This window comes from Cyphellophora attinorum (genome assembly GCF_001299255.1).
Source record: "Cyphellophora attinorum strain CBS 131958 chromosome Unknown Contig7, whole genome shotgun sequence".
NCBI lineage: Eukaryota > Fungi > Ascomycota > Eurotiomycetes > Chaetothyriales > Cyphellophoraceae > Cyphellophora > Cyphellophora attinorum.
The window spans coordinates 179,422-665,136 of NW_017253235.1; the positions used below are offsets into that span (position 1 = coordinate 179,422).

Below are 485,715 nucleotides of genomic sequence, written 5' to 3' on the forward strand. Positions count from 1 at the left end.
ATTCTCCATTGTCTTGCTTACGACGCAGTCTTTGCCTTCTAAGGTGGTGACAATCTCTGGCAACACGAGTCAGACGGCGCTTTCTCAACATAACGAGCGATCGAGCCGGCGGCAGAGAAGGCTATGACTGCGAACGTGGGGATATACATTGGATCTGACAACAAGTTGGAATTTCGAGATGGGTTGGACTTATATAAGCCAACCAGCACACAGGCATTGATCAAAGTAGAGTCCTCCGGCATCAATCCGGCTGATATCAAGCACGGACGCTTTGGGCTCAACGAGTACATTGCTGGTTATGAGTTAGCAGGCGTTGTACTCGAAGCTGGGTCGTCATCGGAGTGGAAACCCGGCGACGTGATCTGCGGATCCAATGCCACCAACAAACACAAGCCTTGGGCGCATGGTGCCCACCAGGCGTTCGCAGTTGCTGAGAATGGCCACATGTGGGATCGTGTGCCGCCACAAGTACCACTCTCGCACGCGGCAGGGACGACGATTGTGCTGCGGACGGCCGCTGATGCCATGTTCAACACCTTCCGCCTGCCCTTGCCCCAAGGCACTGCCGAACCTCAGCCAGCTGTACACGGGGCCATTCTTATCTGGGGCGGTGCCACTCAGGTCGGCGTGGCTGCGATCCAACTCGCACGGGCAGCTGGGCTGTCCACGATCTATGCTACCGCATCGCCCCAACGGCATGCAAAGCTGCGGCAGCTCGGAGCGACAGAAGTTTTCGACTATCGCGATGAACACGTCGTCGAGAATATTCAGCGTGCACTTAACAAGTCCGGGCAAGATTTGAAATATGTTTTCGATACCGTGGTGTCTTCTGGAGATGTCTCATCAACGGCGCAATGTGTTGCACTGAAGTCCAGGTGCGAAGTCGTCTATGCGTGTACGATTCCTGTCTTCGAGGACACTCGTTGGAACATGGTGGTGGCATCTCGAGGGCATGATTTTCCCGAGCCGAGAGGGCCCTTTAAAGCTCAGCCTGAACGTGAGGTCGTGCTGCAGAGAGCAGTGGCGTCGGCGCTGGCTGAGTATGGCAAGTCGTATATAGTGCCAAACGTTCGTGTCCTTAGCAAAGCTGACGAAGTGATCGATGCAATGTATGCGTCTGCCAATGGCCAGACTGGCTTTGAGAAAATTGCCATACAACATCCGCTGCTGGGTTGAGAAGAGGAAACGGGAAACGATTTACCGAGCGCTGACCGAAGCTGTTCTGAGGTACTGCGATGGGATGAGAGGAGTTTGACATGCATGGAGCTTTGTACCGTTGTCACGATATACAGTTCCTACGACCTGTTCCGCGAGGATTCATAGGACGTCGGGAATTAGCTCAGACCAAAGGGTGTATACCCTAGGTAAATCGCATCTAACGCCGGATGACAAGAATTCTTCTGAGACCGGTTAACCTGACAGAAGCCCGCTCCCCTTCGATACCACCAAAAGCCAACTTCTGTGTCCATGCACCTCCGGTCTCAAAATTGCCTGCAATCGACTTCGATGTGTCTGAGCACTATCTAGAGTGCTTCAAAGTCTTCGGGGCGCGCGGTATGCCCTGGGGCCAGCAGGGCAGGAAAATTGGTTCCCTAGTGAACCTGACAGGCGGTCTGTGGTTTCGGTGATACAGATCTAGAATCTGGGCCAGATCGAGAGTCCGGCCTCTGAAATGGGTGGTAACTTAGGGGCGACTGCGTAGGATGAGGATTGAGCCTGCTGGATCGTTTTGTAGGTCCGAGAGATGGTCTTAAGTGGGACCGGATGACTTGATCATGGAGCGTTGGGAAGACCGGATGACAAGGAACCATGGCGCCGGGTGACTGCACCACATGTCAGTAAATTTGCACCCGAATCTGGGCCTTTCAATCGCATACCTGAGCCCTCTTGCGACTGACTCCTTGTCCGCATCGAGTCCGGCGAACAAATCAGAATCTCAAGTGCATGAAATTGGCTGATGCAGCACTATTCGCCTATTCTCGTACTCTGGTCGTCATTCTGGGGCGGCGTACAGATGGAAGAAGTGGAGCTGCTTCACGAGACTGCCCCTGAAACGCGTTTTGAGGCCCTGAAACTTTCGCGGGTAAATGGGGCCTGTAACGATAGGCTTGAGAATTGCGTGCATTAAGACGGCATCTGGTGGGGAAGAGCATGCACGGGTGAACAAGCAGTTCGCAGCATTAGTCCACAGGGCTTCAATAGACAGACCTTCGTTCGCCGTGTACTTGATTGTCTGAGGGAAATTTGGGCTATCTACTTACACAGGTGTGCATCACTGGCCGAATATCCTGCGAGAGTACCTAGGTATTTGACGATGACGAAACGAAGGATGAAGCAGCAAGACCTCGCCTGGACATCTTCAAACATGGAGAAGCTGATAATCGAGGATCAGCACGCCCAATTTTGCAGGCGAGACCCCTGGATGCCAATCGCGAAGTGACTTTTCTAGGTCCCGCCTGCCGTGCACTACGGTGTGTCATCGCGGTCGTGAACGCGAGGGTGGCACTGTGCAAAAACTTCGTTACCACATTCTGGAGCGAGTCACGTTGACGATGCTGCTTCCTCCCTGCTAGCAGCGGAGCGGGCTTGCGTGGTTTCCATTGCTTGTCACCCTCCTCCTACGTTCGGTCTTTCCGTTCGCGTAGAAGGTATGGAACACACGGCCGGCAGAAGCTACCTCGCTCCCAGAAGCAACAAGGTATGAAGGGGCCGATCTCTCCTTTCACGCAATCTTGGCTGTTCAACGTGTACCTGGTTCGGACACGGGACCAGAATGTGTGTCTCAGGATTGGCATATCTTCTTGACTGTGCACACTTCATTTAATCTACGAGTACGTACCTTCACTTTTGCAATCTCCTATCTGACTGTTCGTTCGATAAGAGCGTTGACGGGAAAGTGTACTTTACTTACCTTGCTTCTTGCTTCTTTGTTTTTTGGACCTCGCCCTTGCTTCTTCTTCACGATTTCTCTTCTTTAGCAGAGATCCTAGCTGGAATACCTGATCCGAAGCATTCCTTGTACACATACTGGTCCCAGCTCTGTGGCTTTGTTTGTCTGCTGGCAGATTGGTGTGTGAGACTTCCTTGCCGGCAACATAATCGAACAGCAATACCTAGGAATTGGAGACAGATCAAGCGGATACCAACGCTACTTGTACACTACGTTCAGACAACAAAACAATCAGATGTCCGCTGCCAGGTCATGACAGTTGCGTCTCTCATCAACCTCTTCGAAACAATTGAGCACCGAGCTCGACCTCACCAGACCTACCGTCATCGCACCACCACCAAGTCCGACTCAAACACCATGTCTCCCCGCAACATGAAGCTCTCCCTCTCCACAATCTTTAACACCAGTCCTCACACAGAAGAACGCTCATCGCGCTCACGCATCCGCCGCAGCAACAACACCCCGTCCTCATCGGTCTCACCGGTGCCCATCTCAGTAGCATATTCGTCTACCCAGCCCTACCCATTCTTAGCTCGCCCGCACACACCCATCACCAGTCCTGGCGGCGACTCACTCAGCACGACTTCCTCACCTATGTCATCCTCATCAAGCCCGAGCCCGGCTCGCTCTCGCTTGCGTCACATTCGACGGCAGCCATCGACTGCAGACCTCGCACTGCACGCTGAGCGGACTGGGCTTTTAAGTGGAGCGGAGAATCTTGGGTTGGGGTTGCTGGAGCCACGGCCACGGGCGGTGAGCAGTGGGAGCAGTGGGAGTCTGAGCACTATGAGCAGTGATGGGAGTGGCAGTCCAAGGGAATTCTGTTCTTGGGAAGAATTCTTCTTGCACGAAAACGAGGGGTTCGGCAGGGAGGTTGTGCTGGATGGCATCTTCGAGGTTCTGGAACGAGGCCGATGAGCGGAGGCTTGTCGTGAGGCGGGTTGACTATGCTGTTAGCTGAGACAGCCGAGTCGGTGAACAAAGGCCTCAACACCTCCGGCCAGGCATATCACGGGACTGCCTTTGCCTCGCTAGCGGCTGCACACGCAAGCAGTGTTGAGGCGAGGGATGAGCTCCGTCGATCATCTTCCGATTCTCACTTCGGTACTTGGGTCGCTCGTCGAAGTTCCGAGAGGCGGCGGACTTGGTCCAGGTTGGCGGTCGGGGCTGACTTGATCTATTTCTTTGGCATGGAGAAGGCGTCATTGGGTCACAGGATCACTTCGGTCGACGTTGAGATTACTTTCTGGGTTTGGACGACATGATCTTGGAAATTTTCCTGATTGTACATAGCTTGCAGGCCAGCGGAGGCCGGCAACATGGGTAATGCGAAACACGATGAATGAGGATCCAGATACGCCATGGACATGCGGCTCAATTGATTATCCGTGATTCGTACATGAGGTGTTTTGAGCTCAGGCTGAGAGCAACTACGTAGATACTGTCCCGGTCTGGCAGTATGTTGTAATATAGGGCAGTCGAATATGGGGTCTGAAGTCTCGAACTCAGCCGTACGCACGAGAAGCCCAGACCAAAGGAGGTCCTTTGCCGAGGGCGATTGAAGCCCATCGTCATTACAATGCTGGCAGACACGATTGCGCCCAATCTGCGGCTCTTCCTCTGTCTGACGGGGATCTGGCGATTATGTCAGCGCGCATCCAACGGAATCTGTTGATTAGAATGATTACTATTCATCTTCAACCTGGCGTTTCCGTCTCACTTCAACCTCATGCCTCAACTCCTCGCTGCTCTTTCACACCTATGTACCAGCTTATGGGTCTCATAGCACCACAAGCTGCTCACTACTAGTAAGAAGGGTCAAAACCACGGTACCGGAACCCTGCAGCCCTATCGTGCATCTCCTTCAGTATTGCCTTTGGGCGGCCTCTGCAGCAACTGTGGGTCTCTATGGGAAATTGGAACCTTTTGCCTCAGCGATATAACGACATAGACGGCGACTCACATCACTCGAGGTCCAAGCTTTCCACTCTTGGACTCATCTCACGCCGCTTGAAAATCTGATGACAATTGCAGCTCTTCCAGCAGAGCAGTCAGTTTACTCAAGAAGGACCCACATCAGGAGTCTACCCATTGCCCTTCTGTGGTCACTACAGGACGCCAAGTTGTACAACACAGTGCCAGAAGCGGCTTTCTATAGTCCGCTACCACACTGCCAATCAGACGTTGCTGCGACTGCTTCGTCAGCCTACGTCGACAACTTCCACCAGCCAGCCCTTCCACACAGGCTGCTATAGCGCCTGGTCTTTGCACTATTTGACCTTTAGCCCTTTGGAGCTCTTCCGCCACGCAGAAACATGCTGGCCGCTCCTCACGCTATGCACCAGTACAAGGGCCAGCAGATCTCGAAGCGGACATTGGACGACCTTGAGGGTCTCATTGATGATCCAACCCAACTCATGATATCAAGCCACGCCTCCTCGAAAGCTCCAACCATCAGTGAGCAGGGGCTGGACATCCTGTCCGCCTCGCAGTATCCTTTTACTTTAAACAACAGATACAATCCTGGAACAACAACATCAGCATTCCGAGGGAATGCGAATAACAGACGCGTTTCGGCCTCACAGTTCTATGGAGGCATTGTTTATGACGATTCAAATGCTCAGTCATCTGGTGAGGGCAGCGGCACCGAGTCGGCAGGCTACAGAAGTCAGATGCCCCCTGCTTCCATCTCGTCTTCGAGGTTCCCAGACGCATTGATCAGTAACGCGACCAATGGAGCCTCAGCCCCGAAGAGTGCTAGAATTTCTGCACAATCGACTCAGCCCAGCAAACGCAGCTCGCTGGCGGAACCGAAACGTCAGAACAGTGTCGCTGACGAGGACGAATCTCCTGAGCCCCGGCCTCGCAAGCGAGCTAAGAAAGCCGCAGTCGAAATTGGCAGCACTGGCCAAGATGACGGTGGTAAGAGGCAGAGAGGTCGTCCTCGCCTCGACACTCAAGACGAGACAGCCGCCGATCGAAGGAGGACTCAGATCAGGCTAGCTCAACGTGCCTATCGCAACCGGAAGGAAACGACGATCAGTGGCCTGAAGGGCAAAGTCAGTAATCTTAAGGCGACGATAGAGCAGATGAACAATTCATTCGTGGCATTGCACGACAACTTGATGGACTCTGGTCTCATCAATAGGCAAAGAACACTGTTCTCGCAGCTAAAGTCCGTACAGGCTGAGTTCGAGACATTGGCTCAAGCCGCCAAGATCGAAGACGATGAGGATGATCTCGACTCTCCGCTGATCAAGGAGCCAACAAAGAAAGCTACGCCTAAAGATGACGCTGCACCAGCAGTAGCTAACGGCGGCTCTGGCAGTCCTGACCAAACAAGCCAAGATTCTGACATTGAGCTACTTCCGCCTTCTAATATGAACGGCATTTATGGCTACGAGCAAGCATGGCAAAACGGTATGTCTGAAGACATCATGCAGTTCAACGTACAGATACCAGAAGCACAAATCTCGCTGGATGATGTCGTGTCTCTGGAAAAGCTACAGTCGAAGTGGTCCCCAGCGCCGGAGAAGCCTCTTCCACTTCCTGTGAATGCAGCTTCTCCATTCTACACATACTCGTTCCAGGAGACGACCTTCGCACGCCGATTGCATCGCCTAGCCTTGGAACGAGCATTCCGCCATCTTACCAACCCTGCGATGGACCCATCGTACATTGCCCGCACATTCCGCTTCACATTCTGCTTTTCGAACCGAAAGCGTTTGTTGGCTCGATTTCAGAGCGTGCTCAGACGCAAAGCCGGCGAAGCACTGGAGAACTTCAATGTCCCTTTTTACCACATTGGTGGTGCTGGAACCCATTTCCCACGACGAGATTCGTCCGGAAACAAGGTCTTCCCTCCGAATCTGGCTGATCCTGACACTGTAATGCAAAAGCCCCAATTTGAGCCAGCTAGGGCAGCATGGGCTCTGATGGAGACACCTCGATTTGAGGCCACGACTGAAGAGATGCTGGAAAAGCTTGGGTACGGCGGCTTGTGGTTCGACTCTCACGATGTGGAAGAATATCTCAAGACGAAGGGCATTTTCCTGGATGGCAATAGCTCCTTCATTGAGATTGATCCAAGGCAGCTGAGTTTCATCACTACCACGCCTAACTCGGCAGGTACGATCAACATGTTCGGCAATGGAGGCAGTCCAGACACGCTCTCTAATCCCACGGGATCATCGCGAACCTCGTCAACCCACGACTCCCCTTTGCCACGCACACCCTCGCCACCGGGCAGCAATGGCCGTGCCACGATTGATTATGTACCAGGGCATTGGATGGCTACTCAGCCGCCTCCACCGCGTGTAGACAACTTCTTCCCTTCGTTCGACAATGATGCTGCACAGGAGTACTTCACAGCGGTCGAAAAGGACCTGCGAGCTCAAGATCAGTGGTCACAGGTCCAGGCTGTACAGACCCGACAGGTCTGGCCATGGGGATCTGAGCCCTTTACGGACAACACACAGGACTTGATGGCTTCTTACCTGGATCCACTTGACGGCGTGGATGCTGCATTATCGACAAGCGCTGACTTCTCAAACCAGCCAGCCAATGTTATGGCAGCAACTGGTCGCAATACGAATGCTTCTCCATTGACACAAAGCGGGTCGCAGAGCAATACTAGAAACAACACTGCTTCGACTTCCGCTGAAGACAGCGCCAAGAATATGAATAACGTTCTCGCCTCTCTCCAGCAGAGAGGTCAGAACGTGACAATCGATGTCGAGAAGTTTCTGGCACGTATGGTCGAGGGTGGTGCTTGCTTAGGAAGAGCTCCTGGCTTCAGGAAGGAGCTAGTTGATAATGCGATCGCTTTGAGTCTTGCTGAGGCTTTCTGAAAGGCAAACGGCAGATGGGACAGGTCGAAAGAGTGGTCGTCAGTCGTCGAGAGTCATACAGCACTGCTTCTCATGGATCAGGCGAGCGCAAATCAGGCAGAAAAGCAGTTTCATAATAGGTCACTGGTCTCAGGCTCGACAATGCAATTGTTGTTGCTGTATCATCCCTCATCTTACACATCAGCCCTGTCTTCCCTTTCTAAGTCCAGCAACAACACCCAACTCTGCCTTCACACTCTCCCTATCCACGATCTCAAACCCATACTTCTCCCAAACCCTACTCATATTCTCATTCGCCTGTTTTGTACACGCACTGAAGATCTCTGTTCCCTCTCCATCCTCATCGACTGCAGCTTGACAGCCCTGCGCAACGAGCATGTCTGCCACGCCGCGCCGTTGGTAGGCTGGGTCGGTGACTATTGCGTTGAGCCCTGTGGTACTGGTCAGCCGGCGTCTTGTCACGCAGCAATGACAGCAAAGAAGATAAATGAGAGGTAGGGAAGGCGGCACCTACACCAGTGCGCCCTGGAATCTCCTTTGTCGCCCGTTCCCAACACCCGTTCCCGCATCTGATGTTGCGCGTCCGCCAACTTACGGCACGCGTCGAGGTTCATGTCCGACGAGGGCGCTGCGTCTGGGTCGACTGCTCCTTGTCGGCTGGGGCCACTGCCTCTGCTGCAGCTACGGTTGGTGAACAAGCCACTTCGCCCACCCGACAACCTGTCCCACCTCCGCTTCATCCACTACGCCACCCTTACCCTCTCCACGCTTACTCAAGTCCCCCTCATCAAGCACAACGACCCAACATCTCGTCGTCCCGTCCTTACCAGTGATCTGCGCGGCAATCCGGCTTGCCCACCAAGCTCTGTTCAGTGGCGTATCTGGGTAGCATGGCCCGGTGATGAGGGCGTCGTTGGCGAAGGCGCGGAAGAGGATGGCGGACAGGAGTGGGGCGTCGTTGGTATCAGCGAGGCGAAGATGCATTCTAGAGTGAGCAGAGGATCCGTGCGAATAGCAGCCGGAATCGACCACGGGCAGTGTTAGACGCGGACTGACGATTGACAATGCTCTCACAGGTCACCGTTGGATACAAAAAAATTATACAAGTCCATGAAGATCGGGCATGATGCTCGCATCTCAGGCGTGCAGTTTCTCTTTGCGTACACCATTCTAAGTGGGATGGAGACGTGCCCGCCTTGCGAGGTCTCGAGCTGGGGTTACATACGAAGCAGCGAGTTTGCCTTCGCGCTGTAGCCATGATGTTACGGATCGGTGAAGAGATCCGGTGTCATCAGATGAGTTGCACAAAACTGGTCGCTGATTTTTGGAAAGTCGCTCAGCAGACCGGTTGACAGGGATATTATCTCCTGAAAAGTCACCCTTTTATGTTGTTTCTGAGTCCTCTGTTAGCCACAGAATAGTAGATGCAAAACGAAGAGGAGCACCCGGGCGGACTCTAAAGCTGTGAATCATGTTGGATGTGTTCTCATTCGGAACCTCTTCTTGACGATGCAAACGAATCCGGAGCGCCGACGCTTGCTATCTGTTGATCATAATTGTACATATCCCTCCGTAACTTCGTGCACGTCCACTCGCGTGCTGCTAGTTTGTACACTTTTTGTTTGCGCTCCTTCAGCCAATTGAGCGACTGCACTGGCAGTCATATCGCATGACTTCCCTCATCCAACGCAAACCCGATGCAATCCAATGCTCGATTCGTGTCGCTTGGTGCCAGATCATAATTTCAGTAATAGTCACCTCTCGTGCTCTTCTTCTTTCTTCGCCTTCCAGCAGCCTCTGGCCAGAGATAGCCGCGACAATTAGGTGCGCCGCAATAGCAGCGGGATCGACCATCAGCAGCTTCTTCCTGCTTAGGCAGTACCGGCTCGTCGCCCTCATCAGAGTCTGACCAGTCATCAGCGGTGATGGCATTGACATTGCCGTCGGGCGGTGATTCGGGAACAACAGGCTCCTCCTTGACGTTTTCCTTGCCGCTCTCTGAGCCGGGTGCGCCGTACATGTCCTTGTCGTGGCCAACGTCACTTGAGGAACGCTTGATCTGCTCTGCAACGACAGGTGGCATAGCAAGGGCTTCCTGCGGACTGTAGTCGATCGTGATCTGCTCGCCAGCAGGAATATCGCAAATAGCGAAGAAAGCAAGACTGTAGACTTTAGGTTTCTCTGCCCGATGCGTTTGCACAGTGAAGTTGCGGGCGTTCGGATTGCAGCTATGATTGACGAAGCGCATAGCGCTGCCAAACTCCTCGCCGTCAACGTGGTAACAGTTAGTGGAGGAGAACCAGTCGAGACTGTAGATGTACGAGGGCTGTCCCGGCTGCTTGATGGACTCACGGAGCTCGAGTTCTCGCTGCGTAATCAGCTCGCCAAGGTAGAGATCGATAAATTGTCCCTTGCGGATGTCTTCACTGCTCCGTACGCCAAAACCGCATTTCTCGGTCATGAAGATCTCGAGTGGGACTGTACGGCCGCGTGAGACTGTGCGATTCCAGCACGAAGGGCCACAGCCACAGAACTCGTTGCATTCGATGATTTCGTGGTGCTGAGCTTCCGCATTGAGCTCATTGGCCATGTAGTCGGGGTCCAGGACAATAAGGTCGGGATCTTCAGGATGCACGATGTAGGTATTGACTCGATGGGATTCGCCCTCGAAGGACTTGACCAGGCAATCGCAGGTAGATGGGCGGCATTCATCAACACAACCACAGCCGGTATTGTTCAGGCGTGATTGCTTGACTCCTGGGCGAATGATGTACCGATCAGTGAACTGGAAACGGCCATTAATGTAGCGATCGTTGATGTCGTTCTTGAAGGTCAGAGCTGGGTGAGCACTGAACTCCTCGAAACGCTCGGCGTCAAGAACCTTGATCATCTCTTCGGAAGTGAGTGAAGGCACGCGTTTGAGCTTGCCGCGCTTGTCGTACCGAGGCTTTGGTGGCTTGTACTCTGGAAAAGGTAGAGGAATGGGATCTGGCATCGGACGTTGGTAGATGTTTGTTGCTTCAAACTTGCGCGAGAGGTCTTCCACAGCGAAGGCTTCTGAGAAACCATTCGAGCCGAAGTACTTCTTGACGACGTCCTGGTTGTTTACAGCGAACGATGAATCGGCCTTGAGCTTCTCGAAAACCTCAATCCTCTTCGCCTCGTAGTCTTCCTTGGTCTGCGAGCGCGGTACGACCAGTTGAAGATTTGATTGCAGCAGAGGAGTGGTCGGACGCCGAGCTTTTGCAGATGCTTGATGTTGGCTTTTTGTAGGTCCATGATGTTGGGCTTCACCAGGTACTGGATATGGGGCTTTTACAGGTGATGGACTCGGTCTGATAGGCACGCTCAATTGGAAGTTCTGCGAAGGTCGGGGTGTTGAGACTGGTGTGGCTTGAGGAGTTGGGCGGACGTCGATTGCATTGTCTAGACTCTTCTTGGAGGCGCCGTTCGGAAACGAAGCTGGAGGTGTAGCTTGCTGAGATTGTTCCATTCTTGACCGGTTCCAATAGGCTTGCGTTCGAGATGGTTGTGGCTTGATTGTGGGCGGACCGGCATGCTGGATGTTCGATGAGTCATGTCCTTCCTCGTCACTGTCAGAGGGAATCTCTATACTCTCTTGGCGCTTTTCGTCTATCATAGTCTTGGGTCGGTAGATGTGTGCCGGGGTCGTCTTGCGTATGGTAGGCTGCGACGACAGGGTTTTGTTGATACTCGGTATGAACTTTCGAAGTTGACGCAGTCTTTCCCTCTCCTTCTCATCCTCGCTGATGACTTTGCCTTGTGGGTCTGGTTGCCATGATACTGGTTTGATATCACGTGATGGAAACTGCTTAGCATGAGGAGGACTGGAGAATAGTTGTGCCACGCTAGCACCGGCTTTTGCCGGCTGGGCATTGCGCTAGAGGAGTTAGCAGTGCTCTGCCCAATCTGCCAGATTCATTGGGTTGCACATCACACTCACCTGGACAAAGCCATTGGTACTGCTATTCGTGCTGTGCAGAGGTGCAGCAGACTTCTTCCGCTTCTGAGGTCGAGGTTGCTCATCCTGCGGAAGATGTGAGTACGGTACCCAACATCGCAAGGATGAAGGTAATGGCGGGCGAAGGGGTACGGACATCGTCGGAAATCTCGATTAGAGTGTTCGATGAGGAGGACTGCTGACCAGAGTTGTTAGCTTAGCTGCTTGTTGTAAGCTTGAAATTGCAAGCAATCTGGTCTAAAGCGCGGAGCTTCAAGGGTCGAGTTCTTCTGGAGAAGTGCATCTGCGAAGATGGACGATCGTCCAGAAAATCAATGCTGAGACCTTAGGATGAATGTAGGGCTATCCTTCCAGATATTTTCCATATTATAGGTATCTGCGCTGTGGTGGTGGAGAAGTTGACTTACTGAAGAAGGCGCTCTGGAAGCGCGACGCTTCTGCGGTACTGAGAAGGCGCTCATCCTAGCGACGCGATTTCCAGATTTTAGACCGCATGCTCACCCACACTTTTCGAGCGACTTAAGATAGACCGGAAAGCAGTGGTCTTAGGACGATTTAACGAAGGTCGTAAGGTATTAGGAAGTTGGTGGGTTGAATGAGGTTGCGACAAACAAAGATCAGCCAGAAACCAGGGCGCTAAATGCCTGAAGCTATACTAAATTGAGCTAGATTCTTCTATTCACCACTAATTTATGAAGATATTTTTATAGCAATCTTTATAGTAATCTATATAACAGAATTCATATTTTAGTTTATAGATTTCAATTTAGAGATTGAATTTCAAGTTATTCTCGATTTTATTTTCTCGCTATATAGGGTCCTACTGGAAGACTTATAGAGAGAATAGATGTTAGAATTTCAAAGATGCTATTTAGAACTATTAGGCTTAAAAACGAAGGGAGTAGCACTTTACTTGTGCCTTGTGTCCCGACGAACATGCAACAAGGCTGTCCGGCAAAGTCCTCCTTCTTCACTAGCATCTTTCGCAGGCTTGATTAACTCTCGTTGCTAACGACTCCGGATTTGCATCCATACACCTGGATACCCGAGTCTCACAGAATAACAGTGGAAAATGTTGAGGCTTGTCCACCGACTGCTCCAGAAATTTTGTGCCTTTAACCTGGGTTTCAAGAGAGACCGGTTGACATGTAGGTTTATACAAAATTTTACGCGAGGTCCTCCCCAAAAGCCACTGCCTTAGGCGCCTCCGCCAAAATTATTATTGACAGTTGCTTCACCATCCAAAGATACGTGCGATCGACCAAGTCACTCGCCCACTTCGGGCACAGCTACTACATGTTTCGCAGCACCAGTCTCCACGCACATACCCGCATATATTGACTCGTGTATATTCTATCTAAGACCAGGCGTTCACTTGTTGCAAGCTACGGGGCAATTTTCGAAGTCCTAAATGCAGGCTTTAGTGGCATGAAACCACCCTGAAGAGCTTGTTGCCTTGGGCAGGCTGGCAGAATTTGATCCATTGTTTGGGCAGGGACGGGTCGCGCAGCGGACCTTCCCGTCCACACTGTATACACTGTATGGTCACATACGGGCAGGCAAGCTGTGACAGTAAGTACTAGTAGCTGGTTCCCCTCAGTCGCCCATTTTCCAGTCTCGAGCCACAAATGCTGTTCATCATGGATTTTCTCGGCTAGGGGGGGTGAACTCATGGCACTGTTACGCTGATCGAGTGCACGGGCTTGAGATGAGCCTCACTTAATGAATTGTCAGTGCTATAGATTGATACCTCGCGGACTTGCTGGCTGATGAGAGCACTGTGGGTAGGGAAAACACCCAGAATTTTTGGTCATGACCTGCCATGCTCTTCATTTCTATGGGAAGGCTAGCCTCAATCACTCTCCTTCTTGTTGCCGCGCCATCCACCCTTCCATAGGCAACACACGCCCTTACTTTCGCACCAACTTCTGACCTCTATCGTGGTCACTTCGCGATCTTCTTGAATACCTGCTAACCCTTCGCCATTCAGCCACCTTGCCAGATCTTCGATCACAATAGGATCGTACAAGAGCATTTTCTCGTGCCAGGTCGGGTCCTTGATATGGTTTCGCTGCTTGTCTATGGCTGCTTCTTGGGACTGATGCATGATCGCTTTGTATATTTGCTGACCGATGTTGACGTCGTCCGCGGCTTGTGCGCTGTCGTCAACCGCAAGTGGTGATGAAGGTATTTCTACTGCATTGCTCTTGCCTCGCGGGCTGTTCTTGCCTCCTCGTACAGTCGTAGAACTCGTAATATCATCAATATCCAACACATCTTCCTTCGGAGTCGCAACCACTTTATGTGGCCTGCCTCGCGGCTTCTTAGGTGTTGTCGCTAAGTCTGTAAGTGCATTTTCAGTCGCTTTCGCCGCACTATCGTCGCTCTTCCTTGGCGTTGCTCGTTTTCGAGGTTTCTTTGCCGCCGTCGCAATATCGGTCCCAGTCACACGATTTGCGCCTTGACTATCGGCTCTTCTGCGCTTCTTGGGCTTCTCCTCCGCTGCAACCTCTGTATTGTCTGCTTCATTGGTGGTCTTCTTTCTTGCTTTGGTCGCTTTGGTGTTCTTGGTGGCTTCAGTGTCCACAACCTCAGTCCCATCATCTGTCTTCGCGGGTGTCTTTCGTCTCCGCGGCTGCTTTGGCTTTGGTGTCGTGGTGGCTTTCTCCTCGGCGGTCTTCTTGGTCCTCGGCGTCTTCGCCTTCTTAACCTTCGGCACTGGACGTGCCGCAAGGCCGTGAACGTCACTGATGAAGTCGCTCTGTCTCATGGCTGGTGGGAGTTCCGTTTCCGTTTGTGCTGACTTCGCGGCGCGTCTTGCCTCTTTGGCATCCCAGCACTGGTTGAGCTTCTCGATCATCTTGTCCCGACTCTTGATTGGCTTGAAGCCGTAGGTGTGAATGGCCTTCTTAAGGTCATCAGTATGCATGCCGATGTAGTTGGGTCTCGGTGGTGCGGTAAGATCAGTCTTACCCCGTGAATGCCCCTTTGATTGGTCTACCACCTTTTCCTGCTGGTCTGTACTTGTGACTGGTACGTTCGTTGCCTTCAAATTCTCTGGCTCGGTCTCACGAGGCTTCTTCCGTGGCGGAGGCAGCATGGCTCCAGCTGGAGATTGAACGTCGTGCACGTCGACCACCACAGCAGTATGGATGGCGCGCGTTGGCGATGTGCTCGGTGATCGGGCTTTTGTTACCGTTGGTCGCTTTGTCGTACCCTCGTTGAGAACACTCCGCTCAGGCTGGATCAAAGTATCGTGACCGACCAGAGCGCCGCCTAACGCGAATGGATCATCAAGATCAGCAGTGCCGCCGAAAACGAGTGCATTGTTCTCGTCCCTATCACCAGCCCCCCACAGATTGCGGCTCTTCATGAATCTTGCCACACCAGCCTCTTTTCGGGGTGTCGTCGACTCGATCGATGTAGCTTGCGTGCGTAATGGCGAGACTGGATCCGAGCTAAGAATCAAGTCTGGCTCGTCTCGCGCGAGCTGGCTCAGAGAACCAAACATAGGCTGCTGCTGCCGCTCGAGAGCTTTCATTGCTGAGCCCGGTGACAGAAGTTTGCTCTTCCCTTTCACCGTAGCCGATGTCTTCTTGACTGGTTTCCTTCTGTTGGCCGTGGCCTTGCCATCGCCGCCGGGCAGGAGTCCATCCGTGTTCTGTGTTTGGGTTGTAGCGAGATAGCTTGTGAGGCCCGTATCCGCGACTTTAGGACCATTGTGGTGTGAGGTCACTCGCTCTGTAATAGTCTGGATCTTCCTCGCAGGCGCCTTGGGTTTCTTCGGAGCCGCGGCTCTTCTCTTGCTTTTCACCGCTTGCTGTACGATCGGTGGCCCAGTATACTCGAGCAGATCTAGCTTTGTTTTCTTGAAGAGCGAGTCATCTCTGAGAGCGTCAAAAGGCGCGCTCACGGCGATCTTGGTCGTTTTGAATCCGAAATTGTCCATAAGTCCGCTTTTGGAGCCGTCGTCCACCGCGGTATTAGGGCTTTCGGGTGCTTCGTCTGCCGGGGGATCGTCAGTCACAGGTGTCCAGTCGTTTCTGCGTGGTATCGCTCGCTGCTGAGGTTCTGGCGTGCGTTTCTCTACGTCATCTGCCACATCCGCCGCAAGCTGAGGAATTGCTGCTTCGGCAGTATTCTGCTGCAGCTGCGGCAAGGCAATGTCACTAGAAGCCGTCCGTGACAGTGAGGTGACAAATGGAGGACTGCGACGCCGTGGTGGAGTTGGCACAATCTTGAAGCGGCTGCTATTGGGACTGCGTAAGGGCAGATTCTCGGCTCCAGGTCTAGCCAGCAGGGCTCGAGCACTGCTAAAGCCTTGAGAGAAGCTATCTCGCACGACGGCACTCGATTTGAAGCGCTTCGGACTGCAAGTGAACTGAGCTCGTTGGGATGAAGGGGGTGAAGGCGAGACAGGTGTGGTCTCACGCGCAAACAAAGGCGGTGGCGAAGAAGTGATGACGATGGCAGACATGATGGCGTCGTGGAGACTGCAAATCCATCGTAGCGATGGCAAGATAGCCAACTTGACGAGGACGTCGCTCGACGCTTCAGCGACAGTGAGGTCAGAGGCAGTGGAGGGGCCTAGCAGGTACCATTGTATGGTCAACAACGTGCATTGATCTTGATGGATCTCAGATCCGAGGCGGATTCAATCGGAGGCGCGTCACAAATCGCGAGATCACGTGAACAATCTGCAGTAGACCTGTTGACACAGCTTACGACACAGGCCTGGAAGCCTAGAAAGCAAGCCTGGCAAGCTCTTCCAACGTTCAGCTGACCCCTAAGCCCTCGAGTCCATCATCGATTATTCCCCCTCTCAACTTACTACCTTTCTTCTGCCACTTGTCGTCAGGGAGATGGGCTTCATCTGAGTGACGCACTGACTCGACGCTGAGATAATCATTATTCGCAACGTCACTATCAAGCCCACGGAACGATTGATTGTCCGCTCAAGGAGAGATATATCATGTTATGTGTCGCGAACCAATCTTCGTTGGTAAGCGGTGAATACGAGCTGTGGGAAAGCTCATTTTGCCGGCAAACCTTGCGCTAAACACGAAGTATCGTGCACGGCGACTTGCTAAGTCCGTTGAACGACTCGCAAGAGCTGAGATGTACATGTCGGCGTTCGGTGCAATACCTCTGGTAACGATGATGATATATAGTTGGACCTGCTTGCACTTCGAATGTGAACCAATACTCATCATCGCCGCACAGCAACAATAGCAATACATCCGCGCGCAGCACAGCAGTAGAACCATACCTCGGATCCTCGTCCAAACATCAATTCACGATGCCTCACCCTATATTCATGTACTCTGCTCTCGGCATGGGCCTCATCTTAGGAGGCTTCGGCCTCAATGGCAGTTTCCGACCAGACGCACATCTCGTCGCGCTGGGTTTCCCAGCACACACCGACCCAAAAGCTCAGAAACTCAATTACGCTCTGATGCGGATCTGGGGCATTCGCAACATCGCGGTATCTGCACTGGTCACGTTGATCTGGAGCACCGGCAATGAGCGACTCATGGCGCAAGCACTATGTGCCGTGCTGCCGATACCGATTGTTGATGGGTTTGTTAGTCGGGCGCTTATTGGGGGTGGAGAGGGACAGCATTGGTCGTTTCCGCCAGTGATGGTGGTCGTTATTGCGGGCTTGTTCGGGTTCTTTGATTAGAATCTCAGGCTAGGACGCGGAGGAGAACGCTGGGTGTCATTGAGGATGGGCGAGCAATATTTGGGAAGTGGCATACGCATGGTGTTGGAAGTCAGATAACTTTTGATGTATCGCTATGGAATCACTTTTGGGCCCTCGCTGCATCGCCATTCTGCAGTCCTCCTCATTCGACCTCTGATCTGCCACTATCGCTGTCGTTCGAGATGCTCAGAGCCTCCCCTGGATCCGGAAGCGGTACGTCGTCCTGGTCGAAGCCTTCAATGAACACCTCGCCAACGAACATCAAGCGAGGATCTTGGTCGAGGACAGGATGCCAGGAGCCCTGTGTGCCTGCTGAGCGACTCGACAGCGCGGTGGACGATGCAAGCGATGAAGAGCTTGCAGTTGTCGCTTGGCTTCGGGATATGTCTTGTCGTTCAGATCCGCCTCGGGTACAGCACGTGCTCCTGTAAGGTCCTCGATGACGGTCTGACTCGAGTCGACCTCAAGTGGCGGTCCAGCCGGGGTGATTCCGAGGGTCAACTCGCTTCCTCGTTCACTCTGGTGCTGGGAAAAGATGCGTGCTGGGTTTGTTGTGACGGCGTTGGCTTCGTCACGTTCCTCCGTACTTCGCTTGTTCGAAGGTGTTGCGACTGCTGCAGGCGAGGAACCGACGTGGATGCCTTCGTCAATGACTTGGGTCTCTCGGTCTTGTGTTGCCTCACGCTCTCCTGTACAACAGCTGAAGATACCATCGAAACAACTGACTGTGGTGTGCCAGGCTTTCTTCAAGGCGTTAGAGAGGTTGTCTTGCGCCGGCTGTGCTAGAGTCCTATTGTGCCATTGATTTGATGTGGATTCAATAGGAGACGCAGGCTGCATGTAATGATAGGTGGCGTCTTGAGGAGTCACAGGAACTGCGACCAGTGTAATGCTTTAATTAGGCAAATGAATGGTTCACTCCACGAGTGGTGTTCGATGGACAAGCTCTGCATTCTCGCTGATATCGACAGTTAAGCTACGCTTTTGTATTTTGGCTCGCACTCTCGTGTGCTACAGCGCTTGAGGCATTTCTTCCCGGTGTGGTCGACCGGACCGTGTAGTTCACTTACCATGATGATAAGCGTCAGACCAGAAGCATTAGTCTGATCGAAGGTGTGCAGAGTAATGCGTGGTGATTGTGGTAGTGTCCAAACCCTCGACAGCCTCAAGGAAAGCCTCGCAGCAAAGCACTCCAACACAGCCCCCAAGGCTCGCTTGTGGCGGAGGCGTTCATGGCTTGCCCAGGCGTACTAAGGCATCACTTGCCGGTATCGGCTGGATAACATCCATTGCTTGCGAGGGGCTGGAACACGGTATGGTAACAAGTTTCAGTGACTGCTGCGAGCCTGGAAGCACAAGGCAATCCGGGGGAGACTCGGGGCGTCCCTCGAAGATTCGAGATCTCGATTCTTGAACGAAGCTTGCTGCTCTGTCCCTGCGCATCGTTGCTCACGACGCTCTTCGCAAATCCTTGCAATACTCGTCCTCGCCCGCTGGCCGTAGTGACGACGGGTGTAGCAGCCCGCGTTGCAATGTGTCCCCAAACCGGGCCTGTTCTTGCTCGTTTAGCGAAACGAGACTCGCTCTATGCAAGCCCTGACTAGCCTTACCCGTGGCACGGAATTGGGGGCAGTCACCTAAGCTTCTGACTGGCAAGCGCGTGCCGCAGGTTCCACAGATGTCGCAAGGCAAGCTATCCAGCGACTCAGATCTCTCCATCTCATCTTCTGCAAGGGCAGTGCTGCTATCTTCATCAACACGCGATGGGGCTGACCTGGCACGGTTGGCTTCTAAGCTTCACTGCGCAAGGAAGCTTGATGCTGGCGACCAACAACTACACTCAATTCGTGCCCTACGCCGCCTCTTGCGACAGAAACATCGTGAACTTGACATGCACAGTGCACCTCGCGTGGCGCCTACCCCTGTCCGCCTATCGTCCGATAGCAGGACTAGGCGTTCAGCCGCAAAAACACGGGCCAAACTGGTGACAGGCATTTGGTGTCGTTCAACATTCGTTTTCGATCGCGTACCACCACCCCGCCGACCGGTCAGTGCTGCGACCTGAACATCAAACTTGAGGTAAGACTAGAAATGTTTTCTTCGTTCCCTCAATCTCTGTTGCATTTTCGCCGCCCCCTACAACCTGTGCTGCGCTTGCGCCATCAATAAACGTTTCGTTGTGGTCAGGCTGGAGAGCATATTCGTATAACAAACCCGGACCAACCTAGCCTTACGCTTCAAGCGCTGGAATTTCGAGCCGCAATGGCCGAGGCTGACAAGCATCATGACGACAATGAGTGGGAGGACCAGCGTGAAGCATTCACCAGGTATTACATGACGGAAAACAAATCACTAAAAGAGGCCGCTTCGATCATGAAGGAAAAGCATAACTTCTTCGCAACTCCGCGACAGTGGGAGCGCAGGATCAAGAACTGGCAACTCAACAAGTATGTTAGTCGAGATCAGCGGCTGGAGCAATTCAGAGCAGAGGGCCGTGATCTCGTAGAGGTCGCTTCGTCTGGACGACAACGACATCGCAAATATAGCCATGGAAAACACTTGCCTGTCCAGGATGACCGGAACGTTCGACGGTTTGCGAAGCGCGAACTCGATCGGAGCCGATCGACCAGCAGGAATCGGTCAAGATCACCTTCTGTTGGCCACGCGAGTCGAGGTTCAAGTCCGGGCGTCGACTTTTCTGGTGACGAAGCTGTCGTCGCGGAGCGAACGTATAACGTGGACTTTTCGGCGCTTTCAAGGAACGAGGATCTCCTGTCAATCCCTGTTGAAGAGACCTATCACACCTCTGATGATCCACATGTACAAGCACACGTGCTGCAGACACAGGATCTCAACAATGGATCGCAGCATTCCGAAGTACTCCTGTCGGCGCCGAATCTGACGCCGGATCAAATGTTTCCTACAGCTGACCAGTTTGACGCTTTCACACCCATGCCCTTGAGTATGGACACCAATATAGGCAGTCCAATGCCTCCGACGTTCTACCATCAGCCATCACTCGACACGATGGATCTTTCGCCTACCAATGGCGAGGCGCAAACTGGTGGTTGGAACTCACCACACGACCTTCATCTACAGGATACCCACAGCTCTTTTGGGACCGATCTAGGCCTGATACAGAGCAACACGATGCCAGATCAAGGCACGATGGACATGATGCAGAACACTTTTCAACAGGACTCTGGCTTCGGCATGTCCAGCATGCCCATCATCCAGGTGGTAGAACCTCCGCCTGACCCTAGACCAATGTTACCGGACACATTCGATTCGTCGGTGCCCGTTGATTTCTCTATGATACTCTCAGAGTATACCGAGGGTATACAACAAGCACTTTCATTGACGTCTCTGGACCAGGAGACGCGATATAAGCTCGAAATCTGCCGTGCGTGGTCACTCTAGAGTGTTATGGTACCCTGGTTAACGATGACAGAGCGAACATTCATCTACAAATTCAATCTAAGCATGTCTAGCTTTACGCAATCGCGTCAACGGATCGTGCAGCGTATGGAGCAGAAGCATCCCACCCAAAGCCATGGCACGGTGCCGTTCGTGCATCGACATTGTAAGTTCTGCATCCTGTGTATCCTTTTTGGCGATCGTGGCTCTACATTGGAAACATCATATTTGATCAAGCTCTGACGCGTTTTAGCACAATCTGTGCATACCGACCACAGCTCTTCTCAAATTGGTCTCGGCCATCGATTTTCGCTTTCTGGACCAGTCGTGGGATACACCAATATGGCGGAGCAGGTACCTTCCAGGCCCGCAACGCCTGTACCTACCTTCTGAGCGCCCCTCACTTGGCAACAGATGAACCTCCCATGGCTCCAATGGCGCCAAACATGTCTTGACACTTACGTCAAGAGGCCGGCAGTTTCCAATGTTGGCACTCACTGCGTGCTCACAACAAGGTTGCCGATCGAAGGCCCGGTCCCTGCCGCAGCTAAGGATCCGCCTTAGCCCACAAACAGCCGAAAGCAACGACAAAACTCACCTCGTTCGTGCGCCCACCCGCGCCCCGGGTATATGGTACTCGGCGAGGCTACGCTGTACCTGATACCTGTTTGCGGGCTAGGAGCCAGGCCGCAGCTCAAGGTACTCAGGCGCAATGCATATCATGATCGTCTGACATAGCAGTCGATCACGTTATATATACCCAACCACGACTTCCAGCTGCACATAACATAGACCTATACTAATCGAGACGATTCAAGATGCTAGTACTCCACGACAAGGAATGTCTTCTGCACGAGACCGTCGAGTATCTCGGCGCCAAGGCTATCCCAGCACTCGAGTCTCCGGCTCGATTGCAAGCTATTCTTGCTGCATTGGAGCAGTCGCCACACAAGGTCCAAGATGTCGACTATACTTCCCTACCAGAGGAGGAGAAACATGCGCTTTTCGAGACGATAAGCACCAATCACGATGCCGGGTATCTAGCTCACTTGCAGACGCACTTCTCGGAGTGGCATGCAGCCGACCTGGTGGCAGACGACGGGACTGTACTCCCAGAATGCTTCAGGTTTCCAACTTCGATCAATAATTATAACGTCAACCCGCAGCCTCCGAAGGATATCTTTGCGAGACATGGCTACTACTGTACGTCTCTTTCTCCATCCTTGCTCCCCGTTCATTGAAACTGACGATCCTCGTAGCATTCGACATGAGCTCAGGTCTCTCAAAGAACACATGGACATCGACTATCGCATCCGCGAATCTTGCACATCAAGGAGTGCAGATGCTCTTTCCTCACCTAAGGGATGCAGAGTCCACATCCCCAAACGGCGCCAGCAATGCCTCCAGACCATCACCTGACACGGTCTTAGCGCTCTGCCGCCCACCAGGCCATCACTGCGACGGTCGCCATGCCGGTGGATACTGCTACATCAACAACGTTGCCGCCGCAGTGTCAACCTATGAGTCGCTATGCGCTGCGTCACAACCCAGTCACACAGCCGAAACCGCACCTACTCCTTCCGTGGACGTCGAGACCCAATGCGCAGTCCCTCTCCCAAATGGCCTTCATTGCAAGCACGATCTCGCCTGCAGTCAGCATTCCTGGCACGCAAAACGCTCTGTCCGTGGACGAAGCGCACCGTTTGACCAGCTCTTGCAAGCGTTCCAGTCGCCGTCGTTCACTTCTCCACACAATCCGCAACACACCATACCGTCGCTCCCAGGGACGTTCCCTTCCTCAACGCCAGCCCTACCCAACATTCAATCCGCCACTTCTCTCCTAGCCCAGACTGCCTCACGAGTTGCGATTCTGGACCTCGACTTCCATCACGGCAACGGCACCCAAGAACTCTTCTACTCCTCCCCCTCGGTCCTCTACATCTCCATCCACGGCCAAGACGAGTTCCCCTACTACACCGGCCACGCTTCCGAAACCGGCATTGGCGAAGGCGAGGGCTACAACCTCAACCTCCCCTTACCCCGAGATAGCTCTTTTGAGGCATACCTCGAGAAATTGGACATCGCGATGAAGAGGCTCAAGCAACACAAGCCGGAGTTCGTAGTGGTGAGCCTGGGTTTCGATACGTATGAGACGGATCCGTTGGGAAAGTTTAGGATCTCGACGGAGGACTACGCCACCATGGCGGCTATGGTGACGGCTGGCGTGCAAGCAATGGAGGGTGGAAAGGGGGCGAAGTCACTAATTGTGCTGGAGGGCGGGTATGTCGTTGAGAAGTTGGGCGAGAATATGCTGAGCTTTTTGCGAGGGTGGCAAGGTGGTGAAAGCGAGCCGTGAGGAGGCAAGGGCAGATGTTCTGGTTTTGGGGTAGAAAACGCCCTGGGCGGAGGAAGCGCTTTTCAGAAAGTCCTTGTGCATAGGCGGAGTGGGCAGTTGGGTAGTGTACATAGATTGATCCGATCAGCGAAGAGCGGAATGTTGATGGCATTCAACTATCAATTTCAAGTCCTCCAGTAGAGCCCGCCCTGCACGGAGCTCATGTGATACTGATGTACAACGACTTTCTCAGCTCGACTGCCCGAGTATGCTCACTTCCTCCGCTGACTCATGCCCAAAATCTGCACCATCCGCACGAAGATGTTGATGAAGTCCAACTCGAGGCTGATGCTCTCGTTCACCACGTCCTTCCTCACCATCCCTCGCTCGGCCATCCGTGCGTGGTGCAGAATCTTCTGCACATCATACAGCGTGAAGCCGCCAAACACCGCCAGTCCACCGTACAGCCAGATGTTCTCAGTCCACGCGAGTGTTCGGATGGCGGTGGCTGGGAGGACGAGGGGCGCGAAGCCGGAGATAGCGACGATGGCGACGCCGGCTAGCAACGGGCCTCCTAAGTAGAGATATTTCTCTTGCTTTGCAGTGGCGCCGACGAAGGCGATAGAGCCCATCATGCCGATTGTGTAGAGGCCGGCGCGCATGAGGAGGGCGGGCTGCATGAGCATGAGCGGGGAGAGGAGGGCGGCTTGGGTTACGTTGAAGCCGGTCCAGAGGGCGTATTTTTGGATGTAGCTGCGCGGCACGTTAGCTTTGTTGTAGAAGGAATGAGATGCTCGGCTTACTTGTCAGGGTGCGTCTGCATAGTGCCGTACATGGTACCAATAGATGCGGCGAGGCCACCGATGATGACGACCCATGGGCTGGTTGCCATTAGGCGGTAGGACCAGCCAGATCTGTGGAGTGCGCTGGCTGCGGTGGCGATGATGCCGATTCCGAGGCCGGTGTGCATGAATGTCTGGTTGAGGTACTCTCGCTCGTACGTCGGCATGCCGCCATCTTCGCGTGTCTCGCGGTTGAAGATCAGGTTGGTAGCGAGAATTGCGCCACCGACCAAAAGACCGCCGTAGAGTAGTCGCTGAGTGAGATTGCCGGTCTGGGTTGGGACGGGGTAGTTCTGTGTCTGGTACGACCGCTTGAAGGCATTCTGTAGGGTCGGTTGGGTCTTGAGGATGTTCGACGTTACTGGACTGGTCGTTCTTGAGGTGAAGAAGTTGTGTGTGCTCGCCTTGAGCGGGGACGAGTGGAAAGCTCGAATGACCGTGGACGGCTTGCTGAATTGTTTGAATGCGGAGGACACCGCGAACGGTCTCCGGAGTACGGACGCCATGGTTGCGACGATGGTGTGGGAGTCGGCAGGCAGGGCACTGGGAGCAGGAGGAGGAAGGCTTTATAGAGTAGCTGCAGGTCGCCGCTCGATGATGTCGATGTCCACTAGTCCAGAAGTGGCTAGCACGGATGTGCTTTCCGAGCAGCGTCGAAGAAACGAGAATCTTACCCTCCACTCACACCAAACTCCCAAGCAAACAAATACGTCCATCGCCCGGGACCAATCGAACCAGCTGTCATGGTCGAGCGAGTCTATTTGCCTCATGTGCCGGAGGAGCTGGCCGTCTACGTCGCGTACTATCGAAACGTCTCCAATGCCGCCTTCCTCCGCGAACAGCTTCTAGCAGGCAACCACGACTTCGAGTATGCATTCATCGATGCAAGCATGGTAGGTCAATCACTCAGCAAGCTCAACAGTTCTTGCTGAGAACTATGGTAGGTCATATCGAGGAGACAGATTTTCGCCGCCACATTTCGAGCTATCAATGATCTATTGCATGACAGGCTGAAGTCTCGCAATGTGCATTCTGAGATCGTGTTCTGCCTGTCGTCGAACAACAACATCGGGGAGGCTTTCCGGAGATTTGGCGTTGGTGATGCGACCAAGAACCTCATCGTAGTCAAGGTCGCAGAAGCAGCTGATCTGACACAAGATCAAGTCGCGGAGCATCTCTCGGCTAATGTCAAAGGAGAAGAAGTAGTGTTCCGCGAAGAGGCACTGGAAGGTATCAGTGACATTGCTCGCATCCGCAAGATCTACAAGCTGCCTGCGCCGTCTGCAAGCAAAGCTACCAACGGCGTTCACCCCTCTGCCAGTGACCTTGAGCATCTTGAGGCTCAGATACTGGGAGCGATGGCATTACGCGGCGCGACTTGATGGCTCCGAAACCGTCGATGGGTCGCTTCTCTCGTGCGAACACGAACTGCTGCGGAAAGTCACGGTCGCAACCATCAAAACCTACGAGCAAATGAGGTCTTGATGCCACTAGTTTCACTGGATTGGGGGTTCAGAGTCCAGCGCATGGGCAGACCTTGTCCGCAAAGCACAATGGCTTCGGGGACCTGTCGAAACGCAGACCTCCAGCCGTGAGATCCATGCCTACAGCGAGTGTTGGAGAGAAAGGGCGACTGTGCGGCAATCCTGCGCGAGCGCTTACATTCTCTACCGACCACTCCCAGTCACCGATTGCGCAGGCATGACTATGAGACCAGTTGAAGACGCTTTCCGACTCGCCACGCCCGAACGGCTGCCTCGTAGTGCGCGGATGGCTGCCTTACTACGCGCGGACGTCTGCCTTATCAACAGCTCCCATATGCGCGCCAGGCTCGAGTTCCAAATACAGCAAGCGAAGTCGATGTCTGTGCCGCTTTTTCGTGGTCGAGTCATGGGTTCTATGACCGCACAAAGATCGTGAGGAGATGACCGAAGGCGAAGGATACCAAGCCTGCGCGATTCATCCTCCGCACTTTCAGATCTCCACGATCACGCAGATCCCCATGTTTTCCCGCCGGCTTGGCGGCGCCATCGTCGCTAGTCAAAGAGGCACCGCCAATGATAATACCGCTTCTACTACTGGGCTCGTGTCTTTTGTCTTTTCCAACGTCATATCCAACAAGCATTCCGCGATCATCGTGCAGACACTGTTGCAACTACCGACACCATCTCGATGATACCCTCGGTCGACGTCTCGCGGGATTACTCCCTCTACATATCACCTTGAATATACTCACCGTTTCCAGCATCGCCTTAGATCTGTCGCCTCCATTTTCTTTCCGTCGACGCTCGCGCAGTCCGATACTGTGTCCAGCCCCAAAGTCGCCAATATCAACAACAGCGATGGGCAAGTACTGGTTCAAACCAGGCAGGCCTCTCCGCCGGGGTATAGCAACGGTTTGCCTTGCAGCCTTCTTGTTCTTTGGATATGATCAAGGTGTCTTTGGCGGCATTCTGCAGATGGAGGACTGGCTCGAACAGTTCAACAGTCCTAACGACACCAACACAGGCGCAATCGTCTCATCATACTGCCTGGGTGCTCTGGGAGGCTGCATTCTGAACTTTTTCACGGGCGATCGACTTGGTCGGCGCAAGTCGATGTGGCTTGCCATGGGGTTTGTCCTTGTTGGTGCGACTCTGCAGGCTTCGTCTTACACTGTGGCGCATCTCGTTGTTGGTAGGGTCATTACTGGCTTTGGTAAGAGGATACATTCTTCCATTCCGTCAATCCTAGCTAATGGTCTGTATAGGAACTGGTATCGACAGCTCGACTGTGCCAACATATCAGTCTGAGCTCTGCCGCGCTGAGAAACGCGGACGATTGGTATCTTGGGAGGTAATGTTCATTGGCATTGGCATTTCGTTTTCATACTGGCTCGACTTTGGAATGTCCTACGTCAAAGGACCCGTTTCATGGCGCTTCCCAATTGCGTTCCAGATGGTCTTCGCGTTCGTTGTCATCGCACTGATATTTGGCCTTCCTGAATCACCGAGGTAAGCAGAGTTACCAGTTCATTGACAAGAGCCTTTGCCATGAGGTTCATTGGCTGAACTACTCCAGATGGCTGTTCAAGCACGGTCGCGACCAAGAGGCTATCGAAGTCCTGTGTGAGGTGTTCGACCTACCAGAGTCCGACGAGTACATCCAGCACGAGATCAACGCCATTAGACATGCATTGGCGCAGGAATCAACAGTAAAGAGTAACCGTGCGCTGTTCAAGAGCGACAAGCTTCACACGCGCCGGCGTGTCCTGTTGGCACATTTCGGCCTGTTCATGAATCAGATGGTCGGACCAAACCTCATCGTCTACTACATCCCAACAGTCCTAGTCGATAATGTCGGCCTCGAACCCCGAATGGCACAGATCCTCGGTGGCTGCGTCCAGCTGATGTTTGTTATCGGCAATTTTGGACCTGCATTGGCGCTCGATCGCATGGGCAGGCGCAAGACCATGATCTGGGGCTGTCTCGGACTCGGTATTTGTATGACTTTTGCGGCTGGTCTGCTTGCTGTTGAAAAGCCCGGGCCGAGTTCAGCGGCTGTGGCTTTCTTCTTCTTGTAGGCGTTTCCTTGATGAGCAGACACCTGGTCCTGCTGCAGTTGGCTCACTGACTGACCACAAATAGATGGATGCTGATCTTCGGCGGCACGATCAACGTCGTCCCATGGGTCTACGGCCCAGAAATCCTCCCACTCGAAGCACGAACCCGTGGTGTGTCCATCTCGGTCTCCGCTCACTGGTATGTAATTCTACCCATCCTGCTCTGGCTCTGGTTGGTCGCATGGTACATGCCGCCGCTAATACATGTCAAAGGATGTGGAACTTCTTCGTTGTCATGATGTCGCCCATCTTCATCAACCGCCTCAAATGGGGCACGTACCTGTTCTTCGCGGTACTGTCCTACAGCTTCATCTTCGTTGTTTGGAAGTTCTACCCGGAGACGAGCAATTATAGTTTGGAGGAGATTGATTCGGTAAGTGGTCACCTACTGTCCTCACCGAGAGGCCGGGACAGGAGCAGTTGAGAGCACCGTCGCTGATCTACGGTACAGCTCTTTTACAAGGAGTCCGACGAGAACCTCCCAGATTCTGTCGCGGAGGACACAAAGAAGGGCCATACGACACGTGCCAGCCACATTCGCGATGACTCGCCGGACACGCTTACTGGCGACAACAATCATGGTGATGGCACGCGGAAGCGTATGGGTGAGAAGGATGGTGACAGCCACGTCGAGACCGTCTGAATGTCCCGTTGTCTGCTGCGGAGCTCGGGCAGACGAGCCCTTGTGGTCTTGCGTACGGAGAAGGCGTACTACATAACACAAATTGTCAAATGCCTTTTACAGAGTCTGATAGAATATCGCGTACTAATGGACCGAGGTCTTCCTTCTTGTTTATTCAGCATCGCTAATTTGTATGCTCACTGGACTATGCTGGTAAAATATTTGTCTTGAAGCAATTCGGGGCTCCAACGCGAAGGCCATGCATACCTAGGTGACTATCAGTTGTATGGTCACAGCAATCGTAATGCCCAGCGACTAGCGGTCACAATAAGCCTGGCGCGAGATGAGGGGCAGCGAACTTGGATACGACGAGGGCACCATGGTCAGTCTGGCACAGGAAAGGCCCTGTCTCACTGGCTCATACCTTGCACTTGCAACGACATCCTAACACGCAGCGCGCGAATGCAGTCAAAGCGCTATCGCTCCTCTTAGTGCTTCTGTTCGCTGTCGAGAAGGAGTAACGACGGAGGCAGTATCTACCGCCCTTGTCGCTCCATCACTCGACTTTCAGCCTGACAAGGCACAGTTGGGATCAGCCTACCGTCGGGCAACGCCGGTACATGTAATGCCGACAGCTGCAACCAGCCAAGATGTTCTCCAGAATGCGATGTAAGTACGAAGCGATCCCTCTAAAGTCCTCGTCCTTTTCAAGGGGCACGTTGCGGAACCCAGCGCGACCACGGAGTGGCTACAGCAAAACCTCTTCTCACTACTGGTAATGCATAACTCACTGCCAACAGGGAATAAGGTGCTCGACATCCGCGCGACGCTGGTCTTTGAGCGTGTTCATCGCTTCTACCAGACCTTCAACATCATCGCTACCCTCCTCGGAAGCCTTGCTCTCGCAGTCCTGACTTTCGACGACTTCCATATCCAGCATGGCCAACCGCTGATGGAAGCGAGCGCGGGGCTCCTAACGTCCTCGGCGCTCACGGCTGTGGTTGCGGTCATGATCGCCACGATGCTGCTGTTCAAGTTCGAAGGGCACGAGCATCCGACGCGAAGGGAGCTGGCCATTGCTTGGATCCCGCTTGTGCTGGTAGACCTGGTGATCGTGGAGTTTCTGTTCGGGATGACGTTGTGGTATGCAGCACGGTCGGCAGTGTGGAGGGCATCGCTCATGGGTGGGCAGCTTGTGGTGCTGTTGGTTTTGTCGATTGTGTTGGCCATATGGATGTGGAATTCGATGAAGGAGAAGGGTGGGCTGGGGGAGGAAGAGAGGAAGTTGACTCGGCAGACGGTGAGGGTTGCTGATAAGTGAGATCTTGAGTGGTAGATATGTTGGTATCGTCGACTCACGGGAACACATGTGGAGGTTCAAAATTTGAAAGCGCCTCAGAAGATGTTCGAGCAAGGTCCTGAATATTGCCAGGGTTCAACTAGTTCCATGAACTCGTTCCAAGTGGTGGAAAGCCCGATAGCTTGTCACATAGTACATTTCCTCTTATGCAGGTAGCACTTTACAAGTGATCATTCATGCTGGACATCATGACGCCTCTTCTTTGCCTTCTTCGTAATTCCTGCCTCTCGACAAAATTGCTTCAGCGAGGCAGGATTGTTTTGGTGCCAAACGATCAGCTTGATGCCGTATCGTTGACTATGGTCTCCAGCGCCCTTGAACTGCTTGTGGAACGTCACTTCCAACTTCTGCTTACTTGACAGAGTGCAGCGGATCCTCCATGTGCTGATGAAGGCGGAAGCATCGCTGCCTGGGTCGTAGGGCAGCGCTGCGTCGTTATTCTTCCAATGCTGCGAGGATTCATTGCCGTGCCAGTAGCAGTCGCTCCAATGATGTGCAAAATCTTGGACGCAGGTTGGATGACCGATGTGTTTTCGATGACATTCGGGACGGCTCGTAGGTCGTTCGTCCAGGCTCTTAGCCGCAATCAATATGCGTTCGTCAAGGCTGGGCGTGATGATCGTAGCCTTCTGAGGCTTTCGTTACTCATCTCCTCGAAGGGAGTGTTGGGGTATCTGATCATCGAGTCGTAGCCAAAGTGGCTCATGCATCGTCTCTGTGTGCTCATTGCCGGTTTCTTATTCCGCTTCCTCACAATTTACCGGCCTTTCACACATGCGAGGAGTAGACGTTCGTTCCAGATATTGTCGAGGGTGCTCCGGTCATGGTAGTGCCGAATCTGTCGCCGTATCGCGCTTCATATTGGTTCCAGGCCCTGTTTCTCTCGCGGACTTCTCTCACTGTGATATTGTTAGATACCTTGTGACGACAATGACGGCAAGGGAAGGTGCACTCACTGTAGTGTTCTTGGTCGTTGCTTCTCTGGTTGTAGTATTCTCCGTCCCCTTCGCCGTCCGCGGCCCCTCGTCCGGCCTGAAACTTGAAGATGACAGCGCCGGTGATGACGACGAAGCCAGCAACCACAATAGCGATCACAATCACGGCGCCGTTAGAGATGCCCATCGTTGTGGACTCGTGGTGACGGATCGGCGGATCAACCTCGGCTGGTTCGCAGCGGCGCGCAGGCAGAAATCCGCGATGGCGGGGTCGTCAAAAGTTCGGTCAGGTCGACGGGCTGTTCCGTGCGAGAACGACGAAAAAAGCGATTGTATCGTGGACGAGAACTCACAGAAAACACTTATACAGACGACAGATATGCAGGAACGCAAGAATCGATCACGATGAAAGACAGAGAGGGGGCGATGCAGGCAGCATAATACGAATGCCTCCCAGCAGACTGGCCCTCGGAATCTTTCAAAGAACAATGCAGGCGAGAGACACATGGAACCTTAAACTGGGCCTGACAAGCTCACGATATTCCATACCTCCGTGCATGTTGAGAGGACTCCTAGAAGGGATGTCCTGCAGGTTGGACAAATCAAAAGCAACCAGCGTGGCTGTGAGAGGCTCAAGGAGGGTGAGAAAGACTGGAAAGTCAGCATGGAAGACACGCGGCAGGGCTCACAGAAAGAAGCCGCGACAAGGGTCCCAGCAGAATATTTGAAACTAAACTCGTTGAAGAAAGAATGACGAGGGAGCGAATCAGCAGTGAGTGAAGGAGACGCGAGAAAGCGAGGTTGGAATGACAAGAAGATGGAATGGCTGTTTTATGCAGAACAAGAGTTTTCCATTCCGAGGGGCTGGTTCTGAGGCTTACTCTACGTGCGATGTTCCCTCGTAATAGCTTACCGTTCCATATACGAAGATCCAAAACGAAATCGTCCATGATTCTCAAGACCTTTCTCCTTCAGTCGAAGACGTTCTTCAGCAATGCGACACAAGATCGCGGCGCCGGACCGTGCGGACGCAGCATTCGGCCATTTACTGCTCCGAGTCTCGTCTTCTCCATGATGATGACAACCAAAGTCTCACTTCACAATTTGAACATACTGCCCTAAGTAGGTACCCTCCCGGGCAAGTCCAATTGACTACGTCGCGCCTGCCTTGGCCATCGCTGCCACTTACATCTGTCCATAAGTGTTGCGCCCATCGATTGAGCCGGCTACTTTATGCCACGGTCCGACGATGTTATCAGAAAAGTGACCACCACCAGAGCCAAATATAGTGTCAGCCGTCGAGGCTGTAAGACATGCAAGTAAGTTGACGCGTATCAACCCCTGCCGCGCCTTCCGGCCTTCCTTACGCGTCTGACATCCTCTCGACATCTTATGAAGAACACATGCTCTTACTGCCCCTGAGTGAGCCCCGCCGAGTCTGCCTTGACGTCGATCACAATTTGAAGGTATTCGAGTCAGCCTACACAGTGTCCAGATGACTGAGAGGCTGTCCAAGGCCCGCGCATCAGAGCGTGGTGCGCCGGATGTCTTGGCACTAATGCGTTTCCTACATAATGGACTATCACAGAAGCCATACTGATGATGATATGACAGGCAGCGTCGGATTCGATGCGACCAGGACAGCCCAAACTGCCGCAATTGCACCTCTACAGGTCGCAAATGCGACGGAGTTGACAAAGCCAATTTCATCTTCGTGAACGGCAATACTCCAAAGCAAAGTCGCAGCACCACGCCGAGCGTGAGCCCGCCGCCCTCGACTTTGGCCTTGAGCCCATCAAAAGGACAGACGGAGCTCAGATCATTCCATGTCTTCCACCACGCTGCTGGCCCGCTATTCGCGGCCAACAATCTGGACGATGCATTCTGGCAACAGCTCGTACCAGCCGCTGCTCAGCGGTTCGAGTTCGTGTGGGATGCCTCCATCGCGATTGGTCACCTCTTCGAGTATCAGATGAAGAATCCTGGCACTGAATATGGAAAAAAGTTACAGACGACGCCAACCCACGTCCAGGCTCTGAAGTACTACTCACGTGCTGTCAGTCGCTCTCAACAGGTCATTGAGCAAGGCCATGCTCAGACTCTGCTAGCCCTCTTGTCATGTTCCCTGTTCGCCAGCTATGAGTTCCAGCACGGCAATACCCTAGCAGGAGGCGTTCTTCTCGAGCACTCGCAGAGTCTCTTTCGAGCATGCGTGTCACCCGAGGCACTTGCCAGGCGGAGTTCATCACTGATTGAGTCACTCGTAGATGCTCTCATTCCATTTCACAGCAAAGTCGCGTTGGCTATCGCTCCGCTTGGACTCCCGCATATGTTTCGCTCTATGGATGAGAATGCACTGGCAGGTCACTCGACACCAGTGTCACCGGCTAAGGATAACCCACCGTCACTAAAGGCATATAGTCAGGAGCTGTACAATCTGCTGTGCCGTACTCATACGATCGTTCGCTCAGTCAATCTCGTGAAACACCGAGCAGAAGAGACCAAGCGTATGAAGTTGCTGAGCAGTCATTTGCTTAGCCATCTTGACGACTGGCTCATTCGCTTCTCTGCTTTCAAAATACTCGGCCACAATGACGCTTCTACCATCGCCAGATCCGACGACAACCACGAGCTCATCCAACGTGCCTACCTGCTAGCCTACTTCCGCATCGCGCATATCTCGATTCTCACCTGCCACTCTCTCACCGAGACTGACTATGACGAGCACATCGATGGCTTTCAAGCCATCATCGAGCATGCAACCACCCTGGCATCGACTACCGCAGATGTTTCCTACGTGCTCTCCACGTTCCCGCCCTTCGTGTTCGGTATTGGCCCACCACTCTTCTTCACGGCTACTCGCTGCCGGCATCCAAGCATACGGCGCCATGCTTTGCGCCTGCTCAAGGCGATCCCGCCGCCTAGTGTAGAGACGCACTGGTCGTTCTTGCCCGTTGCGACGATTGCGGAGGCTATTGTGGCGTATGAGGAAGGCACATTTGGCTCAACCATCGATGATCTGCCGACCAAGAAGGGATCCGTTACTACCCCGTTGAACATCCTTGAAACGAATACAGCGCAAGCGGTACAGCTGCCGCCAGAACACCGCCGCGTCCATCACGCCCAACTCATCATCCGCCGCCAACAACGGCCCGCACAGAATAGCAGCAGCAGCAGCAGTAGTAGTCAGAGGGAGCTGGCACTGCGATTCATCACATATAACACGATCGAACACGCTTTCGAACAGGGAGACGAACATGATCAAAGAATTGTTGACGTGGAGAATGAGGAGTGGCAGAGGAAGCTCAGACACAAACAAGAGACGGAACAGCGGCACTGGGACGCCGTGGAGGCCAACATGAAAGGGAAGGCGACAAATGCAAAGAGGTCGATGCAGACCGTGGACTGGGATCTGCCACCTGAGATCGCGGGCGGGCTTTGTAGGAGGTAAGAGGCACGGAGTGCAGCCCCGGAGGTCGTCAGAGTGCAGTATGTTATGATCATGCCATGCTATCTGCCTACACTTTACCCATATTGAGTCTGACGGTTGCCGGACTCACCCAGTGCTCAAGGCCTCAGCACTGACTTGCTATGCAGCCGTTCCTTGACGACTCAGGCTTGCTCAGGCGGGCGAGATATCCCCACCATTGTCTGTCTTTCCATGCGCGACAGTGATAGCGCCTTCGCTTCCACTACCCGTGCCATCACTCTCACTCAGCTTCTTCTCGTTGGCAAGGACTCCGCCGTCGACAGCAGCAGAGTCGGCTTTACCACCTCGCCTCTCCCGCCATCTGAGAAGAATGAAGCCTGCCATAACGAAGATCCAGTAGAGGTTATAGCTGATGACTGACCCATAAGTGGCCGAGTTCTGCCAGCCGAGGAGGGCGTTGAAGATGCCCCAGCCGCCGCCGCCGTTGAGTTCGGGGTTGCTGGTCCAGTCAGTAAGCTTGTTTTGGGAATGACTATCTGCGTCGTGGGAGGAAGCTCACCAGCAATTGACATGCCACACACTTTGCCTGATGTCATAGCTTCCCGGGCCGGACCCGTTCTCATCAGCATCTCCGCCAGTGGCCTTGTTCCACGCGTTTGCTTCCAGGTACCACACGCCACGCGAGAAGAGACCTGCGGCGACGAGGTACAAGAAGCAGGTCGAGACGATGAGGAAGATCTGCAGCGGTGCCAGATTCCCGAAGCGGTAGATCAGGAAGCCCACTGCACAGCCTGCTAGTAGACCGGTGAAGGTGGCCAACGGAATTGCTGACGCCGGCAAACCGAGACTGACGCCGCCGATGAACACGATCGCTTCGAGACCCTCACGCAGGATGGTGATGAATGGAAGCATGAAGAGTGCGTACCGTTCCGCCCACAGCTTCATTCGCTGCCTTAGCCCGATCTTCCCGCCACTCTGAGCGTTGTTGTGGTGGTGCAGCGGGCTGTTAGACTTTGCTTCGATGGCGCGGGCGAGCTTGAGGCGCCATTTGGCTTGCATTTTGGATACACGGAGTAGGGCGGCGCCCATGACGGTGATGATCAGGGAGGCGATGATGGCGAAGACGCCCTCCCAGATCTCTTCGATCGAGGCCCAGTTGTTGACGCCGAGGCCGTAGAAGGTGCCGATCAGGGCGCAGCCGATGATGAGGCAGATTAGGAGGCCGGAGAGGGTGCCGTACCATATCTGTGTTGAGTCTTGTCAGAGATGTTGCCATGAGGTGGATGGCTGGAGGTAGAACAATGGCGCTGATGCCGAACCAGATGGAGGATGGACGGAGTAGACAATTGAGTAGAGTTGACTTACCTGGTTGCGAAGCTTCTTGTATATCGCACGATCTTCATCTTTGCCGAGTTGCTGTTTCACGAAGGAGAGCAGGACTGAGACGACGATGCTGGTCTCAAGCGTCTCTCGGAAGACAATGAAGAAGATCTGGGGTGCAAAGACGTTCGGCATTGTGGATGGTGCACTTTTTCTGCAGAGTGAGGTGGACTTCGGAAGCCGTATATGGCTCGAGATCAGGTTTTGGTGATCTGCTCGTTGAGACAGTAGGACGAGATGTGAGATGAAGAGATATGATAAGATCAAGAAGTGAAAAGATCTGATAAAGGGCAAGGTTTCGTTTCAGGGCCGGTCTAGTCAACCAGGACGTCCAGGAACACGAGGTTAGAAAGGCACATGCTCTGCTCGCGCCGAAGTCGGGTGAGACGGCTCCTCAGAGTTGCAGTCAGGATGAGCTGCAATCTAGTGAGAGCCAAGCGACGCAGGGAAAGGAGAAAGCCCTCGAGGTCATCAACTGATGATAGCACTGCAGCCGTGCTAAGGTGAGAACTCGGAGGTGATCCATAGCTTGCGATTCCTCACCCGGAAAGTGGGCTGTAGATGCTTTCCGAAATACTTACTAGTGCTGCCATCTCACATGGAAGCTTTTCGCTGGATCTCACCCCACATCCGGAATCGTTTCTACCAATTTTCGCGAGCTCCAAGCATCTCGACAGACGAAGCTTGGCCTCTTGTTTGGCATTGGCGAAGCTTGAGATAGACATCTTCTACAATAGAAGGTCTATTGAATCACTTCCCACTGATCGTCTTCGTACGATGAGAGCAGAAAAATGTTGAACGGAAGTCATAGGCACGGTCACTGTGGTACGGAGTGCGCTGAAGCTGACACTGGTTGAGGTTGACTTTGCACGCCGACACGAGCGAAGGCGTTCAGGGTCCTCTGCTATTGGTTCTAGATCATCGCTGATCTTTGATCTGATAAAAATTTTGACGTCCTGCCCCTCGGTTGCGACCTCTTAACTTGCTTCACCGACGGGTCACACCACGCTTCTGACTAGGTCTGCTCTGACATTGACTTCTGAACGGATCGTGGTGCATGGCCGACCTCCAGTGAGAAGTTCGAGCTCCATTTGTTTTGCTGGCATATGCCGTGTCCGTCTCTAGCAGTCTCCTCGTTTCCGCCCACCCTTTCCGCGGCATTATTGCATGTTCTACCATCAGCGCTGTCAACTAGTATGCCCGATCCCTGCTTACTGCCGTGTTCTGCTGGGGCTCACATTCCGCTGCAGCCACTGTTGTCTGACTACGCCTTGAAGAGAAAAGAGAAGCGATCCTGACTGTTGTCTTATCTTATCGATCGGCCGTTCGAGATCGAAGCCAGGAGTAGTCGGCGTATGATCGGAGAGCTAGAGCTTCGTATGCGTGCATTGCTGGTCTGCTGAGGGCTTGAAACGCGGCAAGACCCTCTGACAAGTGAAAGCCTGTCGTTCTGGGATACTGCCGCTCCTCCCTCCCAGCGATTTTATTTCTTGATCTTATCTTATCCCTCACATCGCACTTCACTTCACGTTTCTTTTCGAATAGTGCAGCCATGGCGCTGTCTCTATCCAACTTCCTCTACTCAATAGCACTTCTGACCAGTATTGTTGCCGCTGAGACGCGGACCTATGATTTCGATATTGGCTGGGTTCGTCGCAATCCTGACGGACAGCAGGAACGATCCGTTGTTGGCATCAACGGACAATGGCCAATTCCCAGGATAGAGGCTAACGTGGGCGACGTCGTGGTCGTCAACGCAAAGAACAGTCTCGGAAACAGAACCGACTCGATCCACTTCCATGGCCTGTACCAGAATGGTACTACTCATATGGACGGCGCTGGTTCAGTCAGCCAATGTCCCATTCCTAGCGGATCAACCTTCACATACAACTTCACTGTCGACCAGCCTGGCACATACTGGTACCACTCGCACGTTGATGGCCAATACCCAGACGGGCTGAGAGGTCCTCTCATCGTTCATGATCCAGAAAATCCTTTCAAGGATCAGTATGACGAGGAGCTGGTCCTGACGTTGTCGGACTGGTACCATGATGAGATGCCAGACCTTCTCTCCGGCTTCCTATCGGTGACCAATCCCACCGGAGCCGAGCCTGTGCCCAACTCCGCGCTCATGAACGACACGCAGAATGCGACTATCAGCGTGCAGCCGGGCAAAACCTACTTCTTGCGCATCATCAACATGGCAGCCTTTGCTCCACAGTACTTCTGGATCGAAGGCCATTCTTTCAAGATTATTGAGGTTGACGGCATCTACACTGAAGCCACTGAGGCGGACCAGCTTCATATCTCTGCCGCACAGAGATACGGTGTGCTCCTGACGACCAAGAATACCACAAATGAGAATTTTGCCATCGTCGGCTCTATGGACACCGATCTCTTTGACGCAATTCCGGACGGGCTGAATCCTAATGTTACATCCTATCTTGTCTACGACGAGAGATCGCGCTGCCAGAAGCGAAGGAGATCACCGAGTTCGAGCCCTTCGATGATTTCTACCTCGTTCCTCAAGACAAAGAAGAGCTTCTACCAGAGCCAGATATGCAGATTCAGCTCGACGTCGTGATGGACAACCTCAACAATGGCTTCAACTATGCCTTCTTCAACAACTTGACTTGGACGAAACCTGTGGTGCCAACATTGTACACTGTGCTCTCCGCACCTCCCTCTATGCTCAACGAAGCTCGGATCTATGGTTCGAACACCAACACCTTCGTATTGCCACACATGTCAGTAGTCGAGATGATCGTCAATAATCACGATCCTGGCAAGCATCCTTTCCATCTTCATGGTCACGCCTTCCAGACGATCATTCGATCTGACGAGGAAGCTGGTGATTATGACCCAAACAATGCCACCGACCGGGACTTTCCGGCTACACCAATGCGACGAGATACGGTTCTCATGCGGCCCAATGGTCATCTCGTTCTCCGGTTCCGGGCTGACAATCCTGGCGTTTGGATATTTCACTGTCATATCGAGTGGCATGTCTCTAGCGGCCTGATCATGACTTTCGTTGAGGCGCCCGAGCAATTGAGAGCCAACCTCTCAGCCTCTCACACAGTTCCGCAAGATCACTTCGATGCTTGCAATGCCCTCTCACCGCCAGTTCCGACGTACGGCAACGCTGCTGGCCACGGTGCAGCATCTTCAGAGGAGCAAGTGCTCGGTGCTCGTGACATTGATGAGGATGATTGGCTCAACTTCGAAGGCGAGAATGTCCAAGCTCCACCACTGCCATCAGGCTTCACTGCTCGTGGGATAGTTGCGCTTGTGTTCAGCTGCATCTGCGGCATACTTGGTTGCCTTGTTATTGCGTGGTATGGTCTGGGCGAGATGGGCTCCGTCGCGCTTGCACGCGAGCAGCGCAAAATTGATCAGCTGGAACAGGACAGTCAAAGCATGGGTTCGACTCAAGGCTCTAATGAGAAGTCTGGTCACGGTACTCAGGTGCTGAGACATGTGATGGGCAAGTAAGAGCAGTTCAAGTCTGTTGAAGTCGAAGTGGCTGTTACAGCACTGGCTTGAACCACAAAACGAAGAGGAAAGTGAGAGTGAAGGAAAAGAAGGGTGAGGCCGTGACAGCTTGCAATTCTAGGCGTAATTGCCTCTAAATAGCTTGTTTTAGGCATCACATTTTAGCGCTCCTCGCCGCCTTAGCCCTGCAAGTACCTGTCGCTTACGCCTGCCAGCCCCGAAGCATTCAGGCTGCCTCTCCTTTCTCCTACCATTATTGTTGCCTTGCAGAGTCCGTCGAAACGCCTCGGACGTCACCACTTCTTTCCGGTCGGAACTCTGATTGGTTGCACGTATTCGAGTCTCCTTCGCAATTGATAACAAACCTTCCGTAGGCCAGAGCCCGCCGGAGACAAGATCCTTAAGCTCGCTGACCATGGTGCGCAGTATCGTAAAGGAGGCGGTCAGAGACGCCCTGATCTTGAGTGTCTTAGTGATCGTGCCCATCGCGTTCCTGGGGCCTGGCTGGCAGACCTCCAGTACCTGGAACCGCCATGGCGACTTCTCCAAACAACACGAACAGTCATCTATACCCGGAGAGACGAATGAGAACGGATCACCAACAGTCCCACAGATCGACAAAGAGCCCCGGAAAGACAGAGACATCCCGTTACTTCGCGCCTTCGCGGCCGAGCGAGAAGTCGAGGCCTCACGAAACCAACGATGATGGTGATGACCATGAGCACACACGAAGTCCTCCCGAAGACAAGTCGGCTTCAAGTGGCAGGCGTCAAATGCTACTCACGTTCAGCTCTTCAGGCCGTCTAGGGACGAGACAGCCCCTCAAGAATCCGACTCCTCGCTCAGATGCCAAACGCCTATCTCTCGCCGATGTTGCTGCTGAAACACTCTCCCTCCTCCCAGGACTGCTCGCTACTCGACCGGACGTCGGCCGTGACGGACACCTCATCGCACCATCTAGTACGTCGATAGCCCTCGACTCAACGACCGGCCTGCATCTCCCTGCAACCAAGATCCGCGTCGTAGATTCCGACTCAATCACCGCCGCCCTCTCGCTCCCAAGTCTTGGCTCAACACATCCTCCACCCCTGGTCCTCAACATGGCCAACGCAAGACACGCAGGTGGTGGCTTCAAGCACGGCGCCCTAGCCCAGGAAGAAGCACTATGCTACCGCTCGAGTCTGTTCTTCACCCTCAAGATCAAGCACTACCCTATCCCAGAGACAGGCGCCATCTACTCCCCCCGAGTACTCGTCATACGCGAAGACATGAGTCAAGGTCACAACTTACTGGACTTCCGCAACCCAGCTATTTTGCCTGTCCTGAGCGTGGTAAGCGCAGCTGCGATCGAACGCCCCGAAACAAGAAGACTACAGATTCATCAACACGGCACCGTAGAGGTCTACGCCAGGAAGTCAGATGAAGAGCTCATGAAGCGCAAAATGCGCACTATCTTGCGCGTAGCGGCGACACACGGGCATCGGCAGATTGTGCTGGGTGCGTTTGGATGTGGTGCATTCCAAAATCCGGCCCATGAGGTTGCTCGGATGTGGGCGGAGGTGTTCGCAGAGGAGGAGTTCGAGGATGGGGTTTGGTGGAAGGATGTGATATTTGCGGTGTTAGGGCAGGGAACGGAGAATTTCGATGCATTCGACAGGCTGCTTGCTGGGCGGGTGGTCTAATATGAGCTGGTGGCCGCTTCATCAGCTGTAAAATGCAGACACCCCCGGGAGGACTCTGAACAAACGCACCCCATCTATGCGCTGCAGGCGTGAGTCAGCATCAGGATGCGAGGCGAAACCAGGTACGCTTCGCGGGATGGCATACATTTCATGCACGCCTCCCTGACGAGAAGCGTATCAATGTCGCAGTCGACCTGCAGATCAGCCACCAGATATTGTGACACAGATCCCATTGGACCGCTGGAAAAACCACGTCTACCTTTTCTCGATCGCTTCCCCACCAGCGGTCTGAGGAGCGCTATGCCGCTGTCGTCCCCGGACGTCGCTCGTTATACCACGGAGCACTTTCGCGATGGCATGTCGCCCGTCGAAGATAGGGTACACGATGACAGCGAACATAGCACCGAAGTGCCAAATTATCGCCATGCTGATCCAGCCACCGAAGAACGTCTGCGTGAAGATGTAGTCCCGGTACAGCGGCAACGGCCAGAGAATACAGGTCACGACCACGTTGACCACGAAGTAGACGCATGCTATCCTGAGCCACTTCTTGATATGGCGGATAGTCGCGTCGTCGAAAGGGTGCACCACGTCGTCCAGCGAAGTTCGAGTACTGTTTCTCGCAATAGCATCCCCTGTCGATTTGCTATATTGGTGTTCTGCCACCTGCTGGGGTGCTTCGCGGACATCCTCATTACTGGTGTTCTCTGATTGTAGGACGCTGCTGGATTGAGTCTTGTCACCGATGAGGTCGATCCGAAGGAACTCACGCCAGTCAAATCTGCTAGGCCAAGCCAGCGATATGACGACGGAGTAGAGAGCAGGCGAGAAGAACGAGACGATTGCTGCGTATAAACCTGGTATCTGCTGTTGTGTAGTCTGAATGTTGATTACGCCATCAGCCCACGTCGCCGACAGGGAAAGCCAAGTTGCAACTCCTGAAGCCAGCCCCAGAAGAGGCGCCAGAATCGAGGCCAGTGTTGTCTGCCGAGACCAGAAAAGCGTCAGGATCATAGGCAGGATGCCAGGACAAGCCACGATCGGACGGAAATACGTTGACCAGTTGTTAGTGGCTCCGGCGTACTGCAACATGATGGCAAACCCCGCCATGAACACACCATGGAACACGACGCCCCAATGGCTCACCTTGAGAACCTTCCGATCAGACGCTCGCGGGTTGATGTATGTGCGGAAGAAGTCCTGTGAGATGATACTGCTCACCGCGATCATAGACGAGGACACCGTGCTCGTGATGGCCATGAATATAAGGACCAGGAGACCGGCGGTGGCACCACGCCCGAGAAGGCTGCGCAGAACCACTGGCATGACCATTCCGGAATTGACCTCCTTCAGAGTGAGCGTGTTTGGGTAATCGAACCAGACTGGAGTATTCTCGATGGCGCGAGCACTGAGGCCGATGATGGTACCAGTACACCAGGGGATGGCCAGAATCACGACTGATACGAGATCATACGCAGGCACGGTCGAGTGGACCTCCGCTGCGAACGACTTCTGCCAGAATGCTGTGTCCATGAGGACAAGAGCGAGATTGCCAAACTTTAGCACGAGGCCAAACATCAGAGCTGGACTGAATTAGCGACATATCGACGGCGGCGGGCTCTTGACTCACAGCTTCGCGACTTCATGGTGAGAAGTGAGCCCTGGTAGTTGCCCGGAATGTTGAGGTCGATCGTCCTGGCCTTGACTTTGTGGTACAAGCCCGAGACGCCTCCGACATGTTCGTTGGTTAGGACCGCCAGAGAAAAGTAGATGAGCAGAATCAACGCGATCGTTGTATGGAGGAAGTCGGTCAAGAAGGTCGCTTTCAGTCCGCCGACTGCCGTATATGTGACAACTTCGAGGAATCAGTCACGACGATCGGCAGTGGAACATGTTGTATGCTCACCTCCAGCAGGGATCAAGATGCAAGCAGCAACCACATGCATCCCGGTCATTCCCGTCACCAGCTGCGACCCAGCGAGAATCATGCTCCCGCACCCGAATATATTGTTGATCAGGTTAAGCAGGATGAATACCCCATGCGCATATTTACCATATCGCATCTTAATGATCTCTAACGAGGTGTGAGCATATGGAACTCGCAGCTTCGCAATGATGCCGAGGACAGCCATGAGGCGATCTGAAACGATAGTCCAGCTGCCCACCATACGGGCAACGCGATGCCCCATTTGTACGTGTATGCGGCCGAGAAGACGCTCTCGTTGATCCACATCCTGTACACAGTAAGTGATCAGCATGCACGTACATCACGACAAACTAAGTCAGGGACTCACCAGCTTGAGAATACCGCAGATGCCGTCAGTCCGTTCCAACGGAACGGTTAGCTACCATGAACATTTCCGACTGGTCGCTGTCTTCCGAGAGGTAGACTTTCTGCATCCTGACGGCGGCGAGAATGATCAAGCAGAACAGGATCGACAATCCAACGATGATTCCGTAGCCATCGGCTTGGGAAAGCAGAGGTTCGTTGGGCATGGTGGCGGGAGCGGCTCAGCGGGTGTGTGTGGTACAAAGGGTGAGCCCACCATGGGACCTGAGCGAGCAAGTGCTTTATAGTCATCCACCAGGCCGATCGCTCTCACCCTTCGAGCCGCTGATGTCCAGAAAAAGTTGAGATCGCATCATTTCGATATGGCAATGACCGGCCAACGTGCCGAGTGCGTGGGCCTTCAATGCGCAGGTCTTATGATCATGATCCTTGTCGTCCACGAGGCTTGAATCGACACAGACAGCGAACCATACAAGTTGACTTACCCGTAGCGGAATGGTCGAGGACCCTATAGAGGTTCCAATGTGTTGATATGCGGTAGCGAGCAAGGACTTCGTCGGAGAATCTCGCCAAGGTGGAGTTTTGGGAGGATGGCGTTATGATGCTGATTTCGCACGCCATGAAATATTTGGTTGATGTTGACATGCCACGCGGGATCGCTATGCCTTACCTTACTCAAGAAGGCCTTCCATGGAAGGTACGTATAGGTGGATAACCTGCAGCCTATGCTTGCGTGATTGCTTGACCTCAAGATGTAGAGCTTACCGGTTGACAAGCCTGCTGCCATGTCTTGGGGTTCCTGCCATATCTGGGAACAAGATATTTGCTACAGTACGAACGACGTGGCTGTCCGATTCCAAACAGTAGTCACTGTGTGAATGCCAGGAGCTGAAAACACTAGTAGGGCAGATGAATGTGTACATGCTAGGGCTGCAAAGGGAGCGCCCCTTATCGTCTACTCAAATTTCTGTTGCTCCCAGTCTCTCGGGGCCGGAGAAGCGCGCCTTAGAGTTGGGTCCTCTCTGAAGCCGAGGAAGGATATAGAGAGAAAGCAGGTGCAACAAAGGAGGCACAGGACCGGATGAGAAGATCTTTGTCAATTCGAATTGTACTCGATGACAGATAGAAAGTGCTTGGGAATATAGTGGAGAATGGACGTCACTCATTTGGGCGATTCTGGCGTGTCAACCGGCCTGACGACACTCTGTCATCCGGTCTATAACATGTACATGCATGCATCACTGCATTCGCATTCGCGCTTCCCGCTGCGCTGTACTGTCGATATGTCCGGTCCAATCTGTTACTTCGCATCGTCATTCAGACTACTGTCTAGGCCGAGGATTGCTCCCGTCGTCGCTGCAAGAACGAGGCCGCACGACAATTGACGGATGCCTTCCGCGCGGCCGCCATGAGGTTCCCGATGAACTCAATGCTCGCTGCTTGGGGCATTGCCGAACAATTTCTTCTCTGGGGAGCGTCTACGCGTTGTTCAGTAGCTCGTCGCTCTCGCTTGCTCCTCCAACCTGTAAGTGCGCCCCACGATCTGTGATGCTGTCGATCTGGTGGTGTATGTTCCCCCCACCCCACTACCCACATCCCAAGCGCTCGAAGGCCATGAAGCCCAGCGGCGACTGGTCTCCGTGAAGAAGTGCACCTCGAGGATACGGCCTGATCCCATAGTCATCTCCCTGTTGCGAGGTCAAGTTGGTCCGGAGTCTTCAGGCGTTCCAGGCCCAGAAAGCGACATTAGTAGAACGAACGAAAGATTTAGCAACGACAATGTCTCGATCACCATATCCTATTGCTCTAGGACCGCCATCGACTTCGTTTGCATCGCATCACTTCCCCACAAGCGTCCTCAACCATGACAGACTCGCCAAGCATAGAACTCCTCAAAGCAACAATCTCCCCCGGATCGAAGCAAGACGGCACAGACCACACCTTGTACGGCCCCTGCCACTGCGGCTTCGTCAAGTACACGGTCGCCTTCCCTTCATCAACCCTACAGACTCGCACCGCGCGCCGCTGCAACTGCACAGTCGACCTCAAACAAGGCACAACATACTACGGCCTTCCCCACTCGGACTTCAGCCTCCTCTCACCTCCCTCACTCAACGACCTCGCTGATTACAAGCCCAAGCCCAACGGCGGCGTACACAAGTACTTCTGCCCCACCTGCGGCGTGCAAATCGCGGCCGCGGGAACGTTCGCTTTCCAGGGCCAAGTCAGAGAGTTCTTCCAGATCAATGTCGGGAGCTTGGACCAGCCGCAGAATGGGCTTGATTTGGGTACGTGGAAGGTGGCGTACGTGGATGGGAGGAACGATGGTTGGGAGGATGGGGCGAGAGGGACGCCGTTTCCTGGGAGTCTGCCGTAGTAGATCCAGGCGGGGGTCGGTGTGGAGTGTTTGTCGAAGGTGGCGCGCTGTTTCATCCGCGCCGGGCTCTGTGAGCATTGATCAGTTGTGGGGTGTCGATGGTGAAGGAAACACGCATTACGAGATCAACGATATTAAGAACTCCCAGTAGTAGTATTGAAATTCGTGGTATTCTACCTAAGGTTCTAGACTCTAGCTTCCAGTATTTCCAGTACCGTATATGATCGTCTCTGGTCTATAGTACACCCGCAAGTTCTCAACTCGCGCTGCTTGCCTCCTGGCTTCCTTGGGACCTACCACAAAACGGCCACTAACCCCGCAACCGAAAGCGTCCCATCCAGATTCGTTCATCAGCCTGCCGTTCTAGCGCTCGCCGCATCTCCCGTGCGTACTCCTCCGCCCGCTCTCTCTCCTCCTCCGCCTCGCTGCTTTCGGTGGACAGCTGTGCCTCAAATGACCGGGCTAGGGTCTCATGGTCGGCGTATTGGGGCTGCGTGGTGAGGATGCAAAGCTTAGCCGGGGTATGGAGGAGGATGTCATGCTTGGTGCTGGACGACGAGGAGTAACTCAGAGGGACGAGTTTGCGCACGACGAGCTCTTCCTCCCGATCAGCGCCGCTATTGGTACTAGTCCTGCGTGCGCCATTGGTCGCAGCAAGAGATGGCTCTTGTGGAGCGGAAGGAGCGTGTGACGAAGCGTCGTTGATATTCCACCTCCTCACAAGCTCCCGACTGTCGCGCTCTTTCCAGTGCACACACCCGTTGGCGTCGGAGAAGACGATGCGTGTGCCTTGTGTTGCGACGGAGAGAATTTTGGCAGGGGCGGCGTCTTGGCGATTTTTGTAGCTGTAGGGGGAGCGGGACATGAAGTTGACGATGTTGTTCTTGAATGTATCGGTGTGGGTGATATCAACATTCCTCACATTATCGTCCTCAGCAGTTTCAGCGTCAGCTGCAGCATTGATCATCTCGTCCACGTCCGTAGACGCTGCCGCTGCGGTCGGCTGGCCTGTCGCATACGGCAGAGAATACAACTCAAGCGAGCCACGACCCTTGTATTCGCCAGCTGCGATGAGGGTAGCTTGTCCTCCCTGCGCGGGTTTCGGCGCGTACGGTACGCTCGTCAGCGACGACAGGGTTGCTCCTGAGTGGACCACGTATTGAAGGCGAGGGAAGTATCTCCTGTCATAGGATAGGATGCTAGGAAAGCGGCCGGCGAGAAAGATCTCGTGCTGCTCGTAGTGTAGGATAGATAGTGGGCCGGGCTCTACTTGAGCGTAGGCATGACTGCCTCCTCCTCGACCATGGCGAGGCGCTGAGTAGTCTAAGTGCGCGTTTTGTTGCGAAGGAGCCCAATTTTGGAGAGCCTTTCGCTCGCGGAACCGGTCGAATTTAGCGTGATTCGGTAGGAATGCAATCGAGTTCTCTGGCTCGCCCGGCGTTGGTCGCATCATGTCTTCCGGCGAACGCGAGCGATCTCGGAAAGTCATGCGCGGGTCGTAAAGATGTAGACTATACAAAGTGCCGACTGACAGTGGCAGATCAGATGTCTGATGTTGGGACAGAGCAGTGATCGACCAGGCATACTCTTGTTGTGATATGACCTGCAGTGTCTCCAGATCAACTTCGTTCAGGTTGGGACCAACGGCGATATAGGCTCGATTTTGGCGAAAATCCAAAGCAATGGACTCGGTTGGACTTGTGAAGGATCGGGACCCAGACGACGTGGACGACTGTGCTGCATTTGTAGCGAAGAGCACTCCCGTGCTGCTATTCGCAACGCGTTGGATCCTGCGTCCGCCCAGTTCTTGCTCGCGAATGTCCCATATGAGTATGCTTCCATCTTCCTGCCAGCCAACGGCGCGCTCTGAATGTTCATCGACGGCCACGCCGAGAATCTCGTGGGACTCTGAACCAGTGCCCTCGCTCCAAACGGTGTGCAACGGTGCATGGCGGGCTATGTATTCGTCGTACCAGTTAACATCCTCGCCTGGAGCTGAAGGATCCCAGACTGCAGGGTCTCGATGGCTGTAGGCTCTGTTGCCTGCATTGGGCCTCTTCTCGAAGCACTTCCGCCGCCACAACTTGTTATCTCGTGCAAGTCGGAGGAAGCGTTTCGAGACGCACTGGAGGGCGACGGAGTCGCGTGGGGTAAGGTATTCCAGTATTGGCTGCCAGATCTCGTCCGGCAGGTCTATTGCGGTCTTCATATTTGAACGAAAGGAGCGTGGATGCAGACGGCACTAGATACAATGCATCTTCTAGCTTCTATGGCCTTAAAGGATGATCAAACGAAAGTATGCATGATGAGTGTTTGGTGCTCTTTGTTTGAATAGCATGGGTGACCTAGGTCGGCACGTACCTACCTTCACTAACGTCGTTCAGGCACCGTGGGGTAGGCGCAACCCCCCAGATCATGTCACGTGAGCAACATGGCGAGGCAGGCACGCTCCTCGATTGTTCCAATCATTTGTCTGAGAAGGCGTGCGCTTGGGTAGCGGAGTCCTCCTCTTGCCTGGGGCCTTTCATCAAACGCTGAAGTCTCTTCCCGGCCATCTTCAGGCTCTTCCCGTCGTAGCATTCCACCGTGGACGGGCGTCACTCCTTATCAACAACCTCATCAACCATCGACCTAAACACTCTCTGCCGCTCACACATCTCCAAAAACACCTTATACTTGACATCTAACAACCCCTTGACACCTTTAGTCTTGGTGGGCGTGACGGTTTTCCCCGGCTTGCTCATCCGATCCATAATCGTCCATAGATCTTCCGTGATACCATTCCGGTCCGCTGATGCTGCCTTTGCGCCTAGCATAGCTGCTCCATGACACACCGCAGCATGGACGTATCGTGGAATGATCACTGGCATATCGCAAGCCGTGGCGATAAGTGACATCAGAATATCGTTTTGGCACTGTGAGCCTGACATGAAAATGCTGCTGATTTTGTGCCCGGATTTGTTCATGGTCGAGATGATCTGGAGTGTTTGTAGTGCGATGAATTCCATTGTGCCGTAGTAGTACAACGCCAGACCGTCCACTGACTTGTCGGACGACAGACCAACCACAGAGCCGGACATTGTCGGGTCAGCGATAGGTGAGCGGTTGCCGAAGAGGTCGCCATACAGGAAGAAGTGCTTGCCGAGGTGTGCGATGCTTTTGGCGGATCTTGTAGCTTCATGTCGCGAAGGTGCTCGTTCAAGAAGTCGTATATGTTGGTGTTGTACGATTCTGCTCCGCTTAGAGCCGCTGAGTATGCGGGATGTGTCTCGAGGACGTGCTTGAGGAGCTCGCCTGTTGCCGACTGTCCACCTTCAGCCATCCAATAGTCAGGGATAATGGAGTCGCGATATGGGCCCCAGACACCATCGACGAAGACAGGATCCTTGGACATGACCAAATGACATGTGGAAGTGCCTGCCACGGCAGCAAGGCGGGTGAAGGCCTGAGACTGATCGTTCTTGGCCACGGTACTGTCCAGTGAGTCGCCCAGGGTGGAGATTTTGGCGCCGACCGTGCCAATCCATCCAGCGTATGCATCGATGACACCACTGCCGACTGCAATGCCCGCGGGCAGGCCGAGCTCTGAGGCAGCTTTCTCGCAGAGGTAGCCAGCGAGTTCACCTGCTGACAGATATTCGCCGTTCTGTATGAATGTCAGCAAACGCTCGTGCTTATGGACTGAGAAGGCTGTACTACTCCATTGACTCCTCCCATCCGCTTGAAGTTGTCTTCGGCCAGGTCTGGCAATCCAATTTCTGTCAGGAAGTCTTCTTGCCATCCTTTCACTGAGCCATCAACGCCCACAGGAACGTAGCCCTGTTTGCACACGACCGAGCAGAAGCTTCGCTTCTCGTTGCCTGTGGCCAGGTGCTCCAGAGCATCTGTGAGGTCGTAAAACTTGCACCGATCAAAGAGCTCTTTCGGCATGTTGTTCTTCAGCCACAAGACCTTTGGCATTTCCATCTCTATACTCATTGTCCCGCCGACATACCTCAGCAAGTTATGTTTGGTGGCATTGATCTTCTTAGTCTCTTCCACTGGCCGATGGTCGAGCCATAGCACAACATTGTGGTCATTCCCGGACTCGTTGAAGTTGGGACTGGTCACCGAGACAGGCTCGTCGGTATCGTGCGTGAACACAGCTAATGAACAGGTGGCGTCAAAGCCAATGCCTTTGACTGTGGTCACGTCGATGTTGTTCTGTGTAACTGCTCGCTTCACAGAATCGCAGATGCAGCGCCATATATCGGTGGTGGACTGTTCGTACCACCCCGTCTGAGGTTGCCATAGTCCGATATTCTCTGACGCGAGGCCGACGATGTCGCCGGACTCGTTGATGATACAGGCTCTCGCACTTCCAGTACCTACATCAATACCGATGTAATGTGTCTGATTGGGATTAATGGCATTTCTCGGGTCCATGCCAGATCCCTTCCGTTGCGGCGTCTGGTGGCCGCCCGTGCTCTGGCTGGCACCTCTGTATGGAAGTGCCATGTCGAACAATATACAGTGGTTGCGTGAAGGTCAAGAATGCAAAGAGAGGAGTTTCTGTACAGACAGGAAACGCAGGACGAGGGGCAGTCTCAGAACGGAAAAGGCACGATATGAAAATGTTGACTGAGCCACCGACAAGACTGGCTCAGGGTGTTGATCAGAGTCTCCAGAGGAGAGTGCTTGCAACGCACCATCAACGTATCAAAAAGCCATGAATTTCTGGAGCTCTTTCAACAATGTCTTGTGGTTACGATGTTGACCCTGACGTAGCCGTTGCCTCCAAAAAGTTCTAGAGTGGACTCACCTAAACCCCACGCGTTGGAGGCGATGCCCCTCGTCACGCTTGGCCACGGGGAAAAGTCGCGATTGCCGAAGAGCTCCAGGATTGATGTCTTTGGCCCGTTGGTGGTGTTTTTGAGCCCTGGGATACTTCCAACGAGCTTTCAGCACAGAACAATATCCTTGGACTTGGGTGAAGGGATGAGTGTCTCAAGCCTTCTAGTCCATCAATCAGTCACAATCGGCGACTTCGCGTTATGGCTCGTCGCTGCCTGCCTCAGGGGAGTATGTCGGCGCCCTTCACTTCGTGCTTTCCATGAGCGTGGCTGCAAGATCAACGAAGAAGGCTAAGTCGCGACTCCTCGCGCCTGTAGGTGAAGACGCGATGAAACACGGTGCGTCGCCCTTGCCGTTTGAGCCAATCAGTCGTAGGATAATGAAAGCGTGGTGATTGGCCAACCCCCGCATTCACCTGGCCAGCAACTCGACGAGCTCGCCATTCCAAGCTAGATTGACCGCGATCATGATCAGAGAGTTGTCCTCTGACTTCCATCTACTATCTCACCGTCGTCGTCGTTTTCGTCATTTGCAACAATGGCGTACACCCCGACGGGAGCAACGCTCCATATTCACGAGCCCTCCACGAACAATCTGTTCGGTAAGTCACTCTATGACGTACCCGGCGAAATAGCTGTCCCAGAGACACTGATCACCTTTTGATGGACCATCTCTGTGTACCAACAGCAAGCTGACGCTGCCAACAGACGTCGGCATCTTCAAAGATACCATCCTCCCCACTCTAGGTTACAGCTCCGCCCTCGCCGTCCTAAACTATGGCCTGGGAAGAAGCACGGACACGCTTGCGACCAAGGACATCTTCAGACCCGGCTACCATGTCTTCAACCTATGGTGGAGCGCCGTCTTCAGAAGAGTCTGGTACATGGGTCTACCAGTCGGCCAAGTCTTGAAGATGCAGTCTCGTCCCGAGAAGCTGCTGTTGGGTGGTGTCACTCTCTGGGCTGGCTACCGTGTGGCTTCCGCAGCCTCCGCCTGGAACAAGCGCGATTCCAAGGATGACCCCAAGTACCTGACCACCAAGCAAGAGGAGGGCTTCTGGAACAACGCCCTCTTCAAGTACTACCTACCTGAGGCTGTGGTTGCGACCGTCGTCGCTCTTCCCTTCACGGCGCCATTCCGCCACCAGGGAACCGTCATGACGGGCTACCACCCAATCCTTCAGTCTACCGCTGTTGGCCTCTACACTGCTGGCCTTGCCCTTGAATTCCTCGCCGATTCTCAGTCAAGCGACAAGCCAGGCTCCAGCCCCGTGGACGACTCGATCTGGAACGTTCTTTCCAACCCCAAGTATGTGCCTACGCTCCTGCTCCAACTACAAACATGCTGACTAGCTTCCAGGAACCTTGCCTCAACAGCCGTCGTCGCATCATTTCCCCTCCTCCTCTACAGCTCCGACATGCTCGCTCCCATCGAGCTCCTCGGACCTCTTGCCTACGTACATACCACACGCCTCATCCCATACTTGCCCAGCTAACGCATCTAGTACCTCTTCCACCGCTACACTTTCGACTCCTCCACGACCCCCGAGTCCGACGCCGAATCCGCCAAAGCCGCCGCCAAGGACGTCAAGGAAGGCAAGGTCGACTACAAAGCCGAAGCAGAGGAAGCCAAGGACGAGATCGCCAAGGTCGTCAAGAACAAAACCTTCCTGACCACCATCGCCATCGGCACCATCGTTGGCATCCTCGAGGGCTTCACTCACGGCTCAGCACTGCGATTTGGTGATTAGGGACATCGCGAGATTCTCTTGCTGCTCGGCACGATGACTGCTGTGTTCGCCAAACTAATGGTCGTGCAGAAGATCAGATCGCGGCATTCCTTATGAGCATGCCAATCAGTGGAATATTACGCAGAGGCCGCCTCAACCACATCTGATCAACAACATATCTTATACCATCGGCATCCACACCACTCGTTGCAGATGCGAGTTCTCCTTTGTTAGCGAGGAATTAGGATAGCAGGGTAGATGTATTGCTTTGAATCAATCACTTCTTCGAATTCAGCACGGAAACCGAATTCCACTCTCCTCCCTTGTGACATCTCCCGCAAGTGACATTGTCCCTGCTCACGCTTATTGTGCCAGCATCCCATCGCCTTTCGATGCTTACTTACACACGAGATTGCAGAGTGCAGCAGGAGATAGATATACATGAAGACGCGAAGCCAGCGGACGCAGAAGACTGTACATTGACAGGAGGAAACCTGACAGTCGTCTCCACGGTTGAGACGGCCTGTCTTGTTTTGCCTCCCTTTCGTTCTCTACATACTTGCTCAATCCTGTAATTCCAAGCTACTACTTGTCCGCGCGGTCCGAGAAAGCGTTCAGGCTAGATGGACATACTTCAAGTTTGCTAGAAGTTGTAATGTGGAGAGTTCGATCTGGCTTATTGGGTTCAATGTCTCTGGCTTTTAGCTACTTGGTAAGCACGCAGGTGCTGGCTACCTAGTCATGTCTCTCCATGATGCTACCTGCTGTCTGCGCATATGTGCATAAAGTTCAACATGAAGCCGAAGATCCTCGAGCTTGGAGGATGCTTCTCTTCTTTCCTTCCCTGCCCTTGCTGCGGCCTACCCTTGCTGATACCGCTGCTGCTGCTCATAAGATCTGGTCGGAGGAACGATAGTATCGTGACCGATCTGACTTCTCCTTGTCCCGTGTCGCTTGCACACGTGGATGAATAGTGACCACTCAGCAGAGTCACATCCCTCCGGCCAGTCAGCGCCTAAGACCGCTACTGCTGTCATGTATGCAAATATCATGCTTCCTGTTGAGCAACCGCTTTGACCGAAGCGTTTTCCCATGGGCCTCTGTAGTCATGATGGCAAGCATGAGTGCTCCGTAAGGTGCAAAGCGTCTTCCTTTCGAGTGCATGAAGGCGCTGAAGTACCCCTGGCTTCATTAGAAACGATACTGAACGTCGACGACAGACCATGCTAAGGCTGCTGTCTCGGTGCAGGATTTAGATGTTGCTGACGCTCATCATACGATCGGGTAGGCGGTGGTGGCTGAGGGTGTGCATATGGCGACTTCGGAGGCTGCTGTTGCTGGTAAGGCGACTTTGGAGGTTGTTGATGCTGCTGCTGCGCATGTGGAGGCGGACCGGAATATCGTCGACTAGAGTCACCATTCGGAGCTTGTGGGCCGTTAGTGTAGGGACTGCCCGGCGGTGGTGCAGCACGCTGTTGTTGGTAGTGCGAACTCGGTTGCGGTGGCTGTGGCGGCGGTGGCAATTGCTTTATCGGCGGCAGTCTCTCCCCTGCTTGCTGTGAGTGCTGCTGTGGGTGCTGCTGTGGGTGCTGCTGCTGCCGCCGTTCATGCTCCTGGTCCCGCTGATCCCCATTGCCATCCGCTTGTGCCATCTCCACGATACCCTGCAGTATACCATTGCTCTTGGGCGGGCCTCTCGCCGGTTGCTCAAGCCTGCCGCAAACGACAGCATCTCCCTCTCTTCCTACCGCTTGCCAGTAGACATCCCGCAGCCGATTTTGCAGGATTGTACTGCGATTTGAGTCGTACTCTGTCTCTTGACTGACCTGCACGCCCGCTGAACCCAAGAACGTCGGCGCGATCGTCATGATCACGCTGTCTATGGCAGGAGCGTGCACTTTTCGTAAGAGATCAGATAGTACGAGGCCACCACCCTCTACCATTATACTCTTGATGCCTTCGCGATACAAGATCTGGAAGATACCTTCCCAGCTGAACTTGCCCTGGTCATCGATCTCGTTGACCATCAAGAACTCCCCACCGAATGCTTTGAGCGTCGAAACTGCTTGCGGGTGCAGGTTCGCATTTGGACCCACTATCACCCAAGGTGGTCGAGCGCGACCTTCCTGCGCTACCCGCAAGATCTTCATTTCCGGCCTTATGATCAATCTGCCGGCTGGATCGATTACAATCGGTCGAGGCTGCCACTGACCTGGTGCACCGCCATATCCACCAGCGCCTTCTAAGCGACAGTTCAAGCCAGGGTCGTCGGCGATGGCAGTCCGTACGCCTATAAGGATAGCATCGTGTGCACTGCGCAGGAAGTGGGTCATGGCTTTGGTGTCTTGGGATGAGATGGCGGTAGGCACTCCATGTCTGCTGGCTATGCGACCGTCAAGGCCCTGTGCCCAAGTCAAGGTCACATGTGGCCGTTGTTGGGCGGCGATTACTGGCGGGTTCGGCAGGTATGGTATGAGAAAGTTGCGAAGCTCTGGCGGGTATCGAAGTACGTCTGAGGCTACTTGAGGCGGGGCGTAGTTGCGCTGGTATTGTGATGGGGGTGGAGGTTGTGCTGGATGGGCAGGAGATTGCTGAGGAGGCGCATAGTACTGCGGCTGTGGCTGGACTGGATGTGTGACGACGTTCCGCGGAGACGACTTCTGTCTGGCCACTGCAGCTGGCTGTGCTGGTCGAGCAGGCGTGGTCCTTGCGGCGTTGTAGCCAGTGTGGGCCTTCAACTGCGCGTCTGGATGCTCTTGCCGCCACTGGTATTGCACATTTCGAACATCAGAGATCTTCATGTACTTCCCTCCAGCGGCATCGAGCTTGTCCGGCTCAGTCTGCATCTTCCACCATATTGAAGCGGGTTGGAAGCCCTTTACAGCCTCTCTCCTGGCGGTGTTCATGATACCTGTGTTCCGCTTCTGGGCGTCCATGAAGTCAAGATCGTGACTGTGCGTGTCGCTCGCGTTGTACTTCTGTATTGTGACTTTGTCGAGTGCGCCGGTGCTGTAGGTGACCTTCATGGCCATGTTGCAGGCTTTCTCTTCCTTTGGTTTCCGCTTCCGTGCCTGCTTGCCCTCTGGTGTTGGCCGTGGGTGGTGTACTTTGACATTGCTCGGCTTCTTCAATTTGCACCAGTACAGCTCGACGTTGTGTGAGGTCTCTGTCTGCTCGGAGGACTTCAGCTTTCTCCAGACATTGTCCATCCATGGCACGAGTGCTTCCCAGTCCACTTTAGGTAGTTCTATCTGGTGCTCGAGGTCGTGAGTTTGTTGTCGGAGGGTAGCGAGCCGAGGCGGAAGGTCGTAGAGGCTGTAGTCGGTAGGTGTACTTGACTCTGCAACATCTTGACCATTCAGATGGCTGTCGCCCTCGTCGAACTGGATGTCACCTTTGCTTTCTTCGTCTGCCTCACTCCGGTCCTCCATATCGTGGTCGCTGTCCATGGCGGCCGCCGCCATGGCCCAAGAAAGCCGTGCTCAATTTGCGGTTTCGCGTTTAGGTTCGTGTGGGCAGGGCGGGCTCTGAGCAGATAATTTGAATTCGTGGGTTGCCTGGAATTTTCGAGAGACCTACGCCTGAAGTCCACCTGGAGGTGTCGCGCAGCTTCCGAAATGTGGAAAATGATCAGACACGCTCAAAAGACAAGAAGGCAGTCGCTATACACTTGCTCCTGCCAAAAGTTATGGTCAAGTCAATCGGCTCTCACATGTCTAAAGTGAATGCCTGCAAGGTTCGAGTAGACGTGGATCCACCGCACCTCATCTCGCAGATCGTTGCCAAGCCTTTTGATTGCAGAGCGACAGGGGTAGCAGATTCTCGAGACGACGTTTACGCGAAATGACGTGAAGCTGGGCGTGAACTCAGGTTCGTGAGACCACTACCTACTACAGAGGCAGCGATCTAGAGATGTGGTAGCATCGAGCATCGAGGTAGGTGCTTCAACCAACAATCCTCCCTGACAACTCAGCTTGCTTGCAAGCTATGCCTTTGCCGCTTCTCGTGCGCTCATGCGGTTCAACTTTTGTGAATGACTTTTGATTCGGGTTGGACCTTCTCGTCCGAGAATCCGTCGTGGACATGGCTTTCGTCGTTACAGATCTGGTCCATTCCCTCACTCGTCGTATGTAGGTCGTACATTTGCTGCCCGAAGGACCGCGTCGCTTTGTTCCAGCGCTCTTCCTGAACGGCACTTGCTGTGCAAAATGAGGCCATCGCTGTCCGTATTGTTGATCGTTCCGCGTCCCAATGTCAACCTTCACCGCCTTCCACCATACCGCTCCCGACTCAAGCTTCTGCTCCTCGACCTGCTCCTGCTCCGACTGCGACTGCTATAGCTACTATAGCTCGGACTCCTCCTTCTCCTGCCCAGTGGACTCCTCCTGCCACCTCCACCACCACCACGGCCTCTCCTTGGCGGACTCCGACTTCTCGATCGCGAGTAGGAATAGCTCCTTCCTCTTCCACCCCTTCCGACCGGACTCCTCGACCTCGAATATCTTGACCTCCCTCCACCGTTGGCGGGCGCGTAGAAGTCGTTGTCCGGATACCGCCCACCGCCGCCACCTCGAGGACCACCTCTTGCAGGCGGACTGCGATAGCGATCTGACGGCGGTCCTCTCCTCCCACCTCCTCCTCGTGGCGGTCCACCACCACCAAATCTCTTATTCCTGGCTCCGATTGGTGACCTCGAGAACGCTCGTCGTGGCAATACTATTGAAACCGTGATAACCGCCCCATCAAGCTGCGCCTCGTGCATGTGTGCGATCGCTGCTTCCGAGCCCGAAGGGTGGTCGTAGAGGATGTAGGCTGTTCCGCGGTTTGTGTTGACTGTGATATTTTTGTTAGCACCTTGCAATGCATATGTACTCGGCCGAGGCCTCAAGGGAATTTGTAGGGGAAGACATACACTGCCGGTTCATAGGCAAATCCACACTCTCAATCCGTCCGTAGCTCCCAAAGATCTCGCGCAAATGCGCCTCATTCACGTTCCTTGTAAGCTTCTCAACCACAATCTTGCTGCTCTGCACACCATTGCGTCCGCCTGGTGCCGGGCTACGGCTCCGACTTCGTGATGAGCGGTCACGGTAGTTGTTGTTGCGTCCTCGCGGCGTGTCTCTGACGTCGGGACTCCGTGAGCGACTATACGTGCGACCTCGTGCGCCTCCGTTGCGGGAGTCGCGTGTATTGTTGTTGGCAGGCGATCGAGGTGAGTCTGAGCGCGACCGCAATCGCGAACGGGATCGAGGCGATGGTGAGCGGCGCGGAGAGCGTGACTGTGAGCGGGTACGTGAGCGACCGCGGGAGGGTGATCGCGAGGGCGCCATGTTCAAATTGAGACTGCGACAGTGCGACGATATGGTGAAGATGTTGGCGTCGTGGGTGTACGAAGGGAGGATATAAATTCAATGCGAAAAGCACGCGCCGAATAAATCTCCAAGCAGGCAGCGTCACAGGCAACCAAACTCGCCTAAAGCTCGGCGATGTGTCATCCGGCTTCACTTCAGAACGTTGCCCAGGTGTGTCATTTGCACATCTCACGGATTGTCAAGTATGAGTTTCTGATAGAAGGATCGAGTGAGCTCGGAGTGACAAGCGGTTCTCCTGTGCTGGACTATGTAATGCATGGCTTTTGACGGGCAGAGAGTACCGGCAGAAAATGGCGCTACATAAAATCTTGCATCGCAGGATTGATGATATATTTGTGACATCTGCTTTTCACGACTGGTGCTGGCTGACTGCCAGACACTAGAACCTGCTGACCTGCCCGATCAGGTGCCTGCGTAGTGCAGATTGTATACACACCCATCCCATTTCTGTCCGTATATCAGTATATCAATATATCAGTCATCGACTTAAGATCTCTGAACAACCACGGCCTGCGTCAATCGGGCGAATGATGTATAGACTTTGCAACTAAGGTACCCCAGAAAGTCTAATGAACACCAAAAGGGGCTTGAATGAACGACATCCACTCCGAAGATCCAGCTCCGCCAATTGCTTACCGTCAGCGACACCTCGAGAAGGCGGCTCGCAGACCGACAGCTATGTCGCCAGTCCGCATGCTCATTTCTCAGGCGTGCCACCATTCCGGTATCGCCAAAGCCGACTCTTATCCTTCAGCAGTCCTTCGGGCACAGCAGCATCCCCATCACCCTCAAAGTTGCTAGTACTGACGGGACTATTCATGAAATCATTGTCCTCCGACTCAAACATATTCCTCAGGTAGTGCTGATTCAGCATATGTCCGAACGCATCCCTCAAGAACAACTTCCCCACGAAGCGATCACGCAACTGAGCCATCGTCGTGACATCCGCCGCGGTCTTTGCACGCCATAGACGCATTCGACACGAGCGCTTGACTGCTTTGCCGCCTCCATTGGCGGCACGCGCCAGCTTCGAGCCAACGCCGCGAAAGAACATCATGCCGCAGCGAGCGACCATTTCGCTGGTGTTGCCGTAATGCTCGATGTGCTGGATGACTCTGGTGCCGTCCTTTCGCTGAGGACTGTTGAAGTGGTTGGCGGCATTGCCGAACGTGTAAACTTCCAGCTTGGCCACCTGCTCCGGCGGCATGGTTGCGAAGAGCCAGTCGAGCACCAGAGAGGACTCGATGCCGCCTTGGCTGTGAGCGAAGAGAACCACTTTCGTGACTTCTGGCTCGGCGACCAAGGCTGAAACAGTTTCGTAGGCCAGGCGGATGTCGAGAGTAGGATACCCAAAGGTTCTTTGCACTGTGCATTCGATGAGATCGAACAGTATGCCGTAGGTCTTGTTGTGTATTCCCTGTACCGGACGCTGGAAGATGCGAGAGATCATTTTCAGATTTCCAGCCATCCAGTGTGAGCTATACGTGTGAGCATAGGGGTCTGAGTTGTGTACGGAACGATGGCCTACCCAACCGACACTCCATTAATGAAGATCCATCTCTCGCCGTGCGAGCCTGGCTTGCTCGGTATCAATCTCATTTCAGCGTCCTGCTCGTTCAGGGAGTATTCGCCTCCATCATAGAACAGGCGTTGCCCATAGTTGTTGAGCAACACATTGCATATGCCTCTGTTCAGCTGAATGCCAACCACAACTACTGCAGTCCAGATTATTGCAGGCACGCCGCCGAAAGGCGAGACCACGATGAACAACAAGAACAATGTCTGCAGGAAGAACAGCACACCGTGCACGAAAAGAGCCCAGACATTCCCTCGCGTCAATGAGAGCTCGTCCTCGGCATGTTTGGAGCGAAATGGCCAGATCGTGCTGAGAATGCCCAGTTTTGTCAGATCGAAAATCAAGCCAAGGAACAATTTTGCCTCGATGGCCAGTAAGGCCATCGGATCAGAGGTGAATGGGATTGGCGTGGAAGGCATGTTGTTGCGGTGTATCCAGTGCTAGCAGATGATCAGAAGTATGAGTAGAACGGATGAGGCTGTCGTCGCCGAAGTCAGTGGTTTTGCACTGAGCAGCATCGTCGCGCACATGCTCAGTCGTGATGAGAACTTGCTGTTGTCTGTCGTTGGATCGTCAGGCCTGACCGATACGAAGAGCTGAAGAACGCCTTGTGCTAAGCCTCGTGTTTCGGACAAGGGGGCCATTAGGCGAGAATTAGGTAAGATGGATCTGTCTTCTTCGAAGAAAAGCAATCGCTAAGGATGATGGGGATGGTCCAGTGTCGAACACATTATAGATACGTCTCTCGTGAGAATTGCCTGTCCATGGCTGTTTAGGAAATTGAGAATTGTAGAATGTAAGGAAATGAGTGTCTCAATTGCAGACGTTGAAGCAGTTTGACTTGTGTAACGTTGTCGGACCCAAATGAGGAAGGCGCGTCGGTCCTTCAGCTTTCACGTGCCTACTGCGCAGACGCATTTTGGCAGGAGCCAAAATGTCTAGGCGACATGAGTCTTCGAAAAGCTGAGTGAACCTCGAAGAGCGCAAGGAGGACATGCAGTATGGGAGGGGTACTTTTGTAGCAATGCATTAGTGTTGACAAACTCCAGAGTTCCCGGTCGGTGCAGCTGTCACTGCTATTCAGGCTGATCTCGAGTCTTGCAGATTGTGGAGGCGCCTAGTAGCGAAAGAGGAGTTTGCTCGATACGCGAATCGAATACGCCCTATCAATGGGAGATAGAGCAAGGTAGAGTTGTACAATAGTCAGGTCAGGCAAATGCACATTGCTTGCTGCGAGTCTGCAAGACAAAAAGCTGATGGTTCGAGACGCGCCGACGAACGCTGCTGCTGGACAATTGGCAGTCTGACTCCAAAATAGAGATTCCCCCCGGCTAGCTACTCTAGATTTCCGAAGAGCTTGGGATTTATTGCGTACCATCTCATGGTTTCCGATGACTGTGCCCACCCTCACGGTACATGCTCGAAAGCGAGCGGTGACGCAAGGACAGAAGTTAGGCTGGACATTACTTGATCTCGAGGAGCGCTGAATTCCTCCAGTCAGTCGCAGAGACTCGGTTTCCTGTTTAGTCGTTGGACATGACTCGCCTGCAGCGCGCTCGGACAGTGTAGCACTCAGGTTCGTGATGCGGCCAGGGATGTATGACTCAAGCAGGGGTTCTGACATGTAGCTCGCCCTGGGGTTTCTGCCGCGCGGACCAGGAGATCGCTGATTGCAGAGAATGTTCTACGTTAGCCTGGCCGAAGCCTCCATCACTTGACCTTTGACCACTTCGTTGAATGTCAGTCAAGTGCCATCAGGAAAGCCAGCTTCGAATTCCCCTTGATAAAGAGCAGTGGAAATTCCAGGAATGTCAGACTCGATGGCAACTCGTCACCACAATCTGCATTGCGAACAGGACTGCAGATTGCGATAGCAACAACGACGGAGTCGGCACAAAGCTGCCCAAGCGGAGATGGTAGTTTGGGGCAGGTGTGCGCGTGGAAATAGCGCATTCTGCAACGAACAAATTGTTCGAAGGATGATGGGACTATGCGCGTGTCAACATTTCAAAAGCAACGAATCCCAACGTCGGTCGTGCGACATTGAACACCCCGTGGGTTGGAGCTGAAGCTGTCAAAGTGAAATGGGACGTGACTTCGAATGTGGCGACTGGCTCGTTCTTTGCTGATCAACATCATCTCGCACTGTCACCTCCGCTTTTCACTGACGTCTAGAGGTATCTTCGGTTGAGATTGAAATGCGACTTCTGTGCCATTGGCGGACATACTCGCCGGTCAAACAGCTTCGAGGGACCATTCAACTGATGATTTTCGGCAGCGTCCTCGCCACTGATGCAGCCAAATGTCATGTTTCAGTGCCGCCAGGCTCTTATCCTCCAATCGAAAAGCAAGTTATCGGCCAGCATTCGTGAAGAACGTGCTAGATGCAGCGTTGGACCTGGCGGGGAACTCGGACCAGAACGGTAGTTGTCCCAGAGTTCAAGATCCGGGTTTTAGAGAGAAGCCACCAGGAGCAGATCAAGATTGCCTAAGGGCGGGTGAAGAAGACCTTGGACAAGGATTGGCCCGATGCGAGACAATGATCGTGTCTGAACGAAAGATCCGATATTCGAGTAAACCTTGATCGCTCTGCTTGCAGCTGAGCAGCGAGTATTCCGAGCGAGGAAGGTAGAGAAGCTATGGCGGCGCTTGCAACTTGTCAGAGGGTTTTCTGACAGGTCACTCCGCTACTCCTGCTAGTTTAGCGTACTTTGCGTTCTGGGGATGAATTTCTCCCCAGAGCTCGAAGAGATTTGCTCGTTCGACCATTAGAAGGGCTAGAAATGCGTAGTTTTGGCGAGAACAGTCGTAACGGGATGATGCGTTCTCAAGGAAGAAACATTCAAAGTGAATAGCACTCGTTTTGGCGCAAGGACGGCGTGGTTACACAACGCTAGGTAGTGCACAGTCCGGGTCGGCCATTCCGAGCAATCGTGATTGGCTGCAAGAGACGCCAACACCTAGCTCTCATGTATGCCCTAAGCGCGAACCCGCCTCACTAGCAAGCAAAGTAATGCGCCCGCGTCTTCCTTTCTGTGATCGTTATAGCTGCGTTTCCTTCCAGATCTGGCTATAGCATGGCAGGTCGCTTCCGTTGGAGCAGACAAGGCGCCTCTTCAGCACTCAAGTTTTGCCCTGATTCATCAGATGCTTGGGGAATGCGACTAGTATGGCTTGTTGGTGGTATCGGGGCTGTCGACTCGAGCACCTTGCCACTTGCAGCTGATGTTCACGTGCATCAAACTCCTGCAGGCTAGCGAGGCTGGGTGGGGGCGTTCGCGCTAAGCGTGGATGCTTGCAGGAAGTTCCTTCCACAAAACAACGAACCCTGCCAGAAGAAGTCCTTAGTCCACTATGGCAGGTCTGCAGGGGCTCAAACAACCTTGCTTTCTTCATATGCTGCGACTGCAGGTGGAGTCTTGAGCACGATGAGGCAAAGAGGTGTGCACTGACCACTGGCTCCCTCGTGGAAGCCATATATCAGTCTCGTTGGAGTGTCCCGGGTCTCTGAGTGACGGAGATTGTGCTGCTTCATTCCTCTGACCTCTCGTTGTATTCCAATCACCAACTCGGTATTCCTATGCTCTCAGAATGCAGTCAAACGTCGACTTCCCGTTCAGTAGATCTGGCGTCCCGAACACAAACAATCGATCATCAAGCAATAAGCCAGCCAACAGGCACAGCCCCGGTGATGCCTGGAGTATGCCACTGGTATACAGAAGGCAGGCATATCCTGCCGCCACTCCTTCCAGTGCAAGTAACGGACCCCAGCAAATTCGGAGTCGAATGAGGATTGGCACCGTCCTCAATGAGGACGATGATACCGACCGATCCACGTCGCCTTCGACAGCATCATCATCGTGGTCGCCGCCGCCGCCATCATCGCAGACTTCTCACAGCCAACGTTTGCCCAAACCGCCACGGGCCCGCAGAAGTAGGACTAAGTCAACACATGGCAAATCGACCAAGAAGGGTCCTCCGCGGCCTTGCCGCCCATACTCAAATGAGAAACAGATTGCAATCTGGTACTTCCGGAAGGACATGGCTTTCGATTGGGACATTGTGGAAGCAAAGTACAACAGCGTGTTTCAGGACCAGCGCTCTTTGGGAGCTTTGCGTTGTCGATTCTACCGCGTTCTCAGTGACTGGGGCGTGGAGAAAGTCAGAGATCAGTTCCATTCCCGCACAGGAAGGAACGATCCAGCTGACGCTGACACCGCCGCATATGGCGTCGTAGTGAGTCTCGTCGCGGAAAGAGTGATCATCGCTGACGTTCACAGGAACGCACAGATTGTGTGTCTCCATGGATGCGACCGGAACACCAAGTTCGTGCCGTTCGCCGCGGTGCAAGTAATCGTCTAGAGCCCCCTACCCGCGTCCGACGTGAAACGCCGGACAGAGCCAGGATGTGAGGAGGTGATGCACCTCTGTACTTGAGCGACCACCTCAGGACATGTCTTTGCTTTCTGTACCTGTCTTACGGAACCAGATTTTCGGGTCAGCTATCTCATATTTCTTGCTTTACTTTTGACATATTCAGGCCACAGAGTTGGAAAAGCAGCGGCGTTGTCGGCTATGTCAGCTTCTGTCGCATTGGTTCCGACAAAGCTATGGTATCGCGTTGCCATCAGTCACGCCGTCGTTTTCGGACATTTCGGGACTCGGGTCCATTTCATTATTCCTCGTCAGAGACATAGTCGTCATCATAGTCTCTATAGTATCGGTAGGCATCTCGGTCATACTCGTCATCAGACGAAACCTCCTCGTCCGGGTAATCGTTAGCAGGGTTATCCTCAGCTTGTACTTGTCAGTAACGTTCACGGGAAGGGTGCAGCACTCTACGAACCATTCGAATCCTCTTCGTCCCAATCTTCTTCGTCATCATCGTTCTCCATGTATTCTTGCCACAGGTCCTCGTCCTCCTCTCCAATGACCAGAACGCCAACATTGAGATCTGGTGCATCGATCATGGTAGTGTCGTCTGTCGAGTCATATGGCATGCGTTCATACGTCTCATAGATGAATTCTTCCTCGTGCCGAGGTTTCTGCATACTGCTAGCTGGTGCTGGGATTGGCTCAGGCTTGGGCTCATCTCGCGAATCTTCGTGGTCCGGGTCCATAGCCATAGCTAGGGCAGCGAGCTCGTCCGCCAGCTGATCGGAATCGTGATTCCAAGTCCCAGGAGGATCACTGATTGAGTTGCCGATCTTTGCAGTATCGGAAAGTTGACTAGCATGGCTCTCAGAAACTCCATGCCCGGTACTTCTTGCGGCATTGTCTGTGGCCTGATCGACAGCGGTATGGATCTGCTTCGAGTCTCTCGACTGTTGTCTCTCAACAAAAGTAGGTAGAGGAGGACGAACACCATTGCTTCGACCTGCAAATCGTGGAGAAGCTATCGTTGAAGCGTCGTATGATGAGGATATGTTACGCGTGAGATGAAACCGACGAGCATTAGACGCAATGGCCGGTGGCAACCTCACAGGGTCTTTCTCAACTAGTCGTCCTTGTCCAGTCGCTTCTCCTACACCAGAGGCTGCTTCATGCTGTTTCTTGAACTTGACAAAATCGGCGATTTCGTCGCCCGGCGCCGTGGCTCGTACCGTTGGAATGCCGTTGGAAGAATCAGATACAGCTGAGCCATTGACACGAGGTTCTTGCGTCTTATCAGGCTGCTGACGAGATCTGGGCAGCAGTGTTCCGTCGCGTATGAGTCTAAACTGGAATCCGGATGTGGCGCCATCAGTCCGTGACTTCTTGGCTCTATGAGTATCATGATCTTGGAGATAGAACGTTTCGATAGCAGGCTCTTCGCGTCGTCGTTTGACGCTGATCTTTTCTGGAGGAAGCGCCATGTCAAACGTCGATTGATCCTTTCCTTCCCGAAGATCTGAGATAGTCCAGGTCGTTCTTGCTAAAAACAAATTGTGAATCAACGTTCAAGTTGCCTTCCTCTTTGAGTTTCGGAATAGATCTCCGCTGTGGAGCAGTCGCGATCTCCGTCTATCACTTTTTTTGAGGCGAGGCCATGCGCAGGGAACATCATATATCATAGGAACGACGGATCGATGCTGGCGACGAAACGCGCCCTCTGCTCAGGGTGTCAGCATGATCTCCTGACACTCTTCTACAGAGGCTTCTGTGGCCCGGCAGTGCCCAAGTTGAGGTCGCCTCTTCGACCGAGTTCAAGGAGGAACCAGTGGCAACAGCAGCATCGAGCCTTCCGTAGCACTGCAGACTTGCAGCAAAATGGCGAGCCTCAGGCGCCAGTCTCCGGTACTGAAGCGCCATCCGAGACATTCCTCTCTGATGATGAGCTCAACGCACAGTTCGCAGAGCTAAAACATCTGGAGCAATTCGCCGACCCGGACGAGGGCGACCCGACCCGGCGGCGTCGGCCCAAAGGCATTGCTGTGCAGGATGTGAAGGTTACAGACGAGGACATTGTCGTTGAGCAAGATCAGACACTTGCGGAGAGTCCCTCCCTACGTGGCCATGAACACTCATTAGCTGAGCTGCACGCTCTACGAGAGGAGGGCGCGAGCGCTACAGAGATAGCAGGCAGGGCACGTGAGCTATTTGGAGATCGATTACCTTTGCAAGCGCTGCAAGCAAGCGAGTTCAGTATCTACAAGCGCCTGTTCGACGACCCACTACTCCCTGAAGCCATCTCAGAGTCCGTGACTCTCCTTGACGAAAGCGGCGAAGAGGTGGACTATGACTCCCTGAAAGATCATCTCGGCTTCACAGAGGAAGAGAACGAAGCCTCGTTGGACTTTCATGACTTCGAAGATAAAGCTAGAAGTAGGGAGCAACTCGAGCAAGAGCCAGACCACTTGTTCGAGGACGAAGATGTCTTCGAGGAAGCAGAATATGCTGATGAAGAGGCCGCCGAAGAAGACGAAGAGTCCGACCCGACACAACGTCGACATCCTCTCACGGCATTGGGAAAGTTTGCGACCACCCCGAAGACCCTTAGCATGCCTATCGCAAACTACGTCAAACCGTTGAGTAATCTTATGCTAGGCCACAGCTACAAGCAATTGACAAATGTCTGTGAGAAGACTTTTGGCGGTCCTGGGCTTCCAGACTCGCCTCTGACGCCTAGAAGCGGGAGACAGAGAGCCAAGTTGCCGTGCAGATGGAAGCGTCCCAGAACTTTATGGGAGAAATGGCGGCCAACGCCTTTCTTACCGCTGTGATGCCGCCTGCATATGCGGCCATTTCTGCAGCCCTTGTTGATGCGAGAAGACGACTTGGCCCGACCTGGCTGACCAGTCTGCTGTCCAAAGAAGGTGGACCTCGCGTTCTGGATGCTGGTGCAGGCGGTGCTGCGATACTAGCATGGAACGAGATCACCGAAGCCCACTGGAACACTTTGCACACATCAGAAACTGAGCCCAATCCGGTTCCTGCAAGCAAGGCCGTCGTCCTAGCTGGCTCCGATCCATTGCGCCATCGCGGGACAGCACTATTAGACAACACAACATTCATCCCTCGTCTGCCAGACTTCGGCACCACCAGGTCTAAGCCAACTCTAGACGACGATAGACCAGCACAATCACGGAAGTCATTCGACGTGATCTTCTCTTCATACTCTCTACTGCCATTCAAGGAAGAATGGGAACGGAAGCAGTACATCTCGAATCTCTGGTCTCTGCTATCGCCTGAAGGTGGCGTGCTCATTTTCATCGAGAAGGGCATGCCTCGTGGCTTCGAAGCTATCGCCAGTGCCCGCGAGCACCTTTTGGAGCGCTTCATCGCCATCCCACCTGGCCAAGAAACAAAATATAGTGCGGTCCAGAACCAAGACATCCAAGAGGGCGCACCATGGACGCCTGAACCCGGCATGATCATTGGCCCATGCAGCAACCACGAAGGGTGCCCCATGTACAAGATCCAAGGCGTGTCCATCGGCCGCAAAGATATTTGCTCCTTTCAACAACGCTATATTCGTCCTCCTCCGCTGCAACGCGTGCTCGGCGCCAAGACCCGCAATCACGATGACGTTGACTTCTCCTACCTTTCCGTCATGCGAGGGCGTGATCTGCGCCGCTCCGACTTCTCCGCCTTCGACCATATCGCAGACGCCTCCTCCGCGCCTCTTCAGCCATCCAATAGCGAGGCCTTTGCTCACTCCACTCAATCCAACACGGAAGCCTTCCTAGACCACATCGGCGCCGGTCTGTCAAACCACACGCCCGACGCTTCTATTGAACCTGACAGTGCTGACGACTCCGTGAACATCAACCTCCCCACACAAAACGCTCGGTTTACACCAACCCATCACCTCCCCCGCCTCGTCTTCCCACCCCTCAAACGCCGCTCACACGTCATCCTCGACCTCTGCACCCCCCGCGGCACCATCGAGCGCTGGACCGTCCCGCGCAGCTTCGGCAAACAAGCCTATCGCGACGCCCGCAAAGCCCAATGGGGCGACCTGTGGGGTCTCGGCGCGAAAACCCGCATCCCGCGAACCGTCCGGCAGGGCTCTGGCAGTGACAAGCTCAGCAACATCCTAGGGAAGGGCAAATCCTCGGCTCGAGAAGAGAAGCTAGCCAATGCGCGCTCCAAGCTTCGTGAGCGGGAAGAGCTTGATCGCGCCGCTGAAGAGGAAGCAGATTTCATGGACCGCGAGCTCGACCGTCTGGACGTCGCCGGCCGCAACAACCGCAGCTACGCCTCCAACCCCCACGACGAACCCGACCCCGAAGACGAAGAAGACGACGACGCCTCCTCCCTCCGCGAGGCCTTCGCTCGCGCCCGCCTCGGCACCTCTGCCCTCTACCCGCCCGTCCCCGACCACATCAAGCGAACGCTCAACCAACCTTCTCCAGACGACCCCCTCGAAGCAGAAATCGAAGCCAAACTCCGCGCCTGGGAGGACGAACTCTCCGACAACCGACCTATCGACCGCACCGGGAAACCGCTGCGGACGACTGCTCGACGGGAACGGAATTTGCAGAAGGCGAGGGAGGCGATGGATGAGCAAGAGCGGGAGAAGTTTTGGGGTGCGGTGGACAAGGATGTGAAGGAGAGGCAGGGCGCGCCGATCCCGAAAGAGGGCTCTGGGGATGGATCTGCTGCAAAGGGAGTATGGGTTGGGGCTAAGGGGGCCAAGAAAGGCGAACGGAAGCCGAGAGCGTGGATAGCGCCTGCGGATGGCAATGCTGACCTCAAGGCAAGGGCCAAGAACAAAGTCGTCGCGAAGCCACCAAGAGGCGTTCAGCAGGACGGCAAGCGGCGGCCGAAATCATCTAAGCCGGTCAGGAGTACTGTATAATGACTTGAGGGAGATCTGTAGAAAAGAATTCTAGATGTATAAACAATATGACCACTCTTGGCAAAGACGAATGTCTCTCTCAATGTCAACGGAATCAGGAGGAAGCGATTGGATGTGTTGGAGGTATAAAGACACTGAGATTGTAAGATACTGATGTGTTCCGAATGCAGTACATGTTTCACTAAGAATATGCATATCGCGCTTGCGCAGAACGTAAGTGAAAACGACTAGTGTTGACCTGGTCGCATCTGTCCAGTCCGTACTCATCAACGCAGAGACCAGCATGATTTGCCGCTTCAATGGCGGTGCGCAGAGCCATGGAGAAACAGCTCAGACACCCTTCTCCAGCGTCCTTGTTGCTCACAGCGGTTTCCCCTTCGCCCACTCCGCAGCATAGGCCGCTTGGTCTCCCCCGACACGATCGTACACACAATCACCACACAGCGGTCGCATCAGTCCGCCGTTTGTTGCAAACTTTTTGACGTTGCCGCCTTTGGCATTGCCGCAGCCAGAACACCCACCACCACTGCCTCCACTGTTGTTTCCTGCTTCGATTGCAGTCCTTGGAGGACCTGAACCAGCAATCATGAGCCCGCCGCCTGCGTTGTTCCTGATCGGCAGCCGTCCAGCATTGTCGAACGCTCGCTGCTGGTCCGCGTCCATGCTGAGCCAGCCTGATGGGGAACGTGGTGTGCTATGCCGCCGGTCATGGTGAATGTCCATTGACTGTGGGCTGTGCGGCCGCCTTCGGGGTGCATCTGGGGGGAGGCATAGGCAGCGCCGGCAGCACTTGGTTGGCCGCCCCAGACAGTCTGGCCTGTTTCGGCGTTGTGAACGGGACCTTTGTAGCCGGCTAGGACGTTGCTAGAGGTATTTCCGGATGCAGAGGAGTGGCCTGTGAGATCATTGTCAGCATATGATACTGGCGTGAGTGAGTGAGCCGATGATCACCTTCGGCGGAGGATAGCGGGTGTGGGAGGTCTGCTGACTTGACACCTTCTCCATTATCGTGCGTACAGCGACGATGCACAAGCTTGGAAAGACTTCTTCGCAGGCGGTGCAGCTTGGAAAGGTGATCAGACTTACTGTCAGCGCCGTCAGCAGCGGGCTGCTCGTTGTGACCAGAGTCTGTCATCGTGAACAGATGCCTTGGGGATTCGGTGGTAGAAGGGTGGACTGTCGTCTGGGTTGAGTTTGAGGAGTGCTGAAGGAGAACCTGTGGCGAAGGCGTGGCAGGTACCTTATGGTCGGAATGCCTCGTTTGCCGGTACGTGACGACTAACGACCGCAAACAAAGCGTTGCGATCTCGGAATGATGTGTTGGTCACATTGATTACTTGGATTTCTTGACTTCACCATCGGGCTCTCCCTCCTTGTAAGGGTGTTTGATGGTCAAGCACCAGATATCGAGGAAGTCACAGATGGTTGTGATCACATCGTGGACAAAGCTTCCGTATACTCCGAAGGCAAGTCCAGTCATCATGAAGACAAACGCCACCTGGTAGGTATCACCGCCAAGTGCACTGGGCCACAGTCCGAGCTTTGGCCCCAAGCTGTCGAAGACACCCCAGGCCAGAGGTAGGAGGAGGATGTTCTTGTACGGAAATCTATCCTTCACCAGGTGTCGTACGATCATTTGACCGACGGAGTAGGCGTTGACAATCCCAGCGAAAAGGACGAACGGGATCAAGTGTCGGTGCAGGATGATCGGGTTGAGCCACAAGTAGGCGGGAATCAGAGTCCAGGTGATAGCCAGAGGTGCAAGCCCCAGCAGTGGCTTCATTGGGTCTTGGCCGCGCTCGCGTCTGGCTTTCATGACGTTCCTGATGCTGCTCACAGTGTTGTAAGTCAGGACAAGACCGCCGAAGAGCATCCACCACTCCGCCCACGATTGCTGGTACAGGGCGTCCGGCACGGCTGCGGTCTTCGGCACGCCGATGGCAGGAAGCATTGGTTGCTGCCAGTAGCTCCCACGGCCCTTCAAATAGGTGACGAAGAAAACGCCAACCAGGGTCAACACTCCCTCGACAGGGCCAGATACGACGCCGAGTGTGAGCTGGTGCGTATGATACTCGTCCCAGGTCTGGATGTAGAATGTCAGAACAGCACCGAACAGGGTGAGTACCGTGTTCCAGCTCTGGCCCAGATTCATGGCCCCAGCAAAGAGCAGCACCTCGAGACTGGTATTGCATGCATCGACGCCATGATCGAAGAGCTCGCCGAGCGGGCCGCTCTGATGTGTGCGTCTTGCCTGTGAGCCATCCACCGCGTCGAATGTCTGGTAGAGGAAGAGGCCGATCGAGAAGGACAGGTAAACCCAGGGCGGCATATCTTCAGAAAGGGTCGGGTTGTACCAGAGCAGGGTGATGAAGTTGAGGATGACGAAGCTGAAGCCGGTCAAGGTGATCTACACATGTCAGATCAGTCGGAAATACGCGTTCGAGACAGCATATCTCCTACCAAGTTCGGTCTACACGCGTTAGTTCGTCGTTCGAGGGGTGCAGGAAGAGCAACTCACGCCATGGACATAGGAAAGCATTTGATCACGACATTGGTATAGAACGGCTTGAGGATGTACTTGGACACCAGCGACTTATCGACGCCGGCATACTTGTATTCGTGCAACTTTGGCAAGTTGCGCTGCCGAATGTAAACCATTTCGCAGGCGTTGTCGTCGAGATCTCGAAATGTTGGAAAAGAAATCCGGTAGGTGGCAGACGCGTTTCGAGTACCTCGAGGGAGGTGAGAAGTGCGAGGACAAAGCGGCGGGCCTGGATGGCGCTTGACAAAGGTCGATTACGTGGAAAGTACGAATGCCGGAGTAGGAAGGCGAGAGGTATTTGTGTAAGGAAGAATCGCAGCCAAATAAATTCCTGCTTCTCGTCGCTAACAAAGTTGGTGTTGTTGATCGCTGCTGCCCGACGTCATAGCTTCGCCAAGACATTCCAAATTCTACGAGGGACTCGTTAGTCAGCTCACCTTAGCTAGCTATACTATGCACCTGATGATAAGGTGCGAAGACTAAGGCACCTCGAGTGATGGCGCGTAGGTAAGTGAACATGTTAGTAGGTGAGTAAGGTATATATGCAGCGATGAATCCTTCAGAATCCTCTCTGGCACCCTCGTGAAACACGCGATTTTTTCCATCTCGAATACAGCTTGACACTTCAAAGCCAAATATGCCTTTCTTCACCGTCCAAGATGGGACCGAAATCTACTACAAGGACTGGGGCAACAAGTCAGCACCAGTCGTGACCTTCTCTCATGGCTGGCCGTTATCATCCGACGACTGGGACAGTCAAGCAACTTTCCTGGTCAACAAAGGCTACAGAGTCGTCGCCCATGACAGACGAGGCCATGGCCGCTCATCCCATCCATGGGATGGGCATAACATGGACCAGTATGCCGATGATCTGTACGAGCTCTTCGAGAAGCTTGATCTGAAAAATGTCATGATGGTCGGCCACTCAACTGGTGGTGGAGAGGTCACCCGTGTGGTTGGCCGTCATGGCACAAGCAGAGTCTCAAAGGCTGTGCTGATTTCGGCAGTTGCTCCTGGTATGCTGAAGACCGACACCAACGCGACAGGCGTGGACATCTCGGTCTTCGACGGGTTTCGTGCTGCTATGAACAAAGACCGTGCCCAATTCTTCCTGGACGTACCGACAGGGCCGTTCTTCGGCTTCAATCGTGAAGGCGCTGAAATCAGTCAAGGACGGATACAGGATTGGTGGCGTCAGGGTATGAATTGCAGCTTCAAGGCTGCCTATGATTGCATCAAGGCGTTCTCTGAGACAGACACAAGCGAGGACTTGAAAAAGGTTGATATACCTATCCTGGTAAGTCGCATTCATCAACTTCGTTCTGTTTGACAAAGCTTGGCTGATCAACGCTCTTCAGATCCTGCACGGCACAGATGATCAAGTCGTGCCGATCGACACCAGCGCAAGACGTGCGATCAAACTCTGCAAGACTGGGACGATCAAGGAGTTTCCTGGCGCACCTCATGCTCTTCCCTCGATCTGTGCCGATGAGGTCAACCAAGCACTGCTTGAATTCCTCCAGTCCTGAACGGCAGGTTCGACAGGATCTCGGTTTGCGAGGCTGAATGTTATGGCAGAAAAATTATGGCTTGGCTCAAACTCAGCCTCTTTAACTTTGTAGGTTTATTGGTACCTGCCACCTCGCAGGTAGAGGTGCCTGACTCACGACACGTGCGCCTTGGCGCGTAGCGGGAGGCGATAGCCATAAATTCAACAGACGTGTTCTTTCCAAGCCGTGAATTTCACAATTATCAACTTCGTTTGTGCATCGTCCTCGTCCCTTCCAATAACCGGTGCCATGGCAGCCAACATCAAAACCCGGATCTTGTTCCTACCAGACACTCATGAAACAATACCAGCACCACAGGACCCGCGTAAGGAGCGCCCTGACGTGATTATACACTGCGGCAACCTGACAGACGGCTCGAAGCTGGAGGATTACCAAAATATCATGGCGACAATGGAAGTTCTTAATGCTCCACTAAAGCTGGTCATGCCTCGCAGTAATGACTCCTTCATGGTTGACTTGAAGGCGTGGGAGCATATTGGAGTGTCTCTGCTAGGCAAAGGCTCGCACACATTCAACCTGGCGAACGGCGCTCAATTCAAGATCTATGCCGATCCGCATACACCAGCCATACCGGACGGGCACAACCCAAAACGTCAAGGGATTTTCGAGATCGATTCCGATACGGATATCGTGATAACACAAGTCGCTCCAAGAGGCATGATGGATAGCCCTTCCTACGGCATACATACCGGTAATCAGAGTCTCTTCACAGCCGTCGCGAAAGCAAGACCGAAGATCCACTGCTTCGCCCATGGTCATGAAGGCCGGGCTGCTAAATTAGTGCGATGGTCCGACAGCAGCGAGCAGCTGTATCCCACGTTGCTTAGCGCTATTGACAAGCACAAGTCCGTCTGGATAGACACACCCTCTGGCGTTGGGCTGGACCACGCGGACAGCCAAGAAGGGAGGCATAAAAGGGACTCCAAGGTGGTAGGCTTTGCGCATGACCAATACACATGTACCTCCAACTGCTGCAGAAACAAGCATAGGTTCCAATCTGGCAAGCATACTCGATTCCTCAACACTTCCGCCGAAGCCAAAGAGACGCACCCACGATGGTTCGGCATGACTCCTGCGGAGCCCCAAAAACCGCTTCCACAGCGTCGATGGTTGGTGGCTATAGGTTTGTCAGCGGCTCCCATTCCACCATCTCCAGCTTTGAGTGCCAGCTCCTATGAAATGGTCGCTGCGCTGGATGAGTGCAGCTGGCCGGCTATCGATGGGACAAGTGGATCCCAGGGGCCGTTGGATACTTTGTCATGGGGCTTGCAGGTCGGCCCCAGCCAGACAAGAAGCGAGAAGGAATGATGAACGAGCAGGCATCTCTGAGGCCGTTCTTCCACTAAGATAGTCCCTTTGGCAGAATACATATCCATGTTCAGTTGGACAATTGTCCACATCAAACCTCGAGAAGGTTACCAATCCCCCTCTAAAGCAGATGCCAAGACGAGGCAATCGATCACGTCGATTGCCTTATTCGACCCCGCGGTAAACCGAGTCTTACCACTGTCGTGTGCCTGATTCACCCTATGCACCACGGTCACAGTAGTCTTGATTCGCAGGCAAAAACTCCTGTTCAAGTTGCTGGGAGCAAGACTCGCAGCACATTTAGAGCAAACATCGTCCTTATCAGCTCGCCGATCCTTGTCCAGTCCCTCTGTTCCAGCATCTCACTACCCAGGAATCCACCCCAATGGCAGCCGCACATCCCACCTCATTCCTCTCGCTACCCACGGAGCTCCGCCAGCAAATCTACGCAAACCTACTCGAAGACCTATACATCACTCCAGCAGACTCCCTCTTCACCCTCCCACCCAATCAACCCATCCGCTCCATCACCTACGCCCACCCCAACCTCGCCATCCTCCAAACCTGCCGCCAAATCCACTCAGAAGCCCTACCAATCTTCACCTCCACCGCCACCCTCTCCCTCCGGCACTGGGCCCAACACCACCTCCTCACACAGTCATCAAACCGGGTCCCCCACATAACTGCCATTGCACGACTACGATTGTCTCCGAATCTAATCGGCAGAGGCTACTACGACGCCATAACACTCAACACCGCTTTCGACGCCCTCCATCACCTCACTATAGCGCCCCTAAGCCTAGCAGTCCCACACAACCACCTCGTCCGCCTGGACGCCCGACGCGAGATCTTGAGCGGGAGCAGTGAGGATATACAGCTTGGGAGCAATCTCAGCACGGCACGGCCACAGAATGGACAGAATGCTGGCTTGAACAAACTCGACCTAATCCTAACGCTAATGTGCCACCTCAACACCGATGTATCCGAACGCGTTCTGAGCCTTCTCGCCGCTGGTCAGGAGCGTGGGTGGACAGTGAATGTGGGCTTTCAAGTGACCTGTGCTTCTGCGGGTAGGTTATTGCTCCCTGGGGAGGAGCAGAGTCGGCATTTGTGTTCTTGTCCGGAGGGGATTGAGATTGGGTTTGAGCTTGTTGGGAAGGGGGCTTGCGCGAGATAGAGAGGACGAGAGCGGTTGTGGGGTCGTATCCCGGGAGGGGAGTATGTACTAGAGATTGAACGGCGATTCATTCCACTATGCCATCCACCAAGAGATATACAAGCATTTAGTACTCCCTATTAACAGCGACCCTCCCCTCCGCACTACCCTTCTGCCCCAAGTAACTCAACTCCAAACTCCCCACCTCATTCGCCCTGATGCCCACCTTCTCCTCAAACGTTTTCCTCGAGTTGACACCAACACTGGTGTTCTCAATCCCCTCCGGCATCCTCGAATTCAAAGCCAGCATGACCAGTTCACTGACCGAATTCCAGCTCGTGCTCGCCTTGCCGGAGGTCAGGATCCAGACGATGTGAATCAGCGCAACGAGGCAATAGAGCCCGATGATGACGAGTGCGAACTTCACGGTTCGTGTTTCGGGGGAGTAACCGATGCCGCGGCGGTAGGTTGTTATGACCATGGTTTCGAGGTTAGAGAGGTCTGTAGTGGTGCTGTTGTCGGTATTGTCCACGACGAAGAAATAGCGCGAGAAGGAGCCGAGGGTGTTGCGGGCTGTGGTGGAGACGTAGTCGACGTACTTTGGTAAGTAGTCCATGAAGTCCTCCAAGTAGGACGTGCCTGCTTTGAGTGGTATGTGGGTGTACTTGCTGTCGCTAGACGGAATGAAGCTATCTGTGACACCATCCGAGTTCACTGATATGGGGTAGCCCGAGTCGATGTAGGGGTAAGCGATGGTGGCCAGCCCAAGCGCAAAGGTTGGGGCAATGGATTGTTGGGAGATGGTGACGTTTGTGTTGTTGTTCCAATTGACGAGGTCTGAACTTTGCATCTCGTACGCTGTTTGGGCCAGTCTTTGAGACCACTCCGAAGCGATCTCAATGGGCTTCGTTCGTCTATAGGAGATATCGAAGACAGCGTCGTGGTGTGCCTTTTTGATCGCGCTGTATGTGCTGCCAACGCACGCATCGGATGTGGCGTTGATGTCAACCATGGCCCATGTGGCCGTTAGTGTGGCAGCAGTGACAGACCATATCGGATTTTCGACTTCGTCGGCATAGTCCCTAGTTGTTGGTTTGATCCACACGATGCCCGTGGAAGCGTTTGGAGTGTCGAATGCGAAAATTTTGGTCGTGTTGCCAAAGGCTGAATTGTTCCGCAAGAAGTCGACATGGGACGAGAAGACTTGATACGGGGGTTGCTTCGAGAGCGATTGCGCCAGTGAAGCGTGGCTCCCATCGGTTTCGTAGGTATCAGTGCCGTTCGAGAAAACTCTCATTGTGGACCAGTCTGTCATCACCAGAGGCTGACGCGCCTGGAAGCAGCCCATGATGGATCGACAGGATCACCGCCGTCGGCCCAATGTGCGATACCTGGCATGATCGCTGAGACTACTGCGTTCGACACGGAAGCGTACAAAGTCGCAGACATCATATTACTTGTCTCACGTTCCCAGTGTACCTGACGACATGAGTGTACAATGGTCTCTGTGCTCCGATTGTCGTTTGTCTGGAATGTGTTCATGTACACCTGTTCGGTCAACGTCATCTCAGGCGTATCAAAAGTATCGGGCATCTTTTGGGCAGAATTGTCGGCAGCGACGTCGCGGTCGCTGATCACAGCTAGGCTGCGATTGAAAGAAGCATTGTCGAAGATGTCCATATGTTCTGACCCAACCTGGGCCGGATACATGACGTCTCGGGGCAGCATCAGCGCGAGTATCCTGCCTTGAGTAAGACTGACTGGCTTGGTAGCAGAAGAATAGCCCCAGAAGGACCGACAACAGTAGCCAGGAGAATGAGGAGGGCGACTGCGAAGACTCTTGCGTATTGACGCATCCATCGTGATTTTGTAGAGGTAAGAGACCCAAAGAATTCCGACGACCACAGGTATGAGACATCGTGAGTTCGGGCGGACGCCATGAGCATGCCCAATGGTAATCCGTCATTACCTTCTAAAGCTTGGCTGCGGACGATTCCCAAGATTATTGTCGCTATCGATGCTTGCATAAGAAGCTCAAAGAGCTTGGCTCCGAATTGGTACAAATTGTTCTGGACGACATCTACCTCGTCAGCAACTATTATGCCTTTGCTGTTGAGGACTAAGAGCGTCAAGGCCGCTCCGAAAGGGACCCAATGCGTCAGAGTCAAGATCAATGCGATTAATCGGCTGTGATAGATCGCGACCTTCTTGTTCTCGGTGCCTGGTCCGATCCTGAGAAGCCTCGCAAGAGCATGGAGATGGAATGACTTGAGCGTGAATGTCGAATAATTGGGAGAAGAGACGATCTCTGGCGCCGAGTTTTGTGCTGAGGATATCGAGCGCTGGCGTAAAAAGCTGCGATTCTCTAGCAGTGGCTTGTCGGATGCATGCATTGGGGATCTTGAGGAATCCATCGGGAGCTATAGTGCCTGACCCATTTCAAGAGCGGGAGCGCTGCGAAAAGATCGCTTTGTTAGAGAGGCTGTCCTGTTCGTTGCCTTATACATGACCACTGTGGCGATGCAGACTGCTTGTCGACCTCATACTTGAATGCTAATCAGGGGCTAATCAGTAACAAGCGAGCCTGAAACACGACTCCGCCCCGTGGCTGCCTCGCAACCGCTAGTAGGTGTCGTTGGGGGCGGAATGTGGTTGCTGCGCCGAGTGATGTGTACTTCGGGCGAGACCTAAGGGTTCTAGACATCGAATGGTCCATATCTGAAGACGTGGAAGTCGTCCGCTGGCTAAGTGTGAACCCTTCTTAGTGATACGTTCGTAGTCTGCCCAGGTGGAGGACGACCGTGACATCGCAGTTCATCATTCCTCGGCGGGCAGGCGCGCCTGGAGCCGATTCTTGGCAAGCACCCCTCAGCCCTGGAGATCCCCAAACGCGCACCACTTAGATTCTCTGTTGACACCTGCCTTCTTTGATGCATCGCTCTTGCCTAGTATCGTAGTTGCATGCACCTATCGCGAGCAGTTGCGATCGCAACCAAGAATGTCGGAAACAGCGACTGCCGAAGCAGCCTACTATGAGCACACATTGACTCACCGCCCACTCGACCCGGTGTCGAGATATACGCCACACCCAGGCCTCGCCCAGATAACGTCCAAGCTACTGACGCTGCCTGCTGAGATACGTGCACGCATCTATCACCATGCCTTCCAGGGCAATCGCGTGGCAGTGACATCTGTCCGGGGTTGCTACTGTGGCTCCGTTGCAACCGGACCCTACCGTGATGATCTGAATTGGATGCTCAAGTTGCCGCGATGGGGCGAGCTGAGCTATGAAGTTCGCAGAGCTTTCATCGGAGAGGCGTTGTGGGAGATTCATTGCGAGAAAGCCTTCGAAGCATTTGTCGCGCGATTTCGATACCTCTCCAACGGCAACGATGCTTTGCTGCGGCAAGTGAGGCACATCAAAGTCAATGTCTTTGAGATCATCAGGGAAAGCTGGCTCGTTGAAACCAATGTGTTCGGCCCTGCACTGCGCAGCATCACCTTCGGACCGTGGCAGAAAGGTTGGACGATCGACGTGCCGAATGCAGTCGAGAGCCCGGACGAGCTGAGTGATGAGAAACTTATGGTCAGGGTCACGCATGCTATCAACACGAAGCATGGGTATGGGTTTCTCAAGGAAGCGTGGGAGAAAGGTCGTGTGCAGAGAGGCGGTTGGAAGGCATTATTTCTATTCCCTATACGGTATCACGTCAAGCAGAAAGACGGCAAGAAGCGATGGCAGATGCAAACCTGGAGAGCGGATTTGGATGAGGGCGTCATTGAGAAGGATTGGAAAGACGTCCACTTGGTACAGGAGGCTACTCTCGACTAAGGTCTGCTGTTCCTGCTTGCATTCCTTGCAATGTTGTCAACCTGACCTTCAATCCTATACGAATGACGCCGTCAGGTGGTGCTCCCCACAGCATTGACGCCTGCCGTGGCAATCTGGATGTCTTGGTCCACGGTGCCACCACTCACACCCACAGCACCAATGAAGTAGCCATCGGCAAAGATCGGGACGCCGCCCCCGAACACAACGAGCCCACCGTTCGTCTGCTCAATCGCATACAGCGCTGCACCGGGCTGGGAGCTGTTGTACAGACCTGCTGATGGGAAGGCGCCGTTGAATAACGCCACAGTCCGTGATTTCTTCTGCGCGATGTCAATGGATCCAGGATAGGCATTGTCGACTCTCAGGAACCCCACGAGCTAGGAGGTTGTCAGCATTACTGGCCTTTCGTCAAACAACGAGCTTACCAGAGCAGAGGGATCAACCACTGCGATGTTGACTGGTATGGACAGATTCAGGGACTCTTCGACAGCAGCTTCAATGATTGACAATGTCTGGGTATGGTTGACTGAATGACGCTCGAAGGGCGTAGATCCGAGATAGTTGTTATTTGCAACACTGTTTTGGGCTAGTGTCAGGCTGAGGAATGGCAGAGCACAGATCAGTTTTGAGAACATGGCGGTGGTATTGGGAGACTGCTGCTGATGTGTCTTCGCGAGGAATGAAATATTGGCGACAGCAGTACTTCCTCAACAAAGAACTCCCGGTCAGGCATATGAGTACTTATGCCTCGATCTGCTCTCGGCATGAGTAGACTTACACATGCGCTGGCCCGAGCAGGCAAGCTGTTCCTCGGAACGGCTTGCCAGCATGCTGTACCTGGTCGACAACGCCACAAGTCTTGCGGATTAACATAGATATGTCGAAGACATCGGTACCTGGTCAAAAGTCTTTGACGCAGAGCTTCTCATTGGGGAAAGTGACAGCGTCCGGCGGGTTCAACCTTCGCCGCTGGACCTTACCCCGCAGAACATCCCTGGGTGGAAAGCATATAGTTCTTGTCTAGAACACATTGACCTGCATGATTCTGCTTAACCAGCAGCTTTATGTGTCAACAGCATCCGACCATGTCCGATGCTACCGCTACCGGTACACACGGACACGGTAGCGGGCGGAACTGCAGCGAGGGCTCCTCAAATCCACGGACACGGGCGGTGGCAAATTGACAGCACTGTAGAGCTCGTGTATGCGTGCTAGGAGTCAGGTGATACAAATCTCGTTTCGTGAGCTGGCGACATCAGCTCAACGAGATCCGCTTTGACACAGGAGCTATTGATGTGTCGAGGATGTCAACTCGAGGTCAACTCACCTCGAAGCGTGCTGCAGATGGGTCGACGATGCAAGGCTAGGCTGATCCAACGAGGCTGTGGGGTAAAAAAATGGTGCGGGGAAAAAAGTTCAGCGGCTTCCAAAGGGTTCGCGAAATTGAACGTCGACCAGCGTATCAAGATTCTTAGGTTGTTTCACAGTTTACACGACGGTGCTGTGACCGAGATCATGAGCTCACGCTTGTAGCGGTCGACATGAGTACTCAGCAGCCTCCTCTGCGTTTCACCTCGCACCACTGTCTTCCACACCGTCTCGTCCTCTCTACCCTCCTCGGACGAACAGTACACATATCGCAGATCCGACCCTCGTCACCTACCACCCCGGGTCTGTCACCCTCAGATATCTCCTTCCTACGTCTTCTCGAAGCCGTTACGAATGGCTCGCACATCGAAATCTCATACACAGGCACAGTACTGCTCTACAAACCTGGCTTGATTACAGGCTCAGCACCAGGCTCGGGCGCAAATGCCGCAGGCGTGCTACGCCATGAGGTCCCGGCGAGCAACACGAGGGGCTTGAGCTACTTTTTGCTTCCAATATGTCTACTTGCGCCCTTCTCAAAATCCAAGTTCAACATCCTCTTCAGCGGCCCAGGTGTGATCACGTCGAGTGTCGACAAATGGGGCGATATGAGCGTAGACTCCGTACGAACAGCCATACTGCCTTTGTATGAGAAGTTCGGGATCGAGCGCGATATAGAGCTGCGTGTCCTTCAGCGCGCCAATACTCCGTCATCGAAGGGCACGCATGCTGGCGGCGAGGTGCAGCTCATCTTCAATCACCAGATCCGTCTGCCAAAGACCCTTCACATGCTCTCTCCAGGACGCATAAAGAAGGTCCGCGGTGTCGCATACTCTACCGGTGTCAGTGGAGGCAATAACGCTCGCAGCATCGAGGCTGCTCGAGGAGTGCTCAATGCCCTATGTGGAGATGTCTACGTCTTCTCAGACGTCAGTTCTGCACCCATGGCCACTGTTCCGAATGCAGGTGCATCGGGCGCTGGAAAGCGGAAGATGAATCTTGGGTTCGGCCTCAGTCTGGTAGCCGAATCCAGCACGCGCTGCCTCTTCTCGGCTGACATGTCTTCACCACCAGAAGGGGGAGTGCCACCCGAGGACATCGGCCAAAGCTGCGCGTTCAAGCTGCTGGAAAGTGTCCAACGTGGCGGATGTGTCAGCACCGAGGCTGCTCCGACAATACTCACGCTCATGGCTATGGGCTCGGAGGATGTTGGCAGAGTTCAGCTAGGCAAGGATGTGGTCGCGAGCGAGAACGTGATTCAACTCGCAAGGGACCTACAAGCTTTTGGTGGAGCAGGATGGGGATTCCGAGAAGCTGGCGAGGACAAGGCAGATGAAGTAGTCGTCAGCGTTGTCGGCAATGGCATTGGCAATGTTGGTCGAAAGGTCGGCTGATTAGAGAATTCTGTCCGATCGACCAATACGGATTGCCGGAAGTTTCCTGCAGGTAGCAGCAATCGATCACCACCAAACGGGCCTGAATGATGCCTACAGAGACCTGAATCTCCGACCGATAAAGATGCATTGCTGCTGTGACGTCGTTCGCGCACATTCTGAGGAAGGAAGGTTTATGGGAATGGGAAAGAGGTGTGAGTCGGGGCAAGAGCATACCAGCTTTCAGTGGTAGAATTGGAAGAGTAAAAGGAGCTGCCCTTTCCTGCAAACACCGACCTTCCGACTACAAGTACGTCTCGGGACTGGCGCGCTATCCAAGACTCATTGACGACGAAACTGCTGTACCACTCATTTGAACCTGACGCTATCATGTCGTAAGTTAGGCCCGGAGCCGACTGACTGAAGCTTGCTGACTATGTCAGTACATCTGATCTGCTAGACAAATGGCGTTACTATGATGCTTTCGCAGAAGGCGCACATGCCTTTGACCTGTCAGCATACAAAGACGTCGAGGACTTTCTCATCGTTCTTTCATGGATCTCAACAACAAGAGCAGGCGCTTTTTGATCGACAAGATTCTATACAGGATTTACAAACTCAGGCGGTATGGGTCGCTACAGGCATTGCGCGGACAGAGAAGAGAATCAGTTCATGCGGCCTCTTGAGATTCCAGACCCATCACCAAGAAGATGCACGCCATCCCGACCCCTCTCGACGCAGCGGCTGCCGCTCCTGGTAGACCGCGGGCGGGAGCCGGCTTCGCAAATCAATACAATCAGCTACCTACGCGGCCTACAGTCGAGGCTCAGCTAGACAAAATAATAAAAATGGAAGACAGTTGAGGCGAAACCATCGTGTACCTGTGTGCCTGACACGGCCATCTATGGTTTCGTGCCATCATGTGTATGGCCCACCACTCATCGCTGCCCCTTCCCAACTCTACGACCTTCTCCTCGCCCCATACCCACCCCCGTCCTCCCTCCCATCAACACCCTGAATCGGCATCATCTCATGCTCCTCATACTCAACAGCATAATCCCTCGTATGTAAAATCACACCCTCCGTCAACCCCCTCATGCTCTCACTCTCCTCCCCCTCCCCACTCCCCTCCCTCCTGCGCTCCCTTCCCGAACCCACTGGCCCACTCACAAACCCAGCCCGCGGTCCACTCAACACCGTCGCCTTCCCACTCCGATGAAACCCTAGTCTTGTCGCGAGATCGATATTTCTCTGCGACGCAGTCGCGCTGGTCGCACTGGTCGTGTTGTCATTCCTCCTTGTACCGGAACTGTGGTTTGTTCTGGAGCGGTCGTTTCGACCGCTGCGGCTGTTTCCGTAGTACTCAGCGTCAAGCGCTTCGCCGATGGTGGCCTTGGACATGCCGGCGGCCCAGTCGGCAAGGAGTTGCTTTATCGCGGGGATGCAGGCTGTGACGAGGGAAGTGAAGGCGTAGACTGTGGTCCAGATTGTGGGCGTGATTGCGGCTCGCTGGCGGGAAGAAGTACGGAGATCGTAGTAGGTATGGAGGCTGCGTAGCGAGAGAATGTTGGGGATTATAGTTCTGTTTTGTAAGGTCAGTGTTGTTGATCGATTGTGGTACACAGCTAGCTGCTATCATGCAGGTGGACTGGAAAAACTGGTACTTACACTACTCGAACGCCAAACAGAGCGATGACTAGTAGTCTATTCCTTCGATTCGTCTGCAGTGTTGCCATAAGAAAGACCGGCAGTACAGCAATGATCAGATCGCTGATTATGTCTGGAATCCTGATTCCGAGCTGCATGGCGTATTGATTAAAACAAGTGCCATTCTCAGGAGCTGGAGTTGGTCCAAAGGCCGATCGGTCTGGCGAGCATTGCAGAGCAGTGACAGTGATGCTGCCGACTGCCCAAGCCGCAGTATACGCGAGGAGTCCTTTCGAAGTGTACAGACCGGTCTTCCACATTGACTTCCAGCCGATCAGTCGGATGAAGAACAAGGTGACGGAGGCTTTGGCGAAAGCGATGGTCGGAATCAGCAGGATATTGGCATTCCAGAATTGCTGAGCATCGTCAGCACATGCGTTCAGTGATGGGTTTAGACGGTTTCGTACTCCTCTCAGCTCCGGGTCAATCAAGTCGGGGATCTGGTCACCTCCATTACCCAGGCCCCTTCCGACGGCTTTGTTGATGCATGTAATGTAGCCTATGAAGCAGGCTATGGAAGCGACGATCGATACTTCGCTCGGTCCTATCGTGCGCGTGACAGTCACGACTGTATATAGCCTCACAAACACGATCAGGCCAGCGATGATGATGAGGGGAGTGGAGACCACGATGAGCAGAGGTCCTTGATGGCCTGAGGAGATGCTTTGAAGTGGTGGTAGCAGAGGCTCAAATATGTTGCCGTATGGCTCGCTCCCACTGATCAGCTCTGCCATCCCACTGACAGCACACAACTTTGCTCAGCCTTCCAGCGTGAGCGACTAAATGGACTCACATTTTGAGGGCGGCAGCTGGGTCTCACAGCGGCATGATATCAGTCGAACGGGTACCCTGCGACGGCAAGGCCAAGAGCATTCCTGCTCAGTGGTAGCCTGGTCTTTGCTACTCTGCATCAGTGAAACTGACCCAACCAACTATGCTGGCTAGCGGCTCGAGGCAAGGCAAATACCTGGGCGCTATGACTTAGGCACTTCCGAAGCAGAAACAACTTCAGACGTTCCGGGACCGGCAGTCGAGCGCCTTGTCCTACTAGCCACTCTGGACATGCATCCGTACACGGTATGCAACCGTCTGAGCGTGTCAATTGTAGGTACCTCCAGACAGAAGACTTCTGGGTTTACCCTGGCGGGAGCTGAAAGCTCGCGAGATTCCTTGGATGGGCGGCAGATCTGCCACCGACCTCCAGTCTGCACTACTCAGCTTGGTCAATGTCACTTCTGCTCAAGATTATGGCGCCCTAAAAAGGCGGCCTCCACATCCAGTTTCCTTTTACCTGGCGAATCATCATTAAAACCAAGAGAAATGGACTTCGGTCATTGACGCTGATCAAACAGAAGCAACAATCTCGACGCAGCTTGGTTTAGAAGCTCGTTTCTCCTCGACGTCGACTCGATCGAGGCCACTGCTGCAGTTCTGCAGAGGCATGCCCTGCCATGTGGTCCGAAGATCGTGGTTGAATTGTCGCATCTTCAGTGAATGGACGGTAGTGCTGCTACCAACCAGACGACTGACTAGAGCACGGGGCTCGCAGTCGTGGCTTAGCCAGTAGAATCGTCAGCCACCGCCCCATAGCGCTCTCCTAGAACGAAGTACCCCCATATTGAATGTCTCCGGGATGGTTCGTGCTTCCTGAACAGCCAAGACGCGGATGATGAAGATGCTCCTTCCGCGTCGCATGTCGATCTGCCGGCCCCATTTCGGCAGATGCAGCCAATCATAAGTGCCTTTAGCTTGCGATCCAATCTGCTCCGATGAAACTCTCTATCGACGGCTCTTCAATTCAGCCACAACCAAGATGTCTTCTCTAAGTCCTAAAGAGCAACCTGGAATTAGCCGTGCAGTCCTTGCGGCCCCTCCGACATGCTTCTGTGTCCGTGCTATGTACTACTGTGCATCTAGCGCAGGCGCAAGCGGCACAATCGACATGAAATCCCGGCCAGTGCATGCACATAGTATCTGGCGGGTCTCGTGCCGTCTAAGACTCATGCATAACTTTCAAGACGCGCAGTCATTGCAGAGCGCAAGGTCCGAGGCGAACGCCAGAGGCAAGACAACGCCAATGGCATCTACCTGGCATTCAAGCCTAATAAATTTAATGCCATCACCCTAACACATCTGTACCTGACTCAAGCCCCTCTCACAGTCAGAGTTTACAGCGTGGTGCAGCCCTTGATCTCTCGCACCATCAAGCATAGATCGATAAGATCTTCAGCGTCCTGCACTCTGCGCATGAACTGCAACCTAAGCCAGAAGCGTGTCCTTTAGCAGCTGCATGACCATGCATGGGATCTTGGCGGAGTGCAGATCCCTGACTTACGACCCCTGCTCAAGTCGGTGGGACTTCCTCCGAGCGAGTCAGGGTCCAGGACCTCCCCGTCTGCTCAGAAGTATTTGTTCACCCTAGCCACGTCAATAGCAAGCCGCACACCCAGTGTTCGTGGGAAAGACCTGGTCTACTCACGATGCCCAATTCAGCACCGGAACAAGCAAACATGTGCCGTGACTGCACGAAGTGGACCGAATACACCTGGAGAACTCTCTGATCCGCTGTCAAGCTACAGGTAAGCTATCCTTGGACATGCATCAACATCACTTGCTCGTGTAAGGAAACTTGTCAGTACAAGCGAAGTTCTGCCAAGTGGCCCCGGAAGCAACTTACCTCCCCTGGGATTGGAACAATCTACCTGATTAGCGACTTGAGCTTCAATCCGGACTCTTCGCAATGCTCTCGCGGCCAAGTGGTCTCCCTTGACGAAGGCGTTCCATCTTCACCTCCCGCAATATCCTGACTTCACTTTCTTCACACTCACCTTTTCGTCAAGTCCGGCTCGTTGCGACTCCTGATACGGTAATCACTACTTGTTCTTCTTTTTCGACCGTCCGCCCGCAGGCTCACCGTTGATAGCCATGAACCGCTTTGCTACATCGCGGCCGAAAGGCAACTCGACAGATGTCAATGTCAATGAGAAGACGTCTGGAGCAAGCCCAACGGGTCATAGCCATGAGATCTCTGTCCAGTCGAATTCGAGAACGAGAGTGCGAGTAAGCCAACCGCTCCAACCTCACACAACGTTACACTGACGTCCGTGCAGAAAGTCTTCTCGCATGCTCAAATCTTCTTCTTCGCCCTGACATTCATGAATAGCTGGGAGGCTATAGGCAGTAGGTATTCAGGCAATGATCCGTTGACGACGATTCTAAAATTTCACCAGCCAACGTCGGAGTTGCGTTCTACAACGGAGGACCACGAGCCTTGGTCTGGGGCTTCTTCATTGTCATACCAGGAACACTATGTCAGGTCGCGTCCATATCCGAGATGGCCTCCGTCCAGCCCATCGCTGGAGCTCAATATGTCTGGACACACTACTACGCACCCAAAAACTTCCAACGGCCGATCACTTGGGTCCAGGGCTGGATCACATGGTTCTCGTGGATTGCTATAACCGCAGGCACGGCCAACGTTATCGGTAATATCATCACCACGCTCGTCACGGTCTCGTATCCTGATTACGTTGCAAAATCGTGGCATACACTCCTGATCATGTACTCGATCCTGATGATCCTCGCTCTGCTCAATCAATTCGCATTCTGGCTGATTCCATGGATCGAAATGGCAGCCGGACTCCTGCACATTATCCTCTTCATCGTCTTCGCTTCCGTCCTAGCCACCCTCGGTCAGCGGCACTCCTCCGACTTCGTCTTCTTCAGCAAGTCAAACCTATCAGGCTGGAACAACGACTTCGTATCCTTTAATCTAGGCATCATCCTTATCACATGGGGCTTCGTTGGTACGTTTCCTTAAAACCCTATAGATTGACCGACTAACACTGTTTCACAGGCTTCGACGGCGCAATCCACATGTCCGAAGAAGTCCGCAAAGCCCGCCACGCCGTGCCCCGCGCCATGTTCCTCTCTATCTGCCTCAACAGTGGCCTCGCCTTCGCGATGACCATCATCTACCTCTACTTCTTGGGTCCAGTCGAAGACGTCCTCGCAGCCTACTATGGCCTCGTCCCCATCGTTATTAACGCCACGGGGTCCGTCCAAGCTGGCTCCGCTATGATCGGCTGCTTTATGATTACTGTGCTAGCCGTCATGCTGGGGTGCATCGCGTCTAGCTCGAGGCTGACGTGGGCGTGGTCGAGGGATGGAGCGCTGCCGCAGTGGTTTGGGTATGTGGATAGTAAATACCGCGTGCCGGTGCGGAGTTTGTGGGTGAGTGTGTTGATTGTTGCGATTCTTTTACTCCTGAATCTTGCGAGCGCGGTCGCGATCGGGGTGGTTATCTCTCTTGGCACATTCGGGCTGTTCCAGTCGTACTTCATCGCTATCGGCTGCATGTTGTATGCGCGCAGACAAGGGCGCGTGGAGGACGCGGGCTGGTCGTTGGCAGATGGGGGTACCCGATCAATATTGCGGCAATGATCTATACTGCGTGGGTGGGCACGTTTACTGTGTTTCCGAATTATCTGCCGATCACGAGCGAGTACATGAACTATGCGCTGCCAATCAACGTCGGCGTGTGGATCTTTGCCGGGGTAACGTGGTTTGCATGGGCGAGGAAGAACTGGAGGGGGCTGAATATGGAGGTTTTTGATGCGGTGCTTGCGGACGCGGATCGGGCTACTAAGGATTGACCATGTCCCACAGCATCATGTGGCGTGAACAGTTTCAGTGGTGCTTGTGGACCTTGCAAAGGAAACCTGGAGACGCTCGTTAGAAGCACGGAAGGTGCCGCTCGCTCCACTGGATTCTGGGGCTATGATAAGAATGCTGAACCTGCTTCTATCCTACTCATCTTGAGTGTGGTCCGCCATATTGAGTAGCTGCATAGCCAAGCAACAGCTTCACTTTCTATTTCCTAGACATGCCTCGCCTTGTGCTACACTATTCCACCTCCCAGCCACTTTCGCAAGCCAAGACAGTCGGTAGAATCCCTTGTTCTCTGTCTATCAACCATCCTGCCTCGCATTTACCATACTCTCATACTCGCCTGTGGCACACAGCTCGCTGCGCTCGCCTTTGCCCTGAGACACACCGACTAGTGGGCAGGAGGTGGCCGCGAAGACCCACCGTCCCCCTTACAGTTTCGAAGTCACACGACGGACAGCCGTGGGAACGCGCTGTCACGGCTTCGACCGAGGATGGCGCATGAGTGTCAGTTTGTTTGAGGGAGGGTACACGTAGCGCGATCTAGATTGGAACATGTGTGATAGGGCATGTACTATTGCTATATACTATGACGACCTCGAGGTCCATCATGAAATTACAGGCAAAGTTGCCCCTGCTGCGAGAGAGTGTTCATCTAGTTACCCCCCCAAATTTCATCAAAATACCGGAAATGCATTAAAAGTCGCGCGGCCGTTAGTCAGTCAGTCAGTCAGTAAGACAATGTTGTTTGTTTGATAGTCGGTGAATGCAATCCTTCGCGAGGACTCAACTCGACCGGGTCGTGGATAGTCCGAATCAAGGGCAGAGCACCGCGGTGTCGAGGCACTGCACCAAAGTGCTGCCCAACGGGTTCGGGTTCGTCAGCGTGACAGCCGAGGCCGCAACACAATTCGCCGCCGCCAGCACTCTAGCGTCAGACAACTGGCCTGCGTTCTCGAAGGCAGTCAAGCTGGTTGTGCAAGCCACTGCATTGGTGAGTAGGAGCGCGCCGTTGAAGTTGATGAGGTTGGAGCATGCGGATGGGAGGACCGTGAGGCACAAGTCGGCTATGCCCGTTGGGCTGGTGACGGAGCCGGAGGAGGTACCGGAAGCACTGATGGAGGTGGAGACGGTAGTGGGTGGGGCGGCACACAAGAGGCCTGAGTTGGCGATGCAGGCAGCGACTTGTGGACCCGTCTCTGTGAGTACGTTGGATGCGAGGAGGCAGTTGAGGGAGGCAGGCAAGGTGGCGACATTGAGAACAGCAAGGACATCGATCTGGCAGCTGGCGGCGGCGATTTGAAGGTCGATACCGTTCAGGAGCGAGAGGCTGGCGCAGGCCGCTGGGAGGTTGGCGACACATGCTACTGTTGTTGATGTTGGTGTTGGAAGTGCGAGTGATGGTAGCGTAATCGAGGGCAGCGATAGCGACGGGACTGACGCTGACAGAGACGGCACCGAGAGCGAGAGCGACGGGATTGACGCTGATAGAGAGGGTACCGAGAGTGAGAGCGACGGAACTGACAGCGAGAGCGACGGTACTGACAGCGAGAGCGACGGTACTGACAGCGAGAGGGACGGGACTGACGCTGATAGAGATGGTACCGAAAGTGAGAGCGACGGTACTGACAGGGACAGAGACGGTATTGACAGCGATAGAGACGGTACTGATAGCGACAGAGACGGCAATGACAGCGATGGCACCGACAACGATAGTGACGGCAGAGTCGCTGTAACCGAAGGAGAAGTTGTGATGCCTGATGGAGACGCTCCGCAGAGAACTCCGGAGTTAATAATACATTGCGTGAGCGACGCCCCAGTAGCCGTCAGTCCAAGAGCGGAGGTGAGGCAATCCAGGGATCCTGGGAGCGCAGCAATATTGACAGTCTGGCTCAGAGCTTGGGAACACGATAGGCCTAGTGGAGCCAAGGCGATTCCGAGAAGGGGAGATACCTCGAGATCGAGGCAGGCAAGGGGCAGGTTGACGACACAGTTCGGTGTAGTAGTGGACGACGCGGTAGTGGCTGTACCTGCACTAGTGGATGTCGTAACGGACACAGTGCCTGACGAGATTATTCCTGTAACGGAAGAAGCACTCGCGCTGGAAGTGGAAGAAGATCCTGCAGGAGGAGCTCCGCAAAGAACGCCCGAGTTGACGATACATTGAGTAAGCGAGGCCCCAGTAGCTGTCAATCCGAGAGCAGAGGTCAAGCAATCCAGCGATCCAGGAAGTGCGGCAATATTGACGGTCTGACTCAGAGCTTGGGAACAAGCAAGGCCTAATGGAGCCAGGGCAACTCCAAGAAGAGGGGACACCTCGAGGTCGAGGCAGGCCAGGGGCAGGTTGACAACGCAATTGCTGCTGGTTGTCGCAGAAGTCGACGCCGACGTGGTGGTCGTGGTGGTGGTAATTGTCGTTGAAGCAATGATTGTGCTCTCGGAGGCGCTGCTCGAGCTTGACGAGGACACAGGCTCACTTGCGGACGACGCGCTTGAAGAAGACGGTCCAGCAGATGTTGACGAGCTTACAGAACTTACATCTGTTGAGCTTGACGCCGATGACGACTCCGATGAGCTCGCTGGGGTGCTTGTAGTGGCTCCGGTCGTGTTGATCAGCGTTGGTCCAACGTTGTTGGAATTCGAGGTCGTTGTCGCGCTTGAGACGGACGAGCTCGAATCAGTCGTGCTTGAGCTGGTTGAGCTCGAATCAGTCGTGCTTGAGCTGGTTGAGCTTGACTCAGTTGTGCTTGAGCTGGTTGAGGTTGACTCAGTTGTGCTTGAGCTCGTTGAGCTTGAGTCGGTCGTGCTCGAGCTGGCTGCAACAGTTGCGCTCGTCGTGGTTGTGGTCGTCGTCGTGCTGGAGTCGGTCGACGAAGAGCTAGAAGAGCTGACCGTCGTACTTTGCAGACCAGAGTTGACATCGTTGGAGTTGAAGGTCGTCGTCGTGCTCGAAGTAGTATTGGCAAAGGGAGCAATGGTCGAGAACACAGAGCTTGAAGAGTCGCTAGTAGCCACGGTAGTGGTAGTGGTGGTCTCGCTGCTGCTGCTGCTGCTGCTGGTGGTGGTGGATGGAGTGGCAGTCACAGCGGAAGAAGCAGAAGTAGAGGCCGACGTAGAGGTCGTAGATGTAGTGTTGCCGCCGGGTGTGCACTGTCCAAGGGAGTAAGTTTGGACCTGAACTGCAACACAGCCATCACCAGCGAATGTGGGAAAGCCAGCGAAGATGCCGCTGGCACAGGCGTAGAAAGCGGCCTGACCCAGACCGTCGTCCGAGACCCAGGCGAGGACACCAGCATTCAGACTGAAGGTACCACTGACATCATTGGCAGCGGGTTGAATCAGAGTGCCGAAGACAGGCTGTGTTTCTCCCTGCTTCTTCGCAATGGCAGTGGTGCTTCCAGCTATGGAAAGTTTTCCGCTGACCAGAGTCAACAATGTAGCTTCGTTACAGCGGTTTTCGGGAACCGAGTTTCCTTGCGGCACAGCAGGGTTGGTAGCCAGGTCGACAAGAACGGCAGGCACGCCAGTCTGGCCTGGCAGGAACTGCCGCTTAACCTTGTGCGGCTCGTCTCGTTTCGCGACGGGCGTCAGGTCAGTGTACGCCAAGTAGAAGGCTGAGGCGCTGGCCGAGGCGGTCGCAGTTGACGCGGTTGACGCGGTTGATGCAGTTGACGCGGTGGACGCAATAGTGATGCTGGTGGCATTTGCTGTTGTGAATGTTGAGGAAGCTGACGACGCAGATGAGGAAGAAGTCGAGGTGCTTTGCAGAATCGGTCCCAGCGTGTTGGACACCGAGGAGGCCGAGGAGGTCGCCGAGGAGGTCGAGGAGGACGAAGAAGACGAGGAGGAACTCGAAGTACTCTGCAATATTGGACCCAGGCTGTTCGTAACTGCCGACGATGTCGTGCTGCTGGAGCTGGATGTCGTCAATGTCGAAGAAGGACAGTTAGCAGGCAGCGAGCCCGTAATCGTGGACGTGAGCGTGGTGGAAGTGACCACCGTGTAAGGGCACTGCTCCTTCTCAACGGTGTGCCACTTGCCATATCCCCAGGGATCATACTTTGTCGAAGAATAGATGACGGTGCTGTAGTATGCTGGCTGAAGTGCCACTGTCACTGGAGCAGGACAGCAGAAGCCATTGGGGTCCACGATGACCACATCGCGAGCCTTGAGGCCGTTGTGGCGACCAGACACGCTGGCTGCCAGGAAAGGAGCGACTAGCCCGACCTTCTTCATCATGGCGATAAGCGCCTAGACGAGAGATACAAAGGCAAAAAAAGGAAAAGGATACCCAGGAAAGGTGCTGGGATGAAACAAAAAGAGCGACTGAGGAATAGTTGGTGGTTGGCTGTCCTGGAGAGCTCTTATAACATAATGGCATGGCTTGCGCGGCTGAGCCAAGAGCCTGCCATGAGCATTCAACATCCAATGTTGTGACATCTGGAGCAATCGACGTTTGTTGACACTGGCAGACATGCTGGGATTGCTGAACTAGCGGAAAAGTATCTCCAGCAGAGATTTGACAAGAATACGATGCCAGCTTATCCTGTAGGGGTGTTAGTCGAACGTGAGCCGCGTTGGAAGGTTCTGTCAGCTGTGTCATGATCGTGAACCCATACGCCCGGGGTTCACATCCAGTGCCATGATTTGACTTCGCGTGGTATGCTTCAGTCTCTTGACAGAAAATCTTGTAAAATCCCCAGGACTCTAGACATATTCCAGCATAGTCAGAGGAGGCCTTCATCATGTCGTGAATGATGGTTGTGCTCTCCTGAGCAGAATTGTCGAGGCTGATCATGGAGTGCTTGCATAGGCGTACTGGTCGGACAAGTTCACAGTGACCTTCCTATGGTCCAGGAGCTCGGTCATGGGCAGCGTGTGGAGCACGTGTCTAGCATCGGCTCGAAAACCACAGAATAGTCAATTGATACACAATCAGAACTTCGAATGCCACCATCAAGTCTCACGTGGAACTGGTCTCGGACGGCGGCCGCACAGCTGGGAACTATCAGTAGCCTCGGTGTGGCAGTATTTTTGTTCCGACGCAATGCATCGCATACAGGGGCAGGCTCATCACCTTTCGGGAACCATAAAGTCCTCCTACACGAGCACTCTGGACCCAGGTCGGCGTTCCTGGCTTCGATGGCTGCTGTGACCGTCGAATCTGCCCACGAAGGAGACGTAATGCCAAGGGTTGTTCTTCGGTAGAACGCGCTGCTCGGCGCGCAGTGACTGCATGGGTCAGGCGTAGAAGCCAACCATAGTTGGTTTCACTGTGTTGATTCCAACTAGAATGCAGGCTATCAGGCATTCTCATCGTCAGCCGTATTCAGGGGTCATCTAGGATGGCAAATAGTGCGAAGTCGAGTTCGAGCCCGTCCATACCAATGGGACCGCTGTCAAATGTGTCAGTCAAGCAAGGTGAAGACATGTCGTCGAGTTTCGGCCAATCACAGGCCTGGAGGTAGATATGCATGCCAATGGAAAGTCTCATCCTCGTAAGTCTGCCGTTGCGCATGTGGCTTTTCTTGTCTGCCACATCAATTGCACGAGGATGGCTCCTGCAGGTTTGTGGATGTGCAGATCTGGAGTCGGGAGGCGGTGATCGACTTGCAACTTCCTCCCTTGCTTGAAAGTTCCCGCGAAACAAGTGGGACGGTCTTCCTCGGTACTTTATCGGGACCCAGCTCCGGCTCCGTGAAGGCTCCTGCTTGCGCGTTCCAGGAACATGCACGTGTTTCTGGGTGACTTTTTGACGTCCCTGAGTATACAACTATTGACAGACCGGCACCTTTAATTAACTCGCAGCGTGTGTCTTCAGGTGCATTGACATGCTGAGTTCAATGCTCTCACAGCAACAAATCCTGCTGTCCACCAGGTCCACCAGCAGTAACAGGCGAGCTCACAGGCTGCGGCGCTACGCCCTGGTTGATCCCATAGACGTTGTTGTTCATCATATGATCACCCTGTCCTACCAACATGCCTCCACCAGGTCCAACTCTTGTATCCGTAGGACTTGCGAACTGGTTAGAATTATCTGCGTTGTTGCTCAACGAGAGATTCTTGAAGTATTCGTCCGCAGCAGCTATCGCGTCTTGTTGTCCTGCGCCGTTTGCAGTGCTCGCGTTCGCGGCTGCTGTGGCAGTGTTGACCTGAAGCGTATTGATCGCCGTTGATATGGCTTCTTTCCGCCGTTGGAGTGCTGGCGAAGGAGTAAGCTTTCGTGCTCTTGCGGTGCGGAAGACCTGCTGCACCGGCTTGAGATATATGGTTGCCAGAGTGCCAATGCATAGACAGAGCTCTTCGAGGGTGTTGGGGTCGAGCTTTTCGGAATCTGCAGTGATGGGTGGCTTTGTGCCCATGACGACCTTCTTTGCCGCTTCCGGGTCAGACGAGAGCAGGCGCCAGTACATGAAGCCTCGGTCGCGCAGATCTGGATCGTCGATCTCCTCGGTGCACCATTTGAGTACCTGCGGAACGAGCGAAGAACCTTTCGCTGGGCGCTGGAGAAAGAGCTTCACGGTGGCGGTGAGGAGAGCAAGCTGTACCTCTGTTGGCTCCTCATGGAAGGTGGCGAGGTAGTCTTGTAGCAGTGAGTCGGCATTATCGATGCGGTCCGCGTACTGGCCGATGATCCATACGATGGCGGCTTTGGCTTCGGGCTCATCAAGCTCGTCGATCTGTTTGATAACTGTAGAGATGATTGATTCGTACTGATTCGGATACTTCCGAAAGATGTTCTTGATCACGACTGTGGCTTCTTGAACAATATACGGGATTCGCGCATTGACCAGTTCCAACAAGGTCTCGATACACTGTCGTGCCGCAGGCTCGATCTTTATGGCCAGCTTGCCGATGGCGCGGACGGCTTTGCGCACGAATTGTACGTCGATCTCCGTTGCGTATTCTTTGAGCTCATTGAGGACAATGCTGATGTTGTCTTTGCTGGCAAGCATGAAGATGAGCTCCAGCTTCGTCACTTTGACATAAATTGGATCGTTGTACTTGCAGAAGAAGACTCGGATGTCGGATGGCAGAACCTCAGGTCGTTGCTGAAGGATCAAGATCGCATTCCTGAGAGCAAGATACTGGATCTCTGGCGGCTTCGAGAGTAGTGTGACGAGCGGTGGAGAGAGCTTTCGGCATATCTCGCCGATCCGTTTCTGGTCGTCGATATAATTCATCAAGTACATAATGACGCGAATGCAGTTGAGGACCACTCCAGAGTTTGAATGCGACAAACGTGGGAGTATCCTTTCAGCCAAAAGGAGGGCCTCGTCAGTCCTTTGTGGTATGTATGAAACCAGTGCTTCAAGTATGTAGCTTTGCGACCACCTGCGGAGGTTAGCACCTGCTTCAGCGCAATGGCTTCCCACTCACTCGTTGACGTCCGGAAGAATGGAGACGATTTTGGAGGCGCTGGTATAGTCGATCGTGAGTTTTATATTCTCGCTTCGGTCCCAGATATCAGTGAGCGCAGATAGGGCGCCCGCAATGACAGTTGGATTTTCGTCCTTCAGCATTCTGTTCAACCGATCAATCAGATCCGAATTTTCGACAAGTCTTTTGTCGTGGTCGTAAACTTTAGCCACGGTCAGCGCAGCATGTTTGCGGACGTATGGGTCGGGGTCCTCCATCATTTTCCTTAATTGAGGTATGGTGCCCTCGACAAACTCCTTTACATGCACATATGATATGGTCCGGAGTGCAAGAGCTCTGATCAGAGGATTTGCGTCCTTCATGTCCTGTACTGGTCAGACTTGCTCGGTGTCTAACACATCAAAAGGTTGTTACCTCTTGAAGAATCGGCAGTGCTCGTAGTGCGATTTCAGGTTTTGTCCTAGCATAGTTCTGTAAATACAGAAAACACCTGCAATGGGTCAATCACTACCAATTCGATGCCATGGCAAACTGACATCTTCTTGATTTCAAGGACTGGTAGGTCCATGCAATTGATGACATCTGGAAATAAAGCCACCATGTCGTTGTTGCTCATGGTCATGTTGGCCACGATCTTCTTGAGAGCATTCTTCTTTGCGGCATGATTTTTGTCCTTCTTTCCGCTGTTGGTCAACTCCTGCCGCAGCTCGGCCACCTTGCCCTGTAGTAACATCAGCGATGTGCCCAGTATATCCATGTCATCGCTGGGCGTTGAATGTGGTCGCCAGAAGACGTGATATCTTGTGTCGTTTGAGGCGTCCGCGGCCCTTTCTTGAGACGACTCAAGTGTCCTCGACTGCCAGCAAGCACTCTTGCGGAGTCACCTGAAGCAGCGGGACCACTCGTAGCCCAACTGACAGATCCATGAAGAGAAAAGGAGCCTGGCTGTACTCACCCTTGCGAACAGCTTCGCATCTCCCTGCCCCGACGACATTCTTTCATTCGATTGCTGCTGCTAGTGCACCCACGTCAACTCATGTTACAGAATGCATTTCGAAGTCCTCTCCGCCTACGACTAGTGGTTGACATCGTGGACGAAGTGATCTCGCTCCAGGCACGCCAAGACGTCGTCAGCCCTACCCCTATCCGGCTTCGGGCTAAAGTGCACCTGCAACTCAATCTGCTATTCCTACCTCGTCCTGCATGACATATGCTCACGACGTCCTCCGGCCTGATATCAAAGCATACTCGATAGATCCACCACAAGGCGCTTACAATCTACATCTCAGCATGTCAGTCCAGAAATCGGCGGGCAGTGTCCCGCCGCCGCCGAAATGGGTGGTTGACTTGAACAACGGTCTTCCTCCAAAGTCAAAGAATGCTTCTAGCATCACAAATCCACCAGGTTATGGCTCATCACAGTCCATGTCGACCAAGCAGAAATCGCAAGCAGTCGCGCGAAAGCCTCCGACGCCGGAAGAGATGAACACGTTGAAGATCAAGAAGGCATGGGAGATAGCGCTGGGACCCGCGAAACAGATACCGATGCAAGCGATCATGATGTACATGTCCGGCAACACTCTACAGATCTTCTCGATCTTCATGGTCTACAACCTCTTCAAGAGTCCCATCCAAGGGCTGACGCAAACCAACACGGTCTTCTCGAAATTCGAAAGCGCAGGAACATATGGTCAGATGCTCGGCATCAGAGCGGCTTATGTGATAATGCAGCTGTTGCTGTTGTGCCTGGGCATTTACAAGGTGAATTCGATGGGTCTACTGCCGACGACAAGGAGTGACTGGTTGGCATGGGAAACAGAACGGCAACCTTTGGAAAGAGCATATTTCGCTTTTTGATGATACAGGACAAGCGCCGCGACGCCAGACAACATGCTCCCAGAAACCACCTCTGAGAGCCCATTGTCTCAGTCTGCTCCGGCCGCGAACCTCACTTTCCGTGGATTATGCCCTTCGATACTGTCAAGTCCGCCTGGGTCGGGTGGAAGAGGCACCTCATCGGAGGACACCTCCCTCTCAGCGACCTCCAGAGAAGTGGGCTGAGGTTTAGAGCCATCTCCACGCTCCAAGGACAGTTCCTTCATCTTTTCAGACAAGTCGGCTCTGGCCGTCTCATCGAGAGTCAGCTGCTTGATTGCAGCGGCAAGATCGTCTTGTTCTTGAACATCGTCCAGTAAGACGACAGATGTCTCTGTCACGTCACGCGTCCAAGCCGGCTCTGATGACAATTGAGACCGGACGAAGACGCCACGTCCTTCACACTCTGATGAGCAGTATCTCTCGACCTCGCGCCGGTCAATCAACTTGAAGTCCTTACCCCTTTTGTGGTTCCAGACTTTGTTACCTCCACTAGCGTGCTTTCGGTTCGGCCGCGAACATAAGGCATAGCCGCATCTATCATCGATGTTGCGCTCAGAGGTCAGCTCATCGAAATCTTCTGCTTGGAATAGGCTGAGGGCCTTCTTGAATGTTCTGACGTCTCCCGCGGAAGCAGTGCTAGGGATTGCTTGAGGTGTTGAGGGGAGATCGAAGCATTCAACAATGAGGTCAATGACTTGCTCCTTGACCCGCTTCTGATCTTCAATGATTCGGGCATGCTTGATGGCAGTCTCTCTATGGCGATCGGAAGTCATGGCTGGATAAGCAAATCAGGCAGCCAGATATATGTCGCAGGATTAAGATGTCAGGCAGTTCTCCTGGCTTTGCCACAACGCGATCGTATTGGTGAAATCAGCGCGTCAGCTGTCCTGCATGTATTCCGAAACGCCCGGTGCTCTTCGCTTGTATCAGAGTCATGAGGTAGACATGCGTTTGGTTGTCCGGTATAGCAAAAATTGCACCGTTTTGGCCCCACGTTTGAACTTGAATATTAATGTTACCTCCGAGTCGAAAGCTGCCTGAGCTAGGTCGACAACGTCCTGAAAGACACCGCTGGGCCGCGGGCAGTTGTTAGCACAATTAATGCACCCTGAGCCCGTGAAGTTCACTGTAGTCGAACCTCGTGCTTGACGCAAGGCTTTTCGTAGTCAGCAGACGGCATTTGTGGTGAGTGAGGTTGTGGCGGTGTTTAGTCGAAGTGCGTCATCTCCAGCATTGCGACAGCTTGATCGCTTTCTGGTCAGGAAGGGCACTGAAGGTCTGATAGAACTTCGCTGCTCGAGCAGGTGAATGTTATTGAGCCTCACTTGAGCGCCAGTTCATACAAAAGATCGTCGCAGACCTTCTGGCCACGGAGGGCGCTGTTTGGGGCTCGGCAACTTGAACAGCCCACGAGATTGGGGTCCCCACCTTGAACAACCTCACTGGCACCTACCCACCATCTCGTCCACTTCACTCTTGCCGTTCTCATAGCGTTGCTTTTCTGTCGTTCCTCCAGAGCGGCCTCCGGACGGCGAGTGCACCTCTACTGCAGCCATGACTGTTCCATTCAAGGTCAAGGCGGTCTACGAGTACAAATCGGCGGAACCGGACGATCTCACCTTCCCAAACGGCCAGATCATCACTGTCACCGACGATGCCGACGAGGACTGGTACACCGGAGAGTACACTGCGGCTTCCGGCGAGCATGTGGAAGGTCTATTTCCGCGCAATTTCGTCGAGAGATATGAACCCGCCGTACCCTCCCGGCCAGCTCGTGCAGCCAAGCGTGCTCCAGCGCCAGCACCTGAACCGGAACCGGAACCTCTTACACCATCTGCACCACCTCCCGCGGATCCTACACCAGAGCCCGTTGCCGAACCCGAGCATGAACCCGAAACAGCGAGAGATGCGCCTCAGGCGGTCCCCAAGGTGGAAGAAGCAGCCCCTCCACAGCCCGCTGAACCTGTCCAGTCGCAGGGAGCTCCAGCTGCTGAGCCGAAGTCACCTCCTACGAAAGCAGCACCTCCTCCTATCGCATCGAAACCCAAGAATAATGCGTTCATGGATCGTATAGCTGCGTTTAACAAGCCAGCGGCGGCCCCGATCGCCCCGTTCAAACCTGGCGGTTCTGCTGCTTCGGGGTTCATCAAGAAGCCGTTTGTAGCTCCGCCCCCGAGCAAGAATGCCTACGTTCCACCTCCGCGTGAGCCGCCGCCACAAAAAGTCTACCAGCGCGAAGAAGAGCAGGCGGACGAGCCATCAGCAGAACGCAGTGCTCCCCCTCCGCCACGACCCCTGCCAGAAGCAGAAGACGAGGATCAGCCGAAGCCTACCAGTCTCAAAGAAAGAATCGCGCTTTTACAAAAACAGCAGATGGAGCAAGCTCAGAGGCAGGCGGATCCTGCCACCAAGAAAGAGAAGCCGAAAAAGCCGCCCAAGAAACGAACTGAGCCCTCAGAAGAAGCGCCAGTGCCTGCTGCAGAGCCTCCACTCGAACGACTAGACACCAACGAGACTGTGGGCAAGAAGTCTTCCGATCTGACCGAGGATATTGACAGCGGTCGTCCATCCTTTCAGCGAGGAGAGTCCGCTCACAGTGTCAAGGCTACTCCACAACCGCCGAGGGAGCTTGTCAGTGACACAAACGATGCTGACGATTCCGGCGCAGCTGATACTGAGGATGCACAGGAGACTTCGACCGAGGAAGAGCGTCCTCGATCAAAAGGTGGGGTCACGAGTACTCTGCCAGAACCAAAGAAGCAGACTATACAGAAGCCCGAGCCACAGGATGACGAAGAAGACGAAGAGGACGAGGAAGAAGACACAGAAGAAGAAGAGGATCCAGAGGTCAGGCGAAAACGCGAACTCCGGGAGCGCATGGCTAAGATGAGCGGTGGCATGGGCATGATGGGCATGTTTGGCTCGCCAGGAGGTGCAGCACCGGCTCCTCGGAAACCGCGTGCATCGCAAGAACACAGTCGGGAGACAGAACAGCATGCTCAGGAGGAAGCCACACGAGCGCCGCCTGTGCCTATCATGGCATTGCCCGGCATGTCAAATCAGCTGCCCAGGAGACCCGCCGAGCCTGTGGAATCAGACAGCGAAGAAGATGACGATAAGACGGAGCAGCCGACACCGAGAGAGCAGGTACACCAAAGCGATGCTGACGATGACTATGTCTCGCAGCCGCCGCCTCCGCCGCGAAGATCGGAGACAATGAGATCTTCCGCCAGTATCGATCGACCGGCACCACCGCCTCCACCGCAACGTGTTCAGGATCCTACCCCGGCTCATCAGGAAGGAAGGGCTGTGCCGCCTCCTCCGCCTTCAACTAGTAAGTCTGCAATCTGCCCATCGATCATATATCTGACATTTATAGATCGAGCTGTGCCACCACAACCACCCGTTGTGACTGAGGATCTCCCTGACAGCGCCGCTAGTGCAGCCTCACCGAGATCTCCGCCGGCGAGACGATCGACGGACCGTCCCCTGTCTTCAGCGGGAGCACCTCCTGTACCTCCAAACCGATCTCGACCAGAGCCTACAAGAAAGCAGAGCACCGATCCAGCTGTGTCGAGTCCCATGCAGTCGCCTCAGACACGAGCGCCACCTCCTCCACCACCAGGACAGCCGCCGAGTCGTCACTCAACAGCAGAGACATCAGGTCTGCAGGCTGACGAGGATAGCGAGAACGAAGTGTCAGAATACGACGGAGACTATGACACAGACATTGCATCATCAGCGAAGCATAAAGACGCGCTAAAGGCTCACCAACGTGACTCTAGTATCGACGAGGGCACCCTGACAGACGAGGCGACGAAGTCGCCAAAAAATCCACCGCATCGCAGCATTCCGCCTCTTCCGCCAATAGCAGCTCATCAGAATGCACCGCCTCCTCCGCCACCCCAAGCGCCAGCGCCGTCCCGCAAGTCGACGGATGCACCGAGAGCTCCTCCACCTGTGCCACCTCCGGCAGCTATGCCCCAACAGCATGATGATGACGACTACGATCCGTATCGATACAACTCGCCACAGGGTCTGCCAACACCGCAACTGAACGATGTTTACAAGACTCTATCGAGAGATCAACATGAAGAGCCCGAGACGTACGGAGCTCAAGATCATCCCACACAGCCTCCACCACCGCCACGAGAGGACCGGCCACCACCGCCACGGCCACCCGTGGAGCGGGCAGCTCCTCCGCCTCCGCCCTCCGACCGATCTGTGCCACCTCCACCTCCTGTGCCTGACTCTCCTCGTGCTGAAATAGCACGGCCCGCAGAGCCACGGCGATCTGGGACGATGTCCAGGCGCTCTATGGAGGCACCTCGACCGAGCGGGGAGGGCTTCATGGCCCAAGACATCGACCTGCACCGTTCCTCGTTCTGGTGGACTCAAAACAATCTCATCCCTCCGAGTCTCGCAAACAGACCTGACATACTGTACGAGATGGAAGAGAACACATCAAACAAGCGAGGAGGCCAAGCTAACGTCTCAAAAGATGTCTACGTGCTCTACAGCGACTACAGCCAAACCACCATCAACGCTACCTTCGACAAAGCAGACCCCTCTCAGGTGACGCTGGAGCAGAAACACGACCGACCACCGCCTCCTCCACGAAAAGATCAGCTTGAGGCGGCGTCTGAGAGATATGGCGCCCCCATTGCTTCAGCAGCTACGAATTACGGCAATCAGGGTGCAACAGTCGGCGATGGCTCGCCCTTTGCTTTCGTTTCCGAACTCATCAAAACCCTGCCCACGGCCCTTCGTCCAGTCGGCGTTCGTGCTTACGGTGCTCTCGTCTATGGAAACATGTCGAATGCGTCGGTACAGCAATTCGACGAAATCCGCGCTGGCGACATCGTCAGCTTCCGGAACGCGAAGTTTGGCGGGCACAAGGGCAAGATGCACCAGAAGTATACCGTTGACGTGGGCAAGCCTGACCACGTCGCGGTTGTGGTGCAATGGGACGGCAGCAAGAAAAAGCTGGGTGTCTGGGAGCAGCGTAGCGAGGAAGATCGTAAGGAGAAGAAGCGCGCAAAGGTTAGGGATGAGAGCTACCGTCTGGAGGACCTCAAGAGTGGTGAGGTACGGATCTGGAGGGTTATGGGCAGGGATTATGTGGGTTGGGACAAGTCCTAGGCGCGCGGTCCCGCCGACCATTTGAACCTGGTTCGTGCCCTTGACAAGATTTTGGTGCACCAGAGACCGCCCCGGTCAAGAAGAGTGCGAAGCAGTGGACATTCGAACTGTTGCTGTCTGTCGGGCGACGGGTCCGCTTGCTGGGAGTACTGAGCGGGTTTTCCTATAGCGCACTCCCCTAGCCAGAAAGTCTATGAGATAGCAATTTTTGGACTGGCGCTGGAGTGAGCCTCATCTCAAGCCTATCAATTCAATGAGTGTGACGACGGAAGAGCTTCAGCGCCCTCCCTGGCCGCATGAACTAAATGTCAACACATACTGTATCTCGACGTGACATAATTCGCCAAGCCCCGTATTTCAGCCTCAAGAGCGTTCCGCTGGTCGCTCTGCGACCAAACAACTCGCTATCCCACCACGAACGCAAACTTGACACGATTTCTACGTCCCGCGAACTGTCATCCACGCATTTCGTCGGCTCTTGTACGAACACATTTGGCAACGCAGAACTGAGGCTGCTGTCGGGCAGCGGCGGCTTGGAGAGGAGCCGTGGTTGCCTTAATTAGGCGCCGCAAACACCACTCGCACCTTCCTGTGGATGCTTTACTCGGTCTGCCACCACCACGCCCACTACAAGAATCAGGACCCTCCCTGTCGTGAGGTATATCTTGTGGCTAGACACCTGCAACATGATGTTTAACATTGGCTCAAGTCATCGGTAGAGCACACGCATTTGCGCCAACCTCTCAGCGCGCATCGCGCCAGCGCCTGTCTACCCGGCCACTGCTCGATCACACAAGTCTCCGCTCCTTCGGCACAACATATCTGGTGTTACTGACCTATTACGACCATGTACGACCTCATGGCTGGGCCCTCAACTCTACTCGAGCTGCCGGCTGAAGTCCTGTCGCAAATCCTCCTCCACCTGTCACCAGATGCATTCGTCCAATTGACTCAAACATGCAAGCAGCTCTACAAAATCGGAAGCCAGAATAGGGATGCTTTGCTGCGTCATCTCGACAACGTACCGGGTATCAAGCTGGGCTTGGACGACCGGAAAGTGTCTACTCTGGACCTGTTTCGTATGCTACATCGACGAGCATCTCTGAATCTCCTCGGCGCTGGACATCACGCCGACTGCCACTTCTCGAAATTTGAGAATGGGTCGCTTGATGCGAGAGCATCTTGTATCTCGAACACGAACCAATACTTCAACATTTCTCTTGCATCGAAAGGTAGCGCGACTGTTCGGCACTATGGGTCTCGTTGCGCTGACATCGGTACGGCCACTCCTTCGCCTGATGCCGATGGATCAGGAGAAGTCCTCCAGGTCATACACAACGAGTGCATCATTAGCATACTTTATGCATGGGAGATCGACGATGGCGCTCCCCAGCTCCCCAGCCCTGCACCGAAACCACCCGACCTAAACTCTCTCGCAAGAGACTTCCTCCGCCGTTCGCAGCAATCATCGGCACCGAAGCCAGAGTTCCAGCATAAGATTGTGCCTCGTTCTAGCGTGAGTTACCGACTGATACACTACAATCCCCACAGCCCTGTAGTCAATGCTGTTGTATTTGCTGTGATGGCGCCTCCTACCAGTCAGGACTGCGAGCTTGTTCCGCTCCATATAGCGATCCACAGCAGGCTGAAGTGTGCGATAATCTGGGACTGCCTAAGTTCCATCGACCGCACCGGAGGCTCGACAAGAGTGATTGTCTATGTCGCAGACAATACGCCACCTCCTGACGAAGTCGGAGTCTACAAAGCAATCCAAGTGTGGCCCTGGATTCCACAGGACAACGCAAAAGTGCCCAGCTTCGAAGAATTCCGCAATGACCCCTCACAGAAGAAGGCCAAGCAGTACATGCGCCGCTTCGTGCCTCGAGCCACAGCATTCATCCGGAATGGCAACCGCCTGAAGCTCTATGCCCATGGAATGCTCAACCCTTATGGTGCTCTATCGACTCGAACGCACTTGATGCAGCGAGACCAAACGAGAAGGATCGCATCAGCCTACTCGTTCAATCACTTTGTCGTTAATGGGGTCGAGCTACGGACTGAGAAGCCGTTCTTTGGTGTTCATAGTCAAGGCCCTACGCATGACGCTGGGACGCCTCACTGCGTGCATAGCTATCTCCAGCTCGCGGTCGAATCGGGAGAAAGCTTTTTTGGGGACAACGTGTCTTTTGGACGGCCTGCAGAGGACGGGATCTTCATTGTGCAGAGTCACGACGACTATCCTGAGGATGGATGTGGTCCCGACCATCTCGTTAGGACCGAACAATATTCTCTGAACTGTGACGATTTCAATGTTCGTGTCGTGGCACAACTACGAGGGTGGTCGAAACATTGGAGGCCAACGAATTTGACTGCCCTTGATATCATCGCGGTCAGCAAGAGAGGTACACGCATTGCCATCGCGATGTGGGATCGGATCTTGGTCTACACCCTGGACACAGCAATACTGGTCGAGGACTGGACGCACCCAGACGACGACGAGAGTGACGCTGCCAGCCAAGCTGGAAGCGACCACAGCAGCAGTACTGGCTCGTCTCACTCCGTGTCAAACAATGACGCCGCTGGAATAGTGCCTGCACTCAACAACGATGACAATTCTTCCGCCGGTGAGATAATTATCGAACCGTGGATCGATCGCAAAATCGACAAACGAACCATGGTGAAAGCGTCGCGCTACTATGACTTGGCTGAGCACCCACAATTCGGTGAGATTGTCGAGTTATGGCCGATTGAGCTGAAGCTTCCTCATGGTGCCATTGCGAGGAAGGTGGTCTGGCCGGCGAAGCAGGAAGATTTGAGTGCAAGTCGTGATTGGACACCGAGCCCGCGTTCGATACCATCACACGATCCAGACATGAAGGAGCACGACTGGAGCGGACTCCCTGACGAGATTCGACGGCTCGATGAGGCAATGACGGACAAGATCCCAACACTCGATGACATTTTAAGTGAAGGAGACCTCGAAAGTATACCAGATGTCGACGAGCGGGACTCACCTCACGAAACAGGGATTGGAGATGCAATGTCAGATACTGAAGACGCAATGGATGTCGATGCAACCGATGGCCAGCTCCAAGATATCATCGACATCGATGATATTGAACTTATCTACAAACCCGACGGCACACCGTACACAATGGCAGATTACGATCTTGACATGGAAAGGAAACTTGTTGGTCCCAGGGTCCGCCGAGAGATCACACCACCGATGTCGCAGTCCGAAGTCATCGCCGCAGCGAGACTGCGGGCCCAGCAGAGTATCGACCAGCAGATTGCGAGGGAGGCAGAGGCGGCAGCAGCAGCAGCAGCAAGGGAAGCAGGCAGACAGGACGATGTCATGAATGATGAGGCACAATTTCCCAAAACCCATGGCGCGGCGCACATACCTAGCTACGCCACAATGGCCAAGATCCTCGCAGATCCTACATCGAAGTCTGCAGCAGCGCTCCGCGCAATCCCTAAGGTAACGCTCAAAACAACAGCAGCGGATGTCACTTTCCCCTCAACAGCGTCAACTAGCCCGAGTGCCACCGCACCGCCCGCCGCAACTTCGCCTTCAGCCTCACACGGGACCGAGGAAGAAATCTCAGAGGAACCAGAGACGCCAGACGCCGACGAAGAAGAGCAACCCACCCTCAAAGGACCAAAAGGTAAACAACCCATCCGCCCTGATCCCCTGCCATCATCCCGATCACGCTCCCGCTCTACGTCGCCCCATCTCTGGGGTAGAAGTCGAAGAGGCAGCCGGAGTAGGGGCACGCGATGGCGGCGCCCGCGACGTAAGCGCAACACGGAGGATGAGCTGGTGGTATTGACGGACCGTGGAGTGATGGTGTGGGATTTGGGGCCTATGAGTCGGGGGAGGCGGACGACCAAGGTGCTGGACGAGGAGGAGTAGCGTGAGAGGAGCAGACAGACTACCGGAGGTGGCGAGGAAGGTGTGAGAGTGAGAATGGCTGGAGGTTGGGGAAAGGAGCCAAGCCACCTGGAGGATCACAACGAGACTGTACTGGGACTCATTAATGTTGACATTGAGCGGATATTTGAGCATGGAGTTTGGGTGGCATAGCTGACTTCGTAGGCTCTCTTCGAGGGTTATGAGAGAGATCATTGTGCATAGCTGATATGCCGGCAGCCTCCAGAAACAACATGCCCATCCCAAAATTTCCAGATTACATGTCCTCTGTGATTTTCGAGGTGAGGCAGCAACCACTTCCACGATTTTTTGAGGTGAGAAAGACTCCGACTTCAGGATGGACAGATGAAAGTTCAGGTTGGGAAGGTATACGCCTGCATTGGGCGTGTCAGGGTTCACGGCACATGATTGAAGTGCTGGAGTCTGCAGAATAGGTTTGTATTCATGCATGCAAGGTCAGTGGTGGTTGACCTTGCTGATGGTGTTGGCTTGAGCAGAATGGATGGACTGATTGAGAGAAGCTGGACTGTCATGAACACCAGTGATCGGAAGACAGAAGTCAGGATCTGAGGTGGACGTTGGAACTGCCTTCCACGTTAGCCATGTGTATGAGTGCACAAGCCGGGTCAAAGATTTCTGTGCACCTCTTGACCTCACTGTCGATCCAACATTCATCCTATTCATCCTGCTGGGACAGATAGAAGTTCAGGATGACAAGGTGGACGTCCATGTTGGGTGCCCGGCATTCTTAACTTTCCAGCGCTATGTTTCATGAATATCCATCTTTCCTTAATTGACTCATGCTTTACAAAGACTGGCTGACTTGTGTTGCTGCTGATGCTGTGCATAGCAGGACAGTAGTGCACTGGAGACTGGTCCAGAGGAAGATGGAATGATGAATGCATTGTGTCTTCATTCATAATAGCAAAATACACATTTGCCTGGGTGTCCAAGCCTCCTAAGTGGCCTTCCGTCTCTGCTGCCTTCTGCCCCGCACTGTACAAAGGCACTGTAGCAAACTGCAGTGTATCAACCAGCATTAACAGTGCTCCAATCTCACCATCGTCCTGTCTTATCGTCCTCGGTCTCAATTCTCATGGGAGAAGAGACAGGTACATGTAGGAAGTTCAGCCTTCGCCGGCTTGGCCTTCAGACCATTTTGAAACTCCGGACTGAGGTTCATCGTTGCGGCTTGTCGGAATGAAGTTGAAATGGATGGAAGTATGCTTATCTGCTGGGCAGAAACTCGATGCAATCAGTTTTGGGTAACGACGAAATGGTGTCGCGGAAGTGGTCTGGAGAATGTTGTGGGCAGATGCTGCATCATACAGAGATCGGACCTCCTTCGCACATACCTCAATTCAGCTGAGATCGGTCGTGTTTGGTGAGCTTGAGTCCGCAGCGATGTGCTCTGTGTGTGGTCTGTCAAGCTGTCTGTGTTGAGCCAATCTGCGGGACTTCGGTCGCAACATTGGGCGGCCAGACGGCGAAAGGGCGTAAGTCCTTGCTCGTGAAGAAGATCCCCTCAATCCCGCCTGCTGACCCTCTGTCCATGCCCTGTCCCGCGGCGGTTTCCTTCTCGGGAAGTCCTACTTCTCCCCACCACCCCCACCAACAAGCGTCATCAGGACCACCCCAGCAATAACCCACCAATACTTCTGATAGAAACTCTTCTCCGCCTCCACGACTCTCACGACCTCATTCCCATCCGCGTCCACCACCGGCGGCGCCCGGCTCAACAGCTTCGGACTCGGGCCCGGCTGCTCCTGTACAAACACTACCCGTGGCTGGCCTTCGGGAATGTCCTCTTCCGGCACGACGGGCTTCTGCGCTACTGGAATTGCGGTCGGGGTAGTGCCCTTCTTGGGCTTCTTGGGTTTCTCAGGTTTGGGTCGTGGCGGGATAGGTTTACCCCGGGCTTTGGCGCGTGCGACTTTGGCTTGGTAGGCAGCTTCTTCCGGCGTTGGCGGAGCCGGCTTTATCGAAGTAACTGAAGCAGAAAGTGCGGTGCCGTCGGTTGAGAGGTATAGGTTGACGTGTTGTTTCAGGGCGGTTGAGAAGGTGGAGAGGGTGGTCACGGTGGAGGAGCCGTTGGGAAGGAGAATGCGGAGGAGAGCCGTGGATGTGGTTTCGTCAGGTTTGGCGTCGGGTGCGGAGGTCGGTGGTGTCCAGGACGTTAGTGAGTATCGGAGGGACTTGGGGTCGTAATTTATGATGGCTAGTTGGGAGGGTGTGCTGGTGGTGGATGAGGAGACGTATTCGTAGGAGAGGACGAGGGTAGACGGGTGTTTGACGTCTACGGCGGAGATAGGTATGGCAAAGGAGGTGAGCAGGAGAAGCGCTGCCCGCGCTATGAGAGACGGAAGCCGCATGGCTGCGTGTGTAGTGTTGGCAGTGAGGTGTTCTGGCCTGGCGCTGATCAGATAGTCTGTCGTTGCGGTCGCCGGCTGACTGGTCTCTCAAACCGGAACCCTAGCCGAGAGGGTCCAAGGCAGAGACTCGAAATTTGGCTCTTGGTCGTTCCTTCTTCACATCGACCTCCTTACCAAGCGAAAATGTATCTTGTCCACGACTGCCTCGCGCCAACGTTGTTTGGAAGGAGCAGAATGTCTGATGTCCACCTTGAGTCACTCCCTGATGTTTTGAGGGTTCTACCTTGATCTAACCTCGTTGCTGAAGCTGCTTTGACTCACATACATTCACGGCTACCAGCTTCGACATATACATAGTGTCTCTGTTTCGCACTGGTCGTTCAAAACTCGCCGCCAGAATGACCAGCACGCCCAACTCATTCTCATCTGACAGCAACTCCATCAACCCAAAAGACATCCTCGACCCGTTCGTCCTCGAGAACCTGGCAACCCACCAGAAATTCATGCAGCGAGCCATTGACACAGCCGAAGAAGCACTCCGCGGCGGTGAGACACCCGTTGCCTGCGTCCTGGTCCATGGTGGTGAAGTCGTTGCTCGAGGCATGAACGACACCAATCGCTCACTCAACGGCACCCGTCATGCAGAATTTCTTGCCTTGGCTGAATTCTTTGAGAAGTTCCCGCCTAGCGAGTTGAAGAACACGGATCTCTACGTTACGGTCGAGCCCTGCATCATGTGTGCTTCTGCATTGAGACAGTATGGTATTCGCACGGTGTTCTACGGCTGTGGTAACGATCGGTTTGGCGGGAATGGGAGTGTGCTGTCGGTGCATTCTGATGAGAATCTGGATCCTCCTTACCCGAGCTACGGTGGGGTCTACAGGAAGGAAGCAATCATGCTGCTGAGGCGGTTCTACATTCAGGAGAACGAGAATGCGCCGAATCCGAGAGCAAAGGGAAATAGGGAGTTGAAGATGGTTGTATGAACGCACTATACTGGCTTTCTCGGGACAACGATAAGGCATCAGGCTCAGTCTTTCCCGGCTTGACTCAGAAGGTCAGATCTGGCCTCTGGTAATTGAAAGAATGTCAGCCAGCCAGACGACCAGGTCACTCCTCGCCGTGCTTGGCTTTTGGTGCGACAGCGCTGCTACGGTCGAAATCGACGACCTGGTGTACGAATAGCATTGTCTCTATTCAGCATATCTAGCACAGGAGGCGCACAACATGCATTGGGGCATGCTGTCGATTGCAGTTTCACGAAGACATGGATTATGAGATACGAGTACAGTCAATGAGAATAGCTATAGAGAACTTACGATCGATCGAGACCACTTCGCTGCCTCCAGCTGGTCCTAATCCTCCAGACCTCGAATTTCCACCTTTAAACTGCTGAGTCATCCATGCTGATGCCTTGACCAATCGGAGTAGCTGCCTTGAATTGTTTTTTGGGCCTTCAACTTCAACTTTTCGGGGAGGACGCGCCTGAAGTTCTGGATGAATGATGTATCCTTCTATTCATCGTCATTCACCTTCACCCTTTCAATAGGCGTGACACATCCAGCTCTATTGTCGACGACACACTGCCTTGTCGTTCTGTATAGTCCGGGGCCGTTTGTTTCGCCTTGGCAGAAAAAAGCACAAAGTCTTTGAGCACTGCTGCATTCCTTACAACTCCCGCCTCCATTCGACTTCCGCCGACCACCATACTCGACTTTCGCAAATCTCGAATCAATTCAGCCATTCTAATACACTTGCCCGCTCCTTCTGCTCACTGAGCAATTTTTCAACACACTACGACTGGATAACCTACTTCGCCGCGATGCGTCCCAAAAGAGCTGCGGCGCGCAAAGCCATCGCAGCTATAGAGGAACCAACCACCAACGGAGTGACGGCTGCTCCAGCAAAAGCTGCTCCCAAGAAGGCTGCCGCAACAAAGAAAGCTCCTGCTGCAGCGAAATCGACTACAACCAAGACAGCTGCAAAGACGAAGGCTGTAACGAAGCCCGCAACGAAGAAGACTGCTGCTCCGAAGACAACCGCAGCAAAGAAAGAACCTGCGACTAAGCCCGCGAAGAAGCCAGCCGCAAAGGCCAACACGGCTGTCAAACGCAAGGCTACTGAGGAACCCGAGGTCAAGAACGCGAAAAGGTCAAAGTCAGAGTCCGCTGAAGCCGAAGTTGGCGGTGCTGTCAAAGCTCCCACCAAAGCACGCAAGATCGCACAGCCCAAAGCGAAGAAGCCTCGCGTCAAAGGCCCTGCCATCAACTCAGCTCCTACCGCTCCCCTCAACGTCTACGTCTTTGGTGAAGGCAGCGCAGGCGAACTCGGTCTCGGCTCCGCCAAAGGTCAGATCGAAGTCAAGCGACCACGACTGAACCCACTTCTCGACGCAGACAAGGTTGGTGTGGTCAGTGCAGCAGTTGGTGGCATGCACACTGCGGTCTTGACCAAGAACAATGAGATCAAAACCTGGGGTGTCAACGACCAGGGCGCTCTTGGACGAGACACCAACTGGGATGGTGGTCTTCGCGACATCGATGACGACAAGTCCGACGCTGGCTCCTCCTCCGATTCTGAGGCTTCCGATACTGGCGTCAACCCACACGAATCTACCCTACCAACGTCGACATGACCGGTCTCGAAGACCTGATCTTCACACAAGTCGCCTGCACCGACTCCGCCACATTCGCGCTCACCGACGAAGGCCAAGTCTACGGCTGGGGTACATTCCGAGTAAGTCACTATACGCTCCCTCCCCTACCCCTCAAACACCCGCTAACATCCCTCCCACAGTCCAACGAAGGCATCTTCGGCTTCGACCCCACCACTCTGATCCAGCCCCGCCCAACCCTCATCCCCTCGCTCAAGAAAATCACCAAACTCGCCACGGGAGCTAACCACGTCCTCGCCCTCTCCTCCACCGGCGCCGTCTGGGCCTGGGGCTCCGGCCAACAGAACCAGCTCGGTCGGCGGGTGTTGGAGCGCTTCATCAAGAACGCTCTGGTCCCCACCAAAGTCGGCGTGCCGAGCAAGATGGTCAATGTCGGCTGCGGGAGCTATCACAGCTTCGCGATCCACGAGAACGGGGACGTGTATGCTTGGGGACTGAATAGTTTTGGAGAGACAGGTGTGCCTGCTGATGTGGAGGAGGGCGGCGAGTCTGATGTGCACCAAGCTACCGTCGTCGAAGCACTACGACCATTCGGCAAGATCGTCTGTATCGAAGGCGGCGCGCATCACACCATCGCTGTCACGGACCGCGGTGAACTGTTGGGTTGGGGTCGTTTGGATGGGTATCAATTGGGTCTCGACATCAAGAGCCTGCCAAAGGAGAGTATCGTCTACGATGCATCCAACAACCCTCGCATTCTGAAGGTCCCAACACAGATTCCGGGCATCGATGCGGTGGCATGCTCGGCTGGTTCCGATCACGGCATTGCAGTTAGTAAGGAAGGGAAAGCCTACGCTTGGGGTTTCAGCACGACCTATCAGACGGGCTTGGGTACAGACGAAGACGTCGAGGTTGCGACGTGGATTGATAACACGGCCGTGAGAGGCAAGAAGCTGGTCTGGAGTGGTTGTGGTGGGCAGTTCAGCGTGCTTGCTGGCCTGGCTGAGCCTCAGACCAATGGACTCACGAATGGAGTGCACTGAGCAGGGCGGGATGGGAACTGAATGCACGGCAGAGAACGGAATGAATGGGAATTTGCACTCTTCAAAGGTACTTCAGGGAGGACTTTGGCACCACTAGAGGCTGGGACCGCCTAAGTGGTAGATTCATCGGACAGTGGGCATCTAGTAATAATCTCTTCTTCGAGCTGGATGTGAAAAGTATGGGACAGCACATGGCAAAGACAAGCTTTTTAGCATAGCATAGCATAGGAGTAAACTTCTTTAGGACCTACGAAGGACTCCTCATAGCAATTTTTGAGGTTGGAATTCGCGTTCTGGAATTTTGCCTATGGACTGCCACCTATTCCTCGTCACCAGCTGCCATACTTCGAGTCACCCTTTTCGTAGCACTCGTAGGCGCGCTACCTCCGTTGGATGCTTGCCGACCAGTTGAGCCTTCCTGGCTCTTCAGCTTGATTTCTTCTCTTGGCTCTGGTCGTAACTCATCATCCTCCCTCTCCTCATTGTCATCGCCTTGGGCGACTTGCTCCCACCCGCTGTCATCTCCCACTGTCCCAGCAGCAGTAGCCGGAGGGACGTGCTCCGTCGGCGATGAGGCCGCTACGCCCTCCGTCCGCCTCACTCGCTCTACCATCTCTCTCGCCGCCCTTCGCGGATCGGTGCCATTTTCGCTGCCACAGCTGCTGCACCTCCACCTTCCTACTTCCTCGAGTGTTCTCGCGCCTGGAGGTGCCAGACCGTTCACCAGCCGACAGTTGCTGCAGATCAAGGCGAGGCGGTTCTTAGCGGCCGTCTCATCTTCGCCTATCATGACGTCCAGGATGCGGTCGTACCAGTTTGTCTTGGTCTGGTATGACGAGGAGGCGGAGGGTGGTCCGGAGAAGGCATTGGGAGCGAAGCCTGGCGAGTCAGGTTCGAACGCGGAAGGCGATTGGGAGAAGTTGGTGGGAGAACCCGGGGGCCCTTGTGGTGAAGACGGGCGGATTTGTGGTCGGGCGGATGGCGGACTTCGGCTGGGGATGTTAGCTGTTGGTGGAGGTGCAATGCCTGTCCTTTGCTGGGGCTTCTGAGGCGTTGTCTTCTGTTGCTTGGTGTCTCGTTTCGCCGTGTCCTCGGGTGGAGCGCCGCCGTACTTCTGCAGTAGTTCTTGCGTGCTGTCGTACTTGGTTGCTTTCTTCAGGTCGGCGATCTTGCCTTCTCGTTGTTTCTGAAGAGTGTTGACGTGGGCTTGCCGGCGGTTGATGGTCCAGTCGAAGGCGATGGTGAGAACTTTGCGGACGCCGTAAATTAGGACTGGACCAGCGGGAAGACCAGCATAGTATGAAAGTGGTGTATCCTTTGGGGTAGGTACCAGTATCACAACGAGAGCATATAGTAGGTAGAGTATGGTAGTCCATAATGTCCAGAGGCCTTTTATCCGCCGGGCTTGGGTCCTTCTGGTGTCGAGAGATAGGTTTGCGGCGGTGATCTGCGTTGACAGCTTGGACAAGGCCTTTTCGAATGAGGCTGGTGAAGTGTCGTCGCCTCGCCAAAGCCAGGACATGGCGGCGTTTTTGACGCCAACCGCGCTTGTCCTAGTGCTGCAACGGCTGCCTTGAATGTTCAACTGACAGAGCTACCCTCAACTGTCATCGAGGCGCATTCATGGCTTTGTGTGGGGTGTATGTAGTGTTACTGGGTGGTCTAGGAAAGTGATCGTATGACGCACGAAAGTTACTCGAGGGCTGTAAGGCTATCTCACAGCCTTATCACGGGGTGAGGGAGGCGCGATCCCAACTTTTTGGGTGACTTGCAGGCAGTCACTATTCGTTCACCCACTCACTCATACGCTCTTTGATAACAAGCAGGCAGCACGAATCTCGAATACTACGACATTGTGTGTGACGCGTCCCTTACCGGAGCACTTCTCACCTCTCCGAAGTCGTCCTCAGCCATCACTTCCTTGAACCACCACCAGAGTGACTGCTAGCCGCTAGCATGCCCAGCATGTGGCTCACAGATATGCAGAGTACGTCCGACGAGACTAAGAAGCGACTATGGCTGACCTGCGCATAGAGATTGGCGTTGCTTTCTGCTCCGGCGGTGAGTTCGTTGGCGCATTTATCTATACTCATGCTGATCGAGTCAAGGGGGCTTGTTCCTTTTTGGCGGCGTACTCATGTTCTTTGATCGTTCTATGTAAGCACGAGCGTCTGCATACGGCGCGACAACGTACTGACGTCTTGCCAGGCTTGCGATGGGAAACGTGCGCATTCCATTTCCGCTTCCGCCTCCCCCCTCTAACGCAACCTAGATCCTCTTCCTCATCGGCCTCACCCTGATCATCGGCGTGCAAAAGACCTTTGTCTTCTTCGCACGAAAACAGAAGTTGAAGGGCACGGCTGCCTTCATGGCCGGAATACTGTTGATCCTCATGCGATGGCCGCTGATCGGCTTCTGTGTTGAAACATACGGCATCTTTGTGCTCTTTGGCGACTTCTTTGCGACGATCGCATCATTCGCGGGCAATATTCCCATTGTGGGACCGTATATTCAGATGGCATTGCGCAGAATATCTTATCAGACTAGGAATGCTGAATTGCCTGTCTGAACAGACGAGTCGTGAGCGAGCAGCTGCTTCGACTAAAGCTGGACTACGCCAGTAAAGGACTTTCCATATTGCGACTGCGTCCACCATCGGATGCAGTCATGGAGCATCGCTAGGATAGCTCGACAGACATTGGTGCATTGTAGACGCCTTCATCGCCGGCCGTATCTAGCTAAAGCCCATCAGGAGAAGGATCGCGGCTCCGTCCGGCCTTGTATCTCGAACTTGGGTCTACTTTCTCGAGTCAGGATGCTCGGAAGGCACAAGGGGCCAGGAGCGACAGACATGAACAGAAATGGCCGGGTTAGGTCACCACCCAACAGCTTCCGTCGGCAGGTGATGTTGACGGCTGTCATCCTCAAGGAGCGAACAAGCACTTGGCTACCCAGGGATCGAGCTGTCGTCGCAGACGCCAGCAGTCTGCTGTTGACTTACATCTATTGACTTACGCGTGTTGACATTCGCTATGAGACATTCACCGCAGGAAAAGGCGCGTCAACGCGTCTCTACTCCGAGTACCGCGATGTCCGGCGATCTCCAACTTTCGTCTCGATTTCTCGATTCGACACTTTTGCGGGGTACCAAGCCACCACCTCGGGCGAACAGGCTTCCCCGGACTCCCGGAACCTGACGACGTACAGTACGTCAGATGGCTGAACTTTGACGCTCGACTGAGTAAGGAGCTGCTCGGCGAAGAGGGAGGAGAACATGATGAGAAAGCAGAGGAGGTGTGAGGGCGGTCATCATCTGCAGTGGACAGACTTCGACTTCATCCTCTCAGCACTTAAACATGCACTGTCCCATACCTCGTGAAATCACAACACTTTGCAACAAGAGCCCGCCAATTTCTTCTACCGCTTCACATAGTCCTTCTCTTACGCCCGCACTCGACCTCGAGCCCTACCCCAACCATCGATCGATCCGCCCTATTGCTCGAAGCTGCTTCGGTCAGAGCTTACCACCATCAGCCTTCCCAAATCTCACCATAACCACTTCAAACAATGAAGCTCCTCCTTCCGTTCCTCGCCCTCTTCGCTCTCGTCGCTTCAAACCCTGTCCCCGAAGGTCTGCTCGACAACCTGCCAGTTTTGCAGCCAAGAGCCGATGAGTGTGAGGCGTGCGCCACAAATTACACGCTCTGCTACAATCTATGCTTCTACCAGCAGATCCTGAACCAGGCTGTTTGTGCGGCGAGTTGTGGTGCTGCTAAGGGCTGTAAGGTGGTATGTACTTGCGCACTCCCATGGTGGTACTCGGACTGACGATATCTGTTACAGGAGGCATGTGCCAAGTGTGAAGACTTCGCCAAGGAGCATTGCAGTTCTTCTTCGTCTTAGCTGGTGATCGGATCGGACGTCCCGAGCGCTGTCGGTGCTTGCATTGGCTCAGGCCGCGCGATTTTGCATGTGTGGGATTGATCTGCGAACGACGTGGGTTGGAGACGGATGCGACCAGACATCACGGGGTTGCTTGCGAAGGTGCGTAAGGGAAGGAACCAGGCGAACTATGTTGTGAGTGTCGTGCGGCGGGCAAGCTTGGTTGATTGGTCGACGTAATTTGGTTGCTAGTAAGTGCTGCAGCTAGAGAAGCAGTTCTTGTGACGGATAAGCTGTTCGCAGATGAGAATATCTTCGATACATGGCTTGGCTATAGTACATGAGAGTTGGTCCATGCCAATGGCAGAGCATTATGTGCTACGCAATGATCGGCCCGACTGTGTCCGTTTCGGCTCGGGCATGATTGCGAAGATGTGATTGTGAGCATGGCTCCGGCAATGCTTCTGGTCGTTTCCGTTACCTGGGTACATTGGCGTACATGTCTGTCATGCTCCAAACATAGCAGCATCGAATTTTGGTGCGTACATGTACATCGAAATGCAGGGCCTCACTGCCCAAATCTTGCATCACGCCCACGCAGCAGTGGTCCAAGCTGAGCCAGATTTCGCAGCAATTTGAGGTCTGGGCTTTCAGCTCTAATCAATGCAGGTTGGGATCAATCAGTCGGATCCATGGATGGACATTTAACATCCCCTGCATCCACAATGGTTCTTTGGTAGTACTTACCTCCCATTGGCTGCACGCGTGCTAGTGGAGTACTTAAGTACTGAGGGGACTTTCGAGGAGGACGGTACTCTCGGTCCTTCAGATCTTGCTTCAAGTTACCGGGTGAGGAACATAAGACATTAACCTCACTTGCCGCCGCTCACTCCAGTGCTTGTCAAGCGCCGCCTCGAGATGGTGGTGCAACAAGTCCAGTGCCAACGGGTCGGCCTACTCATTCGCGGGCTATCCATCCATAATGAGCCTCTTTGAAATCGAGAATGACTGGGTCTAGTATCATATATGCTCAATATCCTCTCCGGGAAGATGAGATTCGAGTCCTTATTTTGGAGCCTGCGTCAACGCCAGAAGCGCCCATCAGATGCGAGCTTCAGGTGATGTCCTTATTGGAACCCCATCCAGAGTGGTCGGCATTGTCGTACACGTGGGGACCACCCATAAAAGGCCGGCATCTTGACGACAAGCAGATTCTTGTAGCAGGCCAGATCTTTACTGTCACCGGCAATCTCTTTGATGCATTGACGAGATTCAGATGGGCCCCGCGAGCACGCCAAATGTGGGTAGACGCTATCTGTATCAACCAGGACGACATGGATGAGCGTTCGCGACAGGTGGCTATGATGGCGCGTATCTATTCACAGGCTACATCGGTGCTCATTTGGCTGGGACACGACTCGGCTTACCTTGATGCACATTTCACGTTCACGCTGTTGAAGTCCATCCGTCGATACAGAGAGGAGATGATTGGCCTACAAAAATGGATTCAAGCCTATCGGGACCATACAGGGTATGAACCGAATTTTGAGGAGCTCGATCAAAGGCTCGTGGACATCATCTTGCAACCAACAGGGCCATTCTCGCTTTTGAAATCGTCCCCGACATGGCAAGTGATCGAGGAAGGAGCGACTCAGCTACAGGATCAGGGCTTCATTCGCAATCTGAACAAAGTGGGGACAAGACACCCGCTGATTGTGACGGTTTGCACTATGCTGCAAAAGTTCTTCGACAGACGGTACTTTTCCCGCCGGTGGGTATTGCAGGAAATCTTCCACGGAAAAAGCACACAAATCACTTGCGGCCAGCAGTCCATGATGTGGTACGATTTCGAAGAATCGCATCGCTCACTCTGGCTAGTCAACGGGCTAGTGGCCAATCGTATAAAAAGACTACAATTTGACATTCCCACCGCCGCGACCACTCAAGTGAGCCTTTCCTGGCGCACGCAGCAGCGAGACGGCCAGCTTCCTGCCAAAGTCATGCTGGACCTGCTGCTCATGTTCAATAGTGCCGAATGTGAAGATGTGAGGGACAGATTGTTCTCACTCCTCAGCTTCGACAGCAGATTCCAGCTGCTACCGGACTATACCATGTCGGTATCCCAAGTATGCCTCCAGTTCGCCAGAGTCTGCATACAGTCCGGACTTTTCGAATCAGTCCTTTCTGCAGCATTGAACCAGATTGACACTCTGCGCGATGGCGTTACCCGGCGCCTTGACCTCCAGTCATGGGTGCCGGATCTGAGCATCGAAGTACGAAGCGACGATCGGGCGATCGAAGTCACAGAAGGTTCCCAAGCCGCGACCAATACTACCGTGGATGCCGACGGCAGACTGTCGTGCTCGCTTCTTACTTTTGGCACCATCGAGATACACAACGGCTGGGCATTGCTAGGCCCCAACATCCCAGCAGATGTCCTGACAACAGTCCTGGGCCTGCATACCGGTCCGGACACGATCCCGCTCGTGGATCTACAAGCGAAGTGCTGGCCCAAGCTGGTAGCTCTCGAAGAAGAACCCCGCCTGGAGGCCAGGGACTTCACAGACCTTGCAGTTTGGACATTCCATTACATGGATGCTCCGCGACGCTCCAGCAAGTCTGGTCGCAGCGAGTCTGGTCCTTCAGGTCTTTTTGACGGGGATCTGTTGTGTAAAACCAGCTCCGGATGGATTGCTCATGACCTTTTCGCCATTCGCCCTGGATCCGAGCTGACGGATGCCGGCGAGCTGATCTACACTGTCGTCGGTAAAGCTATCTGGGGGTACTGGAATGAAGAGGAGGCTCCTGCTGGTGAGTTGCGCCGATTCCTGATTGCATAGATTACGGACCTGGTCACGGTATACCTTTACATTATGACAGTGGTAGTGGCATTGTCCTCAGCTAAAGGGCGCAGCCCCTGCAGGGTGATCGGTCCGTTCACGCGGAGTAAATCTTGCGGCCATTTCGATACCGCAACCACTAGAGGACTGGCTGTATGCCTGCAAGCGGCGCCTCAACGTCTGACGAAGTAGAGCGCGATTGCGGCTTCTGCTTTCCGCAACACGGAACTATCGCTGGATCTCAACAAGCTTGCACATGAGGTCTTCAGCCGATGACAGCCGGATATCATGCTACAGCCGGATATCATGCGACCATGAGCAGTCCTGTTTTGCTACGGCCATGAACTGCCATCCCCAACTCAGCGTCGGTGTTGATTTTTATTGCGTCTCCGGTTCTCAAGCAGCACAGCGTGTCGTTGCCACAGGACGTCCTGCACTCTGCTGCAACATCTGACCCATATCTACACTTGGAAGCTCACCAAAAGCATGCTTGCCGCCGTTTCGACTATCTTGTTGGCGTCCCTGCTAGTTGGAATTGTGTTGCGACGCATTTCAATTGCCTACAAGCATGGCCTTCGAAGCATTCCTGGACCAAGACTTGCCCGTTTCACCGATGCGTGGAGAGTACACTTCGTGTCCCGCGGCCGAGCCCACGAAGACTACCTTGCACTACACGACAAGTACGGTCCCATCGTCCGAACAGCACCATCCGCGATGGACATATCAGATCCCGCTGCAATCCCCATCCTCTACGGTGCCAGTAGCCCCTTCCTGAAGGTTGGTCAGCATCGCTCGTCCCCTGACCCTCTCAGAACCTTAAGCACTAATTCAAGACATAGTCCGAATTCTACTCCCTCTTCACCATGCTCTACGAGGGCAAAACTATAGACTCCCTCTTCTCCACCCGCGACCCAATCCGCCACCGCAACCTCAAACGCCCCATCGCTCAGAAATTCTCTATGAGCAGCGTCCGCACCCTCGAGCCCCTCGTCGACAGCTGCACCCGAGTCTTCCTCGACAGTATGCACGATCTTTCTGGGGAAGCGCTTGACTTGGACGTCTGGCTGCAATGGTACGCGTTTGATGCTATTTACGCTATGACGTTCAGCACGTCGCCGGGGTTTGTGAAGGGTAGGAGGGATGTGAGCGGGATCATTGGTGGGATGGATTGGATTCTGAGGTATGCGGCTGTTGTTGGGCAGATTCCTTGGTTGCATGGTTGGGTTGATCCTGTGCTTAAGTTTGCGATGAGGGTGGGGGTGTTTGATCTTGGGCCGCTGATGATTGTTACGGAAATGGTGGAGAAGGCTGTCAGGGAGTATGATGCTGCTCTTTCAGAGGAAGTGGCGGGAAGGCAGGACTTCCTGGCATACCTGAGACAGCAGAGTAAGTCCACCGGGGAGATGCTTGGGAAGAGCGAATTGCAGAATCATCTGATGAATAACCTGTTGGCGGGGAGTGATACTACTGCTATGGCGCTGAGGGCGGTATTTTACTTTGTTGTTAAGGATGGGAGGGTGTATGAGTGCTTGCAACGGGAGATTGATAAGGCGGATGCGGAGGGGAGGCTGGGCGAGTTCGTGAGTTATAGTGAGTGCTTGGAGATGAAGTATTTGTGAGTACGAGCTCTCGGTTGTTGCTTGTGCTTTTTTCGGATGGTGGTGGCTGATGAGACGTTTCAGGCAAGCATGCATCAAAGAAGCACTCCGCATGCATCCCGGGGTAGCCTTTCCCCTGGAACGAGTCGTGCCGCCAGACTGTACGAGCATTCCAGTCTGTGGGAAGGAATACTACGTTCCCCCTGGTACCGTCATTGGTATCAATCCGGCAGTGGTGCAGCGAGACCGAGATGTGTTTGGAGCGGACGCAGACGACTTCCGGCCTGAACGATGGTTCGTTGATGTATCAGACGCTGGGGATGAGGCGAGGGTCAGAAGGATGGAGAGAACGATACTTGCGGTAAGTGGTTCAAGTTGATGTGAACGCAACACGTGATGCCTGGCAATGAGCGCAGCATCTTCAAGCTCACTCACTGCCGACCCCGGGCCATACCTCCGTTGAGTCATGCTGATAGTCGCTAGTTCGGAGCAGGACACCGCCTCTGCACGGGAAAACACATCTCCCTCATGGAGATGGGAAAGTTTGTACCACAGATTCTGAGGAACTTTCGAGTCGAATTCGCGGACGAAAGCAATCGGGAGTGGTCTGTGAAGACGTACTGGTTTGCTAAGCAGAGTGGGATGAGGATGAAGATGACTCCTCGGGGTAAGGCGGAGAGGAAAAGCGGTGACTGACATACCGCAGTTCAGAATGCCGCAAAATGCGGGCGACATACCGCAAACCGGGATACCGCAAACTCATATCACCATCAAGCGAACATTGGCATCGACAATAGATACCAATATACGACATGCAGGGTGGCTGGACTTGGGATGAAATCTTGCCAGGTCGTATGAACAATTCTTTCCTGATGAGCAGTAGGTTTGTTGATCTTCAAGTCCTCCATAGATGCCTCGTGTGGATCGTCCGCATTATCCTCGCCCTGAAGGCCGCCCTGGGGGCGTCAACATCACATGTTCCGCTACGTTCCACATCTACAATCAGCCGCCACCGCCACCAGTCATCCGGCTGTCCGCCCACTCCTCGAACCCTCTCAATGCCTCCCTACTGATACTCCGCGGCGTGCTACTGACGCCCTCTTCAACGTCCGTAAACGTCACCTTGTCCCTGCCCGCATCAATAGCCAACTCTGCTGCTCTGTGCCATATTGCTACCACGTCCGCGCCCGAGAACCCATCGGTTTTGTCCGCAAAGTACCACACATCTTCCTCCGTGCCCCTTGCCGTTGGCACGTAATTGTACTTTGTGAAGTGGCTACGGAAGATCTGCTTTCTGGCATCCAGATCGGGGGGTGGGATGTACACCACATTATCGAATCTTCCTGGTCGGAGTAGTGCCGAGTCCAGGGCATGAGGCCTGTTGGTCGCAGCAACGACAAAGACTCCTGACATCGTGGAGAATCCGTCCATCTCGGTGAGAAGGGTCGTAAGAACATTCAAATCTTTGCTTCCACTTGAGGAGGCCTCCGGCCCCGACCTCGCACCCGCAATACTGTCAATCTCATCAAAGAAAATAATACTGGGACTCGCCGCCCTCGCCTTCCGGAACAGCTCCCTCATGCTCCTCTCGCTCTCGCCCACATACATGCTGATCAACTCTGCACCCTTGACCGCCAAGAAGTTGAGCCCAGCTTCTCGGGCAAGCGCACGGACCAAAAGGGTCTTGCTGCATCCAGGAGGGCCGTAGAGAAGGACACCCTTCTTGGGTGGCAGGCCGACTTTGGCCATGGTTGCGGCGAGGGAGAGGGGCCGGGTGACGGCGTTGATAAGGAGGGATTTCTGGGTGGTTTGGCCGCCGATGTCGGTGAAGCGGGTGGTGGGTGTTTCGAGGAAGATTTCTTGGAGGGCGGAGGGGCGAATCTTCGCCAGGGCGGCCGCTAAGTCAGAAAGAGTGACCTTGACTGATGGCGGTTTTGGGCTTGAAGGCCGTGAGGTATTGGGTGAAGCTGGAGCGGTCGAGTAGGAGGGTTGCACATGGTTGCCGTTGATCGAGGGTGCATTTTGTGGCGAAGGTGCGAGTGCAGCCTTGGGGTGGGCTCTGGTGTCGGCTTCGGTTCTGTCAGATGCCAGCTCGATGACTGTGCAAATTAAGGCATCCAGATCGTCACCCACATAACCGTGGGTTCGTTCTGCCATAGAATCGAGGATATCGGAGTCCAGCGATGGCTCATCTTGCGCCATTAGTTGCAGTATCTCCCGACGCTGGATCGCTGAGGGAATTGGGATCTCGAGCTCGGTCGCGAACAATGCTCTTTTCCGCAGATCTGGATGCACGTCATTCGGATGTCTTGTCTCGCTCACTACCATCACTGGCTTGCCCTTGATGCTGTGGAAAAGCTGAAGGATCTCTTTGAGGAGGACCCTGGATGCTGATTCGCCCCTTGATGAGGGCACATCTTGGGGATCAATGATGATCAGTGTGCTCGAGGCGAAGGTCGTAGGCAATTTTGCGCCTGGTTGCCATCTTATGACTGCTTTCCAGCCCGATGCGGCGAGCTCATCGATGATCAACGACTTGCCGACGCCCTTTGCGCCGTATAGTAGCAAGCCTTGAGCCGGTGCTCTGCCTGATCGCGGTCTCAACAAGTGATCGACTATCAGGCGGATTTCCTCGAGCTGTGACTTTGCTCCGCCTATGTTCGTCGGTCTGAAGTCGACCGCCTGTGCAGCAGCCGCGGCTACGATTCCATCTGCTATCGAAAACACCGTCTCTTTTGTAATGCGTGCTAGTGGGGCGGGCGTCCCGCCAACCGCTGATATTTCCACGACCTCAAAATCCTGCACCTGGGGTGCAACTTCCAGCGCTATGCTCAGTCCAACCGCTAGGCAGTCACTAGATATGCCCAGCTTCATAGCAGCAACGTGCTCCCAGAACTGTTGCGGTAGGTCCATGGTGCCTCCAGACAGTGGTCGAAGCTGTACGCTTCCAGCATCCTGGAGTTCCTGTTGAGCCTTCTCGACAATGACGCGGTCTCCCAACTTTAGGCCGTGCATTTCCTGTAAAGCTTTCGACGTCTGAACGATGTTGTCCTTCATTCCAGTGCCAGAGTACTCCCAGGCTATCGCAAACTTCTCGTCTCCCTGCGGAACGCCCGTGCTGCCTTCATGTCGTATGGTACAGAGGTCTCCCGGCTTGAGTTTGAGTCCAAGTAGCGAAGCGGCTGTCAATTTCGCCCGGAGGACTCCCCGTAATGGATCCTTCTCCGGCACTGAGGGCCGGACTGTGAATATTGCCATCCCGCCTGCTGTGGCGGGTGTTGCTGGACCTTCAAGATGAAGTTCTCCGGAGTTCCGCCACGGAGGCCTTCAAGTACGTACGCAAATTAGGTGTCTTGATCTTTCCATGCCAGGGAGGGCTCTGCATAGTTTCTACGTGTGACTACCTAGAATTATGAATCATATGCGCAGTGACATCTGTGAGTTGTCTTCTTCAGCTTCGAAACTCAAAAGTTCCAAGGTTCTCCAAGACTTGAAGTTTCGAACGGGTGCGGTGCCTAATTAGGCGGCGGATGTGGGGCCCTCCCCGGGATGAGTCCGGGGGCCTGGCACTTCGAAGTTTCTGAAGAGGTGAGCATCGTGGGCTGCAATGTTGAATGCCTGCATCTTGATCGATACTTTAGTACCCATGACGTAAAAAGCACTATCAAAGCAGCTAAGGCGACTGAACACAACGGCTGATATCGAACACAGAGCCGCCGACCGCGTCAGCTTTGGTTCTTGCATTTTGGCGTTGAGAAAGCAGCTGCTGTCATGCAAGTAGCCGCCCTCGGGCCCGGAATTTCCGGTCAACACCAAACTTCTGGCACAGCCATATACGACAACCCCTTACAGCGAAATCTTCACCTTCTTGTCTTCACGCGAGCGTGTCATGGTAAGCAAGGACAGGCTTGGCAGCTCCCAAACTTCCGCTCCGCAAGGGGGTAGAGTAGGCCTTGGCTTGCTTTCGCAACGCTAGTGGTTTGAGAGCATGCAAGGAAATGTTGTCATACGGAGGCCAAGTGCTGACCACCGGGCGTGTCCCATTGTGCCGCGTGGGAAGTGCTTGTTGAGACGTCGGGTCATGAATTTCTCGTCAAGTGTGTATTCTTCTCGAAGAGCAGTGGAAAGCTAATAGGGGCGGCAAGAAATGAAAACGCATTTGGTTTGTTATATATAGATTAACGACATGACCTGTCGCAGGCTGCGAAATAGGAGACTGAAAGAATTAATCTGCTGGAAAGGTCCGATGTCCTGTGGCTAATTGAGCGCTATCATGCTCAGCTGCCATAGAACACAAAGCTTTGGCCCTCTTCCCAGCTCCAAGAGAGCGCTGCCCCTTTTCTCTGTGATTTGTCGACATACCGATCAATGATGCACTGTCCAGGATGTACCGTGTGTAGTTATTAACAATATTGTTCAGGTTGATATGGTCGTGGACACGTATCGCGTGAATGGAGCCTGAGTGTTGTACAAAGTCCACCCACGGGGCTTATGAACACATTGTTGCTTCCAAAATCCTGCTTCGCAAGCAGGACCCGGACCCGATCATTTAGAAGTTGTGCTTATGGGCATGTCGGTGGATGTCGCGACGGACGACATCACCACCAAACATCTCTCGGATCTTCAAGCCGGACTGGCCAGCGTGCTTGCGGTTGGCTGGATCCTCCTCGTACTTGGCCATGGCCTTGCACTCGTTCTTGAATTCGGGCTTGTTGGCGTATCCCTTGATGTCCTTGGGACGCTCGACGAATTGCAGAGCCATGCCACCCTCGACGTGCCAGACGATATGGCAATGCATCAACCATGCACCTGGGTTGTCGGTCTCGAATCCGATGATGGAGTAGCCGAGAGGGCCGGGGCCGCCGGGAGCATTGGGGCCACGGGCACCGTTGAGCATGATGGTATCACGACGGGCTGGGTTGGCGAAGTTCAGGGAGGTGACATCCGGGTTGCCATTGCCTTGGCCGAGCACTAGGACAGTCAGTAAATGTTCGAGTAATGGATTGAGCAGACTTACGCGAGATGTCGTGACCGTGAACGTGCAGAGGATGAGCAGCGAAGAACTCGCGGGCTGGTGGTCAAAGTCTCTGCTACGGTATGAAGCTCACTCTATAGCTCTTGGCCTAAGTATACCGTTCGGATATTGGCCGGGAGAACGATTGTGTGGTTTCCGTGTCGGAATTTTCTACTAAGCCACGGCAGCCAGAGGTGTGATGGGTCCGGAACGATGAAAGCAGGTTTACGCACAGTAACGACAGGATGCCAGAGACAACATATCAGCCGAGAGATCACCTCATATAAAGACTACAATGCCGTCGGCACAAATCCCGTACAGTCCAAAGTGCGAATCGTTGGTCGGATATCTCCCCTCACCCCAACTAAACCCCACCATCGGCTGTGTCTCCGAGCGATGAGAGTCGAGTTTGTACGCGAGAACGATGCAGGAGACATACGTGGAATTCGAAAGGGCGTAGAATCTTGTGTCCTAGCTTATATAATACAGACTATCAGCCAGTGCCTCCCGGCGACTCAAATTTAGAGCCTTGATCCATTCGCTGTTCTTCTTTGCGCCACGCTTTCTCGGCTTTATCTCAACAGGGTCGCTTCCGGCGCGCTGCATACCGTGCCCATGGTGCAGGGTGGGCGCGTCTGCACTGGGAGACGGTTCGTTGTCGCCACCGCTGTACGCATCAGGGGTCGGTCGAGCGGCAAAGCACCTCAAACAAGCTCTCCGTCGCCGTCGCTCGAAGTTGTAAAAGTCGCATGACGGGCAATCCCACCCACGAACTTGCGGATCTGGTGCCCTCCCTGTCAGCTGGAGCTTCCCGACGTTCTGCGTAGTTCTAACAATATCAGACCCAAAGCCATTTCGCTGCGGCGGGCCTATACGCTGTTGCGGTTCCATCCGCGGGGCGGGCACCATACTATGTGACGGGCCTGTAATCTGTGGCGAAACCAAATGCTGCGGTGGACGCGCGTGATGTGGCCGATTCAGGCCTGGTGGTAGCACTGAGCCCTCAGAGGCCGCCCGGTGGTCATTGGGGTCCCGCCGTCCAGCTATTTCATGGCGAACTGGTTCGTGTCCATCCTAAGTACTTAGACCGCCTCTACCAGAGTAAGTGAAATTGCCGAACGGGGTCGAAGGTCCGAGATTGTTAGCGACACCTGCTGCAGTCGATTGGGGTGTGCTGGGGGCGCCAGAAGGTAGAAGGTGGCACCATTCAATTCGCGAGGGGCTATGTTGTTCAGAATTGGCGGCATCTGCGCGTTGAGACCCCAGACTTGGCCAGAATACCTGGTTTCGTCGATGCTACCGCCAAAGATCTTCTTCTTCATCTCAAAATAGACCTGGCCTGTTAACAACGAGTCGCTGCCTGCCTGATGAGCTTGTCCAACACGAGCGATGCCCAATTCGTCGGCTATGTCCTGTAGACCAGACTTGGTATACATCTGCTTGATAATATGGGCGGCCTCCTGAGAAAGCGGAACGTTGTCGTTGACCTGTTGTCGGGCAGCTGCATGCTTGAGCATGTACTTGATGTCGTAGAGCGAGGGAAAGAACTTTTTGATCCTCATGTGGAAGTTATCCTCGTCTCCTGGCAGGGCTTGGCAGATCATCGTTTTCATCAGATAGCCAAAGTCGTAGCCGGAATGGAAAGAGAGCCAGTGGACTTCTGGGTCAAGCACCAGACCGGACGAGATGAGGAGGGCGCCAAATTCGTGAGGGTCAATGCCCTGCTTGTTGTGGCGCTCAAAGTCGATGCCAGCTTTCGAGAGCATCGTGATCGAGTCGTTGGCAGACATATCTTCTTCGAGAGAGAATTGGAAGTTGAATTGCCAGGCGTATGGTGTGACTGAAGTACTTGCGTAGCCGTTTCTGGCGTTGTGATCGCTGGGAGGTAAGGAGCCGTCTTCGCGAAAGAGAGCGATGCCCAGCTGAATCATCTTGAGGAAGTCGACGTTGCAACGCAGAGTCTGGTAGTGGTAGTCGCTCTTGTTGGTGAATTGACCAATAGGCCTGGCTACGATGCCGGGGAACTCGGTGTCCATAGCAATGAATGGATAGTCGTCGACCAGACTCCGCAGCGTTTCCATCTCCTGCTTGAGGTTGTGCTTCCATACATTTCGTATCCGGCTGTCTTCGGGTCTATCTCTCATCGGGCCCATCTCACTATAGCCCTGGTGGTTTTGGACTGATGAGCCTCTCCCGAAGCCAAGCTGGCCGCTCATCATGGTGTCGGGTGTGCCGCGTTCGAAGTTGTTTACGGCGGACTGGCCTATCGAAGAGAAGGGACTCGAGATCGCATTGTTCTGAGAGTTTGAATGGCCTGGAGGTGGCAGAAATGATTGTTGTTGAGTCGGGTGGTACGACTGCAAGTGGTTTTGAGGGTGGAAAGGCGGGTTGAGCCCACCAGCATATCGTGGAGGCATAGTGAATGTCTGAAGTAGATCTTACAAGAAGCAGTATGAACTACTCTGTCGGTTCCTCACGAGAGCCATTCATCGCGACGAAGCCCGCCCTGTGGCAACCAGTCGAATTACAGACGACCTGAATGAAATGATAAAACAGAAGGACCAACTGGCAACCTCAGCGGAGATCGAGGCCGGGCTGAGGAAAGCCGCAGTCTTGGCACGGCGCGACTCCACGCGGAGTGACTTCACTATCGAAGTACACTGCATTCTTTGACCTCGTTCGCGGACACACCCTCTGCGTCGAGCTTACAAAACTTACGACTGTGCCTGAAATACCTTCAGGCAGCTCACAGAGGTCTCGGGGCCCGCTCTCATAGCACGCTGCAACTCCCGCCTCTCGGCCTCCCAAAAATGGCACCACCAAACCCGACCGGCTTCGAGATCAAAGAGTTCGTACGAGCTTCAACAAGCGCGCAGTGGAGGTCAAAAGATCCATGGAAGAGAAAGTATGCATAGCACAACCATGTTGAAGCTCCGTGAGCAACTAACGAGTCAACCAGTGAAATCTGGAGATACACTGGTCCCTTCACAAGGTGGAATCGCTTCAAGGGCGCCTTCCCAGGCTTTGGTATAGCTGCAGTCGCATTCGGAGTATACGTCGTCGCAGAGCAGCTATTCTTTCCGGATACACACGGGCATGGAGACGGTCATGGGGAGAGCCATCATTAGGTGGAAAGATCTTGGGGAAACGAGGAAGGATTCCACGACCAAGCGCTGGAGTGGAAGAAGTGAATACGGAATAGCGTCTCATATCAATAAAATGGGAAGATTCTACCAGCCCTTCTCATGCAAGAAATGGCGATGTTGAATTACAAGTCGTATCACTTGATACACAACATCAGTATGATCTTCAAACAGGCAAGTTCGAGCAAAGTTGCGCACGTATCACGGCATGACATACATACGCGAACTCCTTCCCATCAACAATATCACGCAGATACATTGTTTTACTGTATCCATAGTCGTCTCGCACTCTCTCGACGCGGGTAACTCATCATCGGCACGCTGCACTTCCTGCGCAGTATCAGACAGCCACCTTGACAACCACACCCTCTCTGCCTAGCGATAACATCAAGGAAACACTCTCGCGTTCCTCCCTTCACTCGACTTTGATCTTCCAGCCCCTGAGTTGATCGTCTGTTGGGCGTGCCAATCCATCGCGCTGGCGAAAAACCCGGGACCCCATGTTCTTGATGTCTGGCGCGACGTCACCCAACTCGAAGGTGACATCCAACGCAGCTTGTTCCATGGCCTGGAGCGCTGTACTCACGGATGTAGCCGCATCTCGAATCTTGACCCAATGACGTGGGTCGATGGACTCTGGCTTTACCTTGCTGAGACCCTTACAGACCCGGACGGTCCTGACCGCATTCTCAACGAGCCTGGATCCTTTGGCAGATTCCGTGAGGTATTCGTCCGCGACAAGCCCCTCTGGCTGGCGACGGCGAAATATGTCGACCTTCTGAACCATGCGCTCGGCAATGCGGAGAGCCTCGTCTTCTGTGGGTGTTGCAGACCCCGGACCACCACTCTCGACGTGGATTCTGAGAGCCTCCTCACATTGATTGATCGCCGCATCCAACGCTTGATCGTTGTCCAACTCCACCAGAAAGTCACCACGTCCCCGATTCTCGTACCTCACTGTCATTTTTTCGGTGATCCCAATCCTCAATTTCTGCTTCAACCTGTCCTTCAGCGCCACCAGACCTATATCCCGAGGGAAGCGCATCGCGTATGTATTGTTCTTGAACGATACTTTCGCCTTCAGCTGTTCGCCTGCGCCACCGACGGCACTTGCCTTCATGTCGGAAGACGGAGCATCCGGTACCGCCGTCGATGGAACGCCGTTGCCAAGATAGAGTTCCAGCGCCCAGACAGCATGTGTGATGTCAGCGCCTCGCCCGAACGACAGCCTCTGCATCGATGCAGCTCTTGCCAGCTTCAAAGGCTCTCTCAATAGATCGGCCTCGCTCTTCTCCTCGTCACGCAGAGTGGACAATGATAGCTTTGCACGCAGTCTCCGTGTCGCTACATCAACGGCAGACTCTGGGTCGTTCCATCGTGTTGTGTGCCAGGCCTGGACATTCGGATCGAGCCAGCCCTGCGCCTTGTTTCCGCCATCAGTCAGGGGTTGAGCAGGCTTTACCGTAGCCTCATCCACGATGTCGGTCCCAACTCCCGCCGGCAATGATCTGGCCCACCACTTGCTTACTTCTGCCCAGTCTTCGGGAAGGCTGTGATAGTACTCCTTGGCCTCCTCAGCAGAGTACCACAATAGGTCCAGGACTGGTGTACCGAAGGGTTTGTTTAAAAATTCGCAGATGTTATGGCCCCGGGTTTCATTGCTCTGGGGAGCCACTGTGTCCCATGTTTGTGCCTGTTGAAGAGCGAGAAGTCAGCGCTGCGCTTTCAGAGCACCTGCAGTCCGGTCCACTTACTTGCTGTGCTTTCCTTGCCTTGGATACACCCATATTGCTCGGTCCTCCTAGCAATGGTTGCTGTGAGTCGCCACTTCTCACTGACGAGTTTCTGCTCTCGTCCTCTGCCTCTAGTCCACCAGAGAGCTTTGCAAATGGTTTGCGTAGCATGTTTTCTCGATCGAGGGAATTTATTGATCAGTGGCAGATGGTGTATGCAGTCGTCAGCCGGCCAGAACATTGCAGGATCTAAGAACTTGGGAGATGTTGCCTCTCAACCCCATGTTTGCTGGCCTCCTGCGTCAAAGAAGACACACAAAGTATGCAACTCCATGGAACATCCCCTTGCCTTCACGATGGACGCAGCAAAGAGCACAGCAAACATGTCCACCTGAGCAGCGCTGGAATGCTTTGATCGTCGTCAAACTAGTCGCCGGCAATCGTCATTGTCCTCTTCGATCCAGTCAAGCAGCACTTATCTGTGGCCTTTGCGAGGTGTCTAGCAAGAGGGACCTAGCCCATCGTCGTCTCAGACATCGCCAGCGAGCATAAGTCTGCCAGCGCATTTGCTAGCATCAATTGGTGAGCGACAGCGTCTCCTATGAGGCTCATGAAAGGCGATCCCAACTCGAGGAACCTACCTCCGGCTCACTGACCGTGCCAGTCGGGCATGTGTGCCTGGCCGGCCAGGGTGTCCCACGCGCCACGAATCTCTTGGGTCAGATTAAAGTCATAAGGCGTCGACAGCCCTTGGAAGGGTCTTACAGCCCGACTACACGTGGTGTGACCCCACTTGCTTGCATCTCGCTGCAGCAGGGTAGCCCTTCGATGATAGTGTACCACTAGCTCGGGACCGATGGCCGTTGATGTACCTAAGTTAGGTACTTGTTTTTGACGTTGATCCTCAATGCAGCGCATAGAATTCGGTCTGTAGTTGCGCTCTCTCCGAGTATGCAGTAACTAAATGACTACTTCCCAAGCTGTTGAGGAGAGTGATTCGTCCGTGGTCAGTTGTTCTTTGTGTCCCGTTCTGGAAGGACACAACGAGTTGTGGGGAGAACTCAGGACGGCAAAATCATGGCTTTGATTGGCTGCGCGTTATCGTCTATCTTCAACTTCTTCGTAACAGCAACTGGAGAACGCCATGAGCTGCATCTAGATGCTCGTGTTACTGCGGTCTTGGCCGCTTTACAAAATGAAGCGGCACGCCAGGTCCAAAAACATCGCGTTCGACCTCTGGTGAGCTGTAGTCGTTGTTGATCCTCTTCTCAGATTCACCCGGGTACTGACCGCAATCATGGTGCTCGAACGCGTGAAGCAGATCGCCCAGCAGCTCACTGGCACTGCCAGGCCAAGCCATCCACTTGACCCATTAACCTTCACAGAAATTGAATCAGCAGTCTCAATATTGCGCAGCGCCCATGGCAAGCTATACTACAATGCCGTCACACTCTTCGAGCCGCCTAAGGCCGAGATGGTCAAGTGGCTCACGGGTCCAGAGGACGCCGCCAAGCCAGACAGAAAGGCCGACATCGTGTGCATTGGCACCGATGGGAAGATCTACGACGGCGTTGTGAATCTGAAAACCAGTGCAATCGAGAAATGGGAACATACGCCAGATGTACAGCCATTGATCACCATGGAGGATCTTCAAGCCGTCGAGCACGTATGCCGTGTAGACCCCAAAGTCATCGAGCAGTGCGGAATCATCGGCATCCCTGCCTCTGAAATGCACAAGGTCTATGCCGATCCCTGGACGATCGGCTACGACGAACGCTTCGGTAGCGGCGTTCGTCTCCAGCAAGCCTTAATGTACTATCGGCCGCACGTCGACGACTCACAATACGCCTTCCCACTCGACTTCTGCCCCATCTACGACGCCACCAAGGGCGAGATCATCCACATCGATATTCCTAAAGTCCGCCGTCCAATCTCTCGCGCGCCGCCACAGAATTACCACGTCCCAGACATCGAGAAGGAAGGCGGCTACCGTACAGATCTGAAACCTCTCCACATCACACAGCCGGAAGGTGTTTCCTTCACCGTGACCGGCCGCACAATCACCTGGCAGAACTGGTCAGTACACGTCGGATTCAACTATCGCGAAGGCCTGATCCTAAACGACATCTCCTTCTACGACCGCGACGAAGGCCGGCAACGACCAATCTTCTACCGCCTCAGTCTCGCGGAAATGGTCGTACCCTACGGCAACCCCGAACACCCCCATCAGCGCAAGCACGCCTTCGACCTAGGCGAGTACGGCGGCGGCTACATGACCAATTCTCTCTCGCTCGGCTGCGACTGCAAAGGCGCAATCCACTACATGGACTTCGACTTCGTCACCCGGTCCGGCGCCGCCAGCACGATCAAAAACGCAATCTGCATCCACGAAGAAGACGCCGGCATTCTCTTCAAGCACACCGATTTTCGCGACGACAGCGTCGTGGTCACTCGCGCGCGCAAACTTGTCATCAGCCACGTCTTTACCGCCGCCAACTACGAATACCTCGTCTACTACATCTTCCACCAGGACGGCACTGTTCAGCTGGAGATCAAGCTCACAGGAATCCTGAACACCTATGCCATGCTCCCTGACGAGGACACCAAAGGCTGGGGCACACAAGTCTACCCCGGCGTGAACGCACACAACCACCAGCATCTGTTCTGCCTACGCATCAACCCAGCCATCGACGGCTACGAGACAGGCAATAGCATCTTCCAAGTCGACGCCACACCTGGCGCCGGCGAGGTCGGCTCCGCCGAGAACTTCTACGGAAACGCCTTCTACGCGAAGAAGACCCGCTTCGAGACACAAAAGGACGGCTTCGGCGACTACGACGGCAACACCAGTCGCTCGTGGGACATGTCCAACGAGAGCAAGCTCAACAAATACAGCGGTAAGCCCGTCAGCTACAAGCTCGTAAGCCGTGAAGTACCAAAGCTGCTGCCCAAAGAGAACAGTCTGGTCTGGAAACGCGCCGGGTTCGCGCGGCATGCCGTGCATGTTACCAAATGTAAGTCTCCATCTTTCTCCCCATCTTCTCTTCTGCCTCGGACCGGCCTCGATCCATAACTTATCATTCATCGCTAATCCCTAACAGACGACGACGCCCAGATCCACCCCGCCGGCCGCCACGTCCCCCAAACATCCGGCGAGCCTCACAAGGCATCCCTCTGTGGCAATCCGCCAATCCCTCCGCCGCACTGGCCAACACCGATGTCGTATTGTGGCACACTTTTGGCCTGACGCATTTCCCTGCTCCCGAGGATTTTCCTGTCATGCCGGCGGAGCCGATGAGTTTGTTGTTGCGGCCGAGGAATTTCTTTTTGAGGAATCCGGCGTTGGATGTGCGGCCGAGTTTTGCAAGGACGCCGACGCAGGTGGCTGCTGGTAAGGCGGGGAAGGGAGATGTGGATGGGGTGAGTGTGCAGGTCTGATGGGGGACGAAGGGAGTGGTTGGTCAGGTGCTCTTCATGGGTAGTTTCTCAGATATTATGGTTGATGATTTAGTATTTACCCAGGGTGAGATTCAGGGAGATTGGTGTACCCGGCAGCACGAATGGACGAATGAATATGTATTGTACATTGAGAGGACGTGGTTGATACTTCTACAGCACAAGGAGCTGTCCCGACTCCCTTTCCTCTACCTTCATGCTTGCACCTACTGTTCCCCTTCTACGCCAATCCCACTGACCTGCCTCACAAAACCCCCAATATCCCTCACCACCTCCTCCTTAACGTTCCACGGCTCCGCATACTGGAAATTCCCGACCTTGCCCACCGCATCCACCTCGCCCAACATATGTCCCACCCCATCATACAACTTCCACTCCATCCTCTCCTTCGCCTTCGAACCCTCCAGGCCCTCCCTCCACGCAGTATACTCATCCGCCACAGTGACCTGCCAGTCCGCCTTCCCCTGCACAACCAACAGAGGCACGTCTAATTCCTTCGCGATCGCAATCGGGTCGTTCTCCCAGATATCCCTGAGATAGCTCAGGGGCAGCGGGACAGCGAGATCTTTCGTCGGGTCGGCGTCGCCTGGACCCAGCACGCCACCGGTAGTGTCGAAGAGTCGGCTGACGGCTTCATACTGCGCCATTTCTTTGTCGTGCTGTGCGGGGTCGGCGCGGGGGAAGTGCGTGTTCAAATGCCGCATTTGGCGCGCGATGATTTGGGCGAGACTGCGGGTTGAAGGGGCGCAGCAGATCAGGCCGGCGATGGGGAGTCGAGGATTAGCTTGGGCGGCTGCGCGGCAGAGACGGGGCGCGACCAGCCCTCCCAGGCTGTGCCCTAGAATGAAGATTCTGGTAGGGTCGACGTTGGGGTGTGAGGCGAGGTAGCGGAGGGCGGCGAGTCCTGGGTGGATGTATTCATCTTCGAGGGTGAGGGTTTTGGTGAGCAGTTGCTTGAGAAGGATGATGGTGGTGGGTTTGTCCATGCGTAGGGTGATGAGATTTGAGGAGGAGAGGCCGTGGGCGAGGTCTTTGAAGCATTTGCCTCCGCCGCCGGTTTCGTCGCGGTCGATGGGGCCGGAGCCAGGGACGAGGAGGATGGCGGGGAGTTTGTGGTCCGGGGAGGATGTTTTGGGCAGGGTGAGGGTGCCGGCTATGGCGGGTTGGAAGTAGGAGGGGCGAATGGTGATGTCTTGTTCGGTGAAGGAGCTGCTGTCTACGTATGAAGGGGCTTTCCACGGTGGTATTAGGCCCAGGTCCATCGCGTTGCCGATGCCTAGACCCATCAGTGAGTTGCCCCAGATGCCGAAGGTCAGGGCTTGGTATGTTCGCTCGAATTTGGCCATGGTCTTGTACTGCTTGATGTAGCCATCTTTGTGTATTTCTGGTGTGGTCCACGACTTGAGTGGCCCGAGCATGAAAGTGGATAGATCAAACACTGAGCTGGCCCGATGATCAGTCAGTATCAGCTTATATGGCGTCCAGAACATGGACCGAAACTTGGTCTTGTCACCATCGCGGAAGGCTTCGAGAGCCGTGTTGATAGTCGCTACTTGGGCAGCCATTGAAATGGAACCCACGGGACGGCAATGTTAGAGATCCTCCGCAACTTTGGGTTAGCAGTACTTGTATACCTCACTTGTAGCTCGAGGTAGCGGTACGCATTCCAGGCGACAACATTACCAAAACCTACCGGCGCGTCTTTGGAATCCATAAGCTAAGCTCATGGAGTTGCCCTACGACCAGATGGACATTCTATTTTTGTTAGTTGGCAAGAAGCTGCTGCTAGGATCGGCATGGATTGGTCTCGGTAACTGGCATCCTCGTGCCATGCAGTGGTCGCAGAGTCTACCCAAACATCGTAAAATTTGGGGTAAATGGTGGGACGGTGCCTGGGCATCAGGGTGCCCCTACCGATGACAAGCTCCCGGAAGAGGCAGCTTAGGCGGGGCCACTCACAGCCGCGGTCGATGGCGTCAACATCGATTTGAGGCCTGGCCTACAAAAATATTTCCAAGCAGTTCGTTGCGATATTCACGGATTTCCGACCGCGACATCAGCTTATACTCGACCAACATGACAACATATACGCCCTCGGACACCTTATAGAAGTTGTGTAGGCAGTTTGATCCGCCGAAGCACGCCTCTCAAGCTGTGTCCCGAGTATAAAACGCCATGGCAGCGACATCGCGGGGAGCACAGATTGCTATAAAGCTGCTAGGATGCGGCACTCGACCAAGCCCAAGGCGTATCGAGTGGTCTGCAAGGGCACCTCTCCTAAGATCTCGTCAGCTGGCATCTTCGTTACACACAACACCGCTCCGAGCAGCCCAGCAAGCAGTCGCCGAGGTCGAGCAGGATGTATCGTCTTCGTCCTCCAACCCCGCCATGTCATTCCCATGCCTCGACGCACAAGAGGAAAAGACTGCGACGCTACAGAATCGATCCATTGAGTCAGGGCCGGAGCCATCCTACACCACTGGCAAGCACCTTGTGTTCAAGAATAAAGAGCCATTTCTTCTAGATTGGGGCGGCACGCTGCGCGAGTTCGACATCGCGTACGAGGCATGGGGTACGCTCAACGCCAGTCGGGACAATGCTATCTTGGTTCACACTGGTCTCTCTGCTTCGAGTCACGCCCACAGTACAGCCACCAACCCAAAGCCCGGCTGGTGGGAGAAGTTCATCGGTCCTGGCAAAGCTCTCGATACTGACAAATACTTCGTCATCTGCACAAACGTAATCGGAGGCTGCTATGGATCCACTGGTCCGTCCAGCATCGACCCATCTGACGGTCAGCGGTATGCGACACGCTTTCCGATCCTGACCATGGACGATATGGTGCGTGCTCAGTCCCGCTTGCTTGACCATCTGTCGATCAAGAAGCTGTACGCTTCTGTAGGAGCTTCCATGGGTGGCATGCAATCGCTCGCTTTTGGCGTGCACTTTCCAGAACGCGTAGGCCGCATTGTGTCTATCTCCGGCTGTGCTCGTTCGCATCCCTACAGCATTGCGATGCGACACACCCAACGACAAGTGCTCATGATGGATCCAAAGTGGAATCGCGGATTCTATTACGAATCTATACCACCACACAGCGGTATGAAGCTCGCTCGCGAGATCGCCACAGTCACGTACCGCAGTGGTCCGGAATGGGAACAACGCTTCGGACGCCAGCGTGCTGATCCCAGCAAACCACCGGCTTTGTGCCCTGACTTCTTGATTGAAACATATCTGGACCATGCTGGTGAGAAGTTCAGTCTCGAGTACGACCCCAACTCTCTGCTCTACGTATCGAAAGCGATGGACCTCTTCGATCTTGGCGCGGCACACCAGCAAGCTACACGAAAACGGAGGGCAGAGAATGAGAAGCGTCTCCTCGAGCGTACAAAAGCCGCGAGAGATGATCCTTCCTGCTCGCTGAGTCTGCCAGCGCAGAACTACGAGGAAACGGTCACAGTTGCGCCCATGGACGAGAAGGTGGCCTCTGCTCAAGCGAGTGGTCCTCCCGCGGACCTGGTCGAAGGCCTGAAGAACCTACAGAATCATCCGGTATTGGTCATGGGTGTAGCATCTGACATCCTCTTTCCTGCGTGGCAGCAGCGGGAGATCGCTGAAGCGATACGTGCGACGGGGAACTACAAGGTCGCGCATCATGAGCTGGGCGAAGATGTGAGTTTGTTCGGACACGATACGTTCTTGCTGGATGTCAAGACCATGGGTGGTGAGATTGGCAAGTTTTTGGCGTGGAAAGATCAGCCAGCCTGATAGACATCATGTTCATATGGCGACCTGTAATGTATCTTGTCTCATGCTCCAGAATGAAGTAGACTAATCCCTCATGGCGCGTTCTCGATTGCAAAATATTTGCCTGTGAATCCGATCAAAGGTTCGGTTGTCATCTGATCGAAAATTCGGGATCACCCAGTCGGACAGTGTCAGCATGAGCTTACGAGGCAGACTGCAGCATCTAGATCGCTCTGTAGAACCCACTCAATGTTCGACGCTCAATGTTCTGTGTGGAGTGAGGTGGCTGAGTCGGCCGCGCTAGGCAAATGAGCCGTAGAAATCAGACGGAGTTTGCCTCGCCGACTGCTAGCATTCGAGCTTGCTCACAGTTGTTCAGTCAAAATTCTGCGGTCGCGCCTTCACAAAAGCTCACTGGGTCGCAAATATGACGATGTTAACAGTTTGTGGCGCGATTAGATCGCCCCGCCACCCGCTGACAGCTGTCAACATTGAACCTTATCGCGCAAAAGTTCCTGTGGGCCTTTGGTATATGTACTTCCCCTAACAACATACCGCCAGCCATGCTGGCCGAGAGTGGAGGCAGCATGATCTCGCAGAGAAGGGAGAAAGGCTTTCTTTAAGGCGACGCTTTCCGTCGGCGGTTCTGAAATGATGAGCCTTCTCCCACCTTCCGCCCAGCGACATCACGCGTCTGCTGCTCGCTGACACCGCTTATTTGAATCGACGCTGAGACTCGGCATGTAATCCGCAGAAGCTCTCCGAGCAAGCTTTCGACACAAGGTACAAGCAGTCTAGCTATGGAGGCCACTGGACAGAGCGAACCGGTGACCCTGACGGGGCAACAGGCGACGATTCAGCCGATTCCTGGCAAGTTGTGTACGACTTGCTGGCGGATGGCGACCACCGAAACCGACTTCCACCGGGAAACGACATTTCGACGGATCAGAGAGAAAGCTGGGTCGTGCTCCTTGTGCGCGATCTTTCTGGCTAGGCGGCAAGTCGTGCTAGAAGCGGCTCGCGAACAGGACGAGAGGATCGATGAGCATACGATTGATGACAATCGGGTACAGATCAATGTCAGGGATGTTGTTGCTGCAACCAGCGGCACATATTATCGACTCATCGACCTGCGCCTCGACACCGACGTCGAGCGCATGCACTATTATTTTACCGTCGTTTCATGCAATGATACAGGTTCGGACCACTCGCGTGATCTGATTGTGAATCGAGTGGCTAATACGTGTGTTCAGACTCGAGCGCCACCTTGCCAGTATGGCGTTCTTTCCCAACAACAATCGACGAGAAGTATCGACGGATGAGAATATGGTTTGATGCGTGTCGTCTGGAACACGCAGATTGTGTACCACGAAGCCAACGTCTGCCAACAAGATTGCTTCAGATAGAGAATTCTGCCGATCCTCAACTCCGTCTCGTTGACACTGCGCGTATGCCGGAGCAAGACGTAGTATACGCAGCTCTAAGCTACTGCTGGGGAAGTAATGGTGTACTACTCCGGACAACGCGCGAGAACGAACTTCAGCACCGCTCGCAGATCCCATATCGTGATTTGCCTCGAACATTTCAAGATGCCGTGCAGATTGCGCAGACGCTGGACATTGGATACCTATGGATCGACTCGCTATGCATCCTACAAGACGACCCTGCCGAATGGAAACGGGAAGCCACCAGGATGGACCAAGTCTACCTGGGTGCTACACTCACGATCGCCGCCAGTGATGGTCACTCTGCCTCCTCTGGATTCTTTGCGAGCCACAAAGCACCGTCAGGTAATGAGGCTCCCGGTAGGGTGCATCTTGCTATTACTGGCGACGACCAGTCAGAACCGCCTCTATTTGTTCAGGTGCATGATAGGGGGCTGCCGAGCCGCGGCCGGCCAGACAAAGCACTCCCTCTACTGCGGACAAGAGGGTGGACTCTGCTTGAGAGCACTTTGAGCCAGCGTGTTGTGCATTGCTATCGATCTGAGCTCTACTGGCGTTGCAATCAAGGATGCCAGAACGAAAGCGGACTGACCGTATCTGCCACATGGAATGAGCCCTGGAATGTACCTGCGCTCGACGTGGAAAATCAACCAATGCACGATGTCGACACGCTCTGGGGAAAACTTATTGACGATTACTCGGAGCGCAATTTTACATATCCGAAAGACCGCCTGATCGCTTTCGCTGGGCTCGTGAATCGCTTCCGAGCAGCAACGGGCGACTCACCGTGCATTGGGATGTGGAAAGGAAACATCCACCAGGATCTGGGGTGGGCCCGTTGTGGATCACTGGATGGGACCTCGTTGGTCAACGAATGTACCGATCGGTTGCCTTCTTGGACGTGGCTGTCGTGTCCTGTAGGGGTCTGGAGTCACTGGGCAGGCGAGGTCATAGCGCGAGGACAATATGCTGGTTCACATGACTTCCACGCGCGAGTAACGAACTGGCATACGTCTTGGGAAGGCGTCCCCTTCAAAGCAGCGCCCGAGCATGCATTCATGGAGGTCCGGGGGCCGGTCGAAGGTGTCTACGTGTACACTGAAGAAGTCGCACTGAAAGAGCAGGGGCCCACACCTCGGTGCTTGATGAAAATGCTCTCCCGCAGCGGTGCTACTTCTTCGCGCGAGCTGCAGCCGCTGGTCAGATGGGACACAGAGCACCGAAGACCAGCGGAGGAGTTGACTTGCCTGCATTTGTCGACTTCTTTTTGGGAAGGTGACGACACAGTCATGGAGACGTTCTTGTTGCTGAAGAGAGTGAACGTGAAACCTGAAACATATCGACGGATTGGCATCGGCCAAGTAGACGACTCTCCAGATGATAAGGCTTTCTGTATCTCGGAAGTACGGAAGATACGCTTGATATGAAAGTATTCAGGCTGCTTCCCATGAGGAGTTTTCAGTAGTAGTTCGCCTAGTCATTGTACGCATCCGAATCTCCACGACCTTTCCGATCTGCGCAGCCCCACTGACATGTGGTCTGCATGAACGAGCCACTTTGACGTGACGTGGCATGGTTTTGCGAACATCAACTCTGAAATCTCCCAGCATCCGGTTCTTGCAGACCTTGATGTGTGTGCCAGCACAGTCGCCGACTCGTAGCACATTGCCGTAAGGCTCCGATCCCAAGGACTGTACCCCGATCTTCTTGAGCAGGTGCGTCAGGGTTGAACAGTTTATCGTTCATGCAAAATGTCTTGGGAGAATGAGGCCAATTCCTCATGTCGAAGCATTGCAGCGAGTAGCGTGCAGCGTGCGTCGTCCGCTGCTGTTGCACGTAGTGACTGAAAGGGCTAAATGTAGAAGACAGGTCTCTGGTGCCGGTCTAAGCTCGCTGAATGGTGTAGTGGCTCTGACTCGTCGGTTCGGTTGCGTGGCTAGGAGTCTCCGCCTTTTGCCCGTTTCCTATATGGCTTTTGCTACGGGTTCGCAACAATTGATGCCGTGGCCTTTGTGGCTTGCAATCCGCGAGACGGCATCTTCACGCGCCACTGAAGCACGACAGCCCTGTCCCCAACACCCCATTCACAACCACATGCGGCCCAACCGTCCACGCCACCATATACAAATACTTCGGACTAAATACCGTCCAAATGAACAAATGTTCCCTCAACACAAAACACGCCACCATCACACTCGCCACACTCGCCGCCGTGAACACCGTCAACATAACAAAATGTTCAAACACCACATCTCGCACTTTCCTGTCTCCATCGGTAGGGACTCTGCTGAGGAGCAAGCGCACAGTGGCGAGACTCCACCAGATTGGTCCAGCCCAATTGGATACGAAGGTCAGTAAGCCGACGAGGGCGACATTGTAGCCGGCAACGCATTGTAGGCGTTGGAGAGGTCGACGGTGGAGATTGCGTTTGTGCCGCCGAGGGCGAAGAAGGAGGATTGTTGGAGGAGAATACTGAGGACGGTGATTTCGTGAGGGCCGAGGACTGGGGCTGGCGTTGTCAACGACCGGCTAGTTGTGGTCGAGGACGGCGAGGACTGTTGCACGCTGTTCTGCTTTGACGTGTTAACATCTTCCTTCCTGTGAACTTGCTGTGCATCCATGTTCAGCAGCAATCCCACGCCAAGCTCCCAAGCCAAGTATACTACCAGGTAACTAGCTCGTGTCTGCATCATCAAAGCAAGTCCACCAATCTCACTCAAAGCCTCGACGAAACCCGTCAGCTCTGCTCGACCAGCCCATGGCTTCTCGTACCAGATCGCACATCCGAGCATCTGTGCCAGGCCTACGAACGCGAGCCGTGCAAGCTTCACCAGAGGGTAGCCTCTCACTAAAGCCAGGAGTGGCTTCAGCACGATGACGTCGTCCACCAACTCTGGCGCGTCAGCCGCCGTAAAGGCGACTTTGAATACGAGAGTGCTCATGACGACCAAGACAGGAATGGCGCCGATTGTCGGGGACGTTGATTTCAGCCAGCGGACGGAGGCGCGGGAGGAAAGGCGGCGAGAGTATAGAGTGTAAGTTGCGAGGATGAGGATCCAGAGTAGCGTTGGATTAGGTTGAAGGAGTGAAGTCAACAGGTCGTGGGGCGATCCAGAGTGCTTCTGGCCGGTCTGACGCAGGCGTTTGGTGAGTGAGGTCAGAAGCAGGAAAAGTGCAAGGCGGGCTCGCGGTGACGGGTCGAGGCTTGGGAAGAGTGATCGTCGTTGTTTTGACATCGATTTCGCAGACTTCTGATTCAGCGTGGGCTGAAGTAGAGGTGTCTTTGATGAAGAAGATGCAGATCTAAGAGGGTTCGTGAAGCGACTGGCTTTGAAGAAAAGTAGGAGGATGTAAAAGCCAGAATACCAGTACCAGAACTGGTGCTCCTCTTCCACATAGCTGGAGGCGAACATTGTGACTGCGTATAGACCTGTTAATAGCGCGAAGATGCTAGCCGTCAGTGCTGAGGGTGGCGTTGCGCTGAGATAGAAAGTAGTGCCGGCGAGCACGAAGCTCAGCAGAGCTAGGGCACTCCCGACGAGCAGTTTCGTGGTGTCGTAGTTGCTGGCAGTGCCACTGAGAACACTCTGAGCTTCATACAAGAAGTTCTGAACGGCTTTCTCGTCCTCAATACGTGTAGAGGCAGTGCCCTGAGCCCGTGCTTGTGCCGCCTGCCACAGGCAGGTTAGTCTCACGGCATCAGATTCGGCTACAGCGCACTCGGTGACCTGAACTTCACGAGAGGATTCCAAAGGGAACGTTCCTCGGACGATGTCCCATATTTGCCTGGCATTTTCGTAGAGAAGATTGAACCGGTCTTCAGGCCTTTCCCATAGCTGCAGTAGCGGTGGATGATCACCCCTAAGTTGTTCTTGGGAACTGGGAAGTCCATCAGTGCGGCGAGGCTAGGGGCGATGTCCGACTGCTCGACCGTCTGGTAGAACTGAAAGTCATCACGCGCTGTGGCAGGACAATCCCGAGATCCGGCTACGGCTTTGAATTTGGGCGATATGAAGGTAAGAGCAGTCGACACTTCTCCAGCAGAATTGGCGCCATGGTTGCCACCCTCATTCATGCCATGATCACCCAAGAGGACGAGAAGCGCTGAATTAAGATGCTTCTCCGCCTTCATCGCCTCGTATATTTCTTGGACTATACCATCCATTTCTGCTTGCTTAGCTGGCATATTTGGACCACGAGGACCGGTCTTATGCCCAATGTGGTCCAGACCAAGGTAGTGTAACGTCATTACTGACCAGTCAGAATTCTTAAGCTCAGGTCCAACATTTCTTGTGACATTGTTGTCGACCTCTGTGAAATCAGAGACAAAGAAGCTCGTTGTGCCATCTTCCCGATCGAAGAAGCCCGGGAATAGTCGCAACCATGTATCATCACCGTACATGACAAGCTTGCCAGTCTTCTTCGCGCGCAGTTGTGCCAGCCACGAGTCTTGAGTTGCGAGCGTAGAGGTGGTGTCTGACTCTGCGAAGTTCAGCACCAAATCGACAAAGCTTGGCACCGATCCTGTTGTGATGGCCTTAACTCGAGGCATGGTGATGGTAGGCGGACTGGCATGCCCTGTGAATGGTATCGCAGCTCCATCTCGAATCAGACTTTGGGTGAAGTGAAAGTTGGACGTGTTGGAATAGACAAAGTCACTCCGCAAAGCATCAACGACCATGAAAACCACCTTGTCAAACGGAGGTCGTGATGACGTCCGCCTGGAATCCGGCTGCCATGTTGCAAGTCCGGGAATGAAGGCTTTGTACGGAAAGAAACCAGCTGCAAAGATGGCAATGGATATTACAAGCAAAATATTTGCAAGTATGATCGATGCCACACGTTGAGCAGCGGGCATTATCCTGGGTACGATTGCAGGGTCGGCAGTTCAGGTCGATCTTTAGGTGCGCATGGGCGTTGATTCAGCGTGCAGCCTGCCCGCCCGCTCATCCATGCTAAGGAAATGCGCCGTCGCTATGCAGTGTATCAGGGACTACAGATCGAAGAAGACGTCTCAAGCGGCCTGACGACGACGACCTGTACAAACTCCGTGCCAAGATATCAGTTTCTAGAGGCTTGGCGGTCTATAGCTGACGGATTACTTCTCAAGCACCGCATACCAATGACCCGTGACAGATCATCAGCAAAATGTGCAACATCACGACGCGTTCTCTGTCCCTTGAAGTTGATCCATTCAGGGTACACGCAGGGGTCTGAGAGATACACGCGACGGCGTCGATAACGCGTATTCACGTGACCTGTCTCCAATGACGCTGCTGCTCACACGGCTCGCCAACAACGATCTGATCTACCACATCTTCCCTTCGTAGGCATGATGAGACTGTCTTCTGCAAGAAGCAGCGGATAGAGCTGGTCATCCCGATGGCCGCTCCTCGGTCGACCTGCTGTTGATATGGTCGAGATTCACACCTTCTCCATCTTGCCCTCGCATCATGCTGGGGTGGGCAACGCCGCAATTCGGCGGCCACGAGTATGTGCTGTTGCATTTGTGCCGACCACAGACTGACGACTGCAGGAAATCACGTATTTCTCATTCGATGACGATCACAGATTCCGACTCGATGCGTCCAGCCTTCGGTACTTTTATCGCCCAACCTTGCCCGCCGATCTGAATCAAGGCTTTGAGACCTTCCGGCAACTCGACGACAGCAAGGATGACCACCTCGATGGCCTGGTCGACGCCGTCGCTGCTCACGAAGCCAACAAAGGTTTGAAGCTGGACGTCGACATTTTGACCTGGCGGGGAATGATGACCAAGGTGAAAAGAGACTCGACTAGGGATGGATCAGTCCAGGCTGATTCGAGACGTACAGATCATGACGGCGCCCTACGCAAACTTCGATGAGTGGGAGATGAATGCCACGTTGTTTCAAGGCACTATCTTCATTGAGGAAAACCGAGACAAGAAGTTGGAAAGCAGGGAAAAGCAAAATCAGGCCGGAGCACACAGAGGGCAAATGTCTCAAGATCTGATGTCGTTCTGGGGCTATAAGTTTGAAACTCTCTCTTTGCTGCCAAAGACTTGGTCAGAGACGCCCAGAGAATACATCGAGTCACGGGAGACAGAAGTAGTGAGCAACTATGCTCAGTACTGCTCCATCGTACGCACGGGTTTTGGCTCGACAAAGCTCATCATTGGTGGTGAGGTGGACGCTGTCGAAGCCTACAAGCCCGAGGATAGCAAGGAGCCGATCAACTGGATTGAGCTCAAGACGACTGCAGAGATCTCCAACGATCGCGACATCGTGAAGTTCGAGCGCAAATTGCTGAAGTTCTGGGCTCAGTCCTTTCTGCTTGGAGTGCCGAAGGTCATAGTTGGGTATAGGTCTTCGCAAGGAATGCTGGAGCGACTCGAAGAGATCGACACACAGACCATTCCAGACAGAGTGCTGCGAGGGAGGCGCACGTGGACTCAGATGTGTATCAATATCACCAGCGATTTTCTTGCTTGGCTGAAGACCATCATCACATCGGAGGGAACTTGGCGGATCCGCAAACGCGAGCGCTCTCCGGATCTCGAAGTCTTCAAGGTAGAGGAGACAGGCACTGGTGACATACTATCTGAAGCCTTCCTTAGATGGCGGACGCTTGGTCAGCTGTCAATGCCATCCACAGAGCTTGAGCTCGCAGCGAATCCTATCGCGAACGGGCACAATTCAACAGGCAATGGCGAAGTTACTGATCGACCGGAGGAAACTCGTCCAGAGGCGAGTCCCTTGTCTGATATTGGCTGAGGGGAGTGGGCACCGTGTCCTGCCCAAGGTGTTCACTTTACGCTTCAGCTGTCCATAATATCGGCAAATGTTGCGGCACTTTTCCTGCTTCAAGACATTGGGTCATAGTCTCAGAAAGTCACTGACTGTCAAGCCTTCCCAAGCGATCATGATATCAAAAGGCCATCACATATGCCTGCCCAGGTGTGGTGTCTTCCTGCCCAAGCTGGCCCACAAAACCTTAAGACGCGTCTCCAGGCGGGAAGGCGCGACGCGTGCAAGGCAACTAGCTAGCCTGTAAATAGACTAGGCCCCTCCCAACTCGCTTCATTTTGGACACAACTCCTGCTCGACCACTGCTCACATTCGCTTTTACACAATCTATGCGTTCGATAATCGCTCATTATGCCTGAGCTTGAAGGCGCCACCGTGAGGGTTCTAACGGGAGACCGACCTGATGACCATGCAGCAAGAGAATATGAGGACAACGAGCAAACAGACGATCCAGAACAGCCCAGACATATTGTCCGATACATCGATATTGAGTCAGGCACTCCATTCTGCTTCAAGATTCATATCCATCGCAAGTTCTCCTGGCAGGGCGCGGACGCAATTGAAGCTGCGGCGTACTTAGACGGGAAATTTGCTCGAGTTATCCTTTTTGGCAAGCCGACTTTCGATCCCAAGAAGCATTTCTCGTTCAGCAGTCACCTTGACGGCTCCTGGTCCGGTGTTGGTCATGCTGCGAAACATCATCGATGGGTCTTTGCTGATCTCGAGACCAGTGAGGCGGACGCCCGATGAGCTTGATGGCGAGCTGATGAGAGATAGGAGACAAGACTGCTTCCGATGACACTGCAACGTGGAAGAACAAGTACGGCGACCTGGGCAAGTTGACCGTCAAGCTGTACCGATGTCAGAAAATAGGAGCTCAGCAAGAGACCACTCACAACTATTTTGCTGTTGGACAACAAACAGACCTAGTGCCCGAAAAGGCTCTGAAGGGTCGACCATTAGACGCTACGACTTCGTAGGTTTGCATCAGACTTGAGCGGCTCGTGCTGATGCTGAGACAGGTTCATGGCTGGTACTGCTGGAGTTGGGCCACGCACCCAAGACAGACGTAGGCTAGATCACCATCCGTTCGCTACATTCGACTTTCTCTACCGCACACGCCGTATGTAACCTCACGGACTTCACGACGGTGGCTGACTTCGAGCAGGCGCACTCCAGGCTCTCTTGATAATCGAACGCTCTCCGACGCCTGTACCGCTCGAAGAGCGCGATCCGGAGACACTGACACGGCAGGAGCTCCTCCAACTGGAACGACAACGACGGGTACGTCTGCGTTTACGTCTCTGCACAATATGGAGAAGTTCTGACATTGGTCACAGGCGGCTGAAGCTCTGAAGAAAGAGCGCGGTTCCGTCAAGCGCGAGCGAGACGGCAATGACTCGCCCAGCCCGACCCACCTCAAATCGATCAAAGGTGCCGATGGTCAGAAAATCTACTTGCTCGATTCCGACGACGAAGATACCGACGACGATGGCCTTGAGGTGATCAGTGCTCCCAAGAAAGAGGCGCCGGAAGTCGTGGATCTCCTCGACTAAGGGTCAGCAACCCAGGAAGTTGTTTTACGAGCTGCAATGTGCAGTGTTGATGCCGGCGGCATATGTGGCGTTGTGCGAGATCGTATTGATGCGATCTAATTGTACAAAATTACCTCAATGATACCCAGATACCCAGATACCCAGATACCCAGACAGATAGAGCAGATCGGCATAAGCTTCGCAGGAGTACAATTGTGCCCGGATTACTTGTCAGCGGCGCTCATGTGAGGCTGATCTTAAGTACGTTTCTTATCATTAACGCTAGCTGCCCCTCCGCAAACTCGCACGCCCGACCTCGTTCCCCTTGGCTCGGTGACTCAAAGAGCAGGTCAATTATAGCAATACTCCGCGAAGCAAGCCTCACAGCCGCTCGGCAGACTGCCACCAGACTTCTTCATGATCCCACAAGCCAAGCACAGTGGCCAATCTTCCTTACCACCATAATTTCCTATCAACACACCGTTCGAGATCATTGCCTCGGTCTCATTCTTGAAGTACTGGATCTTAGCTGTCGGCTCACCACTGTTGAAAGTATAATTGACGTTCGGGATGTCGATGATGGTCAATGTATCGGCCGAATTGCAACCAAAGAATGTCGGCTTCTTGTTCAAGCCATGAGCGACAAACACATCCGCAGTGGGGATCTCAGGCATACGGCTTAGCCCAGCTGCCTTTGCGGCTAGGTATGTGTTGTAGATCTCGCTGCCATTGGGGTAGTTTCCGACGGTATCTGCTGAGTTCTCATTGACAATGAGGACATCTACCTGGTCGCGATGCAAAAACGGCCATATGGGGTTGCCTTGAAAGCCGACACCGACGCCTCCGTCAACGAGGTCAAGTGTCTTCTGGGCCGCGACATGAGATGATGGTCCGTAGCCTTGGAAGGGGTTGGGCCATAGCCCGAAGATCTGGTCCTCGGAAATTCCCTGCGCCCCGGGATTGGCTAGGTAAGCGAGGTTTTCGGCTAACGAGACTGCAGTCGCTGCGGCAGTCATGTTCGCGGGTATTGCACTGCACACCGCGGCGAACACATTGGATGAGGTTCCAAGGACGTAGCCCAGCTGGTCGTAGTGGGTGATACAATTGCCAACGGGAACGCCTCCAGAAAACCTTGTACCGAGATATTCTGTGACCACGAATGCGTCGACACCCTGGTCCCAGGACCCGAACTCGTACGGATGGAACTCATACTGAGTAGCATTGACCTGTGGAATGCAGGTACCGTCAATGTTCAGGTCCGACCCAAGGGCTGTGATGATAGGATACGGGCCATTGAAGGATGTGAAGTTCGGCAAAGCGCTTATACCGCTCATAGTGTCTTGCACGCCTCCAGCTGTGCCGAGCAAGAGTCCGTAAGACAACAACCTGCCCCAAGGGTCGACTATCGAAGATTGATATCCGTCAGCTACTTTGGCTTGGATCTGGTCCACCACTTGACCATAGATCGGTCGAGCAGCCTCAGAGACTAGGATTGCGGGAACCAAAAGGCTCTCCTGCAATGCTGTCTCCCACAGTGTGGTCTGCAGGAACGAGATCGTTGGATAATTGTTGCCAACAATGGACGACAGCAGCCAGGATCCACCAGAGAGGCCAGCATGGTAAGTCAAAGCCTGATACAAGCCACTGACCTTCGTGGTGTTAGCCTCGCGACCATCGAACGCTTTAACAACGCCAGCACCTGATAGCTGGGCACGGTAACCACCACCACTGCTGGTCAGACCAATGATCGGGGCCTGACCATGCGATCCGTGATCACTCCACTGTCGCTTGCCATGCCAGTCGCGCCAGTGACCAGAGCTGATCTCGAAGCCGGAGTCGATATTCTGCAACCACGTGGCGAGAGCTTCTGATGTTTTCCCGTAACGGTTGGCGACCCAATCAGACTCGGCAGAGGACACGCCGTCGGCTTGACGCACGAGTTGCTGGGCTGGACAAGGAGCTCCGACGGGTGCGTACGCACTGCTGGCTCGTCGAGCTGGAACTGCAACTGTCAGTGCAGCACAGCAGAGCAAAGCAACGCTCGTGAAAGAGTATGTCATGTTGGATTCGCCCTAAGCGGTCTTCGACGATGTGCTGTATGAGTGCTGCGCGAGGTGCGGTAGCTTTCACAATCGAAGATGCTGAAGATATCTGTGTGCACGTCAGAAGTTGAATGTCACTTGTCGGCAGACACAACACTTCCAAGTGACGAGCAAAAACGGAGGGGGCTCCAGCTCGAAGCTCGCAACCAGCTTTCTTCTATGAAGGACGTACAGCTCGGCCATCGCCACGTGGTTCAATGCGACCACACCAACTGTGCCGAGAGCTCAAGTCCTCCGTGTATCCCGACAGCTTCACCGCGTAGTAGCCATGTCTACCAGCCCGCCACGGTCGACTCGTCATCGGCTTTGAACCTTCGGGCTCGGGTCTACACCTGTTCGGGAAGGTCGAGGTCCAGCTCCACGAGATCAACGAATCAGAAGCGAATTTGTCACGGAATAGAGTTCTTGATGCTGTCAAGCTTCAGGATCATTGCAGGTACCGAGGACATTTTCCTGGAGAACCTGTAAAGGTTCGTCAGCCTTCGGGGTGGTAGGATTTATATGCTTCCGCGAAGTATCACGGTGTAGCCTTTTATGGCTGAGGGATGACCTTTGGACTGAGAGGTACGACACTTTGACTGGTGATGCTCTGACACTGCGTCTGAGCAAATGGAGAGGCCGAATGCCCGCCAATGACACCCTAGAACAGCGATCCGATGACAGAGACCGCCTTCGCCAGCAGCATTCTCGCATAGTGTGGATGTCGACGGAAAGTTGTGGCATGCCAGAACCGTGGTCATTTAGTTAAGGACTCGCCAGCGTCAAGATGAAGGCCCACGGTGTTACCGCTGAGTATATCCGCCGTCCACGAACAGACCCGTGCCGGTCACGAAACTGCTTCTCCCACCGCAGAGATATACAACACCGTCCGCAATCTCCTGCGGCTTTCCCATCCTCCTCATCGGCACATCTTTCTGCACCTTCTCTGCCATGACATCTCTGACAAGTTCATTGCCCATAGTCATTGGAGTCTCGGTATAGCCGGGACAGATGGCATTAATCCTTAGGCCCTTGGCAGCATAGTCCTCGCTTGCTGTCTTGGTCAGACCTAGGACACCGTGCTTGCTCGCGGTATATGCCGTGGTCATAGGTACGCCAACCGCTCCGAGGATGGATGCAAAGTTGACGATGGAGCCGCGCTGTAGCTCCCGCCCATCGATTGTGCTCAACAGCGGTGACTGCTTCAGCATGACTTGTGCAGCGGCACGCAGCACAAAGAAGCTCCCAGTGAGATTGACGTCTATCACTCGCTGCCAGTCCGGTGTTGAGGTGAACGCTGCACCACCTGGTACCTTCTTCGCGATGCCGGCAGCGTTCACCAGATAGTCTATTCGTCCGAAAGCTTGGGCCACCTCAGCCACTATCCTATCAACTGCCTTCTCATCCGTTACGTCGAGGACGTAAGAGTGTATGCGTGGCTGCTTGGGAAGACCTAGAGCTTGGACCTGCGACATGACTTTGGAGATTGACTCTTCGTTGATATCGGCCAGAGCAAGACCGCTGCAGCCATCGCGGGCAAGCGCGATTGCCGTGGCTGCCCCGATGCCGGATGCCGCTCCGGTGATCAAGGCCACGCCAGATATATCCATCTCGATAGAGGCACGGGCGATGCCTGATACCACAGCGCAGACACAAGTCGACAGACTCGAGGTACGCTAGGAATTGCTATGGGCGCCGGTGATGCCCGCTGTCGGTTATGAGACTGTCAATCTTGCCGAGGTGAGGGGCATCTGCAGATCTTCAAACTGTGGAGAAGGTTGCCTGGTCCAGGCGTCGCTGGGCATCTCGACCCTGCATGGGATAGGTACAGTGCATACCCGTGAGCTCGCCAATAGGTAATGCATAAGCGAATATCTCGATCCAATTTGATACAGTCTGGTCGCAAAAGGACAAAGTCAGACTGTGCGTCATTGGCAGTGGACATCGTCTTCTCGCGAGCTAAGACGGGATGCCTGAGACGTGTTCTAAAGCAACCCGAACCAGTGCACCTCTGAGCATCCTTCATACATGTTCCTACAGCAGCAGTAGGATATATACCACCAGAGGACGTCTGCAAAAGCCTGAAGCGATCCGACATCCCAGTTCAGCATGTCCCAACCATTGACCCTCCTCTCGAACGCGATTGCCCTCTCCATCGCAATCCTCTACACCCTGGCCGGCCAAGCCCACTACACCGACCGCTTCACGCCTGATCTGGCCGCGAACGTTGATACCATGACGCCGAACTCTCATCGCGCGTTCTGGTTCCTTCACCTTACGTATCCTCAGATCCAGGCACTGTTCGGTGCGTTCGACCTCATCGCTGCGGCTTGTCTGTACAGACCATCGACGCGCAACATTGGGCTAGCGCTTGCGATTTTTGGGTTTGGTGGAGGCTTGTATGGGCAGTGGTACAATGACGCGGAGATGGGCATGGTCGGAGCAATGACTGGACTGGCTGTTTTGGGGTGGTTGACGGCGCCGAGGAGATCGTAGGCTGCCACTCCCGGGGCAGTCGCTGCAAATCTTGAGCTTAGGAAGTGGTCGATGGCCATTCAGAAGGCCTTTCAGCTGTGCTTCATTCCTGATCACAGCTGTCGTCACACATTACAGTACATGTCTGGAGTTCCACGGTCGGTCATCCAGCCAAATCGCCAAGCATCTCATGGCGATCACAGAACCCTCCTTGGGTCCAATCCGCCAATGTTCTTCGCTGAGGTCACCTTCCCATCCATCACAAACTCACTCATAATTTTGCCAGTTCCTGGCCCATTCTGTATGCCCCAACAGGTATGTCCCGCAGCCAGCCACACACCATCGTGTCCTGTAGGACCCACGAGCGGCCCGCCACCCGACTCCACAATCGGCAGGTAGCATGCCTGCCGGGCCTCAACCTTACCGTCGCGTAGCTCGTCCGAGATAGTTGACACATAGTCGATGACGTCTTGACACCGAGAGTCGTCAACTTCCACGTCTGCTGTGGTGGCAGGGAGTGGAACGAGGTGATCACCCTCGCCGCAGGCATAGACTGAGTTGAAAGGCCGAGCATAAATCTCCGGCGTGACGTGCATGGGGCGAGACTTGTGGTTTTGCTTGTAGTCCCGGGGCAAGGAAATGGAGGTGAAAAGTGCGTACGCGGAGACAGGCCGAGAGGGCGTGATGACCACGGAGTGTGCTCGGGTGTGACCGATAGGGACGGACGGGAGAATGGTGGGAGTCCAGGCGCCGGTGGTGAGAATTATATCTGTTGCTTCAATCGTCCTTGTCTCTGTATCTGGCTGACCCGGTGAGGAACTTGTGTATGTAACAGTCTTGGAGGTGGTGTCGAGGGCAGTACACCGTCCGATAATGACCTTGGCGCCCTTTTCTTTTGCGAGCTCGACCATCGCAGTCGTGAATTGGTATGGATGAACTTGGGCAGTATCCTTCTCCGAGCCCATTGCCTCATAGCCCCTGGCTGCGTCCGCCGACACCCAGTCCAAGTCATCCGGAAGCCCCATTTTCTGCAATCGCTTGTAGCTGTCTTTACTCCGCTTTTGCAGACTGACGTTTCCATCTCCAGTAGCACCGCCGCCGACATTAACATCATGCACTCCCTTGACCTCCTCTCCCTTTCCCTCAACGTTGCTGTCGCCTATCTTCCGACCAACACACTCAATCTGGCCGACGCCTAGGGCGCGATACCCCCATCGATTCGCACCGTCGTGTTCCTTCGCGAGTTCCTTGTGCAACTTGAAACTCAGAGGAACAAGCGATGAAGGATACGCCCATAGAGCCAGCAGGCCGCCGGCTTTGCCACTCGCACCAGAGGCGATACCAGTGGCTTCAAGGATGGTGATGCTGTGAGTGGAAGGCGAGTAGGCAGGGTGACGCGTAAGGAAGTAAGCAGTGGTGGCGCCTATTATGCCGCCGCCAATGATCACGATCTCTTTCTTCTCCGCGCTATGGCTGCCATTGGTGGTCGTAGATGTGGCCATGGTTGCCGTAGCCCACAGAGGGAGCGCCGCGCGACAAAGCGGCCGCAGAGCGGGGAAGCTACGACAGAGAATTGTGACGGGTCTATCGTGATGCCACTTCTGACTTCGGACACAGTCTTTCTGAAGGCATGAATCTATCCTAGAAGAACTTTGTAAGGAGCAGTGGCAATCTATCTCCCGTCTCCATTACATCTGCCAAGACCGGAGCCTGGTTCCGATCTTCGTGCTTGCCTCGTTGCCTTGCGCTTGGGCTTTACGATTAACCCCATCGAAACTTCTCTCTCGCGCGCAGTCTTCGACATTTGGTTTCGGGGCAGACACGACTACGTGAAGCCACCGCCTGTCTCACGGCAGCTATTCCATGAGAAGGCAAAGATGGCCGTGACGGGCTGGCTATTGGCTCCCTTTCGCGCGCCCTCTGATCGAGTGCGGGGAAAAGAAGCTTACAGCATGCATGTCGGAGTAGACCACTGCACGAGTCGGCGTGGCGTGCTCGGTCCCATGCACAGTTTGCGATACGGTATCTTATCCATTCGATATTCGAGCGGACCACGAAGTGTTCCCATTCCCCATGTACTGCAGCTTTCTTCATCGTTCTTGCTGACAACAGATATCGTACTGTGCTCATATCTTGCCACTGGCTGGCTGTAATAATTGTTAGCTTATCACAGTCCGGCGGACCTCCGGTCATGGGAGGCTCTCTGGAAGCATACAAATTGTTCACAGCGGAAGAGAAACGGAAGCAAGATCGCTACGATCAAATACAAGCCGCGCTTAAAGAGAAGGCTTCGACGAACGAATCTGGAGGACGTGATCAGCATTCGCATGGAACAATGTCTAACGGCGCAACGACAGTCACGAACGGTGCGGTTCACACGCCAGAGCCTTATGACATCTTGATTGTCGGTGCCGGCTTTTCCGGAGTCTGTGCCCTTCATCATCTACGGGAGCGCTTCCCTGACTGGCGGATCAAAGTCATCGAAGCTGGGAGCAGCAGCGGTGGGACATGGTATTGGAATCGCTACCCAGGAGCCCGATTCGATTCCGAATCAGTATCGTATGCGTTCTCGTGGGATAAGGAACTGCTTGACACGTGGCACTGGAAGGAGTCATTCTCACCACAGCCAGAAACGTTGAAGTACGTCGACTTGGTATGCCGGAAACATGAGCTATACAAAGATATGCAGTTTAATACTCAAGTCAAGTCTGCACAGTGGCAGGAGCAGCAGCGGACTTGGCTGTTCACAGACGAGGAAGGCCATCAGTACGAGACGAGGTTCTTCGTCAGCTGCATTGGCTTCTTGTCGGCCCCGACTCTGCCCAACATCCCAGGTGTGGAGGCATTCAAGGGTCAGTCATTCCATACCTCGCGCTGGCCGAGAGATCTGGACCTAAATCGAGACTTTGCTGGCAAACGAGTTGGGATGATAGGCACAGGTGCGACAGCTATACAGAGCGTCACGGAGATCGCCAAGGTTCCCGGACTGAAGTCGTTTCATTTATTTCAGCGTACAGCAAACTGGTCCGCGCCGCTCCATAATACCGAGATCACGCCCGAACAGATGGCAAAATTCAGAACGGAGTATGATATGATTTTCAAACGTTGTGCCGAGACGCCCATGTGCTTCATCCACGAAGCAGACCCCCGCGTGTCACTTGACATCAGCGAAGCCGATCGGCGAGAGTTGTGGGAAAAGCTGTACTCGGAACCAGGTTTCGGCAAGTGGATTGGGGCCTTCAAAGACACATATACCAACCGCGAGGCCAACAAACTGTACTCAGATTTCATGGCGGACAAGATCCGCCAACGTGTACACGATCCCGCGACAGCCAACAAGCTGATTCCCAAGAACCACGGTTTCGGCACCAGACGCGTGCCACTGGAAAGTGGGTACTTCGAAACCTTCAACAAAGCGAACGTCCATCTCGTCGACCTGAAAGAAACACCCATCACAGAAATCACCGCAACTGGCGTGCAGACTTCCACCGACCACATCGACCTCGATATTCTCATCTACGCGACCGGCTTCGACGCCATAACGGGCGCGTATAATGCCATCGACTTCCACGCCAAAGACGACCGGCCCCTGATCGGCTCCAGCAGCGATAATCCCTCGGATCGTGGCAACACCGCCATCTGGCTCGACCACCGTCCGCAGACCTACCTCGGCCTCACTATCCGAGGCATGCCTAACACGTTCATGATCCTCGGCCCGCATCAGCCTTTTGGAAACGCAACACGCAGCATCGAACATGCCGTCGACGTTGTCTCGGATCTGTTGGCGCATTGCAAGGAGAAAGGAATTACTTACGTCGAGCCAACGCAGGACGCGGTGGACAAGTGGACGAAGCATGTGCACGAGGCGAGTGGAGGCTTGTTGTCGAACGAGGTGGATAGTTGGATGACAGGAGTAAATCATAATGTGAAGGGGAAGACGGTGAGGAGTGTGGCGAGGTATAGTGGGAGTGCAGTGGAGTTCAGGCGGAGGTGTGAAGAGGTCAAAGGCAAGGGGTGGGCGGGTCTGGAGTTTCAGTGACAGGAGCCAGTCTCGTTCTTTAAGGCGCGCCTGCTAATTCTAGAGTGTGCGCAGCGAAATCTGAAGTGACTGAGGAGCAGGTTGCTCAGAAGCTGGAGTAGCTCATCAGGTTAGCGGGTCACGAGGGCGCTGAAGGTCTGGTACAATTCGCTGATCGAATCGGGGATTCGAGATGAGCCTCACTTGGGCGTTAGATCATACGTTTGGGTTGCGCTTCCAGCCAGGGGTGGCGCTGAGAGTCCCGTGCGCTTCGCTGATCGAGTCGGCGGGTTTGAGACGAGCCTCACTGGAGCGTCACTTCACAAGAGACGTTTGATCTGTGCTTCCGGCCTAGGAAGGATGCTGTAGGAATTACTACAGTCCCCGACCAGGCCACTAATCCAGGTCCATTGCCGCTGGGGCCGCCGGACCCTTGACCGGCTTCGGCGTGCCTGCACGTGGCGTGCTTCCACTTCCTGCTGCCGCTTTCGCTCCCCCGCCTCCAAACATCATACTGCTCATCATATCCATCAGCGGATTGCCGCCCTGTTTCGGTATCCTGATCCCAAACCAGACCTCCCCGATGTTCGCCAACGCCTCGCCCCAGAACTCCTCCACTTCCTTCAGGTGGCTCGCGTAGTGCTTCCCTAATTGCCTATACAACGCGCCATCGCCTTTTTGGGCCGCTAGGAGGATCAAAGCGAGAAAATTGAGGAGCGGTAGACTAGGGAAGATCCGTACGGAGGACTTGGCGGAGTCGATGCTCTGTGTTGGGAGGGATGTATTGGTGGACGTGAGGAGGGAGGTGAATTGGGCAAAGGCAGTGGTGGCGGAGGCTAGGTTGCCGAGGACTAGGTAGGGAAGGACGGAGCGCGAGGCGTATAGCGCAGCTTGATGGGGAGAGTCGGATTTGTACCAATTGTAGTGGAGGGTCGCGAGGAGCGGAGAGGATTGGGGGGTGCCGAGGAGGAGGTGCTGTTCAGCTGGGTAGCTTCGCCTTCTATTTGAGTATGGTGTTAGTTCTCGTGGAATGAAAGCGGAAGCAAAGCGGGGAGACGTACCTCCGGCGTATATTTGGCCAGCAGCGTGGTGCAGGTCTGGGTCACCGCGCTCTAGGTCGCCAAATTTACTCGACCAGGCGATCATCTCTTGTATGTAGCGTTTGCGTATTGGCTCGTCTTTCAGAAAGGCCTTAAGGATGTCTAATAATTTGTTCTTGTTTTCTGTGTTGCATGGGTACTCTCCGTTGGTGTACACTTCCTTTAGCAGCATCAGGCCAAGGTCACCGCCCGAGCCGCCTTGATCGGCCTTGAGGAGTAGGACGGCGCCATTGTAGAGGACGTCGCAGGCGGAGGCGTAGTCGGAGGTCTTGAGGTACCGTGACGCGATTACTCGGAACTGTTGGTGTGCTTCGTAGTAGCTGCCTTCTGCGATCCTCTCTTTCTGCCGTGCAATCGTCTTTGCGATTTTGGCGGACATGGTGCCCAGACCAGTTTGGCTCCAGGGAGGAGTATGTGCTGCTAAACGCGTGTAGGAGTAAGTATGACTTCTGGTAATCGTACTATGGCGAGTGATTAGAAGTTGGAGCAGTGATGTCAACCCCGCCAAGGTCACTACTATTCTCGTATTTGGTAGATCCCCAAGGCGGCCTTCACACTGGCACTTGAACAGTTGACATCATCCCATTGTTCACAACCGTACGAACCTCGCTTTGTATGCTACATAGATGACCGGAAAGCCGTACGCACAGGGTCTGATCTTCGCTTCCTACAGCCGAAATCAGGTGCCCAGCCTTATACTATGTACCTACCTTCGTGGGTATGGATGCCTTGAGGCTCCAGCGGAAAGCATCGGTGTGCCTAGCCTCTCCCAGAAATCACTCCCGAATCATTTAATTCATACTGGATAGCAGGTATACAAAACCCATAAGGCTGCTTAAGACATCTTTGGATACACGAAAGACTGATACCTCACGCACCACAGCCCAGAGCAGAGAAAGAGCCATGAGCTTGAGGCGACGATATGGTAGAGTTGGCTCTTCATATCGTGCGGCGACCGCGCTTCCGCTTCGAGTGAAACGCAGGATGACGGCTGCACACAGATGCTGAGAACCTCGCCCAGCAGTGCTGAATGAGTGACCACAAACAAGCCAAGGAACTGTCGGATTCGACCGACGTGAAGCTCCTGCTTGTCATGAACCTGGTCACAGACGAAATCACACATGAGGTCGGGCGATATCACATCGAAAACGCGCTGTGGCGCAAGGCGCATTCATCACGGCCAACCGGCCAATCGCGCTGCGGTCGCTGCAATATTGCCACATCTCCATCACTCTTTTGCGCGATCCGGTCGGTAAGTTTTTGATTCTGGGAAGGTTTGCCCAAGGAAACTAACCCAGATTCGATCCCTAGACTAGGAACGCTATACGCTTCACGCTTCTTGGAAACACAAGCATACTGGTAAACATGATACGAGGAATCGAGAAACACATAGTAACAGCAATGTAGCAACGGCTCATGCTATTGTCTTTAGCTAGTGAATACGCGGCTGTCATCCCTCGATCACGTGGGTCTTAAAAGCCAACCTCGCAGCGAAGATCCAGTACCCGAATACGTAAATCATGAACACCACCAAGACCGCACAGAGATAATTCATGTTACCAGCACTAACTGGCATAACATAAGGGAAGGAGAAGAACACTGTCGCCAGAATGACCCAGAAAATCGTACAATAATTGGCCAGCATGCCCCAGGTTCCCAGGAAGAATGGCCTCGTGGGAGATTTGATCGTCCTTTGATGAGCAGACAAGCCGTGGGTACCAGATATGAGAGATACAGGAAAACCACGCATGCGGACACCATGGAGTTGAAAGCCGTTAAGGATGCCATGTAAAGACATAAAAGTATCGCCGTAAGGACGACGCTCAGGATATGAGCGTTGATCGGGACCAGCAACCTATGATGTATTTGGGACCAGAAGTGGGAGAATGGAAGGGCGCTATCGCGTGAAAAGCTCCAAGCAATACGGGATTGCCACGTTTGACTGGAGATCAAGGTACCCATGCCGGACATTGTCACCAAAACTTCCAGAACGATGACAGCGGCTCGGGAATTGATACATTGCGAGAACAATTCAAGAATTGGTACTCCAGTGGCGGAAACCGATAGGTCTCCTAGATTCCTGACACAGAAGAACATGCCAATCACATAGGTAAATGAACTAATATAGGCAGATTGGTCAGGGAACCGTCCGTATAACGTGGCGTTTGGACCCTTTACTTACGTGGAAAATCCAATGATAACCGTTCCCATGATGGCAATCGGAATCGCGCGCTCCGGTCTCGCGCACTCTTCGGCAAGATGTGTTGCTGCATCCTTCCACAAGTATCAGTGCCAAATCTAAGCTAAATGTCCGCAACTTGAGAGTACTCACCAGACAAGGAAATGCCCAACTTGGATTGATGAGGCCCACTATTACGGCAACGGCATCGTTCGACCAGCCCGTCTCGTTGACGAAGTGCGTGAAGACAAAGTCGGACGAATTGTACTTTCCAGATGAGGACGCCATGACGGTGACGAAAGTGACGATGAAGCCAGACAGCGTGACGTAGAGGCTAACGGTGGCGATGGTCGGCAGGAACTTACTGTAGAGATTGAATAACGCAGCAGCAACATTTACGAGTTCGGCTGTCAGGAACACCATCCACCGGTCGATGACGAGCTCGGGATGGTTGTATTGGACCATGCCTACAATGCCCTGTCCAACAGCGATGGCGACGGAAACGCTTGTGAAGATTGCCCCAGCCCAGCTGAGGTAGCCCGTGACATATGCTAGCAACCGTCGCGTTGAGCGCGGTGCCAGCTGACTGGTCCAGTAGTATTGACCGCCCGAATTCGGATAGGCCGACCCTAGCTCTGAGAGGGTCGCCCCAACACACAGCGAAGCCAGGAAAAGGAGGCAGAGGCCATAAATGATCCCCACGGTGCCACCGCTGGGAAGTCCGACAATCTGTCGATGTTGAGTTCAGCAATCGATACCGCGGGAGAAGTAGAGATTAGCCATACCATGGACGTCGATATCGCCCACCACGAATTGGTCAGAGCGAAACCCATCCCCAGCAGCGATAGAATGGAATAATTACGAACGGTTTGCTGTTCGTAGCCCATTACCTGTGTCGCGTGTAAGTGAGCGAAACAGAAAGCAACTTAGGAACCAACCTGAAGCATTTGGCCCTCGTCTGTGGTCTCCGCGGGACGGAGGACGTTTTCAGGCTGGTCATGCCTTCTGAATACGGGCTTCTGATCTTGATACATCTTCATGAGCTTCTATGGACGTAACATAGGTAAGATTTTTCTGTTGTTGCAGAGTAGTTCGGAGGTGTTACAGGAAACGAGGGTTGTGGAAAATACCTAGGTAGGTGGTGGCTTTGTTGGCTGATATGTGTTTTCGGGCTTGGAAGGTTTGCTATCTTATCATTCTGCGTATCGCTAACGGAACGGAGGACTTCGCTTCCTCCACACTGGGTCTCGGTAGTGGAGTTCCTCAACTGGCTGAAGATATCTGGCCGATAGATAACGAGCCCGGCGGATAAGTCGGGCGAGGAGCCCACCAATCACATCACTGATCATGCTATAACAATAAAAGTCACAGCTATAGAGAGACTCACCAGGACTGACTGCTGAGGCAGGACGGAAACGTCTCCGACCCGAGACTCGGGGCTCTTCTCAATGGCAGGTGGTCGTTATCACTACTCAAGTACTGACACCAGCTCCCCGTACCCTTGTCGGCTCTGTTTGTTGCAGAGGCAGAGGTGAGCCGTGCTTGCTGAAGCCGAACGGAGATCGTCGTCTACCCCACATCATAAGTCTCCGGCCCCTTGTTCGGCCAAGCTTTCCGACGCAAGTTGTAACACTTGTACCGAGACAACTCTATCGCCTACAAAGCTTTCTGCAGGGCCTTCGTGCAGCGCAGAAAATGCAGGCCAGTATCTGCAGTCTTAATGTCCTAAGTGAACATGAAACGTCGGACACCAGAAGGCGGACTCTCTTGCCTCAGATTTCACTCGATTGGCTCAGGTATACCAACAGGTACCGAATTTGGCTGGATGTTGGCGTTCGTGTTAGCAATAGTGGTATACGGTCTTCTTCGAAACTGGGAGCTCAAAAAACTCCACCACTGACCGATTCGGGAGTCGACGCTGCCGGGATACGGACCGTGAGTAGCCATTCTCTTTATTGTATACGTTGCAACTGTTACCTTCGTGAATGAACTGCCAGAGCAAGCCATACGCAGAAGCCGAGCATGATATCTTTAGGTCCAGCATATCGATCTCGAAAATGACAGAACGGTAGGCCAAATCAGATTGCATACTCGTCTTTGGATAGATCAAGAGGTGAATCTGGACAGGGCAAAACACGCCTCCGAAGCTCGGGACACGTGAAGCGAGACAACCTGTTGGCCTGCTCGCTGTATTGACTGGGCCGCAGTCATGAGCTGAAAGCTTCGATTCCCTAGGATCCACTACAGGGACTGGACCATACCGGAAATCCATGTTCGGTACATTAAACCACATCCTATGTTATGGTGTGACTCTTGTACATCATCCCCAGCGCACGAACAATGACCTATTCTCTGGCGTCCTCCGTTCTATAGGGAATCCTCAGTCCGCTTGTCAAAATTCAACTTGCAAGATAACGAATAAGGGACGCCTGAGGTCAGCTGATCGTCCATCCTCATTGACTCTTCGGTACAGTCTGCAACACATCTCGTTGTCCATTGCCGATATACGGCGCTAATGAGGATTTTCATTTCCACCATAGCGATGCTTGCAAACTTCGTTAGCACACGTACATACTGGAATTCAGCGGTAGCCAACCACGCAGCGAACTTACTTGTGGCCTAAACACATCCTCGCTCCAGAACTAAAAGGCCAGAAATGGGTCTTCATGGCAGATAGCTGGTGAGGGTCTTTCGCGAGCCATCTCGTGGGGTCGAAGAGGTCCGGATTCGGGAAGACATCCTCTTTACGATGCAGGCTGTACGCTTGGCAACCAACCGTATATCCCGCGGGGATCGTTTTACCGGCGATATTAGCTCCTCCTGCCGGTACCACGCGGAACAGAGTCATAGGGACTGGTGCACGCCACCGGAGACCTTCGTGAATAACAGCGTCCAGATATGGCAGCTTTTCGAGTTCGCCGATTGGTGCAGTCCCAGTGACAGGGTCAAAGAAATGCTCTATACTCTTGAGCTCTTCGTAGAGACGATCTTGAACGTGGGAATATTCTGGTGTTGACATGCGCCACATTGTGATGCACATGGCATCGCCCGTGGTATCAACGCCCGCGACAAGATGGTCCATGCACTCTGCAGCAACTTGATTATCGTTGTTGGGAACAGCCTTAAACAACTTGGCGCAAGTCGAGATCGTGTCCTTCTCAAGCTCTCCAGTACGAAAGCCGACAACGCTGTCCTTGCCGTAATCGTTCAAACGACTTCCTCGGACGTGGAATTGGGCCGAGTTACCGAGGATCCAGCGCCATGTGGATCGAATTCGTTCGCGCAGGCTCATCAAGGACCCGAAGTAGAAGATCATGTAGAGCCTCGTTCGATGCTTAACTCCAGACAGGTCATAAACAAGCTCGCGGTGATCAGGCTTGGTGAGAGTGCTGGTGCCCCGAGATCCAAAGAGGTGGTTGGTGATACAGCTTGCAGATCTGTTAGCACGGTCGTTTCGACCATTGGACAGCTTACTCAAGAGCGTAGTAGTGGAGCCACGTGTACACGTCCAGAGCATTGGGTTCTTTGGTGATCTGGAACATGAAGTTCGCAGCATGTTCCTGGATCTTCTCGGCCACTGCATCTTGCATGACATAGGATTTGGCATATCTGTCAGCAACAAGCCTTTTCTTCGCGGTATGCTGAGCATGGGCAGGTCAGCAATCGTGGTACGTAAACAGTATAGAACGTACATTTGGTTTATCGAGGCTGGTGAAAGTGTTTCTCTCGTCATAGTATACAAACATGTCGTAGAAATGACTCTTTGAGTAATTTGACTTTATCCCATAGATGTCCTTGAGGGCTTCTGCATTGTTGAACGACACCTCCGTAGGCGAGACACGCACAATATCACCATATTTGGAATGCAGAGCATCCAGAATCACAGTCCTGTCCCCAAGAAACTCATGGTACATGATCCACAGGGATGTGATAGAGGTAAACCATGGCCCTGGTATCTTCGCTAGGGGTGAGAAGAGTAATCGATGAGCCACGAAGAGCAAAAACAACGCACCAACAGCTACCAAGAGTACCGTTGGTGATTGATGTGCCACAGCGGCAGCTGATAGAATTCCTACCATAGCGTCGGTAACCGCGTTCCAGATTTTTGTGCGTAGTCTCTGGTATTCCAGTGCGTAACTTCTATGATATACAGCCGGGCGACCGAAAACTTCATAGACCTGGCCGGGCAACCTCCTCTGGCCGCTATCAGTGCTCATCGGAGATGCGCTCCACCGTATCTATCAACGGCTGTATTAGGTAGCCACAGCACTGCGAGATTGTCTACTGTGTAGCTTCATTGGTGGGCACGGCTCAATGATAGGACAAGGCTCCACTGGGCTTCTCGGGCAACGTAAAAGAAATGGTGATTTTTTGACCCTTTCATTCCATGTCTGACCAGCTTCACTAACAAGGCCGAGCTCATTCGAGCATGTATGAATCGAAAAGTCGCTTTCACTCCGCGACACGTGGAAACCTGTGCTCGTTAGATTCTCCGGCCATTGAAGCTAGGCGGAGGTGATAACATACTTAGGTATGCCGTCATTTTTCTAGCTGACCTTGCCCGACGGCGGAATCATTGGCCGTTCGCATTAGGGGCAAATAACGGCATGTATAGCTCCGAAGCATATCCTGCCCTTGTTCGCATCCTTTCGCTTTCGAGAAACAAGCTTGCAGAGCTTTCACCTGATCTAGATCGAGGGAGACCATGGGTCTCATACCAGCGCGCAAGGCTGTGGCCCTTCGTGTTCAGAAAGGACAAACGGTCAAGATAATCAACACACATGGCAAACAAGTGGTGGACTTTTGGGCGCTTAACCCTGACAACACCAGCGACTTCCTTTCCATGGTTCACACTAGGACAATACTCCTCAGGGTGGCCATCTGTCCGGGTGATAAACTGTATAGCACGTCCAGAAAAGCCATGCTTACAGTCTTGGAGGACACCACCAAAGGTGTTCATGACCTCGTCTGGTCCGCGTGTGACGCAGAACGGTATCGCATGCAGGGTGTTACGGAGCCTCACGACAACTGTGCCGACAACTTTCGTGCTGCTGTTAGAGATGGCTTTCCCAGTCTTGAAATTGCAGACGGCTGGGTGCCCGATCCTTCGAACCTTTTCATGAACGTCGCTATTGATCATCATTCCAACCTCATCATCCGTCCTCCTTCGAGTGAGAAAGGCCAGTTCATCTCTTTCCAGGCGGAGGCGGACCTCATCATCGTCACGAGCGCTTGTCCCCAGGATATCGACCCCGTAAATGCCGGGATGCCAACCGACTGCGAATTTGAGATATCGGGCTCGACTGAACGGGACATGGCGCTGGCGTCCGTTCCGAGGAGCCCCAACACGCGCCGCCCTAACGTCAAGGTCTGTCTTTCTTTCGACTTTGATGCGGTTTCCCACTGGCTAGGCACTGGCTGCCATCCGGATAACAACATGGCAGACTACAGCTCGGGGATCTTCGCCGGTCAGGTTGGGGCTCTGCGACTTCTGGAAATGCTGACCAGGAACAAAATCAACGACAAAGTCACCTGGTTCGTTCCTGGACACACCGTCGAAACTTTTCCAGACACCGTCAAAAAGGTTGTTGAGTCTGGTGCAGAAATTGGTCTCCACGGCTACTCGCACGAAGGCATATATCAGATGACCGAGGAACAAGAGATTGAAGTGCTTGAGAAGTGTATTGAGGTTGCGACTAAGCTAGTCGGGAGACCGCCCCGTGGCTATCGCGCCCCGATGTACACGATCAGAGAAACCACTGTCAAGCTCCTGCGTAAGCACAAGTTCCTTTACGACAGCTCATTGATGCACCACGATTCGCAACCTTACTTCACGCCCAATGATCCACCAATTAAGACCATTGACTTCTCGAAGCCGGCGTCTTCTTGGCTTACTCCCACACCAATCGCTTCCCAAACCTATCCGACCGGCGATCTGCACCCGTTAGTCGAGCTTCCATGCGTCTGGTACAACGAAGACATGATGCCGCTACAATATCTTCCTCATCTGGCAAACAGTATGGGCTACGTCTCTACCAGAGTAGTAGAGCAGATGTGGAAAGACAAGTTTCTGTGGCTATGGGAGCATGGATCAAAAGAAGGATCGGGCTCCATTGACTTCATCTTCCCTATTTTGATGCATCCCGATACCAGTGGTATGGCGCACATCATCGGTATGTCTGACCGCATCATAAAATGGCTGAAGTCCTTCGGGGATAGTGTTGAGTTTTGTACGCATGAAACCATAGCCAAGTTGTGGCTGGCGGAACAGAAGCAGGCCACGAAGTGTCATGAGGGCCTTGTTAACGATTCGGTGGCCATGAGAATGGTTCTGCTTAACAACTACTTGATAAGACGATTCAGCTATCTATCTATCCTCCCATGAGTCAAATCGCTCGTCCACCTGTGCACATTTCGACCGAAGTAGACAATGTCTGGCAGTATTTGCCTTCTATGTGCTGTAAGGGTACCTATACAGCCTGATGAGCTGGGTGTTGACTTCATCGCACACAAGAGCAGCTAGTTCACGTTCCGTCAGTGCGGTCAAATAGGCTGGCATTGCTACGATAGCTATCTGCAAGTTGAACGCCCTGCTTCGCCGTCGATCGAGTTTCGACCAACAATGGCTTATGTGATGTATCTGTGTTGACACTTGCGCTTTTCTACGACTGTGTTTGGAGGAGGCAGAGTGAGTGTTGTTGCTAGCGCATGTACGATACAAACGATGAGCCCATTGCTGCCATGACCGCTTTCATCGGGACTTGTGCTCTTCCGATCACGCAGTCGGAAGCAAGAAGACCAAGCCGGGGATCTTGTCTCTCAACGTCATTGTCTCATGGAATGTCATGTGAGTACTATCGACATTTTTATGCAAGCCTTGAAGCTAATTGGGCATCGGTATTTTCTTACACTACGTGCAGGCTATTATCGGAGTTGGCCGCGAGCCAATTCGAGCTCCACCGTTGCCGCTTTATCGCTTTATCATAGACAAACGGCCAACTGCTTGTTCATCATATCCCCCGAGGGTCGGGCACGCTTCGGGTGTACCTATTGCACAGGACCAAGACATCAGAGCGCTAGCAACTGTGTTGATCGCTCTTCGTGGTACCGCGACAAACAACAACAAGGCACAAGAAGGGAGGCAGTCCAAGATGGCGGCATTGACGCAAGGCATCCGCTCATTATGCCAAACACGAATTAGGCAGCATGTACATCGAAAGCACAGATCGGGCACGGGCATGCATTTTGCGAGCTCTTCGTTGGCCACCAGATCTTACTCTACGACTCTTCCCAGCCGTAGCGATGAGCATCCATCGTTGCGGATTAATGGTGGAAGGATGATGGATGCCCTACACGCATCTTGCCAATTTGGCAAAGCCCATAAATACGGCGAGTATGTGAAGCACCACGAGGATTCATCATTTAAACTCATAAATTCAGGAAAGGCACCAAACAGAAACAGGCATGAACCGTTTGTCCCTTGGTGATGACGATCGAAGAGTGCGCCAATGGCTTATAGACCAGGCGAAGAATATCGCTGCACCACGACTATCGACCAAATGGGGAATATGTTCATTTTACGAAAAGGCAAGAGAGAAGCAGATCCTGTGATGATGGGCTCGCACTTCGATACTCAACCTACAGGAGGAAGATACGACGGCATTCTCGGAATGCAAGCAGGCCTCGAAGTGCTCCGCACTCTGTGTGATAACAGTTACGAGACTGAAGGTCCAGTAGGCCTCGTGAATTGGACAAAGTTGGTGCACCCGACAAAAAGAATCATCGGCAGATACTGACTATCGATCCATAGTGAGGAAGGTGCACGATTTCCGATGATCACAATGGCTTCAGGCGTCTGGGCTGGTGCCGTGCCGTTGCATACTGCCTGGGATTGCAAAGAAGTGCACCCAAGTACAGGTGCAGAGCGTCGAACGGTGAAACAAGAGCTCAGCCGCATAGGATTTCTCGGGAAACTTCCAGCCGACTGGCAGTCGCAGAAGATTGCTGCCCATTTCGAATTACACATTGAACAAGGTCCCATCCTGGAGTCTGAAGGCAGGAAGATCGGCGTGGTGACGGGCGCGCAAGCATACCAATGGTATGAGATCGCAGTGCATGGTCAAGACAGTCACGCAGGCACCACACCTCTTCGAGAGCGAAGAGATACATTGCTTGCTGCGGCTCGAATGATCGTCACGTCTAATCATATTGCGAAGCAGCACGGAGCGCTTATTACGACGGGCATCATTCATGCTGAGCCGGGTAGCGTCAACACGATAGCACGGACAGTCAAGTTCACTTTGGATGTTCGGCACCCCAGCGACGACAGACTCCAGCATGTTGTAGACCTGTGTCGTCACGCGTTTGCAGACATTGCTCAGAATGACTGTGGACGCGGTGTTGAGGTCAAATGGAGAGGCATGACTGAATCCAACGCCGTCAAGTTTCACTCAGATTGTGTCCAAGCCGTTGATGCCGCAGCCGAAGATGTTTGCAATCAGTATAATGCGCAACAACACAAACCAGTGGGCTTGTGGAAACGGATGACCAGCGGTGCCAGCCACGATAGCTGTCATGTGAGCAAAAGGTGTCCGACTGCTATGGTGTTTGTTCCGACCAAGGACGGCATGAGCCATACCCCGAACGAGTACTGCAGCCTGAGGATTGCATACTCGGTGCTGAGGTGTTGCTGGGTTCTGTGCTTCGCTATGACGCAGGCCGATTTTCGCAAGAATACAAGAGGGTTTTATAACCGCACAAGAAGTAAGTACACATTATCTTGCATACGATTGTTTTACTTTGATTCTGGAGGTAGCCGACTAAGTCATGTTCGGCTGGTTCTACTATGATACAATTCACTTCGTACGGTGGCATAGCTCTTGTCCTCGCCGTACCATCACCAAGTTGAGCAACCTAACAACAGACACCACAGTGATCAGCCTGCAATCCATGTCCGAGGCCTCGAAATTGGGACACCATGGAATGACTAGGCAATGGCGACCGAGGCGATCAATGCCGTCAGGTTGATCGAGCCGATGTGATTCAAGATGACCGAATCGCCCACCAGCCATGAGCATGTCAGTTATGCTGCTAACGCTAAGATGTTTCACAGTGGCGGGAGATGTCTGCCAGTGCCTCAATCTGGACCGCCATGAAATGAAGTTGTAAGATTTCTTCTGCCAGTATTGTAGACGCTGGAGCGTGGTCTTTGTTTGTCTTGAATTTTGTTCATTACGTGGCCGAGTTTCTGTCTGGTTGTCTGTGGGTCTTTTCGGCGTCGAGAGATACTGTCACTCCTGGGTCGACAGACCTTAGCGAGAGTGGCGTCGCGTTCGTAGCAAGGAGACCAACATTGCGAGTAATACTCAGGTCACTCTCATGATCTCACGGAGGTGAGATATGGAGCGGTACGGATAGCGGACAAGTTTTCCCTCATCCGACAGCCACGTCATCGAAAGCTTGATGATAGTTGAACTGGTCATGATCCTTAGGAATGGGCGGGTAAGCGAGTTGCCAGATCTCCTTGCAATACCACAAGTGTAGATCGACCTTGATAAAATGACTGAGTGCGGCTTGTTGCCCTCAATCTATTCAGAGGTCTGCGAGCCCTCCTCCTTCAGTAATTTGACAGCTGGACTATCGGACCCCGCGTGATACACGGCTGATGAGAGCTTTCTCCAGAAGGCTGCGTCTAGCCGCATAGTGGCGAGTCTCGCGAGTGGCCAAGCCCGGGCCTGTGAGCGTAGACCGTCTCTCCACTTACCTAGCAAGGCTTGATTTTGGACCGCGGCGTCTTTGGTGGGCGACTGCGCGAAATTGATCAGGATGAAGGCAGAGATATAGCTCAACTGATATCGGACATCTGTGAGTTGTCAGTTGACTGTGTTGCTTTGGGTAGAGTGGCTTAGTATAGCCCTTGTCCTGAGATGAGGTCTCCTAGCAATTTCAAAGTGTGGACTTACACGGTGACCAGAACCCTGCAAAATGTCTAGCTTTCAACGAGTTTACAAAGGCTGTTGCTACTGTGGCACAGCCATGGCAATTGTCGAAAATTGTCGACACCGGTTCCTGCTGTTCATCTCCAGGCACTAACGACCGGTAGGCAAGTGGACGCAAGAGAGCACGATAGATGAGAATCTCCAATGTTATGTGAGACATACGCAAGTCAGCACAGTCGTCCAAGTCCTCGTCGCTCAGCTCCGAAACACCTTTAGAGAGCGACGGCAAAGTTTCGCGCCATTTCTGAATACGCAAACGTAGAGGTTGGGCACGCTCCAGCAATGTAGTGAGATCAACTGCTTGTCGTGCTGCTTTCAGTGTACTTGAAAACCACTGGTCAGTATGAGCCGACAAAAGCTAATCCGGGCCTTACTAGAATGCTTTCAATATATCCGCAGCGATCGTGCTGAGCTCACACAGCGCCAGTAAGTATGGACGTTGTGCAATGATCGAAGTGTTGATAATCGGATCCTGATTGTCTCCATTTTCAAGATCGTCAACGCTGAGCGGTGATACGTCCCAATTATCATCGTTGAGATGAGACGGTCGCCCAAAGACGAGAGCAAACCATGTATGTTGGATAAATGTCCACCACCAGAGCCTTTTTCGCAGCTGGACTTCCCTCCTCGGCAGTCGCCACTCGCTTGGATCCAGATTCAGACCCAGGCTCTCCGCAATGGCTACAGCAGAGCAAGCAAGTGCCCAAGGATGTGGAGACTCTGCAACGGCGAAATTGAGCGGAGGCATCTGAAGCAACAGCAAGCAAAGCTGCAGAAGTGGAAGGCCTGATGATTCCAGCGATCTGCGATAACTTCTTTGAGTGATACCCCAGAACTTCTCTGTGGGTAGTTGAGCATATCCCCGTGAGACGCTGAGTTCATCATCGAGATACGTGAATGGTGCAGCAAGAGCGAAGATGGCGCTTTTGATTCCAACGTAGTCTTCATCGTCCATGATATTATCGATATCTTGCAGAGACAGAACTGGGAATCGGGGATGGACAAACTGGAGATACCTAATCACGTTAGATATTCGTCAGAGACAGGCCATGAATTACGAACAGCTTTAGCAGCTTGATCCCCAAATCCGGCGAAACCAGTCGATCGAGCAGTTCAGAGTCACCTGCAGAAGAACTCGGGCCTTTGAAGAGTTGCTCAGCCGCATGGAGGCTGTCTTTCCATATTTCCTCATCTACCATCATAAACTGCACTGGTACAGGATCAACTGGTAGTTGACATCGATTAGTACTTGTACTTCGTTGAGAATGACTGTCGTCCACCATTTTTCGGAAGTCCAGCCGGAACATGCGATAGGCGTCGTTCATGTCGTAATTATAGTATCGAAGTACGTATGGGTCAGTCTCGCAGGACAGGCCGATGGCCTGGTATGAATAACCATTCTTGTTTTCGAGAGTATAAGCAGCCGGCCAGTCAAAAGTAGTGTTGGAATCGGCGTGCGCATCGATGTCGTCGCTGACTACGTTTGGAGACGAAGAGTGGCTATTAGTCGCGGAGTTGTTGGCGAGACCGCATCTCGAAGCACGTCGTTTGAGCGATGGGTGCTATGGCTGCCAAACGAGGATCGTTGTCGTGCAGAGATCCGCAAGTGAGGTGGTCCAGTTTGGATGGGGAGTGCTTGAGTCAATGGGTTATGAGCACTGCTGTTCTTTCCATCAAGGTCTGCGCGAATAATGCCATCCAGCATGGTACGTGCAGGTGTTAGCGACACATTGTGCATGGATTCTGAGTTAGGGTGTTGGGCTTGTGCTGCATTCTGGGGAGCCATGAGCCCCGTAAACGGCCGTCGCGTAGGACTTTGCATGACCAGATCTTGTCTCGTGTCAATGGGGAAGTCCATCCCAGCCCACGCTGCGTCGAGTAGGCGCGGATTGTCGGGTGATTCGTAAAACTCGTCAGACTGCTGAGCGGCTAGCCAAAAGCTCGGGACTTCCGATGTTATATCCTGATCCGCGGTCTCCAATGTCATATCTTGATCCATACCCTCGAGAGGGACAACGCCTTGCAGGGGTAGCAACTCATGATCATTATTGTAACCGGCCAGATGTAGAGGCTGACTGTACCCGAGCTCGTTATTCGCCCGTGGTCTATGCTCCTTCCTCAATGGTTTCATAACGAACGTACATGTACTGCCCACCCTCTTGCACCAGTCGCATGTTGATTCGTCGTCCGGAACCTTGCACTGTATCTTCCGAGAGCGGCAAAGATCGCAAGGTCTCTGCTTCTTCGATCGATACTTGCGCCCGGAGGCATGCGATTTTCGCACGTCGATAGGAACCATTTGTTTATCGATGTTACCATGTTCATTTCAGAAACAGAGACCGTGATACAGGCTTTTTTCACTGAAGCGTGGAATGAAGGCTCAAAACTATGGTATGCTCTGGTGACTGCAGCTCATGGGACATAATGGCAGTTCGAGGAGAGGCACAAGAGCGAGGAGGAGATAGTCGGCATTCGTTGAGCATGGCCGATCACGTTGAAACGTGACGCATGTTATGATGGCAGCTATAGAGTTTGGATTCAGGGTAAAACCTGTCAAAAATCTATCATTTCCACAGTTCCACGCGAATCGCATGGTTCGGGGCATAGTGGCGAAGGAGAGGCTCGGATTCAAGATCCTCCCTTATACAGTGGTGCACCTGGTCCCGGTGGATGGTAGTGAAGGTAAACTTCACGAGGGGGAGTTCACCCTATCCTCGGCATTTCAGTGGACATCTCCCACGTCGCGCTGAACCTTAAGGTACATACTCAGATTGCTGACAGATGAGATTTCGGTGTCTTTGTCATAGGCTTGAATGCATTTTCGGCCTCGAAAATCCACGCCATTCTCCTTTGTTTTCGACCCCTTAGCATGCCTCTTAACAGGTCTGCTGTAGGTGCGACGTTTCGAGATTCTCATCTTCAAGTTGCACGAGTTTCCCGTGATAAGGTAGCTGGATCCACGACACAAGAGCCATGAGAACCGTCATCGCGACAGGTGTGAGAGAGAGGTCTCGATTTACCGAGGTACCTGCCCCGTACACCATTCAGGTACGAAAGTTGAGCTTGTCGTGCGTCGCTGGGCAGGGCAAGTCCCACACAATGTCAGTTCCGCATGTAGATGTATTCAAATTGCCGCAGTCATTCAGTCGAAAACTGTGTGTACCCTCGTGGCAAGGACAAGTTCAATGGGGTTTAATTGGTTTCAGATATTCGGGTTCTACAGCTTTTTGGCTTCAGAAACCCTATGACGAATTATCTCAATTTGACAACCACGACATTCACACCCCACGGATCATTCGCTATCACGCGCCTGAGATGACCTGTACATGGACGCCATGACTTTGTCGATGTGAAGTACTGTCTGCAGTATCCCGTCCCACTTGCGTTTAGACCTTCAGATAAGCATCGGCATTCATTTTAATGTGCGTCTGTTCAGTATCTGCCACAAGCAGGTCAACTGAATCCATGCACCCGCCCGTATGCTATCTTTGGACAATTCTACACACGATGATTGATCTTCGCTTGTAAGGATCGAGATCAGAAACCAGTGTTGCATTTGAGTGCCATGATGCTCGGCATCAGCGGAAAGCGTCCTGGGCGCCTAGCCTGTCAGAGAAATCACTCCCGAGTCATCCAGCACATCGCAGATATACAAGAGCCACAAGGCTGCTTAAGTCATCTTCAACCATACGGAAGACGACTGCCTCATGCGCCGCAGTTCAGATCGGAGAAAGGACCATGAGGTTGGAACGACGTCATGGTGGAGTTGCTTTTCATAACGTACAACGGGGAGAGTAACCAGCAAAAGGTTCCGAAATTGTCGTCTCGCCACACTCATGCTGCGAAGCAGTACTATGAGCAACGGGATAGACGGCAACAAGCCACCCGACAAAATCGACTGAGACCTCTTGCACCTTTACAACCCCACCCCACCAAGCATAGACTTAGTGCTGGAGGATCTGGTTCAACAGAGGACGAAGAGTCAAACCCGCCCGGTTCTTCGACATGTGGCCGTTTTCAAAATGCCGTGGCGTCACGCCACATCACCTCGTCCCCGGCTTCAAGTCTCGCAGCGTCTATCATGGATCCATTCGACACGATGTCCAGCATGCCTGCATCCCGTGACCCTCTGGTACAGGAGTCTTTGCATTTTTTCGTCAACAACCAACTCATGGAGTTCTGTACCGAAGGAACCGAGTTGGCCGTGCACATCGCAAAGAAGGAAGTCTACTCAAGAGCAGTGTGGCATTCCGGCATCAGTCAAATCTGTGTCTATGGTGGCATGCTCAGTCGCGCATATCTGACAGGCGTCGAACTCTCCCCAAAGTACCACGTCCTAAGTCTACGGTATAAACAAGGTTCCATTGAGCACGTCAGAGAAGCAGTGAAAGGTCGGACAGCAGAGGAGGTTCCTGAGGAAACGCTCGCGGTCATGCTGCGACTGGCGGTGCATGGATCCGATATGCTGCCTGTTGATGATCGGCACAGAAAAGCGCAGCAGACGTACTTCCACAATGCACAGAACGTGGACTACTACTTGAGGTTCCAGACCGGTTGGGACCATTTGCGCGCAATCTTCAACATCGTCGACGCAAAGGGTGGTCTTCCATCCTTGAAAGTCGGCGTCTTCGTGCGAGCTCTTCGGGTTTTTGACATCTTCTGCGGCTGGCGGAATCTGCAGGCACCTCACTTCCCACTCACAGAACCAGTCAGCACATACATCGTCCAGCGGCAGCACACAGAAGGACCCCAATCACAAGAGCTTCTCAAAACTCTCGGTACTGGCTTCTGCCCGTCTGAGGGATCCGGCCTCCCATACGACTCGCCGAACCAAGACCTGCACAAACACGCAGCCATCGTCACAGCAGACTACGCTCAAGTCCTTCGCAATCAGAAACGAAGGCCGCGAGACCCCAAACTTAGACCAGATGAGGTGCTCCTCAAATTCACACGCTGGATGATCCTTCACGACATACTCAGCATACCCGATCCAGGCCCTGCAGAAACGCTGACCGACATCGAGCTATTGCAGGAAGCCAACCATCAGATCCTCCTAGCATATGCCTTCGCAGTTCTCGTCCCAATACCGCCAAGCCAGAACACCGAGTTGGCGGAAATGCTCACCGAGCGAATTCTGCGCGTGGCGGCGGAGCTGATTGCGAGGTCGTTGGACAACAGCCCTCTAGCGAGTGCTCCGCCGGCAGACTTGACGCTCTGCGTGATCATATGGGCTGGCGTCTGCGCGCAATTCGCCGCATGCAAGGATCAGGTGAAGAATGAGCGGCTCTACGAATCGGCGGCGGCTTACCTCCGCGACTTTCTGCATGCACAGCATTCGAGTGTTGTGCGAAAAACGTGGAAGGAAACCTCGGAGGTAATGCGGTCTTACTTGTGGCTGGACGCCATTTGCGAGGTGAAGGGCCAGGAGTTCTGGGTGTTTGCTTTGAAAGGACAAGAAGGTGCCGTCCACCTGGCTAGCCCTTCATGAGCTGTTTTGCACGAGACGCTGCTTAGCGCAGGCGCAAGATCGTCAATTGGAGAGTACTCATTCAGTGCGTCAGCTCGAGAAGATGTTGTCAATCCTACTTGCATATCACAGGCTCTACTGAGCGCGACCCGTAGATACCTAGAGCCACGAGACTGACGTCGTAAAGCCTTGCGCTCAAACGTAGTGCAGTACGGTGTCTCCTAAAACCCCAAGCTGCCATCCTACGTGACTTCCTGAAGACGGCGTCCTTCTTTGTCTTCAACATCCTGCGTTGCACTTGCGCTGGCTTTGTTTCGTATCTTCCACGCTGAAATGAATCTTCGTGCTCCATCGTGTCTGAGCTGTTCTTGCGATGTACAAGAATCCCAAGTCACCACATCGTGCATCAAAGTCCTTTCGTCGCCACTCTGAGCCAGCAACCCTTCTGCCAGCGAGACTCTTCTGACACTCAAATGAACTTTGTTAGATTGCCTCATCATTCTGGTCGGAACCTCATAACAGCTTCGACAAGGCGAAGACATGCGATAAAAGGAAGGCCGAAATAAGCTGGTCTCGAGCCTAGTCGACGGTCCCAGTACTGTGCACCTCTCCGGCCATTTGTGAACATATACTAGTCATCATGATCCGGCGTCTCCGTGGTCGCCATAGGAGATCAATCTGCGACCGACCTTGGGCACTTGTTCGCTCTCCACGTCCCAGGGAATCTTCTGATAATGACCTAGCGGGCCCTTGTACGATGGCTGCTTGTCATTCCACCAATCCTCGCCGGTGAGCACCAGCTTTTCCCTTCCTTGTGGTAGAGCGTCGATGTACAGATGCGCTGTCCACCAATCCTGCTTCAGTTCTCTCAGAGAATCATACTTCCGAGACCGAAAGCAAACAGTAACGTGTGGCACCTCCAGCTCATGCGGTCCTTCGCGTACAACCAGGTGGTCGATATTTCTCTCACGGGCGACCTTGAGCACCAAGTCATTTACAGGCTTCCTTGGCTTCCGCTCACTGACCCAGGAGCTGTCCATACACCAAAAGATTTCGACCTCCTTAGGTTGGTCTCCATCAGCGAATGGCCCGTATTTGTCAGCACTTGGGCCTTCCTGCGGTTCAGACGACGTTCCTTGCAATCGAGCTTCGCGATTGTCTCCGACTGCTGGTCTCGAATCTTTGCTAGAGTCTCAGGGTCGTTAGCAATATACATGTCATGCAGTGTTGTGCATACCGTAAGTCGCACTGCGTCCCTTCTCAAGGCACCCCTCGCTGTCTCTGTCCGCAGTCAAGCGCTCGACTTGTTCACGTTGCAATGTTGCCGGGTTCAGCCTTCAGTACCAGTAGCATCACGCGCCATGTCACGATCGTCGACATGTTCGTTGCGAGAAGCACGATGCGAACTTGCTCGGCGGCATGTGTGAGCGTCGTCGCTACGTCGATTGCGCGTTTCGGTGCCTCGTCTGTGGTTTTGGGTAATGTCTCGAGCATCGCTATTTCTTGTCGCTGGTGCTCGTCGCAAGGCTCGATGGACGGAAGTGTGTTGCTCTGAGGTCGCAGGTTTGCGAAAGTGCTCAGCTGGACGGCATCGGGATGGATTTGCGCCGGCGCGGCCAACACGAGCAGCTTGCGGATTTTGTGGCCTCGAGTCCTTGTCAAGGTGCTTTCTCTGTACTCGCGGGTTGAGGACGCGCCTTGATGGGGCTTGGCTACGATGGTGTCTCTCGCTTTTGCGAGCCATGGTGTGTTTATCGCATGTCTATGGCGATGAAACTTGTGAGCAATAGCTAGATGGCAACTTTTGAAATGGACGACCACTTACGGTCCGCGACAACAAGGTGCCGCACTTGCGAGATGATCTGTGCTCCGGACTCCTATGGCCGTACGTTGTTATCCGAGACTGTCAACAAAGAGTGTGGCGATACAAAAAGAACGATGCCATGCCGATCAACAAAGAAGGTGGATTCAACTCCCAAGAGCGACTTGGTACAAAGGGCAGGCCCTCGCAGCTCGTTCACCAGCGCTTCACTTGTCACTTGATGACACCAGCATCAAGCGGTTACATCGCAGTCAGTGAAATCGACATGTCGCAACCACCAGCCATCCGATACAACCTCAGATCAAGACAACACAGCGCCTGGCCGTCCACTCCTTCTCCTACTTCTGAAGGACAGAAGCCGGTGGGAGCCTCCACGGATCAGGCCTCAGAACCTTCTCGTACACCCACGACTTCCTCGTCCTCAGTCATCTCATCGCCTTTGAGCTCCCAATCCGGAAGCCATGAGTCGTCATCGTCGTCGAGTGACGACTATGGCGGCGTTCCCAGCGTCAGCGAGCTTGGCACAGGAGAAGTGCTCTCAACTGGAGTCCAATCTCCCTACTACAGACGTCTGTGGGGCGTGAACTGCGAAGATCCCGGCAAATATCGGCCTGAAGGCTTCTGTCCTGTGGTCGTAGGAATTTCTATGAATTCCAGATATGAGGTTGTCCACAAACTTGGCTGGGGCAGCTTTTGCACCGTATGGCTTGCGAGAGATCATCATAAGGGACGCTACGTGGCGGTGAAGGTCACATCGGCGAAGGACACGCAATTCGATGGCTACGTGGAAGTAACTGCACACCTGGCCTTACAAAAGCGACTCGCTGAACAGGATAGGGTGAGGCACATTGTACCCCTTCTCGACTGGTTCGGCGTAGCTAGCGGCAATGGTCGGCATCTTTGCTTGGTTTTCGAGTTCAACGGTCCAAGCCTCGCATATTTCACCGACGAACAGTGCAAAAGGAGTCGCAAGCTTAAAGTACGTCCTGATCATGCCCGCAAACTTGCTCGAGATGCCGCCGAAGGTCTCCAAAAATTACACAACGTCGACATAATTGTAGGTGATATATCTGCGGCCAACATGGTCTTCAAAGTCAGCGACGAGATCCATGACTGGCCGATCGAGACCCTCTACGAACGTCTTGGTCCCCCTCGTCGAGTGCCTCTTGTTGCATGTCAAGGATGGGAATTTTTCGCTGAAAAGCATGCGCCTGATTTCGTGTACGAAGCGATCGACTGGACCAAAGACAGGCGCTGGCAGTTTCTGGAACCGGCCCTCCGTTACATTGATCTTGCTTATGTTTCCATAGATGGGAAGAAGACGAATGCTCATACCACAACATACAGTGACTCGGGACCCGACTTCGGGCAGACCGAAGACCCATTGTTCCCATGGCTACGAACACGCGAGTCTGACGTCTTTGCTCTAGCATGTATCTGGTACGAGCTGCGAACTGGCGAGGTCCTGCAGAGTGTCTCGCTTCAGAATCGGTGGGCGCTCTATGGGGGCAGGCCTGTCTGGAAGGAGCGCAAGTTGCAACGATTGAACGACGTCGCCGCCAGTCGCGCGCTCGCTGGGCGTCTCCGCTTCACCATAATAAGGCAATTGCTGCGCACTATATCTGCCACATTCACTGAGTTATTGCTGGGTGGCCCATGTCCGCAAGAGGTCTGTGAACGATTTGGTCGCAGGTACTTGCGGTGTACCTGCGGCGATTGCGGCGAATTGCGCCGGAGATACTGGTTCAGGGGAACATTGCAGAGCGCGAGAAAAGACGACCGCAGCGAGTTCCGCAACAAACACAGGCGAATAAGCCTAAAACGCCGGCTATATAACATCGGCCGAGACTGGACTCGTTGGCATGCATTAACTGTTGCCCAACGACGAGCGGCATTGAATCGTCTTCGCGATGCGCTTGACTTCAGGCGCCGTTACAATGGGCAAGCCCTACCGCAAACGGACGAAGAGCTGGACACCGGCGCTCCGCCTCCTGTCAAGCTGAGCACAAGGGAGGCGCGTGACTTCGAGGAGGTTTTGCTCATGATGCTTACGGACAAGCGTCGCGACCGCGCAACGTTACAGGAGATACTGGACATGCCTTGGTGCGATCTCGAGAACCAAGTTTATCCTTTTGAAAATGGAAATCAGGTCGAGAAGAGAGATCAAGAAGAGCCTTGGTGTCAGGCATACTCCGCAGGACCGGAGGATGCGAAGACTGGGTTCATGTTCGAGGGCAAGCGGTATATGTAGGAGCATGATCCCTGCGTCAAATTTTAGTCGAGGTTTGGAAATGCTCACAGAGCTTCGCTTTGCGCTGCTGACACTTTGTCAATGGGCAATGCTTGAACTATCCCCAGAATGTGAAATCGGTGTCCTCCCCATTTACCCATTCATAGCGCATCCTAGCAACCGTCAGGCGGACGACATCGACATACAGTATCAGCTTGATCTCCCACCAGTGATCATGCATCAGTCCACAGAACACTCGAGCCCTTCCGCACGCTCTCCCTCACCAGCTCTATCAGTCTCAATCCGTCCCGACTCTGCTCCGCCTTGACCTTGATCTCTTCCTCCCCACGGACAGCCTTAGCCAAGTTCTCATACAAGCCCCTCCAATATCCGCTCTCCGTTGGGAACTTCCCAATCCACTTCTTCCTACCCTCATCCCAATTCTGTACCGCTCCCTCTACCTTATCCACAGTCACTAAATCCCCATAATCCCTCTCCTCATCCTGCCCAAATCCCTCATCCGTACTCTTCATCCCCTCGTTAGTCTGCTTCTCCTGCACACACTCCCCTCTCTTCGTAAATGTCCCCTTCCGACCCCTCACAAAGTATTTCAACGGCTGCTCGACAATGTTAACGACCGTCGTCTTGACCGTACATACCACCGGCCTCTCCTTCCCATATTCTAAGACTGCCATGAATGTATCGTCCACCTCACTCACCACCCTCTCACCACCTTCACCTACCCTCAAACTCCTAATGAACCCCGTCACCCTCTCCGGCCTACCCAACACCAACAACGCCTGATCAAGACTATGCGTACCCAACCCATACAGCATCCCCGCCCCACTCCCCTCCTCATACTCTGGCTGCGTCCACCCCTGAATCCACGCCGGCATCTCAAAGTCATAGTGGATCGTCACATCCGTCAATTCTCCCAGCGCATCCTGCTTCAGCAGTTTCTGCAGCGTAAGGAACTCGCTATCCCACCTCCGATTCTGATATACCGTCAGAATCAACCCTTTCTCCTTCGCCAACTTGATCAACTCATTCGCATCGCTCGCCCTTGTCACAAACGGCTTCTCCACCAGCACATGTTTCCCAGCCTCCAGACTTGCTTTAGCCAGGCTGAAATGACTCCCGTGCCCGGTCGTCACGACCACAACCTCGATCTCTGGATCCGCGAAGAATTCGTCTTGGGACTGGTACCATTTCGGCTGTGTCGCACAGCCCCAGTCCTTGAGGCGCTGTTGGGAGGCAGAGTCGGTGCAGTGGCCGAAGCGGCCCAGACCTGGGTCTTTGGGACCCTTGCGCTGGTGAATGGCGTAGAGGTGCAGGTTGGGGTTGGGGATGAGGTAGGGGAGGTTGTAGACGTTGGCGGAGCCGCCCCAGCCGATCAGGCCGACTTTTACGGGGCCTTTGTTGGAGGTGGACATTGTAGCCGGGGTCGTATCAGATTGTGAGTTCAGAATGCTGTTAGCAGTTGGTACGCCCACGACAGGGCGCGACGACTCTGCTTATGGTTGCAAATTTGTGCACTTGTGGCGCAAGGAGAAACAGAAGGGCTCTGGACCAGAGCAAGTTGTATGCTTGGGAAGACGTTGAATGCCGAATCTGGCTCAAAGGTGTTATGTAGCAGGAGCTGTGCCCCGCGGAATGGCGGGTGAGCGGGTGGTGTGGGGTGTTCTTGGTTGAATGCCGGCATATTAGCCTGAGATAAGTTTTAAAGACTGTGGTGAGCATACATATCGTTAGTAGAATCACGACTGAGTCGTCATCATGCCCAATGTAGGAGAAGAGACCCGGATGCTCTTTCCCGCCAACAGGAAAGAGCATTACAGCGTCCATGTGCGACGACTCGCTACTGCCACGCCGTACGCTGTGGTGGCTGTTGGCTGTCGTGTTGCTAGCTGTTGATCACGACCTCTATCAAAGCTTGAGTCTGTGCAGTAGACATGCAGTACATGGAGGCCCACCCATAGGACTAGGTGTCGCTACATCATGCGAACAAAACAAGGGTGACTTCACGTCGAAAAATGGGTGGACCGCGTCCGTGTCACCGGCGCGGACCGAAAACCCCTTAGGCTCAACAGACTCGGAGGTCTAAAGTAATGTCATTAATACCTCAGTTCAAGATATCGGAATGCTCAAGACACAACGGCTCTGGAAGATCAGGTGCTGTCGCACGACAAGTCATTTGCCATGGGGCTCTTCAATCCTCGTCCTCGTCTTCATCCGGAACCGTCTCAGGCACCACAAACGTGTACGGTGCTGCATCGTTCTCCTCTGGAGTCAAGTCAATATATGAGAACTCGTCCCCGTCGATAGGCTGAGTCTCCAGCCGGACAAACTTGGCCGCCTCTTCATGCTCGACTTCTGCTGGAGCTTGATCGCTATCCTCGAGCAAGGCGCCCGTGTACACGTCTTCCATGCGCTTCACTCGCATAGTCTTGATGAACGTGATCTTCCGCAACCGATAGCCAAGAATGAAGTCTGATTTTCCGAAGGAACCTGTCTGGAATTTACCGCGGCCCTGTTCGCCGCCAAGGTTGATGGCGACAGGCGCTGCGCCGCCAGTCGGAATCGTAAGATCCACCCCGACATTACCGCCGAACAGATAGCTTCGGCCAATGTCAGTACTAACCGTGGCGCTGGTCGCAGACATAACTCCAATGATCATATAGAGATCTTTGCGGAACTTGGTGTCATGGAGATATCTCTGCACTTCCGCGTGCTGAAAACACTGCTCTACATATGTTGATTTGGGATCGAACTCTTGGATGAGCAGATTCTGGGTCTGTATCCGGTAGATTCGTTTCTTCTTGCGCTCGACCTTCAGACCAACGCCAAAGCCAAAGATCTGCAACAATGAGGTGTCAATATTCACGGAGTGCGACACGTTGGCACTAATAGTTGTCTCGAATTGCGGCTCCGATGTGTTTGCCGTTAGACGTGGTAAGGCTGGTCTATTCGTCACTCCGTCAGGCTCGTAGTTGAGCGCGCGCTGCGGTTCTTTCGCGTCGCTGATGATGCTACCTAGAGCGATCGGGCCACCCGTCTGATAATGCCATTGCGGGGGAAAGAAGTACGCAGGCTTGATGTTGGTCATTGCATCTGACCGACAGTATCTCGCGATGTGGTGTGGGCGCTATCAGCGGAAGCCTGACTACTTGTTTCTCATTGAATGCCACTGGGAACTTATCAGCGTTGACCAGCGTTACTACCGACGCCGATCATTGAAGAATACGAGCCGTGGACGCTCATAGCATAGGCGGAGCGGGGTTGTTGGCCTGGTCGAACCCGCGCTAGCTCCCAGCCACCCTAGCTCTTCGAGGATGGCACTTCACCCGTGGATTCAATGCTGTGAATACCCTTTGTTTCCAGCACTTTATGTTGTCTGATCGATGCTCGAGAAGACAGGATACTGCACATCAGCCCGGCGGCGACTTTACAGGTCGGTGCCAGCACAGGTGCCATTGACGCTCTCGTCGCCACGGAGCCAGTTGTCTGGCGGCGATAGCGCCAGCCTCATGGGCACGCAGCCCATAAGTGTAAAAGATGACTTTGCGGCCAGCGAAGCGAGACACGGCGAAGTCGCCGCATGGCATATTGAGGCCGAGTATGCGTTATGCAACATGATCAAGGCCGTAACAGGCGACCTCGAGGGACCGGAAGTATCCACCGCGAGAGCGTTTACGACAATGAGATCAGAATCGAGAATAGACCAGCAGGCTCAGGTCGCAACTCCCGAAGGAATCTGCGGCAACCAGCCCAGCCTGAATCTCATGCTGAAGGACAGCCAACTGCCGCAGAAGAGCGTCGACGGCGTCAACAGGAGCAGCGACGAGCTGAACTAGCCGCCGAACAAGAGCGAGCTGCAGCAGAAGAGCTTCGAAGGCGCCAACATGAACGCCAACGAGCTGGATCGGAGAGGAGCGTACGGGTTGAAGCCCAACAGGAACGGGAGATCGACCATGCCGTCAAGGAACTGAACCGCAAGCCAACAAGTCTCAAGGAGGTCAGGGAGACCCGAAAGCAACCTACCAAGAGCGATGTGAAAGCCCTGGTTCGAGAATGGAATAAACCGCAACCAGCGAAAAGCAAAGAGCCTGTTCTGGAGAGACGCAAGACGAAGCTTGGGACTCGTACGGAGACAGTCGTCTCATCCGAAAAGCCCCGTCGCAGCGCGAGCCCGGCTGCCAAAAAGGAGATCGAGATTCTGGTAAATCCGAAGGATAAAAAGACTGGCAAGCCGGCCAAGGTCCCGGGGCACTTTGGTAGTGATCCGGTGATGGTCGGGATAGATCCCAGGGGCAGGCGATTCGTGATGAAAATCAAAGCTCGGACGCTGGATTCCCAATCGAGCCTCGAATCTGACGAGTGACATTGTGCATACTTAGATATCTATGGGTATCTGTCATTGTATAATCATAGCTCTAGCCGGCGTGTGGAGATCTCGACTGCTGACGACCCGCTGCGCATAATTCAGGCTGCAATCACAGCACGTTCGATCTGCCGGGCGATAAAGCTGTGGAAGTGTCCTTCCGACTCCCGATGGAACCGCTTGAACAGATGCCAGGGCTGTAGGTTCAGGCAGGTCCCTGGCGCCTGTTGCGGAATCCGCATCAACTTGAAGACCGCCCTCATGCCCTTCTTAGTCATCACCCTCTCCTTCACTCTCGGCAAGTCCGTGAAATGGTCACGGACGGCATCTTTCCGGATAAAATATAGCACATGGGCCGCGATCGCAGCTGCTACCACAGTAGCGACCGAAGTACCACTTGATCGAGTCGGAGCTCGGTCAGGAGCGCCGACGTGGTCCCAATTTGGTCGAGGTGCTGGTACAGGCACATATTCGCCCAGTGCACTGATTGGGCTCTCGTCATTAAATGGCACACCGGGGTTGGCCTTCGAATCTATACCATTGTGATCTGCACTATGCACACAAAAGACAGCGTCGTGGCGGGCTGGAAAGCTGCGCTCAATGGTCAACCCGCTATTGTGCCCGGCTGCGAAGAACAATACCCTCCCACGAAACTTGTCGATGGTCTTAGTGACGTTATCAATGCTGTCCTCGTCCTCGTCTGCGAGACCAAATGACATGCTAATAATGTCAACGTTCCACTTTTCGACAGCCCATTCGATGGCCTAGTGACAGTGTATTCCAGTCAGCCACCGAAGTGTTGAAGGAAGGGTTGACGAGACGTCATGACCCAAAGTACAAACCTTTGCGATATGTGCTGGCTCGGGACGCGCATCCCGGAAAATGCGTGCAATGTAGAAGTCAGCGAAGGGAGCAACTCTGTGTGCGATCCACGTCATACGCGTCCCGTGGCCACAGTCATCTGCATCGCCAGGCAGCAACTTCCCACTTGCTTGATTGTCCGACAGCCAGGACTTACTTTTCCGGATCTTTAGACTGTCTGATGCTACAGAGAGGAGCGTCTGAATGTCCGGGTGCGACGAGTCGAATCCGGTATCGAGGATCGCAATTCGAGGATTCTTAGAGGGTCCAAATTTCAGGTCAGCGCCGGTCGTTCCAAGGATTTGCCGTGCCTTTGCAAGATGTTGAAACCACTTATCGGTACTGTGAGTGCAAATCAGCATTGGTCTTTGTGCAATTTTCTCGGACCTGGAACACGCACGCTTCGTTCTGGTCTTTCGTGCCATCCTCGTTGGATGTATGGAATAGTGACACAGGAGCTGCAAATCCGTGCTGGTCTGGCCCGAGACTGCGTTCGGTAGTCTTCGAAAAGGCTGCACTTGGTCTCTCTGCAAAGGCTCGATGGTTCCCTGGTGGCAAATCAGAATCGTCGGCAGAACGGTTCCGAGTGTGGTCCTGGTTCTGTAGTGGTGATGACATGCTCTTCGGAGAGAGTGTGTTCCGGTAAAGAACATTATTACCAGCCGTTGTGTAAGCTCTCCTGAGCTTCTGTGTCGAAGGATGCGCCTTTCCCAAAATGTGTGTACTTGCTATGGCAGTCGCTAGCAGGAGATCGCGAGCCTGAGTGACCTTGGACAGGTCTTCTTCAGGTACATTTAACGTCTTGGCTCTCTGATAACGCTGAACAAGTATTTCCTGCACGAGTTCTAACTTTTGGCCTTCTTCAGACCTTGTATGATACAATCTTGACAAGAGCTCTTCTTGCACTTTGTACGCATCTTCGAATTTGCCGTCTTTCGTCAATGCTAGGCAGTAGTTGCATTTAGACCACAGGACGTTGATGTTCATGGGATCAAGCCTCTTTCGAGTGACCTCCTCAAACTCTTGATACAACTTGATAGCTGTGGGATAGGCCTTATTTTTGTAAGCCTTGTAAGCCTGTTTATCCAGGGCCTTCCACGCCTGCATTTCGGGGCTTTCGTCCATCATGGCACTGCTGTATCTCCTGGAGAGGGATTGCGGTCATGCTGTGCTGCAGGAGGCGTCGCGCTGACATCTGTATGAGTGGCACATTGAAGACTCGTGCTGCATTCATCTACGAGTGGGTTTGGCGTCGTAGACAAATTCTTTATGTTTAGGATCTAGCAACCTCGGAATGACGCCCGATTCATGCTGATCTGCCTCAAAGTCGACGAGCCGTGCCCAAGCTGAATCAATCAGCGACTCTTTTGTGTTAAATGGAGCGATTGCGATTCAATTCCTCCAGGTGTGAAATGGTAAATGATTCTGCGATTCATAGACTGCCTTCCAAGTTATGAAGACTCGCCTCTTGGTATTCTTGGCGTACCATTCTGTAGGCGAGAGACACCTGGCGGCGGCCTACTGCGATGTTCCTCTACAAATGACTATCAAGCATCATTAGACCAATATGAGTGAGAGTAATGTCCCCGTTGTGAGGATTCTTCACCTCGGACACAAGCATCTTGTAGAACAACCGACCTAGCTACTGCCAACAACCAGATCTAGATGGTATGCAGACGCCGTACAGCACCCTCCTTCTCTCCCTCTCACTTCTTCTTTTGTGCACCGCTGTCCGCCTTCAGATAATCAATCATGCCCTCGATATCCTTCAAGCGTTCCGGGGCCTTCTCCGCCAGCTTGCTGTGCTCGTCCCTCGCCTCGTCTCGGTTCTCCTTGACTCCCACGCCAGCGCACTCGACATTGTCCTCGTTCATGCCATACTCCTTTAGCGCTTCCTTACGATTTGCGTACTCATGCAACTTCTTTGCCCGGAGCTCGACGCTGCCGATCTGCTCCATGGCAATTCTGACGGCGTACTAGGGGTTCGAGTCAGTATATGTGCACATGTGGGAAGTTGCCGTGTTGAGACTCCCGCATGCTCGAGGCAATGGCCTAGTCTGGGGGTGCGAGGCCGTGATGCATACCTGAACGCCCAAATAAACATGCTCCGCGCCAAACACCACAATTGGCAACATCCACCACGTCCTCGCCTCCTGCAGCCTTTCCACATCGTGGAACAAATGCACGATCGCAGCCGTGACAATGCTTCCTAGCCACGTCAGGAACTCCAAGCTGTCCAACCAAGCACCGATGCCGTCCGTGCGGATGGGATGAGGCCGTTGATGGTCAATACTGATCTTGAGCAGGTCGCTTCGGAGTTCGATCCAGTTGTTCAGCAGGAAGCCGACGGGGACGAGTGGCCAGACGGGTGAGAAGAGGGCGAGGTAGCCGAATCTGTTCTTCTTGTCAGTGTACGGGCTCCATGCTTCATGCTTGAGTGTAAGCGCGGACTGTGTCACCATCTGCTGAATGTCCTCATGTACATTGTAAGGCTCCCTTTCCGCCTCATCTCTGATCTGGTTCAAGAACTTGACCTCCTTCTCAGCAACGTAGCTGCCAGACGCGGAACTGTAATTGTACCCCTTGTTCTTGCCCTTCCAGTTGCCATACCACTGCGCTGCACGCAACTTCAGCGCCGGAAGGATCAACTCCTCGCCAAATCCAGAGATCTGATCCGTTACTGTGAGTGCGATGACCTCGGACCGCAGACGTGACGTATCAACGTGGATATCTGCAGCCAGTGCGTCCTTCCAGCCGGTCGTAGATTGCAGCCACGTGCGGATGCCGGATAGAATGTTATCGCCGAAAGGTATGTATACGAACGCGCTCAGCAAGATCGGCAGGTAAGACGTAATGAAGTTCAGCACGAAGACCTTCAAGGTCAGGCTCATCTCGTAGCGGTCCTGGGTACGCCAGTTCTCGTACGCGGTCAGCTTGACGGCGAAGACTTCCATCCAGTCACGGATATATGGTAGACAGAGCGCCAAGAGGACCGTGGGGAGATACTCGAGGTACGATTTGTACAGGCCAGCATAGACGTGCGAGAGGAAGAGCTCGATGCCAAACACGCCGGTGGTCAGAGTTCCGAGCACCAGTAGGGCGGCCATCGCGAAAGGAATAGATAGGAGTTGGCGGAGGACCTGTTTGTGCTTTGGGTAGTAGTCGTGCTTCTCTCCAGTAATTGGGTCTGTTATAGTCTTTTCGCAGTGGTACTCGGGGCGGCTGACCTGTTGAGGGTGTCGGCACACATCCGGAACGATACCGATGGGACACTGACCTTGAGACTGCCAACACCTCGTGTCTTCCAGCGCAGACTCAGACTGATTTCTTCTAGCCTCCAATATTCGAGGAAGACAATACACCATATGGTCGAAGTTATGGCATATGTCATCGATAGTCGGTGTAGGAACAACCATGCCAACACCCCGGTCACAGCAGGAAACATCAGAGCAATGATATATGCCTGCATGAATGCGAAGTAGAAGGCCGTCTAGGGGAGGCGTCAGCTGTTGTATGCTTCGCCTGTGAGGGTCTGCATGCCTTTTCGCCATACATGGCTCGGATCTCGTCCAGATCGACTCGCCTAAGGAACAGCTTGCGACTGATTCTCATAAGTAGCGAGCGAGCAGCAGTTTTCTCATGCAATGGAAAGACAGCTTCGACATGCTGCCATGGTCCGCGACCAGCCATGATGCCTGCACCGCCCAGAGACTTGTCCCATGTTAGGAGGTGGTAGACAGATCGAAGGCTTTCGGTATCTGTCTCGGCCTTAGCAATGGTGTTGTAATCTCCATTGGGACGATCATCTATGATGCCAAACAGCCATTCCTTTATCCTGAATCGCGTCAGTGATGCCTGAAGTCTGGGCCGAATTCTCCTACCTTGAGCGATGTATAGCCTTTCCCAACACTTTGGTCGGTGCCCAGACCACAATGAGAAGTGTCGAGCCGGCACCTATCCGCACTGCAGATTGCAGACCGACAGCTCTGGTGTCGTCCAGGATCTGGAGTACATCGCTCTTGGCTTTCTTAGTATCTATGTCCGTCAGTCGATGGTTGCCCAATACAAGAGACTAGGAGTTGGCTGCTCACCAACATCTTTCATGTCATATTGGACAACGTAAAAGTCATTGTGCCGTCGACTGGAATCTGCCAGGGTGAGTACGAGTTCGCTGTTGTCCCTGCTGTCTTCCTTCTCGGTCATGTCCAGGAATAAAGATGCGATTGCTGTTGGCACTTAGCAACCGCGAACACATGCAAAGCGGTGATATGGTCGACGTGGTCAGAGGAAGCTTGGCCGCACAGCAACAGCTGAGATCAGCCTGCCGTTCCTGTCATTAGAGGTGTCCTCGAAGGATCGAAGCTACCTCGTAACTATATTTACCCTGCATGGCGGGTAGGTTACGCGTCCCCGCTCCACTTCGGGATCGTGAGCCAGCTTGGCATCTAGAATGTATACATCAGGCAGAAGCAAACTTCTCTCACTGCGAGTTTGCTCAGCATCGACTTGCCGCTGATTCTCCCTCGATGCCTAGTTGAAGCAGTTCTCAGCGACAAGTGTCGCCACATGGCGTTGACCGAGTGATGTGACCAGAGACTCACCGCAGGTGATTCTGACCAAAGACTCATCGCAGTTGCCTCCTATCTCGAAGCGACTGGTCAATGGTCGCAAGGTCGCGCTGAGACTGGCAGGAGCTGCGCGAGACGTGATGCCAGCTCAGGGAGTACTCAGTGCTTGGCGGGGACTCGGAGAATGCATAGGGTGCATTCAGGAAACTGACCAGTGTAGACGTCTCCCAGATCACGCTGCTTGGCGTCGATGAGGTCTCGATGGCCACTGTTCCCAACCTCGTAAAGCACGCCGGAGTAGTGACACAGAGTCCAATCACTCTTGCAGTGCCTACGCGAATCCACTGGGGTGCTCCTTCAGGAATTCGAGCTCAGCCTCAGTCGACTGTCTGCCCAGTATTTCATTCCTGCTGGGATACCGACCGAATTTCTCGATGACGTCCTGATGCTCTTGTGAGCTTTTCCTCGAGGAGTTCGCTATGAATTTGATCTCGTCAGGCGTCTTACACCGCAGAGCCAGCTGCTCGAGTAGAGAACGACAGGCGATCTGGGCGAGCAGTGATTCGTGGTGCATCAGTACCAGATACTGCGTCATTAGTCACTCATTGTGGACATCGAAATATGGCATCGGGGTGATACGTACATAAGTCAACGCTTGCTGGGTCGTTACTTCCTTATCAAAGCCCTTCGCAATACTCCGCGTAGCAACACCCATTGCCTTGGCATCAGAGCTGAACGCGCCAGGTGTGCCTCTGAAGACATTGCGCGTGAATTGATCAAGCAGCACTAGAAGCGCAAGGCTGCCTTCCTTGGTCTCCTCCCAATGATCCAGCTTTGATGAGTTCGCGGCGTCTCTGACGAGATCGTTGAATTGACCTTTGCAATCAGCGTCGAATCCCTCTGGTGGCACGAACCATTCTAGTACGGGTCGGGTGTACCAGAAGTCGTGTATACGCGCGATGTCGGGGTTTTGTAGTGTCGCAAGCGAGCTCATATTGGATGCAAATCGAGCTCCTGGGAGGATCGACTGGAATGGCAGGAGCTGAGCCTTGACGTTAGCGACGGAGCGATACCGTGGTGATGTTGTGCGAGCTACCCCAGCAATGAAATTCGATCCTAGCATGCCTAGGTATAGAGGGACCTTTACGCGCTGTGAGCTCAACGAAAAGAAGCAATACCCAATGTTCCAATGATGTCAACACATATCTTGGAGAATATGCAGCAGTTAGATAGTAGAGTTCAAATGATCGTTGAGGGCGAAACTGGCGCCGGCGTGGCCAAAGCTTCGGCCCCGGAGTGGTTCATATTGGGCCGTTGGTCTCTTTCAGTAGTCTGCTTTGGACTTCATCTCCTGATTCGGCGTTTCGCGTGGTCTTACTCAGTGACAGTATAGTCAGACAGGCAGCTCATGTGATAGCATGCCGACCGAGATTCAAAGCGGCGTGGTACGTAGGTACATGTACACGGAATCGATGCGCGGCGCATCTTGGCTGCTTGCAATACTATCTTTGTCATCCGGTCTCACGGGCGGAAACGCTTATTGCATCCACTGAGTGCAACAAAGCCACTCCCTGTGTTCTCGCCTTCACGAGCACTTTTGTTCCATATTGCATATCATACATACGTTTCACCACAAGCTACTCGAGTGCGTTAGGCCACGTAAGAATATGGTTCCCTCAGAACGCTGCAACGGCAAGAGCAACCATCGCTGCAAATGCCACAGCACCGAGACCGGCCGTCGCTTGACTCGCAGCGTTTCCTGAACCACTGTCTGAGCTGCTGTCGGTGCCATTAGCACCCTCCGTGCTGTTTGCGCTTCCAACAGACGAGCTGTTGCCAGGCGAGCCAGGCGCACCATCACTCTCAACGATTCGCCTCGAGAGCTCGATGTTTACCGGGCTCTGAGCTTGGATGTACTGCACGAGCACTTCATCCTGAGTGTCGAGAGAGACGAAGTCGGTGGTGGGCGTAAAGAAGTTGTCGCCACCTCCTGCGAGGAAGTCCAATGTGACCAGGTTGTACTCCTCCTCTGGCTCAATGGGTGCAAGATCCGGATCGCCAATATCGACGCTCACTAGCTTGGAACCGTTCGCCGCATTAGGATTGTACTCAACGCGTATGCCTCGGGAGACCTGGAAGAAGCTCGTGACCTCTTCGCCGTTCTCAACATTGACCTCTGAGACAATGCCTTCAAGGACATCCCAGATTTGCTGCCCAGTCATGGTGATCTCGACAATCGAGTTGCCGAATGGGAAGCTCGTGAGCACTTCTCCGCGCGTGATGGTTCCCTCATCGATCGTGGCCCGAATTCCGCCTGCATTTATGATCGCGAAGTCCACCTCGTCGGTCAAATTCTTCCTGTATGCGAGCATTGCGTCTGCCATAAAGTCACCCAGAGTGCATTCCATCTGCTGACAGGTGGTCTGATCCAGAACGACGTTCGTGGTACCGACCTCCTGAGCTGAGAACGCCTCGAATGGCTCGCGCCAAGCGTCGATCTGTGTCTGCAGGTCCTCATCTTGAGCTGTAGAGTTGGTGACATGGATGGGTGCGCCATGATACTCGACAACCTTGCCTTCAGCATCGTAAAGGACGTCAATGTAGCCCAGGTATTCGCCCCAACGGTAGGCAGTAACGATGAAAACTTCCTCGCCGTCGGTGTTGTTCACGATTGTCGGATAAGGGCCTTCAGCACCCTCGAAGTCTCCCAGAGGCGTATGGCTGTGGCCTCCCATGATCAGGTACAAGCCTGTTGTAGACTCGGCAAGTTGCTGATCCTCTTCGTAGCCAATGTGAGTGAGAGCTGCGATGCGTGTTATGTTGGTAGTGGAGCGGATCTCGTCCACGCAGCGCTGCACAGCTTCGACGACGTTGCCGAAGGTGGTGCCCTCGCCGGGGCTGGAGATGCCGCGTGTTTCGGGCGTAGTCACGCCGATGACAGCAATTCCAAGGTCTTCGTAGATGTGATACGGAACGATAGTCCTGTTGAGGATGGGGTTGTCGGACTGGATGTTGGCGCTGATGATTGGGAAAGTCAAGTTCTCGAGAAAAGCGCCGAGCTGATCGTCTCCGCCATCAAATTCGTGGTTGCCAAGGGTCATGCCATCGAAACCAAGCTGGTTGATCGTCTCCGCGATCTTTTCACCTTTGCTTCTTGAAGTCAGTGTTGTCCACTCGCGATCGATCGAGAAGGGACTTACTAGTAGTTGTAGAACATGGTACCCTGAAACTCATCGCCCGCATCCAAGAACAGCGAGTTCTCAGTGCCCGGCCGGATGTCGTCAACGATGGTCTTGATACGAGCATAGCCACCATAGCAGCCTCTGGCCGGATTGTCGCAGTCCGTACCAGAAGAGCGAAACTCATCGAGATGGGCGTGCACATCGTTTATGTGGAAGAAGGACACATTGTACAGCTCGGGACTCTCCTGGCGCTTCTCGAGTGACCGCCGACTGAAGAGCACATCCTCTGCTGCGGCGGTGGCCACGAGAGCAGCCGTAGCTGCGGCAAGATTCCTCATGTGAACCATAACGTGCTCGGAAGAGAATGTTGTCTGGAGGAAGACCTTGCTTGCAAAACTTGAACGGGGCGTGTAGCTTAAGCCGAGCTCTGGTTACCGGCCCTCAGTCTCGCTCCAGCACGTTCTTTGAAGGGATAAAATTCAATGCTAGGGAAAGGTAGACACAGGCTGCGTGCTCGATCAGTACTCCCAAGCAGTCTATTTAAGCCGCTCGAAGCTCCCATCCCTGTGGCAAGACAGCTGCTCTTATCAGTCGCCATCTCGACGTAGCACTACCGGGCTGTGGCCCGTGTCTAGCAGTGTTGATCTTCAATCAAGCTTCATGCCGGCTAGCGGACTTTTGGCCGCCTTCGCAAGTAGCACAATCCGTGACGCAGGCCAATCAGAACGACAGTGTACACGAGCGTGCAGCTGTTCTTGGTGTGGCTAGAACGAAGGAAGAAGGTCAAGGCCGATACGCGCGCCTGCCAAGGAGGCGGAGGGTCTTGGCCTGAAAGGGTTTCCACCAGTACTGTGTTCCTGAAGCTTTTGCATCTCGGGGCACGCCGACGACGACCTCTCGACGCACATGGGCTTACGATAGGTCGCTGGCAGAGGTGGCGGATGCAGCATTCTCATGCTTGATGTCAAACAAGGGAGCAAGACGATGGACTGGCAACGTGATGTGCTGTGACAGGTCTAACAGTGCTCTTTCGCGGCCTCCGAGCTTTGCCCTGCTGGAGTCCTGGCTCGTTACTAGTATGCCAGGCGAGCAGGTCTTCGCATTGTCGAGAACATCTAATGATATCCCGACTGAACGAATTCGCGGACTGGATGTCCGAAGTAGTGATCTCCTATGTGAGTCTTGAGTACGGTGCCCAGTGCTAACAAGGAGTTTGAAGCTCGTGGCATGTATTCTGGTCGAGTCAGAGACATTCGTGCTTGACCTTGCATCCGTCGTATGGAAGCTACTGCCGGTAGGCAGTTCCTGCCAAAGACTCAGTCCAGCAGCAGATGTTGGAAAGTACAAACATGGGTTGCAGAAGGTGCAGTCAAGACCTCGATAGACGACTGCCAGTGACCTAAGTTTACACAATTTGGCCAAACACCAAGTCATCTTGACCATCAAGCAGCAACTCAATCCAATCACAGTTACCTATTGATGCGCCTGCAATCACCACCACTCAGTCACCACAAAGCTACAAGTACCTGATGTGACCTCCTACTTCTCAGCTTCACGGCACACCGAGCTAGCCGCAGAGTCACTCATAATGTTAAAATCAGTTGTCTATATTCACTGCTGGCCGATGCTATGCGGGCAGTCACTGATCAACGTTCATACTTCACGTTTTTCTGCTCCAGCTCCAGCACAATCTTGAGCGGCTATTGATGGGCTGGTAGCCATGCTCTTTTCTATAAGTATATACCTCCACTCCTCCACAATGGGCAGACGACATCCACAACGACCGACCACATTCGCATCGATACAAGTCCCCTAGAAACCAATACGCTACAGTATATCGACTTGCTCTAAGCATACCTCAGACCCAATCAGCCCATTCTACGCGAACGACACAATGTCTTCGTCAAAGACCACCGCCAACGTCGCCCTTCTCCTATTCGCCTTCTTCTCCCTTCTGGTCACACAAGTCTACGCTGGAACCGCGACCGCCTGGAACGACTGCTCCTATTCCGTCTACTGCGCCGTTGTCAAGGAAAATGGTGGTGTCGCCAACTTCCAGGAAGTCCGGCCTGGCAACAAGGTCACCGTCGATATCATGTCTCTACCCAACGGTGACGGCTACACCATCATGTGCAAGCCAACCAACACCCCCAACGCTCCAGTCACCCAGATCGAGTTCACACGCAACGACGACACCACACGCCGCTTGCACTTCGACCTCTCCACTGTTGCGGGCGCTGTGTTCGTCAATGATGGCATGACTATGTACGTGGACGAGCCTCGCAACAGCGACTTTCCCACTTGCTATGGTGCTGTGTGTCGGGCTGGGGAGAATCCGTGCCAGTACGCGTATACCTGGGATGGCGACTCGAAGCATGGCGAGCGAGCTTGCTCGACCAGAGCGAGTATTCAGTGGCATATGTGTCTTGTGGACGAGAACTTGTCGCTTCCACCACCGGGTACCGGTGCTAAGGTGGAGTAGTCTTTCGCTGATCGGCTCACTACCTCTGAAAATGTACCTCGGAGGGATTGGCAGAACCATTCAGGAAGGCAGAGCGGAAAGTGGAAATGCTAGGTCAGAGCAGAGCCAAACAACCCATTATGATAGTGGTGTTGATGAGGCTCATCTGATGCCGGACTCTCTCAGGATTGTCTTCCAGGACAACGGAGAGCACACCACGCCATCAATAAACGTCGATGGGCGTCGAAATGACTGCTCAGTCCGAGATTGACGGCTACTGATAGCTGGCAGGGCATTCTACCTCAATACCAGCAAACCGATCAACACGGTCTTGCATAGACGTAGAGCGACACCATAAATAAAACGAATGATAATCAAATAACCCAGAAAGAAGTTCCCTAGCCCGAAGCACGAGCAGGAGTGCTTGACGTTGCGTGTCTTCTCGGGACCTTGCTGCTGGACCCCAAGGCACTCAGGCGTCGTCGAAATGCTACATCAGCGTTCAAGGGGTCCGTCCATCCAGATGAACAGTCTGAGCAGTGTAAGCAGCAGTGGCAGCACGAGCGGCATGCGCCAGTGCTCTCTGCGGCTTCGATATAGTGGAAAGACATAAAACGGCTCTCGAGTTCCAGTTGCTTGAAGTCTGATGGTGATACTGATTGCCTGATCAGGATACTCAACACTATACTATACTTCCGTGTCCAAGCCAGACACGAGGAGCCTAACGCGACCATGCTCCTTGTCCGTGCCTGGTGTCTCTATGGCGCGTTGCGCCCAATGGTATGCATTGCTTTACACCCATAAAACAATATGCTGGGTGTCCGGTACTTTGTACTCATACATGTTGCACTTCCTGTCGGTCCAGCTCTAAGCTCTGCCAATGCCACGGTCATTGTATCCATCATATCGCTTTCGTTGCGAAAGCGTGTATCCTCCGGATCGTTCAGCAGACGACCTTTCTGGTACAAAACGATCAGATAGCAACATCCCTCATCTCACCCTCGAGCGTATCTACGCCCAACCCCTTGACACCGTTCGCCTTCGTGTCATTCGCTTTCTCGTTTGTCTTTGCTGCCGTGTCCGACTCCTCGGAGCTCTTCTTCTCCCCAGTTCTCTGATTCTCCTTGTTTTCGCTTAGGTCATTCAAAGTCGAAACGCGGCTCAGGCTCGTGGCCGGGAAATCTCTCCTCCCTCCTGCGTCCGACCTCGCGGTCGTGGGCGTGGGTATGTCCACTAGTTTGTCTTTCTTCTCTGTGTATGAGCCAGACCCGTTCCGGCTATTATCAGGGATATAAACCCGCATACTCGTATCGATCGGCGTGGGCGCGTCAACAAGCTTCTGTGGCTTGCTCTTCCGCCCTTGAGATGCACTTCCATTCATGTGGCTAGTGCTGCTGGGAAAGTAGTCACTCTGTGAAGTATTAGTTCCCTCAATGTCCCGAGCAAAATCCTTGACAACATCACCACCAGTCTTGATGGACAGCGGCTGCGGCTGCGCAATCTCTTCTTGGACGCGCGCCAGCGGACTGCCGACCATTGTATTGCCCGGTCTGGGGCTTCCTGTGTTGGTGCGGGAGAAGCGTTGCGGGGATGGTCCTCTCCCGCGGGCTCCTTGTTCGTCGGTTTCTGCGATCGGGCTGCTGTAGGGTGATCCTTTGCCATTTACGGGCTTCACATTCGTGTTGAGGCCGTAGGCTCTGCTGTTGCGATTGTTGATCTGTTTCCGTCCGTATTTCTGGTCTGCTCTCCACCGCAAGATCTCCATGTAGGGAGGCTCGATGTTCTCGGTCTTGAACTCTTTCAGCTTCATCTCGCCGGTGTCTTCGTCGACCATGACGCGATCGGAGGAGATGTCTCTGCATCGACTGCGAGGAAATGTGACCATGAACGCGCAATGACGTACTTGCAATCGTAGTCCCGGCCAAAGAGGATAATCTGGCCCCATTTGCCCAGTGGGCCAGGTGCGAGGTCGACGGCTATGTTGTTGCCACCCCAGTCGCGGGCTAGAGGGATCCAGCTGGGGTGGGCATAGGCTTTTTGGATGGCTTTGGGCGGCTGCGAGTCCTGGCGCTCGAGCAATTCTTGTCGCCAGAAGGTCTTGTTCTGTGGTGCGGAGGAGCTCGAGGAGGAAGCGGCATTATTGAGGCTCTTAAGCGGGTAATGCGGTGCAGGCTTGTTGGCTTTCGAGAGGTACTCTTCGTTGACCACTTTCCAGTTGTTCCATTCTTGCACAATCTCTTCGCAGTCGAGCAGCATGCAGCCGAGTATGATACCTGTTGGCCGGCCGCCTCGTTCTTGACCATCGTGGATCGATAATGACTCGCGGACGTCTTGTGGAAGAGTTATATCGAGTACGTGCTCGAGCTCGTTGATGTCGTTTTGCGTGCAGCCTTCGCAGAGGTTATCAAACAGCTCCTCGTAATTCTTTTCTGCCCATCGGTCGATCTTCTTCCATGAATGTGAAGGCGGCGGCGGAGGAGGTGCGCCGTCTGCGAAGCTCTGCATCTGAATCTCGCCTGGTGAGATGGGCGTTTCTTCTGTTTGTGGTACTTTGGGAGACGACATTGATCTCATGCCAGGCGAGTAGGGCCTTGCGGGCGAGGGCAGGCCGACTGACGTTGCGGATATGGAAGGGCGTTTCGCATCGCCATGGTCTGCCAAGTCTGGTTGTGAATCAGCAGCGGTGGCAACTGATGTGAGTGGTGCGTGTCGGTTCTGGTTGACGGGCATGTGGCTGCCAGTCCGGTAGGGCGAATCATGGCTCGCATGGCGGTCATTAGAGGTCATAGTATGCCAAAACGAGCGGAAAGCAGAAGCAAACCTGGGAGATATGTGAGTTGAATGTCCGAAATTGGAAGTAAGTTGTACGTACGGGTTTGCCGCCATGTCGGGCGACGGTGACGCGACTGTAGCAGCAGCCAGGTTGTCGGCGGTGAGGGACTGTAGTGATTGAGATACTCAGGTCTGTCGTCAACGCCAATTACTCAACCAGGGAGGGCGCTGGCTCGCAAGTCGTGGAGTGGAAGTAAGCGCCGGAGTGTTTGCGGACAAAGGAGCGTGGTGGTTGCGGGCGTCGAATGGCTTTCCGCATGCGTCGGCCCAGGCAAACAGACAGCAGTCGGGACTGAAAGCGAGTGGAATAGACTGCTTGTTCTTCTGACCTTCAAATTGAGGTCGAGACGGTGGTTTCAGGACAATGAAAAGGGAGGCTGAATGGAGAGCGGCTTGCAAAGTATGGTCGTGGTTGTATTTTCAGGATCAGGGTTGATTGCAGGGAAGAGCAGGGAACAGCAAGCACTGATCTCCCCTCCCGCATGCGCCAACTGCAAGTCCAAGAGTCAAGATCGCCCAAGGCTTCCGATCAAGACGTCAAGACGCGTCTGTCGTGTTCTTTGCTTATGTTGCCCTACTGGGTAGTGTGATGAATGTTATGCCATCCCTTGCGAGCCAGTCTAGACTCCAGAGGCAAACGGAGAATTTCTGTGCTGCCAAAAGGCTCTTTAGACTCTAATTGTACAGACTGCCACCTTCTTCTGCAGGGCAGGAATGGCGGGGATTGGGAGCACCCGAGTACACCAGCATACAGCAAAAGAAGCAGCAGAACTCTCTTGGTCCCTTGCCCTCCTATCAATTCCTCCTTTTCCTATTCCTATCTGCTGAAGCTTCGCAAAAAAGTCGTCAACGGAAATGCTGCCCCTGACGCCAAGATGGTCATTTCGATCTGCCCGTCATCGTCCATCGTGGAACAGAGTGCTTTTGATACTGCCGGAGAAGGACACGTCTGGTCTACAATGAAGGCTGTCGCTATGTTGCACAGCATGAAGCGGGCAAACACCGCCTCAGCTACCATCTTGCAGGCTGGAACCAGCATTCACGATGCAGAATTGGAGGAACGAAATGCCCTGCCACACCCCGGCCTGGTCCCCCGTCGGACCTGGCTGGGCAGAATGCACGAACCACATCACCATCCTCCCGCATGCAGTCGTCAGTCGTGGTTTCTAGTATCGTGTATCCTCATCTCATCAGCCGGCCTCGCTCCCATCCACGACAGAAGGACAGCTACAATGATTTGCAGGCAACGTCCCTCGAGCGAATATGTATTTTTGGCCCCTGAGATGGCGCGTCGGTCGCAATCAACCGCCTATCAAACATGCCTGCAATCGCGTGGCGTTTTTAAGCATTGTGGTGGCTTGCGGCTTCGAGAATCGACATGGGTCCTTTTGACCATCTTCTTTGCACAGGTCACCGTCTGTCATGAGTACTGATCTTGCTAATGCTAACGATGTGAGCCTGTGTATGAAGCAGCGGGCCATCAACGCTTTCGTAAACCCGCGTATAAATAGCAGCAACGCAATTCTCGAGCACAGACCTGTACTCGCGAATGAACATCTCTACCGCTTCCAGAAGCCTTGGCAAGACGAAGATCCGGATTGTGTGCATGGTGATCAACATCGAGGTCTCACTTTGGCCGTGAGACACATTATCAGTTCCGATATACGAGAGACGTTCGAGGACGTTCTTGACATCTCGCAACGGCCCGTCTGAGTTCTGTCACACGATTAGACCACGAGGTCTTGAGGAACACTGATCCGAGACATGCACATGGCTACCTCACCTACCGCAACGTCTGTGAAATACTTCAAAGGCAGAACACAAGACTCACAACAATGTCAGGCAAGTCGGCGTATGGAGGACGCTGTGTTGTAGTAGAATCCTGATGCTTGTTTTCGTATCGCTCTATCTCTGATTCTGGGTAACTGACGAGCTGCAATTTCGTGAAGGTGACCTGTACAGTGTCTATCTCGAAGATGCACGCCACGCCAATCCAACAAGTAGTCCTTTGCAGGAGACTCCACGCTCCCGGTATCATCAGTTCCCTGAACGCCATGCTTATGCTCATTCTGCACATTTTGCGATTTTCGTCCTGCAGTCCTCCCCGTAGATATTTGTCGTTTATCCGTTCCTAACGAATCGAGCCCCAATCGCTGAACTTGCCACTGGTCAAACTCAGTCCTGCAGACGATGAGCCGACCTTGTCACCACCCTTCTTGCCAAACACCTTCCAGAATCGTAGTGTCTCGTCGCCCGCACCCGTGACAACCGTCGTGCCATCTGGAGAAGCACTCAAGTACAGCACTCGATAGGTGTGGCCAGTCAGACTGACGACCTGCTCCATCTTCGGGTACTTCCACACCGAGATCTGGTTCTGGCTGTAGCCATGGGTAGATACGATCTCGTCTGAGTTCTTAGACCACGCAAGATTGCAGACCTGGCTGCCCGTCTCGATCTCCTTGATGAGCTCGCCCTTGGCGGTGTCCCAGAACTTGATGGAGCGGTCAGCTGTGCCGCCGCCGGAAGCGAGGAGATGATGTTGGTGAGGTGACCAGGCGATGGCCTTGACTGCAGCAACGTGGTTGTTGAATCGATGGAGAGGGTTCTCAGCTAGCTTGTCCCATACGAACAACTTGTTGTCGTTGCCGCCAGAAGCCAGCTGACCATCTTCGGTGTTCCATCGCAGACCACAGACTTCTTGCTTGTGACCTGAGAGCTTTCGGAGGTATTGGTCTGGTGAGCGAACGTCTCGATGGTAGATATTGCGATCTCGAGAGCCAGAAGTCAGGATATGATCGTTCCATGCCAGCGCGCCGACTCGAGCGGTATGGCCGGTCATAGTACGTAGACGACGCTGCTTCTCTGCATCATAGATCTGCACGAAACCTTTGTGAGTGCCGATTGCCAAGTGCGAGCCTCGCTGAATCCATGCCACCGAGGTAACAAGGTCGTTGTCAGGCAATTTGCAAAGCTGAGTCACTTTGCCGCTACTTGAGTTCCACATGTATACACATGAGCCAAGACCGACACCCAGTATATTAGCCGAACCCCAATCTACCAGATTCAAGTAGAAGTCGTCTGCCAGCTCAGGCGCATCGAGCACTTTGTACGGCACTTTTGAGACTGGTCGAGGTTGCTTCTTCGGAGTTTGGAGAATCGCATGTGAGGAATAGTTGAGTGGTGAGACAGAGTAGAGATCGGATCGGGCATTGAGGTTGATGATCCCGGGTGTGATGCCGGTCTTCTTTGATGATGGCGTTGGGTGTCCGCTGCCGAGCTTTTTGGGCGAGGACATGTACGAGAACATGTTGCGATGAGGTGTGGTAGGTGTTAATGTGGCTGGCGGTAAGTTCGCTCCTGACTGAACTGGCGGCGTGTGTCTCGAGCCGTACAATGCATCTGGAGACATTGACCGGTTGCTTTGAGGAACAGAGTCGCCCATCAACTCATTGCGCAGCACTTGTGAGTATGTCTGGTTTGCCTCTTCGGTCTTCTGGAAATGCAGCTCGGCGTGTGGTGCCTTTTTCTTCGATCTCGAGGGAGTTGCGGGTGAGCCATCGTCGTGGAGAAGACTGTATGTTGCTTGAAGGTCTTGACCATCTCGGTTTGGGATGAAGCGGTCGCCGTAGGTGCGATCACCATATGTTCGCTGTCGCTTTCGACTGGGACTGCGACCTGGTGTTCTCTCTCTCTGTTTGCCGGCACCTGAGCCCTCCATCATGCGCTGCATCGCTCCTGACTCCAGATTCGAGGTCTCACTACGGCTAGATATGGAGTTTCGGGGCACATGTCGTGATGAGATGGTAGGAGGTGTTCTCGCACGATATGAAGCAGGTACTTCGGGAGTGGCAGGTCTCTTTTGCTGATGCACAGAGGTGTTGTCGCTCTGACCCAGTTGTTCCTCCATCCTGGCCACCTCCGCCGCAAGCGGTCAGAGCAGGTGATATCCGCTCGATCTCAGGCAGAGCGGACTCTGAGGAAATGACTTCAAGTTGTCAAAGGTGCATGCGTGACATCAGATTGCTGTTCTTCGGAGACCAAGTGATGTCGTGTGCGAGGTCGAAGGTAGGAAACGAAGCGCTTGCTATGCTGTTTGCGGGGCTGGGGAAGGTATTTGTAGCCCGGTTGCGCAAGGGCTGCAGTCGCGGCGAGTCTGAATGAATAAGCTGAACGCTCAATGGGTATTTGAAGTCGAAGTCGAAGTAGAATGGAGGTGAAACAGGCGGAATTTGGAGATGAATGCTGGTCTTTGGGACGTGAAGGATGAATAGTTGCTCGACGCCAGCAGTGACTGCTGTGTTATTTGGAGTTTAACTCGATTGGGAAGAGACTTGGGCAGTGAAGGTCCAGAGTATCAACTTCACTTATACACAGTGTATATGATGTATACAACACGCTTGCGTCTTTAATTTACTCTGTTTCTGTGCAAAGGACGCAGCACACGCAGCTGTCAGTAGCTTGCAATCACTGCTGCAAATGCTGTCCCGAGTGACAATGAAGGTCTTGGCTTGGCGCGACCGTCCACCGGCCTCGATCAACACATCGCGTATGGCTTTGTTATGGTGTTTTGATCGAGGGCGTTGCGCTTCTCGGACCCCATAGCAGTCACTTATACAACCTCAATCGTCTCTCATGCCAATCAATCTGCGACGGGCTTCAAGGTCGGAGGAATGTTCGACAGGAGTGTCTTGTGTTTCATGACAAGCTGCTGCTCTGGTGCTGCTCAGAGCTGATTGGAGGCCACCAGCAACGTTGAAAGCAAGAAAGCAAGCCTGCGGCTGTTGCCGGCGGACATTATATCCGGCCCGCGGCATGGGAAGGTGGGCTCGTGGGGAGCAGCAGCAAGACGCTGGTCACATCTCTCTTGCTCGCACGCCTTTATTTGAAGTGGTATTGCAGGCCTCTTTGGCAGTAACAACCATACATGACCACTCGCTTGCTCGCCATCACCCAGCAGGTCGCAGCTAGAGCATACTCGACCACCATGGCTCCCATTACCACGAAGATGGCTGCGAACGATTTCCTTGACTTCGTAAATGCGTCGCCCACACCTTATCATGCCGTGAGATCGGTCAAGGCCAAGCTGAGCAAGGCAGGCTTCACAGAGATCAAAGTATGATGCCGCTGAACTGTGTAGTCAGGAGTGCCACACTAACAGATCGTAGGAGAAAGAGTCATGGGCATCGACCTGCCAGCCAGGCGGAAAGTACTACCTGACGAGGAATGGCTCTACGATCGTGGCTTTCGCTATCGGAAAGAAATGGAGGCCGGGCAACGCCATTGCATGATTGGCGCCCATACGGACTCGCCATGCCTGAAGATCAAGCCAGTCAGCAAGAAGCAAGGAGATGGTTTTATTCAGGTTGGCGTGGAGACGTATGGCGGTGGTCTGTGGCACACCTGGTTCGACCGCGACCTGGGTCTTGCTGGACGAGCTATGGTGAGAGGAAAGGACGGCAACGTCGTTCAGAAGCTCGTCCACATTCACAAGCCTCGTGAGTCTAACCGGTTCCTGTCGGAGCCACTCTAACAGGGCGCAGTCCTTCGTATTCCTACTCTTGCCATCCATCTCGATCGCCAGGAGAAGTTCGAGTTCAACAAGGAGACTCAACTGTTTCCCATCGCCGGTCTGATCACAGCAGAGCTGAAGAGAGTGGAGAAGAATAAGGGTAATGCTGTTGAGGAGCCAGAGGCGGACGACAAGCCTTTCAGTCCCCTCAAGACCATCACGACAAGACATCACTCTCACATTGTTGAGCTTATCGCAGCAGATGCTGGTGTGGAGGCCGCAGATGTGGTGGACTTCGAGATTGTGCTCTACGACACCCAGAAAGCGTGCCTGGGCGGCTTGACGGACGAATTCATCTTCTCGGCTCGACTTGATAACTTAAACCAGACCTATTGCGCCACCGAAGGTCTTATTCAGTCGATACGGGCAAAGAACGCCCTCGACGACGAGTCGTCAGTACGCCTGATCGCTTGCTTCGACCACGAAGAAATTGGCAGCATGACAGCCAGGGGGCCTTTGGCATGATGCTTCCAGGCATCTTGCGCAGAATCTCGGTCTTGCCCTCATCATCCTTCGCCGATGAGTCGTCAGAAAAGTCGTACGACAAGACCACTGAGCCCGATCTGTCCACGTCCTTCGAACAGAGCATGTCCAGCTCTTTTCTACTCTCCGCCGACATGGCTCACTCGGTCAATCCGAACTATGGCGGCAAATACGAATCCGATCACCGCCCGGAAATAAACAAAGGGCCTGTCATCAAAGTCAACGCTAACGCGAGGTACGCGACCAATTCACCAGGTATTGTGCTTCTGCAGGAGGTGGCACGGAAAGCAGCCAAAATTACAGATGACGATGCAGAGGGCGTGCCTCTGCAGCTTTTCGTGGTCAGAAATGACTCGAGCTGTGGTAGCACGATCGGACCAATGCTTTCTGCTCATCTAGGCGCAAGGACACTGGATCTGGGCAATCCTCAGTTGTCTATGCATTCATGCCGTGAGACCGGTGGTGCAGATGATGTCCATCATGCCGTCAGACTCTTCAGCAGCTTTTTCCAGCACTATTCGGCGCTTGAGAAGACGATACTGGTCGATTGAGAGAAGAGTGTCGAGGGCAGCCGCCGCAGGTCGTAAGGGACAGAGGCCGCCCGCCGGAGATCGGCAAAGCCGCCGTGACGTCGGTCGCGATTTTTTGGAGACTTCAACAATCCAGTCTTCGCTTCAATCCCACTGCAGTCAACCGCGCCATCACCATCCTCGCGGGCGCAAGACCTCCTTGAGAAGGTCGTCGCCAAGATGTCGACGCCCAAGTACCTCACCGGCGACAAGGCAGCCATCAAAGCCTTCCTCGACAAGTTCGATGTATGAATAATGAGACTACCATTACTTCCACCCCACCAACAACATCTTCTCTGCTTCCATCCACACCACATTTTCCCCCTGCTCTACCGCCCACTGAGGCCCCTAACACTGTCCCCACTAGGTCTTCCTCTTCGACTGCGACGGCGTCCTCTGGTCCGGCGACCACCTCTTCCCCTCCATCCCCCTAACCCTCTCCCACCTCCGCGACACCCTCTCCAAACGCATCGTCTTCGTCACCAACAACAGCACAAAATCCCGCGCCGACTACTGCAAAAAACTCACCTCCATGGGCATCCCCGCCACGCCCGCCGAAGTCTTTGGGTCTTCCTACTCCGCCGCCCTCTACATATCAAAAATCCTGCCTACGTCGAACAAAGAATACGCGCAGCTACTGAAGGAGGGGCGGAATAAAGTGTTCGTCATCGGCGAAGCCGGCATCGAGGCTGAGCTGAAGACATGTGGCGTGCCGTACATAGGCGGTACCGACGCCTCTCTCCGTCGAGACGTGACGCCAGAAGACTACAAGCTCATGGCCTCGGGGGACCCATCACTCATCGACCCCGCCGTCGGCGTCGTCCTCGTCGGCCTCGACTTCCACTACAACTATTTCAAGATGTGTCTCGCCTTTCAATACATACAGAGAGGGGCAATTTTCCTGGCCACGAACGTCGATAGCACGCTACCGTCTGCAGGGGGCTTGTTTCCTGGGGCGGGGAGTATGGCTGCGCCGTTGACGCTGATGTTGAAGGGGAGGGAGCCGGTGAGTTTTGGGAAGCCCAGTCAGGCGATGATGGATGCGATAGAGGGTGGTGTTGAATTTGATAGGGTGCGGACGTGTATGGTGGGAGATCGAGCGAATACGGATATTCGGTTTGGCATAGAAGGGAAGCTTGGAGGTACGCTGGGGGTGCTGACGGGTGTGAGTACAAAGGAAGACTTCTTGAGGGGGAGACTCGGCCGGCGTTTTACATGGATAAATTGTCGGATCTGCTTTTGGCGGCCGAGGGGGAGTGAGTGGCAGATGGTCGCTGTCGGTGCTTTCAGGCACGAAGGAGGTGGGGGACACGAGCACTTGAGTGCTCCGACATTGATACCCTGCACACGCACGCACACGGCGGAGCATATAGAATTTAGGAGTCACAAAGTCGTGGAATCGCTGGTAATGGGTTGAGTACCTAGGTACCCTGTTTTCTTCTGACTTCGTCAGGGAATGGCTATCTTGTCTTGTCATACCGCGTTCGCAGGTGTGTACATAGGTACTTTCATGCCACTACTCTCGAGCAACCGATTAAGGGAGCGAGCGTGACATCAAAACCGACGACTCAAGGTCCCTCACAGTCTCGATGGCTCCTGTGGGAATCAATCAGCCAGATGATCATCTTTCCAAGAAGTATCCCGTGCCACAACAGCAGGCGCAGCCTCAGCAGCCACGTTCCCACCATCACAGATCCAAGCCCCAGCTTCGATGACATCCTGCGCGTTAGAGAATATTTTCATCGAAAGCGGCATGCTCTGCTCTTTGACCGCACAAGCACAGTCGTAGCCGTACTCATGCAGCGTCAGTGCTCCCCCACAACAGGTCGGATATCGCTGGCCCTCCTCCATCGCCTGCGGCCGTCCATGCTCCAGTTGCCAGCGCTCCCACTGTGCAGCCTCCTCTGGTGAATGCCGCTTAGACAGGCAAACCATGGCAATGAGGAGCATCTTGTGCGTGCTGTCTGGTAGAATTTCATCGGGACGGTCCTTGGGGATGGAGATACCTGGACTCCAGCTTTTCTCTGCCCCAGTGAATAGGTGTCTGATCCGCCTGAAATGCTGGGCGCGAGAATCAGAAAACTTCTTCGAACTGGCAGGGTCCTCCTAAGAGCGTCGATCTCGACCGCCATCAGCTGCAACGTACGAGTCACCGCCTCGACCACCAGGGCGGCCTCCACGCCTATTCACAGGCGGCGCGTCCCAGTCCTGGTAGCCACCACCACCGCCGTTACGGTTTCTTGGTGGAGGCGAGTGCGAGCCGTAGCGGGCTCCACGACCCCCACCGCCTCTGCCTCCGCCGTACCCGCCGCCTCTCCGACCATCATCACCAGCTAAACGCTCTCGACCGCGTTGGCCAAAGCCGAATTCGGGACCCTTGTCCACCCAATACTCGCCTTTGCCTTGATCATCCTTCTCAAAGCTATATCGCTTCATGTCACGCTGTCCACTTTTGCCCATACCATCGTGGCCGACTCTGAGACTGCGCAGCTTCTTAAGTCGCTGCTCAACAAGGTCCTGAGATACAGGCTTGTAGTAGAGCTTGGGCTTAGCATCGGTTGAAGGGAACAGCGAGTTGAGAGGTGCGAAATTGCGCTCTGCTTGAGCACGATCGGCTTCAGATGGTTTTCGAGCCGGACTGCGGTCACGAGGAAGCATAGCAGCTCTATCTGGATGCACACCTGCGACATCCGGAGCAGCAGCGCCTGCATTTGAGTACGAGAGTTGTCGTGGGCCTGTTGGCGGGGCGAAGCTTCCACGTTGTGGAGTCGACTGTTGAGTGTATGAGTCCTGTCGTCTTGAGCCTGGTGCGTTCGCATCTTGTAGAACAGCAGTGACGACTCCTTCAGCGTCCTTGGGGTAGACAATCTCCCACCGCTTAGCAGGAGCGCTGCGGGCCCCACCGAAGTTGTTGCCGGTGGAAGAGTCTAATTCCTGGTTTGCCCATGCTTCGGCCTTATCTTCCGGGACGAAGTCTGCCCAAAGAGGCTCCCTCGTAGGCTCGTCTGGCCATCGCGTATTGTGCATTGCGGCACGAACGCGCGAGGCGGAAGAGATAGAGTCCAAGATGATGAAGGCATGTGTGCGCAGCGAATCGAGATAGAAGTACTTGACTGGATTGGAGTCGGGATCTGACGGTTTTGCAATCGAGCTGATGTATGCTTGCAAATCTGGTGATCGAATTGGGCGCTTGAAGTTACGGATGTACAATGCAGCAGTTGCTGGGTGCATCGAAGGGCCGACATCATGGTCGAGGTCTCCTTCTGGTTCTGGTGATCGAGCCTGCTTTTTCTGTTGTGGGGGACTCTGAGTGAACGACCTGGCGGCAACACTAGTGTTGCTGAGTCGAGGCTCGTTGGTGTGTGCCAATGGACCAGCGTCAGCATCTACGCCAGCTTCCTCGATTGCCTTCTGCTCTTCTTGTTTCTCCTCGACCACGCGGGAAACCGGCGTGCCATCGTTGGCTTTGACCCGTTTCTCAACAAAGTCATCTGCCTCTTCTGGCAGTGTGACGCTTCCGAGTCTTCTCTTTCTACTCTGTGAGCTCTCCGGGGCGGCCTCTGTGGGACTCGCGTTGGCATCTAAATCAACCTTTGCATCCATAGCTTGTTGTTCTCCTTTCTCCTCGTTCATGCGGAGGACGGGCGAACCATCATTAGCCTTCACTCGCTTGAGTGCAACTTCTTCTGCTCGCGGTGGCGGTGTGACGCTTCGTCTCTTGCGCTTTCGAGAGTCCTCCTGGGCCTCTGCGGGCGTCAAAATGGATGAGCTACGAGTGCTCTGCCCAGTTGGAGGCGGCATGGAGGCATCCTTCTCTGTGGGTGCTTGTGTAGTGGTGTTTTCGGCGAACTGACCATCTGTGCTGGTCTCGGTCGGTGCTTGAGGCGCGGTCGAGGCATGTTGCTCGTCGCCAACAGCGTCTGGTGCGGTCTCCACCGGAGCCATGTCCGTTGTAGCTTCCTGCGTCGTTTCTGGCTGAGCAAAGTCGACTTCCGCGGGTGGTTCAACAGCAGCAGCTTGATGATCTTCGCCATGCGCAGCGCCATTTGTCTCGGGAAGTCCTCCTTGCGCCGGTCCTGCCTCAGCAGTACTTGCGCCGTTGGCATGACCGTTTGGTTCGACCTGGTCGCCCTTGCCGTCTGTCTGCGCACCTTCTTCTTGCGCTTCAGCCTCCTTGGGAGCGCCCTGTGCGGCTTCCCATTCTGCGAGCTTGTCAACAAACTGCTGCTTCAACTTCAAGCCCGTAATGGAGACATCGCGTTCGGCGCATGCCTCCTTGAGCTTTGCGACAGTGAGTTTCGACCAGTCTGTCATCTTGTCGGTGTTGTCGTATTCAACTTGAGTGAGTGGGGAGGGAAAGATCAAGTCGATAAACGCGCCGCCATCGATATCGCATACACAATATGAAGCCAGCGGAGGGAATATGGAATGTGGTCAAAGTGTTTCTTTGAAAGCGAACGAACGCGACTCCAATAACTTTTGGACCGAGAATGCCAAGCAATGACGTACCTGCCTGATTGGTGTCAAAGTCAGGCAGTGACCTCTCAGGTCACAATTTCACAGATGTGGCAAGATAGCAATTGAAGAGGAGTGCTTGTATGCATTTATTTAAGCTGACAACAGATATCCGGGGTATTGTGAATGCGGTGCAACATGCTACCGGCGACAATAGTGTACAATGAATCCATCCGAACGCCAAAGGCATCGGACCAGAGTTGAACTGGTCGAGCCACTAGGGGCAGAGCCATGATACCAAGCTGTTCGGCCAAAAGATGAGCGCTCATTGCAGCCCTGCTGATACACTCACCATGAACCCTCACAGCACCCTCCCTGGCAAGCAAATTGAAGATGAACTGATTTGCGAGTTGAAAGTCAAGTGAGGCTCCTCCAAAACTTCCTGACTCGATCTGCAAATCAATCGCAGCCCTGAGAGCCCGCCCGGACCTCAATCTGGGGATCAACGGACAGATGCTGAAAACGCTCGATTTATGCCCGAGGAGCCTGGGTACTTACCACGCAGTCAGATCTCCCACCTCCGCCTCTCCAAACGTGCTGCTTTTCGTCATCTGTCCAACGCCGTCCTGTCCGTCACCTTCCGCACCAGCAATCTCGATTCCTGGTCGCTCCATGATATCTGGAATATGCTCGCGGAAGAAGTCGAGTAAGTACTTGTTGACCTGCTCAAACTGAAGCAGGAAAGCATCGTGGCCCTCGGGACTGTCGATCTTACCCAGCGTAGCATTTGGTATGCCGTCCGCGATCTCTTGCTGCTCTGCGATCGTGAAGAGACCGTCACTTTCTATCCCGAGCACGATGGCTGGCTGCTCGATTTGGCCAAGAGCTTCTTTGACGGTCTCGGTACGATCTCGTGACACGTCGTGCGTGTCTAGCTTCCTGGTGATGGCAATGTAGCAGTTCGCGTCAAATCGACCGACGAATTTGTTGCCCTGATAGCGAAGGTACGATTGTGCGGAGAAATAGTGACTGGTGGGCTTGTTCGTCTTCCGGCTCACAACGGGTACCGGTACCTCGAACGTGGTGTCTCCGCTAAACTGAGGATCCGTGAAAGTTGCCACGGGCTGTTTTGCAACTTTGTCCTCTCCATTAGAGCGCTCGTTGCGTGGCGATGCTGGTCGTGAGCCTTTAGCTCGTGAATGTCCATGGTTGTGAATTTCCCAGTGCTCGTTTCGACCAGGTGGACTATTTCGTCCTTGGTTGATATTAGGCCTCTTTGAAAGGTCAGGCGTGTTACGGCCGAAGCGGGCTTCGAACGAATCCCGACTTCTATACGTCAGGAGAGCAGACATGCGTGCAGCACCTAGTCCGGCGGTCGGTGGCTCATCGAAGGAATAGTAGCCGTCCTCGTACTTCGGGTCCGAATATATGGCTTGCCGTTGTGCCTCACCCCAGCTAATTCCCCAGGCACTGTGGGTCGCTGATGTTGCGATAGGTGCAATCGTCCGAACGTAGTCCTTGCCAAAGTAAGCATACTCGAGGACAAGCATACCTCCCATAGATCCGCCAACCACGCATGCAATCTGCTTGACACCGAGATGGTCCAAGATGACCTTGTGGATCCTCACATCGTCTCGAATAGACGTCAGAGGAAACTCGGGCCCATAGCGCTCGTTCTTCGGATCCCCATCTTTGTATGTGACAGGACTCGCGCTGCCGTAGGGGCTGCCCAGACTGTTCAAACACACAACAAAGAACCGTGATATGTCGAATGCCCTGCCTGGACCTCCAAGTAGTGGACCCCACCAGTCTGCAACATCTGCACTACCGGAAAGTGCATGGCATATTATCAAGACGTTGTCCGCATTCTCTGACAATTGACCTCGAGTGGTGTATGCGACCGGGACGTTCTTCAGGACCACTCCCGACTCGAGCTCGAATGAGGAACAGTTGTGATCTTCTGCTCGGATACTAATTCAGAAAATGGATTTTCTGGCTGAGTAGACACCGTCTCTGTAGAATTTAGCATACTGCCGTTGCAAGGATCTAGATGGGCAAGGAAGGACCACGCTGGGTAGCGACTGACGCAGTGAACCTGTTGTGCCTCCATTACTTCTTATAACCATATTGCTTGTAGCCCTCCTCTAGCAACCAACACCAAACACCACGAGGTCACGGCCGTACGACTTCGCGGCTTCGCGGGGATCTGGCGCAGCTTACGGCTTCTTGGGAACTGCCTGATGTAGCGGTGAAGCAGGTCTGATATTCTCGTTCTGGAAAGTAGATTGCGAATGCATTGAATGGCACAAATGCATGATTACGAGCTTCTCATTGCTGCGATTTTGACTCAAAAACGTAGTCGGCGTTACTGCCGTACGTCAATCACGACATTATTCTCCCCTCCAAAACCCCACGTCAAATAAATTTCGAGATCTCCAGTAGCCGAGGGCCGCCCTCAAGCTAGCCCTATTTCAGAGGTTATGGTGATGATCATTTCAGATGGTCGACATCGCGGGACTTGGAGGCCCAGAGCTTGCCATCGTAGAGCACTAGGTCTGGGAGGGCGTTGGAGGTTTGACATTCTTTCGCTGATCAAGTCAGTAGGTCTATGATGAGCCTCGCTTTAACAATGAAACACTGAAATCCGGGTTGAGAGATCTTGGACAGGGAGGGCGCTATAGAGATCTTGGACGACCGCATGCCACGTGGAGAAAACGCCCAGAGCTTGCCCCTACAGCTTGCTTGCTGCCAAGAACGCGATCGCTCCTGCTACATGTATTGTTCGACGTTGTGCTAAGGCTTCAAGTCTCAGATCGGCCCGCAATTCACGAGACAGACAAAGGGCAACGTCACCGGATATTCCCCAGAGCACGACAGCAGATGTTCGACGGCACACGGCAAGGCATCATAATGAAGCGGTAGCAGCAACTGTACACACAACGAAGCACTCCTCCCCGAGCAGGAGGAATCGACTAGCCTGGATGGCTCGAAAAGCACGGCAGAGGCAGAATGCCACAAAGGGAGCCGAAGGCGATGCCACCGAAGCTCCTGCTGCCACTGGCATACCACTCAACAGCTTCGCTAAGCACAGATATCCAAGTACAGCTTTTCAGTACATCACCAACATTAGCGTTCAAAGGGCTCTGCAGCTTGTCATAGTGACCGCCATCTATTCTACGGTCTCCCAGTCCAACTTAGCTCCGGTATACGGCTCAATACCTTCGAGTTTATATCATCGATATGGCTGCATAGCGTCCATCTTCCTCGCCTTCGGTATTCGTCGTCGACTGCCTACCTGGGTTAACAAATGTGTGCCAACCTGGGCTTTCTGGATTCCTACCGTCCAGTTCGCGATCACTAGCTACAGTGACGCCCTGGGTCCAGTCTTTGGACCTGTATTGACCGAGCTGATCACCTACTACCCTCTACTAGTACTGGCCTTCTACGTTAGTATTGATTTGTTCTACTCTACACAGGATCCGGATACAGTGTCAGGTCTCTCTGAGGCGACACCAGCCTGTGTGCTCTTTGCTATCTTCTCATTCATCCAGCGCAGCTCTCGAGATTGGCTCGCGCACTGGGTTGGCACCTATGCCGTCTTCTCGCGCATCGGCCTGCAGCTGGCAGCTGGACTACTGTATTGCATGATTCTACCACGAAGCTTGTTCTGGCCTGCTTTTCCTTCGGTCATCTATACATTCCTGGGCAATTCCCACACGCCGTTGATCTCGACCACGGAATTGCTCAACAATACTCTCGCACTGCATGACTATACACTACTCGAGCGAGCTGAGTCCGTGTCTGGTTATATCTCCGTACTAGACTCGAATAAGGACGGCTTCCGTGTCATGCGCTGCGATCACTCTCTGCTAGGTGGAGAATGGCTCAACCCACCAGCCCCTTCATCTAATGATCCACCTCGGCTGGTTGGTGAACCCATCTACGCCGTCTTCACCATGCTGGAGGCTGTCCGACTCGTGGAGCCAGCTCCTGTCCTCGCAGCGCCGCGAAACGAAAGCCGAGCTCTCAACATCGGACTAGGCGTCGGTACCGCACCGTCTGCTCTGATGGCGCACGGCATTCGCACTACAGTCCTCGAGCTCGACCCTGCAGTCCACCATTTCGCAGTTAAGTACTTTAGCATGCCCACAAACCACTACTTCGCGCACGGCGATGCTGTCGGCTGGGTCGAGTCGCGTAAGAACCATCGTGCCGGCGAGTTCGACTACATCATTCACGACGTCTTCACGGGCGGCGCTGAACCTGTACCTCTGTTCACCCAGGAGTTTCTCAGCGGACTACACATGCTGTTGCGGTCCGATGGCGTCATCGCAATCAACTATGCCGGTGACCTGAAGACGCCGAGCGCTTCGCTCATCTACCGAACAATCACATCTGTCTTCGGAGACGGGTGCCGCGTGTTCCGCGAGGAGCCCGCTCCGAACAAGGAAGTCAACAACGAAGGAGACTTCACAAACATGGTTTTCTTCTGCCGCAAGCATCCAGACGGTCTAGCCGTGAAGTTTCGCAAGCCCGTCACTGCCGATTTCCTCGGCTCGAGCTTGAGGAAGTCATATATGATGCCACAGCATGAGATCCTTCCGGAAGCCTTCGATCGCGCTGGAGGGATTCTGACGCGGAAGAACACGAAGATTCTAGAGAAGTATCACAGAAAGAGCGCGGTCGGGCATTGGCATGTCATGAGGACTGTGCTGCCAAGCGCGGTTTGGGAGAATTGGTAGAAAGTCGTCGATGTGACTCATGTCAAAGCCCGCCCCAGTAGCATCTTTGCATTATAGCAACACTAGAGCAGAAATCCGCAACACCTCCTGCAAAGGCCTCCCAATTTGCAGGCCTCCCAATCCGTGAGGAACGGCCTTCACTCCTACTCATCTCCCCCTCGATTGGCTACATGTGATTGTGATTGGGATCTGTCATCGACGGCCGAAGGCGAGCATTGGAACGATAGAACGAAGAACGGAGGACAACATCTTGACGGTGTCTATGCTATCCTGCCCGGCGGTCAACAGGACGACGGCTCTCGCTCAGTTGCCGACCTTTGCGCTTCCAGAGAAATGTACTTGGTAGATTCGATGTATGCAAGCTCGACTCCGCCGAACGGCTTGGAGAATTGAACTACTTAGTAGACGCCGAAGCTCACGACAGGGAACCGATTCTGGAACACCTGTGTGTGCACGAGATTTCCATGTATTCTTAGTGCCGAGTACGAGGTAGCTCGGCCGAGGATTTCGAGAGCGATACGAGTGCGAGAATACCACCCAAGTTTGCCCGCTGAGTCACTGACTGAATGTTGTGTCAATGGCCACCAGAAATAGATCGATCAAGGGATATAAGAGGCCCATGAGCATAATGCTGGAGGATTGCCGGGTCCCAAGTCTGTTGTGTCGTCGCACTATTCTGCCTGCTCTACGATAAAGCCTTACGAGACCTTCATCTACGATTAGCACTCGTTACAGAACGATCATAGCAAGACAAACCCATCCAAATTGCCAACTGAATCAACAACTCCAAACGGCCCGTTCTACGTACCAATCGACCTCAGCCACACTGCCCTCCTCCCCGCCGACATCCAAGACCAGATCGCCTCCCGCTTTCCACCCGATATCCTCAAAACCTACCTCACCAACATCTCCCACATCCAGACCCTCTTCCGCAACGAAATCACCCGTCGCCGCTTCAATACCTCAAACCCCAACACCCGACCTCTTCGACAACGTCCCCCTTAATAATCCACCACACCTTCCCCGCCGGCATCAACTCCAACGCCTTCATCAGCCCCTATAACAAACTCGCCCGCTGGTTCACCCAACTCGAAGCCTCTGGCGCCTTCCCCGCAACGACCCGCGACCCCAACTTTCCACAGTACGCCGTCTGCAAAACCCTCCAACCCGCCGATGGCTGGGGCTCGAAAGATGAGATCCTGGTGCCGGAGCTCACGGCGGGGTGTTTCTCGAGTTCGGAACTGCTGTAGTATTTGAGGGCGAGGGGGGTCAGGCATGTGGTGCTGTGTGGGTTGACGACTGTGGGGCCGGTGTTGGGGAGTGCGAGGCTGGCGGCGGATATGGATTTTCATGTTGTGGTGGTGAGGGAGGGGGTTATGGATGATGAGGAGGTGGTGGTTGGGGAGTTCCTGTTGGAGAGGGTGTTGGCGAGGTTTGCGGATGTGGTTGGGATGGCGGACCTGGAGGAGGTGTTCGTGAGGCAGGCCGCGAGTTGACGGTGATGACGGGGGAGAATATTGTGATTGGTGCCACGAAAGGAACCAATAGCATCTGTTGCGGCTGCGATCAAGTCGTTGTATGCATCCTCGGCCTGGGCCAGACCAGTGAAGTCGAAGCACCAGGGCGACAAGAGAGGAACAGAGCTGCAGCAAAATCAAATGATTGCTTGTGTCTGTCAAGAACAACCCAATATTTCGGGACGTCCACCTGGTGTTGCTTTCTGTAAAGTCGTAACAGATGAATTGTGGCTCAAATACGCATCCCATAACCAACGAATGCCATGATCACTGTTGTGCAAGACAAGAAGCGTTGAGCATACAGCACTGATGTCGGGGCCCATGAACTGGTTGCAGACCAAGAATATTCCGTCGAATGCCTCGATCGTCCGCTGTGGTCTCTGTCGACCTGATGGCTATTGGACCCGGTCTGTTCCCACGGATATGCGCTTTCTCCTGGGAAATCTGTTCCAAGTCCAGGTCTCGGGACGCAGGCCTCGCTGATGACACTCTTTGAACCAGAGCATCCAGTATTCTCTGCAGGACAGCCAACGGAGCCCAGAGTGTCGCACTCGCCGACGCTTTCCCCTACCAATAGTACCACGAATATACAAGAGGTAATGGTAGCTCTTTATCCTCCAATAGAAATTGTGGGTGCCAAAAACTCCTCTGGCGGTGAGCTGAGCCAAAGCCTCGCGCATACCTTGCCTCAAGATAGATGCGGGATCTATAAGATCCATACTGAGCTCGAAAGACGTGCATCCAACCTGAAACGAATGCCCGCAAAGACAGACTATCTCAGCTTCAGGCGCTATTCCGCCGAGTCTAACTGCTATCTCATGGCGCATATTCTTCATTCTCTTCAGAAACGTCTTGGTGTCATCGAGGAGCAGGCGTTTCTCTAAGCTCGACACCTTCCGGGTTCTGATGCTATGAGCCCTCTGGGACCTCGCCTCAGCGCGTCGTTCGACACATGCCTTCCTTCTGCGAATCCTTAGCAGTTTCTGATGGATAGCCGTGGCTTCATCGTGGAAGGTTGTGCCAAGCAAGCATCGAATATGCTGCTCGAAGTCCTGAAACGTCGAGCTCCACCAACTATGACATGACTCATAGTTGATGGCTCGAGCGGCAAGTCCTTCCATAGCCACGTAGATCCGATGGCCCGTGATGTAGCTATGGCTGAGAAAATATTTGCTGAGCATCCAAGGCAATAGGCGTGTAAGAAGACGCTTTCTGGGTTTCCTCGACATACGCCCCACGTTGCACAGCGTTCCAGTACCTCTGACGCGAAGGAAGATGTCATAGTACCGCCGCGACGCGAGAGCAAGCATGGTACCATCGTTGACATTCAGGTGTGGTACGATCATGTCGACTACCTCGGTCGGCAGTTGGTCGAGGCTTGCTTGGAGTTTCCGAGGGGCTTCCGACCTTGATCTCTTCTGTGCGAGCCAATCAGCTTGTTGCATGATTGCAAAGAGTAGTGGGCTCACCTTTCTGGCCATAGCGACCACGCGCGATTGCGAGACGGATATAGAAGACCGCGACAGCAGCAGAGCCGCCAACGTATCCGTTGAAATGACAACAGACGAGACGATCTTAGCGGTCAGCTGCGGGAACTTTGAAGTGCCGGAAAGATGCAGAGAGTCAGGCAATCTGTAGCGATGATCTTGGCGGGCTGTGACTCGAAAGTATATCAACCAGTGAAGCCTCAAATGAAGTGGGTTTGCCCTGATGCAACCAAAAGTAGACGAGGCAAGTGAATACTCAAGGCGTGAAAGAAGGCGTCACGACCACGGCTGAGTGCGTGCTTGATACATCACTGAGTATCCTGGCATGTTTTCTTGTAGGCTTGCGTCCAGAGTCGGTGTCCTTCAGCTGCTATGATCAAATTTCTCAATGATTGACCCGCGTATGGGTGTCAGACCAGCGTCCTGGGTTCCAGCGAAGAAGCTCGGAAACACAATGTAGTGCGTGGTACATGTGCACACTATAGACTTGAGTGGTACGTAGCGAGGAGGCCATGTTAGAAGCTATTTGGCGCCCATGCTCCAGAGGACGTGATGTTGACAATAGTACCTGACTTGTGGCTTCTCATACAAGGTAGCACAGCCCAACACAGCACCGAAGGAGTTGGTTTTGAAGACAGCACGAGCGGAGTCGAGGAATTTGAACCCGAGAGGGCCTGCAATAGCGAAGCCGGCAGTGTTGACAAGGACATCGATGGGTCCGTGCCCAGTGATGGCGGCGGCGATGGCGCTCTCGGCATCGGGACCTGCGACGTTGAGGGTGATCCACTCACGGACGTGAGACTCAAATGCGTACACCGTTGACGGGTCGACGGAAGGGCTACGGAAGAAGGCTATGACTTGGTGGACTGCGGCAAGAGCCGCGTGCGCAATGCTCAGGCTCAGACCCAGGTCGTGGGAGCAGCCGATGATGAGGAACAGCGTGTCGATAAATTACAGTGATTAGCCGAGCGGGCTTGATGTGGCAATGTGGGAACATACCTTGCGAAGTCTCGAGTATAGCCATCGTGATAGTATTCATGACTATCGAAGATGTCTGCTCTAGAAGAGCTTTCTGCGAGCGTGTATCCCAATGTGCTGTGATCTCGAGGTCCATTTTCCCCAGGGAATATGCGACGATCAGAGAAATGCAGGGGAAGGCAAGTAGGACGATGATGTCGATGAGAGATGCTAGACAACAACAACATCTATCACTGTGTGATCTAGGCCGGCGCCGAAGATCTGTCACTTCTGTACTGGCTGAGTGGTAGATACGGGGTGAGCCTCGATTGTGGATCACCAGTATGGAAGTGTTTCTCATGATTCCTAGCCCGGAAGGGCTCCAAATAGTCGTTCTTTGTGTACTGGCTCAGTGGGTGTTCACAAGGGTGCCAGTGGTCATCATGCCCCTGGGTTTCCTGGCCAGGGAGGGCTCTGAAGGTCTGAGACTTCTGTGCTTGCCATGTGGGATTCTGGGATGAGCCTCACTTGTGAATCACAGGGGGAGAGTGCCCAGTATGGATCTTCCTACCCAGGGAGGACTCTGAACCTACCAATTTGACAATTCTAGTATTCACCCACCCATCCTCCTCGGCTAGCCTTCTTCTCTGCACCTTCCCGGAGTTATATCCATATTCCCTAGCGTTTATTAGCGTGTTGCAGCTTCCCAATGACGTTCATGCCCCGCCAAACTTTTGTTTCGTTATTTCATCCCACTACCTACCTACACTTGAATCGTTCACAACTTTTGCCGCTCTTGAGATATCCTGAAAAGCCAGCCAGGGAGGACTCTAGAGGGATAATAGGTAAGTTTGAACCAGATTTGCAGCATCCCGCAAGTGGGATAAGAGCATAGTGTGCTGACGTTTGGTACCGCAGTTTCGTAAACCTTCCAGAGCCCGCCTCAACGTCCGGGCAAGATGTCTAACCTTCCAATTGCTGTCCACTTTGGTAAGTGCCTCAAAAGATACGTCTGCGGCTCATAATCTAACATCTCAGGTGGTGGTAACATCGGTCGAGGCTTCATTGCCGAGCTGCTCCACGAGTCAGGCTTCGAGGTGATCTTCTGCGATGTTGTTGACGCCCTAGTCAACAAGATCAACGAGACCCCAGAGTACAAGATCACAGAAGTCGGTGCTGAGGGCACTAAAACCAAGATCATCAAGAACTATCGTGCCATCAACACCAAGTATAACTTGGATGATGCCATCGATGCCATCTCGAAAGCCACCATTGTCACTTGTGCTGTTGGCCCGAGAGTCCTTCAGTTCATTGCCAAGCCAATCTCTGAGGGCATCATCAAGCGCGAGTCCAAGACTCCTCTCGCAGTCATTGCCTGCGAGAACATGATTAATGCCACTGATGCTCTCCGTGAGCACATCCTCGAGAAGACCGCTGAGGAGCACAAGGACAAGATCACCTCCAAGGCTGAGTACGGCAACTCAGCTATTGATCGCATCGTCCCAACCCAGCCTACCGATGCTGGTCTCGATGTCCTCATTGAGAAGTTCTATGAGTGGTGCGTCGAGGACACCGGCTTCAAGAATGGTCCCCCTAAGGTCAATGGCATCCACTGGGTTCATGACCTCGAGCCCTACATTGAGCGCAAGCTCTTCACCGTCAACACTTCCCACGCCACCGCCGCATACTTCGCTTACAACAAGGGCATCAAGACCATCGATCAAGCCATGGCCGACAAGGAAATCAAGGCTGAGGTCACTGAGGCTTTGAAGGAGACCGCCCACCTAGTCGTCAAGAAGCACGGCATCTCTGCTGAGGAGCAACAGAAGTACGTCGACACCATCGTCGACCGCATCTCCAACCCTTCTCTCGAGGATGTTCCAGCTCGTGTCGGTCGTGCTCCCCTACGCAAGCTCGGCCGCAAGGAGCGCTTCATCGGGCCTGCTGCTCAGCTCGAGGAGCAAGGATACGATGTCACTGCTCTTATGCGTGGTGTAGAGATGGCCCTCCGCTTCCAGAACGTCGAAGGTGACGACGAGTCCGTTGAGCTTGCCAAGATCCTGAAGGAGAAGTCGGCCGAAGAGGTGAGTCCAGATTCTGAAATTTTGAATTTTGAAATTTCCCTCCCAGAGGCCGCCCTGGCTGACTTTTTGCAGGCTACTACCGAACTGACAGGCCTGGATTCGAAGCACCCTCTCTTCCCCAAAGTTCTCGAGCGCGTCAAGAAGGTGCAGTCCGAGGCTTGAGTTGACTCTCACTTGCATCTCACAACCGCTTCAGCAGCTTTGAAGTGGCAACATCCCAGGGAGGACTCTGAACAAATGCGCCAAAATGCACACGAATGCAGGCGTGAAACCATGGTCGGATGACAGGCAAAAGATGCTACCATTCGCGGTGTGGAATACATTTCATGAAGGCCTCCCTGACGAAAAACGAACTATCGATGGAGTCGACCTGCAGCAGACGATCCGACGAAGAGGTCAGCATGCATGGACAGAAGGTCGGCGACTACGGCGACACACGAAGACATATGAGTCATGATAAACTTCGATTCCAGAGATACTGCTCGCTCGGTAGACTAATTCCAAGAAGTTTTTCATCTGATTGCTTTGCTTTCGTGCTTGTTGTCCTACAGTGCCCGCCCGAGAAGTGATTCTCGATAGCGAGTTACTGGACGTCCGGGAGGATCATTGAGGGCGGCAGGGCGGGCTCTGACAGTACCTGAATGTATCGCTCGCAATAAGCACCTTTGAACTCCCGTACCCGTTTCCTCTATGACCATCCGTACCTATGAACACTTGAGGTCCTCCCTACGGATATTGGGTTTGGTATGATATGCTGGCATCGAGTACCATGAAACTTTCGCGCGACGATTGTGCTCACTCGCCTCAGTATCCTCAGCGGCCTCCCCGGCTGGCGGAATCAGGGATGCCGCATATGGCTCCACACTGCCGTAGTCGTCCGCCTAAGCACGCTGCTGGTGAGGCATCTGAGGCATACCAGCGTACTGGCCACCTTGGTTTTGTTGCTGTTGGAGTTGCTGGTAGTACATAGCCTGTTGCTGTTGCTCGTGGGTCATGTAGCCAGTCTGTTGGGCGGGTTGACGAGGCATAGCCGGGGGTTGAGGCATGCTCTGGACGTCGTCAGGGGAGGGGATGTCGTCTGCACCGTCGGCACCGTTCTCGCCGGATGGCTCGGGAGCATTCAGGCAGGCTTGGATGAGGTTCTTGCCTTCGGCCTTTGTGACGAGGGGCTGGAGTTTGGGGGTGGTGAAAGTGTAGACGAGACCGGTCTCGGAAACGACGAGGAGGAGGACTTGGGTGCCAGTGAGGACGGATAGTTCGTAGGCCTAGTATAGATCAGTAAGGTGCCGAAGTGTGAAGTGATGATGGGACTAACCTTCTTCATAATGCCAGCCTTTCGCTTTGAGAAGGTGATGTGACGACGGGACTTGTCCTGAGGGCGACGGTTAGTACTGCGAGTCACGTGTTGGATCAGTAGACTTACCTGAATGAACTTGATCTCAATCTTTCTCCGCTCACGGCCACCCTTCTCATCATCATCATCGTCATCATCTCCAGCCATAGAAGCCCTATTGCGCTTATTGCCACGGCCAGTGTCGTTGCCAGCGAGGTCGTCGCCTGGCGAGGGCTGATCGAGAGCATTGGGGTCTTGGATATCGGCCATATTGGTCGCGATTGATCTGGTCTTTCAAGGTAGGTTAGTCTGGATTCTCGATTGAGAATTGTAATTACTGAATCTGGCGATGGAGACACTAACTTGATTTGGGTACGACTTTATGGAATGGATTGCGAGTGCACCTGTCTTTTCGAGAATGTTAGCGACACTTCTTTTACGCGTCGAAATGGAAGCAGTAATATAGAGGCAGGGTCGAAATACAAGTGAAGCGGATTCAACGCGACGGACCCGACCTGAAGGTAATCACGCGTCACGCTGAAAGTGACTTCGAAAGCTGATGAGGTGGCCTCTGCGGTTGTAGTGATGGTGCAATGGCCGATGAGTGATGTTGCAGCACTCGGGTTGATGAAACCAGCCACGACGAACGCTGGCAACGACGATGTGAATTCAGTTGCGCCTGCCGACCTGTTTTGGGAGGGGCAGCTTCAGTCTTGGCGCTCCGGGTGGCCTGGCTTGCCCCCAAAACTTTGCGGGCGACTCAATGATCGCGACACTGGTTGACACAAAAGACATCAAGTCGCGTCGACTGCATCTCCAATCGTCGTGATGCTCGTGCCAGTCTTTGGATGGTGCTGATGGTATTCGTTCCTGCCAAATTTGGCGGGTCCACGCCCGGTATTCACATCGAGCATAGCGCGTCGCCGCAAAAAGAATAGATCCTCGATGACAGGCAAAGAACAAGATATGAGATCTTCCACGTACCAATGGTGCTTCTCGGTGTGCTGATGTTGCCTAAAAGGAGAGCGTCGACGTCAAAGTACCCTTTGAGCAAGTTTGTCGAGCAAGACGTGGTTCTGTTGGTATGTTCACTGTATAGATGAGGACTTGTGTTCCCAATGCAGCAGCGTGACGAGAAGGGGAAGACAGACAAGAAGGGGAAGGTGCGACCGACCTTCATTATTAACATGATCAGCTGGACGGAGCTTCGTGGTTGAGCACTGTGGAATTGCTCTGCTCTGTCACTGGCTGGAGATCATCCACACAGCTGACACAATTGGCTGCTATCTCTGGGACAGCCAGGGTTCAATGGGGAGCCAGAGACAGCCACTTTGCCGCATCTCCAGCAGGATTTTCACGACCAAATCCCTTTTCAAAGCCGAGTATTCACTACTCTCATAACGAGCTAGTCGACTCTGTCGATACACTCGAATGAGCAACCAGGTTACCGCTTTCATTCTTCATGGCCTTCCGTGCGAATATACTGCAAAAGAACGAGCCAGACACGCACCTGAGTTCTCACACTCCAGCCTCCGAGTCGCCACGATCGGCACCATGAGGACGCTAAAATGCAGCTCGATCGTTAGCTTGATTTATTCCACCTCCCGGCTGATTCATCGCCGTCAGACTGCCTGCGCGTCTCTGTCTCCCACGGTTCTGAGGGCTATTTTTTCCTGCTCACGCTGCAGACCGCTCACAACACACCGATAATTCTATGCAGCCTGACGAAATTATATCATCGCAGTCAGCAAAGACCTCGAGATCCTGCCCTGGCCCTCCTATCTTCACCATTTGGTAAGCACCACTGGCAAGGCAATGAGCAGGTCCATTTTCGTGGCGCTCTACGTAAGCAGATCCGGTGTTCGCGCGACGAACGAAATGCTGCACAGGAACAGGTAAGCAGGTTACTGTGTTTGATGAGGGGCCAAGGAACAAGTTCGGATGTCTTGCTGTTCAATTTCGTGCCTGTGCAACCCTGGCGCCTGAGTTCGAGTTTTGTGTCAGCCGGTTGTAGCGACATCATTATTCAATGCAGAGTGACACACCACCATATGTACTGTTTTCAGCTCGAGCGCATGTCAAAAGAGCATTTCAGCGCATGCACCTTCGTTAGAAAACGTGGTGTGCGGATCTTCTTCGGTCGCTCGATTTGGTTTCCTGCTTGCCAAGACCTGCCATGGTCGAAGTACATGGCATAGTGGCGCATGATCGCTTTCAACGAAGTACTTTCGTTGGAACGGCAGGCCATGGTCACACCTTATGGTGAGCTTTCAACATGGCCCAACCGTCTTCCGCAAGCACGACTTTCGAAGACGAACAATCAACGCCTAACCAGCTCCCTTTTCCAACTCCAACGTATCGCTCCTGTGCTGAACAACCTTCATGTCCTGGCTTTACAAGCCTCCAGGCAACACACTCGAGCAACCAGCGGTTAGTGAACGAGTCCTGGTCATTTCATTCTCGCAAGTCTCAATCACGACCACTTCGCCCACCGCAAGCATGACCTCTACCCAACGACCAGAACTTGCCGACAATCGAAGCCATACACGCAAAGACAACTCCCAAGTGGCAAGATAGATATCCATGGCCATATTCACCGTGAGCACTAAACTCAACCACTTCCACCTCGTCACACCGATACCGTCTGAGTTCCTTCCGAGCCCCAATTTCTCAGGGCGGGACCTCCTCCCCCTTCCAGTCCCAACACCTCCCCCTCCCCTCTTCCACCCCCAGCCCGTTCACCACCTCAACCAGCCGCTCGGCACTATACTCCGCACTAAACAACTTCCCCTCCTGCACTCCTCCCCAAAACTCCCTGCTCAATTCCGTCTTGACCGTCCCCGGATGCAACCCCACACACATCGCCTTCCCCTCCGCCCGCATCTTCAGATAAATATCCACACTCTTCACCAGTTGATTCACCCCAGCCTTACTCGCGCGGTACGAATACCACCCGCCCAGGGAATTGTCAGAGATGCTGCCGACGCGCGCCGACATGAAAGCCAGCACGGCCTTGTCGGCGGGTAAGCCGTCTATGGGGTCTAGTTGGGCGGATTTCTTCGGGAGGAAAGGGGTGAAGTGCTTCGCGAGCATCATGTCCGCTAACAGATTCAACTTGAGCGTGTCCAGCGCAGAGTCATACTCGATCTTCTCCGGCGCCTTCTCCGGCACCAGCATGCCGGGGAGGCAGAATGCCATGCGCAAGTGTGCGGATTTGGACTTGGAGCGATCGTTGTACCGGTCCTTGCAGTAGGATGCTAGGTCGCTGATCGACTTCTCGTCGAGCAAGTCGCAGCGTTGGACGTCCAGACGGGAGTGGTTGTCGGATGAGGAGGGTATGTCGGCGAGCAAAGACTCGCGGACGGCGTCGAGGTTGCTGGAGCGCGCTGTGGCGACGATTGGGAGGGTGGGTGGTGTGGTCTGGAGGAGGTGGCGTGTGAGGGCGGCGCCGATGCCGCGTGAGGACGGGGTGACAAGGGCCCATGCCATGGTGTGGATGGCTGTAGCAGAAGTGGCTAAGCTGTCTGTACTGAATTGCGCCTACGTGAAGGTTTTATAGCTGTGGCCAGCCCCACCCCGGTAAATATTTGTGAAGAAGTGCTTTGAGTACGGTATGCCCAGATTGTCAAAACTAAGTCTTCAAGGCTTGCCCAGGTCGAGCAGCCAAACGGATGAGTCTGCTCCTTGCGTGTGTCCGATAACTTCTGTGGCTGGAAGTCCGATGATACGAGCAGCGCAGTGTGCAGCCAGCGAATGCCAGTCACAACAAGTAGCCTCGAGTAAGCAAGACACAAGTAGTGAGTGTTCCAAGTCAGCGTGAGAGCTACATAGACAGACACCCTCTATAACATGACCTCACAGCAGAGCAACCAGCCACCTCTAGGGCGCTTGTATGTCGAGTAGAGCGACCAAAGGATGCTGCGAGAGTTATTAATTCATTAACAGACGCGTCCCAGCTTGAAGTTCGACGTTCGAGGTCCGATGCATAAGGTAAACATTGACATCATGATGCGCCGTGAACTCAAAAAGCTGCCAACAGGCCGGTTGTTCAGTAGGGGCCGATCAAGGTACTGAGAAACCGCATATACAGTACAGTGTACATACTGGCAGGCATAAGTGAAAGACTTTCCAAGGTTGCGTGTGGGTGCAGGACGTCGCTACAAGGCACACGGTGTACGCGGTTCATCTTTTAATGGAATATATTCATTCCTTCTAACAGATCCGCTAATCCTCCAGCATGCCTCCATCAGCCGTTCTCTCCCACATCCCCGTTCTTCCCTTTCGCATCGTACCTACTCCGATCATGCTGGCTCTCTGCAAAGCGCACGCTGGAGCTGCGATTACGCCGAGGCTGCTCGGCGCTGATCCTCCTGATTCCGGTAGGACTCCTTTCTGGCGTCGCTGGAGTCTTGTCACCTCCTGCTGATCCACCACTTGCTCTTCTCCAGGCGGGCTCTGCGCTGTCGGAAGTGCTCGAAATCGCTAACGAGCTGGCTGAGTCGCCACGCTTCCGCCGACGTTGGAGAGCTTTGTGTGACAAGAATGGCGATGCCCCAGGTAGACTGGCGAGAAAGTCTGAATTATCCTGATCGTCGTCGAGCTCGGCCCAGATGTCTCTTGCGGATGCCTCGATGTCTGGCGGAGGCTGCACAGTAAGCGTAGGAGTGCGGCTCCGTCGGCGGTTCGCGGAGAGTAGTGGTGTTTGCTCATTCAGACTTGTTTGCGACGCATTCGTAGATCCTCGAGATCGGGGGCGTGAGAGCAGTGATTCTCGCGATTCGTCTTCGGAGGTGGGCATGATGCCCATTCCCGGCGCGAGAGGCGTGGTCGGGACAGCAGAAGATGGCTCTTCTTCAGGCGTCGTATCGTCCAGACGCCATGACAATGCGAACACGCCGGCTAGTAGGACGACAGTACCGAGCGCAACAAGCCCGCCGTGCAGAGCACTCAGCCGTGAAGCCTGACGGAAATATATCAGACCGTCTAGGATTGCGATAATATTGTATATGCAGAAAACAAACGGGTATAATACGCTGGTACTGCAGAGTCGTAGGCCAAGGTGTAGGTAGTATAGTTGTGTTAGGGCGAAGAAGAGCAATGCGACCAATATCAGCCATGACTGAAACTGGTTGAACTGGTTGTTTCGGTCGACAATCGTCCGCACTAGGAGCTCGACGGCTGACTTCGCGACAAGGAGAGAGTGGGCGGACAGAATGCCAGATACCAAGCCGTAAGAAAGGCCTCTGAGCAGACGAAGCCGACCGACTCTAAGTTGTAGCTGCTTCGGCAGCGATTGTGTGAATGATCTCTTGATGTTTCCCGGGCTCAAGGAAGATATCGACGATGATCGGGGACGTTCGGATTTGAGGTAGTGGTGTTCGATGTGCCTGTGCGACGACCAGACTTTGAGGATGTGGGAGAAAACTATGGTTCCCAGCGCCACCACCAGAGTTCCGACCATCCAGATGATGAAACCCTTGCCGCGGAGCAGGTCTAGCAGCTGATCCAGACTATGCGCCGGCTCGCCAATCGCTCCGAAGGATGCAATCAATGCAGCGCCGCCACATGTGAGAACTGTGCCGATGATGGAGAACCGTGTGAACGGCTCGCCCAGCAGCAGAGTCGCAAATGCGGTGTTAAAGACCAGGCCTGATGCCTGCAACGTCGACAGCACTGGGAGCGGCAGCGTGGTGATCTGTATCGTGCTACCGACAACGTTGGAGACGACGAACATGAGCATGCCTATCTGCCATTTACGTCTCTTGTAGGCTGGCCGACGCTCTTCCTCATTGTCTTTGGCATCTTCGACCAGATGCGACTTGCGCTGCAGGGTAAGACCCAAGCTCTGGATGGAGGTGGAGAGGAGGCCGACGACGATGCCAACCTAGATCAGTCAGTGAATGCGGATTAATAGCTGTGTGAATCGACTGACAGCGATGCCGGCCTCAGGCGACAGGTCACCGAGCTGGCCCATAGATGCGGTATACCGGAAGTGTGGAAGGAGGTGATGCCCTCGTCGGACGCATCTTTGGTACCGGTGATCACAATCCTGCGAGAGACAAGACGATCATGCTATACGGTGGGCCCTGTAGTGTTCTATGTATGGTCTGCGTGACGGGAGGGAAGGTATGTCAATTCAAGTCAAGTCACGATCCAAGGACGAAGGTACTCCAGCACTCGCGGGTCAAGGTGAGGCGGTGACTTCATTCAGCCAACGACCAAGCCACCATCGAGCGATTTCTTGGCATGGTACGACTCCCTAGGTAGCGGGCGGTTGAGCCTCATCAGCCGACCTTGACGTTGGGTCTTGCCATCCTTGGTACCACTGAAGTCACAAAATGTCGTTCTCGATGAAGGTGCCGACTTGCTTTGAGCTGAAATGCAATCGTCATCGTGCAATGGCACATTCATCATTCCTTTGTTTGCCTACTGCTTTCTGTACGGAAGTGTTCCTCGCCTAAACGCGGCCATCGGAGTACCTGATACCCGAACTCTCAGCACTTCACCTAAATCCTTGAAGTGCTCCTCAGTTGCATCCCATCATTTGCCGATTTGCCATATGTGCGACGTGCAGCCGAACAGAGCACTACGCGGTTCCAGTCCATTCACATTTATGCCCCTCTGTCCCGGCGTTTACGTGAACCAATTCGACACTTCGCTTCGCTTGCATGCCGTCCGCTGACCAAACAAACCTCCCGCTCGTCCTCTAGGCAGTGAAGATCGTCCAAGACCGACACTATTCTGCCTGTGAAATTCCCGCCTATCCAGAAGTCGAGAAATGCATGTCGCTGCATGCCCACGCCAGTCTTTCTCCAGTCACGAATACACATAGGACGATATCGACGTACCTGAACAGCCTGCATACTCACGATGCCTGAAGCAGTCGCGGCGGAAGCCAAATCACGCGTCTCGAGCGTGTCCAGCACGACGACCACCACGACCACTATCACGACCACGACCAAGACCACGACCACAGCGACCAAATCACATACCCATCATGCCAAACGCCGACCTGCCATGATCCCCGCCGATGCCGAGCTCTCGTCAGAGGACAAGAAAGCGATCAAGCTGCGTACAGGACGATGGCCCGTGTTCGTGCACCCAGCTGCGGCGACCGCAGGCCAAGACACCACCAAGGAATTCGGTAGCGTCGTCCGCGTCGTCGAAGACGATGCCCTAAAAAAGCGGAAGCCCAGTACCACCGCCGAACAGTATTACCTGAACTTGAAGGAGGCGAGGGAGATCAAGGCTAGGGAGAAGGGGTCGCATGCTGCCGTCTAAGGCGGCGAAACCGCCGATAAAGTCGGACACGGTACGCAACGAGGCGGTGCCGGAGCATTCGAAGAACAAATGTGTCCCACGATGAAAGAGCCAGGGCGGGCTCTATATTATGTTCTTCCAGAATGAGAAATGGCTGGGGTAACGAGCCCACTCGCGACGCGACACGAGACACACGTTAGTGCGGTGCGGCTGAGATTTGGCGGCAGAAAGTTGCTTATTCCTATTATGCTGACACCACGAATATGCGCCACTGCAAGTACTCTGCAGAGTGCTCAGTGCTCTGAGCGCAGAGGGCTGGATCTCCAGAGACTGGAGTCGAGCTATTTTGACGGCATCAAACGACATTCAAGCGAGGAGTACCGGGCTTCATGTTCTTTTGGAGGAATTCCTACTAACGGTAATGGCTTCGATTATAGCGCTGACAATGTGCATACGGACGAAGAATCCGGATCACGACTGTTCTGAACATAGCGATAGCTTTCATGCTGTTACTGCTCTCACAAAAAGCAAAACCAACCAACAATTTGGAAAGGTGTTGTTGTTTGAACGCTAAGGTCGCTATGCTGTTGCTAATGCCGATGTACATAGAATCGTTCAGCCAACTGATGTCCCCATACAATCCCTCAGGCCTTGATATTGACTTTCCAACCTTTGTGCGCGATCCGGGCCGCCGCCAGGATGACAGCTGACGCCGCCGCACATGCTCCAGAGAATTCAAAGGCTGCGTGAAAGCCGTAACGACTCACCAAGTGGCCCGCGATTGGCGTTCCTGCAAGCGCACCTAGCGATATCGTCGAGAAAGCCATGCCCATTCTGTTTCCGATGACAGATCGGTCTGGACATAGTTGCACTGGAATCGTTGGAAGTACTGACACCAAGGCGCCCGAGACAATGCCGTACAGAACACACAGCACCATCAGACTGGAGTACGCCCGAGCACCAATGAAGCCTAACGCCACCACACCCGTCATCAGAGTACAAGGCACCAAAACATTGAACATTCCCACTCGAACCGCGATCAAGTTCGGCAGGACTCGACCGAGAACTGAGCCCGCTGAAATCGCTGGCAACAGGTAGAATATGCCTGTATCAGAGCCCACCCTGTGCTCAATCGCATACAGACTGACGAAGAAGAAAGGCGTCCAGCATCCCAGGAAAGCCACGAAGCCACCGAGCACGTATAGCGAATAAGCACGGTCTCGCCAGCCTTTTGCATCGAACAGCTTCCTTTTCTTTGCTGGCACAATCCGCATCTGCATCAGGGTCGATGATGCGCTCAACGTCACCAGCGCGACCAGTGCAACGGCGCGAGTAGCCCACGGAAAACCAATCCTGGGTTGAAGTTGATGAAACATGATAGGGAAGATTACTCCACCTAAGTCGGTCAGTCAGTCAAGGACTATCAACATATTCAGAGTCCTCCTCACCGAGACCACTACCAGACGCAGCAATCCCATTCGCAAACGCGACTCGCGAAGAAAAGTACGTGCTCACAATGGCAACACTCGGGGTGAATAGACACCCAGAGCCCACCCCGACACAAAATCCCTGGGCCAGCAGAAGCTGCCAAAAGCTGTCGGCGAGACTTGCCATTGCCAGTCCTAGCGACACCAGTATCGTTCCGGCAAACAAGAGAAATCTGAGATGTCCTGCGTCAAAGAGAGGGCCGGTGAGGGCGCCGACTACACAAAGAAGACAAGATTGAATCGAGCCGATCCAGGCGATTGTTGAGGGAGACTCGTGAGGAAGAAGCGTTGTCTCGTAGAAGGACTGCCATGCTCCAAAAGCATTGACCAAGCCCCTACAGAAGGTCAGCTTGCTTCTCTGGGTCTTTCAATATGTAGGTACTGACCATGTGTTCAGCCAAATGAAGAATGCCCCGGCTACTTGCGCCCACGCAACCAAACCTCCGTCTGGCGGAGCAGATGGAGCGGATGGAGCAGATGGAGCAGACTTCTCCTCTTGCTTTGTGGTCTTTGATGAATGATACATCTTCATCATTTGGCACTCGACGAGAAGCTCTTCATCCCTCAGACTATTCAGGTGACAGGCAATATTGACTTGGTAGGGCCACAATGTTTCTGCGAAGAGTGCTACTTCCAGCTAATATACAATATTCGCCAATTGCAACGGCAGCCATACCACCGCCACGAAAGAAGAATTCGCCTGCATATGGTCTCAACTGCTCATGCATGTCAGAGCAAGATCAGAGTCTCGCATACCCAGTCGACGAAGATCACAGCCCCTTCAATACAAGTGCCATTATTGGTATACACGGATCGGCAGCACTGCTTGAGCCGGTGGCATATGACGAACTAGACGAATCGCCCGAATAGGTATATCGAACAAATTACCTTTTCGGTGTTCTCACGAGCCGCTAGTGCTGACGACCTACCATTCTGCCCAAGACAGGATGCAACGCGCCTTGAGGACGCCACGGTCCCTAAGTTGTGCACGATGATTTCTGAAACAGACCTCTCCATGCATACGGCAGGAAGGCAGGAACGTGCCGCTGCGTCCTTGACAGGTCAAGTAAGAGCTGACTTTGCCAGTTCACGTTTCATGCACGAGGCTTACTTCGCTATCGCAAGGCGAGGCCGGAAGAGCGTGCGGCTCGATGTCTTACAGATCAGTTACGGCTGGTTCGGCGTGGAGCATCCATGCATAGACGACAAAGCCGGACTCGGTGACTGGGCTGCAAACCTTTCCAGATCGTCTTCGGGGCTGACGATCATCTTCGGTCGAATCATCAAGCTGTCAGTGGTGAGATCGGACTAGAAGCTACGATTCGGCACCTGGGTCGAGCCACAGATGAATTAACCCGAAGTCTGAGCTGCATGGCCTGCAAATGTCGCGTACCTACGTCGTGGTCGCCGACACCTGCCGAATTGCTTACTGCGTTCAAGCCTTGAGCCTCATTCCCTTGCTTGATTTCGCCCGTGTCTCTATGGTCACCGATATCATGGACGTGACCGTGACACTTCACGTTCTGCGACGATCGTACAAAGCGCTGTGGCCCGTGCAGGCCATCACTGCGGTCATATGGGGCCTCGTTTCTACGATCCAGCGGAAGTGGCACAATACTACACCGTCCCTAGCAAATACCCATCAACAGCCTCCTCGTAAGTCATCAAATCGTGTCTGCAAAAACCCCACCCCCGCAACAATCAACGCTCAACATCGGCAGAGCCCACAATGCCCCCCTCTACACCTCACCCAGCCCAAACCCCCAAGCGCGTCCTCATGCTGCACGGCTTCGGCCAGAACGCATGCCTTTTCCGCCGCAAAACAGCCGCCCTCACAACACGACTCCGCCGCCTCCTCGCCAACCACTACCAAGTCCCTGCGACGCTCATCGAGTTCATATACCCTGACGCCCCGTTCCTGCTACTCCCGCACGAGCCATCTTCTCCACATACCGAAGCCGCCTCCATCGACGCACATTCAGGGCCAACAACAGAGACTGGATTCCGAGCCTGGTGGCGCAATCTTGATACGGTGAGCCACTACCCCGGTCTCGTGGAGTCGTTACGGTATTTAAAGGAGCTGGTCGGGCTGTATGGGCCTTTTGTGGGTGCTGTAGGGTTCTCGCAGGGCGCGGCGCTTGGTGGCATTTTCACGAGCTGGTGTGAGGGCGTGCCTTGTCGTGAGATGGTGGCGGCGAGGGAAGCACGGTCGGGGTCGGGGAGAAGGGAAGTGGTAGAGGAGCTGTGCGATGTGTTGAGTGAGAGGCCGCAAGATCGGGAATTGGAGTTTGTGGTATGCTTTTCAGGGTATGCTGGGACGAGGAGGTTGTACGGGGGGTTCTATGATAGGGTTGAAGGTCGGTTGGATGGGGGGTTGCGGACGGCTAGTGTGCATGTGCTGGGTAGGTATGATACCATGGTTACGTGGGGGCAGACGATGGAGTTGGTGTGTGCGTTCGAGGGGGGTGCGGGAGAGGGGAGGAGGGAGGTGGTAGAACATTGTGGGGTGCATTTTGTGCCGAGTGAGGGGGTTGTGCTGGAGAAGGTGATTGAGGCGTTGGGGAGAGTGCTTGTTGGGCTTGGTGAGAGGGGGTCTGGATGTTTTGGAGACTTGGTGGGAGTTGAGCTAGGAGCACACGCGGAAGGAAGATGGCCTGGGGGAAAAAGTGAGAGAACGGAATCAGCAGAACATGCGATACAATCGCCAGCTGTGCAAATCGGTTCTCTGGGCGCGGAACTCTCGGTGCCGGACACCGGAAGTGAGCGTCGCATGTGTGTGGCAACTAAGTCACGCAAGAACCGGGGGCGGCGTTGTCAGCGGCGAAATGGTGCTGCTAGAGTTGCTGGATGGCGGATGTTGGCATCTAGGCAGGCCGTTCGTTAGTGGTGGAACAGGTGTGATGATTAATGTCGTGGCTGACCGGGCTCTTGCTATGCATCTTTTATGGTCGTTAATCTTACCTGATCATTGTGTTCTTCGGTGAAGTACGTTTGTGGAAGAGGGTGAGGCGTGGTGCACTGCAGGCTGACCTGCAGATGAATGATGCTTCAGGCTGACGGGATGATACTGCCTGATGAGGTATAGTCGTTAAAGGTATGTGCAGGGTGATTGAGTAGATGCACTGGTCAAAAGCTGGGGTTAGACGGAGGTGGCGCCAGCTGCATGCTGTCGGCGATTGCTGTGATGGTTGACCTCAACTCCAACCATGACACTCTAGATCTTGTGGGATGCGTGAGGTAGGCAATAGTCCGCTGAGAGACTTGTAAGGGCAGGCCTTCGTGCATGGTAAACTTGAACAAGCAGGACGTCATCCGGTCTGGCGCAGAATTATCCCGAGCCGGTTGGCGAGCTCGGTAGTCGGGGGAAGGTGCTGCTGGGTGAGGCACTTGCCGCTTGTGACGTTGCGATCTACGTGTGCTCCTGCTGCTACTGCTCACTAGAGAGTGGGGAGGAAGGCGCTGCTAGGCGAGGCACCTGCCGCTCGTGGCATTGTCAGTGCGTGTGAATGAGAAAGAGCGATCTGGCTGTGCTCCTGCTGCCGCTGCGCACTGGGTTGAGACAGCAGGCGCTGATGTTGGGAGGTATTGTCATCCGGTCTTACGCGCGCTGTGGTCAAGCCGGATGACAGGATGTATCGGGATTTGCGACGAGTTGATGGATACCTAGGTAGAGCACGAGGATGAGGCATTACACGAACAACGAATCTATTGAGACGGAAACATGCGAATCAAGAACTTGTCGTTCCATTTGCATCATAACCATAACTACCGAGAGTACGTGACTGGGGCTCTTCTCACATGTTCTCGAATGCAAGCTTGAGGAAGACTCTTTCTCATTATGAGGTCTCGGGCCCAACAACAGCCTCTTCAACACCGACCACACTATCAGACCGACAAGACTCCCCACAAGAAGCGCTCTTATCCCCTCAATCCGCCCTTCCCTGTGCTTGGCTCAGCCCTCCCAGATAGCCTCAACAGCCACCAACAATTGTCCCTCCACATTTCCCTCCTCCCGATCATACACTTCCACCACCCTGACCCTGAACCTCCCCTGAGGATCCGCCCGATTGAACAAGCCCTCCCACTCTCCTTCCTCCCTATCATGACTATTGAAGAAGACCTTCATTCGCAGATTACTCCCCCTTGCCAGGCGATCCTGCAGCCAGCTCGTCTTCTTCGCTTCCCCACTAGCACTATCATTGCTCGCCTCGCTCGTATACCGTGGCGCAGGCGTATGCGGATCCACAACCACAACCCTCGCCCCCTTCTTCAACCCAGGAATCAGATTTCTGAGAATCTGCACCACCGCCTCATCCGGCCAATCATGCACAATCGCTCTCAGAAAGAACACATCCGCCCCATCGTCCCCTCTCCCCTCCAATCGCTTCTGCGGCTTGAAGAAGTCATGGTCTTGGAACTCAATCCTCCCTGCGAACTCAGGCGGTAATTGCGCGCGCCCAGCGGCGACGGTTCCAGGGAGGTCCTGGACAATGAAGCGGAAGTGTGGGAATGCAGAGGCAAGCGTCCGGGGCACGAAGCCTTTGCCGCCGCCGACGTCGACTATGAGGGCGTTAGGTGGGAGGGTGTGCCAGGGGTAGTGGTTCAATGTCAAGCTGGGCGGAGCCAAGGATGCGAGGGCTTCCATCGCGAATGCGAAATCCTTTGCTCGCTCCGGCGCGTGGGTGTCGAGGTGCTGGAACAACGGTGTCGAAGCGTTGTTGGCAAGCGCCCATGCCTGTTAAGATCATGTCCATCAGCATTGACATGAGGGCACAAGATAGGGCCTCCGAAGGAAGAATAAATGCAAGCAAGGCACGACCAAAACGGCGCGATGAAACTGCGAAACAGAGCAACATACCGACTCCACCGCTGTTCCCCTTCCCCCAGCAGCACCAGCGCGCCTCAGAACCTCAACCTCCTTGCCCGATCCCGTCCACAGCTCCTTCGCGCCCATCACTGCTAGGGACTTGACTACCTTGTTTTCTCTGAGAACCCGACTCGCCGCCGTATGCCCAATCCAGCCAGGCTTCGTCTCAGTGAATACAAAATTGGTCATCGCGTACCGCACTACCAGTTGGAAATCCTCTAACAACAACCCACACGCTCTTGCAACCTTCTCCATTGGGAAACCCTCCGGGGCGTCCTCCGGCAGCGGGACATGGCTTGCAATGTCGAACTCGACAATCAGGCTGTTGGTGAGGGCATCGCTGAGGGGACCGGTTGCGTTGCCAAGGAAGGCGTGGGCGGGGCCCGTGGCGAGGTGGGACAGGAGATGGGTGCTGTGGAGGAGGGTGGCGAGGGCGGTGGAGGTTTGGGGGGTGTTGAATCTTTGGGCTGGTGGGAGGTTGGGCTTTGGACCTGTAGTTGGGGTTGGGAGGTTGTTGGTTTCGATGAACGTGTCGAGGGTTTGGGCGGCGGTGAGGATTTTGTGGGCGAGGGCGGTGAACGCCATGGTGAATAGGTGTGAGTTTGGTCGTGAATAACGTGGCTTGGATGCTGTGTTGTGGTGATGAGGGAAGGACGGTGTGCAAGCACTCGGAGGTCAGTAGTGGACCGTTCAGTGGTCGCTGAACACTCAATGGTTGTTGCAGCGTTGATGCACAAGTGCTTCCTCGTGGCCTACCTGTATATGTGTGGATCAATGGTGCATAGACTCGATGCCTACGTAGGGAGTATTTCAACAAGAGCAGTATGAGCTCAGCCTACCTTGCGGTCATCGTCCAAAAGCGTATCGTAGTTGGCAACTGCCATTCCGGGTCAATCGTAACTCGCTAGATGATGGCATACAGCTTGTTTCACTCTAGCCATGCACGGCTCGTGAAAGACTAGAAGCCGCGTTGCGCCAATGGGATCCCGGATTGATTGCAGTGTACGGAGTCGTAGTTAAAGTCTCGAGGACATTGGACCGTAGGCCTTGGTTGCCTGACGGCTGAACACGTAAGGTGGACGGAGGTCTGATCGAACTGTGGCCGAGTCGGCATCTCACGTGTTAAGAACGCGATTCAGGTTGATGAATTCGAGTCGACATGCTGCTGTCAAGACTCGACGGAGCTTGGAATAATAGAGACAATGGCGTGGCCATGATCACGGGCTTAGACCGGATGACGAATACTTGCTCATGTAAGCAGCGCCAATATCAATGCTATGGCAGCGTGCTCCCGATAGCGACTTCACAAGACTTGTGTTTCCGCTGATGGTCGGGGCCTCGCTGTTGCCGAGAACCCTTGGCTACATCTGCCAGTCTAGCAATGGTCAAGAAAGGATCAGAGAATGAGAGATAGACAGGACGACATGTACTGGACCTTGACGTTTGGGCTACCCGGGGATTTCAGAAGACCGGATGACATACCTATGCTCTCCCCCTCGCGATAGATAGAAGTCTCAAAAAGGAAGGTGATCTGCTGGATTAAGACCCCTTAGCACAGCTTCGGGACTCTCACTCGCAACGGGTAAAGGTCTCAAAACCCCTCTACAAAGCCTGGGGATACGACAGATGGAAGTCTCGAGAAAGGTGCATTTCTTCGGGTAGGCGCGATCAACGAACAGCACTTGTACGATTGCAAAAGAGTGCCACCCACTCAGAAAAAGGGATTTGGCTCGAAGAGCTATCACCTTCAACGATTCTTGCTTGTACAGTACTTCGCTCTACACGATTGTCTGTCATCCCGTAAGTCATACGCTATGTCCAATATGGAGCCTTCAACCCCGTCAAGTTTTGCAAAATACCGTCACCCTCAGCAGCAGCCTCGTCCTTCTTCCGCTGCCCATTGAGCTCCATCTGTATCGCCCTATGCACATGCACCAGCCAATCTACATAGCTCTGGGCCTCGTTGTTCCTATCTTCCGTTAACATACGTGCGTACTCGAATTCGCTGCCGTCAATCTGCTGCCGGGCAAGTTGGATAGTCGCAGCTTTTGAGCCTCGTGTTGACGTGATATACTGTATCAGGTTCCGTACTTGGGCGTTCAGGTGCGTCTCTAGGACGGGGAGTTCGTTGAGATGGGGATCGAGATCGTGTAGTGATTGCTTGTCCGTACCGAAGAGATCTTCGATCAGGTTGGGCGAAACTCGTGCGTGCAACCAGATGAGGACTACTTGGCCGTTGTCGACAAGGTAGACGCCGCCTTCCTCGACATATGCGAAAGAGGCGCGAACAGTGGGCGGAACGACCAGCTGCATTGTCTCTGGGTGTGCGAAGCAGTCTTCAGGTGTGAGATTGTGTAAGGAGTAGATGCGTGGATAGAGGTAGAGTGCTGATTCGGTCACGCCACAAGAACGAAGTAGACGAGCGGAGTGAATGCGCCAGTCGGCATGTTCGTTGCCACCTGTTCAAATCAGCGCTGAACACATACAATTTATATAGTACATACCTTTGAATGCTCGGGACTTGATCAGACCGAGCATATAGATCGACAGGTCTCTTAGGTGCTCTGGCAGCACAAGCTGTCCTGGTGGATGTGACCCTGAGAAGTTCTTCCGGTATGCAGCAAGCACGTTGATAGTCTTCTCTGTGATACCGTTCCGGATGTCCTTCAGGGACTTCTCGGTGATTTTCGACGATGCTTCTTTGGCAATGATATTGATCACCGCGTCCTGGTCCACGGTTCGCATGGTCTCAGCGGCGCCTTCGTTCACGCCCGCGACCACGTTGATGCACCGTACTCTGCGTTGGCCATCGGCCGATGTGTACAGCAGCGCGGCTTGAAAGTGTGCATCGAGCTTGGGATCGAGTTTGCCATCGTAGGAGAAGATGACTCCGATAGCTTTATCGGCGTCCATAGTGCCAATCTCAAGATCTGCACCGAAAGAGTGTTGCAAGAAGGACCCGTGATACGATGCCACCTGCAAGCCGTTGGAGCAGCGCACCTTCATCAGTGCTTGGTAGCCTGTTTCCCTCCGGAAAGCGTGGTCCAATTCGAACTGCACCTTGGCTGAGTCCCGAGGAGACATGAAGTTAGGTAGAAGAACATTTCGCCGCCTGTCATGCGCGAGACGTGCCCGATCGTGGCGATGTCCATATACATGCCGCTAGTCGGCGTCGATGGCTTCAAGATAAAGAAGTCTATACCGACACCAGCAGTGACCATGCTTTGGGCCGTTTTCTTCCAGGCAGCATCCTCAGTTGTGAAGAACTTCCGCTCAAGATCTGAATCCGGGTGGTTCGAGCGTCTCGCACTTTTAGTTTGCCAGGACCATAGGTGGGCAATGCTGATAATGTACAGATAATTTTGCCGCCGGTTTGCTTCAGCGCCTCGAGAGCCGCGTTCAAAGTTGGTAGGAGCGCTGGCTCAGGATTTGGATGGGGGAACATCGTAGGTAGTGATTGCAATAATGACCTGATCAGGTCTTCGGATTCGGCCGGATCGACGAACAATCCTGTAGATATAGGCACGAATGGATCCTCCAGGTCGGTCATCACCATCATTTGCGGCGACGCGAGCTCTGCATTCAGGTTGTAGAACTGTATTTCTCGGTCATATGTCACAAAGCCGACTCTCGTGCCTGTCGGAAGTTTCTTCTGATCTTCTTCCGTAGCCTCTTCTTCCGAGTCTCTACCATAGAGTGCCTTCAATATGCCTTGACATACTGTGCTCACGCATCCGTGCGCAATTGCGTCAGTCGATATGTCGATAAGGAAAAGCCAACGTAGGCCAACAGGCTCTTTCGCCCAATACTCCTTCGGTACAAGATATTCACATGTCCCCAGCATAAGTTCGGGCCGCTGTGCTCGATCTACCGGATTCCTGAAGGATCTGTGGGTGCGAAGTACTCTGGCGCTACGTCATTGGGAAAGCTGCACATATTGCAGACCATCTTACTACCGCCAGCCCGGAAGGTCATGAAAGGGTTGATGTATGTTCTGCAGCGCCGACACCTGGGCGGTCCAGCTTCGCCAAAGTCAAGGCATGGTATTGACTGCTCGCCTTCCTGGGGAGCAGCAAAAGGCTGCATAACCAGACCAAGTGGTAGACCTGTAGACGCGAGTGCTTCGGCAGTACTCGGTATGCTGTTGATTGTGAGCCGGGCATACTTTGGTGACGAATTCCCCTGATCATGTGCGACGAATGGAATAGCGGCAGGAGGAGGCAGGTGTTTCTCCATGGTGGGATACGTCTGTGTCTGATATTGCTGTGTTGCTGCGTCTCTCGCCCGTGCTACGCTTGGTATCTGTTCGGGGTCGACCCGACCTTGTGCTGTGACCATCTCTTCTCCCATTCTCAATTGATCGGCCGGATTCACAAACATCTTGGCTGGCTGTGCTGGAGTGCCCTGAGCGTTACTGACGAAGTGCGAAGCGGTCTCTGCTGGCTGTGGATGCGCACTCGGAGGCTGCTGCAAGTCGTGGTAGGCATGTCTTTCCTTCTTCCGCCTGGTCGTACCCGCCACATTCATATTGCTCATCTGCGCCGTCAAGTCCCCCATTGGTGCGGATGGCTGAGCATATTGCTGTGGATCTTGCGCATACTGTTGTGGCGGTTGACCATGCCCGCCATATGAGTTTTGAGGAGCACCATATTGCTGGTAGTGTTGCGCTTGGTCATGTCCGCCGTATGGATTCGCCATGGCTGTGTCGCTCGTCTGCGCTTTCAGCGAGCGTCTGGATTAGCTGAGCCTCGGGATGGGAGCATGAAGTGAGCGATTGCAGGGAAGGTGAGGCAGGCATAACTCAGGAGGCTCTTATGGTCTCGCTGCAGCAAGAGCTCGCATTATTGCTCGAGTCCCGATGCTTTGCACATGCACTTACGTTTTCAAGAATTGTACGAGAAGTCCAAGATTAGGCTTGGCGAAGCCACATATAAATTGAAGCTTGTCTCAACACGACCTCATCTCTTCCTGTTGTCTACCTCGTCGCAGAGGAACAGAGTTATGGATATAATGTGGCGACACTGGTGCAAGAGCCTCATAACCTTGGGCATTGCGTTGTGCCTTCCTCAGTCAATGTCGTTTGAAGTATAGCTAGGTAGGTAGGATAACGTTGACCATGGCAACCACGACCAGCAAGTACGCGCCTTCCTGCTACGTGACGTGAGCTATGAGATTCCTCGACTGAACGCGATCGTCTTTGCTTATCATCGTCATCCGCCAGTCAACTTATTTTACCTTGTACTGCTCGCGTTTCTACAGTCCTTCGGGTTACCTCAATGTAGCTCGGTCCATCATGTCTGTAGGGAATTACAAGACGTACGTCTGCGATGGCGTTGAGATCAAGGACTTGCAGGGTCTCATTCTAGCTGAGCTCACATTCACCTTCATGGAGCAATTGGGAACCTACAAGACCTTGGTCTGCTGAATCTCGCCAACACTACCCTCATCATCGACAATTCCACAAAGGGCTACCAATTGGATAGTAAGTCACTGTATAACCTCATCCTCGAGCGCGACCCTTGCCCCTTCCCAAACTTATGCTACACCAAGGAGGCTTCTGAACCCAGGCCTTGGCCAACATTTTGTCGGAATGCTGACAGTCTGAACACAGACGGCGTCTTGCAACGTGTACACAAGCATCTTCAGGCAAAGGGTCTAGAGAATGCTGGCAAGATAGTGCCGCCCTCAAAGAAGAAGAAGAAGCACAAGTTCGATGCGGAGCCAGACTCGACAGGAGGGTTCGGACAGCCTACGAGAAAGGTCGGAGCTTTGACTTGAACTGTATTGGCACAGACTCCTGACAGTGGACAACAGAGTAGGCGACTTGAGCGGAAAGCTGCAATGCCGGTATACCCACCAACACCCGAGTTCAACCTTCAGCGACCAGCACAGTCTCCTCTCGGTGTACCACTGCTAGAATTGTCGTCAGCAGACTCAGCGCCCCAAACAGCCGCTTCGATGGAGATTCATCCTGCAAGAATGAGTATGATGCAGCAAGACACCAAGTACGAGGTAGAGGAGTATGTCGAGCCAATTTACCGCAAAGTAACCGGCGAGAATGGGTCTGCTCTGCCATTCAATCGTCTCGAGGCTGGGAAATCATCGACCATTCCCATTCGAACAGAAGTATACCAGTATGGTGACCGCAAAGACTCCGCAATCGAGATCAATACCAGTCCTTCCGAAGTCCTGAGCGAGACCGACAAGTTTCTGTCCGAATTTCAGTATCCTCCCTCCGGTACATCTGTCAGCCTTCCTCCAGCAATCGAGCATCAATCGGCTGTGACCGATGTCACCAGTGCTCCGGGGGTGCACCTGATACTTGAGCAGGTTGACCTCTCGGCAACTGAAAGTGACATTCGAGCCCTGTTTGCGCTTTACAATGTCAAAGCAGTCATCATGATGAATTCCTACCTACTCATGAAACCTACTGGCCATGCTTGTGTGGAGATGGAGTCGTCTGCGGAAGCTGAGAAGTTGCTGTCTGATGCGAAGAGCCGGACCTTCACTCTTTACGATAGAGAGATAATTCTGAAGCAAGCTTAGCTGCCACCTCGAATAGCACGGCTTCGGCAGGCTGGATCGGGAGGACGTTGTGCAAGCACGCTTGCGAGGTCAGAGGAAGGAGCCAGTGAAGGAAGGAACAGTCCCATTGTCCAGGACCTTCTGGCAATTGCTGAAGTAGCCAACTGCAAGGCTTGTCCTCCCCAACTAGGCGAATCCTCTGCAGAAGTAGTCAATGAATGAGTTCGCTGCTCTTCATGCCAGCTGAAGCGGGATCTCTCGTGGCTATCGCGCTTATCATAGGTCATTCTGCAACCAGTGGTCTCTTCCTGATGCTTATGCGGTGGATATATGCCGAGAGATGCAGGCTTGCGACAAATCTCAAGCGACGCAGGTACGGAAATACTTTCGTTATAACCTTGGAATCCTGCCCCGCGAATCTGCAATCGCCACAAGCATCTCCAAGCGGTAACAAGCCGCCCAAGCTCACGTGTTAAGCACTATTCTTGGTGTCTTGGGCATGTTTCGAATGTTGGGGTGCCCTGCCGATCCCTGCAGGTTTCTCTTCACGGTCCGATCGTGATTGGAAACCTGACACGAAGGGCAAAAGATTTTGGAGTGCTGCGCCGCGGTGAGGCGTTTACAGTACGAGGAGGGCTTCCCCACCGCGCAACAACGATTCAGATGCGCCTCCCCTTGAATGTAAGTTTTGTGAGCATGTCACCACTTGACTTGACTTTGCCAACTTTATGCTGTCGTCGACCACCGTGAAAGACGTCTCGAAGCGCCGTTACCTCTCATTCAGACCTGCACACGCTGCACATCCATTGGCAGACTGGTGCTGCGCGCAACCTCTCGTTCCCCAGCGACGGCGCTTGACCGTGCCACCCACTGATCATGCATGGCCGGTCTGTAATACAACACTCGAAGATGAGAGGATAACGGAAGAGCCAGTAGGTCCCGCGTCCACCTGTGCCCCATGAGCCGATGCTGGTCCATGGAAGCAGGACTTCATCACTGACACTTCCCCAGATATGGCACGGTCACACCTTCCACCTCCTCGGGCTATGGCTGTCAATAGTATTCGCGCTCATCGCGCTTGTCGTCTCCTTCGTCCTTATATATCTCCACGCCTCACACTACTCGAGACCGTACGAGCAAAGGCACATCATACGGATCCTGTTCATGGTGCCTGTTTACGCAATGGTCTCATTCCTCTCGTTCAAATACTACAATCATTCAGTCTACTTTGAGGTCATCCGAGACTGCTACGAGGCCTTTGCGATTGCCTCCTTCTTCAGCTTGATGTGCGCATACACCGCGCCGGACCTGCACCAGCAGAAACAGTACTTCCGCAGTATCAGCCCGGTGAAGCCCTGGCTTTGGCCGTTGACATGGTTCAAGCGATGTTGTGGCGGCGAGAGAGGAATCTGGAGGACGCTAGAAGTGGTCTGACGTGGTTCAATGTGAGTTCAAGGCACCCACGAGTCTGGCAAGTCTGACTTTTCTAGATCATCTGGGTCGCCATCTTCCAATATTGCTTCATTCGAGTCGCCATGACCATAACAGCGCTCATCACTCAGTTCTTCGACCGATACTGTATCGAGTCACTGAATCCAGCCTTCGCACACGTCTGGGTCATGGTCATCGAGGCCACCGCCGTCACAATCGCTATGTATTGCCTCATTCAGTTCTACTATCAGATCAGGCAGGACATCGCCGAGCACAAGCCGCTGCTCAAGGTCCTGGCTATCAAACTTGTGATCTTTTTGTCATTCTGGCAAACAATCCTTATTTCATTCTTGACATCAAGTGGAGCGGTCAAGCCATCGAACACCATCCAGACCCCTGACCTGAGGGTCGGCATACCCGCCATGCTACTGTGTATCGAAATGGCTCTCTTCGCCATCTTTCACTTCTTTGCCTTCAGCTACCGTCCCTACGTGATCGGATCGAAGAACATACTTGCCGAGACCACGCCCGGCGAGGCTCCTCCGCGATACGTTGGAGGCTTTCTTGGTATCAAGGCTTTTATGGATTCGATGAACCCATGGGACATGTTCAAAGCAATTGGTCGCGGAGCGAGATGGATGGTGGTAGGTCACAAAAATCGACATCAAGACCCGAGCTACGACGTTTCGCTGGGCAGGAAGCCCACGAATGACTCCTTGCCAAGTCATCCTGAGCCCTACAACTCTACCGCATACCATAGCTCACACGGCACAATAAGCGACGACACCGAGATATTACTATCAAATCAGCAAAGTGCAGGCATAACTCGCTACGAGAGCGCGCCTCAAAGATCAGATTACAGATATGAGCCAGAGGCGGATATAGGAGTCGCAGCAACGTCTGATAACAGAGTCTACCAGTCTTACAACTCGTCTGGCACTATGACGCCTCAACAGTCAGTCGGACAAGGCGCGAGCGTTCCGCCAGCTTATGGTGCATACACTGGAGAGGCGCGGGTAGGCGCGAAAATACCATATCAACATCCCCAGTACCGGCCACCTGGTCCTGGCGATGCTTTGGGTGGGAAGGGGAACATGTTCTGAAGGCCGTCGGGCCATAACGATTCTGCAGAAGAGACGAATTATGATCACTTGCAACCTCACATACTTGCCCGATTGCATACACTGACCTGTTCTCAAAGAGTCCGGGAAACCTCGGTCTTGGCACGAAGTCAAGGGGTATCTCTGACAGGGCTTCAACCCCCTGCCTCAGGAATGAGATGACTCCACTGCAAGGGATAGTGGGATACCTTCACCATGAAATTCGAAATGAGCCGCGACCTCAAAAGCCAGTCGGTATCGCGACTTTCCCCTGACTTGCCGCACCCTGCTCGTCGCCGTCCCACCGCCTGGGCCACCACCTAGACCACGCCCAACGCCACACCCAGTGCACAGAGATACACCATGGCGTCCGCTTCCCTCAACTCAAGTCAAGCCGGCCGCATCAGCATCGCCATCGTCGCAGCCATCATCCTCCTGAAACTTTTCTTCCTACCGTCCTCCTCCGCTCCTTCCCACTCCACGGTCAGCACGTCATACTCGTCCCGTCACACCTCATGGCGACCCTCCCTCTCCAAACTAAAATTACCCTCTTGGTCCAAATCCACCGAAAAGCTCACTTCTCTCGGCTTCCTCCCCCTCTCTCCGGCCGTCGAGTCCCTCTGCGCACACTACCGCTGGGTCCCCTTCGCCGACCGCTACCACCGCCGGAAAATCTATGATTTCGTCGTCATACACGATGTTTCCGAGCTCGAGACGTTAGGACTCAGAATGGCGGAGATGGGGGATGGGGTCGATTGGTTTGTTGTTATTGAGCGCGCGGTGGGGAACGGAGAGGGAGGGGAGAGTGTGAGGTATGTGAGCGAGAACATGGGCATGTTTGAGAAGGCGAGTAGGGAGAAGATGGTTGTGGCGGTGTTGAATGAGACGCATGTTCCGAGTTCGAGTTTGGGGGAAAGGTTGGAGGGGGACAGGTTGAGGGATGCCATCGCTCGGGACGCAGCGCTCGAGCAGGTTCTGCCGGTGCTGCAGGACGAGATGATTCCGACGCACGGCGATATCTTGATCTCCGGGGATGTGGATGAGATTATCCGGCCGGAAGTGCTCACCGCGATGCGCAACTGCGATATGCCTGCGCACGTGCGCTTGTGGACAAGGGGATACTTCTACAGCTTTCAGTGGCTGGTGGGCGGCATCGGCAGCGGCAGCTCTGGAGACGCAGGCCAAGCAAGCGTTACTGACGGTGGAGAGCCGGCGTACGAACAACAACACCACCTCGACGCCACAATCTTCACGGGCTTCAAGTCCACCCTCCGGCCCAGCGTGATCCGCGACTCCAACCAGAAACCCAACACCAACATCCACGCCGCGGGCTGGCGCTGTCGGTTCTGCTTCAGCAGTATCCAAGACATCATCTCCAACATTGCCTCCGGCACCAGCGCCGCGTCGTCCGCACCGGAGGATCTGGTCGGGGTGGGTGCAGTCATCGACCCCGTGCAAATTCTGCAGCGCGTGAGAGCAGGGTTTGATATCACGGGGCGGGAGAGGGAGTTGTATAGGGTGGACAACAATAAGGACGTGCCGGGGGCGGTGGTCAGGGATGGGGCGAAGTATGGGTATATGCTGGATCGGGATGCGGAGGATGGGAATTTTGTGGATGCTTGGGAGGTTATGGAGTTGTATGAGCAGAAGGGTGCTTCGTGAGAAGAGAGGAGGGTGGTGATGATGGGGGAGGAGAGAGGTTTCATACACATATATAGTAGACCGGTGGACAAATGCTTGCCATGTGTCGAGGAGATCGGATGGCAAGACTCTTGCACACCAACGCCTGCCTCTTGCCTTGAGGCTTCACGCAGATAGCGGCAGTACGAGCACAAAGGCACCGATCGACGGGGACACTTCAGGCTGTGGAGTATTGTTCGACGGCCGCGTCCAGCGACGGTGAGGCGATCGTCCATCTTCTCTCTACTGTCTTGTCACCCGGTCTGGCGAGTGCTCTACTCCAGACCGGATGACAAGCATTGTCTATGAGCTCAAGCCCGGATGCGGTGAGTCCACGACACTATAGCTCCTTCCTCGCTCCCGTCAAGTAGAGCACCACAGCAAGAGCGTACAGTTATCGCACCTTCCTTTGTTCCCTGACGATACCACGTGCGGAAGGTGCTTCTCCAGCAGCACCTTCCAATAATGTGTGGCTAGTCAACCGGCGCAGGCTAAAGTCGACGCAAGACCGGATGACAAGATCATTCAAGACAAAGAGGCGAAGCCACGCCTCGCCCGATCGCGTGGTGCGTAGTGAACACAAGTAGAGACGGCTGAAGCTTCGGGGCATGAGAACACGATCAAGGAAGAGACTGTCACTCATGGCATCGCCATCAACATTAAACACGTAATCCCTCCCCTCGGCAACAGACTCGAGCTAATACATCGCCCTCATCGAGATCTCGTCGTAAAGCCCATCGAACGCTTTCGCCTCCAGTGTCGCTTTGGCCTTGCTCCTTTCATGGATCTCGGCCTTGTCCATGACGCCGTGCTCCGTCAGGTAGGTATCTATGTACTTGCTCGATACCCATTCGAAGACAGAGTTCTCGACCGTGAGACTCATGTTGAGCCCAGGAACTCCCTCAATGGCTCGGGTGACGCCCGCCGTTCCTTCAAGCAGGGCCTTATCAGCTCCTTTGAAGCCAGCCGTTGCTGCGTATGCGCCTAGCACATCTGACACAGCACCCTGCTCATTGGTGTGCTCCTGAGTGGCGGCCTTGTTCGTAGCGCCGTTGTATGCGTCGGCATTATCTGCCGACTGCTCACCAGCCTTTGACTCCTGGTCAGTAAAGTCACTAGGATTGGCGGCAGTAGCAGCTCTCCCACTGATGAAAGCAGGTGCAATCTTATCTGTGTCACTGACGACGATGACTTCAGTAGTATCAGGACAAAGCGTTTTCGCTAACACTGCTGCGGACGCCGAAAGGGTCTTATTCAGCACACTGCCATCCTCGCTAATGCGATCTGCGCCGAGAATAAGGTATTGCTGTGTTGAAGTGTCACTTGGACCAGAGCGTTGTGTCTCGTGTGCAAGAAGTAGCCCCATGATGTGGGAATCAGGCACTAGCTTGATGTTCACTGTCAGCTTTGCTTGCTTAGAGCCAGTATCATGGTTGTCGATGGGATTTGTAGATCGATGCGGTCCGAGACGCTGAACAAAGTCAATTAGTCTGGCAGCCAGCGCAGCTCCTTCGCAACGCGGTCGTGATTCGAGAACAGAGATATTGATGACAGTTGGCAGTGCCACCGCTCGATCTGCAGCTCTACCGATCAAATAGTGCCCTGCACTTGCAGTGGTGATGAGGTCCATGAACGCTTTCTCGATTGTTGACGATGATGACAGCGTGACGATATCGACGTGCCCGTCTTTCAATCTGTCTGGCTGACACACGTATTTTGTGAAGATCTGGCATACCTCCTCGGACATCCTGGAGCGTCGGCTGATGGTTGATGCTAGAGACTCAACAATTGGGTCGGACCTCCTAACCTTTCGGCTCATGCCTGATTCGAACGACTCGACGACTGGCTCGGATAGCGTCGACTGTGGGCTGGCGCTTGACGCCAGAGATTCGACAATGTTTGCAGAGTGCCGATTGTCCTCCTGAGCCATGGCTGTGCTCATTGCATCTAACGCATCGACGACGGCTGAGCTAATCGCCGCGGACATACTTGGGCGAGCGTTATACGCGAGGTGGTATCCCGCTATGCGCAGCCGTCCAACAAGTCTTCTGTTGTCTTCTAGATAGATAGATGACTCGTTGGCGATGTATGCTTCTGCAAACTCCTTTAAGCATCTCACCGCATTGGTCGCAAGCACACTGGCTCCATTATCGCGGTCGTCTCGAAGAAGATTCATTCCATTGCAGAATACCTCACCTGCAGGTCTGGTCGGATGGAAGATCCCACCACGGCCGAAGATGCCTCCAGGACCATGGTATACCCTCCGTAGACTTTGCTCTATTCGTGGAACACATTGATCTAGTAGACCACCTGCCTTGTCCGCAGTCCCGAGCACTGCTCCAACATAATACCACCTCCACTCGTCATGCTCCCAGTCGAGCACAATTGAATCCTCGTTAGCAAGCAATGTCCAACCGAAAGGGTGTACAGTCCAGCTTCGTCCAGCATCTTCGTCCGCAAAGGAGAACGGTGGACCTACAAAGTCAAGCCTTAAATCACGATCTGGATCAAGACGCGTTTCCTCGCGGATCTCGCGCTTAGCGGCCGCGACTGGCGACGAGTCGACTCCATGGTCAATGCTCCCCGAAATTGGCGCTAGCTTGCCTCTATCGAGGTATGAGCGACTGAGTTTTAAAGTGGTGGTGCATATGCTGATCAGGGAGGGTGCTGATGCGGATTGGAATTGTATACAGTGTGCACATGACTTACTGATATGACCGGACGTTAGGATGATGCGAGCGACGGAACAGCGCGACTTTGCGTGCGATACCTTCCGAAGATGACGGTGGACCGAAGAAGAAAGATGCTACCACGGAGCGGTGCTTCATCGAATTCGCAGCCTGCCAGCTTGCAGACTTGAAGTATGTCGTTATCAATCAAGAAGACAAGAATGCTCGTTCACACCTGGGCGACGTATCATGTTGTCGCCCACGGCAACAGCACCTCTAAGTCTGCTATGATCGCCTTATAGGACCCGCTAAGCAATGGCTGCACGCAGTATCACTTTACAAGTGGTCCGTAGATGGCATCGTGCTGCATCCGAGATGACGATGATCATGGCTGCCATAACCACTAAAGCAGCGCCTTATGCAAGGCAACCAAGCTCGTGTTACGGTGGAGATAGGAGTCCTATCCCGACGAAAAGGCCACGTTACATACTGGCCCTGAAAGCTCTTCTCTAGCTTGATGCCACCAGTTGGATCTTGTGACTCGTTCCAGGAGCTCGCATCGACTAGATCTGGCCTTGGAATGTCCGCAATGATCAATTTACTGTTGCCTTCGATGAAGTAAGTGAATGATGCCATCCATCCCTGCAATTTGCTTGAGCATCACCAATCCGTATATTTGTTATCGGTGAACCACCATCATCGTCCGTATTCATCTTTAGACGATCAGCAGCGAAGGCCACAATACTTGCAGCTCGCGGGCTAGCCCGATACTGGGCCACGAAATGGCCCGGGCTCTGCGCAGTAGATGCAGAAACCAGATATGTAGCTGGCTCCCTCGCCCTTGAGATCCATCCACGGTCGACTCCACCGCTGGGACGTGCTCTAGCTCAGACGATGCACGAGTGACGAGCAAAGGACTGCAAGACTGGCGTCAGATCTGGGATGGTGCTGCGTGGCGTGGCTCGGCCTAGCAGCTTTCGAGGATGCTCATAGATTGGATGACGACGACCTTACGCTTGTGAGGAAGCTGATGGCCCGTTGTGTTCGCGGTCATGAGGCAGTGGGAAGCAAGCTCATTTCAAGGTCCGTCGTACCTGGTCGGGCTACAGCTCAGGTGAGCGAGCCGCCTGAAATCGGAGCCGGGGATAGCCGATGCAGTCATAGGGAATGGTGCACAGGCAAGAGCGACTCACCGCAACTGCAAAATGCATCGACACAGACTTGGAAGGAAGTGGAAGGTCAGATCAGGACCGTCAAAGGGCCTACCGACCTGCACGCCAAAACCCCTCTGCAACCCTAAACACCTCTGCAAACGAAACTATATGATTTTTGCAACAGGAATCTACCCCAACAACCGCACACACCACGCACACAACGCACGAAAGGCCCCGATAGTTCTGCGAACCCGAACGGCCTGCTTGTGAGTCGGGTTCATCAACAGCCCGGCATCTCAAATTACGATCGAGTAGGCGTGCGGTCCTACAACCCCGGAAAAAACTGGTCATTGCACATACTGTTGGCTCCAGGCTTGTCCTCTACAACTGGACAGGCTTGGTCCAGGCAGGACCAGTTTCACGCCCGAGAGCCCTTGTATCTACACCGGTAGATGCGAGTGTTCTCGGAAACGTTTTTGCCGTTTTTGGGGATGGCGAGTTCGAGTCGTGCTTTGAGTGCATTTTGCTTTCTTGGGGGGTTCGATCATTATGTGATATGCCATGGTTTTGGTCGGCTTAGCAACTCTAGGGTAGGTTCTTGGCTAGGAGAACCCTGGACCACTTGCGTGCTGTTCAAGGGGGACAGCTCGAGTGCTAGAGCCAGGCTGTGCTCTCTGGTGCGTTTTCACTCCACAACGAATCGCACTCCGTTGCTATGAGTATCAAACTCTCTGAAAACGACCCTGATGTGCATAAACAAGGTAAGACGAACACGATACGCGATATCTTCTACCTGCCAACCTCTTGGAGTCTGAACACCAAATGATTATCCTGCGCCTACACAAAGATGCGTCCGCACCGTGTCCCAAGGAAGGTGCTTCCCTTCCGCAGTCGCGTCCAAGCCATGTCCATATTTTCTCATCAAACAATACAGATTTCCTCCTTCCGCCACTCCCCTCTCGCCTTCTCCTCGATTGCGAGCCCGTGCATGTATCCGGTCACATACGCCGCACCAATGTTCCGATACAGCGGAGGCGACAAACCCTCAGGATCGGACAGATCATCTGCTGGACGCAGTACGAAGGGTGTGCTCCCGCCAGGTATCAGACACAGCAAATCCCCAGGCTTTGTGGTGGTCGGCACAAGCCCCATTATCCCGTCGGCACGTGTGAAGAAGAATTGCCATTTGCCACTTAGAGACTCGTCTTTGTGAATTTTCGACCAGCTGGTGTCAATTTTGTTGTCAATCTTAATTTCGGTAACTTTACAGCCGCGCTCGACCAGTCCTGGCATTACGATGCCCCCATATTGGCTTCTCAGAGCCCGCTCGTGTTCAAGATCACCCCAATCAAGCGTCTGTGCGTACATATCTTCGCAATCATACTGTGGTTTTGGCTGATATGCTCGAGTTCCAGACCCCTGCATCCTCCGGTCGACGAGGCCTCGCCATGACGCATCGTTGGCCGCTACGGCGTCATCGCCCGAGAACGTTCCTGGGAGATCTTCTGAGTACAACGACGACCATCTAGTCCAGATGCTGAGTTGAAGGCTCAGGTGCTCAACAGAGATCTTGCTTTGCTGCTTGGCTAACGACCGCTTTTGGACGCTACAATCCCCGGAAATCTCGCCTGCTGGAAACTTCCGCCTCTCTGTCAGATGTTTAACTCGCCCTAGCATTACATCAGACAAGTTCCCCCTACCCTGGTGGACGCCATAATCTGGAACCCAGCTCGGAAGTTGCGACGATTCTAGACGCAAATACTCTCCTGCGTCGCCGAGGATATCGATACAGCGGTCTTGTTCCACCATGAAACTTGCGAACTCAATGAAGACGTCCTCCACGGTGTTATCCGATCCGTAATTTGGCTTGATCGTAGCTGGTCCGTTCCGCATTGACAATGCCGAGTAGACACCGTCTCTAGGATCAGTGGAACACAAGTAGCGATTTCGATGGACCAAGTACCTGAGATCAGGTGTTTCCTGAAACTTCCATTTTATATGCAGCTGCGCGAGGCCTAAGCCATAGCTACACGATAGACGGATGTCCTGTAGCCAGCGTTTGGTGTCTTCGAGTGGCACATCGATGAGTCGGGCAGTCTTGGGTAAGTCAGAAAGCAGAGAAGTCGCAACGCCGAAGAAAGCTTCTGACAACCATCGAATTCGATTCATACTTGTGGTCTGCCTGCCACCAAGAAGCAAGCGTAGACTTTGAGACACGATATATTCCCCTTGCGTCCAGCACCGAGACCAGTACGTCGCCTCACACAGTCGCTTGACGTTGTGCACCACCGAGAATGGCAATTCGTGGTTCCAGAGCTGGTGGCATAGCTCATTCGCTACATTGGCTAGGAAACTTGCGTGAAGGAGCTGACGCCTGTCTGGCACTCTATGGTCCTCCAGTTTCGCATCGCCGCGGTGAGAGTCGTGGCCCTCGAACTGTGCGACTTCCCATCGCTGCTCAAGGGTCCTTGCCAGAAAGCTCAGACTGAACTCTCCATTGTCGTCGTCTGGCAGATCGAGGAAAACATATGTGCCCGAAGCACTGCAATAGATGTCCTTCATAGACGCAACCTGCCAAGCCTTCTCGACGAGATCATGCTGGTTGATGCAGATCTGGTCGACCCAGAGGCCCGTACTCGAGCCAGCCAGAAAATACGCCACTTCCTTGAGGGCTCGAACCAGGCTGGAATACACGTTGAATCTGGTGCCGTTGACGATGATGGACGATTGATCTTGCACGTCCTGGGCGGCGTAGGAGAGTGCGTAGAATCGAGGGAGGGGTTCCGTAGTCCTCAGAGCGATTGGCTTCGCGAGGTCACAGCGCACTGTCTTACCATCGACCCAGAGGTTTGTGATCAGACGGATCTCGAGGCGCGATTCGTTAAGTGCGGTGTAGTGGCGAGCTTGCAAGAATTTATCGTTGGGCGGTTTATAGAATGGATCTGAGGTTGATGAGGCAGACGGAGCGGTGAAAGTCGTTGCCCCAGATCTCAGCCTCATGGCATCAGGGATTGATTGGGCTGGCCTCTCATGTCGTTGACGACGGGTCCTTCAGTTGGAGTGTCCGTCAACGCTGATATGCAGTCCGTGGGTTGAGCATAGGTCGTGAAGCAAAAATCAAAATTGCAGGCAGGAGGGCCAACATAGCCCTACTTCTGAGCCTTTAGCCTTGGGACTTTGAACAACATTGTAAGTGCTTGCCGCCCAAGCATCTCCGAAGTGAGGCAACCGGAGTCGATGCCTTGCGACTCCTGTCTCCGAAGTCAAATGATTCGCCCGCGTGTGAGTGACGTGCATGGGTGGAGGCGAGCGAGACCAAAGTTCCGACAGGGCCTTTTGTTACAGTCAACGAATATCCGATACATAATCTTCCGTGTCCGAGGACCTGCATGTTTCATTCCGCTTGCTGAACGATAGAGTGTCTTGCTTGGCCTTCCCTTCCCGTTTGACTGAGACAAGCAGCCCGAATTCTTGATGAGGGGGCCCACAGGCTGTGGCCACAAGTACAAGGTTTTGTAGCCGTGGCAGCAGAAAGGGATTGCAGCCGATAGGGAGGGCGCTGACCCTCTAGAATTAGCTCGTAGATCAAGTAAGTATGTTCCAGATAAGCCTCCCTCGAGCGTTTGTTTGTAGGAAGATTGGTATTGGAATTTCTTGTTGGGGGGGCGCTGTGAAAGTTCGACACAATAATGCAAAATATCCATCACTTGGGGTCACAGCAGGGCAAGGGAATATCACACAAGGAGGCCTCTATGAAGAGGAGCAGAAGAAGAATTAGTAATGGTATTTGATTGAATTGACGACGCGGTTTGGATCGTCGATACGAAAATTGCCGTTGTGCATGGGCATCCCAAACGAACCGATCAGGCAACTAAGCCGACCGGCCACAGTTTGTCGATATTGAGCAAGACATGCCTTGTAAGAGAGTGGGTTGACGTTCGCGGCCAGAGCCCGCCTAGAAGCCTGCAGCACGGCCAGCTCGCAAATTCCGAAAGTGGTTTCTGTGTCGTTTCCATTCCACTTCTGCACCCACTTCGGCGCTGCAGAGTCCTCCCTGGAGATATTTTTGCTTAGGCAGCAGCGGCGGTCTCGGTGGCACCGTTGGTACCATTGGTGGCAGCATCCCCCTCGGCGGCCTCTGCACCATCTTCCTTGCCGGGGCTGTCGATTGCGACCTTGACGGCGATCTCACGTTCCTCGATGACCTTGCCGTTCATCTCGGCAACGGCCTTCTGCTGCTGCTCCTCGGACGCCAGGGTGACGAAGCCGAAGCCACGGCCCTTGCGAGCCTCACCACGGGCTTGCAGCTTCTTGACCATGAAGCGAGGAATAGGTCGAAGGGCGATCTTGGCGTAGAGGGGCTCGTAGGCAGAGAAGAGTTCCTTGAGCTGCAGGACGTTAGCAAACCTTGCTGACGGAGAATAACGTGAAAATCGGACCAGGGAGGCCGCTGCGCAGATTTTGGGAAAAGGGGTCCAGGGAGGACTCTGTGTAACGTACCTGGTCCTCGGTCAGGTTGTAAGGCAGATTAGCGACCATGACCTTGGTTGTTGAGGCAATACCGTCCTCGGGAGGACCTCGCTGCTTGGGAGCACGTGGTGTGGCAGTCTTGTCGGCAGGTGTAGCTTCCTTGGCAGGCTCGTTGGTGGTGTCGGCAAGAGCAGCCTCGGTCGTGGTTGCACCTGTACGACCACCACGGGCACGCCCAGCGCGACCACGGCCGCCACGACCGCCACGACGAGGTCCCTGGCCTCGCTCCTTGTTCTCACCTCCCTCAGCCTTCTTCTCGTTGTCTTCTGGCTTGCGAGCGAGCTGCACGCTAACCTTGCGTTCAAGGATGTCCTTGCCCGAGAGGTTGGAGATGGCTTGGTAGCCTCGTCGGCGGACTTGAGGTCAACGAAGGCATAGCCTACAGGACGGTTTGTGCGAGGGTTGACAGGAATGGAGGTGCTCTCGCTGTTTTCGTTAGCAATAGGCCACTTGATGCTGGCATGCACAACTCACACATCGTAGCCAGAGAAGAATTCCTTGAGTTGTTCCTCAGTAGTCGCATAAGCGAGATTCCCGATATACAGACGACGACCTTCGGCGGCAGAAGCAGAGATGGCCTCTGCTTGAGCCTGGGTGTGGGTGTCCTCGACAGAGGCGTTCTGAAGGTTGTCGGCGAGGTTGTCGACGGCAGAAGACATTGTGGCTGAGACGTAGACTCAGGTAGCTTTGAAGGCTGCCGTGGGAATCAATGAGGATGGGGAGCTAGGTGCCCGATACGTTTGGGGATGGATTGGGTTCTTGGGTATTGGAATCAGATACGACGGTGATGGAGAGTGAAAGGAATGTTGATGCCAGGCGGCCTCTAAATAAATTTATTTAGTACGGCAGCGGCGACCCCTTTGTGGAGTAACTAAATCGCGCTTGCCTCCGGTAAGTAGAGGCTTGGCGCTCGACCGAGTTGTTCGTACAGTGCTGTAAATGCCATGATTTGCCCTACAGCGTCCTCCCTGGCAAGTAAATTCATAGAAATTCGATTTCACGACTTGACGCTCAAGTAAGACTCCGCTCAAACATCCTGGCTCGGTCCGCGAAACAGTGCCAGCACCCAGAGCCCGCCCTGACCTGAAATCCATGCATCTTGGGAATTGACCAACAAGGGCTGGCAAGGCCCCTTCTATGCGCAAACAGCCTGCTCGACTTCACCTGTTCCTTGACTTTGTTATTCGTAGGTCCAGATTGGAGTGACTTGTGCTTGCCTCCGGCAAACAGAGGCTTGGCGCTGGACCTCACCTGCCGTGCCTGTACAATGTCAAGCAAGAGCCAGCGTGTTCTCTAATACGGCATGAAGATTTCTACAGCGTCCTCCCTGGCCAGGATTTCTCGACCCATCCTTCGCGGTATTCAACGCTCGAGTGAGGCTTATCTCAACACATCGCCGTGTTCAACGAGAATACATCAGACCCTGAGCGCCCACCCGGACCCAGAAACCTGAATAAGCAACAGTCGTACTTGCCTCCAGGAAGTAGAGGCTTGGCACTCGACTCAGCAGGAGCCGGCGGCACGAGGATCAATTGATTGCTACTAGTACAGAGCCCTCCCTGGCTAGGATCTCTCAATAAGTTTCCTGGTGTTTTAACGCTCCAGTGACGCTCATCTCAGGCCTACCGGTCTGGCTGGCAAGGCAGGGCTATGCCTGCAGCGCACTCCCTGGCCTGTTTCTCATGATGATTTTGTTGCTACTAAATGACACTCAAATCACGCTCATCTCAAGCCTGCCAGCCTGGTCGGCGACACGAGTCCATGTCTGTAGCGCCCTCCCTGGCCTGATTTCTACGATGAATCTGTTGGTACGAAGTGCCGCTCAAGTTATGCTCAGGCGACGCTCATCGCACTCCGTCGACTTGATCAGCGAAAGAACGAGAGTCCTTCGGCGTCTTCCCGGACTTGGATTTCTGGAGGCGCCTTCTCTGGGATTGAAGATGCCCATGTGAGGCGTATCTAAAGTCTGCTGACTTGATCAGCAAAAGCACGAGAGGCTATCAGCGCCCTCTCTAGCTAGCATTTTTACAAAAGCCTTCCCTAGGATTTGAACGCCCATGTGAGGGTCATCTCAGAACCGTCGACTTGATCAGCAAAAGCACGAGAGGCCCTCAGCGCGCTCCTGAACCTCGAAAACCATAATGAGTAGCACACAAGCTTGTTCACGAGAAACGCCCAATACTTGTGTATACTGCCTGCACTTCGTCCTTGACCTTATTCGCATAGCGGGCTCGGTCAAGTTCGCTCAAGTAGGCGTCAGTCAAGAAGAAGTGCTGCGAACGTCACCTGATCAAACAATTGCTTACCGTTGTACAATTGATGGTACATCAAGCATCATTGCATTGAGGACTAAGTCACTGAATGACCGTCCCGCGCTGTGAATGCATCTTTCGATGTGCCGTCTGGCAGCGGAAGGCGTGCTCAGAGCCATCAAGGACATACCACTGCCAATATTGTTGTCATTCAGATATTGTTCGCTTGCTGAAATTCATCTTTTGCCATCCCAACACCGTCGAGCGCTGGAATAACGTTGTAACACATCTGGGGGACCGACTCGTCACATCATCGATAGCCGCCCACACCTCCGTAACCCGTCGGCTGATCTTGAAACCCGCCACCAGTCCCATAGCTATTCGGTCCATATGGCGCCGTCGGTTGCGGCCCCAACGGACTCAACGGCTCTTGAGCGTGCATATCCGACGGATCTCGTTGGTGTATTGGCGCATAAGCATCATCGTCGTCCGACCCATCATACCTGCCCGGACCACTGCCACCACCATAGCTATGACTCTGCCGGTCCTGGCGCTCAGCAGCATTTGCTTCATCAAAGCTATTGTTGTGCATTGTCGTGTCAAAGTCGCCCTGAGTCTGTGCCTGGAAGTCATACTTCCGGTCGTTGTCAAGGCCATTGTTCGGCGCTATGCCGGTCCGCTTGTACTCCATCAGGGCGCGGAAGGAGAACCATGAGGTAGCAATGAAGGCAAGCATGATGAACACTCCTAGTATCGTGATGCCAGTCGATAGCTGGCAGCGTCCCGCCGAACCGTACTTGAAGTTGTCGCATCCACTCTTGTTCTGATCTTTGTTCTCCGCATTGCCCTCGCTCTTGCCCTGAGCCACGTAACTAGCAGTGCTGGCCCATGCTGAGAGCCATAGGATCACGCTGATCATATCCAGTGCCGCGAACGCATAGACATTGGCGAACCGGCGGGCTCGTGACCACATTGGCACCATTGTTAGGTAGATGAGGATCGGGATCGTTAGCCAGCACTACATTCCTCGGGTTAGTGGAGTAAATACCGGGCTCGAGGGGGCTTCATACCAGGCCAAAGTACCATCCCACACGTCCATCGTTGTCGCCAGGCTTGGTAAGCACGGCTATCGTCAATGCCCATGCCAGAAACAATATAATGGCCTGCCCAATATGGACATAATTCTTGTACTGGCCGAACGCGTCGAGTTGCAGCTTCATGTTCGCTCGGAATACTGCCTAGAAGAAAATGCTGGGAAGAGAATTCCTGAATCTATCGAGCGCCTGTGAAGTGTTTATGATACAGAATTCGAGGATGTTCCGCTACAGTAAGGCTCATGCAGCGGAAGCGGCTTGGGAAGAGGGGATTTGTCCAAGTTGCGAAAGTCTATCAGGAAAGGTCCGCACGCCTGCTCGGAAAGGACAGAACTTTGACACAGGAAGGAAATGACGAGAAGGAAATCGACGCCTGGGTATCATGAGAAAATGGAAGGAAGATGTCAACAGAAGGTCGGTCTCTGTTTGGGTTGACGTTGCGGAGGAGACGATCTCACATCGGACTCCACGCATGACGCTCGGCGCGTGGCTCATGAGGCGGAGGACGCTGTCACCTTTCAACACTGCCTTCGTTCGGGTCTCTGCATCACCGATGAGGCATCAAGTCACGCGTACAAGGCTTCGCCATGCCACAGCGGACCCTTTCCTCTTGGAGAGGTAGCATGGCGCTGGCAGGACTGAGCCTGGCCTCGCAAACGTCGAGTAAGAACTCTGCAACAATCCCTGTTCCTTCCGCTTTTCGACAGTCTGCCTACAGGAAACCTGGAGGGAATGGGTGTCGTTCGTCTCAGAACATCACTTCGAAGGACCTCTCGAGAGCTCTCTTATTTTCGTTCGCGATTACCGTTCGGAGGAGTAAATTCTCCTTGCTTGGTCTCGATGGACTTTCAGCTATGTTGATTCAGGTACGTACGATTGATCCGAGCAGCTTCCAGTCACAACACACTCAGCCTACGTATCCGCAACACTACATCACCGGCCATTCCTTCTCCGCGTACGCTGATCGAGAGTCCACTGGCCCGTCTCGAATTGTCCAACAGCAATGTTCTCAAGCTGTTGCCTTTGTGCCCGACTCTTCAGCCGCCTCCTTCGCAAATTAACCACCCAACTCCCGACCCTACTCTCCCAACAGCTCCGCTGGCCGAATACACGCCCAGTGCTCCACGATCTTTCCCGCCTCATTCACCTTCACAAAGTCCATGATCCTCACCCTCTTCTTCTCGCCCTTCCCCTTCACACCCATGAACTCACCCACATGCTTCCCCGTCAGCACCTTGTTCGTCGCAATCAGATCACTATCACAAATACAGCTATCGATCTGCATCTTGATGTCACTGAACGCTGCGTGGATGTACTGCATGACCATAGCAACGCCAGAGATGTCATTGGGCAGGCCTGCTTCAGCCGTATGGTTGATAAAATTGGGTGCCACGAGGGTGGGAATGAGTGAGTAGTCTGCGTCCTGCTGGATTTCGAAGACGAGACGATGCATCATTGCGATGTTCTCCTCGTTGCTGGGCATTTTGACTGTTGGGTGCTTGCGTATTCGGTATCTCAAGCAGGGGCTTTTGTGCTGGCTAATGCCGGTAGTACCTCGCTACTGACCGCAGGTTGTGAAGAGCTGTACCTGCCGATGGTATCGAGCCGAGGCTGTCGCAGTGGCTTGGAGCTACAAGTTGGTCGCTGTTGAAAAATGGCACTCTTGTTATGTGGTTCGTTCCTCGCATAAATTTGACGCTGTTTAGATTGCTCCTCGGGACTTCAGATCTGACGTCGCACGACCTCCCTCATACTTATGCAAATCCAGCTGAGTCCAGCACGGACCCTTTCTGGAAGACACAGCGAATATCCGACTCGAACAACCAATCAACAACCCGCGCAACCAGCCAAAGGTTTCTTCGCATGCATTCGGGAGATCCCTCACTGTACGGCTTGGGCCTGAAGACGGGATTGCACAGTCGTCCAATCGATCTCGGCAACTTCGAGCCAGTTGAGGCACCCCATTATTGGCCACCTGAAAAGAATACGAGAAAGCTGAACTCATCACATCCCCAACTTCCTTATGGCTGCAGGAACGAGGATAACAATACGGTGAGCACACATCGGTATGCGGGCCGGGTTCTTGTAAGTTTCCGACCATCACGATCGTTGCAGTCAAAGATGAGAGGTTGTGTCTGAAGACGGACGCCTGAACACGCGTCCAGGGACGACCGACGAGGCTGCAACAATCGACAATTGGGCCTCCATCTTGCACGGAGTCCTTGCTGTCTACTGCGAACTCGGAGCGAGCCTCGTTCTCTAGACCACCTCCAGGTTTGCAAGCTCAAGCGAGTCCAACTAGCTGGCCATCGCCAGCTCATTGCTCTTGGCTCAGGTTGCAGTGCAATCTCGGAAAGTACACCTCCGGAAGTACACAGAACATGAATGCAAACACCCAGGCATATCCCATGAGGCGCGCTGGAAAGCCCCATACACGTCGCTGCCAACCTGCCACCCCTGCTGCACCTGAAGCCGAGCAGCTCCACGTCGGCGACTCGATCCCGGAAGAAAATGTCTTCCAATCTCCTCGAACCCCGCCAGCAATCCACACTCCAACAGTACGCCCACAGCGTTTAACGCAAAGAACTTCACATCCGCCAAGTCCTTGATACCTGCACACTGCGGGTACAGCACTGCCGCCACAGTCTGGTGCAACAACGCCGAGAAAAGAAACGCAAAGACCACGTTCGCAACCTTTCGCGCCGCAGGATTGCTCAGCATGCGACTCGGGAGGAGTACATCCACAAAGTCCCGATACGCCACAACCTGCACCCTCTGCCAGTACTTTCCCCAGAATCTCGCCAATGTGAACGCCTGGAGCGGCGAGCCAAACATGTCTGGCCAGTCCTGCAGCGTGTCCATGCGAGAGACGTAGATGAAGACAATCGCGCAGATTGTGTGGAGCGCGTCGAGAACGAGGCTTAGGTGCATGAACATGGAGATTGTGAGCCAGGAGCGTATGTAGATTTCTCTTTTTGTTGCTGCATCCCTGGAACGGAGAAGCAGGCGAGCGAGGAGAGTGCGCCCACTGGACGGCGAGAAGTCGTCGGGGTTTAGGGATGGTGAGAGAAAAGGTGGGTGAATTGCGACATCGTTGAGGATGACGGTAACGGTAAAGAAGCGCAGAAGGAGAAAGATGAGTCTGCTTTTGAGTGGCGTTGCAGCATGGATGGCTGTCGATCTGATGAAGATCGGCTTCTGTGACGCCTTGTCGCTGCTGAGCTTCTCTGATCCCCGGTCCGGAAGGTGATGTCCTTGTGCGAGAGACGGACGCAGCGAGGATTGTTCGCGACCCGGTGGATTCTCGTCCAAGCATCTCTGCGAAATAACCATGCAAGCTTCGGAGCATGTAGGTGAGAAGTCCCTTCCGACAGCTTACGCTGCTGGACGTCAGAGGGAGTGATATCCACTTTCCATTTCCTGATGTACAGAAGCGAGACGTAATGCGTCAAAGCAATCAAGGTGATGAGGGCCCATATCTCGGAAAGCCCTGTGATGACCTCCAAGTGCTCACTCATGGTGAGTGAGACTGCAGCTGGGAGCAGTATTGCAGGGAGGAGGTAGCTTCGGTGTCGAGCAGGCACAGTCACAAGCACACTACCAGCAACGTTGAGTGCCAGTAATGCCAGGATCGGCACTAGCACCGTCAAGCCTGCCATGGAACATCGACGAGACTCCATGGCTGCCCGACCTTTTGGCAATACGCCCGCAGACATGTCGTGGAATGTCTTCAGTCTGTGCAGATAATTGTGCCTGCCACGAGACCGAGCGCGGAACAGCCGAGCCCAAGCATAGACCGTCTCCCACAGCGCCAAGTCGTTGCAACAAAGGGCGCCGTCATGGACAGACTCCAACAAAGCAATGACCATACCGTGACGTCTTGGCAAGGACGAACAAGGAAGGCTGCTGCTCTGAAGAGCTGCAAGCAGGTCCGAGTTGATATGCGGAATGGTCCTATTTCCCTCTCGCTGAGGTAGCCACTGCCACCCGACTGGCAACTTCCATACCCGCGGCAGACGGGGAATGCAAGAAACGCCGACATGCGTCTCCTCGAGATAATCCTCCTGCTATTCGCCCTCTCCTCACAGTCTTCGGCGGGCCCCATCGCAGGCGCAGCGAGGTTAGCCAAAGCCGCCGGCCAGACAGCCCTGGCAACGTAAGTCCACACCTCAGCCACCCTCGGCCTTGCAGACATATTGATGAGATCTATAGGCGCATCGCTGGCGCCACCATTTCCAAGGCCTTCGGCATCGAGGCCAGCAGCTGTTGGTACGGAGGATATGTCATCGTCAATGCGAAGCTGTACTACGGCGCGAACATCGTCGGTGCTGGCGTGCTGGGCGCGGGTGCGATTGGCGGAGGTGCTGCTGGTGCAGCGGCGGTCGACAACAAGAACCAAGCAGCCTCGAAAGTCCTTGGAGGCGATTGTATGCATCCACCTCCAACACCTAGCAATTCTCCCTGAACCAGTCGAAACTAACAAAAACCCAACAACAGTAACAGACATCCTCACAGAAACCGGCTTCTACGAAGTGACCGACGCCTCAATCAGCTCCGCCATGGTCGCCTCAATATCAGTAGCATCCGTAGCGAGCGTGGCTTCAGAAGCATCCGCCAAATCCAGGTCGGAAGGCCGCGCCGCCATGTCCGCGTCGTTAAAAAGCGAGTCGCAGTCGAAGGCGAAGTCCTCGTTCTCCAAAATGATCCACGATGCAGCCTACTCCGCAAGCAAATCGATTGAGTCGAAGTACTCTGAGGCGAAAATGAGCGCTGCGTCGATCAAATACAGCTGGTCGAAGAGAGCGCCTCCGGCGACGACCGCGCCGTCAGCCACAGTAACAGGTGAGGATCCGTCCTTCTCGTTCATTCCCCCTATCTGTGGCGCTTGCAAGCTGACATGCATCCCTTTCTATAGCGCCAAACGCCCCAGGCGTGACCGTCCCACCACCCCCCGCCACCCCCGTAGCCACCGTCTCGCCCGAAGATACAAGAAATACCAACCACAAGAGATCCCGCCCGGTGTTCCAGAGTATAACTTCAGGATGTGCCAGAACGACATCATCTTGATGGGCACGCAAGGAAGAGCATCACGATAGATAACCCTCAACCTACCAGTAAGTCCTCTCCAGCTGCTTTTCTGGTCCGGTTGAAATACTCACAGGCGCGCACAGCTTTGAGAGTAGGAAACATCCCATCGACCTGTATGGTGCTGGCGACCGTGTTCACTGACCCGAGGTATGGTCCGCACCCGATCCCTATGGGCAACGCGGACCTTGAGTGGCGGAACGTCGATCCTGTGGCTGTGAACGAGATTAGGATGGCGTTTGGGTTGCAGAATATTACTGCGCCCCATTGAAGCAGGCTCAGGTCCTTGATGCTGTGGTTGTGAGTCTAGGCCGAGTTGACTTGATCGAACGTCCTGTAGAGTTAGCAGACTTCACGGATAGCTACCCCACCTGGTAGTCTCGGAGTAGCAGGTGTGCAGTGCGCAATTGTGAATGATCTTGCTTCATTTGCTCAATTCTCTTTCTCAAGATGCAGGTGATTTACATATGGGTGCCCGCTTCACACCCTTCATTCGAAGCTCTTCTCTTCTTGCTGGTTTCGAGATTGCTCTTCTGGCCACGTCCACTCGTGGTGAAATAGCTCTTTGCAAAAATGTTAGTAGACATTGCTGCAAGTTTGCAGTGTCGCGAAAAGTAAAGGGTATTGTTGATAGCCGATAGCCGAGTCCCGCCAAAAACAATGCCTCAACTCCGTGGACCAGCTTTTATTCCTGGTCACCCGTCCCAACGCCAGAAAGGTTTCAGGTCGAGCGACCAGGAAGGTGCTGGACCAATGTGATTGCGTCCAGTAAGTGTGCTGAGGTAGCCACTTGCTGGCTGTCAAATGAAGTGCTGTGCTCTTCAAGAAAGGATCAAATTCCCACTGCCGTCATCAAGGGTCGTTATGAAATATCGTGACTGTTAATGCGTCGTCCTCGTGTCGCAAAATCGCCAAGACAAGTCAAACACCTCATAAGAGGATGAGGTAGTTGCTAGGAGCGATACCAGTCTCGCCGTTCTCCTTCTTTGCCTGCCACCACCTGCCGCTCACGTCCGATACCTCTAGAATTTCGTGCTTGGCGAAGCTGATCTCGTTGGCATCGTCTGGGTTCGCATCATAGCTGTAGATGGCCTTTGCTCGATAAGGGTACTCGGTTGGAGCTGCTCCCTCCTCCTTGTTCGGTACGACTGAGGCAGCCGCAGTGGTCATCTGTGGAGCTGCTGAGCCGCGGCCTGAAGCACCCATGGGACCACCTGGATATCCTGATACTGGAGATGAAGTCTCGAAACCATTGAGCTGAGCAGATGTGTACATTTGAGGAGGTTGTGCCAATGATGTCTCCGGGGCATTGTAGTTGGTGTTGTTTCCACGATACATCGATGATCTCTCTTTGTTCATAGCAAATTGGTCGACGAAGTCACGGGATGATGAATTCTGGCTGGACCCAAAGTAGAAGATCCAGACGATCTAGCGACAGATCAGTAACGTAACATGCGTACAGGAGGAGTCGAACTTACCACGATGATAGACAGAAGGATGAAGCCAGCAGCAGCAGCTTGCATCGCGGCCTCGCTCTGATAGATGAGGGAGTTGACAGCGGATGTGGTCATGACGAGACCAGCAGCGAGGTAGCCGACAATAGCTAGTTGATAGTGGTTCACGGAATTCGTCGCGAAGACTGCTGTAATGCCGACAATATTGCATAGCATGTAAGCGATTGTCCACCAGGCATATTTGGGATATGGTTGATTAATGTCTGCGATGATTGATGGAATGAAGGCGAGGAGCCACGCGAACTGATCTCGTTAGTATTGATCCACAAATGCTCGTTGTCACCACTTACGACCGACAATGAGATGGTGGCGAGAGCGAACGGATCACCGATGATGTTGCCGCCCGACATGTTGCTTTTCCTAGCGTCCATGAAGCCCATGTTGTACTTCTGCAGCGAGGGCGAGTTCGAAGTGTAGACTGGCATACAAGGTCGCGTCGACTCGCGCGATCGTGAAGGAGTGTTGAGTGCTAAGTATGAGGGTTTGGTGGAGGATCTGTGTCGATCGATGCGAAGCAGAATGAGTTACGGATATCTCTTGATGACGAGCGTGGTGGAGGTACCGGGCGTCGACAGGGCGCTGATCGGATGAGCGTGTACCGTAGTAAGGGGGGCTCGGTGGCAGTCGTTGTTGAGTCGGAAACGTCGAGAATGACGAGCAGACGTTGAATGGCGTCGAGTGTCCGGTTGGGAAAGAGACAGGATTCAAGGTAGTGAATGGACTGAGGAGCACTGCAAGGAAAGGGAGAGGCCTGGTGCGTTGGTGCTGGGATGTTCAACGCAGAAGTGTCGCAGCCTGAACTGGTCGTCGGGTGCTGGAAGGCGCGAAAGGGATGAACCAGAGAGGAAGCGGCGACTGGGGGGTGGAGTGGGGTCAATTCATAGCGCTCTTGCCTATTGATTCGTTCAGGTCCGCTCAAGCTCAGGACGCGTTTCAAAGTTCTAATTTCGACACGATCTTTTTCACCAGCAGCACATCTAGAAATCCATCGACCCTGGGGTCCTTGCCGCTGTCATGCCGTACATCAAAGAAGGACCTTCTTTTTGTTCTGCAGTCCTCCTTGCCGCTTCGGATCGCCATGTCTTTGTTCTCCCCATGCAGCCATATGACAACTGCTTCACGAGTCTGGTCACAAAGATAGCCACGCTGCCGACTCCAGCCTACGGACCACTAGTTTGGCCCTTGCGTACCCCTGTCTCTGCTAGATTCTTTACCCCGTATGCAGGAACGGCAGGGCAGACTTTTTCGATAATGTTTGAAGGATGCTGATATCGTTCTCAAGCGATCAATGAACAATCTATTGTCATCTTACTGACATTGCTGTAGCTCGCCGTCAGTACTTGACTCCATACATCGATAATCAGCACTTTGCATCCAATCCTTGCAGCTGTTCGTGCAAGTCGAAATGAAATGTCCAGATTGGGGCGCCTCGATTGGCTGACATTAAAGCGATGATCAAAAGGTCTGCGGGTCGTCTGGGCCCGGCCGATCAGCGTTCCGTTCTCGCACCGCCACGAATTGTTCTGTGCGGAATGCCACAGTGGCACTGTGTCATACAACCGTGACCCGGCATTTACTGACACGTTCTCAGTCTCCGTCGTGTACAACGTCGGCTGCCAATGTGTCACACAAAGCTCTTGATGGCTCTGCATGCGTGTAACGACGACGTTCGGAGTCGTGACTTGCGGTCTCGCGTCTAGTCGTGGGCGCCATCTGGCCCTCATGTCGTCCTGGTCTGATGTCTAGGTACACCAGACACTCTATTACATCACATATACCTGCTCGGTCCTTCTGAAGCCTCTCAAACCGCGTGACTTGACGTTCGAGCTCAGTCAGCCGATACTCCCAATCCTCCCACAAGTCGCCCATGCCCACGATGCCAGTCTTGACCCACCACTCCAGACATTGAGCGCTGCGCTTTCGTAGTTCCTGGACTTCTGCATCAATCTTTTGCTGCTCTGCGCGACAATTTTCTATGTCTGCGCGCAGAGCCGTGAGTTTGCCACTGCTCTCAGCTGGCGGTATTTGCAGGTTTTGTAGCGACGCTAGTCGTGAAGCAGTCTCGGGATAGAGGGTCGCATTGGCAAGCACCACCGATGCTTGCGTCGAGTGATCTTGCGACGTCGCGTCGGAGGCATTTTTATGTAGCTCGGGATACTTGTTGACTGTACGGGATCAGTAGCAGATTGGTTTCTCTTGTGCTAACACGTACATATCGCTTCAACATCATTGAGTATGGCTGCGACAGTATCATCGCCCTTCCTCACCTTGCTGAAGCCTGCTCTGAGACTCTCTAGGCGTGCGATCACTGTAGCAGCCCCGTCAAGTGGTTTGACTGCTGGCGCCGGACTTCCATCAACATCGCTCGCGCCTGAAAGTAGGAACTCGAGCCGCCGTAATCTAACTTGCAGCAGGTCTAGAGACGCATTCGTGTCGCTCGAGTTCTCTGGGGTACTTAGAGCCATGCTGGTCGGATAATTACGCAATCAGCGCTACTGGAACTTCACATGTTGCGTATGTTCCTCGAGGACGCGCATCGTGCTCGGAGAGATAATCTTCTACTCGAAAGTTCATCAGTGCAGACCTCGAATGCGCACCGACTGTGACCCCACCGAGACGCGCCAAGCGCTCATGCGGCTCGCCCCGAAACTCTGTGAGAGACATCGAACACCCACTCTGTGTTCAGGTCGAGCTCACCTTCGACTCCCACATTGCCGACCCGAAACTCGCTCGTGAGCAGCGACGGCCTACCTCTGGGCCTTCGTACCCTTCGGTACCTCGTCTGGGCCTCATCACCTTCTCTGGTTAGCCTGGTTAAACCTCATGTACGGCTTTTCGTGCGGGGTGGCTGGGCTCGGAAGCTAAAAGGACGAACACGAGCTCATGCTTTATCAATCACGAGTCACAAGCTCCAGATCCAAATCCGACTGCACGCCATAGCTGCAGAAGAGGTTGGTGTTTGATCATCCTGGCATACAACCGCACGTTGGCCGTTGTGCTTTCCACATGTTTGTGCTCGGATGCAACGACACGAATAATGCATGGAATAATGGACATGCGTCTGCGAATTGTGTTGTACTTGGGCGGTGGCTGGACTTCACGCAGGTCCTCAGTTGCCCCTCTACGTACAGTACCGCCGACATTCGCCTGATCCGTGGCCTGATCAGTCCCGCTTCAGGGTCTGGGGCTTGCTCAAGACAGTGCGCGGCCTCGCGTATTATTGACGGCTGCCACACCACGTTGGGACATTGCTAACTCGTACCAGAGCAAGCCATGAATCAGCTGTGGACCGAGCCCTGTGACGTGCTATCGTGCTGTCGTGCTTCTACCTCCCGCTTTGTATCTTTCTTCCAAGCTAGACGGTACCTGTACTCACCAGCAGGAATAGAACCACGATGCATTCGGCATCAGGTCCTTGCAGGATGTGTGCCATGGCACCATCGACGGATCCTTCGCAGTGGACATACACCGACTACGCGTGCTTTCTCAACTCGCACGGCTTTCACAATCTCAACACACTCAACGAGTACCTACAATGGGGGCTACAAGCAAAAATGTCGCCAAATGTGAGGCAGCCGGAGTTCTCGAGAACAATGCTACTCGAGTTTAACAAGGGCTCAACACGACTTTCAGATCTGTCCGACTTGAACAAGTTGCGACTGCTTCTTAGAGAATGGACGAGGACCAGCAAAGAGCCTTCGTCGCCAGGCTCAGGACAGCCATCAGGCCGCATAATCATGGTGGATAATGCTGCTCCTGCACTCATCGACACACTCGGAGGCTTGCTCAATATCGATCCCAGCTTTTTCGCGAACCATATTGGTGAAGGCGGTGCAGAACCCTGCACTGTTCAAGGCCCTCGAGACCAAGTCACAATCGACTATCAGACAGCATTTGTGCCTGTCAACTGTCCGAAAGAAGTTGAGGGAATGACACTCAGCAGCAAAAGTAATTACTACCGACGCGTTGAGGTCATTCCAAAACAGCCACGCCAGAAAGTGGCTGTAGTTCGGAGGAAGATATCGATATGGCTACGGTCAAGTCGAACCCAACAGGCGACCGACCCATGGCTTGCCGTTGTTCTAGTTGATCCGCCGCTTTCAAACTTTGCCGCCGGACCAACATCCTTCAGCAGTACCGGCCCTCCGCAATCATTCTCTGTACTACCGTATCAAGGTGGGTATGTTGACTTTGTGGAGATGAGGAAGCCTCAGAGCATGCAGCAGAACGACTATCGGGAGTGTGCTCACAACGTCCAATACAGTGTGGGCAACACTTTCGATGAGCTTCTTCGGCATTGGCAGATACAAGCGAGAGATGGCCTCTTCTCTCCTCCACTCACGTTGAAGCCAGCTGATGTTGGAGCTCCGGCACTGGCAACGATAGCTCGACCATGCCTGCAGCTGGCGGCCGCGGAGACATCAAACACGCTCACTTTCCTTTCGAACATTCTCACCTCCTCGAGTCCGGCCAGCATCTGTACTCAGCACCCAATCCCCAACACAACAACACTGCAGCGCGCTTTATCGCGGACGATCTTCGTGGATGCGCTGCTCACAACTATGAAAACATCCCTGTCACAAACCAAAGAGTTTGCGTGTATGTCAACAGCACCAAATGAGCACATAGCAGCAACGTACCGCACGCTCTTGAGCAGTCTGCATGCACATCGCTCCACGACCGATGCCACCTTCAGCCATCTCACGGCACTCCTGACCAGTACACACACGCAAGCCCTCGACCGGATCGCAACCACATCCAACACATCTCGGTCACATCTAAGTCTACTCGCGGTACTGGCTCTAGTCTACGTCCCACTATCACTCGCATGCCTCATTTTCGCTTTACCTAGCCAGCTTCTACCTTCTCGGCACTACATCTACGGCTTCCTCCCAGCCGCAGTGGGCGTGGCCTTGCTGTTCTTGCTGTTCGGTGTGAGACAGCTCCGGCAAGGCTTGATCAGGATCAAAGACCGCCTGGCTGGCGGGTTGACGAGGAAGAAAGTGCTAGCGGGAGAAAAGTTCAAGGTCCATCGCGAGACAGGCGAGAAGGTGTGGGTGAATCGGCAGCCTACTAGTACAACGGAATTTGGTGCAGGGCCGTATGTTACAGGCGGAGGGCCGATTGGCGAGGAGGTTCGAGTCGCCCAGACTGGCACATTGTCCACTCCGGGACGGCCATCATTACGGAGGGAGCAGTCTAGTAGTAGTGGGAGAGGCAGCTCAAAAGTGCGGGCGAAGGCTAAGACGAGGGAGCGGAAGAGGGAGGCTTGGGATGAGGTCTGATGCGATGCATATTTCGCTGCGAAAAATGATGCATAATGTACTTGGTTCTTGGATACCAGAGACCCAGGCGAGGACGGCGCTTGGAAGTCACGGTCGATCATGAACTAATGAGAATGTCCATGCATAGTCGACAAAGATGCTCAGTTCTTTCAACAACCATAGTAACATGGTAGTGGTTCGTGAAGTAGAACAGCACGAGCAAATGGCAGGACCCCTATTCGTCGCCTGCCCCACTATTTCTTTTCTCGATTCCGCTCAACCCGCGTACCTAAATTAAGGCCGAACTACAACTACAACCCCGAGACGCAGGCGTGGCCACCATCAACGGTAACCGTCCCAAGCAGCCTTCCCTCGTCGCCAACGACGCTCTCACCGGCCCTTCTTACGACGACGCGACTCCATCAACGGCATCAGCATCTTACTACGCCAAAATGCGCTCTGGCTAGCAAGAAGCGTCCGCTCGAAGCCAACGACATCGCTTGCGTTGATCAAAGACAGACGCCCGCCAGCGCAGTTTCACGAACGAGACGCGCCGAGATCGACTCACGGATCGTTCGCACTACACGTCAAAAAGCCATAATGGCGCCCTCTCGCTTCCCCACCTCCTTCCTCACCACCGTTCTCGTCCTGCTCCTCGCAATCCCGACCCCAACATACGCCCACGGCGGCCATGATCGCATCCCCGAGGGCGCTGCCCTAAGCGAAGATCCTCTCGACAGCATCCTCTGGCTGCATATTCTCCTCATGATCCTCGCCTTCGGCATCCTCTACCCGCTCGGCATGGTCCTCGGCATAACACACTCGCGCTGGCACGTCCCCCTCCAGATCCTCGCCACCTTGATCGCCATCCCCGCATACTTCATGGGCCACATGCACAAGGGCCGCCAGTTCCGCAAGCCGCACATCCATGCCAGTTTCGCGAATAGTCTGGTGTTGATGACGATTGTGCAGGTCGGGATCGGGGTCGGGTTGAAGCTTCACCTGGAGGCGAAGCAGGGGTGGTTGGGTAAGGTTTTTGGGAGTAAATCCGGCAAGACCGGGCGGAGGATCGTGGTGGTTGTGCATAGCTGGATTGGGAAACTCATGCCTGTGGTGGCGTGGACGCAGATGCTGTTTGGGGGGATTGTGGCGCTGGGGTTTTGTCGAGGGGAGCACACGGGCCAGTGTCTGGCGCATTTCATCATGGGCAGCGCGTTTGTTGGGTATGGGATCGTGATGACGCTTATGCTACTTGTGGGGCAGGCGTGGTTGAGGAGGGTCGGCAGGAGTCAGGAGTTTTTCGACTCGATTGTGATTGCCGCGTGGGGTTGTGTGAATACGTTTACGGAGCATCGGTGGGGTGGCCCGTGGGTGAAGAATGATTTGCAGCATACGAGCATGGGGATTGTGTGGTGGTGTGCGGGTTTACTCGGTGTGTGGCTTAGTAGGAGTCGACGAGGCGCACCGCGAAGGAATATCCTGCCGGGAATCGTGATCATCATGACGGGATGGGGGATGAGCGCGCATCCGCAAGAACTGGAGCTGAGCACCATGGTACACAGGATGTTCGGGTATACGCTCATGGCGGCTGGCGCAACGCGCATCATCGAGATCTGCTTCACGCTCAAGGACTCGCGAGGTGGAAGTGAGCCGAGTTCGTGGCAGCATCTGCCTCCTTTCGTAAGTCCTCCCTTTCCCACCCCTCCGACGACTGGGCCCTCTTTTTCCCTCTCCCAAGCCCGCACCACACGCTAACTACTCGCACAGCTACTTTATGCGTCCGGCCTCCTCTTCATGGGCGCCACCGAAGAGCAAATGGCCCTCCTCGCCGCCAACAACGTCACCCACGTCTCCTACATCCTCATCCTCTACTCCATCGCCTTCCTGCTGTACCTCTTCGTTAACATCCTCCTGCATATCTACGCCACCGCGACCTGGCCAGACGATGAATCGAATGGCGTGCTTGAGGCACGCGCTGCGAGTTATTACCCACCTGGCGGCCCGTCGCCTGTGGGCGCACACGCACAGCAGTCGGGGCAGAGGGCCATGAGCCTAGCAGCACCGAACGGTCTGCCGATGCATATGCGAGGAGGAGCGGGAATGCATTCACGCAAGGCCAGCACGCTGACCTACTCGGACCTGCCTGTCCCGCAGCGAATAGTTAAGGGCCATAGACCGACCGACAGCCAGCAGCTGCGGGACGCAGAGGAATTTGAGCTGGAAGGCCTGATGAGTGAAGATGAGGAGGTCAGGGGAAGTGGCAGTGGTAGTGGAGAAACGGAGATGACGAGTCCAATGCTGGGAAGTGACGATGGGGAGAAGGGCAAGGGGAGGAGTAAGATTGGTAGTGGGGTTTGATGGAGCGGGAAAAGTCCATGATGCAGAGGAAGCGCTGCTGCTCATGCCTTGTGAGTGGATTGAGGAACTGGTGCTTTCTTTTTTGCATAGCGTTCTGTTGCGGGCAGTGTACAGGCCGGGTGCTTATCGGATATCCATATCAAGAAAGACATGATTCTTACTACTCTCCTTGTTGCGTATTCCGCTTCGTCATTGCTCTCCTCGCCAATGAGTGGCGAGGGAGGGCTGAGGTGTGAAGTACAGTGGGGAGTGCGAGACGAGAGATTGGGACATATAGACTGGCACGAATGATGCTAGACTTGTAAATGCTCATTGCTGTACAATGGGAGGACGTCACCGCCACCCAACCAGACGGTCCTCGCCGTGTGTTCTCTTACGACAATTCTGCGCAAAGAACTCCCGCCTGTACCATTCGCAGGAGCTGTTGGCATCTCTTCGTGGTCTCTCTGTTCCCTGATTCTCAACTCTTCGACTGCAGAATCAGCCCCACAATCAGGCCATATAGACCCAGCACTTCACCGAAGATAAGGATGAGGACCATGCCGACAAATACTCGTGATTGCTGCATGTAGCTTCGCACGCCCATATCTCCGACAATGCCGATCGCGTAGCCTGCCGACATGCCTGCAAGACCCACGGAAAGGCCAGCGGCCAAGTGCATGAAGCCAGTGTATAGCGAGTAGGACTCGTTCGGCGCCATGTCGGCGGAGATGAGGACTGCAATGACAAGGGCGTAGACGGCGATGATACCGGACATGACGACGGGGATTAATGACTGCGGTGTGTTGATCAGCTTCCTTACTCTGCATGCGTGTGCAGAAGTGTGGCTGGTCGGTACGATGAGGTAGAGTTTGACCTACCTTCATGATCAAATCTGGTCTGTATGTTCCAACATTGGCGATGCCTATGCCTGACTTTGCTGTGCCATATGCTGCACCGGCGCTGCGTAGCTTCTCGTCAGTACCTTGCTCGGTGGTAGTGGCAGATCAATGTGCCGCGGAGATGGGAGACCTGCATCCAAATATCATAGCGAAAGCCATGCCGGCCTGTCGTTCAGTCAGATCGTTTGCGCTGAAAAGAACATCTGCTGTCTCTTACCATGCCGAAGAAGGGCGCAAAGTATGGAGTGTACTCGTTGGGCTCGCCAGCATCTGCGTAGGCGGACGCCATGATTGTGATAGGTGGTGTAGATGTGCTCAGAGAGATGCTGTGGTGATCGCAGGTCTGGTAGGAGTAGACAAGATGAGGCTCAGGTTCTGCTAGGAGCTCACTGCACCCAGAATGTTGTGAAGAGAACAAGAAGAGGTATTCAGCAGCAGTCTATGTGCTCAGTGGATAGTAGATGTTCTGCATGATGATGGAGATACTGCAGTTATATGGCATGTATGGCTCACCGTAGAGTGCCTGAGTGCCTTGCGCTCCCCTATGCGTAGCCGTATCGATCAACACCTCAAGAGCCGGCATGAAGTTGAGCAGCACATGAAGCATCTGAACAACTCCTTGAGCCCAACGAATCCATTCCTTCTGAGCGCTATTCGTATTCGACACCTCTTGCAGTCACATTCCTTGATCTTAGCAGTCTTTGTAGCCTGTTTCCACTGTCGTTAGCGAGCGAGCGAGCCACCCGCGGTCGAATCACATCAGCCTGTGGCATGGAGAGAGAATGATTCAATGCGCCCGAACTGAACATTCGCCTCTTCACCCCTGGCCGCGTGGCTCTCGACGAAGCACCTCTTGATCACCCAGAACACTCCATATCCGAGCGACTACCAGCTGAACCTGGAACACCATACCGTGGCTGACCGAGGAAAGGATCGAGCACGTGGGAGCAGCCCCCATTCGACCGATTTGCGCTGATACTGTCGCCCACCAGAGAAACGTCGAGTCCCGGCCACTTCAAGGTCGGGCATGTCATCTCTTGACTGAGTATGGCAGACTATAGTTCCGCAGACCGATATTATGGTGGCAGACAACCTGGCTATCCTCAGCGCCAGCCCCCGCAGCGCGATGCTGCTTTCCAGAACATCTTTGGCGGTGCGCCGCCGCCGGGACGATCGCAAACAATGACAAGTGATACTCAGTACTTGATCGATCAACAGCAACAGCAGCAGTCGCATCCGCGGTTGCAGAGCTTGACATCGTCAGGCTATCACCCGGACCGACCGCCGCCACATCGTGTTGTGCAACCAAGTTATGATCGCACCAATGGTTCGGCACCAGGTCCACCTGGGCCATATATGTCGAACGGCATGAGTGGTACGGGGGCTGGAAGGATGCCGCCACCTGTAAATCCGCCTTATATGGGTCGACCACCATACCCTCCGCCGCAGGGCATGGCACCCGGTCCTGGAGGTCCTATGCCGCCATACCAGCGAAAGCCGGTTCCAAATAGGATGCCACCTCCTGCAATGAACAATGACTCCTATCGATCACGGTCAATGGTCCAGGGTGCGCCTGCAGGGCCGCCGCAATTCTCACGACCGCCGCAACCAATGCAAGGCACTGCTGGTGCTTTTCGTCAGCAACCTTACCAGAGTATGGGTCCTAGGACAACTTCACAAGGAAGGGCTATTCCAGATCGATCCTCAGACAGAGCAATGACCATGGGCAGCTATTCGAGTGGTGCTGATGGTGATCATGTTGCGCAATTGACTAGCGGCAGAATCGTGCCCGGGCGACGGCGTGAGTCAGGCTCGGATCCCTTTTCGGACCATCATACCCCACTCATCGAGAAACAATCCTACAACAGCCCGACTTCTGTCACTTCCACAAACTCGACAAACAGTCTGCCAGTTCGTCGTCCTCCAAGCAATGGTAGCAGTACTTTGAATACTCCTGGCAGAAGTGTTTCCGCTGCTTCTGCCGCATCTGGCGCGTCTGCTTACTCAAATCCTTTCAGCGATTCAAACACTCTCACCAATGGTCAAGATCCAAGCCGCGCAGACAGCATGAGGTCCAACCGCCCGACAATGGGAGCGGCACATTCGAGCCAGATGAGCGGCGGCAGCGACGCCATGGTACGAGTTGCACCTGTCGCTCAACGTCGCTCACCTTTGGTCTATCCTGCACTCTTGTCGCGAGTCGCCGAAGCCTTCCAAGAACGAATTCCTCTTGGCCCTCGCACCAAGAACGATCTCGAGTACAAGAGTGCCTTCACTGGTGCGGAAGCCGTTGACCTGATCGCGTATATCATCAAGACTACCGATCGCAACCTGGCGCTTCTGCTTGGACGTGCTCTGGATGCGCAGAAGTTCTTCCACGATGTCACATACGAGCACCGTCTACGAGACGCCCAAGGCGAGGTCTACCAATTCAAGGAGACCATTGGAGATGACAACACCTCGAAGACTGGCACTGTAGATGGCGTGTTCACTCTGCTCACCGAGTGCTACTCTCCTACCTGCACAAAAGACCAGCTATGCTATTCGATCGCCTGTCCAAGACGCCTCGAGCAACAAGCTCGACTCAACATGAAGCCTCAGCCGGGTCTACGACACAGCGCCTCAAAAAGCAGTCTCCACGACGAAGACCAAGAGCAGAAGCTTTGGATCAACAGTGTGCCGAAAGAGGTCGCCGACAAGATAGACGACAAAGAGAAGAAGCGACAAGAAGTCATTTCAGAACTCATGTACACTGAGCGCGACTTCGTCAAAGATTTGGAGTACCTGCGAGATTTCTGGATACGGCCATTGCGGGGATTGAGTGCCACAGTCATGTCACCTATCCGCGAGGAGAAGCGAGAGAAGTTTGTCCGCACTGTCTTTGGCAACTCACAAGAAGTCTTGGCTATCAATTCGAAGTTCGCGGATGAGCTATCAAAGAGACAGAAGGAGCAGCATGTTGTCAACCATGTTGGTGATGTGTTCCTTCGATGGGTTCCACAATTCGACCCCTTCATCAAATATGGTGCCAATCAGATGTACGGCAAGTACGAGTTCGAGCGAGAAAAGAGCACAAACCCCGCATTCTCGAGATTCGTTGACGAGACCGAGCGTCTCAAGGAGTCTCGCAAATTGGAGCTGAACGGCTATCTGACCAAGCCTACGACTCGTCTAGCTCGATACCCGCTTCTCCTCGAGGGCATCCTGAAGTACACCAAGGATGATAACCCAGACAAGAAGGACATTCCATTGGCTATCGGTATCATCCGCGACTTCCTTGCAAAGGTCAACGCCGAGAGTGGCAAGGCCGAGAATCACTTCAACTTGTTGCAGCTCAGCCAGCAACTCAAATGGAATCCTGGCGAGTATACCGACCTCAAGCTGACCGAAGACAATCGTGTCATTCTTACGAAAATGAGCTTCAAGAAGACTCCTGGAGACTCGGCCGAAGTCATCGTATATCTGTTCGATCATGCAGTTCTCATGTGCCGAAACAAGATGGTCAGCAAGCGCGAAGAGCTACGAGTCTATCGCAAGCCTATTCCGCTCGAGCTGTTGATGATCGCTGAGATGGGAGAGGTCATTCCTCGGCTTGGGATAGCTAAGCGTCCTTCGTCAGGTCTTTTGCCAGGTGTCAAAGCGCCGCCCGCGGGTCAAAAGGAGGTGTATCCTATCACATTCAAGCATCTTGGGAAGGGCGCATACGAGCTTCAACTTTATGCTCCGTCCGTCACTCAGCGAAAGAAGTTCATCGAGATGGTCGAGGAGCAGCAGACCAAGTTGCGACAGCGAAGCAGCAATTTCTACACCAAGACCATCCTATGCGAGAACTTCTTTAACTCACAGAACCGCGTTAACTGCCTGGTCCCTACTGATGGTGGTCGCAAATTGGTCTACGGATCCGACAATGGTGTCTACACTGCTGATCGCTGGCCAAAGGACAAGTCTGTGAAGCCCAAGCGGATCCTGGACGCCCCACAAGTCTCACAGATCGAGACGCTCGAAGAGTATCGCCTTCTCCTGGTCCTATCGAACAAGAACCTCCAATCATACCCCTTCGAAGCTCTCGACCCACAGAACCAGAACAGCATGGCCATCCGCCCGAGGAAGATCCAAGGACACTCCAACTTCTTCAAAGCCGGCATCGGTCTCGGCCGCCACCTGGTCTGCACCGTCAAGACGTCCGCCCTCTCCACGACGATCAAAGTCTACGAGCCAATCAACAACAACGCCGAAGGCAAAAAGAAGCCCGCCCTTTCAAAAATGTTCGCCAGCGGCCAGGAAACCCTGAAACCCTTCAAGGTAACTAGATTCTTCTCCTCCTCCAGCCGCAAACCCTACACTAAGCAAGCTCCCGCTTCTGACACCGTCCCCTTGACCCTGAGTGACACTCCCAACTCCCCCATGCCACAAGACCCATATGGAAATACCCCCGTACTCACATTCATGCCCCACCAGGAATTCTACATTCCCTCCGAGTCCTCCTCCGTCCACTACCTCCGCTCCACCCTCTGCGTCGGCTGCGCCCGCGGCTTCGAAGTCGTCTCCCTCGAAACCACCGAGCGCCAATCCCTTTTGGACCAAGCCGACACGTCCCTCGATTTCGTCACCCGCAAGGAAAACGTCAAGCCCATCCACATTGAGCGCCTCAACGGAGAATTTCTTCTCAATTACTCTGATTTCAGCTTCTTCGTGAATCGGAATGGATGGCGGGCACGACAGGACTGGAAGATTGTGTGGGAGGGAACGCCGCAGAGCTTCGCGCTGAATTATCCGTACATACTGGCGTTTGAGCCGAGTTTTATTGAGATAAGGCATATTGAGACGAGCGAGTTGTGTCATATTATCACGGGGAGGAATGTTAGGATGTTGCATAGTAGTACGCGGGAGGTAAGTCGAGGATCTTTTCTGGTGACAGGGTGATGTGGTTGGGGACGGGTGATGCTGACGTGCTGATGACAGATTCTCTATGCGTACGAAGACGACAATGGAGAGGACGTGATTGCCAGTCTGGACTTCTGGCAGCAGGCGCCTTGAGCGGTCGTCATACGAGTCTAAGAAGAGTCCAGGGCGGCCTTCAGTGGGTGGATGTACTCAGGGCAGCCTTGGAGAGACCCACCAGCTCTCGATTCGAGATGCAGATTCGAGTGAGCTCGAGATGAGCTCGCAATGAGTTTGAAGTGAGCTTGAAGTGAGCGTCCATTTTTGGACAAATTGTGTATGTGTACTACGAAAGGTGAGCGAGAATACTACGGAGGATTCCTGATTGCTGTTTTAGCTGGAACACGAAGCGAAATGAACATGGACATGAATTGTCGAGAGCCGCCTGCTGCAAATGACCATTCCTGCCACAGAGTACTCCCCCATGCATCGATCTTCTGCAAAAGTTTTGCTGACTACTGTGTTGTACAACCTCGAGCACCCCTGTAATGATGCTCATCCACACAAACACACATACTCTACACGAAAACTACACATCAACCCGCCTCGGAATCTTAACATTCCCCCTCTTCCGATCCTGACTCGGCACACCATACCTGATCCCCACCCTCCCATCCTGACCCATCTTAGCCCCCAGCCCATCATCCGCAACCACATCCGTCACCACAAACTCCCATTTCCCCTTTTCAACCCTCGTCCTCCTCGCCTCCGCCCTCGCCTCCTTCCGCGCAAACATCGCCGCGCGCGCGTCCTCGTCTGCTTTCAGACGCGCCTCGTAGCGTTCTTGAATCTGCGCTGGGGTGAATTTCGAATCCTGGCCTTCGGTGGCTTGTGCGAGTGCGGTGCCGGTGCCGAAGAATCGGTCGGGATTTCGGGACGCGGCGATGTCGGCTTCGAGCTTGACCAGGTGGCCATGCGGGATGCGCGCGTCGGCGGGTTTTAGGACCGGGGTTTCCAATCCTAAGCGTTTCTTGCCGATGAGTTCGACGGTGGTGTCCTGCCAGGGCTGTTGTTTCGGGGTGCCGCCCTGCCCGACGTCGTGGGAGTCTGGGAGGCGCGGGGCGGCGGAGAAGACGCGGCCTGCGTCGGTGCGGTTGAAGGCGCGGGATTCGGAGGTTGGGTAGAAGATTTGGGGCGCGGTCAGGGGGTGGTGGGGAAGGTCGTTTATGCTTTCGTGGGTTGTTGGAGGAGTGGTTAGGGGGGTTAGGGGGACCATGGTGTGAATTGAGGCGGCGTAGGGGAGGGCGAGTGGTTTTCGCTATGAATGTAGTATTAGCGTGTTGTTCCCCAGCGCATTGGCGTAGGTTGCGAGAAGTGAATTTGACGTATCAGAGAGTTGTAATTTGTTATTTTTGAGTCAACATGGTTGGAAAGTCTGAAAGACTAATCGTTTGGTAAAGCATCATTTGAATGAAGTGGTAGGAGAAACGGAAACAGAAGGCAACTCACCTCAGCGCGCATCCGCCTCTCAATCTCGACTAGACGTACTACGGCACCGACTCGGCGCATGTCGATATGAAGCTCCGCTGACACCTGCCGCACAGATTGCTTGTCCTTGGCTACTCGCTTGTAGACCTCATTCCGCAAGGACTCTGAGAGGACGCTCTGCGAGTAGAAGTCCCTGTTCAAGGGGAAGGGCCGCTTTTCAAACCCGCTATTCGCTGGTGAGTCGTCCTCGGCGGCCTCGTTGAGAGCAGCTGTATCATCGGTTTCTTGAGAATCTCGACGACTCTGCTGTCCATTGGTGCGTATCGTTCCCTTCTTGTCCCCAGGATTGCGGCGGGCATAGTTGGAAGTCTTCGCGTATTGTGTGAGATAGTTGGTCTGGTAGCCTGACTGAGGTTGTTTGAAGTTCTGACCAGCAGTAGCAAGCCAGGCGTACATCTCGGTCTTGGGTCTCGTGCGGCCGGCGGCGGCCGGAGTCGCACTGAAGGCTCGGCGGAGGCATGCATGGCAATGAGTGTGCAGTGATGGAACAGGGACGGCGAGGCTCGCCGGAGGCGGTGGTATTCGTGGAGGCATGATGTGTGATGTGAGTGTGAAGGAGAACTTCGTCGCGGTGGCTGTAACGACAGATAGGACCTCCACAACGCAAGCAGGGAGACAGCAACGCGCTGCGTCGAGCAATTGCCTACGAGGTCGGTGGAAGAGACATGATGAAAGAGAATTGCAAAGGAGAGGACATAACGATGCGTCTGAAAGCTCAATTGACGTTCAACTTTCGAGATCGAAATTGGAGACGGAGAAGCTAGCGCCGTTACAATGCCAAGCACGGGACATCTCGCCTCGACCTCACCAGTGTCCTGCTCTAGGTGATGCCGCTGTTCACCTTCCTAAGGTCCGTGCTTGCTACCCATTTTCCGCCTTCGGTGCTACCTATGATGCTAGTGTGACTCTTCGGTCTTCCTTCACACACGTTCCGCTTTACGGAGAGCAGGCCTTACGAAATCGTTGTTATTTGACTGATTTGATGGTTGAGTACACCCGTGTGGACCTACCCCAAATTCCAGGTCGATACAAAGACACCTCTGACTTTGATCTTGGCCTCACACTTTGATCGTCCTTTTCGCGTAAATCTCGAATTTTCTGCTATCGACTGGGACAGAAGACATGTTCACAGTCTGGTCCGCCTGGCTTGAAAGTGATGAGCCAAAGTCCGCTGACCGACCGGTGTGCAGCTGACATGGTTCCTGATCAAGAACAGACCAATGGGTTTCCTCACGACACGCCACATCAACGCCTTGCAGCAATGGGCTCATCTTCCTGCAGGTTTCCAGATCGGGGTAGCCTGTCAGTTTGTTATGGCTTCTCAGCTTAGCAGAAGCCCTCACAGACGATGGGATGGCCCTCAATCCCTCGAATCTGAACCAGATCTTCAGCAAGGAATCTGTCGTGCTGGCGGTGTTTTGCTAACAATACAATTGAGGTATTCCCCGAGCACATCAGTAGATGGTGTCACCATTATTCCGTCCGAAACACAGACACAAGCGCCTGATGACAGATTATCGCCTTTCGTGTCTCTTTTGCAGAGGCAATCATATTCTATCTCAATGTCGTGCTGTGATCGACGACTCAATGACTTTGGCGAGCCTGCAAAGACTGAGAGATCAAAATCCCGTTCGATCGGACTGGCTGCAAGATCAAGGCGATCTCTGTCAACGGTGTAAAGATCTTGATCTCATACGATTTTTTGAGACACCACCGCCATGGAAGACCCAAATGGATTTCAACACAGACCTTTCTGGCAACGGAATGCATCTCAGGAATCTCGGGACTGCTGGCACGGTTACATTTCGTGCAGATTGCCCTTCATGCTGTGCTTTGTTGACCATCACTCCTATGCCGACCGATTTGGAGCAGAAAATTCTGCTAGTCCCGGATTGGACGATATCGAGACTGTCCGGAGAATCGGGGGACGTCACCATGGATACAGACGAAAAGCAACGATACACGACATGCCTCTTGGTCGTCTTGGAACCCGATCGTACATCGTTGCCAGTCAGAATCACTGCTCATCGTGGTGATGCTTTGTGTCTCCTTGAAGACGATCTTTCCCCTCCATATGCACTAGGAGGAAGACTTGTCCACTCATCAAGCATCAATACAAATTTGATTCATGACTGGCTGAAGCAATGTGAACGAAAGCATGACGATTCGTGTTTGCCAATGGCGACCGATGCTCTTTTGCCCGTCAAACTCCTTGATGTTACGACGAGACAGATTGTACAGTATCCCGGCACCGGCTGCGAGTATACGGCTTTGAGTTATGTATGGGGCAAGGTTGGGCATGAAAGGTTCGCACAGGGAGATAAGGTCAAGACACTGGCGAAGACACTAGAAGACGCGATCACACTGACAGGGAAACTTGGAAAGCGCTACATATGGATTGACTCCATCTGCATCAACCAGAACGACCCCGAAGACGTTGCCGATCAAGTGGACAGGATGTGGAGCATCTATCGGGGTGCATGGCTCACTATCATTGCCTTGTCCGGCGCTTCAGCAGATGCGGTTTCCTCGTCCTCGGACAATCGATCCATACCAATACAGATCCGGTTCAAAGTTCAGGACAAGACTGTTGTCAGCCTATTCCCGACTTTGTCGACGCAGATTTGGACCTCTTCTTGGGTTCAACGTGCCTGGACGCTCCAAGAAGGTTTGCTTTCCGCGAGATGCCTGTACGTGACCGCGCAGCAAATGTATTTCGATTGTGCTTCCATGCAATGCTCAGAGTCTCTCGAAGAAACGCGGTCATGGGCTCACAATTTGACCCCAGCTTCCAACCCAACGCAAGAAGGCTTCGTCACATGGATGCTACGACAAGCTGGAGCCGGAGCATTGAGAATTCCGCTCGATTGGCCTTCCAGGCGCCTAGAATACTGGGGAACGAAGCTCAATCTGTACTCCTGTCGAGACATGACTTACCAGACAGACGCCATCCGAGCCTTTTCTGGAATTCTCCAGCGGCTCCTGACGATCTACCCAAAGGGCTTCTTCTGGGGTCTCCCTTACGAGGACTTCGACTGGGCTTTGACTTGGGCTGCTTCAGCTACCGTGTCCCGTCGTGAAGGCTTCCCTTCATGGTCATGGGCTGGCTGGAAAGGTGTAGTGTTCTTTGGACAGCCGCTCGATGTCACTCAAACTCGCCGGACTCCTACTTGGCTACAAATTTCCCGCTTCGAAGCAGGCAACCTCGTACCAGTCTATACATCTGTTCCTGCGGATCCCACGAATCACTCGGGCGACAGAATTGTTATTCTTAACGATCCCGTACACTCAACATGGGAAGGACCCCTGGAAGACACTCGAACTGAGCCGGCGGTCCTTCAAAACGCAGAAGAGAAAGGATTTCTGTCTGTGACGGCAGTATGCCTTCACTTCGCGCCGGACTTTTCAAATCCACAGACCAGAACGTATGCACAGGGACAGCTTCAACGCTTTGCTTTCAAGGTGGACAACACTTCTTGCTTGATCAGAATCTACAGCATGGATGATCAGGTGTCTGGTTCCTGGATTGATGAAGAGTGGGAGTGCGAAGCCAGTGATACGAAGCACACCTTTGTCCTGCTGGCACGTGATCACGTCACGGTGTCGTCTTGCATAAGCTCATGTGGATTAAATGGGTTGGATCGGGCTCGGCGGAGCGAGTTACAATACTCGAACTGCTGGTGCCGTTAGATGATCTCGATGTGCTGAGCAAATTCGAGCTCAAGAAGCGCAGATTTGTGCTGCAATAGTCAAGTGAGATTAGACGCAGCCACTGACAACGCAATCGTTTCACTGACAACGGGCAGCAGCTCTTGTTCCAGTACGTGCAATAAACAGTAAGTACCTCGTACCCAAGTCAGTGAAGTGATCATTTGAGTTTGCACCGGGTCCTTACTCTCTGGAAAGCGTATAAGTAACTGCCCTGCCGTCGGAAGTTGCTCTTTCCTCTTTCTACAACCACGAGGAAGAGGGTTATTGCACTTGTTATGCCAAAATAATGCCCGTTGCCACCTGGCGGGTCGAGCCTCTCGATTGATTTCCAAAGGTAGCATCAGAACAATTTGAAAGACGTTGGCACCACGCGACAGCTGTCGTTTCTCGCGCTGTGGTCTCCAGCCTATGTTGGTGAGATAGGGTTATGCAGCCTGCCTATGCTCGAGGAGCTGGGATGCTGGCGGCGATGTGCTCTTACCTGCGTGCTGACTGATTGTCACCTTCAACTTTAAGAAATGCTTGGCCGCTGTTCACCGTGGCTTGACGCTGAATACGGGGCCGGATACTGACTCCGCGGAACCGGAGCGAACATACCGACATATCCAGGGCACCGGGCCAAAACTTCTGCTGAAGTTGCGACATGGTTCTGCCTTCTCAGATACTCTGAAGGCCTTGGGTATGGGCGGTGGAAACGACCTGACACGCAAGCGAGACGTGATCGAGCACAGCCTTCGTTCTGAGTGGTAGTAGTAGCACTGGCAAGGATGGATGGATGCATGCATGCGGCAGTGGTGGCCCTGTTTCGAAGCTAAATCTCATTGTACGCGTCTCCTGTTCTGCAAGTGTTCAACTTCTTTGTCAAACTTGCGCTTCCTTCACTTGACATCTGCCTCTCGTTATCAAAAGACTGCCTCGTTCAGATTGCGCTGTTGGCTTCTTCGTTGAATCCGGCGCCTGTCATTCACGATCAGCACCCCTTACATCGTCGTTATCAGATTCGAAGCGCATGTGTAAATATGATCCGGTGAAATAGTTCTGCCACCGCCAGGGGCAGCATTCCGATCCCTACACGAGTACGAGCATCGAGCTCCGACAGCATAAAAGAAACCCCAGCAATCAAAGCTGCGCACGAGTACTATGGCGCTGTCGCCTATCGCTAGGAAAGGTGTAGTGATAGCGGCGGTGATACTCGCACTTTATTTCTTCCTGGTGCCGGCAGCAGTACGGAGCGTGAGTGCTCCTCCTCCGGCTGCTGTCCCCGCGGACAGCTCGTTCGAGCAGCACAAAGACTCCAAACCTAGCCGACCATATCCTCCACCCCCAGCTAAGAACCAAAAGCCTATCGAGGACGTCTCTACAAAACCTCTCCGAGAACGATTAAAATACCACTTCCCCTACGACATCGAGTCAAAGTTTCCAGCGTACGTCTGGCAAACATGGAAGGCAGCACCGGGCTCGGGCGACTTCGCAGACCGACTGCGGCCCTTCGAGGCATCCTGGACAGAGAAACACCCCGGGTTCGTCCACGAAGTCATCACTGATGATGCCGCACCTCATCTCATCAACTATCTTTACGCCTCCGTGCCCGAAGTCGCAAGAGCGTACCGCGCCATGCCGCTGCCTGTCATCAAGGCAGATTTCTTCCGCTACCTAATCTTGCTGGCGAGAGGCGGAATATATTCTGATATCGATACCAAGGCACTCAAGCCAGCCACCGACTGGCTCCCGGCCGACTTCGACAAAGCATCCGCGGGCTTGGTCATTGGCATCGAAGCTGATCCCGATCGCGAGGACTGGGCGGAGTGGTATGCCCGGCGCATTCAATTCTGCCAGTGGACGATCCAGTCCAAACCCGGCCACCCGGTCCTGCTCGATATTGTGGCCACCATCACGGAAAAGACGCTGCAGATGCAGTCGAGCAAGACATTTTTGAAGGGCGACGCATTACAGAAGAGCATCATGGACTACACCGGTCCAGGAATCTGGACGGACACCATCTTCAGGTATTTGAATAATAAGGACTATTTCGATTTCTCGGACAGGAAGACAAATGTAACATATTCGGATTTCTTCAATTTGGAGGAGCAGAAGCGGATTGGCGATGTGGTTGTGTTGCCTATTACCAGTTTCAGCCCTGGGGTCGGACAGATGGGCGCGAAGGATACAGACCACCCGCTGGCGTTTGTCAAACATGAGTTTGATGGTCAGTTTGACATTTTCCTCCCTAATTGACGTGACTGTCGAGACTGATGTCTTGCATAGGCAGCTGGAAGCCTGAGGACGACAAGACTCGAAAGAAGCACGACTGAATATAGTGTGTTTTTGTATCAACAGCATATGGAAAAGGACCATGCATTTGTCCGGCCAGGTCGAGAAGGATATGAGGCAGTGCCGCAGCTCCAGCCCAGCTGCAAGAGGAAATGTGACACGAATGGGCGTTTTTGGTCCCTCCGAAGGGGAAAGACCAGCAACGTCCGCTTCCAGGTTCCTCATTCGTCCACAATCGGACGACTTTGTCGCGATCGAGCCAGTGAAACCCTGCTGGAAGCTGCAGAGGACTGCCTACGGCCGCGTCACGGAGTCCTCGCGCCAGCCTAGACATTGGCTGCGGTTCCAGACAGTAAATGCGTCGGCTACAGCTATCGTACATCGCCCCAAGACAGCCTCGTGCGGCCAAGTCGGGGACGTCCTGGGCATGCGATGGTAAGGTCGACATCTCGCTGCGCTGAGAGCGGAAGAGGAATCCTCTGCGTCTCAGGACCAGAGTACACGGAGTATGCAGAACGGGTTGTGCCGAGATCCAGGTTCTCTGCTTCCAGCTTTACCTAGGTATGGCCCACATTGCCCTACTATCCATGCTCTGCATGCACGAAGCAACCAGGATACAGGGGATTCACAATCATGCATCACACATAAACATATAGAAACACGATGCACTCAAATCTGACGTCTTTGCAAGCTGGCTGTCAGTGTCAGGTCGGCTGTTGAGGCTGTCCAGCGCTGTCGTTCTTTTCGGCTAAGAGCCTAAGACAGCATGTAAGCGAGCACGAGCGAGGCTAGGTGAACTCGCGGGGAGTCAGGGAGTTGTCTCTTAGGGCAACTTGGAGCACGCCGTTGTCAGCATTCAAAATTCCTCTTCGTGTCCATTTGGACCAGTTGGATGAACGTTTCGCGGCTCGAAATACTCTAGTTGAGTACTCAGCAGCCAGCGACGCCGCCTAATGCTGCTGATTCAAGGTTACCGAGTTTCAAGCCCAACGGCTAGATCAGGGCCTTGCAATGTTGAATAAGAACGCCCACTACTACTTATAGAAACCAGACCAGCGATCATCCCAATTTCCTCTTATCCCGCAAGCCGTCATAATTGGGGACTGACCAGAGGGGTGTAGGTATATTTGAATAAATTGGAAAACGCCTGAAATATTTGACTCCATCTGCAATCCTATTCCGTCCTACCGCGCTCAGCTGCTAAGGTGTTAGGCTGAGATTTCTCTGCAGCAGAAAGGACTCCCAAGACGAGCGCTCACGACTCTTCGCTCCTTGACAATATAGTATACATCGACAACATTCGCGTCTCCTTCGAACACTGGAATCTCCGAAGTCTGGGCAGACATCACCTGTGGCTGCAGCACCCAGCGCTGATCATCGCCAAAGAACACCGCCCCAAAATACATCAAGCTGTACAGCCCCGCTGCGCGGTACAAACGACAAGAGCCCAGCATACGTACAAACCACCACCAGAAAGCCGGGGCGAGGAGCATGCACTCTGACGCAGAGCAATAGCTGGCGCTACCGACACGAAAAGATGCGATTATACCACAATCCACCCCAATGAGCACCACTACGCTCCACCCACCCACAGACAACAACGCCGCCCAGGCGCATCAACAGCGTCGCGCCAACTCTGCCCAAGGCAGCCACCGACAGTACCTACGCTCGCGATCCAATCCAGCCCTCTCATCGCCCGCCAGGAGCGCTTCCCACCCAGATCCACGGGCGGGCTCGCCTGCGTTGCGGCAGCAGGAGCGCGCAGCCCTGCTGAAGAAAGCCGAGCATGTCGCCAGCAAAGAGGTCACGCCAGCGGAGGAGATCCCTAAGGACCCACAGACGCAGAAGCTAGGCGTCTCAAGCCCACACTTAAGCATCCATGACTTCGAACTCATGCGCACACTAGGCACCGGCACATTCGCGCGCGTCTGGCTCTGCCGCCTCTCGAATCCGACCAACCAGGCCGACGCCACAAGGTCTTCGCTTTGAAAGTGCTAAAGAAGGTCGACGTCATCAAGCTGAAGCAAGTCGAGCACGTGCGCAACGAGCGCAACGTCCTTGCCGCCGTTGCGGGCCACCCGTTCATCACCACCTTGATCACGTCCTTCTCCGACGCGACATCGCTGTACATGCTATTGGACTATACGCCCGGCGGAGAGATATTCAGCTACCTGCGACGAGCGAGACGATTTCCATTCGCGACCGTGCAATTCTACGCCGCAGAGATCACGTTGATTCTGGCGTACCTGCACGACGTGCAGCATGTAGCATATCGCGACCTCAAGCCCGAGAACATCCTTCTCGATGCCGAAGGCCACCTCAAGCTCGTCGATTTCGGCTTCGCCAAGTACCTACCTCCAGCACCGGAACAGTCCGCCGACAGCAACGGCGCCACCAGTACCGAAAATCCCAGCACTGCACCCAACGGCATGCCCGGCGGCATCCGCCGAGACCACAACCGACCCCTCCAAAGCCCCCGGTCCCGAACACGGCGCCGGCGTAACGTACACCCTCTGCGGCACCCCCGAGTACCTCGCCCCCGAAGTAATACGCAACTCCGGCCACGGCACCGCGGTCGACTGGTGGGCCCTGGGCATTCTCGTCTACGAAATGCTCATCGGGCAACCTCCCTTCTGGGACCAGAACCCCATGCGCATCTACGAGCAGATCGTGCAGGGCCATATCAGGTTCCCCACTTCTCACTCCACCCACTCCGGAAGCAGTGGGCACAGGCCGAGCCTGCACGTCCCCCGCGCCGCGAGGGATTTCATACTGAGTCTGTGCAAGACTGACCCGACGCAGCGATTGGGCCATATCGCGGGCGGGAGCAAGCGGGTGATGAGCCACTATTTCTTTGATGGGTTAGATTGGGATGAGATCTATTATAGGCGGAGGAGGGGGCCGATCATTCCGCGGGTGGAGTGGGTTGGGGATAGTGGGAATTTTGATGAGTACCGGATCCCGTGGAGGGGGAGGAGAGCGAGGGGGGCAGGGGGAGGTATGATAGTGCGATGAGAGATGAGTGGGAGGGGGCTTTTGTTGATTTCTAGTCCGAGCCAGTCGTTCACCGGCACGGTGGGTGGGCGAAGGCGGCATGGCAACGCAGGCGACATCAATAGGGCTTGTTGTGATGCAGAGGATTGGGGGCTAGGAGAGCCGAATGCCGCGAAATGTATAAAGTCGGGGTTTGACAAGGAGGATTGCGAAGACGCGATGGCAAGGCGGGGGACGGCGTGCAAGAGTTAGAAGGACTTTGGGAGGATTGGCGATCGTACTACAAATGGGCCGGTGTGGGCGGTGGCTGCAAACTAATGAAGAGATGGACTCGAGAGCGGCGTGCTTTGTGTGTATGTGAATCTTGGGAGCTAGATGCAGGCGTAAGCACCTACCTGGGTCGACGACTGAGGTACTATAGTTGGGTGAATTTATTTGCATCTATTATTCATGTCATCGGTCCATAAGGCCAAATCCATCTGTTTTCGAGGCAGATTTGCCTAGCGTGGTCATCTCGGCCACTTCACTCAAACCGAAACGTTAACCTTGCTTGCAGGTGACCATCATCGTCATCCAAATACAGTGTTATCGAGTGGTCGCTGGGCTCTACCGGGCGATCTATAGCTGCAGCCTGGCTCCCAAGCCTAGTCTGACTCCATCTGACTGCGGATTCCCGAGTCTTCGACCAGACGACAACCGAAATTTTATGGAATAATCCCGTCCGGCCAGTGCAAGCAGCAGATGCACATATTCTCGATAGGCCCTTGCTAGGAGCACGCTGTTTCGCGAGTGACCGAATCATTGAGGCGCCCATCGCATGTCTGGCTTGGTGAAGTATACCGATCAATGCTTCGCATCATCAGCATGCCGTGCTCTGGCATACTAACACAGACTCGCGAACTGGTCAATTCTGTAACCCTTTGTCACTGTCGGTCCTGAGGAAGACACCGCAGATGGAGGCTTCAATGCCGCCAAAGTCGTCGAGTGAGCATACTTTCGACACATCTTTGACTCAGTCAGCTTGCTTTCCTGTGCGGCTACATTCACAGATTGTACTCACATTGATCCGGCCGCACAATTACCACAGCACCATGCTCGACGCTGACACCACAATGCCGATATATCTCGCCGTGGATGTCATTATAGTCTCTGTCGTCGACGAAGACTTTGTGCAGATCTAAAGGAGGTTAACCTGTGTCAAGTGCGAGCTATTACTGAGTCAACAGAAGAAGTCACTCACCACGCATTCTCCACTTCCCGGTCGTCGGCCAAAAGTAGGGATGGATGTGCTCTTGCTCAGTGGCATGCCTCCTGCCACTGAGCACAACGATCGGCTCGATCAGGCTGTCAATGTCTGCACCTTTCTGCGTGTACTGCCTCACCGGCCCTCCTTCAGAGTCCAGGAACTCCGCCAATCGATCCAGCCTCGCCTTACTGCCTTGCCGCTGTAAGTCACCTGCAAATATCACAACCCGCCAGCGCCCATCGGCTGGTAGGGCGCGTGCGAGCTGCATAGGTTTTGCATCGCAGAATCGTACGACATGAGCACTTGGGAATCGCATTCCGACGATCACGTTCGTGGCTAGACTCTGCTTGCTTGAGGCTGCATCTGTAAGCTCCGAATCATCGTATTTCGCGGTGAGACCCGCCATATACCGTCCTGCTTTGATGAAAGCGTCGCTGAAGGATTGTTGCTCCTGCTCAGAATTGCTGTCGCCATTATGGCCATTCTCTCGCTGTGGTCCCTTCTTTCTCCCAGCAATAATCTTCGTCCATCGCCGATCAAAGTCCACCAGATCAGCCGCCACCTTTCCCCTCTCGAGATCATACGTCTTCAACAGACTCGGCTCCGCCAGTCCCTTCAACACCATACCCAGCTTCCATCCAATGTTGTACCCATCCTGCAAACTCACGTTCATGCCCTGCCCGGCCTTGGGAGAATGAGTATGGCATGCATCTCCTGTTAGGAACACCCGATTGCCCATACTGAATGCTTCAGCCAGGCGCTGCCCAATGCTGTACGCGCTCCACCACGCCGTGTCCGCAAACTCCATCTTGAATCCGCCCGCGGTGAAGATCTTGCGCGCAGTGTCGTGCAAGTCCTCCATAGTCACATCCTTCGGCTTCGTTCCCGCTGGCATCTCAATGTAGAACCGCGCCAGACTATCGCCTTCCCTTGGGATGATAAGCAGCACACCGGCGTCACAATGCAGCGTGGTCTTCTTGCGTATATCAGGGAAGTCCGTCTGAGGGTAGACATCACAGACTCCCCAGACCACATCCGTCGAGTCACCCACCATTTTATACCCGATCGATTTCCGCACAGCCGAATGAGCGCCGTCGCAAGCCAGGACATACCGAGCCTTATACTCACGAATACTCTCATCCTCAACACTAGCAGCCACAACCCTCACCCACTCCCCATCCTCAACCAACTTCACTTCCCTCACTTCCCAACCATAGTCCACACTGACACCACCACCCTCCCTCCTCATCTTCTCCAACAGCAACCCATTGATCCGCGCCTGGTTCAGAATAACATGCGGCTGCCAACTCAAGCCCTTCTCCGTGTCCGCACTATACCTTGTCCTCCTCAACTTCTTCCCCTTCCTTGCTCCCTCCCCATTCTCACCATTACTTCCCCAACCAGTAGAATCATCCCAAAAGCTGACCTCCAGCACATGATACGCCTCCCGCAACAACTCCTCACTCAGCCCAAAACTCTCAAACATCTCGACCGTGCGGCATTGCACGCCGTCGGCTTGGCCCATAGCTAGTGGAGCGTTGCGTTTCTCGAGGATTGTGACGCCTCCGTTGGAAGAAGTGGAGGAAGAGGGGATGCCCATGACGGAAAGCCATGTTGCGGCAGCGAGGCCGGCGCTGCCTGAGCCAACTATGAGGACATCGACTGTCCGAACCTCGGTGAGAGTTGTGGAAGTGGGCGACATGGCGGCGTTTGACTGAACCACAAAAACTGGTTGAACCCTTGGACTCCTCAAGATCCGGGGTATTTGGCTTGCACTTGTACAGCTAGCATTTCGTCCAGCATTTATATTTCGGAGCGGTAGGCGCGTGTGACGATCCTAGAACCTGGCAGCATCAAGTGTCTTCATCGACCAACATTCTGAATAGATCCAGTAACCGGTCTGGGCTGCAAGAGTATCTCAGTAGGTACTAATCATATAGAAACATAAAGTGAAGTCAAACATCCATGGATCCCTCATGATGTAAGACCGAGGTATACGGCCAACGCCAAGCAATAGCACCTGGATGCCATTTACCCATTTTTGCCTTGTTGTCAGCACTCATATATTCTATGATCCTATGGAACACGCAAAACCCGCAGCTCGCTCACTACAGCTCCCAACTGTTTACTGAACATTCACCGACACTCGCTGTCTGGTATCAGCACCGCTCTTCAGCTCATACCCCACAGCCTTCGCAATGAACGGTAGCCACGGCGGCACCTCTGCCCTCAATTGAGCTGATCCATTGCCCATCGCGACATTGCTGACCTCGTGATCGCCACAGCACCACACGTCCAGCCACCGAACTACACCCTCCGCTTCCCTGACAGCCCTGACCCGACACCACCAGTGTCTAGCACTAGCCAATATAGCCATGAACCACCCATAAATCACCAAGCTCTTGATATCCCGCGCTTCCAGCTTTGTCACGAACGCCTCATCTACGCCCTGCATGAACTGGAAGTATCGCAGTACTTGCTCATCGTGCCGATCTGGGCCGCCGCCGGCATCCTCCACTGTCTGCCAAACATTCAGGATGGCGAGTAGTCTGCGGACCAATTTCAGGTATGGATGAGTGTCTGCGTTGCTGGACTGATCAATGCCCCAGAACGCACAAAACGCATAAGGTATGTCGATCGTGCCACCTCTGTCGTCATAGAAATGCTCGTGGCCCAGCGTCATGAAGAATGTGAGCCACTGGGATCCTTCGCGCATCTGTGTACTCAGCCCAGCCAGGAGAGGTCCGAAGCCGAGCTGGATGCGTAGCCAGTTCAATGGGCGTGACGACGTCGGAGAAGGTGGAGCAGGAACAACGAACGGCCAGCGCGAGGTAGGTGGACCAGCTTCGGGCAGGCCCGCGAAAGACAGCATATTCAGTAGCATGCATGTCGTCAGAAGCGCATCGATGTTGAAGGTTGTGCTCTCTCTCGCCACGGCGGCATTGAAGCCTTGAAGGTTCTCACGGAAGAGCTGGCTTGCGGAGAGATGGTGGCCGGCTTCGATGCAGGCGAAGGGGTCGAGTCCAGGGGGAGTTGTCAAGCAGGAAAGAAGTGAGCTGGGCGCGGAATCGATTGCTGTGGAGGCCACAAGGGTCGGGTGCATGGTGAAGCGGATGTGAAGCGCTGATGCGGCGAGGAGCGCGTGCATGACATGCCTGTTTGCGAGGCCGATGCCAATGACGTCGACGTGGAAGTCGGGAGCACGTTCTGCGAACTATTTAGTGGTGGCATGATTAGAGGCACGCCAGCTTAAGCCACCTTGGCACGATTCTTGGAGGAAATAGCTTACCAGAGATGGTCCTAGGGTTCCCTCAGAGAGATGGTGTAGAATGCGAAGGTCGTACCGAGACGTGAATGCTGTTGGGTCGTCGGTCAAGATCGGGAGCGTGGCAATACCTGGCCACGTAGTTGGCCACAAACGAAAAAAGTCTCTATTGGAAGTATTTTCTGTTGATGTTGGGTTGAAGGATCGAGTACGCACTGCCAAATGCTGTGCTAGACTGATTTCATTGGTCTTAAGCTCGATCCGAGTATTGTTGTTGTCCTTGGTGGAACTTGAAGCGTAAGAGCACTGTATCTGCCTGCGAGTGCATTGCCCGCAAGCCGGACGAGCCTCATCGCACTGAGGCAGTCAGTAAGGCGTCTCTTGCCGTAAGGTGAAGGCGGAGAAGCAATCACAGACCTCCCGTCGTCAAGGCCTGCTCGATACCAAGCGTAGGGGTTGCTCACCTTTACCCGCCTCAATTTACAGGTCTGGCATCCTGCGCGCGATTTTCTGTGACTGCGACGTATCTTGTACTCCCTCGCTGTGTTTGTCACTGTGTTCCGTGGGTCAAAGACCAGAAGCTGGCCCCCGTCGACATTGTTGGCCATCCCGAATCATCGCGCATCGTGTCGATAGTGCATTCAGGTATGCACACTTATCAGAATCTATGGCGATATCAGTGAAGAACTGTCGTTAATTATTGTTGTGTTTGAGGCTCAATGCAGGAACGGAAGTGTGCAAGGCAGATCGTGGCAGTGTTGGCGCGAGGCGGACTTCGTAACTGCAGCCTACCTTAGGCGAAAGCAGATCTGGCTGGGCATTCGCAGTTGAAGATCTCCGATCGCTGTTGCGGCAGGCACATGACAGGTGGGGGGAGCCTCCTACAGGCAGTTCAATCGTATTCGGAGGATGCCCAGTAACTCGACTAGAGCAGGAGCTGAGGTTGCACTTCTGCGACGAAGGCTCTTGGCAAGACTACCCGCTCCCCATCAACCCACTAGTGTTGTTTCCCCAAGAGTCGGCAGCACGCCAGAACCCATCCTGACGAGATCATTGATGCCATCGCTAATCGAGGACACGCCTATTCAATCATCATGTCAATCTCTGCATCGGCTGACGCAGCATTGTTCTGGGCTGGAGCTGTAGCTGAAGCGTTGGCGCCAGCAGTGTTGCTTTGACCATTTGCTCCAGCATTTCCATTCCAGTAGTCATCCATCTCGGCATCGAGCTCTTCCTGCGTCTTTCTTGGACGACCGCCAACGAGCTTGTGGCCGCCATCATCACGTCCTCGGCCCCGTTCACGGCGCTCTCCCGGTCTCCTCCCACCTCGTCTGCTGTCACTGCGACCGCCGTTCTGGCCCGGCACATATCTGTCGATGTTGTCGGGAGCTGGCTTGGTGGTGTCGCTGCGCCTACTATCATTGGGACCACCACGTCTGTTGCCACGACGAGTATTCCTATCGTCGGAGTCGGAGATGGGGCTTTCTGAGCGTCTTCGAGCACGTGGGGCCTCGATGCGGTCGAATAGACTGCGAGGGTTCTCAACACGGTCAAAAGGGTTGTCGCGGCGTGGTGGTGGCATGAGAACCAGGCGAATTGGTTGGCCTTTGGCATTTGCACCATCGAACTCGCGGATAGCTTTGTTGGCATCATTGAGTCTCTCATAGCTGACGAATGCCTGGCCATCTGAGCGGCCGGCTCGGTCATAGCGAAGTTTGACATCAGAGACGCGGCCGATGCGGCTGAACAGTTCCTACACAAAGTCAGTACGGTTCAGTCACAGCGTCTGTTTCACATACGTAGAGATCGTCCTCGGTCAAGTCGTAGTGTAGATTTTCGACTCGAATCTTGGCGGGCGGAGGCGGTTCGCTTGGAATTCGTCAGCAGTGTTTCTCAGCCAGTCCAGTTTCGACATACCGGTCTCTACCGCTATCTCGATCGTCTCGATCATTTCGACGGTCATCTCTGTCATAAAGATCGTCGCGTCTTCCTCTGGATCTCCCACCACCACCACGGGGACCGCTAGGTGGGTCGTCATCGTATCGATCGTGGACCCAGTCGCTGGCGATTGTTAGCATCATAATACCACATAGGTTGCTTTCGTACTTGTCCAGGTTGGCTCTGTCATCTCTGGTGGACTGTATGATATGTGTGTTAGATTAGCTGAATTCAAGGGTGTAGCCGCATGTCGCTCGATCGGCTGCCGAAGCCGTGGAAGGCTGTCGTTCGGTCGTGGGGTGATGTCGACCGAGGACTCGACATGGCATAAAGAGGATCTCATAGAGGAGGGAGGAGCAGGATTCGGACCTGACAATGCTGTTTAGAGGGCATAGCCTGGCGGAGAAGGGATGTAGACCAACCTTTCTGACGCCGTCGCGAGGGTAGCTGCTGGGACCACCTCTTCTGGGAGGGCCACCACGACCTCTTCCGCCGCGAGGAGGGTAGTTACGCTGTGGCTGTCAGCTCATGTATCCAGCACTAGTATCTTCTGGTGCACACCTGTCGCTCAGCGACGATCTCGTCGAGGCTTCGGTCCATATTCGAAGCAACCACCAAATATACCGATGGGCGCAATTTTGTTGATTACAGCGCTGTGTAGCCTTCTCAAGGGCACTAGACGAATGCTGTGGCTTGATTTGCTGTATGGGTAGCAACAAAGGGAGAGGTTGTCGGTGGTCAATGTCAGGCACAAAGAGGTTGCAGAAAATCCGGTGACGCACGAAGACTCGAGCCGTCCCGCTTCGCTTCACATGCAACATGTGTCTCGACTACACGACTACCAACTTCACTTGACGCCGACCACTTGCAAGCGTGACCCTTGAGCAATCACTAAATTCCTTGGACGCCTCAGTTCGTGGCTGCGCGGCGACGACAATGAGGTGACGCGCGTGCCGGCTGCTCGACCAAGAAGCAGCGCGGCAACCCTCATACCAGACCTTCATCTAGGCCGATACAGTACCTGTACTTCGCTCACGCTACCGAGCATGGCACCACATACATGGCGAAATACTAGCTCAGGGCATCATGTGGGCTCGCCTCTCGATCACGCCGACTGGTCATCACTCATTGGCATTGTGACGGCAATCGTTGGAAACCTGTTGATCTCGTTTGCCTTGAATATACAGCGGTATGCGCATATTCGAATAGACAAGGAGTACAACGAGAAGAGGCATGGCACAGATCTGGCCGAACAGTCGTTCTCAGGCACAACGACATACGGGACCCAGCAGGAGGAGATTGCAGAAGAGCGCTCCAAGCTCAATGCGACCGCCCCAGGACCTGGCAAGCCAGAACCTGCAGAAGATGCCGACGAAGATGAGGGCCTGCGCGAGTCTTTCCATTCCGATGCGACCCTTGGATCATCGAAAGAGGAGGCGGACAGAAGGAAATCCTACCTTCAATCACCCACGTGGTGGCTTGGGATAGTACTCATGACCGTTGGCGAGACGGGGAACTTTTTGGCATATGGTTTCGCGCCTGCTTCCATCGTCAGTCCACTCGGTGTTGTGGCGTTGATCTCGAATTGCTTGATCGCCCCAATGATGCTAAAAGAGCGCTTTCGCCAGCGCGACTTCTGGGGAGTTCTTGTTGCCATTGGAGGTGCTGTGACAGTCGTCCTGTCTGCTAAACAAAACGAAACGAAACTCGGTCCAGATGAATTGTGGCAGAACTATATCAAGCGCTGGGAGTTTCTGGTGTATGTCATCATCACCATTGTCTGCATAGTCACCTTGACTATCTTAAGTCCGAGATACGGCACTCGGACGATACTCGTTGACCTGGGCCTGGTCGGACTCTATGGTGGCTATACCGCTCTGTCGACCAAAGGTGTGGCATCGCTGCTGTCGACGTCACTCTACAAGGCTTTCACGTATCCCATACTATACCCGCTGGTTCTGGTCCTGGTAGCCTCAGCGATCATGCAGATCCGCTACCTCAACAAAGCCCTACAGAACTTTGACTCGACACAAGTCATTCCCACGCAATTTGTCATTTTCACCCTCTCAGTCATCATCGGCTCAGCCGTTCTGTACAGAGACTTTGAATCAGCCACGGCCGATCAAGCAATAAAGTTCGTGGCGGGCTGTCTGCTCACCTTCTTCGGGGTCTACTTGATCACGAGTGGACGTGGCGGCGAAAACGACGATCCTGAGATCGACGACTATAACCAAGCAACCCAGGACGAGACAATCCGTCTAATTGACGAGGAGGCCTCCGACGAGCGGACTCCTTTAGTGAAGCAACTCGCTCCAGACACCAACGGCAATGGTGCTCCGCATAGACCTCGCACACCCATCGACTCAAGATCACCAACGCCCTCTTCACGCGTTCCATCTATCATGCTGACTCCAGCTGAGGAGGCTTCCAATCCCTGGCGCGAGTCCAATTCGGACGTCTCCCAGACGTCACGTCCCAAAACGCCAATGCGGTCTCAGTCCGAGCTACCAGGCACACGACACGATAGTGGAGACACTCCCTTCTTCACTCCGTCAACTTCCAAGCATCCCATTCATCGCACGCCATCAACGCCCGCTGGCGTAGAGGGTACTCCGACACGTAGTCGCCGCTCCACTCGTGCCGCCAGTCCACCGAAGCCCGATCCAGAGGCCGCCGCAGCGGCAGAAAACGTCGCGCCGCCCTCGACTATTCGCCGAACGAGAGATAGCATCTCGCGGCTACTCCCTGGTCCGCTCATGCCCACGCTATCCTCATCACTTTCTGGCATTGTTGCCGAATCTCTCCTCCGTGGGGAGGGCTCACCTCTCTCAGTACGTGCCCGATTACAGCGGAATCGCTCGTCACGACATGGCGATCCAGCAAGGCGGCGTAGTGCTGTCCATATCTCGGACGAGGAGGGCGCTATGGGTGGAACGCTTAGAAAACATGCGACCCATCAAGAGGCACGAAGCTCAGCACCAGACGTTGTAGGCGTCATGCAGGACGATCGGGCAAGTTTGAACACGAAAAAGAGCAGGTTACGAAGTCTTAGTGAAACTTTCGGGGGGCTGTTGAGCTCTTCATCGAGAGATCGTGACCGAAAATATGGTAAGAGGAGGGAGGATATGGGGGGAAACGGCGATAGTCGCGGTAATTAGTCACGGTCAGATGGACGTTGGATTTGTTGAACTTGGAAACACACTGCACAGCGTTCGGCGTGAGTTGTACAGGTAATGAAGTTTGTACATTGAGCGAATTGTACCCCAGCGGCCTCCCGACTGCATGATTCTTACTGATCCTCCGATCCGACTGAGCCGACCTGAGACTGTGATACGTTGAAGGCCCGAACTGCGTCGACTTACCTAGCTGCGGCTCAGCTTTTTGCCGTGCAGAAGCTGGTATGTTAATGCAATGTGTGGAACACCAAGTGGCAAGAGCTACCGTCAAGGCGAGGCGGCGATCTCAAGACCGGTTAACGAGAATCTGCTGCAGGCGCGAAAGAGCGAGAGCACGGACTAACCACGAACATCCAACGCAACTTCCTTTGACATATTGAAGGCCGCAATCAGACTATCAGACAAGGCAAGCCCCCATATCTCATTCGACTTTCTCGGCAGGTCCATTTCACTACAGCTCATCACCAACGGCACATCGGATTTTGCTCGGCCGCACCTTTCCATTGCATCTCTATGGGAATCCGAGTCCAAGGCAGGTCCAAACAGGCACACATATGGATGTACTGCGATCTCTCCACCCTCTCTGCAAAATCCCATCTTGGCCAAGAACACGACTGCATCTTCACGGCTCAAAATGCCCACCTCTGTCCCTCGGTCCGGTTCCGTGCGCGTGGGCATACGCTTATCGCGCCACTACTTGGCAAAGACGAGATGCATTAGTCACTCTGTTAATGTGCCATGAGATGGTAGTGACCACTGACACCATGACAAGTCTATCAGCACGTGTCAAGAGCTAGCTGAGCATTCGCGTGGACGACGCCATATTGCTCTCAAACACGGGATCAATCACTGAAGGCCACGAGCAGTCGCTGATCCGCCGACGACGGCTCGCAATGAACAGAACGAGTGAAGCAACCATGGCAGGACCAGCAGAAAACATGACGAGAACGCCCTTCATCACCTCGCTGGAGCGAGCCCGTCGCCGCGAAGGACCCAGCTTAGGCCAATGGCTCGAATTCCCTGGCTATCACCTCGCCAGAACCGTTGCCTCATTGGGCGAAGACGTAAGTAAACGACTCTCGCTTTGCAGATGTGGTCAGACAACGCATCACTACAAAACCCTCCCGCCATACCAACGGAAGCACCTTCACTGACACCCTTTGCCCTGCCAGTGGGTCCTGATCGACTGTGAACACGGCCACATCTCCGAACCAGACATGTTCCTCTCCATCGCCGGTGTCGCCGCCTCCAACACCTGCTCCCCCATCGTCCGCATCCCCGGCTCCGGCGACCACTGGATGCTGAAACGCGCCCTCGACGCCGGCGCCATGCCGTCATGGTGCCCATGGTCGAAACGCGCGAGCAAGCCGAGGCGATCGTGCGGGGCTGTCGGTACCCAAATCTCCGCTCTTCCGACGGCACTACCACCACCGCCACCACGCTCAATGGGACCCGCGGCGCAGGCGGCATGTTCGCACACCACGCCTTCCCCTCATCACACCCAATGTCCGCCTCCGGCCGCGCATACTGGCAGCACGCCAACACTGAAATCATCATCATCGCACAGATTGAATCAGCCCTCGCAGTTGCAAACATCGAAGCTATCGCCTCCACACCCGGCCTAGACGCGCTGTTCATCGGCCCCAATGACCTCGCTGCCTCGATGGGGTATGTGCCCTTCGAGCATGGCCAGATACAGGAAGTGCAGGATGCTATCGCACGAGTGTTGAAGGTGGGAAACAGGGAGGGGAAGTATATGGGGTGTTTTGCGCTGGGGGCGGACGAGGCGGCGAGGCGGTGGGAGGAGGGTTGGGACTTTGTGAATTGTGGTGCGGATTTGGTTGCTTTGGCGGGGTGGATGGGAAGTGAGATGGGGAAGTTGGGCAGGTTGGTGATGGAAGGCAAGGAGACTGGAAACTGAAAGATATGAGCTGGCAGGCGATGATAAGATGTTTTGTCGAGATGGAAGCTCCTCTGAACATTCATGCTTGTCAGCACACGTCTACTGGCCACACTGCAATGCCGCTGATCCATTGAGAACCAGCAACTCCTTGGCCCAGCGCTCTCCGGGGCTTGCAGTTAACCCCATTGATCAGGAACGCTCGAGCGACGCGAGCTGGAAGCGACCTGGTTTTAGCTGCCCTCGAGCGCCCCAGCTCGCCTCTCCATCACCACCGTCCATCAATAGCCTTTCAGTACAAGTACCTGAAGCCCTTCTCGCCTTCTGCGACTCCATCGTTCTCAGTGCCTTCCTCACGATCCAGCTTCCTATTCTCCCTCTTCAAATACGTCCGCAGGACGAAAGCAAGACACACAGCGAACCCTAAGATCGCGATTTCTGCACCAAAGGACTTGACGTAAAACGGCCCGTAGGTCTTGGGCCAGATGTAGGACCCTGGGATAGAGCCGATGTTACCCATGGAATTGCTGTGTATGGTCAGCCAATTTGATCTTCCGAACCGAGAGGAAAGAGGAAGGCAAGAGTACGTACACAATCGCAATAGCAGAAGCCTTCTTCGCCAAAGGCCGCGTGATGGTGTTGCTGATCCAAGCCAGCATAACGAAGCCACATGCAAAACCCGCTGTGACATTCGTCAGTATCTTTCAACCTCTCATTGTGACCGATCTCGTAAGGATGGAAGCAGGAACAACTCACTGGTCATCATGAACATGCCCAAATACCGCGGGGCGGTTGTCCTTGTCGTCGCACTAATGATATATCCCGTAATGCATACCGCCGCGGGCGCAGCGTAGTGGAAGAAACGCTCCCCGGTGCGATCAGCATGCCATGCATTCGGCAGCGATACAAGCATAGCCAGATCCAAGGTGGAGCTGTCAGCAGGAGTGTGATGGTCGTATTATATCCCAATGCCTGCGTGATGGTCGGAAAGAAAAAGACAAAGCTTAAGCCCATGATGGTCGCGTGATACGTGATGCCGAGTAGCCAGACCTTGGGATCCTTGACAGCGAGAAGGAGTCCCTGGAAAGCACTGACGTGCTCGTCTGCCTCAAGTCCCCCTTCAGAGCCAACACCTGCGTCGAGAGCCAACCGACCTGTGGCGATGCGCTTCTCATCCTCGGACAGCCAGCTCGTGGATGTGGGATAGTCCGGTAGGATGAAGACGGCGATGGCAGCAAAGGCGATGGTCACAGCACCCTCGACGATGAAGAGCCACCGCCAGGCGCGAATACCGGCGCTGCCTTCCATGCCGCTGAGGATACCCGCGGCGATAAGACCACCGAAGGCTTGTGCGGAGAGGTTGCCGGCGTTGAGGATGGTCACACGGAGTTGCATTTCCTTGCGAGTATACCATCGCGAGAGGAAGTACAGACTCCCAGGAAAGAAGGACGCCTCAACGCATCCCAAAAAGAAGCGACATAGGATAGCCTGCGTAGCATTGTTGACGGCACCGGTGGCGGCACTGATCACGCCCCAAGTGGCAACGCATCCGCATAGGTACCAGCTGGGCCGGGAGATGACCGTCAAGAACATGTTGGAGGGCACTTGCATGGCGACATAGCCGACGAGGAGGATGGACAGACAGGTCTGATACTCCACGTCGCTGAGATTCAGGTCAGCTTCCAAACCCTTGAGGCGGGCGTTGGCGAAGTTGTTGCGATCTGAAAGCACACCACGTCAGCAGATGTTGCTTGATTCTTCGGATGGTAGGGAACCGGCAGCCATCGTAACAGCACTTACCGATAAAGTTCAGAATGAACAGTATGATCATGATCGGAAAGATTCGAATATCCATCTTCCTCACAAGTCTTTTCTCAGCGGCGGCATCCCATGTCGGCCCTGTGGTGTGGTCATCACGGACGGCATCGACTTTGATGTTCTGATCGTCGAACTTCTCATCAACGAGAGTTGGGTTGTGGTTGTCCGCCATGCTGCGCTGACTCGTGGGCCGACTTCAGCTAAGACTTGATGTGAGTGGAAAAGTGTTATCGCTCGAGAAGCATTTATACTTGGAGAGTGTCTATACGTGTCCCGTAGTCGGCGGTTGAAAGCTCAAGTCCATCGCCATGCGATCGATACTGGCCCTGGACCGAGACCCTGGAAGATGGAGTCAGAGCCAAAGCTCAAAGGCGGACATGCTGGATGCCAGTGCTCGATCAAGCACTTTCGTGGGTACGCTACCAGCGTGGGCATTGATAAGAGGGGATCCTTTTTCGCGCCAGTTTGGAGTCTCCATGTATCGCGAGCGAATGGGGACCACTTCACCAGAATGCCGGTCTGTGATCGCCAGACCGTAGACCTCGGTGCCCTTGTCGAAGAGTTGGTGCCAAATGGTTGAGATCAGTCAACACTCAAGAGGTCTGATGTGAATTCAAGTTGACGAAGCCACCTTCCTTGGCTTCTGCCGAAAGCGGCAACACTGCAGCCGAGAGAAGATGAGCAGGCAAATGCAAATCTAACCGCAATCCAACAACAGAACAGGATTATGTAGGCCAGTTTAAGTGATGCTAACACAAAGGCGTTCGGTACCGCAAACCTTGGAAGCATTGCAGGTGCTGTGTGTGTACCGCACCCTCGCAAGCACATCGAGCGTGTGCTGGAAGGAGTGACCCACCGGGGAATGCCCGCTCTTATCGTTGTTGGAGTCTTGGAGTAGGTATGTCCTTGTGCCCGAGGTTGGGGTTGATCCGAATCTCTGGGCAGGTCGCGCCTGCATGGATATGTGTTCAGTAAATGTGATAAGAAAGCGCCTCTTTCCCACGTTTTGGTCGACATTGGGGAGGGCACACGGGCCGTGACACGTTCCCGCCTCGTCAGCTAGCAAGTGCAGTACCCGTAGACCAGAATGCAGGCACTGCCATGGGAACACCTGGGCGAAGCTGCACGAGGAAGCAGCATCGTTCACGCGCTGTTCCCGCGGCTTAAGATCTCAACACATGACATTGGTATCAATATGAGCTACTCGCTCCGAACGCTCAAGCTAACGTGTCGAACAACCGATTCAGCGTCAAAGCTCTGTTACATCAGGTTCTTGGTCACTTCGCTGCCTTGTCCGCCTTCGCCCGTCTCTTCTGGCTGACCACCTCTTCGAGCACTTCTAATCGCTCTCTTGTCACACGAATAGCTTCCTCGACCTCTTTGGCCGCCATCGTCTCCTCCCTCAACTTCATCTCCACGTCCTGACCCTTCAGCACCTTTTGTCTCTGCTTCTGCTTTTGCTTTTGGAGCACACTGTCATCACCTGTCGAGCTCCGCCCAGAAGACTTGGCTTGGTATGCAATTGTGTCGACGCCAGCACGGCTCTCCAACCAGCTCCACAGCTCACTCTCTTCCTTGCGCCACATTTCCTCATATGCCGCAAGGCGATCCGGGCGAGCGGCCAGGCCAGATCCGGAGCTGATGGGCGTGCGGAACCACAGCATGATAACGAGCACAAACAAAACAGTGATCAAGATATTCGTCTTCAGCACAGGGCGCAGCAGATCGACGACAGGCCCAAGCGGCCCGTGCAGAGGCTCGAGCAGACCCCAAGTCTCATCTTTCGCAGCGACGGATTGAGCCTTCTCGGAGCTCTCGCCTCGTTTGAGACCGCTTCTGCGCTTCTTTTTCTTCGAAGGGCCTTTGCTGTCTTTGGTAAGTCCTCTGGGTCGACCAACGGCAGTCTTCAAGAACTTCACGAGGCTGTCGCCGTACTGTCCCTGGCCATCCTTTGCGCCCTTCTCGATTGGTCCTTTGAGCCACGACTTCGCTGACCACTCGATCACACAATTCATCTGCAATCGAGTCTGATTACCTGCTGCCCAGGTAAGGCAATAGCGTGTCTTGACTGTGAAGGCTCCTCCGCTCGGAACGTCCGGCGTCTGAGTCGAGCAGGTGACTGTAACAGCGCGTTGTAAGTCGTAGAAGTCGAGGTCCTCAGTGGTGATGGTCTTGGTCTGCTTGGGGCCAATAGAGCCTCCGAGCGGCTTGATGTAGTTGTATGATCGCGAGGTCTTCTCTGCTCCGAGACCTTTCTTGTCGTCTTCGAGTACCAGGTCTTGCGACTTGCATTCATCAATGAGGAATTTGCGCATGAAAGCGCCGGATTGAGGACCATAGAGTAGGGAGTAGACCTTGCCGAGCGGAGCAGCAATGACCTCGTCTTTGATAACGATTTCGTAATGCGTTGAAGCATCATTACAATCGGTAGGCGCGTGTGTTGCTGGGCCAGGAAAGTCCTGGGTGGTGTCGAGGGTACCGCCGCTGGGAAGCGTCGCAGGCGCAATCGGGTCAGAGTCTTTGGAGACGAGCGAGGGCGCCGTGGGAGGCGGACCAAAGCCCGAAGGCTTACGCGAAATGCTCTTCTCGTCCAGTCGCTCGCTGCCCGCGCCACTTCTGCTGCTTCCAACAAAACTTGGTGCATCGTCCTCCTCGTCCGCGCTACCATCAGACTCGTCTTCGCCGCTTTCATCATCTTCATCATGCTCCTCACCGTCGTTACCGGTGCCCGTTGCCTCTTTCGTGGCTTCTTCTGCAATGATCTCCTTGCCGACTTGACTCTTCTGGAAGCTTGCTGGGTGGCTGACCTTCCAGATGCCTATGAGAAGATCATAAGTCGCTTCTCGGCTCAGAAGACTGCGGAAGGTGTGACGTGCATGCAAAGTTTGTACGGCTATTGCATTAGGTATGACGAGAGCGGTATTCTCCTTTTCGATACTGACGACCTCGTCGAACGAGATGACGATGGTGGTGACCCAGCCTAGAATGTTGCTCGAAAAGCATATGTGACCTTCCGAGATGTAGATCCGTCCTGCGAGCAAGATTTCTTTTTGCAGAGCACACGAATAGTCTTCTATCAGATAGTCGTCTTCTGGAACACTTCGGAACTGCTGGTGAAAGGTTCGATTTCGCTGCTTAGGCGCAATCGCAAATCCTGATAATCGTGGACCGCTTGCGGGATTGGCTAAAGCTGAGGTGCTGGCGCCCATCAGAGCTCCTATTGCTGACTGGCCAGACGCCGCTGTCGAGCCTCGACTTCTCCTATTCGCAAGGCGGCTACGAACACTGTTTGTTCGTTTGACATGAGTGTACTCACCCTCGAAGAGGCTGCCATTTGGAGGAGTTGTATCGCCATGAATGGACCCAGCCACTGTCTTTGCCTGCTGCAAGCTGTTCATTGGATCTGGAATTTCGGCCACAGGAGTTGGTTCCGGCTTCTCGTACGCAGCAGAAACTGCTCTTTTTGCTGCAGCATCCTCTTCTTTGGCGGCCGCCACATCTCGCTGCATTGAAGCTTTATCTCGCGAATCAGAGGTGGCCGTCGTGGGGTCGGACTTCGCATCGTCTAGTCCCAAATGCTCGAAATTCAGATCGCCAGCACCCATTGTCTCTATAGCAGACTTCCTTGCCGGCACCTGATCCTCGCTGTCTTCGGGCTCTTCGCGGATGGATCCATTGATGCCTTTGCCAATCGCGGGATCAGAGGCCGTAGTTCCAGCTCTGCTTCTGTTCTGGTTCGTCAAACTCGAAAAGGTATTGGCGGCATTCTGAGCAGCAGACACCCACGAAGAGAAGAAACTACCTCCACTAACGTTTCGATTCCCGGTCACCACGTTTCCGTTCCCAGTGACCACATTGCCTCCTGGTGTTTTGACCTCTTCGGCGGTCGGTGTCAAGGGAGGGTTCATGGACATTGAGAGTTTACTAGGCTCTTTGGAAACAGATGAGGTGGATCTGACGCGTCGGTGGGAGATCATGTTACCAGAGGGACTGACGGTGATATTGGGATTTGCCTTTGGATCTGCATCGTCTTTCTCCGACTTCACAGAGCCTCTATCAGAGTCTTTCGAGTTATCAAAACGGGTATCGGTCGGGGTTGGAGGGGTGACGGTGGTCAAGGGAGCCTCTGTGATGGCGGCAGGCGGCGTGAACGGACGCACAGCTTCGAGATTTGGCACTGTCTTTGGTCTCTGCAGTCCCTGGGGGCTCGGCAGACTCGTCTGATCGGATACATCGACGCCTAGCCCTACAGAACTGGCACTTCTTCCAAGTGGGCTGTTGACCCCCTCGACTGACTCACCAGCTCTTCGCTCCGGACTGACCCTGGGACTCTTGTTGCCTTTTGTGAAGACATCGCGGATTTTGCGGGCAGGTGACTTGGCTCGTAATCTGCTGATGCTGTTCCGTCTGCCTTCGGGTCGCAACGTGTCGGCTTTGTCGATTAAGCCTAAGAAGGGCAGAGCCGGCGTCGAGGCATTGTCTGGACTTTTCGGAGATGGTGAACCATCTTCTCGTGGTGGCTCTCGCACCGCAGGCAACGTTTGCGCGTGGTTCAGTGTGAACGCGCCTTGATTGGTGTCTGTGAGGGTCTCAGTCTTGACTAGAGGCGAGGAGTGCGTGAGAAGGCCGGCGTGAGAGTCGTGAGTGAGAAGAGGAGGTCTCTCGGGCGTGCCATCAGTCGAGTCGTCCGTCAATAGACTACTGTCACCAACACTGCTCGCTTTCCGGCTGAGAGTGGGAACCGGTAGCTCAGGGTCTGACTGTGTACGACCACGCGTGACTTCTTCTGCGGCAATGCGCAACTCCTCTTCTCTCTGTTTTCTTCGTTTGCGCTTCGCATGGCCTGGCAGTAATTTCTTATAGCCACTGTGTTGCGATTCCCGACTTGGACTGGATCGTGAGCTTCTGTCGGGAGACCTCTCCAGGTTCAGAGAGTCTACAGACTCGTGGCGGTCGATAGATTCGTGGCGTCCCAGGCTGTTTTCACTCTGGGCCTCCGAGGACCGTCGAGGATGTGACAAGACTTTTTTGATACCCTTCATGGGGGGTGAGGACAAGGAGGGTGAGCCATGGGGGGAGGGTTGGACAGAGACCGCGGCCATGTAACGATCATAAGTCTACAGGAGTAGCACGACTCGGCTCGCTTCTCAAAGAGGGTACCACAGGAGTATAGTGTACGGATTTGCAGTCGATCTGGTTGGAAGCAGGCCTTGCGGAGGTGCTTGGCCCTGGTACTATATCCGCATGCGTGATGTCAACTCAACGCATGGACCACTTTACGGCGGCGGTCGTAGGTACACGGGATCTTTGCTGCCGGAAACAACGGCACCCAGAAGAGCGAGAGACTCGTATATGTGTGCCGTGACGCGACGACTGGGGATAGATAATACAAGAATGCGACGAAGCTGAAGATGCAAAGCAGATTGGAATGAATTGCGCTGCCTTGATTCGATTCGTGTACAAAAGTCTACCTGAGTTGTGCATCAAAATAGCCCCCGCGCTGCTGACAGCGAGGGCTCGCGTAATCGCACCGCGTTCAAGGGGAACCTGAAAGTTACGCCCCAAGCAGCACATTGCGCTGCATATTGCAAGCCGATGCTGGTCAATCTTGTTACGATGGCCTGCCTCCTTTATGAGGGCGCTGCACACTCAATGCAGACCACAGCGTGCACCTTGAGTCTGCTGGAACTCTTCCGCCTTGGCCGAATGCTCCGTCACTGCATTGGTCTCGTGGTGACGACGACCTAAGCTCAGCTCGCCAGCCACTTTAGGCAAGAATTATAGCCAGGTTCAGGGGTCACAGGAAGCCCGCAAGCATCTCCCGGCGCCGAGATCCCTTGAAATCAGCCGACTACCTAGGTACTACGGTTGATTCTACCGCCGGTTTGGCAGCCCCGTGAACCTTCATGCCACCGCGGTAGCCTATGCACGTCTGCAATAGGTAGCCTTGTAGCCTTCACTACACCGCAACGCGCGAGACACGCTCTGTGCATGTTGGCTCGGCTGTTAAACTTACATCGCCGCATCTCTGCTGACGTAGCGAACGTCAGATAATGCTCAAGCGTCGACCAGACCCATATCGTAGGCCCGGCCGTTCAAGATGGAAGCAGCGCCACTGAGTCTTGCACAAACACACGCCCGGAATGCAGCCCTAGAAACGAAGCGATCGAACCCAGTCGCAGCCAGCGAAGAGCATGATCTCGCTGCGGCTGAGTTTGCCACAGCCGCCAAAGGCTCATCTGACCAAGAGGCAGTGCGCATACTGAACTTGCTCGAGCAGCACCACAAGAAACTAGGCCACATCCTGAAAACGGCACACGAGAAGCCGGCCATCGACGAGCAAATCGAGAGCACGCCTGTTGGCGGCACCTCGAAGCCGCCTCGTTTGTCGCGAACGCCCAGGGAAACGACCAGAGAGCTGTCTTCGTCCATTGCAAGCAACCTGGCCTCTGCTCGAGGTATACGTGGTGCTCAGCAGAAGCGATCAGCACCCATCTCACCTCTAGTCTCGAATCAGCATGCCGATGGTCAATTGTCCCACGACATGCCAAAGTCACGAGCTGCCTCGCAAGCAACTGGACCGGCGGCCTCCAAGCCGTCATGGGCGCCACCTGTTGGAAACGTCGATGACGTCCACGACAACGACACCGCTAGCGACTCACCATTTCAGCTCTTCTACAACACCTATCAGGGCCTCGTCTCAAAGATGAGTGCTCCTCTAGCCTTCGCTGGCCTTCCGCTTGCCCAGGCCATCCCCGAGGAGAAGCAGAACACTGTGCCTAAAGCCTCATCGCAAACCGAACGGCCCACAAGTACAGCCAAAGACCGCGCAATGGACTACTCCCGTCTCATCTCCAATGCAGCCTTTCGCGCTGTCAGCACCAATACGACGAACGACACTCCTGCCAAATCTCGCATCGAGGACTCATTCTACCACGTCCCTACTGCTGGCGGCACCATGTCCTACGCGGAGATGGTCAATCGCGCCGACCGCGAAGAGGCTCGTACTCTCCGTCACCATCGCCAGACCAGCAATCTCTCCAATATCTCCGAGAATGATGACTTCGTCGATGCTAGCAGTACCATCATCGCCCAAGCGAACTCACACGCAGCTCAGCCGCAGCAGCGATCCCAACAGCAAACAGGCCGGCCCTTACGCCGTGGCGCAACAAATGAGCCCAATTCGAGGGCAAGACAATGGAAGAACTCTCCCTCGAGAACGCCACGCTCCGGCACCTGTCAGACAAGATGTCCAAACGCCTGCATGCCTTCGAAATGGCTTCGCAGACCTCCACTGCTGCGCTCGCACAGTCGATACGCAGCATGCCTCGCTCTCCGCTCATGAGCCCAGACGTATCTCGAGCCGGTGCTGGATCTCGGAAACCTCCCACGACTGCAACCGACAAGCACCAACCTTATCCATCGTTCAACAAGTCTTCGGCGAAGAGCACGACCACGACCGACGATCGCATCACTGAGCTAGAAGAGATTCTACGGAAGAACGACGCCAGACTCAAGAAGAAGGAGGCCGAGAACGAGAAGCTAAAGGTCACGGTAGACAAGTACAAGGAGAAATGGGATAGTCTGAAGGCTGGCGCAAGAGCGAGACGGGAGCGGCAGCAGGGCACGAGTGCGGCTCCAGAGGAAGCGGAGGCTTGAGCTCGGTAATTGTGATTCCGAGTATCTGCTTGGGTCCTTCTCCAGCAACTTCGTCATAGCATTGAGGAAGGAGAGATCCTTAGATCCAACACTGCTCAGGTCTGGCTCGAATGAGCTGAATCAGCAGCACGCAGCATGCCGCAAATAAAGTGCTTGTGCGTGCCGAGGACGGCCTTGACGAATCGAATCGGTCGTTCAGACCTACAGACAACTTTCTTGGCCAAGCTGTTCTTTCTCCCGGCCTTTAACGCAGACATTGGATTTATTGCTGAGAAGATTGGATCTCTAGATCCACAATTGTGAAGTGAGGCCAAGTTGCCTCGTGCTACTGCTTTAAGCCAAGAGGAAGGCCTTTCGCCATCTTGGGGCAGTCTCAACTTCTATCTGTCCAGCCAGCGTGACAGGGCCCTGTCTGACTTTACCCTACTTCAGTGTCACTTCAAGCTCATGGTGCCCTCATCAGCTAATCCCTCATATTCTTGCTCAACATGAGCTTGACACTGAGACAGAATTACCGGCTAAACGTTGCCATTGCACTGCACTGGTGGTGCGCTGCCTATGCAACATGAGGCTACGGGAAGAAATCCTTCGGAGCTCATTTACAACGACCCGTGCCACAGCGGCGACCGGCATCTTTGCAGTCTTTTGCGGTGACTGTTTCAGCGTCCTCTCAAGCCCTTGGACCACAAGTGTGATGGCCCCCGCAGCTGGAGCAAGATCTATGGTTGGCAGTTTTGGCCCTCGCGATTCCTCTGGTTGATCTGAGTTTGGCGAAGGATGCACCCAATGTAAGCCTCGACAAGATCTGGCCAAGCTTCGCCAAGCATTGGATCTTTCGCAGGGCCCTTGACTTTCATCCATCTGGATACTTCGGCTAAAATTGGAACCACGTCTGTGAGGATTCACTAAGTTCCCCAGGGACAACTTCTTACGAGCCGATCGACAGCACTTTACCGACAAACAGGACAGAAAAGGAGAATTTCGCAGTTTCCACGTATGCTCCTCCGGTCTCGACCAAACCAGAAGATGGCGGAGATGCCAGAAAATAAATGTGCCTTGAATGCCAGTTCGTTTCTTCTCGAATGCCTTCAACTACAACGTTTCAAGCCTGTCTTTGGTTCACCCTCTGCATCGTTACCACGCTCCCACCATGCTGCCCAAGTGCAATAACACCATCGAGCATGTGAGGCTGCATGAGGAACCCATCTACAATGGCCACACCTTCCATTTAATCGGTCTATGGGTGTCTGGCGCATTCGCGCTCACTGCCTTGGTGTTGTCGCTGCAGCTGATTTTTCTTCACGCTACCAATTATTCCAAACCGTACGAGCAAAAGCATATCATCCGGGTATTGCTTATGGTACCAATCTACTCGCTGGTGTCGTTCCTCTCATTCAGGTTCTATACCTACTATGTTTAGTACGTATCACATTTTCTTGTGCACAGTATTGATTGCCATGAGTATCATCGCAAGAGAAACAATCTTGAAGGGGGTCCAAGATCCTTCAACGACCTGGACCTATTCTGTCCTTGTTCCTATTGCCGCATGCCAACCACAACTAACACTCACACAGCCTGAACGTCATCCGTGACTGCTACGAAGCATTCGCCATCGCCAGCTTCTTCAGTCTGATGTGTGCGTACACAGCTCCGAGCCTTCACGACCAAAAAGACTACTTCCGAAACATCGTCCCAAAACCATGGATATTTCCGGCCAACGCATTTCGAAAATGCTTCGGCGGGGATAAGAGAGGATGCTTTCGAGTGCCTCGCAGCGGTCTGACATGGTTCAATGTTAGTTCCTCGCCTATCCGAGAGTCAGCCTTCCTAACACCGTGTACCAGATAATTTGGGTTGCCGTCTTTCAATACTGCACGGTCAAGGTAGCACTGACCATAATCGCACTCATCACGCAGGCGACTCACCGCTACTGTATCGAGACCCTGAAGCCGGCATTTGCTCATGTATGGATCATCATCTTCCAAACGATCTCAGTTACGATCGCCATGTTCTGCCTCATACAATTTTACACGCAGGTCAAGGAGGACATCACTGAACACAGACCACTGGTCAAGGTTGCCGCCATCAAGTTGGTCATCTTCTTGTCCTTCTGGCAAACGATCATTCTGTCTCTGCTCACGGCTGGGAACGCCATCAAGCCTTCAAACAAGATCCAGGAGCCCGACCTCCGTGTAGGTCTTCCCGTGCTCTTGCTCTGTATGGAGATGGCCGTCTTTGCCTTGTTCCACTTCTGGTCTTTCCCGTATCAGCCCTACCAACTCCAATCAAAACAGTACCTCGGCGGGCCCCTGGGTATCAAAGCGATCCTCGACGCTCTGAACCCGTATGATATCATCAAAGCAGTGGGACGTTCCGCCCGGTGGATCACCATGGGCCACAAGACTCGCCACCAGGACGCGAGCTACGACGTCGCACTCGGAAGAAAACCTACTGGCGACAGTGCATCGCAGTTTCAGAGCATGAGTCGTTGATGGTCAAGGACTCTGTCAAAGTCAACTCGGCTTACGCCGGCCCCTGAGCTCTCAACCTCCAATCTTGGTGGCGGCACAGCACCGAATAGACTCGCGTCACCATACGAGACGTTTGAGTCGCCAAATGCGGCAGTTGCTCACCTAACATAAGGGTAGCAGTCGCAGAGCCGGACCAACAGTGCTGATGGCTCGAGTTGGGGGTCCCCGTGGCGGTTTCGAAGAGGCACCAAGCGGACGAGAACCACATGTGTATATTTGCTGCAGTCCTGACGAGGAAGAAGAGCGTGGGACAAAGTCAATCGTGTCATAGCTTCTGTATCTACAGCAGCACCTGCTTTGGCTGGCTGTAAATTCCCTTTTCAGAGAATTTCCATCGTGCTATTCTACGTGATGGAGCTTGTCTGCAGAATATTCATACAGATCCATACTTAGCATAGAGAAATCATCCACCATCAGGTTTCCGAGTACAAGCATACCCTGTGTCCGGTGCAGAAGGCCAATCATATGCTCTGCCACTTTGTGTGTATACTGGGCCAGCGACGCTACCTTACATTGACCATCAGCAGCACCTGGACATATGCCTACAGAGCCATAACGACAAAAGCCAGGAGTTCCGCGATCAACACCATGAGCCATCCCTCCGTCCGTAACTTCGAACTTCCACTGCCAGGCGTGTACACCACAGGCGCACCATCATCATTCCACCCCCTAACGTCATCCACCTCTCTCACCCCATCCCACACCCTCAATGCCTTCAACCCCGTCCCCTCTACTGTGTCAAGTGGCGCCACAAACGCCATCTGGTTCCAGCTAAACACCGTGTTCCGCCCCCCAAAAACAAACACCTCGAACCTCCCTGCCCATTCCCCGTCAATCCATACCCTTGAACCATCGATCGCTGTTGTCGTGATCACTATATCGTGCTCCTCGCTGCAGTCAGCAGTAGTATTTAGGACTACCTCTTCATGTGAACTCGAGGTCCCATTCCACCAGATGCGGCCCGGATGGCCGGGATCGAAGCCATCAGTGGCGGACACGGAGCGCAGAGGGTAAGCAATTCCGTCGGAAGTGTAGATCAGGTGGCCGGAGCCGTCGAGGGCGAGGATTGTGTCTGGGCCAGAGAGGGTGAAGGGACCGGTATACTTGAGGTGGAGGGTGTGGTTGAGACCTTTGCTGCCTTTGTTGAGGTGGTATATATTGCTGGACGAAGGTGGCGCTGTCCAGGTGAGAAGCGGTGCTGAAGCGTTGACAGGAGATGGAGTGGTCCGGTCGAGGTTCTGCCCCGGTGCGTGCGCGGATAGGAAATCGATAGACTGATCGATTGTCTCCGGATCAAGCTTGGCGCCACGCGAGCCAGACCACGCTCTTGCTGCGACAATCGGTATACCACGACGCCAGATGTAGTAAGCCTCGAGCTGGGTGGAAGCATCAGGACCGTTGTCGTTCCAGGAAGCCATGATCGCGCCCTTGTTCTGGATGGAATTCGGGCTGAGCTGATCGGTCACATTGACTTGATTGAAGAGGCTTGGCTCCCATTGCCAGCCTTCTTCGTCGGCGAAATTGAGGATTCGGGAGTTGTTGAAGAATTGCGGGTATTTAGCAGGGAGGATCGGCATATGATCTGACTTGATGGATGTATAGGCCCACCAATCCTCTGAATTGATGACTTGGTGGCCTTGTGCAACTAGTTGCAGAGGGTCGGACTGGCCGTGCTGCCAGTGCTGGATGATAACATCGGGAGATATGCGGAGGCCTTCGCCGGCCGGTGAGTCGAATGGCGTGCCCCAGGCGCGTACAGATTTGTTGTTGGTGGTCTTGACGTAGTCTGCCAACTCATTCACGAAGCCAACGTAGACGTCTCCGAGGGAGGCATTGTATTCGTCGGCGCCAATGTGAATCTCTTTGACGTTGAACCAAGGTAGGAATTCATCCCAGATCTGCTTCACTGTTGGAATGCTGTCCGGATGTGAAAGATTGAGGAGGTCCCGCTTTGGTAGAGCTAGCTCGGGCTTCCATTTGGTGATCGTCAGGCAGTGTCCAGGCGCTTCGATCTCTGGGATGACAGCTATCCCATGGTTTGCACAGTGTAGCTCCAGATCCGCGTATTCTTCACGGCTGAGGGTCTCGTTGACTCGCTCGATGAGCCCATCAAGCAATTCTGGATTCTCAGGTCGTAGAGAGAACTGCGAGTAGATATCCTGCCAGGTCTCGTTGTGTCCTCGGTTCAGTGGATAGTTGTCACTGACATGATAGTGGAACTCCGACATCTTGAAGAAGCTCGCATACGTGCACAGGTCTTTGAGGAAGCTCGGCGAGTACCACTTTCTACCAGCGTCGAGCATATAGCCGCGCGTCTTGTACGCTGGCGCATCTTTAGTCGATCTGGCAGCGACCGTAGTGAAGTTTGACAGATACAGCTCCTGCAGAACAGTTCGGGTTCCCCACCAGACTCCTCGTGAACCTGTTCCACTAATGACTATCGAAGCCTCCGTTACGTCGAGCTGATATCCCTCTTCTGTTGGGCTGCCATTCTCGTACTTCAGGTCTGACCCTCCATCAGTAAGCTGTGTCAGATATACTCCGACGGCATTTGCTGGCACCTCATCAATGACTTCGAGTGACCAGACCTGCCCAGTCATATTGCATAGTTCTTGAACGAAAATCGTTGCGAAGTCCTTCCCAGATGGCGGGACTAAAGTCAAGCCGTCCTGGTCCCGGTATTGAGCGACATTTTGTGTGATGAAGACCGCTGGCTGTGCTTGGACGAAGTCGAAGCCAATGGTCGATGTACTACTGCTCGAATTGGTCGTCGCCGGTAGTGGTGGCAACGCTTGCAGACCCACGCATAGTCCTACGAAAAGCCATGTGAATGATATCATGGTGGCAGCCATACGAGAGACTTGACTGCATACAGGCGGGTCAATGGCTTTGCCCGAGACGGAGGCATGGCGTTGGATATGCAGATATGCTGTCTCCGACTCCGATTCTTCACCGAGTCTTACTGCAACGTGAGCAGTGAAGTTGCATCGCCAAGCCTGGCTCCTCGAAGTGACGCTGCTGCTATCCGTAAGCCAGCTGTGAAGGGTACATGATCACCGAGGAGCCTCCAGCTGCTATCGCAGGAATTGGAAGGTCTGTGCTTCACCCCCATCGCGGGGAAGCGTGGGGGATGGCTGATGGCGAATCAAAGTGTTCGTCCCCCATCTGAGGAACTCCACCACCCCAACGTCCACAGATAAGGTGTTGTCAACCTTGACTCGCATGGAAGTTGATGACAGGAGCAGTTGAGCCACAATATATACTACACGACGTTGTCACTAAGGTGGTAGGTCAGTGGACACTGACGTCACGAGCCCTTTCCGTGCTGGGCTTTAAAGCAGCAGTTGTCGATTATGGCCAGGACAGCACGTAGGGTTCTCGAGGCGCGGCCTCAGTGCCACCGGTACACGCAACTTGCAGATCTTCCGGACGACGGGGCGCATTTCGCTCGCAGGGATGTCGCGTATGAGGCCTCAATTATCAATGTACGCTGTGCAGTCCACTTCACAGGATGACGAAGCAGGCAAGATCGCATTGCTATCCAAGTCAACGGGCTTCTGACATCAAGTACCACTTACCTGAGTAAGGCACAAGTGCATTGTACTGCTTTTCAAGCGCCGTCTGTGTCCAGCATATATGATTTCCGCAGTATTACGTCCTTGCATCGTCAGACGTGGCAAATTCCGTACTGAACCTTCTCCGCAGTAGCAACAAAGCATGAGTCCGACATAATGCGTGAATCTTGGCGACCTCATGTGTGTCTCGACTTCGCGCGTGGCTCAAGCGATCGACTTTGCCGCGAACGCACGGCGTAAGACTCCGACAACTTCAGCCCTGGTCGAGGCATGTGATGTGTGGTCTCGTATGAGGTGCTTTGACTTTTGCCATGTGAAAAAAGCTTCGAGTTTGCCATGGGCACCATGTGCCACAGGAGCGTGTCCCTTGCAGTAGATCCGACGCAACCCGTTCAGCCGCATCCCACGCGAGAAGCCCTACCTGGAAGTGTTCCACCCTCATGTGCGGTCAAAGAGGCCACTCCCGTGCGCAGAGAATGTAATATCTTCTGGAAGGAATTTTCTGCGATCGGAACGAAGTGGGTAGCGGCGATGAGCAGCAGTTTTCGTCATAGGCAGCCCTGAGTGCCGAGATATTCCCTGTGCAGGTCGTTCTTTTGTCACCGTGGGTTGGCCGACGACTTCTCTCTATTTCATCTTCACTGTACACTCATCCGTTACTGCCTTTGAAGCATCTTTACTCATTATTGTTCCTGTCATTTCCTGCCCAGCATACATTTGGAGTTTATGAGCGCATTGGATCGATAGATCGGCTCTTCGTTCCGCACGATTCTGCTTCGAGCATTTGATCGGCGCCGGACGCTGCACCTCGGGTGTTTGTGTGCGGTGAGCTTGACGACACTCGACTTGCTGGTGCATGGCCGTCGCAGTGCCTGCCGCCTCTCCTGTCATTTTGGCTGCATTGAGCAGCCCTCTGGCTACGCTTCCGCAGGCACACGATGCTCCCAGATCGCCCACCTACGAGCTGTCTACGCCAGCACTGGAACACAACGCAGATAACTACTCGCCATTCAATCATCTCGCGCATACAGATGCTCAGCCCAGGAGCGTGCACTTCTCTGAGCCGCCGGCTATGCCACTCGCAGCGAGACACTCAATAGCCACATCTCATGTCCCACTTCTACCGTCCGTGCCTTCAGCCAGCCAACTGCCTCACCTACCTGGACGAGCCTCCCAGACCGCACCGAACGTCGACCTTCACGCTGCAATTGAGTATCACAAAAGCACTGCCCAACACCTCAGACAGATTCACGACAATGACAGAAAAGCCTGGGAGATTGAAAAGTCCGCACTCCTTGCACGCATAGCCGACCTCGAGTTCAAATTGAACAAGGCACGCGATCCAAACCGCAGATCCAGCAATGAGTCATCTTTCGACAGTGCTCGCTCCTTCCGAAGCGATCTCAGGTCCTCAACCACATCTCACAGTAACGGCACATCCAGAAAGCCCTCTGAAACCGCTTTTCCTGGCTCGGCACCCGTTTGGCAAGGGCCAGAGAATACACCGCCGGTGACTCGGGTCTTCTCGCACGACGATGATATCAGTCATCTGCCTAGTATATCCGAAGACGGCCCAATGCCGACGCTGTCCAAGCAAGTGTCGCCGTCCCACAAAGAGGAAGTTCACACTATTCCGATTGAGCAGATCGACAAAGAACTAGATGGCATCAACGTCAAGTCAACCGGGCCTGCAGTCACTTCGTCCTTCGAGAAAGTCGGCAGTCCCTCGATTATTGGATCTCCGAATCGTGAACCATCTCCAGAGACGAAAGATGACGTAAGTGATGGTCTGCGCGTCAATATGGGCCGATTGTTGTCGCCACTTGACGAGAAACTGAAGCGTCATGCTGGCCACACCCCAATGGCTTTCGATGGCGCCATCTCTACAGAAGATACTACCGACACTCTTCCGACACCAAGGACCGAGAAGCCTCCCGCTCCTGCTCCTTCCGCCAGACCGCCAGTCCGTCCGTCGGAGGCTGCAGATTCATACTTCTCGTTCTCGGGAGAGTCACGTTCGGTACCGCAGGTCAAAGTAGCTGATATTCCCGAAGAGGCTGTCGACGAGGAAGTTCACCTGGAGACCGATGACGACCCAGCACTGAAGGGCCCTCTGATGCTCGATCCTTCAGCCAAGTCGCAAGCTGCAAACGTCTTCCTCGAGCAGGTTGACGCGAAGCTGATGGAAGCCGCGTCGCACCATCGATCAGATTCGGCCTCGCATGAAGAGGAGGACAAGCCGGCAAATGGCGTACATGCTAGACAGGCAAACAAGAAGGATGACGAGCCCTTTCCAGAACTCAAGATTCGGAAGAGCACAAATTTTGGTAGTGCCTGGGGTGAGGCTCCCATAGGGCAACATGCTTGATGTTGGCCGACGTATGATTGAGGCAGAGCAGAAGGTCAATCCAGAGCAAGCCCGTGGAAGCCACATCGGCTAGGGTTTCGTGCTACTGCGAACCAAGAGCAGCATAATGAATAAGACTAGATCAAACAAATTGATGATGTATTCGGCATGACTCCCGTTACCCCTTTGCTTAGGCACGGGAACTGCCGCCGTTTCTGGGGCCGTGTTCTCGACTCATACTGCTCGTGCTCGTTGACACGATCATAGTCACATCGTCTCGATGTGGCGCACTCGCTTTTCGCCATTGCCCCAGTCTCCCTGCAGATTTCGTCGATTGAGACTATAATGCAAATCAGCCTGCGTATATCGGCTGTCAGGCTCTAGATACCCGGAAACGTGAACGGTATTGAAACGCACGGCTAACTGAAATGAGGACTATCTGCCTCTATACTTCTGGACGCATATATGCTATGTTCATCTCGGTCATCATCGGCCTGAGCCGACTAGTAATACCCTTCCGTCACGGGCAGGCTCATGCGCCCCTGCTGCTTCACGCTGGCTCTTTCCGGCGGACGGACACGTACCTGCTCGTGGCTGCTGACCGCCCGCGGCTGCCCAACCGGCGGCATCGACGTTGAGAAGCCACTACGATAACGATCCTCGCTCTTCCGCCGCGGTCGACGTTGATCAACCGCCATGCCGGGCTCCTCATTCTCCAGTGCATCAGAACCGTCCTGCGGAGTACCACCAACCGGTCTCTGCTGCAGCCTCACGGCCAAATTTTGGCTTGGCGTCGCGCCAGCCGCCCATGGTTCTTCCGACTCTTGGCGCAAAGCCACCCAACCCAGCGCTTGACAACTTCATCCACGCGCCGAAGCCCTTTCCGCGTCGCTGGTACCTCAAACCACTCTTTATGCTCGCGTCCGCACTGCTCGCACTTCCCGGGGTCAACAATGCGCTGCTCGGCGAGCTCGAGGTGGATTAGACGCTCTACGCGACTTATGTACGGGCATTTGAGCGTGATTCCGGTCGATGCGGCTGCGGAAGAGGCGCCGGAAGGGGACCGAGGTGCGGACCTGGCGCCAGTTGCCGGCTTTGGAGATGCATATTTGATCCTGTATGGATAGAAGCGGACAAGGGTGATGTCCTGTCCGCACTGCTTCGACCACTGCGTCATGCGTCGGTGGACGTTGCTGGCGCGGCCAATTTTGAGGAGGATCGTTCGTTGCTCCTCTGTTGTAGGAGCGATCGTGCTGGCTGTGTGCTTAGTGCGGGAAGTACGAGGTTCAATGCGCCGGACTGAGGCGTATCGCTGAATAGCTGCAGCTTGGCGAGGATTCTTCTGCTTTATTGGAGCACCAGGTCCGCTTCGACGTCTGGTGGCTTGAGCCGTCGTGGGCTCGGTTTCGGAATCCGAGTCCAGATCCATCTCCTCGTCATCGTCACCGAGCAGGCTCGAGGCAGTCTCATCGTCTGGCTTCGAGTCGAATGAATCGGGAGTAAGCCAGAAGATGTAGATGTACCCGCTGTCGTCTGACGGAGACAGTGGCTTGCTGAGCTCGGAGAGCAGAAGAGCTGCGGTCTGCGGTGAAGTCCTGGAGGGGATCAGTGCCAGCAGGTCTTGCGTATGCGAGGCAGACGTTGCAGGTCGCTGAGCGCTCAGTCTAGGTTCAGTCCATATTGATGGCGAGCGACGGTCGGGCGCAGGGACTGCTCGGCCTCGAACCTGCGAGGACGGCACAGGCTTCCGCTGGACCACCGGAGCCGGACGAGCCATCGCCGCCTGCATGGGCGCGGGGCTCTCATAGCCTTGCGCCGGCGGAGGCTGTGGCCGTCGTCGATGCCGTTGTGGTGGCTCATCATGATCATCCGCCTGTAGACAGCACGACCATGACACCTTGGTATTGGATCGTCCGCCCAAATAGTCGTCCTTCCTACTGGGCAGCTGTACCTCTTCGGGCACCGTCATCAAAGGTCCCTGCATATGCTGCCATCCCGATGGCATGGTATCCCGCTTCGTCAAACGCGGCTCGTCACGCCGCGCATTATGCCGCTTCCCGCCACTGTGTGATCCTACCTCGGAATCCAGGTCAACGACCCCAACTTTCTCCGCGATCGAATCTATACTCGACTTCCCCCGTAGTGGGAACAATGTGGTCTTCTGTTCCGGCTCCGCGGCTAGTTCCTCCGCTTGGCTTTTATGCTGCCAGCAATAGAACGCAGCCGCATCGCTGTGCTCGAGAATGGCGAGGACGCCGCCGACGACGGCATCGTTGCGGTCCGAGGAAGGACCTGGAGAGGATCTGCTACTGTTACCAGTCGGGCTGCTGGCCAATGCTCTTCGACAAGGACGCCCACTGGCCGTGAGGCCTTTGCAGGTGGTCGAAGGGTTTTTCGAATCAGTTCGCGGCAGAAAAGACTCGGGCGTTCGTCCGGAGAAACTCATTGTGGGTGGTAACTCGAGATTAGAGTATCATGTTCGATGTAGGGGAGGTTATATAAGGCAGGACTCGGAGTGCAGTGCAGCGCAGGGTGGGAAAGATACTTATACATGGGTGGTTTGAGACTCAGTGACGGTCCTTACCTGGTGTCTGGCGATCAAACACATCATATTGCTACAGACGACCGCTACAGGCGCAGCAGTGTAAGCGGCAAGGCGGTACAGGTAAGTAGTAGTGGGCCATGGGAGGTTGGGCGTGAAGAACGCGATGAGGTCAAGTACGCGCCGGTGCTGGTGTGTGGCGGTGCACAGGCAAAGTGAGGCGTTTACGAGCAGCACTGGGCAAGTGATAGAGTACTTAGTACTTAGGTATTCACTTCATCATTTGATCCCCGGGGTCATTGGCTGGGTCGATGGTATACTCACTGGTTCCTCTGCATCGAGACGCAAACACCTAAGTAACGATTCACGGCCGATGAGGGTGCAGTACTTTCGCACGATAAGATGAACTATGAGCAGTCTCAAGATCGTTCAGCATATGTACATGAGCCTCGTGTAACGGGTCTCTCAGAAATTCCAGATCTAAGTACTTAGCATACCGTAACCTTGCGGTTCTCCAGCTTGCGCATGTATATGCATCGGCGCAGGATTGCACTCCCATAAAACCCGGCCAAGTCTATGAGAAGACCGTGACCATACTATCTGTTGGCCAACTAGGTCGATGTCACCAACCCAACAAAAACATCGCTTTTCGTATGTAATCGTTCATGGCAGCTTCCAAGGCTGCCCAATCATTAAGTCATAATCGAATAATGTTGCGAGTGGAATTTATCGAACAAATGAACGCAGGTCGCAGCAGGATTTTGAGCTGGCAGGGCCTGCTCGGGTGAATGTACAAGGATCTACGATTGTGAGGTAGGTTGAGTAGGTCGAGATGTCGGGAACAGCGAGTATGAAGCTCGTGTATTGAGCTTGGGACGTCCCTGGAGAGTGCTAGACCGTTGTCGGACGGCAGATTGAGCTGCAGGTATCATCGAAGACCGTCGACTTGGCACATATGGCACACGGGAGGTGGAAGCTCCCCTTTGATGACCGATGTCCGGGAGCTCGACGATGGTGTCATCTTCGTATTGATCAGTCGAGTGTAGATCTGGTTTCTGTTCGCAGGTAACAGTATCGACGCTTGAGCTGCTGCCATCTTGGCTTGCCGTTTGCAGAACAGGGCTTTCGGCCTCGGGATGAGAAAAATGCTTGAGATCACCATATGAAGTATTGCTCGAGCGATTCGTCGAGATGATTGAGGAGGCGATAGACAGAATTATGCTCTCTTGCGAGCTTGACTTGCTGATTGGTGAGCCAGACACTCGCTGTGGGTAGGGCACTCGCAGACTTTCGCGCTGGCTGACATGAACGTGCGAGTCAGGACTCAATGCCGCACTGTATCTATCGCCTGAATTGATGCCGAGGCCGCGCAGCGAAGACTGCGGAGCATTGTGCCGCATTGCTCGCGAATGCATCGGGGCTCTTTGTGCGAATGATGCAAAGGACTGAGTAGGTGGAAATGATCTCTGTGGCAAGATGTCACTTTTGGACATGCTTGAGGTTGCGTTCATCGTGAGACCATCGTCATCCTCATCTTCCAAAGCATGATCCCAAGAGTAATCGATAGCATCTTCCCAATCATCAACGTCGATAGTCTTGAGGCCCACTGATATTCTCCTCTCTATTGGGCCTGGGCGCGGCGGAGATGCCAGGACATCCGAAGTTGACACAAATGTTGAGCTTAGTGGTACCTGCGCCACGAGCCGACTCTGACGATACTGGCCAAGATCGGCAGGTACAGACTGCATGGGCCGGATGAGGCTCTTGCGATGCGGGCTGGTCATGACCGAGTTGAGGGAGTCCGTTCCTGCTGACATCTGTTTTTGGTGCAACGGTGGTTCGGGGAGAGGCGAAGTCTTGAGTAACAGCGCCGAAAGATCATCCGTGGATACTGCATGGACAATGCCAGGTGCCTCAGGCAAAGGTTTGTCAAGCATTGCTGATGGAGCCAGCTGCGGCGAGGGCCGACTTTGGTCTTCGGGAGCTTCCTCGTCGGTGCTAAAGGAGAAACTGGTGATTGGATCATCTGCCGCTGCAGCTTGTTCGACACTGTCGGTAGTCCCGTAGTCAAGGTCACCGACTTCAAATCCCGGTAACAGCGACAGACGACTCGGCCAAGAGAAGTTTTCGACAGATTGCGACAGCCTTACGTCTCCACCAAGTGACGGTAGTCTGAGATGATCCTTGGGTGGTGGTGCCGGCTTCGATGTCTCGTCCGTGAGAGAAGGCACAATTGAGAAGGTTGGCGAGGACGACCGATGCTCGAAAGAAGCATCTGTGGACTGTATGTCGGCGACAGTGATGCCCTGGATGTCGCCTTTGGGTCGTTGACTAGCTTGCAGAGAGTTGAAGGACTCGACCAATTCAACCTTGGTGGATTTGTTGAGGTTTTGATATTGCGATTGATCGGTGTGCGAGACGTGCTGGAAGTCGAACGGACCTGATATCTGTGGCTTTACTGTAGCCCGTCGGGTGTGCATGTTGAGCATTTGCCCTGCGGACCTGACCCGCTGTAATCCTGAAGATCGAGGGCTGCTATCGTTGTTTGATGGGTCCTCGCTCGTATGCGATGCTAGCACATTGAATTTGCTCGTTTGCCGACGCATAATCTTGCTGCCTTTGCTGAGGAGAGTCTTGCCGGTCTTCTCCTGTGCTCCAGGATGGACATCCAAACCATCGAAGGAGTTTTGGCGTGACGACGGTCGAGATCGTTGACTACTCGATGAATGAGAAGAGGATGACTTGTGGCCGTGTGAGAGTGTCGATATTAGGGTATTGGTCCGCGATCTGGTGTATGTAGTGCCCGGTGGACTGTTGTGTTCTTTCACCAGCTCTACGAGTGCCTGCCGCGATGGTTCGCCCGTGGACTTGCTGAACCAGTCTGGCAGAACGTGCTTGCCATCACTCGGCTGTTTGTGGTGATTTTGTGTCCATGCGAACCGGCCCATGACGTCCAATCCACCATGAAGTTGACGTTACAATGTTGCTGCCGTGAAGCATTCGCCGAGGCACGTAAGAAAGTGGTGCAGGGCCTGTGTTGCACTTAAGTTCAATTGACAGGAGCGACCCAGAACTGCAACGTGATCTGCGTGGGCAAGAACGAATAAGAATGCTCGCGAGAAGGATGATCGTACACAACAAGAAGGACACAATGGTAATGAAGAGCACAGAGAACAACAATAACAGGTCCGTGCTGACTGCTCAAGAGAAGTGCCCAGGTAGAAGTCCTAACGACTGCGAATAGTGAGGTGGAGTGTAGGGGGGCTACCGAGAACGCTGTCCATTATCATCATACCGCTTTCTGCTGAAGCCGTTGAGAAGGAGCAAGGTAGTGGACTTCCGGTACACCTCGAACAGGAAACGATCGGACTGCAGAGCAAGGTACAGGGATCAGTATGGTATAGAGCCGATCAGTGCTAGCGTCGTCAGGCACGATGGATCTTCCTGGGCTTTCGAATTTGGTTACTGTTGGCGATGAGGACCTCGTCGCGGCGTCGCATGAGGAAGGACGCCATGCTGCTGGCTCAAGACTCGGATTGGTAGTGGATAACAAGCGCATTGTGGAATACTACAAGACAGGAGAAGCGCAAAGACATACCTCGACGGACTGCAAGAGAACGAAGCTTGGGTTCGTTAGCTACACGGTAGTCAGGCACCTATGTTGGCTCCGCCGGCGAGAGAAAGAGCTCGAAAAGATGGACGAAGTAATCGACGCATGGCAACAGGGGTGACAAGGTCGAGGAGAAGCAGGGGTCTGCATGCTCTTTGCTTCAGGCGGTCTAGCCTCATCCCACGGTGCTGGATCTCCCGAAAGCCGCGGCAGGCTTAACTCAAAACAAAAGTCACGATGACCCGGCCGTGACTCCGACAGTTAGGTGCGTCAGCACAAGCGCAGTCCACTTTACGACGAAGAAGACTGCTCCGCACAGCAAGCCTTTAAACACTGCTCAAGCGAGGGGATGAATTCTTGCAAACTGCTCGAAAGCTGCTGTTTCAACAGCACGGACGTCAACAAAGCCGTTGATCGGGTGTTACTCACGACAGATGCCCGTCGATTTGATTGCTGGATCCTGACAGCTGTGACAGATTGGATGTGAAGCAGACCTCAGACAGCCGGGAAAGCTACTGCCTACATAACTTGAAACGCCCCTCCTGTATAGTATGGCCGGAGTTCAACTACTGTGTATGCAGACACCATGCTGAATGACGTTGGACTCGTTCTTAGCACATCCCATCCACCGCTGATCATCATCGCTCTTGTGGAGGTCCTGTGAGCTGCAGAGACCAGTCCAGTGGATGTTTGATGCCGACATTTCTCTTCCAGCCTGCTGGGACAGTAGCAACAGATCAAGGTCAGTCAGTGGCTTCGCTTAGAGCGTCTCATAAAGCGACCCCACGAACAGCGGACGGCAGCTTCTGGGGCATGATGCAAACCGTACAGCGGTATGGCGTCTCTTATCTTTGCCTTTAGGACGCTGACGCTTTGCTCGTGGGTCAAAGATATTTCACAGCATGGATACTCTCAGAAGCTGCTGGGGCTCATGACAACAACAATGAGGTTGTTGACATTGTTAAACTTGAAGACTCCCAGTTATGAGGATCAATGATGGGTCCAAAGTGGGATAGGTCTTGGCTGCTATGTTCCGTCAAACTGGTACCCATTCTTTGGAGATCTGCTACTGTAGGTACATATCGTACCCATCTGAAGGTACGCGTCCAGGAGCTGGAGGCAAAAATATCAAGTTGCCAATCCATCCGACGACAACTCTAGTTGGGCGACGTCGGGCTCTAGTCCTCCGTACCTAGTGTTCGCTTTGCAGCACATGAATGCCAATCTAGGTAGCTAGTACTTGAGCAATGCTCTACTGAAGTACCAAGTCTAGATAAGGAATTGCTTCTTTGACTCGACGGCCATATGATTGCGACCAAGACAATGCCTGAGCAAGCGGTGAAGCCCCGTTACGACGTCTGCGGTCTCCCGACCATGCCGATCATGACAAGATGTCTTTGACTCAAATTCGTGGGGTCATCTTGGGTGTACACTTGTACCGAGTAGAGGGGCTCCTGAATCTGCAGAACAGAATTTTCGAGGGAACAATGCATGATACTACCGCAGGAGCTCGACTGCCACGAGAACACAGTTCGCCCAGTTCTAGGGACAGGACCACAATTCTTATGAGGTCCATGCTCCTCCAGATGGATTGATGTTTCAGAGAAGGAAGTCAACCTTAGACAACGCACATGTCTCGAGGCAGCATCTCCATCTTCGACGAAAACTTCTCGCTGTGTCCTCCTGAACCGTCTCCGTCACCTCGCTTGTGCTATGCTGCCGCTACTGCGACAGTGCCCGTGCGCACGACTGACACCTGCGCGTTCTTACCACTGCAGCTATAGCTTGATGTGCCTGGACAGGGCAACCTGGGTATATGCAGTCTACACCGTGTACCTGCCTGCAGCTAGAAGGTACCTGCCTAAGCGAGCACCCCGCAATAGCAAGGCCCGTGGTCACCGAAGAAGGCCTGATATGCAAGGCGAACAGGGTCTTCCTGATCGACTGCCGAGGGGCATGTACACTCGGTCAGGTCGCTTTTCTGATCCTTTGCAGTATATACATCGACTGGGTGTTAGCAGTGACGCCTGGCAACTTTGAGCCACCGGACAACCTGCCAGCTGCTGCTGCATCTTCAGCGGTCTCAGCTAGAACTCGTCGAGACTTTTGTCTGGCAATAATGTGCGTCATGTGCTTCAATTCTCTTGTAGGATCAGTAGGTTTAGACGACTCCCGAAAAATGGGTTCGGGAGGCAGCAAGTTCCTGAAGTTTGCCGGGAGGGTTGTCCCTGATGCCCTGCATGCTCACTTCCGCGGCAAGAACGCTATCGATTTGCCTGGAAGCAGCCACACCAGAGCTTACTAGAGCTTCACTTTCAACCTCACGTAACGGCATCATGCTTGTAGTTCTAGATTTTTCGCATAGTCATCCCTTTGCCGTTCACTCCGGTTACAATATAGCTCAGCTTCACTTTACCTGGAGCTCCATGGCACCTCGGGAGAAAACTTCGTTCCAAGTTCGCTTGTCCTGCCACGACTTGCAAGCGAACTTGGGCGGTCAAGGTGTCTGTCGTGCTCTCCAGAGTCTGGCAACCGACGGCGAAGCTCGCCTTTCTCCGTGCAGATCCGCCAGATGGATACACTGGCTTCTCTCTTGGCCGTTGCATCTGCCCTGTGCTTCGCATTGTTGTGGTATAATGGTCCTTCTGTCACCCAAGATGAACGCGTTGCAGTTGTGGTGCTGCACACACTGCTACAACGCGGCCTGACTTTAGCGAGGTCGAGTACCCGAGCCAGCGCTCAACACAAGCTCTGTCTCTGCTCATAAATCATTTGCTTTTTCGGCGCAGCTGGCAGATCTGCCATTGCACAACCTAGGGACGTCCTGTCGCAAATACATCTCCTTAGCACAACCGATCCTCAGCTCGACAATCGGAATTGTGCCCCAGTTCTCGCATTGGAATTCGCCCACTTCGACACGGACACATATCTCCGCACCACCCCTGCTCGAGCAGCAACATGTTCGTCGATCATCCAGAGATCATCCAACGGCTGATTCTGGGTTTAAACGACTTTTACCCCTGAGTATACCAAAGGCCATGACTTGCCGCGAAACTCAGGAGGGTACGTATGTCTTCAATGCTCGGCGACATTCTGCTGGCATTATTTCTGCATGGCACCCATCTGTGCGCGCAGATCCCTGCCGCAGGTGCTGTCCCAAGAGAAACACATACCACTGACCTCTGATCCACTTCGAACCCATGGCACTAGACCCTCGAATGTCGCGAGAGCGCACTCGACCTCTGATCAGCCAAGTACATATGAAGTCCGCCCCGATCACTCAACATGAGCCATGAACGGCAATAACGGCATGCCGCATAACCTTCATCCTCAACGACAAAGATCGACAGGTACAGATACAAATGGCATGCCACCCCTGCAGCAATCCCAGATTCCCATCACACGCTATCGATCTGCATGCTTGTGATATTCCCTGCTGGTGCCAAAGCCCCCGGTTCGTCCTCACCTACCCTCCCTTCTGCACATGCCCGGCAGTTGTCGGGTAATAACAATACTTGGGCAACTCTGCCCGACCCTCAGTGCTCGCAATCGGCGGCCCCGCACTCCAATTCGTCCCCGGCTCCCGAGCGCGGCTAAATGACAACGGAGACAAGGCAGAATAACGTCGCGGGAATGCAGAATGCCCACTACGTGCCCGTGCACCGGTTCTCCCGAACGCTGAGAACAGCCGCCACATCGTGTACAAACCGGAGGACCCATTGAGTCTGCGAAGCCTCAGTCCTCCTCTCCAAACGGATAGTTGAACTTCAACAGCCCGTTCAAACCCCCGACCCAACCATCATCGCCCTCGGCACCACCACTCCTCGATTGCCTTAGTATACACGGAATGCCACCTTTCCACTCGCCCTTCGATCCTCTTCCATTGACATGCCCTCCGTTGACCCCGTGAACCAATTCCTCTCCACTGACCCTCACCTCTGCCCCGACGCCCACGCCCCCTCTCATCCGCTTCCCATCCACGCTGAGCTCAATCTCCTTACTCCGATTCTTTTCGCTCAGCTTGAGCGTAATCGGCGAGTTCGCAGGGAGCACCAAGGGTCGGAAGCTCAGACTCCTGGGACAGATGGGAGTCAGCAGCAGCGAAGGAACCAGTGGATGGATGATGCTGCCTCCACTGCTCAGGCTGTAAGCGGTGCTGCCGGTGGGTGTCGAGATGATCATGCCGTCGGCGACGGCCTCGGTGAGGAAGCGTCCGCCTACGTAGATCTCTATGATGGTGAGATGCGGGTCGGCGCCGCGGTGGAGGATAATCTCGTTCATGGCGTGGGTGTCGCCGTCCTCTGCTTGAGCAGATGGGGGCCTGATAGTCACCATTGGACGTAGGAGTGCACGTCAGCCGCCGGCCGTTGGCGGAGTAGACGCCAATTTTCAGGCGTTGGCGGATCAGGACTTTGGCGCTTCGCGTGAGACCAAGGGACTTTCCACGAATTGAGGACCAGCCGGTTGGACCAGTGTCGGCAGATGATGTGTCGGTGGAGTCGGGAGCAGAGTGAGCTGGACTGTCAAGAAGGGAGTGCCGAGAGGAGGGTGCGCCGGAGACGTAGACTTCGCGAAAAGCACGCTTGTACTCGGAGAACTTCCACTCGCCCAGGAAGCCTAGAGTGCCCATGCCGAAGGAGAGGATTGGCGGTACTTGCACTGCGTTGGCGAAGAGGGCTGCGGCGTGAAGGATTGTGCCATCACCGCCGAAGGTTGTGATCATGTCGACTTTGGAGTGGTAGGCTGTGTGCGGAGTGTTGTGGGCTGCGGCGTAGACGGTGAAGGGCAATGTGTCGCTGATCTCCTCTGCGACGGAGGGCTCAACGATTATGTTTGTGCCGGGATACGTTGAATGCACATGACTGGCAAACTCCGTCAGAGCCGCACTAGTTTCCGTAGCATAGTCCTTCTTGATGAGAAAGACATTCCGGGGTGGTGAAGGCCATTCTAATGACAAGAGGTCGTTGCCTGGTCGTTCTTGATATGCGGCATGGCTCCTGGATGGAAGAACATCCAACGGTCTCGAGTCTAGTATTGATCTCGATGTCTGAAAGCGTCTGCGCGAAACGATGTTGATTTGACGTGTCGCTCTCCTCCTGATATTGGTAGCGTTCCTTAGCCCAGATGTTAGGCATATCAAAGTCATTAGGCTTATAACCGAAGCGCTCAGGGTACAAATGTCATGGCGTATTGTACATCATCTACGAAGGTCTATCTCAGACCTCCAGAGCAGGCGCCAGTAAGCAGAAAGCACCGAAACAGCCAGAAAACCAACACAGAGCAATGACTAAATGGCGACCATGGAACAGCAACTTAAGAGGATCAAGAAGACATGGGTACGGCGAGATAAATAATCCACAAGCGTCGACTTCGCTACGGCGGCCCCGAGAGGCACATATGACGTGACGCTGATCCGAGCCGGCCGAAGGCCTGAGCGCAACTTTGGCCATCACTCAGCTCGTTCTCGTTCTAGGCAACCATGACTGCAGGCTCGGTCTTTTCCAGTTGGTGAATGGACGTTCAATTTGGTGGTCTATTCTTGCACCTTGTTAGGTACCACGGCGAGTACGGCTACCTAGAATGATCACAAGCCGGCAATCTCATGACTTAATCATCACCCCACGATACGAAGTATAACCCCATTAATAGAAAGATATCGTTTCCTTCGAACCACTTCGTTTCTTCCACAAGGCATCTTCATCATCACGATGGCGACCAACGGTGTCCGTAAGCGGACCACCGAGGGCGTGAAAGAATCGGTCGATGCCGTCTCTCATGAGGCCAAGGCTGCACCACAACCCCATCCTGCTGGCGAGGTCAAACACGGAGTTGGCGTCGAGGTTCTACGCGTCTTGCTCTTCACATCATGGTTCATGTGCGTTGCAGTTGCTATCAACGCTACGCAAATCATCGGCTGTCCGCTTTACTTCATCAACAAGGATTATTACTACGCCTACATGGCTTTAACGAAGCAATCTTTCGGCATCCTTATCACCACAATTACTCAATGGTTCAGTCCGACCGTCATTCGTGTGAGTTGGGACAAGAGTGTCCGAGGGCAACTCAAGAAGACCCCTGACGGGCGGCTGCAATTGAGCTTTCCTGAGCGCCTGACTATGCTTGCAAATCATCAGATCTATACCGATTGGCTGTATCTTTGGTGGTCCGCGTACGCGAACCGGATGCATGGTCACATCTACATCATATTGAAGGAGTCCCTGAAGTACATGCCGATCCTCAGCCCTGGCATAATGTTCTATGGCTTTATCTTCATGGCTCGAAAATGGGCTTCTGATCAATCGCGGATAGCCTATCGATTACAGAAGCTGAAGGAGCGTCACCACGGCCCGTTATCAGGGAGCGCGTCGTTGGATCCGATGTGGCTTTTGATCTTCCCAGAAGGCACCAATCTTTCCAGAAACACGAAGAAGCAAAGTGTGGCCTGGTCCGAAAAATCGGGAATTCCAGACCTTCGGCATCAGTTGCTGCCACGTAGCACTGGTCTGCAGTTCTGCCTGGAGCAACTCGGCGACTCGATAGAATGGGTCTACGACTGTACCCTTGCATATGAAGGTGTTCCGTAAGTACTTCCCATACCTAAAAGTCGCCATCAACAGCAGCTCATTCGTAGCAGAAAGGGGGGATATGCTCCTGAATACTTTACGCTTAGGTCGACGTACTTCCAGGGGCGTCCTCCGAAGTCTGTCAATATGTACTGGAGGCGATTTGCGGTGTCGGAGATCCCCATTAAGGATACCAAAGCTTTCGAGGCTTGGGTGTTGGAAAGATGGAGGGAGAAAGATGAGCTGCTGGAAACGTTCTACAACACTGGCCGATTTCCGTCAGACGAGGGCGTCGACAAGCAGGAGGGCTACATTGAGACTGACGTGCGATTGTCATCGTGGCTGGAGATTGTACAGATTTTCGTCGTCCTGCTAGCCCTGGCCATGGTTGCGAACGTAGTGGTCAAACTGTGGGAGATGCTGGTTGGCACTCGGTTATGAGGGATGAACGATGAACGACGAGACGACGATGGATGAGACCCGGAGTGAATCCCGACTTATGCTACTACTGGGGACAGGATAGAGCGAAAGCCTCCTCGAATTCACCCAATTCCTTCACATGCACTGTGCTTGATGTTGGCCCTGACAGTCACGTGAAATACTGCATTCAACTGCGTCCAGAGCCAGATTCCAGTCTACCGGTCTTGTGTGAGCCTACTTTACTAGCGCAGACTGCGCGTGCATCTCCAACTCGCCTGTGATCCAAAGGAACAACAATTTCAGAATCCAACGCCCTTCTTCCTCTGGAACATCCCCTTGGTCAACAATGGCGGCCCACCGTCGTGCCAGTAGTAATGGCGACGTCGCACACGGTCGGTTCGCCGATATCCCCAACGCCGTCGAGGTGCCGCTTGCCGACGGAGACACCGTCGAGGTTCATCTCGCCGAACAACTCGACGACCCGACCGAACTGTGCCAACTGCTCGGAGACGAGAAGGCGCCGAAGAACTTGTGGATAACCATCGCATTGGCATATGCGAAGCAGTCGCAACTTGACCAAGCTCTCAGTATATTGCGCAGCGGTATTGAGGTCCTACCTTCGAAAGATCGACTCAATCTTCTGTCTGGTGTGGCATGGCTGCAACTTCTCAAGAGCAGACAAGCCCCTCGGACGAAGCCTCAGGGTGCGGATATCGATGTCAAAGTCAAGGACGACTATCTCAAGGATGTCATTGCTACGTTGAACGATGCTGGCCGAATCAACCCGTCGTTCCCACCAGTCAAGCTCACGTCCGGCGTTTGGTCTCTACTACGTGCTTCATTGGCGACCGCGACACAGACGGGTGATCGAGCGGACCAGGAGCGGTCAAAGAACTTGAAAGATGCGCTGGCAAACTTTGAGCATGTTCTGCGGACATCGGACAATCGAAATATGATGGCCATGCTGGGAAAGGCAAGAGTGCTCTATATGCAAGGAAAATATGCGCAGGCCCTCGAATCATATCAGGTGGTGCTGATGCGCATGCCCTCCATGTCCGACCCTGATCCAAGAATTGGCATTGGGTCATGTCTGTGGCAGCTCGGCATGCATGAGAGGGCGAGCAAGGCCTGGTCGAGATCCCTCGAGGTAAACCCTGATTCGAAAGTGGCGCACGCTCTGCTGGGTGTCTACTATCTTCGGGAAAGCAACAAGCACCCGGCATCTTTGCCCGAATTCGACAAGCTGTACAAGAAAGCCATGACTGAGCACATCAGCAAGGCCTACAAAATCGACAAAGCATTCCCACTTGCTTGTGCAGTGTTTGCAAGCTACTTCTTATTGACCAATCGACACGACGCGGTCGAGCCATTGGCAAGAAACGCAATCGAGAAGACCGACGTGGTTGCTATTGTCAGCGATGGCTGGTACTTGCTAGGCAGGAAAGAGCACAATCTAGACAACCTGGAAACCGCTACCGAATACTATGGTCGCGCTGATGCGGCCAGAGGTGGACCAGGCATCGGCAAAGGTTTCGTCCCAGCCAAATTCGCCCAGGCTCAGGTTGCTATCCAGCGTGGACAAGACTATGAGACGTCAAAACAGGTCCTCGAATCCTTGACCGGTCACAGAAATGTCGAGGCCAGCACGCTGCTTGGTATTCTGACAGCCGAAGAGTATTTTAAAATGCAGAAGACCCTGCCTGCCGTCGCAAGTGAAGGCAGTAAGGAAGCAAAAGATCGACAACAAGCGCAGAGCCTGTGTTTACAGGCAATCAAGCTTCTCGAGAACGTGCAGAAGTCATGGACGCAAGCGAAGAACAAAGATGGCAGCATCAATACGAGCGCTAAGAAGGACGAGACAGTCTTGCTATATTTGGCACGGCTGTACGAGCAAGAAGATCCGATCAAGAGCGCTAAATACCTTGATGAAGTCGAGCAGCTTCAATTCGATAAGATTCCGGAAGACGAGCTGCCAGAAGAGACCGCCACCGATGAAGCCAAGCTGGAAATTCTCCGAAGCAACCTACCTCCATCACTGCTCAACAACAGAGCGTGTCACTACTATCACTTCGGGGACTACAGTTCTGCGCGCTCGATGCTGGAGATCGCTATGGGAGCATGCAGTAAATTGTCTCAGAAACAGCAAGCAGAACGCGAACTCGCAGCCGAGGGCAATATGCACGACGCAGATGTCGACGACACCGACGTGGATGCTCTGCTTGCGACCATTTCATACAACCTAGGACGCACTTACGAAGTCCTGGGTCTCGAGAAGAATGCGCGAGAAACATACGACATGTTACTGTCACGACACCCAGACTACACTGAAGCAAAAGCACGCTTGGCATTCATGGACTTGGTCGAATCACCCAGAGAGAGAGGACCGAAAGCCATCTCGAAGCTGTACGCAGAAGAATCTGGCAATATCGATGTCAGGGCTCTGATGGGCTGGTTCTACCATGGATCCAAGAAGAAGACACCCAATGTCAGCGAAGACAGTGAGTATCGGCAGTACAAACACACGCTGCAGAACCACGACAAGCATGATCTATACTCCCTAACTGGTATGGGCAATATTCATCTCAACATTGCTCGCGAGATGCCCCGCAATAACGATGCAGAGAAAGAGAAACGGAGTCGCATGTACGTTAAAGCCTACGAGTTCTTTGACAAGGTCCTGCAACTGGATCCCAAGAATGCTTTCGCCGCACAAGGTATTGCCATTATGCTCTGCGACGACAAGAGAAGCTATTCGGAAGCTCTGCAGATCTTCGCACGAGTCAAAGACACTGTTCGCGACGTAAACGTGCTCACGAACCTGGGACACATATACACAGAACTTCGGCAATATCCCAAAGCCATCGAGAACTACAACGCAGCGCAGCAGTTGGATCGGTCGAAACAGAACCCGCATCTCCTTGCTTGTCTGTCCCGGGCTCACCTCTTGAAGGCCAAAGTTGAGCGCTCAATCCTGGAGCATATCACTGCACTCGAATACATGAAGGAAGCCCTCGATGCTACACCAGACTCACCACATCTCCGCTTTAACGTGGCGTTCATCCAATTCCAGATCGCAACAATAGTCACCCAGGCCAAGGAAACAGACCGATCGCTAGTTGACGTTGAAAGCGCCATAAAAGGTCTCGACGAAGCGATCGCCACTCTCGAGGAAGTCGCCCAGGTCAAGGCTCCTCCCTACCACGTGGCATGCTGGAGTCTCGTGCCGCCATGGGTCGCAACACCATGAAGAAGCAGCTCGAGCGTGCTCGCGGCGGCCAAGCCGAGTTCGAGCGCAACAACCAAGAGAAGCTTGTCGAGTCACGGAAACGCCGCGAGGAGGAGCAGGCCAAGAAAGACGCCCTCAAAGCCGAGCTCCGCAGAAAAGAGCAGGAGCAGCTCGAAGCTGTTGAAGCAGAGCGGAGAAAGATGCAGGAGGAGTCCGAGCGGCGTGGGGAGCAAGCACGTGCTGAAGCTGCAGCACGGGAAGCTCTCGAGTACACCGATGACGAAGAGACAGGCGACCGGATCAAGCGTAAGGAGAAACAGAAGCGTGATCGCGCGTCGGGCAAGAATCGCAAGCGAAAAGCCCAGCGCGAGGTTGAGGATGGGTTTATCGAGGACGACGAGGATGAGGGCGCGTCTGGCCGGAGCGTGTCACGGACGCCTTTCTCTGGTGATAGTGATCGCGATGGTGAAGTTGGTGGTGAGGCTGCGCCGCCCAAGAAGAAGCGGAGACGGCTTGAGCGGAAGGGTGGTGCCGTTGCCAAGAAAGCCCGCTCCGCACCAGCGCCGAAGAAGACGAACAGCAAGTACAAGTCTGATGAGCGAATTATCGATTCGGATGACTCAGACGAGGAAGAGGCTGCGCCGACTCCCGTCACTGACGCTGATGAAGATATGCCGGATGCAGTGGCGTCTATTAATGGCGTGAACGGAAATGGCGCGGATGGCGTGGGCGAGGATGAGGACGGGGATGATAGTGATGCGGTCAGGAAGCCGAGGCCTACGCCGAGGAAACAGCAGCGACTGATTGCGGACGATGATGATGAAGACGAGGAGTCCTAGGCTGAGCACCACGTGATGAGCCAAGAGCTCCTGGTAGCATTTCGAAAGCGTCTGAACATCGATAGCATTCTACGGCCATACGAGCCTCAACTTTTGCGACAGAACTTTTCCGCCTTGTGGTTTCTGCTCAAGTGCCTAGCCAATGGATTATGAGTCTGGCCCTTAAGTGCTCTTGCTTCTCCTCCAGTTGATGTGACACAAGCCTGATCTCGCTGCTTCTGGGGAGACCAGCATCTGTGTCGATTTTGGGACGAACGAACGTAGCCATGAGCGGCCCATGCATCTGGCTGAGGGGCCCTATAGATGGTTGTGTGCAGTAGGCCGGGTAAACGAGAACATGATGGAGAAATGGTCGTGTCAGACGCTCGTCAGTTGCTGGATGATCTTTCCCTTTCACACGTACGTCCCTGTCCGAAGGAGTGCGACAGTCTTCGCCGCGGTGGGCGTCGAAGAACTTGTTGCAGGAGTGCCATCGACAAGATGTGGCATTGCTCGACAGTGCTCGGACAATGTCATCTAGGAGCTGCTTCGACAAGCAATGCTGTTTGATCTGAAGAAGAAAACTCCATGAGTCATGATATTGATGCTCACATAGGAGGGTCTCACGTCCTCCCTTGCTGTTTCTGCTTCGAGGCTTGAGGTTATCATCACCACCGTTGGTAAAATGAGCAGCCGGGCGACGCAGTCTGGCCCGAGCATGGGCATCAGGAGGCAACTGACGTCGGAGGTAGGAAGGATGTGAACTACCAATGCTGCTTCCTGCTCCAGCATGATCTCAGCATGTGGGAAATGAGCTGGGCTGGTTGTGTCCACGACATGTAGCACTGCTCGACTGCTGCTCGAACAATGATCTGTAGGAGCTGCTTGGGCGAGCTTTGCTGATTTATTCTGAGAAAGAAAAGTGGTCTCTGAGCATTGCCAGATCTCAGAGTTGGTGCAGCGTCGGCATGTCTGTGGCTGTGAGTGTTACCTGCCAAAATTTAGCATATCTTGCAGTGCCTGCAGGTCACGGCGGGAGTGGCACGTACCTGCCGCCAGCGGTCCTGCCTCGTGAGCCTGTCCGACCACCATAAATCTCTCGTTCTCATCGCACTGAATCTTTCTTTTCTTTCTTCAGAGGGGACTTGGTCCCTTCAGAACTTGGTAAGTCCTCCACCTGAGATGAGAATCCCAATGAAGCGCGAAGCTGTGCCTTTGTCCCAAGGCCGTGTGCCGAGTGAAACAAGCGATGGCAATGGTCAGAAGAGAACAATCTGAACTGTGAGACGAGAGGACAGAGAACGGAGACACGTGGTGAACTTATGTCAGATGTTCCAGAGTGCTGAGCTGTTTCTCCGCTGGAAATTCCCTGCCAGACGCCAGCCAACGCTGATATTGACTCACGGTACCAGTAGTTGGCGAACTCTACGCGTCTTCCACGTCGTACCGGCCTCCTACCTTCTTCGAGTTATGCCCAGGCTCATCGACCTTTCGATCATCGCGTCTCCCAGGGTGTGCTACGGTCGTGTGTCATGGACCTGCCTCCTCCTCGGCCGACGAATTTCTCACAATTAAGCTCAGACAATGTCGGCCGTTCTCAAATTGTGAAGGGCGAGATCTGGAAGACTGTGCCATTTCCTAGAAGCACTTCAGCTATCGTATGACGACGTCGAATGAAATGCCGACGACGGCTTTGGAAGATCAGGCCCCCAGATGGGAATTCGAGACCCCTGGCCCCTGTCGATGATGCGTTGGCTTGTGCAACCGAGACAGCGGGCGAGGCGGGCGCTGAAAGCTTGACGCCCAGCTTATTTCGGCACATAGGATGGCTTATTACATAGGTCTTGTACTTTTCCCCTCCCACAGTTCAAGCAATAGCCTGACCTTCGACACAGTTCTTCCAATGTCGCTGGGCGCGCGTCGCTACAGCAGCTCACGCGATATAGACAATGATGACCGTTTACGACTCCCGGATCAAGGAGGGGCATACTCTAGCAGCTATCGTGAGGTCCAATACTTGAACATCCCGCGTTCGGGTGGTGGGGACTACCGCCGATCGAGTTCCGCCACACGCCAGGCTGTTCCTGTCTACGAGGTTGATGTGATAACCAGACGGACCTCGAATATTGACATCGCATCTGCCTGTAACCCAGCGCGGCCACGTTCACCATCTGGAGATTCATCGCCGCGACCAGCATCCATCAGGCCGCCGCCATCGATACGGCATGCGAGCGAGGCTGGCAGTGGCGGCAACGGCGGACAGAAGATCGCTTCATTCCGATACGGACCGCTGGATAGATCTGTCAAAGGTCGAATCCGGATCCTACGCGTTCGACCAGAAAAGGAGAACGGACTCATTTCTTGCGAGTTGACTCGTAGTGACATCAAGGCCACTTACTCGGCTCTGTCTTACACATGGGCTTCGTCTGGAAAGTCTTCTGGTGTTGACAGCAATGAGCTGATCTTGTTGAACGGGAAGCCATTTCCTGTGAGAGAGAATTTATTTGCATTCTTGAGGCATGCAAGAAAGTATCTGAGAAACAAGCCGTTATGGGTAGACGCTATCTGTGAGTCGCCGCTGTTGAGACCATTCGCCCAGCTCGATCTCATGCTAATATTTCCGAGGCATCAATCAAGAAGATGTCGAGGAAAAGAATCAGCAAGTAGGTATGATGTGGAAAATCTATTCTTTCACGAAGGAAGTCCTTGTCTGGCTTGGCCCGTCGAGTCGGGACTCTGACCATATTGAGCATGCTATCAAGAAGATGAAGGAGTATGCAGATACTAACGACATGTCAATGGCGATAAGTTCCGCCAGCGATGATGAGTTCTGGAGGGGATTCCGGGACATCAATAGCGCGTTCTACTGGGATCGGGTATGGGTCATCCAAGAGTTCACACTGCCATCTCATGGCAGAATCATCCAGGGGAATGATTGGGTCACCTTCGATGTATTTCAAGACACGATCCGACGTTTCGACAACAAGATCTACAGGGGAGCCCTTACTAACGTGGTCTTCTCTTCTAAACGTCGTGATGATTTCAACGACTACATGTCGAACATCCATCCACTGTGGCAGCGGCGGCTTTCGTACAAGCGTGAGAGCTCACGTGTTCACAAAGACGCCGATTGGACCACCCTATCTGGCGTTCGGCATTGTCAGGATCTCAGGGACCGGGTATACGGTATCATGGCGCTGTCCACCCATGGCAACTCGTTGCGAGTCGACTACGAGCTCACCCCGTTCGAGCTGCTCCTTGAATCCATCTGGCTGGAGCATGACTCCGACATTGATCGTACGGATATCGTCATGAATCTCGCCAACATTCTGCTTCTTACGCCTGCCTCCATTTGCATGTACGCGGACAGTGCGACTTCGCATTCGAAGTGGGTGCTTCACAGGTGCAACCTGACACGGCGTTCTGGAACCAAGGAGCTGCAAGCACTCCACCTCAGCGCAGCTGCTAACAGTAGGGGAAAGCGCCGGTGGCTGGAGGCCTCGACATCAGATGAGAAAGAAGTCCATTGGCGGAACTTCGCAAGCCTCAAAGACCGAGGATCACTGAAAGTGCCGAAAGGCTGGCCGGTTTTCCCAAGTCGGAAACAGTGCCCCTGGCAGATGTTCGTCTACGCCGTCACTAAGGAAGGCAAATGGGGCTTGAAACTAGCCATCGACGGTGACATTCCTACCGACGCCAAAAGTAAGAACGACCGGCGGCGGAGTCGGTCCCGCAGTCGCAGTCGCAGCCGCGATCGGAAGCGTGACTCAAGCCGCAGGCGAAGCAGGTCTAGACGGAGGAATGCTTCGAGAAGCTCCGACGAGAAGGACAAATCCAGCAAGAAAGATCCTCGGGGTTCTGTGATTGCGGATGGCTATATGTCGCCAGAGGAGTTCATGAGCGTCAATGCAAAAAGAGCCACGGCATTGGGTGTCTACAGGACGACTTGTGCCCCTGTCGAAATGACTGTCTACTATGCGCTGGCACAGGGGCTGGAGGGTGTCGGGCCATCAGACAACAAGGCGGGTGCTTTCGAGGAGGTGCTCGAACACCTGGAGTTCTGATGGAATGATTGATTGGGAAGCAAGTCTTCCTCTTTGACAAAACGTCCAGACAATGAAGCCCGCCAGCATCTCATCTCAAGCTCAGATGATCACCATTCAAGGCCACTTCATCTGACAAGCTTCACCTCAGGTCGGCGCCCGCGTCCTTCACTTGGCGTTTTCGTTTGCGTCATTTCGCTCAACGTCAATATATCCTCTTGCGACTCGGCTGCGCCGCACTCTTTCGTTCTCAACACTGCCTTCAAGCCTTTTGTTTTGGGAGACGACTGAAGTGGTCGTAGATTATTATTCCTGCGCTCACCAGCGCAGGCACATCGCTTGAACATGGCAGGCGCAATGTTTCCCAAAGTCGACACCTTGATCGATGTGGGCGACCGCGAAGTGACCAATCATGCTACGTCGTCACCGAAATCCCAGGCCGAGGGAGAGGTCTCATTGCCACCCGAGCTTTCGAAATCGGCGAGCAGATCATGTTCATCAACAAACCCATCAGTATCTTCGTGGCTCCTTACAAATTCGACTGTGAGTTCAACAAAGCTGTCTCATTGACCTGTCTGCTGACCTGTCACGTTCAGCGACTTGTCATCAGTGCTTCAGAACAGAGCAGAATTCGCTCCATGGCTCCTGGAAATATATTGCAATCGGACCTCCCGGCTCTAAACTGAAGGACTGCTCCAATTGCCGACGGGTCAAATACTGCTCCGACTCATGCGAAAAGCAAGCCTGGACCGAGCACCACAGATACGAGTGTTCGGTCTACAAGAGCAGTAGCCTGGAAGAACTAAGCAACGAGAACGCTTTCACCGACCGTCGTGCTGCTCTGCGAATCCTTCTGCAGCGAAAGAATGGCGTGCTCTCCGGACAAGCTTGGAAGCAGATTCTTGACCTCGAGGCACACGTTGACAAAGTGCTTCTAGATCTTATACGAGGTCCTCGCCTTGTCAGAGATTCGCACGCCCTCCAAAAGCTTGCGGGTAGCGAGGAAAGCATCTCAACTATTCAACGTATAATGTGTGTTCTCGAAGCAAACAAATTCTCTCTGAGCTATCCCGATATGGACATTCTGGGTAAGGTCTTTGATCCAGAGCCGGCCATGATGAATCACAACTGCGACCCGAATGGTTTGATCAGGACCGACGTCTCCAACCATTTCTCTCCCGACTCATCACCAAATCCGATTGTTGGCAGTATCTCCGTCCATGCACGCAAGCCCATCGCCAAGGGAGAAGAGATCTGCAACGGCTACGTTCCAGTCGTATATCCGACGAGTATTCGCCAGACGAACCTGCAGTATGGGTATTTCTTCACGTGCACATGCAATTCGTGCGAGGCCACTGAGCCAACAACACCAAGTCATTCTAGCTAGCTGCCGCGAGCTCCCTAGCAGATCTATTGCTCCACAGAGATCACAAGACCACAGACGAGCAACTCATGACTATGGTACACAGTGTGAAGTGTCACAAAAAGACATATGCTGCAGCACTGAAGCTCAACCTCGCTGCTTTGGCAAGAGAGGGTAGCTCGATCGAAGAGTATCCAATGGCCCAACTCCGAAGTCAGATGGTAATAATACAAGACCTCCAGCTGCAAAGCATAACTCTAGTTGAGCCACACCGAACAATCGAGATTGAGAAGCTTGTTGTCGAATATCTAGTGTTGGTGTACCGTGTTTATCGGTCCTCGACCAAGGTTCGCGAAGACTACAACATGTTACGATGGCGTCTGTTCTGCTGGGTCTCAATTCTGTACTCGGACACGACGATCGCACAGAAGATTCCGGAGGAGCAGCTACAGAACCTCTACACTTTTGTTCTGGACGAACTTGCGCAAGATCTTCTGTCGCCTGAGCAGACTCAGTTCATGCCGTGGGCTAAGCCGCTTGCGAAGGCAGGAAAGAACAAAGACAAGCGCAATCCCGGCATCAAGACGACTAGCACGACATCGCAAGGTCTGTTCGAAATGATGTGTCTCGAGCATCTCGAGGAGCGAAAAGCTTTGCCACGGTCGCTGCTTGCAAAGACTCTGGCGGTCGACAGCCCTATGAGACTTTCACTCGAGAAGTGGATCGACGTCGTGACTAGCGTTGCACTTGCAAGGGAGAAGTGCTTGCCTACCGAAGGTGTTGTCAGTGGTGGTCCTCCATACGACTTGGATCCGGTCGTTGCTCACGAGTTTCGGAAGCTCAGCTGTTTGTCGATGATCGAATGTCTAAAGCAAATGAACATCTCGAAGTGAGAGCGTCTCTGTGAAAGCCCTCACTGACCCTGAACACTGTACGCGGCCAGTGCAAAGATCACGAGTTGAACTGCACAGCTCAAGTTGTCGAGACCAGACACGTAAGACGGGCTACTACGAGGTTCACGCTGGCCGCTCGATCCTGCCAAAGGAGGAATCGACATCGCAGGTGAGGACAAAAGGCACATATGAGAGACAAACAACGAGCCCAAGGAAGCTGCAAGTCGCTCTAGACACGGCACCTAGCGAGTCACGAAAAGCTCGTGGGCAGGCTTCTCCCGGTGGACGGACGACGGGTTTCACATGCATCGACGACCACGCGCAAAGCATGCTTGCTAGGACTATTTCCTTCCGACTTGTGACGCCTGAGCGTGAGAAGGATGGGAACAAGTCGATACGACATGATAGATCCCAGGTTGCGATTTTAGCATAGCTGGACAAGAATGGAAAGCAATGAACTCACACTTACTGCTGTTGCGTTTTCTCTTGCCTTGTGACGTACATGCCTGAGTATCGAGCTCAGTCAGCGCAGAAGGACTGAGTGATTTTGATCATCCAAATGGTAAAAGCATTGTACAGTAAGCCGCACTTATGGCAAATAGCTCGTCTTGGTTGTACGCAGCCGATGCGGTGTAGTACGATGGTGCCCAGACAGGAGCGCAAGTCAGACAAAAATGATTGGGCGGGAGCATGTGGCGTTTGAAGAAACGCGGTAGTGGAGTGAGTGAGGGCCGAGATGAGGGCGTGGGCGGGTGATAAGTGCCGACGTGAATTTATCGTTCGGGAATTCAACAACAGTCCTGTAAGTTAAAGACTTGCCACTATATAGAGAGACAACATATTTCGCGCTCGAGAACCTACACGCATCATCTCACCACAGTTGCCGTGCTCGTCGATTGAAGTAGAGGTCGATCAGATTGCTGCCGCGGGCGGCCCCACGTACCCCTCAGGATTGGCACGATGTCGCCCTGACCTCTGCTACAATCCGCCTGATTAAGGTGCTGTGGCGGCGAATGTAGAGCGCAGGCAGGACCTTGCAAACGACGACCGACAGCAATGAGCGGTGTCCGTCGCTTTCTGAGCGTGTAAGTTGGACCGATGTGTTGGGACCTTGTGATGTCAGGACGGCTGTCGCGGTTCGCAGTGGTAAAGTTAGCTCGCTGATATTCAACTATGGCAGTCGCGACAAGTCTCCACGACCGAAAGATGGAAAGCACGGCCATCACGTTCTTCACAAATCAATCGGCCATGACTCCCTGTCAACAGAAGCACAAGTGAGTCCACCTCGTCATGCTCAGATTTCTTTGTTGCAAGGTACGCGCCTTGTCACTAGCACATTGCACGAAGTGGCGGAACGTGGTGTTGTCTGTCTATGTGACCGAGCGTTGTTCCTGGTTGAGAGACGCAAACATGCTAACCGAGGATATCTCAGGGTACGGGCGAGCCGAAGTTGGAGCCACTTGATCCGGAATCCGTTGCAGATTTCTATGTGCGTACATCAGCAGCCGCCGTTTTCCCCTCTGTGAAAGACGCTTGCGCTCCCTAAAAAGGTGTCGCTGACATCGATAGGGACTGTTCAATTCCAAAGCGACAGCCGAGGGTCGCCCGGAAGAGCAGAAGGTTTGTCGCCCCAAACGCCACCAGTCGAGGCTAACGAAGATAGATCAAAGCGATTCGCCTTCGATTATCGGAGAAGAAAGGAATCCAGATACGAGACAGCACAATACTATGGGCCCTGCACTCACCAGTCTCGGAGAACGACGATGACCGTGCCTACGACTTCTTGCTAGCCCTCTCAGACGCCTCCGAAAGCATGGTGTCGCCGTATCGCTCAGGTACACATATGAGAGGCGCTGTGAACAGGCAAGCGGTGACTTGTTTCCTTGACTCCACGCTATTCGCAATATTCTCCCACCTCGACAGCTTCGAGCCTATGCTCTACAATCCCTTCCCGGATCTGCCAAGGCAAAAATTGAGCTTCTTACTGCGACTGTGGGTGAACATGCTGAGAACGGGTCAACTGATCACGACCGACATAACGGCGAGGATTCAAGGGGCTATAGCTGACTGCGGGTGGGCTGATGCTGCAGAGCTGCAACAACAAGATGCATCCGAGGCTTTCACGTTCATCACTGATAAGCTCGATTTGCCTTTGCTGACATTGAAGATGGACATATTCCATGCAGGCAAAGAAGATGAGACGGACGACCACAAATTCATCAATGAACGTTTGCTCGAGGTTGCAATTCCAGAGGATCCAACGGGACAGAGGAAGGAGATCAGGCTTGAAGACTGTCTTGAGGAGTACTTCAACAATAAGATCGAGGTACGGAGATATTTGGAGCGGCGAGCGACAATGAACAGTGTCAAATCACCTGTCGAGCCCAGTATCAAGGCTGCAGCGATACACGTCGAAACGATTGAGATCGACCCAGAATCGAGCTCTCCAGCGACGCCTATCAGCTCGGGACCACCAATGCCATCACGCCCAAGAATGCCAGCCAGACCTCGGCAACAAAGCATCATTCAGGACCGCTTCACGCCGTCACAATCAGCAAGTGGACAAGACACCCTCACGGAGGTCCCAACGGAGGCCAGCAACCGGTCACGGGCGGGGAGCGTGCGGAAGACGGTGATGATGCCCGGGTGGCAGTTCTTCAGCCTCATTCCATGGTATACCGATAACACTCCAACGAACGACGCTCAGATCGCGGCGCATTTCTCCGATAGACGACCAGTTCTGGGTCTATGCTTGAAACGTTACACCTTCAAGAACGGTCAACCAGCGCGACTTGGCACATATATCGACATTCCCATTGAGATCGGTTTACCACATTTCATCCAAGACGATGCTGTTACTGATAATGGTGCCATATTTGGCAATTTCAAGCTGTCATTGCAGTCAGTGGTTTGTCACCGTGGCAATTCTGTGGATTCAGGACATTACGTTGCTCTTGTGAGAAGTCCACTGAATGAGGGCGCCACCTCGTCCGGCGTCTCGAACCAATGGGTCAGATTCGACGATCTAGCACCACAACGAATCACACCCGTCGATATAGATGTCGCCCTGCATCAGGAGACCGCGTACTTGCTCTTTTACCAGATCATGCCAATCGATGAGGAGTCAACGAAGTCTGAGAGTGGCGCTAGTGAAGTAAATCTGGGCCGCTCGACAACGTCACTACCGCTCAGTCGAGTCACAACAGCAAACGTGCAGTCCGGTCGACCCAGCTTTGAGATTACCGGGCCAGAGAGTCCTCGTGGGCGTTCATCTGCCGAGGGTCGAAGACCTAGTGTCATATCCTTTTCCGATACTTCGACAGCCGGGGTAAATACGTCAAAGGCACAGAGCGGTACCATCAGTAAGAGTTTGTCTCCAAATCGAAGAGGAAGTGATGCTGGTAGTAGTGGCGGAATAAGCCGTCGCTTATCGAAACTCACAAAGCGTCACAGTCGCGACATTTCCAAGGACCGTGAGCATCAGCAACATCAGTCAGAGGCTGCGGAAGTACACGTTCGCGAGATTGCTGTCGATACCCCGACCACGACGGACGTGGTAGCAAAGCAATCTGCTGCGCAACCGAAACCAAATACATTGGGAGTCCCGGCGAGTCACTCAGGCCAGCAGGTGCAGAAGCATGAGGGCGGTAGGCATAAACATCGCCTCTCGAAGCATGGTGGAAAGCAGAAGAATCCTGACAGGGAGTGTGCTGTGATGTGAGTTGTCTAGGTGGGCAGCTATCAAGCTTGAGGCCAGATCGTTCGGATTTTAGTGCGAGCGTTGCATATTGGTGCCATCAAAGTGCGCCGTTATCCCTGTGGGACACCAAGTCACCCCCTAGATCAACTCAGCCTCGCTATCACTAGCGGCTGATAGGTAATCGAGCATTCAGCTTCTATCAATGATAGGCCTGTGGGGTGGAGTCCGTGCCTCGTTGCCTTATTTTGCATCTGTCAGGCATCCTCTCGACGCTTGCCGAGCAACTTGCTGCTCAGACGAAATCATATAAATTCTCCATCCACACATGTCCTGCCCAAAGCGTCCCAGAGTTGTGCGTAGGTAAGCATGATCGACTAGTGACAAGTTCATCAACAGCAGCCGCGCCTTCCCGAGGTTCAGGGAGAATCGGAGTGCGGGGCAATAACGTAGCTCCTCCACATCGAAGCTCTCGGGTTTGACAGGTACCCTCGCCAAGCTCGGTCCTACGGCTCAATGATGCTTCGACGCATGCCTTCACCGGTAGCAATTGAAGCCTTTACTTGCATCCAGGCGTCCACCTCTATCTCATTCTGGGGCTGTTTGCCACCCCTCCTCGCCCCAGGAACGGCTTGGCCAGCTGACTCGTACTCTACGTACCCTTTGACCAATGCAAAGGTATTCCGTAGCATCAAAATCTCCAAGTATGGTCCAGACTCCTACGCCAGGAAAGTCAGACCAGGCGCAATGATGAAGCAGATCCTCGTCCCCCGCTTTGAAACACGAGCTGGATGACATGTTCCTGGCGTTTGGGCAGTAGGTATAAGAACAGAGCAACATGTTCCCCAGAAGTCTATTTGTGTCTGTTTCAACTCACTGAGGTCATTGTAAATCAACAGCTCTAGCCTTTACAGACGTCGACACTACTGAACAGCTTCAGAAGTTACAGTAGATCTGGTCTGTCTTCGCGGTATTCAGAGACCAGGTAGCCAGCACACGAGCCCGTATTGATTCAGGTAGTTCACGATCCGTCTCAAAGCGGGCGTCACCCTTAATCACTTGCAGCAACTGCTCTCGAGTCTTCACCGCCAGCACCGCCGCATTCAATTTCGTGGAAGTCTCAGGACCTTCGACAAAAATCCCAGCATCGTCCAGACCAGACCGACCAATACATTCCTCTTGCCAACATCAAGAATGGCCAAGATCCAGGAAGCAGCTATCCCCAACTTGCGGGCCCAGATAGATGAATTGACCGCCAGCGCCGAGGATGGCGCCGCTGGCATCGTCTTCTCCGCCATCAACAAGAAAGGCGAGACCATCTTCGAGCATGCCTCAGGCACCCTAGGCGTGGGTAAACCAGAACCCATGACACTCGACTCCATCTTCTGGATTGCGAGTTGCACGAAGATGATCACGGGAGTCGCTTGCATGCAGTTGGTAGAGCAGGGGAAGATAACACTGGACAGTGTTGAGGAGGTAGAGAAGATCTGTCCGGTAAGCTTGTCTTTCCCAAGTTCGTACACCCTATTTCGGAGCAACGGCGTTGGAGACTTCGCGTTGCCCTCGGCCAGTCCAGTTGCCACTCGCCACGCCGGAGCTCAGTCTTGGCACTTGCCAACATTCATGGATGGTGTTTATATATTGTTGTTCCGAATTCTCGGTCAACAATCGACCGCGATTGCTCAGCAATTCGAGTTCTTAAGCCACGACCGTCCAGGTTGGTAGCAGGGTTGGGTACCACCATACTCCCTTCAATCTGGGCCACCCTGCTATGTTAGGTACAGAACAGCTGAACCCCCTCTCCTCCTCATCCTCCTCCGATCGATCGATAGCGTTAAAGGCGTGGAACTCAGGAAAAATAACCCATAACCCAAAAAAACCTATTAAGTTAGGTTTCCAACAGCTCCCTCGGGGGAATTGGTTTTTGCTTTTTGGCGATCCGAATGATTGTGCGGTTGCCCGGGGATCTGTCTGGGTGTAGAGTGTAGATGGATGGCACCTTTTTCACTTGGGAGACAACATTCCTCTGAGCTACGCCGAAGATGCCTGACTTACTTGACCAACATCGTCCCTGGGAATCTTGCAATGCGCGAAAGACGGACCAGAGCTGACTCAAGTGCCAATATAGGAGCTCAAAGCCGTCAAGGTCCTGCAAGACGATGGTAAACTCGTCGAGAAGGAGAGAGGCATCACCCTTCGCATGCTCCTGAGTCACACGGGTAAGCACCTGCTCGACCTTTTCCCACTTAGCACCTGCTCCCAGCTCCAGACATCTGCTATTCGTACGGCCTCGGTACTGACGTTCTCACAGCTGGCTTCGGCTACTCCTTCTTCAATTCAAAACTCCTCAACCACTACGGCGCCTCAGGGTTGGACGAGTTCACTGGCAGCTACTCCCAATTCCTCACCCAACCACTAGTCAACCAGCCCGGCTCCCGCTGGGAATACGGCATCAACATCGACTGGGCTGGCCTGATCGTTTCGCGCATCACTGGGAAGTCCCTTAATGACTACTTCCACGACCACATCTTCAAGCCGTTGGAGATCAAGAACATCAGCATGTTCCCAACGCCAGAGATGGCGAGTCGGCTCGCGTGGATGAACTTCAGGGACAATTCGACTGGAAAGTTGGGCCTGAATCTAGGTGGACATATCGTCAGGGAACAGTTGATGGCTGCTGGTGACAAGAGCGAGGAGGGAAGAGTGTTCAATGCAGGCGGACATGGGTGTTTTGCGCGGCCGACTGAGTACACTCGGATCATTGCGATGTTGTTGGTAAGTTCGCCAAGGCCTCCACCTGCCTGGAAACGATTTGCCGGTCGAGAAACTTGACGTGTCATGTATGTGAAGACTTGCTGACAGTGGCGGAATAGAATGACGGCAAGAGTCCATACTCGGGCGAACAGATTCTGAAGAAGGAAACAGTGGACGAGATGTTCACTAACCAGATCCCGGATATGCCAGACTTTGGGCGACAGGTACGTATACTGACCAGCGTGCAGTTCACGCCGCCCATTCCATCCTTCCCGCATTGTCTTTCGGTTTCTCACTCTTGCACCCAATTCGCCGCTAACATCACATCCCTTAAAACAGCCAATCTCCCCTCCTCGTCCCGACTTCTCCAATGCACTCCCAGCCCTCTACCCCGAGGAAGGCAACCCAGCTCAAGGCTGGGGCCTGACCTTCTTCCTGCACTTACAAGACAGCGCCGTGCACAGCAAAGGCACCGGGTGGTGGGCTGGACTGGCCAACCTGTTCTGGTGGTGTGACCGTACACGAGGAGTCGGCGGCATGATTGCTTCGCAGATCCTGCCGTTTGGGGATTTGAAGGTCATGGGCCTCTGGGGCCAGCTGGAGGGTGGGATCAATGCTGCACTGGAGGGTTGATTGATGGATTGTGAGGAACTGTGAGGGGGTCCCGTTGTTGCGCAATGGACGGCAGGATGAGGTCTTCAGTTGAGGGAAGGCTGAGTGAGGCCGAAGGTGACGGGAAATTGGCCACTATCCCCGATATTTTTCGGGCACTTCTTCCCTCCTCCTGATGGCAGAAACGGAGAGTTCTTCTTCACTGCTGATGGCGATGATGGAATCGAGTCTGTGGCAGAGGGATCTGCTCAGGTCGTCGACGTAGCCTCTCATTTTGTGTTACAGCATTCTCTGTTCGGTTAGGCTGACGATGAATGTTTGCCGGAAAGCTTAGTCATGCGTCCTTTTGCTTCAACGATTAGGCACCGCACCTCACACTTGTGAGTGCGACGACTCATGAGAGAGGCAATGCTAGTCAGTGAATCATCCAATGAGCTGGACTTGCAAAACAGTCTGCCTCGTGCGTAAGGGGGCCCCATTGTGTAAGCAAGCGCCAGACATAACCCTTCTAAAACACAAATAAGGCAGCCATTCGCGCCAAGGCTCCGCATGCGTCGTACGAACACGAGCAGATATATCCCCTTCCGAGTGCTGCTGTCTGCGGTTGTGTCACACAGTGAATGTCGCTTGGTCTGTGACCTTGCATCCCGCAGCTCAGGCACGCACGCGCTTCGGCAACCGCAAGATACGGTGGATACGACTGCCATTTGCCGTGAAACTTGTTGCGAAAAGTGTAATGGGCATCCTTGATCGAAGATATGTATGAAGCCAGTGACCGGATACCTAACTTGTAACATAGGAGAACAGCACAAGGATAATCCCAGACCCAACACAACGAGGAAGTAGCGCTTTCCAATTTCGCGTGCCCAAGTGTGAAGCGAAGCGCGCGTTGGTCAACATGCTAAAATGCGAAGATGTCAGATCGCTATGTAATCACTCACGGGGAACACTGCATGCCTTTTTCGACTCTTTGACCGAAATGAACATACGAAGTAATGTCCGCATCTCCGGAAGAGTACTGCACTGACCAGACTGGGTGCAAGATTCAGGATTGACCTCTGCAAGAAGCAGGAATCCCTTGCAGGAACAATGGCTACCTGTGTGTCGGTGCCTGCCGGTGCACAGTATGCGCATTTGCTTTCAGCGTTCTGAACACGGTCTGCGGCCGCTGAGCCGCTCGTCATCTCGTGGGTTGGCGCACACTCAGGTCGAGATGGTGATCTTCAGCCATTGGCTGATGTCAAGATCCAGAAGCTGACCATAATGGAGCCTGCATTCCTAGCTGCCCGTGCCAGATGTGCAAGAGCTAGTGATGCGATCTCGAACACGGACAGGTGTGAGGGTGGCCTTGCTCCTTTCCAAGAGGGCCTGTTCACAATCCAATTGTAGAGTTTGCTGTACAAGTACTGTGCGAGACCGAGCTTCACCAGAGTCAGTCCAGCAGAGCCCTGCAACATCGAAGCATCATGTTCTCGTTGACACAAAGCCAGTTCGTTCTGGGCGGAGTTTTCGTCCTGGTTCTCGCTGTGGCTCAGACATTCTTACATGTCAGGAAAAGGTCCAAGTTGCCGCCGGGACCGGTTGGATTGCCAATTCTCGGGAACATCGCTTCGCTGCCACCTGCAGGACAACCAGAGTTCAGACATTGGCTGTCATTCAAGGAGAAATATGGTCCGATTTCTAGCATCACCGTCATGGGTCAGACCATTGTCATGGTCAATGATCTTGACGTCGCCACAGAGCTCCTTGATAAGCGAGCGACAAAGTACTCCAGCCGGCCGCAAATGTTCTTCGCAACCGTCACGTGCAAGCTGAAGGAGTGGCCTGGATTCCAGCCAAACATTCCAGAACTGCGGGAAACAAGAAAAGACATCCATAGTGTTGCAGGCACGACCAACGCACTGAGGAGAGCAGTAGTCTTCCAGGACGAGGAGATAACCAAGTTTATCGTTCGCTGCGCGAAGGACCCGGATTCTTGGAGAGAGAACCTGTCGAAGACCTTTTCGGCTATTGTCCTGTGGATAGGATATGGGTGAGTCACTTCCCAAACTTGGACCGGGAACGGAGCGAAGACTGAAGGTCTCGTGAGATCGTTCTCATGCTTTTGCCTCGCACTCCCGTTCCATGTCAACAGCTCTTGATTTTCCACACACGTCCCAAATCAAGCTAACAAAGTGTCTAGCTATAGAGCAGAACCTGAAGGGTTGGATCCACTTACATCCATCAACAAAGACTCTATCAGAGCTTTCAACCTGTGCACGGTCGCTGGAAAATGGGCTGTTGACATTTTCAACTGGATGCATTATATTCCGGAATGGGCGCCTGGCGGCGGATTCAAGAAGACTGGAAGGAAGTATGAACGAGCCATGGTAGATGCGCCAGCCATATCTGTGCGCTTCACCGCGGACCGGGTAGCACAGGGGCGAAGCGAGCCGTGTTTGATGTCCGATCTCTTGACGAAGCACAAAGAGATCTCAAAGGAAGAGTACTTTCGTCTGAACAAAGTTGGTGCTTCACTGACCGGCGGGGGAGCAGAGACAGTAAGTCCAGGAGGATGCTCGTTCGATTTGGATGTCGACTGACCTCTTCAGACTGTTGCCACTCTCTGTTGGTTCTTTGGATTCATGCTGAGTCGTCCCGAGATCCAGCGCAAGGCGCAGGAAGAGATCGACAGAGTCCTCGGTGACCGAATTCCAACTCTAGAAGACAGACCGCAACTTCCATATGTCAACGCCATCTGGAAGGAGGTTCGACGACACTCGCCAACTGGACCCCTAGCAATTCCTCATGCCACCTCTGAGGATGACTGGTACGAGGGCATGTATATTCCGAAGGGTGCCATGATCATTCCCAATGTCTGGGCCTTCTCGAATGACCCTGCGGTCTATCGCAATCCAAGAGAATTCAATCCGGAGAGATTCTTGGGTCCCAACCCGGAGCAGGAGCCAGAAAAGGCTGGAGCGTTTGGTTTCGGCCGCAGAGTCTGTCCAGGCAAAGCCCTCGCGGATCAAGGAGGCTGGTTGTTCATGGCCAAAGCTCTCTCCATGCTCTCCGTCGTCCCACCTGAAGGAGTCGAGCTGGACAGAACGGCATCGTTTCCGACACCAAAGGATGGCTTGACAAGTTTCCCAAATCTTGCACCACTGAGATTGGTGCCTCGGACTGAGAAGCACGCTGAACGCCTGGAGACGATCGGAGAGAAATACAAGGGTGAGAAGGGCGACGGTGCTGAAGCAATGAAGATCTGTGAAGAATATAAATGGAAGTTCGAGGACATGGATTGATGCAAGGGCACTGAGGTTGGACACAGAGCGTGGCTGCTGTCAGAGCGGGAGGCTCGAGATCGTGGTACAAAGGGTCTGATTGTGAAAGATGCCGTTCGTATGTTTGGTGGGCTGCGGTACGTGGATGGGAGTAATAAACGCAGTTGCAGCTTGATCAGCTTGTATGATTATCATGAGACCAAGACTCGATATTCTGCACAGGAGCAATCATTAGCTTAGCAGGTTGTTTTGAGGAGCAGAGCGCAGAAAGCGACAACGAAGAGCCTGGTGAAGCACCATTGCACAAGCCTGGGGCAAGGAAGGGACGATCAAGCCATGGCACACGCCGTCCCGCAGCAGGTGGTACCGTTGGTATATAAGACGAGGCAGGTCAGACTTAGACTGATGAGCTAAATCTTGGATTATCGTCATCCGGTCTCACCCCACTCACGTGACCCTTAACGTCGAACCTCCAATAACGGCGAGCTGCTCTGTTGTCGAGCTCTACACAGAGCACTTTGCGACTCGCAAAGCGCCACACTCACCTGTTCCGTCACAGGATGTCGACTATAACGCGCACACTGCGCAATCTGCGGCGAATTGGGGTTAAGCAGTATGCGGTACGCTACACAGAGTTCCACCTCGCGCGAACGTGCGACTGATGACATGACCAGATGCAAATGCTGTACATCGGCGACACCAGAGCCGGGACGCTGGTTGGCACCGACCGCATGGGCAACAAATTCTACGAGAACATAACCGAGGAGCTGCCATTACGGGTGAGCAGCTCTAACATCTCCCGTGAAGCGGAGAAAGAGATGTGAAATGTTACTGACAGCGAGGCCTGGCCTCTGGCAGACACGGTGGATCGAATACTCCAATCACGAGCTCGACGCCTCACACATCGACCCAGGCTGGCACGCATGGATCTCATACCTGGTCGACAAGCCCCCATCCGAAGACAGCATAATGAAGATCGGGCTGCGGCCGTGGGAGAGTCCAAACACAAGAATTAATTATACGCAGAGTCGGGGTGCTTATAAGCCTTATTCGACGTGAGCTCCACCTAACGATACCTGGTCAAGCAGATGGGGGTTTATCATGGTGGGAGACGTGCTGATCCGCGTGTGATGACAGGACGAAGCCGAAATATTCAGCGTGGGAACCGGTAGCGAAGGCGAGAGGTGCGCAGGCATCGGCGTAGATGGAGGGGACGAGGTGGGTTGATGAGGTTGAGAGACTGGGGGGCATACTACTAGCCGAGGGAGAAGAACGGCTGGTATACCTCAGCAATGGCAGGCGGTCTCATGTCGAGCTCGCGGGTGGAGCTCGACGAATGTTCCGCCGGCAAATCGAAGGACTGACAGAGAAGCATGTCCATAGCACGAAGACACACCACGTTGCATGCTGGTGTCTCGGATCTCGGATCGCTCACGGCAGTGCATGTCTTCAGTGGGCCACGTTTGCACAAGCACATCTTGTTACGTCTTACACGCCAGGAGGATTCTGCGGTCAAGTCTTCTGTGCCGCCGCCGCTCGCCGCGTGTACATCCTCGCCGGTCCCAGCTCAGCACGAACCTCGTCCAGCTGCTGCAAGCCAAACGCCTCGTTCCCATGCTTGCCCCTCTTCCCTTTGTTGCCTTTCCGTTTTCCGCCGCCGGGATTTGCTTTATTCCAGTCGCCAAGAAAGCCATCCATCATGCTGTCGAAGTCTTGCCGTACAGCGCCCTCGTCGGCGAAACTTGTAGTGGAGAGCTGTGACATCTTGGATTGGCCAGTCATGCCGGATGCGAGTGACATGCCGCCATCGACGTCTTCATCGAATTCGTCGCCCTCATCGACCGAGTACATCTTCTCGACCTTGTCGAATCTAGCGTCGAGCAGCTGCTGGCCATCGGTTCGTGCAAGGGAGGAGCTGGTCATGGAGTAAGCGGAAGGGTTTGTCAGGGCACCCTTTCGCTTCTTTTGACGGAGTGGTGTGCCGTTTAGCGTGTACAAGGATGGCGCTTGGTCTTGCACAGCAGACGCGGCTACTATTGATGCGGCTGCTGGTGGTGGTGCCTTTCGTGCGGCGGCTGCAGCATCTCGCTTGTGTTTAGCAAAATCGCGGAGCCAGTCGCCGTCTTCGGCCGCTGCTGCTTCGGCGCTCTCGATTGAGAACTCATTGCTGAGTGATATTGGGCCAGATGGGGACGGTTGTGATGTTGTGGGCTGCTCTGGCGCTTTTTCTGTAGCATCTGATTCCCAGCCCTCGTCATCTTCGCCGTAGTCGTACTCGAATTCGTCCAGACTCAGCTCGCCGTTCTTCCCATCGCGGCCCAAGCTACCAAACACATCGTCGTCGTCCTTCTCGTCTACATACGCATCATCTTCCAGCGCCTCAAGGACTTCTCTTAGTCTTGGATCCATGTCCGGCTGGAACCCAGCGATCTCGTCTGGCACATCTTGCTGGCTCTCGAGTTGCCGGCTCTTGCTTGTGGCGGTGTAGTTCGAATATGCGTACAGGCTTCTATCCACCAACGACGGAGCCTCGTCCTCGTCTGCTTCTTCATCGTCCTCGATAGTGGCCTGAGCTAATGCATCTTCGAGCCTCATCTGCTTCGCTTTACCCTTGCCTTTCGACTGAACCTTTGTGGGTATTGCGTCGATGTAGTGTGACTCTCCGGCGCCATTTCCGAGATCTCGCAGATGCTGCATGTAATCGTATTTTGTGTCGTCGAAGAAGACTCCATGTTCGGCGGCTTCTCCCTCGTTGTCCCGCATTGACTCGAGATCGACATCCTGCTCAAGATCGTCGATGTGAAGACCGCTGTCGATGAACGGCCTCTGCGACGACGTGGCGACCTCGCCCACAGGGAACAGTGCACGTTCGCCTTCATCGTGAATGAGAGGGTCGTCCTGCGACCGATACAGCAGTTTGTATGTCTGCGCATTCTTCTTGTCGATCCATTTCCTGCGAGGCATGTTTGAGGATGTTCGGGAGTGAGTGCGCCTGTCGGAAGGCTCTGCTGTTAGGATATGCAGGTACCTAGGTAGTTGTCGTTTCCTGAACCGTTCCAGATTCAAAAAAAGTTGAACGATTGCGGGGAAATTTTTTTGACTTGGAGTCAGTGACACACCCTTAGTATCTTAGGCGTCAGAGGCGCCCGTAAGGCTGGGACTAAGCGAGTGACGTCGGCGCCTAGAAGAATCTAGCGGTACCTGAGTCGTGCAATATCAATGTCGCCCCACCAGTACACAGATTTATCAGCCTTCAAGTACTGCCTCAAATCATTGCTTTCTACCGACCAAGCACTGCCAAAGCCCTCCTTGTCACTTCCTTACACAGCGCGGCAATATGGTGCTACCAAAGAGCAAGAACAGCGTCGGACTCGGCAACAGTCTTATGAATGATCGGTTTGGAAGAGGAAAAGGTTCAGATCGCAAGAAGGTCAGCAGCAACCAGGGCGTCGTCAGGACGAACCATGCCACCGGCGAGAGCTATGTTACAAACGCGGCCAAGGAGGCCTCCTGGGTCAAGATGAGGAGTGTCACTGAACAAGGCGCCCTCGACGAGTTCCTGTCCACAGCCGAATTGGCAGGCACAGATTTCACCGCAGAGAAGATGAACAGTGTCAAGATCATACACGCCGACCAGAGAAATCCATATCTCTTGTCAGCCACTGAGGAGCAGGGCGTCCGGAAGAAGCATGCGCGCAACAGAGGGAGGTTGACGGTGCCTCGAAGGCCCAAATGGGACGAGTCAACTACACCGCGCCAGCTGGACGAGATGGAACGAGCAAGTCTACTCGAGTGGAGAAGAGGACTGGCCGAGTTGCAGGAGAACGATGATCTGCTTATGACTCCCTTTGAGCGAAATATAGAGGTATGGAGGCAGTTATGGCGAGTCATAGAGCGCTCGGACTTGGTTGTACAAATAGTCGACGCTCGAAATCCACTGCTTTTCCGGAGCGAGGATCTGGAACGCTATGTCACCCAAGTCGACTCAGCCAAGCACAATCTCTTACTGGTCAACAAGACCGACATGATGACAAAACAGCAGAGACAGTCCTGGGCTGACTACTTTGTCGATAAGAAGATCAACTACAAGTTCTTCTCTGCCCACCTAGCCAAGGAGCTAAATGAGGAGCGGGACGGTCTGGACGAATTGATCGAGCGTGATGAACAACAAATTATACAGCAGTATGAACCCGAGAAAGACATGGTCAAGGATGTCCAGGATCTGAACTTGCAAGAGCAGGAACATTCGAAGAATATGCAAGAAGCAGAAGATGAGTCTGGTGACGCCGAAGAGGAGGTCGACGATGACGACGAAAAAACACGCATCCTTACGGTCGACGAGCTCGAGTCACTCTTTCTGGCCAACATACCCCCGGACAGCACATCAGACCGGAAAACGACGATCGGCCTTGTCGGCTATCCTAATGTTGGCAAATCATCCACGATCAACGCTCTGATCGGCGCAAAGAAAGTCTCAGTCTCAGCCACTCCGGGCAAGACCAAGCATTTCCAAACTATCCACCTCTCCGACAAAGTCATTCTGTGCGATTGTCCAGGTCTGGTATTCCCAAACTTCGCCACTACGAAAGCCGAGCTTGTCTGTGCCGGTGTGCTGCCCATCGATCAGCTTCGCGAATTCACCGGCCCTGCTGGCCTCGTGGCGAACAGAATACCACAGAGCTTCCTCGAGAATGTCTATGGCATGAAGATCAGCATCCGTGCCTCTGAAGAGGGCGGCACAGGTATTCCCACCGCATCAGAAGTGATGCGAGCATATGCTCGAGCGAGAGGATTTGCCACCACAGGCTACGGCCAGCCTGACGAGTCCCGAGCAGCACGTTACATCCTGAAGGACTACGTCAATGGCAAGCTTCTGTATTGCCACCCACCACCAGCTGATCCCGAGATCGATGGCCACGAGTTCAACCAAGACCTCTACGACTTCGCACACCTCCCTGCCAAGCGGCAAGCGTGCTCATCTCACATTCCGACGACTTGACGGAATCAGAGGTTGCGCCAGAGATCCCGTTACCGACAGCTACCCAGAAAGAGACTGGTGCTCGCTCGAAACAGCTGGACAAAGGCTTCTTCGGAGCGGGAGCGAGGAATGCAGGGCATGCCACCATGCCCTTCAATCACCAGTACACAGAGCAGGGAAAGCAGAAGCAGCTCTCGGGCCGAAAAGCGAAGACGATGGCGGCTCTGGAGAAAGGCATCGATCCGAGTGAGCTGAAAATGGATCAGAAGAAGCACTTCAAGCCCAGTAGGACAAAAGTGCGCAACCAAGGAGGTCCTAAGGATGATAGCGATTGATGGTGCTAGTTCCGTCTTGAGCATTACATGTTTGCGCATCGGACAGGCCCGACTATCAGACATGAAGGTCTCCCTGGCGTTGAGAAAGTTGAATGTACTATCAATATTACTGTGCCGGTGATTAGGTCTCGAGTGAGAGTCAATACCCACAACATATTTTGTTCATGCAATCTAGTTTCCTGGTGATAGTGAGCTCCTGGGCGTCTGAGGTTTGACACGATACATTTCGTCTCTAGTATGTACTGACAGGGCCCAACCGCGCAACGGGTCCGTGTTTCCCAACACCATGTGGTGATGGAGCGTGCGTATGAGAACCATTCGGCCCAGTCACAGCGGAAGGCAGTACATCTCTCAAAGTGGATGCGCGGCAGTTCGACGACCTCACAGCGTGTTCGTCACAGCCTGCACAATGCTCCCAGCATCCCCCTCGTCCAGCCCGTCCAACGTGTTCATATCCTTCTCACTCAAGTCAAACCCATAGACATCCGCATTCGCAACAATCCTCTCCGGTGTATCGCTCTTCGGTAGCGGCACCCAGCCCTTCTGCAGACAGTACCGGATCAATACTTGAGCGGTGGTCTTGTTGTGCTGCTTGGCCAGCTCCAGTAGTGTACTGTCGTTTGCCTTGTAATTGCGCACAAGTGGTGAGTATGCCTCGACGATGATCTTGTGGTTGTTGCAGTAGTCGACGATCTCGCGCTGTTGGCACCATGGATGGAGCTGTAGAGAGTCAGCAACCGCCACTCGAGAGAAGTCATCCAAGCGAAGAAGACCAGTGATCACGTTGAAGTAGGCAGACAACTCACCTCAATCTGATTAACATGCGGCGGCCACACCTCCTGCTTATACTCCTTCATCTCCTCAATATGCCCCACGCCCCAATTGCTCACCCCAATCGCCTTAGCCTTCCCTTCCTTCCATAACCGCTCCAACGCCAACCACATCTCCTTCCTTGCCTTCCCGCCCGCATTCGGACTGTGTATCAAGAACAAGTCCACATAACCAGACTCCGGATCCAGCTTCTGTACACTCTCAACACACTTCCGATAGCTACCGTCCACGCTACCCGCGGCACCAAGGATCTTGGTCGTGAGAAACACCTCGGAGCGCTTGAGGCCGGATTGAGTGACAGCGGCGCCGACTTCGGTCTCGTTGGCGTAGAACTGGGCTGTGTCGATGTGTCGGTAGCCGGCTTTGAGGGCGGTCAGGCAAGAGGCGACGCAGATGTTGGTGGGGGACTGGTACACGCCGAAGCCGAGGCGCGGAATTTGGAGGGGGGTGTTGAGGAGGGGGAGGGTGGATGTTATGGTGAGTTTTGAGGAGGACATGGTGATGGAGTGGTGAATGTGTTGTGGGAAGCTGCCTGAGACTCTGGAACACGGATGAGACTAAAAAGGCGAGTAGATGCTGGTCGGTGTCGATGGTGTTATTGTAAGCGCTTTTGAGTCGGGAGGTAGATCCGACCCGTTGCTCCAGAAATTCAGAGTCTTCGAATCGATCGTGTTGAGACAGCGATTTGCGGCAGTCAAGTCGAAGATTGTGCAAGAGGAGCGTTGTTGCCGGTCAGGTGGTGGAGGTAGGCAAAGATCGTGAAGGAACTATAGACAATGCAAAAGCGTCAGGATATGCTTGATATGCTGGGGCTTTCAGCCAGGTCTCCGGTGGATTAGTCGTGAATAGTGGAAGCGAAATTGCCGATATGTTGGATCTGGTGGTGGCAGGATCTTTACGCACGCCACTAAAGTATTTCCTAGTATGTGTGGTCTTGAACTGATGATATCACAAGAAATGCTATAGCACCATATGCAGTGCAATGATAGTGGGGGGAGAGCCCTGGAGAGTCACAGCGAAACCAGCCTAATCATCAACGTGTATTTTTGTCCATTGCAGGTACTGAGGTATTATTGAGAAACGAGTTCTGCCCGGAAGTTGCATTTCCGCTAGGACAATATCACTGCCGCTATTAGGTGCGTTATGGATCTAACGCTGGTTGCCCCAGACAGAAAGCTATCGCCAGAACGAGCCCGCTTGGCACCATGCTCCTTCTCATTCGACGTTCATAACAACACATTGCTAGCAACTTGCCGCAGTCGTACCTGCTGTGCTTCTCGCATCCTCTTCATTGTTGCGTGATCCATTCGCGCTCAAAGGCCTCGGCCGCGCAGTCGTGATAGTCGTTCATTCTCTTTTCACGAAATAATCCGGCTTCGTCGTCCGAGCAGAATAGAGGTCCAACCCAACCCCAACGACAACGCATTTACCATACGCTATCCAGTTTCCTGACTCTCAAGATGCAGGTCCTTCTCGCCTTATATCAGCCTGGCTGCGTCTCGAAATACTAAGGTTCTGGTACTAGTCCGCCAACCGACCCTCGCCCTTACTGATCCTGGTGGGCGCGGGACCAGGATGATCGGACTGGGACGCACCGGAACCTGCCTGCGTCCTGCCTCTGCTTTTGCCGGTATCGTTTGACAAAGGCGGATGACGGTGGTCTTGAGCAGCATCAGATTCTGCCACTGACGTCTTCCTGCCAACGTCAATTGCAGCATTGCTCTCGACGTCATCTTCACTGACAACTATCGCCATCACCTCAAACCTGAGCCATGATTTTCTGCGCATCGCCTCAAACCCCTTTCTAAATTTGACCAGGGATCGGTGCAAGCGCGTTTTCTGTTCCAGATCTTGGTAGAACAGATCCAAAACCCGGGCTGAACCCCAACTGTGTCCAGCAATAATGACCAGAAAACTGCGTGCGCACCAAGCTGCCTGGCCTTGCGACGTCCCTTTTCTTCTCTCGTGCTCCCGGCACGTGGCCCACCACCTCCAGAATCTCGTGCGCATTACCCCAGTCCGGATCAACTTGTCGTCTAACTCGTCCTCTGCAGTACGGGCATGCAACTCGGCCAAGGTGAGCAACGCACTTAGCCGCGCACGCTGGAGGTAGAAGGCCTCTGTACGCTTCTCTGCATTCCACTTCGCATAAGCCCACTGCCGCCTCAAAAGTGTAGCGACTTCTGCTGGGAGTTGCGCCCAGTGGTGATCCAACGTCATCGCCATGTACGTTCGTATCTTAGGCCAAAGATGGCTACGCGCCTTGGTTTTATATCGCCGCAGCGCTGAATCAACAGGGAAAGGGTGTACATCCGCCTCGGTCGCGCGACGTGTGGGCCGCAGAGTGTGATTTGTGAGAGGAAGAGAACACTGGCCTGATGACAGAAACTGGCGAATGAAGTCGTGCTTTACCCTGACGAGGTGTGCTTCTGCTGCCTGCTCAAGGCTAGAGGCTGCCGCGGTGAATGCAGGCCCCCCTGTTCGGCGGACACCACTACTGCTGGCCTGTCATGTCCAGGAAAGGCGCCTGAGCTTGGCCTCATTACCGGCGTGTTCGACATATTGTGTGATTGCTTAGGACTGTCTCTGGGTCGCAATTGCAGTGCTGCTGCGACGCAAGGTCTGGAATGTTGTAACTCGGCTCGAAAGCAATATGAACCTTTGATAAATTTACTGAAAGATAATTCGACTCTGGGGTACCGATGTTGGTGAGACTGATCGCGATGCTCACGAGCAGTGTGTGATAGAAGGCATTCTGGACACGATGGAATACTGATGCGGTTCTGGAGTCACTGCTGGCTTCCGTCCCAGGTGGGATAGACCTGGATTCGAAGCAGGAGCTACCAATGTTTGAGGTAATGGCGGAAGGAACCTGTGTCAACTCGACGACCGTCTCCAGGGCCACTGCCAAGACGTAACGCAGCTGTCGCTCGAGAGGATGCTACATGAGAGGAAGCGTCGACGAGCGCGAAGTACGAAGACGACAATGTCTGGTCCGGCAATTTTGTCTCCTGCCGCGGAAGGAGCTTGCAGGACAATTCGTTCTCTCGGGTGACCTCATTTTCGGCTTCTGCTGACTTCGAAGCAGACACCCTTATCGCGTCAATCGATATCACATCAATTCAATGTTGGCCAGGCTGAAACCTTCGAATCCAACACTCACACGATAAGACAATGCCGCTGCTTTACAACATCGAACCCGTGACAAGATGTACATCAAATGAAGCTTCACCCAACGACCCTACCAAGGCAGAGTGTTTCTTTTATCAGCAGCCTCGGTGTTGTTCCTTCTGATGCCAGATCCCCTCGACACAACGGAGCCGATCACAACAATTATTTACGTCCATGATGAGGAGCTACCCCGTTACAAGCAGGAACGCGCCTTCCGACTTCATGGTAGATCGCGCGCTCATGGCAGGCGCGTTCATGGTGGAGATGAAGATTCGCAGAGTTGCGGTACGTGAGTGGTGACAGGCGCTTGTCACAGAAGCTCGTTGGGAAAGCATTCAGCTCTACAGAATTTGCTTCCCCGTGTGCACGCGGTCCTACGCGAGATCACGTGTTCACACTTGTTGGACTGGGCGAGGAACGTTAAGCGTGGAACAGTAGAGCCGTACCTAGGTCACCTTTCAAGGTTATCTCTGGATTTCTTTCGTGGTCTGACCTCGGATTTTCCTTCGCGGCTCAGCCTCGGGTCTTCCTTCCTTACTTTCGGAGTGAACAAAGGAAGATAGGAACATTCTTCCATCATCGGCGCCTGAAGCTTTCGTGAGTATCTATCCAATGGTTCCACGGCTGGTTACGCCTGAGACGGATCCCTGTGACGGATACCAGTAGTAGCGAATGAAAAAGGTTGCATTGTGCAGAGTACGGAAGGTGTCACTGGTAAGCCTGAGCCTAAACGCCAGATGGCTGCAATGAGGAAGGCAGTAGTACAAGTGTACCTTCCGCAATGCTCACATACACTACAACCAATCTCTTTCATATAACGAGTGCCTCGAGTAGCCCGACAGCCGTCGGAGCGTGTCCTTCTGCTTCAGACCAATCAGTCGCCGAAATATTCTACCAGTACATTCCCAGATTTGTGGTTGGAAGCTTTCCTGCTGCACTGAAAGATATTCGGCCTCACCCGCGTGCAAGCCACAGCTTGGGACAGGCTCCAGAGTCTCGCTGGACGACGATAATGACGAACCCCAACTCAGCTCCGGCGGCTCAGGTGTGTCTGAAGGCTGTTGTTGCACATGCCATTCATGTATGCTCGCATCCTCACTCCAACTCAAAGCGCCGAGGACGCTACGAGGCTCTGGCTGAAGCTCCACTGGTTCGCCATGGGGGTCCGTATCGATCTGCACGTTTGTCGCTGATTTGGGTACAATTTGAGCTCTTTCCGAGGGGATGTTCGAGAGACATGACGTTTTGGGTCGCCTCTTTGGCATCTGCTTCCATTGTTAAGCAGTAGCGTACGATCTGACCAGTTGCTTATTCTTGGTAGATGTCGAACCTGTTCCTGGAGAGAAGAGAACGAATTTCATGCCGTTGCCCCGAGCTGTGACGCTCGGGAATGTTGCGCCGTGAATTTGCAACGTCGATTGCAAGAGCTTGATTCGGCAAGCAGCCGATTGAGACAGGGCCTCTTCTGGCAAGAGTAGACGAGCTCATCATCATGTAAATTTTCGGCGGGAGACTTGGGTAAGCGATTGTCGAATTAGATCATACGGCCTGCAGAACGGATTGTGCGTTTTGCTTCACTTTTGACGCCTCTGGACGACAGATCCGGATACTTCAAGCAGCGGGATGCACTTAAATCCACCTGGCGCAGTAGCTGAATGTATGGAGTTGTCGATTGTCATTGGCTTGAAAAGATGTTGCAGAACCTCAGTAAAGTCCATCTCGCAGTCGTCGTAGCATATTGAGTAGCAACAGAGATCTCTAGCCACTGACAAGGTTTAGCTGTTGATAAGCTACTATAGAAGAGACCTTAGTCATCATGGAGATCCGAATCTGGCAAACATCTCGTCCGGATCCAAATATTGGTGCAGCAAGTTGGTCGCACTAGCCACCAGTCGTACCTCCACCTGTTGTGCGATGAAGCTCCTAGGAGTAGTATGCCGCCCTCAAAGAGCAAAGTGGACGATGCTCAGGATACACGTTGTCGTTTGAATGCGCTTCCAGAGCTCTCTCTCAGTCTTTTCCTCTCAAGTTCCTCCTTCATGATTCGCTCTGCTTCGGACATCGGTTTCTGTATTTGCAGGGGATTTGCAGGCTTCTTTGCGCCGCCGAGTACGTTCTTCTTCGAGGCTGCCGCGAAGACGTTCTTTGGCTTCGACTGTGCTGCGCCAAACGAGAATCCTGGTTTGGCGGCGGCAGCCGGCTTTGAGGCTGATAGAGCCTCCTTGTCAGACTTGTCTGAAGCGTCATCTTTGTCCGTCAAGGGCGGACTAGGGGGCTTCTCGGGCTCTGATACTTTCTTTGCGGCGAAGCTCAGCACGACCTTCTCGCCATTATTGCGCTTGATACCTTCCGTTGCAGCGCCTTCGTCGCCCATATCTTCCACATCATCGTCCAGTCCATCTTCGAGATTTTGCTTGGCCTTCCTGATCTGTTCACGAATCATCCTCTGCTCTCTTTCCTCGTCGCCCTTTTCCATACGCTCCTTCTTCTTGACGGCCTCCTGCCGCCTTAGATTCTCTGGACTGTTGTCGATCCAGGCAATCGTCAGGCCACTGGCGCCGCCTACACCTTGCTCGGTCTTCTTCTCATCCTCCTCGACCCGAACGATACCGTTTCTGCCGAGATGCTTCGCAAACTCCGACAAGCTTGTCCACTTCGTAGCGTTCATGTGCATATGCTCCTTATTACTGATATACTCCTGGTAGAACTGATTCAAATTGACCTTCTTCTCCCCATGACCAGTGCGCAACAGCGTCAGAAAATCCCGCTCAAACTCGCGTGAGAACTCGTTGATGGCTTTGCGTGGGTCTTCGCCGATGACCTGCATGTTACGTACATGTGACTCGGAGGCGACGTGGCATTTGAAGCCGTTCTCATCGCGCATTTGCCGTTGACAGGCTTGACAGTACCATCGTAGACGCTGCAGGCCCTTCGCTTTCATCTGATTTGCGATGTGCTTGGTCGACCCGACCTCGGCGCGCGGCATGATGGCGGTGTGGTGGGCTGACAATAATTATCGAGAGGTCGAATGTGGACTCGGGGGTTATTAGGGCCGTAAAGAAGTGAGGCTGGTGGTGTTCGAGGAGACACAACGACACTTGGAGGAAGGTGGGATGAACGTGCCACGACACTGGTCACTGAGGCGGGATCCAAATGACACCAAAATCGGGTCATTTGAAAGTCACCGCGAGTAGACAAACGGCTTGGTCTGCACTGCACTCTTTCCTTCGTGACTTGTCCTTCGCTACGACCGCTAGCCACTGCCATTGCCTCAGACCAGCCACACGTTCACTGCTCCCCTTGAGATCGACTGCACGAAGCATCGCTCAAAAACCCTCCGATCGCATTTCGACGAATCCCCCAACGCTCACGATCCGCATAACGTAAGAAGCCATCGCCTACCAAACCCTCGATCCCACTCACGCAGGCATAGCCTACGACGCGCAACTCGCTTCATCCTCAGCCATGACGACCCCCCTCCGCGCTCAACGCGCCTGCCTCCTCTGCTCCATAGTCCAGCCCACCACCGTCTTCACATCGCAGGGCTGTCCGAACTGTGAAGAACTCCTTCAGCTCCGCGGCTCGCCCGAAGTGATCAACGAAATGACCTCCCAAGTCTTCGAAGGTCTGATCAGTCTACATGATCCATCGACCAGCTGGGTGGCGAAATGGCAGCGGCTGAGTGGGTATGTGCCGGGGACCTATGCGACGAAAGTGGTAGGGAGGCTACCGGAGGATGTTATACAGGGGCTGGAGGATCAGGGGATCAGGTATTTTCCGAGAGATGGGTCGAACGCAGATGAGGAGGGTGGTGGGGAGGTCGCTGGCGGTGCTTGAGAAATGACAGCGATGTGAAGGGAAGTACGTGGGTGGCATTTCTCGATGGTGGATTAGGAGCTTATGGGATGAGGGGCGACAGATGCATGCTCTGGCCCAGCTAATGAGAGCCAGTGGTCAGAAGTTTCATTCAGCACAGGCGTCTAGGCAAACACGAAGGCGCGATGGGGTGTCCCTCAAGACACAGAGTCGCAGTTACGAAATTGATCCAGCAACAAGCGACAAAGGGTCCAATAATTGACAAAAGGCCATCAAGGGTCCAATAATTGACAAAAGGCCATCAAAATTCTGGCTATCATAAAAGCGCAAATCTGGGATGCCCCATCAAACGCCGATATGCGAGCAGACATAGTCATGCTTTTCCGTTCTCCGATCAACGCCAATATGTATCGTCCTTTCATCACAATTGATTCGCCATTTTCTCCAGCCCGTCGAGCAGAATATCAGCATGGTGCTTCTGGAAGATCAACATAGGCCTCAGTCGGACAGCAGTGGCACCGCTACCGCCGATATTGATGCCCAAGCCCTTCATCTTCGCCAGGAACTCGTCACGCTTTGGGTTGTCAAACGCAATGAACGTTCCCTGACCTTTGCCTCGCAGGTTCTGGAAGTGTTGCGGATACTTCTGAGCAAGACCAGCGATACCGTTATACAGATAATCACCAACCTGAGCCGTGTTTTCCACCAGATTCAGCCGTTCGATCTCGTTGATGATAGCTCGAAAGAGGATGGCTCGGGCTGGATCTCCCATCCAGGTGTTGAACTGGCGGTATGGCTTGTTTGGTCGCAGCTCTGGGTTGCCAAAGTAGTAGCCAGCGGTTTGTGCCTTCTTGGAGAATGTGACCATATCAGGCGGGTCTTGGAGGTTCCAGTGGTCATGCGCCCAGAATTTGCCAGTGGCACCAACACCAGTCTGGACTTCGTCGACAATCAACAACACGTCGTGCTTGCGTGTAATCTCGCGCAGACCATTAAAGAAGAATGGAGAAGCATGGTTGTCGCCGCCTTCGGATTGGACAGGCTCGACAACAACAGCGGCAACTGGATTGTGAAAGTTCTTAATGATATCTTCAGCCTCGTCTAGGCAGCGTTGTTCCTCGGCACGGTTCTCAGCGACATGCTCCTCGAGAGGATATTTGAGCATTGGGAATGGGGCTTGTGGCCAGTCAAAGGCTGGGATATCGATTTTGTGGATGGGCTTGCTGCGAGTGGTAGACAGACTGCCGAACAGGCGACCGTGGAAGCCAGTCTTGAATGACATTATCGACATGTTCGGAGCGCCAGGAGCCTTATTGTCCATTGACGAAGAGATCGACTCTGGCTCGAAGTCGACGTCCGGTCCACCTCGCTTCTGCTGCGCCTTCCACATAAATGCAGCTTTGTATGCTGTCTCATTCGCATCAGATCCGGCCATTGCGGTGAAGACTTGATTCAAGCCCTTCGGTGCCACGCGAAGGACGCCCGTCTCCAGGATGGACGCCCAGTCATGCTGTGGAAAATTGCCAAGCGCAGGTCTGTTAATGATGGCAGATGCCATATCTGGAGAGGTTGCTGCGAGGAGCAGAGCAGGATTGCTGTATCCCACGGGGATGGACGCAATTTGGGCATACACGTCGAGCAGAACGTTGCCATCGAGATCAGCGATATAGTTGCCGTACGACTGCTGGTAGTTGGCCATCATATTCAGACTTCGAGTGTCGAACACTTCGTGTAGTTTGGCTATTGCTTCCTTGCTCTTCGGTCCTGGGATGGCGGTGTTGACTTGTGGACCACTGGGCTCATCGGGGAAGAATGCCGTTGTGATGGGCGTTGTGTCATACTGTACTTGAGCGGCTGCTGCAGCAGCACTACGGGACTCGGTGACGTTGGCATACGTTCGGGCAGAGGGTCTGAGGTTGAGGCTGCGAGTGAGTGGCCGCAGTGCTCTGCTTGCTCGGAGGGCGGAAGCCATGGTTAAAGTGTGCCTGAGAATTCGACGCGGGGTCGCAGATAGGTGTGCCTCTTCGCGGGAGGAACTGAAATGTCGTCTGCTCTACTGGGAGGACTTTATGAGAGGTTCGCAGAGATTGCCTCCGCTCATCAGAGGGCGGCCTCTCGAGCGCACTTGCCCGCAGGTTATCACTCTTTCCTGCTGCCGTTGCCCACGGCCAGTTGCGGCAGGGACAACCCTCAAAGTTTGCCCCACCTGCGACTCAAGGCTAGCTCGAATTGGGTAAGAAATCAGCGCGACCGGCCCGGTATCTGCTTCTCATCCGGTGTCAGTCGTTGATTCTCTTTCCTGTTTCATCAACATTCCGCGTGTGCTACGAATGAGACCCTTCTTACCATGAGGCTGACGTCCATTGATGCTGTTTACGTCGGCAACGCAATCGCTCAACGCGCAACGCCTTCCAATCTCACGAAGGGTAAGACGATTGAAGACGGAGCCTGGCGACGATTACTTCGACGTGATCTCGCTGCAGAACGATGTCATGTTCAATGATGTCCACGGTCTTGAGGAGCGCTGACTATCATCGCGATACTACTGCTTGCTTCCAACCTTCTCTGCTGCCTCTTCTGGCGTGAGGTCCTCAAGCCCCGGAACGTTTCGCTCGACTGCTGATCCCTCCGACAACCCTCGGTCCTCCAAGCTGGTATTTGCTTTGTGCTTATCATACCGCGTGCTGCCCTTGGCCTGGTCATCATGCGTGACACCACCTGGAACTTGGTGCAGCCGCTTAGAATCGACCTGCGCTGGCAGGGCATCGCCCGTACCAGTCAAAACAGTGGCATGGTCGACATCCTTCGTTGACTATTGGAGTTAGCTATGTCGGTCGAACTGGAACAGCATACGTACTCTTGGGATGTCTCCAGCATTGGTTGCTGCCTCAGCTAACGTAGTCCCGCCGAGCTGATTTGGGTCATCCCCATCAGCAATCTGGTCTGGTCTTGGTTTCGATGGGATGAGTCTGGGCGCGGCGGCATCATCGGGGACCTATTTGAATCATTAGACCAGTCTGTCGGAGCACATATCCCTTCAACATACCGTTGTGCCGTCTTTGGCCATGTCAAACAGATCTCCCCCACTGTTGGGTCCCGATTTGGAAGACATGCTTGGAATGGTGTGTGTAAACCCTTGGAATAAAGCTCGTCGGCTTCTGAAGTGAGACCTGAGATCTATGGAGGAAATGTGAGGTGTGAGAAGGAAAAGAGGTTGACTGCGGTCCTCGCATAGGTCGTGTGCCTTACGAGCAGCATGACGTTTGAGAGTGCCCGACCAAAATATGACAATTTTGACATCATCACGAACGCGATCTCATCGAACATTGACAAGTTCCTGCATAAATGCAGCCGCTCAGCCAATCGGAGTGTATTCCTCGACTGTAGAACACAACGAGGTACTCTGATATCTGTAGCAAGAGTGTATGCTGGCCCTTGAACTCCCATTGTGCGAGAGTCCTCCGGTCCATGCCTTTACGCTGTCTCCCACGAGATAACTATGGCTATCTGCTCACCCAGTATTACCTATGGATGAACGAATACGATCTAAGATCCATGACATATAGATGCGGGAATGATTTCCGGGGCGACAGATGCGGGACCCACAAATTTTCGATGTTCGATGGCAGTGAAGACCATCTGCCTTTTCAGCGTAGTTGGAAGCGATACTGACCACACAGATCCGCCCAGATATGCTTGCTGGTCATGAAGGCCTAGATGGTATCAACGCAACATTGATGACATGGCTGCCACGTCGTCGTTCCTGACACCTGGGCTCGCTGCCCAGGAGGGCCATCTTGCTTCCTTACATTTGCGCCGTGATGCTGCAATTCCCGTAGTGCTTGCATCAAAGCCTTCTACAGAACAAGATGCAGGCTACGCAGAGGGTATGGTGACCAACACCCGCTTTGGATCCTTTCCACACTCAACAATTATCGGCACACCTTGGGGCTCGCAAATAAGAGCTAGCAAGGTCGATACAGGATCGCGCGGGCGAGTCACTTCGAAGAAGCGCAAAGCGAGCGAGCTCAACGACGAAGGTGCTGAGGATGATGAAACCAAAGAAGCAGAGTCCGCCGATTCAGGTTTCTTGCACGTTCTGCCACCAACGCCGGAGTCCTGGACCTACTCTCTACCACATAGGACACAGGTTGTCTACACGCCCGACTACAGCTACATTCTTCATCGTATCAGAGCGAGGCCAGGAACAAGGCTGATCGAGGCCGGGAGTGGAAGTGGAAGCTTCACACACGCCGCAGCTCGGGCAGTCTTCAATGGCTATCCTTCTGGACACGATCAAAGCGCTGGACTAGGGAGGGTATTCAGCTACGAATTTCACAAGGAGCGACATGAGAAAGTGTCAGAGGAGATGAAGACACACAATTTGTCTTCTCTCGTTACATGCACGCACGCCGATGCGTATAAGGACGGATTCTTGCTCCCTGTCGGAGAAGGCGATGCTCGGTCTCAGTCTCCGAGAGCGTCTGCCATCTTCCTGGACTTACCAGCACCATGGTCTGCTTTACCGCACCTCACCCGCGTTACGACCGAGGAAGGCCCCTCGGCTCTGGATCCAGATTCACCTGTCTACATCTGTACCTTCTCGCCTTGTATCGAACAAGCACAGAAGACCATCTCATACCTCCGGAAGTACTCCTGGCTCGACATTCAGATGGTCGAGGTCAACCACAAGCGTCTCAACGTCCTTCGATCATACACATCACTATCATACTCAGGCATGCGTGGCGTCAATCCATACCCAGAGGACGTCTCAGCCGCCCTCGACCATCTCAAAGCCATCGACCGGCGAGCCAAGGATTTCCATGCTGGAAGCACCAGTCTACCTCCATCAGCAAAAGTGAAGAGGATAGAGAATGCCCAGACCGAAGCACACAGCACGATGTTTAAGGAAGGTCAGGTGATACATCGCTCGGAGCCGGACCTGAAGACGCATACTTCATATCTGGTCTTTGCGGTGTTGCCGAAGGAATGGACCGAAGAAGATGAGCAGAAGGAGGCAAGGAAGTGGAGCGGAAAGGTTGAGATCAGTGCAGAGGTGCCTAAGAGTCACCGGCAGATGAAGAAGGAGACAAAGGCGAAGCGGAAAAGCCGAGAAGCACAAGGGCAGGATCATACAAATGGCGTTTCTTGGGAGCAGGCTGGCACGTATGATGCCAGCAACGCGATGTCGCTAGACTAATGACATCACTCAACGCGCATGGAAAGAAGACGAAGTGACGATCGTCAATGATGCACCAGACGCCGACCTATTCCCCCTCTGCTGAAGTCCCACTGTTGAATATATATCCCCAGACTTTCGGTGATCGTGAACAAGACGACGATCATGCGAGGCGGGCTCTACCGCGAAACCGCCCGTGCGAATCAGTCTTGACACATGTATTATCTCTGCGGTATCGTGTTAAGGTTGCGCTCCTTGACTCCGACTGCAGGAAGGTGTTGATGAGTATTTAGTATTGTGCTGATGTTGGTTGGACTTATTTGAAGCCGGATGACAGGGACCATTCAGTCATCCGGTCCGACTCTGCCCTCCCAGCGGGTTTAGCAATGTAACTCCGGCAGCAGTTCCAGAAATGGATTAATTGACGACGCGGTTCACAAACGCGTCTGAAAAAGATGTATGACTGACTCACGCTGTCCAGGACTCGTACATGCCTCGCATCTGACTTCAGCATCGTCATCGACCCGACGCCTGCCTGCAGAGCCATGTCAGGTCAAGCAAAGGCGTCCTCGTCGACGGGACCCAAGAAAACTGCCAATGCCAGCTCAAATGGTGCCGGAGTAGACTACGAATTGCCGTGGGTCGAGAAGTACCGGCCAGTCTATCTTGATGATGTTGTAGGCAATTCCGAAACGATCGAGCGACTGAAGATCATTGCAAAAGATGGAAACATGCCCCACGTCATCATCAGTGGTATGCCTGGTATCGGCAAGACTACGTCTATACTGTGTCTCGCTCGGACACTGCTAGGTGATGCATACAAGGAAGCCGTGCTAGAGCTGAATGCTAGCGATGAAAGAGGCATCGACGTCGTCCGCAACAGAATCAAGGGGTTTGCGCAGAAGAAAGTGACACTGCCGGCTGGCAGGCACAAATTGGTCATTCTCGATGAGGCGGACAGGTATGACCTCACCCAAAATACAGGTCTAGACTGACACGGACGAAGCATGACTGCTGGCGCTCAGCAAGCACTGCGACGCACCATGGAGATCTACGCGAACACCACACGGTTCGCCTTTGCTTGCAACCAGTCCAACAAGATCATTGAGCCTTTGCAATCAAGATGCGCCATCCTCCGATATGCAAGACTGACAGACGCGCAAGTCGTACAGCGTCTGATGCAAATCATCGAAGCAGAGAAGGTGGAACACTCAGAAGATGGACTCGCGGCTCTCGTCTTCAGCGCCGAGGGCGACATGCGACAAGCCATCAACAACCTGCAGAGCACATGGGCAGGTTTTGGATTTGTCAATGGAGACAACGTCTTCCGCGTCGTGGACAGTCCGCATCCTATCAAGATCCAAGCTATGATCAAGGCCTGCTGGGAAGGCAAGATCGATAGCGCCCTCGACATCCTGCGAGAGCTGTGGTAAGTCCCAAAGAGTACCTCGCAAGAAGAAGCCGCGTCACTGACCAGGACCTCAATGAGCAGGGATCTCGGCTATTCGTCACACGATATCATAAGCACAATGTTCCGAGTGACCAAGACGATACCGACGCTCAGCGAGCATTCCAAGCTTGAGTTCATCAAAGAAATTGGCTTCACGCATATGCGAATCCTGGAGGGCGTTCAGACATTCCTGCAGTTAAGCGGCTGCTTGGCGAAATTGTGTAGAATCAACATGAAGCCGCAGCTGTTTGAGGGCAGCGCAGTCTGATGTCCGCCCCACGAGCGTGAACAAGACTTTACGGCACGACAATCATGTGCGCAAAGGACGCAGCGGGATGCCTGACAAGAGGAATTCTGGGACAGGAAAGCAAAATGCGCGCCCCCAAAATACACGAAGCAGTGAAGCACGACCAAGCAGTCCAAGCCACGGCAGTCGGCGATGCCAAGCACCGACGTTCGAGGGGGATCAGCTCCCCGGGAGGCCTTTGGGGAAATTGTCCACGTCAGTCACTGCAGATTCATTGCGTGTCACTTGCACGGTCTTAGCCTATACGACCGCTCGCAGCACACTGCAGACGGGCCAAGGTGCAAACGCGTGTGCAACAAAGCACATCGCGAACACTTTCACGATGATTCTGAAGACTTTATCGAAGTGAGGGGCGGCTTGAGGTTCAATAAAAGATGAAACGAACGCCAGCACTGCTCAGGACCTAGGCTGATCACGGCTACGAGGGGAAGCTTTGCAGCCCGATTTAGAATTGCGCGGGGCCCGCAACTCCGTGCCAAGTTCTCCGCTACTGTTCTGGTTGGCTCTTTCAGCAGAGATGGAGTCGACGCGCAACTCTCGCTGTTGATACCATGCTGTTCTAGGCCGAAGGACAGGGAAAGAATGACTTCACAGCACAGCTCAGCCTTACCGCTTGATAAGTGCGACGATCCAATATCGGGGTTGTCGGGTCTCTGCAGCCAGCAGGCCGGAGCGTGGGCGCAGCAACCGCACGAATGGGGCTGCAATTCAACTTGTGATACATGTTCAATGTCCCTGCGTATATCTATCTGTGACACATCCCGTGAAGCGATTGCCGCTCTCTCTCCATTCCTTTTCAAGCTGTCAAACTATACAATTAACTTGCGACATCAATCCTAGTACACGAAAGGGTGCCAATACCAACATGAAGTCATATTTCGTTGCCGCTGCCCTCTTTGCCGGCAGCTCGCTGGCATGGATTCCAGAATGCGCTGTAAGTCCTGTCCGCGAGCCTAGCATTGATTCAGAGTCCTCCACATCACCCGAAATAGCGGTGCCCGTCAAAGGCCTCCCATTTGCCTTCGCTTTCTCTTTCTTGCTTCCGGTCAAGCTTACTAACTTCATTCCAGTGGAACGACTGCATGTCCAGCGTCGACCTCGGCGCCTGCGACCAATCCACTGGCTGGGCGTGTCTCTGCAACAATCAGACCCTCATCTCACAACTCAACACCTGCGTGTCAACGTCATGCACGAATGAGACCGACCAGGAAGCCATTTACGGCGCTGTTGCTCAGCTGTGCGTCAACAACGGCGTGACCGTCACCAATTCCGAACAGGCTACCTTCTCTGCCACATCAGGTGGCTCGTTAATCACCGCTGGTCCATCGGGAGGTCCTGGTGGCCGGTTTGGTGGGGACTGGAACGAGTGGGTCAGCTCTTGTTCGAATGGACTAGGTGGACCGCCGTCAGGATGGTCGTCAGGGCAAGGTCCTTGGGGCAACCACGGCTGGGGTGGTCCCGGTGGACCTGGTGGACGAGGCGGCGGTGGCCCATTCGGCGGTCCTTGGGGAACTAAAGCTTCTGGTATCAACTGCGACGCATGGACTACGTGGACAGCTGGCTGGGGACCATTCAGCAGCTGGACTGGTACCTGGTCGGGCTGCAGCTCTACGACTGATGCGCCTGTGCCTGCCACTGTCACGACTACGATCAATGGTCAGGTTGTGACTGGCACGACGTTTGGCGTCCAGGCTGCGGCGCAGAGTTCGGGTAATGCTGGATCGACTGTGGTTCATGTTTCGACGAGGATTGGGTTGACGACTTTTGGAGCTATTGCTGTTGCTGTCTTTGGCGCAATGGTGCACTGTAAACGCAATGACAGCGAACGGGATGATTTGTTGGAAAGCAAGAGCAACGTATTTGACGAGTCCATATGCTGCCCGCCAGCTCCCGCTGCGACGCTTTCGAAGAAGCCGAGCGAAAGAGAGGATAGGGACGGCTTGGTATTGATACCCATTACTTCAAAACGCACGGATAGCACGTCAAGGGCTCAAGGCTAAGCACGAGAGTCTCTTGCCATAGGTCCCAAGAAGTGCATGAATTTTCATGGTCATCCATGTATGCATGCAGCAAGACCTCGTCTCATCATCCCGTGCGTCTCCGTAGCTGCTGTCGGCGCCACTTTCACCATCCAACGAGTCGCGAACGTGGCTGTAGTGCGGACCAGGACAGAAACCGCGACCGGTTTGGCTGTGCCACTCGGTGGCCAAAGCACCTGCAGGACCTTTTGTACCTGTAGCTTCAAGTCGGGCGCACTTGCCGTGATTGATTGGCTGTCGCTGGCAAGACCCCTGTTCGCCGCGCCAGACCCCGCGGCTGCCTTACCGTGAAAGTCAACTCGATTCAACCTTGACCTCCTCTACCTCAGCTGACACATGACCTTCATTGACACATTTCAGTTGTACTTGTCGCATTTATCCGAGATGTCTCTGGCGTATATCAGTACACATTTGCTCAAGACCTAAGTGACCGTTTCATCCCCTCGCAATAGATCAGGGCGCTCCACGATTCGTCAGATTGTGTAACTGAGAAATCAACCCACTCGCTTCGCTTCAACCAGCCAGTCTACCCAAGTCCTCCCAAGTCATCAAGGGTGCGAACTACCAAGCAAGCACTGCTTGAACGACGAGTCGTCAGACCGACGCTGCTCACCAGCGCCTTTCAGATCTAAGGACTTTCACTGTCAAACATCACTTGAACATCCAATTACCGAAATTGCCAAGACCATCCCTCCGAGCTACGGGATTTAAATGGTCCTCGTCACTCGTGCGGAACACTTCGACGGTTGGGACGTATTCGAATACATTGAAACAGACGACGAAGACGACGACCATCTGGAGGCTCCTAGCTTTGTCCCGTGCACGCGAAAGCGCCAACTGTTTGTGGATGCGACGGACAAAATGCGGCTTCTGAAGCTGCGGAAGGGATCTGGTGATGGACAAGCCCCGGCAAAGGACACAGGCGTGACATTGCTCGAAGAGGACCATTTTGCGACTACATCAGCATCTTTACTGAATGGCAGCCACGTGAACCTCATGAGCAGAAACGAAGCCACGTGCGAGAAACTAAGATCTCCATCCTCGGACCTGGTGCCGAACTTAAACAAGCAAGCAGATGTATCAACGACGGTCGGCAACAAGCCAATCACCCAGACTGAGACAGCACCGACTTCTGCCACAGCTATGACACAACCGCAGTCCCGATTCCTAAATCTACCTGATGACCTCATCTACCATCTTTCCGACCATCTGACGTACAATACCCTCCTCGCTCTCCGCTCGACCTGCCACAAATTACATAACGTCCTCACGGTCGATCACGTCACCACCATCCGCACCCGCTTTATCCTCAACTGTCTTGCCGACGAAGCTGTTCAGCGAGCCGAGTATCGTCGGATTCACCCACGCTACGGCCGCGACACCCTGTGGGACCTCTTCTCTATAGCCTTTGAGTGGCAGCTCCTTGAACGACCTGTCAGTGAGTTGCGTTGCTATGGCTGCCTAGAGGTCAAGCCACTGCGGATGTTCGTGGAGCGCATGAGCTGCAAGGGCACAGGTCTAGGTGGGCGATTGGCACGGCAAAGGAGGTGCAAGGACTGTATGCGCCAGCACATGTTCATCGCCGGGACTTGGTGGCGCGAGCATTGGCTACGGCGGAGCGAAATGGTGCGTCGGGCGGGCGCTGTGGAACGCCATGTCAGCCGTCTGGTTCGTGGCAAATCGTTGCCCAAAGTGGCAAAGGGCGAAGAGGTTGGCATCTGCGTCGAATGCGGCACCGGCCAGTTCGAGTTGTACTGGGGCTGCGCAATGTGTTTCGAGAAAGAACAACTGACTCGACGACGGGAAGAGTGGTCCATGATGGGATTCGAAGACACGGAGGAGCTGGAAGGTTGGGTCAAATGGGTGCTCCAGAAGCATGAGTCGTGGACAGGCAGAAGGGATAAGCGGAGGAAACAACGTTTCGCGAGACGTGCAGAGTCTGGTGGGAAGTGGTGGAACGTGCGACGGTATGCCGTTTGGATGGGGATCGATGTGAGATGGAAGGGATCCTGGGCCGAAAGAGTCGAGAGCCTGGTTGATCACCTCGAGGAGAGCTATCAGCGGAGAGCAGCACAGCGACTGCAAGGAAGCTCCGGAGCCGGACATTCAATCGTTGAGGCAGGAGGCGAAGATGCGGCTGACAGCGACGAGATCGACGGCGTCGATATTCCTAGTCACCGCTCAAGACATCCCAAAGGCTGTCATACGAGCGGCAGCGTCACCCTCCTTCCCAAGGCGAACTCATCGAGAACAGCCAGAACCCACCCAGGCGCGATTGGCGACCAACAGACGAGATCACGGACCCCACACACCCATTCTACAACATCGTCCACCACCGCGCTAACGATCCCGCACTCAACGCCACCAACAAGAAACCGCGCGACAGGTTAGAAGTCCGGTGTGCGATGTGCTGGACGCCTAGTTGCAGACGACGGAGATGCCTTGGCGGCCTTGTGAGTGCGTGGCGGAAGCTGGAGCTGGAGCGCTGTTGTGAGATGTGCCAGGCGGAGGAGGCGATCAAGGCCAAGCGGCGGGGAAAGAAGGAGAAAATGGAAGAGCGGAAAGGTGTAATGGAGCTGGACGAAGAGGTTGGACTGGAAGGTCTCTTCGCGGAGGAGCAAGAGGCGGCGTGATCCTGTAGCTACTACCAGTGGTAGTATGCGTCCGGCCCAAGCAATGGCGATGGACAGAGTGCTCCTTCGCGCGAGGCTCTGATGGGCAGTGTGGCTCAGCTCGATCTTCGGAGCAGTCGATCACACGACTGATATGACATGACCATCAAATTTCGCATGCGCAGCGATCGGTCCATTGAATTGATCACTCTGTCTGTGTGAGCGCTCTGATCCACGTGTGTACAGTACACCGCTGAGTGAGTTATGGCGAGCCGCTGATATCGGATCCTCCCGTAACTACAGTTCCTCCGAAAGGGTTCGCCGCGCATGTCATTGCTTCGGTCGGAAGCGGGACTAACGCCACCAGGTGCCTAGCATGTCGGCCACGTACCTCACTCACCTTGAGTTGTAATCAAATAAGGTGGTTTGATCCTATCGTAGGTAGCCTAGCCCGCCTAGATCTCCAATAAATGTGCGACTGCTTTGCGAGGATGACCTGGCAGCAATGCTACCATTTGTAGGTTTAAAGCAGACGTATGTTGTGGATATAGCATCAGTTGCTCAAGGGAACTTCGTTGAGATGTAGGGAGTTGCTGGATTGAGTAGTAAGAATCATGGACTGCCTTGCAGGTCACAGAAGCCTAGGAAGACGGCGCTTGCAGATAGGCAGGGGTGGCCATGCATCCTTTCTCAAGTCCTTTCCGCTGACTTGTCGCTTCTGGAGTACAGTTCGGCGAAGTGGACGCGACTACTTGACAATGCGCTCAGCATGAAGGGCGTATGTACGCCCAGCGTGAGGTCGTTGCGATGGCACCCGTCGGTCGACATGTTGAGCCGTCTGGACCCCACAACAGGGCACTCAACGCCGCTATTTCCGTCCCCGCCAAAGCCGTAAGTACGGCAGTAGTGGTAGATTTATCGCCCGACACCGTCCCTGGAAGGTGCCCGTACAGGATAGGGAAGGTGCGATGAGCATGGGTTCCGGGTCGGTCTCGAATTCCGATCAGATGGCAAAGAAACACGGCGTTGGTTCGTCATTAACTTGATCCTCGGCTTTCTGAGGACGGCATCGCGACAGCTTCTCGTAAGCATAAACGTCGCTTGTTCTCGCGACGGTCAAGAATTCGCCTATACTTGCGGATTACTGTCGCAGTCGTTCCCGCGTTAAGTGCTGAAGGCGAACGACATTGCATGCTCGCGGCCCCAACCGATTGCTATATTCAGATGGGGCCGAGGCAGACCACATGGCATAGTCCTCATGTAAGGCAATCTGTGCATACCTACCTAGGCAACAAATCGTTTTGCGCGCTTTTGTCTATCGTACGCAATACAAGATGCAGTATCTATGCCTCCGTACGAGAACAAGATGCCTAGGTAGTTCTCGCAGTAGTCTCCACGAATCGCCAACAAGTCCAAATATACCGTTTGAAGGAAGGACTGGGATGACGCTGCAGTCAGTTTTAGGCAATCAAGTGTGCTTGTAAGAGGTTCAATAGTGGCTTCAACGCTTAGCCGGAATGGGGCAATGCGCTTTTACTCTCTCTCGTATTGGGAGTATTTGAAGACGACGACTTCCCGTGCATTTTGAACATGTTGTGATGGAGATAAGTGAGGTGTTCGGGCAAGAACGTATCTTGAGGTTCAGTAAACATTGATCTCGTCGCTGCTGCTCCGGCTTTAGTGGATGTAAGGAAGGCGCTGTTGACATACAAAATGGAGCAAAGAAAGAGCCAAGAGCGACTGCGACTGCAGCAGGAGAGGACAACCGTCGCAAAAAGAGCATCGACGTGTACTGCGACTTCTTGCTGGAGCAAGAAAATAAGAAGCGGCAGGAGTACAAGGTCTTGAGCACCAAGCACCGGGCGACGTCGATAACGGAAAGAAAACCCAAGCAGAGTCCGGCTTCCCCATCATCAGTCGACTGTTAGATGCAATGTCGCAGAATCTAGGCGTGCCAGACTTCAACAGCAAGCTTGCTGATCAAACTGTCCTCCTAATTGGAGGCACGGGAGGTTAGTTCAGTCGAATTCCAACTCCGAAAAGGCATTATCCTCACATTCATCGGCAGGAGTCGGCATTGCAGTCGCGCACGCTCTCATCCAGGCGGGAGCACGAGTTTTCCTGACGTCGTCGCGACAACAAAAGCTCGACTCGGTTTTGAAGCTACTCAAGGATCAGTATCCGGCTTCACGGGATAAGATCGACGGATACGTCTGTGATCTCGGCGAGGAGGACATTGAGCAAAACATCATCAACCTGTTCAAGCAAACCGGAAGACCAGACCACATCATCTATCTTGCCGGCGATCGTCTTCCCACAATGCCAATTTCGGACTTCACACCAGAGGCGTTTGCCAAACAGAGCCAAGTTCGTGCAATTGGGCCACTCCTGGTTGCCAAACACGGAGTCGCTCTCCTTGAGCACTCGCCAAATTCGTCGATCACGATCACATCAGGGTCGATCGCTGAGAAGCCGATTGCAGGTGGCTGGTCGCTGCTGGCATTCATTGGTGCGGGCCTCACAGGGTTGACGAGGCAGCTAGCTTTTGACCTGGCTCCGATCAGGGTGAATTGTGTGGCTCCGGGTGTGGTAGAGACTGATATGTGGGACGGCATGGGAGATGGCAAGGAGGACTTCTTCAAGGGCGTGAGAGCTGCTAATTGTCTGGGAAGGGTTGGCACATTCGAAGATGTGGCCGAGGCATATCTCTACTTGCTCAAGGACAAGCACGCGACTGGGACTGTAGTTCACAGCAGCGGCGGTGTGTTTCTGAAGTAAGATCACCCGATCGTGGCTTCCGAATAATGCCATCAAAGCTTGGGCAGCATGAGCAGGTTCTAAAGCATTCGTTTGAACACCGAAAGTGGGGTTGACGAGGGTAACGAAAGGCACAAGCGCTGCTGGAAATCGAGGGTCAGCATTCTAGGCTAATCCGAAAGCGTTGGTCATTTGACCTGTCATTTGGGGCGACTCGATATCCAAATTCACCCCCAACATCCATGATCTTTCGAAAATTCCCTCAGCAAAACATGCCAACTGCTCAGCTATCGACGCCCGACCAGCCAGTGCGCGATGGTGCCCAAGCTTCGCCTGACGGGAAGTTGCGAGCAAGCCTCAGCGTGCTTTCCCGCACCCGCGGCGAATCATGAGGCAGGTTCAGATCTTCTGACTGACTAGTGACTAGTCGGAACTTCTGCCCTAGGCTGCAACTTCAAAGTCTGTCCACAGAATGCATCCATGGTGAAGCTACGAATCACCTGATACCAAAGTGCCAAAACTCCTGATGCTTCACGATCTAGGAGCATACCATCCACAATCACAGACATCAATGTACTGTTACCAAAATCCTCACGATGGACAAACATCGAGGTGGCTATCTGAGAGACACCAATATAAGATGTCTTCAATTCCCTTTTGTGCTACTCGAGCATCGACCTCTTGTAGCGTATGACACGCCCAAGCCATGGCACACGTGACACAACCTCTTAGGGTCATGCACGGTCCTTAATTTCGTTATGTTACGTCAAATTCCAAACACCAGCATGGATATGCAGGTAAACTTACCAATGCAAGCAGCAGGCCCCGGCCAACGGCGGGAAGGAGGGCACCACCTGCGAAAGATACCCGATTCGGTGTGGGCCGCTTACGATGCCGAGATTATCAGGCTGTACTTAACAGAGAACACGCCGCTGAAGGAGCTACAGACCTATTTCCGGGAAACATACGGGTTCCACGCAACGTCAGTGATCACGTTCTCCAGCGTCTACCAAGGCTGACAAGAGATAGTACGAAGCAGTGGAAAGACCGATTGAGCAGAGAAAGCATTAGACGAAACCTCAGCCGACCAGCGGTGGCCGTCATCCAGTGCTTGCTGGATGAGGCTGAACAGCGCCAGATCGAACGCCAAGTCTTTTACAACGGCAAGCCCAAAACTCGCAAAGACGTCCAGAGGTACATCTGTAAGACCACAGGTATATCAACACCTGCCGAATTGCGCCAAAGCCTTCCGCCGAACCGCGCTGATTGGCCTAAAAGCGTGGATTGGCAGGATTTGCCACATTCTCAGCCCCCGAGTACCAATATTTTCGCGCCGGATCAGCGCGGTGGGCCTGGTGGCTTCTTCTCAGAAAACCTATCGGGGAATGCTCAGCCATCGAGACCGCCAGCAGTATCCCAGGCCACATACCTTGCAAGTTCGGTCGCATCACACATATCTTTGGGCCCATTCGCATCGTCAGACTTCAACACCACCTTCGAGCCGACAGATTTTACTTACTCCTCTATGCAGATCAAAGGATCCGCGGATGACGCTAGCGGCTGGAGCGGACGATATGATGAGTCCAATAGTATCAGGAATCTACACACTGAAGCTTCGACGCAAGCGCTCGCGACGCCTGTGCTTGCTGAACAAGAAGATCAAGACAGTCAGGGCTTCACGGCTGTGTTAAATTTACGTGGTGGCGCTTTCGATCAGTTGTACGGCGACATGGACAGCCCTGGACCTGCCGCAGCCGAAAGCTCAACGCGAAGTCCGCTCTCTGTGTTGCACGGACTCGTGTCGGCGACACCCATCGCACTGTCCGCGAGTATAACCTTGGCACATGCTTTGCATCAGGTCCTTGGCCGACATGGGGGTCTTGAGAGCTCATCTGCAGAGACTTTTATAAGATCGTGCTTTGAGGCCTGCGTTCACTATGGCCAAGGTGCCGTCAAGGATGCTGAACATGCTCTGGACTGTGGCGTTGTTGCCTTTCAGACACTCATGGATGGACCTCCCCCCGGGTCTTTCACGAAAAGCATCTCGACACTGAACAGGGTGTCGTTCCTGCTCGAAGTCTACGGCCATCGACCATTGAAAGCCACCGTCTTTCAACATCTCGAGCTGCGCCTCATCGGCTCAAGCAAGCCACAGTGGACCGCCCTACAGAAGACTCTAGGATTTCTCTTTGACACTACGTCTTGGGACCAGGCGAAGGCCAGAGACAATGTTGCCAAGCTATCTGAAGCTTGTGACATGGCTCGACTTGCGGCTGGTAACAAGTATTCGCCATTCGCACTCGCGGCTCGGTATAACCTTGCCTGGACCCTTCTCGAGGCTGGGCAGCATGAAAGAGCCCTGGAAATGCTGAACAGCGAGAAGTCTAAGTGCGAAGAATGCTTCGGGCCCTATGCGCTCGATACAATCACCTGGACAGCGACCTTAGCAAGGGCTCATGCTGCATTTGGAGAGCTGGAGACTGCTGTTCTCTTAATGGAGGAGGTTGTTTTAGTGCGCACAGAGAAAGCTTACAGCAAGGAGCATCCACTGTACTGGGAGGTGCGCTACCGAGTTGGTTTGTTTCTTCTTCACATTGCCGAGGAAGGTAAAAGACAACGACAAACACCTGAGACTTGGGCAATAGGCGAAGAACTTGTGAAAGAGGCGCTCCTCTGGCGTGGTGTTCATCTCGGAACAGGCAATCCGCAATTTACGAATGCATTTCAATTGCTCAAGCGCTATCTGAGAGTACAGCGCAAGCAGCACGAAGCGAGCGATATCTGGACCTGGTACGCCGACGCCATCAAGGAACTGCAACCCACTTAAGAGACTCGTACAACACCGATGACGATCGCATCACCATTCACAAGCACTGCGCAGAACGGTTCGAGGACTTCTGCCGACCTCATTTGTATTTCTTCGACACGCTTTCCTTCTGGAATCCGTGTTGTCCGCCGCTGCCTGGCGGTCCATCTCTGCGAGGACTCGTGGACTTTCGTTTCCCCTCGGACTTGCCACTGTTGCTTTTGCTGTACTGTCCATCGCCTCCACGATCTCCTGTGCCAGCGCCAGCTGGAGTGTATCAGCACCGATCCGAAAGCAGGGGACGTGAGGGCACTGTACACTTGTCGTTGGCCCGGCGATCTGTATGCCCGCGGTCGCTTGTATTTCGTTCCGGCATTTCCTGGTGGAGTCGCCACCTATTGGGTGGACACTAACCGATTCGTGTAGGTCTCAGGTCTCGTGCAGAAGTACTGTGCGCGATGTTCTGCGCTGTCGCGTGTTCAGGGTAGAGTGGTTGGCTGCGCAAGGCAGATTTGTCCAGAAGTTCCTCTCAGAGAAGAGGCGCACTTGCAGCACGGATGCAAGGCGCATTCCGAAGGACCACCTCATGTAGCTGAAGTGAGCGATTCGCATTCTACGAGGGGCTTGCGCGAACAGCGATCGCAGAGCCGCATGGTCTCGGGCGCTACCGGGCCGCGAATCAGAGCTTGCGCTTGTTCATTCCCATGTGCCGGCGGATATTGCGCTCATGGACGTCTTTCAGCCGGATATTACGAAGGAGGGCAGGTCCTATCCTGGACCATTTTAGCGAGCGAATGACCGGACCCCACGACTGTCCTTTGGGTCTTCCGCAAAGCTCGTTCTCAAGGGGACATCCATGCTATACAGACATAAAGTCCTTCACCGGTCAGTACGTGTACCAATGAGACTTACACCTAAAGCTTCAATGCATGATTTCTATGCGACCCGCAGCAGACCTGCTCGCGGCGCGAAGACAACTAATCAACAGCACTTCAGCTGAACACACGGCACGCACTCTAGCCACTGAATGCCCTCAATTACCCCGGATTATACTTACAGGGCAATCTGACCGAGCACAGCCTGGGTCCGGGTCGGAAAGGGCACGGAAGCGTTCAGACCTGAACAAAATTGGCTCCTACAAGCAAGACTTCGGACGTGCTTGAGGGTTCCAAGTACTGTGCCAGAGGGAGACTCGGCTACCGGAATGCCAACAAAAAAGACTGGCTGTTGACGGCCTCGAGCACGAGCAACTCGATTGTCAGATCTCTCGAGTTCGGTCCTGCACACACTGCATATAGTCACTGCTGTAGAAGTATGAAATGCAAGGTATGGTTGATGTTCGCAACAAGGCATCACAGCAACAAAGCCCGATTAAGCGCGCTTCCGAGTGAACGCCGTGTCTTCGCTTCTTTGCTTTATTGCCACCTCCGACACGCAGCTCATTCTTAAGGTTGCAGTTCTGATTGCTCTTGCCACCAGGAGCTCCCGGCTTTCAATCCCGTTTTCCGCCGACTTGTGTCCTGTTCCTTCCGTGTCTGTTTGAGTCTCGAAGCCACAAACTTTGCCTAATGTCGACTCCCGAACGGTCACCTCGCTCTCATCCTGATCTACGTTGCTTGATATTAAGCCGCTGTAGGGAACGAGTGCCTGTATCGGCGAGAGAGCAGCCTCTCAAAAGTACATTCTTTCCCGTGCTGGATCCTCATGTGAGGTGACGTCACATACCTAGCCATCAGTACCAGTACTAGTGCCATGAGCTGCCCAGGTGACGGAGATATCGACTTTTCACCTTCACCCTGCCCCATCATGAAATCCCTGGGGCTCGACAAGGAATCCGAGCGATGTTCTGCTCGCGAGTTCTCATGCTCCGGGAGACAAAGACCCCGTGGCGCGAGCAGATGCTCAGAATCAGCTCTTCCGAACACCTAAATTGAGATCCTGCAATATTATAGGTATGATCCTAGAACTGGTATGGCTGGATAGAGACTGTCGAGGAATTCATCCTGCTTCAGGGGCCAGTGCAGGACAGGTCTGTGACGGGTGGAATGAAGAATCGAATTCTGAGTACAGGTCTTGGCAGAAGTGTTGCTCTGGGGTAGGTATTGAGCATGAGTGGGAATCTGTGATCTGGGAAGGAGCAGTCGACCTCAATCAAGGTCTTGCATTGCTGAAGGCAGGAACTACCCTCGCCCTCGAACGAGCAGTAGCGAGATAACGAGGGAACGGCAAACGGCAAACAGCAAAACCGGGTAGGCTTGCATTTGCTTGGGATTTTACTGATTTCACAACATAGATATACTTATTCAGCAAGCCCTCGAGCTCGACAAGTATTGACAAAAGAACAGAGCCCGAAAGAATCTCGATGACACCTCTATACAATGGTTGTGACTGACATGGCTGTATGCGTATCGCAAAACTTAGCAACTAACTGAGAGCTGCCGAGTTCACCATTGTTCACTGCTTTGGACCAAATCTCTTCTGGCTATCCTGCGATGCCACCCTATGGGCGAAAGCGCCTTACAGTTTCGAAGTGGGCTTTTCCTCATCACTGGCACAGCAGTCTCCCACCGTTGTCGTAACACCCGCACCCTGCTGATGATTTCCACCCACCAAGGTACTGTTGTTGATCCTCTGCTCACTCATCGGCACATCGCCCGCCGGGTTCCGCTCAAAGAAGTTCACCGGCTTCAGCATCACCTTCAGCACCTCGCACGGCATCACAGGGAAATCCTCGATGCGTGGGACATGGTTGATTCCGAATTGCACCCACACCACAATATCCTGGTCGAGGACGTTGTCTTTCCGGTCGGCCCAAGCGCGCACGCCCGTGCCGCCACGCGACTGATTCGTGTACCAGCCGCCGGCGTAGAGCTCGCGGTCGGCGTTGGGTAGTGACGTAGATTGCGTGATCGGCGAACTCGGCGCGTTTGAAGTTGTAGGAGGAGGGATGCGAGAGGATAGGCTGGAAGGGTGGGGCCATGATTTTGTAGGCGGCGGGTTGATTGTTGATTGGATTGCGGGATTGCGTGTTTTGAATCTTGAAGATGCGGTTATGTTGGGGCGCGAGGTCGAGGCCGGAAGATTCTGTCACTTGGGTTTCGGTGACAGTGTAGCCGTGGCCGGAGGCGTTGAGCTTGGGGTCGAGCGGCATGGGATGGGCTTCGCTGTAGACCAGGCGGTTGGCGTGACTGCCATCGAGCATGGGATCGATGCGCAGGGAGAAGATGTGCTGATGGTGGGCGGCGAGGACACCGGGGTGCACAACGGTGCCGAAGGGGACACCGACTTTGTCGAGGGAATGGTCGATGGGTTGCGTTGACAGGATACCAGTGGCGCGGACCTCGTAGTGGAATTCGGCGGCTGTGTTGAATTGGTAGGCGAGGATGTATTCGTAGTTGGAGACGGTGATAATGGTCTGGATGACGAGCTCGCGCGAGCGGGTCACGGCGGCGCGGCCGGTACGGTAGTTGGTGTGCTTCCAGCCGATTCCGCCGTCCTGCTCGTGGATGCAGATGGCGTTTTCGAGGAGGACGGGGGAGCCTTTGTCGTCGGAGACCGTCCCGTCAAGGTAGGCAATGTGACCCAGGCAGTCACACCCGAGTTGCAGGTTGTTGGCCATGGCTCCGGCGCCGGCATCGCCCAGATCGAAGGCGGACTTCTTGTGGAATGGTGCGCGAGGGTCGGCGTATGGAATGTTCATGTCGGAAAGGGACACGCGGTAGAACAGCGGTCGGCCGTCATAGCGGACGTCGTAAAGGATGGGGCCCTCTCGCTGATTGAAGCCGATGCGCATGTGCCACTTCTGCCATTCGAGCGTGTGGCCAGTAGTGCCGACAGGAGTCAAGGTGAAAGAAGCACCCTCAGGCTGAATCACGCTCAGAGGCTTGAGATCAGTCCGTGGCGTCTGGTACTCGCCAATGTACTCATTGGCCGGGACGGGGGTGTAAGTCGGAGGTTGCCTGACTTCAGCATCTGCTCCGGTAGGTAGCCAGTCGACACTCAGGATCTCGAGCGAGGCCGCGTCGAAGACTGCTGTGATGGGCAAAGGGAATGCATAGTGGTTGGAGTCCAGCTCATTTGGGTTCTGCGGATCTCGCATGTAGATGAAGACCTGGAATAGGCGGTCGTCGTCCTTGTTTCCGTCGGAACCTGAACGAAGTCAGCAGTCTGATCTTACCACGCGGAGATCCTCGTTCAGGCATACCGTAGATCCAAGGATCGCAAGTCACGACGGCATCTTTAGGAAGCTGCAATTTGGCAATCGCTGCCTTGACCTGCTCATTGTTGAGTGTCTTCTCCTCAACCTGGAGGATCTCATCGTAGTCTGCAGAGCATTAGGTCGTGCTGAGTCCCATGGTGGTCTCATGTCCGTACCTGCATTTCCGTGCACGTTTGCACCAAGCCTGGCATTGAATTCGATCTTGCCGTTGGACAGATTGACGACAGCCTCATGGAAGCGATCCTGTTGTGCATGTCAGACGAACAGCGATTCCAAACGACTATGAGGGCGATACATACAGTGTTCCGTATGTAGTACGCAACAAAGACCTTGCGGTCCAGCTTAGGCAGCGGTTGTCCAGCATGCTCGGCGTCGAGGTACGGCACAAACTCCTTCTTCGCAGGCTCGTTCAGCGTTATCGTCTTGAAGCGCAGGTCAGTGTGTGCAGGCCAGCTGCTTCTGATGATTGCCGAGGCCTGGCTGATTTCCTCGCCACTCAGTGGGCAGAGCGGGTGGGCAACTGCCTGTTGCTTTGTTGGAACAACATAGTCCTGCTGCGTGTCAATCTGTTGCGTCGCCATGATATAAAGAGATCCAAATCACTCGAGAAACTAGGCCCAGCAGGATGGAACGATTGAAACGGAAGTCACAGAAATATCAAAGAGTCTCAGCGAGACTGCCGTTCAGGAACCCCGCCTTGGGCCACAGGGAAGGTCAAATTACGATTTGTGCCACGCGGGCTACCGCGCGAAACTCGCGACACAATTCTCCAAGATAGCGAATGTCCACCACTTATAACGAATAGCGCAGGTAGGCTCTGGGTCAGCGCAAGTGCAGGATCGAGGGTCCAAAGGAAAAGGTTGATAGCGATGCTCAACACCTAATTTCATTGGTCAGGGATCGACTTCATGCGCGAATGCGACAAGTCGAAGCGAATTTGTTGTTGGTCTGGTCTGGTCTGGCTTCCCGAGCGCTGATTTCCGCTCTGGTGGCTCTGTCGAAAGCCTCGCGGACCGGCGCATTGCCTGCGTAGATATGCATACTTCCAGCGGAATTGTTCCCACAACGATCTGTCCCGCGCTAATTCACTGGCAGCAGACCATCATGGTAAAGTCCTCGATGCGCAACTTCCTACCGCGGTTTCCTCAACTCCCAGCCACTAATCGCCAGGTTCTTTGACACTAGTGCACATGTCAGCCATTGATACAGTAAGTAGAGAATGCGAACACGACTTACGGATACAGCATCACCCACACGGGCGGCCTCTGACCAGCCCTGCCCCTATCCGGCCCCCAACCAACTTCCCTCAATGTCTGCTTGGCTTTCGGGTCATTCAACATGATCACTGACCCCTCCTGAAAGTATTGTCGATTGGCATCAGGAATCCATTCTTGGATACCTACCAGCTCCCTATGACCATAGTACTTTCGGCCAGTGCGTTCAATCTTGGCCGCACCAAGCAGTTCGATGACTTTCTCGACGGTCCAATCGCTGTCGGCGTACTGGACCTTGTAGGCAACGTCCTCGACAAGGGCTGTGTGTGACATGTGTGGGCCAAATCGTTGTCCAGGCTCCAGAACGTGAAAACCTGTTTGATCAGGGCTGAGCAGAACGCCGGACCGTCGTCGGCTTTGACGAGCCGCTCATTCACGCGGTTGCCTGGAGCTGGGCCGCTCGGCGTTGATCCTGTGGCCGCGGTCGTGCCTCCAGCTGTGCAGATGGGTCCCTTGTAGTTTGAAGCATTGAAGGTAGCCGGCGTAGTCGTTGTCGTGACTGAGACGGCGGCAGACGACGACGCTGGTGGGGCTGATCCTGTAGGGAAACATGTTGTGCCGCTTGCATTCTGGAAGCACATGTGTGACGGGGTAGGAGCAGCTGACGGCGGTGGTTGGAAAGTCCATCCTGGCGGACCTGGTGGCGGAGGTGGGGCGCCGGACCAGAACGGTCCAGGAGGAGGCGGTCCAGGAGGGGGAGGAAAGCCAAAGGGAGGAGGACCTGGCGGCATCATTCCCGGCGGAGGCATTCCTGGAAATCCAAAGGATGGACCGGAGGGTGCTGGCGGCTTGCCCATGTCAGGCGGACCGCCGTCGCGAGTTCTGTAGACATAGCGTGTCTGCTGATTGAAGATAGGCGGCGGCGCCTGGGCAGAACATGGAAAGAAGGGGTTCATCTTGGAGGACTTGCTTCGAACTACCAACCTTGAACGAGTGGCAGAGGTGGAGCAGTAGTGGCGGCAGGGATCGAGACCTATATAGACGATGATCGAGGCTCACGTTGCGTTGGTCGATCGGATGAGCCAACGGCAGGACAAAGAAGCTGTGAATCGGCCAAACACGTTAGGACAAGGTCTGCTCTTCGCAAGGCCGCATCTCGTCACGCAGCAGTGGCGTTTGGGCGGCGTAGGATCAGTAACCTGGGTATGCCAAACGACTGGCGGCAAAGCATGAGGATTCCTCTTTGTCTGAGTGAGTGCTACCGTCGACTATGATGACCGCACACATGGGCGCAATGCCTTTCAGCCTGCAGCCACCACGGCCAACCTCTCGTAAATGCGTTGCTTGACCTGAGTGAAGCTATCACCGTTGCGCGTCAGTGTACTGACGGGCGCTCCCTCGACAATAATTTTGCCAGAGCCGAGCTTTCTGACCGCAATCATGCCGTCGACGAGCAGAGCACCTTCGCCTCGAAACTCGGCGTTGTGACCAGCCACGTTCATCAAGCGCCGCAGCTCCGCCAGTCGCATATCGCCGACATGGATAGCTGCGCCACAGACCGTATCGATGCTGCGAGAGCCGATGGAATTGTGTCAAGCACTGGGACGGCGTTTGGTGTTGTAACTTCAGGCGTCTCCTGTCTTGAGACATCCGTATCGAGCTTCTGCTTCTTCTGCTTAGGATCATCCTCTATGTTGAGGGCACCCATCTCCGCCCTGAGCTGACCCTGCAAGGTGACAACACCGACATCCTTGACGGATTGCCAATGCAGTCGCTTCACCAGATTCCTGGTGAGTTTCACGGTCCATGCATTCGTGTCAACGCTCGCATCGATCATCTGCCCCTGGGATGGTGTGAAGATCTCGGACGATGATGACTCTTCCTCGCCCGCAACTTTGACACCAAGTAGTTCTTGGCAGTCTGCTGCCAACGCCAGTGTTTCTTCTGTCGAACCTCCGGTCAAAATGAGTTTCTTTGGCCCGATGAGCGGAATTAGCATCTGTAAGCTGCGTTGATCATGAAGACCTGCAAAGTCTACGAAAGCCAAGCGGCAGTTGAGCGTGACTTCTTTTGTGGAGAAGACTGCTTTCGATGGTCCATCGTTGCCTTCTTGCTCGACTTCCTCAACATCGGACTCATCAGAATCATCTGAGGAGTCGTCGTTGTTGACTTCCACCTTCTCGCCTTGAGGACCTTGCCGACGCTTGCGGGCTGGTTCGGCCTTTTGTCTGTCGTCCCATCGCCGCTTCTGACCAATATCGCCGCTCTTTAAGCCAGCAGTGTCCTGTTCCTCTTTTTCTTCCTCCCTTAGGAAGTCTTCTGGCTTGATGAACTCGCCAAAATCATCACCTCGCTTCTTGGAGTGCGAGTATGGAAACATGGCGTTACGACCTCGCTTGTCGCGGACGTCAAAGTCGAAAGTGTTCTTCTTCCGAACTAGGATGTTGACGCCCAGGTCTTCATCCGTCAGTGTGATTTTGGACTTATTGTGACCCAGAGCGTTGGTGACATTAAGAGCTCTACCTTGTTGCTCATCGTCCGATTCGTCCTCGGACGATGATTCTGACTCTTCGGAGAGGTTGTCATTTACAACATCGCCAGTTGCATCGCCAGCCATTGTCGACTCCATTTGCCGTTGAGTTCCCAGATACTGCTGATATTGTTGCATCTCCTGTTCGCTGAGTGGTGCGTTTTCGATGACCTGGATTTGCATAGTCCTGCCTCCACCATGAACCTGTTCGAGCTGGACTTCTGCAGATGGCTCTACTGCCACCCCATCCTGTCGTTCTTGGTACCACTTCCAGATCGTTGCACCTGTGCTTTGAACGTGGGAACTGTGGCTTTTCTCTGTCAAGAGGATGAGGTTCGACGTGCTTTGTGCGATGTGATCTAGGAATGATTTCGAGTACCCCCAATCAAGACTCAGGTCGCTGGCAAGGATGACTCGAGCTCCTTGACCTGCGAGACAGCGGTCGAGCTGAGTCTTGCGTTCGACGATCTTGACGTGACGAAATTCGAATGGCCGTGAGGGCTTGGAGTTCCCATTGATCTGCTTGCTGCCGGACCTGCGATGGGTTTTGGCTGCAGTCTCCTCTTCGCCCTCAAATTCACGGACAATGCTGTCATCCATCCATTCGAGTAGACTTCTAGCATGTCGCAGTGTTGCGTTGGCGGACTTGCTTGCCATGTACACCTTTGAATCCTTGATGGGACTCTCGCGGAAGCCATCATGCCACGCCCTCTCCAGGATCCAAGCGAGCTCGAGCATTCTGGCGCTGGAATCGGTCGGTATCAAGACAGAGCCTCCTTTCGCAAGACAGCTCTTGATGTGACCTAGCAAAGTAGCATCCCGAGTCTGTCTGGAGAGGGAGGCAACCTTATCGCCGCCTGTACTGCTACAGACCAGCGCAGTGGGTTTACGCAGCTCTTCAATGACCTCGCCGCCGCCAACTCCGCCAAACCAGGATGCACCAGCAATGACATTTTCTCGGGCTTGGTTCCAGTCGACGGCATACACTATTGATTCCATGCCATGCTGTATTCTCCATATTGTGCCACCGATTGTATGTCCAGCATTGTAAGCTGTCAAGGTCAGGCCTTCGAGGGAAGGAGAAAAGTGCGAGGCGGAAGGCTGTAGGGGCTGCGAGTATTTCAGAGGAGTGATGGCGGTGAAGTACTTGTTGATTTCTTCGACTGTCGGGGCCTGTCGTAGGATATTCGTCCTCTGCTTGCTGTCGACTGCAGTATCATCTTCTGGAGATGCTGAGGCAGGGATGAAGGTGGCTGCGACTGGCGATGAAGAGTATAGGTCTTGTGTGAGGGTTCTGCCAAAGGCTATGACAGGCGAGGTAGCGTAGGCCGGAATCTGAGAGAAGTGTGGAATATGTTTGCAGCAATGGGCGTAGGCACCCACGTGAGAGAGGGTAGGATGAGTGAGGAGAATGAATGAGAGAGTTGAAGTGTGCTTCTCGATTTCTGCTAGCTGATGCGTATCAAATCTCTCATCCCAGCCAACATCGACCAGCACCTTGACGCCGCCATCGAGCTCGAGCAGAGACTGCGATACACGGCTCTGGCTCTGCGCGCCCTGCAAGGGTGTGAATGTGAACATGGCGTGGCAGTCACTCGCTCACAAGCAGACTTCCATCGATCTCGGCGGCCATGCACATCAGTAATCGACCGGCGGAGGGCCTCAGGGATTTGTCAGTGAAGGATCGCTGGTCGTGTGTGATATGTGATCGAATGGTCAACAAGTCGACGCGATGAAGCAGGTGGAAGATTGGAGTTGCCGAATTCACCGGCACCAAGACTTCAGCCTCGTCGCGGCTGCAGAAGCCGTGCAGAAATGGTTCGTCTGGGGCCTAAAATCAGGCACTTAGGGTTAGCCGCTCCTGCTTACATCATTTGAATCGTTCCTGCTCCCTATGACACCACTGCACCGCACCCCGGAATTCTGTAGCGAAGGCAGCTCCCATACAGGCAACAGACCCGACCGCTTGATAATGATATCCTTTCTTTTTCGATGCAAAGCTATGATATTTGCAGACCTCTTTGTCGCTCGAGGGAATATATAAGCTCGTAACGATCGCAGCTCTACTGCCGGCGCATCAATTCCAGCCGCCCCTCTTAGTATTCACTGATTCAATAATCGTCACGGTCCCCGAAGTCACCGAATCGAAAGTCACCGTCTCAAAAAGGTGCCGTCTGAACAACGACCACTAGCATATATATCCCAGCATATCCTGAAAATCTCCTAGAGCCCAACCCAACAGCCTCGACGATATATCGACTACCTTTATTCGTGCGACGACATGGCACCATCTCTGTTCCTCACTGGAGTGACGGGCTACATTGGAGGCGACTTCCTGTCCTTGGTCACCGAGAAGCATCCGGAGTACGAAATTACGGCCATCGTGCGGAACTCTGACAAGGGGGCGAAAGTTGCCGCAGCGTACCCGAAAGTGAAACTGGTCTATGGTGACCTGGACTCTGCAGATGTGCTTGAGGAAGAAGCATCCAAGGCTGACATCGTCTACCAAGTGAGTACCCTGGGAAGCTTGCATCGGGAAGTGAGCGATGACATGAGCATTGGCTTGAGCACGCACACAAGGTGCTTCCGAGACATGACTGCCGCCTCTCCCATGCAACCTTCCATTGCATGATCATTTCCCGAGACAAACTGACTAAATACAGTTCGCCAATTGCGACCACAAAGCCGGTACAGCGGCCCTCATCAAAGGCCTCCAGCGTTCCACCAAACCTAAGGTGTTTTACATCCATACATCCGGAACAGGAATCTTGACTGGAGAGACCTTTGCGCAGGAAAAGTTTGGCGACGAGCTTCCAAAGCAATTCGACGACTGGGAGAAGATTGATGAGATGTGGAATTTGCCAGATTCTTCCCTCCACCGGCCTGTCGACAGGATTGTCCAGGGTAGCTGGTCCGAGAAACTTCAGGCAGCAATAGTTTGTCCTCCCTGCATCTACGGCGAAGGCCGTGGCCCCGATAATCAGCGATCTATCCAGGCTCCGAAAGCAGTGTCAGCGATTCTGAAGACAAAGAAGGGCGCGAAGATTGGCAACGGGAAGAATCTCTGGCACGAGGTCCACGTACAAGACTTGTCCGACCTTTACCTTGCACTGACCGAGGCCGCTGTCAATGGTGGTGCTCCTGCGACGTGGAACGAGCAAGGCTACTATTTCGCAGAGAATGGAGAGTTTGTATGGGGCGACATTCTTCAGGCTGCTGTGGACGACGCTCACAAGAAGGGCTTCCTGCCGTCCAATGAGTTGATTGGTCGCAATATTGACGAGCTCGAAGAGCACTTCTTCCCTCGTGCGCATTACTACGTGGGAACAAATTCTCGAGGAGTGAGCAAGCGAGGAAAAAAGCTGCTTGGCTGGTCACCATACAGGCCGAAATTGGTTGAAACTATCCCAGCTTTGGTTGACTCTGAGGCCAGACTGCTTGGCTTAACACAAGGTCACGCTGCTGCAGTGAGTAGCTAAAGGGCCGGGCCATGGTGCTCAGTTGCGTGGAGGTGGTCGTGTGGTGATGTTGGTCAGCATTCATAACTTGTACATAGCTAAACACTCTCTGGCGAAGACTGAGTACTACCTTCTTCAGCGATTTGGTAGTCTTCGGGATTTGGCGTTCATCGAAAGTATGCCGACGGCGTCAAGTGGTATCGGATGCAGTGCGTATAACCGTACTCCACAGGCCACCGCTGACAAAGCAGGGATCCGTTCAGGGGCCAGAGCCTAGCATTTTGCGGGGACTGTTGGCAATCCACTCTAAAACATCATGTTCGGCAGCTTATTTAAACCTCCGAGCCTTCGTACCGCGCTGTTCATCTTTCTGTTGGCAATCACTGTAAGCATGGCTGATAGTGCAAGGGTGACTGGCGGTTGCGAATGTGGGCGGATCAGGTACTCAGCTCGTCGAGAGGCTTCTTCGGGCCACTCTTGCTTTTGCCATTGCCTTCAATGCCAACGCATCAGCGGCGGCCCGTTCTTGCCATTTGTCGACTTCAAGAAGAAGGATATTGAATGGACCACCAAACCTGATACATACAGCTCCAGCGGCGATGCTGAGAGAGGCTTCTGCAAGGTCTGTGGGTCGACTTTGACAATGACATACCATTTCCAAGAGGATTCACTAGGAGTGACACTTGGCTCCCTGGACCGGGTTTGCGGATTTGTGCCAGAGACCAAGTACCATATCTTCGTCAAGGACAAACCTGCGTGGTTTCAGATCCCAGACGACGGCCTGCCTCGCCATCAAGAGTTCAATGACAATGACCGGTACCAACAAGGCCTTAAGCAGTGGCGGGAATCTCATCCGAAGGAGGAAGTCAAGTAGGCCACTCACTATAGTTATGACGGAATTGTCTTCCGTCACTTTAACATGGTCACTGTCGCAACCAGCAACAGCAGCTTCAGCCTGGACTGCTGCTCTTCACGCATTCTGCGGTGGCGGGTATAAACCATAGGGACCAGCATTGTCACTTGCTTGCTCTGGTCAATGTTCTTCAGCAATCCTCTGTCAACCCAATCTCATACCGCACTTGCCTCTCTTCTGCAAACTGTCGATTGCAACTTCTTCAAATCAAACCCAACGTCACCTGAACTCTCAGCACTAGTATGTGTAAGGAAGGCATCATGTGTGGAGACAGCAAAGCCATCATTCCGTCGCAGCTAAATCCTGTCACTGGGGCGTCTGTTGTTACTGATAAACCCTCCAACTTGACCACTTCACGCCGCCAGTTCTCTGGCACCACCAACACCAACCTCACTCGACAGGTCTCGTTTCCCGAAGATCCAGTCACCATGTCTCAGTCTCCTCCTAAGCCGGTCGAGTCCGCGGGCGCGTCCGAAGAGAACAGTCCCGAGCGTGGCCGCAGCGGCTCTCGTTCAGCTTCACTGCCACCTACAATCGATCGCTCTGTCGATGTCTCTCCTCTGACCAATACCGACACCTCTCGCAGCCGCAGCGTTAAGCACCTCACCTGCTTCTGGTGGAAGGAAAAGGGCGACTGCAAGTACTCCGACGAAGATTGTCTGTATGCGCATCATGACACAGGTATGTTTGCTCTGAAAATGTCGGTGCCTTCTAGTCTGGCTGCAACACTTTTCGCATTATCACTTTCCGCATACAGCCGCTCTCTTGAAATTGAAAAAGCCGACTGACATCTCTGCAAGGTCGCTATACCGAAGCCCCACGTCAAGTCAACCCCAACGAACCCGCAAAAGCCGGCAAGAACTTGGCTCGCGCTCTGTCATCCCTCAGCATCTCTGGTCAGCAAGCTGGACTCGGCATGGGCCTCGTTGGCACTCCTATGGGCTCTCGTCCGATGACTCCTGTTGGTAGTGTCGGCGGCATTGGCGGGGTCGGTTCCTCTGGCTCCCGTCCAGTCACTCCCTCCCTGCTCTCTCGCGCCTACTCTCCAGCACCTCTGCACGTCCCGCAAGACATTGTTGCCCTCCAGAACGAGCTCGGCTTCTACAAGACCATGGCTGCGACCAACCAGCAAGAGAAGACTATCCTCATCGACATGATCCACACCCTCCAAGCCAGCCAAACCGACCTCCAGAACAGAGTCGCTCGACTCGAGTCCGAGAAAGGTGCCGCTATGCGTGATAACGAGGCGCTCAAAGCCAACAGCATCTACCAGGTCCGCGCTAATCCGTATGGTCCTATCGGTCATCACCCTCACCCCGCTCCTGTCGGCTTCGGCGCATTCGACAACAGCTTCGCTGCTGGCTCTGCCCGTCGCGCTGCCGTGCCGACTGGTCACGGTGTCATCGGTCCCGCTCCGCCTACTCCGTCTTGGTGCACTGCTCGTCCCACTGTCCCGTCCCCGGCCAACACCAACCCCAGCGACGACGACGACGAGGAATGAGTGGCGATTGATCAACAGCAAATGGCTCAGGCGAATATTCTTATCCACACAACGGACTCCAAATACGAGGTCTGCGAATTTCAAGTGAAGGCGCTAACAGGCGTCAACAAATCTGGGAGTTGTCTTTAATATGGCTGGCTGATTGAATAACGATTGGCAATGTCGCTCCGCTCTATAGTAGCACAGGGCACTCCCGGATCAAAATGTGAATTTGTCTAGGTAGCCTCCAAGATGAGGAAATAATTTGCAATGAAAACGAGAGCCTGCTTCCTGCCATAGCGGTGGGAGGTGGGTATTTATCTCACTTCTCTCTCTCTTCATCGTGTTTTGAATCTGCCTTGTGCATTATACTACAGTTGGATTATACTGCGAGGAGACTCATCCGTACCTCAGGTGTGTGGACATACCGTGGTCTCTTGCGTGAGCTTTCCGCTATAGCTGAGGTTGAGTCAAGGTCCTCATTCACTAACGCATGCATACATACATTATGTTTCGTGGCTCGTATAATCATCGTAGCATATCATGACGTACCATCCCCAGAACATAGGCTGATAGACACCATCCTAAACTACTTCGCCCCTTTCCTGCGCGGTGTCGGCGTCCACAAATCCTTACTGCTCATTCTAGTAGCGGTACTGCTGCTGCGAACAGGCGTCTTGCCGACCCGCTGCAGCAACCGCGCTGCCGCGGGAGTCATATTACCTGCTAGCTGCTGCTGTTTCTTACTGTTGCCTATGGCGGTCCCGGGAGTAGCACCAAAGGAGGACCTATCTGTGTGCGATGATGCAGCAAGCGGCGTACCATCCAGCAGCGCCTCCCGCTCCTTACTACGCTTCGCGCTCGCGGTCTTCTCTACGAGGCGGTGGTGTAGCGCTTCGCGCTTTGGTTGGGTGGTGAGGTGGAAAGGTGAAGGCGAGGGTGCTTGCCCTGCGAGAAGGTCTCGATAGGAAGGCGAGGGTGCTTTTGTGGTGGGGGGCTCTGGCTGGGGCTCGTCCTCGTCAACGTATGCGTAGCCGTTCACGCGAGGTGTGGCGGCGCCGTCGTAGTCGTCGGCTTCGCGATGGGCGAGGATGTCGGTGTTGAGGCTGGGTGAGGCGGGGACTCTGCTTGGTGTGTTATTTTGGGAGGCAAGTGCGTATAGTGGTGGGAAGCGAGTGTTTTGGTGCAGGGTCTCCTTTGGCCCAGCTCTCGAGTCAAGCTCCTTCTGCTCTTGAGTCGTGGTGAGGTTTGGGTCTGTTTCAGCAACGTCATCCGGGAAGAACATGAACGTGTTATCCGGCCGCTTGACTTTCCAGGCGTCAGGCTTGGCAGAGCGAGTGCCGTCCGCGCCGGTGGTGAGTGGAATAAGGGCCTTGTCGCCGTGCTTGGCGGCTTCAGCGTCTGAGGTTGCTTTGTCGATTAGCAGGCGTTGCTGTTCTGCTCGGTGGGCGATTTGGCGGGCGGTCGGGATGCGTTGGTCTTCGGTCCACATGTAGGCATGCTTCTCGCGGCGGCGTTTGTTCTGGTTGTCGAGGACGTCGTTGAAGGAGGCGTTGTCTTCTGAGGTGTATTTTGATTGGAAAGAGGAGAGGGAATGGTTGGAGATGTCGATCTCTGCCGTGCCGCCTGACTCCATAGTGGGCTCTGTGATGACACTCATCGGCGTCTGGCTGCCATCATACCCTCGAGGAGTATCTGCCGTTGAAGAAGCTCTGCGCGGAGTCCCAGCCGTGCTGTCGTATTTGGGGTTTCTCGCCACCCGGGGACCCTGGGCCGTTTTCTCGCTGATAGTGGCCCGAAGTTTCTGAGATGCCTCCGCGATCCATGCCTGATTGCCGGACTCTAGTGCTGCAAGATACTCATTCTGCGCACGACTTTCCTCCAGACCTGGAAAATAGTCTCGCGCTATGATCTTTGATAAGGCGTCTGTGTAGTCGTCTTCGTCCAAAACCTTCGGGGGGCGCTTGATCCTTTTCACTGGCGGCGGAGGCATCAGAGCCACGGCAGACTCTACAGCGCGCTTCGTCAGCGCTTGGGAAGTAGCCATGATGGAGGCTTGGTCCCAGCCGTATGCACATGATACGGATGATGGAAAGAAAGCGACGATGGCACGGTGGGTTGCCTGGGTTATCGATAAGAGATGCCAAGGCGTTCTGGTGTTCCTGCATTAGTGGTATCTGGAATTTTGGAGTCTTCTGCTTCTGCTTCTGTTTGCTCCCGTGCCTTTGTTGAGCTGGCCTTCAATTTCCGGCAGTGCAGCAACTGTCAGCATGGCGAAGTCACACTCCGAGTCTTCGGAGGACTACGAGTTCATTGAGACTCCTGCAGCTCCTACACCTCAGCCTCAAGGCCATGACTGTGGGGTGAGGACCACCAAAGTGAGTATCCCAGGGGAGAGCTCAGATGTGGGTGATACTGATCTAGACAGTCCCCTACGATTCACAATGCTCCTCTGCCAGCCGATGGTCCCGGAAGTGACACTTTCAACAACTATATCCTCCTCGCCCTACTCGTTTTCATCCCATGGTGGCTAGCTCGCCAGGTCTATGGCGGGTTTTGGACCAGCATCTTCTTCGGCATCTTCACCACTATCCCAGTCCTGATTGGCTTTTGGTTCATCTCGTCCCGCATCTCCCCACGCAAGAACGAGAAGGCCAAGCTGCCCGGTCGTCCAGTCGAAGAATACATTACCCTGAAGAAAGCGTCGGATAAGGAGCGATACTACGGAAGGAACAAGATCCCTATCTGGACCTTCTTCGAGAAGTATTTTGATCAGGAGATCGACATTAAGGGCGACATGCTTGAGATTCTGGAGATGAGACATGATTGGGCAAACTTCAAATTCACCTGGGACGTCTTCAAGCACGTGTTCGTTGGGTTCGGCCCAGAGATGCTGTGGCATAGCCGTTCGCAGGATGAGGAGCAAGTGAGAGACCACTACGACCGTGGCGATGACTTCTACAGCTGGTTCTTGGGACCGCGAATGATCTACACCTCCGGCATCATCTCAGATCCTTCGCGAGAAGAGACATTGGAGCAGCTGCAGGACAACAAACTTGCTATCGTTTGTGAGAAGATCGGCGTCAAGCCAGGTGACAAGATGTTGGACATTGGTTGTGGATGGGGTACACTCGCCAAGTATGCCAGCGTCAACTATGGAGCCCATGCTACGGGTATCACTCTCGGCAAGAACCAGACTGCTTGGGGCAACGGTGGACTTCGCAAGGCTGGCATCCCGGAAGACCAGAGTCGCATCCTATGCATGGACTATCGTGACATTCCGGTGCCGGAGGGTGGATACAAGAGAATCACTTGTTTGGAAATGGCCGAGCACGTTGGCGTACGATACTTCAAGAAGTTCCTGACACAAGTGTACGACATGCTTGATGACGATGGGGTCTTCTTCCTGCAGATCGCTGGTTTCCGCAAGTCGTGGCAGTACGAAGATCTCATCTGGGGTCTCTTCATGAACAAGTATGTCTTCCCAGGAGCCGATGCATCAGCACCGATCGACTTCGTCATCGGCACGCTCGAGGGTGTCGGCTTCGAGGTCAAGTCAGTCGACACAATCGGCGTCCACTACTCTGCAACCCTATGGAGATGGTATCGCAATTGGCTTGCCAATTCAGAGAAGTCCAAGGCCAAGTATGGAGTGCGATGGTATCGTATCTGGGAGTATTTCTTGGCCTCGGCTGTTATTTCCTCTCGCCAGGGTTCCGCCACAGCGTGGCAGATCACGATGGTCAAGAACATTAACAGCACTCACCGTATCGAGGGTGTGAACACACAGTTCGGGCTAGAGGGTGCCTTGAGAGCGGGTCGGGCACGGCTGGCTGGGACGGGTGCTCCGCTTGCTGATACTGTCAAGGCGGCTCTGCGAAGCGACTACTAGGATCCGTGCGACGCGTGATCGATTACAGCTCGCCACTGGAAGGACTTCGGTCTGGCGCTGCGCACCGGATCGCCGCAGATCGACAGTGAGGAGACTGGACCGGTGGGTCTCGTGGTCATCTCATGTAGAGAATGTCATAAATGGCGATGCGTTCACGGACGCGATTGAACCAGGACATCTGGTAGACGGGCAGTAACCTAGTGTTCTGCTCCAGCGGCTTGGGCGTGGCACTCGAGACGATCTGATCAACATAGATCTGACCAAAGGTTGTGTTCGAGTTCAATCTGTGCCATGTATCACGTGACATGATTGCTGAAGTCGAACTGAATCGGAGGTCGCCTTTCTTTCCACGATGCGCGGGTGTCATCCAATTTTTGTGTTCGCGAATCCAGACGGGTCTTCATAGAGGGCTATTAGACTTTTCTATTTCGCGGGTGCCGCAAGGCAACACGTGCTGAATTGGCGTCATCTTATTGGTCGTTCCAGACAACACTGCACCCAAGCTCTTCGTCAATTGCTTCCACATGCTTCATTGAGCTTGTCTGCGCGCCGCGGACTTGGCTCTGCGGTTCGCCTCTGGTCTGAACTATCCAGCCTATGAGTGTCTCCGAAGTTTCTTCTGTCTAGGGACGCCGCTGCTGCATAGAGGCATGGGTCTTGCGATGCAAAGTGCTCGCTAGGGTTTCTAGGATTGATGGGACGTGATGCTTTCCCAAGCCGCTGCTGCAAGGTCTGGGCAATGCGGTTCTCTGGAGGTGTGAAATTCACATAGTCTCGACAATCTTTGACCAAGCACCCCGCCTGCGAACGACTCGACTACGTGATGTGCATCCGGCTCAGTGTGCCGGTATCTCGAAGAAACAAAGATCATCGTGTTCGCCGCTGAGACGGACTCGCCGAGGCGGGCACCTGCCACTCTAGAATGGCAGCATGCAACGTTGATTCGATACCTCGAAACGACAGGAACGATCGAGCCCATCCCCTTCCAGACCTGCATATCCGAACCTACCTTCCAACTCTCCACCGTGACCGTGTACCCACCTAAAAGTTCTACTTCACTTCCCCTTTCAACTCCCCATGTGCTCTTCTCGGAGTCCGTTATTGGTCTGTGTGACCACGCGCGCTAGCTACCTACATCTGCGAGCCCGAACTAACGGGAAAATGGAATCAATTTTCTGCACGAATATTGACCAACAGGCTTGATATCTCAGCCCTTGTCTCCCAAGACTCGTCCAAGATATATAGGCTCGCCTTGGTACGCTTACTTTGCGAGCATTTCCTACTCTTTCAGCATTCTTGGGCCGTGTCAAGCCTTTTACCGATTCTTGGTATTGCTTGTTTCGAAAGTGATACTCAACTACCGGCACAATGGTCAACACCGGTGAGGCTGTCGCCGCTGGCATGAAGACGGATGGCGGCAATGCGGCTTTCCATAACTTTCACAACGACTTCGCACACATTCAGGATCCGAATGAGCGTAGACGACTTGCTCTGGCCGAGATTGACAAGGCACCGTTCGGCTGGTATCATGTTCGAGCTATCGTGGTCGCTGGTATTGGCTTCTTCACTGATGCCTACGATATCTTTGCTATCAACTTTGGTAACATCTCCTTCATTTCGACAGTCCTCAACAAGATCTGACAGATTTCATAGTGACCAACATGCTTGGTGTCGTTTACTGGCAAGGAGCTAAGGGCGCCAACGCCGGAGTCATTCCTCCCCACTCAGATACCGCCATCAAGGTCGCAACTTCCGGTGGCACCGTCATCGGTCAAGTTGGCTTCGGATGGCTGGCTGATGTTGTCGGTCGCAAGCGGATGTATGGTCTTGAGCTCATTCTCATCATCTTCGCGACTCTCGCCCAGGCTCTCTCTGCGTCCTCTCCAGCCGTCTCGATTGTCGGACTGATGATCTTCTGGCGTGTCCTCATGGGTATTGGTATCGGTGGTGACTACCCCTTGTCGGCCATCATCACATCCGAGTTCGCAACCACCAAGTGGCGCGGCGCCATGATGGGCAGTGTCTTTGCTATGCAGGGAATGGGTCAATTGGCCGCTGGCTTGATTGCACTGATTGTCAGCTCCGGCTTCAAGGAGTCACTCCAGACAGCCAAGGGCTACGGCACCTGCGGTGGTGTCTGCGGTCTTGCTGTCGATAAGATGTGGCGTGTCATCATTGGCTTTGGCGCCGTTCCTGGCTGCATTGCGCTGTACTTCCGTCTCACCATTCCGGAAACACCCCGCTACACCTTCGATGTCGCCAGAGATACCGAGAAGGCTGTCGAGGACGTCAAGGCGTACAAGGCTGGACAGGCTGAGGGTCACCCAGATGAAGTCTCAAGAGCAGGTGTCCTCCAGGACTCTCGCGCACGTCTCGACCCGCCAAAGGCATCGTGGGGCGACTTCTTCCGTCACTATCGTCAGTGGAGACACGGCAAAGTCCTGCTCGGTACAGCAGGCTCATGGTTCTTCCTCGATGTGGCTTTCTATGGTCTCGGTCTCAACAACAGTATCATTCTGCAAGCCATCGGCTTCGCCAAGGGTGACAACGTCTACGAGATCTTCCGTCGTGCTGCCATTGGCAACTTGATCATCGTCTGTGCTGGTGCTATTCCAGGTTACTGGGTCACCGTGGCTCTTGTCGACACCGTTGGACGCAAGCCCATCCAGCTCATGGGATTCATCATGCTTACCATTCTCTTCATCATCATTGGTTTCGCATACAGCCACCTCGGCGAGGGCGGCTTGTTGGCCCTCTATGTGTTGGCCCAATTCTTCTTTAACTTCGGACCCAATGCGACCACTTTCATTGTGCCAGGAGAGTGCTTCCCAACACGATACCGCTCGACTTCGCACGGTCTCTCAGCTGCCTCCGGCAAGGTCGGCGCCATCATTGCTCAGACTGTGTTCGGCCCTCTCCGAACCAAGGGCCATCCTACCAAGGCCGTAAGTTCTCTTCGCAGACTCCTTTTTTTGTTGTACCATTCTTATGACTAATGCATTTTTCACAGAACCCAACGCCATGGCTCAATCATATCATGCAGATCTTCGCGCTCTTCATGCTTTGTGGTGTTTTCACCTCACTGTTGATTCCGGAGACGAAGCGCAAGACTCTTGAGGAGCTCGCTGGTGAAGTTCCGGGTACTGCCAACTACGATCCGGACTCTGCTGGACATCGCAAGAGCTCGGTTGGAATCGTTCGTGGTGACTCTGACGAGTCGGGTGTGATCCAGGAGTCGAGGGAGAAGAGTGCTGTCTAAATGCGTGGCATTCCGCAGCAGAGAATAATGTCGGAGTCGGTATAGCTGGTGGAGCTTGCATATAAGTGCATACGAGACTTCGCACCACGAAGTATGCGCTCTCTAGTGGCAAAGGGAGTAGTTCGAAATATACTGTATAAGTACATCCCTTGACCTAATATCATGCTTCTATGTGTACCGTTTCGGCGTTCTATGGCAAAGCTCCAGCCCGTCCGCGTTGATACAGATTCCAGTTATGTGCCAGACTTGTGACTGGTTCAGGGCATGTAGCCTTAGCCAACGGTGCCGCTGTTTCTTCGCCATGTTCTGACATGCGAAGTCGCATACCCCGACTTTGTCTCGCATCATGTTGATATCTGCGTTCACTGGGGCACTTACCAGCGCGCTTGTCGTTGGTATGATTTTTGTCTCGGTACAAGGTGCTGCGCATCACCACAGCATAAAAGTCTCATCGACTTGATCCATTGCTTGCGGACCTGACGCGAACTACAGCACCACTGTTTCACAAGTCGTACATGTGGGCAGTACTGGCGCTCAGAGTACTTGAGGGCGTAACGAGCCGCACTTTGGAGGACCCATGGGCCTCTGTCACACGCCCAACATGTACTTTGACAGCGAGGTGATTTCCCAGTCGCCGTCGGTTCCTGAACTTCGTTGGTTGGTACCGGAGTTAATGGCGCAAAAGACACTCATTGACACAGTGACTTCCACCGGAAGCTATCAAGTCTTGAGGAAGGTTTAGGGAAGCGACCTCAGACAGCTCTGGCTGTTGGTATACGATGAAGGGCATAGCGACACGAGGGATGACGTAATGAATTAGGTTGGATACAGAAAATCGATCATGATTCCCAGTCATTTTGAGCTACGCTCTTTTCGACTGCACGTCGCGACTGCTGGCCAAAACCTTGGTTGAGTTCGGCGACATCTTCATCCGCTGCAACTTGATGAGTTGACCACCTCGCTCTTGCCATTCCCATTGCAGATAAGACTTTTGGCGTATTTCTTCGCCTAAGCTTGATCGCTACCCGAAGTCGTTCCGTGCGCCGTCAGTCTGTCACACAAATCTTAGACTTTCTGGCCCGAACCATTCTTCGGCGCCGTGGTGCTCTCACAACGGCAGGCTAGCTCGATGGCGAGCGTGCTGGAGGCCATGCTGGTGGCGCATTGGCATGGACGGTCGAGAGTATATGTGTAGTCTGTCCCGCTGCTTCTGCTTGATGATAATCTTCCTTGAGACAAACAGCTGCTATACCTGACCGACCCAAGATCAACTACACACTCTCATAACCAGCAAAATATTTATTGCAGGTATCTCTGACACCATGCCAACGAACAAGGCCGCCATAATACCCTCCTCAGGAGTTCGTCCACTCCAGCTTATCACACGACCATACCCTTCACCAACAGCTGGTACTCTCGTCGTCCGCACCCATGCTCTCGCCATCAATCCACTTGATCACCTCATTCAAACCCAAGGGACCGCCCTGATGTACAACTGGCTGACCTACCTTCGTGCTGGGCAGCGACCTGGCTGGCGTCGTCCAGGAGATCGGCGCTGGTGTGACGCGCTTCAAAGTCGGAGACCGCGTGGTCGCTCACGCCACAGGCACCGACAAGGAGCGCAATGATCCTGCCATGGGTGCTTTCCAGGAGTTCGTGGTCGTACAGGAGATCATGTGCTGCCCAGTACCAGAGAATATGAGTTTTGAGCAGGCGGCAGTGGTGCCAATGGGTGTCTCAACTGCGGCTGCTGGCCTGTGGCAGGATGATATGCTAAAGCTCAAACCTCCTTCGGCGAAATCGCCGGGCTTCACTCAGACCGACGCGGCAAAAAGAATCGTTCTCATCACCGGCGGCGCGAGCAGCGTGGCTCTAACGCCATCCAACTTGCCGCTGCAGCTGGCTACGAGGTCGTGACGACTTGCTCACCCAAGAACTACGACATGGTCAGACGTCTTGGTGCCACACATTCCTTCGACTACAACAGCTCGTCGTTGCAAGCAAGCATTCTGAAAGTCATGAAAGACCGTGAGGTCGTGGGCGCCGTCGCAATTGGCAAAGGTTCGGCAGAGCTCTGCGTCGACGTGCTTGCGCAATGTACACACGCTCGAAAATTTGTCGCTATTGTCACATATCCACAGCTCGAGTCCGAGACAGGCCCACTTCTGGTTGTGCGGAGAGTCATCAGCTTCTTGAGCTGGAACACGAAGATGACTATTAAGGGCTTGTTGAAAGGCGTGGGCTGGAAGTTTGTGTTTGCTACGACCATTGTTGAAAACGGTCTGGGTAAAGTGCTTTATGGGGAGGTACTCCCGACGCTGCTCGCTCGTGGAAAATTTGTCCCTTCTCCCGAGCCGCAAGTCGTGGGCTCAGGACTTGAGAAGCTTCAAGAGGCTATGGACATGCAGAAAAAGGGTGTTTCGGCGAGGAAGCTTGTTGTTACTTTGCCTCGAGCTTGAGGGAGGACAGAGAACAGCCCCACGCTCGTGCAGTACTATTGGGGAGTTCTATTCAGTATACATAGAATTTAGTAATCTGACTTTAGAGCAGTTCTGAATTAACAAAGTGATAGAACAATGGTATACATTAAGTAGCCATAAGGTATGAATGTATGAACCGCGATGCTAGAATGGGAAAGTGTACAGCATAACAATGGCGACACTCGAAATCCAGTCTTACAGCAGCGCAACAGCAGCTGTCAACGCCACCGCCAGCATCATGGACGCACTGGCAGCCCTCGTACCAGCATTCGTTGCCGACGCCGTGCTGCTCTCCGAAGACTCAGTGGGCGAGCTTGAAGACGTGGTTGTAGCCGTCGAAGTGATGTTCAACGGCGGAGCCTGACATCCTTTGCTACCATTGCCCCACACAGCCTCAGCAGAGTCCGTCCATCTTGAGGCAGGGTTACGAATATTTTCTGCAGTGTAGAACAGCCTGCATCCAGCAGCTTGGTGGTCGAATTGCAAGGGAAGGTCGCTGCCGTTGTAGTATGCGTTTCGGAAATTGATGTGTCCGTTATACAGGCGAATGGGATACTCAGTTGTGGTCAGTGGTCGTAGGCTGAGGGCGGTCTGGAGTTGATCGTCAGTCAGAGGAGGCTTGCCCTCCTGTGTCTTATTCACAATGTAATCTCGTACACCGCCGAGTTGGTTTGCTACCGTGTCGAAGCTGAGAACATTGCTGCCGCGAACGCCACCCACGAGTTGCATAGCGTTGGTGTTGGGTCTTCCACCCCATGCTACAGTGTGTTGAACCTTGGCGACCTCCATCATGAGTGCAACGAAGTTGGAGCAGGTCGAGGCGCAAACGCCATCTGTTACCAGGAGGATGTTGTCGGCGGAGAATGGAGGCTCTTGGAATGGCAGCGGTACTCCAGCAATGCCTGGAATCTGGGTGGTGGTCTTGCTGAAGTCTTCGAAGAATTGAGGTGCTGTCAGGCCCGACCCGTCCGGGCCCAACATATCTGTATAACTCTTCCAGTTGGTAGGCCCTCCATCAGGAGCAGCAAGCTGATATTGCCAGGCAAATTCGAACACGTAGGACAGACTGGGATCTAACTGATCTGCAGCTGCGTCCTTGAGCGATTCGATCACCAGGCGAATCAGTTCGTGACTGCGATATCGACTCGTGGTTTGGATGTCGAGGTTTGGGAACAGTGTTTTGAACAAGGCGAACCCAGCATGATGTTTCCACCACCGTTACCGGTAAGGTCGATTATGAGCTTTGTTCTACCGGCTGCCTTCGCTTGCTCTATCAGAGAGGAGGCCGCTGGTATGAAACCGGTGAGAGTCTCGTTCTGAGGGAATCCTTCGTTGTTGTCGAAGGTCGGAATGTTCAGTACAGCTGTATCTTCACGAGAGCCATCGAGAAAGTAACCTGCGATGAGATTGTACGGATCGCGAGCGACTGCCGCCGGGAACTGTGATGCACATACAGGTCAGCGACACGTTTTGACGTCTTCTGAATCGAGCGAGAATGTAAGCTCGGGGCGGGCCCACGCCAATGGGCGAGGGACAGTGTGGGCAATCTAACATGGCCGGCAGATGCCTCATATTGGACTACTTTGAATCATTGGGCTGTGGAGGGAATGAAAACTTACATATGCTGGATCGGTTGGTACTGTGGGAGCCCCTGTTGTGGAAGGTGCAGCAGGTTCTTGACGTTTCGTCACAACATCAATCGTAGTCACAGCCGACGGCTCGTCAGTCTGCGTTGGAAGTGAAGTCGGTTCGATTGTGTCCGTAAGCAGTGAGGTAGGCACATCGCTAGGAGGTCCGCCCGTAGCCGACGCGGGAGGCAGGCAGAATGCGTCATACAGCTGCTGCCCGCTGGAGTAAGTGTAAGTGGATGGGTCAGCAATCAGCGCCTTCCCAACCCACGTTCCCTCTGTGCCATTGGCAGTGGTGTAGTTGATTGAACTGTAGCCTGTGTAGTAGCCGCCTCGCCATGCGAATGTCCCCACCAGAGTGTTGTTATTTCCAAGACGCCCGATATTTGTGAACAATTGGTTGTATCTGTAGGCAAAGTGAGCAGTAGTCTTGACTCTTACACGATGCAGCATACCGTGCGTCGGCGTCTTGGGAGTTACCCAGTGCGGCCATGTCTTCTAGAAACTCGACCACGTCTTTTCCGTCAATGGTGGCGATGGGGTCCAGCGGAAGGTCCTGAATTATAGATTCTGTCATCGTTAGTTGCTGGACATTGCGAAGAGGGTCGATATGTCCGTACGCGCTTCATAGATCTTGGGTTGGGATGTCGTAGATTCCGCGACCGAAACAAGACCGACGTCGAACTGGAAACTGAAAATGGCCATTGAGCAAGGGGCGATATTGAAGTGCCCATCATTGGCTGAGTCAATCAGATTTTTGAGGTCGGTATCAAAGTCGAGCTGGCCTGAGTAGCCATTCGTCCTCGCTTTCTGTTGAATATCGTCGAGCCCGCCCAAAATGTCGACGCCTTTCGAGCCGTCGGGCGGACTCTTCAGAAGATCCAGTGTCGACTGCCACGCAATGCTCTTGCGTAGTTGATCCACGAAGTTCACACCTCGGTCTGCATCGAACGGGATCTCCTTCAGACAAGCATACGCATCCTCGGCGGGGAAGTTGACGCTTTCTGTCGAGATCAGCATGAGTTGACTCACCATCGGAAGACTTACGGCCAGACTGGAGATATGGACTTGCCACACTATAGATTCGCTCGCATACTGATGCGCTCTGTCGTCTTGTGGGAGCAGGTACAGCCGATATTTGCTTCGCAGCCAGTGCAAGCAAGCCCCAGCTGAAGAGAGAGCCCATTGTGATGAATCGATGGAGAGTATTGTTCTGAGACCGCCAGTCGTGAGGGACACGAAGTTGCTAAATACGATCCCACTCGACAGCACCGGCATCTGCCGTCAAGGTCGCAGGACGCCTGCAGCATCGTTGAGGCTATGGAACTTCGGTCAGGATCATCTCATTAATGCTGCTGTCGAAGGATTCGAAGTGTGGCGGCTCTGCGGTAGCCATTTACCAGTGGCGAAGGGCTAGTGATTCCTCACGAGGTCTATTCGATGGAGTCGGCAGCGATGGCTTGTCCAGACTTCCAGGATGACAAAAGAAGGCAACGAGCCTAACCCGCATAAGGTGATATGCATTGTCGAAGGATTCATGTCGGACTAACACTCTGGCCCCAAATTGAGTGCAGTTGGGAGTGGATTAGCGAGCAAGACGCTCGTACTGCACCTCTGTTACTGGAGAGCCTGGAAGTCGAAGCACTGTTCGTTCGAGCCGCGGAAGGTAATCAGCGACATGTGTGGACGAGCCTGATTCCATTGATCACAGTCACACACAGGCAAGATCCTGGGGAAGTGTACATGCGTAGCTCGGCTACGGACCGGCCGTTAGAGCGCAGAGGGACCTTCGAGCGAGCCGTATAGTCGGCGCCGTGTCGTCAATCTGCCAGTCGCCTCTTAGTTGCGATTTCATGGTGGCCGCAGAAGAATCGCTGTCAGTGGCAGTAGAGATTCCGACTGCACCCTCAAATAGCCAAACCTTCATCCTTCGGGGGCGGCCTTTTAAATTGGGTCTTGGCATCTCGATGCCCATCAACTTTAGAAGTTGGCACTGCCTCCAAATCTGAACGAAAGGACCTATCCCACGGTTGATGATTCTGCGGCGCAGCATAAGCAATCGGCTTTCTTCCGAGGTTTAGCGCGCTCGTTGCCTTCGTTGAGTGACTGACCGGTCGTGATGTTGCTAAGGCTGAGGATCCTTCACGTCTGTGGGACTTCTTGCTTCCAACGCGTTGGCCAGAGCCATCTAGACTCCAGACTCGAGAGCAAACCAGCCTCTCAAACCGAAGCACAGCTGTGCGTCATTAGACGGCGGCTCTGATCCTGTCAGGCGTCTTCACGACTACTCGATACAATGAAGACAACAACACAGGTCGGCACGTCTACAGATCCCAGATGGTGTTATGCCAAGCTCTCGTTTCGAACATATATCTCTGCCTACCTGCCTGCTCGATTATCGACCGGTCAAATTGAACAGTCAGGACAGAAATGTCTTCGATCATTTTCGGCCAGCGATAAGTCTGCCTCCCTCTCCTTATACCTTGCGAGCTGTGGCTGCATCGGCTGCACTGCGGTTTGATCATGGATGAGGGCAATCGCGATCAATATGGCCCCAATCTGCTCACCGCTGCGAGTTCGATGGGTCGGCGCAAATCTCTAGCCACTTTGCAAAGTGCTTGCAAAGTCGAATTTGTGTGACTATCAATGCAATAGGAACAATCAGCGGTAGGACATTCGAAAACTTGTGACCTTCCAGCAGATGCAAGGCTTCCATTGTCCGAGTACAACTTCAAGCGTGATTTTGCGGACTTGCTACGACATTCAGATATAAAGTGACTATCTGAAATACATGCTTCGCATCAACGACCATGTCACGCAAACAGCAACGGTCCAGAGGTTTGCCAAAACTTGTCTAGTTGGGCCTTTCTCTGCTCGCAGAGTCAACGGGGAGCATCTCCAAGCCTCGCCATTCAAGTCACAGTACGTTTTTGTCCGTGTTGCGGCTGTCCTCGGAGCAGAGCTTTGTGTGATCCGGTGCCGTTCAATTCCGCCACTCACCACGATCGTTAAGCTGCGCCAGCTTCTGCTCGCGGGTTAGACAGCATTACAAGGTATGCTCAAAGCACTCTTTCAATCTTTGCTAACAGAGCAGGCATTACCAAAAGAACATGGCTGCAGGACTGTCTCTCCTGCTGGCCCAGCAAGGCGAGAGATTCAATTCGCGACATCACAAGCACTTGAGCCGGTCTGGAGAGAGATCCAAAGACTGGCCGAGCTGTTGATCTCCAAATCTGCCACAGGCGACAAGTAAGGTGTCACGAACCATTCCTCATTGCTAGGTTACTCAAACTCCGCACGTGCATAATCGATCTTTCGTACGCCTTACACTGCTCAGAATGACTGCTGGTCAATATTGCCCCTGCACACTCGCACACTCATCCCTCCTTGTCACCCCTGCCAAGATGGACAGTTGTCCGCGCCTGCAGCGGCTCACCCGTTCTCATACTGCATGCCACTATTCTGCTCCATGCCACAACGCATCTAGACGCCGTGGTCCACCCTGGGTCTCGATCAGTGCTGACACTATTTGTGACGGGTCAGACCTCTTCGGTATCTCAGAGAGCTCGAGGTCCGCAATGGCATGGTGGCACATCGAAGCGGACAGACTTTAACATAGTCGGGCAAAGCCTGCTCTGACATACATCTGAAGATTTGTAGGCTCCCTCAAGTCACCACTCCTATTTCCCATTCATTTACCCATGCCGCCTGCGAATCTGTTGCCTACGCAATGTCTGCATCAAGTCCTCAGAGTGGTGACGGCTGCGAAGGAGGGGTCCTTACGATGAACGTCAAGGTCCAGAACACGCCACAACAGCTTGACCAGTAGCTCGTTGTCGCACCCGCAACGGGACTTCATATCTCTGGCCCTCCATCAAGGCGTTCACGCTCTCTAAGTCACCTTCTGCGACGCCCTGACAGGTCCGAAGGGAGATTGACTGCGACTCTGGAGGTCTAGACTCCGCATATGCTACAGCTCTCAGACAATGATGGGAGCTCGAGTGTCTGTCTCAGCAACTATTTAACCACCTTCATGCCTCGACGATTTTCCATCATTCGACAAAGCAAGACCTTCCAGCAACAAACAACCACTTCGACCAACCTCGAAAATCTATCTCCAGATTTCGCCCGAAATGCATGCTCTATCTCTCAGCGTGGCAATCGCTACCGTCTATGCAGCCGCAGTCCTTGCTGTTCCTCTAGACGCACCAGTGCCAGTACCGACTCTTCCAGTCGATCCTTCCGTCGCTGTCAAGATGGCGACTGATGACAACACGAAGTTCTGGGCACAGTGTGTGGCGCCGTACGTTAATGACTTCAGTACGTATGCCTTTAGAAATCCACCTTTGTTGGGATCCACATCTTAACTTTGCAGGTAAACTTGCCACAATCACCGTTGTGGCCAACCTTAACGAGCAAAGCATCAAGCTTACCGAAGGTGTCGATGCTATCAAAGCGTGTGCTGTGGCCTATCAGGCAGATCTCCAGAAGGACCTCGATTGGGGCACCACCAACGGGATGAATCTGAAGGATGAGACTGTCCAAAAGCTCAAGGCTCTGATTGACGCTACCGGTCGGGAGGTCACGGCTACCTTCGATAAGATCTCAACATGTGCCAATACCATCGCGAGCAGTGAGTCATTCATTGACGTCCAGATGCGCTTTACTGCTTTAGAGCACGACTGACTACAGCAGATGTTGGAGCAGCTAACGCTGCCACTATCAACCTCTGGAGGACCACGGCTATGACAGTCCTCCGCCCTGTTTTTCACCCTTGATGGATACTGCCAACAGTTATGCTTGTGTTGCTAAATGTGATGACTGTGGCACGGGTCGACTTCCATGTGATCAATTGAAGGACAGCATGAAAAAATTCAAGGACGCTTGCGCTGCTTGAGAGCCGTCAGGTATGACGAAACAGCTCGCGCGTTGGGTGTTGATTCTGGAAAAGCTAGGGGCCCTTCGGGGTGGGTGTGGCAGTGCGTTCTCAAGGAATGGAAAGCACATGATGGACCAAGTCTGGCTGGAGCATTCGTTATGACTTTGATGAGAGCAGTCGTTACCGGGAAGCATATCAGATAGTGAGATTTCTTATGTCAAGTCGACTTGCACCAATTGAAAATCGCATCCTATACTCCGTGTCTTGACATCAACAGACTCTACGGCACCGACGCCTCTTCTTCGCCCTACGGAGTATGCATACCACCAGACCTTGCCCCAACTTCTCCTATCACTACCACGGAGACTATAAACATGGCAGGACACCACACACCTCTACGAATCCAGCACAACCCGACCCTTTTCCCCATCCCTACCCCAAGTCCCAATCCCCCCTTTCACAACAGCCGTCCTCATAATCTACATGCTAGGCGACCTTCTTGAGCCCGGCGCTACCTGATCCCTTCCGCAGCGCTTTCACGAACACCGATATCGAATTCATCCTCCGCAACCACGGGATCAAGTATTTGATCATCTGTGGCGTTACAACGGATATTCTTGCGTGACGAGAACTATGACAGAGGTAATAATTGGGGATTTGAGTGCTTGTTGGTGAAGATGCGTGTGCGGCGGGCACCGAGGAGGGGCATAGGTAGAGTGTGGAGAGTGTCAAGGTCGAGGGCGGGATTTCTGGGTGCGTTGGGGAAGAGGGATTCGTGGGAGCTGTTGAGGCGGTAGGAAGCCTCACCCAGGACATCATTCATGTCTTGCTCAGCTAGGCCGGTCTGTGACAGCCTCCGTCAGTGTAGATGAGACCTTCATTCGGACGCTGGCAGAGTTTTGTTGACGACAGGTCTTCGTTTCGACAATCCTCTCTGCCAAAGACCAGGATCAGAGCAGATGTCCTCCTGGGCTCAATTATTATGCCTTTATCGTCCGCGAACCTACCCGGACCCGTCGCGCAGCATGGCTAGCTCTGCATTTTGATGAAATGATGGGAAGGCATTTCCTGAAACTGATGCCGTTAAGCAGTATGTGCGCACGGCAAGAGTAATCTCAGATGCTGACCTACAGTCATGGTCACTGCAGTCGTCGAGCGACCGAGGCGCTCGTATCCATCTGCCGCCATCCTCGTATCGCGTACATGCAGATCTACGGAGGACACCCGGCGAATCACTGCAGGGCCCCTGGCTTTTATCAGTAAACGCACGCAATCAGCGTGGGCAGCTCCCACGAGATCTGGCCGGGATACCCCCACCTCGATCTATATCAAGAGTGACCTCACTCTCGCCAGAAACTACATCCTCTCGACCGGAATCACTACTGAACGCCACCAGCAAATTGACAATTGCACTCCGCTGTGTAAGGTGGACAACAGCATACACACCTCGCGGCATACTCAAGACTACCACCACCATGGCGTTCCTCGATATCGACCCCTCCGTCTTCGACCCAGCCAGCATAACTGAAGAGACCAAGAAATTCAACAAGGCCGCCGTAGACATGATGATCGGCGCGCCCAAGTGGTACGAAGTCGGCGCACCGAAGTATCGCGCCATGCGAGCCGCTGGCGAGACCCCACTCCCCGCAGCCACCTACCTCGACACCGCCGAGGACATCGACATTCCCTCCCGTGACGCCAATCGCTCTATTCCCTGCCGCGTCCTCCGGCCCCAGAGCACATCCAAGCCCATCGCCGGCGTCTTCCTCCATATACACGGCGGCGGCTGGGTTCTGCAAGACCAGCGATCCCAAGACCCACCCCTTCAGCAACTCGCCAACAGCACCAACCTCCTCTTCCTAAGTGTCGGTTACCGGCTTGCGCCAGAGGACCCCTTCCCTGCTGGACCTAATGACTGCTATGACGTCGCCGAGCACCTCGTCCGCCACTCGACCGAACAATTCGGTGCCCCACTGTGCTTCACGGGTGGCGAGTCGGCGGGTGGGCACTTGGCCATGCTTGTCGCGCTGCATTTATTGCAGCACGAGTCCTCAGAGTTGAATTCCTTCCGGTTCAAAGGACTGCTGTTGCATTTCGGCTGCTTTACCTTCTCCTGGCTACCTCATATGCACAATTGGCGGCAAGAGGGACCTTGTCTTGTGCTTGATAAGGATTTGATGGAGCACTACCGCGACGCATTTTTACCCAATTGGACACAGGCCACGTTAGAAGACCCAAAGGTGAGCCCCATATACGCAGATCTTGAGAGTTTGCGGGGCAAATTGCCACCAGCGCTGTACACGTGCGGTACAGAGGATCCGCTGCTGGACGACACGATCTTCATGAGTGCGAAGTGGAGAGCTGCGGGGGCGGAGGCGGTGGTGAAGATTGTGCCGGGGGTGCCGCATGGGTTCATCTTCTTCCCGAGGGACAACAAGGGAGCGAGGGCGGAGGAGGGGATGGCGGCGGTGGAGGCGTTCATTGCGAGGCATCTGGAGGGGCGGTAGTTGATTGGCAGCATGGAGACAATAATGGCACTGGCCAAGCAATCGGAGAGACGGAGAGGGGCGAGCTTGCGATAGTAGTCTGAGAAGATGGGAATAGACTTGATGATGGTGGGCAGCGACTGGAGACACGGTTATATTGCTTCCATCAGGCAAGGCAGAATTCGTACTCAGGTGAACAACGCATTACTTCGCATTTCAATCGCTCGGCGAGCGAGATCTCAGCTCTAGAATCCACCAAACACAATCAATGCAACTACACAGACACGAAGCAACCTATCCCCTCCTCGATAAGCCAAAAATGAAAAAGCAAAAGACAACCAACCACTCACCAAGTACAGTCAGAGAACCATACTCCACGCCTAGTTAAAGTACACTCCGTTGTCAGCGAAGGGTTTCTGCGAACTCGTTCCTATCAATTTGTGCTTGATTGTCGAGGCAAAATTGTTGTTCTCTAAAATATATACCTTGTGTTTTAAGTGACTTGCCTAGCAACTGGACAATTGCGGGTATGGCGAGGCTGGAGTAATGGACGAGGGTCTTGGCAGTGAGAGGAATAACATCTGAAATCTTAATGCTGAGAATCGTGTAGGCACATACCGACATCACGGCTTCAAATCGTAGACAACGCTCGCACTCCACACCGCCCCCTTGACCTCCTGGACCCAGCTCAGCCCTCCCGATCGTCATCCATCCCGCCTTCCAACGTCCACCCCTCAATTCCCCTCCGCCGCACCATCGCGTCCTCCCCTTCCTCGTCATCTACTCGAACCACCAGCCCGCTCTTCAACCTCTCCACTTCCTCCTGACTCAGCCCAATCATCCCGGTCAAATATGCCTCTACGCCGCCCCATTCCCCATCCACGACTTGCGTGAGGAATCGACGGATGTTGCCAGCGCGACTACCGCATATCCGAGCTGCTTCTGCGCGGGTGAGGACGTCTGTTTGTGCGCCGGCGACGCCGCCTGCTGTTGTTGGGGGCGCGGGGGCAACCTTGTCGGGGCTGCCGTTTGCTGTTGGGGCACTCTTCTCTTTGTCATCGTCCAGATACCCTTCTTTGAAGGTGGCAGCTTGTGGCTCAGAAGATGGCTCCTGCTGCTGTTGCTGCTGCTCGACAGGCTTGCCCGACCCACCACTGCCCATTCCAGACTTGCTGATCCGATCGATGAAGATCCTCCGCCAGCTCCCCAACCCAGGCTCCGTAATGGCGTACTCCCAAGCGATGTCCTCCATATCGACGCCGCAAAGATAGAGGATGAGGGCGGCGAGGACGCCTGTGCGGTCTTTGCCAGCCGTGCAGTGGAAGATGAGGCCGCCGTTGGTGCGGATCGGGTCCCCTCCGTCGTCTTCTGGCTGTTGGAGTTGCTGTTGGGGTTGAGGCGATAACGTCGATGTAGGTGGTGTCGCTGTGCCTGAGGATCTACCGTTGAGGGAGAGCTTCGACGGGTCTGGGCTCGGGAACCGCTCATGATGATCCAGTATCCCATTCAGATCAGCGTACGCTGACACCGGTCTGATCTGCGACCTTCCAGGTCGTTCAGGCCGACGTCGTGCCGCGCCATCTGCCGCCACTTTGGCCTCCACTTCCTTCTCTCGCTGCTCCTCTGCATCGATTGCTCGTATCGTCTGCCTCAAAATCTTGGCATAACTCCCACCCGTCGCGGCAAAAGTACCAATATCCCGATACGCACTCACGAACCCCTCACTATACGACAGGTCCTTCTCGCCGTCCCCTTTGCCGTCCAGTGGCGCCGTGTACCATTTGAGTTTCTTGGCTAATGCAACCGGCCCATAGTCCTCACTCTGATACACCGGCGTGAAATGCCTCGTTATCCCCGGAACCTCAATCCATCCCTCGCCCGCCTTGAGAAACGGCGTCTCGGCGTCTGGCTCCGGCGCACTCAATTTCTTCAGCTCCGGCTCAGACCTCAAATCGAAGATGTCGGTTACACCCAAATGATCCAGCACCATCAGGCCCTGCGTAGAGAGCTGTGTAGGGTGCGCGCACCGGAACAGAATATTCCGACGGATCTGGAAGCGTGGGGCAGTGCCGGTGGTGTTGATGATGGAGGTATTGTGCAGCTGGGCGGGTGGCGGGCAGGCGTAGCCGCCGAGGTCGCGGAAGTTGGGGATGCCGGGGACGAATATGAAGGGTGGGGTGGGGAGGTTTGCAGGCATAGAAGAGACAAAGTCCTTGGGTGGGAGAGTGCCATGCTCAGGACGGATTGGCGTTGTGGGGGGAGGTTGGCCGAGGGGTCGATTGTGGACTGTTTGATGGGGGAGGCGGGGGTGATGAACGTTGAGGGGGGTGTTGAGGCCATGGCTGGGCGCTGAAAAGCTGGCGGGTAGGGGAGCTCCTTGATTGCTTACGGCTTTGTGCTTGATCAACTGCTGCAGCGGGAAAAGAAATCGACCATAAGTAATCCGTCGATGCTCGGGTTGCCGTTCCTGGTGTTGATCTTAGATCAGCGTGACTGACTATGGGCCGCTAGCAGTCGAGTCAAGGACGACCAGTGGTATTCACACCAAGCGTGTCCTGGCAGTCTTGGAGATATCACAGGTCGGTGACAATGGTCTTGCTCTTACAATTCAGGAGGTCTCCTTGAGGCGGAATGACTTCTAAAGGGGGAGGCAGTGTTTTCCAATGAATGTGGGGGAAGAATGGGGACCTCGGCCCCGGCTGCCCTGAATTTGACTTGAAAAGTCAAAGAATCAACGCGTCAATCACGTCTGAGAAGCTTGTCACGCGTTCGAGGTTCCCTGCACAAAATGAAGAAGAACATCTGGCTCGCTTGGGAAGCTGGGAGTAGCAGACACAGTGATGGATTCGGTGGTATGCGGCGAGACAGCACTTCCCCGTGACCCTCATAAGGCCGCTCCGGGCTTTGATTATGGTTGGCGCGATGGAACGCTTGAAGTGCTTCCGTGACTCTTCAATCAACCCATGAATGGCATCCGTCGAAGTCAATGCTCCCGGGCAGTGACTAGTCCTGGACCATGCCAGGTGCAACGAGCAGTGAATGTTCCTCGACCGGTTCAGGTTTATACTTTGTGCAGAGGTATAAACATCTGCCTTCATCTCGACTTCTGCAAGGTTCTTCTTTCCACATACGCCGCCATGAGTAAGCTACTTGTCATGCTTTGAGAGCACTCGCTGCTGCCTAGTAGGATGAGGAACTTCAATCTCTTCTCAATAGTACATTTGAGGAGAGAAGACCAGCCCACCGACACTGTCATCATCTCTGAAGTTTCAGATCGATCCTGGAGCCGACAGGGCAGCCGCTGCTTTGAGTGCCGACGGCAAAGCATGCGCGGACGTCTTGCTAGGACGGATCAAAATGCTGGCGATTATCTTCTGGTCACGGGGCACTGCTCGACTCAGCGAAGCCTCACACAGACATCACAACCCCCTACTATGCACGCACTTCATCATTGCTCCAGGCGTCGCAATAATTTCCAATGTCATCGTGCGGGCGCAGGACTGCCCGTTCTAGAAGGACTCACGCCGCCATCTCTATTGCCAGCAGGAGTCCTCCTGTCCTTTTTGATCAGATTCTGAAAGAACGCACTCATCGCCTCATTACTCGCCTTGCCTTCTTCGCCAGCCCCACTTGCAGCAGCACCTGTCCTCCGAGTTGGTGTACTCACGCCACTGCCTGTTGCTGTTGCCCTGCTGACCGGTGTCTGCTGGACAGGAGCGTCGTCGACAGCCGCAGCCGCAGCCGCCGCGTTGCGCTCTGCTTCCCGCTCTTTGAGTCGTCGGGTTGCTTCCTCGGCGTCGAAGTCAATACCGTTGACATTGATCTGATACGGGCCGATCTGGTCTGCCATGCGGCCGGCGTCTGAGGATGAGGTGATGCTCGAGGTGCCTGTCGTTGCAATGCGTCGACTGGTGGTTGATGAGGCCGCTTTTCGCGCCGCTTTCTCATCGTCTGCTTTGAGTGACTCCAATATGGTCAGCTGTGAGGCCAGGAATTCCTGGACGGTGGCTAAGGGTGTTTCGTCCTCTTGTGTGGTGCTTTGCTGGGTAGCTGTGGCTGCTAGCGGTTGTGGTAGAGTGGACTCGTAGACACTGACTGCAGTGTCTGTCTCCGTGGTCGGCTGACTCGAATCGAGGTTGGGTTCGTCTTCTGGAGAGGTCTGTATCTCAACAGTCCAAGCTTCGCTTATGGCCTCGAGATCTGTGCCCTCACGAAGCGGTCTGATCTTGCCCCATGAATCCCAATTCGGCGGTATGAGGATTTTCTCTCGTTCAATGTAGTTCGGCTTGGCCACTTCTCGCTTCAGTAACGAGTGTATACTTAGGCTCGAGTGTAGCAGTGTTCTGACGTTATTGGGATCGAAAGTGGCAGTATAGACCAGTGAGGCACCGTGCTTCAGCAGAACACAGCGTAGCCATTGTGTGAGGAAGTCAAAGTGCTCGTCGTGCCAGCCCAGATCCCGTTCGAGTCGTTCGCTCTTTTCCGACTGTATGCATACTACTGACAGCGGCACGCCGAGTGCTTCGTCCCACTCTCCTGGTCCTTGGAGGACGCCTGTGCTTTGTCGGCTCCCTCAGTTGCCGCTTGCGTGAGAGGTGCATCTGGACCGACTCGCTTCTCCTTCCAGTCGTTGATGTTCTCTTCCAGGGCGATCTTGGTTTCATCATCTAAGGAGGCTATTACTCTGCGCAGTAAACGAATCCATTGCCGTAGCTGCCTCGCCCACCTGAATGGATCCGACCAGTCCAGCAGTATTGTGACAAGTGTTTCTTTGGCTGTCTGTGGGGCGAAGAGTGGTTTCAGGAGTGGTGCAAATGCCGCCGATGGATTAGAGAGCATGTATATGTTGAGTCGCGCAAGTACATCTTCCTGATCAGCGTCCAGCACATTGTGGTATGTATAGCCCAAGGCGTATCTGTTGGATATTGGTGCCTTACGGCTTTGTTGTCTGTCGTTGAATCGTATTCGAGAGGGCGCCGGGTTGAGATGTTCGAGAAATTCTTGCTGCTGCTCTGGACTTCCACCGAGGATCAAGAGCTGCTTCTCGGCCAGATCCTTCCCCTTGGACGCGTTGTTCAACATGGGCACCCATATCTGCTGCTTCTCACCGTCCTTGGACACAGGGCGTAGGGACTTTCGAGGAGGCGCGGAGGGGCGCACGAAGGCAGACATGACGCTGAGCGGCAATATTTGACTTCGCAGGCGAACAGTAGCAGAGTGTGCGACGTTATGTGGAGGAACGGTGGTGGCTCGCGAGTCGCGTCGAAATCAAAGAACATTTGAAGCCCCCAACTCGACGGTTGCAGGGGCCAAAATAAGCCTTGACGATCCCCAGTCTTACCTAAAATATTCTCCGCTTCTAGGCGGCTCAACTAGAAATCTCCAATTCTGCCTGCAACTTTTCTGACGTCGTTCAGATTTCCATATCACATTCCTTATATGCCCACTTCCACCCCGTTCAACCACACTCCTCACCCGCGACCGTTGCGGCTGGCGCAATGCAAGCCATCCGGCAAACCCAACTCCTCAACAAGCGCGAGCTCGAATCCGCCACTCCGCCCTCCGCCTCCTGGCACGCCGACTACCGCGACACTGCCTGGATCTACATCGGCGGCCTGCTCCCTGAACTCTCCGAGGGCGACGTGTCCATCATATTCAGCCAATTCGGCAATCCCACACACCTGAACTTGATCCGCGACAAGGAGACGGGCAAGTCGAAAGGGTTTGGGTTCTTGAAGTATGAGGACCAGCGGAGCTGTGATTTGGCGGTGGACAATTTGGGTGGAGCGGAGGTGATGGGGAGGATGTTAAGGGTGGATCATAGTCGGTATAAGAAAAAGAAGAAGAGGGATGGAGAGGATGAGGAGGATGAGGACACGTATAGGATTGAGATAAGGGAGAGGCAGCAGTTTGGTGGTGAGACGGAGGATGAGGAGACGGAGGCCGAGGACGATGGAGATCGAAAGCGGAGGAAGAGGAGGAAGTTGTTGAAGGAGGAGGTCGAGTTGCAGGAGATGTTGGCTATCGAGCCGGCGGATGGGGAGGAGCAGGATCCAATGCGCGACTTTTTGATTCGGGAGAAGAGGGAGGAGGTTGAGACAGCGAAGGCTCGTGAGAAGGAGAGGCGGAAGCACAAGCACAAGCACAAACACAGAACAGATGCGGACGGGATGGACGAAAAGTCTAAGACCAGACACCGACATCATCGTCGAGACGAGCCTCACAGTGGCGATGAACGTGATCGAAGGCGTGGTAGAGATGATGGGTATGAGTCGAAGACAGAACCCCGGCGTCGTGAGGCTTCAGACGAGGCGGATTTCGGTAAATATCCACGATCTGGCAATTCGGTCGAAAAAGATCGAGGCTCTCGCAGAGACAGGACACGTCGCGAGGACGATCGATCGAAGTCGCGATCAAGATCACGAAGCCCGAGACGCAGATGACGTGGATAGGTGCTGCCAGTACTGAGTGTCTCTCAGCCAACCTCTGTAGCACGCAGGGGAAAATGCAAAAAGGAACAAAGGCATGCCACCAACCAGGTTCGAACTGATGCCTCCCCCTGATCAGTCAAACAGCACCAATTCCGCTTCTAAGCAGGGTCGCTGGCACGACAGAGCAAATGTCTAGAACAAATGCTCGCTGTTGATTGGGAAGGGGACGTGTTAACCACTACACTATGGTGGCTTCGTAGCATCATGATTATGTGCTCCTCGTGGGAGTGCGTTTGGGGAGACATTCTGGTGCATGCCATATATGTTCGATCGCTGCATCGAACGAGGCAAGTACGTGAAGCGGCTTGGGACGTGAGAGTAAAGAGGGCAGAATGGAGAAGTGCAGCTAGTATCTTGTGGAACTGAATCAAATGAGATCTGAGCTATGCTTGGAGTATTCTTTTCCTGCCAGCGCCATGCTTCCCAATTCTGAAAGAAAGTCTGCCAATATCATGAACAATCAAGAAATGCAGGTCACAACATCAACCTCCTAAAACTGGACGGCAGAGCGTGAGTACTGCATAATCAGCTCAGGCCAACAAGTCCTTCTCTTGTGTGCGAATCCGTTCCCAACTCATGCATACAGCCTCGTCCCATTCCTCTCGAAGTCTCTGATGCGCGGCTGCGACCTCGGCCACCACGCTTGATCGTGCCCAGCGTTTCAAGAACTTATTGCAGACGGTCTCCGTCTCTTCGCGCAGGAATAGCGTCTCTCGTGGTACGCAGTCTTCGAAAGCACTTCCGACGTCCTCAACCTGGCAGATAGAGTGGACAGACAGGCCCGACGGACCGAAAATGTATCGTTCCAGCCCATGTCGAAGTGCTCTGATGGCGACATGGTGGTCTAAGGGGACTTGTAGGCTAGCGAGTCCAATGGGAACGCTGTTCTCGGTGATGTGAAAGTACTCCCAGTCTGGCGTACCCAGGAGATGGATAAGCTCACACGGCAGGTTGGCAGGGAATGGGATGTGATCGACGCATCGGACCTTCGACCCAGGTTGGGCGAAGAAGCTCAATGTTGATGGTATTCTGAAGTTGCAGAGCATCGCTTCGGCGGCGTTTGTACTGAGCCGTTCGAACAAAGGTGTCTTGAGATCTCGAGGTGGAAAGGCAGTGAAGTGGAGGTGTGTGGAGGTCACTGTGGTGAAGGCTGTTGAGAAGAGAAGAGGCTTCCAGTTGAGAACTGGAGAAGGTTGTGGATCTGACTTTTCCAATAGCGTGTCACAGTCGTCCGATAGTACCGAAGTAGCTGCTGTTGAGCATAGTGAGAAGAGCGAAGAGCGTCGTGAATCTGTTGATGTAGACATGTTTCCGAATGCTGTATGCTATCCAAGACTCCAGTGACGTTGGTCAACTCGCAACAGACAACGCCGTCCCAACGAAAGAAGCAGTGAGCGCAAAAAAAGCAGAGAGACTTGAGAGTGCTTGACTTGAGCAGAAAAATTTCTTCCTACCTCGAGGCAGACTTCAGGCATATATAGAAGGCGCAGCCTGTGCAACCACGACCGTGACCAATGCTCCGGGACGCTCGTGTTCTAGGGTAAGTAGCGTTCGACCTTCCTCCATATGGACCTTCCTTCGACGAATGCTATCGTCGATGCAAAAGAACGACCTCTTCCAGAATAGTATACGTCCCCATATATCCATCAAGACGACCGATACTAAGCGAGGACCGACTGGCGACCGTTGAGGCAAGTGCAAGGCAAGCGAAAACCACTTGCGCTTGCGCTTACCAAATGGTCATGTCTTCCCAATATGACCGAGGAAAAGGAACGTCCCGTGGCTTTCTTGGCGCAAGAGCTGAGGACTGATGCTGTACTCCAGATGGACTCGCTTGCTCGCAGTACGACTTGACCAGAAGCGAACCAATGGCCAAGGGTCACTCTCAGCCCTGTTCAGCCAGCCTTTCGAATCACTTTGGGATACAACAACATTAAGATCTCCGCGGGAACTTTTGGTGAGCTCGCCACGTTGGCAGTGTGGTCACTGCAGCATCGCAATGGGTTCAGAAGGTACCTACCAGGGCAAATTTGGTGTGTCCAGCGCGCACTCCCGCACGTAGTCCTACTGAAAGCGACCAATGTACTGTTGTCTAACGCTCAACGGTGACAAAGGAGTCCGATCGATCTCTGACCACGCACAGGTGCCGCGTCTGACGAGATCTGAATCTGTCCATGAGGTTGACATGCTCTCGAGAAGAAGGAAACTGGGGCTCAAGGTCGTGACAACGAGATTTGGTTGTGCTGCCAAAAAGCTCTAATGAACTCCGACGTCCAATTCAGGACACGGACAAAAGCTACCTACCCAGCATCCTCGATGACCAGTGACCGGTTGACAGGTTAATACACAGAATTCAACCATGATACAACAATGAGTTCTGCATCGGCCCCGGGCGATGCTGCGGATGCGCAGCCACTAGCAGACCAGTCCGAGATGCGTGAGACAAGCGGCGACCGGGTCCCGGACAAGGTCCGCGTCAAGAATCGCAGGAAGCGTTATCTCGACACCAACCCGTCCTACTTCGGGCCACAGCTCGAACTCGCAGGTAGGCTGTGATGTGTGAAACTAACGTGTAGGAGATTGACGACCCTCAGATCCTCTCCTGTATGACCGGTTGGTCCGACGCTTTCAGACGCCGGCTCAGCGCGAACAAGAAGGTCGCGAGAAGGGCTACAGTGGTACGCTTGAGGCAGACCTGTGGCGTTCGGAGGCGAAGATGGATGCCTTGCGCAATCCTGACAAGAATGCTATCTTCTCGTACAATCGGGGACCTCAAGGTGAGATATTGCAGGAGGAGAAAGACGAAGTGCCCTCGAACAAGGAAGAGGGTTATGCTCGGTGGAAGTGGGAGATGGAAGCAAGATTTTTGCGTGGTGGCGACGATGACTTTGACTACGGCACCGTGGACAACAATGAGGCGTACGACGACAAGGCATTAGAAGAGCAAGAGCTGCAGCAGTCATATTTCGACGACGAGGATCCAGAGTTCGTAGTTGGTGCCGACGGTGCGAAAAGGACAAAGTCACAGGAAGCCAAGCTTGAGGGCGAGACCGGTATTCAGGACTACTGAGACGTCAGCGACCTTGCGAAAGACACGAAGCTCTTTGTCTGTTACAACGCCAGGCCTCCGTAACCGAAGGCCACTCCACGGGCATGTCGGTATCCAACAACGACGAGTCTGTTATGTACAAAGCCTCGAAAGCGCTTTGACTGTCAACGCCCTTGAACGACCATGGCACGCACAAGTCTACGCGTTCGACTACTTATGCCTGCTCATCGGCCTCTGAATCCTGTCTCACCGACCAGCTTGCTCTACAAGATACGACCTTAAAATGCCTTTCACAAACGACGCAACACTCCACGACATTCAGCTGAACGATATTCAAGCGAGAGACATGAGCCACGCCGAGCGTATGAAAGAGCTCATTGCTCGGCCGGCGCCGCCTGCTCCGTTTCCGGAAGATCTACCTGATCGAGCTCCTCAGCCCAAATCATGGTGGAGGAAGAGGAAGCTTCTTCTTGTGATTTTCTTCGTTATGGGTCTGATAGCTCTCGGCGGCATCGGTGTGCTCGCGTACCTCTACTACCGGGAGCATTCGAACCTCGCAGCAGCCCACAGCATGCATCAGTCGCTGGAGTCCCAACTCAGTGATGTGCGGGCACACCCATTAATCACCACCATTACGGAAACAGCAAAATCAACTGTTACGAACACCGAAACAGTAACACAGACCGAGGTCAATACTATCACGGTATCCAGCAAGGTATTCGAAACCGTCACGATCACGACGGGACTCTCGGCTGGTGGTCAGAAGACCGCTACCGTCACGAAAGCAATCACAGACACAGTCACCGTCTTCACCGCTCACTGGACTGTAGTAGCGACCGAATGCCCTTTGTGATGCATCGGCCTGTCTGGACGGGTGGTCTGAAGATCACCCAGAGTAAGCATGACTGGTGCAGACACTCATCTCTATAGCAATGGTATCCCATAGAAAGTCCCTCGCTCTAATGCCCCGAATCACCCTCTGTCTTCCAATCCCTCTTTTCTGTATGTGAATCTCGCAATCCCAATGCCAATGCTCCCTTCCGAGTTGATATAGCCAGTCTTCTAGCACGCCACTTAAGCCCGAGCAGCGCCATTCTCCTCGACCAACGTCGCTCCTGCCTCTTTGCCCTCGTCCGCCTGGTCTGCTCCTGCCCCAACCTTCTCATGTGCAGCCGCAACCCTCCGATCCGCCTCCTCATAGATCTCTGGCCGCTTCAATTGCGTCGCCACCTTATTGTTGAACACCAGAATGCCATGATTACTATGAAAGAACCGGTCGATATCCTCCAGTGACCGATTCGCTGTCTCTGGATAGAATAGGTACGTGATCGGCACAAACGCCGCACAGATGACGGCCCAAATGATCCAGAACTTATATCCCAAGTTGTCGATGCCTGGTGGCGTGATCTGCGCTACCATGTAGTTCATGATCCAGTTGGTAGACATGGCGAGACTGGCGCCTTTGGCGCGGAATGCGAGGGCGTTGACTTCGGTGGGGTACAGCCAGGGAACTCCCAGAACGCCCATCGCGAACGAGGCGAAGAAAAGGAAGAAGAAGGATACGGCGACTGCGCCCATCGTGTAAGAGTCCGCACGACCGGTTTCAGAGAGACCCAGGGAGATCGCGATTACGGTCCAGCAGATTCTGGGTACGATGTTAGCGGGGAATCGAGTGATCAGTGGCGGTGGCCGTAAACGACACTTACGAGCAGGCTGCAGCGGAGGTCATCATGACTGATCGCCTTCCAAAACGCTCGATGACGAAGTACGCCATGAAAGAGAAGCTGTTTCAGGGCATCTTGGTTAGCTTTGTCCCAGGAAGTGACCATGAAATGGAAGATTGCATGGGAGAGGCGGCAGTCATGTCTCGGGAGGCCTTTGTGATCTTCTTCAAGCCAAAGCTCGAGTCATCGCTCAGTTCCCGATACAGGCTTGCGAGGGTACTCACAAGAGGTAGTCCATTGCTCCGGCGGCAGCGAGTATGCGAGCGGTGAGTTGGCTGAAGTTGATTGCGTTGATGAAGACGTAGGTCATGTAGTAGGACGTCACATCTGATTGAGCGTTTCAGTCATGGTCACAGCTGGAAGGGAGTGCTCCGAAGCCATTGCTCTGCGAAAAGATAGTTGCACTTACTGATACCGCTGATCTGGTTGCTAGCCTGCATCCACGCACCAAGTACCATTCTGCGTAGTACGCCGGAAGGACCCTTCCCTGTGAGGATCTGCCACCATGTGTACTTCACCGCATACTCCTCATCGAGGACTTGCTTGATGATGGCAAACTGTGTTCGCACAACAGGCGAGTTTACCGTGGCGCCGTTGCCTTCAAGTGCCGCAAGGACCTCGTACGCCTCGTCGTACTTGCCTTTGCGTATCAAGAGGCGCGGTGAATCCGGTAGGAATGGACACATTAGGCAGATGAGGATTGTGAAGACTAGCGGAAGTCAGTAAGCTGGTGTTTCTGACGAAAGCCCAGGGCTTAGCTTACACATCTGGAAGGCCAAAGGAAAGCGCCAGGACACGGATCCGGGCGCGAAGCTGAAGCCTAAGGTGAGCCAGTTGCTTATGGCGAAGCCAGTAATACAATTTGCCATTTGTATGATGATCAGCTTGCCACGACTGCGCATCTTGGAGGTCTCGGACTGCCAGACGCCTGCAGTGGCCGTGTTCATTCCAGTTCCCATACCAGCTATAACGCGGCCAGCATACTGCATAGCAGCGTTCATGCAAGCTGCCTGAACAATAGCGCCAACAGCGATCGTACAGCTCCCTAGAATCAAGGTCCGCGGACGACCAAGCTTGTCGCCAGTGTAGAGTGTGCTTAGAGCACCAGCGAAACAGCCGAGATTGTAGACAGAAGTCATCGTACCCTGTGCCGTGACAGATGGGTAGCCGACTGTGCGAAGAAAGTCCTCGCTGACAAGGACATTGCCAAAGACACCCTGATCGTAGCCATAAAAGATCAGTACGGTTGAGCTGGCGATGGAAATCCAGACGGTGAGGCGTTGACCTGAGCCTCCTAGGTAACGGCGGCCCATGACGATGGCTTGAGGAAAGACAGTGATCTGGGCGTTCCCGTGAGCAGATTATATCATGAAGGAATAGTTCTGGCTATGGGGCTGGGCAGTATACAATTATGCCACATCCTCCACCGAGCCAGGTGTCATCCAACGTTGCAGGAGGTCATGCGACGGTCGACGCGCATCGCTGCCGATGCCATGGCGCTTCGGCACAGCACAAGGCATGCCCAATGATCGCCAATGAACATTGCCGATCTTCGTGCGCCATGCCAGATAGCGTGTGACAAGCATTGTGGTCTGTGCAAGGTCAAGGACTGTTCCACGAATCGCCTTTTGCTGAGATCTCCCCAGGTTTCTCCACGACGGCAAGTACAGCTCACCCCACGCGGAGTAGAGCCCACAGCGGAAATATTGCGGTGCCCGACCGGCCACATCGCCGACGTCAAACCAGAGAGATGGAAAATCAGCAAGCGTTCAGTCAAAAACATTAGCCTCGGTATCAATCAGAGAAGGCCGGAGGAGTGAAGTGTTGAACACTTGTCCAACTTTGTGGAGGAACAGAAAGAGACTGCCTGCATCACTACATGTACTGTATATTCCCCCGAACCGGATGACAGTAGCGAGCTCTTGTTGTCACACGAAAATGCCTTCGAGCCGTGGAAGTACCTGCCTTGAATCTTGACAATACCATACTCAAACCACATACTCCTCGAGGAAAGATCTTCCTGAAATACTTGTCAGGAGCGCTTCCCGTAGTCACCCCTCTCGGGAAGCTTCCTAGACCCACAGATTGTGAGCTTCCATGAGCCATTCACTTTACTTCAACGGCCGAATCCGACCTCGATCCAGCAGCATCTTGCCTTGCTCCTTCTTTGCTCTCGGTCACCAGTTTCTTTGTCTTCGCAAGCAATCTCGCAAGTCTCTCGATGTCATACTTCTCTCCAGGCGGCACGGGCTCATCGGGATTCGCTTTTATCCCATTTTCCTCCAACCAGTCTTCAGTGTCCTTCTTCAGGATCTTCATCTGCTTATAATCATCCAGATTAATCTCCTTCGACACCTCCGGATTCAACCTGAAATAGTGCGTCTTCGCCCGCTCGTCTCCGTCCAACCTCTCGTTCCTTCTGATGGTATTGACCTTGAAGTCCCAATGTTTTGCCTGCGTATTGGTTGAAAACCCCAAGACTCTGCCCGCCGTCGTCAGGACCTCAGGCGTAAGCTTCACAATATATCTCATCGGGTTATACCACGCTCTCTTCACCTTCGTATCACAGATGCCCGTACCCAGACTCAACATCACCAGCACCCTAGGATCCTTATACTTCACCTCCACGCTCCCATCTGGACGGGTCACCTGCTCCTGGGCAGCGTCGAGATCAAATCGTGCATCCCACACCTGATCGACGGGGTTATTGTTCAGCAATCCGCCATCCCAATACTCGACGCCCCCAATGTCCATTGGTGGAAGATAAGTTGGGGCGGCACTCGTCGCTCGGCATGCTTGCTTGATAGTTATGCTCGCATGATTGATCGATTTCGCTGTCTCAGACTGCGGTTTGCTGTCGGGTGGCACGGCATAAGACCGGAATAGCATCGTCTCTCCTTTGTCCGCGACAGTTGCACACATGAGCATCTTGCCGTACTGGCCCGGACCACCTTGCAACGGTGTATCTCCCTTGTTACTGGCGAGTTCGCTGGAGACCGTGCTGGTGACGGTATCGATGGCCTGCTCCAGTCGGTTCCCCGAAAACCCACTCAGTCCGACGACTTTCTTCAATTTGAGCCAGCCATTGCCGATATAATACCCTAAAGGCCATCTATGGATCTCAATCGGGCCGATAGTGGGACTGAATACCTTCGCTGCGAGCTCATCGTAGTGCCGGATCACAGTGTCAACGTTCATGTCGAGGCGGAAGAGCATGAGAGCAATCAGTCCGCCAGTGCTGGTACCGCCGGCGAGGTCGAAGTAGTCCTTTGGCTTACGTGGGTCGGGAGACATGTTGGTCTTAGCGTGTTGCTCGAGTTCCGCGACGCGAGCCATGACATGTTTGAGCACGAGTAGAGTGGAGATGCCACGAACGCCACCACCGTCAAGGGACAGAAGGACTGCTCCGGGGAGGCTGCGGGCGTGTGCAGATGTGGTCGTCGATGAGGAATTTGCTACTGGTGCTGCTGGTGCTGCTGGTGCTGCTAGTGAAGGAGTGTCAGTTGGAGAAGCCATGCTGAAGGTGGTGGCAGCAACAGTCGCTGTAGTCGCCGATGCTGCTTTGAAGACTAAGCCCTTCCGTGCATGGCTAAGTGGGACAAGTGATCTGTGAGCTTGCAATTGCTTGAAGAAGGAGTTCAAACGGGACCTTGGGGGGTACAACGGCATGTCTTCATGCTATCTCAGAGTATCAGGGAGGTAACAAGGGGAGGGTTCAGGAGGGAGGACCACGATGGCTGGGATATACTCATCAATCCCTTCCCTTCGCCTTTCATCGTCTGCAATGAGATTTGGGCATGCTGCCTGCACCGGTCTCGATACGAAGCTGTCTCAACTTGAGAGGACCGCCGAGACAAGCTGCACTCAGCCTTAGGCTGCTGTGTGACGCCTTTGTCTCGGCGGTCCTATGAAGCCGAGACACCTTCGTATTGACATCTTTGTTTGGTGAAGTCCTGAGGCTGAGTGCTCGTATTCGTCCCAGCACAACACGAGGACCTTTCGCGAGGCTTGATGCATCCAATCATGGCGCCGCCTTATGGGTCTGAGGACCGGAAGCGAAGATCGGATCTTGTTCTCGTTAAATGGGACTTTCGCTTGCGCGCATGATGCCTGTGTCAAACAGACAATCGTAGCTTGGTGAGTGTAAGGCATTGAAGAAGTTGAGCCGCCCAGTCACTGAAAATCAGCGTGATCCGGCTAGACCAACCTTATTTGCACCACCTAACGAGGCCCTTTGGTTCTTGACCAGGCCCGGAAGATCGGAGCTCTAGTCAGGCACCCAGAAGCTTTCCCCCGCAGTTTCATCGCGGAGGAAAGCCGCTCATCTCAGATCAGCTTCATAGGTAGGTAGCATTCCTTGTATGCGCCCACGGTCATGTCTTGGGTTTTGAGCTTTGCAGAGCTCTTGAAAGTGCGTAGCTCCCATCGCAAGCCTGATTGACTCGATGTTGTGAAGCGCAAGCGAGCTGGCCCCCGTCACCATGCGCCGACTCACTCGACCTCGGTCCATCCCACGGCCACTCTTCGCTCGAGCACACCAGAGCACTCTGACCCAGGCCAGGACCGTCGGGCCAAAGCAGCCTCCGCTACTCGAAGAAACCGTCGGCGAGAACTTTGCCCGCATAGTATCGAACCATGGAGATCGACCGGCTGTCATCTCTAGACACCAGAACAAGCGGGTAACATACCATGAGCTGGACCTGAACAGCAATGTGCTCGCAAAAGGCCTGCAAAGCCTCGGTGTGAAGAAAGGCGACCGAGTTTGCGTACATTTGGGCAACAATCTCGAGTTCGCCACAATCACATATGCTTTGTTCAAGCTTGGAGCTATCCTGGTGCCGCTGAATCCGGCATTCAACGCAACGCAGATTGCCTCGGCCCTCAACCACCTGACCGCGACACATTTGGTGATAGGTGCGGAGACAAATCTGCCATTTAAGGCTCCAAGGTCGAACATCCCGATTTTGGAAGCTCTCGTACCGGATTTGACGGCATCGAGGCTGGCATCTTCTGCAATTCCGTCCTTACAGTCCGTCATATTGCTGGACAACTCAGCCAAACGCGTGGACACGTCTTCGCTAAGAGCACTGACACCCTGGCACACGATCGCTCATGACACGTCCACGTCTGCTCCGACGCCATCTGAACTTCTAAAGAATTCAGACATCGTGAATATACAGTTCACCTCTGGCACGACTTCAACGCCCAAAGCTGCTTGTCTTTCACATCGATCGATTCTGAATAATGGCAACTCAATTGGTGACCGAATGTTACTCACGCCTTCCGACGTCGTAGTTTGTCCACCACCACTATTCCACTGCTTTGGCTGCATACTCGGCTACATGGCAACTGCTACTCACGGCTCAGCCATAGTCTTCCCAACAGAAGCATTCAATCCGCTGGCCTCACTGAAAGCTGTGCAAGAAGAGAAGGGCACCGCTCTGTATGGAGTGCCAACAATGTTCTTGGCCTGTCTCGACTTGATTGCAGATGGTACCGTGCCTCACGAGGGTTTCCAATACTTGCGTACTGGTATTGCTGCTGGTTCGTCTGTGCCAGCCGAGTTGATGCGGAAGCTGCACAAGGTCCTCAATCTGACAGAGCTGACGATCTGCTATGGTATGACCGAGACAAGTCCAGTGTCTTGTATGACCACGACGGACGATCCTCTCGAGAAGCGTATCAGTACCGTCGGTCGCCTCTTGCCACATGTGGAAGCCAAAGTGGTGGATCCGTTCGATCACAACCGCATTCTTAACATCGGTGAGCGTGGTGAGCTCGCCGTGAACGGCTACCTTGTCATGAAGGAGTATTGGGCTCAGCCAGACAAAACCGATGAAGCCATGCTCACAGATGAACAGGGCAAGATTTGGATGCATACAGGCGACGAAGCTATCATGGACGCTGAAGGCTATGTCTCCATCACGGGCCGGATCAAGGACTTGATCATTCGTGGCGGTGAGAACATACATCCGCTTGAGATCGAAAATTGCCTGTACGGAAACCCGAAAGTTGGCGATGTGAGTGTCGTGGGCTTGCCAGACGAGAAGTACGGAGAAGTCGTTGCTGCATTCATGATACAAAGGAAAGGCGAAAACCTTACGACTGAAGACGTGAGAAGTTGGGTAAGAGAGAAGTTGAGTCATCATCTGGTGCCGAAATATGTCTTCTGGGTGGACGAATACCCCAAGACGGCAAGTGGGAAAATCCAGAAGTTCTTGCTGAGAGCAGAAGGCTCGAAGCTGATCACTGAGGGCAAGGGCACCTAGGCGAATCGCACTTTCCAAGTCTTCGTTTGGCTCAGCTGTACATCGGCAATCACAAACGATGCAAGACGTTCAGGAGCACTTACCTCTCTGCTGGCGCAACTCTCGTCAACCGGCGACAGATACACATGCAATCACCCGGTCTTGTGTAGGACCACACGTCATCCGGCGTCTGCTGGGAAACTGGTCCGCATCCAAGTCTAGCTATAGTAGTCATTGGGAACCCTGCACGCTACGGTGCGCCAACAAATCCGTCGTCCGGTCTTGGCTGACACATGCGGCAAGAGTAGTCAGCCTCCAATCTGCAGCCCCGACCTGGAAGCTGATATAGCTCCTGAGCATCAGTCGTCGGCTCTTCGCCAGCCTGCTGTCCGCGTAGCACGATTTGCCAATAACGTTGAACAGGGAGATATTGGAAGTCTTTGTCCTCGCTTTGTCACAGTGACAAGACACCATCAGACCGCACGGACTCGACAGCAAAGCCTCCATCGAACCATGCTTGACGGACCATTGTCGCTTTGTTCTAAATGTGCCACAGCTTTGCAAGCTGGCGAGCACGAATACCAGTCTCGCTATCATGGCCAATCCCCTCCTCGAGGCTGGTCATTCACCACTCAAACCATCGGAGTCAGCGCCCAATCACCATCACCACACCCACCATAGAAAACTACCAACCCGCACACACTCTCCACCAGATACCGCCCCGCAACCATGCTCCTCCCATGCATCACCACCGGCCTCGCATTCCTCCTTCCTCTAACAGCCGCCGCCCCCAAGAAACCCAGCGGCATGACATACTGTACCCAAGCCAACTTCACCGGCATTTGCAACAATGTCCTCTCCGCCCACATCACACAGGGCGCAGGTCGGGAGGTCGGCTTCGAGAAGTGCATGCAGTTCCCCTACTGGACAGGGTCGTTCGCCGTCGGGCCCTGGACCGAGTGCACGCTTTATCCGGACTACATGTGCGCCAAGGACCTTATCGTGCAGACATTGCGATTGGGGGGTAACAACAACCTGACGAGTGTCAGCGATATTGGTCAGAAGATCCATGTGCAGGGGAACGATACAAAAGGGCCGTGGATGGCTGTCAAGTGTGTTGCGAGTGATAAGTATTTGTGGAATAGCTGAGAGGGGCGCGAGTGGGCTTCGAGTAGGGAAATATCATAGTATCAGTGATAGAATTGTAAGAGTTGTTGTTACTCCTAAACTTGGTGAAAAATTATTCGATTGATTCCTATCGCGCTAGAGTAGAGCTGGTGGTGTAGGACATAACATTGATCTGGGTTCGGAGTCGTCTATACAGTAGAGGATTATTGAGACTGTCCAGCACGTTTACGACGGCACCACTTTCCGTCGCCGAGCTTGACCACTGTGGTGGTTCTGGAACGGCCGCCCCTGGGACCCTGATGTGCATATGCAATCTTGGGATGTCCATTTGTAGGGGTGGAGAACGAGGGCGTGTTGCTAGTCTGAGCAGACATTCTGGCTGGGTCTGTAGCGATGGGAGGGTCTACCGGAGCAGGCGTGGCGCTCGGCTCATCCGTTGCTGATCTGCGTCGCTTCTCCGAGGGCATTGCTGGCTCGACTGCCTCTCGCCTTCGCTTTAGATTCGCCTCAGACTTCGATTCACCGTCGCTTCTTTCAGACTCACTCTCGTGCCCAGCATTTGTTTTACCATCCGGAAGCTCATCTGCCTTCGACTTTCGTTTCGGCTTCTTCTTAGCCTGGGCGTCTCGCGCAGCCTTCTCCGCCGCCGATAGGAGGATTCTCGCGGTGATAACGATTCTGAAGATACCGTCGCAGTCGACCCGGTGTCTATACTTTTGATTCAGAGTCTTACCACTCTGGATCACGATCGTACCATTGCCGTGAATGGGAAATTGGAGAATAATGCGCCCTTTCAGCCGGTCGCGTGTGAGTGCGAAGGTCATGGTGGCCGAGCCTCCGTAAGAAACCGAGAAGATAGCGTCACCCTTTATGTCGTCTTCTCCATCTTGATGAAAGTCCATGTAGTTATTAGGGCCGTATGCGACCAGATAGTTCTCGTTCGCGCGACAGTCTTTGCCAGAAACCTCAGCAGCGATCTTGACAGTCTCGTCCATGACTTCTCTCAGCACTCTAGGCTGCTGATTCAGGGGCGTGGTTTTGGTCTCCATGACCGTGTTATATGGCTCGCCGTAATTCTTGCCGAAATGGTTTGAACGGAGACCAGGGACCTGACTCTGCTTTTTCTTGATCAATTCACGACCAACAGGCAAAGCGCCTGACTGGAGGGAACTGAAGATGGACTGGAATCTGCTCCGACTTCCTCCCGAGCCGTTGGTAGATTCCTTTGTCGGAACAATAAGAAATATCTGATTTCCATCTTCCAGATTGAAGACTATGCCAACATATGCGCCTTCCCAAGGCGTGTTCATGAAGTTGATTGGTGTTGGTTGCTCAACAAATGGCATCTCGAAATAGCATTCAGCAATAAGTGCTTCTTCGCTGATGGTTTGTAGCCATTTGTTGTCGACTAGACGGTCGAAGTCCACGTTCGGTATCATGGCGATTGGCAATCTATTGCGGCAGTGACGGCACTCCAGGCATGTGAAGTTGAGGCGTTGATTTCCCCGGTGGCAGATGCTGCAGAAATACCCTCGGCCTCCAGCCTTATGCCGTATCCGCAACTTCGATTGCTCATTTCGTGTTCTCTCGTCGAGGCCTGCCCTGCTTGGTATTCTTTGCGGGCAGACGGCTTGTTGGGTCGCTTGGTTCTGGGGATGAGGCGCCGCTCCAGCTCTTCGACGGAGAACAGTTGTGGCTCAGGTGGCAGCATCTCGAAGTCATCTAAGCTGACAGTGCTGACGTCTTCAGTGGCGGCGAGGAATTCGGGCGCGTAGGTGAATGGGGCGTTCGAAGCGTCGATCGGATTGCTCGCGCTGGTGCATTGGAGGCGGCAGCAAAAGGGCTCTCTTTCCCGATATCGTTTCTGCAGTGGGAGTTTGCACGATGAACAGTCTCCATACTGTCCACCAATGGTGGGTGCTCCTGACTGGGCTTTGCTCTCCCACCAGGTGTCCTCCGTGTTCACCATCTGGAGTCGTAGCATGAGGTGAGGTTCTGTCTCGCCGGTCCGTCTTTCTTTCCAGCAATCGGTCATCACATAAGCGCCCATCAGCGCCCATTCTTCGCCCTCGGGGAGTACGATCTTCTTTTCGACCAAGCTGGCGTGGTCTTTGCTAACGAGAACGCCGATGACTCTTTTCTTTTCGATCGCGTCTCTGACCATCTTCTCGCGACTCATGATCGTGCTTTCTTTGCACTTTGGATCTGTGATGAAAGTACAGATGGTTGAGTGGTCGATGAGCTCGTGTGGTGAGGCCAATTTCCCGACGCGAAGTCCGCTGATGACGTTACCGTAGCTTGAGACCGATTTCTGCATGTCGCGGCACCATTCGAAACTTTCCGCGGCCTCGACGTCGTTGGACATCAAGTACACCGGCTTGCCGTGGCTGTAGAAAGCACGAGACCCTTCACTGTTGGAGATGGAAGCCATATCGTCGGCGGGACGCTGAGACTTGTTGGTAATGTCTAGGCTGTGAATGAACTCGAAGTATGAGATCGACGTCGAGCAGAAGGGAGTCGATGTCGATGGCTAGATGATATATACACTGTGCTTCAACCTCATAATCCTGAGGCTGTGCACTGAACGTCACAGAAGAATGACAAACGCAGGCCTGTTAGCGTCTTGGCAGTGAGGTTTGAGGAGAACATTGCTTCACAGTTGCTCCGAGCAACCACCAAGGGCCGCCGCTGAGGAATCCGCAGCGAGACATTGGCTGCTGACAAGGCAGAGGCAACAGGTGAGCCCAACGGCCCTTGGCCAAGTTGCTCTGAAGGAGCACAGTCTGATCACAACCCACCTGTTTCATACGTGCTTATATGTGAGTTTTGAACAGATCCCAGCTGGTCCAGACAAACAATTTGGCTAGATTGCTTGTTTGAGCATATTCTGGCCTCATAAGCTTTGCTTGCACTGTAGCGAAGACTTGCCAGAACTCGCAAGGGGGTCAGACAGAGCATCCCACAACACCATCTAGGACCTCAGGTAATCCTGCCAGACCCACGAAAATGATACGAAACACGTTCATCCACAGCATCTTGACCTGTTGATCCAGCGTCGCCTCGCATTGTCATCCTCCAGACCAAGCACTGCTCCGCAAGCGCCGAGCTTGTCCGTATTGCTTTGTTTGACGAAACGATGTGTGAGCTTCGCAGGCGTCGCTGAGGCTGAGGCCAGGATCCGACTAGATGTTTGAGTATTGTTTGGATTTTGTTGGATTGCGCTTGCATCGAGCGCCGGATGCCAGCACTTGGGACTTTGACTCATCTCAGTCGGGGGTTTAGTAGGTGTCGTCTTTTCTGGTCAGCGCCTGCCTAGAGGCGTCTTTGATGCTGAGTACGACGCTGGCAAGTCGCCATTTGCCTCTCGACTTGCCCATCGGCTCATGCATGATCTGCGTGTGCGTTACAGAAGCTCTTTGCTTGGGGAGCAGGTTAATTGTCAGCAGGGGTGGAGAGCCATCGTTACCATGAGCGTGCGCATATCACTACCGGTGCCACCGCGTCGTCGATGGATCCATCGAACGAGAAGATTCCTCTGCCTCATTGTCATGAGCCGAGCGAACTTGCGCTTTGGGCAACACAGCAGAAGCATGTACGATTCTGGCTGTCCGAAAGGCAAGAGCAAGAGTTAGTGACTTTTTTGGGGGATGCCGTTCCTGAGCCTATAGCATATTTGGAGGGGGAAGATGCAATCGGCGTTTCGTGACGTGTGAGGTCTCATGGCTGGTTTTCATGTACGGAGCGCTTGAGCGAGGTCTGTCAGATACGTGTAGGACAAGAAGCTCGAATCAGTCTGCCTCGCCCCTGGCAAGGACGACTCGAATGTCCTACGCCAAGATTTTCCTTTTCGTGTCCAAACGCACCTATTGAGCGATGGCCCGGCGGCCACGAATAGAAATCCTTTCACTTTGAAACCAACCACGAAGTACTCAATCACCGCGACAGTGCTGCCTGGTGGGCTTCGGACCACTACTGAGAGGCTGGCTGAAGAGATGGGCTCTCCTTGAAGAGCTAGGTAGGCCATGTGCTGAGCGAATAAGCGGCATCACACCACAGAACAGAACTTCCTACTTGTCCACGGGTGCCGGACACCACTATATTAGGACGATCTCTAAGCAGGGCAGATGAGAAGCCTCTCAGCATCACGATGTCGCTACTCACACGCATCTCCGTCCCCGCTCCACCCTCCCCAGAAGCAGAGGACATCTTCTCCTCAGCCCTCACCACCATCTTCACCGACGACGCCATCAACTCATGGGGCTCACCTGGCAGCTCAATCACCTACCGCTCACCCACATTCGGCCCACTGGAGCTGAATGTACCAGTTCATCCGGACGAGGAGCAAGGACGGAAGTTGTTCGCTCATTACCTGTGGAATGCCGGTGTTGTGGCTGCCGATGCCATTGAAAGTGCTAGTTCCGGTGACGGTGACCCGATTGGTCAGCAGAATGACCTAGGGAACGAGGAAGCGCCTCGTGTTCCAGGTGAATGGGATACACGGTATTGGGACATCAGGGGCCGACGTGTGCTTGAGCTTGGCGCTGGTACGTGAAGGATGAAGGTCAATACCTTGCTTGAGCCCCTAGCATCGCCCACACCACTAATAATCCCAACAGCAACCGCCCTCCCCTCTCTGATATGCATCCTCTGCGGCGCCTCAACATGCACCATCACCGACCACCCCTCTAGCCCGGCCCTGACCGGCGGCTCGATCGAAAAGAACGTCCGCTCCAACCTCTTCATCTACCAGGATCCCAACGACGAACATTCCCCTTTCCAGCGGCGCTCACGCTCCGAAATCAACATCTACGGTTATGCTTGGGGCACGGATGACTTCTACGATCCGAAGAGCTACGGCAAGCGGGTCCAACCCCTGCCGGCGGCATCTCTCCCACCGACTGCTGCACTCACGCCTGGGGGCTACCCAACAGTCGACAAGATCATCGTCGCCGATTGTCTGTGGATGCCGAGCCAGCACGGCAATATCGTGAAAACGATCCTGGACTTCCTTGATCCGGCGACCTCTAACAATTCTACCACCACTGACGCAAAAACCGTCCCCTGCGCTCTCGTCGTCGCCGGCTTCCACACCGGCCGCGCCATCGTACGTGACTTTTTCGCGCTTGCTACAGACCATCCGTCGATCACCACAGAGTCCTCCTCTCCCTCTTCTCCACCGCAAGACGGTCCCGCCAACGGAAACATCAACAACGATGCCCACCTGAAGCTCGCTACGATCTTCGAAACAGACACGTCCGGCAACCGACGGGACTGGATCTGGGACGATGTGAGAGAGGGAGAGGGCAAGTGGGAGGCGAAGCGGTGGTGTGTCGTCGGGGTCCTCGTAAGGACATGAGTCTAGCAATAAGAGTACGGGGAACTGTGCTGTGGTGCACGACATGAGCATGGATGGTTTGGCGGGGACGGACACGAGGACTCCTTGGAGTCGGGCCCCATCAAACGGAACGAAAGCGCAGAGGGCTCTAGCATAACATTATTATATGCATCCGTGAGAGAGAGCGCCTAGAATAGTGCGCACGCCCGCCCCATCGAAGGCCTCAGAATAGTATGCATACCGCATCCAAACCCAGGCCGTAGTCTATGGGTCATAAAATAGTGCCGTGGCATCCCCAACTCCTTGCTGCGATGCTCGTTGCCGAATCCCTCTGTTCCCATTTGAATGACAAGACCATGCGATAGAACTTCGTCAAAGGTCTCCTACCCGCCTGGTCTCCGCCAGCTCGTCCTCGATGTGAGTCGCCTCCGCCCTGAGCAATTCGTCGGCCTTGATTCTGGCTGCTAGCCTTTCGATGGCTATTTGCGTCTTCGTAGGAACCCACGAGGACCTCAATCTCCTCCCTCTTTCCTGCGCCTGTTGATCATTCGTGCCTGCGCTGCTCTCCTAGAACGCGCCATTTGGTTGACCAGCCCCTGTGCCTCCGCTACTGCTTACGTTTCCGCTGCTCCCACCCAACGGTGATGGACCATAGCCGCTGCCGCTACCGTTGAGCGAACTGGCGTTTCCGAAACTGCTGTCAGGGTTAAATCGATGTATCGCGTCAAAGGGGGGTAATTGGAACTGGTACCGATGAGAGTAGGCGTGGGCGTTGGACGGCTGCTGGTGCTGTAGATGAGGACTAACACTTGAAGTAGGTGACAGTGATGGTAAGTCTGGTGGCCTAGTCCTGTATGCAGGTGTATTCGGGTTGAGGTTAGAAGTGGACGTGGTGGAAAAGACATTTGGCAACGAGGGTCGTGACTTTACAGGTGGCCTGGCATCTTGGTCCTCGTCCTCGTCCGAGAGTGTGAGGTCGATGACTTCGTTGTGTCGGGGTCGTTTGCCCGTGGAGGCTGACCGGTGTGATGTTGCAGCAGAGCTTTCTCGTCCGTTGACTGGTGGAGTCTGGATGGACCTTGGCGTCAGTGTCTGCGGTGACCCGAGCGATGCTCCGTTCACGACTGGCGGATCGGCGTCCAACTCGATGATATCATCGTCATCATCCGAGTCCGGAGTGGCATTTGCCTTTCGTTTCCGGTTCACTGGTGCAGGAGTGGTGTCGTCCATGTGCCACCTTCCGTCCGGCTCGACAGTAACCTGATCGGTGTCGCTACTGGTAGAGGTGAGAATGTCGAGGATGTATTGGTCGACCACCAATTGCTCCCATGGCACCGATTTATTACAATGTGGACAAGTCCAGGTTGGTGCTTGTTCCTGTAGTTGAAGATACGAGGCAGCATCGAAGCATTGATTATGTTTGCACCCTACTCCGCGACAGGGTGTCTTCATACGAGCATAGGTGATAGGACACTTGAGTGTTACCGATCGAGAGCTGACCTCGATGTCGGGATCGGCGGCCTCTTTCTTCACTGTGCACGAGTCAGAGCCTGTGTGGTCCAAACAAGACTGGCATCTTACTTTCTCGGATGACCTGGTCCTTGGTCAAGGCTTTGCCGTGCTTCAGGTCTCGGACAAGATCGTCGACTTGTTTCTTCTCGACGTAGTTGACGACCATCCAGAATTTCTGAATTGATTTCTCCTGTAAGTAGGCGGTTCCACCTTTAGATATCGGACACGCAACGGAATGGAGGGGAGACGTGTAAGAACACAACACTCGTCAAAAGGGCATACCTTATTGGTCAATGCATAGACCATCTCGACTTCGTTTCGATATCCAGGCTGCTTCTTGCGCAGTAGATGTGTGATATCGGCGGGCCTCGTTGAGCCCGGCTTGTTCTTCAGCCCTCGTAGGTTGGCCTTGACGTCCTCGCCGTTACATTTCAACTCGACCTGGTGTGGGAAAGCGATGTCTGAGGCTTATAGCTTGCTGGATCCGAGGTGCAAAAGACCATGACCCTATATCTGGTGTTCTTCTGTATTTGGTCTGCGACATCTTGTGGGAGCACGACTGATACTCTTGCAGCATCTCTGGTGGTTTCTCTGGCCTTCAGCTCCTGCTGCTGCGACAGTGGTCTCAAGATCTGATAGAAGGGCGAGTTTCCGAAGCGGACGGTGCCCGACACCTGATAAGGACTCGCCTTAGCAGAGCCGTAGCCACCTATTTGCGCTCCGTATCTGTTGGCGGGCGAGGTAAATTGAGGCGATGCGGACTGTGCAGGCGTAGCATTTGAGTAGGGTGAGGGATATGAAGGAGCGGGCGTGTAGCTATTGAGGCCGAGTTCCTTGCGTGCCATGTCGAGGATTTCCATGCGACCAGAATTCTGTGCTTGCTCAATGTCTGGCAGGAAGCGACATGTTAGCGTATTGCCTGGCTGAGGCTGAGAAAGAGTGTGTGTTCACATACGTGCTATTGCTCTCAGTTGGAGCTGGGTCTTGACGCCACTGACTGCGATACCAAGGACTTTCAGAAGGTTCTTAAGTTCATTTACCGTCAAGGACTTGATCTTTGCGATAATGGACTTGCCCTGGTCCTGCGCTTGAGTCGAGTAGCCGTTCGAGGCCATCGCTGTGGCCGCAAATCGGCGGCGACGCACGTGAGGAGGACTCCAGCCTTAGTCTTTGCGCACAGATACGGGTGTTGGGAGGATGTGCTAGTTGTCCAGGTGACTGCCGTCGTGGTCGTTAGACGTAGGTTGCTGGGTGTTATTTTAGGGCTGAGGAGGGCGTCGTCTGCACGTCAGTCAGTGGAGATGAGGGTGGAGGTCGATGGGCAGTTGCAGCGTCAGTGGTAGCCGCGATGGCGGAATGGTGGGGGTTGATCCTTCTCCAAAAAAGAAAAAGATTGAGGAGTCTAAGAGGTGAACTTGAAGAACTATTGAGGATTGCTCCTGGCTTTTTATTATTTACTTTCTGGACTCTTTGCACTGATCCCGGAGTCAGCGTACGAGTCACTTGACGCAAGTATCAAGTGAAGTTCAAGGAACGACCCGAAGTTCTTCGTGACCTCGATTTCTTGCCTACTACACAACTACTATCAAACATGGCGAAAAGTGCGCGAGCCTCGTCAACAAAGCGCAACAATGCCGCCATGAGGGCAAAGCTCTACGGTCCTGCCTCGGACTCGAGGACGGAGCGGCTATCGGCCAAGCTGCAGGAACTAGCCTCCAAGCCTAGACCCGACCAGGAGCGCGCAATGGACATAGACGATATGCCAGCTGCGCTCAAAGACGAGCTAGAGAAAGCACAGAGCACTACCCAAGGTGCAAATGACCAAGGTACAAGAGAGCCACGATCAGGATTTCTGTGCAGAGCCACGACCACTAACATATCATGCAGAAATGGACATCGATGCTCAAGGTGCAAAGATGAAGCCAGTCAAGAAGCCCTCTACTACACATAAGCCAAATCGCATCACAAAACACCGCACCACCAAGGTCAAGAAGGCAAGGAATAATGTCGTCTTTCCGGATCTGCTAGCACGGAAGAAGCGACAGACAGAGGCAAAGGCACGAAGACATCGCTGAGCAGGGGTGTTTCCACGGTACTGCTGCTGTATAATGGTCATACTCAGATTGCCGCCATGTGATGATGCCGCCCGCAGAAACGACAAGGGGAATTATCTCACAGCAGTGCCTGATATAACGTATGAGCAGGCCGAAGACCATATCTCAGGGTCGCTGCTCTGCCTGATCGACAGCTGAACAGCTTCTCGACCTTATTCAACACTGGACACCGTGGAAATCCAGCCGCTATTGCGAAGAAAGCTGCTCTATCGCGGGCTTGCAAGGGAATTTGCCTACTGTGGAACACGGTCTCCTACGTTGGCGGCAGGCTGGTGCGTACGAGGCCACTGAGATGCTGCACCGACATATTGCTCCGCGGGAGATCGCGCATAGGATCCCGGAGAAGTGGAGCTCGGGCGTTGCTGATCTCACTGAGATGCTCGGATTGACGCCAGATGGTGCAGTGAAGCGGTGTTTGGAAATGCAGATGGCTGCAACGCATGGCACTGCTGAGCTCGAAGCGAGTGAACGAAGGAAAGCTCTTGAAGCTCTCCATTGTCGCCAGAGAATCGGGAGCGAGAAAGACTCAGGCTTTGACACGGAAGGTCCAGAAGGACGCTGGCATTGCCATGATTCCAAGCACTGACTTTGCCTTTCACAATCAACCTGAAGTCATCGATCATGCCCAGCTCTTCGGCGTCATCTCGCTGCATTGAGTACGAAGCACTCTTCAGGAGCCGGCATACCAAGGCTGAGAACGTTCGGCGCTTCTTCAGATCGATGTGCTTAGGAATCAACAGCAGTTCTCCCGGGCCGTGTGTAGGTGCACACTGCGGCACCAGCAAAATTCCAATGAATGCAGGGGACCAAGCAATACATCGGGAAATTCATCATGGGATCTGAAAAACAGAGCAGTTCATTCTATCTAAGTAGAGAAATGCTAGCACACTCCCTAACCGAGAAGGCATCTTGACGTTATGTCCAAAGTAAGAGCGCTTTCGAAATATGGGTATCCTTAAATCTGAGAAGAGAAGCGAAGATCAAAGAAAGAAGAGAAGCCATCACCATCCGGGCACCTCCATCAGCGTTCTCCGTACGGGACCTCCTCGTCGGATCTTAAGTCCAACTTCGCCCTCATCGATGAGCAGCTTCCACCGTCGACCAATACTGTCTTTATCCTTCCCAAGCCTTCTTGAACACTCATTCCAAGCGCGCTTGCTGATCTGCATTTTCTCGAGTACCGTCTGCACCAATATGCGATCGTCATCGAGTGTCCATAGTGGATCCTCGACTGGGTCTGTGCTGGGCGATGGCCCATTAGATGTGCCGTAGCCCGAGTCTACTTCGTCCTCTGAGTCCGACAGGCAGTCGTGGGACAGTTCTGGCATGTTCAGGTCGCCGTCTTGGTCTTCTGCTATCTGCGGCATGGGCTCGAGTGAGGCGAAGTCGTCGGCTGATAAGCCTAGTGGCATGTCCAGTGGTATGCGCCTGCGCCGTTTAGGCGTTGACATGATGTCTGTGTCTGGTGGGAGATCTGAGGTGCTTGCGCCGTAGTGTGTGTTCTGTAGATCTGCTTCGAAGTCGTCACGGGTGCGCTTGTTGAGGCCTCTTGGCATGCTGCGCGGGTGTTGCGTGGTTTTGTGACTCTGAGATTGGCATCGAACGGGTTGCGCAAATGTGGTTTGGTCGTCTTCGTTGTTGGGCGCGATGAGCGCAGTGGATTTCCGAGGATTGTATGTAGTGCACGACAGCTAGAAGAAAGCGTTGTCTCTGTTGAGGGCTCATCTTGCTTTACAATTGGAGTGAAGATTGCGAATGAAGGTAGCGACGGTCGGGTCGGTCGAGATGTGGTGGCCTTGAGGCCTTCGCATGGGAAGGCTGACGGGAGTAGCATGGTGGGTCGACTTGCGCCGGCAGTTCTTGTACGTCGGAATCGCTGTCGCAAGAGCTCTAAGACGTCCGGAGACGATAGCAACGTTGTTCTGATCGGTCTGATATCCAATGCGACTGTGTTTGGTGGTGGTGACGAGTGTGAATGTGATGAAGCGGTGTGTGGTAGGAGACGAGAGATGCGACAGAGAGGCAGTGAAATGGGGAAACCGGGGGAGTAGCGAAAACGAGAGACGGAACGTGCAACAGCCTCGATGCCCTGACAGGCTGTCATCTGATCGAAGTAGAACCTGTCTTGGAAGCTCCCAGTTATTCCTGAACCATTCCATTTAGCGCCGTGCAGCACACCATCTTCTACCAGAATCCCCTCGATGAACTACTGAAGTACCGATCTACGCCATGTGCAACGCCATGGTCCACAAACTCTCTGCATCATTCACTCCATAATGACGGCACTCATGCAGGTATTTCTACGATATCGACGATGATTATCGATTGGCTTCGGTCGGAGAATTCTACTCCCAGACTCCCAGCCAACTCCAGCCGTTTGAACGGCAGAGTCAGCGTTCTTCTCGCTAGAAGAAGAAGCAATTTCACGAGACGCGTCGACAACGCGTGCTCGTGTTTGGCTTTTCCGGATTGGGCTTAATTGAATTCTTGGCAGCATGCCCCTCTTCGTTCTGCGCTCCAGCGATCTCTTCCTCCTACCATCACCATGCAGGCCCCATACTGCAGGGCAAAATGTTGTCGGACCTGCATCTCAACTCCTCACCTCGTGTGCTCACGGGCAGGGTGAATCGTGCGTCGATCACAGGAGCCATCGGCCACGTGGCTATCCGTTCAGAACAATGAGAATGTGGTGGTCAAAGCTTCGTTTTCGAACAGTCTCGCCCCAATGCCGCCGGTTGCGGGACACGGATGCTCATAACAGAGTGTCTGGCTGTGACTATGGCTCCGACGTGCCGAGCAAGCTGTAAGTTGACCGTGACCGGACTGTTCGCATCGCTACAATCCTTTGTGAACTACTCTTCCGGCTACAAGCTCACGCGGCGCTGCCCAATCGGTAGTCTGCGTGCAATAATCCGCCGAGCCATTACTTCCTAATGCAACCAGTCTGTACACAAAAGACTAGAATGGTCGAACAAAAGAGTATACATGATGGCGATCACGAACCAGAACACCTCGCTTCCTCCAGGCTTGTGCTCTCCTCTGATCCTGCAGCGTGCGTTGCTTGGAGGACCTCGACAACATGCACAATTCCAACATGAACGTCGTCCTGACGCTCGTGCTCGCCGCTCTCGTTCACCAGACGGAAGCCTTCTGGCGTCTCTCTTGCGGCAGAATCCAGACGGGTAGAATCGACCCCATTATCAACCCTGGAGCCATTGCAGGCCATGCCCATATTGTCTCAGGTCCTAATAACTTCAACACGACCTCAACGTTCCAGAGCTACCAGAGCTCTCTTTGCACGTCGTGCAGTATTCAGGACGACAAGAGCGCATACTGGACGCCGCAGCTCTACTACCGTTTCCGCAACGGCACATATGTTGATGTTCCAACGGGCGGTACCGTCGTTTATTACCTGAGCCGTGGCGATGACAACCTCAACATGGTCCCCTTCCCGGAGGGTTATAAGGTTCTCGCCGGTGATGCTGCTGCTCGCTCCTTCAACTTTGCCGCGAAGACCTACAAGAACTCGCGATACATCGCTGAAAGAACGAGCTTCGCTTGTCTGAACTACGACAAGCCCAGCCCTGACACTCCTCGCATAACGAACATGGACTGCCCTGGCGGTCTCAGAGCACAGATCCATTTCCCCAGCTGCTGGGATGGAGTCAACCTGTACAAGAGTGACCAAAGCCATGTGACGTATCTCTCCGGTATCGACACTGGCCAGTGCCCGCCGACGCATCCCAAGACATTCCCTCACATCTTCTTTGAGGTCATCTATTCCGTCAACAACATCCAGAAGCAGCCTGGTGGCTATTTTGTCTTCTCCAACGGCGACGCGACCGGCTACGGCTTTCACGGAGATTTCCAGAACGGCTGGAAGACCTCTGTAATGAAGGATGCCATTCAGCAGTGTATGGGTGACAACCGCGCCATCAATCAAGGCTCCATCCAGCTGTGTCCTCCGCTCAATGCGTCGTATGACGATCAAGCCGTCAAGAACTGTCCAGAGCAGAAGCCTCTGGTCAAAGAGAAGGCAAGAGGCCTGCTCAAGGCCCTCCCGGGCTGCAATCCTCCTACAGCAGGCCCGGGACGCGCTGCACAAGCTATCTGCCCCATCCAGCCCGGCCTTGACTCGTATGACGTTCCCGACGACACATTTCGCTTGCCCCCTGTCGTTGGCGACTTCGTAAACAACACGGATTGGCAGTACCTGGGATGTGCGAGTGATAAGGACGCGCCGAAAATGCTCCAAGGCGACTCTTTCCAGGACGGTAACACAATGACGAGAGAGAGCTGTCTAAACTACTGCAACGACAAAGGTTGGGCATATGCCGGCCTGACGGGTGGATCCCAGTGCTCTTGCGGCAACGCCCTAGTCAAGCCAGTCCAGAACCAAGGCATCTGTGGAGCAGCAGTAGTCCCCATCATCTGCACCGGAGACATACTGAACTTTTGCGGAGGAAACCAATATACCTACGTGTACAACAACACCAAGACAACCGTCAAAGTCCGAGGCACCCCGCAACCGGGACAGACAAAGATCAACTTTGACTCTGCAGTCGACAAATCTCCCATCGAGGCCACTTATGCCGGCTGCTATGCCGAAGGCAGCGGGTATAAAGCCCTGACCGGAGGCATGTCGTTTTCGAATCAGACCGGCATGACGAATGAGCTCTGCGGCATGTTCTGCCAGAAGAACAAGTATAACCTCTTTGGCACCGAATTTGCCTATGGTAAGCAAACCATATCCCTTCTCCATGCCGTCCATCACTAACATACGCCCCACAGAATGCTATTGCGGCAACACAATCTCCACCGCTCCTGTTGCCCAATCCAACTGCCTTACCCTCTGCAAAGGTGACAACACCCAGTTCTGCGGCAATGGTGGCAAGCTGTCCCTTTGGACCACCAACGGCACGATACCCTCCAGCGCCGGCCAAACCCCAACAACTTCCGCAGACCCCAACGCACCCACCACCAACCCCGGCAGTAGCGACAATTTGGATGTCGTCAAGCCAGCCCCGAACAAGGCGTACTTCAAGTGCCTCTCCGCCGCCAAAGGTGAACCCCTGAGTGGATTACCCAAGATCGACAGGGCAGGCATCATGGATGTCGACTACTGCGCCGCGTACGCGAAGAAGAACAATTATGCATTCTTCGGGCTGGAGTACAGCAAGCAGTGTCTCGTCGGCGACGTGATCCTGGATGCGGCGGACACATTAGGTGCGAACTCATGCAACATGAACTGCACGGCCGACGCGAACCAGAAGTGCGGTGGCAGTGGCGCGGTGAGCATGTACAATAACACCGCATACACGCCTCGCATCCCGCCGAGCGTCAAGATCCCCGGTACGGAGATCACGTACGACTACAAAGGGTGTTACGTCGACAATGGCGGCGCGAGGACACTCGGTGGGCAGGTTCCGGACGCGGCCAACAAGGACTTGACCACGACGGCGAGTGTTGACAATTGCTTGGCCTTCTGTCAGAGTGGAGGATACACGTGGGGAGGCATCACGTACGGGAGCCAGTGTTTCTGCAACAAGGCCGGTATCCAGAACAATGCGCAGTTGAAGCCGGCGGGAGATCTGGCATGTAATATGCCGTGCAAGGGGAATGTGACGCAGAACTGTGGGCAGAGTAGTACGATTCAGGTCTATCAGATTAGGCTAGGGCTTGGGCAGAAGATTGGCAATAAGAGGGGGGCGAGGAGGGTGAAGAGGCAGTTCTGAGTTGGTCAGGGGTCAGTGTCTGATACAGTATCTCCTAAGTGTCTTCAAGTAGCTGCTGTGCTTAGTCGAGGAGCCTTGTCTAGGTAACGCAACGCATTCATGGCTGCTTCCTCATACTCGTCTCAGGATATTGTCGCAGGATTACAGCCTCCAGCTGCTTTCGGTGCGCTTCGTCGTACTCATGCTCCGTGGGAGGTGGCCGAAGTCACGCATTAGCAGTGGTCTTTGGTCTCGTGGAAGATGGTGGGCGCATGGACTTTGCTTAGAGAAGACAATCGATCCATGGCTACTGGTCTATGGTAGAAGAATCAAAATCCGCATCTCACGGACTTGACTTGATTGATCTGGTTCAGTAAAAGATAGTGCAAATTTGTTTCCAGTCGTAACGCCCGCTTGCCCTGCTCGCACTCGCACTCGCTTCGCCATCTCAAGCACCATCAAAGCACTCAGTCACTGCCTTGCCAGGGTGCCTGGATGAGGCATGCTCGATCAGAGCAGGCTGTTTGGTGGTGACCTGGAAATCTTGTCGGCAGATTTTGCAGATGATGGACTTTGCTGCTTGGTTCTGGAGGCGTGTTGATGTGTTGATTAGCTCCTTGTACTTCATGGACAAAAGACGGATGAGGTAGAGTTAGCGTACCGACTTGAGCTGCGAAGTAGGCCCTTTCTTGGTGTCCTTCGCATTGCGCTCGCGCTTCTGCTGTGCTCGTGCGCCGTTGCCCATGGTTGTGTCAGTTGACTTGATGCTTGCTGTGGAAGCTCGTGGGGTGATTGTGGTCGAAGCCGAATGATAGTGGCGGTAAGTTGGAGAGCGTGGACGAGTTTCGCACTGACACACGAATTCGTTATGCGTTCGGGGTATGAGTCGCTACGCGGTCGCTTGGCAGATGATGCGTGGAACGCTCAGGTCGGGTCCTCCTATGTAAGGTACGTCTGAGATTCAAATTGGTGTCAAAGTGGTGGGAAGGAACGGTTTGTTATTTGGAAAAGTTTTTGGCGGGCAGGCCCGGAGATACCGCCTTGGCTTGGCGCGAATGTCTTCACTGCAAGTTTCTTCCAGGGGTAAACTTCTTCACTGCTCGCCATTGTGGTGTGATCAGAGAGGGACAGTGCGGACTCGAACGGTCCTATGACGCGCCACACGTCGTCGAGCATCTGCTATACAGACCCATGGTGTGAGAAGCGATCGCGAAATCGGCTGCCGCAGTTCACTGCCTGAGTGCGCCAGCTCTCCAGCTCCCTGAGTGCGGGTGTGTCCAGGCGCTTGCAGGCTCTGCTGATCTGCACCATCATATCCTACCAACTTCAAATTTTGCTCTCGAAATTGCTCACAAACTTGTCGTTTCCAAAAATTGGGACTGCGTGAATAGTTTAAGGGTAGAATTCGAGCTTCCCATGCTCGAGGCCCGTGTTCGAGGTAAGACTCTCTGCACCGGCTTTCGAAATAAGCATGGAGGATCAGACCTAACTGATCCCAAAATAGTCACGGTTCACGCATATCGCAAACGACTTGCCTATGACTTCTTGCTTTTTGCTCTTTGGCTGAAGGACTTGAAGTGGTCGCGCATGCGTAGGACTCGAGAGAGGAATGGAGGGGCAAGCTGATGCCGAGGTCAAATGTTAGGTGGGGCAGGAATTGCCCATTTGCTTTTTGAGTGTGCAATCCATGGCTTTCGTATGGTGAGTACACTACAGGGAGGACACCCAGGAAGGCGGTGGACGGTCACTATGCTTCATGTATCCCACGCTCTCTTCATGAATGGCACCCAGCTGCCGACAGTCTTTCTACAACGACACGACCAGCCGCCCCGGACTCACCCATCAATGAGTTTCTTCAACCTCTCCACAACGCCATCTTCGACTTCGAACTCTCCCCTGTTGCGTCCCTCCTCTCGGATCCCAAAGCTCCTCTCGAAAGGCATCCGCAACTTCTTCCCCTTGTCCAGCGCTGGACCTTCCCTCATAGCCTTTGAAAATGCATCAACTTCAGCCTTGAACTCCTCTATCGGCCTGAACTGTGCTGGGTCCACCATCACAATCATATAACCAAAGCCAGCCAGATCGGGTGGGAAAGCCGCACTGCCCGCCATGACACCCAACAACTGCACCGTGATCGCCAAGCCGCTCCCTCTGTGCCCTCCCCACACCTTCAATGCGCCGCTCAGCGCATCTTGCGGGCTGACAGTGTCGTTGCCGTCCTTGTCGAACACGCTATCGGGCGGCAGCTCGCGGCCCAAACGATTCGCGAGGAGTACATCTGCGTGAAGGATCTTGCTTGTGCCAATATCGTAGATCACTGGTGGCTGACCGTCGCCTGTAGGGAAGCCAACACACCAAGGGTTCGTGCCGAAGATAGGTCGGTAGCCTCCTTCCGGTGCAACCCACGCGGTACAGTTGCTGGCTATGATGGCCACAAGATCCTCCTTGGCCGCCATCTCGGCGTAGTAGGACAGCATGCCCGTATACCACGTCCCTGAAGCGCCTACGGCGGATACACCATTTGACTTTGCCTTGGCGATAGCGACCTGGGTTGCCTCATATGCGACAAGGTAGCCCAACGTGTCCTGGCCGTCGATTTGAGCCGTAGCGGGTGCCGAGCGGGTGGTCTTCGTTGTCTGAGCGGGTGGCTTGCCGGCGAGGCGGTCAGCGATACTGAGAGCACGTGCGAGTCCTGCGACGCCGTAGCCGCGGAGCTCGCTGTCTATGAGATGGTCGGCGATGATCTTGGTGGACTCGGGCGTGTACCCAATTTTCTGTAGGGCGGAGGAGACGAGATTGTGTCCGTCTTCTGTTGAGATCTTCATTGTGGGGGCCAGTCCCGTATGCTGAAAAGGCAAGAGTGCCTCGACTGTTCCCGTCTATGTCGGAGCGAGGTGGTATACTGTGCCCTTTAGGATATCGTTACACGTAGAAGACATAAGTAGACAGCAGATACCACTTTAACGAGGTACTTAGCTCGTGCTTTCTCCATCGCGAGTACCGCTTCCCCAATTCTCCACGAGGCCCAGTCGTGGAGAAGGAGATGTGGGTTACGTTGCGGGCGCGATATACCACACATTATGCAGGATGGTTGTTCACGAACCTCTGGAGATGGGGACGAAAGAGTGCGGAGATCAGACTTGATCAATTACACCACGTGTTTTGCAGTGACGCAACCTGAACAGCCGCAACTGGGTAGAGTTTACTCCAGAAGGCAACGAGGCAACTCCAGTTATGCCTGGAGGACAGAATGCTGATTGGTAGAGTTTTACGATCTTGCTGCCAGATCTATTGTTCTCTCCGGCAAAGCGGCTTGAGTAAGAGGCTTTTGTGGTTCTAGCCTGCCACATGGCGCTTCCTGAGTTCCAGAGGGAAGCGCTTATTGGTCTTAGTGTACCGGTCGAGTGTAAGGTTTGCTGATTCGGCACTGGCTTCGGCGAAAAGGCTTGTACGAGCTAATGGTAGCAGTCTTCATGTATCAGGATGCCGATAAGGCCGCGCAGGACTAGACGAAGCTTCAAGGGCTCGTTACGCCATAGCATTTTCATCCGGCGGACCTCGAGTGTTGTACAAACGTACGGTGTTTGCTGCTCCGGCTACGTCAACCTTGTAATGAATAGCCGAGTTCATTGCCCTTTCCCATTGCCATTAATCGTTTCCGCATAGCTTCCGCTCGAACGCCTCTCGGACCTTCTATTGTCGTGAACTCGGCCCTATCGACCCAGTCACCAACTGCATGCTGCAAAACCTGTCGAGCACGCTCTGTACCATGGCCAGCGAGTCCAACAGAGCCATGTAATGTCATGCGACCGAGCTCTGGACCGTATTGGATACCTTCGTACGTCCCTCGGTGAAGGATGTTACTGTTGTAGAACACAGCATCGCCTGAGTTCAACTCGACAACAAGCTGGTTGGGCAAGTCCTCATTTGGACCTATGTTCCGTTCTGCCTCTGTCCGCACACGCTTGTGACTTCCCGGAACGACGATGAGCGAGGCATCGTCAAAGAGCGCAACATTATACTGAGCGTGCAACTGATGGCCATTTGGGCTCTTCTCGTCCAGCAGCCGTTGCTCTTCCTCGGTACTGACGTCAGGCCGTATGTCATCTCGGTGCCAACAAAGCTCAAAGTCTTCATTCTCTGATGGGGATACGAGCAGATTGAAGAGCTCCATGACGAGTTTGTCGTCCGCTTCAGGGTCGTCTTTCAGTCCGACAAGCTCCTTTACCACGTCCAGAATCTCATCCGAGAAGTACAGCTCAGCAAAGGTATCCCTGACGCCCATATCTGGATGCAAGAGATGTTGCACGCCCCATATGTTGTAGTGATCCTCACTTTTCTCCCACGTTGGCCACGGAGGGTATTGCTTGCCTACTGTCCGAATGAAAGGCCACTTGCCGGCGCGGGCTTTGTCTGTAACGTACTTACTAGCAGCCTTTTGAGCAAGGAGCATGTATTTGCCAAGGAGATTAGGAACAACTACGTATCCATCACGCTCGAGCGCATCCAGTATAGGCGTCGCTGACATTGCAGGCATGACTTGACGAGTAGACAACGGATTGATAGCTACGGATAACAGCACATTCAGCTGAGCTCCCAGGGTTTAAAGGCATGTAACACGGAGGCGTTGTAGTCTTGGCACCTTTCCATGCGGGGTGGACTCAAGTCTGGAGACAGGACCTAGTACGTAGATCCATTCCGACTGCTGTCACTGTCGCCTGGCATATCTTCTTATGCTCACATCATTGAAGGTCGCTTATCGAATAGGGACTTTCAGTCGCTGGTGCTGTCGTGTTTCCACGACGCTGACCGATGGCTCCTGAAGCAGGCTCGTCAGACGGTGCTGCGGAAGGCCATATTCTTCTCGAACAACCATTACTACGGCTCCCCTTCGAGCTGGTCAAAGCCAACTTCAAGAACACGCAACGATATATAGAGTATGAGAAAGGGTCAATCCCAAATGCACTCAAAGATGCCGCCAATGCCTCGCTCAACTCCAGACATACTCCGGAACAGACGGTGGAAGCTCTAGATGCCATGATTGCGCAAATGCAGACGTTCAAGAGGAAGCTGGACACGCTCCATGCGGAAGAGGAGACACTGCATGAGCATACGTCGAAGCGGATGAAGCACGTACAGGAGCTACACGAGGTCCCGCCACTCTCGAATCCAACGCATGACCAGTGGTCACGAACGAGGCTGGATCGTCTGACGGTGGACTACTTGCTTCGTTCGGGCTATTCGAAGACGGCCCAAGCTCTGACGGAGAAGAAGCAAATATCACACCTGATCGACATGGACGTCTTCGCGGCCTGCCACAAAGTTGCCGCATCACTCGATCGAGGAGAGATAAAGCCAGCACTCTCATGGGTCAGCAATAACCGCATTCCTCTAAGAAAGCTGGTTAAGGCGCCGATGAAGACTACACCTCTCGAATACGAGCTACACTTGCAGCAATTTATCGAGCTGGTCAGGGCGAACAAGATCATAGAAGCACGAGAACACGCCACTGTCCACCTCTCGCCTCAGCAGGAGACTCGACCTGGCGCTCTCATGGAGGCAGCAGGTTTGCTTGCACAATCACCCGAAACCGAGACAGAGCCATATAAATCATTCTTCAGCGCCAGAAGATGGACGTACCTTTCCCAAGTCTTCATCGAGACCCACCACTCGATGCTTAGTCTGCCACAACAGCCGCTGCTGCACGTTGCCCTTTCGGCCGGGCTGTCAGCGCTCAAGACACCTGCATGTCATTCAGCATTCAATCCCACATCTAGCAGTACACCGGGACATGCGAAGATGGCAACGAACACATCGCTATGCCCAATATGCTCGGTGGAGCTGAACGATCTCGCGAAGCACGTCCCATACGCACACCACACCGTCAGCAAGGTCGATGATAACCCCATCATGTTGCCAAACGGACGCATCTATGGCCGACAGAGGCTGGAAGAACTTCAGCAGAAGCTGTTGATGGCTTCAGGAGATCCTAATGCTAGCCTGATAGACATCGGAGTTGATGGAGAAGTTACGGATCCAACCACAGGAGAAAAGTTTGGGTGGACACAGTGTAGAATAGCGTTTATTACTTGAGAGGTCCAGGACTATGGGCGGTCGCATTCGTCGACGGCCACACGAGACATGATTCATGACATAGAACATACAAGACAGCGCTTGATGGGACTTGAAATGGCATGTAGGCTGTTTGTGGTCTAGCTGGTAGCATCCCAATTCGGATTGCTGTGCGAATTGCGCGAAGGGCGCAAAGGATGGAGTACCTAGACAGTGATCCAAATGAGCACATTCATAGCTAATTACGACTACATCCCATGTGAGCCTCGCTCAGTCCTCTTTGGGTGCTTCTTTGCTCTGCTGAGTCGACTGCAACGAACTCCGATATCTAGGAGTAGAACAGCTGCTCTAGTCAACCTGGTGTTGGAATGATATGCAAGGGCTTGGCTACAGGTAAAAGATGCCCTCGGCACTGGCCCCGACCCTGACCTGCAAGGCGAGACCTTCAGGCTTCAGATTCGCACCCAAGCCCATCACTTTCCCAGCCAGCACAGTACAACATTCAATCCGATCTGTTGTACAAGCAACTACGATGCGGTAAATGATCGATCATACCTTCGACAGTCGGCCTTGTGGCCACATCGCGCGATGGGGCCGATGTTAGCAGCTGTGCTGCAGGGCTCATTACTGGCGGCCATCTCCAATATTCTCGGGCAGTATCTCGACGCAAGAATTGCGAATGTCAGTCGAAGCGAGACTCATGGTGGAAGGACATGCTGACAACCTGCCTATAGCATGCATTCAAGCTCAATGTCGTCGATGTTCTTCGTTTCTTCTGCCTGCATATTTGCACCGCTCCACCCAACTACCGGTGGCAAGAGTTCCTTGATAGACACTTTCCCGCCCGAACGGAGTACCTGGAGCCCACCACCTTACCGCTACACGACATTCATCTGAAACGGCCGGAGACCGAAGACCACGATCAACGTACTGCTGGATCGAAATGGTGGCCAGCACGACTCAACCGCAATCGGCGTACCATCGGCAAGCTGAACCTCAAGAACACGATGATTAAGTGGTTTCTCGACAGCATCACTCTGGGCGCGTTGGCTAACACCTGTGCTTTTCTCGTTATCTTTGGGATCTTCAGAGGACAGTCCTGGTCGAAGATCAAACTCAATCTGCTGACGGAAACCTTTCCAATAATTTTTGCTGGTTACAAAGTCTGGCCGATAGCGAATTTCATCAGCTTCGCTCTGGTGCCGGTGCATCGCCGAATCCTGTTCTTTAGCTGTATAGGCCTGATGTGGAATATCTACATGCGAGTTTTCACCTTCTGTTCTAGGGTCTTGGAGAACCTTGTGGCTAACCAGCTTCAGGACTCTTATCGCAGCGCGACTATGAAAGGATACTCGAGGAGGTCATCCTCGGAACTTAACACTGTTGCTCGCAACATCAAGAAAGCCACCATGCAATTGGCAATAATCGTTCTGGCTGGGCAAAGCAGCAAGCTTCAGCTGGAAGCTCGCGCAAAGCAAGCGCAAAGAGCTCGAAGCAACCCAAGACTACGCTAAGGCGATGCCGAGGAAGTTATCAGCGGCCACAGGAGGCCAGGCCCGATCTTTTCTGGGCATTCCTCTGCAAGAGGAAAGCATGGCCCGGGAGAGATACGAGGCCCCTCCTGGCAGCGGAAGGACCCTCGCACAGATCTGTTCGTTGCTGGCGTCGGATTGGCGCAGCTCAAGCATAACGTCCGGGGTTCGCGATATCAGTGTCGCATTAACGTGCAGCGGCGGAGGCACCAAGAAGCACTTTTTTCTTCCAGAACAACTCAAATCGGGCTTCTGAGCGCATGCGATTGGGCCAGCATCGACTTCCTTGATGATTGCATCCTCTTCTGTTCGCTTGGCCACGGACCATGCAACCACTGCGGCGACCCTAATCGCTAACTCAACCGGCCTGTCGCGGTCTTGCAAAGTACCATTCGCTTTTCCGCCATGATAGACTATCGCAGTACCGCCTTGGCGCATTCACTATGGCCAGTGATTGTAATCGGACGTTCCGCCACTCGCTTGCACCGGTCGATTTATCGACTACAGGGTGCAAGTGAAGGATCGCCACATGGTTCAAGGGCCAGACTAGTGGTTGTTGTCAGTCGATAGCGAGTTCCAACGCATGCAACCGAGATCCAGCCTCTGTCTCACGCTTTCACCGAGATCTCAGAAGCATTTAATACCTGCTACATTCCCTCGCTTCTAGAATATTGCCCTACTTCATTCTCGTCCGACTTCTGTCGTTTCATATTCAGTGCGGCTGCACCATCGACATTCTTTCCTTGTCCAGAGCCTGACAGCCCACAGCAGCCATGGCAGAGAAAGGATTCTCCGGAAACGATGTCCACGGTGTCGACCTCGAGGCCCGACAGAACAAGCTCGCCAACGATGTGACATATGCTGATGAGCAGCAACCAGAAGATGGCGTCCGACCACTTCACCAGAAGCTGAAGTCTCGCCATATGCAGAGTAAGATTTACAACGCTGGTGCTGTGTCACAACGTGGCTAACATGACTGTAGTGATTGCCATTGGCGGTTCCATCGGTGCTGGTCTCTTCGTCGGCTCTGGTGGTGCTCTCTACCGCGGAGGTCCCGCCGCCGTGCTGATAGGCTTCGGCATCGTCGGCATAATGCTGCTGATGACGATGCAAGCTTTGGGCGAGATGGCTGTGCTGTATCCTGTCAATGGCGCCTTTTTCACCTACATTTGCCGCTTTGTCTCTCCGTCGCTCGGCTTCGCCGTTGGCTGGAACTACGCGATCTCCTGGTTGACTGTCCTACCGTTCGAGCTCATCGCTGCCTCCATCACGATCGAATTCTGGCGGGATGATATCCACATGGCTGTCTGGGTCACGGTCTTCCTCGTCTTCCTCACTGCCGTCAACATCTTTGGTGTCCGAGGATATGGCGAGGTCGAGTTCGTCCTGTCAGTCATCAAGATTTGCGCGTGTCTGGGCTTCATCATCTTCGGTATCATCGTCAACACTGGTGGCATTCCAGGCGACGACCGCGGCTACATCGGCTTCCGTTACTGGAAGGATCCCGGTGCATTCAAGAACGGCTTCAAGGGCTTCTGCTCTGTCTTCGTCACCGCCGCCTTTGCCTTCGGAGGTACCGAGCTTGTCGGCCTTGCTGCTGCTGAGGCTGCTGAGCCACAAAAGGCCCTTCCCAAGGCGACCAAGCAAGTCTTCTGGCGTATCGCTTTCTTCTACATCGTCTCTCTTCTCATTGTTGGGATCATCCTGCCTTCGGATAATGAGAGCCTCATGGGTGCTTCCGGTGCCAATACTAAGGCCTCTCCCTTCGTCCTTGCCATTCAGGAAGCCGGTGTCAAGGGTCTTCCCAGCGTGTTCAACGCTGTCATCACGGTCTCCGTCATCTCCGTCGCCAACTCTTGCACCTACGGCTCCTCCCGCACCATCCAAGCTCTCGCCACCAAGGGCATGGCACCACGTTTCTTCGCCCACGTCGACAAGCACGGCCGTCCAATCTACTGTGTCATCCTCCAGCTAGCCTTCGGTCTTCTCGGATACCTTGGCGAGGCCGCCGAGGCAGGAGTCATCTTCAACTGGCTCCTTGCGCTCTCCGGCCTGTGCTTCTTCTTTGTTTGGCTCTCAATCAACCTCGCCCACATCCGCTTCCGCGCAGGCTGGAAGGCGCATGGCTACACCTTGGACCAGCTGCCGTTCCAGGCACAGTTCGGTGTCATTGGCTCGTGGATTGGCCTGAGCTTGTGCATTCTCGCCCTGATTGCCACCTTCTACACCTCTGTCTGGCCTCTTGGCGGCAGCCCAGATGCGGAAGTCTTTTTCAGCAACTACCTCGCTGCGCCGCTCATCCTTGCGTGCTACCTCTTCTGGAAGGTGTATGCCAAGGATTGGAAGCTGTATGTCAGTGCGGCGGACATGGATGTTACGAGTGGTATCCGTCGGGGTTCAATCCAGGCTACTTTGGAGCCGGAGAAGAAGCGCAATCCTGTCGTCAGGTTCTTGACAGCTTTCTTCTAGACTGGAGTGCAGAAGATGATACAGAGATACACCTCGGTCATTCGTGACCGCTGAATGCGAGATGTCCCCCTACTTCACAAGTTCTCAACTTACTGCCCGCTTCATGTTGCGTCCATTATTCTAAGTTTTGTCAATCCGCAGCACTGAGAGCCCGCCCGCACACTACTATGTTCGCATACTCGGATCTGATGTCATGCTATCACCTTGCAGCTGCTCAATCGGTACTCCTGCTCGTACGTTCTTCCTCTTTCGCTGGATCGTTCCTTCTTTTGTTGGCGACTTTTCATCAGCCCTGCCTGCCTCATGTTTGTTCGCCGCGGTTGTTCCTTCCTTCTAGCGTGAATACTGTCGCTCTCTCTGCAATTATTCGTCCTCCATATCTTGATCGACCTTTCTGCCTTCTGCAACCATTTCTTCTCCACGTCTTGACAGACCTTAGCTCCTTCTCCAATTGTTCTCTCTTGCTACCCTCAGTGCTTTGTTACTCAGTCTTTCGTTGATGCCGACTCATCGCTTCTGAGCGCTGTCGATGATCCAACTGCCCATGACTCATCGTTGGAACTTCGTAAGCCTGCCCCTGGCGGTCGACTGCCTACTGACGAGCAACATATCGGGCATTACAAGATTCGTCTGACCGTGCTGGCATTTACCTCATACTCCACACGCCCAGCACGTCAGCCGTTTCTATTCCACGGCAGTCCAGAGACACGTCCTCCAGTCATAACATCATTCATGTTGCACAGTCCACGATAAGAGCTGAGGAATTGCTCATGCGTGAGATCTTCCGGCCGTGCTCCCTTACCGATCAGACACGCACAATACGTGGCAATAAGTTTCCGCTGCCTCTCTGAGCTCAAGCCGAAAGCTGCTGCGCCAGAAACGGTATTAAACGAGCCCTTTCCTGCACCCAGACGAAAGGCAACCGGCATCGTTGCGCACAGCCACTCTGTAAGCGAACACTGTTCGCTCAACATCTCGCCGTCGGTTTCGCCTAGCCGCTGGAGCGCTCCGTCGACCATGAGCACGGCAGACCGAGCATATACCAGCACTTCGATCAGCTCGTGCGTATGTTTTGTACATATCGCGCCACCTTCGACCTTTGGCGGCGGCCCTGAGTACAACTCTGGTGCAAGTTCAAAGACTTCGGGCCTTGATAAGCGTTTCGAGATCGAACTCTCCAGCAGTAAGGCAGTCTTCCGAAGGCGACGGCCTTCTGCGACCACGTCTGTACACTGGTAACAATCGCGTGCCTGGACTTGACGGACTGTCTGAAGAAAGTTGCATATTCGAGCCAGAGCTGGCCACAACTCTCGATCATCGGCCTCTACACTTGGACATTTGGTAAACACGTCCACCCAGCCAGCCTCGCCAAGAAAGCAGTCCTTTCCGAATAGCATTGCGTGTGAGATCATGGTCTTGTAGTGGGAGTCGAATAGTGACAGGGCAAAATCCGACGTGATCCTTGATGGTCCCCATGCTTCAAAGATGCTAGAAACGCCACCAGCCAGCGTTATGCAATGCAAGGACGGCTTCTGCAGAAAAAACTCGTACAGAAACAAAGACAATGACGCACAGAGGGTGTTCTCACACTCTTGCACGTACACATCTTGGACCGCGTTGCGGAGAGCTTGAATTGCTTCGCCATACGCAATGAATTCACAGGATGCCCTTATCTTCGGGACCAAGTGTGGCAGGTAACGGCGAGCGTACGAGGCGATCAAGCATCCTGTGACGGCATCCAGAGCCGGATTGCAACCAAGTCGGGAAGGGACTTTGCTAAAGTATGGCCCAAGCTGCTGCAGCGTCCAGCCACGTGAAGGCTTCTCGCATGCCAAGATTTGTATCAGCAGTTTCCTGGAAGACTCTATGGGACTGTCGGGCACTGCTGTGGGCAGAGTCTGCGACCGCGGAACTCTCCCGCGTCCGAGTTGAGTTACGTTGTACAAGTCATCTTCGCGTGGGCTGTCGGTTGATGACTCTCGAATCGCGATCTCAATTCCAGCTTTCTGAGCCGAAGTCCCATAGTAGAATCGAAAGCGTGATTCTGGGCCGGAGCAATGGCGTTTGCTTTTCTCACATCGAACGCATATCGGTACCCGCTCGTCACACTAGATCCCCAGCATCAGCCAATATCTTTTGAAATGATTCCAGTCCTAACCTTGATCCGTCGCTGCTTGCAAGTCCGACAACCGAGCGACTCACCGCCAACCATCTCTGCACTGGTCTACGAAGTCCATACCGCAGCGGCTCGAGCTCATGGCCGACTTCAGCCTTATTTCAAGCCATTCCTGAAATACCAACTTCCTAAGCTGACAAACAGGTCGGACGGCGACCAAAGGAACCCTCGCACCAGATTCACTTGGCTCGCAAACTAGCCGGAAGAGGCAGTTACGGCGTCATTCTTCGGTCATTCTTGCTCACGGTCTGGCAGCTAAGCTTTCGAAGAAGCATTTAGGCGAGAGCTCGTAAGCGTCGTGCTGCACAGATCCTAAGCGACCTGAAACTGCCAGTATAGCCACCCAGCTGAAGCAACTATGTGTCACTAGCACGTTTATGGTAGCTGGAGGTGCTAAGAACTTGTATAGTGGCCATCAAGAACGCAGTAACATGGTAAATAGATATTCTGGTGCGACACTCATTCTTGAAAGTGTCCAAAGTGAGGAACTACGAGCAAATATACATGGACAACAAGAAATACAAGCCACCACAAAAGCCATCGTGACGTCCTACAGAAGCATCCAGGTCGCCTCGCCAGGGAGTCACAATGGCCCTGGCCATCAATGTGGCATTCTTGGTCGTCTCCATTCCGGTAGCTCTAACGCATGGAGACACAAGTACCCTTATCTTTGGGCACTCTGTCGAATTCCCTAGTCAGCTAAAGGAAGATGGCAGCACAAGCAATGGCACACCAGCTGTGCTGCCTAAACAGCGATCGCGATCGAGCCCGGGCGCGCTGGAATCACCTGCACCATTGCTTAGTGACGGCTTGTACTCGGTTCAGTAAATGAATGTGCAACAATCTGAGAGCTGGTCGTTGCATGGTTCCGCGATCGGCTTCCCGAGTCTTCAAGAATGCTGCTTCTTTGCAGGTGCCTGTCGTGGCAAGTCAGGCAGTCGAGGTCCTGGCTTATGTTGGTCGAGCTCATAACGTGAGACCGGGAAAAGTCGGAGCAACTTTATTCCGGCTGAATAATGCAAGCTCTTTGGTCAAAAAGTGACCCGAGGTACCAGATGCTCTGCTCATGCTGCTTGATTCAGGTGCTCTCTTCTGACGGGACAGGATGACAAAGACCGCACAAGAAGACTGCTGGCATGACATAAGAGACCCAAAGCAGAGGAAACAGATTCAAGATCGTCTGGCGCAACGAGCTCGCCGTAGACGGCTCAAGGCCACGGCCGCTGCGCCATCGATCAGGTCTTCGAAAAGCTCAGACAGCAGCGCAGCGGACGCAGACGCTTATTGCTCGTCAGGATCAGATCTGCAACCGGCATACCCGTCAGCGCTGAAGAAGCGCCATGTAGAGGCTTCGAAAGCCTTTCTGAAGGAAGTCATCAACTCGCCTGAGCGCACGCCTCTGACATCCGCAGTATATTCAATCTTCCACAGCCCGACCAACGGCAAAATTGCACGTCAGGTGCCAGTCACTGTATATCAGGCAATGTTCAATAACGGCATGATTCTTGGCTTGACGTGCGCGACTGTGGTGCCTCAGAGATCGCCACCAGCGCCAAATGCGCCGCCTGCGCTCCAGCCAACGAAGCTGCAGATGGAAGTGGTGCACTTACCCTGGATTGATCGGTTTCCGTTTCCTAGTTGGAGGGATAATATGATCAGGATGCAGTTGGAATTCAACGACGAGGAATTCCTGTGTGATTGCTTCAACATGGACTGTTTCCGGATCAGGGAAGGGGGTGTTGGGTGGGAACCGGGGGATTGGTCTGTTAGTAGGGATTTTCTCAAGAAGTGGGGATGGATTTGCAATTGATGTCTTTACTCCAGGTCGCCAGGTGGTGTGTTGAGAGGGTTTTCCGGGGAAGGAATGTTCATTGTTTAGAAAGGTTTGCATATTCGAGGTTTCCAAAAGGTTTGCATACCCGAGTGGGTGGGTGAAGGGTGTGGTGATGGTGTTGTGTCCCTTACTGGATTAGGTTCAGCTGGAGGGCCCAGGGCTCGGTCGAAATCCAACCTCAACAGGTCGAGCTTCTAATCTCGTCTTGCTCCCGGGGTGTCGCTTACGTATGACGGCCCCTACAGGTAAAGGAGCAAACGACCATGCCTGTGGATTCCTTTATGAAGTGCGGCAATCATAATGCGGCGAGCTTTGTGGTATTATTGAAGTAATGATTCAGCACAAGTTTTTCGGACGCGTAGGCCTGTAGAGAGAGTTCAAAAGGCAAACCTTCTTCAGAGATCTCAAAGTACGTGTGGGCTCCGATAAGTCTAATTTGATGTTATCTTTTTAATCTTAGCCCAGAAATTTTCTTGGACGACCTTCGAGACTTCAACGGCTATCTTACTTCTGGATGTGGCCACTCAGCTACATTAAACCATGTGCGCGCGACACCCTTCCAGGCCGTTGTTGTGCTTTGCAGCCTTTGCTTATGCTTTGCTCATGTTTGTCGCGTATCACCCCCATCTCATCTCATCTTGCGCGAGCACGCCCCACCTTGACCTGGGCCTTCTTTCGAGATTTGGCCACTTGCGAGTCGTGACCTTCCGCTATCTTTTCAGCGCCGCCAGCCCTGAGATGGAGGCTAATATAGCCTCCTGGCTGTCATGTCCACCTGCGGCGCCTGCGGTTTGTACCTACCTATTTTCTCGACGTGTTTTCTGTGATTTTTGAAAATGCCGCTGTATTGTGTGCTCTGAAAACCTGTGCCATGAGACACCGGGGCCTACCATGCTCGTTGGCACGCACAGATGGACGAGGATATTGCTGACAGCAGTATTTTCTCTCGTGCTGATTCATTATTTGACGACATCATATTGGTTTGAACCACCATCAATACGAGACGACGAGGTACGATTGGGAATCAATGCGAAGAACCTGAATACATCTAACCTATGCGTGTAGCGCCTGCCTCGCTCGAGGAATCCCGCCAACTCCACCGAATGGGGTGCCTTCACCCACTTGCCGTTCGCCGGCTTTGCGAATAGCGGCCAGGCTGGGAAGGAGACATGCAAGCAACTACGTCGAGAATCAACGATCTCAGTCCAGCAGAGCAAATTTCTGTACGACGACCTTCCCCAGATCGCCGCCGCGGTTGGCTCGCACCCTCTCGTGGTTGATGAGTATAAGAAGTATGCAGACGCGCCAGAGGAGGAGCAGCGCAAGGTGCACAAGGCCTGGGCACGGCTGTCCGGCTCATCAGTATGGCTGCCGGATCAGCAGGTGTATTTCGTGGTGACACGTGTCCTGTTCCATGAGCGAAATAACATCGATTGGCCTTTCATGAGCTGGCTCCGCGGCCAGCTCTACGATGAAGACTGGAACCACCTGGACGGACATTCGATCCAATGGGGCGGACAGACCTTCACATTCCCGACCATATTCGACGTCGACGCCGACTACGACCGAGGCGGCATCTTCTACGGCCCTGAAGACCCTAGAATAATCATCGAGGAGGGTGTAGATGGCGCAGAGCCCGTCATTCTATACAACAGTATCAAGAAAGAATTCGAGTGGAATCGCGCCATGTATCTATACCGGCCATTCTCCGGAACAAGTACAGTCGCCAAATTCACAGACTCCGGCAGGAGAGGAACCGAGAAGAATTGGGCACCCTTCTTTGTTCCATCAGATGACCCTAAATCCAACAAGCGACAGCCTAACGAGTATTTGCACTTCGTACACACCTTCGACCCACTGACCATCGCGCGCTGCCACCTTAAGACCGGCCTCTGCGAGCACGTCTACCCGGAAGACCGCACCGACAACAACGATAGCCTCATGCGCGGCGGCACGAACTTCGTCCCGATACCACTCCCCGAGTCATCCTTCTCTAAGAACCAAGTCCAGGCATGGGCCGCCTTCCCACGCACAACCATCGACAAGACCTGCGGACTGACCCGCTTCTACCGACCCGAATTTCTCGTCATGGTTCGCATCAATGGCGCCTTCCATATCGCGTATATCAGCGCGCCGACGGATTTTGGGAATGCAGTCATCGATCTGGCGCCTGATGAGGATCCGTGCGTCAAAGGACGCATTATGCTACCGAACAGTATTGCACACTGGGATAGCCGGCCCAGCCACGATATCCTCACGCTCACCATGTCGGTGGATGACGCCTCCGTGCAGATTCTGCGTGTGCGTGGCTTCTTAGATCTAGTTCTGGGACTGCCGATCATTCAGGAGGCGGTCTACGGAGAAGGTACCCTGAAGAACGAGACGTGGAAGGATGGGGAACTGATGCACAAGAAGAGTTCAGATTTGCTCGAGTGCTCGATTCTGTCGGCGAGGCAGGATGCGCATCTGACTGGGTGGGTGGCGGATGCGCAGAGGGACAGAGTGCCTGTGCATAATGACAAAGGTGAGGTGGTGGGATATAGAGGGGATCATGAGAAACACAAGGAAAAATATGAAGAGGAGGAGGAGAAGGGGGAGGAGAAGGAGTAGTCTTTTGCATTGCATGCGTAGAGGAATATACATGAAATCACTTTCAAGTTCGAAGGACTGTTGTCAAGCACGAATGACTTCCGATGTGCAGCAGGTCTTGGTGGGAAGAATGCGTGAGGTATGAACGCATGGCTCAGGCAAGGGGATGTGGGTGCCATGGAGGGGCGGACGGGCGTCATCCGGTCTGACTTATAGCTCTGCCCTAGCCGGTTGACAAGACGAGTAGGTGAGGCAATTGCCGATCGACGCACCTGCCGGTTGACAGGATGAGCAGTTGAGGAAGGTGCCGACCGACGCACCTGCCGGTTGACAAGATGAGCAGTTGAGGAAGGTACTGACCGACGTACCTGCCGGTCGACGAGTCGGGTAGTTGTGGAAGGTGCTAAGCCACGCACCTGCCACTTGTGGCGTCGTCGAGCAATACTGATGGAAGGGTGCGATTTGATGTGCTCCTGCTGCCGATACTTCCATGAGATCTAGGAGAGGAAGTCGCTCGTGCAAAGGGCTGTCAACCGGTTTGGAGGCACCTCGAGCGCCTGTCATCCGGTCTCGCCCAAGCTCCCGTCCCCAGTCAGACTGAATTCCGTGCCAAACTTCTGACTCTGTGCCATGCAAGTGTTGCACTGTCTTGTCTTCTCGACGTCGATCAACAGTTTTAGTAGCGATGGTCAGCGGTCTCTGCTGCCCAAAGATTCTGTTGTCCGATATTAGTCATCCGGTCGGCTCAAAGTCTCGAATATATTTTCAAGGAGTGCGCGCTTCGCTAATATTCATCTTAGTGGCAAGTACCGCACTGCAAGGCTGTCAACCGGCTCTGGGTCTATCACATTGCTTGACACGGGTCTACTCATGCATTGCACTTCTCATCCACACTGAGTTCGGGTGGATCACGTTGTCTTTCATGTGCTCTTTACAATTGTCCGTGCATTTGCTGCTCCAAGTAGCAAGCCTTCTGCGCCCTTGCCACCATTTCCATTCATCCCTTTACCATCACTTGAAACCCCTCTGTGCGATGAGGGTCTTTCCACCTCAAAATCCTCAAGCACTTGCAGCAGATCTTTCCTAACGCACTTGTTCCGACGTGGCCTCCCGTTCGTGATACGGTATTTGAGATACGTGACAGAGCCCCAAGCCTTCCAATGTGTTAGAGCAGCCAAAGCCTTCGCTAACCCGTCTTGAGATATTGTGCACTCCACCATTAGACTTTTCATAGCGTCCGACGCCAAACTCGGAAATTGGGCCTGGAAGTTGAGCACAGAAGACCAGCGACGAATCTCGAGACGGAATTGAAGTCGTCCTTTCATCTCGTTATGGAATAGGCGGCACACAAGCTGTATAGTGACGGTCTCGTGGAAAGCGCTCCGTGTCTGGTCGTCGCCGAAGTGGAATTGCGCTGTGCGCACCTCGCAGAGAATGCTATTGGCTGGCAGAAAGTGGCTGAAGATTTGCAGTCTGAGTTCTGTGGGAAGAATATCGAGTCGTGCTAGATGTTTTGTATGTGGTGGTGCTGCTATTTCGTTGACGTCCTTGAAGCATTTAGATGGTGTGGTGGCCATATTCGAGGGTCCTTCAACGATGAGGCTGGGGCACAATCTGGCGCCCGTCGAGGCTACGGAAATGTTGGCGGGAGCTGAGACCGATGTTGTTCTTCGGAAGTCGCAAAGCGAGTCTCTCAGTCTCGAAGCGATCGATGGTGCTTCTATGTCTATCCAGTGTCCAGAGGTACTCAGCCAATGAAAGTTCCCTTACGCTTTCCAACCGGCCTCTACCTTTTTCTTGGTGACAAGTGGCCGTACCAAACTCACACCGCCGAACAAGGCAACAATTGTCAACAACAATTGGATCCTATTGAAGCCCTTGCCGAGGATGTCGAATGCGCCACTAGGTGTGACACTCGTGCCAAAGACATCATGTCCGTAGGCAAATACCAAGCTGGTGGATTCCAGCAGCGAGTCCGAGGTGATGATTTCCTTGACGCCTAAAACTTCTCGGCTATGGCTGAGCAGGTTTCTAGGCTCCAGCTCCAAGATAGGGTTGTATCTGAAAAGACCCTCCTCTTTCTCGTTGTTCGTGGGATCTCGATCTACTGGCCGCCGTGCATTCAAGATCTCCCTCGGAATGGACGCTATGCCGTTCGAGTTCGCAAGAACTGCCAACAGCTGGCGGGTTGTGATGCCCTGTGAAGTTTGTGTGACTGCAAGATGGGTCAACGGCTCCGACACGGTGAATGACTGGGTGATGACATGAGGCAGAGTGCCGGCCGATGGCGAGTATGAAGAGTAGTTGGTCTGAGCCGCTAGCGCACCTCTGTCGTTCGGATTAGCCGATTCGTACAACTCGGCAATGATCAGTTGTGTATTCAAAGCCAATGTATCCGGATCCTGCGAGCTGAAAGAGTACGCAAACCAGTTTTCTGACAGAACGACTGATGGTGAAGCCCTGTTGAAGCCACCAGAGTGAGAGGTGGTGTAGAGAGTCGATCCAGTCACTGCATCGATCAGGTACAGAGAGAATGTCGTAGCTGATGCTGAAGTGAGCACAGCTAGATTTGGTGAGACATACTTGTAGAGCACAGAGCGGTCACCAAGTACTTTGCCGATAGAGGCCACGGCATCTTTGTGTGGCCTAGATACAGCAGAGACAAATTTCTCACCATTCCTTGCTTGCAAGGTCCAGGTGCGGCGGACGTCTTTGCCCACGGTCCAGCCAAACGCGCTGCCAGCCTCGCTGAGTGTGACAACAATGTTGCCTTCGGTACCAACGGCCGGCGCAAAGTCGGACGCTAGATGCGGCTTGCCATTGGCATCCACTTTGGCTATGACAGGAGCACCAGAAGAGGGGACTTCAACGATTCTGCTAGCAGGCACGGTGCCCTGCAAGAACTCGATGAACACACCTGTGGCTGCATCGACAACGGCAAGTGATCCGTCGGAGAGATAGACCGTAATTTTGCCGTCAGAAGCGGCCAGATGAACAAAACCGACACTCGCTGGTATGTGGGGCTTCAGATCAGTCTGCCACGTTACGGACCCAGCGCTGCTCGCATCTACCGCGATGAGTTCGTTCTTGGTCGTAGCAAGCACGACTGTTCTCTCACCGACCAATCTTCGTCTTGCGTCAGTGACACCAGCCGTAGGCGCCGCGATCAAGTTCTTGACTAGTCCTGTGACGAATTGCGGGAGGCTTTGTAGGTCCTGGAAATGGCGGCGTAGCCTGTGCGTATATGCAGTTACCGGAGAAGCAAATGCTTCCGTCTCGAGTTCGTCGATCAGTGCACTCTGGGACGGAGCATCAATCCAGCTCCTAGGGTGGCATACGCCAATTGCTCCGGACGGGACCATTGCAACTCGCCATTTCGAAGGAGGGACAGAGATCCATCCTTGCCAATCTCTGCCACTCTCACAGCATATCCTTTCGCGCCACTGACTACTTCGGCAGCAACGAATTCCGGACCAATCGATGACGAGGCAGACAGCGTAGCGATCTGGCGTTTCCAGCGGCCCAATTCGCCGTGAGAAGAGCTGGAGTAGAGAGTAATCTCTGTATCGGTCGTCCTTACAACGTAGGCATCCGAGCCAGAGCTTTGCAACGCGAAAGCGCTGCTTTCCGCTGTGGCTGGCAGAGAATATGCTCTCTTGGCTTCGCCTGTCTTGCCGTCGATGTGATATATCTCAGCCCACTGCTTAGTACCAGTCTGAGCATGGATCAAGAAGTGTGGTGGAGCCTGCTCTCCACAAGGCGTAAGTACTTTCAACGACAGGATCTCGCCCGCTTTATCCTCTAGTGTCAAGGACGTCTGCTTGCTACTCCCGAGAAGGTTGAATCTGATTGTCTTGTATGGTTTCTCGGCAGAAACCACGAATGGGGCGCCGGTGCATGATCCGGCAACAAGTTGAGCGCCGCCAACAAGCGAATCAGAATCGATCGTCTCGGAGTAATGAGTCTTCTCTTTGCCCGTTGACAGATCGAGATGAGCAATCGTGCTTTCTCGCCAACCAGGATACCCTTCGACTTCACAATGTAGAATATGGAACCCGTCGTTGCCGCTACTGTTACCTCAGAGTCGCCCTTTGAGCTAGAATCTTGGTGGATCCATCTCCTGCCGCTGCCATCGCCTGCGAGACGGACGACCGACGGTCCAGATTCTCCTCCTGCGACCGCTACGACGTCTTGCGCATCTGTGTTGATCGAGTCTGCAGAAGGCACGAGCTGTAGACCTTTGACCACTGATCCGGCTTCCACGTCGTACTGCCATCTTAACTTGCCGTCCAGCGCATCCCAGGAGCTGACTGTGGTGCCATATCCACTAACTATCTGACCATCTCTTTCGCCAACGGCCAGGTAGCTGTGCTCATGCTTCGATTCCGACTCGAGCACTTGCCGCCATAGTACAGTTCCATCCTTTGGATTGATCGCAGCGAGTACGTGCTTGTCGGAGATTGTGTATATGAGTGAGGCATTCGAGGATGACTGCGGCTTGTGGAATAGTGTTGCGTGGGACTGGGGAGTACCAACGAGTGCGTGATGATAGTCCACTACGAAGGCATCATCGGAGAAGATAGCAGATGTTGTGTGCAGCAGTACGGTCAGCAACCATACTGCAGGCTGCAATCTCATAATTGCCGCGTGAAAGGGCCCGAGGGTATGTGTGGAAAGAGTGCTGTTCGTTGATTATCACTTGTTCTTTCTATGTATTCTGGTGGCAGCCAACCGACCACGCCAAGGCTGTGGCAGAGCCTTGCCATTTCTACCTATGCGAGTAACATCTGGCAACATCGAAGTCGCGGTAGACACCGCATGTCGCTCAAAGCCGGGCAATCATGTCCCCAATACATGATGGTCTTGAACCGGCAAAAGTGATGATAGCGTCTCTCAAAGAGACAAATTCTCGAATATAGTGGCGTTCTGTTGCCGCTGAAAGGATACACTATAACAAACTTTTGTTCCAACAGGACCGTCAACGCCAATCAGTCTGGATGATCCTCGTCCTCTGCAACCTCTAGAGGTTTCTGCGAACTCCCTCCAATGTCTCACTTGACACCTTGCCCAGTGTCGACTGCAAGACCGGTTCGCGCAAAGAATGCTTAAAATAAGAGCATGTCCTCGTCGTCCTGATCATCTGCAACCAAGTAGTCGTCCAGAGTCTTCCTCCGCTTGACCTCAAAGTCTCGGTCCTGTGGCCTGCATCCACTAGGTACTTTCGTCCCCAGTTTGTCGTTGGCAGACTTTGCGGATGTCCGTGTAAGCCGCCGTAGAAGAGAGCTCCGCCGCTCACATGGCCTGGCATCTGTGGGTGGCGTGAACGATCCCGAGTGGAGGCTGAATGTGTTGAGCTCTGAGTTACGCAAGTCGTCGTTGTCTGTCGAATTCGAAGAATTGCTCCTCCGTATGCTTCCGAAGCTTAGTATTGACGATCTGCGCGACCGATGTGGTGTGACAGGAGTTGAGTGTGTCGCCATCCTCAACGACGTGGATTCCGGCATGTTCTGCAAGGCACTGAACGTTCTAGTGCTGTGTGCTTCAAATATACACTTGTGTTCGCCGCCAATCTCTTGTTCTTCAAGCAGCTCGGGTGTAGAAGGACCAGATTCTAGATAATTCGATAGATCCGTAGTCGACAAGTCCTCGCCCGTAGACTCCAGTGTCTCCGAGGTGTTGTGACCGCTGAGATCCAAGAATTGTGATTCTTCCAAGTAGCGTTCGAGTGATGTGAACGATGAGTTGTTATGCTGCTCTGGGCAACTTTCAACAATGGTGAGTAGTTCTGACGATGCGGTACTGCCTGAGCTCTGACTCAGCCGCTGACATCCGCTTATCTGCATTTCCCATTCGTCCTTAGCAGGCAACCTTTCGGAGCTTTCGCCCAAGCCCGCTCTCATTTGCTTAGCTGGTATTTCTGATTGAGCGACCGAGCTTTGACTGCTGACGGTACTGATGAGTGTGCTGCATGGCAAATCATCAACGCCAACTCGGAGAAAAGGCACCCCTCCACATACCTCCTCTGAAAGGCTTTCAAAGCACGTGTCAAATCTTCGCTGGTCGTTTGCCAGAGACAGTGATCCATTCAGCGTTTCAGTGATCAGATGTTGGTGCTCGCTGGCGTCTCTGTCTGCTGCACCAATCTGTTCGAGATCGCAGAACGACTCGATGACTGATTGGACCGACCCAGAATTGTCCGACTGAGTCGCAAAATCATTGTTGTTTGAGCTCATGGCTGCTCGACGGAGCTCAGAGTGACCTGATGCAGAATCTCGAATTGTCAGAGAATCTCGAGGGTGGTCATCGACCATACAGGACTTCGCGGCCGCCGCCAGTATGCATAGCCAGATCTGCGTGTCGTGCGAGACAACGGATTGTGAGTGCCCCGTGGGCAAACCAGCTTCTATGCTGTGGCTCGGAGCGTTGCTGGAAGTTCTTGCCGCGCTGTCTGTCCCGCGAGATGCACGACGCTGAACAAAAGTCGACCTGCTTCTTTGGATTGAGGGCGCGAGTTGTGCTCTTTCGATCACGAGCTTCAGGTAAATGCTCGAAAATGCGGCAGGGAACGCACTGCACAAGCTGTGCTCGAAGCACTCCTGCCAAGTTGTTTGCTTATCAGAGCGAGTCTGTGAGCCAAAGCAGAACTGCTTGCACACCCCTTCGATCAATTCTAGCTTAATAAGTCTGATATCGTCCGTGCTCGCGGAGCGTCCGTTGTTCCGCTTTTCAGGCACTTCCAAGCTCTTAGTCTCGGTACCGAAGCATGAGCCATCGAGTGGTCGATGTTTCTCTCCATCAAAGTGGTCGCCGTCAAGGGGTTCTGCTTGCGCTGAGCGAAGATGCATCTCCAGGCGAACGGCCTGCAATTGGGCGGTTGGCAGACTTGCTGGCGGAGAAACATCGTTGATTGTCCAGATGCCTTTCGGTGATTCTTTACGTTGACCGGGGCGCGCGCACACATTGATGCTGGCTGGCTTCAAGAATACATCAAAGACGTAGCGTAGGTGATGAAAAAGGTCTGTATTAGTACTCACGTGAATCGCTTGGACACATAGGTTGGACTGAGCCCAGAACTATTCATATCAGTGTATTCTTGACAAGGGGCTGTGTACTCACAACGGACGACTGCAGGAACTCAACCAATGTTTGCTGCAAGCTGATGTCGGATGAAGCATTATCTTCGAGACAATCATAGTCTTTGAGCTCGAGAGAGAAGCGAATAGGCTCGGCAACCCGTAGCCATATTTCACTGCTTGTGAACCCATCCGCATTGATAGCAGAGCTCAGGCTCAAGACATCATTCCCAGACTGCAGCGAAGCATCCGCTGCACAGGACACAGAAAGACCTGCCTGAAGGTGGCTCAATTTCGCATTTCCAAGATTTACCTGTACATCTCTCGAGCTCATGTCCACAGGCGGCTGCGGCGAGTCATGGGGACGCCCATCACAAGTCTCATCTGGCCAGGCTGGCACTCGGTAAGTGTCCGACGACGAACACAGAAAGAGAAGGGACCCGAACACCACCGCGAGGTGGACTTCGTTGATGAATGTTGTTGGATCGAAGCTTCCAACATTGATAGGGAGACGGGTAAATGCGGGTTTTGGACAGTCGGGCTTGGCCCGAAGCTCGGGCAGTCGCGGGCGCTGGGCTCCTCTGACCTACATCCACCTAGTGTATCACATCGACTATACATACGCTCAACATCCTGTGGCCTACGCATTATGTCTTGAGCCTTGATGCGATGTCACGCCCTAAAAGGCTACCGAATGAAGCAGTCACTACGTGATTTGCTACAGACTTCCTAGTAAAGCCAGGCCTGGGACCAGTCAACTCCCAGACACCATGGCCGCTGCTCGCAGTTCCATGCCGGCGAGACTGGCGTCCAAGCTGCGAAGCCGTGCTCCCAAAGTCCCAAGAACTCGCTACTTCCATGCCACTGGCGTACGTCCAACTGATGGCGTCTATAAAGAGTTGACAGAAATGCGGGTGCGGACGCCCTGGATTGAGGCTCTACGCAGGAGCAAGGAGACGGGCTCCCAGTCAGCTGCTGGGCCAGAAGACCCTCCTAAACCAGACCTGACACCCAAGAGAATGTCAGATAGCTACGTGAGGATAGTGCTGCCTCTGCAGGATGACCCCTGGATGCTGGATACTTATGCTAACTACTCTGGTCAACTTCGCACGGGGTCCCTGCTCATGGACCTGGACGCACTGGCGGGGGTTGTGGCCTATAAACACACTGGAGAAGGAGTGTCCACTGTGACTGCTGCCGTTGACCGAATCACCATCAAGAACCCACTGAAGGAAATCTGTAATCTGGAGCTTTCGGGTCAAGTCACATTTGCCACAGGACGCTCCAGCATGGAAGTGACTTTGCAGATAGCGAAAGCGCCAGGTCCTGGCCAGCAAGTCAGGCCGGAGGACGTCTTCATGACTTGTGCAATGACGATGGTCTCCCTAGATCCACAAACTAAGAAGGTCAGTCTGGAAAACAAGCCCCTGCCTATCTTACAATGTGGGCCTGCCACCCACGCAACAAGACCTATGCTCCCTTTAACTGTCCGGCTTCAGACCTGTAGAGTGCTAATATTGGATGTAGCCTGTTAACATAGCACCACTGACGCTCTCAACGCCAGCTGAGCGCGCACTGTACGCGCGAGGCGAAGAAAATTACAGGAACAAAAAAGCTCTGAAGTCCTCCAACATCATGCAAAAGTCTCCGAACGAGGAAGAATCTGCGCTCATTCACAAGATGTGGTCAGACGGTCTCGCATACGACGACGCCAGAAATCCGGCGAAACGACCGGCTAATGCTCTCTCTATGTCAACCTCTAGAATTCACTCCACCCAAATCATGCAGCCGCAAAATCGGAACAGGCATCATTTTATGATTTTCGGTGGCTATCTTCTAAAGATAGCGTTCGAGCTGGCTTTCACGTGCGCTGCCGCATTCTCCCACACACGTCCGCGCTTCGTGAATCTCGATCCCTCCACATTCGAGAACCCAGTCCCCGTTGGATCGGTTCTCTACACAGCTGCCAACGTCACATACTGCGAGCCAGAGCCAAGCGGAGGCACTCGCATCCAAGTGATGGTCCGAACGCATGTTCGAAATGTTGAGCATGGCGAGAACGAGCGGAAGTCCACCGGGACTTTCTTCTACACGTTTGTGTCACCTGCAGACGTGAGCGTTCTTCCGCAAAGCTACGGAGAATTCATGATGTGGGTGGGTGGTAGGAGGCGAGCTCAACGACTAACGAACATGCTGGTGTCTGAGGCGAAAACCGGTGACGGCCACATATTGGGCGCGGCAGGCGAGTCTAACGTGACCGAGTGAGCCTGTGCTATCAGTCCTCGGGGTTCACACGATGACCAGCCTCACCTTGACACGCACGGCGGGTCCATCTCGGAGGAAGCTGAAAGAGCTCAATCTGCGAGCGAATCCAGCCAGCAGTCCGCAGTGGAGGTATGCTGAACCACTGCTAGATGCGGCGATGGCAAAGGTGGTGGAATGCTTCCGCTGTCTTAGTCTGTGCCACTCGGCGTCTGCATCGACGGTCCGAGAGATTGATGATGTTTAACCTGCAGCCTTCCAGGGCATGGTGCAAGGCCCGAGCACAGAGCTAGCCACTGGACTGTTCTATGCCGGTACTTGTTTCATGACTAGCGCACAGGAAGCCGCAACGCCTTCGTACCTGCTACCTGAATAGAGCTCGTGGAGCACTATTAGTCATCTGCAGGCAAACGGAAGTTACGATCAGGCATCGTGCTAAGGTACAGCGTGAGACCTTATTCCGGGCGATCTGTGGGCGATGACTTGATTTGTGGACTCAATGACGGAAAAGGAAGGCGCCCTGCGCCGAAAACCGATGACCGATGTCGTTGCCCACGGAGATGCATGCGCAGCTGCAAATGCTGCGCAGCGCATACATCGCCTCGCTGAGAGACATTTGCGACAAGAATGAATTCCAAATATGATTGAAAAGTAATGCGAGTTCAGCACCTCGCAACGGTGGCGGCATTGCTGAGGACATGGTTCATTGCCGGAGCTGCTTGTCTTCAGAGCAGGGCCCAGTAGCACAACGACATCATACTCGTCGCGCGCAAGGATCTGACCTCACGAAGGCGGGTACCATAGCATCATTACTCTCCGATGATGGATCTGCGGCGACAGGTATCGTTGTCGTCGCAGTAAAGTACGGTTTCCTAATAGCTTCCGCTGTGGCCGGCAGAACGTGACGCCTATCGAACAAGCGAAAACCTTAGGCGATATGTCAAGCAATTTTCCGTTAAGCTTGGATCTCTCAGTCAGTTGAATTACCTCACTCTGATCGTGCCGCGAATCCGCGATTCTAAGTCGGCTTCTGCATAAAATATTCCAACACGAGGACGCGTTGCATGCCAGTAGTGATGCTAAACGTCCCTACAACGATACCAGAGGCAAGACAAGCTCAACGGAAGGACCAAATGCCGAACCACCGCCTTGCCAGCACTAAGCCCTGCCAACGTTCCGACCTACTGAATGTGTCAAGCGCTTCGTATTCTCTAATTTTTCTTCGTATTTGGGCGGGCAAATCTGAACTCTACTGACAAGAACTATCGCTCCCCGATGAAACGTCGCTGGGTTTATAATGATGAGTGATATGTGCAGGGAGCTCCTTGACTCGACCTGGTAGCGGCTCGTTGCTTGAAATTTTGCCAAGGGCTGTTCTCTTTCCATGCCTGTTTTAGAATTGTTACCTATTTCATTATGCACTGACCGTATTTTCAGAGCTAGAGATCGAACGGCCCCTATAGCTTCATGCCTCTCCCGAAGATCGCTTGGCTGATGCTCAGTGTTACAATCAACAGGCGCCAAAGCATCACAGCTGATCGGCAGAAAGACCCTTCATGAACGAAAGGTGTACATATCGAGCATGTAAAGCCGCACGGTCCCAGCCCCCTAGCAACGAGAGCCTTGTTGGCGACGGGTGTTACATATCGCGAAGCGAAAGCAACCGTGCCGGGTAGGTTGATATCATATGCCACTCAACTGGTTGCTGCCTTTGCTGTGAATGGTTAGGAATGGGCGTCGCTGCCAACCGTTTCTGATTACTATGCCAGCCTTGACGTTCGACTTGGCATTCAATATTTCCTCATTGACGATAGAAAAGCGCGGCGTCACTGGGAAACTGGGGCTGCGATGCAGCAGAACTTTGGGGTCGATGCGCTAACCACATAATACAGCCGTATCCGTTTGGCATACTTACCAGATTTCCGAGGCAGGATCCGCCGATATCGTCTCTTGCGGGGTACACAGGCGACCAGGGAGGCAGGCATGGCAGGATCATTAGGGTAAGCCGTCGCATTTTTGCCCACATTGGCGCGAGCGCCCGCCCTGCATTCGATATGCCGCCCCATCAGAACATCCACCGGATATAGAACATGGCATGATCGGATGCATCAGCACGGTTACCTACGAACAGTCCTCACGGAACTTACACCGCAATGTGGATTTAGCTTCTCGAACCACTCCTACAGGATCACCAGGGAGACGACTGTTTTGCGCGCGAGATCGAGCGCCGGTCGTGCACATGGATACGGCTTTTCCAATCGAACAACGCGAGACAAGTACTACGTGGCACCTGAATCTTGATAATGGAGAAGCATAACCTGTCGACTTGCCCTAGCAGCCTGATGGACTGGACCATTCCTCGGCCGTAGAGTCGGCCGAGCTCTTCTCTATTACCGTGTAGTCTACCCAGAATCCTTCGTTTGTACCAGACCAAGACATGGATGCGATGAGATTCCACGAACTGCATGGTTGTCATCATGAAGGATCCGACACAGCATTATCAAGTGCGTGCCCTCGTTCTCGCACGATTGCCTATTGCGAGACCATGTCCGCCGTCGCATGAACCATGTGCTGCCTGGCTTCAGAAGATCCGGATCTGATGAGCCGGACAGACGTCAAAAAGCACAGATGGTTGTCATCTTAGGAGATTGCTTGCCGCATTCACGAACCACACCTGGGCGGTCTACCTACCGGATTATCAACTCATATACGATGATGCCAAGAGTTATTATTCTCCTACACCAAGTCCAATGCGAAATAAAAGCCGTCCTCTAAAGCCGGCTCGCTTATGGTCACGCTTTCATTGCTTTCAGGCCGTCTTTGTTGTGCAGGCCCCTTACCCATTGGACTGAACATTACTCCTTGTGCTGTGAGCTTATGGATGGTAAGGCAGACAGATAGCCCTGGTATATGCATTAAGTAGCTAAGGTATCTAAGATCTGGTCGCGCTTACGGTTCCCTCCGAACGTTCCGCACTAGCCTTTGTTACAATGTGTTTACATTGGTCCCGTCGATCAATATTTTCGACAGTAGGAGTGTTAGGACATGATCTGACAGGACTCAGGATTCCATTTGCGTGCAATGGTTCGGGAAGATTGTTGACGGGTGGTTTTGAGTGTGTCATGTTGGCTGCGTGAGGTTGAGGTGCATATATTCGAACGATGATGGTACTTGCCTTACTACCGTTGTTGGCATGCTGAACTCAATGTTCAGCCAGCCACAACCTTCCTCTGAACATAAAAACGCACCGAACTCTCTTCTTCGTTCATCCTCAGGTCACACCCATCTCTCGAAGCTGAACAACAACAGTCCACGACAGCGACTCGATTCGAATCACGTCCGCGAGAACCTCCGAGACAGCAAAGGGTCAATCAGCTCCCATCCACCCTTCGCTTCCTCCATGCGAATGTCCGGCTTCAGCATAGATACAGGCATCCTGCTTCGCATCCTCATCTGACGGGTCAGCAACCGATAGGGCTGCATCAAGAAATGCAGCTCTATACCTAGTCGCCAACAGGCATCCAATAAGGCAGAGTCGAGGGACCAATCTATGACCCTTCACTATGCATCATCCGCCTTCATGCCTTGTCAAGAGTCAAAGAGCACGCCACCTATCCCACGCGTTGGCGCAGCATGCACGACAGCACTGCGGCGCGAGATGGGCACAGCACCAACTTCCCAGTCGAGACTCTGTAAGGCATTCACCTCTGTCAGTCCTCAATTTTCGACCCACCTTTCACTTTTCAGGCGTCCTGCCGTTTCACGCAAACCCAGAACCAACCCCCCATCTTCGTAAGCCCTCCTCCCTTGATCTTCCCCAATGGCCAAGCGAAGCACCGAGAGTGGCCCAAACTCACAAGAAAGCATACCGAATCCGTCGGTCATTGGAGTCATCGATATGCTGAGGCTCATCCCGCGCACGCCAGCAAAAGCACGCACACTGTAATCCCTGATAACCTCGTGGGAAGGGCCACGCCTTACTCCGCCCTGCTAGTATATTCGCATGCGCTTCAAGTTTTACGCCATGGACTCATTGGGGAAGGCGTTCTTGAGATTCTGTTGGCAGGCGCACAGCATAAGGTAAGTTAGGCTTGGTCATGCCAGGCGGTCAAGTTTGGCAGATTCCACCTGGCGACAGGTCGCGGATGGGTAGACTTCGCAGCTTGTAACCGGCAACATATTGCGCGGACGTCGGCGGCCGTGTGAGTTGACATGGGCGATTGTTCAACCCGGCCTGCCGCTACTCGGTAGGTTCCGGTACGTGTTCGGTCAGTGGTGTGGTGTGAAACCTTCCTCGGATCTCTCGCGGCGTCATCGACTCCGTGGATCCTCCCACGACAAGACACTTTGCTTCATCAGATCGTGGTGTCTCGTAAACTCTCACAGGGCATGATAACGACTGTGATGATGAGATGATGAGATGATGACTAGGACGGGGCTCTGCACAATGGACGGCCTGTTGAGTTGGGGTACTGTACCTACGAGCAAGAAGGATCATTAGACGCGAACTCAATGGTGCGCTTCGGTAAACCCCAAAGCCAAGCAAAAGGCAACAATGTGCGTCCGAGCGTCCGGGCGTACTAGGGCTTTCATGACATGGCATAGCGTCTTTTCAGAGCTCGTAACCTAGTAAGGCAATTACATGTATCCTTGTACTTTACTACGATCAGTCGTGGACCCGTGGTGGACTGCGAAACACAACGATAGTAATCGATTACGTGTGGTCTTCTTGAGGCGACATTTGCACACTGGATCATTGGGCGAGAATCACATGGCATGGGAAGAGTTGATCCTTACTGGCTCTGGGCGTTCGCATCGCTCGTTTCGGCGGCCTCTCAACGGTTTCGCGGAGTCGAGACCTGGTGCTCACCTTGCGGCCAAGGGTCATGAACCTTGCTCGAGAACTTGCTGTGTGGCAGTATCAACACATCATTGAACACTGCCCGTAGGAAGAAGCTAGGACAAGGTCATGTAGCAACAACGGCAACAGGAGAGCACGCTGACCTCCTGAGATGACCAGCCAGAGTGGACAGAACAGCGATCACAGAGCAGCCTAGATCATGGCACCGGATGACTGATTCTGCATGCTTCTGTAGACCGAGCAAGAGCGATGAGATTTTCTGATTGCTGCCAGGTGCACAAAAATCGTTGATAAGCAGCCCTGTCATGCCGTCGCATTCTGCAATAAGTAGGGCGTGGATGACTTGCGGTGTTGCGGACGAGGAGTTGTCCGTCATGAGCTCCTGTCGATGCAAGGGCATCAGGCAAAATTCTGGCCAGTGATCAGGCATACCTGCCGTTCTACGTAGTTGCCTAAATGGCAGAATGCCATAGCGTTCCTGTTGGGGTCAACTGCAGTAGTGAGAACAGAACATGGAAGGGGCCAGCGAGCCGTCGGATGACAGCAGCGTTTCAGACTGCAGTGGACCTCGATTGAGATTCCGGTAACCGCGATCTCAGCTGCGGTAGTCCGATTACAATCGTTTGTACACCACCTTAGCGTCCCACGCCAGTGGTAACGCAGTATGGCCTCCCAAAGTGGGAATTTGGTAACGCAATGGACGCGGACCGCAAATTGGTCGCTCAATTTAACCGGTCATTGATAGCTTGTTATTCGAATTTCGAAGGGGAAAAGGCAAGGGCGGTTCCCAAGCGGCTGTATGCAGAAGTGCCATGACGGACCTGCCATTGATTGCGCAACTATCTCGCAGCCACGTGGTCTCGACAAGATGCTGAGCCTGAAAGGGTGCGGGAAACTGACGCTCGATATTGTTGGATTGGTACTCGGTCGAAATGAAATGGTAGCGGGCTGGAATAGAGCAGCGCGGCGTGCTTGTGACCTACTTCCGCGTCTAATGCGGACGACAAATTCCAAATTATTGATGCATCAAGGACTTCAGACATTTCGTATCATTTGCAAATTCCAGGATTGGTACTGACGAATATACGTACGTCTGACCGTTTGCGCATGCTGCCTGATGCGCCATGTGGGCCGACGACGTGGAGAGGTATAGTTGTGGCCGTGCTGCAGTCCAGTGCGGGTCGATAGAGGTCTCTATGCAAGGCGGAGCGCAAGGCAGCCGTCAGGCAGCGTGCAAGGCTGATACGTGGCCAACAGCGATATGCGGAAAACCGCGGAACCTGGATCGTGCTTCGACCGTGCCAGGCATCACAAGACTCATGTCAGTGACCACCAATGACGTAGCAGCAGAAATGTCTCCAAGACAGGGGAGATGCAGCCATCTGTCCGGAAATCTCGAACCTTGAGTACAATCCGCAATAAAGCCGCTGTGCGCCCGAGTCTTGTGTCAACTGATGAAGCAACTCAGCATCATATCACCTTCCAGGCTTGTGCCGGCATGGCATCAGTGCAGGTCGCTCAGCCCTGACCGCTGCCAATCGTAGTGCCCATCCACGTTAATGGCACGGCTACAGCGTGAGGTTTTCCCTCCCGAGCTCATGTTTGAGCAACGAGGGGTCCATGGCCACATTCATAATCGAATGGCTTGAGTAAACAGTATAGCCTTGGAAAGGCCTGAACAAGGGTACTTGAACACTACCAGAGACCTTTGTCTTTTCTCAGGCCAGCGTGGCATCTCTGGAAGACCCTTGGCTTGAGCCTCATTTGTGGCAGTCGTCAGACTGTTCTATGTGAGAAGTCTGAGATAGAAGCCGTCCACAGGCTAGCCTCTTTCTGCTCCTGACCTCAATAGCAACGTTAGGTAGCTTACCGTCTGGCTAGAAGTCCTGCGACAGCAGAAGGTCACGCACCTTCGATTTGGCTAGACGAGTCCGAGCTTGAATGACCACTTCGGAAGGGTCTGGGTACGGGACCAGCGCTCTCGTGTAAGCCGTGCTAGAGAGAAACACACAAGGTTCAAATCTTAGACGAGCTTTCCAACACGGGCACCCGTAGCATAGCAGGCACCCCACGAAAGTGGCCGCAACTTCAAGTACCGTTGCGTCTGAGCCGCTGGCTCGTGTGAAACCGACACGAGCGCGACCTGGCTGCTCTGAGGTTTCTACAGAGGCATCAAGTTGTCATATGCCGAATATTACGGCCGTAAAGGAGCGCACGATTCGTTCGTGACAGACCTGTGGTGCCTAGGAGCGAACAGAAGATATGTGATCGGCCCTGCGGCTGATGATTTGGTTGATATGCATGCACGGTCGCCGGTGCTCTGCTCTTTGCGGGCCATGATGCGAAGTTTTGTTTCGAGACCTAAGATGACTCCCGTGGCGCGCCTGAGCCGTTTTGTGTACGACGAGATGACTCATCATCACACCTGATGTGTGAACGAGTGTTCTCCAGTCTACTTTGCGGCTCCAACGTTAGCGAGCAGACATGGACCATGACCATCAACGTCTCCTCTTCAGGCTGGCCCACGGGCCGTGCACCCGTATGCAGTGGTCACGAGCGTACAAAACTTGTCCGCCGGTCTCAGCATGCTCGTGCGTGAAGTTGCCGCAATAATCGAGATCCTTGTAGTCAGACCTTTATTTCGGTGCTGCGAGGCCCTCAACAAGTGTGCAACCTGGCAAGACGAGGTCCCCTGGCAACATAGAAGGCAGAATCCCAGAGGGACTGGTCTTATGGGCATTGATGCAGAAACAAGCATGTCCATTGGGGGCTCGTCAGGCGGACACCCGATCCGACGTTATCACAAGGTTCCTGATACTGGCCGGGCACCTGTTGAAACGAAGATACCAAGGATGATCGCCGCTAAGCGAAATGATCGACGACGCAAAGAGCACTGAAGTCCGATACATACCTTACTGTTCAGGCAGCACAAAGGTCTCTGCAGCCAGTAGGTGATCTCCTTTGGCTTGCGACGCTGTTTTGACGCATCTCTTCGTAGCGAGAGGTCTGAGATGTACAAGCTCACAGTCTATTGTGGGCCATGATCCCTCTCGTAGAACAAGAATACTGACCTCGTAGAATAGAACAACGAACCCGTAGATCAGTCGGTAGATCGCCGGTTCCGTAGAGCAGCTCGCACTTTCATGCGTAGCCAAGATGTAGCGATTGAGTAACTATAGTCTGGATCGCTTCAGCCATTGAGTGACGGAACTGCTGGTGTCAAGACGCGGTCGATCAAGCCTGCCTAACATGGCTTGTTGCCGCAGCTCGTGAAGCTGTGACAGTGCCAACATGGCCGGCGGTCTGGACTCATACCACCGGCGGTGCCTTAGCGAAAGAAGCGAAGGGGAAGCAGTATGCTCCATTAGAGTACGAAGTCGTCCGCAGCGTGAGTCTCCATTGGTAGATACACTCCCGCTCGGTTAATACGTTGTGCCTTTGGTGACGTGTCCGTTATCACGACGTAGGGGCGGCGCAGGCATCGTGAAGACACCACACGATGTAACGCAAACGTCGACGGGCTTTCGTTCTGATACAGAATAAAGGCGTCGCAGTCACTTGATGCTCGAGCGTCCGAATCCGTACAAGCACGGATCATGCTTTCGCTGAATACTGGTGGAAAAGAATGGTGTGTGCGCGGCATGCGTCAACGATCACCCTGTGCGGTTGCGCTTATTACTAAACAGCGATGAATGCCGTGTCGCCGCATCCCTGTAGATCCTGTAGATAAAGCACTCGCTTCGCAGGTAATCTGTGGGGTGAGATCTGGACGTCATGCAGATGACCATAACTGCATCTATAGAGCGAGATGGGCCAAGCTGCTGAAGTGGAAGATTGTTCTGAAGCCTGTCATATCTTTTGTCGCATGATTCACCAGCAGGAGTCGCGTCCGCTCGGCATGATAGGACCGGGGGACATGTATCGACATCAACGGATTAAAAGACGGTCCCTTGAGTGAAAGCGCAACTTGTCTCCTAGCACTTCTGACTACAGAACGAGTGACCAACCACGAGCTGTTTGAGCACCACAGTCGGCACCAACGCATGCGAGATGCAACCTCGCTAGTTGCGTGTTTCTGGAAGGATCGCATAGGTCGTCGGCTTTGCGCATGCGAGAGTCAGTGGGAGTGAGTCACTGATGTAAGTAATGGTTCCTCGCACTCTCAAGCCACAGTGCGATGATAAGCCTATAGCGGAGGACCGACACAAGCCGTTTCGAGAAGTCCTAACAAGATTTGTAAACTGTTTGGATCTTGAATGTTGGTGGCTCCCACACGACGCGCTTTGGGTCGGGAATGCAATCGACGGAACGGCTCCTTTCTGGAGGCGTAAGCACTAGCCATGCGGCCGCTGTCCTGACCAGGCACACGTTAAAATGAGCAGTCCGGTGACTTTCTGTTTGGACAACACGGAGGGCAATAGCGACCATCTCGAACCCCAGAGGACCCCGGCGTGGAAGTGTTCAAGGACTAAACGCAATTCTGATGTATGCTACCGACAAGCTTCCTTTTAGCTCATCGATCGGTAATCCAAATCTATCGGATCCCTGTACTAAAAGTGACAGGACGTCTAGGAGGGTCAGACTCTTCCTTCACCAATGCGCCACTAGTGATCGTCATTGGTAGAAACCGCTGCAGTATGCGAACAGCGATCATGATTTCGTCATTCCAGGACTCGGAGCAAACGTGGTCATGCTCTCGCGAAAAATGGATGCTTTGCCCTCACGAGCAAATGCGGAAGGCGCCACTTCTACACCGCGGGCTCGAAGCCTTGACGAGTAGTTGGTCGTCGCTAGCTGCGACACGATAATACGAACATTCGTGCTCGGTAAGATAGGGCGATGATGGGAGGATGAATCTGATCCATGCGAGCATAAGCTGGGGTCGAGAGCGGTGCCAAAACGGAACTGGAGAATGAGACGAGGCTAATCTATTCTCGGAGCTGTAGTGGAATTTGAGTACAGCCTTGTCACGTGGCTTCTGAGCCTGATCTGAGAATGTTGCCCTGCTGGTTCGCCTACGCTACCTTACGTGAGTCGTGACTCGTGACAGCAGCGCAAAGCCTCCTTCCTTCGCCTGCTTGACTACACGAACTTGTAGTCCGTGACCCGACCGTGCAGCAGTCTGAGCTTCTCAAGGCGTCATACATATCGTCCCGGGCTCCGCCCAACGGTGGGATACCAAGAATGGTCCCAAGCCTGAAGACTCCGAACTCTCGCCGGAATGACAGAGAGCCAAGCCTGGCCCGGATGGTCTGTGACGGTGCCTGATCCCGGTTCTGATATGTCATACTATGAACATCGAGCCTTTTGCCAGGCATGCCTGCTGCTCGCGGACCTCGTGACAGTAGCACCACTGAAAGTGCGATCGGTGTCTCCTCTAAGAACATGAGCTTCGCGACCCGTCCACGGCCGGGCAAAGTATCACGTGAGACACGCGGTATCGTCACAAGAACAGCGAAAGGGCTGAACAGGTTGTACGCAGTGGTGGTGTATGGACGCCTACACCGACACGAACCACAGTCCCTGCGATGAAGCAAATCGCGATAGTGGCCAGCGGGACCCGGGCGTGTCTTTCCATTTTCGGCAGAATCGGCGACGTTGTAGACTTAGACTGCGTTTGATCCGTTGCAGCCAATGATGGCCAAGAGCCTTTCTCTTGAGCGTTGCGGCGCTGAACGAGGTGCATGTCCAACCAGGCATTTCGGTGGGGTAGAGCAGTGTCAACGCTCCGAGCTGCCTGAAGCTCTAAGCATCAGGCGTGCCATGCAAGCCCGAAGAAAGGCTCATTCCGGCGAACGCTATACCTGGATGGACCTCAAAATTGCCGATCTTAGGAAGCTCAGAGTTCCCCTCCATCGCCAAACAGGACGGTATTCGGGTCAGTGTGGGGGTCCATGCTCAAGTTTCATCGCGAGCTTCGTTTATGGTTATTCCACCCATTGGAGTATCTGCGGGTGCCGGTAAACTGCTGGGACCGCGACTCTGTCCCCCTTCGCTACCAGTTGGCGAAGTGCCAGCAGCATCTTGGGGGATCTCCTCACGTAGACAGACGGATTCAAGCACCGATGTCCATTTCCCAGATTGGCCTGCATGCGTGTGCTTGAGGTGCTGTCGAAAGTGGTCTGCTCTGAAGAACTTTTTGGCCTGATTGCATTCGCCAAACTTATGTACACCCGTGAGATGTTCGATCCGGCGATCCCAGTCGGGCGCAGGATGGTTTGGGAATTCCTCGCCACAGAAGCCACAGACATCTGCTATCGGGCCACTCGGTCCTTGCGAATTCGGCGAACTCGAAGGGTGGAAGACAGCTTGATAGCTGGGGATTGCCGCACAGGACCAGGAGTGTCGCCGCAGATGGAGAGAGTTCTGGTGTCTTTCGGCTTCGTTTTTATTCTTGAAGCGGTTGTTGCAGTACAGACATGCATACTGTTTTTCCATTTGATGCGCGCTGTAGACGCGTAGGTCGGTCAGTAAGATCTCTGCAAAGTCATAGAAGCGGAAGGAGTCGATGATATGAAAGGAAGAATAAATAAGCGCGTGATCACAGGAATTCACTCACCGGAGATCGTTTGCGGTCTCAAACTTTCTCGGTTTTTTGGGACAGCATTCGCAGATGTAATAGTTACCTATCTTGGTAGTGGGTGGAGGACGCCCCTCGCTCACGGCAGTTTGTATAGACATCTTGCGGGAGACGTTGGTCGACTCGTGTGAATTGGTGGGTTCTGTTGGAGCGAGAGGCTTGCGAAATGGAGCGACAGAGGCCGCAGGGCTGGATACGGGCCCCGCCGAGGTTATGAAAAGTTGGGCCTGATTTGTTTCCGATGGGCTTGGTCTGTCGTAAGATGAGATGCTCGTCATGCTACTGCCAGCTAGAGACGGTGCGAACGAGGACGCATGTGAATTATGGCGAATGCTTGAAGCGACTGAAGAGACAGAGCCATAAGATGGATATGGCCTGTATGACATAGCCGGTGAGCGAGAGGGGCCTTGACTGGGGTGCCTCCCTGAAGGCTCATTGCTGTGCGACGGCGACTTCTCTCCTCTATTGAGATCTGTAGGAGGTGATAAGGCGCGTCGTTTCAGGCCTTGACCAGACGCTTGTCTGCGTACGCGATGAGGAAGACTGCTAAGATCATCGTTGTTGCTTTCGACTTCATCCGCGCCAAACATGGATTGGTCGTAGCTTCCGCGTTGAGAGCGACTGTCGACACTGATGGAATCCTCGTTTGTGGAGCGAGCACTGTCAGGCTGTTGCTTACCAGCAGCCTTCGTCTGAAGGAATAGCTCAGGGTCAAGCGCAAAGGAGTTGGAAACGCTGTCGCCAGAAGGACTCTTCGGATTCATGGTATAATCGCGCCAACTAGGTCTGGGCAGTGGGGAAACTCCGCCAGAGAGTGGACTTGCGATCCATCGTAGAGAGTCCATGGATGTCGAGGATAATTCCGGGATATTGAGCCGATGTTGAACAGGATCAGACGTCTGCAGAGACAATTTGTGACCAGTAGGCGCCGCGTCGGCCAAATCAGTTCTTTGGTGAGGCGGCGAACTCGGCTTGCCTATCTTGGAGAGCAGACTTTGATCATAGGCCTGGGAAGAGCGACTGAAAGCCTTCTGTGCCAGAGGGTCCTCACCGTGTAATCTATGCCAAATACGTCAGTCCTGCTACTGGGCCATCGAAAAAAGGGTGGCGGCCAATGAAATTAGAGAAGTGGAAGTTTGTGCAATATATGGCGCTGTGCAGATCATGCGGTATCGGTAACTCACCGTTGATTCGACAGGTTTGTTGGTGAGGATGGTCGTCTGGAGATGCTCGGAATGCCTCCAGAGGGAAAGCTGGACTCAGTGCCTCCAACTCCCGCGAATATGTGCGAGGTTGACGGTGTCCAGCCTGCCAAACCGCCACTTCTTCGTCGTTCCCAGTCGTCCACTTCCATGTCGTCGACGTCGGAGGTCCGTCTTGTGTCACTATGAGTATGCATGTAGCCACCGTACAGGCTTGAGCCGGGCTTGATTGGCGCCAATTCCCTCTTGAAACTGCTACTCAGGTGCGAGTTCGACCACGACCATGCGGTATCTATGCCTCTGTCCAGCTCTTCAATACATCGCGGTGGTGGCAGTGGAGGGGGCGGCTCGTCTATGGGGGATCCGGGTATAGGAACAGGATCTCTTGTGTGGGAAATGGTAGACAGGCTTGTGGTGGAGGATGTGCTGCGGGACATCGCAGGCCGACGAGGGTCGAGCGAGGCGCGTGAAGGTATGCGCATGTTGGCTGATGTTCGGTGTATTTCCATAGTAGAATTTTCCTTGTCCTGTGGGGAGCGTAGTCGTGAGTCCTAGCAAGTGGACAGCATCATTTTACTTAGAGATGGCGATTCATCTGCCGCCAGTCTTCAGCCCGAGACAGCACAAGGCGTGAGCGGTTCCAATCCGCTCACCGATGTCTCAGCTACCAGAGGTATCGCCCTACACACGTTGTTTGACCAACACCTTGCCCAGATCGGGACTATGGATCTTTCGTTTGTGGACGTGGTGGCGGAAGACGGTGGAGCGGTAGCAGTGAAAGGTTCGGAGGAGGTCGTGTACACGTAACGGTAAGGACTGGATGGCGACAGAGGGTTTCAGTTGTGGCTCTAGCTACCCTGCGGCTGTGCTGTAGATAGCAGCTGTATCAGATGCACGAGATGTATGCTAGGCTGTCCGATGACGAGCCCCAGGCTTGGAAGACGGATGCACAAGCCAGCTGAAGAGGATCCACGTAAACACAGGAGTCAACCAGTGTGCGCAAATATGGTTGGGAGGCGAAATAGGTGAGTGTGCTCAGTCCGGCCATGCAGAGAAGGCGCAGTATAAGTTGTTCGGACGAGTATACACCATCCGTGGCATACGAGAGCGGAGGAGAGGAGCAGGCCAGCAAGCCGTAGACTGACCCGATTCATGCATTCTGTGCTATGCTCCACACGGGCATGGGCTTGATCAGGTTCCAGTGAGCAGAGACGAAAGCCCTTGGTCGTAAGGCTTAGCGGGATTTTAGAT

At 53.8% G+C, this 485,715-nt stretch overlaps 197 protein-coding genes across 197 annotated transcripts; 100 read left to right on the forward strand and 97 right to left on the reverse strand.

Annotated features, from left to right (window-relative positions):
• Positions 1–123: 123 nt before the first annotated feature.
• On the forward strand, positions 124–1,176 carry AB675_9525 (Enoyl LovC; the record flags this gene model as incomplete). The annotated part of the gene is made up of 1 exon (XM_018150067.1): positions 124–1,176. The coding sequence occupies one exon, from the start codon at positions 124–126 to the stop codon at positions 1,174–1,176; it is 1,053 nt and encodes a 350-aa protein (XP_018002268.1).
• A 2,131-nt stretch (positions 1,177–3,307) lies between these two features.
• On the forward strand, positions 3,308–3,868 carry AB675_9526 (uncharacterized protein; the record flags this gene model as incomplete). The annotated part of the gene is made up of 1 exon (XM_018150068.1): positions 3,308–3,868. The coding sequence occupies one exon, from the start codon at positions 3,308–3,310 to the stop codon at positions 3,866–3,868; it is 561 nt and encodes a 186-aa protein (XP_018002423.1).
• A 1,397-nt stretch (positions 3,869–5,265) lies between these two features.
• On the forward strand, positions 5,266–7,800 carry AB675_9527 (uncharacterized protein; the record flags this gene model as incomplete). The annotated part of the gene is made up of 1 exon (XM_018150069.1): positions 5,266–7,800. The coding sequence occupies one exon, from the start codon at positions 5,266–5,268 to the stop codon at positions 7,798–7,800; it is 2,535 nt and encodes an 844-aa protein (XP_018002382.1).
• Positions 7,801–9,544: 1,744 nt separating this feature from the next.
• Positions 9,545–12,243, reverse strand: AB675_9529 (Histone-lysine N-methyltransferase, H3 lysine-9 specific; the record flags this gene model as incomplete). The annotated part of the gene is made up of 4 exons (XM_018150070.1): positions 9,545–11,701; positions 11,765–11,848; positions 11,919–11,960; positions 12,190–12,243. 4 exons carry the CDS (start codon positions 12,241–12,243, stop codon positions 9,545–9,547), a joined length of 2,337 nt encoding a protein of 778 aa, XP_018002435.1.
• Positions 12,244–13,634: 1,391 nt separating this feature from the next.
• On the reverse strand, positions 13,635–16,259 carry AB675_9530 (Structure-specific endonuclease subunit slx4; the record flags this gene model as incomplete). Its single annotated transcript, XM_018150072.1, has 1 exon — positions 13,635–16,259. One exon carries the CDS (start codon positions 16,257–16,259, stop codon positions 13,635–13,637), a length of 2,625 nt encoding a protein of 874 aa, XP_018002514.1.
• Positions 16,260–17,081: 822 nt separating this feature from the next.
• Positions 17,082–17,465, forward strand: AB675_9531 (uncharacterized protein; the record flags this gene model as incomplete). The annotated part of the gene is made up of 1 exon (XM_018150073.1): positions 17,082–17,465. The coding sequence occupies one exon, from the start codon at positions 17,082–17,084 to the stop codon at positions 17,463–17,465; it is 384 nt and encodes a 127-aa protein (XP_018002228.1).
• Positions 17,466–17,747: 282 nt separating this feature from the next.
• AB675_9532 (uncharacterized protein) lies at positions 17,748–18,326 on the reverse strand (the record flags this gene model as incomplete). Its single annotated transcript, XM_018150074.1, has 1 exon — positions 17,748–18,326. One exon carries the CDS (start codon positions 18,324–18,326, stop codon positions 17,748–17,750), a length of 579 nt encoding a protein of 192 aa, XP_018002401.1.
• Positions 18,327–19,748: 1,422 nt separating this feature from the next.
• On the forward strand, positions 19,749–23,259 carry AB675_9533 (Acetylpolyamine aminohydrolase; the record flags this gene model as incomplete). Its single annotated transcript, XM_018150075.1, has 4 exons — positions 19,749–20,889; positions 20,938–21,069; positions 21,729–22,106; positions 22,163–23,259. 4 exons carry the CDS (start codon positions 19,749–19,751, stop codon positions 23,257–23,259), a joined length of 2,748 nt encoding a protein of 915 aa, XP_018002558.1.
• Positions 23,260–23,510: 251 nt separating this feature from the next.
• AB675_9534 (Growth hormone-inducible transmembrane protein) lies at positions 23,511–24,586 on the reverse strand (the record flags this gene model as incomplete). The annotated part of the gene is made up of 2 exons (XM_018150076.1): positions 23,511–23,991; positions 24,042–24,586. 2 exons carry the CDS (start codon positions 24,584–24,586, stop codon positions 23,511–23,513), a joined length of 1,026 nt encoding a protein of 341 aa, XP_018002448.1.
• A 237-nt stretch (positions 24,587–24,823) lies between these two features.
• Positions 24,824–25,462, forward strand: AB675_9535 (EKC/KEOPS complex subunit; the record flags this gene model as incomplete). Its single annotated transcript, XM_018150077.1, has 2 exons — positions 24,824–24,973; positions 25,025–25,462. The coding sequence occupies 2 exons, from the start codon at positions 24,824–24,826 to the stop codon at positions 25,460–25,462; spliced, it is 588 nt and encodes a 195-aa protein (XP_018002506.1).
• A 960-nt stretch (positions 25,463–26,422) lies between these two features.
• AB675_9536 (Sugar transporter STL1) lies at positions 26,423–29,624 on the forward strand (the record flags this gene model as incomplete). The annotated part of the gene is made up of 7 exons (XM_018150078.1): positions 26,423–26,777; positions 26,830–27,073; positions 27,141–27,638; positions 27,707–27,820; positions 27,895–28,054; positions 28,133–28,298; positions 29,104–29,624. 7 exons carry the CDS (start codon positions 26,423–26,425, stop codon positions 29,622–29,624), a joined length of 2,058 nt encoding a protein of 685 aa, XP_018002327.1.
• Positions 29,625–30,431: 807 nt separating this feature from the next.
• On the reverse strand, positions 30,432–30,785 carry AB675_9537 (uncharacterized protein; the record flags this gene model as incomplete). The annotated part of the gene is made up of 2 exons (XM_018150079.1): positions 30,432–30,562; positions 30,620–30,785. The coding sequence occupies 2 exons, from the start codon at positions 30,783–30,785 to the stop codon at positions 30,432–30,434; spliced, it is 297 nt and encodes a 98-aa protein (XP_018002399.1).
• Positions 30,786–31,831: 1,046 nt separating this feature from the next.
• Positions 31,832–34,049, forward strand: AB675_9538 (uncharacterized protein; the record flags this gene model as incomplete). Its single annotated transcript, XM_018150080.1, has 2 exons — positions 31,832–31,917; positions 32,213–34,049. The coding sequence occupies 2 exons, from the start codon at positions 31,832–31,834 to the stop codon at positions 34,047–34,049; spliced, it is 1,923 nt and encodes a 640-aa protein (XP_018002167.1).
• A 171-nt stretch (positions 34,050–34,220) lies between these two features.
• Positions 34,221–35,543, reverse strand: AB675_9539 (Plasma membrane iron permease; the record flags this gene model as incomplete). Its single annotated transcript, XM_018150081.1, has 3 exons — positions 34,221–34,527; positions 34,588–35,273; positions 35,394–35,543. The coding sequence occupies 3 exons, from the start codon at positions 35,541–35,543 to the stop codon at positions 34,221–34,223; spliced, it is 1,143 nt and encodes a 380-aa protein (XP_018002225.1).
• A 1,417-nt stretch (positions 35,544–36,960) lies between these two features.
• AB675_9540 (Iron transport multicopper oxidase FET3) lies at positions 36,961–38,903 on the forward strand (the record flags this gene model as incomplete). The annotated part of the gene is made up of 2 exons (XM_018150083.1): positions 36,961–37,839; positions 37,890–38,903. 2 exons carry the CDS (start codon positions 36,961–36,963, stop codon positions 38,901–38,903), a joined length of 1,893 nt encoding a protein of 630 aa, XP_018002426.1.
• Positions 38,904–39,436: 533 nt separating this feature from the next.
• AB675_9541 (uncharacterized protein) lies at positions 39,437–40,585 on the forward strand (the record flags this gene model as incomplete). Its single annotated transcript, XM_018150084.1, has 1 exon — positions 39,437–40,585. One exon carries the CDS (start codon positions 39,437–39,439, stop codon positions 40,583–40,585), a length of 1,149 nt encoding a protein of 382 aa, XP_018002362.1.
• Positions 40,586–40,840: 255 nt separating this feature from the next.
• AB675_9542 (putative urea active transporter 1) lies at positions 40,841–43,081 on the reverse strand (the record flags this gene model as incomplete). Its single annotated transcript, XM_018150085.1, has 4 exons — positions 40,841–42,168; positions 42,216–42,440; positions 42,492–42,819; positions 42,935–43,081. The coding sequence occupies 4 exons, from the start codon at positions 43,079–43,081 to the stop codon at positions 40,841–40,843; spliced, it is 2,028 nt and encodes a 675-aa protein (XP_018002180.1).
• Positions 43,082–44,739: 1,658 nt separating this feature from the next.
• On the forward strand, positions 44,740–45,252 carry AB675_9543 (uncharacterized protein; the record flags this gene model as incomplete). Its single annotated transcript, XM_018150086.1, has 1 exon — positions 44,740–45,252. One exon carries the CDS (start codon positions 44,740–44,742, stop codon positions 45,250–45,252), a length of 513 nt encoding a protein of 170 aa, XP_018002263.1.
• A 310-nt stretch (positions 45,253–45,562) lies between these two features.
• On the reverse strand, positions 45,563–47,461 carry AB675_9544 (uncharacterized protein; the record flags this gene model as incomplete). The annotated part of the gene is made up of 1 exon (XM_018150087.1): positions 45,563–47,461. One exon carries the CDS (start codon positions 47,459–47,461, stop codon positions 45,563–45,565), a length of 1,899 nt encoding a protein of 632 aa, XP_018002203.1.
• A 388-nt stretch (positions 47,462–47,849) lies between these two features.
• On the reverse strand, positions 47,850–49,749 carry AB675_9545 (uncharacterized protein; the record flags this gene model as incomplete). The annotated part of the gene is made up of 3 exons (XM_018150088.1): positions 47,850–48,420; positions 48,480–48,898; positions 48,949–49,749. The coding sequence occupies 3 exons, from the start codon at positions 49,747–49,749 to the stop codon at positions 47,850–47,852; spliced, it is 1,791 nt and encodes a 596-aa protein (XP_018002176.1).
• An 873-nt stretch (positions 49,750–50,622) lies between these two features.
• Positions 50,623–51,835, forward strand: AB675_9546 (uncharacterized protein; the record flags this gene model as incomplete). Its single annotated transcript, XM_018150089.1, has 4 exons — positions 50,623–50,686; positions 50,793–51,393; positions 51,445–51,541; positions 51,590–51,835. 4 exons carry the CDS (start codon positions 50,623–50,625, stop codon positions 51,833–51,835), a joined length of 1,008 nt encoding a protein of 335 aa, XP_018002531.1.
• A 1,205-nt stretch (positions 51,836–53,040) lies between these two features.
• Positions 53,041–55,263, reverse strand: AB675_9547 (2,5-diamino-6-ribosylamino-4(3H)-pyrimidinone 5'-phosphate; the record flags this gene model as incomplete). The annotated part of the gene is made up of 1 exon (XM_018150090.1): positions 53,041–55,263. The coding sequence occupies one exon, from the start codon at positions 55,261–55,263 to the stop codon at positions 53,041–53,043; it is 2,223 nt and encodes a 740-aa protein (XP_018002472.1).
• An 894-nt stretch (positions 55,264–56,157) lies between these two features.
• AB675_9548 (RNA-binding protein with serine-rich domain 1-B) lies at positions 56,158–57,144 on the reverse strand (the record flags this gene model as incomplete). The annotated part of the gene is made up of 3 exons (XM_018150091.1): positions 56,158–56,326; positions 56,368–56,647; positions 56,727–57,144. 3 exons carry the CDS (start codon positions 57,142–57,144, stop codon positions 56,158–56,160), a joined length of 867 nt encoding a protein of 288 aa, XP_018002368.1.
• Positions 57,145–57,883: 739 nt separating this feature from the next.
• On the reverse strand, positions 57,884–59,181 carry AB675_9549 (uncharacterized protein; the record flags this gene model as incomplete). Its single annotated transcript, XM_018150092.1, has 2 exons — positions 57,884–58,664; positions 58,715–59,181. 2 exons carry the CDS (start codon positions 59,179–59,181, stop codon positions 57,884–57,886), a joined length of 1,248 nt encoding a protein of 415 aa, XP_018002302.1.
• A 3,172-nt stretch (positions 59,182–62,353) lies between these two features.
• AB675_9550 (uncharacterized protein) lies at positions 62,354–63,124 on the forward strand (the record flags this gene model as incomplete). The annotated part of the gene is made up of 1 exon (XM_018150094.1): positions 62,354–63,124. One exon carries the CDS (start codon positions 62,354–62,356, stop codon positions 63,122–63,124), a length of 771 nt encoding a protein of 256 aa, XP_018002321.1.
• Positions 63,125–63,437: 313 nt separating this feature from the next.
• Positions 63,438–64,617, reverse strand: AB675_9551 (uncharacterized protein; the record flags this gene model as incomplete). Its single annotated transcript, XM_018150095.1, has 2 exons — positions 63,438–63,559; positions 63,609–64,617. 2 exons carry the CDS (start codon positions 64,615–64,617, stop codon positions 63,438–63,440), a joined length of 1,131 nt encoding a protein of 376 aa, XP_018002589.1.
• A 213-nt stretch (positions 64,618–64,830) lies between these two features.
• On the forward strand, positions 64,831–68,045 carry AB675_9552 (37S ribosomal protein S22, mitochondrial; the record flags this gene model as incomplete). The annotated part of the gene is made up of 2 exons (XM_018150096.1): positions 64,831–65,814; positions 65,871–68,045. 2 exons carry the CDS (start codon positions 64,831–64,833, stop codon positions 68,043–68,045), a joined length of 3,159 nt encoding a protein of 1,052 aa, XP_018002440.1.
• A 360-nt stretch (positions 68,046–68,405) lies between these two features.
• On the reverse strand, positions 68,406–69,180 carry AB675_9553 (uncharacterized protein; the record flags this gene model as incomplete). Its single annotated transcript, XM_018150097.1, has 3 exons — positions 68,406–68,719; positions 68,773–68,940; positions 68,997–69,180. The coding sequence occupies 3 exons, from the start codon at positions 69,178–69,180 to the stop codon at positions 68,406–68,408; spliced, it is 666 nt and encodes a 221-aa protein (XP_018002269.1).
• A 198-nt stretch (positions 69,181–69,378) lies between these two features.
• AB675_9554 (putative CDP-alcohol phosphatidyltransferase class-I family protein) lies at positions 69,379–70,703 on the reverse strand (the record flags this gene model as incomplete). The annotated part of the gene is made up of 3 exons (XM_018150098.1): positions 69,379–70,452; positions 70,506–70,515; positions 70,564–70,703. The coding sequence occupies 3 exons, from the start codon at positions 70,701–70,703 to the stop codon at positions 69,379–69,381; spliced, it is 1,224 nt and encodes a 407-aa protein (XP_018002547.1).
• A 521-nt stretch (positions 70,704–71,224) lies between these two features.
• AB675_9555 (Non-heme chloroperoxidase) lies at positions 71,225–72,116 on the forward strand (the record flags this gene model as incomplete). Its single annotated transcript, XM_018150099.1, has 2 exons — positions 71,225–71,884; positions 71,946–72,116. 2 exons carry the CDS (start codon positions 71,225–71,227, stop codon positions 72,114–72,116), a joined length of 831 nt encoding a protein of 276 aa, XP_018002380.1.
• A 270-nt stretch (positions 72,117–72,386) lies between these two features.
• AB675_9556 (uncharacterized protein) lies at positions 72,387–73,466 on the forward strand (the record flags this gene model as incomplete). Its single annotated transcript, XM_018150100.1, has 1 exon — positions 72,387–73,466. The coding sequence occupies one exon, from the start codon at positions 72,387–72,389 to the stop codon at positions 73,464–73,466; it is 1,080 nt and encodes a 359-aa protein (XP_018002217.1).
• Positions 73,467–73,851: 385 nt separating this feature from the next.
• On the forward strand, positions 73,852–74,643 carry AB675_9557 (uncharacterized protein; the record flags this gene model as incomplete). The annotated part of the gene is made up of 1 exon (XM_018150101.1): positions 73,852–74,643. One exon carries the CDS (start codon positions 73,852–73,854, stop codon positions 74,641–74,643), a length of 792 nt encoding a protein of 263 aa, XP_018002490.1.
• Positions 74,644–74,749: 106 nt separating this feature from the next.
• Positions 74,750–75,970, reverse strand: AB675_9558 (uncharacterized protein; the record flags this gene model as incomplete). The annotated part of the gene is made up of 1 exon (XM_018150102.1): positions 74,750–75,970. One exon carries the CDS (start codon positions 75,968–75,970, stop codon positions 74,750–74,752), a length of 1,221 nt encoding a protein of 406 aa, XP_018002274.1.
• Positions 75,971–76,349: 379 nt separating this feature from the next.
• AB675_9559 (uncharacterized protein) lies at positions 76,350–77,015 on the reverse strand (the record flags this gene model as incomplete). The annotated part of the gene is made up of 1 exon (XM_018150103.1): positions 76,350–77,015. The coding sequence occupies one exon, from the start codon at positions 77,013–77,015 to the stop codon at positions 76,350–76,352; it is 666 nt and encodes a 221-aa protein (XP_018002539.1).
• Positions 77,016–77,620: 605 nt separating this feature from the next.
• AB675_9560 (uncharacterized protein) lies at positions 77,621–78,454 on the forward strand (the record flags this gene model as incomplete). The annotated part of the gene is made up of 1 exon (XM_018150105.1): positions 77,621–78,454. One exon carries the CDS (start codon positions 77,621–77,623, stop codon positions 78,452–78,454), a length of 834 nt encoding a protein of 277 aa, XP_018002317.1.
• Positions 78,455–78,525: 71 nt separating this feature from the next.
• Positions 78,526–79,089, reverse strand: AB675_9561 (putative 15.0 kDa protein in dhaT-dhaS intergenic region; the record flags this gene model as incomplete). The annotated part of the gene is made up of 2 exons (XM_018150106.1): positions 78,526–78,831; positions 78,880–79,089. The coding sequence occupies 2 exons, from the start codon at positions 79,087–79,089 to the stop codon at positions 78,526–78,528; spliced, it is 516 nt and encodes a 171-aa protein (XP_018002410.1).
• A 906-nt stretch (positions 79,090–79,995) lies between these two features.
• On the forward strand, positions 79,996–81,216 carry AB675_9562 (putative RNA 3'-terminal phosphate cyclase-like protein; the record flags this gene model as incomplete). Its single annotated transcript, XM_018150107.1, has 1 exon — positions 79,996–81,216. The coding sequence occupies one exon, from the start codon at positions 79,996–79,998 to the stop codon at positions 81,214–81,216; it is 1,221 nt and encodes a 406-aa protein (XP_018002281.1).
• A 939-nt stretch (positions 81,217–82,155) lies between these two features.
• On the reverse strand, positions 82,156–83,636 carry AB675_9563 (uncharacterized protein; the record flags this gene model as incomplete). Its single annotated transcript, XM_018150108.1, has 2 exons — positions 82,156–82,777; positions 82,864–83,636. The coding sequence occupies 2 exons, from the start codon at positions 83,634–83,636 to the stop codon at positions 82,156–82,158; spliced, it is 1,395 nt and encodes a 464-aa protein (XP_018002224.1).
• A 2,191-nt stretch (positions 83,637–85,827) lies between these two features.
• On the forward strand, positions 85,828–87,557 carry AB675_9564 (Choline transport protein; the record flags this gene model as incomplete). Its single annotated transcript, XM_018150109.1, has 5 exons — positions 85,828–85,962; positions 86,013–86,082; positions 86,133–86,708; positions 86,759–87,263; positions 87,314–87,557. The coding sequence occupies 5 exons, from the start codon at positions 85,828–85,830 to the stop codon at positions 87,555–87,557; spliced, it is 1,530 nt and encodes a 509-aa protein (XP_018002335.1).
• Positions 87,558–88,386: 829 nt separating this feature from the next.
• On the reverse strand, positions 88,387–91,806 carry AB675_9565 (uncharacterized protein; the record flags this gene model as incomplete). Its single annotated transcript, XM_018150110.1, has 3 exons — positions 88,387–88,937; positions 90,109–90,167; positions 90,239–91,806. 3 exons carry the CDS (start codon positions 91,804–91,806, stop codon positions 88,387–88,389), a joined length of 2,178 nt encoding a protein of 725 aa, XP_018002277.1.
• A 1,613-nt stretch (positions 91,807–93,419) lies between these two features.
• Positions 93,420–95,944, reverse strand: AB675_9566 (AP-1 complex subunit beta; the record flags this gene model as incomplete). The annotated part of the gene is made up of 5 exons (XM_018150111.1): positions 93,420–94,905; positions 94,951–95,315; positions 95,365–95,440; positions 95,487–95,671; positions 95,906–95,944. The coding sequence occupies 5 exons, from the start codon at positions 95,942–95,944 to the stop codon at positions 93,420–93,422; spliced, it is 2,151 nt and encodes a 716-aa protein (XP_018002455.1).
• Positions 95,945–96,153: 209 nt separating this feature from the next.
• Positions 96,154–96,807, forward strand: AB675_9567 (ER membrane protein complex subunit 4; the record flags this gene model as incomplete). The annotated part of the gene is made up of 1 exon (XM_018150112.1): positions 96,154–96,807. One exon carries the CDS (start codon positions 96,154–96,156, stop codon positions 96,805–96,807), a length of 654 nt encoding a protein of 217 aa, XP_018002395.1.
• A 68-nt stretch (positions 96,808–96,875) lies between these two features.
• AB675_9568 (uncharacterized protein) lies at positions 96,876–97,601 on the reverse strand (the record flags this gene model as incomplete). The annotated part of the gene is made up of 1 exon (XM_018150113.1): positions 96,876–97,601. The coding sequence occupies one exon, from the start codon at positions 97,599–97,601 to the stop codon at positions 96,876–96,878; it is 726 nt and encodes a 241-aa protein (XP_018002177.1).
• Positions 97,602–98,382: 781 nt separating this feature from the next.
• AB675_9569 (SH3 domain-containing protein C23A1.17) lies at positions 98,383–101,970 on the forward strand (the record flags this gene model as incomplete). Its single annotated transcript, XM_018150114.1, has 2 exons — positions 98,383–100,162; positions 100,208–101,970. The coding sequence occupies 2 exons, from the start codon at positions 98,383–98,385 to the stop codon at positions 101,968–101,970; spliced, it is 3,543 nt and encodes a 1,180-aa protein (XP_018002285.1).
• An 847-nt stretch (positions 101,971–102,817) lies between these two features.
• On the forward strand, positions 102,818–105,886 carry AB675_9570 (uncharacterized protein; the record flags this gene model as incomplete). Its single annotated transcript, XM_018150116.1, has 1 exon — positions 102,818–105,886. One exon carries the CDS (start codon positions 102,818–102,820, stop codon positions 105,884–105,886), a length of 3,069 nt encoding a protein of 1,022 aa, XP_018002517.1.
• Positions 105,887–107,493: 1,607 nt separating this feature from the next.
• Positions 107,494–108,276, reverse strand: AB675_9571 (uncharacterized protein; the record flags this gene model as incomplete). The annotated part of the gene is made up of 1 exon (XM_018150117.1): positions 107,494–108,276. The coding sequence occupies one exon, from the start codon at positions 108,274–108,276 to the stop codon at positions 107,494–107,496; it is 783 nt and encodes a 260-aa protein (XP_018002342.1).
• Positions 108,277–108,674: 398 nt separating this feature from the next.
• AB675_9572 (tRNA-specific adenosine deaminase subunit tad2) lies at positions 108,675–109,262 on the forward strand (the record flags this gene model as incomplete). Its single annotated transcript, XM_018150118.1, has 1 exon — positions 108,675–109,262. The coding sequence occupies one exon, from the start codon at positions 108,675–108,677 to the stop codon at positions 109,260–109,262; it is 588 nt and encodes a 195-aa protein (XP_018002346.1).
• An 836-nt stretch (positions 109,263–110,098) lies between these two features.
• Positions 110,099–111,933, forward strand: AB675_9573 (Protein pim1; the record flags this gene model as incomplete). The annotated part of the gene is made up of 3 exons (XM_018150119.1): positions 110,099–110,798; positions 110,858–111,012; positions 111,073–111,933. 3 exons carry the CDS (start codon positions 110,099–110,101, stop codon positions 111,931–111,933), a joined length of 1,716 nt encoding a protein of 571 aa, XP_018002183.1.
• A 319-nt stretch (positions 111,934–112,252) lies between these two features.
• On the reverse strand, positions 112,253–113,455 carry AB675_9574 (Protein lunapark; the record flags this gene model as incomplete). The annotated part of the gene is made up of 1 exon (XM_018150120.1): positions 112,253–113,455. One exon carries the CDS (start codon positions 113,453–113,455, stop codon positions 112,253–112,255), a length of 1,203 nt encoding a protein of 400 aa, XP_018002245.1.
• A 434-nt stretch (positions 113,456–113,889) lies between these two features.
• On the forward strand, positions 113,890–114,502 carry AB675_9575 (Vesicle transport protein GOT1A; the record flags this gene model as incomplete). The annotated part of the gene is made up of 5 exons (XM_018150121.1): positions 113,890–113,920; positions 113,968–113,994; positions 114,042–114,090; positions 114,142–114,157; positions 114,206–114,502. The coding sequence occupies 5 exons, from the start codon at positions 113,890–113,892 to the stop codon at positions 114,500–114,502; spliced, it is 420 nt and encodes a 139-aa protein (XP_018002513.1).
• A 998-nt stretch (positions 114,503–115,500) lies between these two features.
• AB675_9576 (uncharacterized protein) lies at positions 115,501–115,836 on the forward strand (the record flags this gene model as incomplete). Its single annotated transcript, XM_018150122.1, has 2 exons — positions 115,501–115,722; positions 115,777–115,836. The coding sequence occupies 2 exons, from the start codon at positions 115,501–115,503 to the stop codon at positions 115,834–115,836; spliced, it is 282 nt and encodes a 93-aa protein (XP_018002571.1).
• A 1,100-nt stretch (positions 115,837–116,936) lies between these two features.
• AB675_9577 (uncharacterized protein) lies at positions 116,937–118,655 on the forward strand (the record flags this gene model as incomplete). Its single annotated transcript, XM_018150123.1, has 1 exon — positions 116,937–118,655. The coding sequence occupies one exon, from the start codon at positions 116,937–116,939 to the stop codon at positions 118,653–118,655; it is 1,719 nt and encodes a 572-aa protein (XP_018002409.1).
• Positions 118,656–119,141: 486 nt separating this feature from the next.
• AB675_9578 (Pisatin demethylase) lies at positions 119,142–120,949 on the forward strand (the record flags this gene model as incomplete). Its single annotated transcript, XM_018150124.1, has 4 exons — positions 119,142–119,432; positions 119,495–120,270; positions 120,338–120,614; positions 120,737–120,949. 4 exons carry the CDS (start codon positions 119,142–119,144, stop codon positions 120,947–120,949), a joined length of 1,557 nt encoding a protein of 518 aa, XP_018002518.1.
• Positions 120,950–121,255: 306 nt separating this feature from the next.
• Positions 121,256–123,511, reverse strand: AB675_9579 (ATPase family protein; the record flags this gene model as incomplete). The annotated part of the gene is made up of 1 exon (XM_018150125.1): positions 121,256–123,511. One exon carries the CDS (start codon positions 123,509–123,511, stop codon positions 121,256–121,258), a length of 2,256 nt encoding a protein of 751 aa, XP_018002343.1.
• A 1,291-nt stretch (positions 123,512–124,802) lies between these two features.
• On the reverse strand, positions 124,803–126,176 carry AB675_9580 (Laccase; the record flags this gene model as incomplete). The annotated part of the gene is made up of 2 exons (XM_018150127.1): positions 124,803–125,224; positions 125,759–126,176. The coding sequence occupies 2 exons, from the start codon at positions 126,174–126,176 to the stop codon at positions 124,803–124,805; spliced, it is 840 nt and encodes a 279-aa protein (XP_018002265.1).
• Positions 126,177–126,349: 173 nt separating this feature from the next.
• On the reverse strand, positions 126,350–127,684 carry AB675_9581 (Poly(A) ribonuclease pop2; the record flags this gene model as incomplete). The annotated part of the gene is made up of 1 exon (XM_018150128.1): positions 126,350–127,684. One exon carries the CDS (start codon positions 127,682–127,684, stop codon positions 126,350–126,352), a length of 1,335 nt encoding a protein of 444 aa, XP_018002337.1.
• A 393-nt stretch (positions 127,685–128,077) lies between these two features.
• Positions 128,078–128,395, forward strand: AB675_9582 (uncharacterized protein; the record flags this gene model as incomplete). The annotated part of the gene is made up of 2 exons (XM_018150129.1): positions 128,078–128,172; positions 128,227–128,395. The coding sequence occupies 2 exons, from the start codon at positions 128,078–128,080 to the stop codon at positions 128,393–128,395; spliced, it is 264 nt and encodes an 87-aa protein (XP_018002421.1).
• A 430-nt stretch (positions 128,396–128,825) lies between these two features.
• AB675_9583 (uncharacterized protein) lies at positions 128,826–130,314 on the reverse strand (the record flags this gene model as incomplete). Its single annotated transcript, XM_018150130.1, has 2 exons — positions 128,826–130,103; positions 130,165–130,314. The coding sequence occupies 2 exons, from the start codon at positions 130,312–130,314 to the stop codon at positions 128,826–128,828; spliced, it is 1,428 nt and encodes a 475-aa protein (XP_018002474.1).
• A 1,126-nt stretch (positions 130,315–131,440) lies between these two features.
• AB675_9584 (Copper amine oxidase 1) lies at positions 131,441–133,581 on the forward strand (the record flags this gene model as incomplete). The annotated part of the gene is made up of 2 exons (XM_018150131.1): positions 131,441–133,157; positions 133,259–133,581. 2 exons carry the CDS (start codon positions 131,441–131,443, stop codon positions 133,579–133,581), a joined length of 2,040 nt encoding a protein of 679 aa, XP_018002553.1.
• Positions 133,582–133,805: 224 nt separating this feature from the next.
• Positions 133,806–135,164, reverse strand: AB675_9585 (Esterase EstD; the record flags this gene model as incomplete). The annotated part of the gene is made up of 1 exon (XM_018150132.1): positions 133,806–135,164. The coding sequence occupies one exon, from the start codon at positions 135,162–135,164 to the stop codon at positions 133,806–133,808; it is 1,359 nt and encodes a 452-aa protein (XP_018002354.1).
• An 823-nt stretch (positions 135,165–135,987) lies between these two features.
• On the forward strand, positions 135,988–137,367 carry AB675_9586 (putative serine-O-acetyltransferase cys2; the record flags this gene model as incomplete). The annotated part of the gene is made up of 1 exon (XM_018150133.1): positions 135,988–137,367. The coding sequence occupies one exon, from the start codon at positions 135,988–135,990 to the stop codon at positions 137,365–137,367; it is 1,380 nt and encodes a 459-aa protein (XP_018002323.1).
• Positions 137,368–138,146: 779 nt separating this feature from the next.
• On the forward strand, positions 138,147–140,218 carry AB675_9587 (uncharacterized protein; the record flags this gene model as incomplete). The annotated part of the gene is made up of 2 exons (XM_018150134.1): positions 138,147–138,543; positions 138,600–140,218. 2 exons carry the CDS (start codon positions 138,147–138,149, stop codon positions 140,216–140,218), a joined length of 2,016 nt encoding a protein of 671 aa, XP_018002471.1.
• A 924-nt stretch (positions 140,219–141,142) lies between these two features.
• On the reverse strand, positions 141,143–143,649 carry AB675_9588 (GPI ethanolamine phosphate transferase 2; the record flags this gene model as incomplete). The annotated part of the gene is made up of 2 exons (XM_018150135.1): positions 141,143–142,462; positions 142,531–143,649. 2 exons carry the CDS (start codon positions 143,647–143,649, stop codon positions 141,143–141,145), a joined length of 2,439 nt encoding a protein of 812 aa, XP_018002185.1.
• A 555-nt stretch (positions 143,650–144,204) lies between these two features.
• Positions 144,205–145,546, forward strand: AB675_9589 (Decapping nuclease rai1; the record flags this gene model as incomplete). The annotated part of the gene is made up of 3 exons (XM_018150136.1): positions 144,205–144,282; positions 144,328–144,570; positions 144,626–145,546. 3 exons carry the CDS (start codon positions 144,205–144,207, stop codon positions 145,544–145,546), a joined length of 1,242 nt encoding a protein of 413 aa, XP_018002478.1.
• A 384-nt stretch (positions 145,547–145,930) lies between these two features.
• On the forward strand, positions 145,931–147,135 carry AB675_9590 (uncharacterized protein; the record flags this gene model as incomplete). Its single annotated transcript, XM_018150138.1, has 5 exons — positions 145,931–146,309; positions 146,357–146,555; positions 146,602–146,702; positions 146,748–146,863; positions 146,920–147,135. 5 exons carry the CDS (start codon positions 145,931–145,933, stop codon positions 147,133–147,135), a joined length of 1,011 nt encoding a protein of 336 aa, XP_018002524.1.
• A 329-nt stretch (positions 147,136–147,464) lies between these two features.
• Positions 147,465–149,174, reverse strand: AB675_9591 (putative lysophospholipase; the record flags this gene model as incomplete). The annotated part of the gene is made up of 1 exon (XM_018150139.1): positions 147,465–149,174. One exon carries the CDS (start codon positions 149,172–149,174, stop codon positions 147,465–147,467), a length of 1,710 nt encoding a protein of 569 aa, XP_018002355.1.
• Positions 149,175–149,998: 824 nt separating this feature from the next.
• On the reverse strand, positions 149,999–150,805 carry AB675_9592 (3-oxoacyl-[acyl-carrier-protein] FabG; the record flags this gene model as incomplete). Its single annotated transcript, XM_018150140.1, has 1 exon — positions 149,999–150,805. One exon carries the CDS (start codon positions 150,803–150,805, stop codon positions 149,999–150,001), a length of 807 nt encoding a protein of 268 aa, XP_018002200.1.
• A 499-nt stretch (positions 150,806–151,304) lies between these two features.
• AB675_9593 (uncharacterized protein) lies at positions 151,305–151,691 on the forward strand (the record flags this gene model as incomplete). The annotated part of the gene is made up of 1 exon (XM_018150141.1): positions 151,305–151,691. One exon carries the CDS (start codon positions 151,305–151,307, stop codon positions 151,689–151,691), a length of 387 nt encoding a protein of 128 aa, XP_018002467.1.
• A 176-nt stretch (positions 151,692–151,867) lies between these two features.
• Positions 151,868–153,172, reverse strand: AB675_9594 (putative oxido C1F5.03c; the record flags this gene model as incomplete). Its single annotated transcript, XM_018150142.1, has 1 exon — positions 151,868–153,172. The coding sequence occupies one exon, from the start codon at positions 153,170–153,172 to the stop codon at positions 151,868–151,870; it is 1,305 nt and encodes a 434-aa protein (XP_018002301.1).
• A 689-nt stretch (positions 153,173–153,861) lies between these two features.
• Positions 153,862–155,709, forward strand: AB675_9595 (2-oxo-Delta(3)-4,5,5-trimethylcyclopentenylacetyl-CoA monooxygenase; the record flags this gene model as incomplete). Its single annotated transcript, XM_018150143.1, has 1 exon — positions 153,862–155,709. One exon carries the CDS (start codon positions 153,862–153,864, stop codon positions 155,707–155,709), a length of 1,848 nt encoding a protein of 615 aa, XP_018002573.1.
• A 375-nt stretch (positions 155,710–156,084) lies between these two features.
• On the reverse strand, positions 156,085–157,167 carry AB675_9596 (Golgi to ER traffic protein 4; the record flags this gene model as incomplete). Its single annotated transcript, XM_018150144.1, has 1 exon — positions 156,085–157,167. The coding sequence occupies one exon, from the start codon at positions 157,165–157,167 to the stop codon at positions 156,085–156,087; it is 1,083 nt and encodes a 360-aa protein (XP_018002419.1).
• Positions 157,168–158,966: 1,799 nt separating this feature from the next.
• Positions 158,967–160,001, reverse strand: AB675_9597 (Choline transport protein; the record flags this gene model as incomplete). The annotated part of the gene is made up of 4 exons (XM_018150145.1): positions 158,967–159,062; positions 159,121–159,696; positions 159,753–159,857; positions 159,906–160,001. 4 exons carry the CDS (start codon positions 159,999–160,001, stop codon positions 158,967–158,969), a joined length of 873 nt encoding a protein of 290 aa, XP_018002247.1.
• Positions 160,002–161,575: 1,574 nt separating this feature from the next.
• Positions 161,576–163,046, reverse strand: AB675_9598 (Tryprostatin B 6-hydroxylase; the record flags this gene model as incomplete). The annotated part of the gene is made up of 3 exons (XM_018150146.1): positions 161,576–162,395; positions 162,442–162,608; positions 162,660–163,046. The coding sequence occupies 3 exons, from the start codon at positions 163,044–163,046 to the stop codon at positions 161,576–161,578; spliced, it is 1,374 nt and encodes a 457-aa protein (XP_018002351.1).
• A 626-nt stretch (positions 163,047–163,672) lies between these two features.
• Positions 163,673–165,352, forward strand: AB675_9599 (Peptidoglycan deacetylase; the record flags this gene model as incomplete). Its single annotated transcript, XM_018150147.1, has 1 exon — positions 163,673–165,352. One exon carries the CDS (start codon positions 163,673–163,675, stop codon positions 165,350–165,352), a length of 1,680 nt encoding a protein of 559 aa, XP_018002420.1.
• Positions 165,353–168,554: 3,202 nt separating this feature from the next.
• On the reverse strand, positions 168,555–171,096 carry AB675_9601 (putative transcriptional regulatory protein; the record flags this gene model as incomplete). The annotated part of the gene is made up of 5 exons (XM_018150150.1): positions 168,555–168,829; positions 169,128–169,288; positions 169,340–169,981; positions 170,028–170,438; positions 170,543–171,096. The coding sequence occupies 5 exons, from the start codon at positions 171,094–171,096 to the stop codon at positions 168,555–168,557; spliced, it is 2,043 nt and encodes a 680-aa protein (XP_018002583.1).
• Positions 171,097–172,722: 1,626 nt separating this feature from the next.
• AB675_9602 (uncharacterized protein) lies at positions 172,723–174,453 on the forward strand (the record flags this gene model as incomplete). Its single annotated transcript, XM_018150151.1, has 1 exon — positions 172,723–174,453. The coding sequence occupies one exon, from the start codon at positions 172,723–172,725 to the stop codon at positions 174,451–174,453; it is 1,731 nt and encodes a 576-aa protein (XP_018002427.1).
• A 617-nt stretch (positions 174,454–175,070) lies between these two features.
• Positions 175,071–175,926, reverse strand: AB675_9603 (uncharacterized protein; the record flags this gene model as incomplete). The annotated part of the gene is made up of 2 exons (XM_018150152.1): positions 175,071–175,617; positions 175,745–175,926. The coding sequence occupies 2 exons, from the start codon at positions 175,924–175,926 to the stop codon at positions 175,071–175,073; spliced, it is 729 nt and encodes a 242-aa protein (XP_018002259.1).
• A 449-nt stretch (positions 175,927–176,375) lies between these two features.
• AB675_9604 (Serine/threonine-protein kinase spk-1) lies at positions 176,376–178,505 on the forward strand (the record flags this gene model as incomplete). Its single annotated transcript, XM_018150153.1, has 1 exon — positions 176,376–178,505. One exon carries the CDS (start codon positions 176,376–176,378, stop codon positions 178,503–178,505), a length of 2,130 nt encoding a protein of 709 aa, XP_018002537.1.
• Positions 178,506–178,717: 212 nt separating this feature from the next.
• Positions 178,718–179,917, reverse strand: AB675_9605 (putative oxido; the record flags this gene model as incomplete). Its single annotated transcript, XM_018150154.1, has 1 exon — positions 178,718–179,917. One exon carries the CDS (start codon positions 179,915–179,917, stop codon positions 178,718–178,720), a length of 1,200 nt encoding a protein of 399 aa, XP_018002369.1.
• Positions 179,918–180,693: 776 nt separating this feature from the next.
• On the reverse strand, positions 180,694–181,590 carry AB675_9606 (uncharacterized protein; the record flags this gene model as incomplete). The annotated part of the gene is made up of 1 exon (XM_018150155.1): positions 180,694–181,590. One exon carries the CDS (start codon positions 181,588–181,590, stop codon positions 180,694–180,696), a length of 897 nt encoding a protein of 298 aa, XP_018002209.1.
• A 519-nt stretch (positions 181,591–182,109) lies between these two features.
• Positions 182,110–182,865, forward strand: AB675_9607 (uncharacterized protein; the record flags this gene model as incomplete). The annotated part of the gene is made up of 1 exon (XM_018150156.1): positions 182,110–182,865. One exon carries the CDS (start codon positions 182,110–182,112, stop codon positions 182,863–182,865), a length of 756 nt encoding a protein of 251 aa, XP_018002482.1.
• A 101-nt stretch (positions 182,866–182,966) lies between these two features.
• AB675_9608 (uncharacterized protein) lies at positions 182,967–184,851 on the reverse strand (the record flags this gene model as incomplete). Its single annotated transcript, XM_018150157.1, has 3 exons — positions 182,967–183,629; positions 183,708–184,068; positions 184,127–184,851. The coding sequence occupies 3 exons, from the start codon at positions 184,849–184,851 to the stop codon at positions 182,967–182,969; spliced, it is 1,749 nt and encodes a 582-aa protein (XP_018002375.1).
• Positions 184,852–185,432: 581 nt separating this feature from the next.
• AB675_9609 (uncharacterized protein) lies at positions 185,433–187,929 on the reverse strand (the record flags this gene model as incomplete). Its single annotated transcript, XM_018150158.1, has 6 exons — positions 185,433–185,702; positions 185,811–186,953; positions 187,004–187,216; positions 187,381–187,561; positions 187,608–187,761; positions 187,818–187,929. 6 exons carry the CDS (start codon positions 187,927–187,929, stop codon positions 185,433–185,435), a joined length of 2,073 nt encoding a protein of 690 aa, XP_018002206.1.
• Positions 187,930–188,625: 696 nt separating this feature from the next.
• On the reverse strand, positions 188,626–189,288 carry AB675_9610 (uncharacterized protein; the record flags this gene model as incomplete). Its single annotated transcript, XM_018150160.1, has 2 exons — positions 188,626–188,880; positions 188,938–189,288. 2 exons carry the CDS (start codon positions 189,286–189,288, stop codon positions 188,626–188,628), a joined length of 606 nt encoding a protein of 201 aa, XP_018002417.1.
• A 682-nt stretch (positions 189,289–189,970) lies between these two features.
• On the reverse strand, positions 189,971–191,823 carry AB675_9611 (5'-nucleotidase; the record flags this gene model as incomplete). The annotated part of the gene is made up of 2 exons (XM_018150161.1): positions 189,971–191,444; positions 191,495–191,823. The coding sequence occupies 2 exons, from the start codon at positions 191,821–191,823 to the stop codon at positions 189,971–189,973; spliced, it is 1,803 nt and encodes a 600-aa protein (XP_018002349.1).
• A 1,547-nt stretch (positions 191,824–193,370) lies between these two features.
• Positions 193,371–193,958, forward strand: AB675_9612 (uncharacterized protein; the record flags this gene model as incomplete). Its single annotated transcript, XM_018150162.1, has 1 exon — positions 193,371–193,958. One exon carries the CDS (start codon positions 193,371–193,373, stop codon positions 193,956–193,958), a length of 588 nt encoding a protein of 195 aa, XP_018002298.1.
• Positions 193,959–194,910: 952 nt separating this feature from the next.
• Positions 194,911–196,823, reverse strand: AB675_9613 (Glucan synthesis regulatory protein; the record flags this gene model as incomplete). Its single annotated transcript, XM_018150163.1, has 3 exons — positions 194,911–195,793; positions 195,841–196,758; positions 196,810–196,823. 3 exons carry the CDS (start codon positions 196,821–196,823, stop codon positions 194,911–194,913), a joined length of 1,815 nt encoding a protein of 604 aa, XP_018002246.1.
• Positions 196,824–198,900: 2,077 nt separating this feature from the next.
• Positions 198,901–200,676, reverse strand: AB675_9614 (uncharacterized protein; the record flags this gene model as incomplete). Its single annotated transcript, XM_018150164.1, has 1 exon — positions 198,901–200,676. The coding sequence occupies one exon, from the start codon at positions 200,674–200,676 to the stop codon at positions 198,901–198,903; it is 1,776 nt and encodes a 591-aa protein (XP_018002198.1).
• Positions 200,677–201,753: 1,077 nt separating this feature from the next.
• Positions 201,754–203,372, forward strand: AB675_9615 (Aspartyl aminopeptidase; the record flags this gene model as incomplete). The annotated part of the gene is made up of 4 exons (XM_018150165.1): positions 201,754–201,882; positions 201,928–202,264; positions 202,310–202,730; positions 202,784–203,372. The coding sequence occupies 4 exons, from the start codon at positions 201,754–201,756 to the stop codon at positions 203,370–203,372; spliced, it is 1,476 nt and encodes a 491-aa protein (XP_018002572.1).
• A 198-nt stretch (positions 203,373–203,570) lies between these two features.
• Positions 203,571–204,650, forward strand: AB675_9616 (4-nitrophenylphosphatase; the record flags this gene model as incomplete). Its single annotated transcript, XM_018150166.1, has 3 exons — positions 203,571–203,636; positions 203,758–204,396; positions 204,561–204,650. The coding sequence occupies 3 exons, from the start codon at positions 203,571–203,573 to the stop codon at positions 204,648–204,650; spliced, it is 795 nt and encodes a 264-aa protein (XP_018002522.1).
• A 345-nt stretch (positions 204,651–204,995) lies between these two features.
• AB675_9617 (uncharacterized protein) lies at positions 204,996–207,704 on the reverse strand (the record flags this gene model as incomplete). The annotated part of the gene is made up of 3 exons (XM_018150167.1): positions 204,996–205,482; positions 205,537–205,866; positions 205,960–207,704. 3 exons carry the CDS (start codon positions 207,702–207,704, stop codon positions 204,996–204,998), a joined length of 2,562 nt encoding a protein of 853 aa, XP_018002466.1.
• Positions 207,705–208,399: 695 nt separating this feature from the next.
• Positions 208,400–209,955, reverse strand: AB675_9618 (Homoserine O-acetyltransferase; the record flags this gene model as incomplete). Its single annotated transcript, XM_018150168.1, has 2 exons — positions 208,400–209,805; positions 209,877–209,955. 2 exons carry the CDS (start codon positions 209,953–209,955, stop codon positions 208,400–208,402), a joined length of 1,485 nt encoding a protein of 494 aa, XP_018002418.1.
• An 871-nt stretch (positions 209,956–210,826) lies between these two features.
• On the forward strand, positions 210,827–214,083 carry AB675_9619 (uncharacterized protein; the record flags this gene model as incomplete). The annotated part of the gene is made up of 3 exons (XM_018150169.1): positions 210,827–212,508; positions 213,441–213,789; positions 213,838–214,083. 3 exons carry the CDS (start codon positions 210,827–210,829, stop codon positions 214,081–214,083), a joined length of 2,277 nt encoding a protein of 758 aa, XP_018002416.1.
• A 2,030-nt stretch (positions 214,084–216,113) lies between these two features.
• Positions 216,114–216,705, reverse strand: AB675_9620 (uncharacterized protein; the record flags this gene model as incomplete). Its single annotated transcript, XM_018150171.1, has 2 exons — positions 216,114–216,457; positions 216,591–216,705. 2 exons carry the CDS (start codon positions 216,703–216,705, stop codon positions 216,114–216,116), a joined length of 459 nt encoding a protein of 152 aa, XP_018002510.1.
• Positions 216,706–217,507: 802 nt separating this feature from the next.
• AB675_9621 (Mannitol-1-phosphate 5-dehydrogenase) lies at positions 217,508–218,794 on the forward strand (the record flags this gene model as incomplete). The annotated part of the gene is made up of 3 exons (XM_018150172.1): positions 217,508–217,538; positions 217,587–218,632; positions 218,705–218,794. 3 exons carry the CDS (start codon positions 217,508–217,510, stop codon positions 218,792–218,794), a joined length of 1,167 nt encoding a protein of 388 aa, XP_018002567.1.
• Positions 218,795–219,513: 719 nt separating this feature from the next.
• On the reverse strand, positions 219,514–220,235 carry AB675_9622 (Transcription factor of morphogenesis MCM1; the record flags this gene model as incomplete). The annotated part of the gene is made up of 3 exons (XM_018150173.1): positions 219,514–219,897; positions 219,948–220,004; positions 220,056–220,235. The coding sequence occupies 3 exons, from the start codon at positions 220,233–220,235 to the stop codon at positions 219,514–219,516; spliced, it is 621 nt and encodes a 206-aa protein (XP_018002404.1).
• Positions 220,236–222,635: 2,400 nt separating this feature from the next.
• AB675_9623 (uncharacterized protein) lies at positions 222,636–223,454 on the reverse strand (the record flags this gene model as incomplete). The annotated part of the gene is made up of 1 exon (XM_018150174.1): positions 222,636–223,454. The coding sequence occupies one exon, from the start codon at positions 223,452–223,454 to the stop codon at positions 222,636–222,638; it is 819 nt and encodes a 272-aa protein (XP_018002460.1).
• A 757-nt stretch (positions 223,455–224,211) lies between these two features.
• AB675_9624 (putative magnesium transporter NIPA8) lies at positions 224,212–225,939 on the reverse strand (the record flags this gene model as incomplete). The annotated part of the gene is made up of 2 exons (XM_018150175.1): positions 224,212–225,849; positions 225,898–225,939. The coding sequence occupies 2 exons, from the start codon at positions 225,937–225,939 to the stop codon at positions 224,212–224,214; spliced, it is 1,680 nt and encodes a 559-aa protein (XP_018002283.1).
• Positions 225,940–226,835: 896 nt separating this feature from the next.
• Positions 226,836–227,246, forward strand: AB675_9625 (uncharacterized protein; the record flags this gene model as incomplete). Its single annotated transcript, XM_018150176.1, has 1 exon — positions 226,836–227,246. The coding sequence occupies one exon, from the start codon at positions 226,836–226,838 to the stop codon at positions 227,244–227,246; it is 411 nt and encodes a 136-aa protein (XP_018002341.1).
• Positions 227,247–227,869: 623 nt separating this feature from the next.
• On the reverse strand, positions 227,870–229,238 carry AB675_9626 (Riboflavin transporter MCH5; the record flags this gene model as incomplete). Its single annotated transcript, XM_018150177.1, has 3 exons — positions 227,870–228,621; positions 228,674–229,047; positions 229,099–229,238. 3 exons carry the CDS (start codon positions 229,236–229,238, stop codon positions 227,870–227,872), a joined length of 1,266 nt encoding a protein of 421 aa, XP_018002235.1.
• A 1,203-nt stretch (positions 229,239–230,441) lies between these two features.
• Positions 230,442–231,596, forward strand: AB675_9627 (uncharacterized protein; the record flags this gene model as incomplete). The annotated part of the gene is made up of 1 exon (XM_018150178.1): positions 230,442–231,596. The coding sequence occupies one exon, from the start codon at positions 230,442–230,444 to the stop codon at positions 231,594–231,596; it is 1,155 nt and encodes a 384-aa protein (XP_018002237.1).
• A 1,068-nt stretch (positions 231,597–232,664) lies between these two features.
• AB675_9628 (Sterigmatocystin 8-O-methyltransferase) lies at positions 232,665–234,164 on the reverse strand (the record flags this gene model as incomplete). Its single annotated transcript, XM_018150179.1, has 2 exons — positions 232,665–233,447; positions 233,571–234,164. The coding sequence occupies 2 exons, from the start codon at positions 234,162–234,164 to the stop codon at positions 232,665–232,667; spliced, it is 1,377 nt and encodes a 458-aa protein (XP_018002508.1).
• Positions 234,165–235,391: 1,227 nt separating this feature from the next.
• Positions 235,392–238,277, reverse strand: AB675_9629 (uncharacterized protein; the record flags this gene model as incomplete). The annotated part of the gene is made up of 5 exons (XM_018150180.1): positions 235,392–236,038; positions 236,084–236,639; positions 236,708–236,859; positions 236,934–237,299; positions 237,533–238,277. 5 exons carry the CDS (start codon positions 238,275–238,277, stop codon positions 235,392–235,394), a joined length of 2,466 nt encoding a protein of 821 aa, XP_018002565.1.
• A 595-nt stretch (positions 238,278–238,872) lies between these two features.
• Positions 238,873–240,125, forward strand: AB675_9630 (uncharacterized protein; the record flags this gene model as incomplete). Its single annotated transcript, XM_018150182.1, has 4 exons — positions 238,873–238,995; positions 239,046–239,061; positions 239,191–239,339; positions 239,394–240,125. 4 exons carry the CDS (start codon positions 238,873–238,875, stop codon positions 240,123–240,125), a joined length of 1,020 nt encoding a protein of 339 aa, XP_018002594.1.
• A 1,161-nt stretch (positions 240,126–241,286) lies between these two features.
• AB675_9631 (uncharacterized protein) lies at positions 241,287–242,638 on the forward strand (the record flags this gene model as incomplete). The annotated part of the gene is made up of 3 exons (XM_018150183.1): positions 241,287–241,440; positions 241,488–241,549; positions 241,595–242,638. The coding sequence occupies 3 exons, from the start codon at positions 241,287–241,289 to the stop codon at positions 242,636–242,638; spliced, it is 1,260 nt and encodes a 419-aa protein (XP_018002324.1).
• A 360-nt stretch (positions 242,639–242,998) lies between these two features.
• Positions 242,999–244,297, forward strand: AB675_9632 (uncharacterized protein; the record flags this gene model as incomplete). Its single annotated transcript, XM_018150184.1, has 1 exon — positions 242,999–244,297. One exon carries the CDS (start codon positions 242,999–243,001, stop codon positions 244,295–244,297), a length of 1,299 nt encoding a protein of 432 aa, XP_018002275.1.
• Positions 244,298–245,012: 715 nt separating this feature from the next.
• On the reverse strand, positions 245,013–247,143 carry AB675_9633 (uncharacterized protein; the record flags this gene model as incomplete). Its single annotated transcript, XM_018150185.1, has 2 exons — positions 245,013–246,921; positions 247,025–247,143. 2 exons carry the CDS (start codon positions 247,141–247,143, stop codon positions 245,013–245,015), a joined length of 2,028 nt encoding a protein of 675 aa, XP_018002443.1.
• A 1,916-nt stretch (positions 247,144–249,059) lies between these two features.
• Positions 249,060–251,138, reverse strand: AB675_9634 (uncharacterized protein; the record flags this gene model as incomplete). The annotated part of the gene is made up of 2 exons (XM_018150186.1): positions 249,060–250,056; positions 250,102–251,138. 2 exons carry the CDS (start codon positions 251,136–251,138, stop codon positions 249,060–249,062), a joined length of 2,034 nt encoding a protein of 677 aa, XP_018002388.1.
• A 1,070-nt stretch (positions 251,139–252,208) lies between these two features.
• AB675_9635 (Single-stranded TG1-3 DNA-binding protein) lies at positions 252,209–253,327 on the reverse strand (the record flags this gene model as incomplete). The annotated part of the gene is made up of 4 exons (XM_018150187.1): positions 252,209–252,526; positions 252,639–253,003; positions 253,057–253,094; positions 253,143–253,327. 4 exons carry the CDS (start codon positions 253,325–253,327, stop codon positions 252,209–252,211), a joined length of 906 nt encoding a protein of 301 aa, XP_018002551.1.
• A 1,903-nt stretch (positions 253,328–255,230) lies between these two features.
• On the reverse strand, positions 255,231–256,140 carry AB675_9636 (uncharacterized protein; the record flags this gene model as incomplete). The annotated part of the gene is made up of 2 exons (XM_018150188.1): positions 255,231–255,938; positions 255,991–256,140. 2 exons carry the CDS (start codon positions 256,138–256,140, stop codon positions 255,231–255,233), a joined length of 858 nt encoding a protein of 285 aa, XP_018002496.1.
• A 952-nt stretch (positions 256,141–257,092) lies between these two features.
• AB675_9637 (uncharacterized protein) lies at positions 257,093–257,497 on the reverse strand (the record flags this gene model as incomplete). Its single annotated transcript, XM_018150189.1, has 1 exon — positions 257,093–257,497. One exon carries the CDS (start codon positions 257,495–257,497, stop codon positions 257,093–257,095), a length of 405 nt encoding a protein of 134 aa, XP_018002501.1.
• An 848-nt stretch (positions 257,498–258,345) lies between these two features.
• Positions 258,346–259,694, reverse strand: AB675_9638 (uncharacterized protein; the record flags this gene model as incomplete). The annotated part of the gene is made up of 2 exons (XM_018150190.1): positions 258,346–259,241; positions 259,394–259,694. The coding sequence occupies 2 exons, from the start codon at positions 259,692–259,694 to the stop codon at positions 258,346–258,348; spliced, it is 1,197 nt and encodes a 398-aa protein (XP_018002219.1).
• Positions 259,695–260,054: 360 nt separating this feature from the next.
• Positions 260,055–261,110, forward strand: AB675_9639 (uncharacterized protein; the record flags this gene model as incomplete). Its single annotated transcript, XM_018150191.1, has 3 exons — positions 260,055–260,170; positions 260,227–260,441; positions 260,512–261,110. 3 exons carry the CDS (start codon positions 260,055–260,057, stop codon positions 261,108–261,110), a joined length of 930 nt encoding a protein of 309 aa, XP_018002591.1.
• A 919-nt stretch (positions 261,111–262,029) lies between these two features.
• Positions 262,030–262,993, reverse strand: AB675_9640 (High osmolarity signaling protein sho1; the record flags this gene model as incomplete). Its single annotated transcript, XM_018150193.1, has 3 exons — positions 262,030–262,527; positions 262,578–262,856; positions 262,904–262,993. The coding sequence occupies 3 exons, from the start codon at positions 262,991–262,993 to the stop codon at positions 262,030–262,032; spliced, it is 867 nt and encodes a 288-aa protein (XP_018002261.1).
• A 1,207-nt stretch (positions 262,994–264,200) lies between these two features.
• AB675_9641 (uncharacterized protein) lies at positions 264,201–265,078 on the reverse strand (the record flags this gene model as incomplete). The annotated part of the gene is made up of 2 exons (XM_018150194.1): positions 264,201–264,778; positions 264,826–265,078. 2 exons carry the CDS (start codon positions 265,076–265,078, stop codon positions 264,201–264,203), a joined length of 831 nt encoding a protein of 276 aa, XP_018002312.1.
• Positions 265,079–266,044: 966 nt separating this feature from the next.
• Positions 266,045–267,898, forward strand: AB675_9642 (uncharacterized protein; the record flags this gene model as incomplete). Its single annotated transcript, XM_018150195.1, has 1 exon — positions 266,045–267,898. One exon carries the CDS (start codon positions 266,045–266,047, stop codon positions 267,896–267,898), a length of 1,854 nt encoding a protein of 617 aa, XP_018002366.1.
• A 579-nt stretch (positions 267,899–268,477) lies between these two features.
• Positions 268,478–270,235, forward strand: AB675_9643 (Protein YTP1; the record flags this gene model as incomplete). The annotated part of the gene is made up of 2 exons (XM_018150196.1): positions 268,478–269,557; positions 269,645–270,235. The coding sequence occupies 2 exons, from the start codon at positions 268,478–268,480 to the stop codon at positions 270,233–270,235; spliced, it is 1,671 nt and encodes a 556-aa protein (XP_018002429.1).
• Positions 270,236–270,695: 460 nt separating this feature from the next.
• AB675_9644 (V-type proton ATPase 16 kDa proteolipid subunit 2) lies at positions 270,696–271,405 on the reverse strand (the record flags this gene model as incomplete). Its single annotated transcript, XM_018150197.1, has 4 exons — positions 270,696–271,010; positions 271,096–271,177; positions 271,247–271,281; positions 271,334–271,405. 4 exons carry the CDS (start codon positions 271,403–271,405, stop codon positions 270,696–270,698), a joined length of 504 nt encoding a protein of 167 aa, XP_018002480.1.
• A 758-nt stretch (positions 271,406–272,163) lies between these two features.
• AB675_9645 (Rho1 guanine nucleotide exchange factor 1) lies at positions 272,164–276,153 on the forward strand (the record flags this gene model as incomplete). The annotated part of the gene is made up of 2 exons (XM_018150198.1): positions 272,164–276,006; positions 276,079–276,153. 2 exons carry the CDS (start codon positions 272,164–272,166, stop codon positions 276,151–276,153), a joined length of 3,918 nt encoding a protein of 1,305 aa, XP_018002534.1.
• A 433-nt stretch (positions 276,154–276,586) lies between these two features.
• Positions 276,587–278,079, reverse strand: AB675_9646 (uncharacterized protein; the record flags this gene model as incomplete). Its single annotated transcript, XM_018150199.1, has 2 exons — positions 276,587–277,315; positions 277,507–278,079. 2 exons carry the CDS (start codon positions 278,077–278,079, stop codon positions 276,587–276,589), a joined length of 1,302 nt encoding a protein of 433 aa, XP_018002584.1.
• A 1,644-nt stretch (positions 278,080–279,723) lies between these two features.
• Positions 279,724–281,235, forward strand: AB675_9647 (uncharacterized protein; the record flags this gene model as incomplete). Its single annotated transcript, XM_018150200.1, has 1 exon — positions 279,724–281,235. One exon carries the CDS (start codon positions 279,724–279,726, stop codon positions 281,233–281,235), a length of 1,512 nt encoding a protein of 503 aa, XP_018002208.1.
• A 1,161-nt stretch (positions 281,236–282,396) lies between these two features.
• AB675_9648 (Initiation-specific alpha-1,6-mannosyltransferase) lies at positions 282,397–283,568 on the forward strand (the record flags this gene model as incomplete). The annotated part of the gene is made up of 2 exons (XM_018150201.1): positions 282,397–283,462; positions 283,522–283,568. The coding sequence occupies 2 exons, from the start codon at positions 282,397–282,399 to the stop codon at positions 283,566–283,568; spliced, it is 1,113 nt and encodes a 370-aa protein (XP_018002187.1).
• Positions 283,569–285,090: 1,522 nt separating this feature from the next.
• On the forward strand, positions 285,091–286,542 carry AB675_9649 (cAMP-dependent protein kinase catalytic subunit PRKX; the record flags this gene model as incomplete). The annotated part of the gene is made up of 3 exons (XM_018150202.1): positions 285,091–285,453; positions 285,504–285,924; positions 286,001–286,542. The coding sequence occupies 3 exons, from the start codon at positions 285,091–285,093 to the stop codon at positions 286,540–286,542; spliced, it is 1,326 nt and encodes a 441-aa protein (XP_018002581.1).
• An 883-nt stretch (positions 286,543–287,425) lies between these two features.
• AB675_9650 (3-hydroxybenzoate 4-monooxygenase) lies at positions 287,426–289,469 on the reverse strand (the record flags this gene model as incomplete). The annotated part of the gene is made up of 3 exons (XM_018150204.1): positions 287,426–287,526; positions 287,582–287,698; positions 287,762–289,469. 3 exons carry the CDS (start codon positions 289,467–289,469, stop codon positions 287,426–287,428), a joined length of 1,926 nt encoding a protein of 641 aa, XP_018002350.1.
• A 423-nt stretch (positions 289,470–289,892) lies between these two features.
• Positions 289,893–290,870, reverse strand: AB675_9651 (uncharacterized protein; the record flags this gene model as incomplete). The annotated part of the gene is made up of 1 exon (XM_018150205.1): positions 289,893–290,870. The coding sequence occupies one exon, from the start codon at positions 290,868–290,870 to the stop codon at positions 289,893–289,895; it is 978 nt and encodes a 325-aa protein (XP_018002523.1).
• Positions 290,871–292,113: 1,243 nt separating this feature from the next.
• On the reverse strand, positions 292,114–293,570 carry AB675_9652 (putative RNA-binding protein; the record flags this gene model as incomplete). Its single annotated transcript, XM_018150206.1, has 6 exons — positions 292,114–292,785; positions 292,832–292,901; positions 292,950–293,093; positions 293,139–293,170; positions 293,393–293,482; positions 293,532–293,570. 6 exons carry the CDS (start codon positions 293,568–293,570, stop codon positions 292,114–292,116), a joined length of 1,047 nt encoding a protein of 348 aa, XP_018002297.1.
• A 446-nt stretch (positions 293,571–294,016) lies between these two features.
• AB675_9653 (NIPA-like protein 2) lies at positions 294,017–296,128 on the forward strand (the record flags this gene model as incomplete). Its single annotated transcript, XM_018150207.1, has 1 exon — positions 294,017–296,128. The coding sequence occupies one exon, from the start codon at positions 294,017–294,019 to the stop codon at positions 296,126–296,128; it is 2,112 nt and encodes a 703-aa protein (XP_018002172.1).
• A 1,354-nt stretch (positions 296,129–297,482) lies between these two features.
• Positions 297,483–298,067, forward strand: AB675_9654 (4-hydroxy-2-oxovalerate aldolase; the record flags this gene model as incomplete). Its single annotated transcript, XM_018150208.1, has 1 exon — positions 297,483–298,067. The coding sequence occupies one exon, from the start codon at positions 297,483–297,485 to the stop codon at positions 298,065–298,067; it is 585 nt and encodes a 194-aa protein (XP_018002192.1).
• A 271-nt stretch (positions 298,068–298,338) lies between these two features.
• AB675_9655 (putative transporter) lies at positions 298,339–300,036 on the reverse strand (the record flags this gene model as incomplete). Its single annotated transcript, XM_018150209.1, has 5 exons — positions 298,339–298,573; positions 298,638–298,728; positions 298,803–298,911; positions 299,046–299,767; positions 299,847–300,036. 5 exons carry the CDS (start codon positions 300,034–300,036, stop codon positions 298,339–298,341), a joined length of 1,347 nt encoding a protein of 448 aa, XP_018002319.1.
• A 1,105-nt stretch (positions 300,037–301,141) lies between these two features.
• AB675_9656 (uncharacterized protein) lies at positions 301,142–304,906 on the reverse strand (the record flags this gene model as incomplete). The annotated part of the gene is made up of 1 exon (XM_018150210.1): positions 301,142–304,906. The coding sequence occupies one exon, from the start codon at positions 304,904–304,906 to the stop codon at positions 301,142–301,144; it is 3,765 nt and encodes a 1,254-aa protein (XP_018002520.1).
• Positions 304,907–305,964: 1,058 nt separating this feature from the next.
• On the forward strand, positions 305,965–307,523 carry AB675_9657 (uncharacterized protein; the record flags this gene model as incomplete). The annotated part of the gene is made up of 2 exons (XM_018150211.1): positions 305,965–307,024; positions 307,069–307,523. The coding sequence occupies 2 exons, from the start codon at positions 305,965–305,967 to the stop codon at positions 307,521–307,523; spliced, it is 1,515 nt and encodes a 504-aa protein (XP_018002464.1).
• A 1,150-nt stretch (positions 307,524–308,673) lies between these two features.
• AB675_9658 (uncharacterized protein) lies at positions 308,674–310,015 on the forward strand (the record flags this gene model as incomplete). Its single annotated transcript, XM_018150212.1, has 3 exons — positions 308,674–308,942; positions 309,098–309,317; positions 309,368–310,015. The coding sequence occupies 3 exons, from the start codon at positions 308,674–308,676 to the stop codon at positions 310,013–310,015; spliced, it is 1,137 nt and encodes a 378-aa protein (XP_018002347.1).
• A 581-nt stretch (positions 310,016–310,596) lies between these two features.
• Positions 310,597–312,894, reverse strand: AB675_9659 (Beta-hexosaminidase subunit A1; the record flags this gene model as incomplete). The annotated part of the gene is made up of 1 exon (XM_018150213.1): positions 310,597–312,894. The coding sequence occupies one exon, from the start codon at positions 312,892–312,894 to the stop codon at positions 310,597–310,599; it is 2,298 nt and encodes a 765-aa protein (XP_018002542.1).
• A 1,591-nt stretch (positions 312,895–314,485) lies between these two features.
• AB675_9660 (uncharacterized protein) lies at positions 314,486–315,997 on the forward strand (the record flags this gene model as incomplete). The annotated part of the gene is made up of 1 exon (XM_018150215.1): positions 314,486–315,997. The coding sequence occupies one exon, from the start codon at positions 314,486–314,488 to the stop codon at positions 315,995–315,997; it is 1,512 nt and encodes a 503-aa protein (XP_018002509.1).
• Positions 315,998–316,745: 748 nt separating this feature from the next.
• On the reverse strand, positions 316,746–318,422 carry AB675_9661 (uncharacterized protein; the record flags this gene model as incomplete). The annotated part of the gene is made up of 1 exon (XM_018150216.1): positions 316,746–318,422. One exon carries the CDS (start codon positions 318,420–318,422, stop codon positions 316,746–316,748), a length of 1,677 nt encoding a protein of 558 aa, XP_018002332.1.
• Positions 318,423–319,318: 896 nt separating this feature from the next.
• Positions 319,319–321,466, reverse strand: AB675_9662 (uncharacterized protein; the record flags this gene model as incomplete). Its single annotated transcript, XM_018150217.1, has 1 exon — positions 319,319–321,466. One exon carries the CDS (start codon positions 321,464–321,466, stop codon positions 319,319–319,321), a length of 2,148 nt encoding a protein of 715 aa, XP_018002403.1.
• Positions 321,467–325,863: 4,397 nt separating this feature from the next.
• On the reverse strand, positions 325,864–327,263 carry AB675_9663 (NADH kinase POS5, mitochondrial; the record flags this gene model as incomplete). The annotated part of the gene is made up of 3 exons (XM_018150218.1): positions 325,864–326,449; positions 326,481–327,096; positions 327,140–327,263. The coding sequence occupies 3 exons, from the start codon at positions 327,261–327,263 to the stop codon at positions 325,864–325,866; spliced, it is 1,326 nt and encodes a 441-aa protein (XP_018002226.1).
• A 573-nt stretch (positions 327,264–327,836) lies between these two features.
• On the forward strand, positions 327,837–329,132 carry AB675_9664 (putative acyltransferase; the record flags this gene model as incomplete). The annotated part of the gene is made up of 2 exons (XM_018150219.1): positions 327,837–328,708; positions 328,763–329,132. The coding sequence occupies 2 exons, from the start codon at positions 327,837–327,839 to the stop codon at positions 329,130–329,132; spliced, it is 1,242 nt and encodes a 413-aa protein (XP_018002231.1).
• Positions 329,133–329,457: 325 nt separating this feature from the next.
• Positions 329,458–333,176, forward strand: AB675_9665 (Tetratricopeptide repeat protein 1; the record flags this gene model as incomplete). Its single annotated transcript, XM_018150220.1, has 2 exons — positions 329,458–332,313; positions 332,361–333,176. 2 exons carry the CDS (start codon positions 329,458–329,460, stop codon positions 333,174–333,176), a joined length of 3,672 nt encoding a protein of 1,223 aa, XP_018002286.1.
• A 1,882-nt stretch (positions 333,177–335,058) lies between these two features.
• AB675_9666 (uncharacterized protein) lies at positions 335,059–337,219 on the forward strand (the record flags this gene model as incomplete). The annotated part of the gene is made up of 2 exons (XM_018150221.1): positions 335,059–335,722; positions 335,781–337,219. 2 exons carry the CDS (start codon positions 335,059–335,061, stop codon positions 337,217–337,219), a joined length of 2,103 nt encoding a protein of 700 aa, XP_018002179.1.
• Positions 337,220–337,689: 470 nt separating this feature from the next.
• Positions 337,690–339,454, forward strand: AB675_9667 (Histone-lysine N-methyltransferase Smyd1; the record flags this gene model as incomplete). The annotated part of the gene is made up of 3 exons (XM_018150222.1): positions 337,690–337,741; positions 337,795–338,515; positions 338,623–339,454. The coding sequence occupies 3 exons, from the start codon at positions 337,690–337,692 to the stop codon at positions 339,452–339,454; spliced, it is 1,605 nt and encodes a 534-aa protein (XP_018002452.1).
• Positions 339,455–340,510: 1,056 nt separating this feature from the next.
• AB675_9668 (Acyltransferase LovD) lies at positions 340,511–346,538 on the forward strand (the record flags this gene model as incomplete). Its single annotated transcript, XM_018150223.1, has 10 exons — positions 340,511–340,539; positions 340,635–340,728; positions 340,887–340,976; positions 341,024–341,074; positions 341,118–342,464; positions 344,172–344,645; positions 345,280–345,370; positions 345,463–345,926; positions 346,025–346,129; positions 346,245–346,538. The coding sequence occupies 10 exons, from the start codon at positions 340,511–340,513 to the stop codon at positions 346,536–346,538; spliced, it is 3,039 nt and encodes a 1,012-aa protein (XP_018002574.1).
• A 1,445-nt stretch (positions 346,539–347,983) lies between these two features.
• Positions 347,984–349,801, forward strand: AB675_9669 (O-methylsterigmatocystin oxido; the record flags this gene model as incomplete). Its single annotated transcript, XM_018150224.1, has 3 exons — positions 347,984–348,549; positions 348,700–349,057; positions 349,109–349,801. The coding sequence occupies 3 exons, from the start codon at positions 347,984–347,986 to the stop codon at positions 349,799–349,801; spliced, it is 1,617 nt and encodes a 538-aa protein (XP_018002511.1).
• A 539-nt stretch (positions 349,802–350,340) lies between these two features.
• On the forward strand, positions 350,341–350,839 carry AB675_9670 (NADH dehydrogenase [ubiquinone] 1 alpha subcomplex subunit 12; the record flags this gene model as incomplete). Its single annotated transcript, XM_018150226.1, has 3 exons — positions 350,341–350,400; positions 350,455–350,559; positions 350,639–350,839. The coding sequence occupies 3 exons, from the start codon at positions 350,341–350,343 to the stop codon at positions 350,837–350,839; spliced, it is 366 nt and encodes a 121-aa protein (XP_018002597.1).
• Positions 350,840–351,292: 453 nt separating this feature from the next.
• On the reverse strand, positions 351,293–352,744 carry AB675_9671 (Protein LTV1; the record flags this gene model as incomplete). Its single annotated transcript, XM_018150227.1, has 1 exon — positions 351,293–352,744. The coding sequence occupies one exon, from the start codon at positions 352,742–352,744 to the stop codon at positions 351,293–351,295; it is 1,452 nt and encodes a 483-aa protein (XP_018002233.1).
• Positions 352,745–353,117: 373 nt separating this feature from the next.
• On the forward strand, positions 353,118–355,093 carry AB675_9672 (Large subunit GTPase 1; the record flags this gene model as incomplete). Its single annotated transcript, XM_018150228.1, has 2 exons — positions 353,118–354,700; positions 354,751–355,093. 2 exons carry the CDS (start codon positions 353,118–353,120, stop codon positions 355,091–355,093), a joined length of 1,926 nt encoding a protein of 641 aa, XP_018002273.1.
• A 381-nt stretch (positions 355,094–355,474) lies between these two features.
• On the reverse strand, positions 355,475–356,421 carry AB675_9673 (uncharacterized protein; the record flags this gene model as incomplete). The annotated part of the gene is made up of 2 exons (XM_018150229.1): positions 355,475–355,813; positions 355,900–356,421. 2 exons carry the CDS (start codon positions 356,419–356,421, stop codon positions 355,475–355,477), a joined length of 861 nt encoding a protein of 286 aa, XP_018002211.1.
• A 4,640-nt stretch (positions 356,422–361,061) lies between these two features.
• AB675_9674 (KIN17-like protein) lies at positions 361,062–362,081 on the reverse strand (the record flags this gene model as incomplete). Its single annotated transcript, XM_018150230.1, has 1 exon — positions 361,062–362,081. The coding sequence occupies one exon, from the start codon at positions 362,079–362,081 to the stop codon at positions 361,062–361,064; it is 1,020 nt and encodes a 339-aa protein (XP_018002385.1).
• Positions 362,082–362,560: 479 nt separating this feature from the next.
• Positions 362,561–362,932, forward strand: AB675_9675 (Transcription elongation factor spt4; the record flags this gene model as incomplete). Its single annotated transcript, XM_018150231.1, has 1 exon — positions 362,561–362,932. The coding sequence occupies one exon, from the start codon at positions 362,561–362,563 to the stop codon at positions 362,930–362,932; it is 372 nt and encodes a 123-aa protein (XP_018002313.1).
• Positions 362,933–363,332: 400 nt separating this feature from the next.
• AB675_9676 (4-aminobutyrate aminotransferase) lies at positions 363,333–364,883 on the reverse strand (the record flags this gene model as incomplete). Its single annotated transcript, XM_018150232.1, has 1 exon — positions 363,333–364,883. The coding sequence occupies one exon, from the start codon at positions 364,881–364,883 to the stop codon at positions 363,333–363,335; it is 1,551 nt and encodes a 516-aa protein (XP_018002438.1).
• Positions 364,884–365,453: 570 nt separating this feature from the next.
• Positions 365,454–366,023, reverse strand: AB675_9677 (uncharacterized protein; the record flags this gene model as incomplete). Its single annotated transcript, XM_018150233.1, has 3 exons — positions 365,454–365,723; positions 365,769–365,906; positions 365,958–366,023. 3 exons carry the CDS (start codon positions 366,021–366,023, stop codon positions 365,454–365,456), a joined length of 474 nt encoding a protein of 157 aa, XP_018002598.1.
• A 630-nt stretch (positions 366,024–366,653) lies between these two features.
• Positions 366,654–368,111, forward strand: AB675_9678 (tRNA (adenine(58)-N(1))-methyltransferase catalytic subunit trm61; the record flags this gene model as incomplete). Its single annotated transcript, XM_018150234.1, has 1 exon — positions 366,654–368,111. The coding sequence occupies one exon, from the start codon at positions 366,654–366,656 to the stop codon at positions 368,109–368,111; it is 1,458 nt and encodes a 485-aa protein (XP_018002543.1).
• A 524-nt stretch (positions 368,112–368,635) lies between these two features.
• Positions 368,636–369,808, forward strand: AB675_9679 (Replication factor C subunit 4; the record flags this gene model as incomplete). The annotated part of the gene is made up of 3 exons (XM_018150235.1): positions 368,636–369,051; positions 369,097–369,519; positions 369,583–369,808. 3 exons carry the CDS (start codon positions 368,636–368,638, stop codon positions 369,806–369,808), a joined length of 1,065 nt encoding a protein of 354 aa, XP_018002365.1.
• Positions 369,809–370,712: 904 nt separating this feature from the next.
• AB675_9680 (uncharacterized protein) lies at positions 370,713–371,847 on the forward strand (the record flags this gene model as incomplete). Its single annotated transcript, XM_018150237.1, has 2 exons — positions 370,713–370,781; positions 370,918–371,847. 2 exons carry the CDS (start codon positions 370,713–370,715, stop codon positions 371,845–371,847), a joined length of 999 nt encoding a protein of 332 aa, XP_018002502.1.
• Positions 371,848–372,597: 750 nt separating this feature from the next.
• Positions 372,598–374,519, forward strand: AB675_9681 (uncharacterized protein; the record flags this gene model as incomplete). Its single annotated transcript, XM_018150238.1, has 2 exons — positions 372,598–374,046; positions 374,103–374,519. The coding sequence occupies 2 exons, from the start codon at positions 372,598–372,600 to the stop codon at positions 374,517–374,519; spliced, it is 1,866 nt and encodes a 621-aa protein (XP_018002559.1).
• A 1,912-nt stretch (positions 374,520–376,431) lies between these two features.
• Positions 376,432–377,276, forward strand: AB675_9682 (Dehydrogenase/ SDR family member 2, mitochondrial; the record flags this gene model as incomplete). The annotated part of the gene is made up of 2 exons (XM_018150239.1): positions 376,432–376,510; positions 376,567–377,276. The coding sequence occupies 2 exons, from the start codon at positions 376,432–376,434 to the stop codon at positions 377,274–377,276; spliced, it is 789 nt and encodes a 262-aa protein (XP_018002171.1).
• Positions 377,277–378,040: 764 nt separating this feature from the next.
• AB675_9683 (uncharacterized protein) lies at positions 378,041–380,082 on the forward strand (the record flags this gene model as incomplete). Its single annotated transcript, XM_018150240.1, has 2 exons — positions 378,041–378,237; positions 378,285–380,082. The coding sequence occupies 2 exons, from the start codon at positions 378,041–378,043 to the stop codon at positions 380,080–380,082; spliced, it is 1,995 nt and encodes a 664-aa protein (XP_018002230.1).
• A 2,496-nt stretch (positions 380,083–382,578) lies between these two features.
• AB675_9684 (Copper amine oxidase 1) lies at positions 382,579–384,861 on the reverse strand (the record flags this gene model as incomplete). Its single annotated transcript, XM_018150241.1, has 5 exons — positions 382,579–382,902; positions 382,958–384,210; positions 384,266–384,385; positions 384,436–384,523; positions 384,580–384,861. The coding sequence occupies 5 exons, from the start codon at positions 384,859–384,861 to the stop codon at positions 382,579–382,581; spliced, it is 2,067 nt and encodes a 688-aa protein (XP_018002278.1).
• Positions 384,862–385,411: 550 nt separating this feature from the next.
• AB675_9685 (uncharacterized protein) lies at positions 385,412–386,450 on the reverse strand (the record flags this gene model as incomplete). Its single annotated transcript, XM_018150242.1, has 3 exons — positions 385,412–385,439; positions 385,517–385,868; positions 385,901–386,450. The coding sequence occupies 3 exons, from the start codon at positions 386,448–386,450 to the stop codon at positions 385,412–385,414; spliced, it is 930 nt and encodes a 309-aa protein (XP_018002336.1).
• A 545-nt stretch (positions 386,451–386,995) lies between these two features.
• AB675_9686 (Cleavage factor two protein 2) lies at positions 386,996–389,605 on the reverse strand (the record flags this gene model as incomplete). The annotated part of the gene is made up of 1 exon (XM_018150243.1): positions 386,996–389,605. The coding sequence occupies one exon, from the start codon at positions 389,603–389,605 to the stop codon at positions 386,996–386,998; it is 2,610 nt and encodes an 869-aa protein (XP_018002199.1).
• Positions 389,606–390,305: 700 nt separating this feature from the next.
• Positions 390,306–391,503, forward strand: AB675_9687 (uncharacterized protein; the record flags this gene model as incomplete). Its single annotated transcript, XM_018150244.1, has 2 exons — positions 390,306–390,533; positions 390,688–391,503. 2 exons carry the CDS (start codon positions 390,306–390,308, stop codon positions 391,501–391,503), a joined length of 1,044 nt encoding a protein of 347 aa, XP_018002456.1.
• Positions 391,504–391,873: 370 nt separating this feature from the next.
• Positions 391,874–392,356, forward strand: AB675_9688 (uncharacterized protein; the record flags this gene model as incomplete). Its single annotated transcript, XM_018150245.1, has 2 exons — positions 391,874–391,923; positions 391,996–392,356. The coding sequence occupies 2 exons, from the start codon at positions 391,874–391,876 to the stop codon at positions 392,354–392,356; spliced, it is 411 nt and encodes a 136-aa protein (XP_018002446.1).
• Positions 392,357–392,655: 299 nt separating this feature from the next.
• Positions 392,656–393,896, forward strand: AB675_9689 (uncharacterized protein; the record flags this gene model as incomplete). Its single annotated transcript, XM_018150246.1, has 2 exons — positions 392,656–393,076; positions 393,196–393,896. The coding sequence occupies 2 exons, from the start codon at positions 392,656–392,658 to the stop codon at positions 393,894–393,896; spliced, it is 1,122 nt and encodes a 373-aa protein (XP_018002505.1).
• Positions 393,897–394,464: 568 nt separating this feature from the next.
• On the reverse strand, positions 394,465–395,922 carry AB675_9690 (Protein DGCR14; the record flags this gene model as incomplete). The annotated part of the gene is made up of 1 exon (XM_018150248.1): positions 394,465–395,922. One exon carries the CDS (start codon positions 395,920–395,922, stop codon positions 394,465–394,467), a length of 1,458 nt encoding a protein of 485 aa, XP_018002587.1.
• A 223-nt stretch (positions 395,923–396,145) lies between these two features.
• AB675_9691 (uncharacterized protein) lies at positions 396,146–397,767 on the forward strand (the record flags this gene model as incomplete). Its single annotated transcript, XM_018150249.1, has 2 exons — positions 396,146–396,253; positions 396,304–397,767. 2 exons carry the CDS (start codon positions 396,146–396,148, stop codon positions 397,765–397,767), a joined length of 1,572 nt encoding a protein of 523 aa, XP_018002318.1.
• A 1,368-nt stretch (positions 397,768–399,135) lies between these two features.
• AB675_9692 (Repressible high-affinity phosphate permease) lies at positions 399,136–401,026 on the forward strand (the record flags this gene model as incomplete). Its single annotated transcript, XM_018150250.1, has 3 exons — positions 399,136–399,367; positions 399,421–400,712; positions 400,778–401,026. The coding sequence occupies 3 exons, from the start codon at positions 399,136–399,138 to the stop codon at positions 401,024–401,026; spliced, it is 1,773 nt and encodes a 590-aa protein (XP_018002488.1).
• Positions 401,027–402,348: 1,322 nt separating this feature from the next.
• AB675_9693 (Zinc-binding alcohol dehydrogenase domain-containing protein cipB) lies at positions 402,349–402,943 on the forward strand (the record flags this gene model as incomplete). Its single annotated transcript, XM_018150251.1, has 2 exons — positions 402,349–402,515; positions 402,550–402,943. 2 exons carry the CDS (start codon positions 402,349–402,351, stop codon positions 402,941–402,943), a joined length of 561 nt encoding a protein of 186 aa, XP_018002216.1.
• Positions 402,944–402,969: 26 nt separating this feature from the next.
• AB675_9694 (Zinc-binding alcohol dehydrogenase domain-containing protein cipB) lies at positions 402,970–403,485 on the forward strand (the record flags this gene model as incomplete). The annotated part of the gene is made up of 1 exon (XM_018150252.1): positions 402,970–403,485. One exon carries the CDS (start codon positions 402,970–402,972, stop codon positions 403,483–403,485), a length of 516 nt encoding a protein of 171 aa, XP_018002379.1.
• A 216-nt stretch (positions 403,486–403,701) lies between these two features.
• Positions 403,702–406,320, reverse strand: AB675_9695 (uncharacterized protein; the record flags this gene model as incomplete). The annotated part of the gene is made up of 6 exons (XM_018150253.1): positions 403,702–404,594; positions 404,702–404,945; positions 405,126–405,540; positions 405,590–405,704; positions 405,755–406,138; positions 406,182–406,320. 6 exons carry the CDS (start codon positions 406,318–406,320, stop codon positions 403,702–403,704), a joined length of 2,190 nt encoding a protein of 729 aa, XP_018002181.1.
• Positions 406,321–409,267: 2,947 nt separating this feature from the next.
• On the forward strand, positions 409,268–409,912 carry AB675_9696 (uncharacterized protein; the record flags this gene model as incomplete). The annotated part of the gene is made up of 3 exons (XM_018150254.1): positions 409,268–409,454; positions 409,510–409,767; positions 409,830–409,912. 3 exons carry the CDS (start codon positions 409,268–409,270, stop codon positions 409,910–409,912), a joined length of 528 nt encoding a protein of 175 aa, XP_018002267.1.
• Positions 409,913–411,488: 1,576 nt separating this feature from the next.
• Positions 411,489–412,520, forward strand: AB675_9697 (AB hydrolase superfamily protein B1A11.02; the record flags this gene model as incomplete). The annotated part of the gene is made up of 1 exon (XM_018150255.1): positions 411,489–412,520. One exon carries the CDS (start codon positions 411,489–411,491, stop codon positions 412,518–412,520), a length of 1,032 nt encoding a protein of 343 aa, XP_018002566.1.
• Positions 412,521–413,187: 667 nt separating this feature from the next.
• Positions 413,188–417,671, reverse strand: AB675_9698 (Cytoplasmic dynein 1 light intermediate chain 2; the record flags this gene model as incomplete). Its single annotated transcript, XM_018150256.1, has 3 exons — positions 413,188–414,966; positions 416,023–417,053; positions 417,107–417,671. The coding sequence occupies 3 exons, from the start codon at positions 417,669–417,671 to the stop codon at positions 413,188–413,190; spliced, it is 3,375 nt and encodes a 1,124-aa protein (XP_018002533.1).
• A 326-nt stretch (positions 417,672–417,997) lies between these two features.
• AB675_9699 (U2 snRNP component ist3) lies at positions 417,998–418,942 on the forward strand (the record flags this gene model as incomplete). The annotated part of the gene is made up of 1 exon (XM_018150257.1): positions 417,998–418,942. One exon carries the CDS (start codon positions 417,998–418,000, stop codon positions 418,940–418,942), a length of 945 nt encoding a protein of 314 aa, XP_018002334.1.
• A 578-nt stretch (positions 418,943–419,520) lies between these two features.
• Positions 419,521–420,297, reverse strand: AB675_9700 (uncharacterized protein; the record flags this gene model as incomplete). Its single annotated transcript, XM_018150260.1, has 1 exon — positions 419,521–420,297. The coding sequence occupies one exon, from the start codon at positions 420,295–420,297 to the stop codon at positions 419,521–419,523; it is 777 nt and encodes a 258-aa protein (XP_018002562.1).
• A 1,063-nt stretch (positions 420,298–421,360) lies between these two features.
• Positions 421,361–422,060, forward strand: AB675_9701 (uncharacterized protein; the record flags this gene model as incomplete). Its single annotated transcript, XM_018150261.1, has 2 exons — positions 421,361–421,535; positions 421,585–422,060. The coding sequence occupies 2 exons, from the start codon at positions 421,361–421,363 to the stop codon at positions 422,058–422,060; spliced, it is 651 nt and encodes a 216-aa protein (XP_018002173.1).
• Positions 422,061–422,322: 262 nt separating this feature from the next.
• AB675_9702 (uncharacterized protein) lies at positions 422,323–422,892 on the forward strand (the record flags this gene model as incomplete). Its single annotated transcript, XM_018150262.1, has 1 exon — positions 422,323–422,892. The coding sequence occupies one exon, from the start codon at positions 422,323–422,325 to the stop codon at positions 422,890–422,892; it is 570 nt and encodes a 189-aa protein (XP_018002234.1).
• Positions 422,893–423,113: 221 nt separating this feature from the next.
• AB675_9703 (Sugar transporter STL1) lies at positions 423,114–425,076 on the reverse strand (the record flags this gene model as incomplete). The annotated part of the gene is made up of 5 exons (XM_018150263.1): positions 423,114–423,684; positions 423,746–423,823; positions 423,988–424,090; positions 424,173–424,472; positions 424,527–425,076. The coding sequence occupies 5 exons, from the start codon at positions 425,074–425,076 to the stop codon at positions 423,114–423,116; spliced, it is 1,602 nt and encodes a 533-aa protein (XP_018002175.1).
• A 793-nt stretch (positions 425,077–425,869) lies between these two features.
• AB675_9704 (Calcium-independent phospholipase A2-gamma) lies at positions 425,870–427,279 on the reverse strand (the record flags this gene model as incomplete). The annotated part of the gene is made up of 1 exon (XM_018150264.1): positions 425,870–427,279. The coding sequence occupies one exon, from the start codon at positions 427,277–427,279 to the stop codon at positions 425,870–425,872; it is 1,410 nt and encodes a 469-aa protein (XP_018002338.1).
• Positions 427,280–428,244: 965 nt separating this feature from the next.
• AB675_9705 (putative acyl-CoA synthetase YngI) lies at positions 428,245–430,032 on the forward strand (the record flags this gene model as incomplete). The annotated part of the gene is made up of 1 exon (XM_018150265.1): positions 428,245–430,032. The coding sequence occupies one exon, from the start codon at positions 428,245–428,247 to the stop codon at positions 430,030–430,032; it is 1,788 nt and encodes a 595-aa protein (XP_018002486.1).
• Positions 430,033–430,740: 708 nt separating this feature from the next.
• AB675_9706 (uncharacterized protein) lies at positions 430,741–431,160 on the forward strand (the record flags this gene model as incomplete). The annotated part of the gene is made up of 1 exon (XM_018150266.1): positions 430,741–431,160. The coding sequence occupies one exon, from the start codon at positions 430,741–430,743 to the stop codon at positions 431,158–431,160; it is 420 nt and encodes a 139-aa protein (XP_018002458.1).
• A 182-nt stretch (positions 431,161–431,342) lies between these two features.
• AB675_9707 (uncharacterized protein) lies at positions 431,343–433,570 on the reverse strand (the record flags this gene model as incomplete). The annotated part of the gene is made up of 2 exons (XM_018150267.1): positions 431,343–432,547; positions 432,670–433,570. The coding sequence occupies 2 exons, from the start codon at positions 433,568–433,570 to the stop codon at positions 431,343–431,345; spliced, it is 2,106 nt and encodes a 701-aa protein (XP_018002398.1).
• Positions 433,571–435,286: 1,716 nt separating this feature from the next.
• Positions 435,287–436,495, forward strand: AB675_9708 (Protein N-methyltransferase NNT1; the record flags this gene model as incomplete). The annotated part of the gene is made up of 2 exons (XM_018150268.1): positions 435,287–435,683; positions 435,756–436,495. The coding sequence occupies 2 exons, from the start codon at positions 435,287–435,289 to the stop codon at positions 436,493–436,495; spliced, it is 1,137 nt and encodes a 378-aa protein (XP_018002397.1).
• Positions 436,496–437,041: 546 nt separating this feature from the next.
• Positions 437,042–439,101, reverse strand: AB675_9709 (E3 SUMO-protein ligase pli1; the record flags this gene model as incomplete). Its single annotated transcript, XM_018150269.1, has 5 exons — positions 437,042–438,006; positions 438,056–438,176; positions 438,269–438,427; positions 438,487–438,875; positions 438,942–439,101. 5 exons carry the CDS (start codon positions 439,099–439,101, stop codon positions 437,042–437,044), a joined length of 1,794 nt encoding a protein of 597 aa, XP_018002561.1.
• Positions 439,102–439,577: 476 nt separating this feature from the next.
• Positions 439,578–440,061, forward strand: AB675_9710 (uncharacterized protein; the record flags this gene model as incomplete). Its single annotated transcript, XM_018150271.1, has 2 exons — positions 439,578–439,812; positions 439,874–440,061. 2 exons carry the CDS (start codon positions 439,578–439,580, stop codon positions 440,059–440,061), a joined length of 423 nt encoding a protein of 140 aa, XP_018002469.1.
• Positions 440,062–441,101: 1,040 nt separating this feature from the next.
• Positions 441,102–441,656, reverse strand: AB675_9711 (uncharacterized protein; the record flags this gene model as incomplete). The annotated part of the gene is made up of 1 exon (XM_018150272.1): positions 441,102–441,656. The coding sequence occupies one exon, from the start codon at positions 441,654–441,656 to the stop codon at positions 441,102–441,104; it is 555 nt and encodes a 184-aa protein (XP_018002293.1).
• A 1,538-nt stretch (positions 441,657–443,194) lies between these two features.
• On the forward strand, positions 443,195–445,835 carry AB675_9712 (putative fungistatic metabolite; the record flags this gene model as incomplete). The annotated part of the gene is made up of 2 exons (XM_018150273.1): positions 443,195–444,836; positions 444,892–445,835. The coding sequence occupies 2 exons, from the start codon at positions 443,195–443,197 to the stop codon at positions 445,833–445,835; spliced, it is 2,586 nt and encodes an 861-aa protein (XP_018002352.1).
• Positions 445,836–446,262: 427 nt separating this feature from the next.
• On the reverse strand, positions 446,263–446,559 carry AB675_9713 (uncharacterized protein; the record flags this gene model as incomplete). The annotated part of the gene is made up of 2 exons (XM_018150274.1): positions 446,263–446,400; positions 446,476–446,559. The coding sequence occupies 2 exons, from the start codon at positions 446,557–446,559 to the stop codon at positions 446,263–446,265; spliced, it is 222 nt and encodes a 73-aa protein (XP_018002188.1).
• A 1,090-nt stretch (positions 446,560–447,649) lies between these two features.
• AB675_9714 (Malate/(S)-sulfolactate dehydrogenase) lies at positions 447,650–448,639 on the reverse strand (the record flags this gene model as incomplete). The annotated part of the gene is made up of 1 exon (XM_018150275.1): positions 447,650–448,639. One exon carries the CDS (start codon positions 448,637–448,639, stop codon positions 447,650–447,652), a length of 990 nt encoding a protein of 329 aa, XP_018002248.1.
• A 776-nt stretch (positions 448,640–449,415) lies between these two features.
• Positions 449,416–450,342, reverse strand: AB675_9715 (uncharacterized protein; the record flags this gene model as incomplete). Its single annotated transcript, XM_018150276.1, has 1 exon — positions 449,416–450,342. One exon carries the CDS (start codon positions 450,340–450,342, stop codon positions 449,416–449,418), a length of 927 nt encoding a protein of 308 aa, XP_018002515.1.
• Positions 450,343–450,626: 284 nt separating this feature from the next.
• On the forward strand, positions 450,627–451,907 carry AB675_9716 (Protein FYV10; the record flags this gene model as incomplete). Its single annotated transcript, XM_018150277.1, has 1 exon — positions 450,627–451,907. One exon carries the CDS (start codon positions 450,627–450,629, stop codon positions 451,905–451,907), a length of 1,281 nt encoding a protein of 426 aa, XP_018002393.1.
• Positions 451,908–452,474: 567 nt separating this feature from the next.
• Positions 452,475–453,400, forward strand: AB675_9717 (uncharacterized protein; the record flags this gene model as incomplete). Its single annotated transcript, XM_018150278.1, has 2 exons — positions 452,475–452,567; positions 452,621–453,400. 2 exons carry the CDS (start codon positions 452,475–452,477, stop codon positions 453,398–453,400), a joined length of 873 nt encoding a protein of 290 aa, XP_018002414.1.
• A 791-nt stretch (positions 453,401–454,191) lies between these two features.
• On the forward strand, positions 454,192–455,887 carry AB675_9718 (putative amino-acid permease; the record flags this gene model as incomplete). Its single annotated transcript, XM_018150279.1, has 2 exons — positions 454,192–454,348; positions 454,401–455,887. The coding sequence occupies 2 exons, from the start codon at positions 454,192–454,194 to the stop codon at positions 455,885–455,887; spliced, it is 1,644 nt and encodes a 547-aa protein (XP_018002232.1).
• A 3,281-nt stretch (positions 455,888–459,168) lies between these two features.
• AB675_9719 (Beta-mannosyltransferase 1) lies at positions 459,169–462,507 on the forward strand (the record flags this gene model as incomplete). The annotated part of the gene is made up of 2 exons (XM_018150280.1): positions 459,169–459,828; positions 460,963–462,507. The coding sequence occupies 2 exons, from the start codon at positions 459,169–459,171 to the stop codon at positions 462,505–462,507; spliced, it is 2,205 nt and encodes a 734-aa protein (XP_018002296.1).
• Positions 462,508–464,252: 1,745 nt separating this feature from the next.
• Positions 464,253–467,124, reverse strand: AB675_9720 (ER membrane protein complex subunit 1; the record flags this gene model as incomplete). The annotated part of the gene is made up of 3 exons (XM_018150282.1): positions 464,253–465,810; positions 465,846–466,435; positions 466,504–467,124. The coding sequence occupies 3 exons, from the start codon at positions 467,122–467,124 to the stop codon at positions 464,253–464,255; spliced, it is 2,769 nt and encodes a 922-aa protein (XP_018002582.1).
• Positions 467,125–467,591: 467 nt separating this feature from the next.
• AB675_9721 (uncharacterized protein) lies at positions 467,592–468,719 on the reverse strand (the record flags this gene model as incomplete). The annotated part of the gene is made up of 1 exon (XM_018150283.1): positions 467,592–468,719. The coding sequence occupies one exon, from the start codon at positions 468,717–468,719 to the stop codon at positions 467,592–467,594; it is 1,128 nt and encodes a 375-aa protein (XP_018002363.1).
• Positions 468,720–470,329: 1,610 nt separating this feature from the next.
• Positions 470,330–471,824, forward strand: AB675_9722 (Acyl-coenzyme A thioesterase 9, mitochondrial; the record flags this gene model as incomplete). The annotated part of the gene is made up of 2 exons (XM_018150284.1): positions 470,330–470,965; positions 471,087–471,824. The coding sequence occupies 2 exons, from the start codon at positions 470,330–470,332 to the stop codon at positions 471,822–471,824; spliced, it is 1,374 nt and encodes a 457-aa protein (XP_018002476.1).
• Positions 471,825–482,580: 10,756 nt separating this feature from the next.
• On the reverse strand, positions 482,581–484,946 carry AB675_9724 (uncharacterized protein; the record flags this gene model as incomplete). Its single annotated transcript, XM_018150285.1, has 3 exons — positions 482,581–483,108; positions 483,793–484,321; positions 484,447–484,946. The coding sequence occupies 3 exons, from the start codon at positions 484,944–484,946 to the stop codon at positions 482,581–482,583; spliced, it is 1,557 nt and encodes a 518-aa protein (XP_018002358.1).
• Positions 484,947–485,715: the final 769 nt, after the last annotated feature.